The 576,716-nt window shown below is 50.3% G+C and overlaps 2 protein-coding genes and 1 long non-coding RNA gene across 6 annotated transcripts; 2 read left to right on the top strand and 1 right to left on the bottom strand.

The window, feature by feature from the left end:
* Positions 1-109,795: 109,795 nt before the first annotated feature.
* On the bottom strand, positions 109,796-506,983 carry LOC146808621 (NACHT, LRR and PYD domains-containing protein 3-like). The gene is made up of 6 exons (XM_085624015.1): positions 505,314-506,983; positions 289,120-289,290; positions 217,327-217,497; positions 204,174-204,344; positions 202,804-202,943; positions 109,796-111,548 (listed from the first exon to the last, which is right to left on the bottom strand). The coding sequence occupies exons 1-5, from the start codon at positions 506,981-506,983 to the stop codon at positions 202,844-202,846; spliced, it is 2,283 nt and encodes a 760-aa protein (XP_085480141.1). The 3' UTR covers positions 109,796-111,548; positions 202,804-202,843.
* Positions 167,021-239,786, top strand: LOC146808623 (uncharacterized). 4 transcript variants are annotated; one of them, XM_085623651.1, is made up of 6 exons: positions 167,021-167,147; positions 178,483-178,708; positions 231,139-231,238; positions 231,339-231,426; positions 231,559-231,699; positions 231,883-239,786. In XM_085623651.1, exon 6 carries the CDS (start codon positions 236,106-236,108, stop codon positions 237,549-237,551), a length of 1,446 nt encoding a protein of 481 aa, XP_085479777.1. In that variant the 5' UTR covers positions 167,021-167,147; positions 178,483-178,708; positions 231,139-231,238; positions 231,339-231,426; positions 231,559-231,699; positions 231,883-236,105; the 3' UTR covers positions 237,552-239,786. The 4 variants fall into 4 exon arrangements, with proteins under 4 accessions (XP_085479777.1, XP_085479779.1, XP_085479778.1 ...); XM_085623652.1 differs by lacking the exon at positions 167,021-167,147 and adding an exon at positions 177,988-178,003; XM_085623653.1 differs by lacking the exon at positions 231,339-231,426.
* LOC146808622 (uncharacterized) lies at positions 312,442-313,933 on the top strand. The gene is made up of 3 exons (XR_014968014.1): positions 312,442-312,517; positions 313,051-313,164; positions 313,899-313,933. It is a non-coding gene; the product is annotated as an uncharacterized LOC146808622 (long non-coding RNA).
* Positions 506,984-576,716: the final 69,733 nt, after the last annotated feature.

The following is a 576,716-nucleotide window of genomic DNA, read 5'->3' as shown; positions in this document are numbered from 1 at the left end:
TAAGCCTCTGCTTCTTCCCCCAAAAATTCGCTCCCCCTTTCCATCTAATGCAACTGTGAAATCACCAGAGCAAGACGCAATAAATCTCTGCCTATAATTCTTCTATGCACACAGAGTCATGTTTTCACATTAGTCCCAAAACGAAATTTCTTTGCCATTTTTAAAGCACACTTACTGCTCTTTTTTTTTTTCGGGCCAAGTGAAAATCACTTTTTACAATTGGAAATCACTTTTACAGACTGACACATTATCAAACCACTTTTTTTGATTTATTTAAATGCACATGTCCAAGCTGTTTTTTCAGACCACCACCATGTGTATTCTCTGTGACTGCCTACACTCCAGCAAGGGCAACCAGCCTTAGTGATGCTGAATGTATTTGCATTACAGACTTAAACCTGAAAACCCCACTGGCTTCTAAATACTGTGCATGACTATACACGGCAAGCACATGGGTGTGTGCTAAGACTCTGCTTCTTCCCCCATTAATTCGCTCCCCCTTTCCATCTAATGCAACTGTGAAATTACCAGAGCAAGACGCAATAAATCTCTGCCTATAATTCCTCTATGCACACAGAGTCATGTTTTCACATTAGTCCCAAAACGAAATTTCTTTGCCATTTTTAAAGCACACTTACTGCTCTTTTTTTTTCGGGCCAAGTGAAAATCACTTTTACAGACTGACACATTATGAAACCTTTTTTTAAATTTATTTAATAGCACATGTCCAAGCTGTTTTTTTTTCAGACCACCACCATGTGTATTCTCTGTGACTGCCTACACTCCAGCAAGGGCAACCAGCCTTAGTGATGCTGAATGTATTTGCATTACAGACTTAAACCTGAAAACCCCACTCGCTTCTAAATACTGTGCATGACTATACATGGCAAGCACATGGGTGTGTGCTAAGCCTCTGCTTCTTCCCCCAAAAATTCGCTCCCCCTTTCCATCTAATGCAACTGTGAAATCACCAGAGCAAGACGCAATAAATCTCTGCCTATAATTCTTCTATGCACACAGAGTCATGTTTTCACATTAGTCCCAAAACGAAATTTCTTTGCCATTTTTAAAGCACACTTACTGCTCTTTTTTTTTTTCGGGCCAAGTGAAAATCACTTTTTACAATTGGAAATCACTTTTACAGACTGACACATTATCAAACCACTTTTTTTGATTTATTTAAATGCACATGTCCAAGCTGTTTTTTCAGACCACCACCATGTGTATTCTCTGTGACTGCCTACACTCCAGCAAGGGCAACCAGCCTTAGTGATGCTGAATGTATTTGCATTACAGACTTAAACCTGAAAACCCCACTGGCTTCTAAATACTGTGCATGACTATACATGGCAAGCACATGGGTGTGTGCTAAGACTCTGCTTCTTCCCCCAAAAATTCGCTCCCCCTTTCCATCTAATGCAACTGTGAAATCAGCAGAGCAAGACGCAATAAATCTCTGCCTATAATTCCTCTATGCACACAGAGTCATGTTTTCACATTAGTCCCAAAACGAAATTTCTTTGCCATTTTGAAAGCACACTTACTGCTCTTTTTTTATTCGGGGCAAGTGTAAATCACTTTTACAGACTGACACATTATGAAACCACCATGTGTAACTACAACAAAAACAATTCCCATTTCTATTATTCATTTCTTAAGTTACCACATACTTCCCCTCTCAAACTGTAAACTCACCTTTAAAATTAGTTAGTTGTGAAAGAAATGTGACACTCAAACAGCAGATTATCAGAGCCAGGATCTCTGTTGTGTTCACCTCTCTCCTCTCAGCAGAACCAGATAATGGCAAACTTTCCCTCTATTTTTCCACACATATACTTGTAAGTTTCAAATCTCAGTGCTTCCCCCTTTTTTTCAAATGTAATCACACATTTCTATTGGTTGAAAACCAACCCTTTTCCAAAAGTACCCTTCCCCCAACTTGACTTCTGCCTAGTACCCATCCCCCAACTTGACTTCTGCCTGCTACCATAGCAACAGCTCATGGAACACTGCTGTGTGGAGTTAGGTCAGAAGTTTGCCAAACAATGTTTCAATTCCACAGAGCAAGAGTGCTTGACTTTTCAAACCTAACAGCAAATCCATAGTACTGTTCTTTGGTTACACATTTTTCTGTACCAATACAAAACATGCTTCTATCAATTGACACATACAGCCTAGTTTTTATTCTAGAATGGTATGAAACAGCCAATCAGTTCTTTTTGTTTTGAAAAAAATATGTATGTCTCCATTTCCAAACTGTCTTTCTTTTCATATTGCCATTCTACTGAAAGACACCTCCTGAGTGCATCCAGTTCTCCTTTGAAGATGTTCACAGTGTGGATTGTAGGGCACAGCTATGTCTTCTGGAGTGAAAAGTTTGCAGAGAAAACAGGTATGGTGAGAGACCTTGCTTTGCCAAATGTAGACATTAAATGGATTGGTCAGAGAGGGTTAAAGTGGCACCAATTGATGCCATTGGTGAAATCCTTCATTCAAATCCAACACCCTGACCTCATAATAGTGCACTGTGGTGGCAATGACCTAGGCACTTTGACTGGGGTAGGTCTGGAAATGCTTATGAAGGACACCTTTGCACAACTGTTTTCACTTTTCCCTAAAACTGCCTTTGTGTTTTCCAACATATGCCAAAGGCAAAAATGGAACTGGTCCAATCATTTCTGTCCGCAGATTGACAAAGCAAGAAAGCACGTCAACAAATCTGTTTCTGCTTTCCTCCGTGACTATGGTATGGGTGCCATTTACCACAACAACTTGCGTTATGACATGCAAGACATTTATAGAGGAGATGGTGTGCACTTCAATGATGAAGGGAACAGAGTCTTCCTTTTGAACCTTAGACTCTGCATCGGTACTTACTTGTAGGTACCACTAAAAAAATGACTTCATAAACACAACGGCTCTTTTTAGAGCCCCCTAATATCTATACACTTAAATCTGATTTTCATTTCTTTTTTTATTTTATTTTTTTACCGTACGCTTACCGTACGCGTACCCCGTGATTTTTTTTAAAATCAATAAATGTTTTTTTTGTACTTTTCTGTCCTTCTTTGACCCCCTTACAAATGTTAGGGGGTCTGTATCTCTCCTCATTGCCCCCTTTTCTTGTTTTCACTCTTTTTTTTTCAGAGTGAAACACAGAAAATGGCGGCCGCCGCTTCCTGGTTTCGGCCGATTCGAATGTTTACTAAGATCTAAGAGCCAATCAGAATCGCGCTCGCGCACGCCACCGTACGCTTACCGTAAGCGTACGGTAAGCGTACCGTAAGCGGGCTCAGATATATATATTGATTTAAAGGCTATTTTCTCAGAATCTACTGAACAGATTTACACCAAACCTACAAAAGGCACTTCCTTGACCTAGGGACTACCTCTCTGCCAAATTTTGAGTAATTCTGTTCAGCCGTTCGGGCTGTAGCTCATTCTAAAGGTCCTATGGAAAAATGCATGGGAAAAACACGTTTTGGGACCCCCCTTTTATCTCAGCCCCCGCTTGACGGATCCCCCCGAGACTTTCAGGGTAGGAGCGGAGCGTAGCGCCCCACCTATTTTGAGAAATTCGCGAGGATTCATCGACCGGCGCCAAAGTTATTCAAAATAGAATGTTGAGGTTTTCCTATGGAAACGTGGTCCTAACTATAACTACCTACTGGCGACCGCCAGTAGGTATATATATATATATATATATATATATATATATATATATATATATATATTTATTACTAGACACACTCTACTAATCTCTTAATGAGATTGGAAGTCAGGCACATATGCACAAATCGTTTCACAATAAATTAAGCACAAATATGCCTGGGGCCTTAGGGGCGTACCAGACCATATACAAAAAAAGAGATTTAGGAATATCGACTTGCGAGGGGACAAGGCCTAGGGCCTTCAGAAGCGCTGGGGCCTCACTAATCCACCCAAGGCTGGTAAGTAAAGGACCCACGGGAGAGGCATGTAGTGTGAGAACACAGCTGTGGATCCCAACAGACTTCAATGGAGCAAGTCGCGGTTTGAGTTTTAGGATACTTCGGGAGAGTCTACAAGCAAGTCACTTACAGGGTAAGTAGTTCTAGAGCCAACACACACAGGAGCGCTGTAGTGCAGGAGTTACCTCACCCAGGGAAGCTGGGTGCATAGGTGTCTTTTGGTGTCGGGTCGTGGCGTCGTTTTCAATGGGAGCCAAAGAAGACTTGCTGCTTGTGAAGACAGAAGTGTCCGGTGGAATCCAAGGCTGGATTCAGAAAAAGGAAGACCTGAAAGCAGAGAAGACAGTGTTCAAAGTCACTTGCCAGTGACCCGGGGCCAGGAAGCTGGATGCTCACAGTCGTTGGGTGATTTCAGGTGATCACGGTGTCTTGACTCTTCAGCCACGAGGTCCAGGTTGGCATTGATGACAACCCGGAGCTGGATTTGGCGTGTCCCATAAAGTCTGCAGCTTACTGCAGTGTCGGTGACCGGATTGGAGCCAACAAGCCTTGGTAACAGCAAGTCTCGTGGAAAGTGAAAAAGTCAGCGCTGCAGACCAGCAAGGTCTGAGGGACTCACCCAGCAAAGGTAAGTCAGGGCAGGCCTGGAGCAACCAGGGGAGCTCTTTGGTTTTGCAGTAAAGTCTTCATAGGACCCACAAGCCAACCGGCAAGGGATCGCAAAGACGCCTTGGGAGGATTCACTCTACAGGAGCCCACGGTCACTCAGGACGAGGTAGGCCTCTGATCTTCAGTGAAAATCCTGCCGGAGGCTTGGACCACCCATGGTCCAACCCATGGTCCAATGCACAAGTTTGCAGAACGTCGTGAAGGGAATGCTCTTGAAAATAGTGCTCATTACCCAGGTATTGCAGTTCGTCGTCACTCGTGGGGTCCACTTGCCTTAGCTTCGCTGGGGACTCACGATGGCCTCGGGGAAGTCAGGAAATCCACTTCCGGGGCAGCAGGGACTTCAGACTCCGGCAGGAGCGGGAAAGTTTGCGACTGTTTTGTCACTCCTTGACTCCAAGGGAGATTCTTCAGTCTTCCAAAGGTAGTGGAACATCGAAGGACCAGGATTCTTCTTCAGAGCGTCATCCAGGAATATCTAGTTTGCAATGGCAAGGGTTTCCTAACTTATACTACAAGGAAGGGAGGGACTAGCTCTATGACCCCTCCTATGGGAGGGTCAGGGGAGTGGGTGGCTACACCCACTTCCCTTTGTCCAGTTTCACGCCAGAGCAGGGGCAGGTAGCCCCTGAACCGGTTTGAGCTGGCATATGCACAGAGGAGCCTACTGCTCCCCCAGTGCAGGACTTCAAAGCACTCTAGGAGTGCACCCACCCAGCCCCAATACACTAAATCCTGTCTGGAAGGTGGTTACACCTCCCTTTGACAGGACGCCTATTGTTGGGCCTCCTCCACTGCGAGTTTCAGTCAGCAGCAGGAGGGCAGTCCAGTGTCTGTGCTGGTGGCATCCATTTGGGATGCCAGGGCTCTTCAGGATTCTACCGTGTTTCCACAGTGGGTACATGTCTCTCCCTCTAGAAGGGTGGGATCATACTCCCACACCAGCTACTGGTGTGGGGGTATGATTCCAGAGCGCTTGACACCAAACACGACATGTTTTGATGCAGCCATCCCAGAGTTAGCATTTACCGCGAGGTTATAATGCTTTTAAGAGTATATGGTGTAACCGCATCCACAAACAGCCACAGAGAATGGACTCTGAGAGCTGCAGAGGGGCCCTGCTCAGATAGAGGCACCCCCTCACATGGAAACCAAGCACCCTGCCCTCAGGATTGATAGGGCCTGCCTTAGGGGTGACTGATAGGTTTATATGTGTGTGCAGGTAGAGATATAGGGAACCTATATCTCAGTGAGGAGTGCTAACACTACCTCACCCAGGCTGCAGAGTAGCAGGCCTGTGGTGTCAGATTTAGTCTGCTTCCCAGGGGTGCCATAATACATGGTACAGCCACTGGTAGGCCTGTGAAGTACCTATGCCCTTGGTACCTAAGGTACTATATACTAGGGGCTCATAAGGTACCACAGTATCCAATCACTAGTGCATCTAATATGCACTCCAAGTTGTTTCGAGAGAACAGAGAGGCTGGGCCCTGATTAGCAGGGACCCAGCCAGACTATAGCCAGAAACCAGTGTTAACATCAGAAAAAAGTGGGGGCAACATAAGTGCAGATCCTACTCTCCTACAGTCATCTAGAAACTGGTGGTGCTTGGTCAAAGGAAGAGAGAGTTATGCACATAAATTGTTTGGAATTGACTGCAGCTTTGGAGGCGTTGAAGAGTTTCATGGTAAGATTGCAGGGTCAGACTGTGCTCTCGAAGATGGACAACATTTCAGCTGTTGCAGACATAAACCGTATGGGAGGTTGTAGATCAAAGGATCTTCCGGATGTAGCGAAAGTGCTGTGGATGTTTTGTCTGAAGAACAAGATAGCGCTGAGAGCGGAGTATCTTCTGGGTGCAAAGAATGTGGCAGTGGATTGGAATTCCAGACATGTGAGGGATTTCAGCGATTGGATGTTGGGAAAGGAGTATTTCAGGAAAATTCTGATGGTTTTGGGTCCGTTGGAAGTGGATCTGTTTGCGACGAGATTGACTCAGTTCAAATAACTTTATTCGATTCACAAGCATCATAAAAGTGGTCCATACATATATAAAACAATTTAATATAAACTTTTTAAAATCTTTTATACCAAAATTGGGGTGAGTTCATGTCAAAGTTCTTTTTTGATAAAATACAACATTCCAGCAAGTTAATTTTCCAGTAACAATTCATACCTTTTCCTAATTGACAACGAAGTTCTAATGAAGTTGAGCACTGCACTACAAATTACAGTAGTGGACAAAGATCGTAGATAATTAAAAGCTTCTTGATAGGAACAGGGGCGAATTTCCTTTAAAAGAACCTTAAGAAAGCGTGCAGTAATATCTTTATAAAGTGTGCAAAACAGCATAAAGTGCATAGTACTTTGTCAGGCCTGGTTATTACAAGGACAAGGAGTCAGTCTCTCACACCAACTCGCCTGTTTAGGAAAAGCCACGAGAAAGTGCAAAGTGCAGAGACAAAACCTAGTCAAGAGGAAACAAACTTGTGTTTGAATAGTGAAATACAAATAAAATTGCTGATGGAATGGGGCCAGACAATAGCTCCACTTCTGGAGCCCAATCAGACGACCTGATGACCCTCACTGCCCTGAAGCGGGAGTTGCTTAAAATCACATTACACGGGGCCATGATGACTGAGTATCTTAGGGCTAACATCGCCCCTAACGGGCTGATTGTCAAAAATGTTCCCCGCCTTTTTCTTGAAGACATGATCTTCAAGAAGGAATGGTCCCTGGTGTCTTGGAAATGCACCAGGGATTGGTTGATACTTATCATTAATACAGCCAAGAGATTAGCGGATGCACTCTTGATTAGAATTCAGAGTGCTGAGGGTGCTATTAAAGTCTCCCTCACTACCGCAATATTTAAAACCAAATTGGCTAAAATTAACAATGAAATAGCGGAGAATAAAGAATTCCTAATGAAACAAAAAATAACAAAATTGCAAAAAGACATAAAGAAATTTGATAAGGAGAAGGTCTACCCATACCTTAAGGCAGATTATACGTCAGCGCTTAACAGCTATTCCTCAGATGAGGAGCCTAATAGCTCCAGACGCAACTCTAATATGAGTAGCGATTCTAGTGGGGGTGGCTTCTCCGATAACCGGAATAGACAAAGACAACAGAACTATCCCACCTATCCAATGGGTCCCTTTCAGGGACAATATCAACCGACCCCACCTTTTTGGCATTTTGCAAATTTCCAACCTGGTCCCCCTCCACCCCCTTTTTTTCAACAAGGCCCCCTTTTTTAGGCAGAGGCTGGGGCAGAGGAAGAGAGCGGAGAGGAGGAGACGACAAGAGAGTACACTGGCAGGACCAACCCTCAACATCAATGGAGACCAGGAGCCAAACCAAGAACAAGAGACGTTAATTGTTAACCTCTCTGCTCGCACCCTAGATGAGACAGAGAGACGAAAGACTTAGGCTTAGAGAAAGGCTTAGGCTTTGTACCTACACCCAAGATCGATTCTTTCAAAGAAATGTGTGAAATCCAGGCCTTTTTCCGTAAAGTACGTCTTAAGGCATATTTTCATGACGAACCAGGGGTTCCTTGCGAAGACTCTGGCCTTCACAAACCATCCACGTTCACACCACACAGCGGGATGGTCCCTAATGAGGTGTTAACATTTGAACAGGCAGTTCTTAAGGATTGGAAACAGGTCAGACCTGCTACTGTCTTCCACAATATCACCAATGAGGAAGAAGCAGCATTACGGTCACTTAACAATGACCCCCTCATCACCATTAAACAAGCAACAAGGGGGGCGCAACGGTAATCATGTCAACCACTGAATGCGAGCGCCAACTCAGTGACAGGAAATACTATACTCCTATCAGAGAGGACCCTACCAAACGGCTGAGTACATTGATTACCACTATAGCTTTCCATGCAGAGACCCAGGGCTGGATCACGAATAAAGAGGCCACCTTTTTAGTCACTAGTGAACCAAAAATCCCGTACTTCTACTGCCTTCCCAAAATACACAAGGGAACCAATCCGGAATTGGATCCCTGCTTGAACCCCTCTCCCAGTTTGTTGATTACTTCCTCAAACCGTTGGTCCAAGGAACTCCCTCATTTCTGAAAGACACCACTGATGTCCTCAGGCTTCTAGAGGGTACTCAACACCAGGGAGAAGTGGATTTTCTCATCACCCTGGATGTTGAGGCCCTCTATACAAATATTCCACAGAGGGCAACCCTTGATGTTATAGAGGATGTGTTGAGTGGGTTAGATTGGGTATCACCCACCCCCCGCCCTTTTATTCTTGAGTGTGCAGCTCTAGCTCTAACAGAGAATTTTTTCGAGTTCGAGGGTCAACTCTTCCACCAGATACAGGGCACCTTCGCCCCGAGTGTGGCCTGTCTCTATATGGCAGCCTTTGAGGAACGAGCCATTTACAATGAATCGAATCCCTACAGAGCTAATATCCTACTGTGGAAGAGATTCATAGACGACATTCTGATCCTCTGGAAGGGTGACCAGGCCCACTGTGATGAGTTTTGTAAATGGATCAACACCTTGAATCCGTACTTAAGATTTACCAGCACGATTTCAGACCAACAACTTCCCTTTTTGGACCTCTTGATCCTACTAAACGATCATAAAATGAGTACTACATTCCACCGGAAGTCCACTGATAGGAATAGTCTATTACATTTCGATAGCTACCACCCCGTGGCCCTCAAACAAAATCTACCTTTTGGCCAATTCCTCCGAATCAGGAGGAACTGTAGCTCTGTAACTGATTTTATAAAGGAATCCAGGGTCCTTACCAATAATCTCCTCCAGAGGGGTTACCAGAGTCAGGATGTCAAGAGGTCATACAAGCGTGCCCACAATAATAACAGGGAAGGGTTACTTGAACCAAGGGAGAAGAAAACTGATGACTGCCTCACATTGTGACCACTTACACCCCTAACTCATCCCAACTAAAGAAAATCATCAAAAAACACTAGGGCATCCTACACACCGGGGAACTTTCAATGACGAACCCCCGGTTTGCTTTCAATCTGAAGGAGAGACTTATACACACGAGACCCAAACAATCCAAGAGCACCACACAGTCCACTTTATGGAACCTTCCTCCTATAATGGGTCATTACCCCTGTGGTTCCTGTGTGGTTTGCCCATTAACTAAAGTAACAAAAAGCATCGAATTCTCCAACGGGCTCACGTGGGAGTGCAGAACACACACCAACTACAACACCCCTTATTGCATTTATTTAATATCTTGCCCATGCAATCTCCCCTATATAGGGATGACGACGAGACCAGTGAAGATCAGAATCATTGAACATCGGAGTAATTTCAGGTGTAAGAAAGTGAATACTAAGATGTCAACACATTTCTTTGAGAAAAAACATTCCCCTGATTCTTTACAGTGGACAGTTCTCCAATCCTTCAAAAACATCAGTAAAGCCAAATTATTCACATTAGAACAAAGGTGGGTAATGAGATTGTCCTCCCACCGTGAAGGGCTGAACGAAGATATCCCCTGGGGTAGCCTTGTTAATATCTGAAATAGTGGACTGGATAATCATGTCTTGATACATCCCAATAGTTCACTCATAGTGAGTTTCTGGGTTAGATTCCTGCCTACCACCTCTGGGGATTACACATTAGGTTATCAGCCTTCTCACACCCAGAACTTTTATGTCGGAACAAACTTTGCATTTAATTTTTGCTCTATCACATTACAGCTTTATCTCTGAGTAGTTACACGACCTGTCACATTATGTGGTTAACATACGGCTGCTACGAGATCAGTGCACACACTTCTCCGTGACTTTCTAAATCAGTTTTTATATCAGCCTCGCACCGTTTTTTTAGTCGTCAAGAAGGAGTGACGTGTGACGCTCTCTGACACAGTAGCGTTGCTACGACTACACCATAGCTTGCACAACCGGAAGGTAACTACGCGCACCACTCCTTCATTTTGATGAGCTAACCGGCTCTCCTATTTGATTGGCTCCTCGTCCCCGTGTATCCATCCCGCCACATCCAGCTAGTGACGTGGGACGCTAACTGACATAGTAGCGTTGCTACGCTGATTCCAGAGTTCGCGCGACCGGATGGTCACTCCGCGCACCACTCCTCATTTTTCGATGAGCTAATTGGCTCTCAGATCTGATTGGCTCCTTGCCCCTATGTATTCCACCCGCCATATCCTGGAAGTGTCCCCCGAGTCGGCGTGGACACAGGGTAGGATTGAAGGCGTCCCGCACTGCGGACCAGTGTAAGTCACCCCTTGATCTTTGACGTTCATCCTTGTGCATTCCACGGGATGCATACCTTGTCCATTTAGTCTTTGGTAACCGTTTTTTTTTCACATGAGACCATTGCGATTGCAATGTTGCCCCTCCCCCCCCTGTTTACTTACAGGACACTGTACTAGTCAGTGTCGGCATCCTGCGCCATCATGTTGGAACCCGTAGCCTTGCACCTCAGGGTGAGTTGATTATTCTAAACAGCTTTTTCTTTCATAGTTCTGTAGTCACTGTGTGTCTCTAATACCAAGAACTTGTGTATACTGCAATAACGCCCGTCACACCAGGGGTACTATCCCCTTGAGCCACCAATAAGGGTGTTTTGACATACCTTCATCACGAAATTGAACACCACATTGTTATTAATACTGCATGACACTAGTTGGTTGCAGTTTATAAGGCGATTTTTACCAAGATTGTGTTAATAAGATGTGTTTTTTTTTACATGTATGTTTGTCCCCCTGTATTTCTTTTTCAGGCGTTTTACCTCACCTCCATAAGTAACCACTTATTAGGGTGCTGTATTGGTGGTAAGTGCCTTATTAGTTGCTGCCACTACCAATAAGTGTGTGAATCCTTTGGTCCTGAAGAATTGCGGTTATACTAAACCCATGCAAGAAACATGTTGACCATTCATCACTATAGCGTAAAACAGACATCCTAACTGTAGTATTACGCATGTTATTGTTTTTAATTAAGAGTGGGACCTCTTTCATTAAATAAATCTTGTTACTTAGGATCCCCACTACTTACTTTTAACACACTATTTCCACCACACACTTTCACTTTAGGGCCCTCACCTGCACTCACCTACCGGCAATTAAAGGAATAAAGATCTCCACTAAAAGGCGCCACTGAGGTCGCCGATCGGGGATTGCAGCGCCGCCCCGATTCGGAGCAGACCTAATGATGAAACTTGACATCTGGGCCACATGCTGACGATATATGACAGCTAGTCTGCCGGATGTGTGAGGGTCTTTTTCCTGAAGGAGGAATTTCCTCCTGATCTTGTGGACTCATACATTTCTTAAATCATTAAAATCCCTCCTGAGGAACAGCATACTTCTGTATTTATACCCATCAATAAAAACATCATTTACCCGGTCAGAGGTGCTTATTTTATTATAGTATGCGTTTTTTATGATTAATTTCATATTAGGTTGAATACCATCAGGATTATCATACTAGTGACCCAAGCCGATCCTATGAAAAGTATTTCTGACATACCAAATCCAGGGGATGGACAGGGCCTTTTCCAAGTTCATACAGTCTCTGATGATCGCTCTTGAAAACAGTAGATCCTCCGAAGTCCATACCTTTCCCCATAAGATCAATAGTCTAGGCCCACTTCAGAGTGACAAGATTTTGTAGGAGAACTAGTTGGGATCATCAGCAATCTTTTCAAGAATTTATTTTCTAAAACCTGTATCTGGCTGCTTTTTTGATGACCCCATACCCCTGCCCCATATGTTGCAACAGAGAGACATTTTGATTTATATAAGGTCAGCATTTCTGCCACTGGCTTGTGTCCCAATTTGGACAAAAAACAGAACAGCCCCTCTATAATTCTACTACTGTGTTGTGCCCTGGCTACAATCAGATGTTCCCAGTTTAATTTGTTATTAAAAACATTACCCACGTATGAAAAATTGGGTACCTTGTCAATAATCTTTTTGTTTACCTCAAATGTTCGCGATTTAGTCTGCTTAGGGCCACATACCATGACATATCATGTACTAACATTTACTTTCAGGTCCAAGCCCGTCATAAAATCACTGAAAGCAATCAACACTTTTTGAAGGCTATTGGCCGTTAAGGCCATCAAGACCATGTCATTGGCATATGACAATAAAGGGACCAGCTTCCCTCCTATACTGGGATAATCCAGGTGCTGGTCTAGTAAAAATTACACCCCATTTGTATATAAAATAAATAAAAAAGGAGCCAGGATACAGCCCTGTCGAACACCCTCTGTTGAGGCAATGGGCCTACTCTTCTCTCCTCCTGGGCCGTAACGGATAGAGACGGTGATTGACGCATGCAGTCTGCGTAACAGGGTAATAAGAGCTTCCTCAAAGCCCATTTTCTCCATAAGTGTCCACAACTTGTCCCGACTCACTGTGTCGAATGCGCTGGATAAGTCCATGAAGGCCAGGTGGATCGAACCTCCCCTGGACTTCATGTACTTACCCATGACTAAGGAGAGGTTAAGACACTGTTCACTTGTCCCCCTTCCCTTCCTAAAACCGTATTGGGTAGGGGACATTAGACCAGTATCATCAGATCACGGTTCCAGGCGAGCAATAATTACCCTTCCAGGACCTTGCATGTAGCATCAATTAAAGAAATGGCCCTGTAGCACACAGGGTCATGCCTACTTTCTTATATATTGGTACCACCACCGCCTCTTTCCACGAGCTACGGATATGGGCCACTATTACGGATTTAAACATTTGCCAACAATGGTGCCCATAGTTGTAGATTGCATTTAAACAGATCGAGCGGCCCCCCATCTGGACCTGGTGCCTTTGAGGGAATGCCCGTTGTCAATTCCTCTTCAACCTCACCAAGAGATTTAGACAAGCTAAGTTGATTTGCAGTTTCCGAGATTGACTCGCCAATTGAAGAAGGTTTACAGCTGGATGCCAGATCCAGAAGCTCTGGCTACGGACGCTTTTCAACAGACATGGTTGAATCTGAAGGGTTACGCGTTTCCTCCTTTTGCAATGATACAGAGGGTATTATTAAAAGTGAGGAGAGAAAGATGTCACTTAGTTCCGGTCACTCCCTTTTGGGTTTCTCAGGCTTGGTTTCCGGCTGTGCTGGAGTTAGAGTGCGATGTTCCTTTCTTAATGAAAACAGAAGAGGATTTGCTGGTAAACGAGCAAGGGGAAATTTATCCTCTGATTTTGAGTGGGTTGCTGGACCTTCTTGTTTGGAAAGTGTCAGGGGATCCAGTTGTGTCGAGGGACTTTCCCCTGAGGCTGCAGAGTTGCTTGAGGAGTCTTGGGCTCCAGGAACAAGGAGAAGGTATAAAGGAGTGTGGAGAATTTGAATGTGTTGGTGCTTGGAACGGAGTTTGGATCCCGTGGAGGCCCCTGTTGTAGAGTTTGTTAATTTTCTAGTGGAACAGTTTAACAAAGGTTTGAGTTATCGAACAATTAATTGCTATAGGTCAGCAGTTTCAGCGGGCCATGCTATGGTAGTCGTAAAATCTATTGGGAGTAATGTTTTGGTTTGTAGAGTTTTGAAGAGCATGAGGTTGAAGTGACCTCCCAAGGCACGGTGTGATGTTATGTGGGATGTGAATTTGATTTTAAAAATGTTTTGTGAATGGCCATCAAATAGATGCTTGAGTAATACAAATATTTCTATTAAATTAGCGACTCTGTTATGTTTGATTTCTTGCAAAAGGGTACCTGATTTGAAGTGTTTAGAGATTAATAATAGGTATTTTATTCCGGATGGTGTTTATTTTGAAATTTGCAAGAGGACCAAGACTATGTCGTCTTCTGTGTTCTACCCTAGATATGAGGAATGTAGGAAGTTATGTGCGGTGGATTGTTTGAGAGAATATGATTGTAGAGTTGCTGAAAACAGAAAGGATAGTGAACATCAATTGTTAATCTCTTTTGTCAAACCTTTCAGAGTGGTAAGTACTGCTACGATTTCAAGATGGGTGAGATGTGTGAAGAGTCAGGCTGGTGTAAATATGGAAAAATTCAAAGCTCATTCTATTAGGGGTGCTTTGGCGAGTAAGTCTTGTTTGTATGGTGGAAGTTTGGAGAATATTTTGAAAGCTGCAGATTGGTCTAATGTGGATACTTTTGCAAGACATTATAATTGTAATTGAAGTTCTTTAAAGGAGTGGCTCAGGAGTGACAAATAAAAGAATGTATGCATAATGTTAGCCTCCGTGTCTTTAATTAAATCCTGATTCTCTTTCATGTAAATCTGAGAATCATCATTTTCCTTCCAACATATTGGCAAGCAAGCCAGGAGCTCTGCTTGACTTCACCGACTGCCATCCCAAAATACTGCCTTTCCCCCTAAGTAGTGACTTGGGTGTTTGGCGTTTTTAAGGTGAGAGTAGTACGAGGTCCATTCCTTTCTATATGTAAAGACATTGACAAATTTTACAATAATACATAATTGTATTGTTCGCTTGTAAGATTGTGTATTGACACAATATTTAGGGATCCCGGTGGATCTAGTCCCTGACACAATTCTTGTGTCAAGGTGGACCAATCCTGCACGCAGGTGCCACCCTTAAAGGGAGTCGACCGAGTTACTGAGTTCCCTGTGCTGTGGTGGGCTTTTAGAGCATTTTGCCACCAAGACAGAACTCTGACCTCCTGCAGCTATGACTACCAGAGGACGTGAGACAACAGGTATGGGCAGGAAGGAGGTCACGCCTCCATCCTCCCAGGATGGCTAGTAAAAGACCCATCGGGGCTGTGAGTCTCAAAGGCTTCGCTGTCTCTGATATGTGACTAGTCTCCCTGAGGAGACAAAGGCCCCTTTTCTCCCCCGGCATTAGTGCTTGCGAGCAGGCAGAAAATTAGGTATGCAGGAGGAGTACAGGCCCCAAAGGCTAGCCACACCTCTAGGGTCTGCTAGTTGGTCTAGACTGCCGAGTATAGCCTATGCCATCTTGAAAAGTTCCAAAAATAGCGGGTTCTGGGTAGTTTGGTGACATACACACATCGGATGTTGCCACACCAGGGGTGGATCTGCCGCAGGACTAGGAGCCCATTGACTTCCATCTCTCACATCCCTAAACACCCCCTAAAACCAGGAACTAAGTGGCACCCCTGACAAAAGAATTCCAGATCTGCTCTGAAGAAGAAATACAAAGAAGAGACCCGTGTGTCAGCACAAGGCAGGACTCCAAAAGAGAAGCACAAAGACTGCATCTGTGGCAGCCCTTCCTGCACCCGCCACACTACGACTCGTTCAGGACCAGAGACCAGTTCCACAAGAAAGGCGAACCCCTCTGCGACCCAAAAACATCATCAGGACTCCATAGGACTAGAGGTACTAGTCCCCTGCAGCTGGCTGGCACAAACTGCACTTCCACGATCCGAAGAAGGACTGGCCACCAGGCCCAGCCGAGGACCAGCCCAAAAGTGACTGGCCAGGTGCCTTCTGGGAAGTGTAGTCCTGATCCTCCTCCAGTTTCAGATGCCCACAGCTTTTCCTGGACGCTGAAAGAAAAGTGACCTTGGTGTGACCCTTGCCTGGACCAAGGCTTGTTGGTGGTATTGCTGACTATTACCTGTTTCACCAGACACAACACACGGAGGGAACATCTGGCATTGTCCCCTCCACCTCTGTGGTGCAGCTGTCGCGATTTTGCATCCCAAACATGGCTTTGTTGGCACACCTGGCATCCCCATTCCCCGCAGTCCCGTTCAGCACCACGGACAGCCAGGTACACCTTTGCACCCGAGACGCCCGAGCTACGCAGAGCTGCTCAACCTGCAAGTGTTACTTTGAGAGTAACCGCAGCTCCTGTTCACCACCAAGGACGGCCAAGTCACCTCTGCACCCGAACTCCCTGGGCAAGGTAAAATGGTTGCGACTGTCAGAGCCTGGTCACAGGACCTGCAAGAGACCTTAACTCTGAGCAGGTTCCGTTGAACTCACCCCGCAAGTGACTGAGTGTTACCTGGCATTTCTCCCAGTGACTTGAGTGGTAAAGTTTGACAGGTCTACAAGTATCGATTTAATTATCATTGTAAATTCTATAACTCTGGTGATACGAGCTGGACATTCTTCATTCTGGTGTCTAAAAATATAGGCAAATAATCTCTATTGTGATAAATTGGTGTTGGATTTCTTTCCAGTCATGTACTTACTGTCTATGCTGGTATTGTAAAATGCTTTACACATGTTCCTCAAAGTATTCCTGTCTGTTCCGTGCCACTCTACCAGGACTGGAAGAAGGATTACTAGTGTGAACCCGAGGCCCACATGTGGGTACTGTGGTAATATTACATGGCAAGACCCAGCCATGCCACATCATATTCCACTTTGCTGCATCAGAGTATCAGACCTGGTTGGTGAGAGCTCTGCCCCTCGTGAGTGGCTGCTGAGTTGTTCATGTTCTGTGTGGACTCCAGGTCAGCCATCGGGAATGAAAAGAACAAAAGGCAAAGTGCTTGGTGCCCCCTCAGGCTCCGCGGCTAAGTCAAACCCTCCCTCTTCCCTTCCGACTTTTAATCCTTAGATCTTTTGGATATGGACTGTACACATGCATTTGTAGTTGGTTTTTCAGACTCCACATTGGATCTATTAAGCTTCCCCAGGTGACTCCTAGAGAATGACCACATCACACCTAGCTTTAGAAAAATGAGCTGCTTCGACCCTTGAGACCTGTGTTGTGTTTGTGACTGACTGCATCATTTACAAGGCCGTCCACTGCACACGTGAACTGGGCACACACGGGTCTGTTCGGTGGCCAACGGGCTAGTCCTGGTCCACTGCACATGCAGATTGGGCATACAGCTGTTCTCTATAGTGGACAATGGGCTAGTCCGGGTCCACTGCAGACGTGGAATGGCATACACCGGTTCTGTATGATGGCTAACGGGCTAGTCCTGCCGCGAGGTAAGGAATGGATGTGGTGGTCACAGCTGCTGACTGTAAGCTCATCAGCAACTTCCTTGTTGTCACAGAGGCTGGGCCCTACCTATAGCCACATGGACTGAGCATACACATACAATATACATATGATATGCATACGATAAACATACAATATACATACGAGAGCACACATGGACTTGGCATACAGTGGTTCTTTATGGTGGCCAACGGGCTAATCCTGGCCCACTGCACACGTGGAATGGGCAAACAGCAGTTCTGTATGGTGGGCAATGGGGATGTGGTGGTCACAGCTCTGCTGACTGCAAGGCCCATCGGCGACCTCCTTGTTGTCAGAAGCCGGGCCCTACCAAGCGACACTTAAGAGCATCCTCTACTCTCGATAACAACCCATGTTCAGGAAGCCAAAGTGAACAATAGTGAACCATAGGGAGCCGTAGTGAGCCACAGTGACCCATAGTGAGCCATAGTGAGCCATAGTGAGTCGTAGTGAGCCACAGTGAACCATAGTGAACCATAGTGAGCCACAGTGAACCATAGTGAGTCGTAGTGAGCCACAGTGAACCATAGTGAGCCACAGTGAACCATAGTGAGCTACAGTGAAACAAGATGAGTCATAGTGAGCCACAGTGAACCATAGTGAGCCACAGGAAACCATAGTGAATCGTAGTGAGTCACAGTGAACCATAGTGAGCGGTAACTCCTGTCTCAGGGACACAGCTATTCTAACCTCAGCCCTTGAGAAGAGTCACAAACACACCCGAAACATTTCAGGCTGGATTCCACTCCATTGTGAAAGGAAAGAGTTTCCAAATCAGTTGATGTCACTGGTGACAAGTAGCGCTCTAGAAATCTACTGACTGATTGATTGACTGACAGACTGATTCATTGACTGATTGGTAATTGATTGACCAATTGATTGGTTGATTGACTGACTGACTGATTGATGGAATGTACAGTGCCTTGGGTGCATCACCTTAGGGCCAGGGATGTGTTTGGATCAGTGAAGGACTAAACAAGGCTAGGCCGGACCTCCCTTCACTCTGCCAGACGTTTTGGAAGCCATTATCACTCAATGCCCTTCCCAGGTGAGATTTGAGGGTCTCCCTTTTCATCCTCGGCCCAATGGGCGAGGCTTCCTAGCAGCGGCTGCTGCCATGACTCCAGGATAATTACTAATATCTAGACACTCCTCTTCGACAAGTATAGCTCTTCTAGCGTGTGCTGGGCATCAAAACGCTTTACATTGTTCCTGAGCTCTAAATGAAATAACTGGGCTCAGAGGTCACCTGTGCCTTTTGGAGGTCTCCTGCGCCCTGAGGGTGTCTCCTGTACCCTGTGGGTGTCTCCTACACCCTGTGGGAGTCTTCTGCGCCCTGTGGGCGTCTCCTGCACCCTGTGGGGGTATCCTGCACCCTGTGTGAGTCTCCTGCACCCCGTGGGAGTCTTCGGCACCCTGTGGGGGTCTCGTGTGCCCTTTGGGGTTCTTCTGCACCCTGTGGGGGTCTCCTCTGCCCTGTGGGAGTCTCCTGTGCCCTGTGGGGGTCTCCTTCGCTGTATAGGGGTCTCTACAACCCTGTGTCTGCAATGAACAAGTTATTTACCTTCAGTAACAATGTATCTGTAAGAGACATATATTATTTATCGAATCCTTACCTTAGAATTACCCTCAGGCATCAAACTGGATCCAGAGAAATGTTTTCTTAGACGTACCCCTGCACGTTGGTAGGAGGCGTAGGTCAACTGCGCGTCCGTCATTGGCGTTGTGGTCACCTGGATGATGTCGCAGTGTCTACTTAGACACCGCCCTCGCACGCTGATGTCAGTTCTGACACAACTTTCCACGCCAGAAGCGCAGAGCCATGCAAGACACTGACCTCTGGTGCACAAAACTAGGACCCTGAAAGGAAGTCCTTAAACCTAGAAGTCAGTTCGCAGAACTGGGCGGATGGGTGGGGTGGTAAGGAATCTATAACTAATTCATGTCTCTTACAGATACATCGTTACCGAAGGTAAGTAACTTGTTCATCTGAAAGAGACTATTAGTTATAGATTCCTTACCTTAGAATAGATACCCCAGCAATACCAACCCCGGAGGTGGGTCTGCGAACCAAGTTCACACCAGGAAGTCCTGGAGAACAGAACAGCCGAAAAAGCTGTCTCTCTGGACCTGGTGTGTAAATGTGTGCAATGAGGCCCACGTGGCTGCCTGGCAGATGTCAATCAGCGGAACTCAACGTCCAAAAGCAGTAATGGCTGCCATCGCCCTGGTAGAGTGGGTGCGCAGTCCTACTGAAAGTTCCTTTTTGGCCAAATAATAGCATATTTTAATGCATATGACAACCCATTGAGAGATGGTACGTTTGTGCACTGCCCGACTTTTCTTAGCGCCCACATAATCCACCTGGAAATCCTTACTGCGGTCAAGGTAGAAAGGCAGCGCACGTTTCGGGTCCAGACGGTGGAGCCGCCGCTCCTCCTCCTTGGAAGGGTGCGGAGGAGGGAAGAAGGTAATCAATGTGATGGTGTGACCTTTGTGGAAAGAGGTAACCACTTTGGCAGAAAAGAGGCCCTAGCACGGAGGACTACTTTGTCCGGATGAACAGCAAGAAAAGGATGTTTAAAAGATAAAGCCTGAAGCTCACTCACCCTGCGAGCAGAGGTGATGGAAAGCAAGAAAGCAGTCTCCAAAGTAAGGAGCTGAAGAGGACAGTTATGTAGTGGCTCAAAGGGAGCACACAAGATAAGTGAGGACAAGGTTCAAGTCCCACTGGGGCATTACGACAGGAGAAGGATGAAAAAGATGAGTAATGCCCTTCAGAAATCTGTTAACAATAGGGGACTTGAAGAGAGAATGCAGACCAGGAAGGCGAAGAAATGCCAAAATGGCTGCAAGATAGCCTTTAAGAGTGCCCAGAGCAGAGCCCTGCTGGGCCAAAGAAAGAATGAAGAGGAGAACCTCTGAAAGAGGGGCAGAAAGGGGATCCACAGCCTTTGCTGTGCACCACGCCTGGCTGCCAAGAACACGTTACAGACTCCGGGAGGAAGGTCAAAAGCTGTCAACTATCGTCGCTCAATCTCCACTCAAGGAGGTGGAGGCTGGACGGGTTCGGGTGGAGGGCCGTTCCCTGCTGCTGCGACAGAAGAACCTCCTGAAGAGGCAGTCTGATCGGAGGATCGATGGCCATGCTCTAGTACTCGGGGTACCAGACTCTTCGTGCCCAATCCAGATCCACAAGTATGACTTGGGCCCTGATTCTCTTGATCTTCTTCAGCACTCTGGGTAGAAGTGGTACAGGCGGAAAGGCATACAGGAGGCCGCAAGTCCATTTGCGATGAAAAGCAACGCCGAGCGAGTGCCGCCATGGAAACTCAAACGCACAGAACTGCTGACATTGTGCATTCTCTTCGTGGCGAATAGATCTAACCAAGGCTCTCCCCACTGCTGAAAGAGACCTTGCACCACCTCCGAGTGAAGATGCCATTTGCAATCCATCATGCACCGGCGGCTGTGTTCATCCACCCTGGAGTTCAGGGAACCTGCCAGGTGTTGAACCTCAAAGGACATGCCCTGATGTTCCAGCCATGTCCAAAGGCGAAGAGCCTCCTGACATAGGGTCCACGAGCCCACCCTGCCCTGTTTGTTGCAGTACCACATGGCAGTGGTGTTGTCCGTGAACACCTGCACTCCTCTTCTTTTGACAGAAGGAAGGAATGCTTTCAGTGCAAGATGAATCGCACGGAGTTCCAGAAGGTTGATGTGGAGCCCGGACTCCGCCAGAGGCCAGAGACCTCTGATCTCCACCTCTCCCATATGGCCGCCCCATCCCATGTGAGGCACATCCGTTACTACTGTGATCTCTGGGTGGGGAAGGGAGAGGGATCTGCCGTTGACCCAATCCTGGTTCGTGAGCCACCACTGCAACTGACTTGCAGTCCCTTCCAAGATCTAGACGATTTCCCTGATGCTGCGCCCCCTGGAACTTCAGGTCCCACTGCTGAGCCCACGTATGCCATCTGGCATGATCCACCAGCAGGATGCAGGAGGCCATGAGGCCCAGCAGCCTTAGGGTCATTCTCACCGAAATCCTTGATAGCGGCTGAAACATCGGTAACATAGTCCGAATATCCTGGACTCGCTGTTTGGGAGGATAGACCCAAAACGAAGCTTCTGGGAGGGAGTCAATTGTGACTTCAGCACGTTGATAGTGAACCCCAGCAAATGCAAGAGGTCCACCATACTCTGGAGGTGGAAGACGACCGCCTGCGGCGAGCCCGCCTTCAACAGCCAGTCGTCGAGATAGGGTAAGACTGGAACCCCTCATCTGTGCAGATGAGCTGCGACCACTGCAATCACTTTCGTGAACACCTAAGGGGTGCTGGTAAGACCAAAGGGGAGCACGGTAACTGAACATGCTCGTGGCCTACCGTGAAACATAGGTAACGCCGGTGGACAGGCAAGACGGAGATGGGAAAGCAAGCATCCTTCAAGTCCAACTCTACCATCCAGTCTCCGGGGTCGAGGGCAGACAAGGCCTGGGCCAAGGTTAACATTTTGAACTTCTCCTTCCGAAGAAAGCGGTTGATGTCCCTGAGCTCCAAGATAGGACCCAGGCCTTTGTCCATCTTGGGCACCAAAAAGTAGTGGCAGTAGAAACCACGACCTACTCCTGGCACAGGGACGCGTTTGATAACTTCCTTGGCCAAGAGAGACGTAACTTCCTTTTGGAGAAGGGCCAAATGATCCTCTGACATGCGATAGAGTGTTGATGGCATGAAGGAAGGGATAGTGTCGAAGGGGAGAGAGTAGCTCCTTCAGACTATCTGCAAAACCCTCCTGTCTGACGTAATGTTGCGCCAGTGGGGGAGGTGATGGCGGATCCTGCCGCCCACTGGCAACTGGTGACCCTGGAAAGTCAGACTAGGAAGGTTTGGAGGCTGCTGCAGGGGCGGCGTTGGTGGACTGGCCCACCCGCTGGCCCCAAAACCTGCAACGCTGGGTCCCACATCCCCGGCCACGCAGAGGCTGGTTAGCTTGCGCAGCCCTGTGGCTCTGGGTGGAATGTAGTGGGGCACCTCTTCCGTAGACACGAAAGGTGTGAAAGGCAAACTGCATCGGGCGAGAAGTTGCAGCAAGGTCCATTGATCTGGCCGTTGCCCTAGAGTCCTTGAAATGTTCGAGTGCGCTGTCTGCCTTTTCGCCAAATAGGCGATGGCCATCAAAGGGCATGTCAGAGAGGGTAGACTGGACATCCCCCGAGAAGTCAGACGTTCTCAGCCAGGCATTGCACCACACGGCTACCTACATAGAAACCATTCTACCCAGCGAGTCGGCGGTATCCAGCCCACACCAGATGGTGAACTTCACTGCGTTTTGACCCTCAGCAACAGTGCGAGTGAGCACGGCCTGGTCTCCTCCGGGCACTGTGACAGCACTTGCGGAACTGTATCCCACACCGTGTGTCTGTAACAGCCCAAGAGACATGCAGTGTTCACCGACCACAGTCTCAAGCTGGCGGAAGAAAACATCTTCATCCCAAGTTGGTCGCGCTTCCAGGACTCCCTATCAGGGGGAGCAGTAGGGAATGCTCCCTTTGAGGATGAGGCTTGGACCACCAAGCCCTCTGGGGTAGAGTGTAGGGAAAGGAAAAGTGGGTCGCCTGGGACCTGGAGGTGGTGTCGGGCAATCATCGTGTCCACAGGGGCCCCTGTGTTGGGCTTGGACCAAGTGTCCAGAAGGATGTCAGTGTGGGCCTCTTTAAAAGGTAGCAGAGACTCCAAAGACGCTGCTCCCGGCTGAAGCACCTCAGTCAGGAAGTTAGTCCTGACAGCTACCGTTGGAAGCTCGAGGCCCAAGGCCTCTACCGCCCTACGCAACACCACAGCGTAGTAACCTCCCTCATCCATAGCCACGGTAGGGGGAGAAAGCATACCAAGGTCTGGGGAAGCATCCAGACTGGCATCACCCAACTCCTCTCGCCAGTCCGGTTCCTTCTGTTGGTCTGCTAGAAGGTCAACAGACACCCTCCCAGTCCTCCTCACCCTCCTCTGGCTGCCACTCAGGACGGTAGGGAACGCCAGGAATGAACAGTGGGACAAAAGTACCCTCCAGCGCCGGTACCAATGCCGGTCCGGCGTCGTGTCCATATCGTGGGTGAGGCTGGGGTCGATGCCGGATGGGCGCACAACCGGCGTCGAGGGCGTCTTCACTGCAATCAGTGCCGGGGAAGGCACCGTGATGTCTACCGGCGCTGATTCGGATCCAGACTTGGATACCTGGAAGCCCTGCGGCGCCGGGACTGGAACCGCCAGTATCGAAGGCCTAGGGCCCCCAGCCGAGTCCGTGGGTCCCAAAGGCACGTCTGCGGAGTCGGGCTGCCCAAAGATGCTGTGCAGCGCTTCGTAAAACTGACAAAGCTGGGCATGGGACGCTCCGGCTCTGGGAAAGGGAGGGTAGCGCGGAGCTGTTCCAACCGGCTCTGAGGAAGGAGCCGGATAGCGATGACGCTCTGGGTCCGATGTCAGGTCGGCCAACGGACGGGGAAAGGCAAAGAGCGGCAGTGCTTCTTCGCCTTCTTCTTGTGCTTCGACTTACCCGAGGAGTGCGAAGACTTTGATGGCAAATTGTGATGGGTCTGCGACCAGTCCCGCGACTTTCCCCTTGACTGGGACTTCGAGCAGCGTGGAGCGGACTGCCGGGCCTCCAGAAGCTTTTGGGACTCCTCCCGCAAAGACTTTGGGTTTAGGGCCCAGCAGTCGGAGCATGACTTCGGGTCATGCTCCAGACACCAAAGACACACATGATGAAGATCGGTTACCGATATCAACTTGTGACAGGAGTCACAAGGCTTGAAACCAGGCCGACGGCTGGACATCCCTCATGCACCAGGAGTCAGAAGACTCAAAAGACATCAACAAAAAGTCAAAAAAAGTTAGTCAAAAAGCGACTAAGGGGGAAGATCTCTCCGTATCTGCGCTGGCTGGTGCAGAAAAAGAAAGAACTGACGTCAGCCCGCAGGGGCGTCGTCTAAGTAGACACCGCTACATCATCCCGGCGACCACGACGCCAACTACGGATGCAGAGTCGACCGATGCCACTTACCGACGCACAGGGGTACTGCTAAGAAAAAATGTCTCCAGGTCCTGTCTGACACCTGAGGGTAATACTAAGGTAAGGAATCTACAACTAATAGTCTCTTTCAGATCAGTCATTCACAAGACAGAAGCCTGCCACTCCCAGGCACCTCCTCTGAGTGTTGGGATCAGAGGCCCCGCCACTCCCAGGTACCGAGGTCGTGGGCCCTTTCAGTCTCGAGCCCAGCAAAGGTAAGTGAAGCAGCCCCCAGCCTTGATTTTCTCAGAGTATTAGCCCGAACATTATTATTACTACCCTGTAGTCCAGTGGGAGAATCCTGTGGCACCTGCTCTTGGTCTGACGTGCCTTTCTGCTGAATTATTATAATATCCTAACAGTGACACAGACCCTCATCACCAGCCGGCTAGACTCTAGCAACACCCTCTATGCAGGTACCACCACCAAGCGCATAAGAAAACTACAGACGATCCAGAACACAGCAGACAGACTGATCCTCAACCAGCCAAAGAGAACCCACATCACCCATCACTTGAAAGACCTCTACTGGCTGGCCCCTCATCCAGAAAAAAAGCCAATTTAAGCTACTGACCCAAGCCTACAAAGCCCTCCACAACCAAAGACCTGCATACATGAACTACTGCCTGAACTTCCACCTACTGCCCAGAAACCTCCTCTCCACTCACCTTGCCCTCGCACAGATACCAAGCATCTGCTGCTGATTCATCGGAGGACGCTCCTTCTCCCACCTCGCCACCAAGTCCTGGAACTCCCTTCCCCTCCACCTCCGCACCGCACCCTCGCTGATCCACTTCAGGAAGGGACTCAAGACCCGGCTCTTCGACTGATACCTGCAGCACAGCACCTGGATTCCCTCTCGGGTGATAAACCATGCTATATAAGTATTGCTTGTTTGATTGATATCCTCATAGGGCCTCCGTCCACAATCATTTGTATTAAGTTCCTGTTCTCTCTGGGTTACTTTGGGGTCCTCGGACACAGTTATCACGTCTGCACTGGGCTGGCTTTCAGCCTTACGGCCGGGGGCATGCAGTTCCACCTTTTTCTGTTCCCCATTCTCTCTTGTACCTGTGGTCAGACGATGCTTGCTTATCATATCCTTGATGGTAAACTGGATATCACCTGCCCTTTCATCAGCCACCGTACGTGGGCTGTAATCAGCCATGGTACAGAGGGCAGTAATCAGTCACGGTATGGGGGCAGTAATCAGCCATGGTATGGGGCAGTAATCAGCCACTGTATGGAGCAAGTAGTGAACCACTGTATGGGGGGCAGTAATCAGCCACAGTTAGGGGGGCAGTAATTAGCCAGTTAAGGGGCAGTAATTAGCCATGGTACGTGGGGCAGTATATCCAGCCACAGTACAGTGGCAGTAATCAGCCCCAGTAAAGGGGGCAGTAATCAACCAGTTAGGGGGGCAGTAATCAGCCATGGTGCAGGGGGAAGTGATCTGCCATGATGTAGGGGGGAAGTAATCAGCTATGGTACAGGGGCAATAATCAGCGATGGTACGGGGGGACGTACCCCCAGCCACCAGCCTTAAGAGAGAAGCAGCCTCCGATCTCACCTGCTTGGAGCTCCTGTACCCCCGGTGTTAGATACTCTCCTTCTCACCAGTCCAGGGGCAGGGGTAGCCTGAGAATGGTCACTGAACCCTGGATCTACCCTGAGGCTGAACAGGAGTCAGGGGTGAGCCCTTCTGTTACCTGCCCCTCCATCTGGGCTTCTGTGCACCCATTTGTGAGTGGTATGCCCAGATGTTTGAGTTTTAAAGGTGCCCAGTGCGGTTGCCCCCATCAATTCTCCGGATACAAGTGGCAACTCACTTTACAGAAGGCAGTCTACGGGCATCCGGAGACTAACTATGACCCTCATCTGGTTCACCTGCCCAACCCACTCCAGGGATTCCAGGACCATGGGGCAGACAAGGACCTGCCTCTGGGCCTGGCTTATTTTGCACACCTGACCGGTGTAGTGCTCTGGGGAAACCAGCCTTTCCACATCCATGGTCCGGCTGGCCCCTGTGTCCCTCAGAGCAGTGACTGGGACCCCATTCACATTCACCTGATGGAGATAAGGCCTCCCACCCTCAGGGATCCCCAGTCTACTCTCTGGGTCTATCTCCCAATTAAGGGAGACTAGGGCCTGTTCTAATACCTGCCCTTGGGCAATGCCTTCCTCTAAGGCCACAAGGGCTTCTCCTTGGAGCTCCCACCAGCGGGTAGACTCTTAGTACAGACCAGGTCCCTTGGGATGTGCCACAACAGGGATCAATGAAAACAATGGGGTTGAGAATGGGGAGCCCACCAGAACCCCCCTTATTCTTAAGAGGTGCATGGGAACGCTTTCTCCCCACACTAGACTGAGACTTGTCTGGGTCACTGTGTACCCCCCTAAGTCTGTTGGGGAACCCTGAACCGCCCTCCTTAGGATCGCTCCTAGGAACCTTTTCAGGTACTCTGGTACTCACCCAGTTACCTGCCTGCCTTGCAAGCTCCCTGGGGTCAGCAAAGCTTCTCATCAACCAGGTGCTGGCATAGCTCTGGAAAGCAATGACTGAGCATGCGCTCTCTTGCAATTAGATTGTACAACCCTTTGAAAGAGCTCACCTCACTACCCTTCATCCAACCATTCAGTGCTTTGGAAAAGCAGTCCACCAAATCAACCCAGGACTGGCTTGGGAGTTTGTGGCTTTTCCTGAACCTCTGATGGTACCTCTCAGGGGTCAGCTCACATTCAGCAACAAGTATGGCTTTCATGGGGGCACACTTTGTCTGGTGGCCGACCTCCAGTATCTCCTCCTCGGCCTCTATCTCCTCCTCAGCCTGTATCTCCTCCTCAGCCTCTACCTCCTCCTCGGCCTCTATCTCCTCCACAGCCTCTACCTCCTCCTCGGCTTCTATCTCCTCCTCGGCCTCTATCTCCTCCTCAGCCTCTATCTCCTCCTCAGCCTCTATCTCCTCCTCAGCCTCCACCTCCTCCTCGACCTCTATCTCCTCCTCAGCCTCTATCTCCTCTTTAGCCTCTACCTCCTCCTCGGCTTTTATCTCCTCCTCGGCCTCTATCTCCTCCTCAGCCTCTATCTCCTCCTCAGCCTCTATCTCCTCCCTAGCCTCCACCTCCACCTCCACCTCCACCTCTGTCTCCTCCTCAGCCTCCACCTCCACCTCCTCCTCGACCTCTATCTCCTCCTCAGCCTCTATCTCTTCCTCAGCCTCTATCTCCTCCTCGTCCTCTATCTCCTCCTCAGCCTCTATTTCCTCCTCTTCATCCAGTGCATCCTCCTCCTCCTCATCATCCTCTTGTGCTGCATCTTGCAGTCTGTGGACCTCTTTCCAGGCTCTAAGGCCGATCTGATGCTCATACTTTGGAGAACCCTTGGGTGGTTTTAGTCCCCTCTCCCTGCACAGCTTCCTCGGCCCAGCCATGCTGGAGCTCTCAAGGGTGTTGTTATCCAGCTCCATCTTGGCAGCAAGAGTCACAGGCGCAAACAACGTGAGGCAAGAATCAACTTTGGGAAAAAAGAGAAAAATACGGGCAATCAAGGACAACTACAAAGAATCAACTCTGGTGTCAAGTTATTTATTTTGTGATGTTTGTGTAACAGAAATCACTGTATTGTACTACACAAACATAAGTCCTGATCCACACCGCTGAACATCGGTGTGAGAAATTGGGTTGTTTGTTGACTGGGGCGTGATCACTTGTCAAACAACTGCCACAATCCCTCGCAGCATGAACCACAAAAAGTCACTAAATTAACCAGTGCTAAATCCTGGGTAGCTTGGCACAAGCAGTCAGGCGACACTTAGAGGCAATGTGTGAAGTATTTATACAGCACACAAACCCTAATAAAATAAAAACACAGCAAAGGAAAAATCCCAAACCACTTTAGAGACATAGAGTAAACCTTAATAAATTCTTTTACACCAAAAATGAAAAAAATCCAAATAGTAGAACCGTTGTCATGAATTTGTAAAGATTTTACAGAAAACTAACACCAAAAAGAACGAAGTTCCAATTATTGATATCTGGTCGTGCTGGACCGGGTCAAAGTCACAAGTTCAGGCTGACTATGATGAAGAGTAGGTCGGCTACAGTCATCAGCTTATTCCTGCTGAATTTTATCTTCGCAAATCAGGGCGAAAAGTCCAGTTCCCGGTGGAGAGGTGTGAGAATTTGGCCTGATATATGATGTCACTAATTCTAGTGTACACCTTGTATCAGTCCAAACAACCCTTATGGTGATTGGTTGTAAAGTAAACCTTATAGACCAGCTATCCTAGTGGTAGCATGGACAACAGCAGTCTTAGGCTAAACTCTGAATGGCATGTGAAGCCAGCTGTGATACCATATACAATCCCTTGAATATCAAACGAAAGGACACCACAACAGATATATATATAAAATAGAATGTATTTATTCTAAGTCAAAATACCCTCAGCACTCTTTATGAGATTAGAGGTAAGTACAACACAATCTTAATCAAGCATACATAAGTTACAGAGGTAAGTAATACAGTTAGGCCCTAGGGGCCACGCAAACCATATACTAAGTAAGTGGTATAAGAACCACTGTCATGAACACAGGATAGGCCTAGGCCTAGGGAATCGCTGGGGCTACACTACACTACCAGGAGTTAGGAAGTGGGAGGCCCACGGGATTCAGGTGCAGAGTGGAAACACTCACGCGTAATGCGTAAAAGTCGATAGAAATGAAGTATTTAGAATTAAAGAGTTTTAGGACACTTCGGAAGTAGCTAGGAGTTAGAGACTTGAGAACTAGACCCTAGGATAGTCAGGACCCATGTGAGCACCGGAGTACTCAGTTTACCTAGCCCACGGGCTGCACGTGCATAGGTGTGAACTTGTGTCGGGTTTCGTCGTCGACTCCTATGGATGCCTGAAGAAAGATGCTGACAGGCAGTCAGTGAAGAGTGTCCGGTGGATCCCAAGGCTGGAATCAGGAAGAAGGAGACCTGCAAGCAGAGGGGACAGAGTCTAGGTCACCAGCCAGGAGCCAGGAAGGAACCAGGAAGGAACCAGGCGATGTCGTGAAGATGCAGGTGAAGAGGTGAAGCTTGTCACAGCAGCCACGGGTACTAGGAGGCGTCGAGGATGACCAGAACCAGGAGGCGAGCTGTCCCACGAAGGCTCTTGCTGTCGGCGGCGTCGATGTCGAGGTAGGACCCAACAAGCCTTCGCAAGCGTAACCCACGCAGGATGGAGGACTTGCTTCTGTTGCAGACCAGGAAGGTCTGGAGTGCTTCTCTTTTGCAGGGAAGCAAGGGCCAGTCTGGAGGAGCCAAACCAGCGGTGGAAAGTTACAGGTTCGTCGTCGCAGAGGTCACTAGCCAACGGGCCAGCAACCGGACAGACGCGTCAAGCAGGAAAATGCAGAAGGGCCCCACGCAGAACTCGTGGAGTGTGGAGGGCTGATCTTCGGTGCAGATGGGGTTGGGGCTTCTCAATCCCCAGAGCACAACTTCGAGGATGCCTCAGAAGCTGCGCTGGAAGCTAGTAGCCAATTTTCCCAGGTAGCCGGTCCCACGTCTCTCGTCGCCTCCACAGATCTCAGCTGGGCTGTGGATGTGGATCAGGGTCGGAGAAGTCTGGAAGTCTCGGCGCTGGTCGGGCTCTGCAGTCGGTTCCTCGTAGAACGTGGGCAAAGCAACCGGCAGGTCGCTTGATGGTTCCTGTTTGCACAGGGTGGCCACTCCTTGGCCACAAGGGAGATTCTTCAGTCTTCTTGTCGTCGAATGTCGAAGGTCCAGAGTTTCTGTTCAAGTTGCAGGTTTTCAGGATAATCTCATTCTGCAGGGCTCAGCTACCTCCTAATATACTAGGCTAGTGGACTGGGCTACCTGCAAGGTCCCTCCTATGGGTGGGACCAGGAAGGGGGGTGGCTACACCCCCTTTCCTTTGTCCAGTTTCGCGCCAGAGCTGGGGCTGGAGTGCCCCAGTACCGATTTCAACTGGACTATGCATGGGACACCTTGTGTGCCCCAGGCATGTCTCATTCCTTTCAGCCCTCCCTGCCCCAATACACTAAAGTCTGTCTGGGGAGGTGCTGGCACCTCCCCAAGCAGGAAACCTATTGTCCAGGCCTCCCTGGCTGGGAGGGCTCCCAGCTGCAGGAGGTCAGACTTGTGTCTGTGGCAGCAGCATCTATTTTGTGATGCTGAGTCTTTGGTCCGCCTACCCCCGTTCAAATCAGAAGCCACCGAAGTCATCTGCGCTCAAGGCTTCTCGCTCAGCCCCACCCTCTTCAATGCCTACATGAGCCCCCTTGTGGCCATCGCACGCCAACACAACCTCAACATCATCTCCTACGCCGACGACACCCAGCTGATCCTCTCCCTCACCAACGACCCCGCCACCGCCAGAGCCAACCTACACGAAGGGATGAAAGAGGTAGCCGAGTGGATGATGAACAGCCGCTTGAAACTGAACGCAGACAAGACGGAAGTTCTCATCCTGGGCTCCTCACCCTCCGCCTGGGACGACTCCTGGTGGCCCCCCGCCCTGGGCAGCGCACCCAAACCAACAGACCACGCACGCAACCTGGGCTTCATCTTGGACTCCTCCCTCTCCATGACCAGACAAGTCAACGCCGTCTCTTCGACATGCTTCAACATCCTGCGCATGCTACGTAAGATCTTCAGGTGGATCCCCACCGAGACCAGGAAGACGGTCACCCAGGCCCTCGTCACCAGCCGACTGGACTACGGCAATGCCCTCTACGCCGGAACCACCGCCAAGCTCCAGAAGAGACTCCAGCGGATCCAGAACGCCTTAGCAAGACTCATCCTCGACATCCCCCGACACAGCCACATCTCCGGCCACCTGAAAGACCTGCACTGGCTCCCGGTCAACAAGAGAATCTCCTTCCGCCTCCTTACCCACGCACACAAAGCCCTACACAACCAAGGCCCAGGATACCTCAACAGCCGCCTCAACTTCTACACTCCCACTCGTCAGCTCCGATCGACCAGCCACGCCCTCGCAGCCGTCCCCCGCATCCGAAGAACCACCACTGGAGGACGGTCCTTCTCCTACCTGGCCGCCAAGACCTGGAACTCCCTCCCAAACCGCCTCCGCCTGACCCAAGACCACCTCGCCTTCAGGAAGCAGCTCGAGACTTGACTGTTCGAGCAGTAACGGACCCCCCCCCCCTCCCCCTAGCGCCTTGAGACCCTCCGGGTGAGTAGTGCGCTTTATAAATGCCCTGATTGATTGATTGGTTAGAGTTAAACAGCAAAGTAGGATTTTAACATGTCTCTCCCTCTAGAAGGGAGGAATAATATCCTCATCACCAGAAATGGTATGGGGGTATTATTCCAAAGTGTTAGACACCTTACACGACATGTTTTGATAAAGCCAAACCATAGTTAACATAACCGTTTAAGATTATAAGGCACTTAAGAGTATATGGTAGGCGATATCATAGAACAGCTATAAGGACATGGTTACGAAAGCTGCAGACAGGCTCAGCCAATGCTAGAGCACCATCTCACATGTTACCAAGCACTCTGCCTCCAGGATTGTTAAGGCCTGCCATAGGAGTGGCTCACAGGTACACATGTGTCTATTTTAAGTGTAGATATAGGTATACTATATCTAAGCAAGGGGGGATTACACGACCTTGCCCCAGCTGAGTGATCAGCCAGTTGTGTCTGATTGGAAGGCCAGGCCAGGGGTGGCATAATACATGCTGCAGCCCCTGGTAGGCCTAGGGTACACCTTTGCCCTGGGTACCTATGGTACACTGTACAGGGGCTGATAAGGTGATCCCTCCCAATTGTGTATGTACCTAGGGTACATGGAGTCCATTATAAAGAGAGAGCAGACAGCCTGAGACCCTGAATGGCAGGATCTCAGGCCAACTAAGTCGAAAAACCAGCTAGACACTAGGCAAAAAGTTGGGGGTAACCATAGTCAGATATTCACCTTCCTACACAACCCCCCCCAAACGAAAGGAGATAAGGCTGTCCTAGACCAGGTAAGCCTATATTGCCTAAGTGGCCATATAAGGAAGAACCAGCACTGGCATGGTTACCCCCTGTCTCATGGTCCACTAAGCAATCCCTCACCCTAAAGGTATCATAGGGTCTCCACCATAGGGAATCTCTACCTTTGAGGTGTCTTTGCAAAGTAAAAGGCTGGTTTTGAGATGGAGTACTGAAGTGAGTGTCCTCAAAGTGAGGCCTCAACTTCCTCCAATCATCCTCCACCATGGATGCCTTTCTTTCGTTAACCCCTTCGATGCTCATGACGGAGCGGCTCCGTCATGAGCATCGGTTGGACTGTGCTTATGACGGAACCGCTCCGTCATGAGCACAGCCCCCGGGGGAAGCGCTGGCGCTCCCCCCCTGGGGCATCGATCGTGCCCCCACAGAGGGGGATGGCAGCGGAAGAGCTTCCGCTGCCACCCCCGAGCCCCCCCACGCTTCCCCATGACGTCAGTGCGCAAAGCGCGCGCCGGCGTCATCAGGAAGCGTTGGACGCGCTGGAATCCATTTCTTCCAGCGCGTCCAAGGGGGTAGAGGTAGGTTTGCTTGTCCGGTGGGGGCCGCGGGGGTGATATTTTTAGTATTGAGGCATCGGGGGAGAGGAAAGAGTATTTCCTCTCCCCTGATGTCTCAATACAGGGCATTCCTGCTCCACGATCGCGCACAGCGTCGCGATCGTGGAGCAGGGATGCCCCACTAGACACCAGGGATGTGTGTTGTTGAATTTGGGAAGCGACCCCTTGGGCAAGGGTCGCTTCCTAGGGGTGCCAAATTTTATGAAGTCTTTTCTGCCCCCCCTGGGGGCAGATCGGTCGTCTTTCTGCCCGTTTCTGCCCCCAGGGGGGGGCAGAAAAGCCCACTAGACACCAGGGATGTCTTTTATGTTATGTAGGAAGCGACCCCTTAGGCAAGGGTCGCTTCCTTCGGGGGCAAAATAATTCGAAGACTTTTCTGCCCCCCTGGGGGCAGATCGGTCGTCTTTCTGCCCGTTTCTGCCCCCAGGGGGGGCAGAAAAGCCCACTAGACCCCAGGGATGTCTTTTATGTTATGTAGGAAGCGACCCCTTGGGCAAGGGTCGCTTCCTAGGGTGGCAAAATATTTCGAAGACTTTTCTGCACCCCCTGGGGGCAGATCGGTCGTCTTTCTGCCCGTTTCTGCCCCCAGGGGGGGCAGAAAAGCCCACTAGACACCAGGGATGTCTTTTTCTTTATGTAGGAAGCGACCCCTTGGGCAAGGGTCGCTTCCTAGGCGGGCATAATAATTTGAAGACTTTTCTGCCCCCCCTGGGGGCAGATCGGTCGTCTTTCTGCCCGTTTCTGCTCCCAGGGGGGGCAGAAAAGCCCATTAGACACCAGGGATTTCTTTTTCTTTATGTAGGAAGCGACCCCTTGGGCAAGGGTCGCTTCCTTTGTGGCCTAATTATTTAGAAGACTTTTCTGCCCCCCCTGGGGGCAGATCGGTCGTCTTTCTGTCCGTTTCTGCTCCCAGGGGAGGGGGCAGAAAAGCCCACTAGACACCAGGGATGTCTTCTTTTTTATTTAGGAAGCGACCCCTTGGCAAAAACTGTTTGCATTTGTGCTCGATGTGTATTTTGTTGTCTTGTGAATAATTTGTTTTTTTTCTTCTTTCTAGTTGGATATCGTTGGTTTGTGCTGTGTCACTGCAAAGTAGGTTCTGGTGAGTGTAGCTGTCTCTTGTAATTGAATTCTATAGTTTTTGAGTACATTGATCATTGTGATAAAGGTACACATTTCTTTACTTACTTGGTTTGCACATTGTTGGTTGTTGTTGACTTGTTTGTGCAGTCTTCAATCTTAGTAAGTATAATGGCCAGCCGCAGGATTACTGCTCAGCAGGTTGTTGGTTTGCTGTTTGAGTCTTCCTCTGATATTGGTTCAGAGACTGACTCTGCATCCGAGGGAGAGGAGGCAGGGGACGATTCTGGCAGTGAGTTGTCTCTCCGTATGGAGTCATCGGATGATGAAGATACTCTTAGTGCGGATGAAGTGCCTGTGTTAGAGGAGGAGACTGATGTGCCGATAGTGCGGCAAGAGGCTTCTGGGCTGCAGCCTGCGGCTGCAAGGCTTCCCGTTGGTGTAGTGCGGCAAGAGGCATCTGGGCTGCAGGCTGGGGCTGCAAAGGCTTCCCTTTGAAAGTGATGACCTCTGGGTTGCCCCTGGCATGGTGCAGCCGGCATTGCCAGAGTTTACTGGTGTTCCAGGGTCTAGAGTGAATACTGAGAACTTTTTGCCGGTCAATTTTTTTCAGTTGTTTATGGACGATGTGTTTTTTGCAGAGATTGTTGAGCAGACTAATTTGTATGCCGAACAGTTTTTGAGGGACAACAGTGCCAGTTTTAAGCCACATTCTAGAGCTACCCGGTGGACTCCCACAAATGTTGAAGAGATGAAGAACTTCTTGGGTTTAACTTTTTTGATGGGCTTGCTAAGGAAGCCATCAATGTCTTCATATTGGTCTAGCAGTCCCTTGATGGCAACGTCTATTTTTCCGGCAGTCATGACTCGTGACAGGTATTTGCTTCTGCTTCGGATGATGCATTTTGTTGATAATGGTTTAGCGTTGCCACAAGATCACCCTGACTGTGACCGTCTTTTTAAGATTAGGCCTGTCCTTGATCACTTTGTTGATCGATTTTCTGAGATTTATGCCCCTGGGTAAGAAATTGCAGTGGATGAGTCTTTGGTGTTGTTCAAGGGCCGCTTGGTTTTTAGGCAATACATTCCTAGTAAGAGGGCACGCTATGGAATAAAGCTGTATATGCTGTGTGACAGTAGGACTGGATATGTCTCTAATTTCAGGGTGTACACCGGTAAGGAATCTAGGTTTAACCTCCCTGGTTGTCCGTCCACTTTTGGAGTGACTGAGAAAATTGTTTGGGAACTTGGAAGAGGATTTTTTAACAAAGGCCACCATTAATATGTAGATAACTTCTACACTGGTGTGCGGTTGTTCAGGGAATTGGTCAAAGTGGACACTCTTGCTTGTGGCACAATCCGCTCTAACCGTAAAGGTTTCCCGAAAGAACTTGTTTGTCAAAAGCTTGTGCGGGGACAGTGCAGTGCGTTGCGTTGCCAGGAGCTTCTTGCTGTGAAGTTTACAGACAGGAGAGATGTCTACATGCTGACTACCACCCATGATGAAAGCACTGCACCTGTGACTGTTTGGGGTCAGGTCGCTGAAGCGCGCAAACCTGTGTGCATTTTAGACTATAATAGGCACATGGGTGGTGTTGACAGAGTAGATCAGAGGTTAGAACCTTACACTGCTCTTCGTAAGGCTTACATTTGGTACAAGAAGTTGGCTATCCATCTTTTCCACTTGGCAATGTTTAATGCTTTTGTTGTGTTCCAGGATTCTTCCCCTGAGTCAAAGATGACTTTTGCTAAGTTTCAGGAGTCTGTAATAGGCAGCCTTGTTGTAGTGGAACAGGCAAGTGTTCCTAGAGTTGGAGTGGTGGAGGATGTTGCTAGATTGAAAGAACGCCACTTTCCAGATCACATTCCTCCCACACCCGCAAAAGATTTTCCCAGTAGGAGATGTACAGTCTGTTGGCGAAGAGGTTCGCGGAAGGAGAGTCGTGTGTACTGCCCCGACTGTCCTTCTCATCCTGCACTGTGTCTCCCTGCTTGTTTCAGAGCGTACCACACGCGAAATAATTTTTGGGAGCATTCATGAGTGGTAAAGTGAACTGCCTGGTCTGTATTCTTTGGATAATTTGATTCTGTTTCAAGGTTGGTGTTAGTGCACTGTATTTAGTTGCTGATTTTCTGTTAGAAGATTTGTATCTATTTGCAATTTGTTTGTGTTTTAATTTTTTTCTAAAAAAATCCTAAATGTGATGGCGGTGTGTGTAGGCTTGCACTTGGCTGTTGGTGTGTGTGGACTGGCACTTGGTTGGTGGTGTGCGTGGAATGGTGCTTGGCTGGCGGTGTGCGTGGACTGGCGGTGTGCATGGACTGGCAGTGTGCGTGGACTGGTGCGTGGCTGGTGGTGTGCGTGGACTGGAGCTTGGCTGGCGGTGTGCGTGGAATGGTGCTTGGCTGGCGGTGTGCGTGGACTGGTACTTGGCTGGCGGTGTGCGTGGACTGGTGGTGTGTGCGGACTGGTGTTTGGCTGGTGGTGTCCGTGGACTGGAGCTTGGCTGGTGGTGTGCGTGGACTGGAGCTTGGCTGGCGGTGTGCGTGGAATGGTGCTTGGCTGGCGGTGTGCGTGGACTGGTACTTGGCTGGCGGTGTGCGTGGACTGGTGGTGTGTGCGGACTGGTGCTTGGCTGGTGGTGTCCGTGGACTGGAGCTTGGCTGGCGGTGTGGGTGGATTGGCGATTGGCTGCCGGTGTGCCTGGACTGGCGATTGGCTGGCGGTGTGCCTGGACTGGCGATTGGCTGGCGGTGTGCCTGGACTGGCGCTTGGCTAGCGGTGTGCTTGGACTGGCGCTTGTCTAGCGGTGTGTGTGGACTGGTGCTCGGCTGGCTGTGTGTGAGTAGTGACTTTCTGCTGGTCACTACACACACTGCTAGCTGAGTGCCACTCCATGCAATCCATCAGCCTGTGTAGTTGCTGTGTCTGGATTGTGGGCGTGTGAAAGTGATGGGCCCTTGAATGGCGCTGAGTGCTGGTGTGAGTTTTGTTATGTGATGGGCCCGCGGCTGGCGGTGTGAATGGTTTTGTATGTCTCACACGTATGAAAGGTGTATGAATGGCCTGTAAAGAGGTTGGTGCCTTGTCGTGGCTTTCCAGCTCACGAGCTGTGAGTCAATGGTTCAGTTTCTCGCCCTTTCAATTACTGCCAGTGCATTTCATTTCTGTGAAATCACTTGCTAATACAATTGTATCTACTGAACCATCACTCACCCTCGTGCCAAATCCAACCAGTATGTGTGTGTGCTTGCGGATTAGATGGCTGTGCAGTAATATTTGTCTTTCTGAAGCAGGGTGTACCTTGTCCCTTTTTGGTGAATTATGAAATGTGTTGCTTTTGTGCCTGGTGGTGCGAATGGTCTTGTTTGTATCACGTATGAAAGGTGTGTGAATGGCCTGTAAAGTGGTTGGTGCCTTGACGTGGCTTTACAGCTCACGAGCTGCGAGTCATTGGTTTGGTTTTTTGTGAATTTAATTATTGACAGTGCATTTCATTTTTGTGAAATCTCTTGTTAATAAAATTTAATACACTGAACCATGACTCGCCCTCGTGCCAAATCCAACCAGTATGTGTGTGTGTTTGCGGAATAGATGGTTGTGCAGGAATCTTTGTCTTTAGTTTCTCTGCCAAGGTACACTTTCCATGCAAGAATAACCCACCAACTGTAGATATTGTCGAAAACCCATGGGAGTTCATGGTGATGTCTCTCTTGTGAATTCCAAAATTTTTTTTATCCCCAATGTCCTGTAAACCTCAAAATGTCTGCCACATTTTCTTTGCAATATTATTCCAAAATTCTCACGCTGTAGGAACAAAAGTTAATCTGGTTTTGCAAAGGGGGTCACTTTGGTTTTTGGCCCGGTGCTCGGCGGCCATCTAGGGAAACCTACCAAACCACACATTTCTGAAAACTAGACACCCGGCGGCTTCGAGGGAGGTATGGCTTGCGTGGATCCCCCAACGTTTCCTTACCCAGAATCCCCTGCAAACCTCAATTTTTGCTGAAAAAATCACTTTTTTCACACATTTTGGGGTGGGAAAGTTGTGGCATCACCGGGCTCACACAAATTTACCACCACCCAGCGTTCCCCCAGGTCTCCCGGTAAAAATGGTGCCTCACTTGTGTGGGAGGCCCAAGTACCCGCGGCAGGCAAGGGCCCAAAACGTAGTGAGGCGACATCAAAATGGCCTATCGCAAAACCACCTGGTTTTGCAAGGGGGGTCACTTTGGTTTTTGACCCGGTGCTCGGCGGCCATCTAGGGAAACCTACCAAACCCACGCATTTCTGAAAACTAGATACCCGGCGGCTTCCAGGGAGGTATGGCCTGCGTGGATCCCCCAACGTTTCCTTACCCAGAATCCCCTGAAAACCTCAATTTTTTCTGAAAAAATCACTTTTTTCACACATTTTGGGGTGGGAAAGTTGTGGCATCACCGGGCTCACACAAATTTACCACCACCCAGCGTTCCCCCAGGTCTCCCGGTAAAAATGGTGCCTCCCTTGTGTGGGAGGCCCAAGTACCCGCGGCAGGCAAGGGCCCAAAACGTAGTTAGGCGACATCAAAATGGCCTATCGCAAAACCACCTGGTTTTGCAAGGGGGGTCACTTTGGTTTTTGACCCGGTGCTCGGCGGCCATCTAGGGAAACCTACCAAACCCACGCATTTCTGAAAACTAGACACCCCGCTGCTTTCAGGGAGGTATGGCTTGCGTGGATCCCCCAACGTTTCCATACCCAGAATCCCCTGCAAACCTCAATTTTTGCTGAAAAAATCACTTTTTTCACTCATTTTGGGGTGGGAAAGTTGCGGCATCACCGGGCTCACACAAATTTACCACCACCAAGCGTTCCCCCAGGTCTCCCGGTAAAAATGGTGCCTCACTTATGTGAGAGGCCCAACTACCCGCGGCAGGCAAGGGCCCAAAACGTAGTGAGGCCCCATTTTTACCGGGAGACCTGGGGGAACGCTGGGTGGTGGTAAATTTGTGTGAGCCCGGTGATGCCACAACTTTCCCACCCCAAAATGTGTGCAAAAAGTGATTTTTTCAGCAAAAATTGAGGTTTGCAGGGGATTCTGGTTAAGGAAACGTTGGGGGATCCACGCAAGCCATACCTCCCTGGAAGCCGCCGGGTGTCTAGTTTTCAGAAATGCGTGGGTTTGGTAGGTTTCCCTAGATGGCCGCCGAGCACCGGGTCAAAAACCAAAGTGACCCCCCTTGCAAAACCAGGTGGTTTTCCGATAGGCCATTTTGATGTTGCCCCACTAGGTTTTGGGCCCTTGCCTGCCGCGGGTACTTGGGCCTCCCACACAAGTGAGGCACCATTTTTACCGGGAGACGTGGGGGAATGCTGGGTGGTGGTAAATTTGTGTGAGCCCGGTGATGCCACAACTTTCCCACCCCAAAATGTGTGAAAAAAGTGATTTTCTCAGCAAAAATTGAGGTTTGCAGGGGATTCTGGGTAAGGAAACGTTGGGGGATCCACGCAAGCCATACCTCCCTGGAAGCCGCTGGGTGTCTAGTTTTCAGAAATGCGTGGGTTTTGTAGGTTTCCCTAGATGGCCGCCGAGCACCGGGTCAAAAACCAAAGTGACCCCCCTTGCAAAACCAGGTGGTTTTGCGATAGGCCATTTTGATATCGCCTCACTAGGTTTTTGGCCCTTGCCTGCCGCGGGTACTTGGGCCTCCCACACAAGTGAGGCACCATTTTTACCGGGAGACCTGGGGGAACGCTGGGTGGTGGTAAATTTGTGTGAGCCCGGTGATGCCACAACTTTCCCACCCCAAAATTTGTGAAAAAAGTGATTTTTTCTGCAAAAATTGAGGTTTGCAGGGGATTCTGGGTAAGGAAACGTTGGGGGATCCACGCAAGCCATACCTCCCTGGAAGCCGCCGGGTGTCTAGTTTTCAGAAATGCGTGGGTTTGGTAGGTTTCCCTAGATGGCCGCCGAGCACCGGGTCAAAAACCCAAAGTGACCCCCCCTTGCAAAACCAGGTGGTTTTCCGATAGGCCATTTTCATGTCGCCTCACTAGGTTTTGGGCCCTTGCCTGCCGCGGGTACTTGGGCCTCCCACACAAGTGAGGCACCATTTTTACTGGGAGACCTGGGGGAATGCTGGGTGGTGGTAAATTTGTGTAAGCCCGGTGATGCCACAACTTTCCCACCCCAAAATGTGTGAAAATAGTGATTTTTTCAGCAAAAATTGAGGTTTGCAGGGGATTCTGGGTAAGGAAACTTTGGGGGATCCACGCAAGCCATACCTCCCTGGAAGCCGCCGGGTGTCTAGTTTTCAGAAATGTGTGGTTTTGGTAGGTTTCCCTAGGTGCCAGCAGGGCTAGGGTTCAAAAACTTCAGCTAGTCACTTTGCCAAAAAAGGGTCATTTTTCACTGCAAAATTGAGGTGTGACCACGTTGCGTTTTGCGCCGTTTCCTGTCGCGGGCACTAGGCCGACCCGCACAAGTGAGGTACCATTTTTCTCGTAGGACTTTGGGGAACGCGGGGTGGTTGGAAATTTGTGAATCCACGCAGATTCCAGAACTTTCCTTCCCAGAAATGTGGGGAAAATGTGGTTTTTTAAAAATTTTTTTACGTTTGCAAGGGATTCTGGGTAACAGACCATGGTGGGAGGCAGTCAAGTCACCCCATCCTGGATTCCCCTGGGTGTCTAGTTTTCAAAAATCTATAGGTTTGCTAGGTTTCCCTAGGTGCCGGCAGGGCTAGGGTTCAAAAACTACAGCTAGTCACTTTGCCAAAAAAGGGTCATTTTTCACTGCAAAATTGAGGTGTGACCACGTTGCGTTTTGCGCCGTTTCCTGTCGCGGGCACTAGGACGACCCGCACAAGTGAGGTACCATTTTTCTCGTAGGACTTTGGGGAACGCGGGGTGGGTGGAAATTTGTGGATCCACGCAGATTCCAGAACTTTCCATCCCAGAAATGTGGGGAAAATTAGTTTTTTTTGTCATTTTTTTATGTTTGCAAGGGATTCTGGGTAACAGACCATGGTGGGAGGCAGTCAAGTCACCCCATCCTGGATTCCCCTGGGTGTCTAGTTTTCAAAAATGTATAGGTTTGCTAGGTTTCCTTAGGTGCCGGCAGGGCTAGGGTTCAAAAACTACAGCTAGTCACTTTGCCAAAAAAGGGTCATTTTTCACTGCAAAATTGAGGTGTGACCACGTTGCGTTTTGCGCCGTTTCCTGTCGCGGGCACTAGGCCAACCCGCACAAGTGAGGTACCATTTTTCTCGTAGGACTTTGGGGAAAGCGGGGTGGGTGGAAATTTGTGGATCCACGCAGATTCCAGAACTTTCCACCACAGAAATGTGGGGAAAATTTGGTTTTTTTGTCAGTTTTTTACTTTTGCAAGGGATTCTGGGTAACAGACCATGGTGGGAGGCAGTAAAGTCACCCCATCCTGGATTCCCCTGGGTGTCTAGTTTTAAAAAATGTATAGGTTTGCTAGGTTTCCCTAGGTGCCGGCAGGGCTAGGGTTCAAAAACTACAGCTAGTCACTTTGCCAAAAAAGGGTCATTTTTCACTGCAAAATTGAGGTGTGACCACGTTGCGTTTTGCGCCGTTTCCTGTCGCGGGCACTAGGCCGACCCGCACAAGTGAGGTACCATTTTTCTCGTAGGACTTTGGGGAACGCGGGGTGGGTGGAAATTTGTGGATCCACGCAGATTCCAGAACTTTCCACCACAGAAATGTTGGGAAAATGTGTTTTTTTGTCATTTTTTTACGTTTGCAAGGGATTCTGGGTAACAGACTATGGTGGGAGGCAGTCAAGTCACCCCATCCTGGATTCCCCTGGGTGTCAAGTTTTCAAAAATGTATAGGTTTGCTAGGTTTCCTTAGGTGCCGGCAGGGCTAGGGTTCAAAAACTACAGCTAGTTACTTTGCCAAAAAGGGGTCATTTTTCACTGCAAAATTGAGGTGTGACCACGTTGCGTTTTGCGCCGTTTCCTGTCGCGGGCACTAGGCCGACCCGCACAAGTGAGGTACCATTTTTCACGTAGGACTTTGGGGAACGCGGGGTGGGTGGAAATTTGTGGATCCACGCAGATTCCAGAACTTTCCATCCCAGAAATGTGGGGAAAATTTGTTTTTTTTGTCATTTTTTTACATTTGCAAGGGATTCTGGGTAACAGACCATGGTGGGAGGCAGTCAAGTCACCCCATCCTGGATTCCCCTGGGTGTCTAGTTTTCAAAAATGTATAGGTTTGCTAGGTTTCCCTAGGTGCCGGCAGGGCTAGGGTTCAAAAACTACAGCTAGTCACTTTGCCAAAAAAGGGTCATTTTTCACTGCAAAATTGAGGTGTGACCACGTTGCGTTTTGCGCCGTTTCCTGTCGTGGGCACTAGGCCGACCCGCACAAGTGAGGTACCATTTTTTTCGTAGGACTTTGGGGAACGCGGGTTGGGTGGAAATTTGTGGATCCACGCAGATTCCAGAACTTTCCATCCCAGAAATGTGGGGAAAATGTGTTTTTTTGTCATTTTTTTACGTTTGCAAGGGATTCTGGGTAACAGACCATGGTGGGAGGCAGTCAAGTCACCCCATCCTGGATTCCCCTGGGTGTCTAGATTTAAAAAATGTATAGGTTTGCTAGGTTTCCCTAGGTGCCGGCAGGCCTAGTGTGGAAATTTAGTTCGTAACTGAACATTATCTGCGCCATCTTGTCTCTCTCCAGCGCCGCACGCAGAAACACACGGCGGCCATTTTAGGCACCATGGCCCCTCTCCCCGCTCATTGCCGATCGCCAGTGCGTCCCTCTGGCGCTGCGAACATCCCCCCGCGCGCTGACCACCCCCGCTCTCTCATGCATGGGCCATAAAACCTCTCCTTCTGCGCGACTCTGCCATGGAACCACATCCTGTGCTTGACCAACACCTCCCTTCATCCCTTACATGGTCACACATCCCTTTGATAACCCCCCTTCCTCTGCGCCCGATTGTCCGAGCCGATCCCAGGCCATCACCTAGCCCTGCGAATGCAGTTTATTGCCCCTACTGTAAGGGAAACACCTCACATCAAAGGGATTACAGTAGATCAAGGCCCCCACCCCCTGAGACTCGACCAGTCGCACACACCCCCGGGAATTGGCGGAATGTCCAGCTGTGTGATAGCCATCTCCTACTGCGGGTGGGGTGGGGACTTCTACTGTAGCTATGTGTGGGAGCGGATCTGAGCCGGGGATTCTGAGGATGTTCTTTCATGTATCAAAGCGATCTCAAGAATGTGCCATGTATGATAAACCTGCAATAAAGTCATAAACGTGTGTATAAGAACCAGGTCTCAGAGATGCAGTTAGAGCACCTCGAGACGATACCTTGCTGTCCGATCTGACGTGTTCTGCTCCGACGGAAAAAAACTTTGTTTCCTGCCTTCCAGTCTCCGGCGCCTGCCTCTTTTGTTGGTTAATCATCGAATGGTATAAGAGGCGATTACCGCCGGGCAATACTTGAAAGGTTATCGACTGAAACTGCCGCTACCATTTAACAATTGGCGTCCCAAACGTGGGGCCCATCAGCGACACGTGGATCCAGCGGGAGAGGTCCCGACGACAGAGTGAACGACTGCAACGATCGGGAAGAGCTCCTTCCCGATAGACCCTCGTCTGGCAGCCGATCATCCGAACTTCACTGGTTCCGAGCAGACCTCTCTCGAGTGATCTACGGTCCTGACTGGGAACCATCAGGAGTGCCGCGGCAAATACGGAGAGTAGAGGACGATCGGGCGCTGGAGGCGGAAGACGAGAAACTGTCCATGCGGTCCGGGTAAGGTCGTGTGACACGACAAATTGCAAAACGATTGATTGATTGATTGAAAATACTAGTATTGCTTATTTGATTGTTCTCTTTGAGATATTCGCTGCCTACAAACGGGGAAGAGTAGAAATACTCTCTCTCTCCATTTGCAGATAGTGAAGGGTAGGTAACGCGGACTTTTGTCCCCCTTTGTAACCTGTCGTACCTATTTTTCTCCCCACTGATTGATTGTCCGAACATTGATTGTTTTTGACGAATAGTGCTTTTTGAGATATTCTCTGTTTGCAAATAACGTAGAATAGAAATATTCTGTCTAGTCTTTGCAGATAGTGAAGGATAGGTAACGCGGACTTTTGTCCCCCGTTGTAACCCGTCGTGCCTATCTCTTTCTCACCATTTGATTGACTGATTGTCCGAACAGTGGTTGTTCGATATTGGTTCTTTGGAGGTATTCTCTGCTTACAAATAACGTGGAATAGAGATATTCTGTCTAGTCTTTGCAAGCAGTGAAAAGATAGGTAGTGCAGACTTTTGTCCCGTTTGTAACCCGTCATGCCTATCTTCTCCCCACTGATTGGTAGTTGGGTCTGCCCGGACAGCTTATTAGAGATGAACCATCCGGCTCCACTGGAAGGCACCCCTAATAAGGACATGTTTACTAAATATGGACTAGTCGCTGTAGCCTATAGCAAACTATGGCATAAATATACAAAGAAGGACTCCGAAAGTCAGTGGCCACTGATGGGATCCTTTGATGACCATAAAATAGAAACGCTAGAAATAGCTCTACGTAGCAATAAAACGACGCCCACTATGCTCGATAGTATCGGCATGTGGCGCAAAGAAGCAACGCAACGGAAAAAGAGAGAAGAAGTAAAGGCAGAAAAAGAACTACGAAAGGCAGCTCACCTTGTCGCTAGAAAGTTAGAGGAAGAAATAAAGGAGAGAAAGGAAGCTAAACAAAAACAAGAATCTGAAACATCAGGCCAGTGCCCTGTTAGGACCCCCTCTACGCTCTACCCTGAGTTGCCTTCCAAGCAACGGGCGAACGATGAATTGCTATTAGGTCCTCCGATCATCTACATGCCCCCTCCATACGCTCCCTCCCAACCTATAGTGCAGCACCCACAACCCCCGAACGCAAGCGAAAGCAGTACCAGGGCCTCGGTCCTCACGGCCTCTGCGCCGGCCGAGCCTCTTGTACTGAACACAACATTAGCAATAACGTTAGATGACCCCGAGACGAGAAAGAAAGATTCCGCCAGAATGAATCGGATAACAAAGGGTGAACGAGCCGGAATCGATAAGGTAGTGAGAACACTAGTAGAACGGAAGGAAAGTGAGGAATATGTGACAGATATGTATAACTCGTATGCCGACAACCACAGACGACACTATGTTGTACGACTTTTTTATCACACTCTGAATGCCTATGAGGATAGGTAACAGGATAGAGGTCCCGAAGGCTTAGCAACCTTGTATAGAAAGGTTGATATTGGGGAAGAGGGAGAGGGCGATGTGACGGACCTCTTCACACGTACACTCGAAGTCTTCCGACATCTTAAAGAACACAGGCAGACAACCAAGACAGAAACCCCCATAGCGACTGAACCCCAGGCAGGAAAAGCTGATACCATGATGCCCATCAAGGAAGCCGCTCCTTACTGGGTCCCCCCACGAGGTCAGGGAACACACGATGACATCAACCACCAAGATGCGAAGGGAAGGGTTGTATATAACTGGGTCTATCAGCCATGGGACCGACAAGACATCCTGACCTTTAGAAAAACCCTACCCGACTTAAGAAAGAACCCGACTGCCTTTTACACAGAACTAGGTACGGCCTTAGGTTCAACTATAATGACCTTGGCGGATATCGATTTGTTCTTCGGGTTATGTCTGCCGGCTGATGTGTGGAAGCAAATCCGGAAAGTCGACCACGCTGAGCCGTTCGGATATACCTGGGTACAACTCGATACTATAGATAAGCAGCGAGAACCTGGACAGAAACCTCTAAAGGCCATATTGGAACTCCCAGACAAGATTGTTCAGAAATTAAAGACCCTAATCCCAGAAAGGAAGGTAGACTGGTCGATAGTGACGGCTTGCCGCCAGAAACCCCAGGAGGATGTATCCGAATACTTCTCTCGATTCGAGACAGTGTTTTCCGATTATAGTGGCCAGGACATGACCACTGCAACCGGACATCACCTCTTTGTCCAGAATTATGTGAAGGGTCTGTCACAGGAAGTCTCCCAGAAGTTACAGACCAGCGAGAGTAGTTGGGCAGCCTCCAAACCCGCGGCTATCCTCCAGATGGCCCAGTACTACGAACACCAAAAGAATGAGAACGATAGGGCGTCCGAGAGAAAGAAAAAGGAGCTGAAGGAAAGGGTAATGATCGCACAGTTGCAAGGGGTGACCATAGGAAGGGAACCTCCCAAGGGAAACTACCAACCGACTGCTCCTAGAAAACTACCCCCTAGAGACCATGCACCCACATCCTACGCTGGATGCAGGGACTTAGACGAGAATCAGTGTGCGTTCTGTAAAGGGTTCGGACACTGGAAATCCCAGTGCCCGGTCCTTCTGGATATGAACAAGAATAGGGACACAAGAGACATAGCAAACAGCCCCAGAAATAGAGGACAGGGACGAGGGTACACGAACGACACCACCAACGACAGGCCAGACAGACCAAACACCTTCGACCGCCCCCGACAGAACCAGTGCCAGCAGTACGACTACGAAAACACCCATGACTTTGCATAGGACCGCCAGGGGCAAGGGAGGGATCCAGTCGAACTCCGTGTTGACCAGCAAGGTCCTTACATCACTGCTAAGGTCCTGGGCACAAAGTCTCCATTTTTGGTAGATACTGGGGCGACACGTAGTGCGCTATCTAAACGGCTGATCCCAAGGGCACTCTTGTCTGGCTCACATGTAACCTCAATAGGCTTTGATGGAACGCCCTCCACTAATCCCTTGTCCGCACCAATCTCCTTTGACTTGGAAAATAACACCACTGACACGACATTTCTGCTCTCCTCCAACACCCCCGACGCCATTATGGGTCTTGATTTACTAAAACATTTCCGGGCTACCATCAGATGTTCCCCAGACGGAGTTCGAGTCTTACTGCACGATAACCCAGATCTGTTCAGGCCTTGTCTTGCACGACGTATGTTCTCCATAACCGATGCTGACCTGTCCCTACTTGACACATTACCCACACATCTATGGGCTAAAACCGACTCAGACGTAGGACGCATGGTGATCGACCCTGTACACATAACTGTCCGACCGGACGCAGTGCTCCCAAAGCTTCCACAGTATCGGATATCGCCCAAAGGCGAGAAGGCGTTGGTGGAAATCATCAAGTCCCTAGTCGATGCAGGAGTGGTAGAAGAAGTAGTTAGTAATGTTTGCAACAGCCCTATCCTACCCATTGTTAAGAAGCAAGGCGAGGGAGATGAGAAAGCATACCGCTTCATTGTCGACTTACGAGAGGTTAACAAAGTAGTCATACCTCAGTACCCCGTAGTCTCAGATATCACCACCATCCTCACCCTGATTCCGTCCACTGCCACTACCTTTACCGTTATTGATCTCAAGAACGCATTCTTTTCCATCTCCATCCACCCAGACAGCCGCTACCTTTTCGGCTTCACCTTAAAAGCCCGTTCGTACAGATTTTGTAGGGCACCACAGGGCTACACTGAGAGTCCCAGCATATATAGCCAACCCCTCAAGAGACAACTGGATGCAGTTCAACTACCGGACGGAGTGGTGTTAATACAGTACGTCGATGATATTCTTTTGGCGGTCGACACCACTCCGCTTGCAGTCACAGCCACCATCCACCTCCTCCACTTCCTCGCGGAGAACGGTCACAAGGTCTCCAGGAAGAAGTTGCAATTCTGCCAACCCCAAGTGACATACCTAGGCCACCTCCTATCCAAAGATGGGAGGAAGCTTACACCTGACCGAATTCAGACCATCCTAGAAACCCCTGTTCCCAAAACTCAGAAGCAAATGCGGTCTCTGGTAGGCCTCACCTCCTTCTGTCGACAGTGGTTGCCAAACTTCAGTCTTATTGTAAAACCTCTGCTTTCCCTGTTGGCTAAAGATGTCCCCTTCCCCCTCCCCTGGACACCCGAATGCCAATCCTCCTTCAAAGAATTACGAGATGCCCTTTGCTCAGCACCAGTCCTAGGAACCCCAGACTACACTAAACCTTTCTCCCTCTTCACCCACGAAAGGGAGGGATGCGCGTTGTCTGTTCTAACCCAGTCCATAGGTCCCAAGCAACGCCCTTGTGCCTACTCCTCTGCCACTCTTGACCCTGTAGCCAGAGCTTTGCCCGCCTGCCTTCGAGCGGTAGCCGCCACTGCTGTCTCTATCCAACAAAGTGAGGGGATCGTGCTTTCAAACCCCCTCACCGTGCTAGTACCCCATGCAGTTGACACCCTCCTGAACCAGACTAAGACTCAACACCTGACTAGCGCATGACTGACTGGTTATGAACTGACTCTGCTTGCACCCCACATCACGTTGAAACGATGCACCACTCTGAACCCAGCCACTCTGCTACCTCTCCCTGACAATGACCCCAATGCGTCCCCTATACATGACTGTGTGACCCTCACCGACGAACAGACCAAGAGTAGGGTTGACCTCCGAGATACTGCCTTCCCAGATCATGACGGAGAGCTGTGGGTAGATAGCTCATGCATCAAGCTCCCCGACGGCACCACTTCAGCCGCCTATGCAGTAACCACGGCCCGAACAGTTGTTGAGACAGCCCGCATCACACAGCGATCCGCACAGGCGGCTGAACTGATTGCTCTCACACGAGCATGCATCCTAGCAGCGGGGACAACCGCAAACATTTACACCGACAGCCAGTACGCCTTCGGGGTGGTTCACCACTTTGGGCTCCTATGGAAGGAGAGGGGATTCCTGACTTCCCATGGCACACCCATCCTACATGGAGATCTAGTCTCCGCTCTGACCGAAGCAGTCCTCCTCCCCACACGGCTAGCTGTGATCAAATGCCAGGCACACAAAAAGGTGACGGACATTATAGGACAGGGAAATGCGCTGGCTGACATCACTGCCCGAACCACAGCCGAGAATAGGTCAACAACACGCATGTACGTGACCAGGTCACAAACTGAAAAATGGAAGGATGCTAGGGAAACCATTAGAGACATACAATTAGCCAGCTCACCACACGAATTGACTGAATGGGCACGGGTGGGATTGAAAGACGATGAAGGCTGCTGGCGAACTAGAGACACGAACAAATGGTTGCTACCTGACTCATACCTGATTCCCATGCTGACCATGACACACTGCCCCGCACACATAGGGTCTGCCCCCATGATTGAACTCATCTCCAAAGTCTGGCACAACGACAAAATCCCAGACTCAGCTAAACGCCTAGTCCAACAATGTCTGATATGCCTCCAACACAACCCTGGTAAAGGAACTGCTGTACCCCGGGGAGGGTTTGGGGTTCCTAGTCACCCCTTTGAGGTCCTACAGATGGACTACATTCAGTTAGAAAGGTGCCAAACCCTGAAGTACGTGCTTGTCGTTGTGTGCGCCTTCAGCAAATGGGTGGAAGCCTACCCAACCCGCGACAACACTGCTATGACTACCGCAAAAGTACTACTGAAAGAATTCTTCCCCCGCTACGGCCTTTGTCGAATTTTGTGGAGCGACAACGGCCCCCACTTCGTAGCCGAAGTTATCCAACTCATCTTAAAAGGGTTGGGTGTAAAACAGAAGTTTCATGCGGTCTTCCACCCCGAATCTGCAGGCTTGGTTGAGCGACATAATGCCACATTGAAACTCAAACTAGCCAAAATAGTTGCCACCACAGGACTGAAATGGCCAGACGCCCTCCCACTAGCATTGCTATCAATGCGTTCCACTCCTACCAAACATCACTTAACCCCCTACGAGGTCATCTTCGGGCGACTCATGAACCTTTGGACTGCACCAAAACCAGCATCCATTCACGACGTCCCGGACGTCCTCATGTCTGACTATCTGTACAATCTAACTAAAACTTTGTCTGTTATCCATCAGCAGGTGCTGCAAGCCATTCCCGATGCTTCCAGGGGCCCCGGACACGACATCCAACCCGGCGACTTTGTCCTAGTGCGCAACTTCCAGCGCACCAAGAGTCTGGAGCCCCAGTGGACAGGCCCCCTGCAAGTCCTGATCACCACCCGAACAGCTCTTCGAGTGGAGGGGAAACGTAATTGGTTGCATGCACACCACTGCAAGAAGGTATCATCAACCCTGACGACCACCGACAACATCACCGCCCAAGAGGAACTTCTGGACAAAGACCGACCATCCCTGAGCTGCTACCCGAATACAGAGACACTTGAATTGACTGAATATCCCGATCCCACTGTGCCATCCAAAGAAGGGTATAACCTACGACGAAAAGAGGGAACTTCGGCTAAGCAGACCACGAACTAAGTTGAAATCTCAGAGCGGTAGCCTAGTCACCTCAAAGGCCTCCAGGAGAGAAACTAAACAAAGTCTGTGGTTCTGTCCGCTACCGAGTCCCTTGAAGGTGATGGAAGCGCCCGACATGAAGATGATGGAAGCAACCGGACGCCCGAAGATCCACTACAAAAACCCAAAGACTGACAAAATGCACACCTCAAAGACTATTGCACTTTTTATTACCCTTCTCCTTTGCCTCCTTCTCATGGTCACTTTCTGGATCATGGAAGAAAACGCACCCGCTCATAAGACATTGCTGACCACTGCCCAACCCACCACCATGAAAGAACACCATCTGATTTCACTTTCACCCCAACTCCGAGAAAGACGTAAGGAGTTCTGGAATAACTCTTTTGTGCAACTGCTCCACCAACACAATCTTGCCGCCAATGCCACTAACTGCTGGATCTGTGGATAGCTACCACATGCCACTGGACATTCTATCCCTTTCATCCCTTCGCCCTTCTCTGTCCATGGCTCCTGCCTCGCTTGGCTAATCCTCCTGCAAGAAAGTTACAAGGACAATGCCGCTTCCGGCAAAACTGTGTCGCACTTCTATCATGGGTTCTGGCTGAACCAAACTGGAAAAACCTCTGCCCCCTTTTGTCCTCTGAGATCAAACACCTCTTTCCATATGGACATCCCTGCCAAGGAGCGAGTTGAAATGCAGGTGTTCAACAACCCAGCCAGACCCACCTTCTCTTACCTCCAGAAACGAACGGCCGCCACCCTAACAGTGGCCCTATCCGTCGTCAACATCACAGGTCTGGTGTGCCTCGAAGGCCTAGGAACACAGCCGGTAGGCCACAGTTCCTGTCTCATCACTCGAACATTGGACTCAGTTGACCCACCCTCCTTTGTTACCTCCCCAAATATGTACTTTGTCTGTGGTACTAAGGCCTACACCTGGCTTCCGAAAGGTTGGGGAGGCACCTGCTACATCGCTTTTATCCTTCCTCCAACATATGTGGCTCCAGCAAACCATCACCGGCAGAAACGTGCAAAGGACATTGTACAAGCCGACTCCACTGGAGCACAGTTCATGGATGCAGTAAAGGGACTTGTTCCACTGTGGGGTCCAATGGCAAACAGCCGTGCCATCCGGCACCTAACCCAGGCAGTCGAAACCACAATGAACATTACAGCCGGCATCCTCAACAACAACACCGCTGAGCTTCAGGCCGTCCGCCTGATAGCTCTTCAGAACCGCCTCGTTCTAGACGTGGTTCTGGCTGATCGTGGAGGAGCATGCCGCATCATTGGGTCCAGCTGTTGTACCTACGTACCGGATAACTCACCCTCAGTCTACAAGGCGATCGAACACCTCCACAGACTTTCCTCAGAGGTTCATCAAGAAAAAGAAGGATGGTCGCTTGGGAGTTGGTTCTGGGACACAATAAAGGACTGGGGGTGGAGGTTGTTTACGTTTATCCTAATACCGATTGTGGTACTGTGTGGATGCTGCCTGGGGATTCAATGCTTGCCACCTCTATGTTCACTTTTCACGAACTGCATCTGCCCTAAGACTCTGAACTTTGAAGCAGAACATATGAAAGCTCTGTACGAGGTAGAAGTACGTGGTATTATGGGGATAGATCCGAACTAAACAAGCTGGCGAGATATGTTAAAAGGGAGGACTGTGGAAATTTAGTTCGTAACTGAACATTATCTGCGCCATCTTGTCTCTCTCCAGCGCCGCACGCAGAAACACACGGCGGCCATTTTAGGCACCATGGCCCCTCTCCCCGCTCATTGCCGATCGCCAGCGCGTCCCTCTGGCGCTGCGAACATCCACCCGCGCGCTGACCACCCCCGCTCTCTCATGCATGGGCCATAAAACCTCTCCTTCTGCGCGACTCTGCCATGGAACCACATGCTGTGCTTGACCAACACCTCCCTTCATCCCTTACATGGTCACACATCCCTTTGATAACCCCCCTTCCTCTGCGCCCGATTGTCCGAGCCGATCCCAGGCCCTCACCTAGCCCTGCGGATGCAGTTTATTGCCCCTACTGTAAGGGAAACACCTCACATCAAAGGGATTACAGTAGATCAAGGCCACACCCCCTGAGACCCGACCAGTCGCATACACCCCCGGGAATTGGCGGAATGTCCAGCTGTGTGATAGCCATCTCCTACTGCGGGTGGGGTGGGGACTTCTACTGTAGCTATGTGTGGGAGCGGATCTGAGCCGGGGATTCTGAGGATGTTCTTTCATGTATCAAAGCGATCTCAAGAATGTGCCATGTATGATAAACCTGCAATAAAGTCATAAACGTGTGTATAAGAGAACAGGTCTCAGAGATGCAGTTAGAGCACCTCGAGACGATACCTTGCTGTCCGATCTGACGTGTTCTGCTCCGACGGAATAAAACTTTGTTTCCTGCCTTCCAGTCTCCGGCGCCTGCCTCTTTTGTTGGTTAATCATCGAATGGTATAAGAGGCGATTACCGCCGGGCAATACTTGAAAGGTTATCGACTGAAACTGCCGCTACCATTTAACAATAGGGTTCAAAAACTACAGCTAGACTCTTTGCAAAAAAAGTGTAAATTTTCAGTGTGAAAATGTGGTGCGTTCACCTTAGGTTTTGAGCCACTTCCTGTCGTGGGCACTATGCCTACCCACACAAGTGTGGTACCATTTTTATCGGGAGACTTAGGGTAGTTCAGATTTGTAAAGCAACTGTTATTACCTATTGATTTTTGATGCATTTCTCCCTTACAAATGAAAGACATTGTGTAAAAAAAAAGTCATTTTGAAAAATGACCAATAATTGTCATGCAAGTATGAGTATTCCCAATTTCGAAAATGTGCAAATATGCACTGTTTCTAAACTCTGTAATTTGTTCCCATTTCAGAAATACATAGGTGTCTTTCATACCGATTTTTCCATGTATACTTTTTCCCACAATAATTGCTATATACCCGGAACAAAAAAAAAAAACATTACAAAATGCTGCTCAGTTTTTTACTCTGGGTTCGTTGGGCTCTTGGTGAACCTACAAGTCCTATATATCCCCACAAGGAATGTAACGGTACATTCCTTTCAAAGAGATGTCATAATTCGAAGAAGTTACAGGTGAAAACGTTGACTCAAAAGGCTGCTTTTTTCAACAAATTTTTAATTTTTCCTAAATTTACCTGTTAGCTTCTATAAAGAAACCTTGATGGATCTACACAAATGACCCCTTGCTGAATTCAGAATTTTGTCTACTTTTCAAAAATGTATAGCTTTCCAGGATCCATTATTGCTTTTCTACCATTTTTACCATTATCTGGAAGGAGGTTCAAAGCACAAAAAATAGCAAAAATAGGGTATGTCCCAGAAAAATGTCAAAACGGTGTAAAAAATGTTGGATTTCTAACAAAAAACTGTCATTCCCTAAAAGCTGGAGAAATTGTGATTTCAGCCCCACAAACCCTTTTTTGATATCATTTGCAGAGAAAAACCCAGACGCTTTCATTTGCAGCCACTTTTCCCCATTTTTCACAAAAAAACTAAATTTTGCTGTATTTTGACTAATTTCTGGGAACCCTCTAGGAGAATCCACAAACCCTGGGTACCTTTAGAATCCCCATGATGTTGGAAGAAAAGGACGCAAATTTGGCGTGGATACCTAATGTGGTCAAAAAATTACAGGGGCCTAAGCGCGCACTACCCCAAATAGCCCAAAAAAGGCTTAGCACAGGAGGGGAAAAGGCCTAGCAGCGAAGGGGTTAACTGAGTTGCACTGTGCTCTCAGGGTCAGCCTCTGGCTACCTAAAGCTGGAGGCCGGGTCCCTTTTGTGGGCTTACTGGAGGGACAGGTCAGGTTTGGGGCCCTAAGGTCCCATGTTTGCCTGTGCCCAACAGAATCCCTCTGGGGGAGGTCCCTAACTACCTGTAAAGGAGATCCCTCAGGAATGTTTTTAACCATCACCTGGCTAGGGCTACTAGCCAGGCAATCCTCATTCTTTTGATGGGGAGGTGCTTGTGGACAGGGGCCCTCTTGGGGTCCACTGGCCTCCCTGACCTCTGTAGCCCTGGGCTGACTGAGGCCGGGTAGAGAGAGGCAGGCTACCTGCACCAGACTGGGTCCCACCTTGGAGGGGTCCACTGACATCAGAGGCTCTGCCAGGCCAGGCCTGGCTACCTCTGGGGCAGTTCCTTCACAAGGGGTGAGGTCAGATCCCTGAGGAGGCTGACCTTTTCCTAATGTCTGGGGAGAGGGAGACTTTTTTTCCTCCCCACTACTCTCTGTTTGTGTGGAGTGATCCATTGTTTCAGGCTTCACTACACCTATGTCAGCCTGAGTATGGGCTGAGACCATTACAGCCCTGCCAACCTTTTCAGGGAGGCACTCAGTTTGGGGTTGAGCTGTGACTGTCACAGCTCTGCCAATCTCTACAGGGAAGTCTGTCTTTGCCTGGGCTGTGGCTACCACTGCCCTTCCAACCTTTCCAGGGAGGAAATCTACTTGGACAGGGGTTGTGGCTGGCACAACCCCACTACCCTTTTGTGAAAGGCCTACCATTTTAGAATGGGTGTCTTGTTCAACTCCAGCCCAAGCTGAGAGTTCTAAGTCATTCCCCAGTAAGCAGTCTACAGGCAAGGTTGGGGACACTGCCACCCTCTTAGGGCCAGTGACCCCCCCCCCCCCAGCTGAGACATACCTCTGCCATGGGATGACTGTTCTGTTTGCCATCAATGTTAGTTACCTGGTATGAGAAACCAGGCAAAAGCTGCTCAGAGGGAACTAGTCTGTGAGTCACCATAGTGATGCTGGCTCCAGTGTCTCTGTAGGCCTCAGCTTTTCTACCATTGATGTAGGGCTCCTGTCTGTACCTACCCAAAGTGTTGGGACAGGCAGTGAAGTTGGCAAACCCCATGCCACCATCACAGACAAGAGTAGCTGCTGTAGGGGACTTGGCTAAGCCAGGGTCCACCTGTGTTCCCCAAGAAAACCCAACCAAATTTTTGGGGGCACTCCCACCACCTGGGGGATTACTGCTGACAGTAATAGGTGGTGTTACAGGAGTAATTGGAGGAACAGTTTTGCTTTTAGCCTTTGGGCAACTGCTGTCAGTTTTCCAATGCCCAGGAACTTTACATTCATGGCAGTAAGGCTTTTTAACTGTGGTAGAGGAGGGAGCTTGGGACCCACCACCCTGTGTGGAGTTTTGGGGCCCTGAGGAAGATTTCTCTTTTGTTTTATCCCCACCCTTCTCTTGGGGCTTGGTGGTATCTTTCTTTTGGTCACCACCCTGATTTTTAGGCCTAATCCTGGTCCTGACCAATTTATCTGCCCTCTTTCCCAATTCTTGGGGAGAGGTCAAATCTGAGTCTACCAGGTGTTGATGGAAAAGCTGGTGTTGACAATTACTAAGGATCTGCTCCCTCATAATCAAGTTGTACAATCCGGTATAGTCCTGCACCTTGCTGCCAGTTAACCAACCTTCCAAAGCCTTAGTGGCACAATCCACAAAATCAGACCAGTCCTGTGTCTGTGTCTTCTGGGTGTCTCTGAACAACAACCTATATTGCTCAGTGGTTAAGCCAAACCCATCTATCAGAGCACTCTTCAGGACTTTGTAATTGTTAGCATCCTCATCACTAACTGTGAGGAGCTTGTCTCTACCTTTATCAGAAAAGGAGAGCCACAAGATAGCTGCCCACTGACTCTGGGGTACCTGCTGTACTTTGCAGGCCCTCTCCAAAGCAGTCATCCACTTGTGGATGTCATCCCCATTCTGATATGGGGGGACTATCTTGCTTAGGTTTCTATGGTCATAAGACCTATCCCTATCTCTAGGAATGTTGCTGCCACCAGTGGGTTCTAACCCACACAATTTTCGCTCTCTGGCCAGGGCAAGTTTCTCTTTGGCAAGCGCAATTTCTTCCCTCTCAATCGTAAGATTAGCTTCTGTCATCCTGGCCTTATGCTCTCTCCTCTGGGGGGAAGTCATCCCCCTGTGGGATTAAGCACTGGAGCTTTTTGAGTGATAGGAGTGGAGAGAGTCCCCTGAGGGAGATCTACCCCTTCTATCTCTCTTTTTAAGATTACCTGGGGGCCTGTAAGGGAAGTTCCCATGCAAGCTCCCATGTAAGATTAAGTTAGCCTGACTAAGTCTTCTGACTGGGGTCTTGCTACCTCCCTCTTCCTCTGAAGTCTCTCCACCTGATCCTTCTGTCTCATCTGGATCAGTTAAGTCAGGGGTCTCTTCTGTGGAGGGGAGGCCCTTATCTACAGCTATGGCAGCTCTTTCAGCATCATAGGCCTCCAGAAGCTCCACTAGCTGTCTAAGGGCAGGGTTGGAACCCTGTTTTAATCTCCTGGAGGTACACAGTTGTCTCATCTCCTGGAAAGTGAATGCATCATATCTAGAGGGAATCTGTCTAGGATTCTCCTCTACTGAGGGAGTATCAGTGTGATCTCCATTCAGGGACATGATTCTAGTGAGGGTGTGGTGTGTGCACCTACCTACACTAGCTGTACCTACTAAACCTCTTTAGTAGTTGTAGTCAGGGTGTGCTAGGCCCTTCAACCCACAACTGCTAAGTTCAGTAGAACTTAAGTATTTATAAGCTATGTTATATGTACCTGACAAATATCTTTGTGATCTTTCAATTTGATATCTCAAGATTACAATGGTATTACAACAGCAAGCTCAGATCCCACCGCTGCCACCAATGTGAGAAGTTGGCCTGATATATGATGTCACTAATTCTAGTGTACACCTTGTATCAGTCCAAACAACCCTTATGGTGATTGGTTGTAAAGTCAAAGTAAATAATCACAGGTAGGGAGTGAAGAGGTAATGGGATAGAACCTACCTCCTGTAAACTACGTAATAAACAAAGTGGTTCTGCCCTACTAGAAAATACTAGTTTTTTTATTTTTGTACTTTAAGGTGATGATCAGTTAGGTGAATTAAAGTGATCCATGAGCTGTCATGGAAAGCACTATGTGTTTTTAAAATACCCCTCACACACTATGAATCCCATAGTGTCATGCTTCATCATGGGGGTCTTCCCGTCCCTCTACGGGGCGGGGCGTGCTACTACCTACGAATACGTGGGAGCACTGTTGTTTATGATGAATAGGCTATGTGTAGTGGAGGAATGTGAGTGTTGGGATTATGTGTAAGATGTGAGAGAATGATTAAAAGGACCCTGGCTAGTAGAAAAAACAATTTTATTCTGTTCTCTAGCTGGGAGCATTAAAAATGGGGAAGAGAGTAGGAAATGCCACAAGTTTGCGGCTACCTTCTAGGTCGACATGTTTCGTAAGCAGTCCCCACTGCTTTACTCATCAGGACCAATAGATAATCCCTATAACACTAGAATAGAATTAAATAAGGTGGTTCATATGCCTATTATTCCGATGTGCCCGACCTATAACGAATATTGAGATCTGCGAGCAAGGGGTATAATGACCCCGAGAAACTCAAACCAATTAGGTATCTGAAAGAAATGAGAAACAACAATAATGCATGGAAGTTTTCACACAAATAGATACAACACATCACCATATTTCTAGTTCATCTAATTCATTTGTTTCGTGATATATTTTTGCTGTTCGTGATATATTTTTCATTTTCGTGATATATTTTTCTAGATATATATTTTTCGTTCTATATCATTTTGGGTAAGGTAAAATTCACTTATAATCCAGTGCTATGGAACACAAGAAGAAGAGAAGAAAGCAAAAGGTAGTTAGACATGGTAGACAAAATAAGCGACAGCTCAAAATAATTGGGGTACTCTGCTGTACGAGTTCACTTGTTATATAGATGAATAAGGCGTGAAAAACCACAATCATACTTGATTTTCGGGGGTACATACGTTCTTTTGGCGTAATGTTCAGGCTTCACGAGCACACACTGGAGGGGAGGGCGCCTGGTTTATATCACTAGAAAAACATCGTATTTATCGTAAATGAAAGTGGGTTGCCGGAAGAACGGCGATCTCACAAGTACCCTGACCTAGTTTAAAGACTCGGCCAAGTCTCAACTTACAATAGGCAGGATCGTCCCTCGCTTCCATGCACCTCCGTGTAGCTCCGTCGATGTAAATACGGAAGTGAGCTGCATTGCTTTTTATTGGTGGAGAGGATGCGGGAAGGAATAGACAACTAGAACGTGAGAGTCTAAAAATGGCCGCCCGAAACGGGCTTTTCGAGTGGTGTACTTCCTGGATGATAAATAGAAATAGAAGTTACTCGTTCATGTGGAAATACCATGAGTGTCCCGAAAAAACATTTGGGGTTCAAAAGTGATAATGAAAAAAAGAATAGAATAGAATAACTATAGTCATGTGAAGATTTGCAAATTGTTGCACCAAAATATTCAATGCTGCCGATGAGACTTGGGATCAGTGAATCATGTATCACTTTACTGCGAAACTTCAGATTAATTAGTTCGCATGTTGTAATACTCGGGAGTATTAGACATCTCGTAGTCATAGCGAGGATAAGAAAAAAAGGCTATGTTTAAAAAGCAATCTCTAGCGACCAGCCACAACCGTTCTATCTTCAAACTCTCCTCGTTGATAATGGATATAGAGCTGCAAGTGGGAGTTTTAATTTGTACGCTCTTTAATTCTGTATACCACACAGATTTCTCATACGTGGTGGCATGTCAGTCACAGACCAGAGAGAAAGATATATGGAGAGATGCTGGTAGGTCCATCAAAGGAGTGATTTATAGAAAGATTCTCTCAGTATGGTTAAAGCTGACTCCAAGGAATATCGTCATTAAGGCCTCTAATGTTGGTCTTGAGGCGATGCACCCATCTTTGCTCTTTTTCAAACAGATACCTGTCGTTTGGTACCTGTTCGATAACTGTCCATGACATTTCTTCTGGTGTGTGAGGAAAATCAATAAAGTGTGCTGCCATTTTTGTGGCGCCTCTTTTGCACCTGATGTTGCTTTTATGTTCTCCAATTCTTATTTTCACACATCGAGTTGTCATCCCTATGTATTCCAATTGACAGGGGCATTTTATGAGATATACTACGTTGCTGCTGTTGCAGGTGGTAAATTTTCTCTGCTCCCATGTGGTGCCGTCCAGAAAGGTGATGTTTGTGCTCTTGCTGGTAAGACTACAAACTTTGCATCTACCACATGGGTGGTGTCCTTGGATTTTTGCCATAGAGGTTGATAGGCCTGTGGAGTCATTTTTGTACGGTCTTGTGTGGACCAGCATATCACGAATACTTTTTCCTCTTCTGTGAGCAAAAACAGGTCTTGGGAGGTTGAGTCCTCCGCTGTTCAGGATCCGCCAATGCTTGTTCACGATTTTTGTGATTCTGTTGGAATTGGTGTTGTATGTGGTAATACAAAACGGCCGCTTTTCACTGAGTTTTGGTGTAGTAGGTTCTAGAAGGCTTTCTCTGCAGTTGTTGCGTGCTCTTTTATATGCTTTGTCAACAATTCGTTTTGGGTACTGTCTTTTTGCAAGTTTCACTTTGAGGTCTCTTGATTGAGATTTGAAATCTTTGATTTCAGTACAATTGCGTCGGAGACGCAAAAATTGTCCATAAGGAAGGTTGTCTCGCAAGTGTTTAGGATGGAAACTAGGGTATAGTAAAAGACAGTTTTTTGCTGTTGATTTGAAATGGGTCGTAGTCAAGAGTCTACCATCTTTAGGCAGTATGTTCAAATCAAGAAAGGTCATTTCCTTGTTGGAGATTGTACTAGTAAAATTCAAAAATTGGTCTTGGTAATTGAGCCAGGTCATGAATCGATTGGCAGTAGCCACGTCGCCGTCCCAGATGATCAGTATGTCATCTATGTATCTTTTCCAGATACTGATGTGGCCATGGAAAGGGTTATCAGGATGTAGAATCCTAGTGGTTTCTAGGTGATGCACATAGAGACCAGCTATGCTAGGAGCAAAGGTGCTCCCCATGCTGGTCCCGTGCTTCTGAAGGTAGATGGTGTCCTCATATTGAAAGAAATTCTCCCTCAATGCTAGGTTACAGCATTCCATAATAATATTTCTAGGTGTTTGGTACGCCCAATCCATGTCAAAGAGAACTTCCTCAATGATATTAAGAGTCTCTGTGTGCGGTAGGCTAGTGTATAGACTTTCGACATCACAGCTAATTAATAGTTGATGTTCAGGATCAAAAGGAAGGTCTTCCAAAAGTGTGAGAACGTCTTTGGTGTCTCGCAAATACGTAGATGTTTTTTGGACCATCGGTCTTAAGAAAGCGTCTGCAAATTTTGAGACAGGTTCTAGAATAGAGCCTATACCAGAAACGATGGGACGACCAGGAGGATCGTTTAGTCGCTTGTGTATTTTAGGTAAGGTGTATAGGTAAGGTGTTCTGGGTGATTCTTGAATAAGGAAGTCTCCTTCTTTTTTAGTTATCCACCCATGAGCAAGTGCTTCCTCTACCATGCTCATGATCTTTATTTTCACCCTTTCTGTTGGATCCTGGTCTAGAATTTGATAGTTTCTTGGGTCTTGTAATAGACGTTTGCATTCGTTGTCATATTGTTCTTTGGATTGTATGACAATTGCCCCTCCTTTGTCAGCAGGTTTTATCACCAGGTTACGGTTGCCATTGAGTTCACGTATTGCTTGTCTCTCAATTGTGGTTATATTCTGAAAGACATGGTTGGTGGTTGGATGGAGGTTCTCCAAGTCTTTCATTACTGCCTTCTCGAAAGTGTGTAGTTCTATGGGAAGGGTAATGTCAGGTGGTATAAAGGTGGACTTTGGTTTCAGGCCAGTATCTCCCTCTGGGATTTCTCTTTGTTCCTTGTCTTTGAAAAAGACTTGTAGTTTCAGTCTTCTCATAAATTCTTGTATTCCTTTGCATAACAAGAAGCTGTCCATATTTGCTGTGGGCACAAAGCCTAGTCCTTTTTCCAGGACAGAGACTTGTGCAGCTGTAAGGTGTTCGTTGGTGAGATTTACCACTAGGTTTATTTCTTGCTTGTTGATGCTTTTGTCATGCTCCTGGTTGATACTTTCGCCTGTTCCTCTTCTCTGGGTGTCCAATGGACGTTGTTGCCTCTCCGATTCCTTCCTCTGTTTCTTCCTTGGCGTGTCCCTAAAAAAGGAGTTTGATCAAAGTAGGGATATTCCTGAGGCGGATACTGCCATGGTGGATATGCCGCTTGAGGGTGTGGGAATGGGGGTGGTCCGAAGAATTGCGGAGGATACATGGTTGGTCCTTGGAAGTTATCCCATCCTCTTGGTCTTTGCTGATTAGGGCGTCTGTAGTTATTCCTCATGTTGGAATACCTAGGGCTTCTCCCTTGGTTAGACCCTGAGCTGTTGGAGCCGGTATCAGATGAGTCATCATCTGTGGTCATTTCTTGTTGAGGTTTATAGTTTTCTCTAATGTATGGATAAATCCTTTCGTGGCTGAATTTACTGGTGTCTTTTTTCAGTTTGTTGTATTTACTCTGTTTAAGAGTGGCCTCAAAATCATTCAGCGTTTTGTTGAGTTCCTCGAGATGTTTTTTCAGGCTGCTGGGAGACTCATAACTCTTTAATCGTATTTCTATAGTTTGGATTTCCTTTTTCAGTTCTAATGCCAATCTGCTGGCTGTTTTTATTATTAGGACAATCCAGTCTCTAGTACAATGCCAAGATATCTGTGACCAATCTATCTTGAACCTCATATCATGTTGGAAGATGTACGGTTCGTTGCGAACGATCAGGCCTTGTGGGGCCGCGTTCGCTTTCAAATATTCTGACATGAGTAGACCATGGAGGGCAGTTCTTATTTGAGTACGTCTAAGTTCCTCTATCTCATCCCAATCATTATTGCCAAGTGAGGGTTCTGCAGTATTGAATCCTTCGAAAGTGCCTAAGGACGACAGGATATTCTCTATTTCTTCGTCAGTGAACGTTAAGCCTGTGTTGTCTGCCATAGTGTATCCAAAGGTGACTGGATAATGTGTAAAGAGTGTGACTAAATGTCTAGTCTAACTACCAAGTGATACTCAGGGGAGTATCGAAAAGGGGTAATTGACCGGGAATATGGTCAAAATTATGGGAAAAGAAACTCCCACAGCTGTACGCTGTCTAAAGACAAAGTAAATAATCACAGGTAGGGAGTGAAGAGGTAATGGGATAGAACCTACCTCCTGTAAACTACGTAATAAACAAAGTGGTTCTGCCCTACTAGAAAATACTAGTTTTTTTATTTTTGTACTTTAAGGTGATGATCAGTTAGGTGAATTAAAGTGATCCATGAGCTGTCATGGAAAGCACTATGTGTTTTTAAAATACCCCTCACACACTATGAATCCCATAGTGTCATGCTTCATCATGGGGGTCTTCCCGTCCCTCTACGGGGCGGGGCGTGCTACTACCTACGAATACGTGGGAGCACTGTTGTTTATGATGAATAGGCTATGTGTAGTGGAGGAATGTGAGTGTTGGGATTATGTGTAAGATGTGAGGGAATGATTAAAAGGACCCTGGCTAGTAGAAAAAACAATTGTATTCTGTTCTCTAGCTGGGAGCATTAAAAATGGGGAAGAGAGTAGGAAATGCCACAAGTTTGCGGCTACCTACTAGGTCGACATGTTTCGTAAGCAGTCCCCACTGCTTTACTCATCAGGACCAATAGATAATCCCTATAACACTAGAATAGAATTAAATAAGGTGGTTCATATGCCTATTATTCCGATGTGCCCGACCTATAACGAATATTGAGATCTGCGAGCAAGGGGTATTATGACCCCGAGAAACTCAAACCAATTAGGTATCTGAAAGAAATGAGAAACAACAATAATGCATGGAAGTTTTCACACAAATAGATACAACACATCACCATATTTCTAGTTCATCTAATTCATTTGTTTCGTGATATATTTTTGCTGTTCGTGATATATTTTTCATTTTCGTGATATATTTTTCTAGATATATATTTTTCGTTCTATATCATTTTGGGTAAGGTAAAATTCACTTATAACCCATTGCTATGGAACACAAGAAGAAGAGAAGAAAGCAAAAGGTAGTTAGACATGGTAGACAAAATAAGCGACAGCTCAAAATAATTGGGGTACTCTGCTGTACGAGTTCACTTGTTATATAGATGAATAAGGCGTGAAAAACCACAATCATACTTGATTTTCGGGGGTACATACGTTCATTTGGCGTAATGTTCAGGCTTCACGAGCACACACTGGAGGGGAGGGCGCCTGGTTTATATCACTAGAAAAACATCGTATTTATCGTAAATGAAAGTGGGTTGCCGGAAGAACGGCGATCTCACAAGTACCCTGACCTAGTTTAAAGACTCCGCCAAGTCTCAACTTACAATAGGCAGGATCGTCCCTCGCTTCCATGCACCTCCGTGTAGCTCCGTCGATGTAAATACGGAAGTGAGCTGCATTGCTTTTTATTGGTGGAGAGGATGCGGGAAGGAATAGACAACTAGAACGTGAGAGTCTAAAAATGGCCGCCCGAAACGGGCTTTTCGAGTGGTGTACTTCCTGGATGATAAATAGAAATAGAAGTTACTCGTTCATGTGGAAATACCATGAGTGTCCCGAAAAAACATTTGGGGTTCAAAAGTGATAATGAAAAAAAGAATAGAATAGAATAACTATAGTCATGTGAAGATTTGCAAATTGTTGCACCAAAATATTCAATGCTGCCGATGAGACTTGGGATCAGTGAATCATGTATCACTTTACTGCGAAACTTCAGATTAATTAGTTCGCATGTTGTAATACTCGGGAGTATTAGACATCTCGTAGTCATAGCGAGGATAAGAAAAAAAGGCTATGTTTAAAAAGCAATCTCTAGCGACCAGCCACAACCGTTCTATCTTCAAACTCTCCTCGTTGATAATGGATATAGAGCTGCAAGTGGGAGTTTTAATTTGTACGCTCTTTAATTCTGTATACCACACAGATTTCTCATACGTGGTGGCATGTCAGTCACAGACCAGAGAGAAAGATATATGGAGAGATGCTGGTAGGTCCATCAAAGGAGTGATTTATAGAAAGATTCTCTCAGTATGGTTAAAGCTGACTCCAAGGAATATCGTCATTAAGGCCTCTAATGTTGGTCTTGAGGCGATGCACCCATCTTTGCTCTTTTTCAAACAGATACCTGTCGTTTGGTACCTGTTCGATAACTGTCCATGACATTTCTTCTGGTGTGTGAGGAAAATCAATAAAGTGTGCTGCCATTTTTGTGGCGCCTCTTTTGCACCTGATGTTGCTTTTATGTTCTCCAATTCTTATTTTCACACATCGAGTTGTCATCCCTATGTATTCCAATTGACAGGGGCATTTTATGAGATATACTACGTTGCTGCTGTTGCAGGTGGTAAATTTTCTCTGCTCCCATGTGGTGCCGTCCAGAAAGGTGATGTTTGTGCTCTTGCTGGTAAGACTACAAACTTTGCATCTACCACATGGGTGGTGTCCTTGGATTTTTGCCATAGGGGTTGATAGGCCTGTGGAGTCATTTTTGTACGGTCTTGTGTGGACCAGCATATCACGAATACTTTTTCCTCTTCTGTGAGCAAAAACAGGTCTTGGGAGGTTGAGTCCTCCGCTGTTCAGGATCCGCCAATGCTTGTTCACGATTTTTGTGATTTTGTTGGAATTGGTGTTGTATGTGGTAATACAAAACGGCCGCTTTTCACTGAGTTTTGGTGTAGTAGGTTCTAGAAGGCTTTCTCTGCAGTTGTTGCGTGCTCTTTTATATGCTTTGTCAACAATTCGTTTTGGGTACTGTCTTTTTGCAAGTTTCACTTTGAGGTCTCTTGATTGAGATTTGAAATCTTTGATTTCAGTACAATTGCGTCGGAGACGCAAAAATTGTCCATAAGGAAGGTTGTCTCGCAAGTGTTTAGGATGGAAACTAGGGTATAGTAAAAGACAGTTTTTTGCTGTTGATTTGAAATGGGTCGTAGTCAAGAGTCTACCATCTTTAGGCAGTATGTTCAAATCAAGAAAGGTCATTTCCTTGTTGGAGATTGTACTAGTAAAATTCAAAAATTGGTCTTGGTAATTGAGCCAGGTCATGAATCGATTGGCAGTAGCCACGTCGCCGTCCCAGATGATTAGTATGTCATCTATGTATCTTTTCCAGATACTGATGTGGCCATGGAAAGGGTTATCAGGATGTAGAATCCTAGTGGTTTCTAGGTGATGCACATAGAGACCAGCTATGCTAGGAGCAAAGGTGCTCCCCATGCTGGTCCCGTGCTTCTGAAGGTAGATGGTGTCCTCATATTGAAAGAAATTCTCCCTCAATGCTAGGTTACAGCATTCCATAATAATATTTCTAGGTGTTTGGTACGCCCAATCCATGTCAAAGAGAACTTCCTCAATGATATTAAGAGTCTCTGTGTGCGGTAGGCTAGTGTATAGACTTTCGACATCACAGCTAATTAATAGTTGATGTTCAGGATCAAAAGGAAGGTCTTCCAAAAGTATGAGAACGTCTTTGGTGTCTCGCAAATACGTAGATGTTTTTTGGACCATCGGTCTTAAGAAAGCGTCTGCAAATTTTGAGATAGGTTCTAGAATAGAGCCTATACCAGAAACGATGGGACGACCAGGAGGATCGTTTAGTCGCTTGTGTATTTTAGGTAAGGTGTATAGGTAAGGTGTTCTGGGTGATTCTTGAATAAGGAAGTCTCCTTCTTTTTTAGTTATCCACTCATGAGCAAGTGCTTCCTCTACCATGCTCATGATCTTTATTTTCACCCTTTCTGTTGGATCCTGGTCTAGAATTTGATAGTTTCTTGGGTCTTGTAATAGACGTTTGCATTCGTTGTCATATTGTTCTTTGGATTGTATGACAATTGCCCCTCCTTTGTCAGCAGGTTTTATCACCAGGTTACGGTTGCCATTGAGTTCACGTATTGCTTGTCTCTCAATTGTGGTTATATTCTGAAAGACATGGTTGGTGGTTGGATGGAGGTTCTCCAAGTCTTTCATTACTGCCTTCTCGAAAGTGTGTAGTTCTATGGGAAGGGTAATGTCAGGTGGTATAAAGGTGGACTTTGGTTTCAGGCCAGTATCTCCCTCTGGGATTTCTCTTTGTTCCTTGTCTTTGAAAAAGACTTGTAGTTTCAGTCTTCTCATAAATTCTTGTATTCCTTTGCATAACAAGAAGCTGTCCATATTTGCTGTGGGCACAAAGCCTAGTCCTTTTTCCAGGACAGAGACTTGTGCAGCTGTAAGGTGTTCGTTGGTGAGATTTACCACTAGGTTTATTTCTTGCTTGTTGATGCTTTTGTCATGCTCCTGGTTGATACTTTCGCCTGTTCCTCTTCTCTGGGTGTCCAATGGACGTTGTTGCCTCTCCGATTCCTTCCTCTGTTTCTTCCTTGGCGTGTCCCTAAAAAAGGAGTTTGATCAAAGTAGGGATATTCCTGAGGCGGATACTGCCATGGTGGATATGCCGCTTGAGGGTGTGGGAATGGGGGTGGTCCGAAGAATTGCGGAGGATACATGGTTGGTCCTTGGAAGTTATCCCATCCTCTTGGTCTTTGCTGATTAGGGCGTCTGTAGTTATTCCTCATGTTGGAATACCTAGGGCTTCTCCCTTGGTTAGACCCTGAGCTGTTGGAGCCGGTATCAGATGAGTCATCATCTGTGGTCATTTCTTGTTGAGGTTTATAGTTTTCTCTAATGTATGGATAAATCCTTTCGTGGCTGAATTTACTGGTGTCTTTTTTCAGTTTGTTGTATTTACTCTGTTTAAGAGTGGCCTCAAAATCATTCAGCGTTTTGTTGAGTTCCTCGAGATGTTTTTTCAGGCTGCTGGGAGACTCATAACTCTTTAATCGTATTTCTATAGTTTGGATTTCCTTTTTCAGTTCTAATGCCAATCTGCTGGCTGTTTTTATTATTAGGACAATCCAGTCTCTAGTACAATGCCAAGATATCTGTGACCAATCTATCTTGAACCTCATATCATGTTGGAAGATGTACGGTTCGTTGCGAACGATCAGGCCTTGTGGGGCCGCGTTCGCTTTCAAATATTCTGACATGAGTAGACCATGGAGGGCAGTTCTTATTTGAGTACGTCTAAGTTCCTCTATCTCATCCCAATCATTATTGCCAAGTGAGGGTTCTGCAGTATTCAATCCTTCGAAAGTGCCTAAGGACGACAGGATATTCTCTATTTCTTCGTCAGTGAACGTTAAGCCTGTGTTGTCTGCCATAGTGTATCCAAAGGTGACTGGATAATGTGTAAAGAGTGTGACTAAATGTCTAGTCTAACTACCAAGTGATACTCAGGGGAGTATCGAAAAGGGGTAATTGACCGGGAATATGGTCAAAATTATGGGAAAAGAAACTCCCACAGCTGTACGCTGTCTAAAGACAAAGTAAATAATCACAGGTAGGGAGTGAAGAGGTAATGGGATAGAACCTACCTCCTGTAAACTACGTAATAAACAAAGTGGTTCTGCCCTACTAGAAAATACTAGTTTTTTTATTTTTGTACTTTAAGGTGATGGTCAGTTAGGTGAATTAAAGTGATCCATGAGCTGTCATGGAAAGCACTATGTGTTTTTAAAATACCCCTCACACACTATGAATCCCATAGTGTCATGCTTCATCATGGGGGTCTTCCCGTCCCTCTACGGGGCGGGGCGTGCTACTACCTACGAATACGTGGGAGCACTGTTGTTTATGATGAATAGGCTATGTGTAGTGGAGGAATGTGAGTGTTGGGATTATGTGTAAGATGTGAGGGAATGATTAAAAGGACCCTGGCTAGTAGAAAAAACAATGTTATTCTGTTCTCTAGCTGGGAGCATTAAAAATGGGGAAGAGAGTAGGAAATGCCACAAGTTTGCGGCTACCTACTAGGTCGACATGTTTCGTAAGCAGTCCCCACTGCTTTACTCATCAGGACCAATAGATAATCCCTATAACACTAGAATAGAATTAAATAAGGTGGTTCATATGCCTATTATTCCGATGTGCCCGACCTATAACGAATATTGAGATCTGCGAGCAAGGGGTATTATGACCCCGAGAAACTCAAACCAATTAGGTATCTGAAAGAAATGAGAAACAACAATAATGCATGGAAGTTTTCACACAAATAGATACAACACATCACCATATTTCTAGTTCATCTAATTCATTTGTTTCGTGATATATTTTTGCTGTTCGTGATATATTTTTCATTTTCGTGATATATTTTTCTAGATATATATTTTTCGTTCTATATCATTTTGGGTAAGGTAAAATTCACTTATAACCCATTGCTATGGAACACAAGAAGAAGAGAAGAAAGCAAAAGGTAGTTAGACATGGTAGACAAAATAAGCGACAGCTCAAAATAATTGGGGTACTCTGCTGTACGAGTTCACTTGTTATATAGATGAATAAGGCGTGAAAAACCACAATCATACTTGATTTTCGGGGGTACATACGTCTTTTGGCGTAATGTTCAGGCTTCACGAGCACACACTGGAGGGGAGGTCGCCTGGTTTATATCACTAGAAAAACATCGTATTTATCGTAAATGAAAGTGGGTTGCCGGAAGAACGGCGATCTCACAAGTACCCTGACCTAGTTTAAAGACTCGGCCAAGTCTCAACTTACAATAGGCAGGATCGTCCCTCGCTTCCATGCACCTCCGTGTAGCTCCGTCGATGTAAATACGGAAGTGAGCTGCATTGCTTTTTATTGGTGGAGAGGATGCGGGAAGGAATAGACAACTAGAACGTGAGAGTCTAAAAATGGCCGCCCGAAACGGGCTTTTCGAGTGGTGTACTTCCTGGATGATAAATAGAAATAGAAGTTACTCGTTCATGTGGAAATACCATGAGTGTCCCGAAAAAACATTTGGGGTTCAAAAGTGATAATGAAAAAAAGAATAGAATAGAATAACTATAGTCATGTGAAGATTTGCAAATTGTTGCACCAAAATATTCAATGCTGCCGATGAGACTTGGGATCAGTGAATCATGTATCACTTTACTGCGAAACTTCAGATTAATTAGTTCGCATGTTGTAATACTCGGGAGTATTAGACATCTCGTAGTCATAGCGAGGATAAGAAAAAAAGGCTATGTTTAAAAAGCAATCTCTAGCGACCAGCCACAACCGTTCTATCTTCAAACTCTCCTCGTTGATAATGGATATAGAGCTGCAAGTGGGAGTTTTAATTTGTACGCTCTTTAATTCTGTATACCACACAGATTTCTCATACGTGGTGGCATGTCAGTCACAGACCAGAGAGAAAGATATATGGAGAGATGCTGGTAGGTCCATCAAAGGAGTGATTTATAGAAAGATTCTCTCAGTATGGTTAAAGCTGACTCCAAGGAATATCGTCATTAAGGCCTCTAATGTTGGTCTTGAGGCGATGCACCCATCTTTGCTCTTTTTCAAACAGATACCTGTCGTTTGGTACCTGTTCGATAACTGTCCATGACATTTCTTCTGGTGTGTGAGGAAAATCAATAAAGTGTGCTGCCATTTTTGTGGCGCCTCTTTTGCACCTGATGTTGCTTTTATGTTCTCCAATTCTTATTTTCACACATCGAGTTGTCATCCCTATGTATTCCAATTGACAGGGGCATTTTATGAGATATACTACGTTGCTGCTGTTGCAGGTGGTAAATTTTCTCTGCTCCCATGTGGTGCCGTCCAGAAAGGTGATGTTTGTGCTCTTGCTGGTAAGACTACAAACTTTGCATCTACCACATGGGTGGTGTCCTTGGATTTTTGCCATAGAGGTTGATAGGCCTGTGGAGTCATTTTTGTACGGTCTTGTGTGGACCAGCATATCACGAATACTTTTTCCTCTTCTGTGAGCAAAAACAGGTCTTGGGAGGTTGAGTCCTCCGCTGTTCAGGATCCGCCAATGCTTGTTCACGATAGAACTACACACTTTCGAGAAGGCAGTAATGAAAGACTTGGAGAACCTCCATCCAACCACCAACCATGTCTTTCAGAATATAACCACAATTGAGAGACAAGCAATACGTGAACTCAATGGCAACCGTAACCTGGTGATAAAACCTGCTGACAAAGGAGGGGCAATTGTCATACAATCCAAAGAACAATATGACAACGAATGCAAACGTCTATTACAAGACCCAAGAAACTATCAAATTCTAGACCAGGATCCAACAGAAAGGGTGAAAATAAAGATCATGAGCATGGTAGAGGAAGCACTTGCTCATGGGTGGATAACTAAAAAAGAAGGAGACTTCCTTATTCAAGAATCACCCAGAACACCTTACCTATACACCTTACCTAAAATACACAAGCGACTAAACGATCCTCCTGGTCGTCCCATCGTTTCTGGTATAGGCTCTATTCTAGAACCTGTCTCAAAATTTGCAGACGCTTTCTTAAGACCGATGGTCCAAAAAACATCTACGTATTTGCGAGACACCAAAGACGTTCTCATACTTTTGGAAGACCTTCCTTTTGATCCTGAACATCAACTATTAATTAGCTGTGATGTCGAAAGTCTATACACTAGCCTACCGCACACAGAGACTCTTAATATCATTGAGGAAGTTCTCTTTGACATGGATTGGGCGTACCAAACACCTAGAAATATTATTATGGAATGCTGTAACCTAGCATTGAGGGAGAATTTCTTTCAATATGAGGACACCATCTACCTTCAGAAGCACGGGACCAGCATGGGGAGCACCTTTGCTCCTAGCATAGCTGGTCTCTATGTGCATCACCTAGAAACCACTAGGATTCTACATCCTGATAACCCTTTCCATGGCCACATCAGTATCTGGAAAAGATACATAGATGACATACTGATCATCTGGGACGGCGACGTGGCTACTGCCAATCGATTCATGACCTGGCTCAATTACCAAGACCAATTTTTGAATTTTACTAGTACAATCTCCAACAAGGAAATGACCTTTCTTGATTTGAACATACTGCCTAAAGATGGTAGACTCTTGACTACGACCCATTTCAAATCAACAGCAAAAAACTGTCTTTTACTATACCCTAGTTTCCATCCTAAACACTTGCGAGACAACCTTCCTTATGGACAATTTTTGCGTCTCCGACGCAATTGTACTGAAATCAAAGATTTCAAATCTCAATCAAGAGACCTCAAAGTGAAACTTGCAAAAAGACAGTACCCAAAACGAATTGTTGACAAAGCATATAAAAGAGCACGCAACAACTGCAGAGAAAGCCTTCTAGAACCTACTACACCAAAACTCAGTGAAAAGCGGCCGTTTTGTATTACCACATACAACACCAATTCCAACAGAATCACAAAAATCGTGAACAAGCATTGGCGGATCCTGAACAGCGGAGGACTCAACCTCCCAAGACCTGTTTTTGCTCACAGAAGAGGAAAAAGTATTCGTGATATGCTGGTCCACACAAGACCGTACAAAAATGACTCCACAGGCCTATCAACCTCTATGGCAAAAATCCAAGGACACCACCCATGTGGTAGATGCAAAGTTTGTAGTCTTACCAGCAAGAGCACAAACATCACCTTTCTGGACGGCACCACATGGGAGCAGAGAAAATTTACCACCTGCAACAGCAGCAACGTAGTATATCTCATAAAATGCCCCTGTCAATTGGAATACATAGGGATGACAACTCGATGTGTGAAAATAAGAATTGGAGAACATAAAAGCAACATCAGGTGCAAAAGAGGCGCCACAAAAATGGCAGCACACTTTATTGATTTTCCTCACACACCAGAAGAAATGTCATGGACAGTTATCGAACAGGTACCAAACGACAGGTATCTGTTTGAAAAAGAGCAAAGATGGGTGCATCGCCTCAAGACCAACATTAGAGGCCTTAATGACGATATTCCTTGGAGTCAGCTTTAACCATACTGAGAGAATCTTTCTATAAATCACTCCTTTGATGGACCTACCAGCATCTCTCCATATATCTTTCTCTCTGGTCTGTGACTGACATGCCACCACGTATGAGAAATCTGTGTGGTATACAGAATTAAAGAGCGTACAAATTAAAACTCCCACTTGCAGCTCTATATCCATTATCAACGAGGAGAGTTTGAAGATAGAACGGTTGTGGCTGGTCGCTAGAGATTGCTTTTTAAACATAGCCTTTTTTTCTTATCCTCGCTATGACTACGAGATGTCTAATACTCCCGAGTATTACAACATGCGAACTAATTAATCTGAAGTTTCGCAGTAAAGTGATACATGATTCACTGATCCCAAGTCTCATCGGCAGCATTGAATATTTTGGTGCAACAATTTGCAAATCTTCACATGACTATAGTTATTCTATTCTATTCTTTTTTTCATTATCACTTTTGAACCCCAAATGTTTTTTCGGGACACTCATGGTATTTCCACATGAACGAGTAACTTCTATTTCTATTTATCATCCAGGAAGTACACCACTCGAAAAGCCCGTTTCGGGCGGCCATTTTTAGACTCTCACGTTCTAGTTGTCTATTCCTTCCCGCATCCTCTCCACCAATAAAAAGCAATGCAGCTCACTTCCGTATTTACATCGACGGAGCTACACGGAGGTGCATGGAAGCGAGGGACGATCCTGCCTATTGTAAGTTGAGACTTGGCCGAGTCTTTAAACTAGGTCAGGGTACTTGTGAGATCGCCGTTCTTCCGGCAACCCACTTTCATTTACGATAAATACGATGTTTTTCTAGTGATATAAACCAGGCGCCCTCCCCTCCAGTGTGTGCTCGTGAAGCCTGAACATTACGCCAAAAGACGTATGTACCCCCGAAAATCAAGTATGATTGTGGTTTTTCACGCCTTATTCATCTATATAACAAGTGAACTCGTACAGCAGAGTACCCCAATTATTTTGAGCTGTCGCTTATTTTGTCTACCATGTCTAACTACCTTTTGCTTTCTTCTCTTCTTCTTGTGTTCCATAGCAATGGGTTATAAGTGAATTTTACCTTACCCAAAATGATATAGAACGAAAAATATATATCTAGAAAAATATATCACGAAAATGAAAAATATATCACGAACAGCAAAAATATATCACGAAACAAATGAATTAGATGAACTAGAAATATGGTGATGTGTTGTATCTATTTGTGTGAAAACTTCCATGCATTATTGTTGTTTCTCATTTCTTTCAGATACCTAATTGGTTTGAGTTTCTCGGGGTCATTATACCCCTTGCTCGCAGATCTCAATATTCGTTATAGGTCGGGCACATCGGAATAATAGGCATATGAACCACCTTATTTAATTCTATTCTAGTGTTATAGGGATTATCTATTGGTCCTGATGAGTAAAGCAGTGGGGACTGCTTACGAAACATGTCGACCTAGTAGGTAGCCGCAAACTTGTGGCATTTCCTACTCTCTTCCCCATTTTTAATGCTCCCAGCTAGAGAACAGAATAAAATTGTTTTTTCTACTAGCCAGGGTCCTTTTAATCATTCCCTCACATCTTACACATAATCCCAACACTCACATTCCTCCACTACACATAGCCTATTCATCATAAACAACAGTGCTCCCACGTATTAGTAGGTAGTAGCACGCCCCGCCCCGTAGAGGGACGGGAAGACCCCCATGATGAAGCATGACACTATGGGATTCAAAGTGTGTGAGGGGTATTTTAAAAACACATAGTGCTTTCCATGACAGCTCATGGATCACTTTAATTCACCTAACTGATCATCACCTTAAAGTACAAAAATAAAAAAACGAGTATTTTCTAGTAGGGCAGAACCACTTTGTTTATTACGTGGTTGTAAAGTCAACCTTATAGAACAGCTATCCTAGTGGTAGCATGGACAAGAGCAGTCTTAGGCTAAACTCTGAATGGCATGTGAAGCCAGCTGTTATACCATTTGTAACCCCTTGAATATCAAATAAAAGGACACCACAAATAGATATATAAAAATAGAATGTATTTATTCTAAGTCAAAATACCCTCAGCACTCTTTATGAGATTAGAGGTAAGTTCAACACAATCTTAATCAAGCATACATAAGTTACACAGGTAAGTAATACAGTTAGGCCCTAGGGGCCACACAAACCATATACTAAGTAAGTGGTATAAGAACCACTGTCACGATCACAGGATAGGCCTAGGGAATCGCTGGGGCTACACTACACTACCAGGAGTTAGGAAGTAGGAGACCCACGGGATTCAGGTGCAGAGTGGAAACACTCACGCGTAATGCATAAAAGTCGATAGAAATGAAGTATTTAGAATTAAAGAGTTTTAGGACACTTCGGAAGTAGCTAGGAGTTAGAGGCTTGAGAACTAGACCCTAGGATAGTCAATACCCATGTGAACACCGAGTACTCAGTTTACCTAGCCCACGGGCTGCGCGTGCATAGGTGTGAACTTGTGTCGGGTTTCGTCGTCGACTCCTATGGATGCCTGAAGAAAGATGCTGACAGGCAGTCAGTGAAGAGTGTCTGGTGGATCCCAAGGCTGGAATCAGGAAGAAGGAGACCTGCAAGCAGAGGGGACAGAGTCTAGGTCACCAGCCAGGAGACAGGAAGGAACCAGGAAGGAACCAGGTGATGTCATGAAGATGCAGGTGAAGAGGTGAAGCTTGTCACAGAACCAGGAGGCGAGCTGTCCCACGAAGGCTCTTGCTGTCGGCGGCGTTGATGTTGAGTTAGGACCCAACAAGCCTTGGCAAGCGTAACCCACGCAGGATGGAGGACTTGCTTCTGTTGCAGACCAGGAAGGTCAGGGGTGCTTCTCTTTTGCAGGGAAGCAAGGGCCAGTCTGGAGGAGCCAAACCAGTGGTGGAAAGTTACAGTTTCATTGTCGCAGAGGTCACTAGCCAATGGGCCAGCAACCGGACAGATGCGTCGAGCAGGAAAATGCAGAAGGGCCCCACGCAGAACTCGTGGAGTGTGGAGGGCTGATCTTCGGTGCAGATGGTGCTCGGAGTTGGGGCTTCTCGATCCCCAGAGCATAACTTCGAGGATGCCTCAGAAGCTGCGCTGGAAGCTAGTAGCCAATTTTCCCAGGTAGCCGGTCCCACGTCTCTCGTCGCCTCCACGGATCTCAGCTGGGCTGTGGATGTGGATCAGGGTCGGAGAAGTCTGGAAGTCTCGGCACTGGTCAGGCTCTGCAGTCGGTAACTCGTTGAACGTGGGCAAAGCAAACGGCAGGTCGCTTGATGGTGCCTGTTTGCACAGGGTGGCCACTCCTTGGCCACAAGGGAGATTCTTCAGTCTTCTTGTCGTTGAATGTCGAAGGTCCAGAGTTTCTGTTCAAGTTGCAGGTTTTCAGGATAATCTCATTCTGCAGGGCTCAGCTACCTCCTAATATACTAGGCTAGTGGGCTGGGCTACCTGCAAGGTCTCTCCTATGGGTGGGACCAGGAAGGGGGGTGGCTACACCCCCTTTCCATTGTCCAGTTTCGCGCCAGAGCTGGGGCTGGAGTGCCCCAGTACCGGTTTGAACTGGACTATGCATGGGACACCTTGTGTGCCCCAGGCATGTCTCATTCCTTTCAGCCCTCCCTGCCCCAATACACTAAAGTCTGTCTGGGGAGGTGCTGGCACCTCCCCAAGCAGGAAACCTATTGTCCAGGCCTCCCTGGCTGGGAGGGCTCCCAGCTGCAGGAGGTCAGACTCGTTTCTGTGGCAGCAGCATCCATTTTGTGATGCTGAGGCTTTGGTTAGAGTTAAACAGCAAAATAGGATTTTAACATGTCTCTCCCTCTAGAAGGGAGGAATAATATCCTCATCACCAGAAATGGTATGGGGTATTATTCCAAAGGGTTAGACACCTTATGTAGGAGAGTAGGGTCTGCAATCCTATGATCACCCAGATTTTTTGCTTTTGCTTCATTGGTTTACGACTTTCCCTGGCTGTGGGCCTGCCAATCAGACCCACAGCCCAGCTGTTCTCTCTCGAAATTAACGCACATGTACATTAGGTGCATCCACTAATTGGAACTGGGCCACCTTGTCAGTCCCTGTCTCAGCATACCACAGGTATCCAGGGCACCGTTGTACCCAGGGCCTACCAGGGGCTGCAGCATGTATTATGCCACCCCTGGATGGCCGCCCAAATCTGACACAACTGGCTGCACGACAGCTGGGGCAAAGTGGTGTAATCACCCGTTGCTGTAGGTGTAGTATTCCTACACCTAACCCTAAAATGGACACATGGATTCCTATCAGTCACTCCTATGGCAGGCCTTATCAATCCTGAAGGCAGAGTGCAGGGAATCATGTGGGACGGTGCTCTGGCGTGAGCTGAGCCCGTCGACGGCTTGCGGAACCAAGTCCTAATTGCCGTTCCATGGTGACGCGGGCCAACTACTTTAAAATGCATTATAATCCTTGCGGTTATTTGCTAACTTTGGCATCGCATCACCTACACATGTCGAGTAAGGTGTCATACGAATTGGAATACGAACCCCTCGCCAGCCCTGGCGACGGGGTTAGCATTCCCCCCTTTTAGAGGGGCATGACATGGAAGTAACCTTGAACCCCGGTTAAAGTTGACTCAAGCCTCAGCATCACAAAATGGATGCTGCCACCAGACACAAGTCTGACCTCCTGCTGCTGGGAGACCTTCCAGCGAGGGGAGCTTGGACAAAGGGTTTCCTGTCGAGGGCGGTGTTAGCACCATCCCAGACAGGGTTTGTGTATCCCAGGTAGGCAGGGCTGAAAGGAAGGTGATTGCAAGTGGCACCCCGGTGCTCACTGTGCATAGCCCGGCTCAAACCAGTTTCGGGGGCAACCCTGCCCCTGAGCCGGGGCGAAGCCATACAAAGGATAGGGGTGTCACCACCCCCCTCCTGGCCCCACTCACAGGTAGGACCTAGTCACGGGCCAGCCCCTTTTCTTAGAATAAAGGTAGGAGCGAGTCCCCTTCCCAAATTGGATAATTCTGAATCTTGAACTACTTTCCACGAAAGGAACTCTTGACTGTTTCTGAAGACTCTCCCTTGTGGCTAAGGAGTAGCCACCCTGCACCAGCAGGCACCACCTAAGCGCTTGCGGTTTGCTGTAAGTCTCTCCTACGGATCAAGACTGCCCAGCTCGACGAGACCCGAGTTCCCTGCCATCTCTGACCTCTACCTACATCATCAGCCCAGCTGAGAGTCGTAGGTGTGACGAGACCTGCGGGACCGGCCATCTTCAGAACCTGCACGACGCTTATCTAGCACGCCCACCGAGGGACCCTCGGGTTTGAGAAGCCCTAACCCTGAGCAGCTCCAGCACCGAAGTCTGCCTCCCCAGCATCCACGAGATCTGCGTGGGGGCCCTTCCGCTCCTTGCTGTTCACCGCGTTGTCCGACCACTTGCCGACCGGCTTGTGGCCCTCTTCACGACGCACCACGATTGTTTCATCACTAGTCTGGTTGCTCCAGACTGGCTCTTGCTCCCCTTCAACAGAGGAGTACCTCGGACCCTCCTGGTCCACTCCAGACGCCATCTTGACACCACCGCGTGGGTTTGCCACTGCCAAGACCTGCTGCCCCACTCCTGGGCCCAGCATCATCGACAGCAGACACCTTCGTGGGACAGCTCGCCCTCCATCCTGGTCGCCGCCGTGCCTCCTGGTCCGAGGAACAGCCGAGTCCGACGTCATCCACTCACCTGGTCGAAGTGACTTCAGCCGGTACCCTCCTGGTGCCCACACGATCGCTGGCTAGCTGTTGAGAGCTGAGTCCCCTCTGCTTTCAGGTTTCCTTCATCCCCGATCTAGGCTTGGATCTCGCTGAACATCGTCACTGGTCGCCTGCCAGCAACTCTTCTTTCAGGCTCCTGAGACTACAACGAGGACTCCCGACATCTTGCCGAACCTCCCGCAGCCGCAGCCTCTGGGCTAGGTAACTCGAGCATTTCGGTGCTCCATCGCAGGTTCGCTCTACAAGTGTCCAGTTCCTTTTTCGTTTAGTCCCACTGATCGGATCACTCCGGAATCAGTAACTCCAGACTCTAACCATTCGCATTTCACTGGTAGTGTAGATGGTTTCTCGTGCCCCTCAGGCATTTGTGTAAATTGTGCAACTTGAAGTATTTTCGTAAGAGTTTTGTAGTGTGCTTAGCTCCCTGACTCATAAAGAGCCAGGGTAGTCTTGTTATAAATAAATATCCTTTATTTTCATAACAACTTGTGTGGTGTCCTTTCACGTGGTGTTCAAGGGGTAAATGTGGTGGTAAAACAGCTGGCTTAACACGCCCTCTAGAGTTTAGCCTAAGACTGCTCGTGTCCACGCTACTAGGATAGCTGGTCTATAAGGTTGACTTACAACCAATCATCAATAAGGGTCGTTTGGAATGATACACAGTGATCACTAGAATAGTGAGCACTACATATCAGGCCAACTTCTCACATTGGTGAGCAGCGGTTGGGATTTGAGCTTGCTGTTGTTTTACCACACACGTATCCTAAGAATATCGAAGTGAAAGATCACATAAGTACCCAGGTACATATAACTTAACTTAGAATACTCCGAGTTCTACTGAACCGGCTGTTGTAGTGTAACAGGGCTTAGCACACCCTGACTACAACTCTTAGCAAGGGATCAGTAGGTAAACACATAGTGTAGGTAGGTGCATCACTTACACCTCACTAGAAAAGCATGTCGGTCCACGGAGAGTCTGCGGAGACTCCCTTAGTGGTCAGTGACCCTCCACAGGTCGTGTCACGATATGCAGCTCTTAGCTTCAAGGAGATGAGACAACTGTGTGCCTCCAGGAAGCTAAACCAGGGTTCTAACCCTACCATCGCAATTCTGATAGGTCTCTTAGAGGCGTACGATGCTAGGAGGTCCTCTAACACAGGTCCCCCCGATGCTGATGGGAACATGCCTCCCTTAGAGGGAACCCTCGGTGACCCAGACCTCGACCTCCACACAGAGGAGGAGGACGAGGAGGAGTTATCAGAAGACGAGGCAAACAAAGGTCCAGTGGTAGTCAGCAGGCTTACAAGGACCAACTTAAGCAGGCATGAGAATGGAACTGGGGGAGCCCCGGGCCCACGCTCAAGCAGGCCTAACCTTGGGAACGGACGAGCTAGGTCTCTTTCCAGAGGCTCTAGCAGATCGGTTCATACACATGTCTCTCAGGCATCTTCTCAGAGAGGAATGACGTCCCCTCAGAGAAGGGAGCATGAAGCGAAGATGAGGGAAGTCAATCTGAGGATCGAGCGGGAAGAACTTGCCCTCGCCAAAGAAAGGCTTGCCCTGGCCCGAGAGCAGAAATTAAGTGGGTTAGATCCCACTGGTGGCAGCATTCTCAATAGAGAGAAAGACAGGGGTATAGACACTAGACACCTGAGTAAAATAGTGCCCCCCTTTAAACAAGGGGACGACATCCACAAGTGGATAACTGCTTTGGAGAGGGCCTGCGCTGTCCAGTGCGTCCCCCCAAGTCAGTGGGCAGCTATACTGTGGCTCTCCTTTGAAGGTAAAGGGCGAGACAAGCTCCTCACTAATAGAGCTGAGGATGCAAACAACTACCAAGTCCTGAAGACCACACTGATTGATGGGTTTGGCTTAACCACGGAACAGTACAGGTTGCTGTTCAGGGACACCCAGAAAATTCAGTCTAAGGATTGGACTGACTTTGTCGATTGTGCCACTAAGGCTTTGGAGGGCTGGTTGCTGGGTAGCAAGGTTACTGATTACACAGGATTGTACAATCTTATCATGCGAGAACAGATTTTAAACAACTGTCAGAACCAATTGTTGCATCAGCACCTTGTCGACTCGGATCTGACCTCTCCCCAAGAATTGGGAAAGAAGGCAGACAGATGGGTCAGAACAAGGGTCAAGCAGAACCAGAACCAGGGTGGTCAGAAGAAAGCAGACCAAAAGGGTAGTAACAAGAACTAACAAAATGACCAGAAGTCTTCGACAGGTCCCCAACAAACCAAAGAGGGTGGGGGTCAGGCTTCACAGAAGAAGAAGACTCAAGAAGGCCAGTCAAAAAGGTGGTGCCAATACTGTAAAAGTAAAACTCACTGGTTTAGTGAGTGCACCAAGAAAGGAGGGCAAACTCCTGCCACTGCAGCCCCGAAGGCACCTGCACCCCCTAGTACAGTCAGCAGTGGTAGTGCGCCTCCCAAGGCATTAGTTGGGTTAACCTTGGGAACCGAGGGGAGTGACGACTTAGTCAGCACGCTCACTCAGGCCGTCCTTGTCTGTACAGGGGATATGGATATGTCCCCTGATGCCAGTCCCAATACTTTGGGCAAATACAGACAGACACCTTTGATCAATGGAAAAATGGCTCAGGCCTACAGGGACACTTGTGCCAGTGTCACCATGGTGACGCCTAACTTTGTGGACCCTGGACAGATCATGCTAGGTACCGATTACCTAGTGACCAATGCCAGCAACGTCACTACCAATCACAGTATGGCAGTTGTTGATTTCTCCTGGGGACGGGTAAGTGGCCCGAAAAAGGTTGTGGTTAGTTCAGACCTCCCCGTAGAATGTCTGTTGGGCAATGATTTGGAAACGTCACAATGGTCAGAAGTGGAGCAGAGGACTCACATGGAAATGTTAGGCTTGCCAGCACATGTCCTTGCTGTGACCAGGTCACAGGCCAAAAGATGCCCCACTGAACAGGTACTGGATCCTGGAAGAACGGACCAGACACCTTCCAAGAAGAGGAGCAGTAAGGGTAAGGCTTCGCCTTCCCCCTTGCCCCAGGTCGTGGATCAAGTCTCTGAGGAGGCTGACCTTAAAGAACTGAGGGAAACTGAGCCGAAAGAGCTTGAACCTGGTCAGGTTGAGTTTCTGGGCTCAGGGGGACCCTCCAGGGAAGACCTGGGGAAGGCACAGTTAGACTGCCCCTCGCTTGAACCCCTCAGACAGCAGGCTGCTGCTGAGGCTGCAGGGAACGCCACAGGTACCCACAAAGTGTACTGGGATGATGGACTCCTGTACTCTGAGGCAAGAGACCCCAAACCTGGCGCGACCAGGAGGCTGGTCATCCCCTTGTCTCTGAGAGGTTTCCTTCTTACCTTGGCCCACGAGATTCCCCTTGCAGGTCACTTAGGCCAGAATAAGACTTGGGACAGAATTGTTCCACACTTTCACTGGCCCCACATGTGCGAAGATACGAAGGAGTTTTGCCGCTCCTGTGTCACTTGCCAAGCCAGTGGTAAGTCAGGTGGCACGACAAAGGCCCCCCTCATACCACTGCCGGTGGTGGGGGTACCCTTTGAACGAGTGGGGATCGACATTGTCGGACCAATGGAACCCCAGACAGCATCAGGGCACAAGTTTATACTGGTGGTGGTGGACCACTCCACCAGGTATCCTGAAGCTATTCCCCTTAGGACCACTACAGCACCTGTGGTGGCACGGGCCCTACTTGGAGTGTTCTCCAGAGTGGGCTTCCCTAAGGAGGTCGTCTCAGACAGAGGTGCAAACTTTATGTCGGGATATCTGACTGCAATGTGGAAGGAGTGTGGTGTCAACTACAAGTTCACCACACCCTATCACCCACAATGCAATGGGCTTGTTGAGAGATTCAACAGGACCCTAAAAGGGATGATTCACGGACTACCTGAAAAGCTTCGGCGGAGATGGGATGTCCTGATACCCTGCCTCTTGTTCGCCTACAGAGAGGTCCCGCAGAAGGGGGTTGGCTACAGCCCTTTTGAGCTTCTGTTCGGACATCCTGTAAGGGGACCCCTTTGTTTGGTAAAGGAAGGATGGGAGAGACCTCTCAGGAAGCTGGCATCAAACATTGTGGACTATGTGCTCGGTCTCCGCTCGCGGATGGCGGAGTACATGGAAAAGGCATCTAAAAACCTTGAGGCGAGCCAAGAATTACAAAAAGCTTGGCACAACCAAAAGGCTGTCCTGACTGTGTACCAGCCTGGACAGAAGGTGTGGGTGCTGGAGCCAGTGGCCCCAGCAGCACTCAAAGACAAATGGTCAGGGCCCCACACGATCATTGAGCAAAAGGGAGAGGTCACCTACCTGGTAGACCTGGGAACTCCCCGGAGCCCCCACAGGGTGCTCCATGTAAACAGGCTCAAGGCATATGTCGACAGGGAGGGCATGGGCTTGCTCATGGCCACAGATGAGGGACAGGAGGAGGAGAGTGACCCTCTCCCGGACCTGCTCTCTCAGAACCCTGACGATGGGTCAGTAGATGGTGTTGTCTTTTGTGGCAGCCTCTCTGGACATCAACAAAAGGATTGTAAACAGGTTCTTCAATCCTTTCGACATATGTTCTCTCTGACGCCCAGTCAGACCAATTGGTGTACCCATGAGATCGACACTGGGGACAGTCTGCCCGTAAAGAGTAAAATCTATCGGCAACCTGATCATGTCAGAGACTGCATCAAGACGGAGGTGCAGAAAATGTTGGAGCTGGGAGTCATTGAACCCTCGGACAGCCCCTGGGCTAGTCCCGTAGTTCTCGTGCTGAAACCTCACACCCAGGGTGGTAAGAAAGAGATGAGGTTTTGCGTGGACTACAGAGGTCTCAATGCAGTCACTAAGACTGACGCCCACCCGATACCAAGAGCAGACGAACTTATCGACCGGTTGGCTTCGGCCAGCTACTTAAGTACGTTTGACCTGACAGCTGGGTATTGGCAAATCAGGTTAGCTGAGGAGGCCAAGCCCAAAACAGCATTTTCTACCCCGGGTGGGCATTATCAGTTCGTAGTAATGCCCTTTGGTTTGAAAAATGCACCTGCCACCTTCCAAAGGCTGGTGAATCGAGTTCTCACTGGGTTGGACGACTTCTGTGCGGCGTATCTGGACGATATCGCTGTCTTTAGCTCCACCTGGGAGGATCACATGGTCCACCTGAGGAAAGTGTTAGAGGCCCTGCAAAAGGCAGGCCTCACTATCAAGGCCACTAAGTGCCAGATAGGGCAGACACAGGTTGTATACCTGGGCCACTTTGTAGGTGGAGGCCAGGTTCAGCCATTGGGGAGCAAAATACAGGCCATCCAGGACTGGGCTCCTCCAACCACCCAGACTCAGGTTCGAGCTTTCTTGGGCCTGACTGGTTATTACCGGAAATTTGTCAGAAATTATGGATCCATTGTGACCCCGCTAAACGACCTGACAAGTAAAAAGATGCCAAAAAAAGTTCAGTGGACAGCAAGCTGTCAGAAGGCATTCGATGACCTAAAGCAGGCCATGTGCACAGCACCTATCCTAAAGAGTCCAGACTACTCCAAACCATTCATTGTCCAAACAGACGCTTCGGAGCTGGGTGTGGGAGCTGTTCTATCTCAACTGAATTTTGATGGTCATGACCAGCCCATAGCTTTTATTAGCAGGAGGCTGACCCCCAGAGAGAAGAATTGGTCAGCTATTGAGAGGGAGGCCTTTGCTGTGGTTTGGGCCCTGAAGAAGTTGAGGCCATACTTGTTTGGCACTCACTTCAAGATTCAGACCGACCATAAGCCCCTCTTGTGGCTAAATCAATTGAAGGGTGAAAACCCCAAACTACTTAGGTGGTCCATTTCCCTACAGGGGATGGACTTCACAGTGGAGCATAGACCTGGCACTGATCATGGCAATGCAGATGGGCTCTCCAGGTATTTCCACTTAGAGCAAGAAGACTCACCTGGTCAAGGTTAGCTTATTGTCCCAAAGTTTGGGGGGGGGGGTCATGTAGGAGAGTAGGGTCTGCAATCCTATGATCACCCAGATTTTTTGCTTTTGCTTCATTGGTTAACGACTTTCCCTGGCTGTGGGCCTGCCAATCAGACCCACAGCCTAGCTGTTCTCTCTCGAAATTAACGCACATGTACATTAGGTGCATCCACTAATTGGAACTGGGCCGCCTTGTCAGTCCCTGTCTCAGCATACCACAGGTATCCAGGGCATCGGTGTACCCAGGGCCTACCAGGGGCTGCAGCATGTATTATGCCAGCCCTGGATGGCCGCCCAAATCTGACACAACTGGCTGCACGACAGCTGGGGCAAAGTGGTGTAATCACCCGTTGCTGTAGGTGTAGTATTCCTACACCTAACCCTAAAATGGACACATGGATTCCTATCAGTCACTCCTATGGCAGGCCTTATCAATCCTGAAGGCAGAGTGCAGGGAATCATGTGGGACGGTGCTCTGGCGCGAGCTGAGCCCGTCGACGGCTTGCAGAACCAAGTCCTAATAGCCGTTCCATGGTGACGCGGGCCAACTACTTTAAAATGCATTATAATCCTTGCGGTTATTTGCTAACTTTGGCATCGCATCACCTACACATGTCGAGTAAGGTGTCATACGAATTGGAATACGAACCCCTCGCCAGCCCTGGCGACGGGGTTAGCATTCCCCCCTTTTAGAGGGGCACGACATGGAAGTAACCTTGAACCCCGGTTAAAGTTGACTCAAGCCTCAGCATCACAAAATGGATGCTGCCACCAGACACAAGTCTGACCTCCTGCTGCTGGGAGACCTTCCAGCGAGGGGAGCTTGGACAAAGGGTTTCCTGTCGAGGGCGGTTTTAGCACCATCCCAGACAGGGTTTGTGTATCCCAGGTAGGCAGGGCTGAAAGGAAGGTGATTGCAAGTGGCACCCCGGTGCTCACTGTGCATAGCCTGGCTCAAACCAGTTTCGGGGGCAACCCTGCCCCTGAGCCGGGGCGAAGCCGGACAAAGGATAGGGGTGTCACCACCCCCCTCCTGGCCCCACCCACAGGTAGGACCTAGTCACGGGCCAGCCCCTTTTCTTAGAATAAAGGTAGGAGCGAGTCCCCTTCCCAAATTGGATAATTCTGAATCTTGAACTACTTTCCACGAAAGGAACTCTTGACTGTTTCTGAAGACTCTCCCTTGTGGCTAAGGAGTAGCCACCCTGCACCAGCAGGCACCACCTAAGCGCTTGCGGTTTGCTGTAAGTCTCTCCTACGGATCAAGACTGCCCAGCTCGACGAGACCCGAGTTCCCTGCCATCTCTGACCTCTACCTACATCATCAGCCCAGCTGAGAGTCGTAGGTGTGACGAGACCTGCGGGACCGGCCATCTTCAGAACCTGCACGACGCTTATCTAGCACGCCCACCGAGGGACCCTCGAGTGAGTGCACCTAGGGTTTGAGAAGCCCTAACCCTGAGCAGCTCCAGCACCGAAGTCTGCCTCCCCAGCATCCACGAGATCTGCGTGGGGGCCCTTCCGCTCCTTGCTGTTCACCGCGTTGTCCGACCACTTGCCGACCGGCTTGTGGCCCTCTTCACGACGCACCACGATTGTTTCATCACTAGTCTGGTTGCTCCAGACTGGCTCTTGCTCCCCTTCAACAGAGGAGTACCTCGGACCCTCCTGGTCCACTCCAGACGCCATCTTGACTCCACCGCGTGGGTTTGCCACTGCCAAGACCTGCTGCCCCACTCCTGGGCCCAGCATCATCGACAGCAGACACCTTCGTGGGACAGCTCGCCCTCCATCCTGGTCGCCGCCGCGCCTCCTGGTCCGAGGAACAGCCGAGTCCGACGTCATCCACTCACCTGGTCGAGGTGACTTCAGCCGGTACCCTCCTGGTGCCCACACGATCGCTGGCTAGCGGTTGAGAACTGAGTCCCCTCTGCTTTCAGGTTTCCTTCATCCCCAATCCAGGCTTGGATCTCGCTGAACATCGTCACTGGTCGCCTGCCAGCAACTCTTCTTTCAGGCTCCTGAAACTACAACGAGGACTCCCGACATCTTGCCGAACCTCCCGCAGCCGCAGCCTCTGGGCTAGGTAACTCGAGCATTTCGGTGCTCCATCGCAGGTTCGCTCTACAAGTGTCCAGTTCCTTTTTCGTTTAGTCCCACTGATCGGATCACTCCGGAATCAGTAACTCCAGACTCTAACCATTCGCATTTCACTGGTAGTGTAGATGGTTTCTCGTGCCCCTCGGGCATTTGTGTAAATTGTGCAACTTGAAGTATTTTCGTAAGAGTTTTGTAGTGTGCTTAGCTCCCTGACTCATAAAGAGCCAGGGTAGTCTTGTTATAAATAAATATCCTTTATTTTCATAACAACTTGTGTGGTGTCCTTTCACGTGGTGTTCAAGGGGTAAATGTGGTGGTAAAACAGCTGGCTTAACACGCCCTCTAGAGTTTAGCCTAAGACTGCTCGTGTCCACGCTACTAGGATAGCTGGTCTATAAGGTTGACTTACAACCAATCATCAATAAGGGTCGTTTGGAATGATACACAGTGATCACTAGAATAGTGAGCACTACATATCAGGCCAACTTCTTACACCTTACACGACGTGTTTTGATAAAGCCAAACCATAGTTACCATAACCGTTTAAGATTATAAGGCACTTAAAAGTATATGGTAGGCGATATCATAGAACAGCTATAAGGACATGGTTCCGAAAGCTGCAGACAGGCTCAGCTCATGCTAGAGCACCATCTCACATGTTACCAAGCACTCTGCCTCCAGGATTGTTAAGGCCTGCCATAGGAGTGGCTCACAGGTACACATGTGTCTATTTTAAGTGTAGATATAGGTATACTGTATCTAAGCAAGGGGTGATTACACGACCTTGCCCCAGCTGAGTGATCAGCCAGTTGTGTCTGATTGGAAGGCCAGGCCAGGGGTGGCATAATACATGCTGCAGCCCCTGGTAGGCCTAGGGTACACCTATGCCCTGGGTACCTATGGTACACTGTACAGGAGCTGATAAGGTGATCCCTCCCAATTGTGTATGCACCTAGGGTACATGGAGTCCATTTTAAATAGAGAGCACACAGCCTGAGACCCTGAATGGCAGGATCCCAGGCCAACTAAGTCGAAAAACCAGCTAGACACTAGGCAAAAAGTTGGGGGTAACCATAGTCAGATATTCACCTTCCTACAAGAGGGTCATGAAGAGCACAAAGAGCATCGCAGGAGGCTGCCGGAGTAGCACGTAGAGCAAGACAGGCGTTGCGGACCGGCACTGCAGGAGCACTGCTTTGGTGGTCCCCGTGAGCAGTCACTGCTGTAGTGATAAGCGTCATCTGCCGGAGCTTTGTCTTGAAAGGAGGTGAGGTCTTGATGCAAACAGGCCTGTTCGCAGTTGCCACAAGCCCAAAAAATGTAATGCAGCTCTCAGAGGTCAGACCAAGGGTCTAGGACCTGTGGGGCGCCACTTGGGGGTCAGGAACTTGCTTCAGCTGGGTCCAGGTGCTGGTGCAGGATGTTGGGGAGCCTCTTGTGTCCCTGAGGCTTAAATAAGGAGGGCAGCAGACTAGCCCCTGGAGTCACTTTGGTAGCCCAGGTGTCAAGATGAAGTTGCAGATCCAGTTCTCCTCTCTCAGACAAGAGGGCAGCAGATCAGCACACTAGGGCAGCAATCCTTCAAAGCAGCAGTCTAGCAGAGTGGCGGTCCTTTCAGCAGCACAGCAGTCCTTCTTCCTGGCAGAGTTTCCACAGGTCCAGAAGTGTGCTGAAGAGTTGGTGTCTGAGGACCCACTTTTATACTTTTGGAAGGTTGTAGAAGCTTCTAGACAGTGACTTTGAAGTTCAGGGAATTTCTTGCCTACCCTGCCCTGGCTCCAAGCTGGCTGCAGTGACAATATGAGGTCCTTTGTCTGAAGGCAAAGCACAGGCTATTTGGTTGGAGGGGGGCTGTGCTCACCTCCGCCACCCCCTCCTGTCAGCAGATGGCCCATCCAGGCACACCTAATCCCTCTATTGTGTGACAGTCCGGAAGGAATCCACAAAGTCTAACTGTCAGTTACACCCAGTTATGTGACCCACGCCAGGCTACAGGCATAAAAAGGCTAAGGGCACAAAATTACAAAAGTCAAATTTTTTAAATTGTGGTATGTTAGACCTGGCACCTTGGCGTGAGTCTCCCTTCCTCTTTTTGTCGCTGTGCCTCATGTGTTTTTATGGTGTTGGCCGCTCAGCGCGCTGTGCCACTGCCAACCAGTGTCGCGGTGCGAGTGCTCCCTATGTAAATTGTATATGTTGGTTGGATTCCATAATTGGATTGTTTGATTTACTGTCAGACCCCAGTAAAGTGCGCCAGGAGCGCCAGGGCATGTAAATGCAAACACCGCTGGTGGGCTTGCAGCACGGGTTGTGCCACCCACAGAAGCGGCCGGTAAAATATGTCTAAGGTCTGCCATCACAGAACCTGCGTGCAGTCTGGTACTGACATGCTGACTGGCAAGTGCCCACACTTGCCGGTCCCTAAAACCTTCCCTTAGCTGCATGTTAGTCACCCCTCTGGTAGGCCCACGGGCAGGGTGCGTTGTGAGCATAAGGTAGGACAAGCCTAGATGCGTGGCATGTCCTAGTAGTGAATTACCGCCATCTTGTTGTTCACTACTGCAAGGCTACCCTGTTCTCATAGGCCAGTATGGGCGGCCTGGATTATTACACCCTATGATCCTAACCGACCCAGGGAACATGGTAGAAGATCGAGTTTAGTATGCCTGAACTCGGAATAATAAGGTACATCTTTTCCCAAGGTTTATTTCAATATTCCGGGTTTGCAAATGCCGCTTTTAGAAAGCTGGCCTTTGCTTGCCTAAACATTTCAGCCCGCCTCTGCGTGATGTGTATCTGATGTCTGGCTGGTGTGAGTGACAGGGCTGGGGGAACCCAGATGGGCAGGGCTAGGTAGCCTGGTGGTGAATAGGACGATCGACAGGTAGATGGGTGGGAGGAGTGCTCCTAGGCTCTGAATAGGACAGTGCTCTGCCACCTCAATGCCGGCTCCGCCCCCTGTGGAGCGTCTGAGGACTCTGCCCTGCACTCTGAAAGAAGAAGCCTGCATCGCGTAAACAAAGTGCTCAGAAACCGGACTGGACTAGGCAAGGGACCCCCTGGCCTTGGAGAACAAAAGATTTGCTGTATAAATGGAGGAGCCCTGCTCCTAAGAAACTAGATCCACTTTTGACCAAGAAGAATCTCTGCCTGAGGAGGAGGCACCGGGAAAGCTGTAGGAGGAAGACTGTCCCTGTCCTGGGGGATTGGCCTACAGTGGTGACCTTGCTGCCAAGGGGGAGAAGAGAAACTGGTGCTGAAGACTTTGCTTTATTTTTACTTTCAAGACTTGTGCTTTTCCAAAATGATCTCCAAGGGCTTGGAACTGAGCTTGCCCCCTGAACTGAGCCCCAGGACAATTGGGCTCTACCTGATCTTCACTTGCCTGCCGCTGGACTGTGGTGTCCTTTCCCTAGCCGGAGCTGTGAACCTTGTGCCCCAGTCCCTCCCTGAGCCGTGACCAGGACTGCTTAGCCGCCCCCGCCTTGGGAAGAGCCTCGCTCGATCGGAGCCGCTCTCCCTACGCTGTGCTGGGCTGCCCCTGTCACCTCGCTCGCCGGAGGCTCGCTGCGCACCTTCACCCTCCCGCCGGAATCGGCGTTGTGAGCATCTCCAAGCCTCGGACGGCCCGGACGTAACCTGCGTGCCCGGCTGCCCCGCTTTATTCACCCGCCACCTGCAACACCCCGCTCTTGTCGTGAGCCTGAAGATCAGACCCCCATCGTGAAGTGTGGGAGCCTCGGACGCCGCCTCGCTCTTCTGTCGAAGAGCCGCTGAAATCCCGCACTCGCCTTTGCGTCAAGAAACAAGGTACTGTACTTACGAACTCGACCGCGAGCTCACATCGGATCCAGGGTCCGCAACGTTCTGATTTCCCTGTCATCTGCCGTGTGCTTCCCGATCGCCACCTCAGCACGAAGTGCGCTGAGGCCCACAGTACCTTGTGCCCGCCTAAAGAACTTTCCGTAACAAAGAGACTTTACCGTATTCCTAAGAATTGTGGCCCCATCCGTTCAACGTTACTGGGCCTTGTATTTGAATCTGCTGAATCTACATAAAAGCTTATTTTTATATACTTCCTGATTGGTGTCCGTTTGTGGTGCATGCAAGGGGTTTACTGTATGTGTAATTGCATTTGCTTAACCGTGTACGCCTGAGACTTAGCCTAGACTGCTCGCGCCACGCACCTAGAGGGTGAGCAGGGGTTATTCTGGGGAGTCATCCTTCGCCCTGACAAGAAGTAAAGGGTCCCTGCTTGCTGTGGGTTCACACCTGCGTCAACCAGAGCCCCCTCATTTCTAACATTGGTGGCAGCGGTGAGGATTTACGGATTTGCATTTGTGGGTTGCGTATAGTGAACCACTGATCACAACGTAGTGAGAGCAGACCAGTAACACAGCCACAAGACTAGCAGTTGTTTTTGTTTTGCCAAGAATCTCCGTTGTTAGAACCATGCCTGGTTCACTTCCCGCCGGAAGGGCAGCTTCTATAATCTCTGGATTTGAGGACGTAGATTGGGAAGAAAGCGCACTTCAGGATCATACCAATGAAGAGTTGAGAGGTTTTTGCTCCAAGTTCAGAATTGCCCAAACTGGATTGAAAAAGAAGGACCAACTCGTGAAGGCGCTGAGGGCCTGGTATGAGTCAAAGGCACCAGAGAATCAGGTGGAAATGGTTCCACCAGAAAGTGTCCATGAGTTTGGCAGAGGCCTGTCGCCAGAAGAGTTGGCAGACAGGGCAGCAACCCGGGCACACGAAGTGGAGATGGCAAAACTTCATGGGCAAATGGATATGGAAAAACAAAGATTAGCCATGGAAGAAAAGAAACTACAATTAGAGCATGACATGAAGCTGAGGGAGCTGGAGCTGAAAGCAAAATGTTTGGAGCTTAATCCCTCTGGTGGCAGCACACCGCCAGTACCGGCGGAACCAAGAGTTTATATTCCCAAGGATGTAGTGAAGGAGTTCTTCAAGAATGACGACATCGGGCAGTGGTTCAGAGCCTACGAGGTAGCCATGTCTTCCCACCGGGTCCCTGAGAGAGATTGGGGAGCGGGGTTGTGGGGACGGTTCCTGAGTGAAGGGCGGGACACACTGTTAGATTTACCTGCTGATGTTCATAATTCTTATGCCCATATGAAGGAAGCATTGATGGCTAGGTATGGGTTGACCCCTGAGTTATATAGACAGAGGTTCAGGGGTTGCACTAAGATTCCCAATAGTACGTATGTGGAGTATGTGACTTTCTTTTGCAGAGCGCTGGAGGGTTGGGTAAAGGGTAGTAAGGTAAATGATTATCAAGGGCTTCTTGATTTAATGGCATGGGAGCACTTGTCCAGTAATTGTTTTCCTGAGCTACGCCAGCACCTGATAGACAGTAGGCTGACTAACCCTAGGAAGCTTGCTGAGGAGGCGGACCGCTGGGTCAGTACCAGGGTCCACAAGGGTACAGTGGGAGATTCCGCCAAAGGTGGGCAGGGTCCCCAGCAGAAGAGTGGGGGGGACAGGGGTAAACAGAAGCAGTTCCAAAAAGGGCCCCAAAGTAGTCCCCAAGGGAACCAAGGGAAGGGTTCTCAGCCTCCCCCACCCCAGAAACCGACCGGGGCCCCGACAGGTCCTCCTGTTCAGAAGGGGCCCGTAAGATGTTACAGGTGTAACAATTTGGGGCATTTTGCCTCTGATGTAAAGTGTCCATTGTTTGGTAAACCAGCACCCACTGGTGCTCCACCCCGGCAGGTGACTAGTGTAGCCTTGGGGGAGGAGAGGGATGTCCAAGGTGGGTGGGGTCCCGCAGAGATGTCCCTGGTCTCGCTAGGAGACCGTGAAGTGGTCCCTCCAACCCAGCTGCCTGAGAACACTAAGAAGTACAGGCAGTGGGTGACCATAAATGGCCATAGAGTGGAAGCTCTTAGAGATACAGGAGCCAGTGTGACAGCTGTCAGGTGTCACCTGGTGTCTCAGGAGCAGGTGGTCCCCAATGCATTCTATCCCGTTGTTGCCGCTGACAACACAGAGAGGCACTGCAAGGTGGCTCAGGTTCCCTTTGAGTGGGGGGGGTCTCTGGTACTCTTCAGGTAGCTGTGAGGCCCGCCATGCCTGTAGACTGTTTGTTAGGGAACGATTTGGAGAGCTCACCTTGGGCTAAGGTGGAGCGGAGTGCTCACCTGGAGATGTTGGGTATGCCGGATTGGGCGTGTGTCACCACACGGTCCATGGCAGCCAGTAGAGGTACTCAAGAGGTCCTGGAGCCTGAGAGGGAGGCCCAGGAACCGGCCTCAGAGAGAAGGAGCAAGGGGCGCAGGAAGCCGGCCCCTGAAGTTCCCACGGTCCAGGAGGAAGCAGACCTTGAGGGGGATGCCCTGGAGCCTACAGGGGAACAAATAGCTGAACTGGGAGACCTGCCGGAGCTGACCCATTGGCAGCAGGAAGGGGGTCCCACCAGGGAGGACTTTTGTAAGGCACAGAAGGAGTGCCCTTCTCTCGTGGGTATGCGGCAGCAGGCTGCAGACCAGGCCGCAGGTGATCAGTCAGGATCACATTTCGTTTACTGGGAAAACGACCTCCTATATACAGAGCCTAAGGTTGCTGAGCCTGGGTCAGCCCGTGCGCTGGTGGTACCCCAGGACTTCAGAGCCTTCCTACTGGGGCTGGCTCACGACATGCCATTGGCAGGGCATTTGGGGCAGGACAAGACCTTTGAAAGGCTTGTCACCCACCTTTATTGGCCTCAAATGCGCAGGAGTTCAGATACTCACTGCAGGACATGCCAGACTTGCCAGGCAAGTGGAAAGAGTGGAAGGAAGCAGAAGGCTCCACTCCAGCCATTCCCTGTGGTCGGTACCCCATTCCAGCGAGTGGGGATTGACATTGTAGGGCCACTGGACCCCAGGACAGCGATGGGCAATAGGTTCATCCTGGTCCTGGTGGACCATGCCACCCGGTACCCGGAAGCCATTTCCCCGTGGTGGGACGTGCACTGATAGGAATTTTCTTCCGAGTGGGATTCCCTCTAGAGGTGGTGTCTGACCGAGGTACCAATTTCATGTCCAAGTACATGAAATCTCTTTGGCAAGAGTGTGGTGTAACCTACAAGTTCACCACACCTTACCACCCGCAAGGAAACGGGTTGGTTGAGAGATTCAACCGAACCCTCAAAGGCATGATAATGGGCCTAGAAGGACCCATGAGGCGTAAGTGGGACGTCCTCTTACCATGCCTTCTCTTCGCTTACCGTGAGGTGCCACAGAAGTCTCTGGGGTTCAGTCCCTTTGAGCTTCTGTATGGTCACCCAGTCAGAGGACCTCTAAGTCTGGTCAAGGAAGGCTGGGAGCAATCTCCCAGGAAACCTCCCCAGAATGTATATAGTTACATGCTGGCCTTCAGGAATCAGACTAGGCGATTCAGGCAACTTGCTGAGGCAAATCTGGAAGCCAGCCAGGAGGAGATGAAGCGGTGGTACGACCAGAATGCCACTCTGGTAGAGCTTCAGCCTGGACAGAAGGTATGGGTCTTGGCCCCCGTGCAGCCGTGTGCGCTCCAGGATAAGTGGACCGGTCCCTTTGAGGTGGTGGAGCGCAAGAGTCCTGTTACCTACGTGATGGACCTGAAGTCTCCTAGGAACCCCTTAAGGGTCCTACATGTCAACCGCCTCAAGCCCCACTTGGATAGGTCCCAAGTGGGCATGCTCTTGGCAACAGATGCTGGGATGGAAGAGGAGATAGAACCTCTTCCTGACCTCCTGTCAGCCAAGGAGCAAGATGGGTCAGTGGATGGTGTCATCCTCTCTTCCACCCTGACCCCTGAGCAACAGAATGATTGTTGCCAGTTGCTGGGACAATTTTCTGATCTGTTTTCCCTGGTTCCCGGTGTCACTGATTGGTGCGTCCATGATGTGGACACTGGGGATAGTCCACCTGTGCGGCACAAGGCCTACAGGGTGACTGACAGGGTGAGGACATGCATCAAGGAGGAGGTCTCCAAAATGTTTGCACTCGGGGTAATTGAGTCGTCCAGCAGTCCTTGGGCCAGCCCAGTGGTCTTGGTCCCAAAGGCTGCAGCGCCGGGAGCCACACCCGAACTCCGGTTCTGTGTGGACTACAGAGGACTTAATTCAGTCACTAGGACTGATGCGCACCCCATCCCCAGAGCTGATGAGCTCATAGATCGGCTAGGGGCTGCCCATTACCTCAGCACGTTTGATTTAACGTCTGGGTATTGGCAGATCGCCTTGACCGAGGGGGCCAAAGAGAGGTCAGCATTTTCCACCCCAGATGGGCACTACCAGTTCCGGGTTATGCCCTTTGGGATGAAGAATGCCCCTGCCACCTTTCAGAGATTGGTCAACCAGGTGTTGGCTGGGCTGGATTCGTTCAGTGCAGCCTACCTGGATGACATCGCAGTGTTCAGCTCCACTTGGGAGGAACACCTGCGTCACCTCTGGGAAGTGTTGATGGCGCTGCCCAAGGCAGGCCTCACGATCAAGGCAAGTAAGTGCCAGATCGGGCAGGGTTCCGTGGTGTACTTGGGACACCAAGTTGGGAGTGGCCAGGTGGCACCCCTTCAGCCCAAGATAGAAACCATCCTGAATTGGGAGGCGCCCAAAACCCAGACAGAGGTGAGAGCCTTCCTAGGTCTCACCGGGTACTACAGGAGGTTTGTCAAGGGGTATGGCAACATGGTTGCCCCCTTGACAGCGCTGACTTCGAAGAAGCAGCCCAGGAAAGTGATCTGGACTGACACCTGTCAGAGAGCTTTTGAGGCCTTGAAAACTGCTATGTGCACGGCGCCCGTGCTCTTGGCTCCCAACTTCTCCAAAGAGTTTATCGTTCAGACAGACGCTTCAGAGCATGGCGTGGGGGCTGTACTTTCACAGATTAATGAGGAGGGCCTAGATCAACCCGTAGCCTTTCTTAACAGGAGGTTACTTCCACGGGAACAGAGGTGGAGTGCTATTGAGCGTGAGGCATTTGCTGTGGTCTGGGCGCTGAAGAAGCTAAGACCCTACTTGTTTGGGTCTCACTTCCGGGTTCAGACGGACCACAGGCCCCTCAGATGGTTGATGCATATGAGGGGTGAGAATCCAAAGCTGTTGCGGTGGTCCATTTCCCTACAGGGTATGGATTTCACGGTGGAACATCGCCCTGGTACAGATCACGCCAATGCTGACGGTCTGTCCAGATTTTTCCGCCTTAGTGATGAGGAACTCCCTGGGGTAGGGTAGTTCTCCCCACTTTTCAGCTGGAGGGGACACGTGTTAGACCTGGCACCTTGGCGTGAGTCTCCCTTCCTCTTTTTGTCGCTGTGCCTCATGTGTTTTTATGGTGTTGGCCGCTCAGCGCGCTGTGCCACTGCCAACCAGTGTCGCGGTGCGAGTGCTCCCTATGTAAATTGTGTATGTTGGTTGGATTCCATAATTGGATTGTTTGATTTACTGTCAGACCCCAGTAAAGTGCGCCAGGAGCGCCAGGGCATGTAAATGCAAACACCGCTGGTGGGCTTGCAGCACGGGTTGTGCCACCCACAGAAGCGGCCGGTAAAATATGTCTAAGGTCTGCCATCGCAGAACCTGCGTGCAGTCTGGTACTGACATGCTGACTGGCAAGTGCCCACACTTGCCGGTCCCTAAAACCTTCCCTTAGCTGCATGTTAGTCACCCCTCTGGTAGGCCCACGGGCAGGGTGCGTTGTGAGCATAAGGTAGGACAAGCCTAGATGCGTGGCATGTCCTAGTAGTGAATTACCGCCATCTTGTTGTTCACTACTGCAAGGCTACCCTGTTCTCATAGGCCAGTATGGGCGGCCTGGATTATTACACCCTATGATCCTAACCGACCCAGGGAACATGGTAGAAGATCGAGTTTAGTATGCCTGAACTCGGAATAATAAGGTACATCTTTTCCAAAGGTTTATTTTAATATTCCGGGTTTACAAATGCCGCTTTTAGAAAGCTGGCCTTTGCTTGCCTAAACATTTCAGCCCGCCTCTGCGTGATGTGTATCTGATGTCTGGCTGGTGTGAGTGACAGGGCTGGGGGAACCCAGATGGGCAGGGCTAGGTAGCCTGGTGGTGAATAGGACGATCGACAGGTAGATGGGTGGGAGGAGTGCTCCTAGGCTCTGAATAGGACAGTGCTCTGCCACCTCAATGCCGGCTCCGCCCCCTGTGGAGCATCTGAGGACTCTGCCCTGCACTCTGAAAGAAGAAGCCTGCATCGCGTAAACAAAGTGCTCAGAAACCGGACTGGACTAGGCAAAGGACCCCCTGGCCTGGGAGAACAAAAGATTTGCTGTATAAATGGAGGAGCCCTGCTCCTAAGAAACTAGATCCGCTTTTGACCAAGAAGAATCTCTGCCTGAGGAGGAGGCACCGGGAAAGCTGTAGGAGGAAGACTGTCCCTGTCCTGGGGGATTGGCCTACAGTGGTGACCTTGCTGCCAAGGGGGAGAAGAGAAACTGTTGCTGAAGACTTTGCTTTATTTTTAAACTAAAAAAACTTTACCATTAAATAGGCTTTTCACCACAACTCCAAAGACACCAAACTAAAAATATGGACCTGCTCCCAAATGGAAATTGTATCTTATTAAATGTAATAAGGAATCCCCAATGTTATCATATGAGCGGGTAGGCCTCACAGTAGGGAAAAGCGAATTCAGGAGCTTTTCACTATCAGGACATGTAAAACTTAAAACTACATATCTACCCTTGTAATTACATAGCATCCTGTCTTATGGACTACCTTAGGCCTATCTTAAGGGAGACGCATATGTAATACCAGGGATGTTTAAGGCTTGGCAAGGGGATTTTAATGCTAAATAGACATGGCAGTTTAAAACTGCATTGAGGCTGCAATGGCAGACCTGGGACATCTTGTAGCTGGCACAATAAGGGCTGCAGGCCCACTGGTAGCATTTAATTTACAGGCCATGGGTACATGGTACACCACTCTACAAGGGGCTTACAAGTACATTACATTTGTCAATTGGATATAAGCCAATTTAACCATGTTTTGAGGAGAGAGCACATGTACTTTAGAACTGGTTAGCAGTGGTATAGTGCACAGAGTTCTAAGGCCCGCAAAAACAAATTCTGCTAAAAGTGGAGGCAAAAGGTTTTGGGGTGACGCTGCAGAGAAGGCCAGGCCCAACAATGCTGGTAACTGGTGCTCATAAACGATGTGACATACAATGCTGGCAGTGCTTGGTAACGGACTGCTGATTGTGAAACAGATATATATGTGAATGTTTGGTTTGAACAGCCAATGCAACCTTTTATTCCTGCCATGAACATTAGTAAACAAGAACAACATTGTAACTTAGCAGGAGAAAAATTGAAGATTTACAAGATAAGTACGACGTGATAACGGGCAACAAGAGTAGAACGGCAAAAAGAAGACAAGCAAGGAAGGAGACATGGAAGTGGCTGTGGGAAAGCATTATTGCTCAATGGAAAAACAAGCGGCCAGAGCAAAGGCAGAACAATGGGAAATATAATATAAATATTTTGTTAAAGAGGCACCTTGCTAAAGATTCTGGACATCTTACAGTACTGCTTGGTCTGGAAAAACGGAGAGGGCTCCTGCAGATTAACACAGCTTCAGTAATGAACATGCACACTTCCGGTTTTGGGCTTGACACAATGGAAATGATGTGGAAGTCTCAAAATAGTAATGGCCCCATTCTATGTACAAATGTGCAAAGACTCCCTTGGGTGCCACATGTATGAAACTATGAAACCAATTAAACAAGACATGACTGCAATGACCGGCATTTTGCTGCCTGTCCCTACATTTCAGGTTGTGACTGATATCAACTCTCAAACATACAGGAAGATGTCGCCTAAGCCCTAGAAGGAAGAGGCCCTTCAAAAGAAGCCACATCATCCTAAGATCATGCTTTCCCACTGGTTTTACTCTTGAACTCTGGTGCCACGGTACAACTTTGAACCCAAAAAGGCCTCTTCTGAAATGGTCATGATTCCTTATTTATGGACAGAGAAGGAGGAGCTTAAATCAAAACACAACATGGCTATCAGTCAAATTTTGAATGGGGATGAACAGTAGCAAGTCACAATTACTCTCAATTCATTGTACTTTTGTGTAAGTTTAGGGTTTTTCATATACACAAACTACAATTTAATAAAGCTTATGGCTGCGGAGACTTCGCATTCGGGGTGGAGTACTCTGCACATAAAAAGATATCAAAGGCCAATCTTTTTATGTGGGGAGTTCTTCGCCCAGACTGCAGCGTCTTAGCAGTTGTAAACTTATTATTAAATTGTAGTTTCTGAATACCCCAAAAAATAAATGTATACTAATATTTAAGATAGTCTTTGTGAATCAGGCCCTTTGTGTGTCTCAGTGTGTATTTTCTGGTGTTTAAATAAGTTTGATAATCTGCTAACACTCATTTTGCATTCAATCAATCAATCAATCATATCATTTGTAAAGCGCGCTACTCACCCGGAAGAGTCTCAAGGCGCTGGGGGAGAGGGGTCCGTTACTGCTCGAAGAGCCAGGTCTTGAGTTGCTTCCTGAAGAAGAGATGGCCCTGGGTCAGCCGAAGGTGGATGGGGGGGGAGTTCCAAGTCTTGGCTGCCAGGTAGGAGAAGGATCTTCATTACATGCATATGTTTTCTCACCCGTATGTATGCGTGTGTGCCTAATGAGATTGGATTTCATATGGAATATCTTTTCACATTCACTGCATTTATGCTGTTTCTCATCGGTGTGTGTTGTCTGATGAATTGTTAGGTACGATTTAATTCTGAAGCTTTTACCACATTCATTACATGTATGTGGTTTCTTTCCTGTATGTAATCTCTTATGAAGGGTCAGCAATGAAGACAGTCTGAAGCCTTTCCCGCACACATCACATATATGTGTATTTGCATACGGTCTTTCCCCGGTGTGCGTTCTTTCCTGTTGAAGAAGTGCATGTATGACATGGATGCGGTTTCTCATCTGTGAGAATCCTGTGATGCATAGTGAGGTGAGAGGCCTGCCTGAAATGCTTTCCGCATTCACTACACGTGTACGGTTTCTCATCTGAGTGGATTAGTTTGTGTCGGTGTCCTGAGTGAGGGTTCGGTGATGTGTGAATAGGAAACAAGGGTAAACTTAGACTTGTGTGAATCAGGCCCATGGTGTACTTAGTGAGGGCTCGATGATGACGCCACTGAAGAGGCTCCGCACTCACAAGATACTACTGGTAAATCCCTGTGTGAAGGACAAACAAGGGTAAACTTACACCTGTGTGAATCAGGCCCTCAGTGTTCTGAGAGAGGGTTTGATGATGACGCATGCCAATGTAGAGGCTCCACAAGATATTACTCGTAAATCCCTGTGTGAATAGCAAACAAGGGTAAACTTACACATGTGTAACTTAGACCCTCGATGTTCTGAGTGAGGGCTCGATGATGAATCATGCCACTGAAGAGGCCCCGCCCTCACAAGATACTATTCGTATATCCCTGTGTGAATAGGAAACAAGGGTAAACTAACGCCTGTGTGAATCAGGCCCTCAGTGCTCTTAGTGAGGGATCGATGATGACGCATGCCACTGATGAGGCTCCACACTCACAAGATACTACTCGTAAGTCCCTGTGTGAATAGCAAACAAGGGTAAACTTACACCTGTGTTATTCAGGCCCTCGGTGTTCTGAGTGAGGGCTCGATGATGAAGCCTGCCACTGAATAGACTCCACCCGCACAAGATACTACTCATGAATCCCTGTGTGAATAGCAAACCAGGGTAAATTACACCTTTGTATATCAGGCCCTCAGTGTTCTGAGTGAGGGCTCGATGATGACGCATGCCACTGGAGAGGCTCTGCACTCACAAGATGCTACTCGTAAATCCCTCTGTGCATAGCAAACAAGGGTAAACTTACTTCTTTGTGAATCCGGCCCTCGGTGTTCTGAGTGAGGGCACAATGATGAAGCCACTGAAGAGGCTCTGCACTCACAAGATACTACTCGTAAATCCCTCTGTGCATAGCAATCAAGGGTAAACTTACACCTGTAATCAGGCCCTCAGTGTTCTGAGTGAGGGCTCTATGATGACGCATGCCACTGGAGTATTCCAGCGAGCGAGAGTCCTTTTGAAAACAATAAAAGATTCCAAGGTGAGGAGAGGCGTCACCCTGCTTCCATTCCTTTTCAATTTGTTGTTATTTAAATGATCAAACAGTTGCCATATTTGAATGTCTACATCTTGAATGTACATCCTTTATTGGTGAATTGAATCATCAACAAGTGTTTTGCTGCACAGGGCCACAAGTCTCTGTCAGTTTCCACGCCCGGATGATAACTAAGCGACTAAAGTCAGTGATTATGTTACAATCAAACTTACTGTGCTTTGTATAGACTCCTCTGTGAAATGCTTTGATACTTTTGGCCTGTGTACGCACTTTACAAAAACTCCAGAGAAATCAATAACACGAAAGATAGTCATTTACGTACAAAAAAATTCAAAAATGAATGAAACACAAATATCCTTTCACTAACAAATAAGGGACAGATTTACTAAACCCTTGAGATCCCCGTGCATCCGGCAAGGTGACGCAAAGCAACGCAAAGGCTTAAGTGAGATTTACCCAGCCACGGAAAGCCACTGTGCCTGGCTCTGTGTGGATTAGTAAATCCAGAGTGACGCAAGGTATCACAAATCACTGCCTTGTGTTTGTTTCCATTGGGAAGGCATTTCATGGGTGGAGCATGGACGTTCCCGTGCATCCACCCGTGGATTTTGGTGCATTCCCAGATTTAAAAAGACTTATAAACCTGGCAATGTGTCAAAATGGTGGGCCTACCTGACAGAGGTGTAACAAGGAGAAATATCTTCATTTTTTCCCCTTTCTAGGTGTAATGCATTCTGTGGCACACATAGAAAGAGGAAACTGCCTCTGTGGTACTTTAAAATTCGGAACCACGTTGGAGGCATGGCCCTATCATGCCGATTTTGGTATCAGCGAACCGCAAATGGCAAATGCGATATGTACGAGTGTTTTCATTACGTTTCATCGATGAATTCACCTTGAATACGATACTACATGTTGACTCCTCGGGTTCCATTTTAGAACAGTAGCCATTTTGTGGTTGCCCTCACATAGGCTGCGCTTTAAGGCCAGTTCTAGGCCTAAAGGACACGTACACTTTCTGATGACTTCTTTGTGACCTGTGCAAACTGACTCCGCTGCCCGAGGTCAGTCCGGTCTCACCAGTTCTTTTACTACGGCCACATGAGATAAGCATCAGGGCCTGACACACCATAAAGTCTTTCATCCCACACAAACCCTGACTAATCCCTTTCACCTGATTCTGTTTCCTGCTTTATGGCCTGTTTTACGAGTAGGAGTTGACCGTTTTTATTGGGGTCTGCTGATATCTGATGAGGGTTCTGAGCCTTGCTGGGTAAATAATTGTGGGCTGGCCGAACTGAAATGTGGGATCATCATCATGACTCTGTTTTTTTGTTTGTAGTGAATGCATGTGAATGACCATACCGTAAAACGAGGAATGTTTGCCTGAAGCGTAATATTTTGTATAAAAGGAGAAGACTGGTTTTGTAAGGTTGAGCAGTCTCCTGAGAATATACACATGCTGTACTTCTAGGATTGCTGTTACTGGCTGCAGCCAATTAAAACGATCTTTTGACTTCACCTAGAAGACTCTGTGTTTCTGTGGTCCAAAACAGGAAGAACTCGAAGTCTTCGGGTGTGTTCCCTGGCACCACTGGGTTCTGAAAAACCCAGTACTTCAGTTGGCGCCCAACTCGGGGCGATTTCAGCGGTACTGGTCCAAGCCAGAGGTTCGTGAGGAGCTTCGTGTGAAAATTCTGGAGGAAGGCCGCCACTTCATCGACCCATGTCGACGTGGTCCGAAAGTCTTTACTGCGAGGTTCTCCGCGTCCCGACGGCTACAATGGACTGCTGCCCTGACTATCGCCCTGTTTTGGACCCTTGATGATTTGGTAGAGCGAAACAATTAAACGAGTCTTCTGGTGACGTCATCGATACCTCAGTTAAGTATAAGTGGAGCGTCTCCTAGTCCTTAGTTTGGTTCTTAGTTTGGTATCCCTTTGGGATCGCTTTGATTTGGAGCTTGCAAGTGCCAAAGCCGAAGGACGAGACTATCGTATTCGATAATCCTTTGAAGTTGGAAACTAGACTAGTGAGCAAAGATGCCTGGTTCTAGTATATTTGGAAACTTGTTTTGTTTGGGTTGTAATAGGGACTCCCGATTAGCGGATTCGTGTCCGGTTCCTCCAATTGGAACTCCAACTTATGAGCTTTATGTGAAACATGGCGTGGGCCCCATTACGTATAATGAAGTATGGATCCGATACACCAGGAAGGATGGTGTTTTAAAATGGCCCCAATATGGTAGTTTTGACACAGAGATTCTGGATAATCTGGAAGTTAAACTTTTTAGAAAGAAAGCCCGGCCGGCGATGTTTGATTCTTTCCGCCTATGGCGAAAGGAAGCCAAACAGAAAGAAATTAAATTAGCAAAGAAAAATGGAAAAGGGAAAGGTATGTCGATAATGCAAGCAGCTTTGCCGCCCCTTCAGCAAGGTGCGTCAAAAGAAAAGGAGAATGATCCCCTAATGTCACATTTGCTGAGTTCGCCACCACCGTATGCGCAGAGTGCTACAGCACCTCCGCAACCCTTAAATGTACAGCCTCCAGTTAATTTGCCGCAAGCTTTCCCGCAGCCGCCAGCTCCTCCTCAGCTGGCTCCTATCCCTACGGCGCAGCCCTCTCAAGGGCCGCCGGTTTCGCTACCTATCTCTTCTGCACTTCCTGCGACTCTACCTAGTACATCAACTGCCTCTCCCGGCGCCCTTCCCGATACTACCCCTGTACCTGTATCTGCACCCATTTTTCTTCCCTCTGTCTTTCCCCCTGTTCTTGCCTCAACCTCTCCTTCTACACGACAACGAATAGCTAGTGCGGTCACTAGTTTCATATCGCCTTTCTTTGGGTCATCAGGTGCGACCCCTGACTTAAAGCGTAAGCAGACGCGTAGTCAACTGCCTAATTCTCGAGAGAAAGAAGTATTAGACCGCATGGCGCATAACTGGATTGTTCATCCATCCAGGTATAATGTGGAGTCTATTATGAGTGTCTTTTGTCAATGGGAAGCACCAAAGCAAAGATACGTTTTTGATAAAATGTGTGAATTCCTCTGTGAGGAATTGGAAGATAATGGTCTAGACTCAAGCCCGCAGGATTTGTGTCGCTTACGGTTTGAATTTGAAAAGGGTACAATTGTGGGTTCCAATGTCGAAAAAGCAGTTGCGACATTGTTGTCTTTTAGGATTGAAGATCCTTCCCAATCGCTGTTTAAGCATGATTCCCCTAGTGAAAAAGTACGCCAGTTCCCTATGAGAGAAGTCCCTCCGGTATGGAAGGAAGCCGTTGCAGCTAATGCCGCTCAGGGCATTGCTGCTGCTCCAGCTCATTTCCAGCGCGTTTGGGTGCATGTCCCTTGGAAACGATCTGAAGTAATAGCGCTTAAGCAGACATTGCCTGACCCTCGTAAAAACCCTGCAGGATATTATAAGGAGTTATCACAGACTGCACAATCGTGTGTCATGAATTTAGCTGACATAGATATGTTGTTTGGGAACGTTGTTCCACAGCCTTTGTGGGGATTGATTCATAATGCAGACCATGCTGGAGAACTGGGTGACACATGGGCTAATATCATTGCTGCAGACACTAGACAAGTTGGTGGTGCCAAGCCTGAGCCCGCGGTAGCAGAACTCCCCGGTAGAATAATTGATTATATGAAAACTTTAATGCCTGCGATGCCGGTGAATTGGGATAAATTATCGGCATGCAAACAGAAGAAAGATGAGTCAGTGTCCGATTTCTTCACCAGGTTTGAAGAAACTTTTATCGACCATAGTGGACAAGATATGAGTACGGAAGGTGGTCAACGATTATTTGTTGATAAATTTGTGCATAACTTGCTCGCCGAGTTGTGTAAGAAATTTGAAAGATTCTGAGAGTTCCTGGGCTGTTTCCTCTTCAGCACAAATACTGGCTACTGCACAGTATTACGAAAATAGGGATAAAGATGAGAAAGATAGAGCAGACAAGAAAACGAAAGAATTAAAGACGAAGGTTCTCTTACAGCAGGCTTAACCGCCACGTGGAGGTCAGAATAACTATAAGCAAGGTCAGGGTATCTATCAACAACCACAACAGTTTCAGAGTAACCCGCAAAGGTTCGGGTATTCTCAACCACGTGTTCCTATAGGCCCCAATCAGTGTTCGTATTGCAAAGAAGAAGGTCATTTTAAGTATAGCTGTCCTATATTGTTGCAACGTACGAATAATGCTTATGACGCGAGAGGTAGAGGTGGTCAGCAAGCTCCTAGAGGTAGAGGGCGTGGGAATGTTCCCCAGAACGCGCGTCCTCTTCCGCCTCAAAATACGATTAATAGTTTTGATCAGCAAGCCAATACAACTGGTAGGACAGCTCAGTACTACAACGATGACTATTATGCAGAAGATGAAAATGCAGAAGGTAATGATTACTAGGATAGCCGTAGACAAAGAGAGGGAGTTGTTTCAGTGCCAGTGGACCAGAGTGGACCGTATGTCAAAGTAAATACAGCGGGCGTGTCAGAACCTTTTCTGTTGGATACTGGTGCTACAAAAAGTTCAATTATGCATTCAAAACTCCCTGGCGCGCCTTTGTCGGGCGAAATGAATGTTTCAGTAGGTTTTTCTGGCGCCCCGGTTAGGAACCCGATCTCTAGTCCTATGCCCCTTTCTGTTGGACCGTGTGAGCTGAAAGCACCCCTTATCCTAACGACAGGTTGTGGTGAAAACCTGTTAGGATTGGATTTGTTAAAGAGATTACATGCGACATTGTATTGTTCCCCCTCGGGAGTACAACTTACACTGGGTAGGGAAGTGATTTCTCCAATGTATTTGTCAAAGAATAAACTTCCAGCTGAATTGTCGTCTCTTCCGGATGTCCTTTGGGCTTCTGGTCTTAATGATGTGGGTCTCTTGGAAATACCGCCATTTGTGGTTACTTTGAAAGCCAATGTTAAATTGCCACGCATTCCCCAGTACAAGATCTCTAATGAAGGTGAGAAAGCGTTGTTAGCAATTATCTATGTTTTAATTGAAAAGGATGTAGTTGAAGAGACAAGAGGCAACGTTTGCAATAGTCCTGTTCTGCCTGTTTTAAAACGTACTGACCCTCCACAGCCACCTGTTTACAGGTTTGTGATCGATCTTAGAGAGGTCAATAAGATAGTTGTGCCACAGTTTCCAGTTGTCCCTGATATAACTGCCTTGTTAACTATGATTCCAGCTTCCGCTGCTTGGTTCTCAGTGGTTGATTTAAAGAATGCTTTCTTTAGCATCCCGATCGCAGAGGAAAGTAGGGATATTTTTGGTTTCAGTTTAGGAGGACGAAGCTTCCGCTTTAAACATGCTCCACAGGGCTACTGTGAAAGCCCATCGATATACAGTCAGGCTTTAAAAGCGCAGCTTGATGCAATTGTTTTACCTAGTGGTGCCACCCTTATTCAGTATGTTGACGATTTACTAATCGCCACGGATACTGAGGAGATTTGTAAAGAAGCTACATTGTCATTGCTGCGTCATTTGTCTGCCTTTCATCACAAAGTGTCTCTCTCAAAGATGCAATATTGTCGACAAGAAGTGACCTACTTAGGTCATCTCTTATCGAAGGAGGGAAGGAAACTGACCCCATAAAGAATTCAGGCCATTGCACAATTGAGCATGCCAAGAACACAGAGAGAAGTGCGTGCTTTCTTGGGTATTACTTCATACTGTAGGCAGTGGATCCCGAGTTTTTCTTTGCTGGCAAAACCTTTAATAGCATTGACATGTAAAGATACGCCGAATCTCGTCCCATGGTCTGAAGATTGTCAGAAAAGTTTTTCCGAATTGCGTAAAGCATTATGTTCGGCTCCTGTGTTGGGTACTCCCGACTACAGCAAGCCTTTTACACTGTATGTTCACGCGAGAGAAGGTTGTGCATTGTCGGTGTTGACACAGTCTTTTGGAGACAAGCAGCGTCCATGCGCGTATTTTTCATCGACTTTAGACCCTGTAGCTAAAGCATTGCCGAGTTGTTTGAGAGCCACAGCGGCAGCAGCTGTTTCTATTCGACAGTCTGCTGGGTTAGTAATGGATAACACGTTGATTGTGATGGTTCCACATGCAGTGGACACGTTGTTAAACAGGACCAAGACACAGCACTTAACTAGTGCTCGATTGTCAGGTTATGAGTTGACACTATTAGCGAGTCATGTACACATAAAGAGGTGCAACACGCTGAATCCAGCTACTTTATTGCCAATTTCATCAGCCACAGATGGGATTGAACAGCATGATTGTCTGTTCAGAACAGAAGAAGAAACAAAAGGGAGAGTGGATCTTAAAGATACTGCCTTTGTTGAGTGTGATGGTACCTTATGGGTGGATGGTTCGTGCTTCAAGCTTCCGAATGGTGATACGACTGCTGCATATGCTGTCACGACTTTGCACACGGTTGTTGAAACTGCACGTATACCACATAATTCGGCTCAAGCAGCAGAATTAATTGCACTTACAAGAGCATGCATGTTGTCGAGAGGAATGAAAGTGACCATATATACCGACAGTCAGTATGCCTTTGGCGTGGCCCATAGTTTTGGGCGCTTGTGGAAAGAACGTGGGTTCCTGACTTCGCATGGAACTAAAATTCAGAATGGACAGTTGGTGAATGATCTCCTTGAGTCATTGACCTTGCCGCAACAAGTTGCGATTGTGAAATGCAGTGCACACAAGAAAGTTACCGATGACGTTGGCCGTGGTAATGCATTTGCTGACGAAGTTGCGAAAGAAACAGCAAAGGATGTGACAAATCGAATGTATGTTGCAGGCCCTGCAAGATGGGTTGGTGATGTTGGAATGTGTGAAGATACAATAGAAAGTGTGAAATCACTTCAAGCTGAAGCTTCAGAGAAAGAGTTGAATGTGTGGAAAGAAAGTAAGGGTAAATTGGATGAAAATGGTTGTTGGATTGACTTGTCAGAACATCGGCGATGGTTGTTACCCGATGCGTACGTGCTTGCAGTGGTGACAATGGCCCATGGGATGGCTCATATCAGTGTAAAAGGGATTTGTAAGTTGTTGGCTCCAGTATGGCAAAATGCTGGAATTCCTAAATGTGCAGAGAATGTGGTCAAGAATTGCATGGTGTGTCTGAAATACAATCCTGGTAGAGGAACCCCAACTCCAGCTGGTCATTTTGCGCCTCCAACATATCCGTTCGAGGTTTTGCAGCTAGATTTCATTCACATGGAAAGGTGCAACAATTTGAAATATGTACTCGTTGTCTGCTCTTTTTCAAGGTGGATAGAAGCCTATCCCTTAAAAGACAACACTGCCTTATCCACAGCTAAAGCCCTTGTCAAAGAATTTTTCCCTAGATTTGGAATGCCGAGAATGGTCTGGAGTGATAATGGGAGTGAATTTGTGGGTCGAGGGATGAAAGAAGTATGCGAAGGACTAGGTATCCAGCAGAAGTTTCACGCTGCAAATCACCCCCAATCAGCTGGATTAGTAGAGTGCTATAATGGCACCTTAAAATTGAAATTGGCCAAGATTCAAGCAAGCTCTGGTCTTAAATGGCCTGACGCTCTGCCTTTAGCACTCCTGTCAACAAGAATGACTGCGCATTCACGAGTAGGACTTAGTCCCTATGAAATAGTGTTTGGCTGCCCGGCCAATATATGGGGAGTGCCAAGGCCTACAAAATTCAGTGAGATCGAACATCCAGTAATGCTCGATTACTTGTATGTATTGACGGCTAAATTGCGTGTTTTACACCAACAGGTGCATGATACCCTGCCTCAGGTCACTGAAGCTCCAGGACATCCTATCAATCCTGGATCATGGGTGCTGGTCAAGAACTTTCAACGGACAAAAAAATGATGAGCCCCGTTGGACCGGCCCCCACCTCGTCCTTCTCTCAACAAGATCAGCTGTTTGAGTGAAAGGGAAAAAGAACTGGATTCACGGCATACATTGTAAGAGGGTCCCTTTGCCTCTGCCATATGACTGGTGGGTCCAGGAGGGGATCGCTGATTCTGAGACTGAGACCGTGCCTCGTTTTCTGCCCTTTAGCGATGCACGCGTGAAAGGAACGAGGTCTGAGCAGGAAAGCGATGACATTTTACAAGAAGCTGTGCCACCGTCAATTCGATTGAACACTACAGAGCCTGAACTCTTGTTTCAAGACCAGACAGTACCTGGGAAAAAGAGATACAATTTGAGGCCGAGAACTATGGACAAATAAAAATTCTTTTTCTTTGATATTTTTGGGGAGTGCAGCTCTCTCTGTCATCTGAGAAACTTTTTGATTTTTGTTTTTTCCGAACCACCATCCGGGTTCAGCTGTAAGGTCGCGGTGCCAAGACTTTGGGGTACAAGCCGGAGACGTTAGGTCAACGGTTCTGGTTAGTCTAGGGCGTTCCCTGGACTGACAGGTGTACTCCTGAGCAGAAGACACTCATCCGCCGCGAACAGCACGATTAGAGGATGGAGTTTTTCAAGATGGAGAGACCCGTTGAGGAAATACATTTTAAGAGTAGAATATGTAAAGTAATGAATAGCAAACGTTTTGTAATATTATGTCTGTTTGTACTATTTAGTATGATGATGTTTTCTGTAGGTTATGTATTATTGTCTTCTCAAGTGCCATTTACACCCACTATACAGCCCATACCTCCTCCTACTGTCTTCTTACACTCTTTCCACCCTCTGCCTGAACACGAACAAGCTAGACGTTCTGAGTTCGTAAACAATTCGTTTATTCAACTCCTGCACCAGCACCAACTAGTTATGAATACAACAAATTGCTGGGTGTGTGGTTTGATGCCACATACCATTAATAAGGGTATCCCATATCTAGTGCTGCCGTTTAGCTATAATGGATCATCATGGGCATTCCAGACTATGTTTCTTTTTGCACTAGAGGCCTACTCCCCGCGACCACCGCGTTCCACTAGACCTAGCACGAACAATAAGGCCTTGATGAAAGGAGTTGCTGATATGAGCAGAGATATCGATGCATATTCATCTATTCCCAAGGATGAGTTGCGAGCTTATGTAGGTTGGAACACGACGGGGTATAGCATTAGTCTGGGCGAAAAACAGCGTAAAAGTTCATCCCCAATTTGGGTAGTACCCCACATAGGTCGGTTCTGTTTACAAGGCAATGGTCAGAATCCAAGAGCTCAACTAGGGAAGAGTGACTGTACTGAAACGTACGTTTTTCCATCACAGTTTTCCCCTGCGTTTTTGGCTGCCAAGGGTACATACTTTGTTTGTAATGACCAAGCATATTCATGGTTGCCCCCTGATTTCTCGGGCACGTGTTATGTTGCAAATTTGCTACCGCCGACATTTACTGCTGCCTCTGATTATCACAAGACCAGAGTTGTGAGAGGTGTTGCTTGTCAGGAGGATACTGCCGGTCAGGAAGCGGGAGACTTCTTCATGGGTTTCCTGCCGTTTTGGGGACCAATGGTCAATAGTAGGAACCTGAGACAACTGACTCGTGTAGTTGAATCCACTGTTAATATAACGGCTGGTGCCCTTGGTAATATGACAGCTGAGCTCCAAGCGGAGCGCCTCATGACATTGCAGAATCGTATGGTTCTAGATGTCATACTTGCAGACCGTGGTGGGGTATGTAAGGTCATCCAACCAAGTTGTTGTATTTTCATACCAGATAACGCTCCGACAGTCTATCAAGCCATCTCCAAACTGCATAAGATTTCCGAATCTATACATGTGGATAAAGGAGATTGGTCATTGATGGGGTGGTTCTGGGAACTGATATCTACCTGGGGATGGAAGATTCTGATGGTCATTAGGATGATCTTAGCCATTCTTTTTCTGTTCTGTCTGTGTGTACAGTGTGCTCCTGTAATGTGTAGCCTCTGTGTTACATCATGTGTAAGGAAACCTGTATCAAGGGACGAGCTAAGCAATAGGATGATTCTACAGCAACATCTCCATGACCTTATGAATATAGACCCGGACTCAGATTAGTATGAGTATAGTTGTTGCCTATGTAAGGGCAAAAGGAGGGTCTGTGGTACTTTAAAATTCGGAACCACGTTGGAGGCAGGGCCCTATCATGCCGATTTTGGTATCAGCGAACCGCAAATGGCAAATGCGATATGTACGAGTGTTTTCATTACATTTCATCGATGAATTCACCTTGAATACGATACTACATATTGACTCCTCAGGTTCCATTTTAGAGCGGTAGCCATTTTGTGGTTGCCCTCACATAGGCTGCGCTTTAAGGCCAGTTCTAGGCCTAAAGGACACGTACACTTTCTGATGACTTCTTTGTGACCTGTGCAAACTGACTCCGCTGCCCGAGGTCAGTCCGGTCTCACCAGTTCTTTTACTACGGCCACATGAGATAAGCATCAGGGCCTGACACACCATAAAGTCTTTCATCCCACACAAACCCTGACTAATCCCTTTCACACCTGACTCTGTTTCCTGCTTTATGGCCTGTTTTACGAGTAGGAGGTGCCCGTTTTTATTGGGGTCTGCTGATATCTGATGAGGGTTCTGAGCCTTGCTGGGTAAATAATTGTGGGCTGGCCGAACTGAAATGTGGGATCATCATCATGACTTTTTTTGTTTGTAGTGAATGCATGTGAATGACCATACCGTAAAACGAGGAATGTTTGCCTGAAGCGTAATATTTTGTATAAAAGGAGAAGACTGGTTTTGTAAGGTTGAGCAGTCTCCTGAGAATATACACATGCTGTACTTCTAGGATTGCTGTTACTGGCTGCAGCCAATAAAAACGATCTTTTGACTTCACCTAGAAGACTCTGTGTTTCTGTGGTCCAAAACAGGAAGAACTCGAAGTCTTCGGGTGTGTTCCCTGGCACCGCTGGGTTCTGAAAAACCCAGTACTTCACCTCAAAGCATTGTTTTTCTGCAGGAATCCCTCCTTTAACGCAGGCACCCCTGCACCGTGGCACAAGGGCGCCTGCGATGGCCCAGCAGCACTCACTGCATCAGCGCAGGGCGAGAGCAGGAATGTGTCGTATCTTGGTAGATACAGCGCATGTCTGCCCTGTCCCTGACGTGCAGCGCAGCAAACTGCCTCATTGCATTGTGCTGCATGACGTTTTGTTAAATATGCCCCTGACATCAATATCAGCATCACAATATCCATCTAATAGATTGATTAAGAGAAATCACCCAAACCACCAGCAAAGCAAAATAAATGCGTTTAAACGTTGAGTTGATATCTGTGAGTTTGCAGCTCCTCTGATTCGTCACTCGAGTCTGAAAGAGAAACAAGTTACAATTACACGGAGGGAGAGGAAGAGTGTAAGAAACATGTTACAATTACAAGGAGGGAGAGCAAGAGTGTAAGAAACAAGTTACAATTACATGGAGGGAGAGGAAGAGTGTAAGAAACAAGTTACATTTACACGGAGGGAGAGGAAGAGTGTAAGAAACAAGTTACAATTACATGGAGGGAGAGGAAGAGTGTAAGAAACAAGTTACAATTACATGGAGGGAGAGGAAGAGTGTGAGAAACAAGTTACAATTATAAGGAGGGAGAGAAAGAGTGTAAGAAACAAGTTATAATTACACGGAGGGAGAGGAAGAGTGTAATAAACAAGTTACAATTACACGGAGGGAGAGCAAGAGTGTAAGAAACAAGTTACAATTACACGGAGGAAGAGGAAGAGTGTAAGAAACAAGTTACAATTACATGGAGGGAGAGTAAGAGTGTAAGAAACAAGTTACAATTACATGAAGGGAGAGGAAGAGTGTAAGAAAGAAGTTACAATTACAAGGAGGGAGAGCAAGAGTGTAAGAAACAAGTTACAATTACATGGAGGGAGAGGATGAGTGTAAGAAACAAGTTACGGAGGGAGAGAAAGAGTGTGAGAAACAAGTTACAATTACAAGGAGGGAGAGTAAGAGTGTAAGAAACAAGTTACAATTACATGGAGGGAGAGGAAGAGTGTAAGAAAGAAGTTACAATTACAAGGAGGGAGAGCAAGAGTGTAAGAAACAAGTTACAATTACATGGAGGGAGAGGATGAGTGTAAGAAACAAGTTACGGAGGGAGAGCAAGAGTGTGAGAAACAAGTTACAATTACAAGGAGGGAGAGTAAGAGTATAAGAAACAAGTTACAATTACATGGAGGGAGAGGAAGAGTGTAAGAAACAAGTTACAATTACACGGAGGGAGAGGAAGAGTGTAAGAAACAAGTTACAATTACAGGGAGGGAGAGGAAGAGTGTAAGAAACAAGTTACAATTACACGGAGGGAGTGGAAGAGTGTAAGAAACAAGTTACAATTGCAGGGAGGGAGAGAAAGAGCGTAAGAAACATCTGATGTCCATAGCATTATACATTTTATTTTTTACTATTTTATAAATATATATCTCTCTAAATGCACCCAAAAAAGTCTCCACATTCTTTAGTTTTGGCTGATTTTGATCATTTGTAATTCATCATCATTAAAAAAAATTCGGCCAATCTTGAACTCAAAGTGCATGTAAACATTGTTAAAATTCAAAACATATCTATAAAAGCCATGTAAAGTGCAGTGTGGAAAAGAAACCTTATAACACAAGGGTCATTTCAGCAGCCAATACCGGAACAACAAGGATAGTTGCTATCTCAGGAGATTACACAACTTGTACCTGACAACAAAATCCTAAGTGTGGGTCCGCTCCATTCACAGGGATGTTTGTATCCCTCTCCTAACCCAACATATTGTCCATCAAATACATGAGTACAATTTATTTCAAGTAATTGTATATCTGCGGTCTTAGATATTCTACCATTACCCCTGTTGACCAGCAAATCAATCAAAGCCGCCTAAAACCATGCAAAATGGAGTAAAGCTATAAAATGCATCATACAACTAGATAAGCATGTTAGGAACCTCTAAAACTATCCATACCATGGAAATTCTGTGCTTGATTAAAACTTGTTTTACTATAAAATAAAACATGTGGCAACCTTAGGGTTCTCGATGTGAAGGGAAATGAATGAATGTCGGCCTCAGTGGGTCATACGGATACTGAAATGAATGAATGTCGGCCTCAGTGGGTCATACGGATACTGAAATGAATGAATGTCGGCCTCAATGGGTCCTACGGATACTGAAATGAATGAATGTCTGCCTCAGTGGGTCCTACAGATACTGAAATGAATGAATGTCGGCCTCAGTGGGTCCCACGGATACTGAAATGAATAAATGTCAGCCTCAGTGGGTCTTAAGGATACTGAAATGAATGAATGTCTGCCTCACTGGGTCCCACGGACACTGAAATGAATGAATGTCGGCCTTACTGGGTCCTACGGTTACTGAAATGAATTAATGTCGGCCTCAGTGGGTCCTATGGCTACTAAAATGAATGAATGTCGGCCTCAGTGGGTCCTAAGGATACTGAAAAGAATGAATGTCTGCCTCAGTGGGTCCTAAGGAAACTGAAATGAATGAATGTCGGCCTTAGTGGGTCCTACGGATACTGAAATTAATGAATGTCGGCTTCATTGGGTCCTACGGATACTGAAATGAATGAATGTCGGCCTCAGTGGGTCCTACGGATACTGAGATGAATTAATGTCTGCCTCAGTGGGTCCTAAGGATACTCAAATGAATGAATGTTAGCCTCAGTGAGTCCTACGGATACTGAAATGAATGAATGTCTGCCTCAGTGGGTCCTACAGATACTGAAATGAATGAATGTCGGCCTCAGAAGGGTCCCACGGATACTGAAATGAATAAATGTCAGCCTCAGTGGGTCTTAAGGATACTGAAATGAATGAATGTCGGCCTCAGTGGGTCCTAAGGATACTGAAATGAATGAATGTCTGCCTCACTGGGTCCCAGGGATACTGAAATGAATGAATGTCGGCCTCACTGGGTCCTACGGATACTGAAATGAATTAATGTCGGCCTCAGTGGGTCCTACGGATACTGAAATGAATGAATGTCGGCCTAAGTGGGTCCTAAGGATACTGAAATGAATGAATGTCAGCCTCAGTGTGTCCTACGGATACTGAAATGAATGAATGTCGGCCTCAGTGGGTCCTAAGGATACTGAAATGAATGAATGTCGGCCTCAGTGGGTCCTACGGACAATAAAATGAATGAATGTGGGCCTCAGTGTTTCCTATGGATGCTGTCGTAGGGATCAAACCTGTAATTGAGTCCATGATCAAGCAGGGGATATTAAAGGAGATTATGGGTAGCCCATGCAATTCGCCTATCATGGGACTACAGAAACCAAGTGGAAAATTCAGGATTGTACAGGATTTGCGAAAAATAAATGAGATAGTTGTTCCATGTTGTCCAGTGGTACCGAATCCATCTGTGATCCTGTTTCAGATCCCATGTGAAGCTGAATGGTTCACAGTGATCGATTTGTGTCAAGCCTTTTTCTCGATTCCTCTACATGAGGAGAGCCAATTTCTTTTAGCATTTCGGTTGGAAAATCGTGTGTTAACATGGTGTCGTATCCCACAGGGGTATACAGAGAGCCCGTCTATTTTTAATCAGATTTTGAAGAAAAATCTCGAAGGTCTTGTGTTGCCACAGAACTCTGTTTTAGTGCAATACATTGATCTGCTTGTTGCGTCAGAGACGGAAGACGCTTGCAGAATCGATACCGTTGCTCTGTTGAATTACCTGGCGGAGAATGGTCACAAGGTGTCTCCAAACAAATTGCAATACTGTTTGAGTGAGGTACAGTATTTGGGTCACCGAATTGAAAAAGGCAGGAGAAAAGTGTCTCCAGATCGCATTGATGCTATCTTGAGAATGCCAGTTCCCTCAACTCAGAGAGAAGTCAGAATGTTTTTGGGAATGGTGGGCTATTGTCGCCAATGGATCCCAAACTTTTCCTTTGAAGCGAAGCCTTTACAGCGGCTGACGCGCAAGGATGTGAGTGATCCGGTACCATGGGACGACGACTGTTTAAAGTCATTTTTGAGGCTGAGAGAAGCCTTATGTAGCGCTCCAGCTTTGGGAATGCCAGATTATAACAAGGCATTCGCATTATTTTGCTGCAAGAGGGAAGGTTGCGCATTAGCAGTGTTGACTCAGAGTCATGGAGGTGTCCGTAGACCAGTTGCTTATTTTTCGGCTACTTTAGATCCAGTAACCTCTGCGTTGCCCGGATGTCTCAGATCCGTTGCTGCAACAGGTGTCAGTATCGAAAGATGTGAGAGCATTTTAATGGATCATCCGCTTACTGTGCATGTGCCACATTCTGTTGAGCTGTTGATGACCAGGACTAAAACACAGCACCTCACGAATAATAGGTTGACTCGTTATGAACAAGTCATCCTTGCTGCAGACAACGTGATGCTGAAGAGGTGTTCTGTTTTAAATCCTGCCACACTTTTGCCTATCCCAAATATAGACGGTGATGAAGATTGTGAGGACCATGATTGTCTTGATGTGACTGAACTGTGCACCAAACCGAGACCTGACATTGTCGATGAGCCGCTTCCGGTCTCAGACGAGATCTTCTTTGTGGACGGTTAATGTTTAAGAGACAGTGCTGGTCGACTGAAAGCAGCATTTGCTGTATGTACCATCACGGGAGTGGTTGAAGCCGCTTGTTTAGAAGGAGTATACTACGCACAGGTGGCCGAGCTTATTGCTTTGACCCGTGCCTGTTTGGCCGCTGATAAGATCCGTGTAACGATTTATACGGATAGTCAGTATGGGTTTGGTGTCGTTCATGACTTTGGACAGCTATGGTCACAGAGAGGGTTTATGACATCTTCTGGTTCACCCATCAGAAATGGGGATTATGTGCGGCAATTGTTGGAAGCATTGCAAGGCCCAGATGAAATCGCAGTTGTTAAATGTTCTGCCCACACTAAAGGAAACAATTTTGTGTCATTGGCTAAAACAACTACGCGGATGAAATTGCTTGATTTTGTGCAGAACAAGGATGTATTTTCACTGAGAGACATGTTGAGGAAAGCCAAGAGAGAACAGATTTCAATGTGATGTTAGCTATGGCTGACTCATGGGAAGAAATGAAACAGTCGCAAGATGAGGTTTCTGATCAGGAACGGGATAGCTGGATACGAGCTGGATGTGAGAAGGGAGATGTGGATGTGTGGGTTTCGAATGATGGACGAGCTGTGTTACCGGAATGTCTGTTGAATCCGATGGCGAGATTGATACATGGTGCTGTATACCTTGGTAGAGACGCAATGATGCGAGTGTTTCGCCAAACGTGGTACAATCCGAAGTTTCGTACAGTAACTGAAGCTGTGTGTCAGAGGTGTGTCACATGTCAACAGATGAACGTAGGAAAGAGGACAGCTGTGACACTGAGTCACATAGGAAGGTCAGGTGGACTTTTCAATAGAATGCAGCTGGATTTCATTGAAATGCCAAAGTGTAATGGGTTGAGGTACATATTAGTCGTAGTATGTGTCTTTTCTAGGTGGGTGGAGGCTTACCCAACACGTAGGTGCGACACACACACCGTAGCCAAGTTACTACTGAGAGAGCTTATCCCGAGGTACGGTTTCCCGACCTCTTTTGAGTCAGACAGGGGAACGCATTTCCATAGTGAGATCATGAAATTGCTTTGTGCTGCTTTGAATGTAGACCAAAGGTTGCACTGCAGTTATCGACCAGAGGCTTCTGGGATTGTGGAACAAGTTAATGGGACTTTGAAAGCCCGAATGGCAAAAGTATGTTCTTCGACATCCTTGAAATGGCCAGATGCATTGCCTTTGGTTCTCATGAGTCTCCGTAGTGTGCCTGATAGGAGGACTGGATTGTCGCCCCATGAAATTCTTATGGGGAGAGCGATGCGCTTGCCAGCGATACCTGCCACTGCTTTGATTAACATCACTGATGATTTGATTCTCGACTATTGTAAAGGCCTGGCTGATTTGGTCCGTTCTGTGTCCCAGCAGGTGCAGGCAGCAGCTGTTCCAGCCGCAAGTGACCTGTGCCATGAATTGTGCCCAGGGGATTGGGTACTAGTGCGCAAACACGTGAGGAAGAGTTGCCTGGATGCTCGGTGGCGAGGGCCATATCAGATAATTTTAGTCACGAATACAGCAGTAAAGTGTGGGGGATTGCCAAACTGGGTGCATGCCTCCCATACCCGTAGAGTTCCAGCACCCTTGGAAGAAACAGCCCCTCTCGTGAACGAAAACCCAGCTGAGGTGGCAGAACTATCTGGGAGGGCAAGTCAAGCTGTGGGGGTTGCTGATGCAGCTGGTTGTGCACTAGACCGAGCTGAAAGTGGATGTGAAAGTAGCCTTGAATTTGACTCAGAAGAAGGAAGAGTTGCTGCAGAGGAGGTAGAGTCAAATTCTGCCGAAGAAGAAAGCAGTGCACAGGGTATTCGAAGGGAGAGCAGACTTGCCACAGAAGCAGAAAGGGTTTGGCCCGTGAGTCAGAGACGGGTAAACCTGCGATTGGCACCGACGAAAGATCTTGCCCCAGTTTCTGAAACATCTGAATCGGAGCAGAGTGACGAAGAGCAAGCTCAAGGCGGTGTGAGAAGGTCGAGGAGAGCGAGAGTGCCGTGTCGAAGGTACGCCTCACCAGAGTGGGCATACGCTGTGACTGATGCCAGGTATACTGAGCACGGGGAGGCTGAGATCCTTTACACTGGTCAGCAGTTCTCCGATTCTGAGGGTGGAAGGGTTGTTGAAGATCCCAGGACTGGAGATCGAGGGGATATTGACCCTCAATATCCCGAGTCCACGCCTTCTGAGCTACATTCGTGGACTGGTTCTGGACACCTTAATTTTCCCAACTTTTGTGGTCATACCAGCGCCTCAGTAGTTGAAGACGCTTCGAATTGAAATCTTACAGGGGGTCCTAGAGCTGTTGGGACCAGCTGTTGTTTTGGACTAATAATGAACTTTTGGAGTATATTAGTCTGAAAAGAAGATAACCTAGGTCCGAGTGGAAGAAGAAAAAATGTAGGGACTTTCCGTTGGAGAAACGAAAAGGGCTAGGAAAGTCTTTTCTGATCGATATACAAGGAACTGAAAATTGTTAGGGGTTTCCCAGCTTCAAGAAGGCAGCCGAACTGAGTCACTGGATGAGAAAGAGACTTTTGCCCACTGTGATTGAACTGAACTTTGAGAACATTTCAAACATGGCGGAAGCTGGAAATACTCACCGAAGAGCCAAATTAGTTATAGGTACACTTTGAGGGGTAGTGATAGTTGCTATATTTGCAATAGTAGTAACCTCATACATGGTGGCACACAGACAGGAGGGGGAGGTTCAGGAAACACCTACACCTACCACTTCAGGACAGAAAGGGGTTACCATAGGAGCCCGAAGAGCTTTGACACTTGAGGAAAGTCATATGTTTCATATAGATTTGTCTAGAGGTGATTTTAAACTTAATGCTTATGCGAAGCTGATGTATGAGTATGTTGATGCGATGGATGCGAAAGATTGCTATGTGTGCTTGCAGTTGCCTTCTTCAGTAGACGAGGGTATTAGATACCATCATCTCCCACTGACATATGGGATTTCCTGTAGCTTATTGCTTAGTTTGTTTTATGAGAGGAAACAGTTTGAGTATTTCTTTTCTAATTATGATGCAGTACTTTCTGAAGTTCCGGCATATAAATATTTGAATAAGTATGATTATTATAAGTCAGAGGACAGACTTCGGACTTATTTCATACCGACTGTGAGTTTAGATACAGCTTATGCTCATAGACATAATTTGACATGTTTGTTGTCAGAAACGGAAAATGAATTTATTGGTCAGATTGAGGATAGATATAGAAGATTAACACAAAAACAAAACACAGGAGAGAGTAAAGTAGACTGGACGGACGAAGAAAAGTTACACAAATCCAAGGGAAGTTATGGACCTATTGCTTTAGATCAAGTACAAAAGGGGAACTTGTGTGTTGCACGTCCTCAAACCTATTATGATAAGGTCTCAGTGGGGCATAGTACGTGTGATCATACTTTTACTATGGAGGACACTGCTAAGGACATCTTGCAAGGTCCGGTACAGGTGATTCCAACAGTGTATTATGTGTGCGGGAAAAACGCATATGTGAGATTGCCTGCGAATTGGTATGGTACGTGTTATCTGGCTATCATTTTTCCGAAAATTTACCATGCTGAAGATTTAAATTTGCTAGAGACGGGACGTCATTCTAAAGTGCGTAGAGCTGCAAGTGCAGGAGCAGTGATTGGTGACATATTCGGAGCAATGATACCTAGTTTGGGCGTGGTCCTGAATGACGTGAAAATAAGGAGGTTGGCGACTGTGGTTGATGAATTGTCAATGAATACAGCAAAGTCATTGCTGTTGGTTGATGGAGAGATGTTATCGATACGAACAATGGTTTTACAAAATCGTCTTGCGTTAGACGTATTATTGGCAAAAGAGGGCGGAGTCTGTAAATTGCTGAGAGTTCGGGAATGTTGCACATATATCCCAGACAATAGCAAAGACCTGGAGAAATATATAGACAACATTAGTACGATTCACAAGGAGATTGTAGATTTGACGGAAGAGAATGTGTGGGAAAAGATTGGCCAGGGATTCGGTCGAGTGGGGACTTGGTTTGCAAACTTGGTAATGGGATTTCTCAGATCTGTGCTGAAGCCACTAATAATTGCTGTGGTTTGTGTGATCTGCTTGTGGGGACTTGTAAGAGCCTGGAAATGGTACAGAGGAAAGAAGGTTGAAAGAGCTCTCAGAGCAAATGAGCAAAGAATGGTGAGACTGCAGGACAGTCAATATCAGAATCTTAAAAGGATGGAGGGGTTCCGACAGAATGGTAACAAGCACTGTTGAGATCGGTTCCTTACTCCAGAAGGAATGAGAGTATGATGGTGTGATGACAGTTGTCATCAAAGGGGGGAACTGATAGAGCGCCATGAGATTCTAAGATTTGTAGGGGTGCATTATATTCACTGTTAGTTGGCACCCGCATATAATCAATGTATATTCAGATGAGTCGCAAGAAATGTATCAGCTATATTGTTTAACATAGAAGTGTTAGAGATGTGATAGTGTTTTTGTGAATGTATTCTGTAAAATGCATAATGATTAGTTGTGTAATGTAGAGTGTTAGGTTAATCTGTGTTAGGTTAAGATTATATATGTGCAGACTGCTTATACGCATATATGAAAATAACGAAATGAAGCATAGTGAGAGAATTAATAATGTGTAAGGTGCAAGGCCTTTTTCATGTGTAGAAGAGAAGGTCTGTTCGCTTTATGTTGGCTAATATAGTAGGCCGAAAATGGGTTTGGAAAGGGCTTGAGTTGCAGTGAATTTTAAAGTTTAAGATGCAAGGGGTTTTCCATTCCCATGTTTTCATTGCAGGTGCAAGGACATTTGGTTCGTTAGCAAGAATAAGTCTTTGTTCTAAGAGTTGAGATACGGGGAGAGCCAGACAGGGGAGTATTTTGGAATGTGCAATTGTAACTCCTAGTGCGGAAGGTGCCTGGGACTCAAGGCCAAGCTAATGGACGATGGAAGATGGACAGCTCTGGATGGAAAATTACAGAAGGAAGACCTGGCTGAAAAGGAGTGTCAAAGGGCGTGTTCTAGGATTTTGTGGTTTCGTATTAGGGACAGTACCCCGTGGGTTAAGCAGAGGAGACTTAGGCGAGGAGCTAGAAGGAGTGTTATAGATCGAGCTCTCACTGAGTGAGAACTTCTTAAGAAGTTTCACTCCTGACACCTTTTCCACGGTTCTTTTGGTTGTGAGGGAATGCTAAGTAGGGATGTCATTTACAATAGAGTAGGGACAGAAATGCTTTAATTAAGGATTCCAAATATTGATATCAGTGTGGTGATTATTTACCTGATGTTTTTAGAAGCTGTACTTCTGTTTATATTTAGTCGAATGCGGATTCTTCGTAGGTTAGCATTTGTGTTAGTGCCCATTTATTTGTTGTGCCTTGTGCTAAGGTACCTTTATATCCAGATGTTTTTGCTGATAATAAAATCCCAAAAGCATTAGATTCGGAGTCTCAAATCTTTAATGATGTCAAATTGCGGCAGATATATCCTGATAATTGTGTTTGCTCCCTCCACGCTATTGGGCAAGTAAAAAGGTCCAGTCGACCTAAGTGGGTTCTTGTAGATAAGTAGAGAACAAGAATTGGGCCCTATCACTTCCAACACACAAACAAACTTCCCTGCTTGAAGACACCCTTCACTCTGGTGCAAGGGTGCCTGCATTGGCGCTAAGTCGTGAAACTTAGCGCCATCGCAGGGGGAAACGCTAAGCTGCACCATATCCTTGATAATATGGTGCAGCCTCGCGTTTTCAAAGTGGCGGAGAGAGGTGTTAAGCCAAGAAGGCTAACGCCTCTCTCCGCCACTTCCTAGAAAATATGCCCCAGTGTTTTTTTAATGTCAGAGCGAATGCGAGGAGCATTTGATAGACTGAGCTAACAGTTTAGTGTAAAAAGTGTTTGGGCAAAAAGTGCTTGTGCGGTTGCTGGTAATGGCGAGATAATCATTCATCGGTGCCGTCCTTTCACTGATTTGATAAAGGATCGAAGATCATGTGATCTTTGTACTGGGGCTTGTTGATGGGCTTCCTAGGAGACATAAGGGCATATTTACAATGAAATGGCGCACCGCGGCGCTGCAATCAATTTACCTGCACTGCGTCATTTGAAAAACGCAAGGATGCGTCGTATTTACAACAATACGGCACACTCGTGTTTTCCCTTGCACCAGTACTAAAAAGCTGCCTAGCGCTAGCGCAGGCCCCCGTGCACCATATTGTAAGGGTGCCTGCGTTGCGGGATGATTGTGTTTGTGCAGGAAAGGACACCAACTATCATTAATGGTGTTCTCCTCCTTGTATGTGTGCTGCAGAATGCAAAACACATAAAAAGAGCAAAAAACGAGGAGAAAATAAATCAAAGTATTTCTCCTTGTTGTGCCCCTCTAACGCCTCCTTTTGAAAGCTTTTTTTGGCGCTGCCTCAGATTTACAGATACTAGTAAATCTGGGGCAGTGTCACAAAGCAATGGGTGTTGCGTGGGAACGCCCACAGCAACACCCACTGCCCGCCCCTTTGCTGCAGAAAGCTGGACGTTAAGATGAACGTTGTCTGGGTTGAGACGGTGTTAATGGCGTGCCGGCGTGTACGGACCCCCAGAGTATTCCATTCATGCTTTAGCCTGATTTTTCGTTCGGCCAGTAGTGCTGGACAAAGACACACATCATGCTCGAGGGATCCCTCGTACTGCCCGCAGCCCCTACAGATTGCACCTTCCTGGCGCTGAGGCAAACTGGTAATACGCTTCAAGAACGGCCGCTCTCCCAGCCATGAATCTTGCCTTCAGTTGATTGGAATCAGTATGGGCAAGGTAAGTGGCGGGAGATGCTGGTCGGTGTTAATGACCACCCAGGAATGCTTGCGTATGGCGAGGGCGTCCCTAACAGAAAGGTATGACCAGTGACGGACACGTTTTTTAAGCCAGCTTGAAGGCTCAGATTCCTGTCTTGGAGATCTTTCTCATCAAGAAGCTGCCGACACTCCTCAAAGAACTGATGGTGCGCTTGACCTGGGCCTCTAGTTTCATTGTTGGCCCCTAGCAGTACTTCTAGGCGCGCTCCTGAGGCTGCACGCAGCTTGCGATACAGATTGAGGTGTGTTAGACCTGGCACCATTGGCGTGGGTCACCCTTCCATTTTTTGTCTGTGCCTCAATGTGTTTTTGTGTTGGTGTTAGCTGCTCAGGGCACTGTGCCACTGCCATCCAGTGCCACAGTGCAAGTGCTCCCTATGGTAAAATGTATTATGTGAATTGACTTCCACGTTTGGTTTATTTGGTTTACTATCAGCCCCTAGTAGAGTGCACCAGGGGTGCCAAGGGCTTGTATATCCAAATGCTGCTAGTGGGCTTGCAGCACTGGTTGTGCCACCCACCGAAGCAGCGGGGTAAAATGTGTCTAGGGTCCGCCACTGCAGACCCTGCGCGCGGTCTGGTACCGTCGCGCTGACTGAGCAAGTGTCCCCACTTACCAGTCCCTAAACCTTCCCTTAACTACATGTTAGTCACCCCTCTGGTAGGCCTGAGCGCAGGGTGCATTGTAGGTATAAGGTAGGACATGCCCTGATGGTGTGGCATGTCTTAACAGTGAATTACAGCCCTTTTCGTTTTTCACTATTGAAGGCTACCTGCTCTCCATAGGCCAGGATGGGCTGCTGGGATCGCTACACGCTGTGACCCCAGTGGACTCAGAGAGCATGGTAGAAAGTCATGTTTAGTATGCCTGAACTCAGGATAATACAATACGTCTTTTAGTAAAGGTTATTTTAATATCCTGGGTTTGCAAATGCTACTTTTAGAAAGTTAGCCTTTGCGTGCCTAACCATCTCAGTCCGCCTCTGTGTGTGTGTGTTCTGCCTAGCAACAGTACAGGAGCAGGGCTGGGGGATTCCAGGAGACAGGTTGGCTGCCAGGTGGTGGGTAGAGAGATTACACCAGGATGGGTGGGAGGAGTGCACCCTGACTCTTGAATAGACCTGTGTTCTGCCACCACAAAGCCGGCGCCGCCCCCTGTGGAGCGGCTGATGTCTCTGCCCTGCTACTGAAAGGAACAAGCCGAGTCACCACAACAGAGTGCTCCAAAACTGGACTGAGCCAGGCCCAGGCCCCCTGGCGCTAAAGAACAAAAGAATCCCTGTATAAAAGTAGGAGCCTGGCTCCTAAGAAATCAGATCCAGATTGAACCACGAAGGAACTCTGCCCGACTAGAAGGACCTGGAAGAAGCTGAAGGAGGAGTAACTTTCCCTGACCTGAGGGACTGGCCTGCAGTAGGTGCCTTGCTAAGGAAGGAGAGGAAAAAGACTGAAAGAGACTTTTGCACTTTGTTCTTCAACTATCTCCAAGGGCTTGGAAGAAGAGCTTGCCCCCTGAACTGAACCCCAGGACCAGTGGGTTCACCGTGTCTCCGCTCGTCTGAGAATTCGAGCCGTGTGCTTTCTCCCGCCGGAGTGCCCTGCGCACCTTCGCATCCCTCCTAGGGCCGTGACACCCAGAAGCCTGGCCGCCTCCACTCGCCGAGAGCCCCGCTCTACCTGAGTCGCTCTGGACCCACGAGTCTGGCCGTCCCGCTTCCCTGTCACCTGCCTGCTACTGGAGCGCGCTTGGTGCCCTTTCGCCCTCCCGCCGGATTTCTAGTGGGGAAGTGAAATCCAGCCTCGGACGGCCGCCCGTACGTCGTAACGTATCCGGCCGCCCCGCTTCACCTCCCAGCCTGAGTCTGACCGTGCCGCCCTCCGCAGTGACCTCCCGCACAGTCCGTGTCGGAGGCCCTGGGCCGCACCTGTCTACCGAAAGCCGCCCGCTGAATTCTTGATCCGGAAGACCCACGAGGTGCAGAACCTGCATCTCTCCTGAAGACTCGTCCAAGCACATCGCACGTTCCCAGGTACAGTGAACTCTCTATCGGACTCGGGGTCCGCAACGTTCTGATTTCCCCGTATCACTGTACCCTGGGTGCCCTGCGCATCATCGTGACTGGACCGACTCAACCGAGCCCTGTGAAGCGCTCGTGATCGAATAAGTTACCAAAGACAAGAACAGTGCCTAATTATCATCTTGTGGCTTCCATTTCGTAACCGTTATTGATGGTCTTGTACATGCCTGCGTAACAAAGAATCTTTTATATAAAGCATCCGTATTTTTGATACAACTTACGCCTGGTGTCCGTTTGTGGGGGATCATTGTGGTTTACTGTGTGTGATCGTAAATGCTTAACTGACTAGCGCCCTGAAGTTTAGCCCTGACTGCTCGCGCCACACTACCTATAGGGTGAGCAGGGGTTGTTCTGAAGGGGTAATTCCCTCGCCCTGAATAGAAGAAGGGACCGCTGCTTGTCACAAGTACCTACCTGTGCCAACCAGAGGTTCCCCATTCTAACACTGGTGGCAGCGGTGGGATTTCGAATTTGCATTTATGATTTACATACAGTGAATTATTGATCACCACGTAGAGCAGACCTATAACGCAGCCACAGATTGATTGACAGTTGTGCTAAAGAAGAATCTCCACCTTAAGAAACCATGCCTAGCTCAGTCAACGGAGGCGGAGCGCCCTCTGTATTCTCTGGAGTGGATGACATCGATTGGGAGCCCGAGGCACTGAGGAAGTGCACAAATGATGTCCTGAAGGGATATCTCTCCAAGTACAGAATAAAGCAAAGTGGACTAAGCACCAAGGATCAGTACGTGACCGCACTGAGAGCCTGGCACGAATCAAAGTTCCCAGAGAATGCCCGGGAGGTGATACCCCCCGAAGGTGTGTTTGAGCCTAGCAGAAGCCTGTCGCCAGAGGAGTTGGCCGACAGGAGTGCCGCACGAGCACACGAGGTGGAGATGGCAAAACTGCAAATGGAGAGAGAAAGGCAGAAACTGGCCATGGAGCATGAGGTAAAAATGAGGGAGTTGGATCTCAAGGCCAGGAGTTTAGACAACTCACCCTCTGGTGGCAGCAATTCGACAGAGTCAAGGGTGCACATTCCTAAAGATGTAGTCAAAGAATATTATAAGCAGGATGATATTGGGCAGTGGTTTAGGGCCTATGAAGTAGCCATGTCCTCCCACCGGGTCCCTGAGAAGGATTGGGGAGCGGGGTTGTGGGGAAGGTTCCTAAGTGAGGGGCGGGACACACTGCTAGACCTCCCCTCTGATGTCCACACATCCTATCCACACATGAAGGAGGCTCTTATGACAAGGTATGGGTTAACTCCTGAACTGTACAGACAGAGATTTAGGGATTGCACCAAGAAACCTGGTACCACTTATGTAGAATATGTGACCTTTTTTTGCAGAGCGCTGGATGGTTGGGTGAAGGGTAGCAAAGTGAATGATTACCAAGGGCTGTTTGATTTAATTGCATGGGAGCACTTGTCGGATAATTGTTTTCCTGAGCTACGCCAACACCTGATCGATAGCAAGCTGTCCAACCCGAGGAAGCTTGCTGAGGAGGCGGACCGCTGGATCAGCACCAGGGTCCACAAGGGTCCCGTAGGAGGCCCCGCCAAGGGTGTTCAGGGTCCCCAGCAGAAGAGTGGGGGGGACAAGGGTAAACAGAGGGAGTTCTACAGAGGGCCCCAAAGTAATTCCCAAGGGAACCAAGGGAAAGGTTCTCAGCCACCCCCACCCCCGAAGCAGACCGGGGCCCCGACAGGTAACCCTGTTCAAAGAGGGCCCCTCCGATGTTACAAGTGTAACAACCTGGGGCACATTTCCGTGGATCCCAAGTGCCCCCTGTATGGTAAACCAGCACCCTCTGGTGCTCCACCCCCCAAGCAGGTGAATAGTGTAGCCTTGGGGAGGGAGATAGATGTCCAAGGGGCGGGGGATCCCGTACAGATGACCCTAGTCTCATTGGGAGACAGTGAGATGGTCGCTGAGGCCCAGCTGCCCCCCAATACTCAAAAGTATGGGCAGTGGGTGACCATAAATGGCAAGAGGGTGGGAGCTCTTAGAGATACAGGAGCCAGTGTGACTGCTGTCAAGCAACACCTGGTGTCTCAAGAGCAGGTTGTCCCGCACGCATTCTGCCGTGTTGTCAACGCTGACAACACAGAGAGTCAGTGTCCAATGGCTCAGGTTCCCTTTGAGTGGGGGGGGGTCTCTGGTACTCTGCAAGTGGCTGTGAGAGAGGCCATGCCTGTTGATTGTCTCCTAGGTAACGATTTGGAGAGCTCCCCTTGGGAAAAGGTGGAGAAGACAACTCACCTGCGGATGGTGGGCTTGCCTGATTGGGCGTGCGTGACCACCCGGTCGATGGCAGCCAGTAGGGGTGTTGAAGGAACCCTGGAGCCTGAGGGAGAGGCCCAGGAACCGGCCTTAGAGAGAGGGCAAGGGAGGCACGGGAATCCGGCTCCTGACGTTCCCACGGCCCAGGAGGAAGCAGACCTTGAGGGGGATGCCCTGGAGCCTACCGGGGAACAGATAGCCGAACTGGGGGACCTGCCTGAGCTGACCCATTGGCAGCCAGAAGGAGGCCCCACCAGGGAGGAATTCTGCAGGGAGCAGAAAGAGTGCCCCTCTCTAGAGGGTATGCGGCAGCAGGCTGCAGCCCAGGCCAATGGTGATCAGTCCGGAACTCACTTGATCTACTGGGAGAACGACCTCCTATACTCCGAGCCTAAGGTTGCTGAACCTGGGTCAGCCCGTGCGCTGGTGGTACCCCAGAGGTTCAGAGCCTTCCTACTGGGGCTGGCTCACGACGTACCGTTAGCAGGACATTTGGGGCAGGACAAGACCTTTGAAAGGCTTGTCACCCACTTTTATTGGCCCCAAATGCGCAGGAGTTCTGACACTCACTGCAGGACATGCCAGACTTGCCAGGCAAGTGGCAAGAGTGGAAGGAAGCTGAGAGCTCCACTCCAACCTTTCCCTGTGGTCAGTACCCCATTCCAGCGGGTGGGGATTGACATTGTGGGGCCACTGGACCCCAAGACAGCCATGGGCAACAGGTTTATCCTGGTCTTGGTGGACCATGCCACCCGGTACCCTGAAGCCATCCCTCTGAGGACAGTGACGGCCCCCGTGGTGGGACGGGCACTGATGGGAATTTTCTCACGAGTAGGATTCCCTCTAGAGGTGGTGTCTGACAGGGGGACCAACTTCATATCGAAATATATGAAGTCCCTTTGGCAAGAGTGTGGTGTAACCTACAAGTTCACCACACCTTACCATCCCCAAGGAAACGGGTTGGTTGAGCGCTTCAACCGAACCCTGAAGGGCATGATTATGGGTCTCGAGGAACCCATGAGGCGTAAGTGGGACGTCCTCTTACCATGCCTTCTCTTTGCGTACCGCGAGGTGCCACAGAAGTCTCTAGGGTTCAGTCCCTTTGAGCTTTTGTACGGCCACCCAGTACGAGGACCTCTTAGTCTGGTCAAGGAAGGCTGGGAGCAATCTCCCAGGAAACCTCCCCAGAATGTATACAGTTACATGCTGGCCTTCCGGAACCAGACTAGGCGTTTCAGGCAACTTGCTGAGGCAAACCTGGAAGCCAGCCAGGAGGAAATGAAGCGGTGGTACGACCAGAATGCCACTCTGGTTGAGCTTCAACCTGGCCAAAAAGTGTGGGTCCTGGCCCCTGTGGAGCCTTGTGCACTCCAGGACAAGTGGACAGGACCCTTTGAGATTGTGGAGCGCAAGAGTTCTGTCACCTACTTGGTGGACTTGCGGTCTCCGAGGAACCCCTTAAGGGTCCTACATGTCAATCGACTGAAGCCCCACTTGGAGAGGTCCGAAGTGGGCATGCTCTTGGCCACCGATGATGGGACGGAAGAGGAGTCCGAGCCTCTTCCTGACCTCTTGGTAGCCTCAGAGCGAGACGGGTCAGTGGATGGGGTAAACCTCTCACCCACCCTGACCCCTGAGCAACAGGGTGACTGCCGCCAGCTGCTGGGGCAGTTTCCTGACCTGTTCTCCCTGGTTCCCGGTATCACAAATTGGTGCGTCCATGATGTGGATACGGGAGACAGCTTACCTGTGAAGCACAAGGCCTACCGGGTAACTGACAGGGTCAGGGCCTGCATCAAAGAGGAGGTCTCGAAGATGCTTGCCCTAGGGGTGGTTGAGTCCTCCAGCAGTCCTTGGGCCAGCCCAGTGGTCTTGGTCCCAAAGGCTGCAGCGCCGGGTGCCACGCCCGAACTCCGGTTCTGTGTGGACTACCGAGGACTCAACTCAGTCACGAAGACTGACGCGCACCCCATCCCCAGAGCTGATGAGCTCATCGATCGGTTAGGGGCTGCACGGTACCTCAGCACGTTTGATTTAACGTCTGGGTACTGGCAGATCGCCTTGACTGATGGGGCCAAAGAGAGGTCCGCATTCTCTACCCCAGATGGGCATTACCAGTTCCGGGTGATGCCCTTTGGGATGAAGAATGCCCCTGCCACCTTCCAGAGGTTGGTCAACCAGGTGTTGGCTGGGCTGACCGAGTTCAGCGCCGCCTACCTGGATGACATCGCAGTGTTCAGCGGCACATGGGAAGAACACCTGCAACATCTCTGGGAAGTGTTGATGGCGCTGCGCAAGGCAGGCCTCACGATCAAGGCAAGCAAGTGTCAGATCGGGCAGGGTTCAGTGGTGTATTTGGGACACCAAGTGGGGAGCGGCCAGGTGGCGCCCCTCCAACCCAAAGTGGAAACCATCCTGGCTTGGGAGCCCCCAAAGACCCAGACGGAGGTGAGGGCCTTTTTAGGACTCACCGGGTACTACAGGAGGTTTGTCAAGGGGTATGGCAGCATCGTTGCCCCCTTGACAGAGCTGACTTCGAAGAAGCAGCCCAGAAAAGTGATATGGACTGACACCTGTCAGAAAGCCTTCGACACCCTGAAAACTGCCATGTGCACGGCGCCCGTGCTCTTGGCTCCTGACTTCTCCAAAGAGTTCCTGGTGCAGACGGATGCATCAGAGCATGGTGTAGGGGCTGTTCTCTCACAGATCACTGAGGAGGGCTTTGACCAACCCGTAGCCTTTATTAGCAGGAGGCTACTTCCCCGGGAACAAAGGTGGAGTGCGATAGAACGAGAAGCATTTGCTGTGGTCTGGGCGCTGAAGAAGCTAAGACCCTACTTGTTTGGGTCTCACTTCCGGGTTCAGACCGACCACAGGCCCCTCAGATGGTTGATGCAAATGAGGGGTGAGAACCCAAAACTGTTGAGGTGGTCCATCTCCCTACAGGGTATGGACTTTACGGTGGAGCATCGCCCTGGCACGGATCACGCCAATGCTGACGGTCTGTCCAGGTTTTTCCGCCTTAGTGATGCAGAACTCCCTGGGGTAGGGTAGTTCTCCCCACTTTTCAGCTGGAGGGGACACGTGTTAGACCTGGCACCATTGGCGTGGGTCACCCTTCCATTTTTTGTCTGTGCCTCAATGTGTTTTTGTGTTGGTGTTAGCTGCTCAGGGCACTGTGCCACTGCCATCCAGTGCCACAGTGCAAGTGCTCCCTATGGTAAAATGTATTATGTGAATTGACTTCCACGTTTGGTTTATTTGGTTTACTATCAGCCCCTAGTAGAGTGCACCAGGGGTGCCAAGGGCTTGTATATCCAAATGCTGCTAGTGGGCTTGCAGCACTGGTTGTGCCACCCACCGAAGCAGCGGGGTAAAATGTGTCTAGGGTCCGCCACTGCAGACCCTGCGCGCGGTCTGGTACCGTCGCGCTGACTGAGCAAGTGTCCCCACTTACCAGTCCCTAAACCTTCCCTTAACTACATGTTAGTCACCCCTCTGGTAGGCCTGAGCGCAGGGTGCATTGTAGGTATAAGGTAGGACATGCCCTGATGGTGTGGCATGTCTTAACAGTGAATTACAGCCCTTTTCGTTTTTCACTATTGAAGGCTACCTGCTCTCCATAGGCCAGGATGGGCTGCTGGGATCGCTACACGCTGTGACCCCAGTGGACTCAGAGAGCATGGTAGAAAGTCATGTTTAGTATGCCTGAACTCAGGATAATACAATACGTCTTTTAGTAAAGGTTATTTTAATATCCTGGGTTTGCAAATGCTACTTTTAGAAAGTTAGCCTTTGCGTGCCTAACCATCTCAGTCCGCCTCTGTGTGTGTGTGTTCTGCCTAGCAACAGTACAGGAGCAGGGCTGGGGGATTCCAGGAGACAGGTTGGCTGCCAGGTGGTGGGTAGAGAGATTACACCAGGATGGGTGGGAGGAGTGCACCCTGACTCTTGAATAGACCTGTGTTCTGCCACCACAAAGCCGGCGCCGCCCCCTGTGGAGCGGCTGATGTCTCTGCCCTGCTACTGAAAGGAACAAGCCGAGTCACCACAACAGAGTGCTCCAAAACTGGACTGAGCCAGGCCCAGGCCCCCTGGCGCTAAAGAACAAAAGAATCCCTGTATAAAAGTAGGAGCCTGGCTCCTAAGAAATCAGATCCAGATTGAACCACGAAGGAACTCTGCCCGACTAGAAGGACCTGGAAGAAGCTGAAGGAGGAGTAACTTTCCCTGACCTGAGGGACTGGCCTGCAGTAGGTGCCTTGCTAAGGAAGGAGAGGAAAAAGACTGAAAGAGACTTTTGCACTTTGTTCTTCAACTATCTCCAAGGGCTTGGAAGAAGAGCTTGCCCCCTGAACTGAACCCCAGGACCAGTGGGTTCACCGTGTCTCCGCTCGTCTGAGAATTCGAGCCGTGTGCTTTCTCCCGCCGGAGTGCCCTGCGCACCTTCGCATCCCTCCTAGGGCCGTGACACCCAGAAGCCTGGCCGCCTCCACTCGCCGAGAGCCCCGCTCTACCTGAGTCGCTCTGGACCCACGAGTCTGGCCGTCCCGCTTCCCTGTCACCTGCCTGCTACTGGAGCGCGCTTGGTGCCCTTTCGCCCTCCCGCCGGATTTCTAGTGGGGAAGTGAAATCCAGCCTCGGACGGCCGCCCGTACGTCGTAACGTATCCGGCCGCCCCGCTTCACCTCCCAGCCTGAGTCTGACCGTGCCGCCCTCCGCAGTGACCTCCCGCACAGTCCGTGTCGGAGGCCCTGGGCCGCACCTGTCTACCGAAAGCCGCCCGCTGAATTCTTGATCCGGAAGACCCACGAGGTGCAGAACCTGCATCTCTCCTGAAGACTCGTCCAAGCACATCGCACGTTCCCAGGTACAGTGAACTCTCTATCGGACTCGGGGTCCGCAACGTTCTGATTTCCCCGTATCACTGTACCCTGGGTGCCCTGCGCATCATCGTGACTGGACCGACTCAACCGAGCCCTGTGAAGCGCTCGTGATCGAATAAGTTACCAAAGACAAGAACAGTGCCTAATTATCATCTTGTGGCTTCCATTTCGTAACCGTTATTGATGGTCTTGTACATGCCTGCGTAACAAAGAATCTTTTATATAAAGCATCCGTATTTTTGATACAACTTACGCCTGGTGTCCGTTTGTGGGGGATCATTGTGGTTTACTGTGTGTGATCGTAAATGCTTAACTGACTAGCGCCCTGAAGTTTAGCCCTGACTGCTCGCGCCACACTACCTATAGGGTGAGCAGGGGTTGTTCTGAAGGGGTAATTCCCTCGCCCTGAATAGAAGAAGGGACCGCTGCTTGTCACAAGTACCTACCTGTGCCAACCAGAGGTTCCCCATTCTAACAAGGTGGGCCCCGGCACTTAGGGCCCGCAGATAGGGGAGGCCCAAGTCCAACCTGATCTGGGTGGCGGACGAGAACTGTGGCAGGTGAAGGACTCTGTTGTATATTTTGTGATGTGCTTGTTGAGTGCACTGCTGTGTTCTCCCAATTGTATTTTGCTGCCATGAGACAGTGTGGGTGACACTTTAGCTCTCAAGACTTCCAATAACGGGGATAGAGTTTGACCCAAGAGGGTCTCTGAGAGTTTCAGTAGAATTCTCTGAAGTGTCGGAGCCTTTGCCTTGACTCCCTTCTGATGCTCTACGAAGGACCCTCTTGCGTCTATTAGTACACCCAGGTACGTACATGATGTTTGTTCCTTCCTAGTGCCAGTATCTTGGTTTTCCTTGAATTTAACTGCAGGGTGTTGGCAGATGTGTAGGCTTGTAGTTGATTTAGCAGTTGTAACCCAATACGAGTGAAGCTGATCATGGCGAGGTCATCAGGTCATCAGTGTATAGTTACTTTCTGAACCTTTCACCAACTAAGTTGGGGGGTGGCTGTTGCCAAAGTCGAAGGTTTGCATCAGATCGGCAACAAATACGTCAAACAGCAGGAGGTCAAAGTGCCCCCCCCCCGTACACGAATGAACGCTGCTTTGAAATCAACGAAACAGCTGCAACCGGGAGTTTGAGGAGATTGTTTTATCCTGTAATATTGAGTTTGGCAGCAGGTTGGAGAGCGTGCCAGATATTGTGCTGACTTTTACTTTAGTCGGTTCAGCTGCTGTGTTGAACGTTTCGGTTGATCCATCAAATCGGGGCTGAGAAAAGAGGGTTTTGAACACGACTACAGCCTGAACCGCTGAACTGAATTGCACCAACTGTGGCAGAAAGCTTGATGTTGGTCCAGAAACAGAAATCCTGCTTTTTGTGATTTGGTGTAAATCCGTTCAGTAGTTAGAGATATTTAAGATGAAAAAATATAGATATCTGAGGACGCGGATCCTTGCAGTGGACTCGCGGATCCACACACCAAGGAAAGATTATGATTGGCTGGCCGCGACCTGAGAGAAAAGTTGCGGCGGCCATTTTATTTTGTTGGAAAAGGGTTCCCAGGACTGAAAATCTGGCTAAAATGTGTTTAAAGGGTCAGGGTATGGATTTCCTGATCCTATTGGGCATGTATAATTGAAGTTAAAGGTCAAATTGTTAAGTTGTAATGTATAATCATTTTTATTTGATGTTTTCTGAGATCCGGGGGTCCACTCCCGGGGCCCTGCGTGGCTCTTCTAAATTCGTGAGTGGACTTGTGTATCTCAGAAAATGTAAAAAAAATACATAGCAATTAAACAATTTATCCTTTAAGTACACTTATATGTGTGCAATGGGGTCTGGAAGTCTCTACCCTGGCCCCTTCATATAGATCGTATATAATATTTTAGCCCCATTTTTTGAAGGTTTTCTGAGATCCGACAGCCTGCTCATAAATTCACACTGGTGGCCGCGCTAACACTTGCGAGTGGACTCCCAGTTCTAATATGAAAATCTCAATCAGATATATGTCTATCTTATGAGTCTTCCAGAATTGTCATATGCCTCTGGCTCAGCTCAGGATTAGAGTCCAGGCCTTTTGTCACCCTACTAGGCCAAGTTCATTACTCTCCTCCCCCGCAGAGGGAACAAAGGCTTCGCCACACAAAAGGAATAATTAACAGTGCTTCCCTCAGCTCCTAAGGAGGAAGGGGTGGGGAAGAAATTCTGCATCTGTTAATTACCTGTCACTCAGGGTTGGGACCGCCCAGGCCCCCTGAACAAAGGAGGAAGCCCAGACAACTGAAGCCAGCAAAGGAAGGGGCTCCTCTTTTGATGTTTTGGTGGAAAAGGCCCTGGCAGGGATGTCGGCTAAGAGTGGAGCTGAGGCTCCCAGGTAGGAAGTGACCAGTGACTTCTGGATGAGGTCATCTTGAACCTTCCCAGCATGCTGTGCAAGAGGGTTGGGACAGGGGGGGAGAGGAAATGTGGCACCCTAGGATTGGCCAGCGGTGCCTGTTTTCTAGAACCTTCCACCCCATATAAACTCTTGCCCAAGGAGTCACGGCCAACTGGAAGGACAAGCCCCCTGATGCTCTAAAGGACTACGTACTTTGCCCACAGTGACCCCAAGCCCAGTTTGGGCCAGAGAGGCTGGCCCCCCTCCACACCCTGAGATCCTGTTTAGGAAACATCTGGACTTCTGTGCCCCAGAAGGAGGAGAGGAGTACCAGAGACAAAGGAAGGAGAGCTGGTGCAGGGAGCCAGTAAAACCAGATCCCACAGAATGCGCCACCTTGGAGGTGAGTGTGGAGGTCTGCTGAAACTGCTCTTGGAGGCAAGAGCTCGCCACCAGGAGACACATGACCCCATGACCCCAAGATCATTCAAACTGGCCTGAAGGGTCCGGGTTGTAGCCTTTTAAAGGTCTGTGACATTTGTCCCTCTTCAAGAAATGGAGTGTTTGGGGCTCCACTGCGTCCTACTTACATTACCCCAGGGCCAGGGCACAGGGGCTCAGGGGAAGAGCAAATTAAATATTTTCTCCATGTATGGGGCCCCAGGCACGGGAGCATGCATGGGCCCCCCTCCCAAGAGGCTCCTAAGCTCTGGAGGCCCGGGGATCACACCCCGCACCAGGGAGCCTGGGACCCCATCTAAAAAATAAGGGCCTAAAGACTCAGTCTCTAGGCTGCCAACTAGCACCATCACACTCCCTCCAACAGTAATGCCCTCGCCCCTGCTCTCTGTGCCTGTGACTGGGATCAGTGGGGCGGACATCATGAAAAGACACCCTGCCTGCATTGAGTGGGCAGCGGAGAAGCACCCTGTTGGCTCCCAAGCTGGCAGTGCAGGACGCCTGCCGGGGGAGGAGCCGGCAGGGACAGCAGGGGTGAGTTACCCGAACTGCCCCAACGAAGAGGCAAGTTGCGGGGTACGGGTAGCCCAAAAAGTAAAACACAACAGAAAAGCTACACAGCTCTTCACAACTCGGCGGGAGAGACGCTACTACAATATTTACTGCTGCTGGCTGGAGCGTCCCATAATGCTCAGGAGAGGATCATTTACATATTGTTCTGCTTCTTGTGATGGCTCCAAGGACAGGGGCCCCATCAACTGTATTAAAATGTGCTTGGGGGCTGCAAAAGCGCTGCAGCATCCCTTTCCTAAATTTTGGAAAAGAAATGTAGGGCCCGATTCACGGCCTGCTCCACCCGGCTCAATCGGGTTTCGGAGCGTCATCCAGTACTGAGTCGGCTCTTGTCAAAGTTGCTGAAGCCATTCGGGAAGCTCTGGACTCGGGCGGGAGGGCACCCTTGATTCTGCTGGACCTTTCAGCGGCATTCGACACTGTGCCACATTCCTTGCTTCTGGACCATCTCCTGGAAATTGGAATTTCAGGGTGCGCCTGGAGATGGTTGAATTCCTTTCTGGAAGGTAGACTGCAACAAGTTTGGTTCCCCCTTTCTCTTCCTCCCCCCCAGACCGTGAACACAGGAGTACCTCAGGGTCTACTCCGAGCCCCCTTCTTTTTAATATATATGTCACTCCCCTGACGGTTGGCTTTGGAGCTTGGTGCCAAGATCATCGCTTATGCAGATGACACCCAGCTCCTCTTCTCTTGGAAGGAAAATGATTCCTCTAACTCTCTAGCTAAATCCTGTCTGACGACCATCTTTCAATGTCTCTCCTCGGCACAGTTAAAATGCAACAAGGAGAAAACTGAGATCCTTCTTTTTGGGAGCTTCCCCCCCTCAGTTCCAGAAACCACTTTGGCCAGATCAATATCCCATGCCAACTTCTGAGGGTCCACCCACCAAAAACCTAGGGATATGGTTTTACGAGAAGTTGAACTTCTCTCCTCAGATCAGGAAGCTGACAGGTCAGTGCTTTGGTACAGTAAAAGTCCTTAGAAAGTTTATACCTTTTCTCCCGAGGTCAGCAGGGGAAACGGTAACCCGCGCTTTGATATTATCACGCTTCGACTATGCTAATGCCCTGTATGTGGGCCTGCAGGGCTGTCTCTGGAACAGACTGCAGGTAGTCCAGAATGCGGCTGTCAGGACTCTTCTCAATATCCCTATAAAGTCCAGTGTGAGGCAACACTTGCGCGATCTCCACTGGCTACCTGTGACAGAAAGAGTTAAGTTTAAATCCCTTGTCCTGGCACCCTCTGCTCTATACGGACACGGTCCTGTCTACCTGAGAAAGCGCTTCAGGATTTATGTTCCTTCCAGAAAGCTCTGTTCAGCAACGCAGCTTCTTGCCCACGTCCCGCGATTTCACCTTAAGAGAGTTGAAGGGAGCTCCCTTGCTTTTATGGTGGCTTCTGCCTGAAATCTGCTTTCCTTGGACCTCTGCAGCATTCAGGGCCCCAAGCTCTTCAGGAAAAGACTGAAGACGTTTCTTTTTATCTAGTAGCCCTTTTCACCTTTCCCCCACCAGGTTTGCACTAGGACACTCTTTGAGTAGCTGTCCGCGTTACAAATTTCATCAACATAAACAAACATAAACAGTGCAAGAGTAGAGCAGTAACAACAGATTCCCCCCCCCCTTGACTGAATTCCCCCCTCCACCTGTCAACAGAGAGATGGGTAGCCAAGTCCCGAGTGGTGAGCATGGGGACAGGTCGGGCTAGGATCACGACCAGCCCGTGGATGGCCCAAGTGAGGCGAACTAGGGGTGGGGGGGGTCGTCTAACCCCAAACAAAAAAGCAAGCAAAAGCACAGATCAGTGCCTAAAGCCAGTAGGCCCGCGGATATAGAAGGCACGGGAGATAACCTCTTGTGCTCCAAATGTGGAGAGGTTAATGTGGGATAGGGAGTGGATGTTGACTTATGGGCAAGGATGGAAATGATGTTAACCACTCTCCTAGGGCCTGTACTAGAGAAAATCCGATCAGTGGAAGAAAAATTGTCGCTGTTCTTGGTACAGAGTAGCGCTTCTACCATCATGGCTAATGGGTGCACAATTAATAGCCCGGATGCATTGGAGGGCCCCAACCTGCCAGATGTACCAACCATAACAGAGGGGAAGAAGCGGAGGAATAACATCAATGAACGACCACTGGGCACAAATGATGGGGCGAGTAGAGGACTAAGTCTGGGGCTCATAGAAGGAAAGGCACCTAGCATACATATTAGCCCTGGATGTAACAGGCAAGAGAGGGAAGGAATTTTAGGTCATAACATCAACCAAAAATTAATCCCCACTAGCATAGGCGGAAGACCAACTAGAACAAAAGACCCTGAGCAAGTGTCAGCACATTGGGTTCGAGACACCCCAGACTTGCCATCTCTAGACTTACCATCCGCATCATGCCCATATACAGTAGTCTTGACAGGGGTTCCGGCCTGTATTAGAGATGGAGAAGAAACCCCAATTATGCTGATAAATAAAGCAGCTCATTGGATGAGTAGAAATGCAGGATTTAACATCACTAACTATAAGCATATCTTAATGGCTAGAAGGGTGTCCTGGATTGGCAACACCAGGAAATGTTTTCCAGGTGATAGTGTGATCGTGAATCTAAGGCACCCTGAGCTTGTACGCAATTTACTCATGCAGAGCAAGGGGATTCACTTTGACGAGGGTAACTCCAGCATCAGAATGCTCCCCTTGGGCTTTTTTTACAGGCATATGAGGATGTATGTCGTTACAACGCACACTTTTACAACGCATGCACTTACAACGCATTTTTTACAACGCACAATCCATTACAACGCATGACATTACAACGCAGGACACTACAACGCATTTTTAAAAACTACCTTTACAACGCATTTCCATTACAACGCATACTACCTTTACAACGCATACCATTACAACGCATAATATTAAATTGCATTTAAGGTAAGTATTAGATAGTATAGGGGTAAAAATTACTATTCTAACTCCAGGGGGTGCAACAGTAGGGTAAATGTTGGATAGTATAGGGGTAAAAAATACTATTCTAACTCCAAGGGGTGCAACAGTAGGGTAAGTGTTGGATAGTATAGGGGTAAAAATTACTATTCTAACTCCAGGGGGTGCAACAGTAGGGTAAGTGTTGGATAGTATAGGGGTAAAAATTACTATTCTAACTCCAGGGGGTGCAACAGTAGGGTAAGTGTTGGATAGTATAGGGGTAAAAATTACTATTCTAACTCCAGGGGGTGCAACAGTAGGGTAAGTGTTGGATAGTATAGGGGTACAAATTACTATTCTAACTCCAGGGGGTGCAACAGTAGGGTAGGTGTTGGATAGTATAGGGGTAAAAATTACTATTCTAACTCCAGGGGGTGCAACAGTAGGGTAAGTGTTGGATAGTATAGGGGTAAAAATTACTATTCTAACTCCAGGGGGTGCAACAGTAGGGAAAGTGTTGGATAGTATAGGGGTAAAAATTACTATTCTAACTCCAGGGGGTGCAACAGTAGGGTAAGTGTTGGATAGTATAGGGGTAAAAATTACTATTCTAACTCCAGGGGGTGCAACAGTAGGGTAAGTGTTGGATAGTATAGGGGTAAAAATTACTATTCTAACTCCAGGGGGTGCAACAGTAGGGTAAGTGTTGGATAGTATAGGGGTAAAAATTACTATTCTAACTCCAGGGGGTGCAACAGTAGGGAAAGTGTTGGATAGTATAGGGGTAAAAATTACTATTCTAACTCCAGGGTGTGCAACAGTAGGGTAAGTGTTGGATAGTATAGGGGTAAAAATTACTATTCTAACTCCAGGGGGTGCAATAGTAGGGTAAGTGTTGGATAGTATAGGGGTAAAAATTACTATATTATGCGTTGTAATGGTATGCGTTGTAATGGTAGTATGCGTTGTAATGGAATGCGTTGTAAAGGTAGTTTTTAAAAATGCGTTGTAGTGTCATGCGTTGTAATGTCATGCGTTGTAATGGATTGTGCGTTGTAAAAAATGCGTTGTAAGTGTAGTGCGTTGTAAAAGTTGCGTTGTAAAGGTTGTTCCCCGGCATATGATGACCTCACACAACTGTAATGAATATAGGGGACATCTGGCGGAAACAAATGGGGGGGTCCATTAGTTCCAGTAACAAATCGGTACACCCCCTTAATAATGCAAGGGATCTTAATGATATTGATTGACTGGACCCGTTGTTAACAACCAGGGGCGTTGAAGGGTTGGAGACTTACCCCCTTAACACAGATACAGGTGGGATAGTCATGGCAAATCTGAACGAGGATACCATAAACCTATCGCACTCAGAGCTTTTGGGTCCCGGAATGCAGGAACATAGTCACTTACTTACAGTACCCCATGGCCCACAAACAGGCTTCACACAAGACAGTCTAGAGGGACATAGCCAGAGAGATTTCAAGGTAATCTCTTGGAATATAGCTGGCCTATCTGCTAAATTTAAAAACTAGTCTATATTAAGAAATTTCAAGTCATCTGTCTACAGGAAACGTGGGAGGTGGAAAGTAGCACACTTCATTTGGAAGGCTACAAAACGTATTTTGTGCCTGCACGTAAGGCTGCATCGGGGAGAGCAAAGGGAGCACTGATTATATATGTTGACCTTAATTTACAGGGCAGATGGACTGACCTGGGCTGGAACTCAGATTTTATGCAGGGGATTAGATTTTATAACAAGGGCCACAAGCTAAATTATATTAATTTTCATAATGCGATCCTACCGGGTCAAAGTACTATAAGAGTGGATGAGCTGGAGAGCAGGCTGGCGTGTATCCAGGAGCTAGGGGCGTTGATGCCCCAGCTGGTTTTAGCTGGCGATTTCAATTGTCACCTGTTTCCAGATTTGAAAGTTAATGGCGGGGATTGGTCATCGTGCACCATGGAAGAAGGCCCGCATATGGAACACACCAAGGAGGGGAGGCTGTTAGGTAAGCTATTAAATACACACACTGTAGGAAGGTGGATATCTGACTATGGTTACCCCCAATTTTTTGCCTAGTGTCTAGCTGGTTTTTCGACTTAGTAGGCCTGAGATCCTGCCATTCAGGTTCTCAGCCTATCTGCTCTCTCTTTAAAATGGACTCCATGCACTCTAGGTGCATAACCCATTGGAACTAGATCACCCTGTGAGCCCCTGTACCAGTGTACACTAGGTACCCAGGGCATTGGTGTATCTAAGGCCTACCAGGGGCTGAAGCATGTATTGTGCCACCCCTGTACTGGCCTAACAAATTTGACACAACTGGCTGATCACTCAGCTGGGGTAAGTTGGTGTATCCACCTCTTACTTAGGTGTAGTATGCCTATACCTAACCTTAAATGGAACACCTGGTAACCTATCAGCCACTCCTATGGCAGGCCTTGACAATCCTGAAGGCAGAGTGCTTGGTTCCATGTGAGATGGTGCTCTGGCATGAGCTGAGCCCGTCTGCAGTGGTCGGAACAACTTCCTTCTACCGTTTCCAGATATCGTCATACCATATACTCTTAAGTGCATTATGAACCTCGCGGTTAAATGCTATCTTTGGTTTGACTTTATCAAAACATGTCGAGTAAGGTGTCATACGAATTGGAATACTAACCCCTCGCCAATTCTGGCGACGGGGTTAGCATTCCACCCTTCTAGAGAGACACGACATGTACAGAACCTGAAACCCGGGTAAAATCAGACATAGCCTCAGCCCTCCTGCTGCTGGGAGTCCTTCCAGCTTGGGAGACGTGGACAAAGGGTTTCCTGCCAGGGGAGGTGCGTGCACCACCCCAGACAGGATTTTGTGTATTGGTCAGGTAGGGCTTGAATGGAATCAGACATGCCTGAGGCTCACAAGGAGCCTCGGTGCATATGCCAGTTCAAACCGGTCCTGGGGCACACCAGCCCCAGACCTGGGGCGAGCTGGACAAAGGATTGGGGGTGTAACCACCCCCTTCCTGGTCCCACCCTTAGGGAGGGACCTAGCAGGTAGTCCGGCGCCTAGAATCCGCTTAAAGGTAGGAGCTGTGTCCTAAGACTTCAGACATCCTGGAATCAACTTAACCACAAGAAGAAGACGGGAACTTCGACGCTCTGCTGCACAGAGGACAGAAGGAAAATCTCCCCTATGGTCAGGGAGTGACCATCTTGCTAACGCAAGCACCAACCAGCTACTTGACGTCTGCTTTGCCGCCGCCTCCCGCCGGAGCCCGAGCCCAGAGACCAACAAGACCTGGACCTCCAGACCTCTCACAGCCCGATCCACAGTCCCTGAAAAGAAGGAACCCGTGGAGGCACCGAGACACGTGGAGCCACCCATCTTGGAAAGACCACGACAAGCTGCAAGCGCAACAACAGAGACTCCCTCCAAGTTGTGCTTTGGGTCCTGAGAAGCCCAACATCCGAGCAGCATCTGCACCAAAGGTGAGCCCTCCAGCATCTCCACGATCTGCGTGGGGCCCCTCTGCACTTTGCATCTCGACGCGCCTGCCCGGTCCCTGGCCCATTGGCTAGTGGCCATTTTGGCGACCTATTTTGAAAATTACAATGCTGGTCTGGTTGCTCCAGACTGGCCCTTGCTCCCCTCCAAAGGAGCAGTCCCTCTGACCTTGCTGGTCAGAGCCAACAGCTTTCTTCCATTCCTACAACCTTTGCTTTTGCCAAGGCTTGTTTGCTTCCATCGAGTCGCCGACACCGCCGACAGCGAGAGCCTGCGTGAGACAGCTCGTGAACCGACTCCTGGATGTCGTCGACCTTCAGGGACCACGTGGCTGCAGAGACAAGCTACACTTTTTCACCTGTTTGCACCCGACATCGCCTGGTACCCACCTGGTGCCACGCTGGTCACTGGCTAGTGACTATGAATACTGTCCCCTCTGCTTTCAGGTCTTCACCAACTCCGATCCACCCTTGGATCCACCGCATCTCTTCTGGACCGACCGCCTGCAGCATCTTTGTCATCAGGCTCCATTGAACAGATAGACGAAACCCGACGCACTTCGAGACCTATGCACCCGCTTCCTGTGGGTGAGGTAAAGCTGGCACTCCGGTGCCCAAGTGTAGAGTAACATCTCTAGTGTCTGTGTTTCAAGTCTTGAGTTCATAGTCCATCCGGAAGATCCTTCTAGCAGTAACTTTGTAACTTTTACGCACCTATTGAAAACCTATGGGAGCCCGCGTGTGACTTTCCGCACTGCACACGCGACCCGTGGACCTCCTGGTCACTAACTGAAGTTAGCTCCTTGTAGGCCCAGCGATTCTAGAGGCCCTAGGCCTTTTCCCTTTTCTAGTCGTGGTACTTATACCACTATTTTAGTATATGGTTTGAGTGGCCACCAAGGCCTATCCATATAAAGTGCAACTTCTGTATATTATAATACTTTCTTGTTTAACGATTTGTGCTCCTGTGCTCATAAAGAGTCTAGGGGATACTTTGAGTAATAAATACATATATTTTGAATATATACCTGTGTGGTGTCCTTTCATTGGTATAAAGGGGGTTACTTATGGTAAAACAGCTTGCTTTACATGCCAAAACGAGTTTAGCCTGAAAGACTGCTTAGCCTACGCTACCACTAGGGCAGCTGGCCCGAAAAGGTTGACTTACAACCACACCATAAGGATTGCTTGGCATGGTACAAGGTGGTCACTTTAACTAGTGAACATCATATACCAGGCCAACTTCTCACATTGGTGAGCAGCGGTGGGATTTGAGCTTGCTGTGTTTTACCTCTGTAATCTCTTTGTTACCGATTGAAAGATCATACAGGTACCTTTAGGTACATATAAAACAAGAATAGATATACTTAAGTTCTACTGAACTTAGTTGTTGAAGAGCAAAGGGAGTGGCACACCCTGACTACAACTACTAGATAGGTTTAGTAGGAAAACCCAAGTGTAGGTAGTTGCAACACATCCACCCACACTTAAGAGCAATGGCTGGGGCAGAGGGGTCCGAGGTACCCATCTCTGTCGAGAGTGACCCCCAGAGGGCACCATCCATCCTTGCTACCCTAAGTCAGAATGAGCTCAGGCAGTTGGCTAATTCCAGGGGTCTTAAACAGCCCATGAACCCTACCTCTGCTGAACTCAGAGAATTCTTACAAGCTGATGAAGATCAGAGAGCTCTCAAGAAAGCTTCCCAGTTAGGCCCCTCAGGGACTGGAACAGGAGGCCCTCCTTCTGAAGATGCCACTGAAGCACCCCTTCCTAATAGACACCCCTTAGATGATGAGGATCAGCATAGGGACAAGGATGACAAAGGGGGTGAGTCTGACAGTAGCAGTAGTTCAGATGGGAGAAATAGTCCAGTGCCAAGTGTTATACTTGGCACAGCTAACTTAAGACTATTGGGGAATGACAATGGGTTCCCCCCATTTAATCTCCCCAGTGGACTTAACCAGGGGACTGGGAGACAGAGGAATCACTCAGGTGAATCTAATGCCTCCCATGCCTCTAGAGGCTCTCAAGGTCACTCCAGAAGGAGAATGACCAGCCCTCAGAGGAGGGAGCATGAGGCCAGAATGCAGGAAGCTCAGTTAAGGATCCGGAAGCAGGAGCTAGAAGTAGCCCTGATGGAAGAGAAACTGATCAAGGCTAGGCAACCTAGAGAGAGTGGGTCTGTACCCACTGGTGGCAGCATTGTCCCCAAGGACAAAGATAGGGTCTTTGATAATAGGAACCTGTCCAAGGTTGTGCCCCCCTACAAAAGTGGGGATGATATCCACAAGTGGATGACTGCTCTTGAGAGAGCCTGCAAAGTGCAGCAGGTTCCTGAGGACCAGTGGGCAGCAATCTTATGGCTCTCCTTTGAAGGTAGAGGCAGAGATAGACTCCTCACTGTTAGAGAGGAGGATGTCAAACTACAGAGCCCTGAAGAGTGTCCTGGTTGATGGGTTAGGCTTAACCACTGAACAGTACAGGTTAATGTTCAGAGATACCCAGAAGACACAGACTCAGGACTGGTCTGAATATATTGAATGTGCCACTAAGGCTTTGGAGGGTTGGTTGCTGGGAAGTAAGGTGTCTGATTATACAGGATTGTACAATTTGATGATGAGAGAGCAGATTTTAAGTAACTGTCAAAACCAGCTTCTCCATCAACACCTGGTAGACTCAGATTTGACCTCTCCCCAAGAATTGGGAAAGAGGGCAGATAAATGGGTCAGGACCAGGATCAGGCCTAAAACCCAGGGTGGTGACCAAAAGAAAGATACCACCAAGCCTCAAGAGAAGGGTGGGGATAAAGCAAAAGAGAAATCTTCCTCAGGGCCCCAAAACTCCACACAGGGTGGTGGGTCCCAAGCTCCCTCCTCTACCACAGCTAAAAAGCCTTACTGCCATGAATGTAAAATTCCTGGGCATAGGAAAACTGACAGCAGTTGCCCAAAGGCTAAAAACAAAACTGTTCCTCCAATTACTCCTGTCACACCACCTATTACTGTCAGCAGTAATCCCCCAGGTGGTGGGAGTGCCCCCAGAAATTTGGGTGGGTTTACTTGGGGAACACAGGGGGACCCTGGCTTAGCCAATTCCCCTACAGCAACTACTCTTGTCTGTGATGGTGGCATGGGGTTTGCCAACTTCACTGCCTGTCCCAACACTTTGGGAAGGTACAGACAGGAGCCCTACATCAATGGTACAAAAGCTGAGGCCTACAGAGACACTGGAGCTAGCATCACTATGGTGGCCCATTGGCTAGTTCCCTCTGAGCAGCTTTTGCCTGGTTTCTCCTACCAGGTAACTAACATTGATGGCAAACAGAACAGTCATCCCATGGCAGGGGTATGTCTCAGCTGGGGAGGTGTCACTGGCCCTAAAAGGGTGGCAGTGTCCCCAACCTTGCCTGTAGACTGCTTACTGGGGAATGACTTAGAACTCTCAGCTTGGGCTGGAGTTGAACAAGACACCCATTCTAAAATGGTAGGCCTTTCACAAAAGGGTAGTGGGGTTGTGCCATTCACAACCCCTGTCCAAATAGATTTCCTCCCTGGAAAGGTTGGAAGGGCAGTGGTAGCCACAGCCCAGGCACAGACAGACTTCCCTGTAGAGACTGGCAGAGCTGTGACAGTCACAGCTCAAACACAAACTGAGTGCCCCCCTGAAAAGGTTGGCAAGGCTGTAATGGTCTCAGCCTATACTCAGACTGACATAGGTGTAGTGAAGCCTGAAACAATGGATCACTCCACACAAACTGAGAGTAGTGGGGAGGAAGAAAAGTCTCCCTCTCCCCAGACATTAGGAAAAAGGTCAACCTCCTCAGGGATCTGACCTCACCCCTTGTGAAGGAACTGCCCCAGAGGTAGCCAGGCCTGGCCTGGCAGAGCCTCTGATGTCAGTGGCCCTTCCTAGGTGGGACCCAGTCTGGTGGAGGTAGCCTGCCTCTCTCTACCCTGCCTCAGTCAGCCCAGGGCTGCAGAGGTCAGGGAGGCCAGTGGACCCCAAGAGGGCCCATGTCCACAAGAACCCCCCCATCAAAAGAATGAGGATTGCCTGGCTAGTAGCCCTAGTCAGGTGATGGGTAAAAACATTCCTGAGGGATCTCCTTTATAGGTAGTTAGGGACCTCCCCCAGAGGGATTCTGTTGGGCACAGGCAAACATGGTACCTTAGGGCCCCAAACCTGACCTGTCCCTCCAGTAAGCCCACAAAAGGGACCCAGCCTCCAGCTTTAGGTAGCCAGAGGCTGACCCTGAGAGCACAGTGCAACTCAGCTAAAGAGAGAAAGGCATCCATGGTGGAGGATGATTGGAGGAAGCTGAGGCCTCACTTTGAGGACCCTCACTTCAGTACTCCATCTCCACACCAGCCTTTTACTTTGCAAAGACACACCAAAGGTAGAGATTCCCTATGGTGGAGACCCTATGATACCTTTAGGGTGAGGGATTGCTTAGTGGACCATGAGACAGGGGGTAACCATGCCAGTGCTGGTTCTTCCTTATATGGCCACTTGGGCAATAGAGGCTTACCTGGTCAAGGACAGCCATATCTCCCTTCGTTTGGGGGGGGGGGGGGGTTGTGTAGGAAGGTGGATATCTGACTATGGTTACCCCCAATGTTTTGCCTAGTGTCTAGCTGGTTTTTCGACTTAGTAGGCCTGAGATCCTGCCATTCAGGGTCTCAGCCTATCTGCTCTCTCTTTAAAATGGACTCCATGCACTCTAGGTGCATAACCCATTGGAACTAGATCACCCTGTGAGCCCCTGTACCAGTGTACACTAGGTACTCAGGGCATTGGTGTATCTAAGGCCTACCAGGGGCTGAAGCATGTATTGTGCCACCCCTGGACTGGCCTAACAAATTTGACACAACTGGCTGATCACTCAGCTGGGGTAAGTTGGTGTATCCACCTCTTACTTAGGTGTAGTATGCCTATACCTAACCTTAAATGGAACACCTGGTAACCTATCAGCCACTCCTATGGCAGGCCTTGACAATCCTGAAGGCAGAGTGCTTGGTTCCATGTGAGATGGTGCTCTGGCATGAGCTGAGCCCGTCTGCAGTGGTCGGAACAACTTCCTTCTACCGTTTCCAGATATCGTCATACCATATACTCTTAAGTGCATTATGAACCTCGCGGTTAAATGCTATCTTTGGTTTGACTTTATCAAAACATGTCGAGTAAGGTGTCATACGAATTGGAATACTAACCCCTCACCAATTCTGGCGACGGGGTTAGCATTCCACCCTTCTAGAGAGACACGACATGTACAGAACCTGAAACCCGGGTAAAATCAGACATAGCCTCAGATCCACAAAATGGATGCTGCCACCACAGACACAAGTCTGCCCTCCTGCTGCTGGGAGTCCTTCCAGCTTGGGAGATGGGGACAAAGGGTTTCCTGCCAGGGGAGGTGCGTGCACCACCCCAGACAGGATTTTGTGTATTGGTCAGGTAGGGCTTGAATGGAATCAGACATGCCTGAGGCTCACAAGGAGCCTCGGTGCATATGCCAGTTCAAACCGGTCCTGGGGCACACCAGCCCCAGACCTGGGGCGAGCTGGACAAAAGATTGGGGGTGTAACCACCCCCTTCCTGGTCCCACCCTTAGGGAGGGACCTAGCAGGTAGTCCGGCCCCTAGAATCCGCTTAAAGGTAGGAGCTGTGTCCTAAGACTTCAGACATCCTGGAATCAACTTAACCACAAGAAGAAGACGGGAACTTCGACGCTCTGCTGCACAGAGGACAGAAGGAAAATCTCCCCTATGGTCAGGGAGTGACCATCTTGCTAACGCAAGCACCAACCAGCTACTCGACGTCTGCTTTGCCGCCGCCTCCCGCCGGAGCCCGAGCCCAGAGACCAACAAGACTTGGACCTCCAGACCTCTCACAGCCCGATCCACAGTCCCTGAAAAGAAGGAACCCGTGGAGGCACGGAGAGACGTGGAGCCAGCCATCTTGGAAAGACCATGACAAGCTGCAAGCGCGACAACAGAGGCTCCCTCCAAGTTGTGCTTTGGGTCCTGAGAAGCCCAACATCCGAGCAGCATCTGCACCAAAGGTGAGCCCTCCAGCATCTTCACGATCTGCGTGGGGCCCCTCTGTACTTTGCATCTCGACACGCCTGCCCGGTCCCTGGCCCGTTGGCTATTGGCCATTTTGGCGACCTATTTTGAAAATTACAACTCTGGTCTGGTTGCTCTAGACTGGCCCTTGCTCCCCTCCAAAGGAGCAGTCCCTCTGACCTTGCTGGTCAGAGCCAACAGCTTTCTTTCATTCAATCGATCAATCAATCAGTGACATTTATAGAGCGCACTACATACCCGTAGGGTCTCAAGGCGCTGGGGGTGGGGGGGTGCCGCTACTGCTCGAACAGCCAGGTCTTCAGCTTCTTCCTGAAGGAGAGGTGGTCTTGGGTCAGGCGCAGGTCGGTCGGGAGGGAGTTCCAGGTCTTGGCGGCCAGGTAGGAGAAGGACCTTCCTCCTGTAGTCGCTCTTCGGATGCGGGGGACGGCGGCGAGGGCGTGGTTGGCTGATCGGAGGTGGCGTTTGGGAGCGTAGAAGTTGATTCGGCTGTTGAGGTAGCTCGGGCCTTGGTCGTGTAGGGCTTTGTGTGCGTGGGTGAGGAGGCGGAAGGTGATTCTTTTGTTGACGGGGAGCCAGTGCAGGTTTCTCAGATGTCCGGAGATGTGGCTGGTTCGTGGGATGTCGAGGATGAGTCTGGCTGAGGCGTTCTGGATCCGCTGGAGTCTCTTCTGGAGCTTGGCGGTGGTACCGGCGTAGAGGGCGTTGCCGTAGTCCAGTCGGCTGGTGACGAGGGCCTGGGTGACGGTCTTCCTGGTCTCGGTGGGGATCCACCAGAAGATCTTCCGTAGCATGCGGAGGATGTTGAAGCACGCCGAGGAGACGTTGTTGACTTGCCTAGTCATGGAGAGGGAGGAGTCCAGGATGAAGCCCAGGTTGCGTGCATGGTCTGTCGGTTTGGGTGCGGTGCCCAGGGCGGGAGGCCACCAGGAGTCGTCCCAGGCGGAGGGTGAGGATCCCAGGATGAGGACCTCCGTCTTGTCCGAGTTCAGTTTCAGGCGGCTGGTTGACATCCACTCGGCTACCTCTTTCATCCCTTCGTGCAGGTTGGCTCTGGCGGCGGCGGGGTCGTTGGTCAGGGAGAGGATCAGCTGGGTGTCGTCGGCGTAGGAGATTATGTTGAGGTTGTGTTGGCGTGCGCTGGCCGCGAGGGGGCTCATGTAGACCTTTGCTTTTGCCAAGGCTTGTTTGCTTCCATCGAGTCGCCGACACCGCTGACAGCGAGAGCCTGCATGGGACAGCTCGTGAACCGACTCCTGGACGTCGTCGACCTTCAGGGACCACGTGGCTGCAGAGACAAGCTACACCTTTTCACCTGTTTGCACCCAACATCGCCTGGTACCCACCTGGTGCCACGCTGGTCACTGGCTAGTGACTGTGAACACTGTCCCCTCTGCTTTCAGGTCTTCAACAACTCCGATCCACCCTTGGATCCACCGCATCTCTTCTGGACCGACCGCCTGCAGCATCTTTGTCATCAGGCTCCATTGAACAGATAGACGAAACCTGACGCACTTCGAGACCTATGCACCCGCTTCCTGTGGGTGAGGTAAAGCTGGCACTCCGGTGCCCAAGTGTAGAGTAACATCTCTAGTTTCTGTGTTTCAAGTCTTGAGTTCATAGTCCATCCGGAAGATCCTTCTAGCAGTAACTTTGTAACTTTTACGCACCCATTGAAAACCTATGGGAGCCCGCGTGTGACTTTCCGCACTGCACACGCGACCCGTGGACCTCCTGGTCACTAACTGAAGTTAGCTCCTTGTAGGCCCAGCGATTCTAGAGGCCCTAGGCCTTTTCCCTTTTCTAGTTGTGGTACTTATACCACTATTTTAGTATATGGTTTGAGTGGCCACCAGGGCCTATCCATATAAAGTGCAACTTCTGTATATTATAATGCTTTCTTGTTTAACGATTTGTGCTCCTCTGCTCATAAAGAGTCTAGGGGATACTTTGAGTAATAAATACATATATTTTGAATATATACCTGTGTGGTGTCCTTTCATTGGTATAAAGGGGGGTTACTTATGGTAAAACAGCTTGCTTTACATGCCAAAACGATTTTAGCCTGAAAGACTGCTTAGCCTACGCTACCACTAGGGCAGCTGGTCCGAAAAGGTTGACTTACAACCACACCATAAGGATTGCTTGGCATGGTACAAGGTGGTCACTTTAACTAGTGAACATCATATACCAGGCCAACTTCTCACACACACCCTCACACATAGTATGGATTTGGCTGAAGATGGGAAGGACAAAATGGTAGAGGAAGCGATACTTTTATCGACTTTATCTTTGTTTCCAGTACACTTAAAAAATGGATCACAGGCTTTAAATTATGTCTAAGTATTTTAGTGACCATAATCCTCTAGTCATGTCCCTTGTGGAGCTAAATCTCTGCAAGAACCCTCCTAGAGTGGGGGCAGGTGGTGTGGTATGTGCTACGGACCAAGGGAGGAGGCATAGATGGTTACAGATTGATGGTGATGCCTTCTATATAGCACTGACGAAAGATGGAGAACAGCTTATTGCGGACTGCCTAAACTTAAATGTGGAGGGTGTTGAATTGGTCACAGCTTTTGAGGGTGTGGCTCATCAAATCAATGGTCTGCTCAGGACTAAAAATTATAAAGTAAGTATGAATGACCCAAGGTGGTTTCATCAACAGTGCTCCCATGCCCTGAGAGAGCTGAAATTAGCTTTAAAATCCTCCCCAAGAGACAAGAGCAGGGTGCCCTCATGCAGGGCAAACTATAAATCGGCAGTAAAACGACGTAAAAATAGTCTGCAACGGCAGGCGTGGGAGGACCTGAGGGAAGCTATCGAGCTAAAGAATACAACTGCCTTTTGGAAAGTTATAAATGACCCTTGTTTCCAAGAGGCAAATAAACCAAGGGTAGCTAATCATATTCTGCCGGAATTATGGTATGAGCATTTCCGTGGTTTTTATAATCATTGCCCGACGGATGAACAGCCGGAAGCGGCGGGGGTGGGTGGGGTGCCCTGCACCCAGACAATATTTACTTTGGGCGAGATTAAGGCAGGAATCGAGGGCCTGACTCGTAACAAGGCCCCGGGTCCTGATGGGGTCCCACCCGACCTTCTCTTGAGCCAAGTAGATCTTTGGGCTCCAATCCTGACTGGAGTCATCAATGTAGCAGTAGACACCGGTATGCCACCATCATGGCCTACAGCCATAATCGTTCCCATATTTAAAAAGGGTAACAAGGATAGCCCACTTTGCTATCGGCTATTTCCCTAATCGATGTGTCAGCGAAGGTGTTGGGAAGGGCTATCCTCAGCCGGGTAATGGATTGGGCTGAGGATCAACACATTATCACTGACACTCAATACGGATTTAGGCCAGGAAAGTCAACAACTGATCAATGTCTTAATCTATACTTATTGGTAGCCAAGTACACTATTGCCAGCCACGAAACTGTGTACTTGGCATTGATAGACTTGACGGCGGCTTTCGATCGAGTTAATCGTAGGAAATGATGGCCGATCATGGGCGGTCTTGGCGTGGACCCTGGACTCATTAACATTCTAAGAGTCCTGCATCAGAATACTACTGCCTCAGTTAGATATAATCAGGAGGGAAGCACCACTGACTCATTCCCTTGTCTAAGTGGGGTGAGACAAGGCTGTATCCTGGCTCCATTTTTATTTACTCTTTATATAAATAGTCTGGACCAGGCACTTGTGGCCCTGAAGGTTGGCACACCGCGGATTGGCTCAAGAGGGATCCCCGTCCTGCTTTATGCAGACGATGCGGTTCTTCTTGCACGCACACCCAAAGGGCTACAGGGCTTGTTAGACAGCTTTGTCTCTTTTATGGAGAATTTAGACCTGTCCCCCAATCTATCCAAATTCTATATCATGGAAGTGGGGAAAAAAACAAACAAAAACTATGATTATTTGATTGGTTCTCATCGTCTGGAAAAGGTGCACTCGTTCTCATATTTGGGGATTTTATTTGACACACGCCTTAACTTTAAAGCCCTATTAGAACAGAAATGTCGCACACTAGCGAGCTGCTCTGGGTCAATTATGAATTTTGCACGAAGGAAGTGAGGTATGGGGTTTTGTTGATACGCAGCACTTACAAACCGAAGAGTACACCGTCACATCTCATTCATGAAGAATTGGGTGTTAGTTATCTTGGAGACAGGTTGGAAGTCAAACCCCTAACCTGCTGGGCCAAAATTTGGGCAAACCCAGAGGCCTCATTTAGCAAGCAGATCATAATAGACTGTCTTGCCCGTGACTGCACATCCCCTGGCTTAAGTACGTAAAGGAGTCTCTAGTAGGCATAGGATGTGCAGACCTTTTTAATAACCCCACAAAAATGCTAGTCCAGGATAAGGCCTTGGTGAAATATCGGTACCAGATATGTTACATCACTTAGGGAAGATAGGGAGCTGGTCAAGACAACAGTCAAAGCACACCTCCTGACTAAATCATGTCCGGGTATTGAGCCTTATTTATCTCATTTATATAATGCCCATGGCAGATTTTTAATGACACGTTTCAGGTTTAATCTTCTACATCACATATTAACTGATCCGGCAGGATATACCCTATCTATAGAGTTGAAGAGTCCGTGCGGCTGAGACCACCGGTCTCCGCAGGATACCCTTCACTTTGTTTTATTATGTCCTTTTTATTCATATCCTAGGAGCTTGTTTTTAAAAAGTATTTTAAAAAATGCTAGATTTAAACACACTAAGGTGGCCCTGTTGTTTTAAAATTTGACCCAAGATGCATTAACTCTGTTCTGCACTGTAAACTTTTTGAGGGCAGCTGTCAGACTTAGAAACGCAAGAGGTACTAGGTGAATAAATGTGGTACCTAGCGCGATTCTGTTAAAGGCCTTAAAATGAATTTGATGAGGGGAATGGTTCGCTTAATCCAGGAGGGAATGAACATGCACTTATTTTAAGCTGTTGAATTGTGTTGCATTTCTCCTATTATGTGATGCATCCCTTCTGAATTTTTGTGATTGGTGAGGCTCTTCCCGTATTGTCCCTAAATATGAATTTTATATGTTAAGGGGTTTTTACTTATGGATGGACTAATGTGCCCTGATTTTATTATGATCTATTTTATTTGCACTTTTATGGTATTTTTATATACCGAATAAAGTATTTTGAATTGAATTGAATTGACTCTGCCAGCTGCAGAGGGGCCCTGCTCAGGCCGAGGCACCCCCTCACATAGTAAACCAAGCACCCTGCCCTCAGGATTGATAGGGCCTGCCATAGGTTTATATGCGTGTGTATGGTGAGATATAGGGAACCTATACCTCAGTGAGAAGTGCTAACAATACCTCACCCAGGCTGCAGTAGCAGGCCTGTGGTGTCAGATTGAGAATGCTTCCCAGGGGTGGCATAATATATTCTGCAGCCCCTGGTAGGCCTGTGAAGTACCTATGCCCTAGGTACCTAAGGTACCATATACTAGGGGCTCATAAGGTACCACAGTATCCAATCACTAGTGCATCTAGTATGCACTCCAAGTTGTTTAGAGAGAACAGAGACTGGGGCCCTGATTAGCAGGGACCCAGCCAGACTATAGCCAGAAACCAGTGTATACATTAGAAAAAAAAGTGGGGGCAACATAAGTGCAGATCCTACTCTCCTACACAACCCCCCCCCAAACGCCGGGACACTAAACTAACCTTGACCAGTTGAGTCTTCGTGTTCTAAGTGGAAATACCTTGAGAGTCCATCTGCCTTGGCATGTTGGGTCCCAGGTCTATGTTCCACTGTATAGTCCATCCCCTGTAGGGAAATGGACCACCTGGGCAGTTTAGGATTTTTACCTTTCATCTGTTTGAGCCATAGGAGGGGCTTGTGGTCAGTCTGAACTATGAAGTGAGTGCCAAACAAGTATGGCCCCAGCTTCTTCAGGGCCCACACCACAGCAAAGGCCTCCCTCTCTATAGCTGACCAACGTTTCTCTCTAGGGGTCAGCCTTCTGCTTATGAAAGCTACTGGCTGGTCTTGACCTTCATCATTCAGTTGAGACAGTACAGCTCCCACACCCAGCTCAGAAGCATCTGTTTGGACAATAAACTTCCTGGTGTAGTCTGGACTCTGTAAGATGGGGGCAGTGCACACGGCCTGCTTAAGGTCTTCAAATGCCTTTTGACAGCTAGCTGTCCACTGAACCTTTTTTGGCATTTTCTTAGAGGTAAGATCATTTAAGGGGGTCACTATAGATCCATATCCCTTAACAAACCTCCTATAGTACCCAGTCAGGCCTAAAAAGGCTTTAACCTGTGTCTGGTTAGTTGGAACTACCCATTCCATTATGGTCTGGATTTTGCTCTGCAAAGGTTGAACCTGGCCTCCACCTACAAGGTGACCCAGGTACACAACCTGACTCTGCCCTATCTGGCACTTAGTGGCCTTGATAGTGAGGCCTGCTTTCTGCAGGGCCTCCAAAACATTTCTGAGGTGGACCAGGTGATCCTGCTAGGTGGAACTAAAGACAGCAATATCATCAAGATAAGCTGAGCACTAAGTTTCCATACCAGTCAGAACTTTATTCACCAACCTCTGAAAAGTGGCAGGTGCATTTTTCAAACTAAAAGGGCATCACCACAAAGTGATAGTGCCCACCAGGGGTTGAAAATGCTGTTGTGGCCTTGGCATCATCAGCTAACTTGATTTGCCAATAGCCAGCTGTAAGGTCAAATGTACTGAGATACTTGGCTGAGGCCAAAGTATCAATCAGCTCATCTGCCCTTAGAATTTGATAGGCATCAGTCCTGGTGACTGCATTGAGGCCTCTGTAGTCTAAACAAAACCTCATTTCTTTCTTACCACCCTGGGTATGAGGTTTAGGCACAAGGACTACTGGACTAGCCCAAGGGCTATCTGAAGGCTCAATTACACCTAGTTCCAACATTTTCTGGACTTCAGTCCTGATACAATCCCTGACATGGTCAGGTTGCCTGTAGATTTTACTCTTTACAAGCAGACTGTCTCCAGTGTCCACCTCATGGGTGCACCAGGAAGTCTGACTTGGGGTCAGGCTAAACATATGTCTGAACTGTTGCAGAACTTGTTTGCATTCAGTTTGCTGATGATCAGTGAGGCTGCTTGCCAAAGCAACACCATCAACTGACCCATCATCAGGGTTCTGTGAGAGCAGGTCAGGGAGAGGGTCACTCTCCTCCTCCTGTTCCTCATCAGTTGCCATGAGCAAGCCCATGTCAGCCCTGTCCACATATGGCTTTAGTCTGTTGACATGGAGCACCCTAAGGGGGCTCCTGGGAGTTCCAAGATCCACCAAGTAGGTGACTTCTCCCTTTTGCTCAACAATTGTATGGGGGCCACTCCATTTGTCCTGGAGAGCTGCTGGGGCCACAGGCTTCAACACCCACACTTTCTGGCCTGGCTGATAAACAGTCAGGACAGCCTTTTGGTCATGCCAAGCTTTTAGTAATTCAAGGTTAGCCTCAAGGTTTTTGGTTGCCTTCTTCATGTATTCGGCCATCCGGGAGCGGAGACCAAGTACATAGTCCATCACATCCTGTTTGGGAGGTTTGAGAGGTAACTCCCATCCCTCCTTCACCAAACATAATGGGCCTCTGACAGGGTGCCCACACAGAAGTTCAAAAGGGCTGTAGCCAACCCCCTTCTGTGGGACCTCCCTGTATGCAAACAAAAGGCAGGGAAGTAAAAGGTCCCATTTTCGCCTAAGCTTTTCTGGGAGGCATTTAATCATTCCCTTTAGGGATTGGTTGAACCTTTCAACTAACCCATTGTGGGTGATAGGGTGTAGTGAACTTGTAGTTCACGCTACACTCCTTCCGCATTGCTTTTAGATACCCTGACATGAAGTTTGTACCTTGGTCAGATATAACCTCCTTAGGGAAACCCACTCTGGAGAAAACTCCAATGAGGGCTCTTGCCACTACAGGGGCTGTGGTAGTCCTTAGGGGTATTGCTTCTGGGTACCTGGTGGCATGATCCACTACCACCAGGATAAACCTGTACCAAGATGCTGTTGGAGGGTCAAGGGGACCAACAATGTCAATCCCTACTCTTTCACAGGGAACCCCACCACAGGTAGTGGTATCAGGGGGGCATTTGCTGTGCCACCTGACTTGCCACTGGCTTGGCAAGTGACACAGGAGCGACAAAACTCCTTGGTGTCCTCTGACATGTGTGGCCAATGAAAATGAGGGACAAGCCTGTCCCAGGTCTTGTTTTGGCCCAAGTGTCCTGCCAATGGGATGCCGTGTGCTAGGGTTGTTAGAAATGGGGGTCTCTGGTTGGCAGTGGATGGCCACTGTCCAAGCAGGGACCCTTCTTTCTAAGTCAGAGTGAAGGGCTGCACCCCCTTGACAACCCCTGCTCCACCCTGTGGTAACGTAGCAAGAGCAGTTAGCTAATCTCAGAGGCAGTGTGTAAAGCGTTGATGATCATACACAGTAAATACAGCGAGGAACACTACAAAGGGACACAACACAGGTGGTTATCAAAGAAAATAGTTATATTGATAGAGAGTTATCACAAGACCAAATAACGTGGAAATCACAATACTGTACAAAAATAGTTCTCTCTCGATGCTGAAAAAATAGTTCTAATGGGTAAGGTAAAGTTCAGTTCAGGACAGGGGTCTCTGCGACCCTTTTTACTCACAGTTCTGAGATGTTGTCAAATAATCCACAAGAAAAGTCGCTCGGGCGGGTTAGCGATGTTTTTCCTCGCGCTCTGGTCACGGCCGCTCGCTAACGGGGGTTAGCGACCATTTTCCAGACGCTCAGCCACTGTAGCGATGATTTTCTGGCCGCAAACGTGCTGGGCGATGATCAGGCCAGCGGGCCTTCAGCGGCAGCAATGCGACGATTTTCCGGACGCTCAGCAGTTGTAGCGATGATTTTCTGGCCGCAAACGTGCGGGGCGATGATCAGGCCAGCGAGCCTTCAGCGGCAGCGATGCGATGATTTTCTTTACGCTCTGTAGGTGTAGCGACGATTTTCCTGACGCTCCGTAGCGATGATTTTTAGGCTTTAGCGATCATTTTGAGGCTTTAGCGATGAAATTATGTCTACTGGTCCTGAGTCTTCAGTCAGGGGGCTAGCTCTCTCTCTAGCCCTTGGGTGATTGCAGGTTCAAGATTAAAAAGTTCTCTTACAGCTCCTTTTCCCTCCTTTTTCCAGTCCAATGAAAACTACTGCAGGCCAATCCAGGGAACAGCACACAACACCAGGACAGTCCTCTCCTGCAGCTTTCTTCAGTTCCACGGACAGAGGTTGGTCTTGTAATCCAGGGGCAATACAAATTGTAGGGGTTTCAGCACAGATATTTATACCCCAAACGTCTTTGTTTTAAAGAGTCACAAGTCACTGAACCCAGCTAGAACCAGTTCTGCTCAGTCCTGGAGCACTTTGTTTACCAGGCTGCTTCTTTCCTTTCAGGGTGCAGAGCAGAGACATCAGACGCACCATAGGAGGTGGAGCCAGCATTGTGGAGGGATGGCACAGCCCTATTCAGGTCCCAGGTGCAACTCCTCCCACCCATCTAGATGCAGATCTCTCTATTCACCACTGGGACACCTCACCCTGTCTCCTGGAATTCCCCAGCCCTGTCACTCCAAACCCAGACAGCCAATACACATAACAGCAGAGCACACTGGACGGCTTAGGCAAGAAAATACCTACTTTCTAAAAGTGGTATTTTCAAACACAGAATATAAAAATAAACTTCACTAAAAGATGTAATTTAATATTCTGAGCTCAGGCATACTAAATAAATTTTTCTACCATGTTCCAGGGGTCAGTTAGGACTATAGAGTGTAATAGTCAAACTGCCCATTCTGGCCTATGGAGAACAGGTAGCCTTACAGTAGTGAAAAACGAAATTTGGGTGTAATTCACTACCAGGACATGCTACACACATCAGAGCATGTCCTACCTTCCACATACAATGCACCCTACCATAGGGGTGGCTTACGTGATGCCAAGGGAAGGTTCAGGGGCTGGGAAGTGGGTGCACTTCACAGCCAAGATGACAGTTCTAGACTACACATAGACACTGCAGTGGCAGGTCTGAGATACACTTTACAAGCTGCTTCTGTGGGTGGCGCAAACCAGCGCTGCAGGCCCACCAGCAGCATTTGGTTTACCAGCCCTGGGCACACACAGGCCACATTACTAGGGACTAACAGGTAAACCAAATAAGCCAATCATGGATATACCAATTCACATGTCATATTTACAAAGGGAGAGCATATGCACTTTAGCACTGATCAGCAGTGGTAAAGTGCCCAGAGTCATAAAATCAACACAAACAGGTCAGAAAAAATACAGGAGGAAGGCAAAAAGTTTAGGGATGACCCTGCAAAAAGGGCCATTTCCAACACAGGCCAAGAGGAACCCCCTAAACGTCTGAGGTATTACCAACCTCCTGGTGGCTCCAGGGGTAGGATCTCTAGCCTCAAAATATAGGAGCTCCTCATCCCAATAAACTTTATGGGACCCACTAGCACTCCCAGCAACCTCAGCAGCATCTTGCTGTCTGAGGGGTTCAAGAGAGGGGCAGCACTGTTGCTCCTAACTCAGATCTTCCCTGGAAGGTCCCCCTGCCCCCAAGAACTCAACCTGACCAGGCTCAAGTTCCTCTGGGGCAGTTCCTTCTTCAGGCTCTGCTTCTCCTCACTCAGGAGAGGAATCTGAGATCTGAGACAGAGGGGAAGGCACTGCCTTAACCCTACTGCTCCTCCTCTTGGGTAGCATCTGGTCCTTAGTTTCAGGATCCAGAGCTGGTTCAGCTTTATGCATTTTAGCTTGTGACCTGGTCACAGCAAACACCTCTGCAGGTATGCCCAACATCTCAGCATGAGTCCATAACTCTACTTCAGACCAGGCTGAAGTTTCCAGATCATTGCCCAATAGACATTCGACAGGGAGGTCTGCACTGACTACTACCTTCTTGAGGCCAGTTACCCCTCCCCAGGAGAAATTCACAGCTGCCAGACTATGGTTGGTCCTGACATTGCTTGCATTGGTTACCTGGTACATTTCACCCAGGATGATCTGCCCAGGGTCCACTAGATCCTCTGCTATCATGGTGACACTAGCACCTGTGTCCCTGAATGCCAAAGCCTGTTTCCATTAATGATAGGCTGATGTTTGTACTTGCCCAGATTACTGGGGCTCACTAGGAAGGACATATCAAGTTCTCCCTCACAAACTAGCAATGCCTGAGTGGGTACTCTGACTAGGCCAGAGTCCACATCAGAAACCAGAGTCAACCCTACTACACCCTTATTCTGGTTACCACCTCCACCAATACTTGTACTAGGGGGAACAGCTGCCTTAGGGGCTGGAGTGGTGGTGGTTTGGTCTTTGGACTTGGTACAATCAGAAGTCCAGTGCCCTTTCTGTTTACAGAATTTGCACCAGGGCTTCTTTTGGCCTTTTCCCTTTGTAGACTGTGAATCCCCACCAGTTGCAGATTTTTGGGGCCCTTGTGAAGACTTCTGGTCTTTTGACTTATCCCCACCTTTATCAGAGCCTTTAGGATCCTGCTTCTTAGTGTCACCACCTTGGTTCTGGGTTTTCTGCCTCACCCTGGTTCTGACCAATTTGTCTGCCTTCTTTCCCAATTCTTGGGGAGAGGTCAGATCAGAGTCCACCAGGTACTGATGCAACAACTGGTTTTGGCAATTATTAAGGATCTGTTCTCTCATCATAAGAGTATACAATCCCTTAAAATCCGTAACTCTACTACCAACCAGCCAACCCTCCAGAGCCTTGGTTGCACAATCTACAAAGTCTGTACAGTCCTGATTCTGTGCTTTTTGGGTGTCTCTGAACTTCAACCTGTACTGCTCAGTGGTTAAGCCAAACCCATCTATCAAAGCACTCTTCAGGACTTCATAGTCATCAGCATCCTCTTCTCTTACAGTGAGGAGCTTGTCTCTACCTTATCTGGACACTGTTGCTGCCACCAGGGGGTTCTAACCCCTCTTTCCTAGAAGCTCTCTGAAACTCAAAGGCTTTTCTATCTAAGGCCAATTGCTTGGTTATGAGGGCAAGCCTAGCTTCCTCATACTGGAGCATCTTGTACCTTCTTTCAGAGGTGGTCTCCCTTTTATTAGAGGATGAGTTCCTCTGCTGTCAGATTCCCTTGAAGGGGATCTAGGCCTCTCTTCCACTCTGCCAGTCCTCTTAGGGAGGATTCCTCTGTCCTCTTCAGACCTTTCTGGGTCTGGCCCTTCAATCACAGACTCCAGGTCATCTTGATTTTCATCATCTGACCCAGAGACTATGGCTGACCACCCCCTGATCCAGATCCACTAGCTCCTAGAGCCAGTCTAAGATCATCTGCTATAAGTAAATTTATCAGGTGTATTGTGGAGGGACTCTGTCCTAATCCCAGGTGTCTTGCAACACACATGGCCTTCAAGTCAAAGAAGGTCATGTCCTTATACTGGGGTTGGGTGGACCCACTGGCTCCATCCCTTGAGGACATTCTAGTGTTATGCTGTGTTGTACTACCTACACTAGTTTGTGGCCTACTGATCCTAGCTTAAGCTGTGGCAAGGGTGTGCTATCCCTTCACAAACAACTCTAAGTTCAGTAGAACTTATTGATACTAAGCTTGACTTTTATATGTACCTTGAGTACCTTTAGTGGTTTTCAGTTAGTAATTCAAATAGAGATTTTCTGGTAAAACAATGGCAAGCTGGAATCCCACACGCTGCCCACCAAGGTTAGAAGTTGGCCTGGCATATGCTGGTCACTAGTTATAGTGGACACCTTGCACCAGTAATATTCAACTCTTATGGTAGATAGGTTTAAGACAACCTTTTAAAGAAAGCTATCCTAGTGGTAGCTGTGGAGAGCTGCCTTCAGGCTAAGTCTCAGAGGAATGTAAAGCAGCTTGTTTTACCTTATAATCTCTTGAATTACCAAATGAAAGGACACCACACAGGTATATATATCAAATATATATGTATTTATTACTAGACACACTCTACTAATCTCTTTATGAGATTAGAAGTCAGGAACACATTCAAATATCAACGTTTCACAATAAGTTAAGCACAAATATGGCTGGGGCCCTAGGGGCGTACCAGACAATATACTAAAAAAGAGGTTTAGGGCCTGTAGAATCGCTGGGGCTTCACTAATGCAGCAAAAGCAGGTAAGTAAAAGACCCACGGGAGACGCGTGCAGTTTGAGAACACAGCCGCGGGTCCCCTATTGATTTCAATGGAGCAAGTCGCGGTTGGATTTTTAAAGTTTAAGGGTACTTCGAGGAAGTCTACAAGCAAGCCACTTACAAGGTAAGTCATTTGAGGGCCAACACACACTAGGGCACCGGAGTGCACAAGTTACCTCACCCAGGGAAGCCGGGTGCATAGATGTCTTTTGGTGTCGGGTCCCGTCGCTGTTTTCTATGGATACCAAAGAAGATTTGCTGTTTGCGAAGACTGGAGAAGTGTCCGGTGGAATCCAAGGCTGGATTCAAGATGAAGATAACCTGAAAGCAGAAGGGACAGTGTTCACAGTCACTTGCCAGTAACCCGGGGCCAGGAAGATGGATGCCCACGGAAGTCGGGTGATTTCAGGTGATCAAGGGTGTTTTGACTCTTCGCTCACGAGGGCCAGGAGAGATTGACGATGACCAGCAGCTGGATTCGAAGTGTCCCACGACGTCTGCAGCTTACTGAGGTGTCGGCAACCAGATTGGAGCCAACAGGCTTTGGCAACAGCAAGTTTTGTGGAAAGTGAATAAAGTCAGCGGTGCAGACCATCAAGGTCTGAGGGACTCACCCAGCAAGGGTGAGTGGGGGCAGGCCTAGAGCAACCAGGGGAGCCCTTTGGTTTCATCAGAAAGTCTTCAGGGGACCCACAAGCCAGCAGGCAAGGGATCGCAAAGACCCATCGTGAGGAAATGCTTTACAGGAGCCCGCGGTCACTCGGAACAGGGTAGGCCTCGGATTTTCACTGCAAAACCTGCTGGAGGCTTGGGCCACAAATGGTCCAATGCACAAGTTCGTAGAATGTCATGAAGGGGTTGCACTCGACAATAAAGCACGGTACCCGGGTATGGCTGTTCCACGTCACTTGTGGGATCCACTCACCTCAGTTCTGCTGGGGACTCACAATGGCCGTCGAGAAGTCAGGAAATTCACTTCCGGGGCTGCAAGGACTTCGAACTCCGGCGGAAGCGGGAAAGTTTGCGACCGTTGATTAGAGTTTCTGGTGCCTGCCAAGCAGGGGAGTCACTCCTTGACTCCAAGGGAGATTCTTCTGTCTTCCAAAGGTAGTGGAACGTCGAAGGGCCAGGATTCGTCTTGCAGAGCATCGTTGAGGGATATCTGATTTGAAATGGCAAGGATTCCCTATCTTATACTAAATGTAGGGGAGGGACTAGCTCTATGACCACTCCTCTGGGAGGGTCAGGGTAGAGGGTGGTTACACCCACTTCCCTTTGTCCAGTTTCACGCCAGAGCAGGGACAGGTCGCCCCTGAACCGGTTTGAGCTGGCATATGCACAGAGGAGCCTACTGCTCCCCCAGTGCAGGACTTCAAAGCACTCTAGGAGTGCACCCACCCAGCCCCAATACACTAAACCCTGTCTGGAAGGTGGTGACACCTCCCTGTGACAAGATGCCTATTGTTGGGCCTCCTCCACTGCAAGTTTCAGTCAGTAGCAGGACGGCAGCCCAGTGTCTGTGCTGGTGGCATCCATTTTGTGATGCCAGGGCTCTTTCATATTTCTACCGTGTTTCCACAGTGGGTACATGTTGTCCCCTCTAGAAGGGTGGGATCATGCCCCCACACCAGTTGTGGGCATATGATTCCAAGTTGTTTGACACCAAACACGACATGATTTAATGCAGTCATTCCAAAGTTAGCATTTACCACGAGGTTACAATGCACTTAAGAGTATATGGTTTAACCGCATCCACAAACAGCCACAGAGGATAGACTCTGCCAGCTGCAGTGGGGCCCTGCTGAGGCAGAGGCACCCCCTCACATAGTAAACCAAGCACCCTGCCCTCAGGATTGATAGGGCCTGCCTTAGGGGTGACTGATAGGTTTATATGTGTGTGTATGGTGAGGTATAGGAACCTATACCTCTGTGAGGAGTGCTAACACCACCTCACCCAGGCTGCAGGTGTCAGATTTAGTCTGCTTCCCAGGGGTGGCATAATACATGCTTCAGCCCCTGGTAGGCCTGTGAAGTACCTATGCCCTAGGTACCTAAGGTACCATATGCTAGGGGCTCATAAGGTACCACAGTTTCCAAACACTAGTGCATCTAATATGCACTCCAAGTTGCTTAGAGAGAACAGAGAGACTGGGGCCCTGATTAGCAGGGACCCAGCCAGACTATAGCCAGAAACCAGTGTATACATCAGAAAAAAAAGTGGGGGCAACATAAGTGCAGATCCTACTCTCCTACACACACATACATGCTAGGTACATTTAGGTACACTTAGATAGGGTCTGCATAGAAGGAGTACGCTTGATTACTGTCACGTTTATATATTCACTGTTTTAACACAATGGTAGAATTCTACCTTCTATTTACTCTGTTGGTGCTAGTAATCTTATATATTTGCTTCTGTCTAATGATTGTCACAGCAAACATGTTTTATACTAGAATGACGCTGGTTCAATAAATGCTTATTGAAAAAGTTTATTCTGTGTGTCTCTCTGAGACCAAGTGAGCATGAGTGACTGAGCGAAAAGTACCGCACTGTTTTCATGATCCCTGATGGATCAAGGGTTGTCATGGTCGATGGTTGCCAGAGACTATTCACTCCTTAGTAAGGTTATTGGGCTTATAGTGGCACTGTGAGCTAGCTGGTCTATAGGTTGATATATCCTTTGGGGGTGTCCGGGACCAGTCTTGGCACCAAGCCTTTAGTTTATGCAACCTACAAACGCGTAGATCCTATGTGGCATCGCCTACGTTGGTTTGGTTCTTATTTAACGGTCAACTCTGAGTCGTTCATTCGTGCTTTCTCAGAGACCCCTACTCACATTTACCCAGACATGTCTGGAGTGGGAAGGGAAAATCCACCGCAGCAATGGGTGGTAATGTTACCTTTGTGGTTGAGGCAAACAAGGCATTCACACCAGAGGTATTTTATCCTTGAGTTAAATTCCAACCTGCAGATGCACAAACACAGTTGTTTCATACTTACATTCCAGATGAGACACCTGAAGAATACTCTCCATACGAGGACATAGAAGTCCCATTAACTTACCAAGAACATATTAATTGTTTAAAGGTGCCCTCTCCCACACCACAGAAAATGTGAGACTCGGTCCGCCCAGCAGAGACGGAGCGACTTGGCCGGTCCTAGCTGCTTACACACTGCATCCAAAAATGGATACATTGCCAGCAGCAGACTTCCATACACTTTGCAGAGAAATAGTAAAACTATACAGAAATCTTACACAGTTCATAATGCAAACACTTACAATTCAACCTGCGAGGGCTATTCAAGCTGTCAACCTGAAATGTCTATGACAAAGATCAGGCCGAAAACGCTGAATGTGATTATGAGAAAAATGGCCACTAAAAGTGAGCAAATGCCTTTCTGGATAGCAGAGAAAATAGCACAGCTTGAAGCAGTATTTCCCCATACGGGCCTGCAGGAAAAACATAGAATTCTAACAAATTGCTTGCCAATGGGGGTAGCTCCCCCGAAAGAGGATTGTACCACTTGGGGTAGAGTTTTCGCTGCCATTCATACCAGAACTCATGATACCCCCTCAATAGCAGTTATACCAGAGGTATTGAAAGAGATACCAAATGAGTAAGGGGCAGACCCTGCCCTGGACTTGGGGATGAAATTGATAGGCACTTTTGCCCAGGTATCAGCAATGTTGTTAGGTTACATAAAAGAGGAGGCAACAGCGGTGGCTATACGCCAACGCCTGAGAGAATTCACTCCTGCACAACAGGAGCGAGAACTACCTAAGATTATCGGAGAGACTTATCCTTCGCTGGGTAGAGATAACCTGGGAGCTAGACCTGTGAAACCACAAGTAACGGGTAATCCTGAAATGGATAACTCAAAGCAAGCACCCGATTCTTCTATAAAGAAATGGGATAACAAACAATCAAAAAATAATAAGCAGAATACATCACAATCACGGGGTGGGTCTCCTCAACAGGTGCCCTCAGGCAGAAAATACAATCTTAGGAACCGTGATAATATTAAAAAACCTGACAGGTATCAGGATACTGATACACGTTCCTTTTTGTTCCTTTCAGAGTGCGTCAAAAAACTTGGAGAGGAAAGAACGGTCAGAACACAGATCAGAAGAGCGAGTCAAGCCAAGAGACACACATCGCACTTCAGACAACATTATCAAACAAGAAGAGAAAACCAAAACTAAACCTCAATTTAAAAAGAAGAAGGTAGCGGGCCTTAAAATAAGAAATGCCCAGGCTACTGAGGACTCTACTATTGCATGGGGAATGGGCTCTGACGGTCCTAGACAGCGCAGCAGAAGTAAAGGTAGCTCACCAGAACCTGATGGAATTTCTGGTTACAGCAGCGTTGAATGAACATATCACAGGGGAAACACCTGATACAAGGGTAGGTGTCCCACATCGTTTACACAAAACAACACCTAAGAAAATGAAGGGGGACATACCCAGGAAAGTCAAAGGTCGCTTTTGGGAGAACCTGACTTATGGGTACAATATCCTTTTGGCTGAAAGAGATTGGCCGCCTGAATTTGTTATGGAATGCCCTAAAGGGGAAGACGTATTATTACCAGCCTTCTCCGACCTTGTTTAAGAGTCACTAAAGCATACATACGTGCAGGAGTGGGCGTTAGCACTAGCTCCCGCACTTTACCGCAATTGTGTAGGGTGGGATGCTGAGTCACCTCAGCATGAAGTCCCATTAAAATCTACTCCTACTCCACAGGGGTAGTACCGAATAAAACATGACACAAAGAGTCAGGGACATCTTAGATCAACTTGAGTACCAAGGTATGATTGAAAATTGCACCTCTTCCCTGAATAATCCATTAGTTCCCATAATGAAACCCGACAATTCCTACCGTCTAGTTTTAGACTACAGGCATTTGAAAACATGAACATTTACAGTGCAAAATGCTCATAGTGCTGCATTAATGAATAACATTGTGCGGAAAAAATACAAAACAACACTGGACTGCGTTTTGCATCCACAGAAAGAATACTGACGGCAGTACAAACTTTAATTAACAAATGTTAATTAGGAGCATGTTGAAAACATTAATAAAGAAGAACAAGAGCATCAAAGACAAATTAGTTAGAGCTGATACTCTAATAAAATCTGGTCCATCCAATCTGAGAACAATGTTATCTCTACCTCCGATTAAAGGCCATCGAAGATGCGGCAATTGTACTTCCTGTTCAACGACTATCGAAGGAATCCAATTCTCCTACAATAGCAAAAACGTGAAGCATGAGGAGTTCACGAATTGTAATACTCAAAATGTAATTTACTGTGCTGTATGTCCTTGCCCAAAAGCATACGTAGAAAAAACTTCACAACAAATAAAGAAACGTATAACACAACACCGCTCCAGAACCAGATGCCAAGTGATGAACGCACCTATGGTTCAACACTGTATTGCAAATGGGCATGGCCCTAATGACATCAAATGGACAGTACTGAAACATGTTATAGGTAACAACACGGAAAATCTCCTTTCCCTCTTCGAAGCAAAAACAATCATGCATTTAGGAACTATAGAAAATGGCCTGAATGAAATAAATGAGATCAGGTATTGTACGCAGTAAATGGACATCTGGAATGAATATCTGAAGTGGTAAATAAGGCAGTACATACAAGTTTAGAGTCCAGTTGGGTAGGTTCATGTAATAACGTAGGGCGACTATTCTTGTAAAATAAGCCATCTCCATATAATAACCGCCCGGATAAAAACAGATGTTCTAAGGAAGTAATTAAAGCTTCAAACATCAAACTGGAAATGTTGATAAGCAAGCAGCACCTTTTTACAGCAGAAATTAAAGAAAAAGATGTAGCGCTTTCTATTCTTTTAATACACTGAATTGTGGTAAAGGGCGCTTTAAGATAAGCACAAGTATCAACAAACACGTTGCCAGGACTCCGAACAGAATATCCCTGTGTCCAGGAAGTCAGGCAACATCAGGCATTGAACGTGAACAACGTGTAACGTAATACGCAATGACGCCTAGGAATAATAAAAAAACACGCTTTGACGATGTCGGCGTTTCTGTTAATCGAAGCGAACAGAAGATTGTGCGGAGACTTTGTGAGCCCGGAAGACAGCCTGGATGCGAGAGTACAAGCACCAGCTACAAGGTATTATCGACAGCAAGAGCAAATAGCATGGGAAGCATGCAACTATAAGACTACGATTAACAACACTAACGGCTTTATCAGGGAAAGAATGACATGTTTTGTGTATAAACGCCCTGGCAAGGTCATAGCAATCTTTCACTAGAGAGCATGAAACACGATTAAGTTATAACTAAGAGTCCTACCCATTAAGCGTGTCTTTCACCGGGTGCACGTCTTAAGGAAATGTATGCCTTATAATCATACTTTAACAATTGAGGCCAAACACATTGCGTCTCTTTTCCTTTTTCTTTTCCCTTCTCTCTTTAAAATCCACGAGAGGTGCAACAAGGGAGCTAACATTTGAGGCTTAATAAAAAAAAAACTGCTTTTATCTATAAAACATTGCAGTCTAATAAATCTTTTATCGATTTAAAAATTGATAGTTATACGAGTCACTTTCTGCCTTTTTATTTTGGTGGTACAGTGGAAAGTGACTACAACGGCTGAACTCTTACGAATACAAGATCGAAATAATTACTTTTTGGTCACTAACTTTGGGACCCTATTTTGCCTCAGTCCAACACAAAAATCGGTATGTAGCGAAATCTTTTTTAACAAGCTTTATAAAAAACGTTTTGCACTTTAAGACTTAGACAATTTAAATAAGTATATTCACGTTTGTTTAATTTAGGAAAGCTGTGATGTCCTACTCAAATAAATCAATATCGCCCTGATGAATACCTTCATTCAAATCTAACCTTGGTCCCCTGATGAAGTTTGAAACGCGTCGGCTATTACGTTTTTGGAAGTCAAGAGTACCTACATATGTGAACGATTGCACAGACTAGTGCTAAATTTGGACTTGAGTGAACAAGTCGATATCTTGAGGTTTGATTAGAACTCTGACTCCCTTTAAGACCTTGATAGTTTCCTGTAAGCGAGGACTAAGTCAGAATTGGTCCCCTCTGACGCATAAGTATCTCGTAGGACAAAGACTTTTTGTTTTTCACTCTTTTTTTCTTTATTTATTGTCATTTGTCAATTGTGTATACTGTGGATTGATACACTTAACAGTTTGATTTATGTCATGCACTAAGCTCTTCTCACTAAGAAGTTTTGTCATGTTCGTATTTTGTAAACAGTATTATATGTGTCTCATATGTCTTTGGAAATGTTAATTAGGAGTATTTTGAAAACATTAATAAGGAGAAACATTTGATGAATAGAAAAAATAGAAACTTTTAAAAAAGTAATTCAAGCCCAGAGTTAATAAATATGACTTCTGAAGGCACAAAAAAGTGATGGTTAATCTATGGTGGGAGAGGTATTTCTTGTTTGATGCATTTTGTATGTGATTCCAGCCTCTCGCCTCCTTATTTAGAATGACTCCCCTTTTCTTGTTCTCCACGTAGTGAGAGAAAGAGCACTATCGCAGGGGAAACACATAATTGTTGTGAGTCTAGCACCAACCGTAGAGACTGATAGAAAAGCAAGCATTCCAAATGCAAAAGCCTGCATCTGCGATGGATACAATGGGCTCCAATTCTCTCACTGCAACAGATGTAGACTACAAATTTGATTCTACATTAAAAACACAAGCATTCCTGCTGTACGAAAAAGAATATCCTCTACCGAATGAAATAATGCCTCTAGATCAGTATGAATACATAATTTGCACTGACGGATCTGCCCAGCCTGCTGTAGGAAGTAAACAGTAATACAGTGCAGCATTTGCGATTGTAAAGAGACGGCAAGTTCCGTCCTAGCAATAGACAGACACAGTGTCAAGGAGATAAAAGCCATGATACTGGCTCTACAAAATACAGATCGGGAATTCCCCACACTCATTGTGTGCGATTTGTTTTATTGTGTCCAGTCGTACAATGAATATCTTCACTATTGGGGCCAGAACGGGTTTAGCGATTCCAAAGGTTGCACAATAAAGCACAAACTGCTTTGGAAACAGGTGGCAGAGCTAGAAAAATGCCTGCCACGGGCTCATTCAATTCACACATTGAGTCATCAGCATGTTGGTGTGCACTTTAAAGGGAATTCACTGGCTGATGAAGCTGCCGAGGCGACAGTGCAAACTGCTGCCGTAGCTGCACTCACTCATTCTAACATGAGGATAGACGGACAGATAATGATAGCTGTGAACGCTACGTGCAAGCTCAGCCTTGCCAAAAGGTTTTCCACTCAAGTCCGCCTACAAGATAGATGTGCAAAACATTCAATATGCTCAAATTCCAGGAGTGGGGGATACAGTAATACCAAACACGGATCGCAGATTAGGATTAATTCTAGCTGCACACAAGGGTCTGGGTACAGCACACGCAGGTATTTCTGCGCTCATTTCACTACTGAAGCAGCGTTACTGATGGCCAGGTCTTACTAAACAGACCAAGGGCTTTTGTACACAAGTGCGACATCTGTCAGCAGATGAAAGGTTCCACCGTAGCACGTCCAACACAAACACCACTACTGATATCAGACAGACCTTTTGCATGTGTCTCTTTGGACTACTGCAGCCCCTTACAACCTGATGGGGCTTACAAGTACATCTTGGTGGCAGTGAATTAATGCTCTAGATTCCTGTGGATTTGGCCCCAGTGCTGAGCTGATGCTAGAACTGTTATAAAGGATTTTTGAGTCTTCATAGTGATATATACGCAATTGACACATTACATTCTGAACGTGGCCATGCGTTTAGCTCACGGCTTACAAAGAAGCCATGGGAAGTGTGGGTGTAGCATTGCGGTACTCCTCCCCATATCTTCCCAAGGGAAATTCCATCATGGAGATGAAGAACTGGGACTTAAAGCAATCCTTAACAGCTAGGGTATTAGGCTTGGTTGCAGTTGGGTCAATCACCTATAAGTGGTCCAGAGGGCACTAAACAACATGCCAAGAAGTTCCCTGGGAGTCCGTACCCCATACAAAGTCCTGTTCAGGATTAGAATGTGGGTACCCGAGCTAGACATTGGAAACACAGTGGCAGATGAAAAACCATTTGACATTAATGATTGTTTGGCTGTTTTACAGGAACTAAATGAATTCTGGGCATTACAAAGCAACATCCAAGTAAAACGCACCACCACTAGAGAAGTGAAAGTTGCTCCGGCAAGACCTACTTGGGTCCCAAAGATTGGGGACCTTGTCAGAGAAAAGATAGTGGACAAAAACAAATTTGGGCTATCTTACAGAGCACCTGTACCTATCCTGGCTCTCGAAGGAACAAGAACAGTAAATTTTCCTCCCCTTGCCGGCAAGAAAGAAAAGAGATTTGTCTCTATTGATCTGATCAAACTATACTATGTGGCCGATACTGAATAGTAGGCCGTGTGGGCTCCTGGGTAGCCACCGATCTCCTTTCGCTACCATACAGGAAGTTCAGATGGAAAGATTAATTAACCTTTGAAGACTCCATTCCGCAAAGTGAAGAAGTTACCAACAATGGAATGCAACTTGTACCTGTTGAAATTGAACAGCAACAAACTACAAATGAAACACAGATCTCAATTCGGCCTTATACCGACATCTATGTGAATAGGTCTCGAAACAAGTCATCTGCCAGTTCAACAAAACCTGCTGAGCTACCAAACATAGATTGAACTGCGTCTGGCTACTTCATCGATTTTAATACTTTCTCTTTGGTTCCAAGTGAACCCAAATTATCGCCACCGCCTATTTCCCACAAACAACTAATTTGTGATTTCTACCTTTGGCTGAAAAAGACTTACTTTGTTTTTCTCAGGCTACAGTTCTGGATTGCGATTAGTTTACTGTTTCTAGTCCTCTGGATAGGTGTAGTCACTGTCATTTTCTTGCTCCTGAATGGACATTATCTCCCAGAACGCTCTGCAGTACACCATGTGAACTTGGTCCTGAAACTGCATGCAAATCATCGCACCGTGAACAGAGAGACCTGTCCTTAGTGAACATTACAGCAGTTCCAGTTCCTGAAGGAATAGTTTGAGACAGAGTTTCCTATGATATATATGGTCAAACCGAACTTTTAAAAATGCCACACTTATTTAAAATTTCTCTTAGTGATATTATCACCTCTAGTACTTTAGAGTAGATGATTGGGACTTTGAAACTGTGCATATTATGCTGTCTGATTTAGAAGAATCTGCTGCATTTTCAAATTATGATTTGTATGATGATACATTTGATTTTGATACCACGTTTTGTTACCAACACTATGGTCATCATTTCTTGCATTAAGCAATTATCCCACATACTGTTTTTACTTCACCAATGGGGACATTGCCAAACAGGGCTGAAAGGTAGTTCAACAACATTTGCACAAAAGTTTGCTTATTGTTCTGGGTTTAACAGTTCAGACCCGGCCTCGTATTGCTATAGGCTTGCACCTACACCTGCAAAAACAAATATGCTCACAAACACCAAGCTGATATACTCTGCTTCTTTTATTTCCCAACTGTCTTTACAGGGCTTCGACTTTTGGAGGGACACTATAGACACAAAATCTGTCTGGGGGATTAAAGAGTGGCAAGTTCAGGGAACAGAGGCCTTTTTTAGAACCTCAAACCACATCAGATACTTTTCCTGAACGATATAGTGCAACCAGCTTCCTGTCTTGGACTAGCCATGATGAAGGATTTGACATACCTCAGATTCCCTCGCTTACACACTTTGAGGGTTGGCAAAATTACACACTACACCGTGGGGATAAATTCGATGCCATAATACACAATAGTTCTTCCAATTCATCAGACCCCAATTGGAAGGGATAGTTGGTTTGGCCTATCAACACAAATAGGTGTCAGTCAAGATTCAGGGGTACCACCAAAGGGTTTAGTATCCATTGGCCAGACCTATAATATGTACAGACAGAACACTTGGGGTGGTGACATCTTACAGTGTCGGGTAGTTATGCCTTGAGTGGCTAAAAACCTCGACACTGTCCTAAGTGAAACAACACTTGTCCCTACTCTCGGATGACATGGATCTTATGGATTTTTTGTTAGGCCCCCAGAAGCCACATCAAAAGCGCTTCTTGTATTCTATTTACATTGAGGTATGGAAAATCTCTCAACATCTCTCAACAGGAGGCTGCTGAGAGATTGACAGGGTTAACCTAAAAAAGGCTTTGGCTGTGGTAGACTATGGTATGACAACACTAACATCCAGGATGTATTCACTGGGCAACATTGTGTCTTCTGCAATAGATGTAATGAAACAGGATTTGTCTATTTTACAACATGGACAATCGCAATTGCTATCCATTCTATTATTAAGCTGGATGCTACAATCATTGTGTTCTGGCCACATGCCCTGGCGTTACATCAACGGTACAACTCTGTTTTCTGGATACAAGCTAATATAGAGTTAAACATCAATGGCATAAAGTGATGCAAAATATTGCATGTTGTACATTGAAAAATTGGACCGATGACCTCTTACCATGGCTGAGTCACCTTCCACAGAAGGGTTAATCCATTGCTACATAACACTGCCAGTCACGACATTCCAATTTCAACACTGTCTATAGTATTACCAGATTGGCAGATATGAAGCTCCGGGAGATGGATACATACATGAGTACTGGGAATTACCATACAGATTTCGATGCAGGAATGGGGACACTGAAGTTTTTCTAAGCTGTTCAAACTGTGAAAGTGCCTTAAGTGGTTCCTTAGTTTTCAAAGACATTTCGCTTCATGGAGTCTTTAACCCGTTGACCGCGGCGCGAATTCCGCCGCGGTGCGGGCAAAATAGTGAGTGGGCAGGGTTCAGACGGCCCCCGGCCGTCCTCCGCATACGCCCACTGTGACGTCGGACGGGACGCATGGAAAGGGTTAATGCTTCGGTTTCTAACTTGTCCTGTCACTTGAAGGGTTCCCCAGCTGCAGTGATTTATCTGGTGTTCGAGATGCTTTTGAATGGGAGCTATTTGATGCTGAATGATCAAGGCTGATGTGGGATGGTACCAGGCTTTGCTTATCTAGTCACAGTAAGTTCCAGGGTTACTTGTTCTATGCAAGTATTGTTTCCACTGACCCACCCAGTTATGGAGGCAACGCTATGGCCTTCATTGAATGTTTCCTTTATACGGTTTGTTTCTCTAAGCAGACTGAAAGCCAGGCTTTTGCAGAAGGAAGTGGCCTTAACCTCAGTCTGAGAAACTTTTGATCTCCAGGTTGCAAGGTCGTCATCCGAGATACAGACACTAGTCCGTACGAACTTCCCACTCCATTTCGGAGAAATGGCTCTTCGTATCTTTAACATGTATGATAGGAGGGAGATCGTGCACCGATTTAAATGTATAGGCTCTGGGCTATTGAGCACGTTTTAGACAATCGTCAGAGTTATTCCAGCATTTATATACCCTGTATTGGGAAGCATTTTTCTAGGGCTCCCGCTGATTCTACTACTTGTAGTGGGTATCCTTGCTTCCTCGAGAGATGGAAAAAGCACTGCTGGTGCGACGTTTTCGTGAACGTGTGGTACTCCATCTGGGCAAACCTCAGCTTCGAGAGCTAAGTGAGCATTGGTTCCTATCATTCAGACCAGTCTGGTTTGACTGTATCTTGCCTGTGTCCCGCTACCTACTCTGCAGATATGAATGCATGTTGGACATGTGTCTGATATTTCCATTGGTTGCGCCACCGGGCATAGCCGTATTACTGGACCCCTTAAAGTCCCACGTGTATTGGTGTCCCCGGCGTAATCCCATTCTTAGAGCCTTCACGGGATTCTTCAGCTCCTGGCGGAACGCACAACGGCTCTACAACAGGCTCACAGGTGTCGAGTGTTCACTTGGCGGCTGCTGTGGGAACCGGAGACAATCACCTTTGCTCCATTGACCTGATACAAGAGGTGCTACAGGGACCGTCGTCTGCGAATGTTGCGTGTCCGAAACAGGACACATAAACTTTTGGCTCTCCGTGTGATGGAAACAATTCTGCCTTTTTCCAAAACAAGACCAAATTGGAATGAAAAACCGTTTGGATTTTATTTTTCCTGCTCTCACTGAGTACCATGGCCTTCGATGTGCTCAGTTACTCTTGCCATATATTGACTCTTTAGTGGACTTGTAGAGCTTTTTTAGTTGTATTAGCACCGTTTTTACTTATACCATGTTTTTAGATGTTTTTGGACACTGGTTTTGGTCAATGTATCTATGCTCTTTTTAACAGGCATATTTTAGCATCACTTGACCTTATCGACCGTTGGATGAGGAGTGGGTGTTATATTCCCAAACCTAGGCCTAAGTAGCAAACGACCTTTCACCTACATTCGTCCTACCTTGCTCTGCATAACGGCTCTAGCACTGAATTTTCACCCAGTTATATGCTGAATAAGTGTCGATTGGTTTCCTTGAAACTAGCCTCATTTATTATCATTGAGGATTCTTGGAAAAATCCCCTGCACATGACGTACATTCCAGCTGTATAAAAGTCATGGTCATCTTAATCCTAGGGTGAAAGAACTACTTTGCATATTTACATGTACTAATTTAGGCTCATTTACATAATCCTACTCAAAACATATCAATTGTGTTAGGAACCCTGAGGCTATATTTATGGTATTAAAGACCCATGCCTTCATTAGATAGACAGAGGAGACACTTCCACGCTGACACTGAGGTACCGGCCTGTAGAGGCTACAACACGCAGTGGTCTGACATCCCTTACTGCGTGGCCAACTCGAGACCAAGAAGGGGGCCCTGCATTCTCTCCCATCAGGTAATGAGGTTGACTCTTTCCCAGGGGATTTTTGGCTTTACTCCCACATACATGCTAGGTACATTTAGGTACACTTAGATAGGGTCTGCATAGTAGGAGTACGCTTGATGACTGTCACGTTTATATGCCTGCATATATTCACTGTTTTAGCACCATGGTGGAATTCTACCTTCTATTTACTCTGTTGGTGCTTGTAATCTTATACATTTGCTTCTGTCTAATCATTGTTTCAGCAAACATGTTTTATACAGACACCATATGCCCACTATAAGTGGGGGTAAGTGTAGCGCAGAAGAACTCACGCTTTAGTGCTATCATTGGGTCCCGAGGGGATGGAGGACCACGAGTCATGGGTAAACAGGGTACTAGCTGAGGGGCGTGGCGGCTCTGTCGTGGAAGGGATTCAGAATCGACAAAGGATCTGGTCGTACTTAAAACAAAGACAGGCACTTATAGTCATGTACACATATGCTTCTAATAAAGACACCCTGAACTTGTTCAAGGAGTTTGTATGCTTACTGACACCACATGCCCTCTATAATATATGTGGATGAGAGACTTTAACTACATTCGGGACAGATGCCTAGGCCGCTCAAGGGCTAGGCTACGACACCAGGCAGAGCCACCGGTGCATTACTTGATAGACTAGAAACATTCAGGGCCACATTTATCAAACTTTCACACAGCACAGTAAGGGAAGGTAAAGCCACTGGGCAGAGCCTCCCGTGCATTACTTGATAGAAAGGAAATATTCAGGGCCACATTTATCAATCTTTCACACAGCGCAGCAAGGGAAGTTAAGGCCACTGGGCAGAGCCTCCGGTGCATTACTTGATAGACTGGAAACTTTCAGGGCCACATTTTTTAAACTTTCACATAGTGCAGCAAGCCACCTTAGTTCGCTACTCTGTGTAAAAGGGACGGGGCTGGAATGTGCCGTATTTAACATCATACAGCGCACTCCTGTCCTTTCCTTGCCCTGGGCCTCTCTCGGCTGCCTACCGCCAATGCAGGCACCCTTGTGTCAGAGTGCAAGGGTACCTGCGTTGTAGGCAGAATTTTTTTTCTGTAAGAAGGGGCACCTTCCTGCACAAAAACAATCCCCTGAGATGTTTTCCTCCTTTCTATGTGTGCTACAAAATGCATCACGCATAGAAAGAGGAAACAACAAAGAGAAATATGGATGTTTCTCCTCGTTGAGCCTCCCCTGGGAAGGCGTAGGGTTTTGACGAATTCCCAGGTTTCCCAGTATTGGTAAATCTGTGATTTAGCCAAAACCCATGGGTGGATGCGTGGGAACACCCACACTCCGCCCAAGGAACGCCTCCCTGGAGCAGAGTAATTTAAGGGAAAGGAAGCAAATTGCGCTGCCTTGCGTTACTCCAGATTTATCAAGCCGCTCAGTGACAAGCAGGGAGGAGACTATATGTCTACTGACACCATATGCCCACTATGTGTGGGTGGGCGACTTTAACTGCATTCGGGACAGATGCCAAGGCCGCTCAAGGGTTGGCTAGGCCACTAGGCAGAGCCTCCTATGCATTACCTGATAGAATGGAGACATTTAAGGCCACATTTATCAAATTTTCACACAGCGCAGCAAGGGAAAGGGGTGGAATATGATTTATTTAACATCATACGGCGCACTCCTGTCCTTTCCTTGCGCTGGCGCCCTTTTGGCTACCTATCGCCAATGCTAGCACTCTTGCGCTGGGGTGCAAGGGTGCCTGCGTTGTAGGCAGGATTGCTTTAGTGTAGGAAGGGGTCCCTTCCTGCACAAAAACAATCCCCTGAGATATTTTCCTCTTTCAATGTCTGCTACAAAATGCATCACGCACAGAAAGAGGAAACAATGAGGTGAAAAAAGATATTTTTTTGTTGGTGTTGGTAAATCTGGGAATGCGCCACAATCCATGGGTGGATGCGTGGGAACACCCACACTCCGCCCACGGAAAGCCTCCCTGGGGCAGGCTAGCGCAAAGGAGCGAATTGCGCTGCCTTGAGTTTCTCCAGACTTATCAAGCCGCTCGGGGACAAGCAGGGTGGCTGGATAAATCCTACTTAGGTTTTTTGTCACCCTTGTGCCCCCTGGCTTGGTGCAAGGGTGACACAAAACCTTGATAAATATGTCCCTAAATGTTATAGATCTTTGGAGAATTCAACATGGGCACAAGAGAGGTTACTCTTTCTATTCCCCACCACCACCACATTTTCCAGGATCCATTTTGCATTAACATCCAGAACAGATAGCTGATTTCGGAGAGGTACAATATCTGGACCATACACTCTCGAACCATGCACCACTGACTGCTGAACTCCTGAGCCGTAGGTATGTAGCTACAATCCCACAATGGCTCCTATAGACCCGTGCACTACAAGACCAGGTATTCAAGGAAGACCTAAGGGACCCAATCAGGGATTACTTTGCAGTTAATACAGGGTTGGTAAAATCGGTGGGAACAATATGGGAGGCGCACAAGGTGACTATAAGGGAAAAATGCATGAGCACAACTTATGGAGTCTGGAAATCCCTGGGTGACAGGATAACCAGGCTAGAAAAGTGTATGGCAGACATAGACCGACAGGCGATGCTAGTTTTTAAGACGCGCAGACTTGGTAGATGTAAGAAGGTCTTTATTATAAGTTGAAGAGAGCAACCCCCAGTTACATCCTCTGCCCGCAACCGCCAGCACTCCTCTCCACGGTATCCCCAGAATCCCATTCCCATGGATACCCCAGAAGAATGCAGACTCTGTTGCTATCCCTTATGATTTCTTCGTGAAGGTCTCTAAATTTACATGTGGCTGCAAGTGTTCTTAAGACCGAAATGTATTGTTCTACAGTTTCTCCCGGTTGTTGAGATCTAGAAAAGAACTTATGTCTTTCTACTACTATGCTTGTTTTTCTCCCAAAGATTTCCTCTAAAGCATTCTTTACACTAATATATTCATCAGTGAGACTTGTGTCCTCATACTGTATTTCTGTTACATCGCTTTCTTCCTTATTCTCATCATCATTGTTTTTATCCTCAATAACTATTTGTCTCGGAATAGTGCCAATAGGTAATGTTTTTAAAACTTTCCTCCCTTCTATACCTAGATTATGTTTTAATATCGCTACTTTCCTAGAGGCTAGGAAGTCCTCCCCACCTATGGCTTCTAAGTAAGTTTCAAAGGATTCTATCCAATCCTCCCAAGGTAACGTAGGTTCTCCTGGGTTTTGTAAAAATTTAGGTGGAGCAATGATAGATGATATATCCATCTTGTTTGTTTAAATCTTATTACGTGATCAAATTTATAATCAATACCATGTATGTATGCAGTATTCTTAGATATTTGTGTACTGTTTTAACTTTAGTTGAAATTAAGAATCGATTTTGATAAAAATCTGAAAGTTAAACAATGAGATATAGTTAACAAAACAACAAACTAACACAACTGACGTAGTCACCGTCATCTGTAGTTCGCAGGTAGTGCAGTCTGTAGCTCACAAATATTGCCTTCTTCAAATGGCAGTGTAGACAGTTGAAAAATAAGTCTTGCTTTCATTGTAAATATATTCCAGCTTTTACACTATATAAATAAGACTTGCTTTATTTAATTTTACTGTTTATTCCTTCCTTGTACTCTTCGTGTATGCAGATCTCTCCCCTGTGAACTCGCTGTATCGGGTGGACTGGTTGCTATGGCAACGTTGTGTTGTGATCCCACAGCGTTGATGACTCGTGCGTCATGACGCGTTGCCGCTCCCATGATGCACTGCGCGCATCCGACGTAGGGGACAATAAGGAGCGAACAACCAAGCCGATCCACGCGATACGTATCTATGGCAGCAATCATGATCGTGGCCAAACAGTTGCTTTCGAAGGTAAGCACGCGTGATGTTTACGCTATGTTTTAAATGTTGCGCCCGCGAGGCTCACTTGACAATCAAACTTTGATTTTTTCAATCGCGACCTCAATTATATTTCTTCACCACGCAATCACACACTCGTTTTCTAAAATCACCAGTACTTATGAAATCAAATTAATGTGGAAACACTGTTTGTAGTAATGTACCATGTATATACCAATTATATGCTAATAGAACACACATGAATGTTTTGCTATTTACAAATTTACTATAAAAAAACAAAATAATAAAAAAAAATTTGAATGTATTTTGAGTAATCTTGTATTCTGGGGTTTTTGCTAAAAATAAGTGATTAACACTGTACAAATAAGATAGGTCAGTTAAGAGGTCCTTTATTCTCAGACTCCTCTCTATGGACACTCTCTTCTATGAACAGACAGTTCTCATCGGACAGACCCCTCTCTATGGACAGACTTTCTCTATGGACAATCTCCTCTCTATGGAGAGACTCCTCTGAACATATAGACTCTTCTCCATGGACAGACATCTCTCTATGAAAAGGCTCTTCTCTGTTAGCAGACTACTCTCTGTTGATGGACTCATCTCCATGGACAGACTCGCCGCTATGGAAAGACTCCTCTGCATGGACAGACTCCTCCCTATGGACAGACCCCGGTCTATAGACAGACTCCTCTCTCCGTATAGACTCCTCTCTAAGCCAGACTCCACTTTATATACGGAGTCCACTCTATAAACACTCTCATCTCTATGGACAGACTCCTCTCTATTAACTGACTCTTCTCTACAGACAGACTCCTCTATATGGACAGATTTCTCTATGGACATTTTCCTCTCTATGAACAGACTCCTCTATGTTGATAGACTCATCTCCATGGACAGACTTGCCGCTATGGAAAGACTCCTCTGCATGGACAGACTCCTCCCTATGGACAGACCCCGGTCTATAGACAGACTCCTCTCTCTGGACAGACTCCTCTCTACGGACAGACCCCACTCTATGAACAGACTCCTCTCCATGGAATAGACCCCTATCTATGGACCGACTGCTCTCTATGGACAGACTCCTATCAATCGACAGACACTCCTCTACGGAGAGACCCCTCTCTATGGACAGACTCCATCTATGGAGAGACACCGCTCTCTGGACAGACTCACCTCTACAGGCAGACTCCGCTCTATGGACAGACGTCTCTCTATAAACACACTCCTCTCTAAAGACAGGCTCCTCTCTAGGAACAACACACTTTGGCGCCGATCACGATCCTGTAAAAACCGGGTACGAACCGTCGGACGGAGCATATTCTCCGTCCGACGCGTACCCGGTCGTCAAAATCTACCAACATGGAATTACGATTCGCACGGGAACACCATTTCCGTACGAATCGTAAAAAACCCCGACCGAACAAAATAAACATACAAATGCGAACCGGGAAAGCGCCGACCTGACGTCGGGACGCACGCAGCCTGCCATTCACGAACCAGGAATTACGATTCGCACCGACGTCATCCCGCACGGTGAATATTTTCCGGCAGCCAAAAACTGCCGGGAAATCAGGACGACGCGAACAAGGACTACCAGTACGCGACGGACAGACAGGACGACGCGAACAAGGAGGACCAGTACGCGACAGGACGACGCGAACAAGGAGGACCAGTACGCGACGGACAGACAGGACGACGCGAACAAGGAGGACCAGTACACGACAGGACGACGCGAACAAGGAGGACCAGTACGCGACGGACAGACATGGACCCGAACCTACGAGTCATCCCGGCCCTCATAGCAATCGACCTCCTCTACAGGTTCGGACGCAGACGCCACAGAAGGTCAGAACAACTAAGGGAGGGGGGAAAGTGGGGTGGGGTGGGGGTGGCAGGACCAGGGCAGGCCACAAACCCCCCACTAAAGTCACACAGCACACATGCCCTGGACATACCTGACTCCCATGCCCTGGTCACTACGAGGGGGTGGGGGCGTGTCCAGATAATCCAGCGACCGCCACAACGGAAGTCCGTCACGACGCAAACAGGCAACACAACCAGACAGGTACGTCCCGTACCCACGCCTGAAGAGCGTGGGTACGAGTCGAACCACGCCCACACCCACGTCACCCCAACAATGGCGGGACGGCTCGTACCCACGTGGCAAAAGCCTGGGTACGGCCCGCACAAGCATCACACAGCGTGGGGACGGATATGTACGGACCCTACCCCCACCCCGTATGCATGAAGCGTACCCCCACCCCAACAGTGTAAGTACGACCCGTACCCACCCGCGTACGTATGGAGCGTACCCCCACCCCAACAGTGTAAGTATGACCCGTACCGACCCGCGTACGTATGGAGCGTACCCCCACCCCAACAGTGTAAGTACGACCCGTACCCACCCGCGTACGTATGGAGCGCACCCCCACCCCAACAGTGTAAGTACGACCCGTACCCACCCGCGTACGTATGGAGCGTACCCCCACCCCAACAGTGTAAGTACGACCCGTACCCACACCCGCGTACGTATGGAGTGTACCCCCACCCCAACAGTGTGAGTACGACCCGTACCCACCCGCGTACATATGGAGCGTACCCCCACCCCAACAGTGTGAGTACGACCCGTACCCACCCGCGTACATATGGAGCGTACCCCCACCCCAACAGTGTAAGTACGACTCGTACCCCCCACCCGCGTACGTATGGAGCGTACCCTCACCCCAACAGTGTAAGTACGACTCGTACCCCCCACCCGCGTACGTATGGAGCGTACCCCCACCCCAACAGTGTAAGTACGACCCGTACCCACCCGCGTACGTATGGAGCGTACCCCCACCCCAACAGTGTAAGTACGACTCGTACCCCCCACCCGCGTACGTATGGAGCGTACCTCCACCCCAACAGTGTAAGTACGACCCGTACCCACACCCGCGTACGTATGGAGCGTACCCCCACCCCAACAGTGTAAGTAAGACACGTACCCTCACCTCGAATGCATGGAGCGTAGCCCCACCCCAACAGTGTAAGTAAGACACGTACCCCCACCTCGAATGCATGGAGCGTATCCACATCCGTGTATGTCATGAGCGTACATATTGTGAAATTGGAGAGGTGGGTGCAGAGTCCTCCCAGCAGTGCCCTGAGACAGGAGGGGTGTGTGCAGAGTCCTCCCAGCAGTGCCCTGAGACAGGAGGGGTGTGTGCAGAGTCCTCCCAGCAGTGCCCTAAGACAGGAGGGGTGGGTGCCTATCACTCCCAGCAGTGCCCTGAGACAGGAGGGGTGGGTGCAGAGTCCTCCCAGCAGTGCCCTGAGACAGGAGGGGTGGGTGCAGAGTCCTCCTAGCAGTGCACTAAGACAGGAGGGGTGGGTGCCTATCACTCCCAGCAGTGCCCTGAGACAGGAGGGGTGTGTGCAGAGTTCTCCCAGCAGTGCCCTGAGACAGGAGGGGTGGGTGCAGAGTCCTCCTAGCAGTGCACTAAGACAGGAGGGGTGGGTGCCTATCACTCCCAGCAGTGCCCTAAGACAGGAGGGGTGGGTGCCTATCACTCCCAGCAGTGCCCTAAGACAGGAGGGGTGGGTGCAGAGTCCTCCCAGCAGTGCCCTAAGACAGGAGGGGTGGGTGCCTATCACTCCCAGAAGTGCCCTGAGACAGGAGGGGTGTGTGCAGAGTCCTCCCAGCAGTGCCCTGAGACAGGAGGGGTGGGTGCAGAGTCCTCCCAGCAGTGCCCTAAGACAGGAGGGGTGGGTGCCTATCACTCCCAGCAGTGCCCTGAGACAGGAGGGGTGGGTGCAGAGTCCTCCCAGCAGTGCCCTGAGACAGGAGGGGTGTGTGCAGAGTCCTCCCAGCAGTGCCCTGAGACAGGAGGGGTGGGTGCCTATCACTCCCAGCAGTGCCCAGACACAGGAGGGGTGTGTGCCTATCACTCCCAGCAGTGCCCTGAGACAGGAGGGGTGTGTGCAGAGTCCTCCCAGCAGTGCCCTGAGACAGGAGGGGTGTGTGCAGAGTCCTCCCAGCAGTGCCCTGAGACAGGAGGGGTGGGGGCCCATCACTCCCAGCAGTGCCCATGGAACGCAAAGGGTGGAGTAGTCACAGATACCATGCCCACAAATGTCAGTCAGGTGCACAAAGACCCTGCAGTACATGTACCACATGTGTTCGAGGCTGGGAGTATACGCATGCATAGCGCAGAAAAGAAAACATGTACACATGAAGTCCTGTCAATAGGCCACATACACAAGTACAATGACTACCAAGGATGCCACGAATGATGCAGGTGGAGACATCGCTCAGCATGCATGTGCAAAGGTGAAGGACTACGTCACACACCCAGCTAATGGACACACAGCTCTGTGCCAAAGTCAGGGGACACCCTGCAGGGAAGAAGTCTGGGTACACAGAGGAAGGAATACACCTTGGGACAATTGCAACATGCAGCAACTGCTTACATGAATGGAGAAAGGTAGCTAACACCGTGTGATGGCACACAGATCCCAGGGTCCCCCCTATGAGCAGCACACTACTACATTTCCCACACACCCAACACATGACCAACACCCACAACCATGTAGCAGCCCCACCAACAGCAATGCCAGCAATGCAGGAGTGTTCCAAGGGCAAAAATAAATAGCTTTATTCAGCATGAGAAAAAAACTAGTATGACGTAAGTCCAATTTTAACAAAGGCCATAGGGCAGTCCAGGAGTCCCAGCTGGATGGGGGACACAGTGGGATGCGTGTCCCCTAGATTGCCTGCACAGTTACAATCCATCGTCTTCCACAGGGGTGAGGGCATCATGTGGGGGGGAAGAAACAGGCACCGCAGGGACAGGAGGGTGAAGGGTAGGCGTCGTGGGTGCAGGGATGGAGGACTCCACCACAGGGGGTGGGGCAGGGCCAAAGGCGGAGGCCAGGATCTCGCTGCACACCTTAGCAAGGTCCTCCAGGGACTCCCCTGCACCCGAAGGAACCACAGGCCCCAAGGAGGGGGGGGGGTCAGAGGGATGGGTCGCAGCGCCACTGGGGGAGGGTGTGGACAGGGGGGGGACTCAACCACCCTGACCGAGGACTTCCTTGACCGCTTGCGTGGTGGCGTCACTGTGGGGCTCAGGGACAGAGCGGCCATGAAGGAGTCTTTGGGGGAGATGTGGCCAGGAGAGCTGAGGGGAGGGGATTTGGAGGGAGTGGATTGGGTGGAATGCGGACTCCCACTCTGGCTGCGTGTCACACGTTTGCCCCCCGACCCAGTGGGTGTGCCTACTGCACCCTGTGTGTGCGTGTCAGGAGGTGTGCGGCGGACCTTCCCTGCTGGTGTGGTGCCTGTGTCTGTTGTGGTGGGTGCATGCTTACGTCTGGGTGTATGTGGGACAGGCATGGGAGTGGGAATTGTGGAAGGAGCAGGGGTAGGGGGTGGGACGTAGCGCTGCAGGAGACCCACTGCTGCAGTCAGTGGGGAGTCTATGGACCTCAGCAAGTTGCGTTGGTCAGCCTGCGATGAATGAATGCCCTCCAAGTATGCCTCCATGTTGTTGAGGACCTGGCTGTGGCCATGGAGGACATTAAGGATCGCAGTCTGACCAATCTGCAACTGCCGCTGGATGTCCACAGACTCAGCATTGGCGGCAGCAGTGGAGACAGGGGCAGGGGGTGCGGTGCCTGGCAGGAAGGAGACATGTGGTGACCGGGCACGTAGGGAAGGGACACGAGCAAGTGGGAGGCGGCTGATGCCAATGGAGGGGGCGGTGCCAGATGTAGGGCTGCTGTCAGATGGTGGTGCAGCCACCGCCCACTCGGAGTGATCATCCTCGGACCCGACAGCTTCATAGTCTGTTGTGCCAGTCGACAGGTCCCCGGGGTCACTCTCCACCGCCTCTCTCCCACTCGAAGTGCCAGCCCTGATGTCACCGCTGGCACTGGTGCTCGGTCCCTCCGCGCCGTCTGTGTCCATGTCTCCCTCCGTGTCCCCCGACGATGCTGTGGACAGGGTGAAGAGACAGGAAGTTATCATACACCTGTATACATATGTCACATTAGTCAAATCTACGTAGGTTACAGTGCATAGCCTGAAACAAAGGAAGAGTTACATCTACATCACAAGGTACATATGTAGGGCATGCAAGACACAGTTTTTTGACCCACCATGCCATTGAAAATCCATGGAGAGCATGACACAATAGCAAATGAGATGATATGGAATTTTGACTGAGGAGCATGGCCCTGGGGACAATCCAGCACTGCATCTGCACCACACAGCGTGGCAGGAAATTGGGATGAGCAGGGACAAAATCCAGGAACTAGAGGCACATGCAGCATAGGTAATACTGAGAACATGCCCACCCTGACTGGCACACTGCACCTTGAGTGTATGTCCAGGCAAACATCACACACTGGCCAGTCCTAGCAAGGAGATATCAGGTCTTGACATGTCGGACATGCCCGCACCACCCACCCCCTACATGAGACAAATCAATGGAGACACAGGAAGCATGTACATCTCTTAGTCAGGGTGAAATACACATGGGATGCTAAACTTCAATATTGCACACAAACTACCCAAGGTGCGGCAGTGCAAATTATCCTGTACAAATGGGCAGCATCAGATGATTGCAACAAGACACAAAGGCAATGGCCACCGTGAGTATGTAATAGGAAAATCAGGTCAGGCTGGACAGTGGACACTTGTAATACATCTCACGTCAATAAACATGGTGCCAGGGGACAATGGCACAGAGCACAACCTATGCTGTAGACACAGAGATTGTCGACATTCTCAGCTTACACACATGATACCTAGGAAAAAATGACCCTGGGGACAGTAGTGGCCACACAACTCCATGCTCCTGAATGGGAATGACTGCGACACACGCTAACATCCCTGTACTAGGCCTAACGCACAATCATGCACATCATGTCACAGGCCACCACATGGGACATGCCTGCTGGAAGGCCTGGCACTCGAGAGATTAACTCCCATGTCTGGACTCAGCATTAGTGCCAACTGACATGGAACCCACAATTCCAGAACTGGACAGGGCACAGGCAAGGTCACACAACCTGTTACACACCACCCCCACACATGATGCTGCAGGCATTGTACACTTGGAGAAGGTGTCAGGCTACATAACCTTGTGATGGAGTGACTACACACAGACCAGGGAACACATTGCAAGGAGGGGAAGGGAGGCAGGAGAACACTGCAATACTGTGGGGAACATGATCTGCACAGCACCATAAACCCTGGAAGTGTATCCATGGAACAGTGCACATAAAAATGCTGGTGAAACACAACAAACACACACATGTACCTACCCCTTTCCGGCTGCTGCATCTCCTGTAGACGCCTGTCCAAGTCAGGAAAGACCACCGCCAGCACACGTTTCTGGATGTGGGAGAGACGGCGGCGCCCGCGGTTCTTGTGGCTCTCAGGTGAGTCCCCCAGCAGGACCCGTGCGATCCTCCGCGTCCAGCACCGGATATCCTGCCAGCGTTTCCTCACCTGGGACAGGTGCCGCCTCCGACCATCCGCACTCCTCACGGCGCTGACGGCGTCCAGCCATATCTGCTCCTTGGCAGAGGCGTCTACCTGTGAGGATGAACAAGTGACACTATATCAATACACCTTGCACATGTCACCGAGACACAGATTAGAACACATTTGCTGTTTACAACCAGGCATAGTGTGCATCCAACGCATTGCAACTTTGTCATAGGGACATGATCCTGTGGGGGAAGGCCAAAATCAGTACGTGCCATTGAAAGGACACAGGTGGAATGAGGGCAACTACACGATCAATGATCCAGGCTCACACTGTGCATCACACCCACCCCTCCTGTCTCAGGGCACTGCTGGGAGGACTCTGCACACACCCCTCCGGCCTCTGGGCACTGCTGGGAGTGATAGGCACCCACCCCTCCTGTCTCTGGGCACTGCTGGAAGTGATAGGCACCCACCCCTCCTGTCTCTGGGCACTGCTGGGAGGACTCTGCACACACCCCTCCTGTCTCTGGGCACTGCTGAGAGTGATAGGCACCCACCCCTCCTGTCTCTGGGCTCTGCTGGGAGACATCAGGCATTCCCACCCCTGGGACCCCCCCTACAGTACATAGCATGTGGGTCACACCTGGACACAATGCCAGAAGTCACAGTCACGAAAAAGGGGCACAGTCTGTGCCAGTGGACACTGCACTCACCTGATAACCTGGTCGCCCATACAGCATGGGGTACTGTGGGAGGATCACCTCCACCAAAGCCATGTTCTCCTCCAGGGTGAATGGCTGTGACCTCTCCACAGCCCTTGACATGGTTCCAGGGAATCAGTAGCAGCAGCTGGGTCGTGGAATACAGAGATGTGCAGGGAAGTGCTCCCTCATGGGACCTGGCTGCCTTATATCTGCCTTGCTGGCCCATCTCATGCACAGGGGTACAGAGTGATTGGTCACTCACATTTGCATCCTATGTTTCCTCCAATCCCTTCAAACCTAGCAGTCTGTGGGTTCTCTATCGGTTTCATTCTCCTGCATGATGTCAGCCCCACAAACACATTGCAACAAAGTAGAAGAATACCAACTGACTTCTGCTGTGCACCTTCCAGAACAATTTCGAAATTTGAACTTGGTCTCCATGACAACCAGCATGCATGTAGGCCCTAATACTTGTCCCTCATGTGTCCCCAATGTAATTTGGAGCGTCACACACAGGTACGGTGCGTTTCGGGGCCCTAGGGCACCCCAAATGCATTGCAACGGCCCGTACACGCGTGCCTACGTTCACTATCACTATGGGTGTTCTTGCGTATGCGTACTCGTAGTGGTACGGGCCGTACACACGCATGTACGCTCACTATCACTACGAGTACGCATACGCGGGGAGACCCATGGTGATAGTGAGCGTACATGCGTGTGTACGGCCCGTACCACTACGAGTACGCATACGCAAGAACACCCATAGTGGTAGGTCCGTACGCCCGCATGTACGCTCACTATCACTATGGGTGTCCTGGCGTATGCGTACTCGTAGTGGTACGGGCCGTACACACGCATGTACGCTCACTATCACTACGAGTACGCATACGCGGGGAGACCCACGGAAGTGTCCCCTGATGCCCGGTACAGGGGTTATCACACCTGACTTGTCACTACCCACGGTTCACAATGTGACTATGTCATGTGTGTGTGGGGGCTTCCCATCAGGTTGATGTTGGAGCACCCTCAACAGCTGCAGCCATTGCAGCAACCAACATGTGTCTGTGTGTAGATTGTCATTGCACACTGTTCCGCACACCATGCCACATGTGGTATCGGATGTGAGGTGCACATGTATGCATGGGACACGGAGTAGCGTGACAAGGACATGTCAGCATCCTCACAAGGAATGTGTGGTGAGTCATGACATGTGCACCTTCATGGCAAGGTGTGTGGGCTGTCCTAGTGTAATGTCATGTGACCTGTGGCTCCAGTGTTCCGCTACCAGTCTCTGCAATCGGCATCCTACTGCTGCTGATGTGTGGGCGTATGTCACTCCTGTCTTGCGTCTGGCTGTTCACTTGCACTGGGACACAGATATTCCCATAGCGTGGCATGGGGAGGTTCTCAATCTCCGTGTGTAGCTGGGTCTTGGTAGGAGTGTCACCTTGCATCCATACGTGTCCTGGGCATGTAGCACACACCTGACTCCCTATGTAGCATATGTGTATTGACAGATTAACATGTGCTCAGTACATATGATTTGTTGTCGTAGTGTCACTTCCAAATTACTGCAGAGCGCCGCCTCTTGCCCGACCAATTCCGGACTTGGCTGCCATGCAGGAGAATGACAGCATCCGGCTCTACCGCTTCACCCAACCGTTGATTCTGGAGTTGACGGCGAGACTGGCACCACACCTGCAACCGCAGCACAGGTATCCTACGGCACTGACACCCCAGCTGAAGGTAATGGCTGCCCTACATTTTCTTGCCACGGGTACCTTTCAAAATACCATAGCTCATGTTGGTGGCATGTCCCAGAGCATGTTCTGCCGTGTGCTGCATGATTTCTTAGAGGCCATGTTGATTCACCTGGATGAGTTCATCAAGTTCCCAACCCCTGAACAGATGACTGCGGTCAAGCGTTGATTCTATGCCCTGGGAGGGATGCCCCATGTCATTGGGTCCATAGATGGGACACATGTAGCTTTGGTACCACCACACGCACGGGAGGTGGTGTACCGCAATCGAAAGCACTACCACTCCATCAATGCCCTTGTGGTGTGTCAGTCCAACATGGTGATTTCACATGTCTGTGCTCGTTTTCCAGGATCAGCACACGATGCCTACATCATGAGGCGTAGCAGGATGCCTGAAATGATGATGCAGCTGCGCAACGAACGAGCATGTATTGTTGGTGGGTACAGTCTGTCTGTCCTGTATTTTGCATAGCCTACCAGCACGACCGCTTCACCACTTCTAACGATGTCCACGTGCTTCCCATGTAGGGGACGCTGGCTATCCCAACATGCCTTGGCTGCTCACACCTCTCCGCAACCCCATCACGCCGGCCCAGCTCCGCTACAACGCCGCCCATGGCCGGACAAGGCGAGTGATAGAGAGGACGTTTGGCCTGCTGAAGAGCCGATTCAGGTGCCTACACAAGACCGGTGGCGCACTCCCATATGCCCCGGCGAAGGTCTGCAAGATCTTCATGGTCTGCTGCATGCTGCACAACATGGCAGTTGAAAGAGCTGTGCCACTCATCCTGGATCAACATGACGAGGACCATCCACCCGTGGAGGACGAAGGGCTTGGCAATGGGGCTAGTGATGTGGAGGATGTGGAGCCGCAAGAGGACATCCGGACTCGGCTCATACGCGACTTCTTTGCTTAGTGGTGAGTACCAGTGTCTGAGTGTGCACGCATTGGTCCCCGTGTGGCATGTGTTGTGATGTGTGTGTCCACCTGCATGTATGGCACGTGAGTCAGAGGTGTGTGTGGGTGTGTCACTGGAGTGATGGTGGCAGTGATGGTTGTATTTCCCCAGTCATAATTGTGACCTAGCATGTTGTCATCCATACATGTGTCGAGTAAATGCACATGCAAGTGGCTGTGCTTTTTGTGGCTGACTTCTTGTGTGTCTCTCTTCCCCAGGTACTTGCGCATGCCGTCTGCTGCTTGCATTGTTGTGGCACTGCTATTCCTCATGGACATGACATCGTGGGCTGACTCAGCGTTACAGGCACGGACACGTTTGGAAGTCTCCATAGGGTAAGGGATGCATCTGGGGTGTATTGGGTGTGGCAGTTGTTCACGATGTATGCACACTGCCCCTGTCGATGTTTGGTTCCTCTGCAGCCATGTAGCATCACCATGGGACACGACATGCAGCTGTGTACACCTGAATAGATGGTCTGCCTGGTTGACAGTCATCAGTGATGGGATAGGGGATTGTGATGATGGCATCAATGTGTGTGACACTGCCCTCGGACACATACGGTTAGCATTGGCTTGACATGGTGTGGGACTTCCACATCAGCGGATCTATGGTGTATGGCAGTCTCTCCGTGAGCAGCTGTGGGTGTTTAGCTGTTAGCCGACGCTTGTGTGCCAGTTCCATGGCGAACACGCATTTGTGCTGCAGAAGGGGGGTGCCAGTGTTGGACCCACATGTTACTCCACATGATGTGTTCATGTGTACTTCAAGTTGCCTCAGCAATCCCGAAAACATGACTAATAAAGGTGTCCCTATGCCTCCAAGGTGCCTCTTCTCAGTCAATGCTGGTGTGTTGCCACGGTGCATCCAGCATGTCTGGCATGGTATTCCCTGATTGTGGCTATGTGTCAATGTGTCGAGTAGCAAGATGCATGCTGTGTGTGTGGGCTGAGACTGTGTATTGGCCATGATGTCCATGACTGTGTGGGTATTGTGACATGTGCCATCCCCATGCATCCAACGTTGTCCATGACCCCATTCTCTGCATCCACCGGACTCAAGCTTGCAGGACATGGTTCTGCCACCTGTCAACACATACCTGGGTGCCCCCCAGGACACTGGACTGGATCCCTGACCTCTGCGCATGACTGTTGCTGTACTCAATGTGTCTGTCAGCACGGTTGTTCGGCCACCCCCTCAGCTGGTTGGGCCCATCACGGGTGTGTATGGTGCTCCATGTCTGTCTTGCCTAATACACTGTGACCCATGTGTCCTGTGCCCGACTCAGGCCCCAGGGTGTGGATGGTTGAAGACAAAAGATGACTCAGGCATGTTTAGACTTTACAAGACACATGTTAGGTAATAATGCAACCAGCAGGCATCTACTCTTCATAGTGTGATTTATTATTGGGGGTGGGGGGACAAAGTGAGGGGCTTTCCGGGAGTTTGGAATCCAAAGTTCAGTAGGGGAGTTGGTGTCCTTGCCATTTGAAATCCTCAGAGTCCATGCCACAGTCTTTGTCAACATTGGTCAGCCAGTGACCAGCAGGGCCATGTGGCAGAGAATGTCTCTTGATGCTGTGATGCTGTTGGTCCAGTGGGCCAGGTGCCAGGCCAGGTGTCCTGGGAGATGGTGATGTAGCGCCGACCCTCACGGTCCTTTCCGTGGACGACCTGGCCTCCTGCGGGGACCCTCAGCAGCAGGCCGTGACGACGTCTGGGATGCTCCATCGGATGTTTCCTCCTCCTCCTCCTGATCCCTCCCTGTGGGTGGTGATGTTCTCCGCCTTCTGGCACAGGGAGGGTCGGCCATGTTGTCGGCCATCCGACGGAGTGTATCGTGAATTCCCGTGTACGCCGTCACGAGCTCAGCCTGTCCGTCCTCCATCCTCCGTTGGTGTTGCAGTAGACAGGCATGTAGCTCCGCATGTTGCTGGGCCTGCTGGGTCTTGATCCCCTCGAGGACAGACACAACCTGGGCCAGGCCCGTGGTGTCCTGCCGGTATGTGTCCAGGATGTTACGGACATGGGAAAATACCGGTTCCCCAGCCAACTGGTCAGGCTCGCGCCTCCGCCGTCCTCCACTCCCACCACCCCTGCCCACTTGCACCTGGCCTGCCCTTGTGGGTACATCGGGTCTCCGGGACCCCTGAGGGGTGGCATTGGCGTTGTCGCCTGCCTCCTCCTGGGTGCCCGGGACACCGTGTCCCTCCTGGCCAGCCTGGCTGCATTGTGGTGTTGGGGCAGGGATCCTGGGTGTCTCCTGGGATGTGGCAGGAGTGGGGGTGGTGGTTGACACAGTTGTACCTGACGCAGGTGCTGCAGGTGGTTGGACACCAGAGGGGCCAGGTCGGTCGGGGTCGTCCACAGAGTGGTGAGAGTGGTCGCTGCCGGTGGGATCGGGCTCCCGCAGATCCGGGTCCTGTGAGTCTTCCCCCCCAGTGTTGGGGGGTGAACCACGACGTTGACCTGTGTGTGAGAGAGACAATGTTAATTTTGGTCCATGCAACATCCATGTTTCATCAGTTTCAAAGTTGGGACATTTCCTCTTGGCATTGGGATCTGTCTTGCATTCCACTCACAGTGCACTTGTGCATGGGTGTGTCCCTCGGGCACCACTTTGGCCCCTTTAACTATGTGTGGCACGGTCTTCCTTGCTGCGTCAAGTGTGACTGCAGTCAGCAGTGGAGTGGACAGGTGTGGCGAGCCATGCATTGGCGCCTTCCGTGTAGCACTGTACATGTGCACATGGAGTGGATCCACACACTTATATGGTCCAGGTAGCTGTCGTTGTGCTCGTGAACAGGTTGTGACATGGCCCTGTGTTTTGCCATGGGGAAGAGGGGGGGTTCTGGGACTGGCCACCCTTGTCTACATGCACGCAGTCTACCTGCTGACGAGCAGACATTCGCACACGCCACACGGCTGATTTGCTCTCCCTGTGTCTCGCTCCCTCTCTGTCCCCCTCTCCCTCCCTCTCTGTCCCCCTCTCCCTCCCTCTCTGTCCCCCTCTCCCTCCCTCTCTGTCCCCCTCTCCCTCCCTCCGTGTGTCAGCCTCCTCCCTCTGTCCGTCTCCCTCCCTCTCTGTCCCCCTCTCCCTCCCTCTCTGTCCCCCTCTCCCTCCCTCTGTGTGTCAGCCTCCTCCCTCTGTCCGTCTCCCTGTGTCTCCCTCCCTCTCTGTCCCCCTCTCCCTCCCTCTGTGTGTCACCCTCTGTCACCTCAGCCCAGCTTCCTGGGCACACACTGTTAGCAGATCTTTGAGTGGCCCTTGGCTTGTTGATGTGAGTTTGTTTCTGATCTCCAGGCACCCATTGGGTGTGATGTGTGTCTGTGCGCTGCTGCTGTGGTGGTGTGTGCTGCCACTCTTTCACAATGTTGGCTGTTCATTAGCTGCTGTCATGTGCAAAACAGTGCCTTCACCCCCATGTGTTGATGCAAGGCGTTCGCCATTTGCTGGCAAGTCATTCCTGTGTTGGGACACACTGTTTGTCTGGCTGTGACCTAGGCCATATGGGCAGAGGGCATTGTTGTCTGCTTCGGAGTTGCACTATGTGATTTTTGGGGCCCAGCCTCACGCCATCCGGGTTACCGTGTCATGTATTGGTGTCTTCTGTGGCCTGTGACTTGACATTGTCCAGCTGGGTGCATGGGGCATGGTGGCAGCAGTGGCATGTGCGTGCTCATGGAGTGTGGTTGAGTCATGCGATGGCTTGGGGTGGTTGCGTGCCTGTTAGTGATTTTGGTTGTGGATGCCGTTCCCCCCATGTGAGGTGCGTTGTTTGTGTACTAACCCGGGTCTCGGAGTCCTTCTAATCCTTCGACTGCCTCCACCGGCAGTATGGCCATCACCCTCTCCTCCCAGGGCTGGTAGTGTACGGGTCTGCGGGAGGGCCCTCCTCTGGTGGCATTGGCCTGGTCGTGTTCCTCCTGCCTCTTGGCTCGGACCCTCCTCCGCAGATCATACCACCTGTTCTGGCATTCCTGCCTGGTCGTTCTGGTGTCCCCAACAGCATTCACAGCATCGATGATGGTCTGCCACATGGCTGTTTTTGCTACCATGCTGGTGTTTCTGACCAATGTTCCAAAGAGCTGTGGCTCGACTCTGAGGATTTCATCAACAAGAACCTCCAACTCTCGGTTACTGAACTTTGGATTCTTGGTAGTGGGCATGGTGAGGGGTGTGGGTGTGGATGGTGGGGGGGGGTGTGGATGGTGGGGGGGGTGTGGATGGTTGTGGGTGTGTGGGTGTGGTTGTGCAGGTGTGTGTGTGTGTGTGAATGTGATGAGGGTGTGTTTGTGAAGGTGGTTGTGTGGAGATATGCAAGTGTAAGGTGTGGTGAAGCTTGTAGTAAGGTGCTGTAAGTTGTCTGTGGTGTCTGGCAGCAGTGAGTCTGTTGCAAAGGCTCATGGTTTGTGTGTGTGGGCCCTTTTTATTGGTCCATTGGTGGGTGTGGCTGTGTTTGAAGTTTGGGTGGGTGTGTTATAAGGAGTGGTGGTGTTTAGGGCCTCTGTTTGTTTTTGGCAGTTGCAGGTCAGTGTATGTGTTTTTTTAGTGTTTGTTGGCCATGTTTAGTGGCTTTGTGCCATTCGAATAGTGTATTCTTGTGTTGTTTTGTTTTGTCCTGGTTGTGTACGTGCGTTTTGAGCATGTGTACGGTGTGTAGATGGGCCATTTGGTTGTACGGTGCTGTCCTTGTGTGTGGCTTGGCACGACTCGTACATGCGGTTGTGATGTTGGGGCATGGGGTGCGCTCCGTACTTAGGAGGTTGTGGTGGGGGTGCGACTCGAACGTACTGGGGTGTGGGTACACGGTGGTACGACACGTACAGGGGTGGGGGTATGACTCGAACGTACTGGGGTGTGGGTACACGGTGGTACGACACGTACAGGGGTGGGGGTACGACTCGAACGTACTGGGGTGTGGGTACACGGTGGTACGACACGTACAGGGGTGGGGGTACGACTCGAACGTACTGGGGTGTGGGTACACAGTGGTACGACACGTACAGGGGTGGGGGTACGACTCGATCGTACTGGGGTGTACTTAGATGGTGGTACGACACGTACAGGGGTGGGGGTACGACTCGAACGTACTGGGGTGTACTTAGATGGTGGTACGACACGTACAGGGGTGGGGGTACGACTCGAACGTACTGGGGTGTGGGTACACGGTGGTACGACACGTACAGGGGTGGGGGTACGACTCGAACGTACTGGGGTGTACTTAGACGGTGGTACGACACGTACAGGGGTGGGGGTACGACTCGAACGTACTGGGGTGTGGGTACACGGTGGTACGACACGTACAGGGGTGGGGGTACGACTCGAACGTACTGGGGTGTAGGTACACGGGGGTATGACACGTACAGGGGTGGGGGTACGACTCGAACGTAGTGGGGTGTAGGTACACAGGGGTATGACACGTAGAGGGGTGGGGGTACGACTCGATCATACTGGGGTGTACTTAGACGGTGGTATGACACGTACAGGGGTGGGGGTACGACTCAAACGTACTGGGGTGTGGGTACACGGTGGTACGACACGTACAGGGGTGGGGGTACGACTCGAACGTACTGGGGTGTGGGTACACAGTGGTACGACACGTACAGGGGTGGGGGTACGACTCGAACGTACTGGGGTGTGGGTACACGGTGGTACGACACGTACAGGGGTGGGGGTACAACTCGAACGTACTGGGGTGTGGGTACACGGTGGTACGACACGTACAGGGGTGGGGGTACGACTCGAACGTACTGGGGTGTACTTAGACGGTGGTACGACACGTACAGGGGTGGGGGTACGACTCGAACGTACTGGGGTGTGGGTACACGGTGGTACGACACGTACAGGGGTGGGGGTACGACTCGAACGTACTGGGGTGTGGGTACACGGTGGTACGACACGTACAGGGGTGGGGGTACGACTCGAACGTACTGGGGTGTGGGTACACGGTGGTACGACACGTACAGGGGTGGGGGTACGACTCGAACGTACTGGGGTGTGGGTACACAGTGGTACGACACGTACAGGGGTGGGGGTACAACTCGATCGTACTGGGGTGTACTTAGATGGTGGTACGACACGTACAGGGGTGGGGGTACGACTCGAACGTACTGGGGTGTACTTAGATGGTGGTACGACACGTACAGGGGTGGGGGTACGACTCGAACGTACTGGGGTGTGGGTACACGGTGGTACGACACGTACAGGGGTGGGGGTACGACTCGAACGTACTGGGGTGTACTTAGACGGTGGTACGACACGTACAGGGGTGGGGGTACGACTCGAACGTACTGGGGTGTGGGTACACGGTGGTACGACACGTACAGGGGTGGGGGTACGACTCGAACGTACTGGGGTGTAGGTACACGGGGGTATGACACGTACAGGGGTGGGGGTACGACTCGAACGTAGTGGGGTGTAGGTACACAGGGGTATGACACGTAGAGGGGTGGGGGTACGACTCGATCATACTGGGGTGTACTTAGACGGTGGTATGACACGTACAGGGGTGGGGGTACGACTCAAACGTACTGGGGTGTGGGTACACGGTGGTACGACACGTACAGGGGTGGGGGTACGACTCGAACGTACTGGGGTGTGGGTACACAGTGGTACGACACGTACAGGGGTGGGGGTACGACTCGAACGTACTGGGGTGTGGGTACACGGTGGTACGACACGTACAGGGGTGGGGGTACAACTCGAACGTACTGGGGTGTGGGTACACGGTGGTACGACACGTACAGGGGTGGGGGTACGACTCGAACGTACTGGGGTGTACTTAGACGGTGGTACGACACGTACAGGGGTGGGGGTACGACTCGAACGTACTGGGGTGTGGGTACACGGTGGTACGACACGTACAGGGGTGGGGGTACGACTCGAACGTACTGGGGTGTGGGTACACGGTGGTACGACACGTACAGGGGTGGGGGTACGACTCGAACGTACTGGGGTGTGGGTACACGGGGGTATGACACGTAGAGGGGTGGGGGTACGACTCGATCGTACTGGGGTGTACTTAGACGGTGGTACGACACGTACAGGGGTGGGGGTACGACTCGAACGTACTGGGGTGTGGGTACACGGTGGTACGACACGTACAGGGGTGGGGGTACGACTCGAACGTACTGGGGTGTGGGTACACAGTGGTACGACACGTACGGGGTGGGGGTACGACTCGAACGTACTGGGGTGTGGGTACACGGTGGTACGACACGTACAGGGGTGGGGGTACGACTCGAACGTACTGGGGTGTGGGTACACGGTGGTACGACACGTACAGGGGTGGGGGTACGACTCGAACGTACTGGGGTGTACTTAGACGGTGGTACGACACGTACAGGGGTGGGGGTACGACTCGAACGTACTGGGGTGTGGGTACACGGTGGTACGACACGTACAGGGGTGGGGGTACGACTCGAACGTACTGGGGTATGGGTACACGGTGGTACGACACGTACAGGGGTGGGGGTACGACTCGAACGTACTGGGGTGTGGGTACACGGGGGTATGACACGTAGAGGGGTGGGGGTACGACTCGATCGTACTGGGGTGTACTTAGACGGTGGTACGACACGTACAGGGGTGGGGGTACGACTCGAACGTACTGGGGTGTGGGTACATGGTGGTACGACACGTACAGGGGTGGGGGTACGACTCGAACATACTGGGGTGTGGGTACACAGTGGTACGACACGTACAGGGGTGGGGGTATGACTCGAACGTACTGGGGTGTGGGTACACGGTGGTACGACACGTACAGGGGTGGGGGTACGACTCGAACGTACTGGGGTGTGGGTACCTATGGTACGACACGTACAGGGGTGGGGGTACGACTCGAACGTACTGGGGTGTACTTAGACGGTGGTACGACACGTACAGGGGTGGGGGTACGACTCAAACGTACTGGGGTGTGGGTACACGGTGGTACGACACGTACAGGGGTGGGGGTATGACTCGAACGTACTGGGGTGTGGGTACACAGTGGTACGACACGTACAGGGGTGGGGGTACGACTCGAACGTACTGGGGTGTGGGTACACGGTGGTACGACACGTACAGGGGTGGGGGTACAACTCGAACGTACTGGGGTGTGGGTACACGGTGGTACGACACGTACAGGGGTGGGGGTACGACTCGAACGTACTGGGGTGTACTTAGACGGTGGTACGACACGTACAGGGGTGGGGGTACGACTCGAACGTACTGGGGTGTGGGTACACGGTGGTACGACACGTACAGGGGTGGGGGTACGACTCGAACGTACTGGGGTGTGGGTACACGGTGGTACGACACGTACAGGGGTGGGGGTACGACTCGAACGTACTGGGGTGTGGGTACACGGGGGTATGACACGTAGAGGGGTGGGGGTACGACTCGATCGTACTGGGGTGTACTTAGACGGTGGTACGACACGTACAGGGGTGGGGGTACGACTCGAACGTACTGGGGTGTGGGTACACGGTGGTACGACACGTACAGGGGTGGGGGTACGACTCGAACGTACTGGGGTGTGGGTACACAGTGGTACGACACGTACGGGGTGGGGGTACGACTCGAACGTACTGGGGTGTGGGTACACGGTGGTACGACACGTACAGGGGTGGGGGTACGACTCGAACGTACTGGGGTGTGGGTACACGGTGGTACGACACGTACAGGGGTGGGGGTACGACTCGAACGTACTGGGGTGTACTTAGACGGTGGTACGACACGTACAGGGGTGGGGGTACGACTCGAACGTACTGGGGTGTGGGTACACGGTGGTACGACACGTACAGGGGTGGGGGTACGACTCGAACGTACTGGGGTGTGGGTACACGGTGGTACGACACGTACAGGGGTGGGGGTACGACTCGAACGTACTGGGGTGTGGGTACACGGGGGTATGACACGTAGAGGGGTGGGGGTACGACTCGATCGTACTGGGGTGTACTTAGACGGTGGTACGACACGTACAGGGGTGGGGGTACGACTCGAACGTACTGGGGTGTGGGTACATGGTGGTACGACACGTACAGGGGTGGGGGTACGACTCGAACATACTGGGGTGTGGGTACACAGTGGTACGACACGTACAGGGGTGGGGGTACGACTCGAACGTACTGGGGTGTGGGTACACGGTGGTACGACACGTACAGGGGTGGGGGTACGACTCGAACGTACTGGGGTGTGGGTACCTATGGTACGACACGTACAGGGGTGGGGGTACGACTCGAACGTACTGGGGTGTACTTAGACGGTGGTACGACACGTACAGGGGTGGGGGTACGACTCGAACGTACTGGGGTGTGGGTACACGGTGGTACGACACGTACAGGGGTGGGGGTACGACTCGAACGTACTGGGGTGTGGGTACACGGTGGTACGACACGTACAGGGGTGGGGGTACGACTCGAACGTACTGGGGTGTGGGTACACGGTGGTACGACACGTACAGGGGTGGGGGTACGACTCGAACGTACTGGGGTGTAGGTACACGGGGGTATGACACGTACAGGGGTGGGGGTACGACTCGAACGTAGTGGGGTGTAGGTACACGGGGGTATGACACGTAGAGGGGTGGGGGTACGACTCGATCGTACTGGGGTGTACATACACGGGTGGGGGTTCGACACGTACACGGGTGTACATACAGGGGGGTGTACATTAACGGGGAGTACGACTCGAACGTATGGATGCTGGGGGGAGTGTTTGGCGCGTATGCGGGCACATATCTCCATGGTTGCAATGGGAGTTCGGTGCGGACGGTGTTTTTACCATACGGTTGTGAGTTCGGACGCACGGGTGGGATCGTGATTCCTCGGTCGGACTTGACTTTTCACGTTTGTACGGTAAATCGTCCGAGGACGTGTCGGACACATTTTCCGACCCGAGGACGTGTGGGGAATGATTCCGAATGCGGTTCGTATGGACTTTTTACCATGCGAATCGTGATTGCCAGTTCGTACGGAACTTGTACGATTCGTACGGTAAAAAGACCGGATACGAGTCGCACGGGGATTTTTTCTACCGGATCGTAATCGGCACCTTTCTGGGAATTACTCTATTCTATGGACAGACTTCTCCCTATGGACAGACCCCTCTCTATGAACAGGCACCTCTCTATGGACAAACTCCTCTCTATGGACAGATTCCTCTCTATGAACAGACACCTCTCTACGGACAGACTCCTCTCTATGGATAGACTTCTATCTATAGACAGACTCCTCTCTATGAACTGACCCCTGTCTATGGACAAGCTCTTCTCTATGGACAGACCCCTCTCTATGGACAGACTACTCACCATGAACAGACTCCTACCTATGGACAGACACTCCTCTATGGACAGGGTGCTCTCTATTAACAGAATCCACTCTATGGACAGACTCTTCTCCATGGAATATTCCCCTATCTATGGACCGACTGCTCTCTATGGACAGACTCCTATCAATCGACAGACACTCCTCTACAGAGAGACCCCTCTCTATGGACAGACTCCATCTATGGACAGACACCGCTCTCTGGACAGACTCATCTCTACAGACTTTGCTCTATGCACAGACTCCTCTCTACAGACAGACCCCACTCTATGGACAGACTCCTCTCCATGGAATAGACCCCTATCTATAGACCGACTGCTCTCTATGGACAGACTCCTATCAATTGACACACTCCTCTACGGAGAGACCCCTCTCTATGGGCAGACTCCATCTATGGACAGACACCGCTCTATGGACAGACACCGCTCTATGGACAGACTTCTCTCTATAAACACACACCTCTCTAAAGACAGGCTCCTCTCTAGGAACAAACAACTTTCTAGGGAATTACTCTATTCTATGGACAGATTTCTCCCTATGGACAGATTTCTCTCTATGAACAGACACCTCTCTATGGACAAACTCCTCTCTAAGGACAGATTGCTCTCTATGAACAGACACCTCTCTACGGGCAGACTCCTCTCTATGGATAGACTTCTATCTATAGACAGACTCCTCTCTATGAACTGACCCCTGTCTATGGACAAGCTCTTCTCTATGGACAGACCCCTCTCTATGGACAGACTACTCACCATGAACAGACTCCTACCTATGGACAGACACTCCTCTATGGACAGGGTGCTCTCTATTAACAGAATCCACTCTATGGACACACACCTCTCAATGGACAGACTCCTCCCTATGGATAGACTCCTCTCTACGGGCAGACCCCGCTCTATGGACAGACTTCTCTTTATCGACAGACTCTGCTCTATGGACAGACTCCTCGTTATAAACACACTCCTCTCTAACGACAGACTCCTCTCTATGGACACTCTCCTCTCTATCAACAGACACCTCTCTATGGACAGACTCCCCTTTATGGATAGACTTCTCTCTACGGACAGACCCCTGTCAATGAACAGTCTCCTCTCTAAGGACAGACTCCTTTATATGGCCACACTCCTCTCTCTCCCAACAGACCCCTCTCTATGGACAGGCTTTCTCTATGGACACTTTCCTCTCTATGGACAGACCCCTCCCTATGGACAGACTCCTCCCTATGGACAGACTCCTCCCTATGGAAAGACTCATCCCTATGGACAGACTCCTCCCTATGGACAGACTCATCCCTGTGAAAAGACTCCTCACTATGAACAGACACCTCTCCATGCCAGAATCCTCTCTACGCACAGACTCCTCTCTACGCATAGACCCCAGACTATGGACAGACTCCTCCCTATGGGCAGACTCCTCTCTATGGACAGCCCCAAGTCTATGGACAGGCTCTTCTCTAGGGACAGACCCTTCTCTATGGACAGACTCCTCAATATTGACAGACTCCTACCTATGGACAGACACTCCTCTATGGACAGGGTGCTCTCTATGAACAGAATCCACTCAATGGACACACACCTCTCAATGGACAGACTCCTCCCTATGGATAGACTCCTCTCTACGGGCAGACCCCGCTCTATGGACAGACTTCTCTTTATCAACAGACTCTGGTCTATGGACAGACTCCTCGTTATAAACACACTCCTCTCTAAGGACAGACTCCTCTCTATGGACAGGCTTTCTCTATGGGCACTCTCCTCACTCTTCTCTCTATGAACAGATACCTCTGTATTAACTGTGTCCTCTCTATGGACAGACCCCTCTCTATGGAAAGACTCCTCTGTATGAACTGTGTCCTCCCTATGGATAGACTCCTCTCTACGGGCAGACTCCGCTCTATGTAAATGTAAATGTGCAGGAATTTATATAGCGCAAATCACCAAGCGGTCTCTAAGCGCTTGCTTAGGGAACCCATCCTGGTATTCCCCTGTAAGATAACCCGGCAGGGCATCCACAAGGTGAAAGCCATTTATCCCGCCGCGAGGGGCCCATGTGGAGATTAAGCAAGCTATTGCCCAGAGTCGCAGAGTGTGAACCCATGAATCGAGCATGCACTGGAGCGAGAATTATCGAGTCCATGGACATTTATGGACTCAAGACCCAGCCGAGCCGGGAATTGAACCCTGGTCCCGGGCTGACCTCTGCTTCCAGGTCTGCCTCCTCTAACCAGTGAGCCACACTTCTCCACCATGGACAGACTTCTCTCTATCGACAGACTCTGCTCTATAGACAGACTCCTCTTTATAAACAAACTCATCTCTATGGACAGACTCCTCTGTGTTAACAGACTCTTCTTTATACAATGACTCTATTCTATGGATAGACCTCTCTAGGGACAGACTCCTCTCAATGAACAGGAACCTCTCTAAGGACAGACTCCTCTCTCTGAACAGACTCCTCTCTATGGACACTCTCCTCTCTTTGGATCGACTCCTCCCTATGAACAGACTCCTCCCTATGGACAGACTCCTCTCTACTGACAGACTCCTCTCTACTGACAGACTCCTCTCTACTGACAGACTCTTCTCTATTGACAGACTCCTCTCTACTGACAGACTATTTTCTATGGACAGACTCCTCTTTATGAGAAGACTCCTCTCTAAGGACAGACTGCTCTCTATGGACACAGTCCACAGTTTTGAACACAAGCTACTCACAATCTCTGTAATTTAAGATATTTAAGTGTAATTTAAAAACATTTATTTTGAGGGGTGAGTAGAACATAGGAATGCCATTTATCGGTATTTTATGGATTCCTTTATTGTTGATTTTTCTCTGGCTCTGAGGTGAACTGTCAGTAAACACATGAGAACCCCTCCCAGGACAGACACGGGAATCTCACCTTGGAGTTCAGTTGGAGAGACCTCAGTCACTGAATCTTCTCAATCTGAGTAGAGTTTGAGTTTTCCCTGTGACAGCTTCTCCAGAAGAGCTTCGCTGAGGTCTGCAGAGCACTCATGTGAGAGGTAAACACGACCCAGGCTGTGGAACAAATGCAGGTGAATCAGTCAGACCCGGGGTAACTCACCCATGGGGATTTAAAACAAACTCCAAGCCCCGCCCTCCCCGAGGGGCGCCTCTGGACACACACACCCTGCAGAGGAGCCCCTGTGTCTGTGTGTCATGTCCAGACCCCACCTAGAATGCGCCGCCCAATCAAACCCATGTCTGGAGCAGCACCAGAGTCTATGAAACCACATGCAGGACCCTTTGTGCAGCGCACACCCTGAACTGATGTGCTTCAAGGCGCTCGTAGATGTGATGATTAAAGAAAATGGGGGACAGTGCAATAAAGGCATTGCTTAGGATCACACAATCTGCTCATGCAGGAAAGCTGGGATTGCACGTTATAGTGTTTGTATTCTGTCCCACAAACCTACACACATTCTGTCTCACAGACCTACACAATGACTGTCAGGGGCCTGCTGCACCAGCTGGCAAATTAATGGCCCAACCGCTGTGCTGGCTCCCTACATGCCACCCACTCACAAACACACAGACACACACACTTAGCCACACACAAAGACAGCCTCACAGACATACACACAGGTACACAGAGCCACACAGACAAACAAACACACAGACACAGGTATACACAGCCACACAGCTGCACCAACACACAAATACACAGACACACACACACAGACACTCACGCACAGACACACAGCCACACAGACAGAAACAGCCACACACAGCAACACAAAGCCACACACACATTCACACACAGTAGGGGATATATCACACTTTCAGCAGTGACGTCATATGACAGTGACGAGCAGCTGGCATTGGGCTGTCAAGAGGCTGAGACCGGACTTCAAGAAATGATTAGGGGGGGAGGGGTTCCACCTCCTACACCCCTTCAAGTTGCGCCCCTGACCATATAACTTCAGATGAACTTTCCTCATTGTTCTGTCCATGTCCATCTTTAATATGGGAGTTTAAGGCCAGCAGCGGATCTGTTAATGGGCGGAGTTTCTAGTTGGAGAAGGTGCCAGGGCAGTTATGGGCAGATCTGTGCCATTGGGGGGCTTGTTCCAAACTCAGTTCTCGGACTTGGATGCCCCCTCTTCAAAAACCTCACTTATTGCACACATTGCATTGTCAGGGAATGGATGAGCCTTTTCCACAACATTATAAAGTATATGTTCGAGCCCCACCCACAATCTATATTTTAGAAATCAATGACGTGATAAGAACTGCACAGCTCTGTACCTCAGTGTCTGTAGTTTGCAGTTTGGATGTTTTAGGCCTTCACACAACTTCTTCACTCCAGTGTCTCCCAGTTTATTGTCTCCCAGGTCGAGCTCTGTGAGAGATGTGTTTGTTTCCAGGACAGAGGCGAGGTCTTTGCAGCAAGAATCGGTGAGGAAGCAGCTATTCAACCTACAGGACAGAAGAGATGTGGAGAGGAGTAAAGCAGAGCACAGACAGGGGCGTCACAACTTCAGTTTTATCTTCATTTCCTTCCCGCCCTTGACTTACTCCCCTCTAGTGACACATCCGACCTTACACATCCGACCACGCCCTGTTTATATATGAGTCTCATGGGGGGAGTTCTCGGACTGGCAGAAGCGGAATGAAATGGACATATTCATAAATATATTAATACATGTTTCATGCTGGAGACCCTCTGCCGTGGTGTGAATGGTCAACTTACAACTTTAGCAGTTGTTGCAGCTAGTTGTATATTTACACGGGGTGTGAAGCACACAGAGATCTTTATGTGAGAGGTCCCTGTGGGACGAGGTGTTTATTCACAAAATAAAAGAGTATATTGAGAAATAGGCCAACAGCACATGTTGGGTACTTTTCAGAGGTTCATATTTTGGAGTGCTGACATGAGATAAGGGATAATTACAAAAAACAGTGGTCCTCAAATGATTTAAATAGGAATGAAAATAAATATAGTCCAGAATCGGTACTATATTCAGGATGTCCAGCCGGACAACCAATTTAATTCTTCAATGAAACAAAACAAATATACAACAACAAATTATTTGCGGGACACAGTCCTGCATCCGTTAAGAACAATGACATTTACAAAACACACAAAGACATTTCAGGCAAGACAAAGGAGCTTATTTACAATATCCAATGTTTAAAGCTTTTTCAAAACAGCAAATGCACTTTTTTACGCAATGGATTGATGTGCACGCTGTTTAAACTAAGGTCGACGACGTTTCGATCCTGTTAAGTTGATACAAGGATCATCATCAGGACAGTGATGTGTACAAGCCTGATTATGAAAAGAAATTGCCGTAGTAAGGAGACCATATGCACGGTGTCTGCAACGCCTGGGAGGAGAGCCCGCGCTATGCGTCAGGGACGAGGTCCGGCGGTAAACTCAGGAATACGGGTATAGGTGTGAAATTGCTGGAATGCGAGGAAACGGGAATAAGGAACAATTGTTGACAATCACGTGTCAGCACCTTTACAGCACACGCACAGCCATGTCTAGAAGTGGCACTTCCACACTAGACACATACACGCTGCATACATCATTGCGCAGCATTCAATCACACACGTCCGCACATACCAGACTCGACCCTGCACACCCCACGCATCAGGAACTACCAGGGGCACATACATTCCCCATGCATTCCTAGGGAGGGCAGGCCTATCTCCCCAAATGCACTCAGAGTGCCCACGCACTTTACTCTGGGACACAGGGAAAGTGCGCAGAAACCCAAAATCACTACCACCAGGTCACCAGTAAAAGCAAAAAGTTTAGGGGTGAACCTGCCAGAAGGGCCAAGTCCAACAGGCAACATTTCAATCGGGCCCAAGTCTCTGAGAGTCCGACTCAGATAACTCCATTCTAGGTTTGTGACTCATGCAGCAAAGGCCGAACTTATCTCCAGAGACAAAGGGTTCAGATTAGAAAGAAAGATCCGAGCAGCTTTGAGAAACAACTAATTCTATCTTAAAGTGTTAACCCGGATAGCGGGTGTGTTGTCGTCATATATTTAGTTCATGTTTCCTGCCCCTCTTCACTAACATCTGTTCAGCGTTTCAAGGCGCTACATTTGAGGCAGACCCTTTCTTGCTCAGCTTTAATGTCCCTGTCGAAGATGCGAGCGAGGGTTGCTCTACCGAGTGGAGGCTGGTGATGGAAGACCTATATTTGGCCCGGTGGCTGACACCACGTTTCAGTTAAACACAAGCGAGTGAGGCCGGAGGCTCGAGGTGGACAGGTCGGAGCGGGAGGAAGTTGTCCTTCAGAAGTGCCTCGACGCATAGGACCCCGTCAGGGCTTCCAGCAGGTTCCTTCACACACAAATAATATCCCCCCCTCCCTCTCTGGCTGTGATCCTCAGCATGGGAGTGTGACCCTGGCTCATGGGCCCCTGTGACACTTCCAGGAGGCGCGGGTGCAAACTGTTCCCCACCTGCTGCTGAGATCAGAGTGCAACATTCAGGACAGAAAGCATGCGAGGTAGCTCAGCCGGTTAATGCACATGTCTGAGTCCTTTGGGTAAGCTGCAGTCATTCACTTGAACGCGGTGTGTTTTCAGTGGCCCTGCAGCCGTGGGAGGGGCCCCACAGGCTGAGGAGTGTGAACACGGAATTACTTCCAGCGCTTCCCCCGACGGCTGGGTGCTCCTGCGCACATCCGTCCATCCCTCCTACGGGCTCTGCTATGCTCTCCTACAGAAAAGAAGTATGAGCTCCTCAACAGCAGTGGGGGCAGACAGCAGAGGTTGTAGTGGGGGGGGGGGGGGGCGTCCGCAGATGTAGGGGAGCTGTGCTGACAGGGTGAGGCGGGAGACGCCGGATGCAGTGATGACAGGTGAACTGTGCTGGCGTCTGTTGCGGATGCAGGGGGGCAGCGGTGGCAGACAGTGTTATTTTCCCTGGTTAGGCCCTTGTAGTACAGTGGATTTACCCTACATTTTCCTGCCTTGTCCATAATAAACGGTTTCAGCGATGAACTTTGGCAGAGTTACGACGTGACTATGTAAATGAGTTTCTCTGGATCTACATTAATTGTGCATAAGGATTCCGTGACGTACATAAAGATGGCCACTCCACGTGCACACGTCATCGCTCCTTTCATCCACGGGCGATAAGACCAGCCTTTCATCCTTACATCAATGAAGGTCGACACCTCGAGGCTGCCTTTGGATAGAACAGATCTGCGCCTCTGATGGGTGGGGAGGGGAGACGCTTCCACCTTGAAACCGAGGGGCCCTGCAGCTGAATGCAAACAGAGAACCTGCACAGAGCAGCTAGCCACGCATTGACCTTTGACACTTGATGGCTTTCATAAACCAATAATATAACAAGTAATCATTTCTATGTCAGCTTCTGGCTAGACGGGCCCTTTATCCAGGGGGAGTGGTCCCGGAGGTCACTGTGCTGGCATTATCGCAGACCCGTCACCACCGCACGGGCCCAGGGTCGGCTGAAACCAGAGCAGGGATCGGAGGGTGACACGCTGAGAGAAGGTCTGTCGAAAGCCTGGCCGTGCAGTGCTGAACCATATACATATATCCCATTCATGCACACATGTGTTCATACATGTCCACAGACCGCCCTCGCATTCCCACACATGCAGTGCTCACCCATACAGGTATATCTCATTCATGCACACATGTTCATACATGTCCACAGACTGCCCTCGCATTCACACACATGCAGTGCTCACCCATACACATATACCTCATTCATTCACACAAGTTCATACATGTCCACAGACCGCCCTCGCATTCACACACATGCAGTGCTCACCCATACAGGTATATCTCATTCATGCACACACGTGTTCATACATGTCCACAGACCATGCTCTTACTGACACGTATGCAGTGGTCACCCATACACGTATATCTCATTCATGCACACACATGTTGATACATGTCCATAGACCACGCTCTCGCTCACACACCTGCAGTGCTCACCCATACACGTGTATCACTCATACACACACATGTTCATACATGTCCACAGACCGCCCTCGCATTCACACACATGCAGTGCTCACCCATACAGGTATATCCCATTCATGCACACACATGTTCATACATGTCCACAGACCACGCTCTCACTGACACACATGCAGTGCTCACCCATACAGGTATATCTCATTCATGCACACACGTGTTCATACATGTCCATAGACCACACTCTCCCTGACACATATACAGTGCTCACCCATACAGGTATATCTCATTCATGCACACACATGTTCATACATGTGCACAGACAACACTCTCACTGACACATATGCAGTGCTCACCCATACAGGTATATCTAATTCATGCACACACGTGTTCATACATGTGCACAGACAACGCTCTCACTGACACATATACAGTGCTCACCCATACAGGTATATCTCATTCATACACACACATGTTCATACATGTCCACAGACCGCCCTCGCATTCACACACATGCAGTGCTCACCCATACAGATATATCTCATTCATGCACACACATGTTCATACATGTTCACAGACCATGCTCTCGCTCAAACACATGCAGTGCTCGGAGGGTTCGTAATCTCATATAGAGTATCTGTCTCAGGGGTCTCCGACCAGTCGATCGCGAGCTCCTGGTCTCTTGCCGACCCCTCCAGAGTAGCTCTCAGCCATGAGTCCATGTGTAAATAAGGCTGGGTCAATGAAGTCTGGCATCTGCCATTTACAGTGAATGAAGCTTCTGTGTATTTCAGTCAGGCCCCTTCAGCTGCCTGCAGACAGCAAGACCTGGTAAGGATCAGTGCTTATCTGTGACCTATGACCCCGGCTGGGGCACAGAGGTGAAGAGCTGAGGGACTGATGGATTTAACTCTTAAATAAAGTTCATGTCTACTCAGTAACAGAGCAGAGTGCAAGAACAAAATGTGTCTGAATGTTGTTAAATGGGAGAAAATTAAAATGAACTGTTAACCTAATAATTGGGTTCACTCTTCATTTAACCCCTTGGCTGCGGCGCGAATTCTGCCGCGGTGCTGAGGGGGTGCGGGGTGAGCGCGGCGCTGCCATGCTCGTGACGGAACCACGCCGTCATGAATCACAGGCGAGCTGTGCTTATGACGGCGTGGTTCCGTCACGACTCCGCCCACTGGTTAATTCGCCCGCACAGGCGGAGAATCAGCGACGCGTGGGCGGAGCGGCCGCAGCATGACGGAAGGAGTAGTTTCTTTTCTGTAACTCCAGTTCTGTAGTAGGGGTATCTCTGTTATAGTCATAATCTAGTGAATAGTCCCGCCCATGTGCGTGGACCCCGGAGCAATAAAAATAATCTCTAAAAGGTGACAAATCATGCAGACCTGCATACACCTTTAAGAGAGAATTTAATTTAAAGACAGATAATGCAGCCTATACCCACAGGCTACACTGTCCAGTACTTCAACTAGAATTCCACCAACATCCACAAACAGCACTGCCTGTCTAGTTTTTCTCCCCATAGGAAAAAACCCTGCCTCTACCAGCAAAAGCCTCTGGCATGATAGAGAGGAAGGAGTGGACAGACAAGCCCCATAGGCTGCCATTATGTGGCTTAAAACAGGATACTGTGCCTTTAAGAAAACTTTCCAGGTTTCCAGAACTTTCCCCAGTATCCCAGAATGCCCAGCAGGTCCCATTTACTTTCAGTTCTTTTTGAAGGCGTAGCACGCCAGACCTGTAGCATTCTCATATGAATAAGTATCTCTCCACCGGGGAGGAGGGCGGGCGCTTATGACTATAACAGAGATACCCCTACTACAGAACTGGAGTTACAGAAAAGAAACTACTCCTTCTGTAGTAGGGGATCTCTGTGTATAGTCATAATCTAGTGAATAGAATGGCTAGCCCATCCCCACACAACAAAAGCGGTGGAGAACACCCAAGACACTACCACTACTGTGCGAACAAATTTCGCAGCGAAACCTGCCCAACCTGAGCATCTGCCCTGGCATCCGAGTCCAGACAGTAATGCGCAGCAAAGGTATGGACCGACTTCCAAGTGGCCGCCTTGCAGATTTCCGCAATAGGAACATTACGCAGCAAAGCCGTCGTGGCAGCTTTGCCCCTGGTGGAATGAGCCTTAGGTTTACCCCCTAAGGTCTTATTAGCCTTTTGATAACACAATTGAATGCAGGACACAATCCACCGAGAAATGGACTGCTTAGAGGTCGCAAGACCAGTCCTGACTGAGCCATAATTAACAAACAATTGGTCAGACCTACGAATATCCTTGGTCTTATCCAGATAAAACTTCAACACCCTCCGAACATCCAGGGAATGGAGAGACCTTTCCGCTGGCGAAGAGGGATTCTGAAAGAACGTAGGTAAAGTTATGGTCTGGTTGACATGAAAATCAGAGATAACCTTAGGAAGAAATTTAGGGTGAGTGCGCATCACAACCTTAGCAGCATGAAATACAGTATAAGGTTCTTGACAACATAATGCCTGAAGTTCACTCACCCTGCGGGCCGATGTAATGGCCACTAGGAACGCCGCCTTCCAGGATAGATGCTGCAATGAAGCCTTGTGAATGGGTTCAAAAGGCTCCTTCATCAGTCTGGACAGCACCACATTCAGGTCCCAGGAAGGCGAGGGAAGTCTGACGGGAGGAAACACTTTCTTCAAGCCTTCCAAAAAATACTTGACCACAGGGATCTGAAAGAAGGAAGTCTGTGAAGGGCATTTCCTGTAAGCAGTCAAAGCAGCCAGATGAACCTTAATGGAATGGAAATTAAGGCCAGACTGCGCCAGATGTAAAAGGTATGGAAGGATGACATCTTCCTTACATGTTGTCGGATCAAAGTTCTTGGACTTACACCAGATACAGAACCTCTTCCACTTGTAAGCATAGGATGTCCTAGTGGAAGGTCGCTTAGACTCCTTCAGAATGTCCATACAATCGTCTGGTAGATTCAGATGGTTATATTGCACTATTTCAGGAGCCATGCCGCCAAACTCAAAGACGAGAGGTTGGGGTGCACCATCCGCCCCCCGAACTTCGTGAGAAGGTCCGGCCTGCACAGCAACCGCATGTGAGGAAGGAGAGACCGGTGAAGAAGGTCCGTGAACCACCACTGCCTGGGCCACTCCGGGGCGACCAGGATCATCCGCGCCCTGGACTGGGACAGCTTGATGAGCACCGCCGGAATCAGGGGAATGGGTGGAAAAGCGTACAGAAAGCTGTTCGACCAATCGATCCATAGCGCATTCCCCAGCGTCCCCCGCTGGTAGTACCTGGATGCGAAGTCTCGGCATTTGCTGTTTTCGGCGGTGGCGAACAGATCTACGTCTGGAGTCCCCCACCTTGCGAAGACTTCTCCTAGTACTTCGTCGTTTATGACCCATTCGTGGTTTTCCTGAATCAGCCTGCTCAAGGCGTCCGCCTGAGCATTCTGCACCCCTGGCAGATGCGTGGCCGTAATCGTCAGTCCTCGGGCCAGCAGCTAGCGCCAGATCGCCTGCGCCTCCTGCGACAGAGTGCGCGATCTCGACCCCCCCTGCTTGTTGAGGTACTACATCGTGGTTGTATTGTCCGTCTGTATCAGCAGCGAGGTGGTCTGGAAGGACGGAAGGAAGGCCTTCAGTGCCAGGAAGACAGATCTGAGTTCCAGGAAATTGATGTGGTACGTCGATTCCAAAGGAGACCGCTTTCCTTGAATCTGCAAGTCTCCGGAATGCGCTCCCCAGCCCTGGAGAGAAGCATCCGTCACTACGCTCGTCGTGGGAATGTCCTTGTGGAAGGGAACCCCCTTGAGGAGGTTTTCCGCCGAACACCACCACTTCAGAGACTGAAGAGCATGCAGCGACAGTCGTATCTTGTCGTCCCAAGAGCCTGTCCTCTGATCCCACTGATCCTCCAAGCATTCCTGCAGTGGTCTCATGTGAAGCCGTGCGTGAGGCGTGAGGAAGATACAGGAGGCCATCGATCCCAGTAGAGAAGACACCTTCCTCACTGTCGTCGATGGAGCAGTCCTGAGGTCCTGAGCCTTCCGAAGGAGTGATAACCGTCTCTCCTCCGAAGGAGACACGCTTGCTGACCGCGTATCGATGGAGGCCCCCAGGTACTGTATGCACTGGACCGGAGTCGTGACCGATTTGGACATGTTGACGTGTAACCCCAGCTTGTGCAGGAGAGCGCACGTCCATCGGAAGTGATCTTGTGCTTCCGAGAAGGATGAAGCCTTGATCAGCCAATCGTCCAGATACGGGAAGACAAACACCTTGTTCCTCCGCAGGTGTGCCGCCACCACCACCATGCACTTCGAGAAGGTCCTGGGAGCAGACTTTAGCCCGAATGGCAGTACTGTGTATTGATAGTGATTGGCGCCGACTTGGAATCGCAGGAACTTCCTGTGCTTTCTTGCTATGGGCACATGGAAGTACGCATCCTGTAGATCTATGGCACAGAGCCAGTCTCCCCGTTGCAGCTGAGGGTAAATCTGGTGCAACGATAGCATGCGAAACTTCTCTCTGCGAATCCATTTGTTTGCCTGTCGCAAATCCAGAATGGGCCTGAACTCGTTCTTGTCCTTCTTGCGAACGAGGAAGAACCGAGAGTACAGACCTCTTCCCCTTTGAGACAGAGGTACTTCTTCTACCGCCTTTTTCCTCAACAAGATGTCTGCCTCCGCCTGGAGCTCTCTCAGCTGGAATCGAGAGCTGACCGGCGGAATCGCTGGAGGCGGGCTGATAAACCAAAGACTGTATCCATTGCAAACAATATTCAGCACCCACTTGTCCTGAGTAATTTTTTCTCCACTCTGCCGGAAAAAATTGAATGCTTCCCCCCACTGGAGTGGGTAACGGTTGAGGGGGAAGTAGCCGCTCAGGGCCGAGACCCGGCCGGGCCCTTGGTAGTGGTAGTAGCCTGCTGGCCTCCTCTACCCCTCTGGCGCTTCTGGAAAGGCTTGCGGAACTGCTGCTGTTGTTGCTGCTGCTGTCCCGAACCCTGCCCACGCCCTCTGCCCGAAGACCCGAACCGCCTCTGGAACGGGCGCTTCTTCTTCTCGGCCTTCTCCAACCCAACGGCCGTCAGGGTTTCCGCCTCCGCCTTCATGCGGGCCATCTCATCGTCCGCATGTTTCCCGAACAGGGTTTCCCCCGAGAAGGGCAGGTTGGCCACTCTTTGCTGCGCCTCTGGCTTGAGGGACGTCAGGCGCAGCCACGAATGCCGCCTCTGGTGGACGCCATGACAGTAGGCGTGGGCGGCCAGCAAGGATACATCCGCCGCTGCGCCGATCACCTGATTAGAAACCAGCATGCCTTCGCGCACTGTCTCCAAGAAGTCCTCCTTCTTGTCCCGGGGCAGCAGGTCCGCATACTGCTGCAGGGACTCCCACAGGGCCCGGTCGTAACGGCCCAACAAAGCTCCTGCACTCGCCGCCTTCATGGTGGTGGCGGCGGTCCCACACACCTTCCTGCCCGCAGAGTCCAGCCAGCGGCTTTCCTTGTCAGGCGGGACCGTCGACGAAGGGGCGGTCGCATGTTGTTTCCTCGCCGCCGTCACGATGACCGAATCCGGCTTCGGGTCCACTCTCAAAAAGGTAGGGTCCGACTCCGGGGCCCTATACTTTTTCATGAGCCTGGAGGGGGCGGCCTTCGTCATCGCGGGAGTGAGGAACAGCTCCAACGCGGGTTCCACCAGTCCTGGTACAAGAGGCAGCAGAGGGCGAGACAGATGTTTCTTATGAAGTGTCTCGAATATCACGGACGTCGTGGGTGTTGGAACCGGCACCGTGATACCCAACTTTGCTGCCCCTCTCAACAGCACCTCTTGGAAAGAGACCAAATCGTCCACCGGAGACACCCTAGTCCCCGGTGAGTCCGACAGCATCTGGGAAAAGTCTCTGGTCGATGAGCGCGTGTGCGACCTGGACCTGTGCCTCCTACGGCGTCGTCCTGAGTCCGACGATGACCGTCCACGGCTCCGTGACCTTCTCCTCCTGTGAGAGCGGGAGCGCGACCTCTTCGGCTTCGGCCTGTCCGCCGGTCTAGCCGGTCCCGGCGACCGCGGGCGTCGTGGCTTCGGGGTCCCCTGCGGCGGAGTCGGATACCTCGGAAGGGAAACCGACCGCGGGGGAACCGGCGGCGGTCCCACTGGAGTGCGTGGCAGCGACCGAGGTGGGGGCGGCAGAGGCAGTGTCCGCGGCTGTGGAGGCGGTGGCGGTGGAGGTGGCGGTGGTGGAGGTGGAGGAGGCGGCGTTGGTGGTGGTGGTGGAGGAGTAGTTGGAGGAGGTGGGAGGGGAGGCGGTGACGGAGGCATCCGAGGAGGCGTATACACCACAGAGTACACCGATTCCGGTGACTCTCTCTTCCTCGACGTCGACCTTCTCCTCGACGTCGATCTTCTCCTCGACGTCGATCTTCGCCTCGACGGCGACCTTCGCCTCGACGGCGACCTTCGCCTCGACGGCGACCTCCTCCTCGACGGCGACCTCCGCCTCGACGGCGACCTCCGCCTCGACGGCGACCTTCGCCTCGACGGCGACCTGTGCCTCGATGGCGACCTGTGCCTCGACGTCGATCTCCTCTTCGGCGGCGACGTCGACCGTCTCCTCTTCATCGACGGCGAACGGCGATCTCCCCTCGACGGTGAGCGCCGACGCCGGGTCCGATCTCGACGCCGACTGCTGGACGGGGCCGAGGACGGCGTCGTCGCCGACGACGCCGATGTAGTCGACGGCGGCCTATTCAGGAGATTATTTTTATTGCTCCGGGGTCCACGCACATGGGCGGGACTATTCACTAGATTATGACTATACACAGAGATCCCCTACTACAGAACCACGCCGTCATGAGCACACGCCGCCCGTGGCTCATGACGGCGTGGTTCCATCATGCGCATGCAGAGGGTTAATGTTCCCTCATTTCAAAGCGTTGTGTTTACTCCCAGAAGGCATCTCGCTCTCAGGTGGACATGACATATTTATAACTAAAATATATAGCAATTTGGGATAAATGTAAAAAGCAACAAAAGTTCCATATTGTGAAAGACTTTTCTGCACTTTAAATTTCACCAAATTAAATAAATTAGTAGTTTGAGTATTTTGTTCAAATCGTAGTATCTGGCACTACGGACGTGAGGCTTAGAGTCAGTGAAGCCGGGCGTGGGGTGCCTGGTAACAACGCGCGGGTGGCTTGTCCTTCAGTAGGTCACAATGATTTTAGTGCTTCTAACTTTAGTTGGAGCCCTCATCACATTAAATACTTAGGTCTACATATCACTCCTTCAATTTCTGATACAGTAGCTTTATGTATGAATAAATGCATACAAAAACTTTTGGACCTAACCACTAAATGGCATCCGCTCTACCTATCTTGGTGGGACCGCCTAGACACTATAAAAATGATGCTCTCACCCATAACATTTTATACCATCTCTAATATCCCGGTATCTATCCCCATTACATTTTTAAAGAAAATTAACTCAACCCTTTCTTCCTTGGAATAAAAAGAAATCCCGAATGTCATTATTTAAATTGACACGTCCTAAAGCAGAAGGGGGGTGTCAACTTTCCTGACTTTCAGACGTATCACAAAGCATTTCTTTTACGTCAGGCTTCACTTTGGCTACTTAGTCCTACAGATGATTGTCCTCTATGGACTACAATCGAGCGACTTTTCTTATCCCCCTTCTCTTTTTCTGAATACCTTTCTTTCTCACGCAAGCCACAGGCTGTATCCACTCCCACAATCAAGCTGACCTGCAAACTCTTGGAAAATACACTTATTTCCACACCTATTACCATCCACTCCTTCCTTAACTCAACTATTTGGCATAACAAAACTTTGACTATCTATAATAAGCCATTCTATTGGAAAAGTTGGCGACAGAAGGGTTTAGTATGGATTCATCAGTTATTTTCTAACTCAGTTTTCTTGTCCTTTCCTTCACTTAGTCAAGCATTTAGTTTACCAATCACATTTATTTATAAATATAATTTACTTAAGAAGGCAGTGATGGACATTTTTGCCCAAATACCTGCCATTCCTAATTTTTCCGTTATATCCACACCCTCCTCACATCTTCACACTTTGTTAAAAACCAGCCCTAAAGCCTCCATTATTTACAGTTACTTATGGAATACAGATAGCCCTAGGCAGAAATCCAAAACAGAGGAGGCATGGGAAAAGGATTTAGTACAATCCTGGCCAGTATCCTTATGGAACAATATATGGGTTAAGACCCGCAAATCCTCTAGGGCAGCTAACATAGTACAAACGTTATTCTTTGTTTATAACAGAGTGTTGTTCACACCGAGTGTTTTAGGCAAAAGATTTAAGAATGCACCAGATACTTGTTGGACATGTTCTTCTCCAAACGCAGACTTGTTACATATGTTATTCCTTTGCCCAGCTGTGTACAATTTTTGGAAGCAGGTATGGTCCCAAATTAATTGAATTTTTGGAAACGACATTTCTTTCTCCATTATCCATGTTTTCTTAGGTAGTCTTTCATTTTGCTGGGAGAAAGTTACACTTAATGTCAAAATTATTGACTTGTTGCTTGCAGTGGCTTTCCAGCAAATTACGGTTAACTGGAAAGATTTCACAAAAATTTCCTACAAAGCATGGTGGTACGCTGTTTGTCATAATCACAGATTAGATACCTCTTTTGTTTATCCTTTAAGTTTGGCACCGAAACGTCTGGCATTATGGTCCCCTGTTACATTGTATTTAGATGAATGTGCCAGACGTCATTCACTTCTGAAACCTTCCCAACAAGAATTTCTTAAACCCCCTTGATTCCCTTATGCGTTCCTAGTTTATTTGCTACCACAGGTTTTCCTTTTTCTCTTACGTTGATCCATTTATTTTGCTCTGCTTTTTATGCTTGTAATTGGTAAATCCAATTCATTTGTTCTTTTCTATTGTAATATACTACAGTGTATTGATTCAACCTAAAAACTGTGAATTTGTATTGACACCTTTATCTTCTACCAATAAAGTTTCCTTTTTAACTTAAAAAAAGGGTGTTCCACCCCCTACATGCCCCTTCTAGTTGCGCCCCTGACCATATATCTTCAGATGTTCTTTCCTCATTGTTCTGTCCATGTCCATCTTTAATATGGAAGTTTAAGGCCAGCAGCGGATCTGTTAATGGGCGGAGCTTCTAGTTGGAGAAGGTGCCCAGGGCAGTTATGGACAGATCTGCGCCGTTGTTGACATTTTAGTCCAAATACCTGAAAAACAAGCTTTAAAGAGTGCCCTTCTGTACCACAGGGGGGCTTGTTCCAAACTCACTTCTCAGACTTGGGTACCCCCACTTCACAACCCTCACTTATTGCACACATTTTATTGTCATGGAATGGATGTGCCTTTCCCACAACATTATAAAATATATGTGTGAGCCCCTCCTACGATGTACATTTAGAAATCAATGACGTGATAAGAACTGCTCAGCTCTGTACCTCAGTGTCTGTAGTTTGCAGTTTGGATGTTTTAGGCCTTCACACAACTTCTTCACTCCAGTGTCTCCCAGTTTATTGTCTCCCAGGTCGAGCTGTGTGAGAGATGTATTTGTTTCCAGGGCAGAGGCGAGGTCGTCGCAGCATGAATCGGTGAGGGAGCATTGCTCCATCCTGCAGCACAGAAGAGACATGGAGAGGAGTAAAGCAGAGCACAGACAGGCGCGTCACAACTTCAGTTTTATCTTCATTTCCTTCCTGTCCTTGACTTACTCGCCTCTAGTGACACATCCGACCTTACACATCCAACCACGCCCTGTTTATGGGAACCTCATGAGGGGAGTTCTCAGACTAGCAGAGGCGGAGCTAAATGGACATTTTCATAAACATATTAATACGTGTTTTATGCTGGAGACCCTCGCTGTGGTGTGAATGGTCAACTCACAACTTTAGCAGTTGTTGCAGTCAGTTGTATATTTACACGAGTTGTGATGCACACAGAGATCTTTTCGTCAGAGGTCCCCGTGGGTTGAGGTGTTTACTCTGAGGCAGGGGTGGCTGGTGACATTTGAAAGTGGTGAGGCGTAAATACTGCACTGTGGCGAGCGAGCGAGGCCGAACCACCTACGGGGTGTTCGAGAAAAATTTGAAAAAAAGAGTGGGCAAATGGTGCATTCTCAAGCAAATTTGAGAAAGAGGTGGCTTGGCTAACACATCTCTGGGAGTAGCCAGACAAGTCTCTTTGCACTTGTACAGATACTTCTCTCTCCCTGCATTCACATAGGCACACTACTCGCCCTGCACTCATAGATCCATTACTCACCCTTCCCTGACAGATCACTAAGCCTGCATTCACCCATCCACATCACTCACCCTGGACTCACACAGGCATCACTCACCCTTCGCTGCACTGCACTCAATAGGTTCCATTTATTAAAGCCTGTCTAGGCCTGACATTGCCTAGTAACAGACTACAGTAGATAGCACCAAGTCTGCTGGGGCCTCTGAGCAGCTGGGGGTGCTCAGCACAGACCCGAGAATGCAAGCAACCTCCCCACAGACACTGGCATTATTGTAGGCTGTTCGTCAATTGCCCCCAGCTGGGCCTGTTTGAGCAGTTTAACCATGGCACCAGTTCTTGTTGAAGTTTTAGTGAACATCTATTGATATGAGAGGACCAACTTATTTTATGATTCAGGCAAACTTTTCCTCTTCAGATAATAATGATTACTTTCATGGTGGTGCCATTTGAACCAACTTTAGCATCACTTAACAAGTATAAAGGTAGATTGGTACTGGCAAGCAGTAGTGGGGTGGGATACCAAACATCACCATGCAAAATCCTGGCATTAAATTTGACAGGTCTAGTCTTTAAAATGACAGGTCTGGCAGGAAAAATCCTGGCCTTAAATTTGACAGGTCTGGCCGCAAACTGATGGCCTTAAATAACTCTGGTTTTAAAATGGGTGACATGTAGGGCTAGTCCTAAAAGTGGCAGGTCTGGCTGCAAAACATGGATAGTTGTGTATATGTTTAAAAGTGCGCAGAAAAGTGCGTGCATGTAGGAGGTGTTAGACCTGGCACCTTGGCGTGAGTTTCCCTTCCACTTTTTGATGGTGTGCCTCGATTGTTTTGCTGGTGTTGTCCGCTCAGGGCACTGCGCCACGGCTAATCCGTGCCGCAGTGCAAGTGCTCCCTAGGTAAAGTGTACCTGTAATTGATGTTCATGATTGGTTTATTGGATTCACTGTCAGTCCCCAGTAAAGGGCACCAGGGGTGCCAGGGCTTGTGAATGCCAATGCTGCTGGTGGGCTTGCAGCGCTGGTTGCGCCACCCACAGAAAGCGGCCTTGTAAAATGTGTCTAGGGTCTGCCACCGCAGACCCTGTGCGCGGTCGGGGACCGTCGCGCTGACTGCGCAAGTGCCCCCCCTTGCCAGTCCCTAAACCTTCCCTTACCTACATATTAGCCACCCCTCTGGTAGGCCCACGGGCAGGGTGCATTGTAAGCATAAGGTAGGACATGCCCTGATGTGTGTGGCATGTCTTAGTAGTGAATTACAGCCCTTTTCGTTTTTCACTATTGAAGGCTACCTGCTCTCCATAGGCCAGAATGGGCTGCTGGAGTCACTACACGCTGTGACCCCAGTGGACTCAGAGAGCATGGTAGAATGTCAAGTTTAGTATGCCTGAACTCAGAATAATAGAATACTTCTTGTAGTCAAGTTTATTTTAATATCCTGGGTTTGTAAATACTACTTTTAGAAAGTTAGTATTTACTGACCTGGCCATTCAGTCCGCCTCTGCTGTGTGTGTGTGTTCTGCCTGGCAACAGTAAGGAGCAGGGGTGGGGAATCCCCAGAGACAGGTTGGCTGCCAGGTGGTGGGTAGAGAGATGACACCTGGATGGGTGGGAGGAGTACACCTTGACTCTTGAATAGACCTGTGCTCTGCCACCCCAAAGCCGGTGCCGCCCCCTGTGGGGCGGCTGATGTCTCTGCCCTGCTGCTGAAAGGAAAGAGCAGAGTCACCATAACAAAGTGCTCCAGAACTGGACTGAGCCAGGCCCAGGCCCCCTGGCGCTAAAGAACAAAAGAATCATGGTATAAAAGTAGGAGCCTGGCTCCTAAGAAATCAGAATCCTGTTTTACCACAAAGAACCTCTGCCCGACTAGAAGGAGAAGGAGACGCTGGAGGAGCTGGCCTGCTGCTTGCCTTGCTGAGAAAGGAGAGGAAGAGACTACTGAAAAGACTTTGCTACTTTGTGCTTGAACATTCTCCAAGGGCTTGATCTGAGCTTGCCCCCTGAACTGAACCCCAGGACCAGTGGGTTCTCTGAGCTTTTTGCTCGTCCTCCAATCCGAGCCGTGTGTGCATCCCGCTGGAAAGAGACTGCGCCCCTCATCGCCCCTCCTAGGGCCGTGACACTCAGAAGCTTGCCTGCCTCAAAACCCGTGAGAGCCCGCTCCGTCCGGAGCCGCTCTCTGTCCCCGGGCTAGGTTGCCTGCATCCCTGTCACCGCCTGCCACTGGAGCGCGCTGACCGAGCTATCACCCCTCCCGCCGGAAACCGTCCGACGACTGGGATCTACGCCGGGTCATCCAGCTGCACTGACTGTGCCCTGCGACCCCGCTTCGCTATCCCCGGACATCTCAGGCCGCGCCGCCCCCGCTGTGGAGACCCCCCTGCACCGCCGCGCTAAAGGGTCGCTGGCCGCGCCTGCCTACTTGCCCACACCTGCTGATTGAGGACCCAAGAACACTTCCCAAGCTGAGAGTCGCACCGACCTGTGCCGACTCTCCACATCACGAAAGAAGTTCCAGTATCGGGCTCGGGGCCCGCAACGCCTTATTTCCCCGTTCGCAGGAGCCGATCTCTGTGAGTACTGGAACCACAAGTAACATTTGCAAGAGACTACAAAGTATCCATTTGAACCTACGAACAAAGAACATTTGCCTGCTTTACAACCTGGTGGCATAGCGAAAACGTTATTGGTCTTGTGATAAGTCTGCTGAGATATATATACCTATTTTTACATAAAGAAGCGTATTTTTCTATATATCCAAGTCTGGTGTCCGTTTCTGGGGGGGATTGATGTATTTACTGTGTGTGTGATTGTAAGTGCTTAACCAACAACGCCTGAGGAATCGCCTTGGCTGCTCACGCCACGCACCTAGAGGGTGAGCAAGGGTCATTCACGAGGGGTTATCCTGCGCCCTGACATAGAGGAGAGGGTTCCTGCTTGACACAAGGGCAACCTTGCGCCAACCAGAGACCCCCGAGTCTAACATTGTTGGCAGCGGCTGGGATTTCGGATTTGCACTTGTAATTTGCATACAGTGAATTATTAATCACCAGATAGTGAGAGCAGACCAAGTAACGCAGCTACAGGTTTTCATTTTTGAACTTTGTTGAGACATCTGCCATTTTTGCAACCATGCCTGGCTCACTCTCTGCTGGAAGAGCACTCTCTGTGATTTCTGGAATGGATGAGGTGGATTGGGAGAGACTGGAAGGTTACACAGCGGAGCAATTGAAAGGCTACAGTGTAAAATTCAGAGTTCCCCATGCTGGATTCAGGAAGAAGAACCAGTACACCAAGGCGTTGAGAGCCTGGAACGAGTCAAGAGACCCACGGAATGCGGGGGACATCGTTCCACCCGACAACCTTGAGGAGCCCAGCAGAGTCCGGTCGCCAGAGGAGCTGGCAGACAGGGCAGCAGACAGGGCGCATGCAATGGAGATGGCAAAGTTGGCAGGACAAATGGAAATGGAAAAGCAGAAGTTGGCCCTGGAGGCACAACAACGCCAAATGGATCATGATATAAGATTGAAGGAGTTGGAGCTGAAGGCGAAAAGTTTGGACACCGCTCCTTCTGGTGGCAGCACTCCACCGGTGCAGGTAGAGTCCAAGGTGTACATCCCCAAAGATGTAGTAAAGGAGTATTTTAGAAAGGATGACATAGGGCAGTGGTTTAGAGCCTACGAGGTGGCCATGTCTTCACACCGGGTCCCTGAGAGAGACTGGGGAGCGGGGTTGTGGGGAAGGTTCCTTGCTGAAGGGCGTGACACACTGTTAGATTTACCCTTAGATCTCCAAGCCTCATACCCCCATATGAAGGAAGCTTTAATGACCAGGTATGGGTTAACTCCTGAGCTATATAGACAGAGGTTCAGGGAGACTAAGAAGATCCCTGAGAGTACGTATGTGGAGTATGTAACTTTTTTCTGCAGAGCACTGGATGGTTGGGTGAAGGGTAGCAAAGTGAATGATTATCAAGGGCTGCTTGATTTAATTGTATGGGAGCACTTGTCCAGTCAATGTTTTCCTGAGCTACGCCAGCACCTGATTGATAGCAAGCTGTCCAACCAGAGGAAGCTTGCTGAGGAGGCGGACCGCTGGCTCAGCACCAGGGTCCACAAGGGTCAAGTGGGAGACTCCGCCAAAGGTGGGCAGGGTCCCCAGCAGAAGAGTGGGGGGGACAGGGGAAAACAGAAAGGGTTCCAAAAAGGCCCCCAAAGTAATTCCCAAGGGAACCAGCAGAAGGGTTCTCAGCCTCCCCCACCCCCGCAGCAGAACGGGGCCCCGACAGGTAGACCTGTTCCAAAGGGGCCCTTCAATTGTTACAGGTGTGGTGACCCGGGTCACATTGCCTCTGATCCTAAGTGTCGCCTGTTTGGTAAGACCGCACCCACTGGTGCTCCACCCCGGCAAGTAGCTAATATTAATTTTGGGGAGGAGGTAGCAGTCCAGGAGGGTGGGGGTCCCGGGCAGATGACCCTAGTCTCGCTAGGAGACAGTGAGATGGTCCCAGAAACCTACTTGCCCTCTAACACTAAGAAATATGGGCAAGTAGTGACCATCAATGGAAAGAAGGTTGAGGCTCTTAGAGATACAACACCTGGTGTCTCAAGAGCAGATTGTACCCAATGCCTACTGTAGGGTTGTCAATGCTGACAACATAGAGAGTCGTTGTCCAATGGCTCAACTTCCCTTTGAGTGGGGGGAGGTCTCTGGTACTCTACAAGTCGCTGTGAGAACTGACATGCCTATAGACTGTCTGCTAGGGAACGACCTGGAGAGCTCCCCTTGGGAAAAGGTGGAGAAGACCACGCATCTGAGGATGGTGGGTCTACCCGACTGGGCGTGCGTGACCACCCGGTCCATGGCAGCCAGTAGGGGTGTTGAGAGGGTCCTGGAGCCTGAGGGAGAGGTCCAGGAACCGGCCTTAGGGAGAAGGCGCAGGAGGCGCAGGAAACCGGCCCCCGAAGTTCCCACGGCCCAGGAGGAAGTAGACCCTGAGGGGGATGCTCTGGAGCCTACCGGGGAACAGATTGCCGAGCTGGGAGACCTGCCTGAGCTGACCCATTGGCAGCAAGAAGGAGGTCCATCCAGGGAGGAATTCTGCAGGGAGCAGAAAGAATGCCCTTCTCTCGTGGGTATGCGGCAACAGGCCGCAGACCAGGCCAATGGTGTTCAGGCCAAGACACACTACGTGTACTGGGAGAGTGACCTCCTGTATTCAGAGCCTAAGGCTGCTGAACCTGGGTCAGCCCGTGTGCTGGTGGTACCCCAGAAGTTCAGAACCTTCCTACTGGGGCTGGCTCATGATGTGCCTTTAGCAGGACATTTGGGGATGGACAAGACCTATGACAGGCTTGTCACCCACTTTTACTGGCCCCAAATGCACAAGAATTCCGATTCCTACTGCAGAACCTGTAAGACTTGCCAGGCAAGTGGTAAGAGCGGAGGGAAGCACAAGGCTCCTCTGCAGCCCTTCCCCGTGGTCGGTACGCCATTCCAGCGAGTGGGTATTGATATTGTGGGGCCTCTGGCCCCAAGACAGCCCTGGGCAACAGGTTCATCCTGGTCTTGGTGGACCATGCCACCCGGTACCCTGAAGCCATCCCTCTGAGGACAGTGACGGCCCCCGTGGTGGGACGAGCACTGATGGGAATTTTCTCCCGAGTGGGATTCCCTCTAGAGGTGGTGAGCGACAGGGGGACCAATTTCATATCCACATATATGAAATCCCTGTGGAAGGAGTGTGGGGTAACTTACAAGTTCACCACTCCTTACCACCCCCAAGGAAATGGGTTGGTTGAGAGATTCAACCGAACCCTCAAAGGCATGATCATGGGCCTGGACGGTCCAATGAGGTGTAAGTGGGACGTCCTCTTGCCATGCCTGCTCTTCGCTTACCGAGAGGTGCCACAGAAGTCTCTAGGGTTCAGCCCCTTTGAGCTTCTGTATGGTCACCCGGTAAGAGGACCTCTGAGTTTGGTAAAGGAAGGCTGGGAGCAATCTCCCAGGAAACCTCCCCAGAATGTATATAGTTACATGCTGGCCTTCCGAAACCAGACTAGGCGTTTCAGGCAACTTGCTGAGGCAAATCTGGAAGCCAGCCAGGAGGAGATGAAGCGGTGGTACGACCGGAATGCCACTCTGGTAGAGCTTCAACCTGGACAAAAGGTGTGGGTCTTGGCCCCCGTGGAGCCTTGTGCACTTCAGGATAAGTGGACAGGTCAATTTGAGGTTGTGGAGCGCAAAAGTCCTATCACCTACTTGGTGGACATGCAGTCTCCCAGGAACCCTTTGAGGGTCCTACATGTTAACCGCCTTAAGCCCCACTTAGAGAGGACCGAAGTGGGCATGCTGCTGGCCACTGATGATGGAATGGAAGAGGAGACCGAGCCTCTTCCTGACCTCTTAGTAGCCTCTGAGAAAGATGGGTCAGTGGATGGAGTTAACCTCTCACCCACCCTGACGCCCGAACAACAGGAAGATTGCCGCCACTTGCTGGGGCAGTTTCCAGATAGGTTCTCCCTGGTTCCTGGTGTCACAGATTGGTGCGTCCATGATGTGGACACAGGAGACAGCTTACCTGTGAAGCACAAGGCTTACAGGGTAACTGACAGGGTCAGAGCTTGCATCAAGGAGGAGGTCTCCAAGATGCTTGCGCTAGGGGTTGTTGAGTCCTCCAGCAGTCCTTGGTCCAGCCCCGTGGTCTTGGTCCCAAAGGCTGCTGCGCCGGGAGCCACACCTGAACTCCGGTTCTGTGTGGACTACAGAGGACTCAATTCAGTAACGAAGACTGACGCGCACCCCATCCCCAGAGCTGATGAGCTCATTGATCGGCTGGGGGCTGCCCGGTTCCTCAGCACGTTTGATTTAACGTCTGGGTACTGGCAGATCGCCTTGACCGATGGGGCCAAAGAGAGGTCAGCATTCTCTACACCAGATGGGCACTTCCAGTTCCGAGTCATGCCATTTGGAATGAAGAATGCCCCTGCCACCTTTCAGAGGTTGGTCAACCAGGTACTGGTTGGGCTGGATGCGTTCAGTGCCGCCTACCTGGATGACATCGCAGTGTTCAGTGCCACCTGGCCCGAACACCTGCGCCACCTCTGGGAAGTGTTGATGGCTCTGCGCCGAGCAGGCCTCACGATCAAGGCAAGCAAGTGCCAGATCGGGCAGGGTTCCGTGGTGTACTTGGGACACCAAGTGGGGAGTGGCAAGGTGGCACCCTTGCAACCCAAAATTGAGACCATCCTGGCTTGGGAACCCCCCAAGACGCAGACCGCAGTGAGGGCCATCCTGGGGCTCACTGGGTACTACAGGAGGTTTGTCAAGGGCTATGGAACGATCGTTGCCCCCTTGACAGAGCTGACTTCCAAGAAGCAGCCCAGGAACGTGATCTGGACTGACACCTGTCAGAAAGCTTTCGACACCCTGAAGACTGCCATGTGCACGGCGCCCGTGCTCTTGGCCCCTGACTTCTCCAAGGAATTCCTAGTACAGACAGACGCTTCAGAGCATGGTGTAGGGGCTGTTCTCTCACAGATGACTGAGGAGGGCTGGGACCAACCCGTAGCCTTCATCAGTAGGAGGTTACTTCCACGGGAAAGTAGGTGGAGTGCAATTGAGCGAGAAGCATTTGGTGTGGTCTGGGCGCTGAAGAAGCTAAGATCCTACTTGTTTGGGTCTCACTTCCGGGTTCAGACGGACCACAGGCCCCTCAGATGGTTGATGCAAATGAGGGGTGAGAACCCGAAGCTGTTGAGGTGGTCCATCTCCCTACAGGGTATGGACTTTACGGTGGAACACCGTCCTGGTACAGATCACGCCAACGCTGACGGTCTGTCCAGGTATTTCCGCCTTAGTGACGAGGAACCCCCTGGGCAAGGGTAGTTCTCCCCACATTTCAGCTGGAGGGGACACGTGTTAGACCTGGCACCTTGGCGTGAGTTTCCCTTCCACTTTTTGATGGTGTGCCTCGATTGTTTTGCTGGTGTTGTCCGCTCAGGGCACTGCGCCACGGCTAATCCGTGCCGCAGTGCAAGTGCTCCCTAGGTAAAGTGTACCTGTAATTAATGTCCATGATTGGTTTATTGGATTCACTGTCAGTCCCCAGTAAAGTGCACCAGGGGTGCCAGGGCTTGTGAATGCCAATGCTGCTGGTGGGCTTGCAGCGCTGGTTGCGCCACCCACAGAAAGCGGCCTTGTAAAATGTGTCTAGGGTCTGCCACCGCAGACCCTGTGCGCGGTCGGGGACCGTCGCGCTGACTGCGCAAGTGCCCCCCCTTGCCAGTCCCTAAACCTTCCCTTACCTACATATTAGCCACCCCTCTGGTAGGCCCACGGGCAGGGTGCATTGTAAGCATAAGGTAGGACATGCCCTGATGTGTGTGGCATGTCTTAGTAGTGAATTACAGCCCTTTTCGTTTTTCACTATTGAAGGCTACCTGCTCTCCATAGGCCAGAATGGGCTGCTGGAGTCACTACACGCTGTGACCCCAGTGGACTCAGAGAGCATGGTAGAATGTCAAGTTTAGTATGCCTGAACTCAGAATAATAGAATACTTCTTGTAGTCAAGTTTATTTTAATATCCTGGGTTTGTAAATACTACTTTTAGAAAGTTAGTATTTACTGACCTGGCCATTCAGTCCGCCTCTGCTGTGTGTGTGTGTTCTGCCTGGCAACAGTAAGGAGCAGGGGTGGGGAATCCCCAGAGACAGGTTGGCTGCCAGGTGGTGGGTAGAGAGATTACACCAGGATGGGTGGGAGGGGTACACCTTGACTCTTGAATAGACCTGTGCTCTGCCACCACAAAGCCGGCGCCACCCCCTGTGGAGCGGCTGATGTCTCTGCCCTGCTGCTGAAAGGAAAGAGCAGAGTCACCATAACAAAGTGCTCCAGAACTGGACTGAGCCAGGCCCAGGCCCCCTGGCGCTAAAGAACAAAAGAATCATGGTATAAAAGTAGGAGCCCGGCTCCTAAGAAATCAGAATCCTGTTTTACCACAAAGAACCTCTGCCCGACTAGAAGGAGGAGAAGACGCTGGAGGAGCTGGCCTGCTGCTTGCCTTGCTGAGAAAGGAGAGGAAGAGACTACTGAAAAGACTTTTCTGCTTTGTGCTTGAACATTCTCCAAGGGCTTGATCTGAGCTTGCCCCCTGAACTGAACCCCAGGACCAGTGGGTTCTCTGTGCTTTTTGCTCGTCCTCCAATCCGAGCCGTGTGTGCATCCCGCTGGAAAGAGACTGCGCCCCTCATCGCCCCTCCTAGGGCCGTGACACTCAGAAGCTTGCCTGCCTCAAAACCCGTGAGAGCCCGCTCCGTCCGGAGCCGCTCTCTGTCCCCGGGCTAGGTTGCCTGCATCCCTGTCACCGCCTGCCACTGGAGCGCGCTGACCGCGCTATCACCCCTCCCGCCGGAAACCGTCCGACGACTGGGATCTACGCCGGGTCATCCAGCTGCACTGACTGTGCCCTGCGACCCCACTTCGCTATCCCCGGACATCTCAGGCCGCGCCGCCCCCGCTGTGGAGACCCCCCTGCACCGCCGTGCTAAAGGGTCGCTGGCCGCGCCTGCCTACTTGCCCACACCTGCTGATTGAGGACCCAAGAACACTTCCCAAGCTGAGAGTCGCACCGACCTGTGCCGACTCTCCACATCACGAAAGAAGTTCCAGTATCGGGCTCGGGGCCCGCAACGCCTTATTTCCCCGTTCGCAGGAGCCGATCTCTGTGAGTACTGGAACCACAAGTAACATTTGCAAGAGACTACAAAGTATCCATTTGAACCTACGAACAAAGAACATTTGCCTGCTTTACAACCTGGTGGCATAGCGAAAACGTTATTGGTCTTGTGATAAGTCTGCTGAGATATATATACCTATTTTTACATAAAGAAGCGTATTTTTCTATATATCCAAGTCTGGTGTCCGTTTCTGGGGGGGATTGATGTATTTACTGTGTGTGTGATTGTAAGTGCTTAACCAACAACGCCTGAGGAATCGCCTTGGCTGCTCACGCCACGCACCTAGAGGGTGAGCAAGGGTCATTCACGAGGGGTTATCCTGCGCCCTGACATAGAGGAGAGGGTTCCTGCTTGACACAAGGGCAACCTTGCGCCAACCAGAGACCCCCGAGTCTAACAGGAGGGAAATGTCTGGGCATGTTTTAAAACTGGGGGGTTGCAGACAGCTGGTGGGTGAACAGCTGCGGAGCAGTCCTGAGACCCAGGGCCTGGGAAGGCTCGGGCCTGTAGGTGTCAAGGTTGTAAAGGGGTAACAGGTGTGGGCTGGGGGAGGACGAGTGAAAAAAACCAGCCCCGGTCCCCCGACATCCTGAAACAGGGTGGGCAACTGGACAGGGTGTAATTCCCACATCCCAAAGCGCAGGGCCGCAAAAAGTGACAGGCCTAGTCTTAAATTTGACAGGTCTGGCCTTAAATGTGGCAGGTCTGGCAAGAAAAAACTTCTGGCCTTAAATTTGACAGGGGGTCGGGATTGGAGATAGATCCTGAGCCCTGGAGCCCTCCTCCCCAGCAGAAGGGCCACACAGCTTTAACACATGAGGACCCTTATAAAAGTGTCAAGAAGGTGTAGAGAGTTATGCAATGGCCACCCAAGCACCGGTGCCTAACCCTAATGTACCAGATGTCAAAATAATAAAAGTGTTGTACTGTTTATACTGTACAAGGATAGAAAAGGTTCCCACCCCAAAGACCACCATGACGTTGTTCTAAAGCCCCCCAAAAGCCATAAAGGGGTGTGGGGTCTTCAAATTAGCATGCAGGGACAAATATAAAAAGGCCCCTTAAGAATTCCTGCCCCAAACACACATTCAAAAACCCCGGGGAGCGACCTGCCTGGATTGTTCTGCTGCAGAGAGCCACCACAGGAACTTAAAGCAAGAATGGACCTGAGCCACTTATCCCAGATTGACGCCGCCTACTGCACTGTAATGGAGGTAAATAAGGGATGACGGCAGGGTGCATGTTTAGGGGTTATTTAAAGTATTAGGGACACTGCATCTATGTGAGCATAGACGCATTTTAAATGGGGCGCAGTGCATTTGTAGTACTGTCCCTAGAGGTTTTAATTAAGCTTTAAGGCATTATGATCTGCTGGTTACTGTGAATAATGTTGGCATTAAAGTTTTTAAAAGGCGCAAAATACAATGTAGATGTATTTAAAGTGTACAAAGGAGGGCCTGGTTGTGGCGCAGGGGTTGTAGGCTTAAGATTATATATTATTATAGAGACATTTCACCATGCAGCTGTACATTTAGGGTCAAGGATGTTAGAGGTTATGAGGCGCTTGTATTGCAAGTTTACCAGAGGGCCTTTAAATAAAATACAAGGTTTACAAATTCAAAATAAATAATACAATTTGGTACTCACAAACCATGTTTATCCTGACGGTGAACTGTCGCAGAAGTCATAGCTTTCAGCTGTTAAAATAAAAGCTGCAAAAAGTCCATGGATCCTCAGGAGTCCGTGCAGGCTCTGGGTCTAGCTGTCCTTTTTTTTTTTGAGCTGTTCGGGGGCTCAGGTGGCTGTTCTGGCCTGCCCCATGAGTGTACAGAAAAATAGCCATGATCCCTCTTACGGATGGCGCTGCTCGGGGGTTTGCTGGTGCCAGTTCCTGGGGTCCTGGGTGGCCTCGCGGCTGCTCGCCGCTCTTTTTTTTTCTTCTAAAATGCCCCCGAGCCCGCTTGATGGTGGCGCTGCTCGAGGGTTTGCTGGTGCCGGGTCCTGGGTGGCCTCGCGGCCGCTCGCCGCTCTTTTCTTTTCTAAAATGCCCCCGAGCCCGCTTGATGGTGGCGCTGCTCGGGGGTTTGCTGGTGCCGGTTCCTGGGGTCCTGGGTGGCCTCGCGGCAGCTTGCCGCTCTTTTTTTTTCCCCAAAAAATGCCCCCGAGCCCGCTTGATGGTGGCGCTGCTCGGGTGCTCGGGGGTTTGCTGGTGCCGATTCCCTGGGGTCCTGGGTGGCCTCGCTGCCGCTTGCCGCTCTTTTTTTTTCTAAAATGCCCCCGAGCCCGCTTGATGGTGGCGCTGCTCGGGGGTTTGCTGGTGCCGGTTCCCTGGGGTCCTGGGTGGCCTCGCGGCATGGCTGCTGCCTGCTTCTCCTCAAGGGTCTGCTGTGAAAGGCCCCACCCCTTCAGTGACTGTATGGTGACATCACTGTAGGGGAGGGGCCTTACACAGCAGTCCCCTGAGGCGAAGCTCCCAGCAGCCGTGTGTGTGTGTGTGTGCGCGCGCGCGGGCGTGCAAGTCAGCATGTTGCAAACGTTACGTTACATGTGACAATAGTGACAATTGTGCAAGTATCAAGAGCAAACAAAATACAAGAGATAGCAAACGTTACGGTACATGAGGTAATAGTGACAATTGTGAAGGTACCAAGAGCAAACAAAATACAAGAGGTAGCAAACGTTACGGTACATGAGGTAATAGTGACAATTGTGAAGGTACCAAGAGCAAACAAAATACAAGAGGTAGCAAACGTTACGGTACATGAGGTAATAGTGACAATTGTGAAGGTACCAAGAGCAAACAAAATACAAGAGGGAGCAAACGTTAAATGAGACAATAGTGACAATTGTACAAGTATCAGGAGCAAACAAAATACAAGAGGTAGCAAACGATACGTTACAAAAGGATAAAGTGATAGGCGCAGGTTACAAAAGCGTACAAAGTACACGTAGATGTAAAAAAAAAAATTGCAATAAATGGCACACTCAAAACACTAAAACAAATGGTACGTTACAGGTGGCAGTTGGGGTCATTGCATGCTAAGGTTAGCCCCAATGCCAGCGTTATTAAAGTACAGGCTTCGGCGCTACACAGGCAGCCATTTTGAATATATGTTTTAGAGCACCACATGTAGCGCTTTTTATAGTTTTTATAATTGTCGTTTGTGGCATCCTCCTAACAGCTTTTTTAAATGCGTACATTAATTGTTTGAAATTGTAATACAGTGTTTAAGAAAAGGCGTGTTTTAAAACAGTTGCTTTTTATTTAATCCAGATGCAAGACCCTACAAAAACAGACGTTATCTATGTGCCCCAGGCGCAGGACACCCCTGAAATAACTATCAACGCCGGAGAATTGACAGACCCGCAGACAGGTATATTTAGAGTTGTGTAGTTCGACGTAGTTTCGTACACAAGTCTCTCAGAAGTTCTGTTTTTTTCTAATGGGGTTCTCATGTATGTATGATTTTACAGCTTATGATCCAGACCTACAACAAGTTCTTGAAGATCTTCGAGGCACAAGGAGCAATGAGCAATGTGCAAAACACTACCGTTCCTACATGTAAATAAAAAAAAAAAAAGTCGGCCGTTATTTAAACTAAAACGCTGGGGTAGGCAAAAGGCCTGAGCAAGGGGTGTATAGGGTACCTCCGCAGAAAGATGTCTAAGGACTGGTTTTATTTTTTCTTTACAGGGGCCCCAGTGTTATGCACGGACGGCGCCGAGGTACAAGAGACTGCGCAACGTTCAAAAGAAAGACCTTTGAAGAGGAAGGCTTTAACGTGTAAAGGGGGACCGGCGCCAAAGAAAGGAGTTGCAAAAAGACCTCTAGCAGGTGTGTTTTTTACAAAAGGGTGTGAGAAGTACTAGCGGTGTTACAGACTCTCAGCCAGAGGGTCTAGCGGCTTGTTGCAACGCCTGTATAAAAAGATGGATGTGTAGAAAATTAGGATGGTGGTAATTGTGCATGGTGCTTTAGGTTTTCTCTAATATATATTTTTTTCTCTTTATATTCTAGAAGCGGTTCAGAAACATGCTGAAGAGAGGTCCGCCCAGCCATTAAGGGATATAACAGCAAACGGCCAGAACAACAGATCCGCCGCAAAAGGCGTGAGTAGGCGTGTACGCCAGGGGAAACTCTCTACATACTACACCCCTTCCAACACAAACAATCCTATAGAAAAATCTCTTATGCCTAGGGGTGGGGTCAGCACTGTAGGCGTATTTACAAATCCAGATAACATAGGGCAGGGGCTGTGTAAAAACGGTACAGCTGGTCCGAGTCCTCTCAGGGTATCAAAAGGGAAAGGGGTCTCAAGCATGGCACCCCTTAAGAAGAAACATCGGGACTCAGAGAACCGCCCCTACCCTTTAAAACGTGAGAAGGCCACCCTTGTATTCACCGAGCCCCAAACCGAACCCTTAAACCTCAAGAAGAAGAAGGCGCAGGGACCCCCAGAGGTCCAGGCAGGGCCCTCAAGCCCTGAGAAGAACCCTAGGAGTCCTGAGCAACAATCAAAACCCTTAGACCTATCCGTAAAAAGGGTTGCTAAACCCCTGAATGATGTCTATACCCCCCTGATCTCCAAGGAGGCGGTAGTTGTACCGCATGTTGTAGAAGAGCTGGCGCCACCGCAGACCCCTAAAACAATGCGCCTCTCAAGAAAACATCTTAAGCTGAAGCCTGGGGTCCCGAAGCTACAGATAGTGCTGCCCCTGAACACCCCTATTACACCTCAGCATCCAGTCTGTGTCCTGAAACCCCAGACAGGTGCAAATAAACTAACAGTTCGTGTAGAGGTGCACGCCCCGGCTCAGACCCCAAAGCAGACTATAAGCATTTAGGACCAACCTAGGGGCTCCAAATGTGCTAATACGCAATTAGGAGGGCTTTATAACGGGAGCACCGCCGTTCTCAAGGCGTTGGGGGACATGGTAGACACCGTCGGTAGAACCACAGAAGCGGGGCACAAGGAGGCTTCGAACAACGGGGGTTTACAGAGCCCTGGGAACCAGACACCACACCATAACCCAGACATTTCTGTGAGCCCCCCTGATTACTACGACGACAGCCCCACACAATCCTCATACCCTGTGTCCCCTATTACCCCACCGGGAGCATACGACCCTACCAGTCCCGCGTCTAGCGTAAGCCCCACATTGCCGATAGCAATATGTGGGGATAACAATACAGCCTTGGCCCAGGGGTCATTGCCGTTTATTGCACAACCCTTTGGCACTTATACGCTCCTGGACACACCAGGGCGTTCGCAATGGGTCCCTATTTCTAATACACTACCAGCACAGGCTTTACAGCCAGGGGCTAAGGCGGTTAGCAGGAAAGAGGGGCCTGCGGTGTTACAGCCATTTATAAGACCGCGCAAGGCGGCCCCCCCTAAGCAGATGCAATACGGTTCTATAAACACACATGAGGTCTTGGGGGAGCATGTAAAAGAGATGCAGATGGGGGTTAGAAAACTAAAACGCCAGGCGAATGCCGCTAAATTAAAATTGGGGTTGGGGATTACCAGTAACATATTCAAGAGGGCGGCCCAACAGAAGGTCTTGCAAAGGGTTGATATCTGTAAAAAAGTGATCATCCTGACGTGTCAGGCGGCTGTGGCAGACATATGGGGTATAAGGGCGTGACTATGACAGAGCCAACCCCTAAAGAGTCCCAGGGTCTGTGGTGCTCATAAGAGGCCCCCGAAATCCAAGTATAACCGTCAGGTACAGAGGTTACTGACAAAGTCCTTACGCTTCATACAACTGCTGAAGCCCCTGCCACCTGTCTCCCTAGACCCCCTCAAACAAGACATCCATGTTTCCCTAGAACCCTTCAAACAAGGTACCATAGTTTCAAGACCAACGCCTGAAACACGGACTGAAATACTTAACTCAGCACCACACAACCTCCAATACATAGGGGCAGGAACTACCATCCACAGGGGCGGACATTTGAAGGGGGTAGGGGGTGGAGCGTTAAAACTCCAAACCTCTGAACATTCAGAAGAACCTTGTGGTGGATCTGTAGCGGAGGCCTCCCTGAACAAGACGTACACCGCCGCAAACCAACCTGTTCAGATAGGCTGGGGCCGGGATCCTAGAAAAGCATGGGCCCGTAAAAAAAGACAAAAGTGGGTTAATAGTGCAAAGCAGCGTAGGCTTTTAATACGCAAGAATGCTAGAATATGCGCTACCCGGAGGTTTACAAGGACCCCCGAGACAGGTCACGACCTGAACCCCTAAAATGACACACCAGAGAACAGCGGCTTAAGTCACACTCCTAATGATGAGGGTTCAGAGCCCTTGTTTTTAGAGAGTGTTAGAAGTTACAGGCGTCCTGTAGAGAGGTTTAACGCCTTAGAACACTATGAGGAGTTTAGATTTGTTAACCTACACCAAATAACATCATCCGATCATGGGGTTCTAGCTATACATCAGGCTGTGCAGGAGCTCATAGAAAGGTTGTTACGCGATGTGGGTCCTAATAACTTTTTACCGGTTTTGACCGGCCTTTGTTCACAAGGAGGAAGGCCAGAGATGTGTTTGACGCTGTGCAATTTTTAGAAAACCTCTCCAGGCTTTTACAGAGTAAGGATAAACTAGTCGCCTATGGCACTTTTAGAGTCATAGCCCTCATTGTACGGGGGCGTGAGGGGGGTGTTTCCAGACCTTGAAAGAGCATACTATACAGTCAGATAATTGGTAAGAAGCACCGGTGGCTGCTCAACTTTAACAGCGCCGCCTCCAATACATGTCTGGCGGCCAGCATCGTGGGGCTGTTGATGGATCGCAAGACCCCTGACGCTGTCATCATATCTAGAGCGGCTGAAGCCCATGAGGTTCTTGAAATACCTCCTGACCGCCTGGTCGGCTTTGGTGACATAGGTCTTTTTGAGGACTATTTCGCAGTGACGGTGAAAGTTCTTTATCACAACGGCTCCTGGCAGTACTTTACAACGGGGGAACGTGTGAGAAACAAGACCGTATATGTCCTTCATAACGAAAATCATTTTTACGGAATCTTGAACCTTAAAGGTTTTCTGGGGGTTAAGTATGTGTGCTCCCATTGTGATCATATATACAGCAATAGAACATATCACCAGTGTGAAATGCATTGTAAGATGTGTCAGAGGGATGGATGCATAGAAGACGCTACCTTGAAGGTGCGGTGTGGCACGTGTAGGATGTTTTGTCGCTCGCAAGACTGCTTGAGCATACACAAGAAATCTTTTAACTGCATCCCTAAAACGGATTGCCGCGAGTGTGGTCGGTATGTGGCAGTGGATCACAAGTGCAAAGGCATGATATGCCCCAGGTGCCATGTGTCTTTCACGGCCGGCACCAACCATCAGTGTTACATGGTTAAAGGGCTCCCCCAAACCAAGACCGAAGACTATATAGTGTTTGATATACAGTGCACCCAAGAGACGGGGGTACACCAGCCTAACTATATTTACGCCCACCACCTAACTTCCGACGCTAGCTGGGAGTTTGAAGGATGAACGTGCGTTGGTGATTTCCTCAGCACTTTCATTCAAACCAAATTCCAAGGGTATACCATGCTAGCCCACAATTCGAAAGCCTACGACTCCTTCTTTATTCTGCAAAACATGATTCGTGAAAAGATCCAAGTTGAACTCATAACCCAGGGTTCTAAACTGATGCTGATGACGGTATGCCCTTTACAAATACGGTTCATACACACCCTGAATTTCCTACCCATGAAATTGAGCAAGCTGCCAAAGGCCTTTGGGTTCCCAGGATGTAAAGGTTATTTTCCACACTTTTTCAACACCTGGGCTAACCAGAATTATGTGGGGCCCATGCCTCCTCCTGACAGCTACGGGGTTGAATACATGATGCCTAATGAGAAAGAGAGCTTTCTACAATGGTACTCTGAAAAACGTGAAAAGGAGTTTCATTTTCAAACAGAGTTGAAAGCTTATTGTCAGGCTGATGTAATGATCCTGCGGCAAGCTTGTAACCTCTTCAGAGATGCGGTGGTGTCTATGACTAAAACCGGCAAGGTCTTGAAACCTAAGACAACAACTAAGAAAGTCAAGGCCTTGAAATCCAAGACCCTAACTAAAAAGGGTCTGGCCGTGAAATCCAAAACCCCTAAAAGGCTAGAAGCGGCCGAATACATAGACCCGTTTCAAAACTATCGCTCTAGTACCGCCAGACCTCTATAACGGTAAACAGAAACGTTATTCAACCCCATCTATCCAATGGCTCATGCACGTCTCTGAGAAGGAAGACATACAACTTCAGCATGCCTTACAGGGTGGTGAATACCGCCTGGGCCCCTATCACCTGGACGGGTACTCTGTAATTAAGGGCGTGCCGACGGCCTTTGAATTCAACGGCTGTTTTTACCATGGCTGCCCCAAGTGTTACAAACCCCATGAGTATAACAAAATGCTGGGTGCCACATTTGAACACTTATACAGACGTACTCTGACAAAGGCCCGGTATTTTGAAAAGCAGGGGTTTGCTATGAGAGTTCTCTGGGAGCACGAGTGGCTAGACATGTTAAAAACAGACACTGACCTCTGCTCTTTTCTTAAGACTCGTGATTTACCCAAACCTCTGGAGCCCCGCGATGCCTTATTCGGGGGTCGCACAAATGCCATACAGCTGTACAAGGCCGCTGATGAGGGTGAGAAAATACACTACTATGATTTCACCAGTCTGTACCCTTTTGTGAACAAAATGAAATTATACCCCGTGGGCCACCCCACAATCATCTATAGAGATTTTAAGCCCCTAACCAAATACTTTGGGCTGGTCAAATGCGAAATCTATCCTCCTAAGCAGCTTTACTCTCCGGTGTTACCATGCCGAGTCGATGGTAAGCTGCTGTTCCCCCTCTGTCGAACATGTGCGTTGTTTAAAGAGGTTGGCGTTTGCAGCCACACCGAAGAACAAAGGATGCTCACAGGGACTTGGTGTAGCATCGAGGTACAGGCTGCCTTAGAGAAAGGGTACAGGCTCGGCAGAGTACACGAAGTGTGGCATTTTAAGAACACTACGACACAACTCTTTGCACCCTACATTAATTTGTTTCTCAGAGACAAACAGGAGGCCTCAGGGTATCCAGAATGGTGTACTAGTCAGGATGCAAAACAGAAATACATCGCTGACTACTATGCTCATGAGGGTATCCGTTTATGCCCCCATCTGATAGAGGTCAACCCTGCACGTCGTCAGTTAGCCAAACTCTGTCTCAACTCCTTGTGGGGAAAATTTGCACAGCGCACAAACCTGTCAAATACTACCTTAATGACAGACCCTGATGAACTGTTCAAGTACCTGTTTGCTCCATGCTACGAAGTGTCCAGCTGTGAGTTTATCGATGATGATACCACTGCTGTGTGTTGGAAATACACCCAAGAGTACCCCAAAACGAGTAACAACATAAACATTTTCATAGCCTGCTTCAAGACAGCCCACGCACGTCTAGAGCTTTACGGGGTTATGGATAAGCTCCAGGAGCGCTGCTTGTATCATGATACAGACTCTGTGATTTTTCTGAGCAAACCGGGGGATGAAGACCCTCCTCTAGGGGATTATCTGGGTAATCTGACCAGCGAGCTAGATAAGGATGAGTATATATTAGAATATACGTCCTCGGGACCTAAGACATACAGTACCGCACAAACAAGAACAAAGTGTGCATGAAGGTCAAAGGGATAACATTAAATGTCAGCAACACCCTAAAAATCAATTTTTGATAGTTTGAAGAATCTGGTGCATGAATACGCTACCGCAGCCGATTCTGACAATGCTAAAACCATAGTCGTGAACCAGCCCTGCATAGTCAGATCCAAAAAGAAGTGGGAAATTACAACCCAGCTCCTACATAAAACATTGCGAGTTGTTTTTGATAAAAGGGTCCTGACTGCTGACTATAAAACACTGCCTTATGGTTATTAGGCCCATTAGAGATCCAGCCTCCACATCATGGACACCAGGTTGCAACATCCGTTCTCCTGCGTGTTAGCAGGGCCCTCAAACTGCAGTAAAAGCTACATTATAAAAAAGCTCCTAGAAAATGCCGGCTCTGTTTTATCCCAAACCCCTAACAACATTGTGTGGCTTTATTCATGCTGGCAGCCTCTTTATACAGACTTGGCACGGAGGTTCCCCCATATCAAATTTATAGAGGGTATACCGGATAACCTCAACGATGATGAGCTACTACCCCCGACCCTTGTAAATATGATAATTGTCGATGACCTTATGCGTGAAGGTGGTGATCATCCGGAGTTAGAGAGAGCTTTTACTCAATATTCACATCATCGCAATCTAAGCATCTGCTACATTATGCAGAACTTCGGTCTATAGCTCTCAACACTTCATACCTTGTTTTATTTAAAAACCCCGTGACAAACAACAAATATCCGTCATAGCTAAACAGATGTACCCCGGCAACACACACTTCTTCATGGAGGCCTTTAACGACGCTACATCAAAACCCCACGGGTACCGGTTGGTAGACTTAAAAAAGGAAACTCTAGAAGACTATAGACTGAGGGCTGATATTTTTCCACCCGACATACCAGTAGTTTACACCCCAAGGCCCAAGACCCGGACCTATAAAAAGCCGCGCTGATGCCTTTTAGAGCCATTTACAGACCCACCCTTATAACACACGGTGTTGACCATGTCTGCCCGCCTACGTCGCAATCTAGCTCTCCTGAAAATGCTTGCTACAGCCAGCCCCCAACACAGAAAGGCCATCCTGGGCGCCGCTTCTGACGATTTAGTGTCTGCCATTTCAGAAATAGCCCTAAACACCCTAAAAGGCAACGTTCCTATATCAAAGCGTCAGTTACAGGTGTTGAAGAAGAAGAGGGGTCTTATCAGGAAGCTCAGTAATAAAAGGGCATCGCTCATCACCAAGAAGAAACTGGTGAAACAGTCTGGGGGTTTTATAGGTAACTTGCTGGGCATTGCTATACCTATAATTACAAGCCTCATCACGGGCCTGTGATGGAGCATGCCACAAAAATGTATCTGGTGCCTAGGCATCAAATGGAGCATATGGGGTGTTCCTCGGAAAACGCCTGGGATATCCGTAGAAATGAGACTCTACGCCTGGATACTGAAATTCAAGAAATTTTGAGCAGGACCGATCTAAATCCCTATGACAAGGCTAACCTTTACACAGCCACTCTCAAAAAATTCTTAAATTCCTACACCCAGTGGAATACTGAGAAAAACAAGCTGACTCTATATACCCCAGACTCTGAACAACCAACAGCTCCAGCCAACGCCCCGCAGCCCATGCAGCCGCCTCCCGATCTTGCAACATCCTCAGATACCTTTGTGGGCGACCTCTTAAAAAATATAAGCCAGAGGCACAGAGGGGCTGCGCAGATGATAATGAGTAAACTCGCAGCTTCTAGAGACCTAACCTCTTGGAATGAGCGAGGTGAATTTCTCTACAAGGGACAACCGGTTGCAGGGTCGCACATGTACGATCTAGTCAAAGGTCTCACGCATCCCATAATCCTAACGCCTCAAAATGCGCCTCGTGGTTGGGATCAGTTTCTGCAAGCCGCTGCTGAACTCAATATACCCTCAACGCTCGTTGGAAATAATGAACACCGTCGCCTGCTGGAAAATTTGAAGGACCCCCTACTACCATCGCCTATAAGTTCTGAAGTTCGAAGGCTATCCCCGACATGGTCGACCCCTGCACCTAAGGTGCCACCACGCAAAAAGACTGTGCCCAAACCCCTCACATGGATTACGCCTTGATGGTTCTACAGACTTCTTGAATAATTGTGTGTATTATATGTATAAACGTGTCTGGTTTTTTTTACTTCACTGGTTTCTTCAATAAAGTTTGTGAAACTAATGACCCACCTACCAACCTATTTGTAATAAACACATGTTATAACTTTTCAATCCGTCTCAGTCGTCTTTTAAAACATTTAAGGTGCATGTATATTTAAATACGGAGTCTGAATACATGTTTTTTAAAATATAATGTCTTTATTTTACATGTTCAACATTAAGCATACGACTGTTATAAACCCTTACAGTTTTGACAAGCTGCATAATCGGTTTTCACAGGTCTGACCGATGCCCTGTGTCATTGTTAACAAGATCCCGTGAATATAGATTTAAGAAATTTCTAAACAAAACACCCTCTGACATTTTACTGATAAAATAAATACAGTGTTCCCCGCATGTGATGGCCATGGAATCCTGCACCCTCAGCTTGTTATACTCCACCACCGCGGCAGCTTTTTTTACAAACTTGAATATGGGCCGTGTATAGATACTGTGTTCAGGGAACTCTGTTGTACTGTCAAACACTGTAACCTTGTCCCTAGCTATAAACAAGGCGGCCCAGTGTGTCCCACCCTGGTCATGAGGGTCTGTGTTAAAGACTAGGGTGCTCGGTCTTTCTGGCCCTATTTCTGTTGGTAACCCATCGCTAGGGAAAACGCCTAAAAAGTATTTCCTAGCGTATTTATGCCTGTTTAAGACGTCCCGTATCTGCACACTGTCCATTTCACAAATGTTTTAAAGATAGTCAAACAAAATCTGTCTGGCGTGGTTGATCTGTATGATGCTGTCGAATACCGAGAATACGACCATGTTCACATTCGCCCTCAGCGGCTCGGCGAAACGTATTTCAGCTTTTAGATTCCCGTTTTTTACCAGGTTGTAGTGATCACCATCTTCCATGTCGGGTGTCAGGTCGAATGCGAACAGCGTGTATCCGCTCCCATAACCTTCTCGTGACACGGCCACACCACAGTCCCTTTGATGCTTCCCGGTTATCGAAACCAACCCTTGATATTCCATGACGTAGTTGGCGGTTGTAAAACTGGGGGTGTAGGGTTTTGCAGGAATCACATTGCCCTCGTGGACCAGCGCGGCGTAGTTGATACTGTAGTGTTTAAAATTGAAGGGGTTTGAGGTATAGGTGCCGCTAAAAGCTGTATTGTCCACAAAACCTATGATGATGAGTTTGGGTAGCTGCCCCAGAAATAAATTCTGCTGCTGTGTTAAGTGGGTTCCTGCAGGTATACTGAATACCTTCAGAGATACTCTTTCCACAGCGTACTTGGCGTTGGATATTTGTAAAGCTTCGGCGTGCGCTAACCTGACGCTCGGTGACACTTTCACTCGCTTTACAAACAGGCTCGCGGCCAGGATGCTCAGCTTGTAGTGTTCCGCATCCCCACTGATGAGGCAGAATGAGTCCTTGTTGCGAGTGAGCTTGAGCTTAAGATCAATTCCATTGATGAGCAGTTTATCTTGGAAGAAGAGGTCTGAATGTATGCGACCTAGGAGGTCAAAGGTACGACTACTTGCCGCCTGCCCTGCTCTTTTTATAAAACCCTTATTGGCTCCATCCAGAGCTGTGATTTCAAACTGTCCGTATGTATCCCGGTGAAACAGACCCGCTGAAAGTTGCGTGTCAAGGGCGTCGCTACTGTAATTTAGAATGCTCTCGATGTAGGCTCTGTAGGTGTACATGTTATCGTTCTGGGTGATGAGTCGATCACCCAAGGTGATGTCCACTTGATTAAACAGGGTAGCTAGCGGGTAAGCGATCGTTGCCACTTTAGCGTCGTCTTCAATGTCGGTCCCATCGGCTTTGACGATTTTACATATAAGATGTAGCAGCGTGTTGTTGAGATCCAAATACATATCCGTGGACCCTGACACAAAAAACTCTATGGGGGCCAACGGCGTCAATGCTGCTAAAGGTGATACCTCCATGAAGAAGCTGTTTTCAATGCTTGTCTGCGTGGGTTCTAGAGTAAACAAGTCTAACTCTGATTTGACGCACTCTCCTGATCCACAATGTACGAAGGCCATAGTGCTGTTTACGAGGCTTTAAAAAATATTTACTTTAGAGCCGTTTCGCTTCTTGGCAGCTCTCTTCCTTCTTGGGGCTCTTCTTTTCTGAGTGCGTTTTGAAGAGCTCCTCCTTTTTTTATAGGGGTCCGGAGGGCCCCTGCGTCTGGAAACCCCACGTTTCCTTTTGACACTCGCGCGTGGCTTATACAACAGCCCCGCTTCTTCTAGCGGCTGTTTGTTCATGCGCTCTGCAACCGCCGATGTAACAGACCCCACCATATCCTGGGCAATGCTCGTGGCGGCCGTCTTAACATGAGGTTTTGCAATTTCATAGCCTCTTCTCAGGAAAGGCATAGCTCTTCTAAACAGACTCCTAAAGTATCCCCCTAAGCCAGCCCCGTACATAACAGGTGAACCTTGAAAGTACGGGGGTCCCCCATAACCGGCTTGACTTCTGTAATAGTCCCTGTACATGGACGGGTCCCCGTATGTTTTCATAACCACCATTCCTGCTGCTTAATATCCCCTGTCATGTCTAGGCATTAAATGAAGCTTAACAATAACTTTCCCGTATTTAAAGGCCACCGGCTCAGACTGATCATCGTAGATCATAATTGAAATAGTGTCAAAATGGTTTTTAGAAACTGCGACGAAGTCAGGTTTGTTAAATTGGATGTTGACCATGGTATTATTATCACCCTGTACATGAACCCATCTTAACAGCGGCGAGTAACTATCCCCGATCCTCTGAGCCTCTACAATATCACCATACACATAGAGCGTGTAGAACCCCCCGTTAATATCGGGGCACGTGTGATCTTGTTCCACCGGACTTTTCACATGTTGTACTGTCCCTAAAACCATTTTTAATTTACCGGAGCAGTTAAACAGGGTATTGCGATTTATAGATTTAAGAAACACCTTCCTTCTAACGTTATCTAGCACCAGATGAATATTCGGATGTGGTTCTATGGCAGCTATGGATTTGTTGATGGCTTCGACAATGCTTGAAACGCTTGGGTAGTAGCCGTGAGGGAAGGATACGTTTATGCCCATGGGGTCCTGTTCACGCTTGATGTGGAACTTGGTTTTGGCCACTGTAAAGGTATTCCATGTTCTAGGGTACTGGATTTCTGTTAGGGCAACCTCCCAGTCCCCTTTCAGGTCCACAGGCTTAGCCAATTTGACGGTGTAATTAGAAATCTGATTTTTGGGGAACATGCCCTTAGAGGCGTTGAATGGTAAGGTTATATAAAAGGGTTTTGCCTCCATCGTATCAGCTGTTTTGAGCTCACACACCCTTCAGGGATCTGGCCAACACCCAACTGTTAAATTTCTCAGGCCATCCCCGCCATTTGACATATGCCTGGCTCTTAGCCCCGCTACCTTTCCTTTTCAGAACCTTTTCAACCCTGTACACCCTGTTCGGATCATCTGGCACTTTTTGTAACTCTTCCTTGTAAAAAACCCCAGACACCGTTTCCCCATCATAGTCCTTTAACCTGTAAATATACAGCCCTTCCTTAAGCTCCACACTTTCCACTATAAATATTTAATCGCTAAAAGTCTGCTGGTGACCCTTCGTGAAGACTCCTTTCAATTTTGAAATCCTTACGTGATCACCTTTTTTAAAAAGAGGCTTCTTCACCTTTGTATCGAAATTACGACCATACACATTTCTCCAAACAGTTAACGAATTACTATGTGTTACATCTTTGGGGGCCCTTTTGATGGTCCTATGTTAACTGGCATTATATACAGCTAAAAAAGCCTGCAGAACATCAACGTATCTGTAGGTGTTGTGGGCCGTAAAATACCTCCACATCTTAGACTTTAAAGTTCTGTTAAACCGTTCTACAACTGCTGCTTTTACCTCCGTGTGTGTTACAAAATGTTGAACCTCGTGGTGCTTTAATAATTTCCGAAATGCCTTGTTTAAGAATTCTTTTACGGCGTCTGTTTGTAGTTTTTGAGGAATACGCCCCTTATCGAAGATGGCTTTAAAAGCGGCTGTGACGCTAGCCCCACTTTTATCACGCAGCGCCTCTGCGTAGGCGTACTTGGACAACACATCTATGACGGTTAATATATAACAAGAGCTGTTGTTATGTTTTGCTATATCTAGAAGACTTATTATGTCCGCTTGCCAATGATAATCTATTTGCGCATTAACGATTGTCGGGCGTCTCTTAAAACGTCTTCTGGCCGGTTTATGGAGTGAATACGCCTCCTCGCCTGAACCACGTCTTCACAGCTTCTCTGCTTACCGACTCCTTTTCATCCACAGCCCTTCTATATAGAGCTTCGGCGCTCCCCAAGCCGCCAACTCCCCTAGTTTCATAATAAAGTTTTCTTAACAGGACCCCCTGCATGTTATCAGCCGTTACACACCATGCAATGAATGACGCTTGTTTTGTGTAAGAACATTTTATTAAAAAATAAAGAATATTAGCAAAATCATAGACAATGGTTTCATATCTTTTCACATTCTGCATAGTAAGTACGGCTTAACACAGAGCCACCCTTTTGGTTTAACACTCTACTAGTTTGTTCTAAATACACGCTATCATGTAACGTTACATAAGACCTTGTTTAAAACAGTCTTCGGGGGGCCAAATACCCTGCTTGTCTATTTTTTTTAATACAGATTACACATACGCCTTGCTATGAGTCTTTCTATCATCCTTCTATTGAAAGCAGTGTCCATCCCCTGGATAACGCTTAGTTTTAAGCTCGGGTCAAAGACGTATCGGATCTCATTGAGTGCCACGGTCAAGATCCTCAACATATCAGGGTGGACATATTTCTTTTCATTGTACAACCCGTACACAACCCTTAGCAGTTTATACACCTTGTAAGGGTCTAACAAAGTACAAATATATCGTATTGTTCTTGTTGTGTATGATTCACACAAGCATTCGTGCGCCGCCTGCTGAGGATCTCTGATTTGATGACCTTGACAAAGGCTGTAATAGTCACGTTTGACACAGTTTAGTACCACTGACGCGACGAAAGCCTTAACTGCCTGCCTGTCATCGTAGGTCAATCCCGGCTCTTCCTTTTCACACGCGTTGGAGCCGCATACACACTTATCGCAGCCATCACGGTTTTAACATGTGGTACTTTCAGCTTGTTTTGAACACCACAGACAATTGAAAATTACATTGCTCGCTTTTGCAGGCCGCCACTCTGACGCAGGCTTTTTGGCGTTTCTCTCTAGGTTGAAAAGACGAAAGAATGACAATACTTCAGTTGAAGAAATAAAATACATCATTTTTGTAACTACCTACTCATAACATTTTCCTACTAACCTCTGCATTTTAACAGCCCTCTGCGGCGGCTCTGAAATCTTGCGAGTCGCTAATGTCCTGCGAGGCCCCATCATCTTCGACGCTTGTCCCAGGCTGTTGCAGACCTTCCTTCTCAGCAGGCGTATTCTCACGAAGATCCATGTCTTCATAGACGGGTGTGTTAGGGGGTTCTACACCCTCTTTACCATAGTCCATTATGAAGTAGGTGCATCCAGCGGGTGCTGCTCTCTACGGGTCAAAAGAAGAAAGAATGACAATACGTTAGTTGAAGAAATAAAATACATAATTTTTGTAACTATCTACTCATAACATTTTCCTACTAACCTCTGCATTTTCACAGCCCTCTGCGGCGGCTCTGAAATCTTGCGAGTTGTCAATGTCCTGCGAGGCCCCATCATCTTCGGCGCTTGTCCCAGGCTGTTGCAGACCGGCCTTCTCTGCAGCCGTATTCTCCTGAAGGTCCACGTCTTCATAGACGGGTGTGTTAGGAGGGGCTACAAATTCTTCATCTTCCTCCATGTCCACGAAACTGAGGCCGGCAAACCCACTGCCACTACCCGAGCCCTCACTTTCGCTGCTGTCGCACTTAACCGGGCCCATCCGGCATCCGTAATCCTTGAGCCTAAGTTCTTCCAGAGGTCTACACAGGCCGCTGCCAAAACCAGTAACGTCGCAGCCCAAATCCCTAGGTGTTTCTTGTTGAGCATTCTCGTCCATTACCAAGGGTTTTAAGCTGCGGTAATATCTATTGATAAGGGTCTGGGAGCCATCCACCACAGGTCTGTTCACGAACGGGTTGTATCTCTTCATTTTGGCTGTGGGTCCCTTTTCGTATTCAAACGTCTGCTTGCTGTACACGGCTCGTGCCACATGCTTATATGTATTCTAAGAAACCACAACCCCTAAAAGAGGCGTGCACCTCTACAACACGGTCACGTGGCCTCAGGACTGCTCCGCAGCTGTTCACCCACCAGCTGTCTGCAACCCCCAGTTTTAAACATGCCCAGACATTTCCCTCCTACATGCACGCACTTTTCTGCACACTTTTAAACACATACACAACTATCCATGTTTTGCAGCCAGACCTGCCACTTTTAGGACCAGCCCTACATGTCACCCCTTTTAAAACCAGAGTTATTTAAGGCCAGCAGTTTGCGGCCAGACCTGGCAAATTTAAGGCCAGGATTTTGCGGCCAGACCTGTCAAATTTAATGCCAGGATTTTGCATGGTGAAGTTTGGTATCCCACCCCACTACTGCAAGCCATTGCAAAACGACAGCTTGCGCCAATCGCTAGTCACAAATGTTGCCCAGAAAGAACCAGGCAGCCTTTGTAAGGCTCCTTATTTGTCTTCGCGGGGCATGTTCACTGATACAGAGTTTCTAGAGAATGAATGCAAGCATTTAGGATGGAAAAACATATGCTTTGCGACACAACTCCTAGGTAGGTGTTCGTTAGCGGTTGCCTGCTGAAAATCCTCGAAAGAAATAATACCAGGAAATCTATCAGACGAGCTCTTTAGCTTTTACATTTATTTGTCAATGGAAGACAATCAAATTTACATTGAATTATCATTGTTAATCATCAGCTATTATGTGTGATTCTGTTAAACCAGGATGCTACAAAATTGCATGGATTTTTCTTCCAGTGCTAAAAACAATTTCTATATACTGTGCTGCGTTAGTTAGAGATGGAATCTACATTGAATTTCCTGCGATGAACGCGCCCGGCGTCAGGTAGGTTTCTGTATCTGTAATTATTGTGATAGATTATTTTCGGCTCCGGCTGGTGTGTGAAGTAACGGACCGTAAGGGTATTATTTTTTTTTCAGACTGCCTTACTTCTGCTTTTTGCTAACTGTGAATAGTATATGATGCGGGTTGACAATAGCGAGCATAAACAAGGCAAACAGACTAAGAAGATGCGGGAATTCGAAAGAGACAGGACTCACAGTCACAGCACTAACGAAGCTTGCGGCTGCCTGTTCGTCCTTACAGTTCAGAGGAGGAATCTGTTGGTGTTTGCGGTGAGATCCTGCTCATGTCACTGAGGAAAGCGCAGCTGTGTGTGTCATCGCCCCGACTGTGTTTATACTGGCTTGCATCATAAACAAGCTCTTCTCCCCTCATAGCTTGTTCATGCATACTTAAATCACCTTGCCCATTAAAAATGTCTCTCTTGACAATTATTCTATCATTTTCAGTTGTCATCAGGCAATTACTGTAGCCCTAGGTGGGCCCAATAGGAGCCCAGGCTCTGGAGCTGCTTTCTGAAGCAGATAGCATGAAAAGTCCAGGCATGGCACCTTTCTCCCACCCCCGTAGAATTAAACCATTGGACCGAGCTGATGAAATATAATGACATTTTCCAAAGCATGGCTTTTCAGCCCATTACGGTTTTGTCCTTTTTCATATATATTTCTTTGCAAACACAGGTTGACAATGCCCTTCGTTCCTGGTGTTTTTGAGCCACATTGGGCAGCAAAAAGACTTTCCCCCTTCAGCACAAAATTAACATCTGCACCCACCCAGCACGGCGCCGAGAGCTGCAGAACGCGTGGTCAACAGTCGTGGCTCGCGGGGTCGGTGGGGAGGATGTTGCGCGGGGGTGGGGAGAGTGTTAAAAAATTTTAAAAAAAATCTTTATCCTACCTGATGAGGTCCTGAGCACGTCCGCGCCGCATCTGGTCCGTCCGTTGGCGCCTACAGCAATACAGCCCCTCTCAGGTTCTCAGCCAATCCTGGCGCTGCCAGCAGCGCCAGGATTGGCTTAGGGCACGGTTACTGCTCGCCCGCCTGCCCATTAGGAGACCAAGGTTTGAGCCTTTGCTCAACCCTCAGTCTCCTAATGGGCATGCGCCAGCCAGAGCACACACTAGTGCACATGACTGGGCACAGAGCGAAAATTTGCTCACCTTCCCCAATCATGCGCACTTGTGCTGCTGCCTGTTGCCCCTGCCTGGTCTATCTGATGATCATGTCAGTAAACATGACGCCGGACCACCGACCGGCGGTCCGACGTCATGCTGACTGACATGATTGTCAGTTCTCCCTCTGCTTCTTTGAACTTAAGTAAACTGATTCAGTTTACTTAAGTTCAAAGACGCCGACGCTACGGGCGACGCTGCAGCGGGGAGGCTACGCCCCAACGCCCTAATGGACATACCGCTACTGCTCTGAGGTGTTCATACAGAAGAGCAATGCGCCCTCCAAAGACCCAAAGACGTTGGGTTTTGTCCTGCAGTTCCTCTCTGAGCACAAGATGGCAGCCTTGAGCCTTCCACAGCCTTTCATCTTACAGCCATTAAATTCCTAATTTCACATTATTATTTAGCGGCCAAGAAATGGCTAATTAAGCTTGAAGTCCCAAGGTGTGCCAAGCAGTGCACCCTGTGCCCCGGAAGTTGTCATTTACTTCCCTCCTATGAGCCGTGATGGTGTTAAACAGGGGATGTGGTGAAAGAGGTCTCTGTTGTCATGAGTTTATGAAGTGACAATCCTTGATCACACACAGAGCCGCTTCTGGGGGTGTCACAGACATGCACACAACCATTCAGTGTGACCCTGGCTCGTGGGCACCTGTGACACTTCCAGGAAGTGGGGGTGCAAACTGAACCCACCTGCTGCTGAGATCCAAATGCAGCATTCAGGACAGAAAGCATGTGAGATAGCACAGTGGGTTAATGCACCTCTCCGAGTTATTTGGTAACCTGCAGCCATTCAATTGAACGCTGTGTGTTTTCACTAGCAATGCAGCCGTGAGAGTTGTGGCAGACAGCAGGCGTTATAGAGTGAAGGATAGGCGCCCCCAGATGTAGGACAGCGGTGCTGGCAGGGTGTTGAGGGACACTGCGGATATAGTGTTGGCAGATCAGTGCTGGTGGTGTGCTGCGGATGCAGGGAGTGGTGGCGGCAGACAGCAGAAGTTGTGAGCAGAGGGCACCCGCAGATGTAGAGCCCAGGCTGGTGTCGGTTTGTCCTGCAGTTCTTCTCTGAGCACAAGATGGCAGCCTTGAGCCTTCCACAGCTTTTCATTTACAGCCATTAAATTCCTAATTTACACATTATGGGGCAGATTTATGTTAACTGGCGCATCCCTGCATATCAGCAGGGATGCGCCAATTATTATGCGCCACAGCTGCGCCACCATGGATGCGCCGCATTTATAATGCGGCGCACCATGGGGCAAAAACGGCACAGATGCGTCACGCATCTGTGCCGTAAAAGTGGCGCATTGCTGGAGTTGCGTCGCAAGCGCGACGCAGCTCCAGCAATGTTCTGGGGGGCCCTATCTGTACAATGCTGCGTCAATCCTTACGCCTGCTTCAAGCAGGCGCAGGGTTTTGACGCAGCATGGGCTCAAAAGTGACTGAGTGAAATCTTTTAGATTTCACTCAGCCACTTTTAGGAGGCGTTCCTGCGCCGGAATGCCCCCACCTGCCCTGGAACGCCTACATGTGGCGCAGGGCTTTACAACGTGACGCATCTCCCAGATGCGTCACGTTATAAATACCCCACACCATGGCGCAGGATTTGCGCCGCTGCTGCGTCACAAAAGTGATGCAACGGCGGCGAAAATGAGGCGCAAGGGCTTCATAAATCTGTCCCTATATTTCCACGGCCAAGATACAGCTCCTTAATCTTGAAGTCACAATTTGTTCCCAGCAGTGCCCCCTGTGTCCCGGAAGTTGTCAGTTACGTCCCTCTTACAGGCCGTGATGGTCTTGAACAGGGGGTGTGGTGAAAGAGGCCTCTATTGTCATGAGTTTAGGAAGTGACAATCCTTGACACGGCCTCACACAGGCACCTCTGGTCACAGACATGCGCACAACCCTTCAGTGGGACCCTGGCTCATAGTCATTTCCAGGACGTGTGGGTGCACACTGTTCCCCTCAGGTTATTGAGATCGAAGTGCAACATTTAGGACAGAAACCATGCGAGGTAGCTCAGTTGGTTAATGCCCATGTCCGAGTTCTTTGGGGAAGCTGCAGCCATTCATTTGAACGCTGTGGGGCAGATTTATGTTAACTGGCACATCCCTGCATATCAGCAGGGATGCGCCAATTATTATGCGCCACAGCTGCGCCACCATGGATGCGCCGCATTTATAATGCGGCGCACCATGGGGCAAAAACGGCACAGATGCGTCACGCATCTGTGCCGTAAAAGTGGCACATTGCTGGAGTTGCGTCGCAAGCGCGACGCAGCTCCAGCAATGTTCTGGGGGGCCCTATCTGTACAATGCTGCGTCAATCCTTACGCCTGCTTCAAGCAGGCGCAGGGTTTTGACGCAGCATGGGCTCAAAAGTGACTGAGTGAAATCTTTTAGATTTCACTCAGCCACTTTTAGGAGGCGTTCCTGCGCCGGAATGCCCCCACCTGCCCTGGAACGCCTACATGTGGCGCAGGGCTTTACAACGTGACGCATCTCCCAGATGCGTCACGTTATAAATACCCCGCACCATGGCGCAGGATTTGCGCCACTGCTGCGTCACAAAAGTGACGCAACGGCGGCGTAAATGAGGCGCAAGGGCTTCATAAATCTGCCCCTGTGTGTTTTCAGTGGCCCTGCAGCCATGGGAGGGGCCCAAAAGGCAGAGGAGTGTGAACACAGAATTACTCCTAGCGCTTACCGATGTCTGGGTTCTCTTGCGCACATCTGTCCCTCCTATGGGTCTCTGCGATTCTCTCCCACAGAAAAGAAGCCTCAGCCCCTCAGCAGCAACGAGGGGCCACGAGCAGCCCAGGGCCCAGTCCAGGGGAGGGGGACTCCCTGTCACCCTGCGCACGCCCATCAGGGGGGTTTGTTTACAGTGCAGTGCAGGCCGGGTGAAGTGCAGTGTGAGTGCAGTGTGCAGTGGGGAGGGGCCGGCTATAAGGATGGAGGGAAGGAGAGCAATGCTGGCGATGCGCTGAGGATGCAGGGCAGTAGTGGCGGCAGCATAAGTTGTAGTGTTCTCAAGTGCGGCCCCCAGATATAGGGCAGCTGTGTTGACACTGTGTTGAGGTAGACTGCAGGGGTTGTGGTGGCAGGAGAGCAGTGCTGGCGGGGTGCTGAGGATGCAGGGAACAGTGGTGGCAGACAACAGAATTTGAAGCGCCTACTGCTTCATTTTAAAAGCGCAGAGATGCGTCATATTTACAACAACTTGACGCATCCCTGTGCGTTCCCCTACGCTGGCACACAATTGGCTGCTAAGCTATTGCGCAAGGATGCCTGCGTTGTGGAGATGATTGTAAGGGACATCTTCCTGCACAAAAACATTCACAAGAGGCTTTTTCCTCTTTCTCTGTGTTCTGAAGCACACATAGAAAGAGAAAAAGCGAGGAGAAATAAAAGTATTTGTTGCGCCTCTTTACGCCTCCCCTGGGGCGGCGTAGGATTCTGACGCCTCCCCTGGTTTACGAAATGTTGTAAATCTGAGAATGTAGCAGAATCCATGGCTCTGGCGTGGGAACACCCACACAATAGCCATGACACGTCCCTTTCACGCAAAGTGATGCATGAAAAGGGGCCATATTCACAAGGCCATGAAAGGCCATGCAGAGTGGCTTTACGTGTCCTTGTAAATATGTGGCAGCAAAATTGGGCCACCGGTGCATCACAAAAAGGGACGCACTGGCTGTGCAAAGGGCTTGTAAATAAGCCCCTTCACAAGTCATTGGAGATGTAGGAATGGGAGTTTTTACATACTTTGGGGCATATTTATGAGCAGGGTTGCGTTGCGCTTGCACCACGCAATGTGGTGCATGCGTGAAGCAAGCCCAAAATGTGATTTGTGCGTGGATCTGAGTGGCTTCATGTGAGAAGTTGGCCTGGCATATGCTCGTCACTATCTCATTTGTAACTACAGGCTCGGTACCACTAATCTTCAAGGATAGGGTTATTGTGAGAAGTTGGCCTGGCATATCCTGGTCACTAGTTATAGTGGCCACCTTACACCACTCCAATTCGACTCTTGTGGTAGATAGGTTTAAGACAACCTTTTAAAGAAAGCTATCCTAGTGGTAGCTGTGGAGAGCAGCCTTCAGGCTAAGTCTCTGAGGAATGTAAAGCAGCTTGTTTTACCTTATAATCTCTTGAATTACCAAATGAAAGGACACCACCCAGGTATATATATAAAATATATATACATTTATTACTAGACACACTCTAATAATCTCTTTATGAGATTAGAAATCAGGTAAACATTCAAATGTCAACGTTTCACAATAAATTAAGCACAAATATGGTTGGAGCCCTAGGGGCGTACCAGACCATATACTAAAAAAATGGTATAACAATGTCAACTTGCAAAATGACAAGGCCTAGAGCCTGGGGAATCGCTGGGTGTTGGAAAGGCGTTCGCCGGAGGGGGGTTCGATACACGTCTTGCCCACCCCTTTGACCCACCTCTCCCAAGTAGGCCGAACCAGGCGCGCACACCCTGAGCTTACACTACGAACAGAGTGACACCACACGTATTTTTCGTAGGACGATAGGTTCTTTTATCGAAGGTTTCAAGGGATCTTTATGATCCAAGGTGTACGGAGTACATCAGCGGCACAAGAGACTATAAATCGGTGGTAGGGGAATGGGGGTAGCGGGACAGTCTTGGAAGGTAGTGTCTCTGCAAAGTACCCTGCGGATAGCTCACAATCCTCAAGCTGGAGGGTGTTGTTTCTCTGGGCGATCTCTTGCCAATTCGTCTTCGAGGGGAGAGCCGCGAGTCACTCAGCAGGCCCAGGTAGTCGGAGTTCGGGAGCCGCGATCTCGTCAGCAGGGCTCAGGTGGTTCTAGAGTCGGGGGCCGCGAGTCACTCAGTAGGCCCAGGTGGTTCGGAGTTCGGGAGCCGCGATCTCGTCAGCAGGGCTCCGATGGTTCAATGGCTGGGGGCCGCGAGTCACTCAGCAGGCCCAGGTGGTTCGGTATTCGGGAGCCGCGACAGCATCAGCAGGCTTCGATGGTTCCAGGTCTTCTCTGCCATTCGTTCCTCCGGCACCCCTTATTATACTCCCCCTGCCCTTTGGAGTCCGGAGTCCTCGCAGAGAGGGGCCTTGGGTGACTGAGGGGGTTCGGCGGGACTTCCTGCTGCTCGTTTCTTTGGTCTTTTCAGGTGGGTCTGGGAGGGACCCCAGACGCTCGGCAGGCGAGGCGCCTGCTCCCCAGGGGCCTGGTGGCCGATCGAGTCCTCCCGGGGGAAGGCGACCCGAGGTGTGACTGGGCTGGCGCCTCTTGGTCTGGCTCGGGGGTTCCCGCTCCCTCTGTCGGACATGCGTGGTAGGGTGTCGAGTCTATCGGGGGCTCTGGCCGGCCCTCGGGTCTGTGTGGCTGGGGCGGCCGGAGTCGGAGATGCCGTGTCTTGGGGGTGGTTGCAGGTTGGCTGGATGATCGGGAGGGCATACGCCGTGAGGCCGGTCTCACACGCGTCCCCCCCAGCTGAAAGGCGTGGAGAACTACCCATCCACTGGGGGGTTCTCCTCGCCGAAGCGGAAGAACCGGGACAGGCCGTCGGCGTTGGCATGATCCGTCCCGGGGCGATGCTCGACAGTGAAGTCCATCCCTTGGAGGGAGATTGACCATCGTAATAGCTTGGGGTTCTCTCCCCTCATCTGCATCAGCCACCGCAAGGGCCGGTGGTCTGTCTGCACTTTGAAGTGGGTTCCGAACAAGTAGGGCCGTAGTTTCTTGAGGGCCCAGACTACGGCGAAGGTCTCTCGTTCTATGGTACTCCAACGCTGTTCTCGAGGCAGCAGCCTTCGGCTGATGAAGGCTATGGGCTGATCTATGCCCTTGTCGTTGAACTGCGAGAGGACGGCTCCGATGCCGTGTTCGGATGCGTCGGTCTGGACCACAAACTCTTGGGAGTAGTCGGGGGCCTTGAGTACTGGGGCGGTGCACATGGCGGTTTTCAAGGCGTCGAACGCCTGCTGGCACGGGGGGGTCCACTGCACCTTCTTCGGGAGCTTTTTGGAGGTCAACTCCGTGAGAGGCCCTGCGAGGCTACCATAGTTTTTAATGAACCTCCGGTAGTATCCTGTGAGGCCCAGGAAGGCCCGGACTTCCGTCTGAGTGGTGGGGGGCTCCCAGGACTTGATGGCGTCGATCTTTGGTTGGAGGGGGGCGACCTGCCCGCTGCCCACCTGATGCCCCAGGTAGACCACGGAGCCTTGCCCGAGCTGGCATTTGCTGGCCTTCACTGTTAGGCCGGCCTGGCGCAGGGCCAGCAGTACTTGCCGGAGGTGCTGGAGATGCTCGTGCCATTGAGAGCTGAATACGGCTATGTCGTCAAGGTACGCTGCGCTGAACTCCTCGAGTCCGGCCAGGACCTTGTTCACCAACCGCTGGAAGGTGGCCGGAGCATTTTTCATCCCGAACGGCATGACCCTGAAGCGGTAGTGTCCATCGGGGGTGGAGAAGGCGGAGCGTTCTTTTGCTCCCTCCGTGAGCGCAATCTGCCAGTAACCGCAGGTCAGATCGAAGGTGCTGAGGAACCGAGCGGCCCCCAGGCGGTCGATGAGCTCGTCGGCGCGGGGGATAGGATGAGCGTCCGCCCGGGTGACTGCATTGAGCCCCCGGTAGTCCACACAGAATCTTAGTTCGGGGGCGACCCCAGGGGTGGCCGCTTTCGGGACCAGGACTACCGGGCTGGCCCAGGGGCTATCGGAGGGTTCGATCACTCAAAGGGTTAACATCTTCTGTACTTCGGTCTTGATGCAGGTGCGGACCCAGTCAGGCACCCGGTAGGCTCGGTGTCTCACAGGTGGGCTGTCGCCGGTGTCCACGTCGTGGACACACCAGTCGGTGACTCTTGGGATGAGGGAGAAGAGGTCTGCGAATTGTCTGAGCAGCTGGCGACAGTCGTCGGACTGTTGGGGAGTGAGGGTGGTCGACAGTTTCACTCCCTCCACGGACCCATCCAGTTCTTTAGCGCACAGGGGGTCGGGCAGGGGTTCAGTGTCTTCTTCCGCCCCATCATCAGTGGCCAGTAGCAAACTCAACTCCGTTCTCACAAAGTGGGGCTTGAGACGGTTCACGTGGAGAACCCCGAGGGGGTTCCGTGGGAACTGTACATCGATCAGGTCCGTGACCTGACTCTTCCGCTCGATCACCTTGAAGGGGCCAGTCCATTTGTCCTGTAGGGCGCAGGGTTTTACCGGGGCCATGACCCAAACCTGCTGGCCCGTCTGGAACTCGACCAGAGTTGCGTTCTGGTCATACCAGCGCTTCATTTCTTCTTGGCTGGCCTCGAGGTTAGCCTCTGCGAGTTTTCTGAACTTCCGGGTCTGGTTGCGGAGCGCCAGGATGTAGCGGAACACATCAGGAGGGGTCCCCCGGGGGCTTGTCTCCCAGCCCTCTTTGACCAGGCTCAGGGGCCCCCGGACGGGGTGTCCGTATAGTAGTTCGAATCGGCTGAACCCCAGGGACTTTTGGGGAACTTCCCGGTACGCGAACAGGAGGCAAGGGAGGAGGACGTCCCATCTTCGGCGCAGGGGCTCCTCGAGGCCCAGGATCATCCCCTTCAGGGTTCGGTTGAAGCGTTCCACCAGGCCGTTGCCCTGGGGGTGGTAGGGGGTCGTGAACTTATATTTTACTCTGCACTGCTGCCACAGGGACTTCATGTTACGGGATATGAAGTTAGTGCCGCGATCACTCACAACCTCGCGAGGGAATCCGACACGGGAGAAGATCCCCATGAGAGCCCGGCCCACCACAGGAGCCGTCACGGTGCGGAGGGGAATGACCTCAGGGTAGCGGGTGGCATGGTCCACCAGGACGAGGATGAATCTGTGGCCCTGGGCGGTCTTCGGATCCAGGGGTCCCACGATGTCGATGCCGACCCGCTCAAACGGGGTACTCACAACGGGAAAGGGTTGTAATGGAGCCTTGCGCTTTCCGCCACTTTTCCCACTGCCCTGGCACGTGAGGCAGGATTTACAGTGGACTTCTACATTTGCTCGCATCTTGGGCCAATAGAAGTGGGTAACTAATCGCTGATATGTTTTGTCTTGGCCTAAGTGTCCTGCCAAGGGTACATCGTGGGCCAGGCCCAGGAGGAGGCTTCGGAAGCGCAGGGGTACTACCAGTACTCGGGCTGCGCCTAGCTCGGCTGACTTTTGTTCGCTGTATAGGAGGCCATTGTCCCAATAGACCCAGTGGGTTCCGGTCCGGTCACCGGCGGTCTGTGCTTCTGCTTGTTGTCGGAGTCCCACGAGGGACGGGCAGGTGGCCTGTTCCTGGCAGAACTCTTCACGGGAGGGACCCCCCTCACAGCGCCACTGGGCCATCTCGGGCAGTTCTCCGAGCTCAGTCAGTGCCTCAGGGGCGGTAGGTTCCGGCCCTTCTCCCGGGTTAGTGTCTTCCTCTCCTTCCGAAGGAGGGTTGTCCGTTTCTGGTAGGGTGTCCCGGTTCTCGGGTACAGTGTTCGGTGGGAGGGCCTCACCGCCCTCGGAGAGGGGCAATCGCGCGGTCATGGAGCGCGTGGTGGCGCAGACCCATTCGGGTAGGCCCATCATCTCGAGATGGGCTCTTCGTTCCACTTGCCCCCACGGGGAACTCTCAAGGTCGTTGCCCAGGAGGCAGTCTACGGGCTGTGATGTTCGGACGGCTACCTTCAATTCTCCGGAGACTCCTCCCCACTCGAAAGGCACCAGAGCCATCTGGCAGAGGCTCTCGGAATTGTCGGAGGATATGACCGAACAGAGGGCACCGGGTAGGATCTGGTCTTCAGAGATTAGGTTGCGGTGGACCGCGGTGACACTTGCTCCGGTATCGCGGAGGCCCTCGACTCGGTGGCCGTTGATGGTTACCTGCTGTCGGTACTTCTTCGTGTTGGCGGGCAAGGGTGTCCCGGGGACCATTTCTCGTTCACCAAGGGAGACCAGGGCCATGGCAGCTGGTTCCCACTCCTCGGAGTCCTCTATCTCTTCCCCTAGGGCCACGGAGGCCATCTGCCGGTCCGGGGGGTTGGTCGTTGCGGTTCGTTGATACTGGGGACACTGGGGGTCATTGGCGTAGTGTCCGGGCTGTTGGCAGCGGAAGCAGGTGATCCTGGTTCGTGGCCCTAGTCGCCCCGGAGCTCCGGTGCTGGCTGGGGACAGGGCTGGACCTGCCGCTGGTGGGCTGCTAGGAGGGCTGTGCGGGGGCCCCCTGGGAAGTCTCTCGGTCGGCCGTGGTTTCCTCCGCCCCTCTGGCGGGGGGGTCCTTGACTGTGGTGACCGTAGTCTCCCACGGGGCCTCGGGTGGCCCGGGTGTTCACCCAACGGTCAGCCTCGGCGGCCAGCTTTCGAGGGTCGGTGAGTTTACTGTCCAGGAGATGTTGGCGCAGTTCTACAAAGCAATTGGCCGCTAAATGTTCCCAGGCGATCAGATCAAACAGCTCTTCGAAGGTGGAGACCTTGCTGCCCTTGATCCACCCGTCCAAGGCCCGGCTGTAAAAGTTCACGTATTCTACCCATGTGGTGCCCGGTATCTTTTTGTAATCTCGGAACCGTTGCCGGTACATCTCGGGGGTGAGTCCATACCGGCCCACAAGGGCTTCTTTCATGTGGCTGTAGGAGTTCATGACCGTGGAGGGCAGATCCAGGAGGGTATCTCTTCCTTCGCTTAAGAACCGGCCCCATAGCCCAGCCCCCCAATCCTTCTGCGGGACTCGGTGAGAGTTCATGGCGACTTCGTAGGCCTTAAACCACTGCTGGATATCGTCGTTTTTGTAATACTCCTTTACCACATCCTTGGGGATGTGGACTTTGGCTTCTACGGTGGAAGCGGATGGTAGACTCCCGGAAGGTCGTGACTCTTCGCTTTTAGCCCTCAACTCGATCTCTTTCAGGCTGCGTTCATGTTCCAGCTGGAGTTTCTTTTCGTCGTGCTCTCTTTGGCGTCTCTTTTCCTCGAGTTCCACTTGTAGCCGTAACTGCTCGACAACTAACTTTTTCTCGGCCAGTTTTATTTCTCCCTCGATTTTCAGATTGGCCAGTTCAAGTTCTTTGTTGCGGCCTCTCTCTCGGTCGGCTAGTTCCTCGGGGGACAGGTTCCCCTCTGGCCCGCTGTTTCTCACCGGGATGCTTTGTGGTTCATGGGCGGAGTCTCCTTCCGTTTGGGTCGGGGGCGCCCCCGTCTCGACCCAGGTCTTCAATACTTTCTGGAAATCTTCCTTTGTGCTTAATCCGGTGGTAGCGATTCCAAGGTCTTTGCAAAATTGTTTTAATTCTATATGCGTATAATAGTCCAATTGATCATCTCGGAACGTCGAGCTCATTTCGGTACCTGCGGCACCCAGGGAGGTTTCTCCTTCCATCTCTGTTTGGTAGTGCGTCAGTCGTTCACTGCACGCTCTCTTTCGGTGTCGGCTCGGATCCCGTCGTCTGCCACCAAATGTTGGAAAGGCGTTCGCCGGAGGGGGGTTCGATACACGTCTTGCCCACCCCTTTGACCCACCTCTCCCAAGTAGGCCGAACCAGGCGCGCACACCCTGAGCTTACACTACGAACAGAGTGACACCACACGTATTTTTCGTAGGACGATAGGTTCTTTTATCGAAGGTTTCAAGGGATCTTTATGATCCAAGGTGTACGGAGTACATCAGCGGCACAAGAGACTATAAATCGGTGGTAGAGGAATGGGGGTAGCGGGACAGTCTTGGAAGGTAGTGTCTCTGCAAAGTACCCTGCGGATAGCTCACAATCCTCGAGCTGGAGGGTGTTGTTTCTCTGGGCGATCTCTTGCCAATTCGTCTTCGAGGGGAGAGCCGCGAGTCACTCAGCAGGCCCAGGTAGTCGGAGTTCGGGAGCCGCGATCTCGTCAGCAGGGCTCAGGTGGTTCTAGAGTCGGGGCCGCGAGTCACTCAGCAGGCCCAGGTGGTTCGGAGTTCGGGAGCCGCGATCTCGTCAGCAGGGCTCCGATGGTTCAATGGCTGGGGGCCGCGAGTCACTCAGCAGGCCCAGGTGGTTCGGTATTCGGGAGCCGCGACAGCGTCAGCAGGCTTCGATGGTTCCAGGTCTTCTCTGCCATTCGTTCCTCCGGCACCCCTTATTATACTCCCCCTGCCCTTTGGAGTCCGGAGTCCTCGCAGAGAGGGGCCTTGGGTGACTGAGGGGGTTCGGCGGGACTTCCTGCCGCTCGTTTCTTTGGTCTTTTCAGGTGGGTCTGGGAGGGACCCCAGACGCTCGGCAGGCGAGGCGCCTGCTCCCCAGGGGCCTGGTGGCCGATCGAGTCCTCCCGGGGGAAGGCGACCCGAGGTGTGACTGGGCTGGCGCCTCTTGGTCTGGCTCGGGGGTTCCCGCTCCCTCGGTCGGACATGCGTGGTAGGGTGTCGAGTCTGTCGGGGGCTCTGGCCGGCCCTCGGGTCTGTGTGGCTGGGGCGGCCGGAGTCGGAGATGCTGTGTCTTGGGGGTGGTTGCAGGTTGGCTGGATGATCGGGAGGGCATACGCCGTGAGGCCGGTCTCACACTGGGGCTTCACTACTGCAGTGTTAGCAGGTAAGTAACAGGCCAACGGGAGACGCGTGCAGTGTGAGAACACAGCCACGGGTTCCCTATTGATTACAATGGAGCAAGTCGCGGTTTGATTTTTAAAGTTTTAGGGTACTTCGGGGAAGTCTACAAGCAGGCCACTTACAAGGTAAGTATTTCAAGGGCCAACACACACTAGGGAACCGGAGTGTACGAGTTACCTCACCCAGGGAAGCCGGGTGCATAGGTGTCTTTTGGTGTCGGGTCGCGTCGCTGTTTTCTATGGAGACCAAAGAAGACTTGCTGCTTGCGTCGACTGAAGAAGTGTCCGGTGGAATCTAAGGGTGGATTCAAGATGCAGAAGACCTGAAAATTGAAGGGACAGTGTTCAAAGTTACTTGTCAGTGACCGGTGGCCAGGAAGATGGATGACCACAGATGTCGGGTGATTTCAGGTCGTCGATGGTGTTTTGACTCTTCGCTCACGAGGTCCAGGAAGGATCGACGATGACCAGCAGCTGGATTCGGAGTGTACCATGAGTCTGCAGCTGATGGCGGTGTCAGCAACCGGATTGGAGCCAACAAGTCTTGTCAACTGCAAGTCTCGTGTGGACTGAAGAAAGTCAATGGTGCACTCCAGCAAGGTCTGAGGGACTCACCCAGCAAGGGTAAGTGAGGGCAGGCCTGGAGCAACCAGGAGAGCCCTTTTAGTTGATGAGAACGTTTTCGGGGGACCCACTAGCCAATGGGCAAGTGATCGCAAAGACGCCTCCTCAGGAAATGCTTCACAGGAGCCCACGGTCACTCGGGAGAGGGTACACCGCTGATTTTTGCTACAAGACCTGCTGGACGCTTGGGCCACAAATGGTCCAAAGCACAAGTTCGTAGAAAGTTGTTAAGGGATTGCACTCGACAATAGTGCACGGTCCCCGGATATTGCTGTTTCTCGTCACTCGTGGGGTCCACTCACCACAGCTTTGCTGGGGACTCACAGGGGCCATCGAGAGGTCAGGAAATGTACTTCTGAGGTAGCAGGGACTTCAAACTCCGGCGGGAGCGGGAAAGTTTGCAACCGTTGATTAAGGTTTTTGGTGCCTGCCAAGCAGGGGAGTAACTCCTTGACTCCAAGGGAGATTCTTCTGTCTTCCAAAGGTAGTGGAACATTGAAGGGCCAGGATTCTTCTTTTTAGAGCGTCATCCGGGGTTATCTGATTTGCAGTGGCAAGGCTTGCTATCTTATAGTGAAGATAGGGGAGGGACTAGCTCTATGACCACTCCTCTTGGAGGGTCACGGTAGGGGGTGGTTACACCCACTTCCCTTTGTCCAGTTTTATGCCAGAGCAGGGGCAGGTAGCCCCTGAGCCGGTTTGAGCTGGCATATGCACAGAGGAGCCTACTGCTCCCCCAGTGCAGGACTTCAAAGCACTCGAAGAGAGCACCCACCCAGCTCCAATACACTAAATCCTGTCTGGAAGGTGGTGACACCTCCCTGTGACAGGATGCCTTTTGTTGGGCTTCCTCCACTGCGAGTTTCAGTCAGCAATAGGAGGGCAGCCTAGTATCTGTGCTGGTGGCATCCATTTTGTGATACCAGGGCTCTTTTACATTTCTGTTGTTTAAGTACAGTGGGTACATGTCGTCCCCTCTAGAAGGGTGGGATCATACTCCCACACCAGTTACTGGTCTGGGGGTATGATTCCAAGTTGTTTGACACCAAACATGACATGTTTTGATGCAGTCATTCCAAAGATAGCATTTACCGCGAGGTTATAATGCACTTAAGAGTATATGGTTTAACCGCATCCACAAACAGCCACAGAGAATAGACTCTGCCAGCTGCAGAGGGGTCCTGCTCATGAAGAAGCACCCCCTCACATAGTAAACCAAGCACCCTGCCCTCAGGATTGATAGGGCCTGACATAGGGGTGGCTGATAGGTTTATATGTGTGTGTACGGTGAGATATAGGAACCTATACCTCAGTGAGGAGTGCTAACACTACCTCACACAGGCTGCAGTAGCAGGCCTGTGGTGTCAGATTGTGAATGCTTCCCAGGGGGTGCAGCCCCTGGTAGGCCTGTGAAGTACCTATGCCCTTGGTACCTAAGGTACCATATACTAGGGGCTCATAAGGTACTACAGAATGCAATCACTAGCACATCTAATATGCACTCCAAGTTGTTTAGAGAGAACAGAGAGACTGGGGCCCTGATTAGCAGGGTCCCAGCCAGAGTATAGCCAGAAACTAGTTTTAACATCAGAAAAAAAGTGGGGGCAACATAAGTGCAGATCCTACTCTCCTACAAACGTGCAGGTTTGTAGAAATATATCTTGCACGCCCATGCTTGTTGTAATAAAAGGGGGGGGCTCATGTATTCCGCTTATCCCAAATACATTGTAAACCCTGTCTTCAGCTCCAGGAGCAGCCTGTGACCGGGAGAGCGGGTACCCGGAAACGCCGCTCTCACTCACGGAGCCCCGAAGAACATTCAAGTTCACTTCATGTTTACTACATAGATGCCCCACTAGGAGATTGCGGCTCACACAGAGACGTTCTATATGTCACAATATGTGCGAGTCTTGTTAGGACTGATCCCTTTAGAATCAGCTGCTTTCTGAGAACACACCGCCTGATGTGAAAATGAATGCGCGCGTGAGCAGTGGAACTAAATCTATTCTCGCTCCTTGCATTGCATTTACGTACTGCAGACAAAATCCGCCCTTGCAGTGCATTTAGGAGAATGTTTTTTTCGCTATCAGGGTAAAGGCGTCACTTCTAAGCCCTGACTGCAGGGGTTGAGAGCTGGAAGGTGGCCATGCAGTCCAGTGAGCACACACTCTGCCCTCTGTTCCCCAGAACGGAGCCGAAACTTAGAAAGCGTGCTATAATTTCCTGTTTATTTTTGAGGTGGTGCTCGGGTGGGGTTGCACCATGTCAGCAGGCATTTGTCCATTTGACCTTCAAACACATATTGTTTGTTAACAAAGTGTAAATTACGCAGCACATGTTGGAATATGTAGCCAGTGTTACACATTCAAACTTCAGAGACTTCTAGTCATGAACGTTCCCAGGCCATGATGAGGGAGACTCAAGGAATGCTGGGGTCCTACTATTCGCATTTTAAGAAAGGCCCTGCTCCATCCAGGGTGCTTATGCCGCTTGAAAAATACAGAACTAAATGTCCAAGGGCGGGCATGGAATCCATTCATGTTGTTCTTCTGTCTCCAAAGGCAGCACCCTGATTTCTGGCTGTATTAGCCATTCCACTGTGGAGGTGTGGTCTGATCTCCTAACTTTGCGTCTCTTTCTGTGCACTGCATGTATTCTGTGACTCTGTGGAGAGGACAATGTTTAGTGTAACCATGGGCACGGAGACAGTGACTCTCTGAGGAAATCTGTCATTTCTGAGGTCCCCTTCATTTTGCAAATTAAAAAAATTGGTGAATTAATAAAAGTACCAACAGATTCTCTATCTTGTTTGATTTTTCCAGACCGAGGAAAAACAGCTAGAAGTGTCAGATAGAGGGGAGGGGGGATGAATGGGGTAGTGAAGGAGGTATTAAAATAGAACACCCCTCGTTGTAATAATGGCCCCTCTTCTGCAGGGTGGGCTTAACAGGGGTCACCTGGGCAGCAAGAGCCTATGAGAGGCCCCCGAGAGGGGGGGGGTCAGCATTCATCTCACCTGGTAAAATCTCACACCGTGGGGCGCGGGATTTATCAGGTGCGATAAATATCACTTATACAAAGCGCTGCATTGGAGGAGACCTTTAGTAATCGATTCCCCTTTTCTGCCAAAAACATGCACGCATTGCATTTCTTTCAATGGCAACGCATGTACGTTTGGCGATTCCCTTGCGGGAGCGATCTTTGAGACCATCTGTTTGTAATTAACAGATGGTTCCTGCTCGCTCCCGCAAGGGAAACAGGCGCAGGCCCCTTCCTCTCTCCCCCCCCCCTGCTGCCTTCTCCTCTACTCATCAAACTTGTTTTTGTTTTAGGTCTCGCCTGAGCCAGCGCATGAGCTGCTCTGGTGAGACATTTAGTGAGTGGGCTTTAAAAAGCCGACCACAGCTTTTTGTGTGGTCTAGAGCTTGAGGTTACGCGCACAGTTACACGCACAGCCGCCATCTGCCTTTCCTATCTGTTCCTCATTAAGCGCATTGATCAAGTGCATCGTTCGCGGGCACCATTGGCGCCATCTGGCTTTCCTCTCTTGTGCGCGAGCAGCAGCGTGGCCGGGTGCCAGCTGCATACCTTGCATTCCTTGCATTCCTTTTGCGGCCGCGTGGCCGCGCTTGTTTTCCTAACATGCACTCCCATTAATGCCCCTTTGATTAGAAAGAATATGTTGCATGTCTGAAGAGGTGCTTTGTCGGGTTTTGTTATCAGTCTCCTCTCATGTACTGTATTACAATTTTCTGTGTCTGATTGTGGTGCATTAGCATTCCATCCGACACGCCCCTTGGAATGCGCTGTGCTTGCCAACACGATTATGGTTCAGTTGTAATTGTCACGTTGCTAACATAAGATGCGGCTGCTTGTCGGTATTTTTTTTTAGATGGGGTGTTCCATGCTGGGCCCGTTCAGCCATCTTGCGGTAGACTTGTGAATTGCCTTTTGGAATGAGTTATGAGAGGTAAGGAATTTAAGACACAACTCAGTGATGCTTCTTGCTTTTCCCGAGGTAACTTTTGTCATGTTTCAGTTATTTCTAATGTCGAAATTATTAAAGTCTAAATAATTTATTTTCACCTCTTAATCTTTCAGCAGCTCCCTGTTTCCCTCACATTATCTTCAGCGTTCTTTAAACTTGAACAGTGAGAAGTTTTTCATTTGTTATATTTTTATGACCACACCTTTTAAGTCTTTGCCAAGAAAAACAAATGGTCCGATCCTTCTTAAATTCCTCTTTAAGCTTTAGGTCTGGGTTTTTTTTCACGGAGGGTTGAGGCTATTAGAAACAGATTGCCTCCTGTGCTGTTCTCGGAAATTGTGACTCTAGGGCCTGCTCCTCTCTCCACCTCTCTACCTCTCTGTCTCTCTACCTCTACCTCTCTACCTCTCTACCTCTACCTCACTCTACCTCTCTATCCCTCTCTACCTCTCTCGCTCTACCTCTACCTCTCTACCTCTCTACCTCTCTGCCTCTCTCTACCCCTCTACCTCTCTCTCTCTATCTCTCTCTCTCTCTCTCTCTCTCGCTCTCTCTCACACTCTCTACCTCTCTCTCTACCTGTCTCTCTCTACCTCTCCCTCTCTACCTCTACCTCTCTCTACTTCTCTCTACGTCTCTCTCTCTACCTCTACCTCTCTATCTCTTCCTCTCTCTCTACTTCTCTCTCTCTCTACCTCTCTCTCTACCTATCTCTCTACCTCTCTACCTCTCTCTCTCTATCTCTCTCTTTCTACCTCTCTACACCTCTCTACCTCTTTACCTCTCTCTACCTCTCTCTACCTCTCTCGCTACCTCTCTCTCTCTACCTCTCTCTCTATACCTCTCTAAATGTCTCTACCTCTCTACCTCTCTCTACCTCTCTCTACCTCTCAACCTACCTCTCTATCTATCTCTCTCTCTACACCTCTCGACAGCTCTCCACCTCTCTACCTCTAGCTCTGTCTCTCTCTCTCTACCTCTCTACCTCTCTCTACCTCTCTACCTCTACCTCTCTACCTCTACATCTCTACCTCTCTACCCCACTACCTCTACCTCTCTACCTTTTTCTACCTCTCTCTACCTCTCTAATTCTCTCTCTCTACCTCTCTCTCTCTCTACCTCTCTCTACCTCTCTACACCTCTCTACCTCTCTCTACACCTCTCTACCTCTCTTTCTACCTCTCTTTCTACCTCTCTCTCTATACCTCTTTACACCTCTCTACACATCTCTACCTCTCTCTACCCCTCTACCTCTCCCTCTCCCTCTCTACCTACCTCTCTCTCTACCTCTCTACACCTCTCTACCTCTCGCTCTACCTCTCTCTACCTCTCTCTCTAACTCTCTCTACCTCTCTACCTCTACACCTTTTTCTACCTCTCTCTACCACTCTACCTCTCTCTACCTCTCTACCTCTCTACCTCTGTACCTCTACACCTACCTCTCTCTCTCTACCTCTCTCTACTGCTCTCCACCTCTCTACCTCGCTACACCTCTCTAACTCTACACCTCTCTACCTCTACACCTCTCTATCTCTACACCTCTCTACACCTCTCTACCTCTCTCTCTCTCTCTCTCTCTCTCTCTCTCTCTCTCTCTCTACCTCTACCTCTCTACCTCTATCTCTACCTCTCTACCTCTCTCTCTACCTCTCTACCTCTCTCTCTACCTCTCTCTCTCTCTCTCTCTCTCTCTCTCTCTCTCTCTCTCTCTCTCTACCTCTCTCTCTACCTCTCTCTCTCTACCTCTCTCTCTACCCCTCTCTATACCTCTCTACCTCTCTCTCTCTATCTCTCTCTCTCTCTATCTCTCTACATCTCTTTACCTCTCTACACCTCTACCTCTCTACCTCTCTCTCTACCTCTCTCTCTATACCTCTTTACACCTCTCTACCTATCTACCTCTCTCTACCTCTCTCTACCTACCTCTCTCTCTACCTCTCTCTACACCTCTCTACCTCTCTCTTCCTCTCTCTACCTCTCTACCTCTCTCTCTACCTCTCTCTCTAACTCTCTCTGCCTCTCTACCTCTACCTTTCTACCTTTTTGCACCTATCTCTACCACTCTACCTCTCTCTACCTCTCTACCTCTTTCTCTACCTCTCTCTCTCTACCTCTACACCCACCCTCTCTCTCTACCTCTCTCTACCCCTCTCCACCTCTCTACCTCTATCTACACCTCTCTACCTCTCTACACCTCTCTACACCTCTCTACCTCTACACTTCTCTATCTCTACACCTCGCTACACCTCTCTACACCTCTCTACCTCTCTCTCTACCTCTCTACTTCTCTCTACCTCTCCCTCTCTACCTCTCTCTACCTCTCTACACCTCTCTCTAACTCTCCACCTCTCTACACCTCTCTACACCTCTCTATGCCTCTCTATGCCTCTCTACGCCTCTCTACGCCTCTCTACCTCTCTACCTCTCTCTACCTCTCTCTCTACCTCTCTCTACCTCTCTCTGTCTACCTCTCTCTACCTCTCCACCTCTCTCCACCTCTCTCCACCTCTCTCCATCTCTCTACACCTCTCTACGCCTCTCTACGCCTCTCTACCTCTACCTCTCTCTACCTCTCTACCTCTCTCTCTCTACCTCTCTCTCTCTACCTCTCTCTCTACCTCTCTATCTCTATCTCTCTACACCTCTCTACCTCTCTCTACACCTCTCTATCTCTCTCTACGTACTTCTCTACCTCTCTCTCTACCCCTCTCTCTCTACATCTCTCTCTATACCTCTTTACACCTCTCTACCTATCTACACCTCTACCTCTCTGTACCTACCTCTCTCTCTACCTCTCTACACCTCTCTATCTCTCGCTACCTCTCTCTCTCTACCTCTCTTTCTACCTCTCTACTTCTCTCTACCTCTCTCTGCCTCTCCCTCTCTACCTCTCTCTACCTCTACACCTCTCTCTCTCTACCTCTCTCTCTACCTCTCTCTCTCTACCTCTCTCTCTCTACCTCTCTCCCACTCTCAAAGATGGCTGCAGCGTCTACGTGGGATGCAGTGGACTAAGTGGCAGCTGGAGCCTGATAGCACTGCTTGTTCTTTAATAAAAAAACAAGCATTGGCATAGCCAATAGGTCTCCCCTTTGGGACCTTATAAGTGTTTAGCTATCCAGTACAATATCTTTGGTGCTTGTTTTTTCTGCCAGTGTAGCAGCATGATGTGTAAAAGTAAGGTTAAGGGGTGACTCCATTCCAAGTACGCAATAGTTGTGCCATGCGTCTTCTTTTACACATCATGCGTTCACAAGTGCAAGTTCACCCCTTAACCTTACTTTTTGCTTCGTTCAACTACTGCACTGAAAGAAAAAACAAGCGCGCGCGCCTCGCACTGAAAGTAAAAAACAAGCATATTTGATTCGAAGTAAACTTAATGTTGTTGCACCAAAGAATCGATTCACAGTGATGCGTCATCTGTGTGCGTGCTCGTAGCTGCACAATTGACACAATGTCTCCAGCATTGTGGGTGCACAGATCTGCTGGATTGGAAGAAGTGTGACTCCAGTCCAGTGGTAGTCACTGACACTGACCAGAGATACTTTTAACTTACCTACTGCGAAAATCGAAGCCTCTAAATGTGTGTGTTTTAAAATTAAGGATTTTGATGAATGGAAATGTATATCCAGAATGAGACGCCTGTGTTGAGCATCTTCCACTCACGCATTAAACAATGTTTCCAAACAGAGGCGCTGTTCAGATCCTGCAGGTCTTACTTCAGCTCTGCAGCTGGTTTCGAAAGCAAGGACACGGCCGAGAACCCCCCACCCCCCAAAAAAATCAGTGCTTTGGTCTGTGCTGTAGTTCTCAGTACTTAGTGTGCTTCTAGCTACATTTAGATGGATAATTGTACCTAATGCGCAGTCTTTGTCACGTTCTTGTTTACGCGTGCTAAATTTACAGAGTAAATAAATGCTCCCTTTCACTGGCCAAACAATGGACATCTCTCAACCGGTCAGTCTTAATGAGGGGCAACCTTGAACTTTCAGTATATGTGGTTCTGCCTCGAAGAATATTTTGAGGGTGACATCAGAAAAGGAGACTTAATGACCTTCAGGTCAGCCCATGAGGGACAGTTGAGGACTATTATGACCTGGCTTATATAAGGTGCCTGGCATTAAAATCCATTTTATTTTGGGCTCTGCCACTGGCCAAATCATTGGTGCTTATTTATCGGCCTCAGATGGATAAAAGGCTGAGTCTGCGCCCTTTGGGTCAGCCCCTGTGATGCAGCAGGTATTCTGAAGTTTTTACAACCAATGTATTGCCCCAACGTCATTGCAAACATTGAAAGCACTACATACAAACTTGTAAAGCTGCACTGACCATATCTGTTTAGTCAGTCTTTTAAAATGATGTATTTACTTAAAGGCAGCACGCTCAGCAGCTGCCATGCATGCCGTTAGAAATGGGAGTCTCTAGTTGGCACTGGCTGGCGCCAATGTCCAAATAGGGACCCTTCTTACTAAGTCAGGGCAAGTGGGCTACCCCTTTTGACAACCCCTGCTCAACCCTGTGGTAACGTAGCCCGAGCAGTTAGGCCTATCTCGGAGGCAGTGTGTGAAGCATTTATGACCATGTACAACAAGGCAGTAACGACACCACAAAAAGACACAACTCAAGTAGCTATAGAAAAAAAATATCTTTATCTAACAGTTTAACTCAAAACTCTCAAAGCGTTGCAACAAGCTACAATGCACGCAAACTCGTAGGGACTCAGAAAGGCAATAACGTATTCACTAGAATGGAAATGACTAAGTTCAAGGACGGGTCCTACGCGACCAGTTGTGCACCAGGTACCTGTCATTGAAAGGGAGCACGCATATTCTCGAAGAAGCGGAGACGATGACAGGTGGACTCCCAGGGGCCTCAAGACTGGGCTGCAGAGGTCCGCAGCGTGCACCCACAATGATTCGGGCAGGCGGGCTCTCAGTGGCAGCTGCGGTTGCCCGGGCTGGTGGTGGTGATGACTCTCGTCTTGCAGCTCCGTGGTGGGCTCACAGCGGCAGCAGCTGTCTCTTAGCTGCGGCGGCCCACCAGACGATAGTGACAATCCTCAACAGGGGTGAACAACGTGCGGGCACTCAGCGGCTGCAGCTCTCTCTTAGCTGCGGCGGCCCACGAGACGATAGCCACAATCCTCGACAATGGTGAACAAGCTGCGGGCACTCCGCGGCAGCAGCTCTCTCTGAGCTCCGATGGCCCGCAGGACAAATCACAATGGGGCAAAGTTAGCAAAAGTGCGGGCACTCAGCAGCAGCAGCTCTCCCTTAGCTGCGACGGACCGCAGGACAAATCACAATGGGGCAAAGTTAGCAAAAGTGCGGGCACTCAGCAGCAGCAGCTCTCCCTTAGCTGCGACGGACCGCAGGACAAATCACAATGGGGCAAAGTTAGCAAAAGTGCGGGCACTCAGCGGCAGCAGCTCTCTTAGCTGCAGCGGCCCACAGGACGAAGAGTGAGGCAAAGTTGGCCAAGGTGTGGGCACTCAAAACACGGGATATATAAACGTTCCTTGCTAAAAGGTGTCTCTCAATGTCCTGAGCATAAACATATCAAACTCGAAGTTCGTATCAGGTTCCTAGGGTCAGATAGGATGATAGAAGGTAATCCTCACCGGCCCATTCTGGCCTATGAGAACGGATCGTTTCACATTAGCGACAGTGAAAGGGAGAGTAACTCACTATTAGAACCTGTTACACAGACCTAGGCATTATGGTTATTCTAATTCATACAGTCATCTTTACACAGGGAGCATTCGCGCTGTGGCACTGATTAGCAGTGGCACGGCGCCCAGAGCATCTAAATCCAGCCAACATAAAAGAGAGGAAGAGAGAAGGGGGACCCACGCCAATGATGCCAGGTCTAACACATGCGAACGGCATCATATTTGGACTTTACTATATTTAAAGCAATGCCTATAACTTAGACATTATTCTTTTTTGTTTGTTTTTGTTTTGTGAAGTGTGCCGGGAGCGCCCGTACTCTGGTGTCATTTCACCCAGAGAATACAAGTGTTAAAGTTTAACATCAGAGAATTATGGAAGACTTGTATTTAGCACAACCTCATGTAAAATAAACTTGACAACACTGGCGTTCACCCGTCATTGGGCGCGGACAGGCTGTTGAAACCTGAACTTCTTTTTGACATGTGTTTTACTAGTTGTCTACTGTGAAAAGCCCCTCCCAGAAACTATTCTTCGTCACGGTCTCTACCAATCTGAGCCACTCGAAGCCCAAGAGCGACGTGTAAGGACAGCTGCCGTGATAGATTTATTTGTGTTTGTGTTTAGTGCCAGAGTGTAGTTTATGACAGACAAGTGCATCGATACCAAATAGCGCAAATGGCAGGGGTAGCTGACGTGCCATCACATGTTCTAACGCGTTATGACATCACAACCATGACCCATTATAACACTCCTAGACCCTCAACAGACTTCTACTTTCTGTCGCGGTTGAAGTGGTTTACAGAGCAATCGGGCAGTGCCCAGCAGTATGGGCTTTCCTTCCTAGTGTATGTGGAACACCAGGCAGGGATCACAATTTCCGGGGCACTCACACCCTGGCCCACAGTGTCTGCAGGCAAATCTATGCCAGAAGGGGCCACTGCAGAGCTAACATGATTAGGCGCCACCAGGGACACGGAGTCCCCCACACTGATCACCAGACCTGAGCACACTGGTGCACGTGCATGTCGGAAAACTTTGCGGGCCCCAGAAAAGGTTTGTATTTCTTGGTTTAAAAACAAAAGTCCTTGAAGGAACGGGAACCGAGCAGATCTAGCTACTGGCGCCGCTTCTGGCGCTTCTGATGGGCGCGCGCAGGAGGCGCAGTACCCTGGAGTCCTGCACAGAGACTACAGGGGTGCGCAAGAACCCTAGAGTCCTGCACAGAGAGGGGTGCGCAAGAACCCTAGAGTCCTGCACAGAGACTACAGAGGTGCGCAAGAACCCTAGAGTCCTGCACAGAGACTACAGAGGTGCGCAAGAATCCTAGAGTCCTGCACAGAGACTACAGGGGGCGCGCAAGAACCCTAGAGTCCTACACAGAGACTACAGGGGCGCGCAAGAACCCTAGAGTCCTGCACAGAGACTACAGGGGTGCGCAAGAACCCTAGAGTCCTGCACAGAGACTACAGGGGCGTGCAAGAAGCCTAGAGTCCTGCACAGAGACTACAGTGGGCGCGCAAGAACCCTAGAGTCCTGCACAGAGACTACAGGGGCGCGCACGAACCCTAGAGTCCTGCACAGAGACTACAGGGGCGCGCAAGAACCCTAGAGTCCTGCACAGAGGGGTGTGCAAGAACCCTAGAGTCCTGCACAGAGACTACAGGGGTGCGCAAGAACCCTGGAGTCCTGCACAGAGACTACAGGGGCGCACAAGAACCCTAGAGTCCTGCACAGAGACTACAGGGGTGTGCAAGAACCCTAGAGTCCTGCATAGAGACTACAGCGGCGCGCAAGAACCCTAGAGTCCTGCACAGAGACTACAGGGGCGCGCAAGAACCCTAGAGTCCTGCACAGAGACTACAGGGGGCGCGCAAGAACCCTAGAGTTCTGCACAGAGACTACAGGGGTGCGCAAGAACCCTAGAGTCCTGCACAGAGACTACAGGGGCGCGCAAGAACCCTAGAGTCCTGCACAGAGACTACAGGGGCGTGCACGAACCCTAGAGTCCTGCACAGAGGGGTGTGCAAGAACCCTAGAGTCCTGCACAGAGACTACAGGGGTACGCAAGACCCCTGGAGTCCTGCACAGAGACTACAGGGGCGCGCAAGAACCCTAGAGTCCTGCACAGAGACTACAGGGGCGCGCAAGAACCCTAGAGTACTGCATAGAGACTACAGGGGTGTGCAAGGACTCTAGAGCCCTGCATAGAGACTACAGGGGCACGCAAGAACCCTAGAGTCCTGCACAGAGACTACAGGGGCGCGCAAGAACCCTAGAGTCCTGCACAGAGACTACAGGGGTGCGCACAGATGGCTCATGCAAAGCGCTGCAATAGCTTCCGTTCGAGTTCCTGCTATATAAAACCGCAACAACAAAAACAAGCATTTGCAATGCAATAGGTCTCGCATTTATGCAGTTTGAGCTATTGACTTTGCAAATGACAATGCCTTTTATTTATTTGTTCGTTTTCAAAACATAAATAAAAGGCATTGGTATTACAATGCCAATAGCTTAAACTCGCATAAATGCGACACCTATAGGTTATTGCATTGCAAATGCTTCTTGTTCCCGTCGCTGGGTCGGCTCACTGCGAGTGTAAAGTAGCAGTGCCGTGGCTGCTGGTATCCCCATACCTCTCAGGTTTGGGGTGCAGGACTGGGTTTAGTAGCGGTGCACAGACCCGCTTATGTTCTTACTGCTCGCGTGTTTAAGGTCATGCCAGCATATTTCGTAGCGGTGCAAAGGGCGCTTTTTACCTCCTCCCAGTACGATCGAGAGGATGAAACAGAAGTCCCGTTCCCTACTTTTAGAATTAGGAAGGCGGCCCTATTGATTTTAAAACCATCGCCTCGAGGAGGAATGGTATTGGGCACTTTGAGGCTAGAATAAGGGGCTCTGTTGTCATTGGGAAGAACTTGTGCTATTTTAATTGCTGTGAATCAGGCCGTCCTTGTGCTGCAGGCGCCCCTTTCTCCTGCTGGCTGTAAACTTTGACCTTTGGCTAAAGGGGACACGGAACTGCCACAGAATCTGACCGCGGATCCTCTGTGGACTGGTCTCACAAGCAACCCTTCCCTTCTGTCGGATCCCAGGGCTAAGACGGTGGAAGGCGCCCTACAGGGATCTCATGTGCGCCTTGCAATGAGGGCAGAAGTGTCTGCTGTTTGTCCCTCCCGGTCACTGGCTAAGGCCTTTCAGATCCTGTCCACGACTGTCCATGTCCAAGAGCTCAGGAGTCTCGCTGTGGCCTCTGCGGGGGCAGTAGCAACAAGACGCCGCCTGTTGGACTTGGCCCTTCTGGCAGGTTCACCCCCGAGACTTTTCGCTTTTTATTGATGACTTGGAGTAATGGATTTTGGTTTCTGCGCACTTTACCGCTGTGTCTCAGGGTAAAGTGCGTGCGTGCGTAGAGGTTGGCCTGCCCTCCCATAGGAATGCATGGTGGAATGTATGTGTCCCGGTAGTTCCTGATGCGTGGGGTGTGCAGGCCCGTGTTTGGTATGTGCGGACTCGTGGGAGTGAATGCTGCGCGTTGATGTGTGCGGCGTGCATGTACCTGGTGTGGAAGTGCCACTTCTAGAAGTGGGCACTTCAGTGTGCAGTCTGTAATGTGTGGCTTGTCTGGCGATTGGCTGGTGAGGTCAGGTGACGGACTAGGGAATTCCCCAGAGTCAGGAGGAGTCACCCAGTGGTGAATGGGGAGTTAGCATGTAGATGGCTGGGGAGGAGTGTACCTGGGTCCTGAATAGGACAGGGCTCCCCCACACAATGCTGGCGCCGGCCCCTGTGGTGCGTCTAATGACCCTAGCCCTGCCAGTGAATAGAGTGAGGGGCTGAGCACATCAAGGGTGCTCCCCAACCAGCTGCGACTGGTTTTCCCCCTCACCCTGAACCCAGAACAAAGGATTTCACTGTATAAAAATGGGGCTGCGTCCCCACAGAAGTTGTTCTCTTGCAGGATCCACTTGAGGGGGGGCCTGCTGCTGCTGGGCGCCAGGAGAGACCGCCACTGGGACTGCCTCCCTGCTGGAGGGCCCTGTGAGCTGGCTCTGGGCCCAGCCTTTGCCCCCTCCTCTCTGAAGGACCTCGTTGTTGCTGAAACCTGCTTGCAGCGCCTGGGAGCGCTTTTTGGACTTCCTAGCGCTGGGCGCGCTGCTTTGCTGGACCTGCCTTTGTTTATAGCGCTGGGAGCGCTGGTTTACTTTATAGCGCTGTGTGCGCTGGGATCCTGATAGCGGGTGCCCACCCCGCGATTCCGCCGGTATCTGCCAGGGCGGGCGGGTGCCACCCCGCTTGTTTTCGTATTTCGAGGGCCGGTGCCCACCCGGCATTTACCCCGCCAAAGATTGCCTTTATCGAGGGAGCCTACCCCTCTTATCGCGGAAACGATCACCGCTGCAGCCCGGAGTTCCCGGGCGCGTCATCCCCCTGCCGCGCTGTGATTGGACCAGCGGGAGGGGGTGTGGCCCACGTGATCGGGGCCGCCAGGAGGAAGCCACGAGGTAGAAGGAAGCGGACGGGAGCCTACCCCGCGCATCCCGGAGCCGAGAGAGAGGAGGAGTGCGGCCGGAGCTGGTGCGGAGGGGGCGCGAGGCACATTGTCGGTGCCTGCCCCTCCGCGTTGCAGAGGGAGCTCCAGTCCGCCGGCACCAGAGAGAGAGAGGACGACGCGGGAGTCCCCGAGCAGCCCGGTGAGTGTTCAAGAGGGCTGGGGACTCCGCGCATGTGCTGGGGGTGCGGGGGCAGTGATCGAGCCCCGTGAGGCTCCAAAGGTTACCACCAGCATGTCTCGAGCCCCGTGAGGCTCTAGGTGCTTTTCTGACTTGTTCTCGAGCCCCGAGAAGGCTCCAACGTTCTAGAGGGCATTTGTTCAGAGCGCTAGACGCTCCAACGGTTGGGGGCATTGTCTGGTGTTCAGAGCGCCCGGAGCGCTCCAACGAAGGGGAGCACGATTGTTTCTCGAGCCCAGTGAGGCTCCAACGTTGTGCTGAGCCGAGAAGGCTCTTGAGGGCACATTGTCATTGGTCAGAGCCCAGAGAGGGCTCCAGAGGCACGCGGAGTGCCTGAAGTTCGTTTTCCAGCTGCCCAGCACTTAGTGGGCAGCTGCCACGTTTAGGTGGGGGACCATCCTTGTTCTAGTCTGCGCAGCTGGCGCAGCCTGACTTTTCTGGACACAGAGCGTCCTAGCCTGGACAAGGCCAGTCGGCCTAGGGACTGCCACAGGTGGTGGCATATGAGTTCTTGCGCAATTGGTTCCTACTACACCTCTGAATGTTTTGTGCATCATGTGTTTCCGGTACTCTGCACCTCTGAATGTTTTCCTGCATCATGTGTAACGTTCTATTACCCCTACAGGTATTGTGATACGTAGGTGGTTGTTGCTTTCTCCTAGTACAGGTGGTGCTAGTGAGGTTCTAGTTCCCTGCGTGACAGTCTCCTAAGATAGTTAGGGTTACGTAGGAGGTACTTCCCCGATACCAGTGAGTACTGGTTGTGTGCTATACAGTTATTTTTGTGCTACAGTGATTTTATATATTTATGTGCTAACTATCCAAAAGTGCTATTTCCTGACAGTGGTCCAGGTGGCCCTGTCTTGTACATAATCCCTTGTAAATTCTGCCCGTGCCTGTTGGCACATTGTAAAGTGTGTGTTTTTATCTAATGTGTTTTATTATAATACAAAGGTTATTTTTTATAGAATACCTTGTGTGGAGTTTCCTTTGTGGTGGGCCTTGGGTGTTGTTGCTGGGTGCGCGCGCAAACGCTTTACACATCGCCTCAGAGATAAGCCTGACTGCTCGTGCCAAGCTACCAAGGGGGTGAGCAGGGGTTATCTTTGGCGTGTAACTTCCTTGCCCTGACTAGACTGGTGGTTTCTGCCTGGCCTTGGCGCAAGCCTCAGCCAACCGGAAATCGCCAGGTCTAACATTGGTGATCAGCGGTGGGATTTGGACTTGCGTTTGCGCTGTACCGCAGCAGCGACTGGCTACACCACAAAACTCTGCATTAGATAACCACATTTTAGGGATTATTGTTTTTAAAGTTCCTTTATTTCTTCTCCTGAAGGTATCATTGTGTAATTGTGTCCAGTACATTTGTCCCCCGCCCTGCGCCCAGAGTTTGGTACCTGTGTCACGTGGTGGTCAGGTTGAGGGATCAGGGGTGGTAGAAACTGCCTTACCAGTCCGAGGGGAGGGTTGTGTGTGGATGGTGTGTGGGGCACTAGACAGTGAGTGTGAGTTCTCCAGGATAGAGAGCTCACTGATACCTTTGGTGAATTGTGTACTCCTGTGTAGCTCCAACCCCCAGGTTCCTTGTGTTGAACTCTTCTCAGGAACGTCCGCCAAAATGGAGCCTGCTTTTAACTTCTGTAGTCTGTTTAGGTACAGTAGGTTGGAGCTGGTAAGGTTCTGTGAGGAGAGGGACATGGAGGTGGGTGAGTCAGATACCCAGTCCAAACTGAGGGACAACCTGATCCTTTGGCAAAAGGAGGAGTGGGAGCGAGAGCGCAGCGAGGAAGATAGGGCCCGGGCCGCACGCCGAGAGGGTGGTGGGTCTGAGGGGAGCCCTGAGGAATCTGAGGAGGAGGAAGGTTACCTGACAGGGACGCCAGTAGAGAGTGAAGACCCCATAGATAGGGAGTCCCTTGCTGGGTCCAGTGTCAGGAGCAGCACCCCATCCCTTTCCCTGTCCCCAGAGGAGTGGGTAGATAGGAGGGAAGAGAGGGAGCATCAGCTGGCCATGGAGAAGCTCAGGTTAGAGCATGCCTGGGGGATGGCGCAGCTGAATATAGAAGAGAAGAAGCTGGAGACCGAGAGGGTCTTAGCGCAGGAGAGGATAGAGGAGGCTGAGAGGGCCTTCACCAGGGAGAAATCAGCGCTGGAGAGTAGACTATCCCCTGCGCGCAGTCTTAGTTTTCTGGGCTCCCCAGGGAGGGTTGAGTCCAGTGGTGGCAGCGAGATAGATTTCAGTATAGGAAGTCCCAGTTCCCCCAGTCTGGTACCTAGTTCCCGAGAGGAGGAATGTAGGTGGAAATTCAGAAACAGTAGGAAGCTGTCTCACCAGTCTTGGGAGAAGTTTTTGGATGATTGCGATAAATCACTGATTGAGTGGGTGAGGGCCAGCCCGGAAGGTGGTTATTACGGACTGTTTGGTCTGGTTATTAAAGAGCAGCTATGCCGTAGTTGTTGTCCCGAGTTGCGCCAACACCTGTTGGGGTGTGACGCCTTGGATGCTTGGGACCTTGCAGAAGAAGCAGACCGTTGGGAAAGGGCCCAAGGTTCGCTAGAGTCATTAGGGTGTGACTCCAAAAGTAATGGTTCAGGGATCTTCCAGCCCAGCGTGGTGGAAGAGGCTCCGTGTAGCCCAGCTAGGTCCCAGTATAGCGAGGAGGGTGTAGGGGCTTACGGCCTGGCTCAGTGGAGCGGGAGTAAGTGGGTGACTGAGGGTCCCCAGACGTACGAAACCCTGCCTCAGGACTTGGGTGGTTTCATGAGGGAACACCAAGTTGGGGACCTAGGCTGTCCTATTAGCCCATTTGAGGAGGATCACCTAGTGAGTAGAGGACCGGGAGCGCCTGTAAACAGGGCTCCTGTGGTTCTAGTGTCAGGCAGTACCGCTCCGGTAGGGAGGGTACAGAGGTCCGGCGAGAGGAGTGGCATGGGGCTGTGTTCCCCGGTGGAGGAGCCAGTGGGTCAGGGACCAGCCGGTAGGGCTGAGTCTCCTAGAAGTGACCATGGCGACTACACGTCTGGCCTGGGGGATCTTCGCGCACTGTCAGGTGGACAGGGGACGGGAGATCTGCGCCAGGCAGACGGTCATGCAACATATGAGGCATATGTTACTCTCGGGGGGATGGTGAGTAAATCCCCAGAAGTCCTGGAGTGCCAGGCAAGTATTCCACCGAAGGTTTTAGACCAGAGGTTGGGAGGCCAGGTTCAGGAGCAGCCTGACCTGAAGGGTCTGACTACTGTAAACAGTGTCCTGACCGGTTCTTCTTCCAGAGGGACCGCCCCAGTTGGTAGGGAGCAGGACTCTGGAAGGGGGTGCAGAGGGTGGGAGAGCCCACCTCTGACCCCGGTGCAACCTGAGGGGTTAAACCCTGGGTTGGTAGACCAGTTCTCAGGGAGGGGTCCTGAGCTGGTTGGCGAGTTATGTTACGGGGTCGCCTCTCAGAGGAGGAGAGGACGGAACCCTAGGAGAAGAGGTAGGGGGAGGAGAGCCTCACCCGTGACTTTTGGTCAGCCTGAGGGTACGGACCCTAGGCCGGAGGATCAGTGGAAGTTTGGAACTGCCCTGATGAGGGGTAGAGTGGAAAATGGTCACTATGTGCCAGGGGTTACTACCCCCCACTCTGTGGTTAGGCAAGGACCAGTGGCGCCTAGGTGGTCTAGGGCCTGGTCCTGGCCACGGACAGCTGAGGAGTACCAGGGGGGTAGCCCAGTTGGTCCGCCGAGTTTTTTCAGAGGAAACCCTGTGAGTTCAGAGTGGCGTAAAACCGGAGAGTGTCCCTGCCGTTGCGGGCCTGCGTCCGTGTTTTATCGCCCCAAGCAGGGAAGACCATCACGGTGGTGATTGGTCTACCCTGCGTTTTGGCTGGAAGGGGGTCGTGTTGGACTTGGCCCTTCTGGCAGGTTCACCCCCGAGACTTTTCGCTTTTTATTGATGACTTGGAGTAATGGATTTTGGTTTCTGCGCACTTTACCGCTGTGTCTCAGGGTAAAGTGCGTGCGTGCGTAGAGGTTGGCCTGCCCTCCCATAGGAATGCATGGTGGAATGTATGTGTCCCGGTAGTTCCTGATGCGTGGGGTGTGCAGGCCCGTGTTTGGTATGTGCGGACTCGTGGGAGTGAATGCTGCGCGATGATGTGTGCGGCGTGCATGTACCTGGTGTGGAAGTGCCACTTCTAGAAGTGGGCACTTCAGTGTGCAGTCTGTAATGTGTGGCTTGTCTGGCGATTGGCTGGTGAGGTCAGGTGACGGACTAGGGAATTCCCCAGAGTCAGGAGGAGTCACCCAGTGGTGAATGGGGAGTTAGCATGTAGATGGCTGGGGAGGAGTGTACCTGGGTCCTGAATAGGACAGGGCTCCCCCACACAATGCTGGCGCCGGCCCCTGTGGTGCGTCTAATGACCCTAGCCCTGCCAGTGAATAGAGTGAGGGGCTGAGCACATCAAGGGTGCTCCCCAACCAGCTGCGACTGGTTTTCCCCCTCACCCTGAACCCAGAACAAAGGATTTCACTGTATAAAAATGGGGCTGCGTCCCCACAGAAGTTGTTCTCTTGCAGGATCCACTTGAGGGGGGGCCTGCTGCTGCTGGGCGCCAGGAGAGACCGCCACTGGGACTGCCTCCCTGCTGGAGGGCCCTGTGAGCTGGCTCTGGGCCCAGCCTTTGCCCCCTCCTCTCTGAAGGACCTCGTTGTTGCTGAAACCTGCTTGCAGCGCCTGGGAGCGCTTTTTGGACTTCCTAGCGCTGGGCGCGCTGCTTTGCTGGACCTGCCTTTGTTTATAGCGCTGGGAGCGCTGGTTTACTTTATAGCGCTGTGTGCGCTGGGATCCTGATAGCGGGTGCCCACCCCGCGATTCCGCCGGTATCTGCCAGGGCGGGCGGGTGCCACCCCGCTTGTTTTCGTATTTCGAGGGCCGGTGCCCACCCGGCATTTACCCCGCCAAAGATTGCCTTTATCGAGGGAGCCTACCCCTCTTATCGCGGAAACGATCACCGCTGCAGCCCGGAGTTCCCGGGCGCGTCATCCCCCTGCCGCGCTGTGATTGGACCAGCGGGAGGGGGTGTGGCCCACGTGATCGGGGCCGCCAGGAGGAAGCCACGAGGTAGAAGGAAGCGGACGGGAGCCTACCCCGCGCATCCCGGAGCCGAGAGAGAGGAGGAGTGCGGCCGGAGCTGGTGCGGAGGGGGCGCGAGGCACATTGTCGGTGCCTGCCCCTCCGCGTTGCAGAGGGAGCTCCAGTCCGCCGGCACCAGAGAGAGAGAGGACGACGCGGGAGTCCCCGAGCAGCCCGGTGAGTGTTCAAGAGGGCTGGGGACTCCGCGCATGTGCTGGGGGTGCGGGGGCAGTGATCGAGCCCCGTGAGGCTCCAAAGGTTACCACCAGCATGTCTCGAGCCCCGTGAGGCTCTAGGTGCTTTTCTGACTTGTTCTCGAGCCCCGAGAAGGCTCCAACGTTCTAGAGGGCATTTGTTCAGAGCGCTAGACGCTCCAACGGTTGGGGGCATTGTCTGGTGTTCAGAGCGCCCGGAGCGCTCCAACGAAGGGGAGCACGATTGTTTCTCGAGCCCAGTGAGGCTCCAACGTTGTGCTGAGCCGAGAAGGCTCTTGAGGGCACATTGTCATTGGTCAGAGCCCAGAGAGGGCTCCAGAGGCACGCGGAGTGCCTGAAGTTCGTTTTCCAGCTGCCCAGCACTTAGTGGGCAGCTGCCACGTTTAGGTGGGGGACCATCCTTGTTCTAGTCTGCGCAGCTGGCGCAGCCTGACTTTTCTGGACACAGAGCGTCCTAGCCTGGACAAGGCCAGTCGGCCTAGGGACTGCCACAGGTGGTGGCATATGAGTTCTTGCGCAATTGGTTCCTACTACACCTCTGAATGTTTTGTGCATCATGTGTTTCCGGTACTCTGCACCTCTGAATGTTTTCCTGCATCATGTGTAACGTTCTATTACCCCTACAGGTATTGTGATACGTAGGTGGTTGTTGCTTTCTCCTAGTACAGGTGGTGCTAGTGAGGTTCTAGTTCCCTGCGTGACAGTCTCCTAAGATAGTTAGGGTTACGTAGGAGGTACTTCCCCGATACCAGTGAGTACTGGTTGTGTGCTATACAGTTATTTTTGTGCTACAGTGATTTTATATATTTATGTGCTAACTATCCAAAAGTGCTATTTCCTGACAGTGGTCCAGGTGGCCCTGTCTTGTACATAATCCCTTGTAAATTCTGCCCGTGCCTGTTGGCACATTGTAAAGTGTGTGTTTTTATCTAATGTGTTTTATTATAATACAAAGGTTATTTTTTATAGAATACCTTGTGTGGAGTTTCCTTTGTGGTGGGCCTTGGGTGTTGTTGCTGGGTGCGCGCGCAAACGCTTTACACATCGCCTCAGAGATAAGCCTGACTGCTCGTGCCAAGCTACCAAGGGGGTGAGCAGGGGTTATCTTTGGCGTGTAACTTCCTTGCCCTGACTAGACTGGTGGTTTCTGCCTGGCCTTGGCGCAAGCCTCAGCCAACCGGAAATCGCCAGGTCTAACACCGCCTTTACCTCCAAAGTAGGAGGGCTGATGGTGGTCATGAACGTCAATGCCTTATTCAGGTAACCGGTTGTTTGGGGAGGGGCTGGAGGGGGTGCGCCATAAATCCTTCAAGTCCTTAAGAGTGTTGAAAGTGAAAGTATGAGAACTATAAAAAGAATCAGTCCAGAGTCCAGCTTCCACTAGAAGAGATCAAGATCCCAGCCCAGCGGCGCCTGCGCCAACTCTACTTCTACTCAGTCAGGAGCCACGGGTGGGCAGGAACAGGGCTTCTGACAAGTCAACAACTCTACTTCTGGTCAGTCAGGAGCCACGGGTGGGCAGGAACAGGGCTTCTGACAAGTCACCAACTCTACTTCTGGTCAGTCAGGAGCCAAGGGTGGGCAGGAACATCGATGTCGCCCTCTTCTAATCCAACAGAGATGGAGCGAATCACTCACAGACACCCGGGCTCTCCACATCGTTTTCAGAAGGCAGAGCAATAGAGGTTTCTCCTCACTTCCAGGAACCCCATTTCGTCCCTACTCCATGGCCATCGCCTTCAGAGAGGACGGAAGCTCTTCATGGCTCCATCTTTTCCCTCGTCAACAAGAGAGTCATCATTCCTGTCCCTTCTGGTGAAAGGAGGAGTGGATGTTATTCTCCTGTATTACTAGTGAGAAAGATCTTGGGAGACCACAGAATGATCATCGATCTCTGTTTTCTCAATACCTTTATCCCGAAGGTACTTTAAAATTGAACATTCTTCAGCAGGTGATTTCATTAATTGGGTAGGGAGCTCTCCTGACCAAAATAGAATGCATACTTGCATGTTCCCGGAGCACCGTCCCATCAGAAATACCTTGGTTTTGCAATGGACAGAGAGCACTGACAGGTCCAAGTATGACCTTTCGGCCTCAACATTTCAGGGTGTTTACGAAGGTTCTTTCTCCAGTTCTAGAACTACTAAAATCTCAGACAATTACGGTCCATCCTTATCTGGACAATTAGTTAATCCAGGCCCTAACCGAGGAACAGGTTCTCAGAAGGACTCAGATCACAATTCAGACTCTACAGAGCTTCAGATTTACCATCAATTTGTTGAATTTCCATCTGGCGCCATCCCAGAATCTGGAGTATACAGGGGAGGTTCTCGACACCACTACAGGCTGTGTCTTCTTCCCAGAGACGAGGAGAAAGAGTCTTCAGAGTCACCTAAGAGGCCTATCAGTAGGATTGGAAGCTCCAGCAAGGCAATGGCGACAGGTACAGGAGAGATACAGTAAGAATCTCTTTTGCTTCGCTAGAGCCGTAAGTTCTTCAGATTCATATCCTTTCAATAGCTAAGTACAGTTTCTTGGTTCCTCAGAATAGTGTTCTATGTCCTCGCTGCCACCTAGGGGACGTCGTCCATCATACCCTGAAACATTGGATGCCTCCAATTGTTGTGGAGGGTGCGGGTGACCCTGAGACTCAGTTTACGGCTTGTTGGGGGCGGAGCAGGGCAGTTAGCTCCTAGTGCTTGCAGCCTATTTAAATGGCATGCCTTTCTCGTCACACAGCGGGTGCGCGCCGTCACGATTAATCTGTTGGAATTAAATAAGTCAGTGTTGGACTTGGCCCTTCTGGCAAGTTCACCTCTAAAACTTTTTGCATTTACCCTAGCCTTTTTCCTATGTTGTATTAGTGGTTTTAGGCCTCTAGGCGCTTGTTTTAGTGAGACTGAACTGCCCTCCCATAGGAATGCATGGGGGATCTGAGTGACTGTGTTAAGTCCTGATGTGAGAGGAGTGCAGGGTTGAGCTTGGTATGTGCGAACTCGTGAGATTAAATGCTGCGCGATGATGTGTGCGGCGTTACTGTGTCTAGTGTAGAAGTGCCACTTCTAGAAGCTGGCATGTCTGTGTAATAAATGTGCAGTGACTGTCTGGCTTGTGATTGGCTGGTGTGTCTGGCTCCAGGAGTCAGGATGGGTCTGCCCCGGTGGTGAGTGGAGAGATCTGCATGTTGATGGCAGGGAGAAGTCCACCTGGGACCTGAATAGGGCTGGGCTTTCCCTCCACAATGCTGGATCCACCCCCTGTGGTGCGACTGATGTCCCTGGCCTGTTCTGTGAATAGGGAGAGGGGCTGAGCAAAACAAAGTGCTCAGGAACCAGTTGTTTCTGGTTCTCCCCTTCCCTGCACCTTTGGAGACAAAGGATTTTGTGTATAAAAGAGGGGCTGTGACCCCATGAAAATGATCTTGTTTGTGTACTTGAATCTACCAGGGGCGTGCTGCTGCTGGGGCCCAGGGGAAGGCTTGCCTCCCTGGGCCCTGCCCAGCCCCTGGATGCCTGGATGCTGGAGGACTTCTTCTAGACCCTCCTGCCTGAGGATGGTTGGGAGACTATCCTTGCCCTTCATTCCTAAGGACTTATTATTTTTGATTGCTGAGGACTTGTCATTTTGGAGCTAGGGCTCCTTGCGCCCTGTGAGTGCTTTGTTTTTATATTCCATGGCCTTGAGGACTGGGACTGCATATAGCGCCTCGTGTGCGCTTTCTTTCAATTCCCCTAGGAGAGGGGAGTGCTAGAGCCTCGCAGCATCAAGCTGCCCATCGCTCAGGAGGGAATCCCCAGTGTAGGGATTCCCCCCACATTGCCGTAATCGAGCGGGTGCCACCCCGCGTTTGTGCCTCTTCGGAGCGGGAGCCTACCCCGCTTCCGGAACCTTTAATATAGCGAGTGCCACCCTGCATTGGGCACCGTTCATGGGGCGGATGCCCACCCCGCCTTGAGGATTCATTTGGTAAGCGGGTGCCCACCCCGCGCTTTACCGCCGCGGCCCAAGCCACTAAAGGAAATTCCTTCCGGGCCGCTGCCCAGCGCGACCCGGAAGGCAAGTAAGGTGGTGGTTCATGTGGGCGGGGCTTCTGAGAGGAAAGAGGGAAGCCCCGCGTTCAGCAGCTGTGAGCCTGAGTCCCGGGTCCCAGGAGGGAGCCCGGGTGAAGGAGAGTGGTGGCCGGAGCAGGCCGCGATAGCGCAATACCGCAGGTGGGCTCCCGTGGTATAAAGGAAGCCCCGCGGACCGCCGCATAGACCGAAGTCCACAGAGGAGCAGAGAGGCTCCCCCTTTGATGTCAGTCGGTGCTGATCCCAGCCGCCAGATGACCCCGAGCAGCCCCGATGAGTAGGGGCTCCACCGAAGGGGGCAGTATTATTCTGGAGCCCAGAGAGGCTCCAAGGATGGGGAAAAATGAATTACTAGCCCCTAGGAGGAGGGCCAGAGGGCACCGTTGTGTCAGGCCCCGATCTCCCTTCACAGCTGCCCCGCTCGCTAGAGGGCAGCCGCCACGTTCCGGGGCATGTTTATTCTCAGAGCCAGGTGGCTCTAACGCTGAACACATTGGATTTAAAGGGCCAGAGGAGCCCACACTCTTTCCCACGTTGCCCCTTCCTGTTCTGAGCCCGATGGCTCCAACGTGGGGCACATTGGTTTCAAGGGCCATTGAGAGCCCATGCCTCATATTTAACTTCCACAGCTGCGCAGCACTTAGTGCCAGCTGCAGCGTTTAGGCCCAGTTCTTGTCCCCAGCTGCCCAGCAAGTAGTGGGCAGCTGCTACGTTTAGGTTCTGGTGCAACCTGGACCCTAATGTGATTTAGGTGCTATTGTGATTTATATACTAATGCTTTGGGTGTTAGGAAATGTACCGTGTGTAGTATGTTTTGCGCACCCTTGTGTTAATGCTTATGGTGTTAGGGAATGTACCGTGTGTAGTATGTTTTGCGCACCCTGTGTTTTATACCTCTAGATATGATTTCTGCATAGGAGGTTGTTTTACCTGTTTAGGTTTATGTTAGGGAGATTATACTTCCCTGTGTGATGTACGCCCGTAGTGTAATTATACTTAGGAGGTAAGGTCTAATGCGTTAGACTTGTGAGAAATTGCATAATGTGTTTATGCCCCTGTGATGTATACAGGATAGGTTTGATACCTGATCCTATTGTGATAATGCTGAGGTCATTATTGCGCCAGTAGTTACTGGTTGTGCTCTACGGTTATAATTTGTGTTACAGTTGGTATATGTTCTACATTTACAATTGGTGAATTGTGCTAATTCTGACAGTGGTCCATGCGGCCCTGTCTTGCGTAAATAGTCCCCAGTAAAATTCTGCCCAGTGCCAGTTGGCACAGTGTAAATTATGTGATTATCATCTAATGTGTTTATTATAATACAAAGGCTATTTTTTATATATAACCTTGTGTGGAGTTTCTTTTGTGGTGGGCCTTGGGTGTTGTTGCTGGGTGCGTGCGCAAACGCTTTACACATTGCCTCCGGGATAAGCCTGACTGCTCGTGCCAAGCTACCAAGGGGGAGAGCAGGGGTTATATTTGGCGTGTAACTCCCCAGCCCTGACTTGGAGTGGTGGTCTCTGCCTGGCTTTGGTGCAAGCCCTAGCCAACCAGAGATCCCATTTCTAACAGTCTGGGTAATCTGTTTAATGCCCTGCATTGATTTTATCGAATCATTTTAAAACGCACTGTTTTTAAACTTTGGTTCGTGCTTATTGTGCCTAGCACTTTGCACTTTCTCCTTTTCTTTTGGAGGTATCTCTCGCTCGCACACTGGTCCACCACGGGATTCCCGATTGTTGTGGAGGGTGCGGACGATCCTGAGACTCAGTTTTTGGCTTGTTTGGGGCGGAGTTGGGCAGTTAGCATCCTAGTGCTTGCAGCCCATTTAAACGGCATGCCTTTCCCGTCGCAAAAGCTGTAAGTATGTGGGTTTGTTTCCTAGTCCATTCATGTTCCAAGAGCATATTCATATCTGAGGGGTTGCTGTTGCGGTTTGTTTCATACTTTGTCAGGTGTTCTTGGTCCGTGTATTGATTCTTCTTGCTATCCAAGTCCAGTCATTTGGTCTGAAGCTTCCCCTTGTTTGCCAAGGGTTCCAGGCTTTGGTCTCTGTCAGAGGTGCTTTGTGCCCTTTAAGCACAGATCAAGTCTTCTCTGTGATGTGCATGTTCATTGGCCTGCAGCCTTCCTGCTCCTGTTGCTTTTGTAGCAGAGGCTCTGGGTAGCCGTCTTTTTATCGGGTTTTAATCGGATCCCCCAGGCATTTAGGTGGCTTTCCTCATTCATGATTCTCTTCGCTATTTCCTGTGTGGCCCAGGTCGTCTCTGTTACCTCTTGGTCTGACAGATGTTTGAGATCCTCCATTAACTCCAGATCTCGTGAGCCTATGTCTGCCATGTTGCTGATGGATGTTAGCAATCCCAGAGTGTTCCCTCAGTTCAAGAAGTCGACCCGGCCTTTGGACTTATACTCAGGGATGAGCAAGATGGTATGAGACTTCGGCTGCTTGGGTTGGTTACTCCAGCTGGCAATTCTTCCTGATACAGAGGAATTATTTCTGTGGAAGCTGACGGTACTTCAGTCATTAGAGTGTTTGAGCTGCCACAGGTGATCCCGTTTTGGTTCTCCTCTGTTCGTCCGGCGATGTGGTTAGCCTGACAATCATTCCTCATTTTCCCTCCGAGATCTATGCCCTCGTCATTCATTTGGGTCTGTTGGCTAGAGGGAATCTCCTTGGTCTGCGAGGCTATCGATGCCCGGGTGGACCTCTGTGTTGCTTTTTCGCCTGTTGGGGTCTCTGTACCTGCTTGGAAATATGCCATTATGTTAGTGTTCTTGTTCCTCTCTTTCTGCCTCTGTTTCCGGTGATGTTTTGTTTCATGCTGTTTTTTCCACGCTTCTTCTTCTCCTTCAGGCCGGCCAGGTGGGCTATGGCAGCTGCAGGTTGCTGGTTCAATTGCCTGCTGCTGCAGGGCGCTGGTAGACTCTGAATCAGTATGCCCAGAGCCTGCTTCGGGCTGATTTTTGAAAATATTTTCAAGGCCTATGCCCACTGATGCATCATAAGGCTTTCGCTGGTATGTTCCGGTAACTTAATGCTCTTCCCAGGGGTGGTTCGATCCGGCATCCCTTTGCATTTGAGGCGCTTATTGAAAGGTTCTTGCTCCTGGTGCAGCTGCGTCGTTGCCCCTGAGCTGCTAGAGGTGGACCTGTGGTGTCTTTTTCTTGGATGGTGTGGTGTTCCACTCTTGCAATGTTTGTTGCCTTTTTTAAGTTGGAAAGAAGCTCCCCCATCAGGGATGGTAGTGTTGAAAGTTTGTCGACAATAGTGAAGCAAGTACAACTTGGCTGGATTATATGTGTTTCGGCTTGGGCCTTCTTGATCATGTTCTGGGGCACAGCGGTGAAGAACTGAGGGACTGATGGATTTAACTCTTAAATAAAGTTCATGTCTACTCAGTAACAGAACAGAGTGCAAGAACAAAATGTTTCTAAATGTTGTTAAATGGGAGAAAATTAAAATGAACTGTTAACTAGGCCTGGGCGAAATTTTCGTTCCGCTCGCAGAAATTGCGATAATTTGGCATTTTCGCGTTCCGCGGTAAGCGCGATAATGTCAAAATTATCCCTTACCGCAGCTTGGCGATAATTTGTTTCTTGCTCGCGCTGTAAAATAATACATTCTTGCGCGCATGCGATCGCCTTACCTGAATCCCCGCGTTCGCCGACAAGTTTTCCCGATCCGGTCGCGTTCTCCACAAGATGTTGGATTGTTGATAGCCATTTGCGCTGTCTTGCGACAGTTCGCGCCCGCAGTGACGTCATGCGTCGCACGATCACGTCTTTCTCCTCGCGATCATGCACCGCGAGAAGAGTGAAAACAAGATGGCTGCGCCCGCGAGCAACCTCATGGGTAAGTTGGCGACCCGCGATCACGCAAAAAATACCGCGAACATGCGGGAAAAAACTTCCGCATCCTCGCGATATTTTTCGCGTGTTGGCGATAACTTTGAACATTATCGCGATAATTTGCGATAGTTAATATCGCAAATTCCGCCCACCCCTACTGTTAACCTAATAATTGAGTTCACTCTTCATTTAATGTTCTCTCATTTCAAAGCGTTGTGTTTACTCCCAGAAGGCATCTCGCTCCCAGTGGCTGCTGGACATGACATATTTATATCTGAAATATATAGCAATTTGGGATAAATGTAAAAAGCAACAAAAGTTCCATATTGTGAAAGACTTTTCTGCACTTTAAATTTCACCAAATTAAATACATTTGTAGTTCGAGTATTTTGTTCATACCGTACTATCCGGCTCTACGGACGTTAGGCTTAGAGTCAGTGAAGCCGGGCGTGGGGTGTCTGGTAACAACGCGCGGGTGGCTTGTCCTTTAGTGGGTCACAATGATTTCCAGATCAGAAGTCGCTCTCACTTCAGGAAAGGTTGGAGACCCCTGCACTGACTGAAACTAAAAGCTTACAACACCGACATCTGCATTTGCATTTAGAGGGCGGATCTTTTGGTGAAGGTTGTCATCTGACTCCAGAACACCACTTGGAGGTTGTACTTTGGGGTGTGAACCCCATATATCTTTATTTATTTGTCGGTTCACTGGGTCATCCAGGCAAGCATTGTGAATGACTGTCAGGGGCCCGCGGCACCAGCAGACAAATAAAGGGCCATCCGCTGTGCACATACAGACACACAGACACACATGCAGGCACACACACACACAGCCCCAGAGACACAGATACACACACAGACACACAGGTACATGGAGCCACACATACACACAATCACACAGACACATACACAGCCACATAGACAAACACACACAAAAACACGTAGACACACACAGACACACAAAGGCACACACAGGTACACACAACCACACAGACACACACAGACATGTTCATCTTTAATATGGAAGTTTAAGGGCAGCAGCGGATCTGTTAATGGGTGGAGCGTCTACTTGGAGAAGATGCCCAGGGCAGTTATGGACTGATCTGCGCAGTTGTTGACATTTTAGTTCAGATACCTGGAAAACAAGCTTTAAAGAGTGCCCTTCTGCACCATTAGAGGAGCTTGTTCCAAACTCAGTTCTTGGACATGGATGCCCCCACCTCAAAAACCTCACTTATTGCACACATTGTATTGTCATGGAATGGATGTGCCTTTTCCACAACATTGTCAAATATATGTGTGAGCCCCCATCAACGATGTACATTGTAGAAATCAATGACGTGATAAGACCTGCACAGCTCTGTACCTCAGTGTCTGTAGTTTGCAGTTTGGATGTTTTAGGCCTTCACACAACTTCTTCTCTCCAGTGTCTCCCAGATTATTGTCTATCAGGTCGAGCTCTGTGAGGGATGTGTTTGTTTCCAGGGCAGAGGCGAGGTCTCCGCAGCATGAACCGGTGAGGGAGCAGCTATTCAACCTGTAGGAGAGAAGAGATATGGAGAGGAGTAAAGCAGAGCACAGACAGGGGCGTCACAGCTTCAGTTCTATCTTCATTTCCTTCCCGTTCTTGACTTACTCCCCTCTAGTGACACATCCGACCTTACACATCCGACCACGCCCTCTTTATATAGGAACCTCATGAGAGGAGTTCTCAGACTGGCAGAAGCGGAATGAAATGGACATATTCATAAATATATTAATACACAATTTATGCTGGAGACACTCTGCTGTGGTGTGAATAGTCAACTCACAACTTTAGCAGCTGTTGAAGTTAGTTGTATATTTACACGGGGTGTGAAGCACACAGAGAGATGTTTTCGTTAGAGGTCCCTGTGGGACGAGGTATTTATTCCCAAAATAAAATAGTATATTGAGAAATAGGCCAACAGCACATATTGGGTACTTTCCAGGGGTTCATATTTTGGGGTGATGACATGAGATAAGGGATAGGCGGCACAAGTGTGAATTTGCCCGGATGGGGTGAGTAATCCCTCTTTACATATGTAATTAGATTACGAAAGCACTACTCATTGTCAATGTTCGACTCGTAATGTTGGCTCCTGGTGAGTATTCATTCATCTGCACTGGGGCTGACCCTATAGCGCTGCTCTCCTAGCTCGGCTGTGCTGATAAACTTCTGACCCAAAAGAGCGGATTTGAGGTCAAGGGTCATCGCTCTCCACCCGCAGGTGAGGTCTGTTTTCCTACAATCACCCGCCCTCGGGATTCTTGTGGAATTACCATGAAATGTTCTTTTGTGTGGAATGTAACATTTTTCACCAAAGTTCCTGTCGCGGATATTGTTTCTCATGCCTGTCTTGATGCTCGTACCGGTCACTGGAGACGCTGATATTTGGAAATAAACACAGTATTTGTCTTTTTAATGTGCCTGCCTGCCCGGGCTCCATGCAGGCATGTGCGGGGCTGTCAGGGAAGGTTGTTTGTCCAGAGTGGAGACAGACACATCTCCACCGCGGTCAAGCTATGGTCGGCCTGCTTTTAATTCAGCGTTCAGCCATAATGTGGCGGTAAGAACACCTCGTCACCACAGAGTATGCTTATCGGCAACATTTAAATCGGGCCCAAGTCTCTGTGAGTCCGACTCAGATAACTCCACTTCTAAGTTTGTGATTCATTCAGCAAAGGCCGAACTTATCTCCAGAGACAAAGGGTTCAGATTAGAAAGAAAGATCTGAGCAGTTTTGAGAAACAACTAATTCTATCTTAAAGTGTTAGCCCAGATAGTGGGTGTGTTGTCGTCATATATGTAGTTCATGTTTCCTGCCCCTCTTCACTAACATTTGTTCAGCGCTTCAAGGCGCTACATTTGAGGCAGACCCTTTCTTGCTCAGCTTTAATGTCCCTGTCGAAGATGCGAGCGAGGGTTGCTCTACTGAGTGGAGGCTTGTGATGGAAGACAGATCTCTGGCCCGGTTCACTAACATCTGTTCAGCGTTTCAAGGCGCTACATTTGAGGCAGACCCTCTCTTGCTCAGCTTTAATGTCCCTGTCGAAGATGCAAGCGAGGGTTGCTCTACCGAGTGGAGGCTTGTGATGAAAGACAGATCTCTGGCCCGGTTCACTAACATCTGTTCAGCGTTTCAAGGCGCTACATTTGAGGCAGACCCTCTCTTGCTCAGCTTTAATGTCCCTGTCGAAGATGCGAGCGAGGGTTGCTCTACCGAGTGGAGGCTTGTGATGGAAGACAGATCTTTGGCCCGGTTCCTGACCACGTTCCAGTTAAACACAAGCGAGTGAGGCCCAGGGGCTCGAGGTGGACAGGTCAGAGCGGGAGGAAGTTGTCCTTCAGAAGTGCCTCGACTAGGCCTGGGCCAAAATTCCATTCCGTTCGCGGAAATTGCGATAATTTGGCATTTTCGCGTTCCGCGGAAAGCGCGAAAATGTCAAAATTTCCGCATTTCGCAGCTTAGCGATAATTTGTTTCTTGCTCGCGCTGTAAAAAAATACATTCTCGCGTGCGCGCGATTGCCTTACCTGGATCCCCGAGTTCTCTGACATGTTTTCCCGACCCGGTCGCGTTCTCCACGAGATGTTGGATGTTGATAGCCATTTTGCGCTGTCTCGCGACAGTTCGCGCCCACATTAACGTCATTTGTCGCTCGAACACGTCATTTGTCGCGCGATCACGTCTTTCTTCTCGCGATCATGCACCGCGAGAGAATGAGAAGATTGAGATCTCGAACACGTCATTCTCCACCGCGAGCCAGAGAGTGAGGACGCGGGCACGTCTAATCGAACGCGAAAAGGAGAAAGAGACCCCCAACACGTCATATCCAACGCGACAGGGAGCGAGAGAACGCGATCAAGTCATTTTCGACACGCAATCGACATCCAGCGGAAGTAATGTGAAGCTCGAGAACGCGAACATGTGAAATTTTCAATTTGGAGAAGAATATCAGCTCTAGCAGCATGAAACCATCTGCAAAAGATGATTTTGGATGAAAACAACTTCTCAGATTGACATTTGGCTGTCCTTTTTTGTGCAAGGAGCCCTTTTTAGGTCTCGCTGAGCCAAAGGCTCGAAGAGACATTTTGTATGTGGGATTTTCAAAGTGCTGCTGGCTGGCCTAACACTTGCGTTCACGCGATCGTGCACGCGCGCAGCCGGCCACCAGCAGCACTTTGAAAACTCGTGTGCGTCATCGCGATCACTTTCGCTTTCAGAGCGATTGAGATGATGCACGCGCACACACAACTCTCGCTCCTCCCCCTCCCCCACAATCCGGCCAACGCTTGTTCTTCTTCTACATCATGTGAGTAAGAGTTTCATTTGTGGCCTTGTTTTAGTTTCCTTTGTTCCCGCCCCCCTCCCGTTGTCCGAGTCCCCCTTTGTTTCCGCCCCCGTCCCGTTGTCCGAGTTCCCTTTGTTTCTGCCCCCCATGATGTTTCATCAACCTATATTTGATGCTGCTGCATTCACTGTCATCAGCCCAGTGCAGGGGTATGCTCACCAGAGAAGGCTGTGATGTGGCCTGTCCTGCCCCTATATACAGCGACTGAGGCTGTGTTCATTTTCACCTGAGCTCATTAGCCGGCTCACAGCACCCCTGAAGGTCGGACGCGAATGCTTGATGTAAGCACCAGTTTCGTCCCTTCATACTGCAAGCCATTTGTCCTGCCCTGGCTTTGCCACCTTTAGGAGACTCACACACATAGAGCCCTTCCTGTGATGTCACGTGCCACCATAAAGTGTCACGTGCCACCATAAAGATAACAGGGACGTGGTGAGCCACTATTAAATATGGCTACAGAAGGGGTGTATAAAGAGCGACCAAAACACACAACTCACGTTCGCCCCCCTCCCGTTGTCCGAGTCCCCCTTTGTTTCCGCCCCCCTCTCGTCCGTTTTGTCCATCCTCCTGCCCCCTTCTGTGCGCTTGAATGTAAGGATACATCCCTGCCCATATTTTTAATAGTATCCTGTTGGGTTATGACGACAGCAACGCATCTCAGAACAGCACTGCTTCAGTCTGCTGAAGCCGAGCCTGGCACTTCAGTTCCCCTTCAGTGGGTAGTGGATTCGTCTGAGCTGTTCATTAGACAGACCTCCGAAGAGTTCCGTAGAGCAGGCAAGACACTGTCCCATGGGGTGTCATATCATTTTCTAAAAGCACAATATTACATTTGCAGCTCATTTTAGATACTTAAAATATTGAAATAGTATACGCACTTTTTGCATCTCAATTTAGAAACAGCAAGTTTTTTAAAAAAAGTGCAGTCACAAAAAAGGACATCTACAACCATTTAGCCAGTTCTTATGAACAGCTCTAGTAGCGAGAAATTTAGTGTAATGTTTGCACGGATCATATTTCAACAGCACTCCGCTCGCTTTCACTTTCAAGCTGCCCGCGACAATGGTGGCTGAGGTCTCGCATTTAGGAGAGTTTGAGCTATTGCCATTGTAAATGACTATAGCTAAAACTCTCGTAAATGTGAGATCTATTGTATTGCAAGTGCTTGTTAAGACAGGTAATCACTCCCGGGTGGTATACACCTGCCCATGGTTCATTTCCTCTGCACTGCTAGCTGAGAGATCATCAACGCGACCTAGCCTGCTACAGAGTGCCCAAAAGAAAAACACATACAGGAGTAGGGAATTAGGGGACTGTGATTGGCTCTGCATGGTCTGCCCATTTTCTAACAGCACATTTTATTGTTTTACAAATATTCAAACAATGCATTAAACATAATCATGATTATTATACATCAGCTCCGTAGATCATGGATAACACTAGTTTATCATCGGTACATTTCCATAGGATCACCGCTCTATCGCAGTTAATGTAGTGCACTTACTCTAGTGAGTATGTTTGTCTGACTGTTACTAAGACAGTAGTTGTTTTCTGGGTCTCTGATGTTTGCCTCACATCGCTTATATGAAGCTCTGATTGTGCCATTGTCTTCTACTGGGGATTATAGGCACGGGTTTAGAGTACCATGGCGTGTTATGATATAATTGCTGGCAATCACCTTTGGCCAATATAGCCTTCCCTTTTATGTGGTAGGCCCTTCTCTGCAGTTTAGCGGTTAGACTGCGTGTCTGCTTCTTTGTCTTTTGTAAATGCAAACACAGTCATATCCCCTGTTGGTGCAGTCAGGTTTTCACATTCCTCTTTTAATTTCCATGCTTTGCCTTCTGTTCGTTTCAGCATTTTACATCTCCATTTGGGTAGATTGGCTGCATTGCATGCCTTCTAGTTCATTTTAAATTGCCCTTTTGGTAATTTGGGTAGGACTAGCGCTAGATCGATACATCTACTCATAACCTTTATATTCTTGGTGTGACCTCAGAAGTCTGAATGGATACACCTGCAGATAAAGGTGCAGACCTGTGAGTGAATATTTCAAATTCAATGGCTGCTATGTATCACCTTCAGAAGGATGAAAGGTTGAATTAGCCCTGTAATTTACAGAACCGAGAACACAACGTGCATACACTCATGCTTGCAGGGAGTACACAAGAAGTACCTGGATAAAAGTGAGTGGCGCATTAGTTCTCTTGCTAAATCTCTCATTCGTCCTCACTTCCTACCCCACCGTTCCACCCACCATTGACAATTTCACTCTCCATGTACAGGTTTATAATGGCTTGTTCCCATGCAATGCAATAGGTCTCGCATTTACTCTGAGTTTGAGCTATTGACTTTGCAAATGACAATGCCTTTTATTTTTGTTTTCGTTTTTAAAACATAAATAAAAGGCATTGTCATTTATAATGCCAATAGCTTAAACTCGGGTAAATGCGAGACCTATTGCATTGCAAATGCTTGTTTAAACAGGTGGGGAGAGGGAGGAAGTGACACAGAATCTCCAACTTCCTGTTCCTGTCCAGCAGGCTCCTCGCAGTGCTTTGTCCATCTCCTGCTCATTCTGCCTTTGGATTTTGAGCTGGAAAGATCACTCTTTTTGTCTGCTGCATCATTGCAATTGGATTTGAGGATTTTTTGATTTGGATATTTTACAAGTAAGTGGTTGTTGTGTCTGTTTGATTGGGGGCATTGCAGTTCTTGTAACTACAATTTATTTTTGGTAACTATAATTTTTCCTTTTTTTAAAAAATGTTGTGGGTAGTACTAGTCAGTAGCAGGCCCGAGCAGCATGGGCATGGCCTATGGGTGTGTGTGTGCATGATGGAGCAACTGTTCCTTTAGTGTCTTTTTTATTTTTTTTTTATTTTCAAGCATCATTAAAGGGCATGGATGGCATTGGATTGAGTTGGGGAAGTGTGTTTTTTGGGGGTGGCCTTTGTGATGTTGTTGGGCCTGCCCATGTGGCTGGTGGCCATTTACAAGCCTAGGCCTGCAAGCTTGCCTGGCCTTGTCTGCCAACAGGCCTGCTTTTTCATCCACTAGGATCAGAGCAGGTAGCCACAGCTTTATTAATCAAGTGTTTTCTGTATGGTCTGTTGAATTTAGACATCATTTAGGGCATGGATGGCATTGGATTGAGTTGGGGAGGTGTGTGTTTTGGGGGTGGCCTTTCTGATGTTGTTGGGCCTGGCCATGTGGCTGGTGGCTATTTTGAAGCCTAGGCCTGCAAGCTTGCCTGGCCTTGTCTGCCAACAGACCTGCTTTGTCATCCACTAGGTTCAGAGCAGGTAGCCACAGCTTTATTAATCAAGTGTTTTCTGTGTGATCTGTTGAATTTAGATATCATTTAGGGCATGGATGGCATTGGATTGAGTTGGGGAAGTGTGCTTTTTTGCGGTGGTCTTTGTGATGTTGTTGGGCCTGGCCATGTGGCTGGTGGCCATTTTGAAGCATTGGCCTGCAAGCTTGCCTGGCCTTGTCTGCCAACAGGCCTGCTTTCATCCACTAGGATCAGAAAAGGTATCCACAGCTTTAATAATCAAGTGTTTTCTGTGTGATCTGTTGAATTTAGACATCATTTAGGGCATGGATGGCATTGGATTGAGTTGGGGAAGTGTGTTTTTTGGGGGTGGCCTTTGTGATGTTGTTGGGCCTGGCCATGTGGCTGGTGGCCATTTAGAAGCCTAGGCCTGCAAGCTTGCCTGGCCTTGTCTGCCAACAGGCCTGCTTTTTCATCCACTAGGATCAGAGCAGGTAGCCACAGCTTTATTAATCAAGTGTTTTCTGTGTGGACTGTTGAATTTAGACATCATTTAGGGCATGGATGGCATTGGATTGAGTTGGGGAAGTGTGTTTTTTGGGGGTGGCCTTTGTGATGTTGTTGGGCCTGGCCATGTGGCTGGTGGCCATTTAGAGGCCTAAGCCTGCAAGCTTGCCTGGCCTTGTCTGCAAACAGGCCTGCTTTTTCATCCACTAGGATCAGAGCAGGTAGCCACCGCTTTATTAATTAAGTGTTTTCTGTATGGTCTGTTGAATTTAGACATCATTTAGGGCATGGATGGCATTGGATTGAGTTGGGGAGGTGTGTGTTTTGGGGGTGGCCTTTCTGATGTTGTTGGGCCTGGCCATGTGGCTGGTAGCTATTTTGAAGCCTAGGCCTGCAAGCTTGCCTGGCCTTGTCTGCCAACAGGCCTGCTTTCATCCACTAGGATCAGCAAAGGTATCCACAGCTTTAATAATCAAGTGTTTTCTGTGTGATCTGTTGAATTTAGACATCATTTAGGGCATGGATGGCATTGGATTGAGTTGGGGAAGTGTGTTTTTTGGGGGTGGCCTTTGTGATGTTGTTGGGCCTGGCCATGTGGCTGGTGGCCATTTAGAAGCCTAGGCCTGCAAGCTTGCCTGGCCTTGTCTGCCAACAGGCCTGCTTTTTCATCCACTAGGATCAGAGCAGGTAGCCACAGCTTTATTAATCAAGTGTTTTCTGTGTGGACTGTTGAATTTAGACATCATTTAGGGCATGGATGGCATTGGATTGAGTTGGGGAAGTGTGTTTTTTGGGGGTGGCCTTTGTGATGTTGTTGGGCCTGGCCATGTGGCTGGTGGCCATTTTGAAGCCTAGGCCTGCAAGCTTGCCTGGCCTTGTCTGCCAACAGGCCTGCTTTTTCATCCACTAGGATCAGAGCAGGTAGCCATAGCTTTATTAATCAAGTGTTTTCTGTGTGATCTGTTGAATTTAGACATCATTTAGGGCATGGATTGAGTTGGGGAAGTGTGTTTTTTGGGGGTGGCCTTTGTGATGTTGTTGGGCCTGGCCATGTGGCTGGTGGCCATTTTGAAGCCTAGGCCTGCAAGCTTGCCTGGCCTTGTCTGCCAACAGGCCTGCTTTTTCATCCACTAGGATCAGAGCAGGTAGCTACAGCTTTAATAATCAAGTGTTTTCTGTGTGATCTGTTGAATTTAGACATCATTTAGGGCATGGATGGCATTGGATTAAGTTGGAAAAGTGTGTTTTTTGGGGGTGGCCTTTGTGATGTTGTTGGGGCTGGCCATTGGGCTGGTGGCCATTTTGAAGCCTAGGCCTGCAAGCTTGCCTGGCCTTGTCTGCCAACAGGCCTGCTTTTTCATCCACTAGGATCAGGTAGCCACAGCTTTATTAATCAAGTGTTTTCTGTGTGATCTGTTGAATTTAGACATCATTTAGGGCATGGATGACATTGGATTGAGTTGGGGAAGTGAGTTTTTTGGGGGTGGCCTTTGTGATGTTGTTGGGCCTGGCCATGTGGCTGGTGGCCATTTTGAAGCCTAGGCCTGCAAGCTTGCCTGGCCTTGTCTGCCAACAGGCCTGCTTTCATCCACTAGGATCAGAGCAGGTTGCCACAGCTTTATTAATCAAGTGTTTTCTGTGTGGTCTGTTGAATTTAGACTTCATTTAGGGCATGGATGGCATTGGATTGAGTTGGGGAAGTGTGTTTTTTGGGGGTGGCCTTTGTGATGTTGTTGGGCCTGGCCATGTGGCTGGTGGCCATTTTGAAGCCTAGGCCTGCAAGCTTGCCCGGCCTTGTCTGCCAACAGGCCTGCTTTTTCATCCACTAGGATCAGAGCAGGTAGCCATAGCTTTATTAATCAAGTGTTTTCTGTGTGATCTGTTGAATTTAGACATCATTTAGGGCATGGATTGAGTTGGGGAAGTGTGTGTTTTGGGGGTGGCCTTTGTGATGTTGTTGGGCCTGGCCATGTGGCTGGTGGCCATTTTGAAGCCTAGGCCTGCAAGCTTGCCTGGCCTTGTCTGCCAACAGGCCTGCTTTTTCATCCACTAGGATCAGAGCAGGTAGCCACAGCTTTAATAATCAAGTGTTTTCTGTGTGATCTGTTGAATTTAGACATCATTTAGGGTATGGGTGGCATTGGATTGAGTTGGGAAAGTGTGTTTTTTGGGGGTGGCCTTTGTGATGTTGTTGGGCCTGGCCATTGGGCTGGTGGCCATTTTGAAGCCTAGGCGTGCAAGCTTGCCTGGCCTTGTCTGCCAACAGGCCTGCTTTTTCATCCACTAGGATCAGGTAGCCACAGCTTTATTAATCAAGTGTTTTCTGTGTGATCTGTTGAATTTAGACTTCATTTAGGGCATGGATGGCATTGGATTGAGTTGGGGAAGTGTGTTTTTTGGGGGTGGCCTTTGTGATGTTGTTGGGCCTGGCCATGTGGCTGGTGGCCATTTTGAAGCCTAGGCCGGCAAGCTTGCCCGGACTTGTCTGCCAACAGGCCTGCTTTTTCATACACTAGGATCAGAGCAGGTAGCCACAGCTTTATTAATCAAGTGTTTTCTGTGTTGTCTGTTGAATTTAGACTTCATTTAGGGCATGGATGGCATTGGATTGAGTTGGGGATGTGTGCTTTTTGGGGGTGGCCTTTCTGATGTTGGTTGTCTTAAAGACATGCTTTTTTAGTATGTGTCTGGTCACTGGTGTGTTGGTGTGCAATGCATGCACCCTGCAGAGCTTTTTGGGGTCTGTGAATGTTCGTATTTACATTTTGTTTCATTAAAAAGGCAGAGCAGTGTGCTTTAGCATGCATCCTTTACCTGGCTTTTATAGGCCTTTTGTCAGCTCCTGGTGTTTCCGAGGCCCCCGGCTTGTTTGTGATTTGTGAGTGTCCATGTGGGTGGTGGCCTTTTTTGGTGTTTGGACTGTGAGTTATTAGTGTCCTGCTTTTGACATAGGCCTGCATGGTTTTCCTATTGGCTATTTGGCTTACTGCTTCCATCCATCCACCCCCTTTGCCAGCAGCAGCTCCATGGATGCTGAGATGCTCAAATAATTTAATTGTCCACCCCACTTTCATTACATTTTTATTTTGGTGGTTATTATTAACTTTCCTATCCTTCCTGAGAGTGTAGTGTGTGGCTGTACACAGTAGTATAACATAGCTCTAGTTAAAAAAAAAGTCATAAATGGCTAGACTATCTTTTGTTTGCACTAGTACAGTACTAAGTAACTGAACCACAACAACAAATCCAACATTTCACTGATGTTCTTCTCCTATCTTATTTGCTTTTAGGTGCACAAAAGACAGAGTAGGAGGTGTCATCAGCATCACCCGGCTACCCGTTGTACTGCCAGCCAGCCAGATGTTCTGCTGCGCATCACGTCCACGTGTGACCAGAACTTGTTGTGCATCTGCATCCTGCCTGACATCTGAAGAAGATGGCCCCAAAGAAAGGTACCAGGTCCAGTACCAAGAAAGTTGCCGGTGAGAAGAAGGAACAGAAAAAGGAAGTGCCATTAACCACGACTGGTGGTGTGCCGGCCAATGTTTTTTTTTGGCACCAAAAAAGTTACGCCTGCAGCAGCGTTGTCCAGGAACCAAGCTGGGAGCAGCACAGCTGTCCAACCCCACCAACCTAGGCCCAAGGGCTTTAGTGTCGCAGAGGTAGCCAGTCTACTAACGAGCAGCGATGTTGAAGAAATGTCATTACTGCAAAGTAGTACACAATCAAGTTCAACGCAGGCACAAACTCAGCAGATCAGTGTGCAGCCGCCGCAACAAGAACAGCAGCAGCCGCCGCAACAAGAACAGCAGCAGCCGCCGCAACAAGAACAGCAGCAGCCGCCGCAACAAGAACAGCAGCAGCCGCCGCAATAAGAACAGCAGCGGCTGCAACAGCCCACCATAGTAGTTGTTGCTCCTGACGTAGGGGCATTTCAGGAAATCGAGCTTCCTGCAGAGAAAGTGGAGCAAAGTCAAACCACTGTTTCAGAAGATCTATTGTCTTCCAGACCACCAGCAAGGAAAAGGAGGCTTAGTCCATCATCATCTTCTTCAAGCCCCGCTTCTGATGATCGTGATGACACTTGGGTCCCACCAGCTCGGTCTGAGAGTGAAGTACGCCACAAGACAATGCTTCTGAAAAGGAAGGTCCCAGAAAAACTTAGAGTTATGGAGGTAGATGTAGAAGAGGGGGGTGATGATGTTGATGAAGACGAGCCAGTCATCACGCACATTACTCCCGCCCCAAAGGGATTGGAGACCAACATTGTCACCCTATCCAGAAAGGCTGCTACTGAGCGGGATGTAGCACGGATCTCACCAACACAGGTTACACCACCACTACCTCCAGCTGCCATATTTTCCAAGGCCCGGCAGGGACCTACATCCAGCTCAACCATCTCAGTAGTTAGTGGTAGTAAAAGTCACAGTATAGGTGCACAGGGTCACATATTTTCAAGCACCCCCTCAAGTTCATCTTGTGTTGAAAGTGGCACATCCAGCAGTGCCAGAAAGTTCTCCTCCCCAGTTTGGGACTTATTTTCTGTTAGCGCCAAGGAGGAGAACGTTGCTATATGCTCAATTTGTCGGCAAGGTGTTCGGCGTGGTAAGCTTGGTACAAACTATGGTACTGGAGGACAAGCAAGTCATCTAAGAATACACCACACTATCGTGTGGGAGGATCACCTACTTAAGTTAAAAGAAAGTAGAAAAACTCAACCCATTGAAGTTGGTCAGGATGAATCAGGGAGCGATATTATTGTGGTGGCAGGTGAAGAAGAGGGAGGCATTTCTAGCCCTGTCCCCAGTAGTGCAGTCACTGCAGTGGTAACACCCACATCCTCCTCATTAACATCAGAGTGGCACCGCAGTAAGAGCCATACTCAGAGTCATGGTGAGACACCAAGGTGACCGATTACCTCAATGTGACAATCTGTGTCGTTGAGCCTTAGTGGGTTCATGAAAACAGCACCACAAAGGAAAGTAATCCAGCCTACCATTGAGAGCATGTTTAGGTTGGAAGGGCAGTTCCAACGCAACCACCCAACGGCACGATTGTACAATGCGAAGCTGGCTAAAATGTTAGCGCTGGACCCTCTTCCTTTTTCATTTGTGGAAGGGGTGGGTTTTCTTGAATTTGTGTCTGCCATCTGCCCTAAATGGAAGGTTCCCAGCCGGTCCCATTTCCCAAGAATTGCTGTTCCGGCACTACATCATGATGTGCTGGAATTGGTTGGACAAGCTTTGCAGCAGAGTGCTGTGCACAATATCCACCTGACAACAGACATGTGGACCAGTTGCCAAGCCACAGATTACATGTGCATCACTGCACACTGGATCTCTTTTGTGGGGGTTAGAGATCAGCTATCTGCACGAGGTGTTGTTGACACAGCTGCAATTTTTGAAGGTACTCGGAAACATGCAACTGTTGCCATGTTCGCCATGGAGAAATCTCATACGGCTGAAAACATTTTACACGAGTTTCGCAGCAAGGTTTTGGAATGGCTGCGGCCCAGAGGGCTTGGTATTGGTTTTGTTGCCACAGACAATGGCAGTAATGTACTTAAGGCCATGGAACTTGGTTCCTATTTCAGGGTTCCGTGTTTGGCGCACTGCATAAACATTATAGTTCAAGACTTTCTGAAAAAAGAACCCATAGTCGGCAATTTACTGGCTATCTGCCGAAGAATATGCACTCATTTCAGCCATTCTTTTAAAGCTCGGAAGCAGCTGAGGATCATCCAACGTGAACAAAGGATGCCAGTCAAGGCACTCATCCAGGAGGTGGCAACACGTTAGAACTCAACGTATTACATGCTTGATCGTCTGTACGAACAGTACAGGTCACTCCATGAATATGTCTGGAACAGAAGCGGGGATGCTAGTGTTAAAGGCATGAACCTTGAGATGGATCAATGGACCCTGGTCAAATGCCTGACTGAGATGCTGTGTCCTTTTGAGGTCTTCACACGTGAAGTTAGCAAGGAGGACTGTACAATGGGCCAAGCTATCCCATTATTGCAAATGCTAGAGCATGAGCTGAATAATGTGTCTGAATCATACAAAGGTGTAGAGGACAGAAGGCAAGCCCATGACTTGATGGAGAGCTTATCCCGGCGCTTAGCTGAAAATGTAAGGATACAAAATAACATTTTGTCACAAGAACATTACATTTGTGCCACAATTCTGGATCCACGTGCAAAATTAGGACTGAAGACATTCTTTGCTTTTTCCGACATTGATGTTGCCCGCTACAAACGTTGTATAGCTGAAGCAGCCAGTATGTTGGAAAATGAACGGCAGCTAATTAAAAGCCCGCAAGATCAACCCAGAAGAAGTACTGAAGCAGGCCATGCAGGATCAAGTGCAACTTCGTCGGCTGAGGGCAGTGCGTTTGGATCACAATCACAACACTCACCATCACTATCGACCACAGAAACAAAAGCTGGATCATTAGGCCGAGTACAATCATTATCATTACAGGATTGGTATGTAAAGTTAGGCCTTAATAAGCACAGTGCTGATGCACAGAAAAAACAGCACGAAAGCTTACCAGCAGCAACCCTGAACATTGAGCGGATGGTCCAGGCCTATCTGGACGACCCAACAGAGGTGTACATTGATCAAAACCCATTGCAGTATTGGTATAGGAAAAGGTCTGAATGGCCACAGCTCAGCAGGCTGGCGATAAGCTATCAGGCTTGCCCTGTTGCAAGTGTCTCTTCCGAACGTGTTTTCAGTGCTGCTGGTTCCATTGTAACATTGAGAAGGACCAGTCTATCGCCAAAAAACGTGGAGAGGTTAACAATGATCAAAATGAATCAGCACTTCATACCACCGAATTACACAATACATGAAGCAATGGAGGAAGATGAGGACAGCGGCACAGGTGACGGAAGTATTGTGTCAGATGATTACCTACTACTGGCTGAACCACCAGAGTTTGAGGACGAGCTATACTTCCCTGACAATTAGGCTCGCACTTACTGTCTTCCTCCCTTTTTCCTCCTTTGTTTGTGTGTCTGTCGTTCCGGTTACAAACTTGTGAATCACAACAAATCCATTACCACCGTCTTCTACTCTTCTAATTTAATATACAAGTTTCAGGTGTCTGCTATTTGACAGTACAGTCCTCCGAATCCAGCTCCTCCGCTCCATCATACTGAATCTCCTGCTCAATTCCATTTCCCTCATGAATGATGATTGGATGATGGTAAATAATACAACAACAAATTCAAACTTTCCTAGTCCTTCCAAAAGAAGTGGAGCATCAATCAGATGACTACTATAGCTATCCTCCTTTCAGAGCCGAGAGAGACTGGCCATTAACTGAAAATAAGATGGAACAGGTAATGATTGGTGCCATGCATTGGACGCAGAGTCGCAGACTCAATGATTTAGATTTTGTTGTGTGTGTTGTGCATGAATTTATGTAATTGTGCAGTGCTACTAATCAACTTTCTACAGAACACACTAAACTTAACTCAAGGTAAATTCAATTGTCACCTTATTGCAAATATTAAATTTGTACTTCTACAGCTAGGTGATACATTGCTTTTAATTCAATACAGGAAGGGGACTCACTCAATCTGCGCAATGAGTATGATTGACACAACAGACCCGTCCATCATGATGATGGTGAAATAGACGGCCCGTTAACTTAAGATGAGAAGGAACAGGTAATGACAATTAATGGCATGCATTGGACACCTGACTCTGAGCGATTGGTCTTTGTGTTTTCGTTATTTGTTTGTTGTGCACAAAGTGAAGTCTAAGTGTACTCTATCTTTCTGTACACAATAAAGAATGACTCAAGTCAGTAATATTTATATTTCTACTCTTGTTGTGTCATAAAAATTTTACTTATACTGCAGGCCGATCTTCACAGTCAGTCGAGATGATGATGAAGTCAGGAGGACGTTTCATGAGTGGCATAAAACTTAAAAGCCTAAAGGTAAACACGTCAACAACAACCACAGCAGACACAAATGTCTGTGTAGAAGTGGAATAGAGTGTAGCGGTGGGATGACTGCAGTGCATTGATTTTACTAACTGAAACTGTAAAATGCTATGTTTGGAATGGATAATGTGCTTTGCGTTTGTCCAACTCTTTGAGAGAAAAAAAAAGGACTCTAAAGTGTTAACGTAGGATGTGCTACTGCTAAGCACTGTGGGCCTGCTCTCTCCTGTTACTGTTGAAGGTCAATGCTGGAAACAGACTAGAGTAGTAGAGATGATGCATACATGCCACCTCGGAAAGTGTTCTTGTTGCACTACACCATCACTTGTGCATTTGTTTCAACTTTGTTTCTCAATATCCCCTTTGGTTTTCCATCTACAATTACAGGCCGGGCCTTGCCCTATACTTTGTAAAACATTACAAAGCATAATTACCTTACAGATAAATCACCTTTTTTTTTCCAGCCGGGCAGTGGCGAGTGGCGAGGTGACACACCCAAGATTGATGGACGAGAGGAGCAAGAGGAATGCCGAGATGCAAATACAGTCCACATTTTTGACCAGGATAACACAGTAACAGTATCCACTTTTATCTTCTTTTAAATAATTTGATTAATATTTTGTATACAATCTTTACAACAGTGTGTTCTTGGAGTTGTTATTATCATCATTAGGTTTGCTCTGTGTTTACGATTCTTCCCTACCAATATTTAAAATTTCTATTTGCTATCTGTAAAAGTATTAAGGCCGGAACAGAACAAGAACTAGAAGTGTATGTAATCCGGGTCTCTCATCATCATGCATGCATTGCCTTTTTCTCCCTTAACATATGGATATGGTAGTCTTCAATGATTGTCGTTTGTTTGTCTATGTATGCATACTGTTTTTCTATGTCAAACCTTTCCCAAAAACCCCCTTCCCATCCATTCAACAAACCCTAACGCTCTTCCCCCGGGCTGTGTGACTTATTGTCGAGGTGTAACTAAATTAAATGTACACCAATACTTAATCACACACTTGCTGGGGCGGATGTGGTGAAAGCAACACTACTTCAATTTCAAGGCAGAGCGATGATCTTCTTCTGCTTGCCCACCCATGAGTAGGATATTTCAGAGGTTATTTTATTTAACAAAGGAACATATACCTCAGCATGAATTGCCGGCATTGATTGGATTTGTTTGTTCTCATTCCTAATATACAGCACTAACTGTTAGGCTGTAGGCCTAGTCAAGTGACTCGACACAACTATAGTTTGTAACTCTGTCTAGTAGGCTATCCCAACCGCCATTATGTTTTTTTTGTCAAATATTTGAGCATATTATTGTTGCTCGGTAAGTTCTGTACTGTACTTCATTCTACTACTCCTCTAACAGTCTCTCAAAGGCGATTGACTGTCTCCTTTTCTTTTTTTGCAAATGCTGCCGCCCTGCCAGTGTCTACTACTACTACTATGCTACCACCACCACCACCACCCCAATCATGGCATGTATGAAAAAGGAAACCATCTTCACCATGCAGCCAGTGCTGTGCCACAGTTGGACATAAACATCAAGCACCAGTAAGAGAGAAGTTTGGGGGAGGCAGAATTAATAATGGACATGTTGTCAATGATTTCATTTTCACACACCACTCCAAAGAATGCATCGACTAGAGGACAGACTGAAAGTACTAGAAGGACAAGTCAATGAGTGAGGTGTGTCGCATCTATCTGTTTGTGTCTTATACAGTCAGCCAATTATAAATCAAACACAGGCTATGGGCGGCCATGCACCAGCAAGGAAACAGTGTGATGTAAAACAGTTACCCCACCTACAAAACATTAACAACATTGCATGTAACATAGAAAAATATATTTAATTTACCTTAACAAAAATAAACTAAACCCACAAAAGCTGACCCACCCCCCTCCCTAACCCCAACCAATGTCCATAGAAGTCCGTAACGCCCAAACAAGTTCCCACCCACCCACCCAAACAAGAATTAAAAAAGGGGCAGAACAGGATGACAGGGACTAAGTGGTGGGGCGGGACTCAAGGAGGACACGCATCTGGCGCATCTCGCCCTCTAAACGGGCGACGCGTCGTCTAAGGGCGTGGCAGTTGCAGCCACAGTGGGGGGGGCACCGGAGATGGCACTAGTACGGTGGCGGCGGGCACCCGCCAGACGGTGGTGCCGTACCGCTGGAGGGCGGTGGCTGGGGCCCGGGGCACTGGAGGAAGCTTCAACAATTGCTGCCGCAGTCTCTTCCTCCTCCTCGGCTAAGACCACCAGCCTCCGGTATTCCCGCTGGATTGCCTCCAGCTTCCGGCGCCGTGCCTTGGCGGCCAACTCCTTTCGATTTTGTTTCGGAGTAGCTGTGTATCAAAAAGAAAAAAACAAGACAATTGTAAAATATACTCTAAGAAAAACAGTAAGACAAGTTAATTATTTATACACATAGTGGCATGGTAGAGTAGCACTATAAAGCACAGTAGTACATAACATTTTAAATCGCGCCCGTCCTTCTTCCTTCCACCCGTCTTACACTTTTTAGTTGAACAGTGCACCAGGTGCTCTTCTCCATAAAACTTTCAAAGCGGAGTTGAAATCAGATAGATGAGGCCATTGGTTACTCAATACTCCCGCTCCTATGCCAATTAAAGGGAATTCTAGTCTTCTAGTTCACTCTTCAAACGTCACCAACAACTCATACTTACTTACGACATCGGATAGCGGGCGGACTTTGTCCGCCCGCCATCCTCACGCTAAAAAGGGTGGGGGTCCCGGGGGGGCAATTAATTAGGATGATGCGCCCGGCACAGTGGCGGGCGCATCCTGTTTTTTTTACATTCTGGTTGGCGTTGCCGAAAGCAATGCTAAAAATACATGTTGTGCTGCTTTTCCAAGCACAACATGACGGGCCCCGTACGGAGCCTGTCACGTTTTGCTTTGAAAGGCGGGGGGTACCATAGCATAGGTAGGTACCCTCCATGGGGACCCCCAAGCATACTCTGCAATGTCTGCATGCCTTTCCGTGGCGGACGGCAATGCCGCCACGCAAAGGCATTCCAAAATGCAGATTAAATGGCTGGCGGTGTGTTCAGAGAGACACCACCACCATATTGAACCCTTTTCCGCCTGGTCGACATGTGGGGGGGTCTGAATTTTTTCTGCAGGGATGGCGGGAGGTTTGCCCCTGCGGTGTCGGCAGTGAATTCCAGCCAGCCCGACGGGGGCAATACGCCCACCATCCTAATGGGGCCCTAAGTCACAACTGTACAGTATACATATACATACAGTACACCCTTGCAGTGAGTGTACTGTCAAGTTCAACAATAGTTAAGGATTATGAATCTAACTTACCACCGCCTGCCACTGGTGCTGCCACTCCCCCTACTGCCCCGTTGCTATCTGCAGCAACTGCCGCATCCTCGCCCTCCGCGTCGCATTCGCTGGCCCCGGCAATGGTGGTCGGTAGTGCGCCTAGAAAACATTACACATTTATTAGGCGTCATATACACCTCCCCCCTATTGATCAGTAGCAAGGTTGAAAAATGAGTTAATACTAACATACATCACTAGTACAAATCAGGTAGTAGAGTAGACACTAATAGTTATATATGATCATTGTAGCCTTTGCTTAATTAGCCCTAGCCATGCTACCATTTTACCTTTGTGTATTTTATTTTTGCACATGTGACGTTACCTTGCAGCTTCTTGTATAAGACACCTTTGAGCCCACATGACCTGCCTCACACTGCTACTGTCTAGTCTACGCGCTGCGTAGAAGCGGTCAACAAAAACATTAACAAACCACTTTTTTAGGAAGTACTGGTGTACTACTGTTACTGTTAGTCCATATTGCTTATCCATAAATGCTACACTTTTTGGCACGGCTGAGAAATGCTTGCAAGTTGCAATATACTAACGCACACCATTTCATTTTTCGCATTACAGACGGAAGATTCCCTTCTACGAACCAGAGCTTCTGAATGATGCAACAACTACCAGTACTAGGTTCTTCTAAGGTGAGGGGTCCCTTCTCTCACATCTTCATTTATAAATTTATATAAACTAAATTCCTAGGAGATGGTGGTGCTGCCTTCCACCACTGTTCAGTTATCATGATTTAATTCCCAACTGTATAAGTGTAACAATGTATATTGTTTTAATGGTATTGATTTTCCGGTTGGTGCTGCATTTTATAATAAAACAGTGTACAGAGATTCTCAATTTTAAATAAACATTTTGAACTTACATAGACTTGGTGGTATTTGGTGTGGACTAACTTACACGAGTGAGCAAATTAAAGTAAGGGTGTGCATGTGCATTGCTTCCACGACTGAGAGGTTGGGTGTGTTATGTTCTGGGTTGTCTACTTTTTGGGTATCTTGGGGGGAGGGTTCCGAGACCTAATAGTTATGACAAGACAGTACTATAGTCGAGCAGTGGAATTGTGGTGGGTGCGGAATTTATGATTGAGGAGTGCGAGCCGAGGAAGGTCCAATCTACCATCAGCAACATCCTATTTTCTGGTGCAAATGTCTGTGTATGTGCAAGATCCCTACAACAGTAGTAGTATGTCCTATAGGCTATCATATCAAAATAGTAATAAATCTGGTAGGGCTGTTGTTGCTGTGAATTTTCAAAGCCTCAAGATTAACAAAGACTCAATATCAATAAGAGTAAAAGTAGTACAAGACGACGACCCAAAGGATTGGAGTTGGACTCAATGGCTCGAGCTACTGGTGAATATGAGTTTTATATTACAACCTTTCACATAAAGAGTGGCACTGGCCAACTGGGCAAGACTAGCTACTACAGTACAGACAGACTGATAGTATGTAGTAGTAGTAGTACTGAGAGTCATCATAGCGGAGGCAGGGATAAGATTTTTGAAACCGTACATATCGAAGGATAATTGGTGGTAAAAAAATAGCATTTGGAAACAAACAATATTTCGTGAAAAATATGGGGCAGTAAAAGTTATGGAATAAGAAATATTATTAAAAACAAGAAGACTTACTGGGGCCAGCAGAGGAGCCCTCAGCGGTGTCCTCCTGGTGCTGTTCCTGTCCCGCCGAACCCCCACTCCCTGTCTGTCTGCCCCTGGGTGCTAATGAACAGGAAAGATATAAGAGAGAGACAAACATTGATGGATGGTGTCAAACAAATACAATATTTTTCAACAACGGTCAAAAAACACTTATGTAAACAACAATTGCAATAACTAAATTGACCGATCTCATCTGGTCAACAAGTAATATCGGGGGATTCGCAGTTCGACTACTTACGTTACTATTTATCAACAGTAATCCAGTCTTCCATTCTGATTCCATAATACTAAGTTACAACTAAGCCTAAGTACGATGTACCACCCAACCTAGCCCACCTATTCCAGGCATGCCAATTGTACATTAAGTACGCATTTCCACGGTATTCCTCAACAATGCATATGGTCAAATCATGGAGGACACATGATTAAATTTTTGTATACACCAAATTTTGGTTTGATTGATTGATGCTGAATGATCTGCTAGTGCTAAGTAACTGCTAAGCCTACCACCACTCATTGAACAAACTAGAAAAGGTTCTAATAAAGACTGCCGTACTAGCAGCACGTCACGTAACTGAGTGAGGGGGCATCACGCATACCACTAACAAATTAGAAGCTCATACAAAGTACCTAAACCTAAGTATCAATCCGCCCCTATCTATTAGTGACAGGACAAAGTAAGGAGTGGACTAGAGTCACTGTAGCATTACGTAACTTAATTTCTCTAAAATAAACTCGTAAAGAATCACGCTAAGCAAGCGCAAATGCAAAGCTGCAAACAAGTAAGATTAGTAGTAGCGCAGAAGAGCACCATAATCACAGAAGACTTTTAAACGTTATTAACCTGGAATGTATTGTAAGCAGCAAATTCTAGCTGGTTGGAAGGAAAAAAAGATATTCACAATATATAACACAGAGCAGAAGAACAGACACAAAGTTGTAATAATTAAATAGGTACTCACCAAGCCCCGGGACCTCCACTCCTAGCAGGTCCAGCAGGTCCTGCTCACGGTCCAGGATGTCGGACCACCGGTGCGTCAGCTGCGCCTGGGTGCGCCGGACCCCAGAGATGCGTGACACTGCCCGGCGCACCTTCCCCCACCGCTGCCGACGCTCCCGGAGGCCGTACCCGGACCCAGGCCTGCCACCTGCTGCCAGGGTTGAGGGGAGGTGGAGCTGCACAAAGAAAATTAGTGCCGCCAACTCCACCTCCTCCAATAAGGCCCGTGCCTGCACCCCTTGTGGGCGCCGCCTTCCGCAAGGAAGGCGGTCGCGGCTCTGGCTGCGACGGCGAACAGCCCTACCCTTAGACATGGTTCTGGGGACGGGGCAGGAAAGAAAAGGTAAAAAAAATAAAGGAGTAAAGGAAATAAATAGCAGGCAATAGAAAGAGAGAAAAAGTAGCTAAAAAACAAAAAAAAAGTAGACAAAAACTTTAAATATAGAAGCAGGTAAATAGTTAGAGAACTAATAAGTAAGAAAGATCCAAAAAAAGTGGCTATAAACAAAGGATTGAAAAGATTTTGGTCGCGAACAGGAAATAACTACCACGAACGGGCGCGAACATGCATTGCGCGACCCGGAACAGGAAGTAAGCATCGCGAGAGGGCGGGACAAGTGAAAACAAGATGGCCGCGCCCGTGAGCAACCGCATGGGTAAGTTGGCGACCCACGATCACGCAAAAAATACCGTGAACAGGCGGGGAAAAAACTTCAGCGTCTTCGCGATATTTCCGGCGTGTTTGCGGAGATTTTCAGCATTTTCGCGATAATTTGCAAAAGTTAATTTCGCAAATTCCGCCCACCCCTAGCCTCGACGCATAGGACCCCGTCAGAGCTTCCAGCAGGTTCCTTCACACACAAATAATATCCCCCCTCCTTCTCTGGCTGTGATCCTCAGCATGGAAGTGTGATTCTGGCTCATGGGCACTTGTGACACTTCCAGGAGGCGCGGGTGCAAACTGTTCCCCACCTGCTGCTGAGATCAGAGTGCAACATTCAGGACAGAAAACATGTGAGGTAGCTCAGCCGGTTAATGCACATGTCTGAGTCCTTTGGGTAAGCTGCAGCCATTCACTTGAACGCGTTGTGTTTTCAGTGGCCCTGCAGCCGTGGGAGGGCCCCAAAGGCAGAGGAGGATGAACACGGAATTACTCCCAGCGCTTCCCCCGACGGCTGGGTGCTCCTGCACACATCCGTCCATCCCTCCTACGGGCTCTGCTATGCTCTCCTACAGAAAAGAAGTATGAGCTCCTCAGCAGCAGTGGGGGCAGACAGCAGAGGTTGTAGTGTGCGGGGTGGGTGCCTGCAGATGTAGGGCAGCTGTGCTGACAGGGTGTTGAGTTAGACTGCGGATTCAGGGGGGCAGGGGAACTGTGCTGGCGGTGTGCTGTGGATGCAGGGAGCAGTGGGGGCAGACAGCAGAGGTTGTAGTGTGCAGGGGGTGTAGGGCAGCTGTGCTGACAGGGTGTTGAGTTAGACTGCGGATGCAGAAGGGCAGATGAACTGTGCTGTCAGGGTGCTGTGGGTGCAGGGAGCAGTGGGGGCAGACAGCAGAGGTTGTAGTGTGCAGGGGGGTGTAGGAGAGCTGTGCTGACAGGGTGCTGGCGGTCTGCTGCGGATGCAGGGAGCAGTGGGGGCAGACAGCAGAGGTTGTAGTGTGCGGGGTGGGTGCCCTGCAGATGTAGGGCAGCTGTGACACAGAGTCTTGAGTTAGACTGCGGATGCAGTGGGGGCTGATGATGATGAACAGTGCTGGCGTCTGCTGCGGATGCAGAGGGCAGTGGGGGCAGACAGCAGAGGTTGTAGTGTGCAGGGGGGTGTGGGAGAGCTGTGCTGACAGGGTGCTGGCGGTGTGCTGCGGATGCAGGGGGCAGTGGGGGCAGACAATGTTATATTCCCGAGTTAGGCCCTTGTAGTACAGTGGATTTAGCCTACATTTTCCTGCCTTGTCCATAATAAACGGTTTCAGCGATGAACTTTGGCAGAGTAATTATGCATAAGGATTCCATGACGGTCATAAAGATGGCCACTCCACGTGCACACGTCATCGCTCCTTTCATCCACGGGCGATAAGACCAGTCTTTCATCCTTACATCAATGAAGGTCGACATCTCGAGGCTGCCTCAGGTCAGGCCGCTCCCCCACCGCGCTAGATGTTAGGCCACATAGACATGTCATTGTATTTGGGTCAGTAAACCTTCCAGAGTCCGTTTAGAGATGGCCACCATACGCCTTGGGGTAGACCTGTAATATATGAAGATAAGGATCTTGACGAATCATAAATAGAAGATCTGTAGTCCATATGCACAATATAACAGAACCGCTGGTGTGTAACTTTATGACTGGCGGCCCGTAGTATTAGGTTAATATTTATGGAGAATATTATGTTTTGAAAGAAAAAACCTCTTTACCCTTCAAAGATGGCCGCCAAACATGCGCAGTGGAGTTAGAGAATGTCCCCGATAGAACTGACATATCGCGTTAATACCGACGTCTCGTGAGAATAGAAACGCGGTTTTGAAATACGTCGACCGAATAAATACAAGGAAATAGGACAAAACATTTTATGCCAAACAAGGGAAGATCAGATACCACAACGCTATTACGCTGAGGTAAGGTCCTTGCGAATAGGTAGAAAAACCATACTAAAGTTATCAAGATAATATGGCAGTTTTTTAGGGGGAGAAAGTAGGTCTTTGCCCGCATGTGTAAAGGACTTTTAATTTAAAGTCGTATCCCTTAACATATTACAATTGACTTTAAAGGGACCCCCACAACCGGGATATAGCCGGGACATCAGATAAAATAGATATGTAATAAGAGCAGACAATATGAAATGGGGGACATTGCACTACCAGATAGAAGGTAATAACAATAAGGATGGTGCCTGCCGTAAAATATAGATTGAAGTCAAGATAGCCAAAGGGGGAAAGGCAATCATTTTGTATGGGTGAGATGAGAGAACACAAATGGGTCTAGCCATACACGAGGAAGTAGTGAAACAGACTTTCTTAGGTTTAGAGGAATATCTGTGAGTTAGATGATACAATAGAAGATCTATACAGGTAGTTGAGAAATATTAGAAAGATAATAAATGAACAACGAGGGGTAGAAACAAATACAATTTTATTTATGTTATTCTCAGATTGATGAAACTGTGGATTGCCCAGATAAGACATATCAAAGCCTACTGGGAGTCGAAAAAAGATGCGGGTAGAATAAGACTCCCACTACTCAATAAACAATTATCGCATTGAAGGTAAGCCCCCATGAAAAAACGAGAGGGGAGATAATCACTTGAAACTTAATAGATACCAAATCAGATAGTATCCAATTGGTCATGTGACACTCATTTGTTGCAGTTGTTATATGTGGTTAAAAGTGTGCCATTGATCCAGGGAATCGGCCGAATAAAGTTAAAGAAATAAGAAATTTATATGGCCTAACATATGGAATTAAACAAAGGAGGATTAATGACACTAATAACATGTTTGGAGGTAATAACCAAGAATAAATCCTTACAGACAAGAAGCTATTTAAAAACATAACAATGATGTGACTGATAGATTTTCCTTATGTCCTGAAATAGATCCAGAAATCAAGGGGATCTGTGATAAGACAATTAGAACTCCAGTTGAAATACATGACCCTACATATTTTATAGTCAGTATTAACTCAAGATTGTGAAATGATATATTAATACTTGTGGAGTGTGTGAGATTGCTCGTGTTTGTTTTTTTTCTTTACATTTTTATTTAATGAGGGTTCTCTAAGGGTTGTCGATACTTCAAGGGATTGGCACACAAACCCAATTTGAAATAAAATAAAATGCACTTAGGATGAAGGGTTTCTAGATAGTTATAGTACCACACTGTATGTTGGACTCAAAAGCATTTTGCTCTTTTTAATAAAAGATAAAGAATTGTATGTTTTAGATTATATAAGGCTGCGCAATGTCAGCAGTGGTTGATATTTGTTTTTTCTTATATTTAGATAAAATAACTTTTAAACTGTGGAGAAAAGTGACCCGTTATCAGTTTTCTGTCCTGAAGAAGGTGGTTTCAGCTTATAAAGTCAAACATACCACCGAAACGCGTTGACGCCTGTGTCAATCAAGAATCCAAACAAACAGGGAATACTTTAGATAAGAATGAAATCTTTTCACTAAAGACCCCTCATATACTGTGTATTGTATTTGGATCATTTTTAAACAGATATTTCTGATTGTTCCAGTTGTTTCTTGGGTCTATGCTTTTTAATATTTTTTAAGGACTTAGTATGTTGATACATGATATTGTATTGTATGAATTGTGAAATTTTATTCTTACTGCTTTGGTGTCCATACATGGACTTTGGTGGTTTCTTTTTATATAGACAAAGGAGAGAGTAAAACTCTTTTAATAAAATAACAATAGTATTATATTTCTGTTTGGGGCTTAATTTGTGTGCCAACATTTTGTAAAGTTTTTTATATAGAACCGACTGAGTGATTGATTGTAGAGTGATAAACGAATGAGATTTCTCCAGGGATTTTTCCTCTTTTGCCGATCTAGAGTGCCCAATGACCCATATTCGGCACCCTGATGAAACAAAGGACACGTTTCAACTCAAAATGTTTATTAATCACAAACAATATGCCATTAATGCTCCTAATTTTTGGAATTCAAATTGGTGGCCTGTTACTATGGGGAATCTCCCAGTCCCGGTTCAAGTAAAAAATTTGGGAGTAATTGTGGATGACAAGCTGAATTTGGGGGCCCAAATTAATTCAGTTTCCTCCTCTACAACTTTTGTTTTGCGGACAGTGAAAAAATTCTGCCTTTCCTGCCAGCAGGGAGTCAGAAAACAGTGGTCTCTGCCTTGGTGCTGTCAAAGCTCGACTACTGTAACAGCCTTTATTTAAACATCCAGGAACATTTCCTGAACAAGTTACAAAGGCTGCAAAATGCAGCCGCCAGATTGCTTACTGGGATCCCTAAGTTTGCGGCGATCTCTAAGGAAATTCAGAAGCTGCACTGGCTCCCAGTCAGGAAGAGGATACTTTTTAAAACGTTGAGCACTGTTTTTAAAGCACTTCATGGGACTGGTCCAGATTATCTGCAGAAGCAATTAAAGTGGTATACACCTACAAGAAATCTACGTTCGTCAGGTGCTAAAACGGTAACTGTCCCAAAGATAAAAAAGGTTTCCTGGGGAGGCCGAAGATTTGTTTTCGGGGCAGCTAAGGTGTGGAATGATCTCCCGGCTCAGCTCAGAAATATGCCGGATCTGTTGTCCTTCAGAAGGGCATTAAAAACCTGGTTGTTTACTCATTGTTAGAAAAGGTAGACGGACCGGGAGGGCCGGCCGGGGTCAGGGGGAGAGGTCTCCAGGGAGAGCCGTCTCCAGCGATCGTACAGACAAGTAACTTCCCCCCCACAGACGGATATCACACACGGATAAGGTTCAGTGTTCTTTATAGGTACTTATTTACGATACGGTAGAATGGTACAAGGAGGTCTGGACTCAGGGGTCCCCTCGATTAGAGTCTCGTAAGGTAGGGAAGGGGGTAGCGGGTCAGTCTATTTACCAATCAGGTAGTTCGGATGAGATGATGATGAGCTCACAATCCTCGAGCTTGGTGGTTAGGTGGTACGGTCCGCGGCAGCGCCAGCAGGTCCCGGTGAGGATGGTCGTTACAACGGGCCGCGGCAGCGCCAGCAGGTCCCAGGAAGATGTACGGTCCGCGGCAGCGCCAGCAGGTCCCGGTGAGGATGGTCGTTACAACGGGCCGCGGCAGCGCCAGCAGGTCCCAGGAAGATAAAGATTGCAGAAGGCCGCGGCAGCGCCAGCAGGCAGGACGATGGTTCACAAGAGCGGGCTACGGCAGCGCCAGTAGACCGTCAGGGTTGAGTTCACTCGGTGTCTCTCGACTCCAGGATACAACTGCCTTCCTGCTCTGGAGCTGCCTCAGTTATAGGGCTGGTGCCCTTTGATGTCCGGGCCCTCGCACTTGGAGGTCGGAGGGTCCGGGATGAAGGTGTCCAGACACCCAGCAGGGGGTGGAGCCAGCACCTGGGGGAGCTGGAGGCGATCGGCACCTGGCGGGGGGAAGAGCCCTTGACACTTCGTTCTCCCATTGACCTGCCAAGTGGTCCGCTCACCTCCTGGGTGGATGGTGGTGCCGGGATGTCAGGGCCGGCCAGGCCCGGGGTTAGGGTCGAGGGGAGGCCATGCGGCCGCGTGGTGCAGGGCCCAAGATGGCGGCTTGACCCGGCCGGGGAAGCCGGTGGGGCTGGACCCCGTGATGAGTAGGGGTCCGAGGGCAGAGGGTCCGTCGGGAGACGGGGTACAGGTGCTTGCCGCGGGGATATGCCAGGTGGGCCGGAGTTCGGGCCCTGTCGAGCGGGGAGGGAGCAAGCCGTCTGTGAGGCCTGTCCAACATGCGTCCCCCCCAGCTGAAGGCGGGGAGAGTCACCCATCTCCTTGGGGACTCTCTTCGTCGAGGCGGAAAAAGCGGGACAGGCCATCCGCGTTGGCGTGGTCTCGGCCTGGTCGGTGCTCCACAGTGAAGTCCATTCCCTGCAGGGAAATGGACCAGCGCAAGAGTTTTGGGTTCTCCCCCCGCATCTGCATCGGCCATTGCAGGGGTCGATGGTCGGTTTGTACCCGGAAGTGGGTACCGAAGAGATAGGGTCGGAGCTTTTTGAGGGCCCACACTACTGCAAAGGCCTCCCTCTCGATGGTGCTCCAACGCTGTTCTCGGGCCAGGAGACGTCGACTGATGAAGGCCACCGGCTGGTCATGACCTTCGGGGTTCAACTGAGAGAGGACGGCTCCGATGCCGTGGTCGGAGGCGTCGGTCTGCACCACAAATTCCCGACTGTAATCGGGGGCCTGGAGCACCGGGGCGGTGCACAGGGCGGCCTTCAGCTCCTCGAAGGCCGCTTGACAATCAGGAGTCCAGTTGACCCGCTTCGGTTGATTCTTGGATGTGAGACCCGTGAGGGGCCCCACGATGCTGCCGTAGTCCTTCACGAACCGCCGGTAGTAGCCGGTGAGCCCCAAGAAGGCTCGGACCTCGGTCTGGGTGACGGGGGGCTGCCAGGACTGGATGGCAGCAATCTTAAGTTGTAGTGGGGCCACCAGCCCGCTTCCCACTTGGTGCCCAAGGTAGGTCACAGACCCTTGGCCAATCTGGCACTTGCCGGCCTTAATGGTGAGGCCGGCCCGCTGGAGGGCTTGGAGGACCTCTTGGAGGTGACGGAGGTGGTCGGACCAGTGGCGGCTGTATACAGCGATATCGTCCAGGTAGGCAGCGCTGAATTCTTCGAGCCCCGCCAGGACCTGGTTCACAAGACGTTGGAACGTGGCGGGGGCATTCTTCATGCCAAAGGGCATGACCTTGAATTGATAGTGGCCATCGGGGGTGGAGAAGGCTGACCGTTCCTGAGCCCTGGGTGTGAGGCCGATCTGCCAGTAGCCCGCCGTTAGGTCGAAGATACTAAGGTAGCGGGCGGCCCCCAGCCGGTCGATCAGCTCGTCTGCTCGGGGGATGGGATGAGCGTCGGTCCGGGTGACAGCGTTCAAGCCCCGGTAGTCGACGCAGAATCTCAGTTCAGGGGCGGTGCCGGGGGCAGCGGCCTTGGGAACTAATACAACCGGACTGGCCCAGGGACTGTCCGAGGGCTCGATGACCCCGATCGTGAGCATCTTGGCCACTTCCTCCTGTATGCAGGCCCGTACCCGATCTGGTACGCGGTAGGCCCGGTGCCGGACAGGGGGACTGTCCCCGGTGTCTACGTCGTGCAAACACCAAGGGGTGACCCCGGGGGTGAGGGAGAACAGGGCAGCGAACTGCAGCAGGAGGTCCCGGCAGTCCTGGCGTTGCTCCGAAGTGAGGGCGTCAGAGAGCCGGACCCCATCCACGGAGCCGTCCTTCTCCTGAGTCTTTAGGAGATCCGGGAGGGGCTCGGAGTCTTCTTCTGTACCACTGTCTGTAGCCATCAAGAGGCTAAGTTCGGAGCGCACAAAGTGTGGCTTGAGCCGGTTGGTGTGGAGGACCCGCAGGGGGTTCCGGGGGGGACCCCATGTCGATGAGGTAAGTGACGGGGCTTTTACGTTCGACCACTTTGAAGGGCCCCGTCCACTTGTCTTGCAGGGCACATGGTTCGGTGGGGGACATCACCCATACTTGCTGCCCAGGCTCGAATTCAACGGAGGAGGCATTGTGATCATACCACCTCTTCATGTCCTCCTGGCTGGCCTCGAGGTTCGCCTTGGCCATCTCCCTGAAGCGCCGGGTCTGGTTTCGTAGGGCCAGGATGTATTTGAAGACGTCTGGAGGGGTCGTGCCATCTCCCAACCTTCCTTGACTAGGCTGAGGAGCCCTCGCACAGGGTGCCCGTACAGGAGTTCGAAAGGGCTAAAACCGAGGGACTTCTGGGGGACTTCTCGGTAGGCGAAGAGGAGGCACGGGAGTAGGACATCCCACTGGCGACGGAGAGGCTCTTCCAATCCCCCAATCATCCCCTTGAGAGTGCGGTTAAAACGCTCCACTAGTCCGTTCCCTTGGGGGTGATAGGGGGTCGTGAATCTGTAGGTGACCCCGCATTGTTGCCAGAGGGACTTCATGTATTTAGATATGAAATTCGTACCTCGGTCGCTGACGACTTCTCGGGGGAAGCCTACCCGGGAGAAGATCCCCATCAGGGCCCGTCCAACCACCGGAGCTGTCACTGTCCGTAGGGGCACCGCCTCGGGGTAGCGGGTGGCATGGTCCACTAGTACCAAGATGAACCTGTGTCCTTGTGCCGTGCGGGGGTCCAGAGGCCCCACAATGTCTATCCCCACCCTCTCGAACGGGGTGGTGACCACAGGGAAGGGTTGCCGAGGGGCCTTCAGCTTCCGACCACTCTTCCCGCTGGCTTGGCACGTGGGGCACGATCGGCAGTGGTTCAGGACGTCATTCCTCATTTTCGGCCAGAAAAAGTGGGTCACCAGGCGACTGTATGTTTTGTCCTGGCCCAGGTGTCCAGCCAGGGGGACATCGTGGGCCAAGTTGAGCAGAAAGTCTCGGAAGCGGAGCGGTACCACCAGAACTCGACCGGCCCCCAGCTCGGCGATTCTTTGCTCGCTGTAGAGCAGGTCGTTGTCCCAGTAGACCCAGTGGGTGCCGGTGGTGTCCCCGGCGTTTTGGGTATTGGCTTGTTGGCGGAGTCCCTCGAGGGAGGGACAGGTCTTTTGTTCCTGGCGGAACTGTTCTTGGGTGGGCCCCCCCTCTTGACGCCACTGAGCCAGATCCGGGAGGTCCTGGTGCTGCGCGTCTTCTTCGATAGTCGGGTCCGGGAGGTCGGACTCGCCGTTGTCCTCTACGGGGGCAACCGGGGGCGGAGGTGCTGGCCATTCGGTTTCTTCTGATCGGGGGGCGGCACGGGCGGCCATGGATCGGGTGGTTATGCAGGCCCAGTCCGGGAGGCCCAGCATCCCCAGGTGCTCTCTTCTCTCGACGGTGGCCCACGGGGAACTCTCGAGGTCATTCCCCAGGAGGCAGTCCACGGGGGCATCGTCCCGGACCGTCACCTTCAGTAGGCCGGAGACCCCTCCCCATTCAAACGGGACGCAGGCCATCTTACACATACTCTCAGAGTTATCTGCCGAGCGGACGGGGCAGAGAATGTTCGGCAGGATCTGTTCGGGCTTCACCAGATGACAGCGGACGGCCGTCACGCTGGCGCCGGTGTCACGCAAGGCCTCGGCTCTCTGTCCATTAATGGTCACCCACTGACCGTATTTTCTGGTGTTGGCGGGTAGGGGAGCCCGCGGAACCATGTCTCTTGCCCCTAGGCATGCCAGGACCATGGCGGCCGGTTCCCACCCTTGCTGGGCCGGCTCGTACTCTTCGGGTCCCTCCGATGATTGCTCTTCCCCTAGGGCAGCGGCCGCTACCTGGCGGGGCTTGGGTGTTTGGTTTAGCGGGCAGGTCGGGTCGTTGGCGTAGTGGCCTAGTCGCTGGCACCGGTGGCACGTGACGTTGGCTCGGTACCCAGGCCGCAACGGGGGGTTGCCCCGGCCGGCCGGAGGCGGGGTGCTGGCCACGGGTGTTGCTGGTAAGGCGTCTCTCCCTCGCCCCTGGCCCCCTCCTCCTCCCCGAGGACGGTGCTGGCCTTGGTTGCCTCTGTTCTGGTCGTGGGGCCCTCTCCGGCCCACTCGGGTGCTTTCTCACCGGTCAGCTTCGGCGGCGAGCTGCGGGGGTCAGTCAGCTTACTGTCGAGTAGGTGCTGCCTGAGCTCGACGAAACAGTTGTTTGACAGGTGCTCCCATACCATAAGGTTGAAGAGTTGTTCGTAGGTGGTGACCTGACTTCCCTTGATCCAACCTTCGAATGCCCGGCTGAAATAGTTCACGTATTCTACCCAAGTTGTACCTGGGATCCGGGTGCAATCTCTGAACCTCTGGCGGTACATCTCGGGCGTGAGGCCGTAGCGGGTGAGGAGGGCAGCCTTCATGTGGTCGTAGGATGACATTTGGTGATCGGGGAGCTGCAGCAGGGCATCGCGACCCTCGTTGATAAATCTCCCCCAAAGTCCGGCTCCCCAATCACTCCGGTCGATCCGGTGGGAGGTCATTGCGATCTCATAGGCTTTAAACCACTGTTGTATGTCGTCTTCTCGGACATATTCGCGGACAACATCCTTGGGGATGTGAACTTTTTTCTCACTTGGCCCCGGGGTGTGTGGTCGCTCAGGCACCCCCAGTTCCTTATTCTGTTTGCGCAGTTCTATTTCCGCTAGTTGGCGCTCGTGCTCGAGCGTTATTTTTTTCTCTTCCAGCTCTCTCTGTCTCTGCTTTTCTTCTCGTTCCTCTCGAAGCCGCATATGCTCGAGGTTGAGTTTCTGTTCAGCTAACTTGAGTTCCCCATCCATCTTGAGTCGTGCCATCTCCAACTCGTGTAATCTGACTCTGTCTCTTTCTCGGATCTCCTCTTGCGGGAGGCCCGTTCCCCGCTCCTCGGGAGCCGTGGCGTTCCCCTCTGGTGTGACGCTGGTTTGGTCTGGTGTGACGCTGCTTTGGTCGGAGGGTCCTGTGACCCCCGTTTCTGTCCATGACTCCAGAGCGCGCTTTAGATCATCCTTGGTACTCAGGCCGGTGGTAGCAATGCCAAGTTCTATGCAAAATTGTCTCAGTTCGCGGTGGTTGTATTCTTCTAACTTCTCCATTTGGAATTTCTCGGTGGAGCTGTTATCTTTGGTCGACATCGTGCTTATGTCGTGGGGTGAGCTACTTTCTGTACGATTACGCGTTGATTCGGATCGCGCCGCTGGCCACCAATGTTAGAAAAGGTAGACGGACCGGGAGGGCCGGCCGGGGTCAGGGGGAGAGGTCTCCAGGGAGAGCCGTCTCCAGCGATCGTACAGACAAGTAACTTCCCCCCCACAGACAGATATCACACACGGATAAGGTTCAGTGTTCTTTATAGGTACTTATTTACGATACGGTAGAATGGTACAAGGAGGTCTGGACTCAGGGGTCCCCTCGATTAGAGTCTCGTAAGGTAGGGAAGGGGGTAGCGGGTCAGTCTATTTACCAATCAGGTAGTTCGGATGAGATGATGATGAGCTCACAATCCTCGAGCTTGGTGGTTAGGTGGTACGGTCCGCGGCAGCGCCAGCAGGTCCCGGTGAGGATGGTCGTTACAACGGGCCGCGGCAGCGCCAGCAGGTCCCAGGAAGATGTACGGTCCGCGGCAGCGCCAGCAGGTCCCGGTGAGGATGGTCGTTACAACGGGCCGCGGCAGCGCCAGCAGGTCCCGGTGAGGATGGTCGTTACAACGGGCCGCGGCAGCGCCAGCAGGTCCCAGGAAGATAAAGATTGCAGAAGGCCGCGGCAGCGCCAGCAGGCAGGACGATGGTTCACAAGAGCGGGCTACGGCAGCGCCAGTAGACCGTCAGGGTTGAGTTCACTCGGTGTCTCTCGACTCCAGGATACAACTGCCTTCCTGCTCTGGAGCTGCCTCAGTTATAGGGCTGGTGCCCTTTGATGTCCGGGCCCTCGCACTTGGAGGTCGGAGGGTCCGGGATGAAGGTGTCCAGACACCCAGCAGGGGGTGGAGCCAGCGCCTGGGGGAGCTGGAGGCGATCGGCACCTGGCGGGGGGAAGAGCCCTTGACACTTCGTTCTCCCATTGACCTGCCAAGTGGTCCGCTCACCTCCTGGGTGGATGGTGGTGCCGGGATGTCGGGGCCGGCCAGGCCCGGGGTTAGGGTCGAGGGGAGGCCATGCGGCCGCGTGGTGCAGGGCCCAAGATGGCGGCTTGACCCGGCCGGGGAAGCCGGTGGGGCTGGACCCCGTGATGAGTAGGGGTCCGAGGGCAGAGGGTGCTTGCCGCGGGGATATGCCAGGTGGGCCGGAGTTCGGGCCCTGTCGAGCGGGGAGGGAGCAAGCCATCTGTGAGGCCTGTCCAACACTCATTAAAATCGCTCAACTATTAGTCTGACTCTTCTTGGTAATTGGCTAGTAGAAATAGGTAACCAGCGCCAGGACACCCCAGGGTAACCGTTGCGCTTTACAAATTAATTAACATAACATAACATTAAAAACACAAAACACATAACAACATGTGGCACACAACACTGCACACTACAGCACTATTTACACTAAACAGGCGCCTTCAAGGGCGGATATAGCGTTTGTAACACTGGGACTCCCAGCGCCCCACTTTTTTCACACGTACAGGTTCCATGCCTGATGAGAATGCAGTGGTGGCTGCCCCAATCCTGAAAGAGTGGCTTGAATATTTTCTATCTGCATGGAGGAGGCCGGCCCTGGACAAGCAAGCCCCCATTACACGCTCCACCTGGAATTTGGTTAGAGGAACCAGGTCGGTGTGTATCAATAAGTAACCAGGTGCTACTGGGCGAAGTGAGACGTACTCCCGGACCTTGGAAACCGGGCAGTGTCTGCGGTCTTCCAACGGCATTAACTCCACCTCCACCCCCTTCCCTTTCTGGTCTGTTTTCGACCTCCTGAGGTGGATAGTCAACTTACCCTCCAACCCAATATACAATATGTCCAAAGCGTCTTCTGACCTATCTGTTTTGGACCGGGCCACTAACTCACTGATACGGAACGCTTCATAAAACGCCAAGCAGAAAGCGGCGGAAAAGAGGGAAGCCTCGTAGGGTGAGTGGGTAACTCCTCCTAGGACGTCTAACATAGCATGCAGGATGGGGAAGGTGATGGGGGACCTGCTGTCTGGAACCCGGGGCTCGTCTCTGGCCCACCCCTTCAGTGCCGCCCTGATGACAAAGGACTTGGCTGGGTTCTGTCCTCCCCTCAGATTAACATCGTGGCTGACCGCCGCTAAATGACCACAAACCCATGAGTGACTCTTCCCTTGTTTTTTAGCCCATACCACAAACGCCTGTACCTTGCCCTCCATGGGTTGCCCGGACAGTCCCAAGGCATCCGCCACTTTGTTGAAGGAGGTCATGTGGGCCAGGCATCGTTTCCTAGTACCAGGGGCCAAGGCCCCCTCCCCCAGGGCTCTCAACTGTTGTTCCACTCCAAGATCCACCAGAGGGTTGCCGAGAAGGGGGTCATCTTCGCTCTCGCCTGCGGCCAGGCCTCCCGGAAACGGAGCCACTGAAAACGAGAGAGCGTCTGCTGCCACATTCTTGACCCCCTCGATGTGTCTAGCCCTACACTCAAAGTTGCAGCGCAGGCTCCCTCTGGCAAGTTCCCTGAGCAAGCAGAGCACCAGCGGTCACTTGGCTGTCTGCCCGTAGATGGCCTGCACGACCACCATGTTGTCAAACCAGAATAGGGCCTTTCTGTCTGACAGGATCTCGGGCCACAGGTGGAGTGATATGATAATGGGGAAAAGTTCCAAAACTGTGATCTTGGCAGTGATGCCGTGCTTGCGCCAGGCGTTGGGCCATTCCTGTGCGCACCACTCCTCGCCCAGGATTGCCCCAAAGCCCTCCCTCCCTGATGCTTTCTTGAAAAGGCTGAGCTCGGGACTGTCCGCCCAGGGAGCCCTCCAGATGACCATCCTATTGAAGTGAGACAGGAACTCCACCCACATGACCAAGTCCTTCTTCAAGCCTGCCGCCAACTTAACCAGGTGGTGTTTCTTACACACATTAGCAGTGGCCCTGGCTAATCTCCTGGCGAACTTTGGCTGCAAAGTTGAGCTTGCCCAAGAGGCTCTGGATGACACACAAAGGAGCCTTGTCTTTCCCCAGCAGTGACTGGATGTCCTGTCGCAAAGCCTGCACCTTCTCTGCAGAGAGTCTAGACACGCCCGTAACAGTGTCCAGCTCGATGCCCAAAAAGGTGAGAACCTGCGCAGGACCCTCCGTCTTACCAGGTGCTAACGGCACCCCAAGGTGTCATGCCAATTCCTGAAAGCATTCTAGCCCCCTGCTGCACTCCTGCGTACCCACACCCCCGATGAACAAGAAATCGTCAAGGTAGTGGGTCACCCCTTCTATGTTAAATCTCCCTGAGAGTGCCCACTGCAGGAATGAGCTGAAGGCCTCAAAGAAGGCACACGACACCGCACACCCCATTGGCATGCACTTGTCGTAGAAGAATTCCCCTTGCCACTTGAATCCAAGAAGGTGCTGACTCTCTGGGTGGACTGGGAGTAGGCGGAAAGCGGACTCGATGTCAGCCTTGCCTGCCCTCCTGACCATGTCAACTGCCATGTCGAGCGAACAGTAAGAGATCGAGCAAGAGCCCTCAACCAGCCAGTGGTTCACTGAATCCCCATCCGGGTACGACAGGTGTTGGATCAACCTGAATGCCCCTGGCTCCTTCTTAGGAACCACCCCCAAGGGAGAGACCACCAAGTTCAGAAGAGGGGGTTGCAGGAAGGGGCCCGCCACCCTCCCCAGGGCCGCTTCCTTAATCTTTGCCCCTACGACTTCGGGATGGTCCCTGGCGGACCTGAGGTTCTCAGAATCCCTGTTGACCAGGGGCCCCTGATAGGGAATTCTGAAGATTTCCAAAAACCTGTGGGCTAGAGACAGTCTATCCTTAGCATTAGGGTAATCCTTTAATAGAGGTAGCAGGTTGGAGATGACAATTGGGGACGGACCTTTGCCCTGGCGGTCCCCGGTAGGGGCACACCGGGGGGGGGGGCATGCTGGGCTGTCTAGAGAGGGAAGGGGGGGAAGGACCTGGCCAAGGAAGGCCGGGCCAGAGGCCTACTTGTCGTGTGAGCACTGAGGCGGGCTTGCGCTTGTCGCAAGAGGTGGCCGAGTGTGAGGAGCCGCACTTGCTGCAGGTGTGGGAGAATCGACAGGCCTTGCCCCAGGAATATGCCCCTGCATTAAACAGCCTGCACGTCCCACTGAAGACTCTTCTGGGTCCCTGCTTCTGCCCCCCACCACGGCCTCCCCGAAAGGGCTGCTTAAACTGACCCTTCCTGTCCTGCCTCTGGCCCTTGCTCATCTCCCCCTTCTTCACGTTAGTGCTAGACTTCTCGCCGGCCTCAACCCTGCCCTTGCCCATGTGCTGTACCCAGAGACGCACTTCCAACTGGTCCGACCCCAATTCCGGGCATATGGCCATCTTTTTCCTGAACTCACAGTCTTACTTGTACCAGCCCATCCCGCCGTTAGTCTCCGCCGCATCGGTGATGATGCCGGTTTATTGGAACAAACCAGGCCCTTGTTCGGAGTATCGCTCTATCACCACCGCTGCCAGGATTGCGAAGGCCTGCCCCCATCTCTTAATTGTTTTCTCCAGCCATGCCTGGAAGCGAACCTTCTTGTCCTCTTTCTTGCCACCCATTCTCCTGGTGTCCACCCCTTCTGCCCCGTGCATCAGCAGCACAAAAATATCGATGAACTCCCTCCACCATATTCCTTCTTTGGCCGCAAGTGGCACCTCCCACGCTAATGAGCACCGGCCTGACATCAGGGGGGCCAATGTGACTAGTGGTACAGGAGCAGACAGCACGGGAGGCGTCGCAGTGGGGGGGTTGGGAGTGACTGCTGCTAGGGACGAGGGCGGCGGGGTCGTGGCAGAGGCAGAAACCACGGGAGGTGAGCATGTGGCTGTGGGCAGGAGGGCTGGCTCTGCCCGTTGCTGGCAGCATAGATCGGGAATGGTCCCCCCTAACGCTCCAGCTCCCGTAGGAGTGCTGTGTGTACTCAACTGCCCCGGGCTGTGGCTCTGGCACTGTGACCCCCTGCTGCAGGCTGCCATGTGGCAACTCTGCCCGTTGACTGCCCCCCCGCCTCTACCCCAAACGTGGCCACCCAGTACCTGCGCGGGTGGTGCTGATCTAGCTACCCCCACGCCACTGTTCGCTATGTTGACCACGCTGGGGTTGCTAGCAGCCAGGAGGCCAGCTCTAACCTCCATCATGAAGTTCGATAACGTGTCCGTGAGCTTACCCAGGTCATCACGTGTGGCAAAGTTCGGCGACGGTGTTGCGTTGTCCAGGGGTGCCAACGGTCCCACTGCGGGGGCAGTGGTGCAGCAGCCACCGGCAAGGCCACAATCCGCGCATTGCCCGTGGGCCGGCTCTTGGCTTGCAGCGGGTCTGCTGGGAAGTCCTTAACTGCGGGCCTGCGAACCCTCTTAGAACTGGTGGGACCGTTCTCCTCGGCGGGTTCCTGACCCGTGCATGGGGAAGGCATGTCGATACCAGAGTCATCCGGACTATGCGCCATCAATAGCTCAGTGGCCCAAGCCACTCCTTTAGCCCTGACAATCTCCATAACGGCCAACAACTGCGCATCCTGGGAGGTTCCTGGCTGGGAATCCTCCACCTGGGACATCTACGAGAAAAGCGGAGGGGAACCCTGGCTAGTCATCCGGACGGTTCGACGACAGCTCACCTGGAAAAGAAATCGAACTGTAAGCCATAGACCTAGCTGCTGTTGCCGGTTCGACATTCCTGTCCTGGCCCTCAACACTCGGTCCCAATCCCTCGACCCCTTACTTACTTCCTGTTAGTTGCTACACTCTTATCCTGACGATACTGGTGTTGTCGTGGGGCTTGGGGAGGATCTTGATGAACCCTGCGTACGGATGATGGAGAAAATTGTTAACCAAGAGACACCCATAATCTGTCGGGCGCTGGCACGGCTCCATTCACTGCCCGCCCATCTTGTTCCCCTTCCCCCCCTTCACTGGTGAGGCTCTTGCGTCCCACCCCACCTTGCACCCCCGGCCATGCTCCCCCGCGTACGTTACCTCTGAAAACACCTCTAGCAAGAGGGCTTGTGTTGCACCCTGCACATCGGCGAGCATCCGGAAGCGCGAGTCGTGGCTGAAAAACAAAATAGCGCGGTGTAAGATAAAAGGTTAAACGTATTCCTCATCATGACTTACGTCATCCTGGGTGGCCGGTTTGGTGAAAACTGGCCAGGTGAACATGCAAACACTAGACTTGTTGAGTGGACACACACAGCCTGCGCTGCACTGGGTGGCGTCTAAACGCCCTTCGTGCTATCTTGCCCATATTACCTTTTACCTGCTTGTGCGTTTCCTAGCGAATCCTTAGGAAAGGGGGGGCGTAGCATCAGCCCCTTGCCTGCATAGACAAACAAATCAACATTAATACATTCGCACCGAACCTGTGCTGTCGCATTCGAGGCATTACGGCAACATCATCCGCAAGGTGCACTGTAATTCCCCTTTAACAAGCTCTCAGTATTTCCCGCATACTCCCGCGCGCCGGTGTATGGACTGAATAATCTGGTGTGTCTTGCTGGGGCTCCCAAGTCGTCGCGAATCCGCCAAATTCTCCCTGAGGGGGTCTTGGACGGACCTTACACCCATGCCCACATTGGTTTCAATATCCCACACTGGTGGTTACGACATGTGGGGCTCCACCGGTGAAGCCGGGTCCGACATGGCGTCAGCGAGAGGGTTGAGCCTGCCGGAGGATGCGCCTGTAGGAGGTAGAACCCACTCACTACACTGTGCCCCCCCGGTATTGACAGTGACCGGTAAGGCAGGTTACGCGTGCGAACCCCGGCACGTGATACGGAGGTCAGCCCATTGCGAGGTGTAACCAACCCCCCCGACCCAGCGGACCCGGCTGGTGTCGCCCTGAAATTTGCATGCGTGCCAGCGAACCCGCAGCTGTGGCAGCAGGAGTGGCTCGCCGCATGCAGGACCAGCTGTGTGAGAGGGGTGAGGCAGACTTGTGATTTCGGTGCACCGAGGGATATCGCTGACATTTACTAATTTTTTTGTTTTTTTCATCTTTATATGGCGCAAAATCGTCCCGAAGGTATTGGAGCGCTCTGCGCGAGCCCCATATCTACATTACACATTCAGGCACGGGGAGACAATTGGTTTGCCCAGCATCACAGGATGTGAGCGTGACCCCGAGGCTCGAACCCTGGTTTCCCGCCCAAATTCGGCAGTCTAGCCGACGGACCACATCCCCTCCCAGTGCTGCTCTGACAGGGGGGTGTTGCAGGCCACGGCCGAACTAAACACTGGAAGCGCTGAGCATCGGCGTGGGTGCTTCTTGCACATGAAGGGTGAGGTTATTTGGGCACAGACACCGGTACTTGTATGCGTACCCTTGAGCATGCGCGAACGCAACGCAACCGCCGCCCCCAAATGGGCCCCCGCGGGCGAAAGGGTTGCGCAACCTTAGCGTGATGGGGAAAGTCGCACACAATCGACAGTCGCCCGGGCTGCGCCGTGCCCACAAGCGCCGCTCTGTCCACGCACACAATGTTACGCCACGCCCACAGGGGCGGAGGGGAAGGCAGTGGGGATGCGACCTCCCCAACGGGCAAAATTCATCTGCCGAAACCCGAGATTGAACCAGAGACCTAGATCTTCCGTCTAACGCCCACTTAGCTATTTCAGCTGCTCCTGTCCCCGGCGTTCATAGCCTGCCTGTGGCCCAGTAATGGATGACCTTGCGGCCACACGAGAGCCGGTGATGCCCGTGCACTGCCGGTGGATGCTGGAGCGGCAAGCGGTGAAGCGAGAACCGGTGATGCCCGTGCGCAGCAATGACGAGGTGAGCAAGCGGTGAATGACATGCAGGTAGGAAATGCCGCGACGTAGGGCCTTGTATTGACGGACCCGCTCCCTACCCTGCACCCGCAACTCACCCCAGAACCCAACAGACCCACCCGGGGTTTGACTTGCTTGTATGGGTCCCCCGCCGGCCGTAGCCGGCCAGGGGGCACCAAGGTGGTAGGCGGCAGCCGCTAAGCCAACCCCCGCATCCGCTCGAAAGTAGCCCCAGAATACCCCACCGGGCTCGGTTGACCGACATGGGACCCATGCTACGTGGGTTGACGGTGGTGCTGCCCCTGGGTCCCCCTACCCGATGCACAGCCCGGGGGCACCACGGCAACAGAGTGCTGCATGGCAACGATGGCGTGCCAAGCATTGCCCCATGCACCCACCCCTGAGCCGCCCCACACTCACCCCCCTTCACAGGTAGCCCGCAACCTTGGCTGGGCCACCCCGCCCAGGATCCAACCCCGCATGGGGCGATCAGGCGTTATGGGGGGCCCATTGACTCACCATGCTAATGAACTCGAGCTGCTCCCAACTGCGATGACCAAGACCGCGTGGGACGAGACAGCGGTAGACAACGTGTCAGGAAACGTTGTGTCCGCGGCGCGTCCGGTGCACAAGAGGCAGAAAAGATGGTGGGGGGACTTATGTACCCCTCACCCTGCCCAGCACACCGGACATGACGTGGCACACCCGCGACCCTGGTGGGGACTCCTCCCCAAGCCAAACCCCGCCCGGAGAAAAGGGGGGTGGGGGGGAAACCCGATGCCACTATAGGGCTGCCCTCCTGAGTGGCCCCCTGCGGTGACCTCGGGCAGCCGCAGAGACGAGGGGCCACGAGCATCCCAGGGCCCTGTCTAGAGGAGGGGGACTCCCCCGTCACCCTGCACATTTCCATCAGAGATGCACAGAACTGCCTGAGGGGGTCGCTTATTTACAGTGCAGTGCAGGCAGGGTGCAGTGTGACTGCAGTGTGCAGAGGGGCAGGGAGGCGCTGGCTATAAGGATGAAGGGCAGGAGAGCAGTGCTGGCGGTGCGCTGCAGATGCAGGAGGGCAGGGGTGGCAGACAGATGGAGTTGTAGTGTTCAGGGGGGCAGCCTGCAGATGTAGAGCAGCTGTGCTGACAGGGTGCTGAGGGAGACTGCGGATGCAGAGGGGGCAGGAAGACAGTGCACTTATTTCACTGTATAAAATATCCTCTATGGACAGACTCCTCGGGGAACAACCTTTACAACGCAACTTTTACAACGCACTACACTTACAACGCATTTTTTACAACGCACAATCCATTACAACGCATGACATTACAACGCATGACACTACAACGCATTTTTAAAAACTACCTTTACAACGCATTCCGTTACAGCGCATACTACCATTACAACGCATAACATTACAACGCATAATATTACACTACACTATCCAACACTTACCCTACTGTTGCACCCCCTGGAGTTAGAATAGTAATTTTTACCCCTATACTATCCAACACTTACCCTACTGTTGCACCCCCTGGAGTTAGAATAGTAATTTTTACCCCTATACTATCCAACACTTACCCTACTGTTGCACCCCCTGGAGTTAGAATAGTAATTTTAACCCCTATACTATCCAACACTTACCCTACTGTTGCACCCCCTGGAGTTAGAATAGTAATTTTAACCCCTATACTATCCAACACTTTCCCTACAGTTGCACCCCCTGGAGTTAGAATAGTAATTTTTACCCCTATACTATCCAACACTTTCCCTACTGTTGCACCCCCTGGAGTTAGAATAGTAATTTTTACCCCTATACTATCCAACACTTACCCTACTGTTGCACCCCCTGGAGTTAGAATAGTAATTTTAACCCCTATACTATCCAACACTTACCTTACTGTTGCACCCCCTGGAGTTAGAATAGTAATTTTAACCCCTATACTATCCAACACTTACCCTACTGTTGCACCCCCTGGAGTTAGAATAGTAATTTTAACCCCTATACTATCCAACACTTTCCCTACTGTTGCACCCCCTGGAGTTAGAATAGTAATTTTTACCCCTATACTATCCAACACTTACCCTACTGTTGCACCCCCTGGAGTTAGAAAAGTAATTTTTACCCCTATACTATCTAATACTTACCTTAAATGCAATTTAATATTATGCGTTGTAATGGTATGCGTTGTAATGGTAGTATGCGTTGTAATGGAATGCGTTGTAAAGGTAGTTTTTAAAAATGCGTTGTAGTGTCATGCGTTGTAATGTAATGCGTTGTAATGGATTGTGCGTTGTAAAAAATGCGTTGGAAGTGCATGCGTTGTAAAAGTGTGCGTTGTAACGACATACATCCGACTCCTCACTATGAGCAGACTCCCACCTACAGACAGACCCTCTTTATGGACAGACTCCTCCCTATTGACAGACTCCTTCCTACGGTCAGACCCCTCTTAATGGACATGCTCCTCTCTATGGACATACCTGTCTCCATAGATTCTTTCGGACAGCCCCACTTGCAAATGAATAGGCTGTGCTCTGCCATTACACAAATGACTTATCACCTCCACATTGACATTGCAGCCATCTTGGACCCCGGGCAGGGAGCCAGGAAGTTCCATGCACTTCTAAAAAACCTTCTAAAAGCTTCTCCCACCTTCAAGAGGAAGGGAACCAGTTATAGAAAATAGGACCCTTAGCCCCACTCTTCAGTTTAATTCCTGGATCTGCGGAAGGACTCTCAGAGGACTGCCTGCTGCTGTGACCTGCTGCACACTCTGCAAGACTGCCTTGCTGTACCTATAAGGACTGCTTTGCTGCCTGGAGCCTGCCTTGAGCCCTCAGAGGCCAGCCCTGCTGTTAATCCACAGCCTCTTCACCTGCACCCAGGACTGCCAGAGTGACACTAAGGGTAGATTGCAGGCCTCCTGTTTAGAGCCACAGCAACCCAAAAGGCTTCCACAATCTTGAATCCACACATGAACCCCGCCTGAGTGAGTCCTGTACTCCAAGTCTTATCCCACCTGTCCTGGACCCTTAGTTGAGATGAGAAAGGTGCCCAGAAGCCCAAAACCAAAAACTGCAGTTCTCTGATCTATTCTCCCTGACTCCCAGTGTCACTGATTGTTGTGTCCATGATGTGGACACTGGGGGCAGTCCTCCTGTTCAGCACAAAACTTACAGGGTGACTGACAGGGTGAGAGCTTGCATCAAGGAGGAGGTCTCCAAGATGCTTGCGTTAGGAGTGATTGAGCCCTCTCACAGTCCTTGGGCCAGCCCAGTGGTCTTGGTCCCGAAGGCTGCAGCGCCTGGTGCCACGCCACAACTCCGGGTCTGTGTGGACTACCGAGGGCTCAATTCAGTCACGAGGACTGACGCGCACCCCATCCCCAGAGCTGATGAACTCATTGATCGGCTAGGGGCTGCACGGTACCTCAGCATGTTTGATTTGACGTCTGGGAATTGGCAGATCGCCTTGACTGATGGGGCAAAGGAGAGGTCAGCATTCTCCACACCAGATGGGCACTACCAGTTCCAGGTGATGCCCTTTGGGATGAAGAACGCCCCTGCCACCTTTCAGAGGTTGGTCAACCAGGTGTTAGCTGGACTGGAGGATTTCAGTGCTGCCTACCTGGATGGCATTGCATCAGCGCCAGTTGGTAAGAACATCTGCGCCACCTCTGGGAAGTGTTGATGGCACTTCGGAAGACAGGCCTCACGATCAAGGCGGGTAAGTGCCAGATCGGGCAGGGTTCTGTGGTGTATTTGGGACACCGGATTGGGAGCGGCCAGGTGGTGCCCCTGCAGCCCAAGATTGAGACCATCCTGGCTTGGGAACCCCCCAAGACCCAGACATTGGTGAGAGCCTTTCTAGGACTCACTGGGTACTACAGGAGGTTTGTCAAGGGGTATGGCAGCATTGTTGGACCCTTGAGAGAGCTGACTTCCAGGAAGCAGCACAAGAATGTTAACTGAACTGACACCTGTCAGAAAGCTTTGGATGCCCTGAAGACTGCCATGTGCACGGCACCCGTGCTTCAAGTGCCCAACTTCTCTAAAGAGTTAATTCTTCAAACAGACGCTTCAGAGCATGGTGTGGGTGCTGTTTTGTCACAGATGAATGAGGAGGGCCTAGACCAACCTGTAGCCTTCATCAGTAGGAGGTTACTTCCACAGGAACAGAGGTGGAGTGCAATTGAGCGAGAGGCATTTGTTGTGGTCTGGGCACTGAAGAAGCTGAGGCCCTACGTGTTTGGGACTCACTTCGGGTTCAGACAGACCACAAGCCCCTCAGGCGGTTGATGCAGATGAGGGGTGAGAATCCAAAGCTGTTGAGGTGGTCCATTTCCATACAGGGGATGAACTTCATGGTGGAACACCGCCCTGGTACAGAACACGCCAATGCTGATGGTCTGTCCAGATTTTTCCGCCTTAGTGAAGAGAACTCCTAAGGGGTAGGTAGTTCTCCCCATATTTCAGCTGGAGGGGACACATGTTAGACCTGGCACCATTGGCGTAGGTCTCCCTTCCATTTTTTGCTGTTGCCTCCTTTATTTTTGCTATGTGCTTTGCTAGTCTAGATCCTTTGGGCACTGTTAGACTTGGGGGTTTCTAGTTGGAACAGGTATGCACTTGTGACAAATAGGGACCCTCGCCTCTAGTCAGGGTAAGGGGGTACACTCCTAAAATAACCCCTGCTCACCTCCTTGGTAGCGTGGCACGAGAAGACAGGCTTATCTCAGAGGCAGTGTGTAAAGCATTTGTGAACACATACAGTAATCAAGTGACAACACTACAAATGGACACCACACAGGTTTTATATAAAAAATAAGTATTTATATAGATTTACCACAAGACCATTAAATGACAAAAACACACAATACTGTTACTTTAAGATGGTAGGATTTTGCTTAGTTCTCTTAAGTTCTTAAATGCGACACTTTAAGTCAATGTACCTTTTAGATGCGACACGCAGGGCAACAAAAGTGTTGCAACTAAGTTGATGCGATTAAGTTTTTGGTGCAAAGAAATAAAGACGTGAAGATCTTCCAGATGCGGCACGCTTCTCCGATGTTGCGAGAAGACTCGACTCGATGCTTCAGCTGCAGCGGCGACACCCTTTACGCGATGCGACGACAGCGGCCTTGGCAGCGACACTCTTCTCTGACGTTTGAAAGACGCTTCCGCTCGATGTGATGTTGCAGTGGCGACACCCCTTTACACGATGTGATGACAGCAGCACGCTTCTCCGTGGATGCGCGGCGCTTTTCTTGATGCGGTGCAATGCGACAACTACGATGGCTGCGATGGCGACACGCTTCTTCCTCGATGCGAGAGTCTTCTCTTGATGCGGTGCAATGCGGTGCAATGCGTCAGCTACGATGGCTGCGATGGCGACACGTCGTTGCGAGACACTTCCTGGATGATGCGAGACGCTTCCGCTGGATGCGATGCAGCAGCGGCGACACACTTTACGAGATGCGACGACAACAGCTCCGACGGCGGCACGCTTCTCCTACTTGAGTCGCGCTTCCAGCTCCTTGCGACACGCAGTCCTTCAGAAGGCCCAACAACAGCAGCAGGCACTTCCAAAGGACTCTGGGGAGCTGGGGGGTGAAGTCTGTTGTTCCTGAGACTTCAGCAGGAGGCAAGCTCTATTCCAAGCCCTTGGAGATCCTTTACAAGTTGAGCAAAAGTACAAACAAAGTTCCTTTCTCCTCTCTTTGGCAGTAAGACAACCACTGCAGGCCAATCCCCCAGGTTCAGGGATAGTTTCCTCCTCAGCTTCTTCTGGTTCCGCCCTCAGCAGAGGTTCTTCTTGTTTTCCCAAAGTGATCTAAATTCTTGGGATCAGGGTCCCAATATTTATACCCAGAAATCCTTTGTCCTCTGAAGGCAGAGGGGCCTTTGCCCAGTCCAAACCAGTTCCTGAGCCCTTTGTTTACCAGACTTCTCCTTTCCTTTCACAGTGCAGGGCAGAAACATTAGACGCCCCACAGGAGGTGGAGCCAGCATTGTGGAAGGCAAGTACAGCCCTGGAGCACTTTGTTGACAGGATTCCTTTTCATTCACTGTGCAGGGCAGAGAAATCAGCCGCTCCCCAGGAGGTGGAGCCAGCATTGTGGAAGGCAGGCACAGCCCTATTCAGGTCCCAGGTGCAACTCCTCCCACCCATCTAGATGCAGATCTCTCTATTCACCACGGGGGCACCTCACCCTGTCTCCTGGAATTTACCAGCCCTGTCATTCAAACTCCAGACAAGGGAATACACAGCCTAGAAGAGGCGGGTTTGAATGGTTAGACAAGAAAATGCCTACTTTCTAAAAGTGGCATTTTCAAACACGGAATGTTAAAACCAACTTCATTAAAAGATGTATTTTATCATCCTGAGTTCAGGCATACTAAATTCGAATTTCTACCATGTTCTCTGAGTCAGTTAGGATTATAAAATGTAATAACCAAACTGCCCATTCTGGCCTATGGAGAACAGGTAGCCTTGCAATAGTGAAAAACGAAAATGGCGGTAATTCACTATTAGAACATGCCACACACACCAGGGCATGTCCTACCTTATCCTTACAATGCACCCTGCCCTTGGGCCTACCATAGGGGTGTCTGATATAAAGAAAAGGGAAGTGTTTGGGACTGGCAAGTGGGTGCACTTGCCCAGTCAGCATGACAGTACCAGACTGCACGCAGGCTCTGCAATCGCAGACCTTAGACACATGTTTACAGGCTGCCTCTGTGGGTGGCACAACCAGTGCTGCAAGCCCACCAGCAGTATTTCAATATACAAGCCCTGGGCACTCCTGGTGCACTGTACTAGGGTCTGACAAGTAAACCAAACCAACCAATCATGGAATCACAAATCATACATCAATTTACAATAGGGAGCACTTGCACTGTGGCACTAGACAGCAGTGGCACAGTGCCCTGAGCAGCTAACACCAACAAAAATACATGAGGCACAATGAAAAAATGGAAGGGAGACTCACGCCAATGTGCCAGGTCTAACAGGCACTTTGCCACTGCCATTCAGTGCCAAAGTGCAAGTGCTCCCTATTGTAAATTGTTTTATTGGATTAGTGACTCCATGATTGGTTTATTAGATTTACTTATCAGACCCTAGTACAGTGCACCATGTGTGCCCAGGGCCTGTCAATCAAATGCTGCTGGTGGGCTTGCTATAGAAAAAACACAGGAGTGTAACCCATAAACCAAACTGAGATCTGGGTAAGTACAGTATAAATGCAACAATATCTCAGCAGGAATTATTGAGACTACTTAAACTTGTATGTGCAAGACATTACGATAAACGAACACAAGACAAGAGGCTTCAAATAATTCAATCAATGCGCCCGTGAGTGTCATATATTTTAAGAAGATCCGAAAATACACAAAACAGTTGTTAAAGCACTGTTGGGTCTAAGTACCAAGGCAACCCTAAAGGAAAGTGTACAAAGTGCTCGTGACAGTGAAGTGACGGCGCAGGTGACAACGTGAAAACACCACAGCATAAGGCGCAAGAAAACTTACAACATATATACAGGATAAAAGGTTCAAACATCAAATTATTCAATTATAAAATTGGTAATTTTAGTTATGTTAAAGAACCAAAGGTCAAGGTGCACCTAAGGCGTTTGATCTGGTGGGCAGAGGTCGACGACACTCTCTGCCTTCAGAGAACAAAGGATTTACTGATATAAATATTGCTGCCCAGACCCAAGAAATTTAGATCACTTCTGGGAATCAAGACAAACCTTTGCCAAGGAGAAGAACCAAGGAAGCTGAAGGAGGAGACAGCCCCTGTGCTGTTTGCTGTTTGGGGTTGGGCAGCAGTGGTTACTTTATTGCCAAGGAAAGGAGAAAAGGAACTTTGTGTGTACTTTTACTATCTTGAGGAAGATCTCCAAGGGCTTGAAGTTGAGCTTGCCTCCTGTCTGAAGTCAGAGGGACACCAAGACTTCACCACCAGCTCCCCCCCGAATTTCCTTGCTGGGAATTCTGCCTTTATAGAGGTGCCTGCTGTTGTTTTGGGCCCTCTAGAGACTGCGAGTCGCTGGCAGCTGGAAGCGCGATGCATCGAGGAAGAAGCGTGTCGCCATTGCAGCAATTACCGTTGCATCGCCGAAGAAGTGTGTCGCCGCCGCATCTGTTCGCCGTCGCATCACCGACGAAGCGAGTCGCATCACCGGAGAATCATGTCGCCGCCGCACAGGTCGCCGTCGCATCACCGGAAAAGCATGTTGCAGGGCCTCCCCCCAACCCATTACCCTCAAGGACATTGGAGAGACAAATGTGTGCCTGTCTCCATCCCATGCCTATCTATCCTTTCTTTATTCCACCTATCCGGACTGCCCAACATTATTTGATTTACTGTCAGATTTCAACAAAGCGGCGCTTACCTGACAGCCCGCACTGCCTGCTTTGCTGAGACATTAGGGACTCAGCTCTGTATACCCTACCTTTTATACCTGTGCTGTGACTGTCCACAAAGGAGATAGGGTAGAGTTTAGGAGAAGGGTCTGGATTTGACATCATCCTTGGGGCCAAGAATAGTTGTCAAATCTAAAAGGAAGAGCTAATCGTGACTTAACCGGATTTTAGCATTGGTAATGTACCCACCCTAGAGTGTATTTACTGTGGTGTGAGTAGGGGTTAGTCTCCCACCTGCCTGCGGACAACTAAATCCATCCTGAAGTCCGTTGCGTGGTCCTAGGACACTATCCATTCAGTTTTGTCTTCGGAGGGATGCTGTTGAATAACTCGTAAATGTGCAATTTACAATGACACAACATATGTATTTGTACAAGGAATGGTGCTTATACAGATGCAGAAACAACTTTAAGTCATTAAGGTAACACACACTATTGTTTTTTGACACCAGATGTCAGATGATTCTCAGACCTTCTCAGACCTGTGAGGGTCCTTGACTCACAGGTGGCGTAGCTTTACGTGTCCCTCAGAACAGGATTGGTAGTACAGTTTATACAAGAAATGTTCAGAAAGAGCATCAAGTCAATAATTCCAAAGGTTCCAAGCTATTATTCACGTATGCCACATGCCAAAGTTTCAAGTTACTGACTGTAGTAGGGCAAGCCTGTTGCAATAGGGTTTGTATGGTTGAAGTCACTCACACGAAAATTAATTTGCGGCATACGTTTGCATGCATGCATGCATTGGGTGCCTTTACGTGTAGTTTTTGTTTTCTTTCTCAGATTTCAGGAAGGCCGAGCAGTGAATATGACGGCTGCCATGCAAGGGGTTGATGCAGGTTCAGGAAGGCCGAGCAGTGATTATGACGGAAGCCGTGCAAGGGGTTGATGCAGGTTCAGGAAGGCCGAGCAGTGATTATGACTGCTGTCGTGCAAGGGGTTGATGCAGGTTCAGGAAGGCCGAGCAGTGATTATGACTGCTGCCGTGCAAGGGGTTGATGCAGGTTCAGGAAGGCCGAGCAGTGATTATGACTGCTGCCGTGCAAGGGGTTGATGCAGGTTCAGGAAGGCCGAGCAGTGATTATGACTGCTGTCATGCAAGGAGTTGATGCAGGTTCAAAAAAGTCAAGCAGTGATTATGACGGATGCCGTGCAAGGGGTTTATGTAGGTTCAGGAAGGCCGAGCAGTGAATATGACGGAAGCTGTGCAAGGGGTTGATGCAGGTTCAGGAAGGTCGAGCAGTGATTATGATGGATGCCGTGCAAGGGGTTGATGTAGGTTCAGGCAGGCCGAGCAATGATTGACTGCTGCCGTGCAAGGGGTTGATGCAGGTTCAGGAAGGCCGAGCAGTGATTATGACTGCTGCCGTGCAAGGGGTTGATGCAGGTTCAGGAAGGCTGAGCAGTGATTATGACGGAAGCCGTGCAAAGGGTTGATGTAGGTTCAGAAAGGCCGAGCAGTGATTATGACTGCTGCCATGCAAGGGGTTGATGCAGGTTCAGGAAGGTCGAGCAGTGATTATGACTGCTGCCGTGCAAGGGGTTGATGTAGGTTCAGGAAGGCCTAGCAGTGATTATGACTGCTGCCGTGCAAGGGGTTGATGCAGGTTCAGGAAGGCCGAGCAGTGATTATGACAGAAGCCGTGCAAGGGGTTGATGCAGGTTCAGGAAAGCCGAGCAGTGATTATGACTGTTGCTGTGCAAGGGGTTAATGCAGGTTCAGGAAAGCCGAGCAGTGATTATGACTGCTGCCGTGCAAGGGGTTGATGCAGGTTCAGGAAGGTCGAGCAGTGATTATGACGGGAGCCGTGCAAGGGGTTGATGCAGGTTCAGGAAGGCCTAGCAGTGATTATGACGGAAGCCGTGCAAGGGGTTGATGCAGGTTCAGTAAGGCAGAGCAGTGAATATGACTGCTGCCGTGCAAGGGTTTGATGCAGGTTCAGGAAGGCCGAGCAGTGATTATGACTGCTGCCGTCAAGGGGTTGATGCAGGTTCAAGAAGGCTGAGTAGTGATTATGACTGCTGCCGTGCAAGGGGTTGATGCAGGTTCAGGAAGGTCGAGCAGTGATTATGACGAAAGCCGTGCAAGGGGTTGATGCAGGTTAAGGAAGGCAGAGCAGAGATTATGACTGCTGCCGTGCAAGGGGTTGATGCAGGTTCAAGAAGGCTGAGCAGTGATTATGACTGCTGCTGTGCAAGGGGTTGATGTAGGTTCAGGAAGGCCGAGCAGTGATTATGACTGCTGCCGTGCAAGGGGTTGATGTAGGTTCATGAAGGTCGAGCAGTGATTATGACTGCTGCTGTGCAAGGGGTTGATGCAGGTTCAGGAAGGCTGAGCAGTGATTATGACTGCTGCTGTGCAAGGGGTTGATGCAGGTTCAGGAAGGCCGAGCAGCGTTTATAACGGAAGCCGTGCAAGGGGTTGATGCAGGTCCAGGAAGGCCGCGCAGTGATTATGACTGCTGCCGTGCAAGGGGTTGATGCAGGTTCAGGAAGGCCGAGCAGTGATTATGACGGAAGCTGTGCAAGGGGCTGATGCAGGTTCAGGAAGGCCGAGCAGTGAATATGACTACTGCCGTGCAAGGGGTTGATGCAGGTTCAGGAAAGCCGAGCAGTGATTATGACGGAAGCCGTGCAAGGGGCTGATGCAGGTTCAGGAAGGCCGAGCAGTGAATATGACTACTGCCGTGCAAGGGGTTGATGCAGGTTCAGGAAAGCCGAGCAGTGATTATGACGGCTGCCGTGCAAGGGGTTGATGTAGGTTCAGGAAGGCCGAGCAGTGATTATGACTGCTGCCGTGCAAGGGGTTGATGCAGGTTCAGGAAGGCCGAGCAGTCATTATGCCTGCTGCCGTGCAAGGGGTTGATGCAGGTTCAGGAAAGCTGAGCAGTGATTATGACTGCTGCCGTGCAAGGGGTTGATGCAGGTTCAGGAAGGCCGAGCAGTGATTATGACGGAAGCCGTGCAAGGGGTTGATGCAGGTTCAGAAAGGCCGAGCAGTGATTATGACTGCTTCAGTGCAAGGGGTTGATGTAGGTTCAGGAAGGCAGAGCAGTGATTATGACTGCTGCCGTGCAAGGGGTTTAGGCAGGTTCAGGAAGGCCGAGCAGTGATTATGACGGCTGCCCTGCAAGGGGTTGATGCGGGTTCAGGAAGGCCGAGCAGTGATTATGACTGCTGCCGTGCAAGGGGTTGATGCAGGTTCAGGAAGGCCGAGCAGTGATTATGACTGCTGCCGTGCAAGGGGTTGATGCAGATTTAGGAAGGCCGAGCAGTGATTATGACTGCTGCCGTGCAAGGGGTTGATGCAGGTTCAGGAAGGCCGAGCAGTGATTATGACTGCGCCGTGCAAGGGGTTGATGTAGGTTCAGGAAGGCCGAGCAGTGATTATGACGGCTGCCATGCAAGGGGTTGATGCAGGTTCAGGAAGGCCGAGCAGTGATTATGACTGCTGCTATGCAAGGGGTTGATGCAGGTTCAGGAAGGCCGAGCAGTGATTATGACTGCTGCCGTGCAAGGGGTTGATGCGGGTTCAGGAAGGCCGAGCAGTGATTATGACTGCTGCCGTGCAAGGTTTTGTGTAGACTACAGGGGTCTCAATGCAGTCGCTAGGACTGATGTCCATCCAATACCAAGGGCAGATGAGCTTATAGATACTTTGGCCTCAGCCAAGTACCTTAGCACATTTGACTTGACAGCTGGCTACTGGCAGATCAGGCTAGCTGATGATGCAAAGCCAAAGACAGCATTTTCTACCCCTAGTGGGCACTACCAATTTGTGGTTTGAAGAATGCACCTGCCACTTTCCAAAGGTAGGTGAATATAGTTTTCACAGGCCTGGAAGCCTTTAGTGCAGCATATCTAGATGATATTGCTGTCTTTAGCTCCACCTGGGAGGATCACCTGGTACACCTAAAGAATGTGTTGGGGGCCCTGTAAAAAGCAGGCCTAACTATCAAGGCTACTAAGTGCCAGATAGGGCAGAGTCATGTTGTGTACCTGGGCCACCTTGAAGGTGGAGGCCAGGTTCAACCCTTGCAGAGCAAGATCCAGACCATAATGGACTGGACTGCTCCAACTACCCAGACTCAGGTGAGAGCCTTCTTAGGCCTGACTGGGTACTATAGGAGATTTGTCAAGGGGTATGGATCAATATTGACACCCTTGAATGACTTAATTTCTAAGAAAATGCCCAAAAAAGTCCAGTGGACAGCTAGCGGTCAAAAGGCATTTGATGACCTGAAGCAGGCTATGTGCACTGCTCCCATTCTGCAGAGTCCTGACTACTCCAACATGTTCATTGTTCAAACTGATGCATCTGAGTTGGGGGCAGGGGCTGTACTGTCACAGTCGAATGATGGTGGTCAGGATCAGTCAGTAGCTTTCATAAGCAGAAGGCTGACCCCTAGAGAGAAACGTTGGTCAGCCATTGAGAGGGAGGCCTTTGCTGTGGTTTGGGCTCTGAAGAAGTTGAGGTCATACTTGTTTGGTACTCACTTCCTTGTTCAGACAGACCATAAGCCCCTCTTATGGCTAAAACAAATGAAGGGTGAAAAATCCCAAACTGCTTAGGTGGTCCATTTCCCTACAGGGGATGGACTTTACAGTTGAACATAGACCTGGGAGTAACCATGCCAATGCAGATGGACTCTCTAGGTATTTCCACTTAGAACATGCAGACTCAACTGGTCAAGGTTAGTTTAATGTCCCTGCGGTTGGGGGGGGGGTTGTGTAGGAGAGTAGGATCTGCTTCACATGGGTACCCCCACTTTTTGCTGGTGTTTCACTGTTTTTCGACCTTAGTCTGGCTGTGGCCCTGCTAATCAGGACCACAGCCTAGCTGCTTCCTCTCTAAAATGGTTTCCATGTACATTAGGTACATATCTAATTGGATTCTGGAGGGCCAATAAGCTCCAAGTATATGGTATACTATGTACCTAGGGCATAGGTACCTCAGAGGCCTACCAGGGGCTGCAGCATATATTATGACACCCCTGGGAAGCACTCCAAAATGGCACCACAGGTCTGCTAGTGCATTCTGGGTAAGGGTGTGCTTGCACCCCTTACTGTGGTATAGGCTACCTATATCACTACCTTATACATACACATATAAACCTATAAGCCACTCCTATGGCAGGCCTTGACAATGCTGAAGGCAGAGTGCTTGGTTTTGTGTGAGAGGGTGCCCAAGCATGTGCTTTATTATTATTTTTAATGGCATTTGTTAAGCGCATGGTTGCACACGGAACAGTGCGTCCCCGCGCTGACAGTTCCACTAACATCACACAAGCAACATTCATGGCGGTGGAATGAAGAGCAGGAGAACTATATTAACTTAAGTTTTGGGAAAAAGACGGGTTTTCAACCTTTGTCTAAACCTCGTTTCAGACGGTTCCATTCTCAGTTCGATGGGAAGGTCATTCCAGCCCTTACTGGCAAGGTATCGAAAGGACCGACCTCCCATCCTAGCTCTGTGGATCCGTGGAGCAACTAACAACATATTGCCCATTGACCTAAGAGAGCGTGAAGGTCGATAGACTGGAAGTAGTGCTTGTAGATAAGAGGGAGCTTTTAGATGAGCAATGTGATGGGCAATGCACAACATTTTGAATGTAATTCGTTCCCTAATCGGGAGCCAATGTAAGGAATGCAGGGCATTTTTCCCGGAGGCCCTTCTAGGAAGGTTCAGAACAAGCCTAGCAGCTGCACTTTGAACGCGCTGCAACTGCATTAGACCTTTGTTACTTAGTCCGCATAGGAGGGAGTTCCCATAGTCTAAGTGGGAAGTGACCAAGGCATGTATCATTGTTTTTCTGGCGCTAGGAGGCAATAGGTCAAGAATCTTCCTCAGGACCTTTAAAATACCATAGCATTTACCAGTCACATTACCCACATGGTTAGTGTAGGCAAGATTGGAATCAAGGAGTATGCCGAGGTTCTTGACTGTTTCAACCGGGACCGGAACGGAACCCAGTTCTAAGGGCCACCAAGCGGATGTCCAGATGGATGGACAAGGACCAACAATAAGAACTTCCGTCTTATTGCCGTTAAGGCGGAGGTAGTTCAACTTCATCCATCCATCAAGTGCTACCAAGCATGCTGAAAATTTCTCAGCCTCCACAACTGGGTCACGAGACAGATTGATCACCAGTTGTGTATCGTCTGCGTAAGAGACTATGGCAACACCATATGACTCCACCAGTTTAGCAAGAGGTTCCATGTACAGGTTAAATAATGTGGGGCTCAAAATCGAGCCTTGTGGAACCCCTTGTTTGAGACATCTAATACTGGATTTGCACGGTGGACAGTGCACTTGGAATCTTCTGTTATTAAGAAAGGACACCAACCACTCATGGGCTGTACCGGTTATGCCCTTCTCTCTCAAGCGGTCCAGTAAAACGGAGTGTGCTGAGCCCCTCTGCAGCTTTCGGAATACTTCCTTATGGCTGTTCTGTGATACAGCTATACCATATTGTGAGAAGTTGGCCTGGCATATGCTGGTTACTAGTTATAGTGGCCACCTTGCACCAGTCCAATTCGACTCTTATGGTAGATAGGTTTAAGACAACCTTTTAAAGAAAGCTATCCTAGTGGTAGCTGTGGAGAGCAGCCTTCAGGCTAAGTCTCTGAGTATGTAAAGCAGCTTGTTTTACCTTATAATCTCTTGAATTACCAAATGAAACCACACAGGTATATATATCATATATATATGTATTTATTTCTAGACACACTCTACTAATCTCTTTATGAGATTAGAAGCCAGGAACACATTCAAATATCAACGTTTCACAATAAGTTGAGCACAAATATGGCTGGGGCCCTAGGGGCGTACCAGACCATATACTAAACAAGAGGGTTAGGAAAGTCGACTTGCAGAATGACAAGGCCTAGGGCCTGTAGAATCGCTGGGGCTTCACTACTGCAGTGAAAGCAGGTAAGTAAATGACCCACGGGAGACGCGTGCAGTGTGTGAACACAGCCGCGGGTTCCCTATTGATTACAATGGAGCAAGTTGCGGATGGATTTTTAAAGTTTTAGGGTACTTCGAGGAAGTCTACAAGCAAGCCACTTACAAGGTAAGTAATTCGAGGGCCAACACACACTAAGGCACCGGAGTGCACGAGTTACCTCACCCAGGAAGCCGGGTGCATAGGTGTCTTTTGGTGTCGGGTCGCGCCGCTGTTTTCTATGGAGACCAAAGAAGACTTGCTGCTTGCGAAGTCTGAAAAAGTGTCCGGTGGAATCCAAGGGTGGATTCAAGATGAAGATGACCTGAAAGCAGATGGGACAGTGTTCACAGTCACTTGCCAGTGACCCGGGGTCAGGGAGAAGGATGCCCACGGAAGTCGGGTGATTTCAGGTGATCACGGGTGTTTTGAATCTTCGCTCACGAGGTCCAGGAATGATCGATGACGACTAGCAGCTGGATTCTGAGTGTCCTACAACGTCTGCAGCTTACTGAGGTGGCGGCAACCAGATTGGAGCCAACAAGCCTTGGCAAAAGCAAGTCTTGTGGAAATCAAAGAAGGTCAGCGTTGCAGACCAGCAAGGTCTGAGGGACTCACCCCGTGAGGGTGAGTGAGGGCAGGCCGGGAGCAACCAGGGGAGCCCTTTGAGTTGATAAAAAAGTCTTCATGGGACCCACAAGCCAACGGGCAAGGGATCGCAAAGACGCCTCTTGAGGAAATGCTTCACAGGAGCCCACGGTCACTCGGGACAAGGTAGGCCTCTGAATTTCGCTGCAAAACCTGCTGGAGACTTGGGCCACAAATGGTCCAATGCACAATTTAGTAGAACGTCGTGAAGGGGTTGTACTTGACAACAGTGCACGGTACCCGGGTATTGCTGTTCCTCTTCACTCTTGGGGTCCACTCGCCACAGCTTTGCTGGGGACTCACAATGGCCGTCGAGAAGTCAGGAAATCCACTTCTGGGGCTGCAGGGACTTCGAACTCTGGCGGGAGCGGGAAGTTTTGCGACCGTTCATTAGAGTTTCTGGTGCATGCCAAGCAGGGGAGTCACTCCTTGACTCCAAGGGAGATTCTTCTGTCTTCCAAAGGTAGTGGAACGTCGAAGGCCAGGATTCTTCTTGTAAAGCGTCGTCCAGGGTTATCTAACTTGAAATGGCAAGGTTTCCCTATCTTATACTGAAGGTAGGGGAGGGACTAGCTCTATGACCACTCCTCTGGGAGGGTCAGGGTAGGGGGTGGTTACACCCACTTCCCTTTGTCCAGTTTCGTGCCAGAGAAGGGACAGGTAGCCCCTGAACCAGTTTGAGCTGGCATATGCACAGAGGAGCCTACTGCTCCCCCAGTGCAGAACTTCAAAGCTCTCTAGAAGTGCAATCACCCAGCCCCAATACACTAAATCCTGTCTGGAAGGTAGTAACACCTCCCTGTGACAGGATGCCTATTGTTGGGCCTCCTCCACTGCGAGTTTCGTTCAGCAGCAGGAGGGCAGCCCAGTGTCTGTGCTGGTGGCATCCATTTTGTGATGCCAAGGCTCTTTCAGATTTCTACCGTGTTGCCACAGTAGGTACATGTTGTTCCCTCTAGAAGGGTGGGACCATACTCCCACCAGTTACTGGTGCGGGGGTATGGTTCCAAGTTGTTTGACACCAAACAGGATATGTTTTGGTGTAGTCATTCCAAAGTTTGCATTTACCGTTGGGTTATAATGCACTTAACAGTATATGGTTTAACCGCATTCACAAACAGCCACAGAGAATAGACTCTGCCAGCTGCAGAGGGGTCCTGCTCATGCAGAGGCACCCCCTCACATTGTAAACCAAGCACCCTGCCCTCAGGATTGATAGGGCCTGCCATAGGGGTGGCTGATAGGTTTATATGTGTGTGTATGGTGAGATATAGGAACCTATACCTCAGTGAGGAGTGCTAACACTTCCTCACCCAGGCTGCAGTAGCAGGCCTGTGGTGTCAGATTTAGTCTGCTTCCCAGGGGTGGCATAATACATGCTGTAGCCCTTGGTAGGCCTGTGAAGTACCTATGCCCTTGGTACCTACGGTACCATATACTAGGGGCTTATAAGGCACCACAGTATCCAATCACTAGTGCATCTAATATGCACACCAAATCGTTTAGAGAGAACAGAGGGACTGGGGCCCTGATTAGCAGGGACACAGCCAGACTATATCCAGAAACCAGTGTATACATCAGATATAAAGTGGGGGCAACATAAGTGCAGATCCTACTCTCCTACACAAACCCCCCCAAACGCAGGGACACTAAACTAACCTTGACCAGTTGAGTCTTCGTGTTCTAAGTGGAAATACCTTAAGAGTCCATCTGCATTGGCATGTTGGGTTCCAGGTCTATGTTCCACTGTATAGTCCATCCCCTGTAGGGAAATTGACCACCTGAGCAGTTTAGGATTTTCACCTTTCATCTGTTTGAGCCATAGGAGGGGTTTGTGGTCAGTCTGAACTATGAAGTGAGTGCCAAACAAGTATGGCCTCAACTTCTTCAGGGCCCACACCACAGCAAAGGCCTCCCTCTCTATAGCTGACCAACGTTTCTCTCTAGGGGTCAGCCCTCTGCTTATGAAAGCTACTGGCTGGTCTTGACCTTCATCATTAAGTTGAGACAGTACAGCTCCCACACCTAGCTCTGAAGCATCTGTTTGAACAATGAACTTCTTTTTGTAGTCTGGACTCTGCAAGATGGGGGCAGTGCACATTGCCTGCTTTAGGTCATCAAATGCCTTTTGACAGCTAGCTGTCCACTGAACTTTTTTTGGCATTTTCTTAGAGGTCAGATCATTTAAGGGGGTCACTATAGATCCATATCCCTTAACAAACCTCCTATAGTACCCAGTCAGGCCTAAAAAGGCTCTAACCTGTGTCTGGGTTGTTGGAGCTACCCATTCCATTATGGTCTGGATTTTACTCTGCAAAGGTTGAACCTAGCCTCCACCTACAAGGTGGCCCAGGTACACAACCTGACTCTGCACTATCTAGCACTTAGTGGCCTTGATAGTGAGGCCTGCTTTTTGCAGGGCCTCCATAACATTCCTGAGGTGGACCAGGTGATCCTGACAGGTGGAACTAAAGACAGCAATATCATCAAGATAAGCTGAGCAATAAGTTTCCATACCAGTCAGAACTTTATTCACCAACCTCTGAAAAGTGGCAGGTGCATTTTTCAAACCAAAGGGCATTACCACAAAGTGATAGTGCCCACCAGGGGTCGAAAATGCTGTTTTGACCCTGGCATCATCAGCTAACTTGATTTGCCAATAGCCAGCTGTAAGGTCAAATATACTGAGATACTTGGCTGAGGCCATAGTGTCTATTAGTTCATCTGCCCTTGGTATTGGATAGGCATCAGTCCTGGTGACTGCATTGAGGCCTCTGTAGTCAACACAAAACCTCATTTCTTTCTTACCACCCTTGGTATGAGGTTTAGGCACAAGGACTATTGGACTAGCCCAAGGGCTATCTGAAGGCTCTAACACCTAGTTCCAACATTTTCTGCACTTTAGTCCTGATACAGTCCCTGACATGGTCAGGTTGCATGTAGATTTTACTCTTGACAGGCAGACTGTCTCCAGTGTCGACCTCATGGGTGCACCGGGTAGTCGGACTAGGGGTCAGGCTAAACATATGTCTGAACTGCTGCAGAACTTGTCTGCACTCAGTTTGCTGATGATCAGTGAGGCTGCTTGCCAAAGCAACACCATCAACTGACCCATCATCAGGGTTCTGTGAGAGCAAGTCAGGGAGAGGGTCACTCTCCTCCTCCTGTTCCTCATCAGTTGCCATGAGCAAGCCCATGTCAGCCCTGTCCACATATGGCTTTAATCTGTTGACATGGAGCACCCTAAGGGGGCTCCTGGGAGTTCCAAGATCCACCAAGTAGGTGACATCTCCCTTTTTCTCAACAATTGTATGGGGGCCACTCCATTTGTCCTGGAGAGCTGCAGGGGCCCCAGGCTCCAACACCCACACTTTCTGGCCTGACCAATAAACAGTCATAACAGCCTTTTGGTCATGCCAAGCTTTTTGTAATTCTTGGCTTGCCTCCAGGTTTTTAGTTGCTTTCTTCATGTACTCTGCCATCCGGGAGCGGAGACCAAGTACATAGTCCATCACATCCTGTTTGGGAGGTTTGAGAGGTAACTCCCAGCCCTCCTTCACCAAACATAATGGGCCTCTGACAGGGTGCCCAAACAGAAGTTCAAAGGGGCTGTAGCCAACCCCTTTCTGTGGGACCTCCCTGTATGCAAACAGAAGGCAGCGAAGTAAAAGGTCCCATTTTCGCCTAAGCTTTTCTGGGAGGCCTTTAATCATTCCCTTTAGGGTTTTGTTGAACCTTTCAACTAACCCATTGCATTGTGGGTGATAGGGAGTAGTGAACTTGTAGTTTACACCACACTCCTTCCACATTGCTTTTAGATACCCTGACATGAAGTTGGTACCTCTGTCAGATATAACCTCCTTAGGGAAACCCACTCTGGAGAAGACTCCAATGAGGGCTCTTGCCACTACAGGGGCTGTAGTGGTCCTGAGAGGAATGGCTTCTGGGTACCTGGTGGCATGATCCACTACCACCAGGATAAACCTGTGCCCAGATGCTGTTGGAGGGTCAAGGGGACCAACAATGGCAATCCCTACCCTTTCAAAGGGAACCCCCACCACAGGTAGTGGTATCAGGGGGGCCTTTGTTGTGCCACCTGACTTGCCACTGGCTTGGCAAGTGACACAGGAGCGACAAAACTCCTTGGTGTCCTCAGACATGTGTGGCCAATGAAAATGTGGGACAAGCCTGTCCCAGGTCTTGTTTTGGCCCAAGTTTCCTGCCAATGGGATGTCATGTGCTAGGGTCAAGAGGAACCCCCTAAACTTCTGAGGTATTACCAACCTCCTGGTGGCTCCAGGGGTAGGATCTCTAGCCTCAGAATAAAGGAGTCCCTCATCCCAATAAACTTTATGGGACCCACTAGCACTCCCAGCAGCCTCAGCAGCAGCTTGCTGTCTGAGGGGTTCAAGGGAGGGGCAGCACTTTTGCTCCTTACTCAGATCTTCCCTGAAGGTCCCCCTGCCCCCAAGAACTCAACCTGATCAGCCGCAAGTTCCTCTGGGGCAGTTCCTTCTTCAGGCTCTGCTTCTACCTCATTAGGGGAATCTGAGATCTGAGACAGAGGGGAAGGCACTGCCTTAACCCTACTGCTCCTCCTCTTGGGTAGCATCTGGTCCATAGTTTCAGGATCCAGAGCTGGTTCAGCTTTATGCATTTTGGCCTGTGACCTGGTCACAGCAAATACCTCTGCAGGTATGCCCAACATCTCAGCATGAGTCCATAACTCCACTTCAGACCATGCTGAAGTCTCCAGATCATTACCCAATAGACATTCGACAGGGAGGTCTGCACTGACTACTACCTTTTTGAGGCCAGTTACCCCTCCCCAGGAGAAATTCAAAACTGCCAGACTATGGTTGGTCCTGACATTGCTTGCATTGGTAACCTGGTACATTTCACCCAGGATGATCTGTGCAGGGTCCACTAGGTCCTCTGTCACCATGGTGACACTAGCACCTGTGTCCCTGAATGCCAAAGCCTGTTTGCCATTAATTATAGGTTGCTGTTTGTATTTGTTCAGATTACTGGGGCTCACTAGGAAGGACATATCAATGTCTCCATCACAAATCAGCAATGCCTGAGTGGGTACTCTGACTAGGCCAGAGTCCACATCAGAACCCAGGGTCAACCCTACTACACCCTTATTCTGATTACCACCTCCACCAATACTTGTACTTGGGGGAACAGTTGCCTTAGGGGCTTGAGTGGTGGTGGTTTGGTCTTTGGACTTGGTACAATCAGAAGTCCAGTGCCCTTTCTGTTTACAGAATTTGCACCAGGGCTTCTTTTTGCCTTTCCCTTTGTAAACTGTGAATCCCCACCAGATGCAGATTTTTAGGGCCCATGTGAAGAGGTCTGGTCTTTTGACTTATCCCCACCTTTCTCAGAGCCTTTAGGATCCTGCTTCTTAGTGTCACCCCCTTGGTTCTGGGTTTTCTGCCTCACTCTGGTTCTGACCCATTTGTCTGCCTTCTTTCCCAATTCTTAGGGAGAGGTCAGATCAGAGTCTACCAGGTACTGATGCAACAACTGGTTTTGGCAATTATTAAGGATCTGTTCTCTCATGATAAGATTATACAATCCCTTAAAATCAGTAACTCTACTACCAACCAGCCAACCCTCCAGAGCCTTGGTTGCACAATCTACAAAGTCAGTCCAATCCTGAGTCTGTACTTTCTGGGTGTCTGTTAGAAATGGGATCTCTGGTTGGCTAAGGCTTGCGCCAAAGCCAGGCAGAGACCACCACTCTAAGTCAGGGCTGGGGACTTACACACCAAAGATTACCCCTGCTCACCCCCTTGGTAGCTTGGCACGAGCAGTCAGGCTTATCCCGGAGGCAATGTGTAAAGCGTTTGCGCGTGCACACAGCAAAAACACCCTAGGCCCACCGCAAAGGAAACTCCACACAAGGTTATATATAAAAAATAGCCTTTGTATTATAATAAACACATTAGATGATAATCACATAATTTACACTGTGCCAACTGGCACTGGGCAGAATTTTACAGGGTACAATTTACACAAGACAGGGCCACATGGACCACTGTCAGAATTAGCACAAATCAGCAATTGTAAATGTAGAATATATACCAACTGTAACACAAATTATAACTGTAGAGCACAACCAGTAACTACTGGCGCAATAATGACCTCAGCATTATCACAATAGAATCAGGTATCAAACCTATCCTGTATACATCACAGGGGCATAAACACATTATGCAATTTCTCACAAGTCTAACGCATTAGACCCTACCTCCTAAGTATAATTACACTAGGGGCGTACATCACACAGGGAAGTATAATCTCCCTAACATAAACCTAAACAGGTAAAACAACCTCCTATGCAGAAATCATATCTAGAGGTATAAAACACAGGGTGCGCAAAACATACTACACATGGTACATTCCCTAACACCATAAGCATTAACACAGGGTGCGCAAAACATACTACACACGGTACATTTCCTAACACCATAAGCATTAACACAGGGTGCGCAAAATATACTACACACGGTACATTTCCTAACACCATAAGCATTAAACCACAATAGTACTTCAATCACATTAGGGTCCGGTTGCACCAGAACCTAAACGTAGCAGCTGCCCACTACTTGCTGGGCAGCTGGGGACAAGAACAGGGCCTAAACGCTGCAGCTGGCACTAAGTGCTGCGCAGCTGTGGAAGTCAAATATGAGGAAATCAATGGGCCCCACGTTGGAGCCGTCTGGTTCAAAACAAACATGTCCCCATGGAGCGCACGGGCTTCTGAAATCAATATGCACCAGCGTTGGAGCCACACGGGGCTTGGAAAATAATTAATGCCCCCATATCGTGGCAGCGGCCCGCAACTGCGGCGCTGCTGGTAAAACAAACACCATGCTGAGGCAAGGAAAATGCTCACGGGCCCCTCCGGCCCTCTAAACAACAATCTGCCATGCGTTAGAGCCTCACGGGGCTCGGTAAACAACAATGCCCCCTCCGAACGGTATCGGTCATTTCTCCCGCCCAGCCCTCACTCACCGGGCTGACGGGAACTCCTCCAGTCACTCCTGCTTCTCCTGAGACCACGGGCGGCACGTGGGGCTCTCTCTCCCATGAGAACCCTGCTGGGGATCCAGCTGCTCCCTGCAGCCGCCACGCAGGCGGGGTGGGCTCCCGCTTGCATTCAGTCTCTGCTTTTGCTTCGCCTGGTCCCCTCTCTAGGGACCGGGACTTCGACCGCGAGCCCGCAAGGCTCTGGACGTGCTCTGGGCGCAGGCCCCGCCCCCCATCGCACTTCCGGGTCACGAGTGGCAGCCCGCTCCTGCGAGTCGCTTTAGAAGTGCGGGACGGGCTCCCGTAAGGGAATACACTGTGGACATGCCGGGTGGGCTCCGGCTTTGTGAAATCCGAGCGAGGTGGTGGCAACTACGGAGTGGGCACCCGCCAGTTAAAATCAAGATACTGGCTGGGTGGCCACCCCCCGGGACGGCAAGTAAGCAGGGTAGGCACCCGCCTGGACGGACAATAAGCGGGGTGGGTACCCGCATCCATGAAACGGAATATTCAATGCGGCCATGACGCGCGGATGGGCTCCCGCTATGAAATCAGCGACAGCGGGGGAATCCCTACATCGGGATTCCCTCGAATGATCACAGCCCAGCGCTGCAAGGACAAGGCACAGAAGCTCCCTCTCTAAACAAAAGGGGGCCAATTAAGTTAAAGCGCTCCCAGGCGCTAGAAGAATGCAAAGGTCCTGGGGCAAAGAAAATAAATCCACAAAGGTCCCAGAAGTCCATCAGGCATCCAGGAAATGGGCAGGGCCCAGGGACGCAAGCCTTTCCCTGGGCCCCAGCAGCAGCACGCCCCTGGCACATTCGAGTCCAAGAACAAGAACATTTTCATGGGGTCACAGCCCCTCTTTTATACACAGAATCCTTTGTCTCCAAAGGTGCGGGAAGGGGCGAACCAGATGCAACTGGTTCCTGAGCACTTTGTTTTGCTCAGCCCCTCTCCCTATTCACAGGACAGGCCAGGGACATCAGACGCACCACAGGGGGTGGAGCCAGCATTGTGGAGGGAAAGCCCAGCCCTGACTAGGGCTGGGCTTTCCCTCCACAATGCTGGCTCCACCCCCTGTGGAACCCCTTCAGGGACCCGTTGGCTCCCGCTCTGGCATGAAAAATGGACTAAGGACATGGGAGTATCCTCCCCTCTGTCCAGCCTCTCCTCTGGGAGGGCTCCCTGAGTTATTCAAACCCTTTTCCCTAGGGTACTTAAGGCCTTACCCGTGGGTGGTGTCTTAGATTTGTCGTGGGGCTAGACTCAAGCCTGAAACCACGTCTCTCTTCGACCATCTGGACACTTTGACTTCACCTGGAACGGAGACTGCACAAAGGAAGACTCCCGCTGCACCTGGTCTCGCTGTTCTGCAAGTCTGTTTCGTCTTCTGTGTCTGTGCTTCTTTCAGGATCTTCACGAGAGCTGTGGGTATCAAGGACACCTGAAGTAATCTCCCTTGGAGTGAAGGAGTCACTCCCCTGTATTTGCAGGCACCGCAACAAAGCTGACCGGTCTGCTGTTCCTGTCGTCCTTCGGACTTCCTGAGACTCAGCAACCCAGATGGTGGTTCTGCAACTCCCTCGAGGCCGGACCTGTCCTCTCTACAAGTTTGAGGTCAGTATCCCTCGTCGGAACCGCTGGAACTGAACCCCTGTGCAATGCATCAACTTACTGTTGCCAAGGCTTGTTGGCTCTGCACTCTAGCGATCTTCAGGCTACAAGAAGCTCCAGCTGCCAGGATCTCTTCCCTCCAAGCTCAGCGTCCTCATTGCGCCTTGGGCCTTCGTTCTGGATGAGCTGCTCAAGGTCAATCAATCAATCAATCATTACATTTGTATCGCGCGCTACTCACCCGGTAGGGTCTCAAAGCGCTGGGGGGTGGTGTCCGCTACTGCTCGAATAGCCAGGTCTTGAGTTGCTTTCTGAAGGAGAGGTGGTCCTTGGTCGTTCGAAGGCAGATGGGGAGGGCCAGGTAGGAGAAGGATCTTCCTCCGGTGGTGGCTCTGTGAATACGTGGTACAGCGGCGAGGGCGAGGCTGGTCGATCGTAGCTGGCGGGTGGGCGTGTAGAAAGTAAGGCGGTTGTTGAGGTACGTGGGGCCAGGTCGTGGAGAGCCTTGTGTGCGTGGGTGAGGAGTCTGAACGTGATCCTCTTGCTGACGGGGAGCCAGTGCAGGTCTCTCAGGTGGCCGGAGATGTGGTTGTGTCGGGGAATGTCCAGGATGAGTCGTGCGGAGGCGTTCTGTATGCGCTGGAGTCTTTTCTGTAGTTTGGCTGTGGTTCCAGCGTAGAGGGTGTTTCCGTAGTCCAGTCGGCTGGTGACGAGTGCCTGGGTGACCGTCTTCCTGGTTTCAGTGGGGATCCATCAGAAGATCTTACAGAGCATGCGCAGGGTGTTAAAGCATGATGAAGAGACGGCGCTGACTTGTCTGGTCATCGATAGGGAGGAGTCCAGGATGAAGCCCAGGTTGCGTGTGTGGTCCGTTGGTTTGGGAGTGGTGCCCAGGGCGGGGGGCCACCAGGAGTCGTCCCAGGCGGAGGGGGCTGTTCCAAGGATTAGGACTTCCGTCTTGTCTGAGTTCAGTTTCAAGCGGCTGTTCTTCATCCACTCAGCGACGTCTTTCATCCCTTCGTGTAGGCTGGCTCTGGCGGTGGCGGGGTCGTTGGTGAGGGAGAGGATCAGCTGGGTGTCATCGGCGTAGGAGATGATGTTGAGGTTGTGTTGGCGTGCGATGGCTGCGAGAGGGCTCATGTAGACGTTGAAGAGGGTCGGGCTGAGTGATGATCCCTGTGGTATGCCGCAGATGACTTCGGTGGCCATGGATCTGAACGGGGGGAGGCGGACTCTCTGGGTTCTGCCGGCGAGGAACGAGATGATCCACTCCAGTGCCTTCTCTTGGATGCCGATGTTGCTGAGGCGCTGTACTAGGGTGCGGTGGCAGACAGTGTTGAACGCTGCAGAGAGGTCCAGGAGAATGAGGGCCGCTGTTTCCCCATTGTCGAGCAGGGATCTGATGTCATCGGTGGCTGCGATCAGGGCGGTCTCGGTGCTGTGGTTGGCTCGGAAACCGGACTGCGAGGGGTCGAGGGAACCGTTCGTCTTGAGGAAGGCGGCGAGCTGTCTGTTGACTGTCTTCTCGATGACTTTGGCAGGAAAGGGGAGGAGCGAGATGGGGCGGAAGTTCTTGAGGTCGGTAGGGTCCGCTGTTGGTTTCTTCAGTAGGGCGCTGAGCTCTGCATGCTTCCAGCTCTCCAGTAAGGTGGCGGTGGTGAGGGAGACGTTGATGATGTCCCGGAGTTGGGGTGCGATGATGGAGTCGGCCTTGTTGAATACGTGGTGGGGGCAGGGGTCGGTTGGTGATCCGGAGTGGATGGTGTTCATCGTGCGGGTGGTGTCTTCGGTGCTGACCGGGGTCCAGTTGCAGATGGTGGTGGTGGGGGGCGTTGGTTCGGTGGTTGGGTGCGTGGTTGGTGCGCCGAAGCTGTTGTGTATGTCGGCGATTTTGCGGTGGAAGAATGAGGCGAGTGAGTCGCAGAGGTCTTGCGAGGGGGTGATGTCGTTGTTTCCGGAGCTGGGGTTGGAGAGCTCTTTGACGATGCTGAAGAGCTCCTTGCTGTTGTGTGTGTTGTTTTCCAGTCGTTCTTTGAATGTTGACCTTTTGGTGGTGCGGATCAGCTCTTGAGAGTCCTGTGCCATTGGCCTGTGGGTCTTCTTGAGGGTCTTCTCCTGCTTCAGTGGGCTCCCCTGCTTGCTTGGGGCCTGCTCCTAGTCTCCTGCTGATGGTGAATGCATTGTACCTTGCTGGTCCCAATGTTGCTCCGTCTTCGTTCTCCATGCTAGTTGGGTCTGCCAAGGCTTGTTGGTGCTCCCGTCAGACACCAACCACCTAGTCACTGATATCCTACTTGGGACAGCATGTGCACAGCTCCTGTTCTTCCCCTGTGTCGACTGATAACCAGGTCCCCAGTACCAGTGTTCTTCCCGTAAAACTGTACCATTGTTCCACAATTAACCCCACTTTAGGCTCCATGTAAATCCCTAGTAAATGGTACCCCGGGCACCCAGGGAAGTGAAACTAAAGGGTGTCCCTAAGGGTCACAGCTCAAATTGTGTATCCCTGTGTGTCTGAGTGCCATGCCTAAAAGCAATGCATGAGGTAAAGGTAAGTCACCCCTGCTGCAGGCCTTACAGCCCTACGACAGGGTGTACTACACCCCATGTTTTGGCCTATCCGCGTGAGTGGATGTATCCCTGTGATATCAAAGTCAATTCTCAGATATGTGCACAGGGACGTCATGCTGAGTACACAAACTGGACCCTCATGATTACGAGTTCCCCAGCTCCATGATGGCTTCACTGCACCCACAGATGTACGGTACCAAACATCTTATCTTAATAAACCTGCACTGATGCTAGTTTTGGATTTATTAAGAAATGTACCCAGAGGGTACCGTAGAGGTGCCCCATAAACCCTACTGACTGCTAGTGTGCCACCATAGACACGTTTCTGATCTCATGAGGTGAGAGCCTTTGCTATCAGAGGCCAGGATTGAAGCACGCTCTTTGCAGAGGTGTTTACCTCCTCCATGCAGGGTGTGCATTCCAGGGTGGAAAGCTTCAAAGGCCCTGCCACCTTTGTTATGTCACCCAGGCTTCTCCAGGTAGCAGAGATGCCCACCCCCTGTCCTGACCCCACTTTATGTCATCAAGACTGGTGGGAATATTAGCAAGATGAGGAGGTGGGCCCCCATCCAGACAGAACCAACCTTAAGATGGACTAGCTGAAGTGGACCCCACGTTTCAGATTCCTCCATCTTGTTTTGGATGGAATTAGCAATCTAGGGCCAGGGTTATGCCCGCTTCCCACAGGAAGTATTTATATAGAGTGTGTAGACACCCTAAAGGTAGGCAGCCCATTGGCTACTCCCTTTCACTCCCCTTATCTCCCCTAAATTGAGTATTTAGGTGGCACCCCTGAAACCAAGAACTCAGATTCAATGGCTCATGAAAAGAAGGATGAAGAAGAGTCACTGCCCGGCGAGAGCTGCAGAAGGCCTGTGATCTTTTGGAGCGAAACGCTGCCTGCTCGCATTTCTCTCAACAATTGTGACAGAGTGACTCGGGATGCTAGCTGAAGAACCACCAAAGCCTTGAGTAGCTTGACAGCACTTCGAAAGAGGAGCGACTCCCTTGCAGCCTGCAGGCACTGACAAGCAGAGTACGGTCCACCGCCTTGCAGCTCCCCGGCCCCACTGATGCTACAGATGACCAGGAGAAGGGTCTTGTGCTCTGTGGCGCCTCAGAATCTACTGTCAGTGTGACCTCATCTTTCTCCGGCTCATCCGAGGGGGGTCCATGCACCTCTGCAGGGGTTGACATCATCCAGTAAAACTCTGCTATTGCTGCAGACATTGGCCTGAGTGTTTTATCCTTACCTGCCATCTAGACTTGGATCTTGCAGAAGTGGAGCCGGGGCGGGGCTGAGGGGTGGGGGGGCAGGCTGAGTGGATTACAGGACGGCAGTGGTACCCTCTGCTTCTCTCCATGTGCAGCCGCCCCAGACGTGGGCTCTCTTTGGAAGAGAGGGTCTCAGGCTTTCCTCAGATGCCCCTGCCTCCTCAGCAGATGGCTCCCCTGGTGACATCAACAGGCTGGGATGTTAAACAGCAGAGCTGCCTCTCAGGAGACAGGCAGGCTTGGGCATTATCCAGCAGTGCCACCCCACAGGTGTTCCAGAAGTTACTGACCCTTCATACAGCAGACCTATCCTCCGGTCTACGAGGGTGTTAAAGGCATTATTTGCTAGATGGAAGTGCTGTATCAAGTTTCCCAAGCTGCACAGGGACACCTGTTCAGAAGGGGCCCATCAGATGTTACAGGTGTAATAACGTGGGGCATTTTGCCTCTGATGTAAAGTGTCCTTTGTATGGTAAACCAGCACCCACTGGTGCTCCACCCCGGCAGGTGACTAGTGTAGCCTTGGGGGAGGAGATGGGTGTCCAAGGTGGGTGGGGTCCCACAGAGATGTCCCTTGTCTCATTAGGAGACTGTGAAGTGGTCCCCCAAACCCAACTGCCTGAGAACACTAAGAAGTACAGGCAGTGGGTGACCATAAATGGCCGTTGAGTGGAAGCTCTGAGAGATACAGGAGCCAGTGTGACAGCTGTCAAGTGTCACCTGGTGTCTCAAGAGCAGGTTGTCCCAGGAGCATTCTATCCCATTGTCACCGCTGACAACACAGAGAGTCGCTGCAAGGTGGCTCAGGTTCCCTTTGAGTGGGGGGGTCTCTGGTACTCTTCAGGTAGCTGTGAGGCCCGCCATGCCTGTAGACTGTCTGTTAGGGAACGATTTGGAGAGCTCACCTTGGGCTAAGGTAGAGCGGAGTGCTCACCTGGAGATGTTGGGTATGCCGGATTGGGTGTGTGTCACCACACGGTCCATGGCAGCAAGTAGAGGTGCTCAAGAGGTCCTGGAGCCTGAGAGGGAGGCCCAGGGACCGGCCTTAGAGAGAAGGAGCAGGGGGCGCGGGAAACCGGCTCCTGAAGTTCCCACGGTCCAGGAGGAAGCAGACCTTGAGGGGGATGCCCTGGAGCCTACAGGGGAACAGATAGCTGAACTGGGAGACCTGCCTGAGCTGACCCATTGGCAGCAGGAAGGAGGTCCCTCCAGGGAGGACTTTTGCAAGGCGCAGAAAGAATGCCCTTCACTCGTGGGTGTGCGGCAGCAGGCTGCAGACCAGGCCGCAGGTGATCAGTCTGGGTCACATTTCATTTACTGGGAGAACGACCTCCTGTGTACAGAGCCTAAGGTTGCTGAGCCTGGGTCAGCCCGTGTGCTGGTGGTACCCCAGGACTTCAGAGCCTTCCTACTGGGGCTGGCTCACGATGTGCCATTGGCAGGGCATTTGGGGCAGGACAAGACCTTTGAAAGGCTTGTCACCCACTTTTATTGGCCTCAAATGCGCAGGAGTTCAGACACTCACTGCAGGACATGCCAGACTTGCCAGGCAAGTGGAAAGAGTGGGAGGAAGCAGAAGGCTCCACTCCAGCCATTCCCTGTGGTCGGTACCCCATTCCAGCGAGTGGGGATTGACATTGTAGGGCCACTGGACCCCAGGACAGCCATGGGCAATAGGTTCATCCTGGTCCTGGTGGACCATGCCACCCGGTACGCGGAAGCCATCCCTCTGAGGACAGTGACGGCCCCCGTGGTGGGACGTGCACTGATGGGAATTTTCTCCAGAGTGGGATTCCCTCTAGAGGTGGTGTCTGACCGGGGTACCAATTTCATGTCCAAATACATGAAATCCCTTTGGCAAGAGTGTGGTGTAACCTACAAGTTCACCACCCCTTACCACCCTCAACGAAACAGGTTGGTTGATAGATTCAACCGAACCCTCAAAGGCATGGTAATGGGCCTAGAAGGACCCATGCGGCGTAAGTGGGACGTCCTCTTACCATGCCTTCTCTTTGCTTACCGTGAGGTGCCACAGAAGTCTCTAGGGTTCAGTCCCTTTGAGCTACTGTACGGCCACCCAGTGAGAGGACCTCTAAGTCTGGTCAAGGAAGGCTGGGAGAAATCTCCCAGGAAACCTCCCCAGAATGTATATAGTTACATGCTGGCCTTCAGGAATCAGACTAGGCGATTCAGGCAACTTGCTGAGGCAAATCTGGAAGCCAGCCAGGAGGAGATGAAGCGGTGGTACGACCAGAATGCCACTCTGGTAGAGCTTCAGCCTGGACAGAAGGTGTGGGTCTTGGCCCCTGTGGAGCCATGTGCGCTCCAGAATAAGTGGACCGGTCCCTTTGAGGTTGTGGAGCGCAAGAGTCCTGTTACCTACGTGGTGGACTTGAAGTCTCCTAGGAACCCCTTAAGGGTCCTACATGTCAACCACCTCAAGCCCCACTTGGAGAGGTCCCAAGTGGGCATGCTCCTGGCGACAGATGCTGGGATGGAAGAGGAGACCGAGCCTCTTCCTGACCTTCTGTCAGCCCAGGAGCAAGATGGGTCAGTGGATGGTGTCATCCTCTCTTCCGCCCTGACCCCTGAGCAACAAAATGATTGTCGGCAGTTGCTGGGACAATTTTCAGATCTGTTTCCCCTGGTTCCCGGTGTCACTGATTGGTGCGTCCATGATGTGGACACTCGGGATAGTACACCCGTGAGGCACAAGGCCTACAGGGTGACTGACAGGGTGAGGACATGCATCAAGGAGGAGGTCTCCAAGATGTTTGCACTCGGGGTGATTGAGTCCTCCAGCAGTCCTTGGGCCTGCCCAGTGGTCTTGGTCCCAAAGGCTGCAGCGCCAGGAGCCACACCCGAACTCCGGTTCTGTGTGGACTACAGAGGACTCAATTCAGTCACCAGGACTGATGCACACCCCATCCCCAGAGCTGACGAGCTCATAGATCGGCTGGGGGCTGCCCACTACCTCAGCACGTTTGATTTAACGTCTGGGTATTGGCAGATCACTTGACCGATGGGGCCAAAGAGAGGTCAGCATTTTCCACCCCAGATAGGCACTACCAGTTCCGGGTTATGCCCTTTACGATGAAGAATGCCCCTGCCAACTTCCAGAGGTTGGTCAACCAGGTGTTGGCTGGACTGGATTCGTTCAGTGCTGCCTACCTGGATGACATCGCAGTGTTCAGTTCCACTTGGGAAGAACACCTGCGCCACCTCTGAGAAGTGTTGATGGCGCTGCGAAGGGCAGGTCTCACGATCAAGGCGAGTAAGTGCCAGATCGGGCATGGTTCCGTGGTGTACTTGGGGCACCAGGTTGGGAGCGGCCAGGTGGCGCCCCTTCAACCCAAGATAGAAACCATCCTGAATTGGGAGTCGCCCAAAATCCAGACAGAGGTGAGAGCCTTCCTAGGTCTCACCGGGTACTACAGGAGGTTTGTCAAGGGGTATGGCAACATTGTTGCCCCCTTGACAGCGCTGACTTCTAGGAAGCAGCCCAGAAAAGTGATTTGGACTGACACCTGTCAGAAAGCTATTGAGGCCCTGAAAGCTGCTATGTGCACGGCGCCCGTGCTCTTGGCTCCCAACTTCTCCAAAGAGTTTATCGTTCAGACAGACGCTTCAGAGCATGGTGTGGGGGCTGTTCTTTCACAGAATAATAAAGAGGGCCTAGATCAACCTGTAGCCTTCCTTAGCAGGAGGTTACTGCCACGGGAACAGAGATGGAGTGCTATTGAGCGTGAGGCATTTGCTGTGGTCTGGGCACAGAAGAAGCTAAGACCCTACCTGATGGGTCTCACTTCCGGGTTCAGACAGACCACAGGCCCCTCAGATGGTTGATGCATATGGGGGGTGAGAATCCAAAGCTGTTGAGGTGGTCCATTTCCCTACAGGCTATGGACTTCACGGTGGAACATCGCCCTGGTATAGATCACGCCAATGCTGACGGTCTGTCCAGTTTTTCCGCCTTAGTGATGAGGAACTCCCTGGGGTAGGGTAGTTCTCCCCACTTTTCAGCTGGAGGGGACACGTGTTAGACCTGGCACCTTGGCGTGAGTCTCCCTTCCACTTTTTGTCGCTGTACCTAATGTGTTTTTATGGTGTTGGCCGTTCAGAGCACTGTGCCACTGCCACTGCCAACTTTCGATAAATACGGTAAAGTTCTCTTTGTTACGGAAAGTTTTTAGGCGGGCACAAAGGTGACTGTGGGCCTCAGCGCACTTCGCGCTGAGGCGGCAACCGGGAAGCATGCGGCAGACGACAGGGAAATCAGAACATTGCGGACCCTGGATCCGATGCGAGCTCGCGGTTGAGTTCGTAAATACAGTACCTTGTTTCTTGACGTGAAGGCGGGTGTGGGATTTCAGCGGCTCTTCGTCAGAAGGGCGAGGCGGCGTCCGGGGCTCCCACACTTTACGATGGGGGTCTGATACTTCAGGCTCACGGCAAGAGCGGGGTGTTGCAGGTGGCAAGTGAACAAAGCGGGGCAGCCGGGCACGCAGTCTGCGTCCGGGCCGTCTGAGGCTTGAGGATGCTCACAACGCCGATTCCGGCGGGAGGGGTGAAAGTGCGCAGCGAGCCTCCGGTGAGTGAGGTGACAGGGGCAGCCCAGCACGGCGTCGGGGGAACGGCTCAGATTGAGCGAGGCTCTTCCCAAGGCAGGGGCGGCTAAGCGGTCAGGTCACGGCTCAAGGAGGGGCTGGGGGGCACAAGAGTCACGACTCTGGCAAGGGAGGGAACACCACAATTCAGCGGCGGGCGAGTGAAGGACAGGTTGAGCCCAATGGTCCTGGGGCTCAGTTCAGGGGGCAAGCTCACTTCCAAGCCCTTGGAGATCGTTTTGTAAAAATAAAGCAAAGTCTTCAGCAAAAGGTTCCTATTCTCTCCTTTGGCAGCAAGGTCACCACTGCAGGCCAGTCCCCCAGGATAGGGACAGTCTTTCTCCTTACAGCTTTCCCGGTGCCTCCTCCTCAGGCAGAGATTCTTCTTGGTCAAAAGCGGATCTAGTTTCTTAGGAGCAGGGCTCCTACATTTATACAGCAATTCTTTTGTTCTCCCAGGCCAGGGGGGCCCTTGCCTAGTCCAGTCCGGTTTCTGAGCACTTTGTTTACGCGATGCAGGCTTCTTCTTTCAGAGTGCAGGGCAGAGTCATCAGACGCTCCACAGGGGGTGGAGCCGGCATGGTGGGGGCAGAGCACTGTCCTATTCAGAGCCTAGGAGTACTCCTCCCACCCATCTACCTGTCGATTGTCCTATTCACCACCAGGCTACCTAGCCCTGCCCATCTGGGTTCCCCCAGCCCTGTCACTCACACCAGCCAGACATCAGATACACATCACGCAGAGGCGGGCTGAAATGTTTAGGCAAGCAAAGGCCAGCTTTCTAAAAGCGGCATTTGCAAACGCGGAATATTAAAATAAACTTTGCGAAAAGATGTACCTTATTATTCCGAATTCAGGCATACTAAACTCGATCTTCTACCATGTTCCCTGGGTCGGTTAGGATCATAGGATGTAACAATCCTAACCGCCCATGCTGGCCTATGAGAACAGGGTAGCCTTACAGTAGTGAACAACAAGATGGCGGTAATTTACTACTAGGACATGCCACGCATCCAGGCTTGTCCAACCTTATGCTTACAACGCACCCTGCCCGTGGGCCTACCAGAGGGGTGACTAACATGAAGTTAAGGGAAGGTTTAGGGACTAGCAAGTGTGGGCACTTGCCAGTCAGCATGTCAGTACCAGACTGCACACAGGTTCTGCAATGGCAGACCTTAGACATATTTTACCGGCCGCTTCTGTGGGTGGCACAACCAGTGCTGCAAGCCCACCAGCGGTGTTTGCATCTACACGCCCTGGCGCTCCTGGCGCACTTTACTGGGGTCTGATAGTAAACCAAACAATCCAATCATGGAATCCAACCAACATATACAATTTACATAGGGAGCACTCGCACCGCGACACTGGTTGGCAGTGGCACAGCGCGCTGAGCGGCCAACACCATAAAAACCTATGAGGCACAGCGACAAAAAGAGGAAGGGAGACTCACGCCAAGGTGCCAGGTCTAACACGTGTCCCCTCCAGCTGAAAAGTGGGGAGAACAACCCTACCCCAGGGAGTTCCTCATCACTAAGGCGGAAAAATCTGGACAGACCGTCAGCGTTGGCGTGATCTGTCCCAGGGCGATGTTCCACCGTGAAATCCATACCCTGTAGAGAAATGGACCACCTCAACAGCTTTGGATTCTCACCCCTCATATGCATCAACGATCTGAGGGGCCTGTGGTCCGTCTGAACCCGGAAGTGAGACCCAAACAGGTAGGGTCTTAGCTTCTTCTGTGCCCAGACCACAGCAAATGCCTCACGCTCAATAGCACTCCATCTCTGTTCCCGTGGCAGTAACCTCCTGCTAAGAAAGGCTACAGGTTGATCTAGGCCCTTCTCATTAATCTGTGAAAGAACAGCCCCCACACCATGCTCTGAAGCGTCTGTCTGATTGATAAACTCTTTGGAGAAGTTGGGAGCCAAGAGCACGGGTGCCGTGCACATAGCACTTTTCAGGGCCTCAAAAGCTTTCTGACAGGTGTCAGTCCAAATCACTTTCCTGGGCTGCTTCTTCGAAGTCAGCGCTGTCAAGGGGGCAACCATGTTGCCATACCCCTTGACAAACCTCCTGTAGTACCCGGTGAGACCTAGGAACGCTCTCACCTCTATCTGGGTTTTGGGCGACTCCCAATTCAGGATGGCTTCTATCTTGGGCTGAAGGGGTGCCACCTGGCCACTCCCATCTTGGTGCCCCAAGTACACCACGGAACCCTGCCCGATCTGGCACTTACTCGCCTTGATCGTGAGGCCTGCCTTGCGCAGCGCCATCAACACTTCCCAGAGGTGGCGCTGGTGTTCTTCCCAAGTGGAGCTGAACACTGCGATGTCATCCAGGTAGGCGGCACTGAACGAATTCAGCCCAACCAACACCTGGTTGACCAATCTCTGGAAGGTGGCAGGAACATTCTTCATCCCAAAGGGCATAACCCGGAACTGGTAGTGCCCATCTGGGGTGGAAAATGCTGACCTCTCTTTGGCCCCCTCGGTCAAGGCGATCTGCCAATATCCAGACGTTAAATCAAACGTGCTGAGGTAGTTGGCAGCCTCTAGCCGATCTATGAGCTCGTCAGCTCTGGGGATGGGGTGTGTGTCAGTCCTAGTGACTGAATTGAGTCCTCTCTAGTCCACACAGAACCGTAGTTCGGGCGTGGCTCCCGGCGCTGCAGCCTTTGGGACCAAGACCACTGGGCTGGCCCAAAGACTGCTGGAGGGCTCAATTACCCCGAGGGCAAACATCTTGGAGACCTCCTCCTTGATGCATGTCCTCACCCTGTCAGTCACCCTGTAGGCCTTGTGCCGCACAGGTGGACTATCCCCGGTGTCCACATCATGGACGCACCAATCAGTGACCCCGGGAACCAGGGAAAACAGGTCAGAAAATTGCCCCAGCAATTGGCGACAATCATTCTGTTGCTCAGGGGTCAGGGCGGAAGAGAGGATGACACCATCCACTGACCCATCTTGCTCCTTGGCTGACAGGAGGTCAGGAAGAGGTTCTGTCTCCTCTTCCATCCCAGCATCTGTTGCCAAGAGCATGCCCACTTGGGACCTCTCCAAGTGGGGCTTGAGGCGGTTGACATGTAGGACCCTTAAGGGGTTCCTAGGAGACTTCAGGTCCACCACGTAGGTAACAGGACTCTTGCGCTCCACCACCTCAAAGGGACCGGTCCACTTATCCTGGAGCGCACACGGCTCCACGGGGGCCAAGACCCATACCTTCTGTCCAGGCTGAAGCTCTACCAGAGTGGCATTCTGGTCGTACCACCGCTTCATCTCCTCCTGGCTGGCCTCCAGATTTGCCTCAGCAAGTTGCCTGAATCGCCTAGTCTGATTCCTGAAGGCCAGCATGTAACTATATACATTCTGGGGAGGTTTCCTGGGAGATTGCTCCCAGCCTTCCTTGACCAGACTTAGAGGTCCTCTGACTGGGTGACCATACAGAAGCTCAAAGGGACTGAACCCCAGAGACTTCTGTGGCACCTCGCGGTAAGCGAAGAGAAGGCATGGTAAGAGGACGTCCCACTTACGCCTCATGGGTCCTTCTAGGCCCATTATCATGCCTTTGATGGTTCGGTTGAATCTCTCAACCAACCCGTTTCCTTGGGGCGGTAAGGTGTGGTGAACTTGTAGGTTACACCACACTCTTGCCAAAGGGATTTCATGTACTTGGACATGAAATTGGTACCTCGGTCAGACACCACCTCTAGAGGGAATCCCACTCGGGAGAAAATTCCCATCAGTGCACGTCCCACCACGGGGGCCGTCACTGTCCTTAGAGGAATGGCTTCCGGGTACTGGGTGGCATGGTCCACCAGGACCAGGATGAACCTATTGCCCATCGCTGTCCTGGGGTCCAGTGGCCCTACAATGTCAATCCCCACTCGCTGGAATGGGGTACCGACCACAGGGAATGGCTGTGTGAGACCGGCCTCACGGCGTATGCCCTCCCGATCATCCAGACCACCTGCAACCACCCTCAAGACACGACATCTCCAACTCCGGCCGCCCCAGCCACACAGACCCGAGGGCCGGCCCGAGCCCCCGACAGACTCGACAACCTACCACGCATGTCCGCCCGAGGAAGCGGGAACCCCCGAGCCAGACCAAGAGGCGCCAGCCCAGTCACACCTCGGGTCGCCTTCCCCCGGGAGGACTCGATCGGCCACCAGGCCCCTGGGGAGCAGGCGCCTCGCCTGCCGAGCGTCTGGGGTCCCTCCCAGACCCACCTGAAAAGACCAAAGAAACGAGCGGCAGGAAATCCCGCCGAACCTCCTCAGTCACTCAAGGCCCCCCTCTGCGAGGACTCCGGACTTCAAAGGGCAGGGGGAGTATAACAAGGGGTGCCGGAGGAACGAATGGTAGAGAAGACCTGGAACCATCGAAGCCTGCTGACGCTGTCGCGGCTCCTGAACTACCGAACCACCTGGGCCTGCTGAGTGACTCGCGGCCCCCAGCCATTGAACCATCTGAGCCCTGCTGACGAGATCGCGGCTCCCGACCTCCGAACCACCTGGGCCTGCTGAGTGACTCGCGGCCCCCGACTCTCGAACCATCTGAGCCCTGCGGACAAGATCGCGGCTCCCGAACTCCGACTACCTGTGCCTGCTGAGTGACTCGCGGCGCTCCCCTCGAGGACGAATTGGCAAGAGATCGCCCAGAAGAAACAACACCCTCCAGCTCGAGGATTGTGAGCTATCCGCAGGGTACTTTGCAGAGACACTACCTTCAAAGACTGTCCCGCTACCCCCATTCCCCTACCACCGATTTGCAGTCTCTTGTACCGCTGATGTACTCCTTACGCCTTGGATCATAAAGATCCCTTGAAACCTTCGATAAAATAACCTATCGTCCTACAAAGAATACGTGTGGTGTCCCTCTGTTCGTAGTGTAAGCTCAGGGTGTGCGCGCCTGGTTCGGCCTACTTGGGAGAGGTGGGTCAAAGGGGTGGGCAAGACGTGTATCGAATCCCCCTCCGGCGAACGCCTTTCCAACATTTGGTGGCAGACGACGGGATCTGAGCCGACACCGAAAGAGAGCGTGCAGTGAACGACTGACGCACTACCAAACAGAGATGGAAGGAGAAACCTCCCTGGGTGCCGCAGGTACCGAAATGAGAGCGATGTTCCGAGAGGATCAAGTGGACTATTATACGCATAGAGAATTAAAACAATTTTGCAAAGACCTTGGAATCGCTACCACCGGATTAAGCACAAAGGAAGACTTCCAAAAAGTATTGAAGGCCTGGGTCGAGACGGGGGCGCCCCCGACCCAAACGGAAGGAGACTCCGCCCATGAACCACAAAGCATTCCGGTGAGAAACAGCGGGCCAGAGGGGAACCTGTCCCCCGAGGAACTAGCCGACCGAGAGAGAGGCCGCAACCACGAACTTGAACTGGCCAAGCTGAAAATCGAGGGAGAACTAAAACTGGCCGAGAAAAAGTTAGCCGTCGAGCAGTTACGGCTACAAGGGGAACTCGAAGAAAAGAGACGCCAAAGAGAGCACGACGAAAAGAAACTCCAGCTGGAACATGAACGCAGCCTGAAAGAGATCGAGTTGAGGGCTAAAAGCGAAGAGTCCCGACCTTCCGGGAATCTACCATCCGCTCCCACCGTGGAAGCCAAAGTCCACATCCCCAAGGATGTGGTAAAGGAGTATTACAAAAACGACGATATCCAGCAGTGGTTTAAGGCCTATGAAGTCGCCATGACCTCTCACCGAGTCCCGCAGAAGGATTGGGGGGCTGGGCTATGGGGCCGGTTCTTAAGCGAAGGGAGAGATACCCTGCTGGATTTACCCTCCACGGTCATGAACTCCTACAGCCACATGAAAGAAGCCCTCGTGGGCCGGTATGGACTCACCCCCGAGATGTACCAGCAACGGTTCCGAGATTGCAAAAAGATACCAGGCACCACCTGGGTAGAATACGTGAACTTGTACAGCCGGCCCTTGGATGGGTGGATCAAGGGCAGCAAGGTCTCCACCTTCGAAGAGCTGTTTGATCTGATCGCCTGGGAACATTTAGCGGCCAACTGCTTTGTAGAACTACGCCAACATCTCCTGGACAGTAAACTCACCGACCCTCGAAAGCTAGCCGCCGAGGCTGACCGTTGGGTGAACACCCGGGCCGCCCGAGGCCCCGTGGGAGACTACGGTCGCCACAGTCAAGGACCACCTCGCCAGAGGGGCGGAGGAAACCATGGCCGACTGAGAGACTTCCCAGGGGGGCCCCCGCACAGCCCTCCCAGCAACCCACCAGCGACAGGTCCAGCACCGTCCCCAGCCAGCACCGGAGCCCCGGGGCGGCAAGGGCCACGAACCAGGATCACCTGCTTCCGCTGCCAACAGACCGGACACTACGCCAATGACCCCCAGTGTCCCCAGTATCAACGAACCGCAACGACCAACCCCCCCGGCCCGGCAGATGGCCTCCGTGGCCCTAGGGGAGGAGATAGAGGATTCCGAAGAGTGGGAACCAGCCGCCATGGCCCTGGTCTCCCTTGGTGATCGAGAAATGGTCCCCGGGACACCCTTGCCCGCCAACACGAAGAAGTACCGACAGCAGGTGACCATCAACGGCCACCGAGTCGAGGGCCTCCGCGATACCGGGGCAAGTGTCACCGCGGTCCACCGCAACCTAATCTCTGAAGACCAGATCCTACCCGGTGCACTCTGCCCGGTCATATCATCCGACAATTCCGAGAGCCTCTGCCAGATGGCTCTGGTGCCTTTCGAGTGGGGGGGAGTCTCCGGAGAACTGAAGGTAGCCGTCCGAACATCACAGCCCGTAGACTGCCTCCTGGGCAACGATCTTGAGTGTTCCCCATGGAGGCAAGTGGAACGAAGAGCCCATCTCGAGATGATGGGCCTACCCGAATGGGTCTGCGCCACCACTCGCTCCATGAACGCGCGATTGCCACTCTCCGAGGGCGGTGAGGCCCTCCCACCAAACACTATCCCCGAGAACCAGGACACCCTACCAGAAACGGACAACCTTCCTTCGGAAGGAGAAGGAGACACTGACCCGGGAGAAGAGCCGGAACCTTCCGCCCCTGAGGCACTGACCGAGCTCGGAGAACTGCCCGAGATGGCCCAGTGGCGCTGTGAGGGAGGTCCCTCCCGTGAAGAGTTCTGCCAGGAACAGGCCACCTGCCCTTCCCTCATGGGACTCCGACAACAAGCAGAAGCACAGACCGCCGGTGACCGGACCGGGACCCACTGGGTCTATTGGGACAATGGCCTCCTATACAGTGAACAAAAGTCAGCCGAGCTAGGCGCAGCCCGAGTACTGGTGGTACCCCTGCGCTTCCGAAGCCTCCTCTTGGGCCTGGCCCACGATGTACCCTTGGCAGGACACTTAGGCCAAGACAAAACATATCAGCGATTAGTTACCCACTTCTATTGGCCCAAGATGCGAGCAAATGTAGAGGTCCACTGTAAATCCTGCCTCACGTGCCAGGGCAGTGGGAAAAGTGGCGGAAAGCGCAAGGCTCCATTACAACTATTTCCCGTTGTGAGTACCCCGTTTGAGCGGGTCGGTATCGACATCGTGGGACCCCTGGATCCGAAGACCGCCCAGGGCCACCGATTCATCCTCGTCCTGGTGGACCATGCCACCCGCTACCCCGAGGCCATTCCCCTCCGCACCGTGACGGCTCCCGTGGTGGGCCGGGCTCTCATGGGGATCTTCTCCCGTGTCGGATTCCCTCGCGAGGTGGTGAGCGATCGCAGCACTAACTTAATATCCCGCTATATGAAGTCCCTGTGGCAGCAGTGCGGAGTAACATATAAGTTCACGACCCCCTACCACCCCCAGGGCAACGGCCTGGTGGAACGCTTCAACCGAACCCTGAAGGGGATGATCCTGGGCCTCGAGGAGCCCCTGCGCCGAAGATGGGACGTCCTCCTCCCTTGCCTCCTGTTCGCGTACCGAGAGGTTCCCCAAAAATCCCTGGGGTTCAGCCCATTCGAACTACTATACGGACACCCCGTCCGGGGGCCCCTGAGCCTGGTCAAAGAGGGCTGGGAGACAAGCCCCCAGGGGACCCCTCCTGATGTGTTCCGCTACATCCTGGCGCTCCGCAACCAGACCCGGAAGTTCAGAGAACTAGCAGAGGGCAACCTTGAGGCCAGCCAAGAAGAAATGAAGCGCTGGTATGACCAGAACGCAACTCTGGTCGAGTTCCAGCCGGGCCAGCAGGTTTGGGTCATGGCCCCGGTGAAACCCTGCACCCTACAGGACAAATGGACTGGCCCCTTCAAGGTGATCGAGCGGAAGAGCCAGGTCACGTACCTGATCGATGTACAGTCCCCACGGAACCCCCTCCGGGTTCTCCATGTGAACCGTCTCAAGCCCCACTTTGTGAGAACGGAGTTAAGTTTGCTACTGGCCACCGATGATGGGGCGGAAGAAGACACTGAACCCTTGCCTGACCCCCTGTGCGCTAAAGAACTGGATGGTTCCGTGGAAGGAGTGAAACTGTCGATCACCCTCACTCCCCAACAGTCCGACGACTGTCGCCAGCTGCTCAGACAATTCGCAGACCTCTTCTCCCTCATCCCCAGAGTCACCGACTGGTGTGTGCACGACGTGGACACCGGCGACAGCCCACCTGTGAGACACCGAGCCTACCGGGTGCCTGACCGGGTCCGCACCTGCATCAAGACCGAAGTACAGAAGATGCTAACCCTTGGAGTGATCGAACCCTCCGATAGCCCCTGGGCCAGCCCGGTAGTCCTGGTCCCGAAAGCGGCCGCCCCTGGGGTCGCCCCCGAACTAAGATTTTGTGTGGACTACCGGGGGCTCAATGCGGTCACCCGAGCGGACGCTCATCCTATCCCCCACGCCGACGAACTCATCGACCGCCTTGGGGCCGCTCGTTTCCTCAGCACCTTCGACCTGACCTGCGGTTACTGGTAGATTGTGCTCACGGAAGGAGCAAAAGAACGCTCCGCCTTCTCCACACCTGATGGACACTACCGCTTCAGGGTCATGCCGTTCGGGATGAAAAATGCCCCGGCCACCTTCCAACGGTTGGTAAACAAGGTCCTGGCCGGACTCGAGGAGTTCAGCGCAACATACCTTGACGACATAGCCGTATTCAGCTCTCAATGGCACGAGCATCTCCAGCACCTCCGGCAAGTACTGCTGGCCCTGCGCCAAGCCGGCCTAACCGTGAAGGCCAGCAAATGCCAGCTCGGGCAAGGCTCCGTGGTCTACCTGGGGCATCAGGTGGGCAGCGGGCAGGTCGCCCCCCTCCAACCGAAGATCGACGCCATCAAGTCCTGGGAGCCCCCCACCACTCAGACAGAAGTCCGGGCCTTCCTGGGCCTCACAGGATACTACCGGAGGTTCATTAAAAACTATGGTAGCCTCGCAGGGCCTCTCACGGAGTTGACCTCCAAGAAGCTCCCGAAGAAGGTGCAGTGGACTCCCCCGTGCCAACAGGCGTTCGACGCCTTGAAAACCGCCATGTGCACCGCGCCAGTACTCAAGGCCCCCGACTACTCCCAAGAGTTTGTGGTCCAGACCGACGCCTCTGAACACGGCATCGGAGCCGTCCTCTCGCAGTACAACGACAAGGGCATTGATCAGCCCATAGCCTTCATCAGCCGAAGGCTGCTGCCTCGAGAACAGCGCTGGAGTACCATAGAGCGAGAGACCTTCGCCGTAGTCTGGGCCCTCAAGAAACTACGGCCCTACTTGTTCGGGACCCACTTCCGAGTGCAGACGGACCACCGGCCCTTGCGGTGGCTGATGCAGATGAGGGGAGAGAACCCTAAGCTATTACGATGGTCAATCTCCCTCCAGGGGATGGACTTCACTGTCGAGCATCGCCCCGGGGCGGATCATGCCAACGCCGACGGCCTGTCCCGGTTCTTCCACTTCGGCGAGGAGAACCCCCCAGTGGATGGGTAGTTCTCCGCGCCTTTCAGCTGGGGGGGACGCGTGTGAGACCGGCCTCACGGCGTATGCCCTCCCGATCATCCAGACCACCTGCAACCACCCTCAAGACACGACATCTCCAACTCCGGCCGCCCCAGCCACACAGACCCGAGGGCCGGCCCGAGCCCCCGACAGACTCGACAACCTACCACGCATGTCCGCCCGAGGGAGCGGGAACCCCCGAGCCAGACCAAGAGGCGCCAGCCCAGTCACACCTCGGGTCACCTTCCCCCGGGAGGACTCGATCGGCCACCAGGCCCCTGGGGAGCAGGCGCCTCGCCTGCCGAGCGTCTGGGGTCCCTCCCAGACCCACCTGAAAAGACCAAAGAAACGAGCGGCAGGAAATCCCGCTGAACCCCCTCAGTCACTCAAGGCCCCCCTCTGCGAGGACTCCGGACTTCAAAGGGCAGGGGGAGTATAACAAGGGGTGCCGGAGGAACGAATGGCAGAGAAGACCTGGAACCATCGAAGCCTGCTGACGCTGTCGCGGCTCCTGAACTACCGAACCGCCTGGGCCTGCTGAGTGACTCGCGGCCCCCAGCCATTGAACCATCTGAGCCCTGCTGACGAGATCGCGGCTCCCGACCTCCGAACCACCTGGGCCTGCTGAGTGACTCGCGGCCCCCGACTCTCGAACCATCTGAGCCCTGCGGACAAGATCGCGGCTCCCGAACTCAGACTACCTGTGCCTGCTGAGTGACTCGCGGCGCTCCCCTCGAGGACGAATTGGCAAGAGATCGCCCAGAAGAAACAACACCCTCCAGCTCGAGGATTGTGAGCTATCCGCAGGGTACTTTGCAGAGACACTACCTTCAAAGACTGTCCCGCTACCCCCATTCCCCTACCACCGATTTGCAGTCTCTTGTACCGCTGATGTACTCCTTACGCCTTGGATCATAAAGATCCCTTGAAACCTTCGATAAAATAACCTATCGTCCTACAAAGGATACGTGTGGTGTCCCTCTGTTCGCAGTGTAAGCTCAGGGTGTGCGCGCCTGGTTCGGCCTACTTGGGAGAGGTGGGTCAAAGGGGTGGGCAAGACATGTATCGAGCCCCCCTCCGGCGAACGCCTTTCCAACAGGCTGGAGTGGAGCCTTCCGCTTCCTTCCACTCTTTCCACTTGCCTGGCAAGTCTGGCATGTCCTGCAGTGAGTATCTGAACTCCTGCGCAATTGAGGCCAATAAAAGTGGGTGACAAGCCTTTCAAAGGTCTTGTCCTGCCCCAAATGCCCTGCCAATGGCACATCGTGAGCCATCCCCAGTAGGAAGGCTCTGAAGTCATGGGGTACCACCAGCGCAAGGGCTGACCCAGGCTCAGCAACCTTAGGCTCTGTATATAGGAGGACGTTCTCCCAGTAAATGAAATGTGATCCTGACTGATCACCTGCGGCCTGGTCTGCAGCCTGCTGCCGCATACCCACGAGAGAAGGGCATTCATTTTGCGCCTTACAAAAGTCCTCCCTGGTGGGACCTCCTTCCTGCTGCCAATGGGTCAGCTCAGGCAGGTCTCCCAGTTCAGCTATCTGTTCCCCTGTAGGCTCCAGGGCATCCCCCTCGTGGTCTGCTTCCTCCTGGACCGTGGGAACTTCAGGGGCCGGCTTCCCGCGCCCTTGCTCCTTCTATCTGAGGCCGATTCTTGGGCCTTCCTCTCAGGCTCCAGGACCTCTTGAGTACCTCTACTGGCTGCCATGGACCGTGTGGTGACACACGCCCAATCCGGCATACCCAACATCTCCAGGTGAGCACTCCGCTCTACCTTAGCCCAAGGTGAGCTCTCCAAATCGTTCCCTAACAAACAGTCTACAGGCATGGCGGGCCTCACAGCTACCTGAAGAGTACCAGAGACCCCCCCCCCCACTCAAAGGGAACCTGAGCCACCTTGCAGTGCCTCTCTGTGTTGTCAGCGGCAACAACGGGATAGAATGCATTGGGGACCACCTGCTCTTGAGACACCAGGTGACACCTGACAGCTGTCACACTGGCTCCTGTATCTCTGAGAGCTTCCACCCTATGGCCATTTATGGTCACCCACTGCCTGTACTTCTTAGTGTTCTCAGGCAGCTGGGTTGGAGGGACCACTTCACGGTCTCCTAACGAGACAAGGGACATCTCTGCGGGACCCCACCCACCTTGGATACCCCTCTCCTCCCCCAAGGCTACACTAGTCACCTGCCGGGGTGGAGCACCAGTGGGTGCTGGTTTACCAAACAATTGACACTTTACATCAGAGGCAAAATGCCCCAGATTGTTACACCTGTAACATCTTATGGGTCCCTTCTGAACAGGAGGACCTGTCGGGCCCCGGTCGGTTTCGGGGGTGGGGGAGGCCGAGAACCTTTCCCTTGGTTCCCTTGGGGATTACTTTGGGGCATTTTCAGGAACTCCTTCTGTTTACCCCTGTCCCCCCCACTCTTCTGCTGGGGACCCTGCCCACCTTTGGTGGAATCTCCCACGTGACCCCTGTGGACCCTGGTACTGACCCAGCGGTCCGCCTCCTCAGCAAGCTTCCTAGGGTTAGTCAGTCTACTATCTATCAGGTGCTGGCGTAGCTCAGGAAAACAATTACTGGACAAGTGCTCCCATGCCATTAAATCAAGAAGCCCTTGATAATCATTTACCTTACTACCCTTTATCCAACCATCCAGCGCTCTGCAAAAGAAAGTCACATACTCCACATACGTACTATTGGGAATCTTAGTGCAACCCCTTAACCTCTGTCTATATAACTCAGGGGTCAACCCATACCTAGTCATCAAGGCTTCCTTCATATGGGCGTAAGAATTATGAACATCAGTAGGCAAATCTAACAGTGTGTCCTGCCCTTCACTCAGGAACCGTCCCCACAACCCCGCTCCCCATTCTCTCTCAGGGACCCGGTGGGAAGACATGGCTACCTCGTAGGCTCTGAACCACTGCCCGATGTCGTCATTCTTAAAAAACTCTTTAACTACATCCTTGGGAATATAAACTCTTGGTTCCGCCGGTGCTGGCGGTGTGCTGCCACCAGAGGGATTAAGCTCCAAACTTTTTGCTTTCAGCTCCAGCTCCCTCAGCTTCATTTCATGCTCTAATTGTAGTTTCTTTTCTTCCATGGCTAATCTTTGTTTTTCCATATCCATCTGCCCACTAAGCCTTGCCATCTCCACTTCATGTGCCCTGGTTGCTGCCCTGTCTGCCAACTCTTCTGGCGACAGGCCTCTGCCAAACTCATGGACGCTTTCTGGTGGGACCACTTCCACCTGATTCTCTGGTGCCTTTGACTCATACCAGGCCCTCAGCGCCTTCACGAGTTGGGTCTTGGTTTTCAATCCAGTTTGGGCAATTCTGAACTTGGAGCAAAAACCTTTCAATTCTTCATTGGTATGATTCTGAAGTGCGCCTTCTCCCCAATCTATGTCATCTAATCCAGAGATTATAGAGGCTGCCCTTCCGGCGGGGAGTGAACCAGGCATGGCTCAAACAATGAAGATTCTTGGCAAAACAAAAAAATTACTAGTCTTGTGGCTGTGTTACTGGTCTACTCTCACTACGTGGTGATCAGTGATTCACTATACGCAAACCACAAATGCAAATCCGTAAATCCTCAACGCTGCCACCAATGTTAGAAATGAGGGGGCTCTGGTTGACGCAGGTAGGTACCCACAACAAGCAGGGACCCTTTACTTCTTGTCAGGGCGAAGGATGACTCCCCAGAATAACCCTTGCTCACCCTCTAGGTGCGTGGCGCGAGCAGTCTAGGCTAAGTCTCAGGCGTACACGGTTAAGCAAGTGCAATTAGACATACAGTAAACCCCTTGCATGCACCACAAACGGACACCTAATCAGGAAGTATATAAAAATAAGCTTTTATATAGATTCAGCAGTTTCAATACAAGGCCCAGTAACGTTAAACTGATGGGGCCACAATTCGTATAAATACAGTAAAGTTCTCTTGGTTACGGAAAGTTCTTAGGCGGGCACAAGGTGACTATGGGCCTCAGCGCACTCCGTGCTGAGGCGGCGACTGGGGAGCACACGGCAGATGACAGGGAAATCAGAACGTTGCGGACCCTGGATCCGATGCGAGCTCGCGATCGAGTTCGTAAGTACAGTACCTTGTTTCTTGACGCGAAGGCGGGTGCGGGATTTCAGCGGCTCTTCGACAGAAGGGCGAGGCGGCGTCCGGGGCTCCCACACTTCACGATGGGGGTCTGATCTTCAGGCTCACGGCAAGAGTGGGGTGTTGCAGGTGGCGAGTGAACAAAGCAGGGCAGCCGGACACGCAGGTTACGTCCGGGCCGTCCGAGGCTTGGAGATGCTCACAACGCCGATTCCGGCGGGAGGGTGAAGGTGCGCAGCGAGCCTCCGGCGAGCGAGGTGACAGGGGCAGCCCTGCACAGCGTAGGGGGAGCGGCTCAGATCGAGCGAGGCTCTTCCCAAGAGGGCGGCTAAGCAGGCCTGGTCACGGCTCAAGGAGGGACTGGAGCACGAGGGTCACAGCTCCGGCGAGGGAAAGGGCACCATAGTCCAGCAGCAGGCGAGTGAAGATCAGGTAGAGCCCAATGGTCCTGGGGCTCAGTTCAGGGGGCAAGCTCGGTTCAGGCCCTTGGAGATCGTTTTGAAAAGCACAAGTCTTGAAAGTTAAAATAAAGCAAAGTCTTCAGCAAAAGGTTTCTCTTCTCTCCTTTGGCAGCAAGGTCACCACTGCAGGCCAGTCCCCCAGGATAGGGACAGTCTTCCTCCTTACAGCTTTCCCGGTGCCTCCTCCTCAGGCAGAGATTCTTCTTGGTCAAAAGTGGATCTAGTTTCTCAGGAGCAGGGCTCCTCCATTTATACCACCAATCTTTTGTTCTCCCAGGCCAGGGGGGCCCTTGCCTAGTCCAGTCCAGTTTCTGAGCACTTTGTTGACGCGATGCAGGCTTCTTCTTTCAGAGTGCAGGGCAGAGTCATCAGACGCTCCACAGGGGGTGGAGCCGGCATGGTGGGGGCAGAGCACTGTCCTATTCAGAGCCTAGGAGTACTCCTCCCACCCATCTACCTGTCGATCGTCCTATTCACCACCAGGCTACCTAGCCCTGCCCATCTGGGTTCCCCCAGCCCTGTCACTCACACCAGCCAGACATCAGATACACATCACGCAGAGGCGGCTGAAATGTTTAGGCAAGCAAAGGCCAGCTTTCTAAAAGCGGCATTTGCAAACGCGGAATATTAAAATAAACCTTGCGAAAAGATGTACCTTATTATTCCGAGTTCAGGCATACTAAACTCGACCTTCTACCATGTTCCCTGGGTCGGTTAGGACCATAGGATGTAACAATCCTAACCGCCCATGCTGGCCTATGAGAACAGGGTAGCCTTACAGTAGTGAACAACAAGATGGCGGTAATTCACTACTAGGACATGCCACGCATCCAGGCTTGTCCTACCTTATGCTTACAACGCACCCTGCCCGTGGGCCTACCAGAGGGGTGACTAAGATGAAGTTAAGGGAAGGTTTAGGGACTGGCAAGTGTGGGCACTTGCCAGTCAGCATGTCAGTACCAGACTGTACGCAGGTTCTGCAATGGCAGACCTTAGACATATTTTACCGGCCGCTTCTGTGGGTGGCACAACCAGTGCTGCAAGCCCACCAGCGGTGTTTGCATCTACACGCCCTGGCGCTCCTGGCGCACTTTACTGGGGTCTGATAGTAAACCAAACAATCCAATCATGGAATCCAACCAACATATACAATTTACATAGGGAGCACTCGCACCGCGACACTGGTTGGCAGTGGCACAGCGCGCTGAGCGGCCAACACCATAAAAACCCATGAGGCACAGCGACAAAAAGAGGAAGGGAGACTCACGCCAAGGTGCCATGTCTAACACCTACGCAGAACAGAGAAGTGCAGAGCTTTGACAGCAGAGATATCTCTCAGCTTAAGTAGAACAGAGAGGTAGAGAGCTCTGAGAGCAGAGCTATCTCTCGGCCTACGTAGAACAGAGAGATCTGAGAACAGAGCTATCCCACAGCCTACGTATAACAGAGCGGTGTGGAGCTCTGAGAGCAGAGCTATCTCTCAGCATACATAGGACAGAGAAGTGTGGAGCTCTGAGAACAGCAGAGCTATGTCCCGGCCCACGTAGAACAGAGAGGTGCGGAGCTCTGAGAACAGAGCTATCTCTCGGCCTACGCAGAAGAGAGAGGTGCGGAGCTCTGACAGCAGAGCTACCTCTCGGCCTAAGTAGAAGAGAGTGGTGCGGAGCTCTGACAACAGAGCTATCTCTTGGCCTACGTAGAACAGCGAGTTGCGTAGCTCTGAGAGCAGGGCTATCTCTCACCCTACGCAGAAGAGAGAGGTGTGGAGCTCCGAGAGCAGAGCTATCTCTTAGCCTACGCAGAACAGAGAGGTGCGGAGCTCTGCCTGCAGAGCTATCAATCAGCCTACGTAGAACAGAGAGGTGCGGAGCTCTGACTATGCTTACAACGCACCCTGCCCGTGGGCCTACCAGAGGGGTGACTAACATGAAGTTAAGGGAAGGTTTAGGGACTGGCAAGTGTGGGCACTTGCCAGTCAGCATGTAAGTACCAGACTGCACACAGGTTCTGCAATGGCAGACCTTAGACATATTTTACCGGCCGCTTCTGTGGGTGGCACAACCAGTGCTGCAGGCCCGCCAGCGGTGTTTGCATCTACACTCCCTGGCGGGGAACAACCTTTACAACGCAACTTTTACAACGCACTACCATTACAACGCATTTTTTACAACGCATAATCCATTACAACGCATGACATTACAACGCATGACACTACAACGCATTTTTAAAAACTACCTTTACAACGCATTCCATTACAACGCATACTACCATTACAACGCATACCATTACAACGCATAATATTGCACTATACTATCCAACACTTACCCTACTGATGCACCCCCTGGAATTAGAATAGTAATTTTTACCCCTATACTATCCAACACTTACCCTACTGTTGCACCCCCTGGAGTTAGAATAGTAATTTGTACCCCTATACTATCCAACACTTACCCTACTGATGCACCCCCTGGAGTTAGAATAGTAATTTTTACCCCTATACTATCCAACACTTACCCTACTGTTGCACCCCCTGGAGTTAGAATAGTAATTTTTACCCCTATACTATCCAACACTTACCCTACTGTTGCACCCCCTGGAGTTAGAATAGTAATTTTTACCCCTATACTATCCAACACTTACCCTACTGTTGCACCCCCTGGAGTTAGAATAGTAATTTTTACCCCTATACTATCCAACACTTACCCTACTGTTGCACCCCCTGGAGTTAGAATAGTAATTTTTACCCCTATACTATCCAACACTTACCCTACTGTTGCACCCCCTGGAGTTAGAATAGTAATTTTTACCCCTATACTATCCAACACTTACCCTACTGTTGCACCCCCTGGAGTTAGAATAGTAATTTTTACCCCTATACTATCCAACACTTACCCTACTGATGCACCCCCTGGAGTTAGAATAGTAATTTTTACCCCTATACTATCCAACACTTACCCTACTGTTGCACCCCCTGGAGTTAGAATAGTAATTTTTACCCCTATACTATCCAACACTTACCCTACTGTTGCACCCCCTGGAGTTAGAATAGTAATTTTTACCCCTATACTATCCAACACTTACCCTACTGTTGCACCCCCTGGAGTTAGAATAGTAATTTTTACCCCTATACTATCCAACACTTACCCTACTGTTGCACCCCCTGGAGTTAGAATAGTAATTTTTACCCTTATACTATCTAATACTTACCTTAAATGTAATTTAATATTATGCGTTGTAATGGTATGCGTTGTAAAGGTAGTATGCGTTGTAATGGTAATGCGTTGTAAAGGTATTTTTTAAAAATGCGTTGTAGTGTCATGCGTTGTAATGTCATGCGTTGTAATGGATTATGCGTTGTAAAAAATGCGTTGTAAGTGCATGCGTTGTAAAAGTGTGCGTTGTAACGTCATACATCCCTCCCTGGCGCTCCTGGCGCACTTTACTGGGGTCTGATAGTAAACCAAACAATCCAATCATGGAATCCAACCAACATATACAATTTACATAGGGAGCACTCGCACCGCGACACTGGTTGGCAGTGGCACAGCGCGCTGAGCGGCCAACACCATAAAAACCCATGAGGCACAGCGACAAAAAGAGGAAGGGAGACTCACGCCAAGGTGCCAGGTCTAACACGTGTCCCCTCCAGCTGAAAAGTGGGGAGAACTGCCCTACCCCAGGGAGTTCCTCATCACTAAGGCGGAAAAATCTGGACAGACCGTCAGCGTTGGCGTGATCTGTCCCAGGGCGATAATCCACCGTGAAATCCATACCCTGTAGGGAAATGGACCACCTCAACAGCTTTGGATTCTCACCCCTCATATGCATCAACGATCTGAGGGGCCTGTGGTCCGTCTGAACCCGGAAGTGAGACCCAAACAGGTAGGGTCTTAGCTTCTTCAGCGCCCAGACCACAGCAAATGCCTCACGCTCAATAGCACTCCATCTCTGTTCCCGTGGAAGTAACCTCCTGCTAAGAAAGGCTACAGGTTGATCTAGGCCCTCCTCATTAATCTGTGAAAGAACAGCCCCCACACCATGCTCTGAAGCGTCTGTCTGAACGATAAACTCTTTGGAGAAGTTGGGAGCCAAGAGCACGGGCGCCGTGCACATAGCACTTTTCAGGGCCTCAAAAGCTTTCTGACAGGTGTCAGTTCAAATCACTTTCCTGGGCTGCTTCTTCGAAGTCAGCGCTGTCAAGGGGGCAACCATGTTGCCATACCCCTTGACAAGCCTCCTGTAGTACCCGGTGAGACCTAGGAAGGCTCTCACCTCTGTCTGGGTTTTGGGCGACTCCCAATTCAGGATGGCTTCTATCTTGGGCTGAAGGGGTGCCACCTGGACACTCCCATCTTGGTGCCCCAAGTACACCACGGAACCCTGCCCGATCTGGCACTTACTCGCCTTGATCATGAGGCCTGCCTTGCGCAGCGCCATCAACACTTCCCAGAGGTGGCGCAGGTGTTCTTCCCAAGTGGAGCTGAACACTGCGATGTCATCCAGGTAGGCGGCACTGAACGAATCCAGCCCAACCAACACCTGGTTGACCAATCTCTGGAAGGTGGCAGGGGCATTCTTCATCCCAAAGGGCATAACCCGGAACTGGTAGTGCCCATCTGGGGTGAAAAATGCTGACCTCTCTTAGTCCCCCTCGGTCAAGGCGATCTGCCAATATCCAGACGTTAAATCAAATGTGCTGAGGTAGTTGGGAGCCTCTAGCCGATCTATGAGCTCGTCAGCTCTGGGGATGGGGTGTGCGTCAGTCCTAGTGACTGAATTGAGTCCTCTGTAGTCCACACAGAACCGTAGTTCGGGCGTGGCTCCCGGCGCTGCAACCTTTGGGACCAAGACCACTGGGCTGGCCCAAGGACTGCTGGAGGACTCAATTACCCCGAGGGCAAACATCTTGGAGACCTCCTCCTTGATGCATGTCCTCACCCTGTCAGTCACCCGGTAGGCCTTGTGCCGCACAGGTGGACTATCCCCGGTGTCCACATCATGGACGCACCAATCAGTGACCCCGGGAACCAGGGAAAACAGGTCAGAAAATTGCCCCAGCAATTGGCGACAATCATTCTGTTGCTCAGGGGTCAGGGCGGAAGAGAGGATGACACCATCCACTGACCCATCTTGCTCCTTGGCTGACAGGAGGTCAGGAAGAGGTTCTGTCTCCTCTTCCATCCCAGCATCTGTTGCCAAGAGCATGCCCACTTGGGACCTCTCCAAGTGGGGCTTGAGGAGGTTGACATGTAGGACCCTTAAGGGGTTCCTAGGAGACTTCAGGTCCACCACGTAGGTAACAGGACTGTTGCGCTCCACCACCTCAAAGGGACCGGTCCACTTATCCTGGAGCGCACACGGCTCCACGGGGGCCAAGACCCATACCTTCTGTCCAGGCTGAAGCTCTACCAGAGTGGCATTCTGGTCGTACCACCGCTTCATCTCCTCCTGGCTGGCCTCCAGATTTGCCTCAGCAAGTTGCCTGAATCGCCTAGTCTGATTCCTGAAGGCCAGCATGTAACTATATACATTCTGGGGAGGTTTCCTGGGAGATTGCTCCCAGCCTTCCTTGACCAGACTTAGAGGTCCTCTGACTGGGTGACCATACAGAAGCTCAAAGGGACTGAACCCCAGAGACTTCTGTGGGACCTCACGGTAAGCGAAGAGAAGGCATGGTAAGAGGACGTCCCACTTACGCCTCATGGGTCCTTCTAGGCCCATTATCATGCCTTTGAGGGTTCGGTTGAATCTCTCAACCAACCCGTTTCCTTGGGGGCGGTAAGGTGTGGTGAACTTGTAGGTTACACCACACTCTTGCCAAAGGGATTTCATGTACTTGGACGTGAAATTGGTACCTCGGTCAGACACCACCTCTAGAGGGAATCCCACTCGGGAGAAAATTCCCATCAGTGCACGTCCCACCACGGGGGCCGTCACTGTCCTCAGAGGAATGGCTTCCGGGTACCGGGTGACATGGTCCACCAGGACCAGGATGAACCTATTGCCCATCGCTGTCCTGGGGTCCAGTGGCCCTACAATGTCAATCCCCACTCGCTGGAATGGGGTACCGACCACAGGGAATGGCTGGAGTGGAGCCTTCTGCTTCCTTCCACTCTTTCCACTTGCCTGGCAAGTCTGGCATGTCCTGCAGTGAGTATCTGAACTCCTGCGCAATTGAGGCCAATAAAAGTGGGTGACAAGCCTTTCAAAGGTCTTGTCCTGCCCCAAATGCCCTGCCAATGGCACATCGTGAGCCAGGCCCAGTAGGAAGGCTCTGCAGTCATGGGGTACCACCAGCGCAAGGGCTGACCCAGGCTCAGCAACCTTAGGCTCTGTATATAGGAGGTCGTTCTCCCAGTAAATGAAATGTGATCCTGACTGATCACCTGCGGCCTGGTCTGCAGCCTGCTGCCGCATACCCACGAGAGAAGGGCATTCTTTTTGCGCCTTACAAAAGTCCTCCCTGGTGGGACCTCTTTCCTGCTGCCAATGGGTCAGCTCAGGCAGGTCTCCCAGTTCAGCTATCTGTTCCCCTGTAGGCTGCAGGGCATCCCCCTCGAGGTCTGCTTCCTCCTGGACCGTGGGAACTTCAGGGGCCGGCTTCCCGCGCCCCTTGCTCCTTCTATCTGAGGCCAGTTCCTGGGCCTCCCTCTCAGGCTCCAGGACCTCTTGAGTACCTCTACTGGCTGCCATGGACCGTGTGGTGACACACGCCCAATCTGGCATACCCAACATCTCCAGGTGAGCACTCCGCTCCACCTTAGCCCAAGGTGAGCTCTCCAAATCGTTCCCTAACAAACAGTCTACAGGCATGGCGGGCCTCACAGCTACCTGAAGAGTACCAGAGACCCCCCGCCACTCAAAGGGAACCTGAGCCACCCTGCAGTGCCTCTCTGTGTTGTCAGCGGCAACAACGGGATAGAATGCATTGGGGACCACCTGCTCTTGAGACACCAGGTGACTCCTGACAGCTGTCACACTGGCTCCTGTATCTCTGAGAGCTTCCACCCTATGGCCATTTATGGTCACCCACTGCCTGTACTTCTTAGTGTTCTCAGGCAGCTGGGTTGGAGGGACCACTTCACGGTCTCCTAACGAGACAAGGGACATCTCTGCGGGACCCCACCCACCTTGGATACCCCTCTCCTCCCCCAAGGCTACACTAGTCACCTGCCGGGGTGGAGCACCAGTGGGTGCTGGTTTACCAAAAAATTGACACTTTACATCAGAGGCAAAATGCCCCAGATTGTTACACCTGTAACATCTTATGGGTCCCTTCTGAACAGGAGGACCTGTCAGGGCCCCGGTCGGTTTCGGGGGTGGGGGAGGCCGAGAACCTTTACCTTGGTTCCCTTGAGGATTACTTTGGGGCCTTTTCGGGAACTCCTTCTGTTTACCCCTGTCCCTCCCACTCTTCTGCTGGTGACCCTGCCCACCTTTGGTGGAATCTCCCACGTGACCCTTGTGGACCCTGGTACTGACCCAGCGGTCCGCCTCCTCAGCAAGCTTCCTAGGGTTAGTCAGTCTACTATCTATCAGGTGCTGGCGTAGCTCAGGAAAACAATTACTGGACAAGTGCTCCCATGCCATTAAATCAAGAAGCCCTTGATAATCATTTACCTTACTACCCTTTATCCAACCATCCAGCGCTCTGCAAAAGAAAGTCACATACTCCACATACGTACTATTGGGAATCTTAGTGCAACCCCTTAACCTCTGTCTATATAACTCAGGGGTCAACCCATACCTAGCCATCAATGCTTCCTTCATATGGGCATAAGAATTATGAACATCAGCAGGTAAATCTAACAGTGTGTCCCTGTGAGAAGTTGGCCTGGTATATGATGTTCACTAGTTAAAGTGACCACCTTGTACCATGCCAAGCAATCCTTATGGTGTGGTTGTAAGTCAACCTTTTCGGACCAGCTGCCCTTGTGGTAGCGTAGGCTAAGCAGTCTTTCAGGCTAAACTCGTTTTGGCATGTAAAGCAAGCTGTTTTACCATAAGTAACCCCCCTTTATACCAATGAAAGGACACCACACAGGTATATATTCAAAATATATATGTATTTATTTCTCAAAGTATCCCCTAGACTCTTTATGAGCACAGGAGCACAAATCGTTAAACAAGAAAGTATTACAATATACAGAAGTTGCACTTTATATGGATAGGCCCTGGTGGCCACTCAAACCATATACTAAAATAGTGGTATAAGTACCACGACTAGAAAAGGGAAAGGGCCTAGGGCCTCTAGAATCGCTGGGCCTACAAGGAGCTAACTTCAGTTAGTGACCAGGAGGTCCACGGGTCGCGTGTGCACTGCGGAAAGTCACACGCGGGCTCCCATAGGTTTTCAATGGGTGCGTAAAAGTTACAAAGTTACTGCTAGAAGGATCCTCCGGATGGACTATGAACTCAAGACTTGAAACACAGACACTAGAGATGTTACTCTACACTTGGGCACCGGAGTGCCAGCTTTACCTCACCCACAGGAAGCGGGTGCATAGGTCTCGAAGTGCGTCGGGTTTCGTCTATCTGTTCAATGGAGCCTGATGACAAAGATGCTGCAGGTGGTCGGTCCAGAAGAGATGCGGTGGATCCAAGGGTGGATCGGCGTTGTAGAACACCTGAAAGCAGAGGGGACAGTGTTCACAGTCACTAGCCGGTGACCAGCGTGGCACCAGGTGGGTACCAGGCGATGTCGGGTGCAAACAGGTGAAAAGGTGTAGCTTGTCTCTGCAGCCACGTGGTCCCTGAAGGTTGACGACGTCCAGGAGTTGGTTCACGAGCTGTCCCACGCAGGCTCTCGCTGTCGGCGACTCGATGGAAGCAAACAAGCCTTGGCAAAAGCAAAGGTCATAGGAATGGAAGAAAGCTGTTGGCTCTGACCAGCAAGGTCAGAGGGACTGCTCCTTTGGAGGGAAGCAAGGGCCAGTCTGGAGCAACCAGACCAGCATTGTAATTTTCAAAATAGGTCGCCAAAATGGCCACTAGCCAACGGGCCTGGGACCGGGCAGGCGCGTCGAGATGCAAAGTGCAGAGGGGCCCCACGCAGAACGTGGAGATGCTGGAGGGCTCACCTTTGGTGCAGATGCTGCTCGGATGTTGGCCTTCTCAGGACCCAAAGCACAACTTGGAGGGAGCCTCTGTTGTTGCGCTTGCAGCATGTCGATGGTCTTTTCAAGATGGCTGGCTCCACGTGTCTCGGTGCCTCCACTGGTTCCTTCTTTTCAGGGACTGTGGATCGGGCTGTGAGAGGTCTGGAGGTCCAGTTCTTGTCGGTCTCTGGGCTCGGGCTCCGGCAGGAGGCGGCGGCAAAGCAGACGTCGAGTAGCTGGTTGGTGCTTGCGTTAGCAAGATGGTCACTCCCTGACCATAGGGGAGATTTTCCTTCTGTCCTCTGTGCAGCAGAGCGTTGAAGTTCCCGTCTTCTTCTTGTGGTTAAGTTGATTCCAGGATGTCTGAAGTCTTAGGACACAGCTCCTACCTTTAAACGGATTCTAGGGGCCGGACTACCTGCTAGGTCCCTCCCTAAGGGTGGGACCAGGAAGGGGGGTGGTTACACCCCCAATCCTTTGTCCAGCTCGCCCCAGGCCCGGGACTGGTGTGCCCCAGGACCGGTTTGAACTGGCATATGCACCGAGGCTCCTTGTGAGCCTCAGGCATGTCTGATTCTATTCAGCCCTACCTGACCAATACACAAAATCCTGTCTGGGGTGGTGCTCGCACCTCCCCTGGCAGGAAACCCTTTGTCCACGTCTCCCAAGCTGGAAGGACTCCCAGCAGCAGGAGGGCAGAATAGTGTCTGTGGTGGCAGCATCCATTTTGTGGAGCTGAGGCTATGTCTTATTTTACCCGGGTTTCAGGTACTGTACATGTCGTGTCCCTCTAGAAGGGTGGAATGCTAACCCCGTCGCCAGAATTGGCGAGGGGTTAGTATTCCAATTCGTATGACACCTTACTCGACATGTTTGGATAAAGTCAAACCAAAGATAGCATTTAACCGCGAGGTTCATAATGCACTTAAGAGTATATGGTATGACGATATCTGGAAACGGTAGAAGGAAGTTGTTCCGACCACTGCAGACGGGCTCAGCTCATGCCAGAGCACCATCTCACATGGAACCAAGCACTCTGCCTTCAGGATTGTCAAAGCCTGCCATAGGAGTGGCTGATAGGTTACCATGTGTTCCATTTAAGGTTAGGTATAGGCATACTACACCTAAGTAAGAGGTGGTTACACCAACTTACCCCAGCTGAGTGATCAGCCAGTTGTGTCAAATTTGTTAGGCCATTCCAGGGGTGGCACAATACATGCTTCAGCCCCTGGTAGGCCTTAGATACACTAATGCCCTGGGTACCTAGTGTACACTGGTACAGGGGCTCACAGGGTGATCTAGATCCAATGGGTTATGCACCTAGGGTGCATAGTGTTAATTTAGTAGAGAGAACAGAAGGCTGGGGGTCTGATTGGCAGGCCCACAGCCTCAATATGTCAAAAACCAGTGAAGCAAAAAGCAAAAATTTGGGGTGACCATAGGATAGCAGACCCTACTCTCCTACACAACCCCCCCCCCCAAACGCAGGGACATTAAACTAGCCTTGACCAGTCTCGTCTTCATGTCCTAAGTGGAAGTACCTGGAGAGACCATCTGCATTCCCATGGTCAGTACCTGGCCGGTGCTCCACTGTAAAGTCCATCCCCTGTAGGGAAATGGACCACCTAAGCAGTTTGGGGTTTTCACCCTTCATCTGATTTAGCCACAAGAGGGGCTTATGGTCGGTCTGAATCTTGAAGTGAGTGCCAAACAAGTATGGCCTCAGCTTCTTCAGGGCCCACACCACAGCAAAGGCCTCCCTCTCAATAGCTGACCAATTCTTCTCTCTGGGGGTCAACCTTCTGCTAATAAAAGCAATGGGTTGGTCTTGACCATCTACATTAAGTTGTGACAGCACAGCTCCCACACCCAACTCAGAAGCATCTGTTTGGACAATAAACTCTTTGGAGTAGTCAGGACTTTTCAGGATAGGTGCAGAGCACATGGCCTCCTTCAGGTCATCAAATGCCTTTTGACAGCTCACTGTCCACTGAACCTTTTTGGGCATCTTCTTGGATGTCAGATCATTCAGAGGAGTCACAATGGACCCATAGTTCTTAACAAACTTCCTGTAGTACCCAGTCAAGCCCAAGAAAGCTCGAACTTGAGTCTGGGTGGTTGGAGAGGACCAGTCCTTGATGGATTGTATCTTACTCTCCAGTGGTTGAACTTGGCCTCCACCTACAAGGTGGCCCAAATACACAACCTTACTCTGCCCTATCTGGCACTTAGTACCCTTGATAGTGAGGCCTGCCTTTTGCAGAGCCTCAAGAGCCTTCTTCAGGTGGATCAGGTGATCCTCCCAGGTGGAGCTAAAGACAGCAATGTCATCAAGATATGCTGCACAAAAGTCATCCAACCCAGTAAGGACTTGATTGACCAACCTTTGGAAGGTGGCAGATGCATTCTTCAGACCAAAGGGCATCACCACAAACTGGTAGTGCCCACCTGGGGTTGAGAATGCTGTTTTGGCCTTGGACTCCTCAGCTAATCTGATTTGCCAATAACCAGCTGTCAAATCAAATGTGCTCAAAAACTTAGCAGAAGCCAGTTTATCTATGAGCTCATCTGCCCTTGGAATAGGATGTGCATCTGTCCTAGTGACAGCATTGAGTCCTCTGTAATCCACACAGAACCTCATCTCTCTCTTGCCATCTTTGGTGTGAGGTTTGGGGACCAGAACCACTGGGCTAGCCCAGGGGCTCTCTGAGGGTTCAATGACACCCAGTTCCAGCATGTTGTGTACCTCAGCCTTTATACAGTCCCTGACATGGTCAGGTTGTCTGTAAAGTTTGTTCTTTACAGGCAGACTGTCACCAGTGTCCACCACATGGGTACACCAGTCAGTTTGACTAGGTATCAGTGAGAACATATGCTGAAATGATTGTAGAACCTGTCTACATTCAATCTGCTGATGTTCAGTGAGGTTGCCTCCAAGGGTCACTCCTTCAACTGAACCATCTTCAGGGTTCTGAGACAACAGGTCTGGGAGAGGGTCACTCTCTTCCTCCTGTCCCTCATCTGTAGCCATGAGCAAGCCCATGTCTGCCCTGTCAACATATGCTTTTAACCTGTTAACATGGAGTACCCTGTGGGGACTCCTGGGAGTGCCTAGGTCCACCAAGTAGGTAACCTCTCCCTTCTTTTCCAGGATTGTATGGGGTCCAGACCATTTGTCTTGGAGTGCTGCTGGGGCCACTGGCTCCAACACCCATACCTTCTGTCCTGGCTGAAACTCAACCAAGACAGCCATTTGGTCATGCCAAGCTTTCTGATCACCCTTTTGGTCTGTTTTCTTCTGATCACCCCCTTGGCCCTGGTTCTGGTTCTTTTGCTTAACCCTGGTTCTGACCCATTTGTCTGCCTTCTTTCCCAATTCTTGGGGAGAGGCCAGATCTGAGTCAACCAAGTGTTGATGCAGTTGCTGGTTCTGACAGTTATTTAAAATCTGTTCTCTCATCATCAAATTGTACAATCCTGTATAATCAGATACCTTACTTCCCAGCAACCAACCCTCCAAAGCCTTAGTGGCACATTCAATGTATTCAGACCAGTCCTGAGTCTGTGTCTTCTGGGTATCTCTGAACATTAACCTGTACTGTTCAGTGGTTAAGCCTAACCCATCAACCAGGACACTCTTCAGGGCTCTGTAGTTTCTGACATCCTCCTCTCTAACAGTGAGGAGTCTGTCTCTGCCTCTACCTTCAAAGGAGAGCCATAAGATTGCTGCCCACTGGTCCTCAGGAACCTGCTGCACTTTGCAGGCTCTCTCAAGAGCAGTCATCCATTTGTGGATATCATCCCCACTTTTGTAGGGGGGCACAACCTTGGACAGGCTCCTATTGTCAAATACCCTATCTTTGTCCTTTGGGACAATGCTGCCACCAGTGGGTATAGACCCACTCTCTCTAGGTTGCCTAGCCTTGAGCAGTTTTTCTTCCATCAGGGCTACTTCTAGCTCCTGCTTCCTGATCCTCAGCTGAGCTTCCTGCATTCTGGCCTCATGCTCCCTCCTCTGAGGGCTGGTCAGTCTCCTTCTGGAGTGACCCTGAGAGCCTCTAGAGGCATGGGAGGCATTAGATTCACCTGAGTGATTCCTCTGTCTCCCAGTCCCCTGGTTAAGTCCACTGGGGAGATTAAATGGGGGAACCCATTGTCATTCCCCAATAGTCTTAAGTTAGCTGTGCCAAGTATAACACTTGGCACTGGACTATTTCTCCCATCTGAACTACTGCTACTGTCAGACTCACCCCCTTTGTCATCCTTGTCCCTATGCTGATCCTCATCATCTAAGAGGTGTCTATTAGGAAGGGGTGCTTCAGTGGCATCTTCAGAAGGAGGGCCTCCTGTTCCAGTCCCTGAGGGGCCTAACTAGGAAGCTTTCTTGAGAGCTCTCTGATCTTCATCAGCTTGTAAGAGTTCTCTGAGTTCAGCAGAGGTAGGGTTCCTGGGCTGTTTAAGGCCCCTGGAATTAGCCAACTGCCTGAGCTCATTCTGACTTAGGGTAGCAAAGATGGATGGTGCCCTCTGGGGGTCACTCTCGACAGAGATGGGTACCTCGGACCCCTCTGCCCCAGCCATTGCTCTTAAGTGTGGGTGGATGTGTTGCAATCTACCTACACTTGGGTTTTCCTACTAAACCTATCTAGTAGTTGTAGTCAGGGTGTGCTACTCCCTTTGCTCTACAACAACTAAGTTCAGTAGAACTTAAGTATATAACTATTCTTGTTTTATATGTACCTAAAGGTACCTGTATGATCTTTCAATTGGTAACAAAGAGATTACAACGGTAAAACACAGCAAGCTCAAATCCAACCGCTGCTCACCAATGTGAGAAGTTGGCCTGGTATATGATGTTCACTAGTTAAAGTGACCACCTTGTACCATGCCAAGCAATCCTTATGGTGTGGTTGTAAGTCAATCTTTTCGGACCAGCTGCCCTAGTGGTAGCGTAAGCTAAGCAGTCTTTCAGGCTAAACTCGTTTTGGCATGTAAAGCAAGCTGTTTTACCATATGTAACCCCCCTTTATACCAATGAAAGGACACCACACAGATATATATTCAAATATATATGTATTTATTTCTCAAAGTATCCCCTAGACTCTTTATGAGCACAGGAGCACAAATTGTTAAACAAGAAAGTATCAGGTTCAGGTTTCAGGTTTTAAAGTCTTTATTTCGATAATAAAATCATAAAAGACAGCAAAAATTACACAAACAGTTTGGGCCATGCTTTACGAACACCATATACTGTCCAAGTTACAAATATTTTTACACACGATAAAAACTATACATTAAAAATAATCCTTGTTAAGCATCCCATTTATATTTAGACGATCCGTTTATGTATGTTTTTTTAAAAACATAAAATCAATAAATAAAACCATCTTAAAATACTATACAATATCCATCTTTGGATAGGATGTTTTAAGTACGAATCGTATAAGTAATCATTTCTAACTATTTATGGGCTCTAATGATCCAAACCCAGCCAAGGAATTTCGCTGTGCTCACCACAAACAACTCTGAGGTATTGGTCTTCAATGCCCGAATGGCCTCCGCGGACCTACTACAAGTAAGGCGTTGAAACAGAGGTTTTATCCATTTTCTACGTGGGCCTTGGTACATGGGGCAGGCAAATAAGAGGTGACCCTCTGTCTCCTTATGACCAGGACACCATTGACAAAATTCAGTTACTCCAGTACCCCAATTTTTAGTGAATGTATTCAAGGGCAAGAAACCCACCCGAAACTGATGGTAGAGTTTCTTATCTAGCGGCCTGGTAATGATATCCCAGTAGTTCTCACGGGAAGGATCCAGCTTGTAAGCCAGGAACCTACCTGTTAGACATGTGGAACTAGAAGCAGACACTAAGGTTTGTCGAACCGAGGCCCAGTACAATGCTTTAAATTCTTGTTTGGAGGGAAACACATTGGTTCCTGGAGACAACCACAGCTGTTCCAAACCCATTTCAACCAAGATGGTTCTAACCGTGCGTAGCCATGGAATTCTCCCGGATCCCTCAATGGACCTAACTTCGACAAGTTCATTAGCAAATAAGGCAAGGTCAGGAGAAGACCAAATCCGTCTCCAAAAGGCGACCAATCTGAACCTCGCCATCTCGTTAATTGGATTACAACCTAAGTCCAAACAAAGGGGTATAGATGGAGTTGATTGCGGAAGCCCCACTAGATTCCGCAAGAACTAACACTGTGCTTTAAACAGGCTAGAAAGATCCATATACGCCCAAAGATCCGCTCCATATAAAATAGCAGCGTTAATCTTTGCGTCATAAATTTTTAGTGCTGGGTGCACACGTTTAGTGATGGATCTCTTTTGTTCCCTAAGGAGACAGCCAGTTAAGCGGGCCAGTTTAAGCTGCTGTTCGACTACCTGCTCCTTCCATCGCAGGCGAAAGTCTAGTGTAACCCCTAGGTAGGACATATGATCTACTTGTTCCAAATTAGCCCCACCCATCCTTACCGAGCTCCGAACCGAAATGTTCTTAGTAAAAACCATAAACTTAGTTTTGCCCACGTTTACCTTCAAATCGTTGATGACACAAAACTCCTCAAAGCGGTTCAGGGCCCGCTGTAAACCGCTTCTAGTCTTAGAGAGGAGCAGAGTGTCATCAGCGAAGATAAGCATGGGGAACTTCTTCCCAGCCAGGGAGGGAGCGTCAGTTGGGAAGGTCTTGAAAAAGTTTACTACCTGGTCAATAAATAACAGGAAGAGTGTGGGCGCCAGGACACAACCCTGACGAACCCCGCGTGTTACTGGGAAGCTGTTCGTCACTTGTCCTTGACCGCCCCACCGAACCCTAGCAAAATTGTCCTCATGCAGTTTAACAATTAGATCCAGAAGTTCCAAGGGTAAACCCAAGTCTCTCAAGACGCACCACAGTTTAGCCCTCGGAACCATGTCAAAAGCTGCCTTTAGATCAATAAAAGCGGCGAAAATTTCCCCCCGCCTAACAGCACCACCTTCCAGTAAATCAGACAAAATCTAAACACCTTGTCGATGGTGCTGATACCAGATCTAAAGCCTGCTTGCATGGGAGACAAAATGCACTCGGAGACCATCCAACCCTGGACTCTACCTAAGATCATTCGTGCAATGACCTTTTGGAGGGAGTCAATAAGGCTGATCGGGCGATAATTGCCCGGGTTGGACCGATCCCCTTTTTTGTGGATTGGAAGGATCTCAGCCCCCTTCCAGCTCTTTGGGATTCTGGCTCCTTGGGCAATTGCATTAGCTAACCTGGTAATATATGGTACCCAAAGTTCTTGGTTGGATTTAAACAAATCGACAGGGATTAGGTCCATCCCTGGAGCCTTCCCCCGCTCAGTCAAACCCAGAGCTAATTCTGTTTCTTGTTCTGTGAAGAACAGGACCCCACCGTGATCAAACAGTGTGTGCTCATAACTTAGCATAGTGGGGGATTCCGAGATCTCAGACCTAAATTGGGCAGCATAGAAATCCACCCAAGTTCCGGGGGAGACGTGATTTGTAGGCATTTGCGAATCTGGGTCCCTGCCCCACTTTACCAGTTCCCAGAATTTGGTCTGGTTATTGGATGTCGATGCATCCAGAAGATCGGACCAATGCCTGTCTTCCCACTCTCTTTTAGCATCCCACTGGTTTTTTTTATACTGTACCCTAGCTAACTTGACATCACTCATAACCCGGGACTTGACCGCCTTAACTAATTGGCTAAAGGCCTCCCTACATTTCCCGTTGTACCATTTCTGACGGGAACCAAGTTTTTTTGACGGGCCTTCCAAGTATGGACTGGATAAGAGAGATTTAAGCTGTTCAAAACAACATTCGTGGGTCTCGGTTACATAATCGGGGCCGACCCCCTCAGACACAGTGGGCATTAGTTCGTTCACCGTGTATGTGACCAAATTTTTAATACTTTCAAGGAGGGTGGCATCACCCACTAACCTAGACCATTTCAGCCTTCTTCTGTCATTGGTCAAGGTGAGATCTCCTGTCCTAAGAGTATCTGGATTCCTCAATCTATCGGAGCCCAGGAACCTTAAACTAAGCGACAGGGGATTGTGGTCGCTTTCTGGGCGGGATACCACTTCCATGTCGATCATATATTGCCAGAGTTCCAACTTTAGCAAAATATAATCTATACGGCTTTTCCTTAAACCATTATCATAGGTGTTGCAGGCACATTGATCTGATAAGGAGCGGCCATTAACTGCCCTTAAGCCCCTGTTCAAACAAAGGGCCATCCAGTTCAAAGCTGCCTCAGTCCCTTTGGCGATTTTATCAATTGATAGGTCCGGAATGTTCCAGACTGCATCCTCTGAGGACCCCCAACTGTCCCCAACTGCCTGGAGCGGCTCAAAGGTGCAGTTCAAGTCGCCCGCTAGGACAAAGAGGTTATCACTTCCTAAACTATCAAGATACCTATCCACTACATCGACAATACCAGGGCAGCGGCCTCCAGGTAGGCCTCGTGCATAGATGTTAATAATAATCAGATCCCGATGGGCAGCTTTGCTCAACTTAATACCCAGGAGGTCTTGATGTTCCAGAGATATTTCAGATAGATGGACTCCCAAGGATTGCTTCACCCAGATCAATAGGCCCCCTGAAGCACGCCCTTTGCTACCACTGATTGCAGGTTTGGAAAAATTAATAAACCCAACTTTATGGATTGGGACCGTAGCCCAAGTTTCCTGGAGTAATATAATATCAAAAGTATCTATAAATTCCAACCACTCCTCTGAGTGTAGCCGACCCTTAATCCCAGCCACATTCCAGGAAGCTACCTTTAAAATATTGTGAGGAGTTGTTACATTACTTTTATATGATTGAATCATTTGCACAGTGGGGGCTGGGATCTCCACTACCTTCACAGGTTCAGCCCGTAACTCGAGTCTAGGAGTCATACAAGCACCATCCACCCCCACAATTACCTCTAAAATATCCTCAGTAGTTGCTTCAACCGTCCCCCCCATAAGATTTAACAATGGACCCCCCTCAACAACATGCCCCATGGAAGATTCCACCCTTCCGGGCCCAGATATTACATTCCTGTGACTCTCCACGGTGCTGTACTCCTTACTTGGTAAATGTAGTCAGTCGACAGCCTCAAGGTCAGAAAGGGGGCCGTAATGATTGAAAAGTTGAAGATGTTGGGAGTGGTAAGGTGTTCTCACAATCGAACGCCTCCTGTCTAATAATCTCTTGGGATGGGGGCCTGGTGTGAGTTTAGAGTGTCTTTCGGGATAAAAATAAGCAAGGTCCAGTGTTTGTACGTCCCCCATTCTTGCAAACCTTGCTTCCCTTCGAATGAACTCTACCACCCAGGGATCCTTAAACGATACCAAAATGCAATCACCCTCTAAATCTTTGGTCCCAAAACCCACCCAATCTACTCTCCTCACTAATAGGATTTCGGTTGAAGTAGATGGCGGGAGGGGGCGGTTTTTATTCAGCCAGAATACTACTTTATTACGTAGGTCCCTGTCTGTCTCTTTAACACCCTCCTTGACGGGTGCTGCCCCAGTTAACACAATGGTATATTGGTTTGCTTCTGGGGGTAGGTCAGTACGAAGGTGAGCACCCTTAACAATGTTTCCCCCGGTATGGATTGTGGGGTTACGGATAGTAGTTGACTTACCTAAAGGAGGCTGGGATGGGGTGCTATGTACAACATTTGCCCTGTCATCCGCCCTACCAGTTTGAGCTCGCTGCGCTGTTATCATAGAGGTGGTATTACTGGATTCCTGCACCAGGGTGCCTGCACCAACGGTGCTATCTATACCCCTGAGACCCACCTGTGCCATAGACTTTGTTGTTACAACCCCCAATGCTTTACCAAGGCTCACATTATCTATATTCTTAATTGGGTTCGCCTGAGAGGTAGAAGCCCCCACTACTATGGAGGGGGCGGTTAGCTTCTGGAGTAGGTGCATGTTCATATTCGCGGCAGACTCCAAGGCATCAATTTTGATGGACATCAACCTAGTTTGCTCCAAGACGGGAAGCAGGAGGGTTTTGAACATGGCCTCCATTTTTACCAGCAGGATTTCATCGCTGTTAAAACAAGTAGGGCAAGGATCTGATGAACCGATAGGAGTTAGAGTGGGGCACAATACGTTGGGAAGTACCGAGGGGGGTTGTGTAGCAGTGTGAAGCTGCGAAGCAGCTGCACTGGTATTATTAGAAACATTTGGTTTAGACGGCTTCTGTACTCTCCCCCCATGTTTGCTCTGAGTATTTTCCCTTATACAGGTTTTTTTTTTGAAGGAGGCAAACGCTTCCGGTGGATTCGGCACCAAATTATTAATTGTGTCCACTCTGTCTATGCCACTAACATGGGCCCCACTATGCTGGGTGACATCTGAGCTCGAATCAAGATTGTCTAACAAGACTAGAGAATCCACCCCTTCTCCCGCAACATGCATTAATGCCTCTGTCGTTAGTGAATGTAGATGATTAAATGGAACTTGAGCCGCAGGGCTAGAAATTGTAGCAAGGGCACCTATAGAGGAACGCTTACCACTGACTAAGTCTAGGGAGAGCCTTTTCTCGGTCATTGCTATTTCTTTTTCTAGAATCCCAGTTGCTCGAGTTATAAAAGCATCAAGCGGACCAGAAACTATTCCCTTGGAAGTTTGCAATTGGACTGTACGGTCTTTACCTGACCTTAGAGGCATGTTAGGGTGAAATAGAAACAAGCAATACCTATGACAAACCCCGAACTGTAGTAATAGGTGGATGCCTGCAGTGATGAAAACACAATAAAATGTAGAAAAAGCCCACAAATTGTGGGCAAACTCAGCCACGTCCAATCACAGGCGGGCACAGACCAAACCCAGACTAGTCCCGGGCTAATCCCAAGTACTCAAAGTTGGCCTTATTAACAAGATAGACAATGGACAATAGCTGCTCTGTCTTTATGTTCTTGAGATGGCATAACAAGAGTCAAGAGAAGCAAACTATCGTGGAGGGGCCGACTGCCACAGTACTCAGCAGATGATCAGCAGGGGAAACTGGGTTAACAACCAGGTGTGGTACCAAAAAACGTTAGGAAGCAAAGTCCACAGTACCTTGAGGAGACCGATGATGGTATGGCACAACTTAGAGGAGTAGCCCCGCCCCGTCCAACTCCGGTCAGTGACGGGCAAGGACGGGCCCGCCCTTGGCCCGGGCTTCGCCCGGGCGCTGCCCGCGCGCGTCCCGCGCTGCGGTGAGGGTCCTGGGTTTATGAGGGATTCCCCTCAGCTGTTCAGAATCGCGCTGCGGCGCTAGGCCTTCTGGGGGTTGTAGGCAGGATGGTGCAGCCGGCCAAAGCTGTTTCGTTCGTGACCCCTTAGACACCAGCACGGACAAGCTAGAACAAGGGCGGCATCACAGGACAGAACCGTTCCCCTCACGGTTTAACTGGAAACTCCTTCGCGCGTCCCGCGCTGCGGTGAGGGTCGTGGGTTTATGAGGGATTCCCCTCAGCTGTTCAGAATCGCGCTGCGGCGCTAGGCCTTCTGGGGGTTGTAGGCAGGATGGTGCAGCCGGCGAAAGCTGTTTCGTTCGTGACCCCTTAGACACCAGCACGGACAAGCTAGAACAAGGGCGGCATCACAGGACAGAACCGTTCCCCTCACGGTTTAACTGGAAACTCCTTCGCGCGTCCCGCGCTGTGGTGAGGGTCCTGGGTTTATGAGGGATTCCCCTCAGCTGTTCAGAATCGCGCTGCGGCGCTAGGCCTTCTGGGGGTTGTAGGCAGGATGGTGCAGCCGGCCAAAGCTGTTTCGTTCGTGACCCCTTAGACACCAGCACGGACAAGCTAGAACAAGGGCGGCATCACAGGACAGAACCGTTCCCCTCACGGTTTAACTGGAAACTCCTTCGAAAGTATCATAATATACAGAAGTTGCACTTTATATGTATAGGCCCTGGTGGCCACTCAAACCATATACTAAAATAGTGGTATAAGTACCACGACTAGAAAAGGGAAAGGGCCTAGGGCCTCTAGAATCGCTGGGCCTACAAGGAGCTAACTTCAGTTAGTGACCAGGAGGTCCACGGGTCGCATGTGCAGTGCGGAAAGTCACACGCGAGCTCCCATAGGTTTTCAATGGGTGCGTAAAAGTTACAAAGTTACTGCTAGAAGGATCTTCCGGATGGACTATGAACTCAAGACTTGAAACACAGACACTAGAGATGTTACTCTACACTTGGGCACCGGAGTGCCAGCTTTACCTCACCCACAGGAAGTGGGTGCATAGGTCTCGAAGTGCGTCGGGTTTCGTCTATCTGTTCAATGGAGCCTGATGACAAAGATGCTGCAGGCGGTCGGTCCAGAAGAGATGCGGTGGATCCAAGGGTGGATCAGAGATGTTGAAGACCTGAAAGCAGAGGGGACAGTGTTCACAGTCACTAGCCGGTGACCAGCGTGGCACCAGGTGGGTACCAGGCGATGTTGGGTGCAAACAGGTGAAAAGGTGTAGCTTGTCTCTGCAGCCACGTGGTCCCTGAAGGTTGACGACGTCCAGGAGACGGTTCACGAGCTGTCCCACGCAGGTTCTCGCTGTCGGCGGTGTCGGCGACTCGATGGAAGCAAACAAGCCTTGACAAAAGCAAAGGTCGTAGGAATGGAAGAAAGCTGTTGGCTCTGACCAGCAAGGTCAGAGGGACTGCTCCTTTGGAGGGGAGCAAGGGCCAGTCTGGAGCAACCAGACCAGCATTGTAATTTTTAAAATAGGTCGCCAAAATGGCCACTAGCCAACGGGCCAGGGACCGGGCAGGCGCGTCAAGATGCAAAGTGCAGAGGGGCCCCACGCAGATCGTGGAGATGCTGGAGGGCTCACCCTTGGTGCAGATGCTGCTCAGATGTTGGGCTTCTTAGGACCCAAAGCACAACTTGGAGGGAGCCTCTGTTGTTGCGCTTGCAGCTTGTCGATGGTCTTTTCAAGATGGCTGGCTCCACGTGTCTCGGTGCCTCCACTGGTTCCTTCTTTTCAGGGACTGTGGATCGGGCTGTGAGAGGTCTGGAGGTCTAGTTCTTGTCGTTCTCTGGGCTCGGGCTCCGGCAGGAGGCTGCGGCAAAGCAGACATCGAGTAGCTGGTTGGTGCTTGCGTTAGCAAGATGGTCACTCCCTGACCATAGGGGAGATTTTCCTTCTGTCCTCTGTGCAGCAGAGAGTCGAAGTTCCCGTCTTCTTCTTGTGGTTAAGTTGATTCCAGGATGTCTGAAGTCTTAGGACACAGCTCCTACCTTTAAACAGATTCTAGGGGCCGGACTACCTGCTATGTCCCTCCCTAAGGGTGGGACCAGGAAGAGGGGTGGTTACACCCCCAATCCTTTGTCCAGCTCGCCCCAGGCCCGGGACTGGTGTGCCCCAGGACCGGTTTGAACTGGCATATGCACCGAGGCTCCTTGTGAGCCTCAGGCATGTCTGATTCTATTCAGCCCTACCTGACCAATACACAAAATCCTGTCTGGGGTGGTGCTCGCACCTCCCCGGCAGGAAACCCTTTGTCCACGTCTCCCAAGCTGGAAGGACTCCCAGCAGCAGGAGGGCAGACTTGTGTCTATGGTGGCAGCATCCATTTTGTGGAGCTGAGGCTATGTCTGATTTTACCCGGGTTTCAGGTACTGTACATGTCGTGTCCCTCTAGAAGGGTGGAATGCTAACCCCGTCGCCAGAATTGGCGAGGCGTTAGTATTCCAATTCGTATGACACCTTACTCGACATGTTTGGATAAAGTCAAACCAAAGATAGCATTTAACCGCGAGGTTCATAATGCACTCAAGAGTATATGGTATGACGATATCTGGAAACGGTAGAAGGAAGTTGTTGCGACCACTGCAGACGGGCTCAGCTCATGCCAGAGCACCATCTCACATGGAACCAAGCACTCTGCCTTCAGGATTGTCAAGGCCTGCCATAGGAGTGGCTGATAGGTTACCATGTGTTCCATTTAAGGTTAGGTATAGGCATACTACACCTAAGTAAGAGGTGGTTACACCAACTTACCCCAGCTGAGTGATCAGCCAGTTGTGTCAAATTTGTTAGGCCAGTCCAGGGGTGGCACAATACATGCTTCAGCCCCTGGTAGGCCTTATATACACCAATGCCCTGGGTACCTAGTGTACACTGGTACAGGGGCTCACAGGGTGATCTAGTTCCAATGGGTTCTGCACCTAGGGTGCATAGTGTTAATTTAGTAGAGAGAACAGCAGGCTGGGGGTCTGATTGGCAGGCCCACAGCCTCAATATGTCAAAAACCAGTGAAGCAAAAAGCAAAAATTTGGGGTGACCATAGGATAGCAGACCCTACTCTCCTACAGTCCCACCCTTCACTCGGGAACCGTCCCCACAACCCCGCTCCCCAATCTCTCTCAGGGACCCGGTGGGAAGACATGGCTACCTCGTAGGCTCTGAACCACTGCCCGATATCGTCATTCTTAAAGAACTCTTTAACTACATCCTTGGGAATATAAACTCTTGGTTCCGCCAGTACCGGCGATGTGCTGCCACCAGAGGGATTAAGCTCCAAACTTTTCGCTTTCAGCTCCAGCTCCCTCAGCTTCATTTCATGCTCTAATTGTAGTTTCTTTTCTTCCATGGCTAATCTTTGTTTTTCCATATCCATCTGCCCACTAAGCCTTGCCATCTCCACTTCATGTGCCCTGGTTGCTGCCCTGTCTGCCAACTCTTCTGGCGACAGGCCTCTGCCAAACTCATGGACGCTTTCTGGTGGGACCACTTCCACCTGATTCTCTGGAGCCTTTGACTCATACCAGGCCCTCAGCGCCTTCACGAGTTGGGCCTCGGCTTTCAATCCAGTTTGGGCAATTCTGAACTTGGAGCAAAAACCTTTCAATTCTTCATTGGTATGATTCTGAAGTGCGCCTTCTCCCCAATCTATGTCATCTAATCCAGAGATTATAGAGGCTGCCCTTCCGGCGGGGAGTGAACCAGGCATGGATTAAACAACGGAGATTCTTGGCAAAACAAAAAAATTACTAGTCTTGTGGCTGTGTTACTGGTCTGCTCTCACTACGTGGTGATCAGTGATTCACTATATGCAAACCACAAATGCAAATCCGTAAATCCTCACCGCTGCCACCAATGTTAGAAATGAGGGGGCTCTGGTTGGTGCAGGTAGGTACCCACAACAAGCAGGGACCCTTTACTTCTTGTCAGGGCGAAGGATGACTCCCCAGAATAACCCCTGCTCACCCTCTAGGTGCGTGGCGCGAGCAGTCTAGGCTAAGTCTCAGACGTACACGGTTAAGCAAGTGCAATTAGACATACAGTAAACCCCTTGCATGCACCACAAACGGACACCTAATCAGGAAGTATATAAAACTAAGCTTTTATGTAGATTCAGCAGTTTCAATACAAGGCCCAGTAACGTTAAACTGATGGGGCCACAATTCGTATAAATACGGTAAAGTTCTCTTGGTTACGGAAAGTTCTTAGGCGGGCACAAGGTGACTGTGGGCCTCAGCGCACTCCGTGCTGAGGCGGCGACTGGGGAGCACACGGCAGATGACAGGGAAATCAGAACGTTGCGGACCCTGGATCCGATGTGAGCTCGCGATCGAGTTCGTAAGTACAGTACCTTGTTTCTTGACGCGAAGGCGGGTGCGGGATTTCAGCGGCTCTTCGACAGAAGGGCGAGGCAGCGTCCGGGGCTCCCACACTTCACGATGGAGGTCTGATCTTCAGGCTCACGGCAAGAGTGGGGTGTTGCAGGTGGCGAGTGAACAAAGCGGGGCAGCTGGGCGCGCAGGTTACGTCCGGGCCATCTGAGGCTTGGAGATGCTCACAACGCCGATTCCGGCGGGAGGGTGAAGGTGCGCAGCGAGCCTCCGGCGAGCGAGGTGACAGGGGCAGCCCAGCACAGCGTAGGGGAAGCGGCTCAGATCGAGCGAGGCTCTTCCCAAGGCGGGGGCGGCTAAGCAGGTCTGGTCACGGCTCAAGGAGGGACTGGAGCACGAGGGTCACAGCTCCGGCGAGGGAAAGGGCACCACAGTCTAGCAGCAGGCGAGTGAAGATCAGGTAGAGCCCAATGGTCCTGGGGCTCAGTTCAGGGGGCAAGCTCGGTTCAGGCCCTTGGAGATCGTTTTGAAAAGCACAATTCTTGAAAGTTAAAATAAAGCAAAGTCTTCAGCAAAAGGTTTCTCTTCTCTCCTTTGGCAGCAAGGTCACCACTGCAGGCCAGTCCCCCAGGATAGGGACAGTCTTCCTCCTTACAGCTTTCCCGGTGCCTCCTCCTCAGGCAGAGATTCTTCTTGGTCAAAAGCGGATCTAGTTTCTCAGGAGCAGGGCTCCTCCATTTATACCACCAATCTTTTGTTCTCCCAGGCCAGGGGGGCCCTTGCCTAGTCCAGTCCAGTTTCTGAGCACTTTGTTTACGCGATTGTTAGAGTCGGGGATCTCTGGTTGGCGCAAGGTTGTCCTTGTGTCAAGCAGGAACCCTATCCTCCACGTCAGGGCGCAGGATAACCCCTCGCGAATGACCCTTGCTCACCCTCTAGGTGCGTGGCGTGAGCAGCCAAGGCGATTCCTCAGGCGTTGTTGGTTAAGCACTTACAATCGTACACACAGTAAATACATCAATCCCCCCAGAAACGGACACCAGGCTTGGATATATATACAAATACGAGTCTTTATGTAAAAATAAGGTATATATATCTCAACAGACTTATCACAAGACCAATAACGTTTTCGCTAGGCCACCAGGTTATACAGCAGGCAAATGTTCTTGGTTCGTAGTTTCAAATGGATAGTTTGTAGTCTCTTGCAAATGTTACTTGTGGTTCCAGTACTCACAGAGATCGGCTCCTGCGAACGGGGAAATAAGGCGTTGCGGGCCCCGAGCCCGATACTGGAACTTCTTTCGTGATGTGGAGAGTCGGCACAGGTCGGTGCGACTCTCAGCTTGGGAAGTGTTCTTGGGTCCTCAATCAGCAGGTGTGGGCAAGTAGGCAGGCGCGGCCCGCGACCCTTTAGCACGGCGGTGCAGGAGGGTCTCCACGGCGGGGGCGGCGCGGCCTGAGAGGTCCGAGGATAGCGAAGCGGGGTCACAGGGCACAGTCAGTGCAGCTGGGTGACCCGGCGTAGATCACAGTCGTCGGATGGCTTCCGGCAGGAGGGGTGATAGCGCGTTCAGCGCACTCCAATGGCAGGCGGTGACAGGGATGCCGGCGGCCTGGCCCGGGGACAGAGAGCGGCTCGGGACGGAGCGGGGCTCTCACGGGTTTGAGGCAGGCGAGCTTCTGGGTGTCACGGCCCTAGGAGGGGCGATGAGGGGCGCAGTCTCTTTTCCAGCGGGATGCACACACGGCTCGAATTGGAGGACGAGCAAGAAGCACAGAGAACCCACTGTTCCTGGGGTTCAGTTCAGGGGGCAAGCTCAGATCAAGCCCTTGGAGAATGTTCAAGCACAAAGTAGCAAAGTCTTTTCAGTAAGTCTCTTCCTCTCCTCTCTCAGCAAGGCAAGCAGCAGGCCAGCTCCTCCGGCGTCTTCTTCTCCTTCTAGTCGGGCAGAGGTTCTTTGTGGTAAACAGGATTCTGATTTCTTAGGAGCCAGGCTCCTACTTTTATACCATGATTCTTTTGTTCTTTAGCGCCAGGGGGCCTGGGCCTGGCTCAGTCCAGTTCTGGAGCACTTTGTTATGGTGACTCTGCTCTTTCCTTTCAGCAGCAGGGCAGAGACATCAGCCGCTCCACAGGGGGCGGCGCCGGCTTTGTGGTGGCAGAGCACAGGTCTATTCAAGAGTCAAGGTGTACTCCTCCCACCCATCCTGGTGTCACCTCTCTACCCACCACCTGGCAGCCAACCTGTCTCTGGGGATTCCCCAACCCTGCTCCTTACTGTTGCTAGGCAGAACACACACACACAGCAGAGGCGGACTGAAATGGCCAGGTCAGTAAATACTAACTTTCTAAAAGTAGTATTTACAAACCCAGGATATTAAAATAAACTTGACTACAAGAAGTATTTTTTTATTCTGAGTTCAGGCATACTAAACTTGACATTCTACCATGCTCTCTGAGTCCACTGGGGTCACAGCGTTGGCGTGATCCCAGCAGCCCATTCTGGCCTATGGAGAGCAGGTAGCCTTCAATAGTGAAAAACGAAAATGGCTGTAATTCACTACTAAGACATGCCACACACATCAGGGCATGTCCTACCTTATGCCTACAATGCACCCTGCCCTTGGGCCTACCAGAGGGGTGGCTAATATGTAGGTAAGGGAAGGTTTAGGGACTGGCAAGTGGGGGCACTTGCGCAGTCAGCGCGACGGTCCCAGACGGCGCACAGGGTCTGCGGTGGCAGACCCTAGACACATTTTACAAGGCTGCTTTCTGTGGGTGGCGCAACCAGCGCTGCAGGCCCACTAGCAGCATTGGCATTCACAAGCCCTGGCACTCCTGGTGCACTTTACTGGGGACTGACAGTAAATCCAATAAGCCGAACATGGACACCAATCAATGTATACATTTTACCATAGGGAGAGCATATGCACCTTAGCACTGGTCAGCAGTGGTAAGGTGCCCAGAGTCATAAAACAGCCAACAACAGGTCAGAAAAAATACAGGAGGAAGGCAAAAAGTTTAGGGATGACCCTGCAAAAAGGGCCAAGTCCAACACAACCCCCTTCCAGCCAAAACGCAGGGTAGACCAATCACCACCGTGATGGTCTTCCCTGCTTGGGGCGATAGAACAAGGACCTGGCCCGCAACTGCAGGGGCAGACTCCATTTCTACGCCAATCTGAACCTATCGGACTCCCTCTGTCCATACTCTCAGGGCCCACCAAGCCAATCCATGGGGAACCCTTCTCCTCACCTGTGGACACCACCTGTGCAGCACCTAACCTTAACTGGCCGACAGGTGTGTCCCAACAGACAGACAGCAAAATGCTACAATGGCCACTGACAGTAGTCAGGGATGAGACCCAGGCCGTATGCCTCTCAGGGCTCACAATCCTCTGTGGCGCCAGGGAGCGGGGGGCAGTAGCCCCAGGTGCTTGGCACCCTTTGTCCATTCTCCCCCTTGTCAGGTCAGGTATGACATCCTGGCACTGACCCACCAGCCCCAGGACTGTACCCGGCGGCTGGACCCAAGACTGGGGTGGCCTCTCCCACACCCGGTCCTTCTCCTTGAGGCTCTGTACCCTCCCACCTGGAGTGGTACCCCCTTCCAGAATTGCCAGGGCACCTGGGGCAGGTGTCCCGCACAATTTGCCCACCAGTTCAGGGGTTCTATCCTGCAACTGGGCGTCCAGGTCAGGGGGGACACCCTGAACCTGGCCCTCCAACCTGGGGTCTAAACCCTTCAGTTGAGCCGGGGTCAGAGGCGAGGACTCCCTCCCTCTGCACCCCCTTCCAGAGTACTGCCCACTCCCAACTGGCGTGGTACCCCCAGAAGCAACATGGGTCAGGACACTGATTACAGTAGTCCCACCCTCCAGGTCAGACAACACCTGAACCTGGCTTCCCCACCCTGGGACCAACCCAGGCGGTTGAACGCTCGCCTGGCGCACCAGGACTTCCCGGGAAGCACGCATGCCCCCCCTGAGGGTGACACATAACTCATGTGTCGTGTGACAGTCTGCCTGGCGCTGATCTCCCGACCCCTGTCCATCTGACAGTGCCTGAAGATCCCCCAGGACAGAAGTGGTGTCACCATGGTCACTCACGGGGGACGCAGCCCTTCTGGCTGACCCCTGACCCACTGGTTCTTCCACTGGGGACTCCTTCCCCCCCTCACCCCTCAATCTGGACCTCTGCACCCTCCCAACTGGAGCGGTACTGCCAGACACCAGAACTGATGGAGGCCTGCTTACAGACACTCCCAGCTCACCAGACACTAGGGGATCCCCCTCAACGGGCGGCCCATCAGGACAGCCTAGGCTCCCCGCCTGGTGTTCCCTTAAAGAACCATCCAGGCTCTGAGACTGGGTTTCGGGCACCTGGGGGCACGCAGCCCCACACTCACTCCTTCTCCACTGAGACAGGACGTGAGCCCCTACACCCCTCCCACTACCATGGGACCTAGCTGGGCTACTCTGCACCACTTCCACCACTCTGGGTTGGAAGATACCTGAGCCACTTCCCACAGGGTCACTCCCCAATGCCTCTCCAGACCCTCTGGAATCCACCAAAAGGTCTGCCTCCAATGTGGGCTCTCTGCGGTCAGAGAACTCACCCTCACACAGGTGTTGGCATAGCTCTGGAAAACAGGGACTTGCAATATGCTCTCCCACAATTGGATCACACAGCCCCCTAGCAGGGTTAACCAAACTATCCTTCACCTTACCATCCAGTGCCTCACACACGTACTCCACACCACTCTCCTGAGACTGGCAAGACAGTATCTGACTGTCTCTGTCCCACAACCCACACTCTTCTGGGCGGTCTTCACACTCACCCACCAGGACTTCAATGTTGGGGGAACCCCTCACCCTGTACCTCTCAGCTAGAGTCAGTAGAGTGTCCCTCCCTCCACTAGGACTATGAACCCCTGCGCCAGTTACCCTATTCCCTTCAGGGATACTGCGCATTACTGGAGCTAACTCATGCCCTTGAACCTCCTGGTGTATGTTAACCCCCTCCTTCAAGTCAGGCGCCACATCTCTGGGTGTGCGTACTACTCTCTCAGCACTGTAAACCTCAATATTGCTGCCACCAGAGGGAGAACGGTCTAAACTCTTGATCTTGCGATCCAACTCCCTCATTTTTAGATCATGATCCATTTGGCGTTGTTGTGCCTCCAAGGCCAACTTCTGCTTCTCCTTTTCCATTTGTCCTGCCAACTTTGCCATCTCCATTGCATGCGCCCTGTCTGCTGCCCTGTCTGCCAGCTCCTCTGGCGACCGGACTCTGCTGGGCTCCTCAAGGTTGTCGGGTGGAACGATGTCCCCCGCATTCCGTGGGTCTCTTGACTCCTTCCAGGCTCTCAACGCCTTGGTGTACTGGTTTTTCTTCCTGAATCCAGCATGGGGAACTCTGAATTTTACACTGTAGCCTTTCAATTGCTCCGCTGTGTAACCTTCCAGTCTCTCCCAATCCACCTCATCCATTCCAGAAATCACAGAGAGTGCTCTTCCAGCAGAGAGTGAGCCAGGCATGGTTGCAGTAATGGCAGATGTCTCAACAAAGTTCAAAAAATGAAAACCTGTGGCTGCGTTACTTGGTCTGCTCTCACTATCTGGTGATTAATAATTCACTGTATGCAAATTACAAGTGCAAATCCGAAATCCCACCGCTGCCACCAATGTTAGAGTCGGGGATCTCTGGTTGGCGCAAGGTTGTCCTTGTGTCAAGCAGGAACCCTATCCTCCACGTCAGGGCGCAGGATAACCCCTCGCGAATGACCCTTGCTCACCCTCTAGGTGCGTGGCGTGAGCAGCCAAGGCGATTCCTCAGGCGTTGTTGGTTAAGCACTTACAATTGTACACACAGTAAATACATCAATCCCCCCAGAAACGGACACCAGGCTTGGATATATATACAAATACGAGTCTTTATGTAAAAATAAGGTATATATATCTCAACAGACTTATCACAAGACCAATAACGTTTTCGCTAGGCCACCAGGTTATACAGCAGGCAAATGTTCTTGGTTCGTAGTTTCAAATGGATAGTTTGTAGTCTCTTGCAAATGTTACTTGTGGTTCCAGTACTCACAGAGATCGGCTCCTGCGAACGGGGAAATAAGGCGTTGCGGGCCCCGAGCCCGATACTGGAACTTCTTTCGTGATGTGGAGAGTCGGCACAGGTCGGTGCGACTCTCAGCTTGGGAAGTGTTCTTGGGTCCTCAATCAGCAGGTGTGGGCAAGTAGGCAGGCGCGGCCCGCGACCCTTTAGCACGGCGGTGCAGGAGGGTCTCCACGGCGGGGGCGGCGCGGCCTGAGAGGTCCGAGGATAGCGAAGCGGGGTCACAGGGCACAGTCAGTGCAGCTGGGTGACCCGGCGTAGATCACAGTCGTCGGATGGCTTCCGGCAGGAGGGGTGATAGCGCGTTCAGCGCACTCCAATGGCAGGCGGTGACAGGGATGCCGGCGGCCTGGCCCGGGGACAGAGAGCGGCTCGGGACGGAGCGGGGCTCTCACGGGTTTGAGGCAGGCGAGCTTCTGGGTGTCACGGCCCTAGGAGGGGCGATGAGGGGCGCAGTCTCTTTTCCAGCGGGATGCACACACGGCTCGAATTGGAGGACGAGCAAGAAGCACAGAGAACCCACTGTTCCTGGGGTTCAGTTCAGGGGGCAAGCTCAGATCAAGCCCTTGGAGAATGTTCAAGCACAAAGTAGCAAAGTCTTTTCAGTAAGTCTCTTCCTCTCCTCTCTCAGCAAGGCAAGCAGCAGGCCAGCTCCTCCGGCGTCTTCTTCTCCTTCTAGTCGGGCAGAGGTTCTTTGTGGTAAACAGGATTCTGATTTCTTAGGAGCCAGGCTCCTACTTTTATACCATGATTCTTTTGTTCTTTAGCGCCAGGGGGCCTGGGCCTGGCTCAGTCCAGTTCTGGAGCACTTTGTTATGGTGACTCTGCTCTTTCCTTTCAGCAGCAGGGCAGAGACATCAGCCGCTCCACAGGGGGCTGCGCCGGCTTTGTGGTGGCAGAGCACAGGTCTATTCAAGAGTCAAGGTGTACTCCTCCCACCCATCCTGGTGTCACCTCTCTACCCACCACCTGGCAGCCAACCTGTCTCTGGGGATTCCCCAACCCTGCTCCTTACTGTTGCTAGGCAGAACACACACACACAGCAGAGGCGGACTGAAATGGCCAGGTCAGTAAATACTAACTTTCTAAAAGTAGTATTTACAAACCCAGGATATTAAAATAAACTTGACTACAAGAAGTATTTTATTATTCTGAGTTCAGGCATACTAAACTTGACATTCTACCATGCTCTCTGAGTCCACTGGGGTCACAGCGTTGGCGTGATCCCAGCAGCCCATTCTGGCCTATGGAGAGCAGGTAGCCTTCAATAGTGAAAAACGAAAATGGCTGTAATTCACTACTAAGACATGCCACACACATCAGGGCATGTCCTACCTTATGCCTACAATGCACCCTGCCCTTGGGCCTACCAGAGGGGTGGCTAATATGTAGGTAAGGGAAGGTTTAGGGACTGGCAAGTGGGGGCACTTGCGCAGTCAGCGCGACGGTCCCAGACGGCGCACAGGGTCTGCGGTGGCAGACCCTAGACACATTTTACAAGGCTGCTTTCTGTGGGTGGCGCAACCAGCGCTGCAGGCCCACTAGCAGCATTGGCATTCACAAGCCCTGGCACTCCTGGTGCACTTTACTGGGGACTGACAGTAAATCCAATAAGCCGAACATGGACACCAATCAATGTATACATTTTACCATAGGGAGAGCATATGCACCTTAGCACTGGTCAGCAGTGGTAAGGTGCCCAGAGTCATAAAACAGCCAACAACAGGTCAGGAAAAATACAGGAGGAAGGCAAAAAGTTTAGGGATGACCCTGCAAAAAGGGCCAAGTCCAACAGCGATGCAGGCTTATTCTTTCAGAGTGCAGGGCAGAGTCATCAGACGCTCCACAGGGGGTGGAGCCGGCATGGTGGGGGCAGAGCACTGTCCTATTCAAAGCCTAGGAGTACTCCTCCCACCCATCTACCTGTCGATCGTCCTGTTCACCACCAGGCTACCTAGCCCTGCCCATCTGGGTTCCCCCAGCCCTGTCACTCACACCAGCCAGACATCAGATACACATCACGCAGAGGCGGGCTGAAATGTTTAGGCAAGCAAAGGCCAGCTTTCTAAAAGCGGCATTTGCACACGCGGAATATTAAAATAAACCTTGCGAAAAGATGTACCTTATTATTCCGAGTTCAGGCATACTAAACTCGATCTTCTACCATGTTCCCTGGGTCGGTTAGGATCATAGGATGTAACAATCCTAACCGCCCATGCTGGCCTATGAGAACAGGGTAGCCTTACAGTAGTGAACAACAAGATGGCGGTAATTCACTACTAGGACATGCCACGCATCCAGGCTTGTCCTACCTTATGCTTACAACGCACCCTGCCCGTGGGCCTACCAGAGGGGTGACGAACATGAAGTTAAGGGAAGGTTTAGGGACTGGCAAGTGTGGGCACTTGCCAGTCAGCATGTCAGTACCAGACTGCACACAGGTTCTGCAATGGCAGACCTTAGACATATTTTACCGGCCGCTTCTGTGGGTGGCACAACCAGTGCTGCAAGCCCACAAGCGGTGTTTGCATCTACACGCCCTGGCGCTCCTGGCGCACTTTACTGGGGCCTGATAGTAAACCAAACAATCCAATCATGGAATCCAACCAACATATACAATTTACATACGGAGCAGTCGCACCGCGACACTGGTTGGCAGTGGCACAGCGCGCTGAGCGGCCAACACCATAAAAACCCATGAGGCACAGCGACAAAAAGAGGAAGGGAGACTCACGCCAAGGTGCCAGGTCTAACACCTACGCAGAACAGAGAAGTGCAGAGCTTTGACAGCAGAGCTATCTCTCAGCTTAAGTAGAACAGAGAGGTAGAGAGCTCTGAGAGCAGAGCTATCTCTCGGCCTACGTAGAACAGAGAGATCTGAGAACAAAGCTATCCCTCAGCCTACGTATAACAGAGCGGTGTGGAGCTCTGAGAGCAGAGCTATCTCTCAGCATACATAGGACAGAGCAGTGTGGAGCTCTGAGAACAGCAGAGCTATGTCTCGGCCTACGTAGAACAGAGAGGTGCGGAGCTCTGAGAACAGAGCTATCTCTCGGCCTACGCAAAAGAGAGAGGTGCGGAGCTCTGACAGCAGAGCTACCTCTCGGCCTAAGTAGAAGAGAGTGGTGCGGAGCTCTGACAACAGAGCTATCTCTTGGCCTACGTAGAACAGCGAGTTGCGGAGCTCTGAGAGCAGGGCTATCTCTCAGCCTACGCAGAAGAGAGAGGTGTAGAGCTCTGAGAGCAGAGCTATCTCTTAGCCTACGCAGAACAGAGAGGTGCAGGGCTCTGACAGCAGAGCTATCAATCAGCCTACGTAGAACAGAGAGGTGCGGAGCTCTGACAGGAGAGCTATCAATCAGCCTACATAGGACAGAGAGGTGCGGAGCTTTGACAGCAGAGCTATCTCAGAGCCTACGCAGAACAGAGAGGTGCGGAGCTCTGAGAGCAGAGCTCTGAGAGCAGAGCTCTCTCTCAGCCTACACAGAACAGAGAGTTGCAGAGCTCTGAGAGCAGAGCTATCTCTCAGCCAACGTAGAACAGAGAGGTGCAGAGCTCTGAGAGCAGAGCTATCTCAGAGCCTATGCAGATCAGAGCGGTGCGGAGCTCTGAGAGCAGAGCTATCTCTCAGCCTACACAGAACAGAGAGGTAAGGAGCTCCTCGAGCAGAGCTATCTCTTAGCGTACGCAGAACAGAGAGGTGCACAGCTCTGAGAACAGCAGAGCTATCTCTCAGGATACGTAGAACAGAGAGGTGCGGAGCTCTGAGAACAGAGCTATCTCTCAGCCTACGTAGAACAGAGAGGTGCAGAGATTTGACAGCAGAGCTATCTCTCAGTCTACGTAGAACAGAGCGGTGCAGAGCTCTGACAGCAGAGCTATCTCTCGGCCTATGTTGAACAGAGAGGTAGAGAGCTCTGAGAGCAGAGCTATCTCTCGGCCTACGTAGAGAGGTGCAGAGCTCTGAGAGCAGAGCTATCTCTCAGCTGGCGTAGAATAGAGATGTGCAGAGCTCTGAGAACAGAGCTATCTCTCAGCCTACGTAGAACAGAGAGGTTCAGAGCGCTGAGAGCAGAGCTATCTCTCGGCCTACGTAGAGTAGAGAGGTGCAGAGCTCTGACAACAGAGCTATCTCTTGGCCTACGTAGAACAGAGAGTTGCGGAGCTCTGAGAGCAGGGCTATCTCTCAGCCTACGCAGAAGAGAGAGGTGTGGAGCTTTGAGAGCAGAGCTATCTCTTAGCCCACGCAGAACAGAGAGGTGCGGAGCTCTGCCTGCAGAGCTATCAATCAGCCTACGTAGAACAGAGAGGTGCGGAGCTCTGACAGGAGAGCTATCAATCAGCCTACGTAGGACAGAGAGGTGCGGAGCTTTGCCAGCAGAGCTATCTCAGAGCCTACGCAGAACAGAGAGGTGCGGAGCTCTGAGAGCAGAGCTCTCTCTCAGCCTACGCAGAACAGAGAGGTGCAGAGCTCTGAGAGCAGAGCTATCTCAGAGCCTATGCAGAACAGAGCGGTGCGGAGCTCTGAGAGCAGAGCTACCTCTCAGCCTACACAGAACAGAGAGGTTCCTACTTGCCCACACACCCGCACTTAAATTGGAAACTCACCGCTGTTTTAGCGGGCAGAACCGGCTGTTTATTTGTTATCTGACGCCATATTGGAATTCCCTCCGGGAAACATCGCGCAGAGCGCTCTAGTGCTCAGCCGGAGGGAGGGGAGTGACTACTTAAGGCGAGCTGTGGCTAGTGTGGCTGAGGATAGTAGAACTGACAGAACGTAGCACTGTATATTTTAAACCGGCGCTCAAGCAAGCGCGATCAGGACATTACCTAACTTTTAAAACCACAATCCTTTTTGTATTTGTGTTCGTATATGGATTAGTTTACCTCGTTTTTAACTTGCTCCTACTTGTTCCTACTTGCCCACACACCCGCACTTAAATTGGAAACTCACCGCTGTTTTAGCGGGCAGAACCGGCTGTTTATTTGTTATCTGACGCCATATTGGAATTCCCTCCGGGAAACATCGCGCAGAGCGCTCTAGTGCTCAGCCGGAGGGAGGGGAGTGACTACTTAAGGCGAGCTGTGGCTAGTGTGGCTGAGGATAGTAGAACTGACAGAACGTAGCACTGTATATTTTAAACCGGCGCTCAAGCAAGCGCGATCAGGACATTACCTAACTTTTAAAACCACAATCCTTTTTGTATTTGTGTTCGTATATGGATTAGTTTACCTCGTTTTTAACTTGCTCCTACTTGTTCCTACTTGCCCACACACCCGCACTTAAATTGGAAACTCACCGCTGTTTTAGCGGGCAGAACCGGCTGTTTATTTGTTATCTGACGCCATATTGGAATTCCCTCCGGGAAACATCGCGCAGAGCGCTCTAGTGCTCAGCCGGAGGGAGGGGAGTGACTACTTAAAGCTCACGTCGGACCGCGCAGCGGTGACGCGCGGCGGTAGTGCCTGACTCGTGCCTGAGTCGGGCCAGAGTCTTGCCCGTCTGCGCCCGTCAGCGCAACGGAGGCGTAGAGGCGGGTGACTCTCCGTTCTGAGCATTATCTATACTACTTCACTGCAGGTAGGGCATCCCTGATCGTACCATTTGGCACGAGTCCATCAGTTGACTGTCATAGGTGGTAGACCTTGTCTCTGCTGCGTGTGAACAAATATATTGGCATGCCACTGTCTGTATTGTCCCCGGAAATGTCGCCTACCTCCCCCACACTACGAGGTGGTCTTATTAATGCCCGTTCGTTGTGTAAAAATGCGCAAAATATACAGGAGCTCATTTCCGACAATGACCTCGATTGGCTTCTGATTACCGAGACCTGGCTTAAGCCTTGGTGTAATCCTGACTTGGCTACCGCTCTCCCGGAGAATTTTTCTATTCAGCGTCTAGATAGAAAGGAAAAACGAGGAGGCGGCCTGGCCATTATATATCGCAGCTCACTAAAATGCTCCTCCCATGAACTCGCTGAGATAAAAGGAGCAGAAGCGTTAGCATTCTCTTTGGGTATACATGATTCACTCACATTTTCTGGTGTACTCATTTATCGCCCCCCAGGCCCCCCTAAGGAATTCCTGGAAAGTGTGGGAGATGCACTCAGTAACTTGGTACTTAGATTCTCGAATTTTACCATACTGGGTGATTTAAATTTGCACCTTGACTCTCCAAAAGCCTCTGGAGTGGACTGCTTTATGGACATTATTAATATTCTAGGACTCACTCTTCTGACTCATCAATATACGCATTCGGGTGGCCACCTATTAGACTGTATTTGCTCTAATTCCAGCAATCTGATAGTCAATCCGCCCTGTCCCCAGATTTGGTCTGACCATTTCTTTATCCCGTTCTCTATTCCATTTTTGCATAAAATGTCGGATAGAATTAGAAATAACACCACCACTCCTAACATGATTCATAAACCTAACTGGAAACAACTATCCAGTAGACTTGATGCGTTGGATGCGCCTGGAATTGGCACCCTGGCGCCAACAGGTAACACCTCTGTTGATAACCAAAAGCTGCGGGATTGGATAACTATGATAGGCAATCAACTAAGTCCTTCCAACATCAGAAATTCCACTAAAAAGAAAATGAAGGCTCCTTGGTTTACATTACCCCTGAGAGTTAAACTGGGGGAAATAAAAACATTAGAACGCCGGTGGCGCAGGCATTATGAGACCACTGCCCGTGACATTTATAAACAGGCCAGAAGACAGTACCATGCAGATATAAAATCAGCCAAAAAAGCCTACTATCTTCAGGCAATTGAAACGGCAGCTCAAGGACAAAAGGAAATCTTTAATATAGTCAAGGACTTTATGAATCCCTCTGTCCTGTCGCAGGAGATTCCACCTTCTCAAATCCTATGTAATGAGATCTCGGATTACTTCGAGAATAAAATTCTTAAAATTGTGAGAACCTTTCCTCTAGTTCCCTCCATTTTAGAAGCAGATGAAAGAGGGGAGAGGGTGAAGGCCCCTATTAGTTTGGACACTTTCGCCCCTGTCTCCCTTGAAGACTCCCTTAAAGCCATTTTTGCGAGCAAATCCGGATCCCCCTTTGATCCTTGCCCTCCTTTGGCTTTACAATCTCTGGCAGTAACTATCAACCCCATTGTAAACAGTATTATTAATTCATCTTTAGCGACGGCAGATGTCCCTAGCGATTGGAAGCTTGCTGCGGTCAAACCACTTCAAAAAAAAAACCTCGCCGACCCTACCACTCTCTCCAACCTACGCCCAATCTCCCTGCTTCCAGTGATGTCTAAATTAACGGAAAAATTTGTGAACATCCAACTCACAAATTTCCTGGAAACTAATGATATTTTACATCATAATCAGTCAGGGTTCCGGTCAAAACACTCTACCGAGTCTGCCTTATTGTTTACAACTGAGACTCTCCGTTTGGCCATTGACCAGGGAAAGAAGGCGGTCCTAATTCTACTTGACCTGTCGGCAGCGTTTGATACGGTCTCGCATAACATCTTGGCGGACCGTTTAGCTGCCGCGGGGGTAGAGGGGACAGCTCTGACCTGGCTGAGAAACTTTCTCAGAGATAGACACCAAATTACAGTATTGGGCCAGTATCAATCTGAAGCTAAGGCCCTTACCTCGGGAGTCCCCCAGGGTTCAAGTTTGAGTCCCATACTTTTTAATCTGTACCTGGTTCCCCTGATTAATCTGATTACTTCTTTCCAGATCAGTACTATCTCGTATGCTGACGACACCCAGCTTATCCTAGTACTAGACAGGGATCGAGCAGGTGCCGACGAAGAAAATCTTAAAGAGTGCCTAGCCGCAACATTTAAATGGATGACAGATAATCATCTTAAATGCAATGCCGAGAAGACGGAAATCCTTCCGGTCGGAAAAGAAAATCTGTTTTCCCCGATAAGTTGTTGGCCGGATGGTGAGGTACCTCCTCCTAATACCATCACATCAGTCCGGAACTTAGGCATTAAATTTGACAATCAGCTGTCCTTCAAACAACAAGCTGTTGCAGTAGCTGGCACATGCTTTCACATAACCAAAGCCTTGAGAAAGTTCTTTGATCTTCTGCCGCTGTCAGCCAGGAAAACTGTTGCAGTGGCCTTGATCACTTCTAGGCTGGACTACTGCAACAGTCTATATGCAGGAGCCAACAGATCGGTACTTCACAGACTACAAATGGTCCAACATGCAGCTGCCCGCCTAGTATTAGGCTGGCCCCGTAGATCATCAGCTTCTGCAGCAATGGATGCATTACACTGGCTATCAATCGCAAAGAGAATACTTTTTAAGGTCCTCTTGATTACCTTTAGGGCTTTTCACCATCGAGGCCCTAAATATCTAACTGAGGGTTTTAAGCGATACAAGCCGGTACGTTGTCTAAGATCTGCGGGCCAAAACCTGCTGACTATCCCTAAATTTAAGCTGACAACTAAAGGTGGCAAATCTGTCTTCGTGTTGGGTGCTAAAGCATGGAACAAGCTACCCTTTTCCTTACGCTCCTTGTCGGATGAAACCCAATACAGGAAAGCATTAAAAACTTGGGTATACTCTATGTCCAATTCAGCTTGTATAGCAATGGTCTGAGATGTAGTGTGCCGCATGTAATCTGTGTCTACTCCCCCCCCCTTCTCGTACATCTGAGTTGGGTGAGCGCCAAGATACTCCCTGGAGTGGTAGCAGCGCTATAGAAGTAACTTTTACATTACATTACAGGTACGGAGCTCCGAGAGCAGAGCTATCTCTTAGCGTACGCAGAACAGAGAGGTGCAGAGCTCTGAGAACAGCAGAGCTATCTCACAGGATACGTAGAACAGAGAGGTGCGGAGCTCTGAGAACAGAGCTATCTCTCAGCCTACGTAGAACAGAGAGGTGCAGAGATTTGACAGCAGAGCTATCTCTCAGTCTACGTAGAACAGAGCGGTGCAGAGCTCCGACAGCAGAGCTATCTCTCGGCCTATGTTGAACAGTGTGAGACCGGCCTCGTGGCGTGGGCCCTCCCGACCAGCAAGCTACCCTGCAACCACGCCGAACCTCGATGATACAGCCTCCCGGCCCCCGTGGGCCAACATCCCGAGGGCCGGCCAGATCCCCAACACGCATGCCCGGCCGAGAGAGAGCGAAACCCCCCCAAACCAGACCGAGAGGCGCCGATCCTGTCACACCTCTGGTCTCTTCCCCGAGGGAGGTTTCTATCGACCACCAGGCTCCTGGGGAGCAGGCGCCTCGCCCGCTGGGTGTCTGGAGTCCCTCCCGGACCCACCTGAACAGATCAAAGGGCCGAGCGACAGGAAACCCCGACACACCGCCCCCCAGGCACCAGACCCCTCTTCGCGAGGACTCCGGACTTCAAAGAGGAGGGGGAGTATAACAAGGGGTGCTGAAGGGACGAGAGAAGAGAAGACCTGGACTGACGAGAGCCTGCTGACTTGGTCGCGGCTCGATCGCTCCCCGAACCGAAGAACTCTGAACCATCTGAGCCCTGCTGACGCTGTCGCGGCTCCCCGAACTCTGAACCATCTGAGCCCTGCTGACGCTGTCGCGGCTCCCCGAACTCTGAACCATCTGAGCCCTGCTGACGCTGTCGCGGCTCCCCGAACTCTGAACCATCTGAGCCCTGCTGACGCTGTCGCGGCTCCCCGACCTCGGAACCATCTGAGCCCTGCTGACGCTGTCGCGGCTCCCCGAACTACGAACCTCCGGTGCCTGCTGAGTGACTCGCGGCCCGCTCCTCCAAGAGAAACGGCAGAGACTGCCGAGAGAAGTGACATCCCCTCAGCTCGAGGATTGAGAGCTGTGCGCCGGATACTTCGCAGAGACACTGATTCAAAGACTGTCCCGCTACCCCTTTCCCCTCATCCCGAGATTGCTGCCGCTTGTGGCATCAATTCTGCACCTGCCTTCCGGATCATAAAGATCCCTGACAACTAACGATAAAAGCCTATTGTCTTGCAACAAATTACTGTGTGGTGTCCCTCTATCTGGAGAGAGTAAGCGCAGCGTGTGCGATCCTAGGTACGAGACCCTTCCAGGAAGGGCCTCCCCGCTCTTGCTCGGCCTAACTCTGGGAAAGGTGGGCCTCCGGGTGGTAAGGAACGTATTCCGTACCCTCCCCGGGGAACGCCTTCCAACATTTGGTGGCAGGCGACGGGATCCGAGCCAACACCTAGAGATCGTGCAGTAGACGGCTGACGCACTACCAAGAAGAAATGGAAGGAGAAACTTCCCTAGGTGCCGCAGGCACCAACCCGAGCACGACATTCCAAGAGGACCAGTTAGAATCTTATACGCACCGAGAACTGAAACAATTTTGCAAAGACCTTGGAATCGCTACCACCGGACTAAGCACGAAAGAGGACTTCCAGGGAGCATTAAAAACCTGGGTCGAGGCGGGAACTCCCCGGACACAAACAGAAGGAGAGCCCCCTAACGAACCACGAAGCACCCCGGGGAGGAACGGCGCCCCCGAGGGGGGCCTATCCCCAGAGGAACTAGCGGACCGAGAAAGAGGTCGCAACCCCGAACTAGAACTAGCAAAATTAAAAATTGAAGGAGAGCTAAAGCTGGCCGAAAAAAAGCTGGCGGTGGAACAGTTACGCTGCATGGAGAACTCGAGGAAAAGAAACGACAAAGAGAACACGAAGAAAGAAAACTCCAACTGGAGCACGAACGTAGCCTGAAAGAAATCGAGCTCAAGGCTAAGAATGCGGAGGCCAGACCCTCGGAAACCCAACCTGTTGGACAGGCCTCACAGACGGCTTGCTCCCTCCCCGCTCGACAGGGCCCGCACCCCGGCCCACCTGGCATATCCCCGCGACAAGCACCTGTACTCCGTCTCCCGACGGACCCTCTGCCCTCAGACCTCTACTCATCACGGGGCCCAGCTCCACCGGCTTCCCCGGCCGGGTCAAGCCGCCATCTTGGGCCCTGCACCACGCGGCCGCATGGCCTTCCCTCGACCCTAACCCCGGGCCTGGCCGGCCCCGACATCCCGGCACCACCATCCACCCAGGAGGTGAGCGGACCACTTGGCAGGTCAATGGGAGAACGAAGTGTCAAGGGCTCTCCCCCGCCAGGTGCCGATCGCCTCCAGCTCCCCCAGGCACTGGCTCCACCCCCTGCTGGGTGTCTGGACACCTTCATCCCGGACCCTCCGACCTCCAAGTGCGAGGGTCCGGACATCAAAGGGCACCAGCCCTATAACTGAGGCAGCTCCGGAGCAGGAAGGCAGTTGTATCCTGGAGTCGAGAGACACCGAGTGAACTCAGCCTTGACGGTCTACTGGCGCTGCCGTAGCCCGCTCTTGTGAACCATCGTCCTGCCTGCTGGCGCTGCCGCGGCCTTCTGCAACAGTCATTTTCCTGGGACCTGCTGGCGCTGCCGCGGCCCGTTGTAACGACCATCATCACCGGGACCTGCTGGCGCTGCCGCGGCCTTCTGCAACAGTCATTTTCCTGGGACCTGCTGGCGCTGCCGCGGCCCGTTGTAACGACCATCCGCACCGGGACCTGCTGGCGCTGCCGCGGACCGTATATCTTCCGGGGACCTGCTGGCGCTGCCGCGGCCCGTTGTATCGACCATCCACACCGGGACCAGCTGGCGCTGCCGCGGCCCGTACCACCTAACCACCAAGCTCGAGGATTGTGAGCTCATCATCATCTCATCCGAACTACCTGATTGGTAAATAGACTGTCCCGCTACCCCCTTCCCTACCTTGCGAGACTCTAATCGAGGGGACCCCTGAGTCCAGACCTCCTTGTACCATTCAACCGTACCTTAACTAAGTGCTTATAAAGAACACTGAACCTTATCCGTGTGTGATATCTGTCTGTGGGGGGGAAGTTACTTGTCTGTACGATCGCTGGAGACGGCTCTCCCCGGAGACCTCTCCTCCTGACCCCGGCCGACCCTCCCGGTCCGTCTACCTTTTCTAACATTGGTGGCCAGCGGCGCGATCCGAATCAACGCGTAATCGTACAGAGAGTAGCTCACCCCACGACAAAGCACGATGTCGACCAAAGATAGCAGCTCCACCGAGAAGTTCCAAATGGAGAAATTAGAAGAATACAACCACCGCGAACTGAGGCAATTTTGCATAGAACTTGGCATTGCTACCACCGGCCTGAGTACCAAGGATGATCTAAAGCGCGCTCTTGAGTCATGGACAGAAACTGGGGTCACAGGACCCTCCGACCAAAACAGCGTCACACCAGACCAAAACAGCGTCACACCAGAGGGGAACGCCACGGCTCCCGAGGAGCGGGGAACGGGCCTCTCACAGGAGGAGATACGAGAAAGAGACAGAGTCAGATTACACGAATTAGAGATGGCACGACTCAAGATGGATGGGGAACTCAAGTTAGCTGAACAGAAACTCAACCTCGAGCATATGCGACTTCGAGAGGAAGGAGAAGAAAAGCAGAGACAGAGAGAGCTGGAAGAGAAAAAAATAACGCTCGAGCACGAGCGCCGACTGGCGGAAATAGAACTGAGCAAACAGAATAAGGAACTGGGGGTGCCTGAACGACCACACACCCCGGGGCCGATTGAGAAAAAAGTTCACATCCCCAAGGATGTGGTCCGCGAGTATGTCCGAGAAGACGACATACAACAATGGTTTAAAGCCTATGAGATCGCAATGACCTCCCACCGGATCGACCGGAGTGATTGGGGAGCCGGGCTTTGGGGGAGATTTATCAACGAGGGTCGCGATGCCCTGCTGCAGCTCCCCGATCACCAGATGTCGTCCTACGACCACATGAAGGCTGCCCTCCTCACCCGCTACGGCCTCACGCCCGAGATGTACCGCCAGAGGTTCAGAGATTGCACCCGGATCCCAGGTACAACTTGGGTAGAATACGTGAACTATTTCAGCCGGGCCTTCGAGGGTTGGATCAAGGGAAGTCAGGTCACCACCTACGAACAACTCTTCAACCTTATGGTATGGGAGCACCTGTCAAACAACTGTTTCGTCGAGCTCAGGCAGCACCTACTCGACAGTAAGCTGACTGACCCCCGGCAGCTCGCCGCCGAAGCTGACAGGTGGGAAAGCACCCGAGTGGGCCGGAAAGGGCCACACGACCAGAACAGAAGCAACCAAGGCCAGCACCGTCCTCGGGGAGGAGGAGGGGGCCAGGGGCGAGGGAGAGACGCCTTACCAGCACCACCCGTGGCCAGCACCCCGCCCCCGGCCGGCCGGGGCAACCCCCCGTTGCGGCCTGGGTACCGAGCCAACGTCACGTGCCACCGGTGCCAGCGACTAGGCCACTACGCCAATGATCCGAACTGCCCGCTAAACCAAACGCCCAAGCCCCGCCAGGTAGCTGCCGCTGCCCTGGGGGAAGAGCCATCATCGGAGGGACCCGAAGAGTATGAGCCGGCCCAGCAAGAGTGGGAACCGGCCGCCATGGTCCTGGCATGCTTAGGGGGAAGAGACATGGTTCCGCGGGCTCCCCTACCCGCCAACACCAGAAAATACGGTCAGTGGGTGACCATTAATGGACAGAGAGCCGAGGCCTTGCGTGACACCGGCGCCAGCGTGACGGCCGTCCGCTGTCACCTGGTGAAGCCCGAGCAGATCCTACCGAACATTCTCTGCCCCGTCCGCTCGGCAGACAACTCTGAGAGCATGTGTAAGATGGCCTGCGTCCCGTTTGAATGGGGAGGGGTCTCCGGCCTACTGAAGGTGACGGTCCGGGACGATGCCCCCGTAGACTGCCTCCTGGGGAATGACCTCGAGAGTTCCCCGTGGGCCACCGTCGAGAGAAGAGAGCACTTGGGGATGCTGGGCCTCCCAGACTGGGCCTGCATGACCACCCGATCCATGGCCGCCCGTGCCGCCCCCCGATCAGAAGAAACCGAATGGCCAGCACCTCCGCCCCCGGTTGCCCCCGTAGAGGACAACGGCGAGTCTGACCTCCCGGACCCGACTACCGAAGGAGACGCGCAACACCAGGACCTTCCGGATCTGGCTCAGTGGCGGCAAGAAGGGGGGCCCACACAAGAACAGTTCCGCCAGGAACAAAAGACCTGTCCCTCCCTCGAGGGACTCCGCCAACAAGCCAGCACCCAAAACGCTGGGGACACCACCGGAACCCACTGGGTCTACTGGGATAACGACCTACTCTACAGCGAGCAAAGAATCGCCGAGCTGGGGGCCGGTCGAGTTCTGGTGGTACCGCTCCGCTTCCGAGACTTTCTGCTCAACCTGGCCTACGATGTCCCCCTGGCTGGACACCTGGGCCAGGACAAAACGTACAGTCGCCTGGTGACCCACTTCTTCTGGCCGAAAATGAGGAATGACGTCCTGAACCACTGCCGATCTTGCCCCACATGCCAAGCCAGCGGGAAGAGTGGCCGGAAGCTGAAGGCCCCTCTACAACCCTTCCCTGTGGTCACCACCCCGTTCGAGAGGGTGGGAATAGACATTGTGGGACCTCTGGACCCCCGCACGGCACAAGGACACAGGTTCATCTTGGTACTAGTGGACCATGCCACCCGCTACCCCGAGGCGGTGCCCCTACGGACAGTGACCGCTCCGGTGGTTGGCCGGGCCCTGATGGGGATCTTCTCCCGGGTAGGCTTCCCCCGAGAAGTCGTCAGCGACCGAGGCACGAATTTCATATCTAAATACATGAAGTCCCTCTGGCAACAATGCGGGGTCACCTACAGATTCACGACCCCCTATCACCCCCAAGGGAACGGACTAGTGGAGCGTTTTAACCGCACTCTCAAAGGGATGATTGGGGGATTGGAAGAGCCTCTCCGTCGCCAGTGGGATGTACTGCTCCCGTGCCTCCTCTTCGCCTACCGGGAAGTTCCCCAGAAGTCCCTCGGTTTTAGCCCCTTCGAACTCCTATATGGGCACCCTGTGCGAGGGCCCCTCAGCCTAGTCAAGGAAGGTTGGGAGATGGCCCCCCTAACGACCCCTCCAGACGTCTTCAAATACATCCTGGCCTTGCGAAACCAGACCCGGCGCTTCAGGGAGATGGCCAAGGCGAACCTCGAGGCCAGCCAGGAGGACATGAAGAGGTGGTATGACCACAATGCCTCCTCCGTTGAATTCGAGCCTGGGCAGCAAGTATGGGTGATGTCCCCCACCGAACCATGCGCCCTGCAAGATAAGTGGACAGGGCCCTTCAAGGTGGTCGAGCGCAAAAGCCCCGTCACTTACCTCATCGACATGGGGTCCTCCCGGAACCCCCTTCGGGTCCTCCACACCAACCGGCTCAAGCCACACTTTGTGCGCTCCGAACTAAGCCTCTTGATGGCCACAGACAGTGGCACAGAAGAAGACTCCGAGCCCCTCCTGGATCTCCTGAAGACTCAGGAGAAGGACGGCTCCGTGGACGGGGTCCGGCTCTCTGACGCCCTCACTTCGGAGCAACGCCAGGACTGCCGGGACCTCCTGCTGCAGTTCGCTGCCCTGTTCTCCCTCACCCCCGGGGTCACCCCCTGGTGTTTGCACGACGTAGACACCGGGGACAGTCCCCCTGTCCGGCACCGGGCCTACCGCGTACCAGATCGGGTACGGGCCTGCATACAGGAAGAAGTGGCCAAGATGCTCACGATCGGGGTCATCGAGCCCTCGGACAGTCCCTGGGCCAGCCCGGTCGTATTAGTTCCCAAGGCCGCTGCCCCCGGCGCCGCCCCTGAACTGAGGTTCTGCGTCGACTACCGGGGCTTGAACGCTGTCACCCGGACCGACGCTCATCCCATCCCCCGAGCAGACGAGCTGATCGACCGGCTGGGGGCCGCCCGCTACCTTAGTATCTTCGACCTAACGGCGGGCTACTGGCAGATCGGCCTCACACCCAGGGCTCAGGAGCGGTCAGCCTTCTCTACCCCCGATGGCCACTATCAGTTTAAGGTCATGCCCTTTGGCATGAAGAATGCCCCCGCCACGTTCCAACGCCTTGTGAACCAGGTCTTGGCGGGGCTTGAGGAATTCAGCGCTGCCTACCTGGACGATATCGCTGTATACAGCTGCCACTGGTCCGACCACCTCCGACACCTCCAAGAGGTCCTACAAGCCCTCCAGCGGGCCGGCCTCACCATTAAGGCCGGCAAGTGCCAGATTGGCCAAGGGTCTGTGACCTACCTTGGGCACCAAGTGGGGAGCGGGCTGGTGGCCCCACTACAACTTAAGATTGCTGCCATCCAGTCCTGGCAGCCCCCCGTCACCCAGACCGAGGTCCGAGCCTTCTTGGGGCTCACCGGCTACTACCGGCGGTTCGTGAAGGACTACGGCAGCATCGTGGGGCCCCTCACGGGTCTCACATCCAAGAATCAACCGAAGCGGGTCAACTGGACTCCTGATTGTCAAGCGGCCTTCGAGGAGCTGAAGGCCGCCCTGTGCACCGCCCCGGTACTCCAGGCCCCCGATTACAGTCGGGAATTTGTGGTGCAGACCGACGCCTCCGACCACGGCATCGGAGCCGTCCTCTCTCAGTTGAACCCCGAAGGTCATGACCAGCCGGTGGCCTTCATCAGTCGACGTCTCCTGGCCCGAGAACAGCGTTGGAGCACCATCGAGAGGGAGGCATTTGCAGTAGTGTGGGCCCTCAAAAAGCTCCGACCCTACCTCTTCGGTACCCACTTCCGGGTACAAACCGACCATCGACCCCTGCAATGGCTGATGCAGATGCGGGGGGAGAACCCAAAACTCTTGCGCTGGTCCATTTCCCTGCAGGGAATGGACTTCACTGTGGAGCACCGCCCAGGCCAAGACCACGCCAACGCGGATGGCCTGTCCCGCTTTTTCCGCCTCGACGGAGAGAGTCCCCAAGGAGATGGGTGACTCTCCCCGCCTTCAGCTGGGGGGGACGCATGTTGGACAGGCCTCACAGACGGCTTGCTCCCTCCCCGCTCGACAGGGCCAGCACCCCGGCCCACCTGGCATATCCCCGCGACAAGCACCTGTACTCCGTCTCCCGACGGACCCTCTGCCCTCAGACCTCTACTCATCACGGGGCCCAGCTCCACCGGCTTCCCCGGCCGGGTCAAGCCGCCATCTTGGGCCCTGCACCACGCGGCCGCATGGCCTTCCCTCGACCCTAACCCCGGGCCTGGCCGGCCCCGACATCCCGGCACCACCATCCACCCAGGAGGTGAGCGGACCACTTGGCAGGTCAATGGGAGAACGAAGTGTCAAGGGCTCTCCCCCGCCAGGTGCCGATCGCCTCCAGCTCCCCCAGGCACTGGCTCCACCCCCTGCTGGGTGTCTGGACACCTTCATCCCGGACCCTCTGACCTCCAAGTGCGAGGGTCCGGACATCAAAGGGCACCAGCCCTATAACTGAGGCAGCTCCGGAGCAGGAAGGCAGTTGTATCCTGGAGTCGAGAGACACCGAGTGAACTCAGCCTTGACGGTCTACTGGCGCTGCCGTAGCCCGCTCTTGTGAACCATCGTCCTGCCTGCTGGCGCTGCCGCGGCCTTCTGCAACAGTCATTTTCCTGGGACCTGCTGGCGCTGCCGCGGCCCGTTGTAACGACCATCATCACCGGGACCTGCTGGCGCTGCCGCGGCCTTCTGCAACAGTCATTTTCCTGGGACCTGCTGGCGCTGCCGCGGCCCGTTGTAACGACCATCCGCACCGGGACCTGCTGGCGCTGCCGCGGACCGTATATCTTCCGGGGACCTGCTGGCGCTGCCGCGGCCCGTTGTATCGACCATCCACACCGGGACCTGCTGGCGCTGCCGCGGCCCGTACCACCTAACCACCAAGCTCGAGGATTGTGAGCTCATCATCATCTCATCCGAACTACCTGATTGGTAAATAGACTGTCCCGCTACCCCCTTCCCTACCTTGCGAGACTCTAATCGAGGGGACCCCTGAGTCCAGACCTCCTTGTACCATTCAACCGTACCTTAACTAAGTGCTTATAAAGAACACTGAACCTTATCCGTGTGTGATATCTGTCTGTGGGGGGGAAGTTACTTGTCTGTACGATCGCTGGAGACGGCTCTCCCCGGAGACCTCTCCTCCTGACCCCGGCCGACCCTCCCGGTCCGTCTACCTTTTCTAACACAAGCCCTCTCCTCCACCGTGGAACCAAAGGTCCACATCCCCAAAGATGTGGTGAAAGAATACTATAAGAACGACGACATCCAGCAATGGTTCAAAGCATACGAAGTCGCCATGACCTCCCACCGAGTCCCGCAGAAAGACTGGGGGGCTGGGCTGTGGGGCCGGTTCCTGAGCGAGGGGAGAGATACCCTGCTGGACCTGCCCTCCACGGTGATGAACTCCTACAGTCACATGAAAGAGGCCCTAGTAGCCAGATATGGGCTCACCCCTGAAATGTACCGGCAACGGTTTAGAGACTGCAAGAAGATACCCGGTACCACCTGGGTGGAGTACGTGAACTTTTACAGCCGGGCCTTGGACGGGTGGATCAAGGGCAGCAAGGTCTCCACCTTTGAGGAGCTGTTCGACCTAATCGCATGGGAACACCTGTCCGCTAATTGCTTTGTAGAGCTGCGCCAGCACCTCCTGGACAGCAAACTCACAGACCCTCGAAAACTGGCCGTCGAGGCTGACCGGTGGGTGAACACCCGGGCCTCCCAGGGCCCCGTGGGAGACTACGGTCGCCACAGTCAGGGACCCCCCCGCCAGAGGGGCGGAGGGAATCAAGGCCGGCCAAGGGAACTCCCGGGGGGATCCCCGCTCAGCCCCCCCAGAGGACAACCTCCGCCCTTTCCAGCTCCACCTCCGGCCAGCACCGGGCCACCGGGAAGGCCAGGGCCCCGAGTGAGGATCCCCTGTTTCCGCTGCCAGCAGACCGGACACTATGCCAGCGACCCTCAATGTCCCATGTACCAGCGAACCGCCACAACAACCCCGCCGGCTCGACAAATGGCCTCCGTAGCCCTGGGGGAAGAGATGGAAGACTCCGAAGAATGGGAACCAGCCGCCATGGCCTTGGTCTCCCTAGGGGACCGGGAGATGGTCCCCGGAACGCCCCTGCCCGCAACACGAAGAAGTACCGACAGCAGGTAACGGTCAACGGTCACCGCGTCGAGGGCCTCCGGGACACGGGGGCGAGTGTCACGGCGGTTCATTGTCACCTGGTCTCCGAAGATCAGATCCTGACCGGCGCCTTTTGTCCCGTCATATCATCAGACAATTCCGAGAGCCTCTGCCGGATGGCCCTAGTCCCCTTCGAATGGTGGGGAGTCACCGGCAAGTTAAAGGTGGTGGTCCGAACCTCCCAGCCCGTGGACTGCCTCCTGGGCAACGACCTTGAGAATTCCCCGTGGGGACAAGTGGAACGAAGAGCCCATCTCGAGATGATGGGCCTACCCGAATGGGTATGCGCCACCACGCGCTCAATGACTCTCAGAGCGCCTTCCTCCGAGGGGGGGGAAGCCATGCCGCTAAGCACCACCACCATCCCCGAGGTCCAGAATGCGCCACCAGGGGCCAACGACCCCCTTCCGGACGAAAAGACCATTCCCGACGAGGGGTCCGTGCCTTCCGACCCCGAACCCCTGACCGAACTCGGGGACCTGCCAGAAATGGCCCAGTGGCACTGCGAAGGAGGCCCCTCCCGTGAAGAATTCTGCCAAGAACAATCCACCTGCCCATCCCTCATTGGACCCCGACAACAGGCCGAGGCCCAAGCAGCAGGCGACCGGACCGGCACCCACTGGGTATACTGGGAAAACGGCCTCCTGTACAGCGAACAGAAGTCGGCCGAGTTGGGATCGGCCCGAGTACTAGTGGTACCCCTGCGCTTCCGAAGTCTCCTCCTGGGCCTGGCCCATGATGTAACCCTGGCCGGACACTTAGGCCAAGATAAGACCTACCAACGACTCGTCACCCACTTCTATTGGCCCAAGATGCGAGCAAATGTGGAGGCCCACTGCAAGTCTTGCCCCACGTGCCAGGCCAGCGGAAAGAGTGGGGGGAAGCGCAAGGCTCCGCTACAACCCTTCCCAGTCGTCAGTACCCCTTTTGAGCGGGTAGGAATCGACATCGTGGGACCACTGGACCCCAAGACCGCCCAGGGCCATCGGTTCATCCTCGTCCTGGTGGATCATGCCACCCGTTACCCCGAAGCCATCCCTCTCCGCACCGTGACGGCCCCCGTGGTAGGCCGGGCCTTGATGGGGATCTTCTCCCGCGTGGGGTTCCCCCGCGAAGTCGTGAGTGACCGGGGAACGAACTTTATCTCCAGATACATGCGGTCCCTCTGGCAGCAGTGCGGAGTATCGTACAAGTTCACCACCCCGTACCACCCCCAAGGGAACGGCCTAGTCGAGCGCTTTAACAAAACACTGAAGGGAATGATCATGGGCCTCGAGGAACCCCTACGCCGGAGGTTGGACGTCCTCCTCCCATGCCTCCTGTTCGCCTACCGGGAGGTTCCACAAAAATCCCTGGGGTTCAGCCCATTCGAACTGCTATATGGACACCCCGTCCAGGGACCCCTGAGCCTGGTTAAGGAGGGTTGGGAAACGACTCCCCGGGGGACCCCTCCGGATGTGTTCCGATACATCTTGGCGCTCCGCAACCAGACCCGGAAATTCCGAGAACTCGCAGAGGCGAACCTCGAGGCTAGCCAAGAAGAGATGAAGCGCTGGTATGACCAGAATGCTACGCTGGTCGAGTTTCAGCCGGGCCAACAAGTCTGGGTCATGGCCTCGGTGAAACCCTGCGCCCTCCAAGATAAATGGACTGGACCATTCAAGGTGGTCGAGCGGAAGAGCCAAGTCACCTATCTCGTCGATGTGCAGTCCCCGCGGAACCCCCTCCGGGTTCTCCACGTGAACCGCCTCAAACCCCACTTTGCAAGGACAGAATTGAGTTTATTCCTGGCCACCGACGATGGGGCCGAAGAAGACACCGAGCCCCTTCCAGACCCCATGGGGGCGAAAGAGACCGATGGTTCCGTGGAGGGGGTGAGACTATCAACCACCCTCACAGCCCAACAGTCCGACGACTGCGGCCAGCTACTACGGCAGTTCGCGGACCTCTTCTCCCTAACCCCTGGGGTCACAAACTGGTGTGTCCACGACGTGAAAACCGGCGACAGCCCGCCAGTGAGACACCGGGCCTACCGGGTCCCTGATCGGGGCCGAACATGTATCCAGACCGAGGTAGCGAAGATGCTGGACCTCGGGGTGATTGAACCCTCCGACAGCCCCTGGGCCAGCCCGGTAGTCCTGGTTCCGAAAGCGGCTACCCCGGGCGTCGCCCCCGACCTGAGGTTTTGCGTGGACTACCGAGAACTCAATGCGGTCACCCGAGCGGACGCTCACCCTATCACCCATGCCGACGAGCTCATTGACCGCCTCGGGGCCGCTAGCTACCTCAGCACCTTCGACCTAACTAGTGGATACTGGCAGATTGCCCTCACCGAGGGAGCCAAGGAGCGCTCCGCCTTCTCCACCCCGGATGGGCACTACCGCTTTAGGGTGATGCCGTTTGGAATGAAGAATGCCCCGGCCACCTTCCAGCGGCTGGTGAACAGGGTCCTGTCCGGACTGGAGGGGTTCAGCGCAGCATACCTCGACGATATAGCGGTATTCAGCTCCCAATGGACCGAGCACCTCCAGCATCTCCGACAAGTCCTGCTGGCTCTGCGCCGGGCCGGCCTCACCATCAAAGCCAGCAAATGTCAAATTGGGCACGGCTCCGTAACCTATCTGGGGCACCAGGTGGGAAGCGGGCAGGTCGCCCCCCTCCAGCCGAATATCGACGCCATCTTGTCCTGGGAACCCCCCACGACCCAAACGGAAGTCTGGGCCTTCCTGGGCCTCACCGGTTACTACCGGAGGTTTATTAAGAACTATGGCAGCATCGCAGGCCCCCTCACAGAACTAACCTCCAAGAAACACCCCAAGAAAGTACACTGGACTCCCTCCTGCCAGAAGGCGTTCGATACCCTAAAAGCCGCCATGTGTGCGGCTCCAGTGCTCAAAGCACCCGACTACGCCCAGGAGTTTGTGGTCCAGACGGACGCCTCGGAACACGGCATCGGGGCAGTCCTCTCCCAGTTCGACGACAAAGGCATAGATCGGCCCATAGCCTTCATCAGCCGAAGGTTGCTGCCCCGAGAACAGCGGTGGAGCACAATTGAAAGAGAGACCTTCGCAGTAGTCTGGGCCCTCAAAAAGCTACGGCCCTACCTGTTCGGAACACACTTCCGAGTACCAACGGATCACCGACCCTTGCGGTGGTTGATGCAGATGCGAGGGGAGAACCCCAAGCTGCTACGCTGGTCCATCTCCCTCCAGGGGATGGATTTCACGGTGGAACATCGCCCCGGGACAGACCACGCCAACGCGGACGGCCTGTCCCGATTCTTCCGCTTCAGCGAGGAGAACCCCCAAGTGGATGGGTAGTTCTCCCCGCCTTTCAGCTGGGGGGGGGCACGTGTGAGACCGGCCTCGTGGCGTGGGCCCTCCCGACCAGCAAGCTACCCTGCAACCACGCCGAACCTCGATGATACAGCCTCCCGGCCCCCGTGGGCCAACATCCCGATGTCCGGCCAGATCCCCAACACTCATGCCCGGCCGAGAGAGAGCGAAACCACCCCAAACCAGAACGAGAGGCGCCAATCCTGTCACACCTCTGGTCTCTTCCCCGAGGGAGGTTTCGATCGACCACCAGGCTCCCAGGGAGCAGGCGCCTCGCCCGCTGGGTGTCTGGAGTCCCTCCCGGACCCACCTGAACAGATCAAAGAGCCGAGCGACAGGAAACCCCGACACATCGCCCCCCAGGCACCAGACCCCTCTCCGCGAGGACTCCGGACTTCAAAGAGGAGGGGGAGTATAACAAGGGGTGCTGAGGGGACGAGAGCAGAGAAGACCTGGACTGACGAGAGCCTGCTGACTTGGTCGCGGCTCGATCGCTCCCCGAACCGAAGAACTCTGAACCATCTGAGCCCTGCTGACGCTGTCGCGGCTCCCCGAACTCTGAACCATCTGAGCCCTGCTGACGCGGCTCCCCGAACTCTGACCCATCTGAGCCCTGCTGACGCTGTCGCGGCTCCCCGAACTCTGAACCATCTGAGCCCTGCTGACGCTGTCGCGGCTCCCCGAACTACGAACCTCCGGTGCCTGCTGAGTGACTCGCGGCCCGCTCCTCCAAGAGAAACGGCAGAGATTGCCGAGAGAAGTGACATCCCCTCAGCTTGAGGATTAAGAGCTGTGCGCCGGATACTTCGCAGAGACACTGATTCAAAGACTGTCCCGCTATCCCTTTCCCCTCATCACGAGATCACTGCCGCTTGTGGCATCAAGTCTGCACCTGCCTTCCGGATCATAAAGATCCCTGACAACTAACGATAAAAGCCTATTGTCTTGCAATAAATTACTGTGTGGTGTCCCTCTATCTGGAGAGAGTAAGCGCAGTGTGTGCGATCCTAGGTACGAGACCCTTCCAGGAAGGGCCTCCCCGCTCTTGCTCGGCCTAACTCTGGGAAAGGTGGGCCTCCGGGTGGTCAGGAACGCATTCCGTAGTCTCCCCGGGGAACGCCTTCCAACACTCAGCCTCCGTAGAACAGAGAGGTGCAGAGCTCTGAGAACAGCAGAGCTATCTCTCAGCCTGCGCAGAACAGAGAGGTTCAGAGCTCTGACAGCAGAGTTAGCTCTCGGCCTATGTACAATAGAGAAGTGCAGAGCTCTGACAGCAGAGCTATATGTCAGCCTACGTATAGTAGAGAGGTGCAGAGCTCTGAGAACAGAGCTATCTCCCAGCCTGCATAGAATAGAGAGGTGCAGAGCTCTCAGAGAAGAGCTATCTCTCGGCCTACGTAGAAGAGAGAGGTGCGGAGCTCTGACAGCAGAGCTATCTCCCGGCCTAGTTAGAAGTGTGAGGTGCAGAGCTCTGACAGCAGAGCTATCTCTCGGCCTACGTATAACAGAGGTGCAGAGCTCCGACAGCAGAGCTATCTCTCAGCCTACGTAGATCAGAGAGGTGCAGAGCTATGAGAGCAGAGATATCTCTTGGCCTATATAGAAAAGAGAGGCGCAGAGCTCTGAGAGCAGAGATATCTCTCAGCCTACGTAGAACAGACAGGTGCAGAGTTCTGAGAACAGCAGAGCTATGTCTCGGCCTATGTAGAACAGAGAGGTGCGGAGCTCTGAGAGGAGCAGAGGTATCTCTCAGCCTACGCAGAACAGAAAAGTGCGGAGCTCTGAGAGCAGAGCTATCTCTCGGCATACGTAGAATAGAAAGGTGCAGATCTGAGAGGTGCAGAGCTCTAACAGCAGAGCTATCTCCCGGCCTACGCAGAATAGAGAGGTGCACAGTTCTCACAGCAGAGCTTTCTATCAGCCTACTTAGAAATGAGAGGTGCAGTGCTCTGAGAACAGCAGAGCTATCTCTCGGCCTACATAGAATAGAGAGGTGCAGAGCTCTGACAACAGAGCTATCTCTCGGCCTACGTAGACCAGAGAGGTGCGGAGCTCTGACAGCATAGCTATCTCTCGGCCTACATAGAACAGAGAGGTGCAGAGCTATCTCTCAGAATACGCAGAGCTGAGAGGTGCAGAGCTCTGACAGCAGAGCTATCTCCCGACCTACGCAGAATAGAGAGATGCAGAGTTCTGAGAGCAGAGCTATCTCTCAGCCTACGTATAACAGAGAGGTGCAGAGCTCTGAGAACAGCAGAGCTATCTCTCGGCCTACGTAGAACAAAGAAGTACGGAGCTCTGAGAACAACAGAGCTATCTCTCGGCCTACGTAGAATAGAGAGGTGCATAGCTCGGAGAACAGCATAGCTATCTCTCAGCCTACGTAGAACAGAGCGGTCCGGAGCTCTGAGAACAGTGCTGTCTCTCAGCCTACTTAGAACAGAGAGGTGCAGAGCTTTGACAGCAGAGCTATCTCTCAGTCTACGTAGAACAGAGCGGTGCGGAGCTCTGACAACAGAGCTATCGCTCGGCCTATGTTGAACAGAGAGGTAGAGAGCTCTGAGAGCAGAGCTATCTCTCGGCCTACGTAGAGAGGTGCAGAGCTCTGAGAGCAGAACTATCTCTCAGCCTACGTAGAACAGAGAGGTGCAGAGCGCTGAGAGCAGAGCTATCTCTCAGCCTACGTAGAACAGAGAGGTGCAGAGCTATAAGAGCAGAGCTATCTCTCGGCCTACGTAGAGTAGAGAGGTGCAGAGCTCTGAGAACAGAGCTATCTCCCAGCCTACGTCGAACAGAGAGGTGCAGAGCTCTGACAGCAGAGCTATCTCTCAGCCTACGCAGAACAGAGAAGTGCAGAGCGTTGACAGCAGAGCTATCGCTCAGCTTAAGTAGAACAGAGAGGTAGAGAGCTCTGAGAGCAGAGCTATCTCTCGGCCTACGTAGAACAGAGAGGTAGAGAGCTCTGAGAGCAGAGCTATCTCTCAACCTACATAGAACAGAGTGGTGCAGAGCTCTGAGAGCAGAGCTATCTCTCGGCCTATGTTGAACAGAGCGGTAGAGAGCTCTGAGAGCAGAGCTATCTCTCGGCCTACCTAGAGTAGAGAGGTGCAGAGCTCTGAGAACAGAGCTATCTCTCAGCCTACGTAGAACAGAGAGGTGCAGAGCTCTGAGAACAGCAGAGCTATCTCTCGGCCTACGTAGAATAAAGAAGTACGGAGCTCTGAGAACAACAGAGCTATCTCTCGGCCTACGTAGAATAGAGAGGTGCATAGCTCGGAGAACAGCATAGCTATCTCTCAGCCTACGTAGAACAGAGCGGTCCGGAGCTCTGAGAACAGTGCTGTCTCTCAGCCTACTTAGAACAGAGAGGTGCAGAGCTTTGACAGCAGAGCTATCTCTCAGTCTACGTAGAACAGAGCGGTGCGGAGCTCTGACAGCAGAGCTATCTCTCGGCCTATGTTGAACAGAGAGGTAGAGAGCTCTGAGAGCAGAGCTATCTCTCGACCTACGTAGAGAGGTGCAGAGCTCTGAGAGCAGAACTATCTCTCGGCCTACGTAGAGTAGAGAGGTGCAGAGCTCTGAGAACAGAGCTAGATCTCAGCCTACGTCGAACAGAGAGGTGCAGAGCTCTGACAGCAGAGCTATCTCTCAGCCTACGCAGAACAGAGAAGTGCAGAGCGTTGACAGCAGAGCTATCGCTCAGCTTAAGTAGAACAGAGAGGTAGAGGGCTCTGAGAGCAGAGCTATCTCTCGGCCTACGTAGAACAGAGAGGTAGAGAGCTCTGAGAGCAGAGCTATCTCTCAACCTACATAGAACAGAGAGGTGCAGAGCTCGGAGAGCAGAGCTATCTCTCGGCCTATGTTGAACAGAGCGGTAGAGAGCTCTGAGAGCAGAGCTATCTCTCGGCCTACCTAGAGTAGAGAGGTGCAGAGCTCTGAGAACAGAGCTATCTCTCAGCCTACGTAGAACAGAGAGGTGCAGAGCTCTGAGAACAGCAGAGCTATCTCTCGGCCTACGTAGAACAGAGAAGTACGGAGCTCTGAGAACAACAGAGCTATCTCTCGGCCTACGTAGAACAGAGAGGTGCATAGCTCGGAGAACAGCATAGCTATCTCTCAGCCTACGTAGAACAGAGCGGTGCGGAGCTCTGAGAACAGTGCTGTCTCTCAGCCTACTTAGAACAGAGAGGTGCAGAGCTTTGACAGCAGAGCTATCTCTCAGTCTACATAGAACAGAGCGGTGCGGAGCTCTGACAGCAGAGCTATCTCTTGGCCTATGTTGAACAGAGAGTTAGAGAGCTCTGAGAGCAGAGCTATCTCTCGGCCTACGTAGAGAGGTGCAGAGCTCTGAGAGAAGAGCTATCTCTCAGCTTGCATAGAATAGAGAGGTGCAGAGCTCTGAGAACAAAACTATCTCACAGCCTACGTAGAACAGAGAGGTGCAGAGCGCTGAGAGCAGAGCTATCTCTCAGCCTACGTAGAACAGAGAGGTGCAGAGCTCTAAGAGCAGAGCTATCCCTCGGCCTACGTAGAGTAGAGAGGTGCAGAGCTCTGAGAACAGAGCTATCTCTCGGCCTATGTTGAACAGAGCGGTAGAGAGCTCTGAGAGCAGAGCTATCTCTCGGCCTACCTAGAGTAGAGAGGTGCAGAGCTCTGAGAACAGAGCTATCTCTCAGCCTACGTAGAACAGAGAGGTGCAGAGCTCTGAGAGCAGAGCTATCTCTCAGCCTACGCAGAACAGAGAGGTGCGGAGCTCTAAGAATAACCGAGCTATGTGTCAGCCTACGCAGAACAGAGAGGTGCAGAGCTTTGACAGCAGAACTATCTCTCAGCTTAAGTAGAACAAAGCGTTAGATAGCTCTGAGAGCAGAGCTATATCTCTGCCTACGTAGAACAGAAAGGTAGAGAGCTCTGAGAACAGAGCTATCTCTCAGCCTAAATAGAACAGAGAGGTGCAGAGCTCTGAGAGCAGAGCTATCTCTCGCCCTACGTAGAGTAGAGAGGTGCAGAGCTCTGAGAACAGAGCTATCTCTCAGCCTACGTAGAACAGAGCGGTGTGGAGCTCTGAGAGCAGAGGTATCTCTCAGCCTACATAGAACAGAGCGGTGCGGAGCTCTGAGAACAGCAGAGCTATCTCTTGGCCTAAGTAGAACAGAGAGGTGAAGAGCTCTGAGAAGAACAGAGCTATCTCTCAGCCTACATAGAACAGAGAGGTGCGGAGCTCTGAGAACAGCAGAGCTATCTCTCGGCCTAAGTAGAACAGAGAGGTGCGGAGCTCTGAGAACAGCAGAGCTATCTCTCAGCCTACGTAGAACAGAGAGGTGCAGAGCACTGACAGCAGAGCTATATCTCGGCCTACGTAGAACAGAGAGGTACAGAGCTCTGAGAACAGAGCTATCTCTCAGCCTACGTATAACAGAGAGGTGCAGAGCTCTGACAGCAGAGCTATCTCTCAGCCTATGCAGAACAGAGAGGTGCAGAGCACTGAGAACAGCAGAGCTATCTCTCAGACTACGTAGAACAGAGAGGTTCAGAGGTCTGAGAGCAGAGCTATCTCTCAGCCTACGCAGAACAGAGAAGTGCAGAGCTTTGACAGCAGGGCTATCTCTCAGCCTAAGTAGAACAGAGAGGTAGAGAGCTCTGAGAGCAGAGCTATCTCTCGGCCTACATAGAAGAGAGAGGTAGAGAGCTCTGAGAGCAGAGCTATCTCTCAGCCTATGTAGAACAGAGAGGTGCTGGGCTGTGACAGCAGAGCTATCTCTCAGACTACGTAGAACAGAGGTTTAGAGCTCTGAGAGCAGAGCTATCTCTCAGCCTACGAGGAACAGAGCGGTGTGGAGCTCTGAGAGCAGAGCTTTTTCTCAGCCTACGTAAAACAGAGCGGTGCGGAGCTCTGAGAACAGCAGAGCTATCTCTCGGCCTAGGTAGAAGAGAGAGGTGTGGAGCTCAGACAGCAGAGCTATCTCTCGGCCTACGTAGAAGAGAGAGGTGCGGAGCTCTGACACAAGAGCTATCTCTCAGCCTACACAGAACAGAGAAGTGCGGAGCTCCGAGAGCAGAGCTATCTCTTAGCGTACGCAGAACAGAGAGGTGCAAAGCTCTGACAGCAGAGCTATCTCTCAGCCCACGCAGAACAGAGAGGTGCAGAGCTCTGAGAACAGCAGAGCTATTTCTCAGCCTACGTAGAACAGAGAGGTTCAGAGCTCTGAGAACAGCAGAGCTATCTCTCAGCCTACGTAGAACAGAGAGGTGCAGAGATCTGAGAACAGCAGAGCTATCTCTCAGCCTGCGCAGATCAGAGAGGTCCAGAGCTCTGACAGCAGAGTAAGCTCTCGGCCTATGTACAATAGAGAAGTGCTGAGCTCTGACAGCAGAGCTATATATCAGCCTACATATAGTAGAGAGGTGCAGAGCTCTAAGAACAGAGCTATCTCCCAGCCACCATAGAATAGAGAGGTGCAGAGCTCTCAGAGAAGAGCTATCTCTCGGCCTACGTAGAAGAGAGAGGTGCGGAGCTCTGACAGCAGAGCTATCTCTCGGCCTATTTAGAAGAGTGAGGTGCAGAGCTCTGACAGCAGAGCTATCTCTCGGCCTTCGTATAACAGAGGTGCAGAGCTCTGACAGCAGAGCTATCTCTCAGCCTACGTAGATCAGAGAGGTGTAGAGCTATGAGAGCAGAGATATCTCTTGGCCTATGTAGAAAAGAGAGGCGCAGAGCTCTGAGAGCAGAGATATCTCTCAGCCTACGTAGAGCAGACAGGTGCAGAGCTCTGAGAACAGCAGAGCTATCTCTCGGACCAACGTAGAACAGAGAGGTGCTGAGCTCTGAGAGCAGCAGAGGTATCTCTCAGCCTACGCAGAACAGAAAGGTGCGGAGCTCTGAGAGCAGAGCTATCTCTCAGAGTACGCAGAACAGACAGGTGCAGTGCTCTGAGAGCAGAGCTATCTCTCGGCATACGTAGAATAGAAAGGTGCAGATCTGAGAGGTGCAGAGCTCTAACAGCAGAGCTATCTCCCGGCCTACGCAGAATAGAGAGGTGCACAGTTCTCAGAGGAGAGCTTTCTATCAGCCTGCTTAGAAATGAGAGGTGCAGTGCTCTGAGAACAGCAGAGCTATCTCTCGGCCTACGTAGAATAGAGAGGTGCAGAGCTCTGACAACAGAGCTATCTCTCGGCCTATGTAGACCAGAGATGTACTGAGCTCTGACAGCATAGCTATCTCTCGGCCTACATAGAACAGAGAGGTGCAGAGCTATCTCTCAGAGTACGCAGAGCTGAGAGGTGCAGAGCTCTGACAGCAGAGCTATCTCCCGACCTACGCAGAATAGAGAGGTGCAGAGTTCTGAGAGCAGAGCTATCTCTCAGCCTACGTAGAACAGAGAGGTGCAGAGCTCTGAGAACAGCAGAGCTATCTCTCGGCCTTCGTACAACAGAGAAATACGGAGCTCTGAGAACAACAGAGCTATCTCTCGGCCTACGTAGAACAGAGCGGTGTGGAGCTCTGAGAACAGTGCTATCTCTCAGCCTACTTAGAACAAAGAAGTGCAGAGCGCCGAGAGCAGAGCTATCTCTCAGCCTACGTAGAACAGAGAGGTGCAGAGCTTGAAGAGCAGAGCAATCTCTCAGCCTACATAGAACAGATGGGTGCAGAGTTCGAAGAGCAGAGCTATCTCTCAGCCTACATAGAACAGAGGGGTGCAGAGCTCCAAGAGCAGAGCTATCTCCCAGCCTACGTAGAAGAGAGAGGTGCAGAGCTCTGACAGCAGAGCTATCTCCCAGCCTACGTAGAAGAGACAGGTGCAGAGCTCTGACAGCAGAGCTATCTCTCAGCCTACGTAGAGTACAGAGGTGTAGATCTCTGAGAACAGAGCTATCTCTCAGCCTGTATAGAATAGAGAGGTGCAGAGCTCTCAGAGCAGAGGTATCTCTCAGCCTACGTAGAACAGAGAGGTGCAGAGCTTTGAGAGAAGAGCTATCTCTCAGCCTAGGTAGAACAGAGAGGTGCAGAGCTCTGAGAACAGCAGAGCTATCTCTCAGCCTACGTAGAACAGAGAGAAGCAGAGCTCTGAGAACAGAGCTATCTCTCGGCCTACGTAGACCAGAGAGGTGCGAAGCTCTGACAGAAGAGCTATCTCTAAGCCTATGCAGAAGAGAGAGGTGCGGAGCTCAGACAGCAGAGCTATCTCTCGGCCTACGTAGTAGAGAGAGGTGCGGAGCTCTGACAGCAGAGCTATCTCTCGGCATACGTATAACGGAGAGGTGCAGAGCTCTGACAGCAGAGCTATCTCTCGGCCTACGTAGAGTAGAGAGGTGCAGAGCTCTGAGAGCAGAGCTATCTCTCAGCCTACGTAGAACAGAGAGGTGCAGAGCGCTGAGAGCAGAGCGGTCTCTCAGCCTACATAGAATAGAGAGGTGCAGAGCTCTGAGAACAGAGCTATTTCTCAGCCTACGTAGAACAGAGAGGTGCAGAGCTCTGACAGCAGAGCTATCTCTCGGCCTACGTAGAACAGAGAGATAGAGAGCTCTGAGAGCAGAGCTATCTCTCAGCCTACGTAGAACAGAGTGGTACGGAGCTCTAAGAACAGAGCTATCTCTCAGCCTACGCAGAACAGAGAGGTGCAGAGCATTGACAGCAGAGCTACCTCTCAGTCTACGTAGAACAGAGGTGCAGAGCTCTGACAGCAGAGCTATCTCTCGGCCTACGTAGAACAGAGAGGTGCAGAGCTCTGAGAACAGAGCTATCTCTCAGCCTACGTATAACAGAGAGGTGCAGAGCTCTGACAGCAGAGCTATCTCTCAGCCTATGCAGAACAGAAAGTTGCAGAGCACTGAGAACAGCAGAGCTATCTCTCAGACTACGCAGAACAGAGAAGTGCAGAGCTTTGACAGCAGGGCTATCTCTCAGCCTAAGTAGACCAGAGAGGTAGAGAGCTCTGAGAGCAGAGCTATCTCCCAGCCTACGTAGAATAGAGAGGTGCAGAGCTCTGAGAACAGAGCTATCTCTCAGCCTACGTAGAACAGAGAGGTGCAGAGCACTGACAGCAGAGCTATCTCTCGGCCTACGTAGAACAGAGAGGTGCAGAGCTCTGAGAACAGAGCTATCTCTCAGCCTACGTATAACAGAGAGGTGCAGAGCTCTGACAACAGAGCTATCTCTCAGCCTATGCAGAACAGAAAGTTGCAGAGCACTGGGAACAGCAGAGCTATCTCTCAGACTACGCAGAACAGAGAAGTGCAGAGCTTTGACAGCAGGGCTATCTCTCAGCCTAAGTAGAACAGAGAGGTAGAGAGCTCTGAGAGCAGAGCTATCTCTCGGCCTACATAGAAGAGAGAGGTAGAGAGCTCTGAGAGCAGAGCTATCTCTCAGCCTATGTAGAACAGAGAGGTGCTGAGCTCTGACAGCAGAGCTATCTCTCAGCCTATGCAGAACAGAGAGGTGCATAGATCTGAGAACAGCAGAGCTATCTCTCAGCCTACGTAGAACAGAGAGGTGCAGAACGCTGAGAGCAGAGCTACCTCTCAGCCTACGTAGAGTAGAGAGGTGCAGAGCTCTGAGAGCAGAGCGATCTCTCAGCCTACGTAGAATAGGGAGGTACAGAGCTCTGAGAACAGAGCTATGTCTCAGCCTACGTAGAACAGAGAGGTGCAGAGCTCTAAGAGCAGAGCTATCTCGCAGCCTACGTAGAACAGAGGTCCAGAGTACTGAGAGCAGAGCTATCTCTCAGCCTAAACAGTTCGATGACAAAGGCATAGATCAGCCCATAGCCTTCATCAGCCGAAGGTTGCTGCCCCGAGAACAGCGGTGGAGCACAATTGAAAGAGAGACCTTCGCAGTAGTCTGGGCCCTCAAAAAGCTACAGCCCTACCTGTTCGGAACACACTTCCGAGTACAAACAGATCACCGACCCCTGCGGTGGTTGATGCAGATGCGAGGGGAAAACCCCAAGCTGCTACGCTGGTCCATCTCCCTCCAGGGGATGGATTTCACTGTGGAACATCGCCCCGGGACGGACCACGCCAACGCGGACGGCCTGTCCCGATTCTTCCGCTTCAGCGAGGAGAACCCCCAAGTGGATGGGTAGTTCTCCCCGCCTTTCAGCTGGGGGGGCACGTGTGAGACCGGCCTCGTGGCGTGGGCCCTCCCGACCAGCAAGCTACCCTGCAACCACACCGATCCTCGATGTCACAGACTCCCGGCCCCCATGGCCCAACATCCCGAGGGCCGGCCAGATCCCCAACACGCATGCCCGGCCGAGGGAGAGCGAAACCCCCCAAACCAGACCGAGAGGCGCCGACCCTGTCACACCTCTGGTCTCTTCCCCGAGGGAGGTTGCGATTGACCACCAGGCCCCCGGTGAGCGGCCGCCTCGCCTGCTGGGCGTCTGGAGTCCCTCCCGGACCCACCTGAACAGATCAAAGGGCCGTGCGACAGGAAGCCCCGACACACCGCCCCAGGCACCCAGACCCCTCTCGGCGAGGACTCCGGACTTCAAAGAGGAGGGGAAGTGTTAGAAAAGGTAGACGGACCGGGAGGGTCGGCCGGGGTCAGGAGGAGAGGTCTCCGGGGAGAGCCGTCTCCAGCGATCGTACAGACAAGTAACTTCCCCCCCACAGACAGATATCACACACGGATAAGGTTCAGTGTTCTTTATAAGCACTTATTTAAGGTACGGTTGAATGGTACAAGGAGGTCTGGACTCAGGGGTCCCCTCGATTAGAGTCTCGCAAGGTAGGGAAGGGGGTAGCGGGACAGTCTATTTACCAAACAGGTAGTTCGGATGAGATGATGATGAGCTCACAATCCTCGAGCTTGGGTGGTTAGGTGGTACGGTCCGCGGCAGCGCCAGCAGGTCCCGGTGAGGATGGTCGATACAACGGGCCGCGGCAGCGCCAGCAGGTCCCCGGAAGATGTACGGTCCGCGGCAGCGCCAGCAGGTCCCGGTGAGGATGGTCGTTACAACGGGCCGCGGCAGCGCCAGCAGGTCCCAGGAAGATGTACGGTCCGCGGCAGCGCCAGCAGGTCCCGATGAGGATGGTCGTTACAACGGGCCGCGGCAGCGCCAGCAGGTCCCAGGTGAGGATGAAGGTTGTAGAAGGCCGCGGCAGCGCCAGCAGGCAGGACGATGGTTCACAAGAGCGGCTACGGCAGCGCCAGTAGGCCGTCAAGGTTGAGTTCACTCGGTGTCTCTCGACTCCAGGATACAACTGCCTTCCTGCTCCGGAGCTGCCTCAGTTATAGGGCTGGAGCCCTTTGATGTCCGGACCCTCGCACTTGGAGGTCGGAGGGTCCGGGATGAAGGTGTCCAGACACCCAGCAGGGGGTGGAGCCAGTGCTTGGGGGAGCTGGGGCGATCGGCACCTGGTGGGGGAGAGCCCTTGACACTTCGTTCTCCCATTGACCTGCCAAGTGGTCCGCTCACCTCCTGGGAGGATGGTGGTGCCGGGATGTCGGGGCCGGCCAGGCCCGGGGTTAGGGTCGAGGTGAGGCCACGCGGCCGCGTGGTGCAGGGCCCAAGATGGCGGCTTGACCCGGCCGGGGAAGCCGGTGGGGCTGGACCCCGTGATGAGGAGGGGTCCGAGGGCAGAAGATCCGTCGGGAGACGGGGTACATGTGCTTTTCGCGGGGATATGCCAGGTGGGCCGGAGCTCGGGCCCTGTCGTGCGGGGAGGGAGCAAACCGTCTGTGAGGCCTGTCCAACATGCGTCCCCCCCAGCTGAAGGCGGGGAGAGTCACCCATCTCCCTGGGGACTCTCTTCGTCGAGGCGGAAAAAGCGGGACAGGCCATCCGCGTTGGCGTGGTCTTGGCCTGGTCGGTGCTCCACGGTGAAGTCCATCCCCTGCAGGGAAATGGACCAGCGCAAGAGTTTTGGGTTCTCCCCCCGCATCTGCATCAGCCATTGCAGGGGTCGATGGTCGGTTTGTACCCGGAAGTGGGTACCGAAGAGATAGGGTCGGAGCTTTTTGAGGGCCCACACTACTGCAAATGCCTCCCTCTCGATGGTGCTCCAACGCTGTTCTCGGGCCAGGAGACGTCGACTGATGAAGGCCACCGGCTGGTCATGACCTTCGGGGTTCAACTGAGAGAGGACGGCTCCGATGCCGTGGTCGGAGGCGTCGGTCTGCACCACAAATTCCCGACTGTAATCGGGGGCCTGGAGCACAGGGGCGGTGCACAGGGCGGCCTTCAGCTTCTCGAAGGCCGCTTGACAATCAGGAGTCCAGTTGACCCGCTTCGGTTGGTTCTTGGATGTGAGACCCGTGAGGGGCCCCACGATGCTGCCATAGTCCTTCACGAACCGCCGGTAGTAGCCGGTGAGCCCCAAGAAGGCTCGGACCTCGGTCTGGGTGACGGGGGGCTGCCAGGACTGGATGGCAGCAATCTTAAGTTGTAGTGGGGCCACCAGCCCGCTTCCTACTTGGTGTCCAAGGTAGGTCACAGACCCTTGGCCAATTTGACACTTGCCGGCCTTAATGGTGAGGCCGGCCCGCTGGAGGGCTTGTAGGACCTCTTGGAGGTGACGGAGGTGGTCGGACCAGTGGCGGCTGTACACAGCGATATCGTCCAGGTAGGCAGCGCTGAACTCTTCGAGCCCCGCCAAGACCTGGTTCACAAGGCGTTGGAACGTGGCGGGGGCATTCTTCATGCCAAAGGGCATGACCTTGAATTGATAGTGGCCGTCGGGGGTAGAGAAGGCTGACCGCTCCTGAGCCCTGGGTGTGAGGCCGATCTGCCAGTAGCCCGCCGTTAGGTCGAAGATACTAAGGTAGCGGGCGGCCCCCAGCCGGTCGATCAGTTCGTCTGCTCGGGGGATGGGATGAGCGTCGGTCCGGGTGACAGCGTTCAAGCCCCGGTAGTCGACGCAGAATCTCAGTTCAGGTGCGGTGCCGGGGTCAGCGGCCTTGGGAACTAATACAACCGGACTGGCCCAGGGACTGTCCGAGGGCTCGATGACTCCGATCGTGAGCATCTTGGCCACTTCCTCCTGTATGCAGGCCCGTACCCGATCTGGTACGCGGTAGGCCCGGTGCCGGACAGGGGGACTGTCCCCGGTGTCTACGTCGTGCAAACACCAAGGGGTGACCCCGGGGGTGAGGGAGAACAGGGCAGCGAACTGCAGCAGGAGGTCCCGGCAGTCCTGGCGTTGCTCCGAAGTGAGGGCGTCAGAGAGCCGGACCCCGTCCACGGAGCCGTCCTTCTCCTGAGTCTTCAGGAGATCCGGGAGGGGCTCGGAGTCTTCCTCCGCACCACTGTCTGTAGCCATCAAGAGGCTTAGTTCTGAGCGCACAAAGTGTGGTTTGAGCCGGTTGGTGTGGAGGACCCGAAGGGGATTCCGGGAGGACCCCATGTCGATGAGGTAAGTGACGGGGCTTTTGCGCTCGACCACCTTGAAGGGCCCCGTCCACTTATCCTGCAGGGCACATGGTTCGGTGGGGGACATCACCCATACTTGCTGCCCAGGCTCGAATTCAATGGAGGAGGCGTTGTGATCATACCACCTCTTCATGTCCTCCTGGCTGGCCTCGAGGTTCGCCTTGGCCATCTCCCTGAAGCGCCGGGTCTGGTTTCGTAAGGCCAGGATGTATTTGAAGACGTCTGGAGGGGTCGTTAGGGGGGCCATCTCCCAGCCTTCCTTGACTAGGCTGAGGGGCCCTCGCACAGGGTGCCCGTACAGGAGTTCGAAGGGGCGAAACCCGAGGGACTTTTGGGGAACTTCCCGGTAGGCGAAGAGGAGGCACGGGAGCAGTACATCCCACTGGCGACGGAGGGGCTCTTCCAATCCCCCAATCATCCCCTTGAGAGTGCGGTTAAACCGCTCCACTAGTCCGTTCCCTTGGGGGTGATAGGGGGTCGTGAATCTGTAGGTGACCCCGCATTGTTGCCAGAGGGACTTCATGTATTTGGATATGAAATTCGTACCTCGGTCGCTGACGACTTCTCGGGGGAAGCCTACCCGGGAGAAGATCCCCATCAGGGCCCGGCCAACCACCGGAGCTGTCACTGTCCGTAGGGGCACCGCCTCGGGGTAGCGGGTGGCATGGTCCACTAGTACCAAGATGAACCTGTGTCCTTGTGCCGTGCGGGGGTCCAGAGGCCCCACAATGTCTATCCCCACCCTCTCGAACGGGGTGGTGACCACAGGGAAGGGTTGCAGAGGGGCCTTCAGCTTCCGACCACTCTTCCCGCTGGCTTGGCATGTGGGGCAAGATCGGCAGTGGTTCTGGACGTCATTCCTCATTTTCGGCCAGAAAAAGTGGGTCACCAGGCGACTGTACGTTTTGTCCTGGCCCAGGTGTCCAGCCAGGGGGACATCGTGGGCCAGGTTGAGCAGAAAGTCTCGGAAGCGGAGCGGTACCACCAGAACTCGACCGGCCCCCAGCTCGGCGATTCTTTGCTCGCTGTAGAGCAGGTCGTTATCCCAGTAGACCCAGTGAGTTCCGGTGGTGTCCCCGGCGTTTTGGGTGCTGGCTTGTTGGCGAAGTCCCTCGAGGGAGGGACAGGTCTTTTGTTCCTGGCGGAACTGTTCTTGGGTGGGCCCCCCTTCTTGACGCCACTGAGCCAGATCCGGAAGGTCCTGGTGTTGCGCGTCCTCTTCGGTAGTCGGGTCCGGGAGGTCGGACTCGCCGTTGTCCTCTATGGGGGCAACCGGGGGCGGGGGTGCTGGCCATTCGGTTTCTTCTGATCGGGGGGCGGCACGGGCGGCCATGGATCGGGTGGTTATGCAGGCCCAGTCCGGGAGGCCCAGCATCCCCAGGTGCTCTCTCCTCTCGACGGTGGCCCACGGGGAACTCTCGAGGTCATTCCCCAGGAGGCAGTCCACTGGGGCATCGTCCCGGACCGTCACCTTCAGTAGGCCGGAGACCCCTCCCCATTCAAACGGGACGCAGGCCATCTTACACATACTCTCAGAGTTATCTGCCGAGCGGACGGGGCAGAGAATGTTCGGCAGGATCTGCTCGGGCTTCACCAGGTGACAGCGGACGGCCGTCACGCTGGCGCCGGTGTCACGCAAGGCCTCGGCTCTCTGTCCATTAATGGTCACCCACTGACCGTATTTTCTGGTGTTGGCGGGTAGGGGAGCCCGCGGGATCATGTCTCTCCCCCCTAAGCATGCCAGGACCATGGCGGCCGGTTCCCACCCTTGCTGGGCCGGCTCATACTCTTCGGGCCCCTCCGATGATTGCTCTTCCCCTAGGGCAGCGGCAGCTACCTGGCGGGGCTTGGGTGTTTGGTTTAGCGGGCAGCTCGGGTCATTGGCGTAGTGGCCTAGTCGCTGGCACCGGTGGCACGTGACGTTGGCTCGGTACGCAGGCCGCAACGGGGGGTCGCCCCGGCCAGCCGGGGGCGGGGTTCTGGCCACGGGTGTTGCTGGCAAGGCGTCTCTCCCTCGCCCCTGGCCCCCTCCTCCTCCCCGAGGACGGTGCTGGCCTTGGTTGCTTCTGTTCTGGTCGTGTGGCCCTTTCCGGCCCACTCGGGTGCTCTCCCACCGGTCAGCTTCGGTGGCGAGCTGCCGGGGGTCAGTCAGCTTACTGTCGAGTAGGTGCTGCCTGAGCTCGACGAAACAGTTGTTTGACAGGTGCTCCCATACCATAAGGTTGAAGAGTTGTTCGTAGGTGGTGACCTGACTTCCCTTGATCCAACCCTCGAAGGCCCGGCTGAAACAGTTCACGTATTCTACCCAAGTTGTACCTGGGATCCGGGTGCAATCTCTGAACCTCTGGCGGTACATCTCGGGCGTGAGGCCGTAGCGGGTGAGGAGGGCAGCCTTCATGTGGTCGTAGGACGACATTTGGTGATCGAGGAGCTGCAGCAGGGCATCGCGACCCTCGTTGATAAATCTCCCCCAAAGTCCGGCTCCCCAATCACTCCGGTCGATCCGGTGGGAGGTCATTGCGATCTCATAGGCTTTAAACCACTGTTGTATGTCGTCTTCTCGGACATACTCGCGGACAACATCCTTGGGGATATGAACTTTTTTCTCAATTGGCCCCGGGGTGTGTGGTCGCTCAGGCACCCCCAGTTCCTTATTCTGTTTGCGCAGTTCTATTTCCGCTAGTCGGCGCTCGTGCTCGAGCGTTATTTTTTTCTCTTCCAGCTCTCTCTGTCTCTGCTTCTCTTCTCGCTCCTCTCGAAGCCGCATGTGCTCGAGGTTGAGTTTCTGTTCAGCTAACTTGAGTTCCCCATCCATCTTGAGTCGTGCCATCTCCAACTCGTGTAATCTGACTCTGTCTCTTTCTCGGATCTCCTCCTGCGAGAGGCCCGTTCCCCGTTCCTCGGGAGCCGTGGCGTTCCCCTCTGGTGTGATGCTGTTTTGGTCTGGTGTGACAGTGCTTTGGTCGGAGGGTCCTGCGACCCCAGTTTCTGTCCATGACTCAAGAGCGCGCTTTAGGTCATCCTTGGTACTCAGGCCGGTGGTAGCAATGCCAAGTTCTATGCAAAATTGTCTCAGTTCGCGGTGGTTGTATTCTTCTAATTTCTCCATTTGGAACTTCTCGGTGGAGCTGCTATCTTTGGTCGACATCGTGCTTATGTTGTGGGGTGAGCTACTCTCTGTACGATTACGCGTTGATTCGGATCGCGCCGCTGGCCACCAATGTTAGAAAAGGTAGACGGACCGGGAGGGTCAGCCGGGGTCAGGAGGAGAGGTCTCCGGGGAGAGCCGTCTCCAGCGATCGTACAGACAAGTAACTTCCCCCCCACAGACAGATATCACACACGGATAAGGTTCAGTGTTCTTTATAAGCACTTATTTAAGGTACGGTTGAATGGTACAAGGAGGTCTGGACTCAGGGGTCCCCTCGATTAGAGTCTCGCAAGGTAGGGAAGGGGGTAGCGGGACAGTCTATTTACCAAACAGGTAGTTCGGATGAGATGATGATGAGCTCACAATCCTCGAGCTTGGGTGGTTAGGTGGTACGGTCCGCGGCAGCGCCAGCAGGTCCCGGTGAGGATGGTCGATACAACGGGCCGCGGCAGCGCCAGCAGGTCCCCGGAAGATGTACGGTCCGCGGCAGCGCCAGCAGGTCCCGGTGAGGATGGTCGTTACAACGGGCCGCGGCAGCGCCAGCAGGTCCCAGGAAGATGTACGGTCCGCGGCAGCGCCAGCAGGTCCCGATGAGGATGGTCGTTACAACGGGCCGCGGCAGCGCCAGCAGGTCCCAGGTGAGGATGAAGGTTGTAGAAGGCCGCGGCAGCGCCAGCAGGCAGGACGATGGTTCACAAGAGCGGCTACGGCAGCGCCAGTAGGCCGTCAAGGTTGAGTTCACTCGGTGTCTCTCGACTCCAGGATACAACTGCCTTCCTGCTCCGGAGCTGCCTCAGTTATAGGGCTGGAGCCCTTTGATGTCCGGACCCTCGCACTTGGAGGTCGGAGGGTCCGGGATGAAGGTGTCCAGACACCCAGCAGGGGGTGGAGCCAGTGCTTGGGGGAGCTGGGGCGATCGGCACCTGGCGGGGGAGAGCCCTTGACACTTCGTTCTCCCATTGACCTGCCAAGTGGTCCGCTCACCTCCTGGGAGGATGGTGGTGCCGGGATGTCGGGGCCGGCCAGGCCCGGGGTTAGGGTCGAGGTGAGGCCACGCGGCCGCGTGGTGCAGGGCCCAAGATGGCGGCTTGACCCGGCCGGGGAAGCCGGTGGGGCTGGACCCCGTGATGAGGAGGGGTCCGAGGGCAGAAGATCCGTCGGGAGACGGGGTACAGGTGCTTTTCGCGGGGATATGCCAGGTGGGCCAGAGCTCGGGCCCTGTCGTGCGGGGAGGGAGCAAACCGTCTGTGAGGCCTGTCCAACAGGAAGTATAACAAGGGGTGCGGAAGGGACGGGAAGGAGAGAAGACCTGGACTGACGAGAGCCTGCTGACCTGGTCACGGCTCGATCGCTCCCCGAACCGAAGAACTCTGAACCATCTGAGCCCTGCTGACGCTGTCTCGGCTCCCCGAACTCTGAACCATCTGAGCCCTGCTGACGCTGTCGCGGCTCCCCGAACTCTGAACCATCTGAGCCCTGCTGACGCTGTCGCGGCTCCCTGAACTCTGAACCATCTGAGCCCTGCTGACGCCGTCGCGGCTCCCTGAACTACGAACCTCCGGTGCCTACTGAGTGACTCGCGGCCCGCTCCTCCAAGAGAAACGGCAGAGATTGCCGAGAGAAGCAACATCCCCTCAGCTCGAGGATTGAGAGCTGTGCGCCGGATACTCCGCAGAGACACTGATTCAAAGACTGTCCCGCTACCCCTTTTCCCTCATCACGAGATCGCTGCCGCTTGTGGCATCAATTCTGCACCTGCCTTCCGGATCATAAAGATCCCTGACAACTAACGATAAAAGTCTATTGTCTTACAACGAATTACTGTGTGGTGTCCCTCTATCCGAAGAGAGTAAGCGCAGCGTGTGCGATCCTAGGTACGAGACCCTTCCAGGAAGGGCCTCCCCGCTCTTGCTCGGCCTAACTCTGGGAAAGGTGGGCCTCCGGGTGGTCAGGAACGCATTCCGTAGCCTCCCCGGGGAACGCCTTCCAACAGCCTACGTACAATAGAGAGGTGCAGAACTCTCAGAGCAGAGCTATGTCAGCCTACGTACAGTAGAGAGGTGCAGAGCTCTGAGAACAGAGCTATCTCTCAGCCTGCATAGAATAGAGAGGTGCAGAGCTCTCAGAGCAGCGCTATCTCTCAGCCTACGTAGAACAGAGAGGTGCAGAGCTCTGAGAGCAGAGCTATGTCTCAGCCTACGTAGAACAGAGAGGTGCAGAGCTCTGAGAACAGCAGAGCTATATCTCGGCCTACGTAGAACAGAGAGGTGCAGAGCTCTGAGAGTAGAGCTATCTCTCAGCCTACGTAGAACAGAGGGGTGTAGAGCTCTGAGAACAGCAGAGATATCTCTCGGCCAACTTAGACCAGAAAGGTGCGGAGCTCTGACAGCAGAGCTATCTCTCGGCCTACATAGAAGAGAGAGGTCCGGAGCTCTGACACTAGCAGAGCAGAGCTATTTGTCAGCCTACGTAGAGTAGAGCGGTGCAGAGCTCTGAGAACAGAGCTATCTCCCAGCCAACGTAGAACAGAGAGGTGCAGAGCTCTGAGAACAGCAGAGCTAGCTCTCGGCCGACGTAGAACAGAGAGGTGCAGAGCTCCGAGAGCAGAGCTATCTCTCAGCCAACGTAGAACAGAGAGGTGCAGAGCTCTGAGAACAGCAGAGCTATCTCTCGGCCGACGTAGAACAGAGAGGTGCAGAGTTCTGAGAGCAGAGCTATCTCTCAGCCTACGTAGAACAGCGAGGTGCAGAGCTCTGAGAACAGCAGAGCTATCTCTCGGCCTACGTAGAAGAGAGAGGTGCGGAGCTCTGACAGTAGAGCAATCACAAAGCCTAAGCAGAACAGAGAGGTGCAGAGCTATCTCTCAGCATACGCAGACCAGAGAGGTGCAGAGCTCTGAGAGCAGTGCTATATCTTAGCCTACGTAGAATAGAGCGGTGCGGAGCTCTGACAGCAGAGCTATCAATCAGCCTACGTAGAACAGAGAGGTGAGGAGCTCTGAGAGCAGTGCTATATCTTAGCCTACGTAGAACAGAGAGGTGCAGAGCTCTGAGAGCAGTGCTATCTCTCAGCCTACGTAGAACAGAGAGGTTCAGAGCGCTGAGATCAGAGCTTTCTCTTGGCCTACGTAGAACAGGGAGGTGCAGAGCTCTGAGAACAGCAGAGCTATATCTCAGCCTACGTAGAACAGAGAGGTGCAGAGCTCTGAGAGTAGAGCTATCTCTCAGCCTACGTAGAACAGAGGGGTGTGGAGCTCTGACAGCAGAGCTATCGCTCAGCATATGCAGAACAGAGAGGTGCGGAGCTCTGACTTCAGAGCTATCAATCAGACTACGTAGAAGAGAGAGGTGCGGAGCTCTGACAGCAGAGTTATCAATCAGCCTACGTAGAACAGAGAGGTGAGGAGCTCTGAGAGCAGTGCTATATCTTAGCCTACGTAGAACAGAGTGGTGCGGAGCTCTGACAGCAGAGCTATCTCTCAGCCTACGTAGAACAGAGAGGTTCAGAGCGCTGAGATCAGAGCTATCTCTCGGCCTACGTAGAGTAGAGAGGTGCAGAGCTCTGAGAGCAGAGCTATCTCTCAGCTTCGTAGAACAGAGAGGTGCAAAGCTCTGAGAGCAGAGCCATCTCCTTGCCTACATAGAAGAGAGAGGTGCAGAGCTCTGACAGCAGAGATATCTCCAAGCCTACGTAGAAAAGAGAGGTCCAGAGCTCTGACAGCAGAGCTCGCTCCTGGCCTACATACAATAGAGAGGTGCAGAGCTCTGATTGCAGAGCTATCTCTCAGCCTACGTAGAACAGAGAGGTGCGGAGCTCTGATTGCAGAGCTATCTCTCAGCCTACACAGAACAGAGAGATGTGGAGCTCTGACTGCAGAGCTATCAATGAGCCTACGTAGAACAGAGAGGTGCGGAGCTCTGACAGCAGAGGTATCTCTCGGCCTACGTAGAAGAGAGAGTTGTGGAGCTCTGACAGCAGAGCTATCTCTCAGCCTACGTATAACAGAGAGGTGCAGAGCTCTGAAAGAAGAGATATCTCTTGGCCCACGTAGAACAGAGAGGCGCAGAGCTCTGAGAGCAGAGATATCGCTTGGCCTACGTAGAACAGACAGTTGCAGAGCTCTGAATAGCAGAGCTATCTCTCGGCCTACGTAGAACAGAGAGGTGCGGAGCTCTGAGAACAGCAGAGGTATGTCTCAGAGTACGCAGAATAGAGGTGCACAGGTCGGAGAGCAGAGCTATCTCTCGGCCTACGTAGAATAGAGAGGTGCAGATCTGAGAGGTGCAGAGCTCTGACAGCAGAGCTATCTCGCGGCCTACGCAGAATAGAGAGGTGCAGAGTTCTGAGAGCAGAGCTATCTCTCAGCCTACGTAGAGTAGAGAGGTGCAGAGCTCTGAGAACAGAGCTATCTCTCAGCCTGCATAGAATAGAGAGGTGCAGAGCTCTGGGAACACCAGAGCTATCTCTCAGGCTACGTAAAACAGAGAGGTGCAGTGCTCTGAGAACAGCAGAGCTATCTCTCGTCCTACATAGAACAGAGAAGTGCGGAGCTCTAAGAACAACAGAGCTATCTCTCGGCCTACGTAGAACAGAGAGGTGCGGAGCTCGGAGAACAGTGGAGCTATCTCTTGGCCTACGTAGAACAGAGAGGTGCGGAGCTCTGAGAACTGAGCTATTTCTCGGCCTATGTAGAAGAGAGAGGTACAGTGCTTTGACAGCAGAGCTATCTCTCTGCCTGCGTATAAGAGAGAGGTGCAGAGCTCTGAGAGCAGAGCTATCTCTCAGCCTATACAGAACAGAGAGGTGCGGAGCTCTGATTTCAGAGCTATCAATCAGCCTACATAGAACAGAGAGGTGCGGAGCTCTGACAGCAGAGCTATCAATCAGCCTTCGTAGAACAGAGCGGTGCAGAGCTCTGAGAGCAGTGCTATCTCGCAGCCTACGTAGAACAGAGAGGTTCAGAGCGCTGAGAGCAGAGCTATCTCTCAGCCTACGTAGTACAGAGAGGTGCAGAGCTCTGAGAGCAGAGCTATCTCTCGGCCTACGTAGAGTAGAGAGGTGCAGAGCTCTGAGAGCAGAGCTATCTCCCAGCCTATGTAGAATAGAGAGGTTCAGAGCGCTGAGATCAGAGCTATCTCTTGGCCTACGTAGAACAGAGAGGTGCAGAGCTCTGAGAACAGCAGAGCTATATCTCAGCCTACGTAGAACAGAGAGGTGCAGAGCTCTGAGAGTAGAGCTATCTCTCAGCCTACGTAGAACAGAGGGGTGTGGAGCTCTGACAGCAGAGCTATCGCTCAGCATATGCAGAACAGAGAGGTGCGGAGCTCTGACTTCAGAGCTATCAATCAGACTACGTAGAAGAGAGAGGTGCGGAGCTCTGACAGCAGAGTTATCAATCAGCCTACGTAGAACAGAGAGGTGAGGAGCTCTGAGAGCAGTGCTATATCTTAGCCTACGTAGAACAGAGAGGTGCAGAGCTCTGAGAGCAGTGCTATCTCTCAGCCTACGTAGAACAGAGAGGTTCAGAGCGCTGAGATCAGAGCTATCTCTTGGCCTACGTAGAACAGAGAGGTGCAGAGCTCTGAGAACAGCAGAGCTATATCTCAGCCTACGTAGAACAGAGAGGTGTAGAGCTCTGAGAGTAGAGCTATCTCTCAGCCTACGTAGAACAGAGGGGTGTGGAGCTCTGACAGCAGAGCTATCGCTCAGCATATGCAGAACAGAGAGGTGCGGAGCTCTGACTTCAGAGCTATCAATCAGACTACGTAGAAGAGAGAGGTGCGGAGCTCTGACAGCAGAGTTATCAATCAGCCTACGTAGAACAGAGAGGTGAGGAGCTCTGAGAGCAGTGCTATATCTTAGCCTACGTAGAACAGAGTGGTGCGGAGCTCTGACAGCAGAGCTATCTCTCAGCCTACGTAGAACAGAGAGGTTCAGAGCGTTGAGATCAGAGCTATCTCTCGGCCTACGTAGAGTAGAGAGGTGCAGAGCTCTGAGAGCAGAGCTATCTCTCAGCTTCGTAGAACAGAGAGGTGCAAAGCTCTGAGAGCAGAGCCATCTCCCTGCCTACATAGAAGAGAGAGGTGCAGAGCTCTGACAGCAGAGATATCTCCAAGCCTACGTAGAAAAGAGAGGTCCAGAGCTCTGACAGCAGAGCTCGCTCCTGGCCTACATACAATAGAGAGGTGCAGAGCTCTGATTGCAGAGCTATCTCTCAGCCTACGTAGAACAGAGAGGTGCGGAGCTCTGATTGCAGAGCTATCTCTCAGCCTACACAGAACAGAGAGATGTGGAGCTATGACTGCAGAGCTATCAATGAGCCTATGTTAGAAAAGGTAGACGGACCGGGAGGGTCGGCCGGGGTCAGGAGGAGAGGTCTCCGGGGAGAGCCGTCTCCAGCGATCGTACAGACAAGTAACTTCCCCCCCACAGACAGATATCACACACGGATAAGGTTCAGTGTTCTTTATAAGCACTTATTTAAGGTACGGTTGAATGGTACAAGGAGGTCTGGACTCAGGGGTCCCCTCGATTAGAGTCTCGCAAGGTAGGGAAGGGGGTAGCGGGACAGTCTATTTACCAATCGGGTAGTTCGGATGAGATGATGATGAGCTCACAATCCTCGAGCTTGGGTGGTTAGGTGGTACGGTCCGCGGCAGCGCCAGCAGGTCCCGGTGAGGATGGTCGATACAACGGGCCGCGGCAGCGCCAGCAGGTCCCCGGAAGATGTACGGTCCGCGGCAGCGCCAGCAGGTCCCGGTGAGGATGGTCGTTACAACGGGCCGCGGCAGCGCCAGCAGGTCCCAGGAAGATGGTCGATGTTCGGTCCGCGGCAGCGCCAGCAGGTCCCGGTGAGGATGGTCGTTACAACGGGCCGCGGCAGCGCCAGCAGGTCCCAGGCGAGGATGAAGGTTGTAGAAGGCCGCGGCAGCGCCAGCAGGCAGGACGATGGTTCACAAGAGCGGCTACGGCAGCGCCAGTAGACCGTCAAGGTTGAGTTCACTCGGTGTCTCTCGACTCCAGGATACAACTGCCTTCCTGCTCCGGAGCTGCCTCAGTTATAGGGCTGGAGCCCTTTGATGTCCGGACCCTCGCACTTGGAGGTCGGAGGGTCCGGGATGAAGGTGTCCAGACACCCAGCAGGGGGTGGAGCCAGTGCTTGGGGGAGCTGGGGCGATCGGCACCTGGCGGGGGAGAGCCCTTGACACTTCGTTCTCCCATTGACCTGCCAAGTGGTCCGCTCACCTCCTGGGAGGATGGTGGTGCCGGGATGTCGGGGCCGGCCAGGCCCGGGGTTAGGGTCGAGGTGAGGCCACGCGGCCGCGTGGTGCAGGGCCCAAGATGGCGGCTTGACCCGGCCGGGGAAGCCGGTGGGGTTGGACCCCGTGATGAGGAGGGGGCCGAGGGCAGAAGATCCGTCGGGAGACGGGGTACAGGTGCTTTTCGCGGGGATATGCCAGGTGGGCCGGAGCTCGGGCCCTGTCGTGCGGGGAGGGAGCAAACCGTCTGTGAGGCCTGTCCAACATGCGTCCCCCCCAGCTGAAGGCGGGGAGAGTCACCCATCTCCCTGGGGACTCTCTTCGTCGAGGCGGAAAAAGCGGGACAGGCCATCCGCGTTGGCGTGGTCTTGGCCTGGTCGGTGCTCCACGGTGAAGTCCATTCCCTGCAGGGAAATGGACCAGCGCAAGAGTTTTGGGTTCTCCCCCCGCATCTGCATCAGCCATTGCAGGGGTCGATGGTCGGTTTGTACCCGGAAGTGGGTACCGAAGAGATAGGGTCGGAGCTTTTTGAGGGCCCACACTACTGCAAATGCCTCCCTCTCGATGGTGCTCCAACGCTGTTCTCGGGCCAGGAGACGTCGACTGATGAAGGCCACCGGCTGGTCATGACCTTCGGGGTTCAACTGAGAGAGGACGGCTCCGATGCCGTGGTCGGAGGCGTCGGTCTGCACCACAAATTCCCGACTGTAATCGGGGGCCTGGAGCACAGGGGCGGTGCACAGGGCGGCCTTCGGCTTCTCGAAGGCCGCTTGACAATCAGGAGTCCAGTTGACCCGCTTCGGTTGGTTCTTGGATGTGAGACCCGTGAGGGGCCCCACGATGCTGCCATAGTCCTTCACGAACCGCCGTTAGTAGCCGGTGAGCCCCAAGAAGGCTCGGACCTCGGTCTGGGTGACGGGGGGCTGCCAGGACTGGATGGCAGCAATCTTAAGTTGTAGTGGGGCCACCAGCCCGCTTCCTACTTGGTGTCCAAGGTAGGTCACAGACCCTTGGCCAATTTGACACTTGCCGGCCTTAATGGTGAGGCCGGCCCGCTGGAGGGCTTGTAGGACCTCTTGGAGGTGACGGAGGTGGTCGGACCAGTGGCGGCTGTACACAGCGATATCGTCCAGGTAGGCAGCGCTGAACTCTTCGAGCCCCGCCAAGACCTGGTTCACAAGGCGTTGGAACGTGGCGGGGGCATTCTTCATGCCAAAGGGCATGACCTTGAATTGATAGTGGCCGTCGGGGGTAGAGAAGGCTGACCGCTCCTGAGCCCTGGGTGTGAGGCCGATCTGCCAGTAGCCCGCCGTTAGGTCGAAGATACTAAGGTAGCGGGCGGCCCCCAGCCGGTCGATCAGTTCGTCTGCTCGGGGGATGGGATGAGCGTCGGTCCGGGTGACAGCGTTCAAGCCCCGGTAGTCGACGCAGAATCTCAGTTCAGGTGCGGTGCCGGGGGCAGCGGCCTTGGGAACTAATACAACCGGACTGGCCCAGGGACTGTCCGAGGGCTCGATGACTCCGATCGTGAGCATCTTGGCCACTTCCTCCTGTATGCAGGCCCGTACCCGATCTGGTACGCGGTAGGCCCGGTGACGGACAGGGGGACTGTCCCCGGTGTCTACGTCGTGCAAACACCAAGGGTTGACCCCGGGGGTGAGGGAGAACAGGGCAGCGAACTGCAGCAGGAGGTCCCGGCAGTCCTGGCGTTGCTCCGAAGTGAGGGCGTCAGAGAGCCGGACCCCGTCCACGGAGCCGTCCTTCTCCTGAGTCTTCAGGAGATCCGGGAGGGGCTCGGAGTCTTCCCCCGCACCACTGTCTGTAGCCATCAAGAGGCTTAGTTCTGAGCGCACAAAGTGTGGTTTGAGCCGGTTGGTGTGGAGGACCCGAAGGGGATTCCGGGAGGACCCCATGTCGATGAGGTAAGTGACGGGGCTTTTGCGCTCGACCACCTTGAAGGGCCCCGTCCACTTATCCTGCAGGGCACATGGTTCGGTGGGGGACATCACCCATACTTGCTGCCCAGGCTCGAATTCAATGGAGGAGGCGTTGTGATCATACCACCTCTTCATGTCCTCCTGGCTGGCCTCGAGGTTCGCCTTGGCCATCTCCCTGAAGCGCCGGGTCTGGTTTCGTAAGGCCAGGATGTATTTGAAGACGTCTGGAGGGGTCGTTAGGGGGGCCATCTCCCAGCCTTCCTTGACTAGGCTGAGGGGCCCTCGCACAGGGTGCCCGTACAGGAGTTCGAAGGGGCTAAACCCGAGGGACTTTTGGGGAACTTCCCGGTAGGCGAAGAGGAGGCACGGGAGCAGTACATCCCACTGGCGACGGAGGGGCTCTTCCAATCCCCCAATCATCCCCTTGAGAGTGCGGTTAAACCGCTCCACTAGTCCGTTCCCTTGGGGGTGATAGGGGGTCGTGAATCTGTAGGTGACCCCGCATTGCTGCCAGAGGGACTTCATGTATTTGGATATGAAATTCGTACCTCGGTCGCTGACGACTTCTCGGGGGAAGCCTACCCGGGAGAAGATCCCCATCAGGGCCCGGCCAACCACCGGAGCTGTCACTGTCCGTAGGGGCACCGCCTCGGGGTAGCGGGTGGCATGGTCCACTAGTACCAAGATGAACCTGTGTCCTTGTGCCGTGCGGGGGTCCAGAGGCCCCACAATGTCTATCCCCACCCTCTCGAACGGGGTGGTGACCACAGGGAAGGGTTGCAGAGGGGCCGTCAGCTTCCGACCACTCTTCCCGCTGGCTTGGCATGTGGGGCAAGATCGGCAGTGGTTCTGGACGTCATTCCTCATTTTCGGCCAGAAAAAGTGGGTCACCAGGCGACTGTACGTTTTGTCCTGGCCCAGGTGTCCAGCCAGGGGGACATCGTGGGCCAGGTTGAGCAGAAAGTCTCGGAAGCAGAGCGGTACCACCAGAACTCGACCGGCCCCCAGCTCGGCGATTCTTTGCTCGCTGTAGAGCAGGTCGTTATCCCAGTAGACCCAGTGAGTTCCGGTGGTGTTCCCGGCGTTTTGGGTGCTGGCTTGTTGGCGAAGTCCCTCGAGGGAGGGACAGGTCTTTTGTTCCTGGCGGAACTGTTCTTGGGTGGGCCCCCCTTCTTGACGCCACTGAGCCAGATCCGGAAGGTCCTGGTGTTGCGCGTCCTCTTCGGTAGTCGGGTCCGGGAGGTCGGACTCGCCGTTGTCCTCTACGGGGGCAACCGGGGGCGGAGGTGCTGGCCATTTGGTTTCTTCTGATCGGGGGGCGGCACGGGCGGCCATGGATCGGGTGGTTATGCAGGCCCAGTCCGGGAGGCCCAGCATCCCCAGGTGCTCTCTCCTCTCGACGGTGGCCCACGGGGAACTCTCGAGGTCATTCCCCAGGAGGCAGTCCACTGGGGCATCGTCCCGGACCGTCACCTTCAGTAGGCCGGAGACCCCTCCCCATTCAAACGGGACGCAGGCCATCTTACACATACTCTCAGAGTTATCTGCCGAGCGGACGGGGCAGAGAATGTTCGGCAGGATCTGCTCGGGCTTCACCAGGTGACAGCGGACGGCCGTCACGCTGGCGCCGGTGTCACGCAAGGCCTCGGCTCTCTGTCCATTAATGGTCACCCACTGACCGTATTTTCTGGTGTTGGCGGGTAGGGGAGCCCGCGGGATCATGTCTCTCCCCCCTAAGCATGCCAGGACCATGGCGGCTGGTTCCCACCCTTGCTGGGCCGGCTCATACTCTTCGGGCCCCTCCGATGATTGCTCCTCCCCTAGGGCAGCGGCAGCTACCTGGCGGGGCTTGGGTGTTTGGTTTAGCGGGCAGCTCGGGTCATTGGCGTAGTGGCCTAGTCGCTGGCACCGGTGGCACGTGACGTTGGCTCGGTACCCAGGCCGCAACGGGGGGTTGCCCCGGCCGGCCGGGGGCGGGGTGCTGGCCACGGGTGTTGCTGGCAAGGCGTCTCTCCCTCGCCCCTGGCCCCCTCCTCCTCCCCGAGGACGGTGCTGGCCTTGGTTGCTTCTGTTCTGGTCGTGTGGCCCTTTCCGGCCCACTCGGGTGCTCTCCCACCGGTCAGCTTCGGTGGCGAGCTGCCGGGGGTCAGTCAGCTTACTGTCGAGTAGGTGCTGCCTGAGCTCGACGAAACAGTTGTTTGACAGGTGCTCCCATACCATAAGGTTGAAGAGTTGTTCGTAGGTGGTGACCTGACTTCCCTTGATCCAACCCTCGAAGGCCCGGCTGAAATAGTTCACGTATTCTACCCAAGTTGTACCTGGGATCCGGGTGCAATCTCTGAACCTCTGGCGGTACATCTCGGGCGTGAGGCCGTAGCGGGTGAGGAGGGCAGCCTTCATGTGGTCGTAGGACGACATTTGGTGATCGGGGAGCTGCAGCAGGGCATCGCGACCCTCGTTGATAAATCTCCCCCAAAGTCCGGCTCCCCAATCACTCTGGTCGATCCGGTGGGAGGTCATTGCGATCTCATAGGCTTTAAACCACTGTTGTATGTCGTCTTCTCGGACATACTCGCGGACAACATCCTTGGGGATATGAACTTTTTTCTCAATTGGCCCCGGGGTGTGTGGTCGCTCAGGCACCCCCAGTTCCTTATTCTGTTTGCGCAGTTCTATTTCCGCTAGTCGGCGCTCGTGCTCGAGCGTTATTTTTTTCTCTTCCAGCTCTCTCTGTCTCTGCTTCTCTTCTCGTTCCTCTCGAAGCCGCATGTGCTCGAGGTTGAGTTTCTGTTCAGCTAACTTGAGTTCCCCATCCATCTTGAGTCGTGCCATCTCCAACTCGTGTAATCTGACTCTGTCTCTTTCTCGGATCTCCTCCTGCGAGAGGCCCGTTCCCCGCTCCTCGGGAGCCGTGGCGTTCCCCTCTGGTGTGATGCTGTTTTGGTCTGGTGTGACAGTGCTTTGGTCGGAGGGTCCTGCGACCCCAGTTTCTGTCCATGACTCAAGAGCGCGCTTTAGGTCATCCTTGGTACTCAAGCCGGTGGTAGCAATGCCAAGTTCTATGCAAAATTGTCTCAGTTGGCGGTGGTTGTATTCTTCTAATTTCTCCATTTGGAACTTCTCGGTGGAGCTGCTATCTTTGGTCGACATCGTGCTTATGTTGTGGGGTGAGCTACTCTCTGTACGATTACGCGTTGATTCGGATCGCGCCGCTGGCCACCAATGTTAGAAAAGGTAGACGGACCGGGAGGGTCGGCCGGGGTCAGGAGGAGAGGTCTCCGGGGAGAGCCGTCTCCAGCGATCGTACAGACAAGTAACTTCCCCCCCACAGACAGATATCACACACGGATAAGGTTCAGTGTTCTTTATAAGCACTTATTTAAGGTACGGTTGAATGGTACAAGGAGGTCTGGACTCAGGGGTCCCCTCGATTAGAGTCTCGCAAGGTAGGGAAGGGGGTAGCGGGACAGTCTATTTACCAATCAGGTAGTTCGGATGAGATGATGATGAGCTCACAATCCTCGAGCTTGGGTGGTTAGGTGGTACGGTCCGCGGCAGCGCCAGCAGGTCCCGGTGAGGATGGTCGATACAACGGGCCGCGGCAGCGCCAGCAGGTCCCCGGAAGATGTACGGTCCGCGGCAGCGCCAGCAGGTCCCGGTGAGGATGGTCGTTACAACGGGCCGCGGCAGCGCCAGCAGGTCCCAGGAAGATGGTCGATGTTCGGTCCGCGGCAGCGCCAGCAGGTCCCGGTGAGGATGGTCGTTACAACGGGCCGCGGCAGCGCCAGCAGGTCCCAGGCGAGGATGAAGGTTGTAGAAGGCCGCGGCAGCGCCAGCAGGCAGGACGATGGTTCACAAGAGCGGCTACGGCAGCGCCAGTAGACCGTCAAGGTTGAGTTCACTCGGTGTCTCTCGACTCCAGGATACAACTGCCTTCCTGCTCCGGAGCTGCCTCAGTTATAGGGCTGGAGCCCTTTGATGTCCGGACCCTCGCACTTGGAGGTCGGAGGGTCCGGGATGAAGGTGTCCAGACACCCAGCAGGGGGTGGAGCCAGTGCTTGGGGGAGCTGGGGCGATCGGCACCTGGCGGGGGAGAGCCCTTGACACTTCGTTCTCCCATTGACCTGCCAAGTGGTCCGCTCACCTCCTGGGAGGATGGTGGTGCCGGGATGTCGGGGCCGGCCAGGCCCGGGGTTAGGGTCGAGGTGAGGCCACGCGGCCGCGTGGTGCAGGGCCCAAGATGGCGGCTTGACCCGGCCGGGGAAGCCGGTGGGGCTGGACCCCGTGATGAGGAGGGGGCCGAGGGCAGAAGATCCGTCGGGAGACGGGGTACAGGTGCTTTTCGCGGGGATATGCCAGGTGGGCCGGAGCTCGGGCCCTGTCGTGCGGGGAGGGAGCAAACCGTCTGTGAGGCCTGTCCAACAGCCTACGTAGAACAGAGAGGTGCGGAGCTCTGACAGCAGAGGTATCTCTCGGCCTACGTAGAAGAGAGAGTTGTGGAGCTCTGACAGCAGAGCTATCTCTCAGCCTACGTATAACAGAGAGGTGCAGAGCTCTGAAAGAAGAGATATCTCTTGGCCCACGTAGAACAGAGAGGCGCAGAGCTCTGAGAGCAGAGATATCGCTTGGCCTACGTAGAACAGACAGTTGCAGAGCTCTGAATAGCAGAGCTATCTCTCGGCCTACGTAGAACAGAGAGGTGTGGAGCTCTGAGAACAGCAGAGGTATGTCTCAGAGTACGCAGAATAGAGGTGCACAGGTCGGAGAGCAGAGCTATCTCTCGGCCTACGTGAAATAGAGAGGCGCAGATCTGAGAGGTGCAGAGCTCTGACAGCAGAGCTATCTCCCGGCCTACGCAGAATAGAGAGGTGCAGAGTTCTGAGAGCAGAGCTATCTCTCAGCCTACGTAGAGTAGAGAGGTGCAGAGCTCTGAGAACAGAGCTATCTCTCAGCCTGCATAGAATAGAGAGGTGCAGAGCTCTGGGAACACCAGAGCTATCTCTCAGGCTACGTAAAACAGAGAGGTGCAGTGCTCTGAGAACAGCAGAGCTATCTCTCGTCCTACATAGAACAGAGAAGTGTGGAGCTCTAAGAACAACAGAGCTATCTCTCGGCCTACGTAGAACAGAGAGGTGCGGAGCTCGGAGAACAGTGGAGCTATCTCTTGGCCTACGTAGAACATAGAGGTGCGGAGCTCTGAGAACTGAGCTATTTCTCGGCCTATGTAGAAGAGAGAGGTACAGTGCTTTGACAGCAGAGCTATCTCTCTGCCTGCGTATAAGAGAGAGGTGCAGAGCTCTGAGAGCAGAGCTATCTCTCAGCCTATACAGAACAGAGAGGTGCGGAGCTCTGATTTCAGAGCTATCAATCAGCCTACATAGAACAGAGAGGTGCGGAGCTCTGACAGCAGAGCTATCAATCAGCCTACGTAGAACAGAGGTGCGGAGCTCTGACAGCAGAGCTATCAATCAGCCTTCGTAGAACAGAGCGGTGCAGAGCTCTGAGAGCAGTGCTATCTCGCAGCCTACGTAGAACAGAGAGGTTCAGAGCGCTGAGAGCAGAGCTATCTCTCAGCCTACGTAGTACAGAGAGGTGCAGAGCTCTGAGAGCAGAGCTATCTCTCGGCCTACGTAGAGTAGAGAGGTGCAGAGCTCTGAGAGCAGAGATATCTCCCAGCCTACGTAGAATAGAGAGGGCCAGAGCTCTGACAGCAGAGCTAGCTCTCAGCCTACGTACAATAGAGAGGTGCAGAGTTTGATAACAGAGCTATCTCTCAGCCTACGTAGAGTAGAGAGGTGCAGAGCTCTCAGAGCAGCGCTATCTCTCAGCCTACGTAGAACAGAGAGGTGGAGAGCTCTGAGAGCAGAGCTATCTCTCAGCCTACGTAGAACAGAGAGGTGCAGAGCTCTGAGAACAGCAGAGCTATCTCTCAGCCTATGTAGACCAGAGAGGTGTGGAGCTTTGACAGCAGAGCTATCTCTCAGCCTACTTAGAAGAGAGAGGTGCGGAGCTCTGACTTCAGAGCTATCAATCAGCCTATGTAGACCAGAGAGGTACGGAGGTTTGACAGCAGAGCTATCAATCAGCCTACGTAGAACAGAGAGGTGAGGATCTCTGAGAGCAGTGCTATCTCCCAGCCTTCCCTAGACCAGAGCGGTGCGGAGCTCTGAGAGCAGTGCTATCAATCAGCCTATGTAGACCAGGGAGGTACGGAGGTCTGACAGCAGAGCTATCAATCAGCCTACGTAGAACAGAGAGGTGAGGAGCTCTGAGAGCAGTGCTATATCTTAGCCTACGTAGAACAGAGAGGTGCAGAGCTCTGAGAGCAGTGCTATCTCTCAGCCTACGTAGAACAGAGAGGTTCAGAGCGCTGAGATCAGAGCTTTCTCTTGGCCTACGTAGAACAGGGAGGTGCAGAGCTCTGAGAACAGCAGAGCTATATCTCAGCCTACGTAGAACAGAGAGGTGCAGAGCTCTGAGAGTAGAGCTATCTCTCAGCCTACGTAGAACAGAGGGGTGTGGAGCTCTGACAGCAGAGCTATCGCTCAGCATATGCAGAACAGAGAGGTGCGGAGCTCTGACTTCAGAGCTATCAATCAGACTACGTAGAAGAGAGAGGTGCGGAGCTCTGACAGCAGAGTTATCAATCAGCCTACGTAGAACAGAGAGGTGAGGAGCTCTGAGAGCAGTGCTATATCTTAGCCTACGTAGAACAGAGTGGTGCGGAGCTCTGACAGCAGAGCTATCTCTCAGCCTACGTAGAACAGAGAGGTTCAGAGCGTTGAGATCAGAGCTATCTCTCGGCCTACGTAGAGTAGAGAGGTGCAGAGCTCTGAGAGCAGAGCTATCTCTCAGCTTCGTAGAACAGAGAGGTGCAAAGCTCTGAGAGCAGAGCCATCTCCCTGCCTACATAGAAGAGAGAGGTGCAGAGCTCTGACAGCAGAGATATCTCCAAGCCTACGTAGAAAAGAGAGGTCCAGAGCTCTGACAGCAGAGCTCGCTCCTGGCCTACATACAATAGAGAGGTGCAGAGCTCTGATTGCAGAGCTATCTCTCAGCCTACGTAGAACAGAGAGGTGCGGAGCTCTGATTGCAGAGCTATCTCTCAGCCTACACAGAACAGAGAGATGTGGAGCTCTGACTGCAGAGCTATCAATGAGCCTACGTAGAACAGAGAGGTGCGGAGCTCTGACAGCAGAGGTATCTCTCGGCCTACGTAGAAGAGAGAGTTGTGGAGCTCTGACAGCAGAGCTATCTCTCAGCCTACGTATAACAGAGAGGTGCAGAGCTCTGAAAGAAGAGATATCTCTTGGCCCACGTAGAACAGAGAGGCGCAGAGCTCTGAGAGCAGAGATATCGCTTGGCCTATGTAGAACAGACAGTTGCAGAGCTCTGAATAGCAGAGCTATCTCTCGGCCTACGTAGAACAGAGAGGTGCGGAGCTCTGAGAACAGCAGAGGTATGTCTCAGAGTACGCAGAATAGAGGTGCACAGGTCGGAGAGCAGAGCTATCTCTCGGCCTACGTAGAATAGAGAGGTGCATATCTGAGAGGTGCAGAGCTCTGACAGCAGAGCTATCTCCCGGCCTACGCAGAATAGAGAGGTGCAGAGTTCTGAGAGCAGAGCTATCTCTCAGCCTACGTAGAGTAGAGAGGTGCAGAGCTCTGAGAACAGAGCTATCTCTCAGCCTGCATAGAATAGAGAGGTGCAGAGCTCTGGGAACACCAGAGCTATCTCTCAGGCTACGTAAAACAGAGAGGTGCAGTGCTCTGAGAACAGCAGAGCTATCTCTCGTCCTACATAGAACAGAGAAGTGCGGAGCTCTAAGAACAACAGAGCTATCTCTCGGTGTTGGACAGGCCTCACAGACGGTTTGCTCCCTCCCCGCACGACAGGGCCCGAGCTCCGGCCCACCTGGCATATCCCCGCGAAAAGCACCTGTACCCCGTCTCCCGACGGATCTTCTGCCCTCGGACCCCTCCTCATCACGGGGTCCAGCCCCACCGGCTTCCCCGGCCGGGTCAAGCCGCCATCTTGGGGCCTGCACCACGCGGCCGCGTGGCCCCACCTCGACCCTAACCCCGGGCCTGGCCGGCCCCGACATCCCGGCACCACCATCCTCCCATGAGGTGAGCGGACCACTTGGCAGGTCAATGGGAGAACGAAGTGTCAAGGGCTCTCCCCCGCCAGGTGCCGATCGCCCCAGCTCCCCCAAGCACTGGCTCCACCCCCTGCTGGGTGTCTGGACACCTTCATCCCGGACCCTCCGACCTCCAAGTGCGAGGGTCCGGACATCAAAGGGCACCAGCCCTATAACTGAGGCAGCTCCGGAGCAGGAAGGCAGTTGTATCCTGGAGTCGAGAGACACCGAGTGAACTCAACCCTGACGGTCTACTGGCGCTGCCGTAGCCGCTCTTGTGAACCATCGTCCTGCCTGCTGGCGCTGCCGCGGCCTTCTGCAACCTTCATCCTCACCTGGGACCTGCTGGCGCTGCCGCGGCCCGTTGTAACGACCATCCTCACCGGGACCTGCTGGCGCTGCCGCGGACCGAACATCGACCATCTTCCTGGGACCTGCTGGCGCTGCCGCGGCCCGTTGTAACGACCATCCTCACCGGGACCTGCTGGCGCTGCCGCGGACCGTACATCTTCCTGGGACCTGCTGGCGCTGCCGCGGCCCGTTGTAACGACCATCCTCACCGGGACCTGCTGGCGCTGCCGCGGACCGTACATCTTCCGGGGACCTGCTGGCGCTGCCGCGGCCCGTTGTATCGACCATCCTCACCGGGACCTGCTGGCGCTGCCGCGGACCGTACCACCTAACCACCCAAGCTCGAGGATTGTGAGCTCATCATCATCTCATCCGAACTACCTGATTGGTAAATAGACTGTCCCGCTACCCCCTTCCCTACCTTGCGAGACTCTAATCGAGGGGACCCCTGAGTCCAGACCTCCTTGTACCATTCAACCGTACCTTAAATAAGTGCTTATAAAGAACACTGAACCTTATCCGTGTGTGATATCTGTCTGTGGGGGGGAAGTTACTTGTCTGTACGATCGCTGGAGACGCTCTCCCCGGAGACCTCTCCTCCTGACCCCGGCCGACCCTCCCGGTCCGTCTACCTTTTCTAACATTGGTGGCCAGCGGCGCGATCCGAATCAACGCGTAATCGTACAGAGAGTAGCTCACCCCACGACATAAGCACGATGTCGACCAAAGATAGCAGCTCCACCGAGAAGTTCCAAATGGAGAAATTAGAAGAATACAACCACCGCGAACTGAGACAATTTTGCATAGAACTTGGCATTGCTACCACCGGCCTGAGTACCAAGGATGACCTAAAGCGCGCTCTTGAGTCATGGACAGAAACTGGGGTCGCAGGACCCTCCGACCAAAGCACCGTCACACCAGACCAAAACAGCATCACACCAGAGGGGAACGCCACGGCTCCCGAGGAGCGGGGAACGGGCCTCTCGCAGGAGGAGATCCGAGAAAGAGACAGAGTCAGATTACACGAGTTGGAGATGGCACGACTCAAGATGGATGGGGAACTCAAGTTAGCTGAACAGAAACTCAACCTCGAGCACATGCGGCTTCGAGAGGAACGAGAAGAGAAGCAGAGACAGAGAGAGCTGGAAGAGAAAAAAATAACGCTCGAGCACGAGCGCCGACTAGCGGAAATAGAACTGCGCAAACAGAATAAGGAACTGGGGGTGCCTGAGCGACCACACACCCCGGGGCCAATTGAGAAAAAAGTTCATATCCCCAAGGATGTTGTCCGCGAGTATGTCCGAGAAGACGACATACAACAGTGGTTTAAAGCCTATGAGATCGCAATGACCTCCCACCGGATCGACCGGAGTGATTGGGGAGCCGGACTTTGGGGGAGATTTATCAACGAGGGTCGCGATGCCCTGCTGCAGCTCCCCGATCACCAAATGTCGTCCTACGACCACATGAAGGCTGCCCTCCTCACCCGCTACGGCCTCACGCCCGAGGTGTACCGCCAGAGGTTCAGAGATTGCACCCGGATCCCAGGTACAACTTGGGTAGAATACGTGAACTATTTCAGCCGGGCCTTCGAGGGTTGGATCAAGGGAAGTCAGGTCACCACCTACGAACAACTCTTCAACCTTATGGTATGGGAGCACCTGTCAAACAACTGTTTCGTCGAGCTCAGGCAGCACCTACTCGACAGTAAGCTGACTGACCCCCGGCAGCTCGCCACCGAAGCTGACCGGTGGGAGAGCACCCGAGTGGGCCAGAAGGGGCCACATGACCAGAACAGAAGCAACCAAGGCCAGCACCGTCCTCGGGGAGGAGGAGGGGGCCAGGGGCGAGGGAGAGACGCCTTGCCAGCAACACCCGTGGCCAGCACCCCGCCCCCGGCCGGCCGGGGCAACCCCCCGTTGCGGCCTGGGTACCGAGCCAACGTCACGTGCCACCGGTGCCAGCGACTAGGCCACTACGCCAATGACCCGAGCTGCCCGCTAAACCAAACACCCAAGCCCCGCCAGGTAGCTGCCGCTGCCCTAGGGGAAGAGCAATCATCGGAGGGGCCCGAAGAGTATGAGCCGGCCCAGCAAGGGTGGGAACCGGCCGCCATGGTCCTGGCATTCTTAGGGGGAAGAGACATGATCCCGCGGGCTCCCCTACCCGCCAACACCAGAAAATACGGTCAGTGGGTGACCATTAATGGACAGAGAGCCGAGGCCTTGCGCGACACCGGCGCCAGCGTGACGGCCGTCCGCTGTCACGTGGTGAAGCCCGAGCAGATCCTGCCGAACATTCTCTGCCCCGTCCGCTCGGCAGATAACTCTGAGAGTATGTGTAAGATGGCCTGCGTCCCGTTTGAATGGGGAGGGGTCTCCGGCCTACTGAAGGTGACGGTCCGGGACGATGCCCCAGTGGACTGCCTCCTGGGGAATGACCTCGAGAGTTCCCCGTGGGCCACCGTCGAGAGGAGAGAGCACCTGGGGATGCTGGGCCTCCCGGACTGGGCCTGCATAACCACCCGATCCATGGCCGCCCGTGCCGCCCCCCGATCAGAAGAAACCGAATGGCCAGCATCTCCGCCCCCGGTTGCCCCCGTAGAGGACAACGGCGAGTCCGACCTCCCGAACCCGACTACCGAAGAGGACGCGCAACACCAGGACCTTCCGGATCTGGCTCAGTGGCGTCAAGAAGGGGGGCCCACCCAAGAACAGTTCCGCCAGGAACAAAAGACCTGTCCCTCCCTCGAGGGACTCCGCCAACAAGCCAGCGCCCAGAACGCAGGGGACTCCACCGGAACTCACTGGGTCTACTGGGATAACGACCTGCTCTACAGCGAGCAAAGAATCGCCGAGCTGGGGGCCGGTCGAGTTCTGGTGGTACCGCTCCGCTTCCGAGACTTTCTGCTCAACCTGGCCCATGATGTCCCCCTGGCTGGACACCTGGGCCAGGACAAAACGTACAGTCGCCTGGTGACCCACTTTTTCTGGCCGAAAATGAGGAATGACGTCCAGAACCACTGCCGATCTTGCCCCACATGCCAAGCCAGCGGGAAGAGTGGTCGGAAGCTGAAGGCCCCTCTGCAACCCTTCCCTGTGGTCACCACCCCGTTCGAGAGGGTGGGGATAGACATTGTGGGGCCTCTGGACCCCCGCACGGCACAAGGACACAGGTTCATCTTGGTACTAGTGGACCATGCCACCCGCTACCCCGAGGCGGTGCCCCTACGGACAGTGACAGCTCCGGTAGTTGGCCGGGCCCTGATGGGGATCTTCTCCCGGGTAGGCTTCCCCCGAGAAGTCGTCAGCGACCGAGGTACGAATTTCATATCCAAATACATGAAGTCCCTCTGGCAACAATGCGGGGTCACCTACAGATTCACGACCCCCTATCACCCCCAAGGGAACGGACTAGTGGAGCGGTTTAACCGCACTCTCAAGGGGATGATTGGGGGATTGGAAGAGCCCCTCTGTCGCCAGTGGGATGTACTGCTCCCGTGCCTCCTCTTCGCCTACCGGGAAGTTCCCCAAAAGTCCCTGGGGTTTAGCCCCTTCGAACTCCTGTACGGGCACCCTGTGCGAGGGCCCCTCAGCCTAGTCAAGGAAGGTTGGGAGATGGCCCCCCTAACTACCCCTCCAGACGTCTTCAAATACATCCTGGCCTTACGAAACCAGACCCGGCGCTTCAGGGAGATGGCCAAGGCGAACCTCGAGGCCAGCCAGGAGGACATGAAGAGGTGGTATGATCACAACGCCTCCTCCATTGAATTCGAGCCTGGGCAGCAAGTATGGGTGATGTCCCCCACCGAACCATGTGCCCTGCAGGATAAGTGGACGGGGCCCTTCAAGGTGGTCGAGCGCAAAAGCCCCGTCACTTACCTCATCGACATGGGGTCCTCCCGGAATCCCCTTCGGGTCCTCCACACCAACCGGCTCAAACCACACTTTGTGCGCTCAGAACTAAGCCTCTTGATGGCTACAGACAGTGGTGCAGAAGAAGACTCCGAGCCCCTCCCGGATCTCCTGAAGACTCAGGAGAAGGACGGCTCCGTGGACGGGGTCCGGCTCTCTGACGCCCTCACTTCGGAGCAACGCCAGGACTGCCGGGACCTCCTGCTGCAGTTCGCTGCCCTGTTCTCCCTCACCCCCGGGGTCACCCCTTGGTGTTTGCACGACGTAGACACCGGGGACAGTCCCCCTGTCCGGCACCGGGCCTACCGCGTACCAGATCGGGTACGGGCCTGCATACAGGAGGAAGTGGCCAAGATGCTCACGATCGGAGTCATCGAGCCCTCGGACAGTCCCTGGGCCAGTCCGGTTGTATTAGTTCCCAAGGCCGCTGCCCCCGGCACCGCACCTGAACTGAGATTCTGCGTCGACTACCGGGGCTTGAACGCTGTCACCCGGACCGACGCTCATCCCATCCCCCGAGCAGACGAACTGATCGACCGGCTGGGGGCCGCCCGCTACCTTAGTATCTTCGACCTAACGGCGGGCTACTGGCAGATCGGCCTCACACCCAGGGCTCAGGAGCGGTCAGCCTTCTCTACCCCCGATGGCCACTATCAATTCAAGGTCATGCCCTTTGGCATGAAGAATGCCCCCGCCACGTTCCAACGCCTTGTGAACCAGGTCTTGGCGGGGCTCGAAGAGTTCAGCGCTGCCTACCTGGACGATATCGCTGTGTACAGCCGCCACTGGTCCGACCACCTCCGTCACCTCCAAGAGGTCCTACAAGCCCTCCAGCGGGCCGGCCTCACCATTAAGGCCGGCAAGTGTCAAATTGGCCAAGGGTCTGTGACCTACCTTGGACACCAAGTGGGAAGCGGGCTGGTGGCCCCACTACAACTTAAGATTGCTGCCATCCAGTCCTGGCAGCCCCCCGTCACCCAGACCGAGGTCCGAGCCTTCTTGGGGCTCACCGGCTACTACCGGCGGTTCGTGAAGGACTACGGCAGCATCGTGGGGCCCCTCACGGGTCTCACATCCAAGAACCAACCGAAGCGGGTCAACTGGACTCCTGATTGTCAAGCGGCCTTCGAGAAGCTGAAGGCCGCCCTGTGCACCGCCCCTGTGCTCCAGGCCCCCGATTACAGTCGGGAATTTGTGGTGCAGACCGACGCCTCCGACCACGGCATCGGAGCCGTCCTCTCTCAGTTGAACCCCGAAGGTCATGACCAGCCGGTGGCCTTCATCAGTCGACGTCTCCTGGCCCGAGAACAGCGTTGGAGCACCATCGAGAGGGAGGCATTTGCAGTAGTGTGGGCCCTCAAAAAGCTCCGACCCTATCTCTTCGGTACCCACTTCCGGGTACAAACCGACCATCGACCCCTGCAATGGCTGATGCAGATGCGGGGGGAGAACCCAAAACTCTTGCGCTGGTCCATTTCCCTGCAGGGAATGGACTTCACTGTGGAGCACCGACCAGGCCAAGACCACGCCAACGCGGATGGCCTGTCCCGCTTTTTCCGCCTCGACGAAGAGAGTCCCCAAGGAGATGGGTGACTCTCCCCGCCTTCAGCTGGGGGGGACGCATGTTGGACAGGCCTCACAGACGGTTTGCTCCCTCCCCGCACGACAGGGCCCGAGCTCCGGCCCACCTGGCATATCCCCGCGAAAAGCACCTGTACCCCGTCTCCCGACGGATCTTCTGCCCTCGGACCCCTCCTCATCACGGGGTCCAGCCCCACCGGCTTCCCCGGCCGGGTCAAGCCGCCATCTTGGGGCCTGCACCACGCGGCCGCGTGGCCCCACCTCGACCCTAACCCCGGGCCTGGCCGGCCCCGACATCCCGGCACCACCATCCTCCCAGGAGGTGAGCGGACCACTTGGCAGGTCAATGGGAGAACGAAGTGTCAAGGGCTCTCCCCCGCCAGGTGCCGATCGCCCCAGCTCCCCCAAGCACTGGCTCCACCCCCTGCTGGGTGTCTGGACACCTTCATCCCGGACCCTCCGACCTCCAAGTGCGAGGGTCCGGACATCAAAGGGCACCAGCCCTATAACTGAGGCAGCTCCGGAGCAGGAAGGCAGTTGTATCCTGGAGTCGAGAGACACCGAGTGAACTCAACCCTGACGGTCTACTGGCGCTGCCGTAGCCGCTCTTGTGAACCATCGTCCTGCCTGCTGGCGCTGCCGCGGCCTTCTGCAACCTTCATCCTCACCTGGGACCTGCTGGCGCTGCCGCGGCCCGTTGTAACGACCATCCTCACCGGGACCTGCTGGCGCTGCCGCGGACCGAACATCGACCATCTTCCTGGGACCTGCTGGCGCTGCCGCGGCCCGTTGTAACGACCATCCTCACCGGGACCTGCTGGCGCTGCCGCGGACCGTACATCTTCCTGGGACCTGCTGGCGCTGCCGCGGCCCGTTGTAACGACCATCCTCACCAGGACCTGCTGGCGCTGCCGCGGACCGTACATCTTCCGGGGACCTGCTGGCGCTGCCGCGGCCCGTTGTATCGACCATCCTCACCGGGACCTGCTGGCGCTGCCGCGGACCGTACCACCTAACCACCCAAGCTCGAGGATTGTGAGCTCATCATCATCTCATCCGAACTACCTGATTGGTAAATAGACTGTCCCGCTACCCCCTTCCCTACCTTGCGAGACTCTAATCGAGGGGACCCCTGAGTCCAGACCTCCTTGTACCATTCAACCGTACCTTAAATAAGTGCTTATAAAGAACACTGAACCTTATCCGTGTGTGATATCTGTCTGTGGGGGGGAAGTTACTTGTCTGTACGATCGCTGGAGACGGCTCTCCCCGGAGACCTCTCCTCCTGACCCCGGCCGACCCTCCCGGTCCGTCTACCTTTTCTAACACTCGGCCTACGTAGAACAGAGAGGTGCGGAGCTCGGAGAACAGTGGAGCTATCTCTTGGCCTACGTAGAACAGAGAGGTGCGGAGCTCTGAGAACTGAGCTATTTCTCGGCCTATGTAGAAGAGAGAGGTACAGTGCTTTGACAGCAGAGCTATCTCTCTGCCTGCGTATAAGAGAGAGGTGCAGAGCTCTGAGAGCAGAGCTATCTCTCAGCCTATACAGAACAGAGAGGTGCGGAGCTCTGATTTCAGAGCTATCAATCAGCCTACATAGAACAGAGAGGTGCGGAGCTCTGACAGCAGAGCTATCAATCAGCCTTCGTAGAACAGAGCGGTGCAGAGCTCTGAGAGCAGTGCTATCTCGCAGCCTACGTAGAACAGAGAGGTTCAGAGCGCTGAGAGCAGAGCTATCTCTCAGCCTACGTAGTACAGAGAGGTGCAGAGCTCTGAGAGCAGAGCTATCTCTCGGCCTACGTAGAGTAGAGAGGTGCAGAGCTCTGAGAGCAGAGCTATCTCCCAGCCTATGTAGAAGAGAGAGGTGCAGAGCTCTGACAGCAGAGATATCTCCCAGCCTACGTAGAATAGAGAGGTTCAGAGCGCTGAGATCAGAGCTATCTCTTGGCCTACGTAGAACAGAGAGGTGCAGAGCTCTGAGAACAGCAGAGCTATATCTCAGCCTACGTAGAACAGAGAGGTGCAGAGCTCTGAGAGTAGAGCTATCTCTCAGCCTACGTAGAACAGAGGGGTGTGGAGCTCTGACAGCAGAGCTATCGCTCAGCATATGCAGAATAGAGAGGTGCGGAGCTCTGACTTCAGAGCTATCAATCAGACTACGTAGAAGAGAGAGGTGCGGAGCTCTGACAGCAGAGCTATCAATCAGCCTACGTAGAACAGAGAGGTGAGGAGCTCTGAGAGCAGTGCTATATCTTAGCCTACGTAGAACAGAGAGGTGCAGAGCTCTGAGAGCAGTGCTATCTCTCAGCCTACGTAGAACAGAGAGGTTCAGAGCGCTGAGATCAGAGCTATCTCTTGGCCTACGTAGAACAGAGAGGTGCAGAGCTCTGAGAACAGCAGAGCTATATCTCAGCCTACGTAGAACAGAGAGGTGCAGAGCTCTGAGAGTAGAGCTATCTCTCAGCCTACGTAGAACAGAGGGGTGTGGAGCTCTGACAGCAGAGCTATCGCTCAGCATATGCAGAACAGAGAGGTGCGGAGCTCTGACTTCAGAGCTATCAATCAGACTACGTAGAAGAGAGAGGTGCGGAGCTCTGACAGCAGAGTTATCAATCAGCCTACGTAGAACAGAGAGGTGAGGAGCTCTGAGAGCAGTGCTATATCTTAGCCTACGTAGAACAGAGTGGTGCGGAGCTCTGACAGCAGAGCTATCTCTCAGCCTACGTAGAACAGAGAGGTTCAGAGCGCTGAGATCAGAGCTATCTCTCGGCCTACGTAGAGTAGAGAGGTGCAGAGCTCTGAGAGCAGAGCTATCTCTCAGCTTCGTAGAACAGAGAGGTGCAAAGCTCTGAGAGCAGAGCCATCTCCCTGCCTACATAGAAGAGAGAGGTGCAGAGCTCTGACAGCAGAGATATCTCCAAGCCTACGTAGAAAAGAGAGGTCCAGAGCTCTGACAGCAGAGCTCGCTCCTGGCCTACATACAATAGAGAGGTGCAGAGCTCTGATTGCAGAGCTATCTCTCAGCCTACGTAGAACAGAGAGGTGCGGAGCTCTGATTGCAGAGCTATCTCTCAGCCTACACAGAACAGAGAGATGTGGAGCTCTGACTGCAGAGCTATCAATGAGCCTACGTAGAACAGAGAGGTGCGGAGCTCTGAAAGAAGAGATATCTCTTGGCCCACGTAGAACAGAGAGGCGCAGAGCTCTGAGAGCAGAGATATCGCTTGGCCTACGTAGAACAGACAGTTGCAGAGCTCTGAATAGCAGAGCTATCTCTCGGCCTACGTAGAACAGAGAGGTGTGGAGCTCTGAGAACAGCAGAGGTATGTCTCAGAGTACGCAGAATAGAGGTGCACAGGTCGGAGAGCAGAGCTATCTCTCGGCCTACGTAGAATAGAGAGGTGCAGATCTGAGAGGTGCAGAGCTCTGACAGCAGAGCTATCTCCCGGCCTACGCAGAATAGAGAGGTGCAGAGTTCTGAGAGCAGAGCTATCTCTCAGCCTACGTAGAGTAGAGAGGTGCAGAGCTCTGAGAACAGAGCTATCTCTCAGCCTGCATAGAATAGAGAGGTGCAGAGCTCTGGGAACACCAGAGCTATCTCTCAGGCTACGTAAAACAGAGAGGTGCAGTGCTCTGAGAACAGCAGAGCTATCTCTCGTCCTACATAGAACAGAGAAGTGTGGAGCTCTAAGAACAACAGAGCTATCTCTCGGCCTACGTAGAACAGAGAGGTGCGGAGCTCGGAGAACAGTGGAGCTATCTCTTGGCCTACGTAGAACAGAGAGGTGCGGAGCTCTGAGAACTGAGCTATTTCTCGGCCTATGTAGAAGAGAGAGGTACAGTGCTTTGACAGCAGAGCTATCTCTCTGCCTGCGTATAAGAGAGAGGTGCAGAGCTCTGAGAGCAGAGCTATCTCTCAGCCTATACAGAACAGAGAGGTGCGGAGCTCTGATTTCAGAGCTATCAATCAGCCTACATAGAACAGAGAGGTGCGGAGCTCTGACAGCAGAGCTATCAATCAGCCTACGTAGAACAGAGGTGCGGAGCTCTGACAGCAGAGCTATCAATCAGCCTTCGTAGAACAGAGCGGTGCAGAGCTCTGAGAGCAGTGCTATCTCGCAGCCTACGTAGAACAGGGAGGTTCAGAGCGCTGAGAGCAGAGCTATCTCTCAGCCTACGTAGTACAGAGAGGTGCAGAGCTCTGAGAGCAGAGCTATCTCTCGGCCTACGTAGAGTAGAGAGGTGCAGAGCTCTGAGAGCAGAGCTATCTCCCAGCCTATGTAGAAGAGAGAGGTGCAGAGCTCTGACAGCAGAGATATCTCCCAGCCTACGTAGAATAGAGAGGGCCAGAGCTCTGACAGCAGAGCTAGCTCTCAGCCTACGTACAATAGAGAGGTGCAGAGTTTGATAACAGAGCTATCTCTCAGCCTACGTAGAGTAGAGAGGTGCAGAGCTCTCAGAGCAGCGCTATCTCTCAGCCTACGTAGAACAGAGAGGTGGAGAGCTCTGAGAGCAGAGCTATCTCTCAGCCTACGTAGAACAGAGAGGTGCAGAGCTCTGAGAACAGCAGAGCTATCTCTCAGCCTATGTAGACCAGAGAGGTGTGGAGCTTTGACAGCAGAGCTATCTCTCAGCCTACTTAGAAGAGAGAGGTGCGGAGCTCTGACTTCAGAGCTATCAATCAGCCTATGTAGACCAGAGAGGTACGGAGGTTTGACAGCAGAGCTATCAATCAGCCTACGTAGAACAGAGAGGTGAGGATCTCTGAGAGCAGTGCTATCTCTCAGCCTTCCCTAGAACAGAGCGGTGCGGAGCTCTGAGAGCAGTGCTATCAATCAGCCTATGTAGACCAGGGAGGTACGGAGGTCTGACAGCAGAGCTATCAATCAGCCTACGTAGAACAGAGAGGTGCAGAGCTATCTCTCAGCCTACGTAGAACAGAGAGGTGCAGAGCACTGAGAGCAGAGCTATCTCTCGGCCTATGTAGAGTAGAGAGGTGCAGAGCTCTGAGAGCAGAGCTATCTCCCAGCCTATGTAGAAGAGAGAGGTGCAGATCTCTGACAGCAGAGCTAGCTCTCAGCCTGCGTACAATAGAGACGTGCAGAGCTCTGAGAGCAGAGCTATCGCTCGGCCTACGTAGAGTAGAGGTGCAGAGCTCTGAGAACAGAGCTATCTCCCAGCCTGCAAAGAATAGAGAGGTGCAGAGCTCTCAGAGCAGCGCTATCTCTCAGCCTACGTAGAACAGAGAGGTGCAGAGCTCTGAGATCAGAGCTATCTCTCAGCCTACGCAGAACAGAGAGGTGCGGAGCTCTGATTGCAGAGCTATCTCTCAGCCTACGCAGAACAGAGAGGTGCGGAGCTCTGACTTCAGAGCTATCAATCAGCCTACATAGAACAGAGAGGTGCAGAGCTCCGAGAACAGCAGAGCTATCTCTCGGCCTACGTAGAACAGAGAGGTGCAGAGCTCTCAGAGCAGCGCTATCTCTCAGCCTACGTAGAATAGAGAGGTGCAGAGCTCTGGGAGCACAGTTGTCTCTCGGCCTACGTAGAACAGAGCCATGCAGAGCTATCTCTCGTCCTATGCAGAAAAAATAGGTGCAGAGCTCTGAGAGCACAGCTATCTCTCAGCCTATGTAGAACAGAGAGGTGCAGAGCTCTGAGAACAGCAGAGCTATCTCTCGGCCTACGTAGAACAGAGAGGTGCAGAGCTCTCAGAGCAGCGCTATCTCTCAGCCTACGTAGAATAGAGAGGTGCAGAGCTCTGAGAGCACAGTTGTCTCTCGGCCTACGTAGAACAGAGCCGTGCAGAGCAATCTCTCGTCCTATGCAGAAAAAAGAGGTGCAGAGCTCTGAGAGCAGAGCTATCTCTCAGCCTACGTAGAACAGAGAGGTGCAGAGCTCCGAGAACAGCAGAGCTATCTCTCGGGCTACGTAGAACAGAGAGGTGCAGAGCTCTGAGAGCAGAGCTATCTCCCAGCCTGCATAGAATAGAGAGGTGCAGAGCTCTGAGAGCAGAGCTGTCTCTCAGCCTACGTAAAACCGAGAGGTGCACAGCTCTCAGAGCAGCGCTATCTCTCAGCCTACGTAGAACAGAGAGGTGCAGAGCTCTGAAAGCAGAGCTATCTCTCAGCCTCGCTAGAACAGAGAGGTGCAGAGCTCCGAGAACAGCAGAGCTATCTCTCGGCCTACGTAGAACAGAGAGGTGCAGAGCTCTGAGAGCAGAGCTATCTCTCACCCTACGTAGAACAGAGAGGTGCAGAGCTCTGAGAACAGCAGATCTATCTCTCAGCCTACGTAGACCAGAGAGGTGCGGAGCTCTGACAGCAGAGCTACCTCTCAGCCTACGTAGAAGAGAGACGTGCGGAGCTCTGACAGCAGAGCTATCTCTTGGCCTACGTATAACAGAGAGGTGCAGAGCTCTGACAGCAGAGCTATCTCTCGGCCTACGTAGATCAGAGAGGTGCAGAGCTCTGAGAGCAGAGATATCTCTCGGCCTACGTAGAACAGAGAGGCGCAGAGCTCTGAGAGCAGAGATATCTCTCGGCCTACGTAGAGCAGACAGTTGCAGAGCTCTGAGAACAGCAGAGCTATCTCTCGGCCTACGTAGAACAGAGAGGTGCGGAGGTCTGAGAGCAGAGCTATCGCTCAGAGTACGCAGAACAGAGAGTGTTAGAATTGGGTATCTCTGGTTGACACAGGTAGGTACTTGTGACAAGCAGGGATCCTCTCCTGCAGTCAGGGTAAGGGGTTACGCTCCTAACACAACCCCTGCTCACCCTCTAGGTAGCATGGCGCGAGCAGACATGGCTTATCTCAGAGCGTTATAGGTTAAGCATTTGTGACCATATACAGTAACTCGTGACAACACCACAAATGGACACCACACTAGATTTATAGCAAAAATGCTCTTTTATATAAAGACTTAGCACAAGACCAAATAACGACAAAAATGACATACACTGTTCAAGAATATGATTTCAGAAAGAGTTCTTAGGTTAGCGACAAAATCATTCGTTTTAGGGTCAGTTTTAACCCACAGTACCTGGTGATGCGATAAAAGTTCTTAGCGGCGCTTCAGCGTTGAAAATCGAGGTGTAGCTTATCCGGTAGAAATTTACTCGCTAAGGCACGATGCGACAAAATTCGGCCCGCTAACGAGCGAGGCGACAATTTCACCAGCGGTTATCTTGGTTGGGTCTGCGATGATTTTCGCAGCGGTAAAATTACTCATGCTAATGAGCGATGCAATGATCTTGGCTTGGTCTGTGATGATTTCACACAGCAGCGGCAGGCTCTGCGACGAAGTCCACAGCGATAGAATTCTTCCCGCTAACAGGCGGAGCGGGGATCTTGGCTGGATGTGCGGCGATGTCTGCAGCGATCAAATTTGGCCCACAACCGAGCGGGGCGATGATTTTTCCAGCGCTGATCTGGCTCAGCGGCAGCAGGCTCTGCGACGATTCCTCAGCGATAAAATTCTGCACGCTAACGAGCGGTGCGCCTGAAATTTTATAGCTAAGCCGGGTGTGCGTGAAAAAGTGGAGATCTTTGGTTTCTTTCTTCTTGGCCAGCTTCCCAACAGCAGGCACAACTTCCAGAGGCCCCACAACTGGTTCCATCACTCTAGGAAGGGCAGAACTCACACAGCAGAGTTCAGGGGGAAGCTGGGGGTGAAGTCCTTTTGTTCCTGGGACTTCTTAACAGGAGGCCAGCTCTACTCAGGCCCTTGGAGATCTTTTAAGCACAAGTTGAAATAAAGTATTTTGTAGTCTTTCTCCTCTCCTTCAGCAGAAAGGCAACCACTGCAGGCCAATCCCCCAGGTCAGGGACAGTACTCCTCCTTACAGCTTTCCCAGTTTCTTCTCCTCAGGCAGAGGTTCTTCTTGTCAAGCAGGACCTAATGTCTTGGGAGCAGGGTGCCAATAATTATACCCCTAATTCCTTTGTTCCTCTGGGGTAGAGGGGCCTTTGCCCAGTCCAAACCAGTTCCTGAGCACTTTGTTGACATGACTCTGACTTTCCATTCAGGTTGCAGGGCAGAGACATCAGTCGCTCCACAGGAGGTGGAGCCAGCATTGTGGTGGCAGAGCACAACTCTATTCAGAGTGCAGGTGTACTCCTCCCACCCATCTATATGTAATCTCTCTATTCACCACCGGGCTGCCCCAGCCTGTCTCCTGGAATTCCCCAGCCCTGCCCCTCACTGAAACCAGACAGCAGATACACATCCTAGCAGAGGCGGGCTGAAATGGTTAGGCAAGCAAATGCCAGCTTTCTAAAAGTGCATTTGCAAACGCAGAATATTAAAATAAACCTTACTAAAAGATGTACCTTATTATTCTGAGTTCAGGCATACTAAACTCGATTTTCTACCATGTTCCCTGGGCCTGTTAGGATCATAGGATGTAACAATCTTAACAGCCCATTCTGGCCTATGAGAACAGGTAGCCTTGCAATAGTGAAAAACGAAAATGGCTGTAATTCACTATTAGGACATGCCACACACATCAGGGCTTGTCCTACCTTATGCTTACAACGCACCCTGCCCTTGGGCCTACCATAGGGGTGACTAATATGAAGTTAAGGGAAGGTTTAGGGACTGGTAAGTGGGTGCTCTTGCCCAGTCAGCATGACAGTACCAGACTGCACGCAGGTTCTGCAATGGCAAACCTTAGACACATTTTACAGGACTGCTTCTGTGGGTGGCACAACCAGTGCTGCGAGCCCACCTGCGGTATTTGGATTTACAAGCCCTGGGCACTCCTGGTGCACTTTACTGGGGTCTGATAGTAAACCAATTAAGCCAATCATGGAATCCAACCAACATATACATTTTATATAGGGAGCACTTGCACTGTGGCACTGGTTGGCAGTGGCACAGTGCTCTGAGCGGCCAACACCATAAAAACACATGAGGCACAGCGACAAAAAGTGGAAGGGAGACTCACGCCAAGGTGCCAGGTCTAACAGTAGGGGTAAAAATTACTATTCTCACTTCAGTGAGTGTAACAGTAGGGAAAATGTTGGATAGCAGGAGGGTAAAAAATACTATTCCCACTCCTGAGAGTGCAACAGTAGGGAAAGTAATGATTTAATATTAAAATAGGATTAAATTAATTATCAAAACTAATAAATAGTTAATTAAAAATAATTACCAATTAATAAAAATGAATTACCATTGAAAAAAAATAATTACCAATTAATAAAAATGAATTACCAATTAATAATTAATTATCAATACATATAAATAAAACTTAATATTTACTTTATTACAATTAATTTACTTCCCACCCAATTCCCCTATTAACCCACAACCCACTCCCAATAATAAAACATACAATTAACATTATGAATTAATCAATTAATAAAAATTATTTAGCAATTAATAAAAATTAATTAGCAAATAATACAAATTAATTACCAATTAGTACAAATTAATTGCCAATTAATAATTAATTATCAATTAACTATCAATACAAAAATAAAAAATAATATTTACTTTATTACAATTAAATTACTTCCCACCCAATTCCCCTATAAACTCACAACTCACTCCTAATAATAAAAAATACAATTAACATAATTATCAATTAATCAATGAATAAAAATGAATTACCAATGAATAAAAATTAAGTACCAATCAATACAAATGAATTACCAATTAATAATTAATTATCAATCAATTAATTATCAAAACATAAATAAATATTAATATTTAATTTACTATAATTAAATTACTTCCCACCCTATTCCCCTATAAGCCCACAACCCGCTACGGAATTAAATTACGCAAACATTAAATTACATAACATTCATTAGTTTATAAAAATTAAACATACATTACAAAAATAATACATAATTTTAACACATATACTACCATACATAACACACACAAAAAATCGATATTATGGAAATCTATATTTTTTAATGCGATATTATGGAAATCGATATTTCATACCCCAATTTTGATATTCTGTCCTATCTATATTTTGTTAATTTCATATTCTTTCCTATCTATATTTTAGAGTCGATATTCTGTCCTGTCTATATTTTGAATTCTATATTGTGGTCGTTTACTATACTTGGCAGGATTGTTTCTGTGCAGGAAGGGGCACCCACCTTCAAAAAACAATCCTGAGAGTCGTTTTCCTCTTTCTATGTGTGCTGCAGAATACAACACACATGGAAAGAGGAATAAATGAGCAGAAATAAAGCTATTTTTCCTTGTTTCCTTGTTACTACACCTTGGGAGGTGAAAGGTTTTGGCAGATCCCCAGGTGTACATGGTCTTTAAAATGTGGGTAAGTGTCAAAATCCATGGGTCTCGCCTGAGAAAACCCACAGCGAAGCCCATGGAACGCCTTCTGAGCGCAGAGTAAGGCAAGGTAGTGACTTGTGATGTCTTACTTCATATCTATGAGGCCACTCAGGGCACACAAAGTGGCTTTGTGTGCCCTCACAGATATGGTTTCAGAGTGTCAGAAAAAGTGACGCTACGGTGGCGGAAGGGGCTCGTAAATATGTCCCTAGGCAGGTAAGACACCTGTGAAGCATAAGAGCTCAGCAAGATAACCCACTCAAATTAGAAGGTGTGGATGGGCATCAACAATGTTATCTACACTTTGATGATCCTGGAGCATCAAGGCACTTAGGGGCATGTTTACAGAGAAAGTGGTGAAGCATTTCGTTAAGCCACGAAGACTAACAACATGCTACGTCACTTTAGAAACGCAGGGCTGCACCATATTTACAAGAATATGGTGCAGCCCTGCGTTTGCCCCTGTGCTGGTGCTAAATTTAGCTGCCTAGCACCAATGCAGGCACCCTTGCACTGTTGCCTGCGTTGAGAGTAGCAGTCGCAGCTCACATGACTCGCAGGGGCGGGTGGTGGTTTTGTGGGGGGCGGGTTAAAAAAAAAACGCACCTTACTGGGTCCCGTGACGCCTCCGCTCCTGCCTGCATCCCGCGCCCACATTTTCCTGGAACAAGCATGCATCCTCCTTCCCCTAAGCCAATCACAACGCTGCAATGGCAGCGTTATGATTGGTGGAGACGGCACCTGTAGGGAGGCCATTTTCTCTATGTAGGCTGCGCATGACTGGTTTGGTTGGCCACTGAGGGCAGACCAAACAGTCAGGGCCCACAATAGGTCTTGTGGGTCTTTCTGAAGATAGCAATGCACTTTCATCGGGTCTAATAAAATCCACTTTTTGGAAGCGAGATAGAAGACTCACCTCTAACTCCCTTATTATCTAATACACCTTGGTTACCGCCCGCACTTTTACTAGTAGCAACAGGCTTGCCCATGTTTAATGGCATCCCATCTTTAAAGTACAGCGTGCTGATTCACCTTACCAGCATTGACCTACTATTTCCATATTCTGCCATTAACTGAGTAGCTTTAGACATTTATTGTGCCAGTTATTGTGTCCCATCGCACATTTGTAAATATAATCCTTTCCCCTCACACATTTAAACTGCCAGTATTCGTAGCCACCCTGTTGCTAGAGCCAAGGGTAGCTCGCCCACAGGCCCTGGTGCAAACAAGGAATATGCCCACTTTGAGTACAATAGCAAAGATACAGCAATCACCAGGGTTCAATCGGCCCCACAGAACTCTGGGCCATGGTGCACTGCACCTGCTGCACCACTGGTAGCTCCACCCCTGGCCTATCATTAGTTGGATTTATAGCAAGTAGCTTTGCGAGTCTCAGATTGGTATCCAACAGCCCTTTTCATACTGTAAGTTCTACGCAGATACTACAAGTACCAGAATGCAATGTGCTACTGAATGAAAAGCCAGAGCACTGCATGTCTCTTGCCCTAGACTAAAACCCCTGGAATTGTGTGGCCACTGCATTTTTGGCACATTTATGGTGATGTCGCATTTTGCACATAATCCATTACGTGCTGCATAATCTATAGATTGTGACAAAAAAGAAATTGCTTCGAGCTCAAAATGTTCAAACGTTACCTAAAATGCAGCGATACATGTTGCCACGCAGTGAAAGGCCCCTTGTCAAAGTGGAGTAGTGTTAGACCTGGCACCTTGGCGTGAGTCTCCCTTCCACTTTTCTTCGCTGTGCCTCATGTGTTTTTATGGTGTTGGTCGCTCAGAGCACTGTGCCACTGCCAACCAGTGCCACAGTGCAAGTGCTCCCTGTATAAAGTGTATACATTGATTGGATTCCATGATTGGCTTATTTGGTTTACTGTCAGACCCCAGTAAAGTGCACCAGGAGTGCCCAGGGCGTGTAAATACAAATGCCGCTGGTGGGCTTGCAGCACTGGTTGTGCCACCCACAAAAGCGGCCTGGTAAAATCTGTCTAAGGTCTGCCATTGCAGAACCTGCGTGCAGTCTGGTACTGACATGCTGACTGGGCAAGTGCACACACTTGCCAGTCCCTAAACCTTCCCTTTACTTCATGTGAGTCACCCCTATGGTAGGCCCGAGGGCAGGGTGCATTGTAAGCATAAGGCAGGACAAGCCCTGATGTGTGTGGCATGTCCTAATAGTGAATTACAGCCATTTTCGTTTTTCACTATTGCAAGGCTACCTGTTCTCATAGGCCAGAATGGGCTGTTAGAATTGTTACATCCTATGATCCTAACAGACCCAGGGAACATGGTAGAAAATCGAGTTCAGTATGCCTGAACTCAGAATAATAAGGTACATCTTTTAGTAAAATTTATTTTAATATTCTGTGTTTGCAAATGCCACTTTTAGAAAGCTGGTATTTGCTTGCCTAACCATTTCAGCCCGCCTCTGCGTGTATCTGCTGTCTGGTTTGTGTGAGTGGCAGGACTGGGGAATTCCAAGAGACAGTTTGGTCAGCCAGGTGGTGAATAGGAAGATTACACCAGGATGGGTGGGAGGAGTGCACCTGGACTTTGAATAGGGCTGAGCTCTGCCACCACAATGCTGGCTCCACCCCCTGTGGAGTGTCTGATGTCTCTGCCCTGCACACTGAAAGCAGAAGCCTGCATCATGTCAACAAAGTGCTCAGAAACCGGACCGAACTATGCAAAAGCCCCCTGGCCTGCAAGAACAAAAGAATTGCACTATAAGTATTGGGACCCGGCTCCCAAGAAACCAGATCCTGCTGACAAGACGAACCTCTGCCTGAGGAGAAGGAACCGGGAAAGCTGTAGGAGGAGTACTGTCCCTGACCTGGGGGATTGGCCTGCAGTGGTTGCCCTGCTGCTGAAGGAGAGGAGAAAGATTGCTAAGAAACTTTATTTCAACTTGTGCTTTTAAGATCTCCAAAGGCTTGTGACTGAGCTTGCCCCCTGAACGAAGTTCCAGGACCAGTGGACTTCACTGCCTTGAGAAACGCCGCTGAGAACCGCCGTTCTCCCCGTAGCGCCGAAGCCAAGAGAAGTGTGCGTCTCGTAAATCGGCGCGCACACTGGAAAGCCTGTGCCAAGCTGTCCGGCCCAAACAACGTGACTAAGGCCCCCCTACGAGCCGTAGCTCGCACCGTGAAGGAAGGACTTGGTGCCGCACTTTGATTTCCCCTCTTCGCATCGTTCTGCTCAAGCGTGCCCCCTACCCCTGTTGTGGGTAGGCTGCGGCGCGTAGAGTGGCTGGGTACGCCGCTCACAATCGGAGCGTACTGCCTGCTTCGCACCGTGCTTAAGGAAAAAGCGCCGCTCTCAAGGTACGGCTCATACGCTGCAACGAACATCAAGAGCACCATACCTATGCACCGTCCCCTCGAACAACGCGACTGAGGCCCTAAACGAGCTGTAGCTCGCACCGTAACAGGAGGACATTGCAACGTACAACGCGCTTGGTTTCCCCGCATAGTCCGTGACGAACTCCCCAAGACAAGGTACTGTGTACGTTCTAAGCACCGCAGGGTGTACGCTTCGCACCGTAGCGTCTGCAGCATTGTGAGACCCATTCTTAAGTACCGCAGGGTGTACGCTTCGCACCGGAGCGTCTGCAGCGTTGTGAGACCCGTTCTAAGCACCGCAGGGTGTACGCTTCGCACCGGAGCGCCTGCAGCGTTGTGAGACCCGTTCTTAAGCATCCCTTATCCCCGTACGAACCGTACAAAGTAGAACGAACTGCACAGAACTTTGAAATCACGCTTAAATCAAGAACTGCGTATTGCCAATAGTTTTGTGGGCCTTTTTATCCTTATTTGGTCTTGTGCTAAGTCTGTCTATATAGAAAATACTTATTTTTTGATAATCCCAGTGTGGAGTCCATTTGTGGGGTTGTCACTGAGTACTGTATGTGGTCACAAATGCTTAACCTGTAACACCCTGAGACGAGCCTTGTCTGCTCGCGCCAAGCTACCTAGAGGGTGAGCAGGGGTTGTGTTAGGAGTGTAACCCCTTACCCTGACTAGAGGAGAGGGTCCCTGCTTGTCACAAGTACCTACCTGTGCCAACCAGAGATCCCCAATTCTAACATTGGTGGTCAGCGGTGAGGATTCTGAATTTGCATTTGTGATTCATGTACAGTGATTGGTGAACGCCACTTAGTGAGTTCAGACCATAACGTAGCCACATCCTTTTTTTAAGTTTGCCAAGAAATCTCCATTTTTGAAGAATCATGCCTGGTTCAGTCATTGTTGAGAAAGCTCCATCTGTAGTCTCTGAAAGCGAAGAAGTAGAATGGGAAGAGGAGAGACTAGAGAGCTACACCAAGGCCCAGCTGAAGGGCTTCTGCAAAAAATTCAAAGTTCCTCTTGTTGGATTTAAGGTCAAAGCAGACCTACTCAAGGCGCTGAGGGCCTGGATTGAGTCAAGGTCACCTGGAGATGTGGTAGTAGTTGAACAAGTAGAAAGCGTCCATAGCTTTGGCAGAGGCCTGTCGCCAGAGGAGTTGGCAGACAGGAAAGAAACCAGGATGCATGAGATGGAGATGGCAAAGCTCAAATTGAATGGGTAACTGGAGCTGGAAAGCAAAAAGCTGGCTCTGGAAGAAAGAAGAATCCAAATGGAGCATGATATGAAGTTGAGGGAATTGGATCTAAAAGCTAAACGTTTAGAGTCTACTCCCTCTGGTGGCAGCACACCGTCAGTGCAGGTAGAATTAAGGGTGTACATACCAAAAGATGTAGTGAAATAATTTTTTAAGAATGATGACATAGGGCAGTGGTTCAAAGCCTATGAGGTAGCCATGTCTTCCCACCGGGTCCCTGAGAAGGATTGGGGAGCGGGGTTGTGGGGACGGTTCCTTAGTGAGGGGCGGGACACACTGCTAGACTTGCCTTCAGATGATTATAATTCTTATCCCCGTATGAAGGCAGCTTTGATGACTAGGTATGGGTTAACCCCTGAGTTGTATAGGCAAAGGTTCAGCGGTAGCACAAAGATTTCAAACAGTACGTATGTTGAGTATGTAACTTTTTTTTGCAGAGCACTGGATGGTTGGGTGAAGGGTAGCAAGGTTGATGATTTTCAAGGGCTTCTTGATTTAATGGCATGGGAGCACTTGTCCAGTAATTGTTTTCCTGAGCTACGCCAGCACCTGATTGATAGTAGGCTGACTAACCCTAGAAAGCTTGCTGAGGAGGCGGACCGCTGGGTCAGTACCAGGGTCCACAAGGGTCCAATGGGAGACTCCGCCAAAGGTGGGCAGGGTCCCCAGCAGAAGAGTGGGGGGGACAGGGGTAACCAGAGGGAGTTCCAAAGAAGGCCCCAAAGTAATCCCCAAGGGAACCAAGGGAAAGGTTCTCAGCCTCCCCCACCCCAGAAACCGACCGGGGCCCCGACAGCTCCACCCGTTCAAAAGGGGCCCATAAAATGTTACAAGTGTGATAACGTGGGTCATTTTGCCTCTGATTTAACGTGCTCTACCCCGGCAGATGGCTAGTGTAGCCTTGGGGGAGGAGAGGGCAGTCCAAGGTGGGTGGGGTCCCACAGAGATGTCCCTTGTCTCATTAGGAGACTGTGAGATGGTCCCCCAAACCCAGCTGTCTGATAACACTAAGAAATACAGGCAGTGGGTGGCCATCAATGGCCGTAGGGTTGAAGCTCTGAGAGATACAGGGGCCAGTGTGACAGCTGTCAAGTGTCACCTGGTGTCTCAAGAGCAGGTGGTCCCAGGAGCATTCTATCCGGTTGTTGCCGCTGACAACACAGAGAGTCACTGCAAGTGGCTCAGGTTCCCTTTGAGTGGGGGGTCTCTGGTACTCTTCAGGTAGCTGTGGGGCCCGCCATGCCTGTAGACTGTCTGTTAGGGAACGATTTGGAGAGCTCACCTTGGGCTAAGGTGGAGCGGAGTGCTCACCTGGAGATGTTGGGTATGCCGGATTGGGCGTGTGTCACAACATGGTCCATGGCAGCGAGTAGAGGTGCTCAAGAGGTCCTGGAGCCTGAGAGGGAGGCCCAGGGACCGGCCTTAGAGAGAAGAGGAAGGGGGCGCAGGGAACCGGCCCCTGAAGTTCCCACGGTCCAGGAGGAAGCAGACCTTGAGGGGGATGCCCTGGAGCCTACAGGGGAGCAGATAGCTGAACTGGGGGACCTGCCTGAGCTGACCCATTGGCAGCAAGAAGGAGGGCCCTCCAGGGAGGACTTTTGTAAGGCGCAGAAAGAATGCCCTTCTCTCGTGGGTATGCAGCAGCAGGCTGCAGCCCAGGCCGCAGGTGATCAGTCTGGGTCACATTTCATTTACTGGGAGAACGACCTCCTGTATACAGAGCCTAAGGTTGCTGAGCCTGGGTCAGCCCGTGTGCTGGTGGTACCCCAGATCTTCAGAGCCTTCCTACTGGGGCTGGCTCACGACGTGCCATTGGCAGGACATTTGGGGCAGGACAAGACCTTTGAAAGGCTTGTCACCACTTTTATTGGCCTCAAATGCGCAGGAGTTCAGACACTCGCTTCAGGACCTATCAGACTTGCCAGGCAAGTGGAAAGAGTGGGAGGAAGCAGAAGGCTCCTCTCCAGCCATTCCCCGTGGTCAGTACCCCATTCCAGCGAGTGGAGATTGACATTGTGGGGCCACTGGACCCCAGGACAGCCATGGGCAACAGGTTTATCCTGGTCCTGGTGGACCATGCCACCCGGTACCCGCAAGTCATCCCTCTGAGAACAGTGACGGCCCCCGTGGTGGGACGTGCACTGATGGGAATTTTCTCCAGAGTGGGATTCCCTCTTGAGGTGGTGTCTGACCGGGGTACCAATTTCATATCCAAGTATATGAAATCGCTTTGGCAAGAGTGTGGTGTAACCTACAAGTTCACCACACCTTACCACCCCCAAGGAAATGGGTTGGTTGAGAGATTCAACCGTACCCTCAAAGGCATGATAATGGGTCTGGAAGAACCCATGAGGCATAAGTGGGACGTCCTCTTACCATGCCTTCTCTTAGCATACCGTGAGGTGCCACAGAAGTCTCTAGGGTTCAGCCCCTTTGAGCTCCTGTATGGCCACCCAGTGAGAGGACCTCTAAGTCTGGTCAAGGAAGGCTGGGAACAATCTCCCAGGAAACCTCCCCAGAATGTATATAGTTACATGCTGGCCTTCAGGAATCAGACTAGGCGTTTCAGGCAACTTGCTGAGGCAAATCTGGAAGCCAGACTGGAGGAGATGAAGCGGTGGTACAACCAGAATGCCACTCTGGTAGAGCTTCAGCCTGGACAGAAGGTGTGGGTCTTGGCCCCCGTGGAGCCTTGTGTGCTCCAGGATAAGTGGACCGGTCCCTTTGAGGTTGTGGAGCGCAAGAGTCCTGTTACCTATGTGGTGGACTTGCAGTCTCCTAGGAACCCCTTGAGGGTCCTACATGTCAACCGCCTGAAGCCCCACTTGGAGAGGTCCCAAGTGGGCATGCTCTTGGCAACTGATGCTGGGATGGAAAAGGAGACCGAGCCTCTTCCTGACCTCCTGTCAGCCCAGGAGCAAGATGGGTCAGTGGATGGTGTCATCCTCTCTTCCACCCTGACCCCTGAGCAACAGAATGATTGTCGCCAGCTGCCGGGACAATTTTCTGATCTGTTTTCCCTGGTTCCCGGTGTCACTGATTGGTGCATCCATGATGTGGACACTGGGGATAGTACACCTGTGAGGCACAAGGCCTACAGGGAGACTGACAGGGTGAGAGCGTGCATCAAGGAGGAGGTCTCCAAGATGTTTGCACTCGGGGTAATTGAGTCCTCCAGCAGTCCTTGGGCCAGCCCAGTGGTCTTGGTCCCAAAGGCTGCAGCGCCGGGAGCCACACCAGAACTCCGGTTCTGTGTGGACTACAGAGGACTCAATTCAGTCACCAGGACTGACGCAAACCCCATCCCCAGAGCTGATGAGCTCATAGATCGGCTAGGAGCTGCCAAGTACTTCAGCACGTTTGATTTAACGTCTGGGTACTGGCAGATCGCCTTGACCGGTGGGGCCATAGAGAGGTTCGCATTTTCCACCCCAGATGGGCACTATCAGTTCCGGGTTATGCCCTTTGGGATGAAGAATGCCCCTGCCACCTTCCAGAGGTTGGTCAACCAGGTGTTGGCGAGACTGGATTCGTTCAGTGCTGCCTACCTGGATGACATCGCAGTGTTCAGCTCCACTTGGGAAGAACACTTGTGCCACCTCTGGGAAGTGTTGATGGCGCTGCGGAGGGCAGGCCTCACGATCAAGGCGAGTAAGTGCCAGATCGGGCAGGGTTCCGTGGTGTACTTGGGGCACCAAGTTGGGAGCGGCCAGGTGGCGCCCCTTCAACCCAAGATAGAAACCATCCTGAATTGGGAGTCGCCCAAAACCCAGACAGAGGTGAGAGCCTTCCAATGTCTCACCGGGTACTACAGGAGGTTTGTCAAGGGGTATGGCAACATTGTTGCCCCCTTGACAGCGCTGACTTCGAAGAAGCAGCCCAGGATAATGATTTGGAGTGACACCTGTCAGAAAGCTTTTGAGGCCCTGAAAGCTGCTATGTGCACGGCGCCCGTGCTCTTGGCTCCCAACTTCTCCAAAGAGTTGATCGTTCAGACAGACGCTTCAGAGCATGGTGTGGGGGCTGTTCTTTCACAGATTAATGAAGAGGGCCTAGATCAACCTGTAGCCTTCCTTAGCAGGAGGTTACTTCCACGGGAACAGAGATGGAGTGCTATTGAGCGTGAGGCATTTGCTGTGGTCTGGGTGCTGAAGAAGCTAAGACCCTACTTGTTTGGGTCTCACTTCCGGGTTCAGACGGACCACAGGCCCCTCAGATGGTTGATGCATATGAGGGGTGAGAATCCTAAGCCGTTGAGGTGGTCCATTTCCCTTCAGGGTATTAATTTCACGGTGGACCATCGCCCCGGTACAGATCACACCAATGTTGACGGTCTGTCCAGATTTTTCCACCTTAGTGATGAGGAACTCCCTGGGGTAGGGTAGTTCTACCCACATTTCAGGGATGTATGACGTTACAACGCATGCTTTTACACCGCATGCCGTTACAACGCATTTTTTACACCGCAAGATCTGTTACAACGCCAGCCTATACAACGCATGCTTTTACAACGACGTACACTAGATGGAGTGCTGACATTAGAAATGTATAATTTACTATTCTAACTCCAGTCCAGTAAAACTACACTATTTCTAATGTTAGCACGCCATCTAGTGCATTTCGTTGTAATGGCATGCGTTGTAATGGCATGCGTTGTAACAGATTTCGCGTTGTAATAGTTTCGTAGTAATGGTAGTGCGGTGTAAAAGTTGCGTTGTAAAGGTTGTTCACCACATTTCAGCTGGAGGGGACACGTGTTAGACCTGGCACCTTGGCGTGAGTCTCCCTTCCACTTTTTATCGCTGTGCCTCATGTGTTTTGCTGTTGTTGGCTGCTCAGAGCACTGTGCCACTGCCAACCAGTGCCACAGTGCAAGTGCTCCCTATGTAAAATGCATATGTTGGTTGGATTCCATGATTGGCTTATTTGGTTTACTCTCAGACCCCAGTAAAGTGCACCAGGAGTGCCCAGGGCTTGTAAATACAAATGCTGCTGGTGGGCTTGAAGCACTGGTTGTGCCACCCACAGAAGCGGCCTGGTAAAATGTGTCTAGGTCTGCCATTGCAGAACCTGCGTGCAGTCTGGTACTGTCATGCTGACTGGACAAGTGCACCCACTTGCCAGTCCCTAAACCTTCCCTTTACTTCATGTGAGTCACCCCTATGGTAGGCCCGAGGTAGGACAAGCCCTGATGTGTGTGGCATGTCCTAATAGTGAATTACAGCCATTTTCGTCATTCACTATTGTAAGGCTACCTGTTCTCCATTGCCAGAATGGGCTGTTAGAATTGTTACATTCTATGATCCTACCAGACCCAGGGAACATGGTAGAAAATCGAGTTTAGTATGCCTGAATTCAGAATAATAAAATACATCTTTTAGCAAAGTTTATTTTAATGTTCTGTTTGCAAATGCCACTTTTAGAAAGCTGGTATTTGCTTGCCTAACCATTTCAGCCCGCCTCTGCTATGGTGTGTATCTGCTGTCTGGTTTGTGTGAGTGGCAGGGCTGGGGAATTCCAAGAGACAGTCTGGGCAGCCAGGTAGTGAATAGGAAGATTACACCAGGATGGGTGGGAGGATTGCACCTGGACTCTGAATAGGGCTGTGCTCTGCCACCGCAATGCTGGCTCCACCTCCTGTGGAGAGTCTGATGTCTCTGCCCTGCACACTGAAAGCAGAAGCCTGCATCATGTCAACAAAGTGGTCAGAAACCGGACCGAACTAGGCAAAGGCGCCCTGGCCTGCAAGAACAAAAGAATTGCACTATAAGTATTGGGACCCTGCTCCCAAGAAATCAGATCCTGCTGACAAGACGTACCTCTGCCTGAGGAGAAGGAACCGGGAAAGCTGTAGGAGGAGTACTGTCCCTGACCTGGGGGATTGGCCTGCAGTGGTTGCCTTGCTGCTGAAGGAGAGGAGAAAGATTGCTAAGAAACTTTATTTCAACTTGTGCTTTTAAGATCTCCAAGGGCTTGTGACTGAGCTTGCCCCCTGAACGAAGTCCCAGGACCAGTGGACTTCACCGCCTTCAGAAACACTGCTGAGAACCACCGTTCACCCCGTAGCGCCGAAGCCAAGAGAAGTGTGTGTCTCGTAAATCGGCACGCACACTGGAAAGCCTGTGCCAAGCTGTCCAGGTCAAACAACGCGACTAAGGCCCCCCTACGAGCCGTAGCTCGCACCATGAAGGAAGGACTTTGTGCCGCACTTTGATTTCCCCTCTTCGCATCGTACTGCTCAAGCGTGCCCCCTACCCCTGTTGTGGGTAGGCTGCGGCGCGTAGAGTAGCTGGGTACGTCGCTCACAATCGGTGCGTACTGCCTGCTTCGCACCGCGCTTAAGGAAAAAGCGCCGCTCTCAATGTACGGCTCGTACCCCGCAACGAACATCAAGAGCACCGTACCTACGCACCGTCCCCTTGAACAACGCGACTGAAGCCCCCAACGAGCCGTAGCTTGCACCGTAACAGGAGGACATCGCAACGTACAATGCGCTTGGTTTCACCGCATCGTCCGTGACGAACTCCCCAAGACAAGGTACTGTGTACGTTCCAAGCACCGCAGGGTGTACGCTTCGCACCGGAGCATCTGCAGCGTTGTAAGACCTGTTCTTAAGCACCGCAGGGTGTACGCTTCGCACCGGAGTGTCTGCAGCGTTGTGAGACCCGTTCTAAGCGCCGCAGGGTGTACGCTTTGCACCGGAGCGTCTGCAGCATTGTGAGACCCGTTCTTAAGCATCCCTTATCCGCGTACGAACTGTACGAAAAAGAACGAACCGCACAGAACTTTGAAATCACGCTTAAATCAAGAACTGCTTATTGCCAATAGTATTGTGGGCCTTTTTATCGTTATTTGGTCTTGTGCTAAGTCTGTCTATATAGAAAATACTTATTTTTTGATAATCCCAGTGTGGAGTCCATTTGTGGGGTTGTCACTGAGTACTGTATGTGGTCACAAATGCTTAACCTGTAACGCCCTGAGACAAGCCTTGTCTGCTTGCTCCAAGCTACCTAGAGGGTGAGCAGGGGTTGTGTTAGGAGTGTAACCCGTTACCCTGGCTAGAGGAGAGGGTCCCTGCTTGTCACAAGTACCTACCTGTGCCAACCAGAGATCCCCAATTCTAACAAGTGGTCACCTTTCTGTTGCATATTTCTATGTTCCGATGTTAAACTGGAACTAATGATGTGCAACATGTGTCCAGACAGTGTTAACGAGTGCAAAAATGACATAATATTGAAGTGAGATTGTCAGAAAATGTGGCGCATCATGCCGCATAATTTGCCTTTACATGCAGCATATTTTAGTTAACCCTGCTGCATAATTTGGCACTTTTGTGCCTCATAATTCCAGTGGCCTTGCCATAGACCCAACATGCACAGTCTGTGCATTCTGGAGAGCCTCAAGACGTACTTAGATTACGACACCGCCAGCTACGATAACTCACAAAACATGGATTCTAGGGAGATGTGAAATTTGATTTTACATAATTATGTAAATTGACAGCAAAATGATACCCCATCATGCACATTTACACACAATTACCCACATCTCCTATCTATTTGTTTATTTTCATCACCAAAAAGGCAAAGCTGGCCATACTGTTCCACGCCACACAATTCAAGTACACACATTTCTAATCCACACCACATCATTTGACACCCAACCACATAATTCAACTCAACACAATTACACAACACATATATCTAATCCACACCACAGAATTGCACATCATGCCACAAAGTTCAACAGCACACCACATAAATAAACTCCACTACATACCACTCCACAAAACAAAATACCATTCCACATAATTACACTCCTTAATACACAATACCACTCCACATAATGCCAGTACTCTCAATACCACATAATTATGATCCACATCATTTCACTGAACACCTTGCCACATAATTCCACTACAGCAATCCAACCCACACCACACAATTCCAAGTCACAGAATTCTACAACTAACATTTCCAATCCAATCCACATAATTTCACTACACACCATATACATTCACTCTACTTCAAACCAAAATACATGGTTTGAGAAGTTGGCCTGGTATGTGCTGTCCACTAGTTATAGTGGACACCTTGCACCGGTCCAAACAACCCCTCATTGATCGTAGGTTAAAGACAACCTTCATTGAAAGCTATCCTAGTGGTAGCTATGGAGAGCAGCCTTCAGGCTAAGTCTTGAAGGAGTGTAAAGCCGCTTGGTTAACCAGATTATATCCTCCTGAATGACCAAATGAAAGGAGAACCACACAAGGTATATATAAAATATATGTATTTATTACTAAACACTCACTGCTAACCTCTTTATGAGATTAGAGAAGAAGATACACAATAATACAGTTCTAAAACGACAGTAGATAGCACAATATACAATGGGCCCCAGGGGGAGACCAAACCATATATTAAGAAAGTGGTATAAGAACCACAACTTGACTAGACACAAGGCCTAGAGCCTGTAGAATCGCTGGGACCCCTAGGAACCACCCAAGGTAGGGACACAGGGGACCCACGGGGGACGGGTGCAGTGTGAGAACACAGTTAGCCTCTATGAGGAAAGTCGCGGTTGGAATTTTAAATTTTAAGGACACTTAGGAGAGGATTTTGAGCAAACCCTTTTAGACTTAGATGGTTCTAAGGCCAGCACCCACGTGAGCACCAGAGTACTTGAGTTACCTCACCCAGGGAAGCCAGGTGCATAGGTGTCAAATGGTGTCGGGAATCGTTGTTGGTTTCAATGGCGATGAGCTGCAAAGTGCTGCTGCTGGGAAGAAGAAAAGTGTCCGGTGTGATCCAAGCCTAGATCGAAGATGTGAAGAACCTGAAAACAGAGGGGACAGAGTCTGGGTCACTTGCCAGTGACCAGGGGCATGATAGACCAATGCCCACAGATGTCGGGTTTTTCAGGTGCGAAGAGGTGAAGTTTGACTCTGCAGCCACGGGGACCAGGAGATGTCGAGGACAACCAAAGTCTGGGGGTGAGCTGTCGCACAAAGGATGTTGAGTGCTGAGGGGTTAGTGTCTGGATTGAGCACTACCAGGCCTTGGCAACTGCAACCCACGCGGTCAGTGAAAAGATGCTTCGGTGGGGACCAGCAATGTCAAGGGGACTCCCCAAGCAATTGAGAGTCAGGGAACATTTGGAGCAACGAGGTAAGCCCAATCAAAGTTAGAGTTGCCTTCACAGGGACCCACAGGTCGACGGACCAGGGATCGCGAAGGGACCTCCAGAGGAATCACACAATACCAGCCCACGGGACACTCGTGGAGTGTAGGCCGGTAATCTTCAGTGGAGACACTGCTCGGGGTCTGGACTATAAGTAGCCCAATGCATAGCCTCAGGGATTGCCAAAAAGCATATGCACTAGCAAATGTGCACTGTGTCCAGGGATTCCGGTTCCACGGTCCCCACAAGGGCTATGGGTCTCAGAGTTGCTGAGAGCACGGGTCGGCCTCTGGGAAGCGTGGGAACCCACCTCCTGTGTTGCAAATTCTTCAGAGCCCGTCAGGAGCTTCGTAGATGCAAACCGGTCAGATGCGTCTTAGGTGACTGCCTTGCAGGAGAGTAACTCCTTTACTCCAAGGGAGATTCTTCAGTCATTTAGCGTTGTGCAGATCGTCGAAGATCTTGGTTTCTGTTGCAGAGTTTCGTCCAAGTGTAATCTAAAGTCCTGTAGCCAGGGGTTCCTACTTTATACCCAAGGAAGGGGTGGGACAAACTCTGGGGACCCACCTATGAGAGGGTCAGGATAGAGGGGTGGCTACACCCATATCCTTTGTCCAGTCTCACGCCAGAGCAGGGGCAGAGTGCCCCTGCAACCGGTTTGAGCTGGACTATGCACAGAGACACCAAATTTGCCCCCAGTGCAGACATCAAAGCACTCTTGGAGTGCACCCATCCAGCCCCAATACACTAAAGCCTGTCTGGGAGGTGGTTACACCTCCCTGTGACAGGAAACCTATTGTCCAGACCTCCCCTGCAGGAGTTTTGTCCAGCAGCGGGAGGGCAGACTTGTGTCTGTAGCTGGCAGCATCCATTTTGTGATGCCAGGGTTCTGTTAAGCTGGTACTGGGTGTACCGGTGAAGTCATGTTTCTCCCTCTAGTAGGGTGGAATCATACCTCCCCTGCCAGTTACTAGTGGGTAGGTATGATTCCAAGGTGTTTGACACCAAACACAACATGTTTCTGTGCCGCCGTTTTAAAGTTGGCATTTACCGCAAGGTTATAATGCACTTAAGAGTATATGGTATGGCTGCATCACAGACAACCCTGGAATAGAGGTACCGAAGGCTGCAGAGGGACTCTGCTCATGCATGGACACCCTCTCACATGAAACCCAGCACCCTGCCTTCAGGATTGATTAGGCCTGCCATAGGGCTGACTGATAGGTATATATGTGCAGTGATATGGATAGATATAGTGAACCTTTATCTAAGTAAGGGGTGCATGCACCACCTTACACAGGCTGCTGTAGCAGACCTGTGGTGTCAGTTTGAATGGTCTCCCATAATACATGCTGCAGCCCCTGGGTGGCCTCTGGGGTACCTATGCCCTGGGTACATGGTACCATATACTAGGGACTTATAAGGGTACCTAAAGTATATGGAATCAATTTAGAGAGGAAGCAGCTAGGCTGGGGTCCTGGATAGCAGGGCCCCAGCCAGGCTAAAGTTGAAAAACAGTGAAACATCAGCAAAAAGTGGGGGTAACTATAAGAAACAGATCCTACTCTCCTACACATGGGTAAAGAACATGTTCATTAACAACACCAATAGCTCTAAGTCGAACAAATGCGAGACCTATTGCATTTCCAATGCTTTTTTTAATGATTTTTATGTCCAAGAAGGGACACCTTCATGCACATAAACAATCAAGGCGTTTTGTTGTTTCTGTGTGTGCTGCACAACGCAGCACACAGGGAAACAGCAAAAATGAGGAGAAATTAAACATTTCTCCCCATTGCGCCAGGGTAAGACCAGGTTTTCCCTGGTCTCCATTTTGGCACTGCCCCATATTTACGCCACCCTTGTAAATGTGGGGCAGTGTCAAAATGAATGGGTGTTGGGGTGGAATGCCCACCACAACACACATTGCCCACACCTTTCATGTTAAGAATAGCCTGAAAGGTGGCCTTATTTACAAGGCAGCGCTAAGACAAGTGACTTAACGCTGCCTTGTAATTAAGGCAAAACCCCTATTGCCACCACAACATCGGTAAAAGTGACGTTCCTGTGGTGATAGGGGCTTGTAAATAAGCCCCTGAGTATCAGCAGTGCAGGAGGCATGAGTCAAGACACAACTTTTGAAAAAACAAAGCAAATATTGGTGAAGAAGCGTTACTCAATGTTCAACTTTGGAGAAGCAAAGCAACAAGCGCTTCATTTCAGTGACATTTATGTTAAACAAGAAGGCGCATTGAGTCTTACAGCAAGGTAAGGAGGCCAGTGCAAAGTTCAGTAAAGGGTAAGAATGAGGCTGGGCATTAGTTAGAAACACATGGTTCGAGTTGCCTTTGGCTGTGCAGAACTTCTCAGGCAGAAACATTTAGCCAACACGCATTTAGGGGCTCTGTCGTGGTGGGAAACTCACAGGGTCTTGCGCCTTGGACTTCATGGAAGCACTGGGTGGGGCTCCCCTGGGTTTGCTGTGGTAGAGGTGCTCTGCTCTGGTGAACACTTGGTCACTACCTCTAAAGTCACTCTCCAGCAGGGGGTCCACACCACAGTATACCCTTAGTCCACACATGACTTGCTCATTGGATGCAGGCTTTTGAGCTGACCTTTGTGCCCGGCACTTACTCTTAACAAATTAAGCACTGTATTCGACTTGGGTCCATCAGTCTGGCCAGTGGTGGAAGACGGACCCGATTCTACCAGGTGTAAAACTGGCTGGTGAAATGTCATGAGACTTTAGATCCAAGAGCAACCAAGCCTCCTTCCGGGCTCCTGTTGTCTTTTTTCTCTGTCAAGGAGGAAGCCACCATAATTCGAGTTGTTTACCCCCCTCACCCACTCGATTGTCCTCCCTTCACCTGCTGCAATTCAGGCCCCCCCAAGGCACACGTTTAACACATGCCTGGAGCAAATAGTAAATGTGGGCTTTAGTCTACATTGAACTAGGAATACCGTGCGATTCCGGGCCTCACAGTAATTCCCCATTCCATGGGGATTAACTCATAATAGCAGCAATTCCGTGTGGAAATGTCGCCCATTAGCAGTAACTTCCTTTATGCTTGTATCGGGCCTCTGTGGCCTCGACAAAACAGTTTGTGGAATATGAACTCACTCCCAGGAGGTGAGCCATGGCCTTACTCACAGCAGCACAGGGGCTGACACAGTCACTGCAGCCACAGAAGTGCCATGAAACAAAGTGCCGAGCGTGGCGCAGCGCTGTGCAATACAAGATAACGCCAAACTTACCCACAAACTCAATGCTCCACCAAAGGTACAATGTGATTTCCTGTGTTATATGCTGCACATCCCTGACAGTATCATGTCCCATGCTAGCATTTTTAGGTCTCGGCTAGCGAAGGCTGCGCTTGCGCAGTCTCGCTCGCGAGATTTAATGACTTGGAGAAGAGGGGCTTGAACCCGCCCCTCTTCTCCCCTCTTCTCCATTGGCTGGCCTCTTGAATGCTGGCCAGCCATTGGAGAAGAGGTCCGTCACTCCGAACAGGCCCCGTCCTTTTCGGATTCGGGGGCGTGTTTTTTTCAACTTTTCTAATTATCTTTTTCTAATTATCTCCTCCAGCCAATGGCAAGAGGAGAACACGCCCCCGAATCCGAAAGCGCCGCTGCCTTTCTCCGAGGCATTTCTGCTTTGCCTCGGAGAAAGGCAGTGGTGTGCTTGTCTGTGAAATGTTGGTTCCACTGAGGTCACAGTGCGCTCTGGTACTTGCACTCTTTCAGTTTTCTGTTTAGGAATGCTGTGCCCTCCCATCAACTTTAACATAGAAAAAATCTTGGATCGCAATGTCGGAACTTTGCCTTTCTCATTACCAGTCCCACTGTTTTTTTCGTTATTATTCTAAAAACATCCCATAAACATTTCGGAGCCAGGCTTGGCAAAGTTTGAGAGAGCTTCCCTAGTTAGCTTTCCGGAGAACTGCTTAAAAAGTGACGCGTGACGCGCCTCTGGCAGCCGTAAGACCTGTCAGCCCGCTTCATGTCAACCACCAGTGCACGGCATCGGGGGACGAGATACCCCCACGAGGCCCGGGGAATCGCGGCCGTGTCTCCGCACCTCTGAGGATGTTCCCTCCTGGGGGGGCACTTGTGTCTGATCCATCCCGCCGTCGGAGCTCTTCACAGGGCGCAGCACGGGCGTCCTCCGGGTCCACGGCGCATTGAGGCCCCCGCTGGCACACCCAGCCGCAGCCAAACCGCAGATCGCGTTTTCATTCGGGTCATAAAATCAAAACAAGAAATACCTCCTCAGGATCCGTCCCGCCGCGCGGAACCTCGATTGTTCCCGAGATAAGTTACACGCAAAATTAATTCAGACAAGGGAGGCCTTGCCAGAAAGACAGACAGGACCCTGCGGGGTTCGCGGGTGACTGAGGCCTGCGAACTAGGCTCCCTCGCCAAGGACAGCGTGGGTCGTACTTTTGAGCCGTGTGTTTTCACCTCCGCGCTCTCCGCGGCATTCTTCACATCGCGTCAGTAAACCCGGCCTCTCTTGTCTAAGCACTTGAGCTGGAGTGGTATGTGAGGCAGAAATCCGACCTCAGGCGAGTGTCTGAACGCGGGAGCAAGAGCGCGTCTGTTAATTAGAGCTGACGTGGGATTCGCTAATTAGAGAGCACAGTTTGCGCCCGGGTCGGAGTTGTGGACTTCAAAACAGACTGCACGTTATTCCCCATTCCAGTGCGCATTAACTGCGATCGGTGACCACTCCTACCTGTCAAATGGAATTTGCGGCAGACTCATAATTCCCTTCTTGGCACAAACACTGTATAGACTGTGAGGAATGTAAATCCAGGGTTAGAGGGTCACAGTACCTGTCAGTATATGACACCGTGGAATCTGAACCAAGCAATGGGGCGCACAATGCCTGCAGTGGTAATGTGAGGAATCCGAATCCAGGGTTAGAGGGGCACAATACCTGACAGAGTGTGACACTGGAATCTGATCCAGCGATGGGGCGTTCAGTACCTGCATAAGTACCGACAGGAGTGACGCCGACCGCACAACTCTGCACACCAGGGGGGCCACAGCTCTCTGGCCCGACGACTCCGAACAATGTCCGGGTCCACGACAATGTTCCTTGGTTCCCTGGATCATGGGCAGTGCCCAGGGATTTTCACCACTGCCTGTCACTACTGGGGAGAATCGGCCCAGTGAAGCGCGTGGGCATCCGCCGATAGCGTAGCAGCTCGCCTCCGGTCGGAGCCCCAGGTCTCACGTGCTCCACGTTCCGACCCCCGATTGTGCAGACCCCCGATTCAGAAATGAAAGTGTTTTAAGAGGACGTATGTATAGAAACATTAGAGCCATTATCACGTTGGTAAGTGATGCAGAAGAGATTTAAGGAAGCAGGTGTGTATGCATCTCCTCGTCTGCAACACTAAACGTCATGTTACATCAGGGCTCTTGTTCCCAAGTGTGATAGTCTCCTCTTTTCGGGTTTCAGTAAAGTATCTCCTCTCTTACTACCTAAACCCCGCCATTTGAGAGTGATTAAGCTATTGACATTGTAAATAACAATGCCGTTTCTTTAACCCCTTCGATGCTGCGCAGATTCCGCCGCTGTGCTGACGGAATCTTGCGCGGGCGTGGTCATGACGGAATGGTTCCGTCATGAGCACAGCTCAACCGTGGGTCATGACGGAACCATTCCGTCATGAGCACCGAAGGGGTTAAATGTTTTAAAAACAAAAACATAAACAAAAATAATGTCATGAGCAATGCCAATAGCTCTAACTTTACCAATGCCGAGACCATTGCATTGTAAATGCTTGTTAAGTCTCGCTAGCGTTGCAGCGCATGTGCAGCTCGCTTGCGAGCTCTATTGTCGTTCGTTTTCTTTTGGAAGTGGGGTGGAAGCTCGGCCTCTGCTTTTCATTGGCGCGCGTCACACTTTATGTTAAACGCGCGCCTTTGATTTGCAGTGAAGCTTTTTGGTCCCCTCCCTGGCTACTTTCCAGCTCACCCACCCGGACTGGATATTCTGCATGCGCACGGCACCAGGCACCGCCGGAGGAAGAGGTGGCCCAGTCGGCCACCCAGTGGCGGCAGGAGGATGAGCGGGGCAGCTCGGGCTCGGACACCGACATCTATAGCTTCCACTCGGCAGCAGCCGAGCAAGAAACCTGCTGTCTGACATCCAGCATGCTATCCGCTTTCAGCTGCACTGGGGAAGGGGGCAGTGGAGTCCCGGGTCACCCAGTGGGATCAGAGCCCTCACCCCTGGAGAGCTTCAGCGAAAAGGACAGCACTAGCCCCGACACAGAGCCTGCTGCTTACACACATGCCAGCAGCGGCACCGTGGACAGCACAGGGCTCATGCACCCTGAGCCGTGCGCCAGCCCGTGCCTTGAGCAAAAGGGAAATAGCGCTGACCCACCCGATGAGGTTGCCACTCCCACCCTGTCATCACTCCCCACCATGTCCCCCAGTGAGGATGGCACCCTTCTGCATGCCGACGACACAACGCAGCTCGAAACCAAAAAACAGCGTATCACAAGGCTTTTTTAGTATAAATTAACTGTGGTTCAAGTCCTAGATGCTAAAGACGATAGCCTCCTTGGTATGATATGAAGTGAATGAGTGATATTCTTAAAATGTATGAGATTTTGTTTTTTTTAACAACCATGGAGTGAGGGAAATTAAGAGGTGAGGAAAATTAGTGTAATTTGCTTTTGTGTAATTAATGATAAAATCTGCATAATTATGTGAAATGCAAGTCCGTCAATTCAGACTATATTTTATTGCAAAATGCAGGCTTGCTTGAATTTTTGACGTAAGGACTCTTTTAAACACAAGCACCATGAACTACAGCTGCTCGCATTCTGTTCAGTAAATCTTACCATGAATTGCACACTTGTTTTACATTTGTACCACAATTTGTGGGTAATTACACAATGTGACATATTAGTTTAATTTCGGGATTTTCACATAACAAGTACAATGCAAATTTCCCCAAATTACGCACATTGCGCCGGTAGAATAAAAATTACACTCAGGCCTAGTCACATGCTTCTTTTCTGGAATGACATTTCTTTTGCACTGTGCGGTGGCACTGGTGTGGGTGTTAGGAGGGGTTTTCATTCAGAAAGGTAATTTGTTTGCCACTGTGAAGGAAGCTTTCAGGCTGAGTTTTAAAATTATACTTCTAAGTCTAACCATAGTACGATGGGAGGATTCTCAGTGCTTAGTTTGAGCCGGTGGTTGCAGGTGGTCGCCACGGGCCGTGTTTTTTTGGGACCGGAACGTACTTTTTTAGGTCTCGTCTGACGATAGCAGCGCATGCGCGGCACTCGCCATGCGAGTGCCTTTTGCGATCGATTCTTTGAAAGCTTTACATGCATGCGTACGGATGGACAAAGATGGCTGCTCTCGCCATTCATCCAAACCTAACAACATGCGTGCGTACGTACGGACAGTGGACCGTCCGACGCCATCTTGTGCCAAGCTTTCCATAGTCATGGCAACTAAGCTGCCTCTTCGCGTATGAAGCTTACTGGAGTTCGCTGTATCTATTCACCTTTAACGTGCGGTAATGATTGGGACGATGACGTGAAATGTAGGGAAAACTGTTGTTGCCTATGATAAAGAAGCAGTTCAATTAATGAGCATTACTTCTCCGGGATGGTTAAAAAAAAAGTTAGGAATAAGTGGGAAGAGCACTGAATTGCTAAGCACATTCGTTGCTGGTTTTATGGGTAACATTAACGGCTTCTACCTAGCTAGACAACAGAGAATTTTGAAGGCCATAGTTTCGGAGCCTCATACTGAAAATGCACTGGGTCTGTACAAGATGGGTGGATACAGCATGAGCAGTCGGACTTCTCGCTCCTGCTTCATCTTCTTCAGGATATTGAGGAGTCCCATGCCTGCAGCACTGGCCTGCACCGCCACCAAACCGGCACCGGAAAACTCAGTAGCAACTTCTGGTCAGATGTACCGGCCCATCGTCAGGCAATAGTCTTTAATTTGCCTCTGCCTCAGGATGCATCGGTGCTTGTGCTGGGTGGACTTTACCGTTTTTGCCTTCACTTGCGCCCTCGGGCAAGGACAGGCTCTGACAGGTCCACATTAGTTCTGCTTACATTGGACGCAGCACGATCGAGCAGGCTTTACATTGGGGAGGCCGGTTCTGACTGGCTCTTGTTCTGGCAGCTCATAGTGCCGCTTCGGGAGCACGGAGCAACTTGGGCGATGTTTTTCATTTTCAAAAAGTGCTGCAAGATATTCAGTTACGGATCGCATGTAGCGTGCTAATGGAAAGGGATGAGTGGATAAGGATGACCATTGAAGCACACCGAGATAAACAGGAGGAGATAGGGATTGAATGGCAAGAAGGGGATGAGAATGTGGCCTTACTGCCAGAGCTGCCGACTTAGGAGCTGGGAACCCAGGTTTGGGTGTCGGCTCAGTATCCTGTGATTCTGGGCAAATTACTTGGGGGAATATCAGCAAGGAGGCGATAAAAACTTATTGCCGCTTTTGAGTCCGTTTTTGGACGAAAAGCGGCGATAATTTTATTGGCTTATCAGCAGAGTCACGCTGTCGCGTGAAACCTTGCCTCATCGCCATTTCCCTTAACGCCCATCTTTGCATCTCTAATGAGATGCAAAGTGGGCGTTCCTCCCCAGAATAACGGGAGAAATATTGCTGAGCGACATTTCTCCTATTATCAAGCCTCACGCTAAGAAGCATAGCAAATTAATTCATATTGCCAGTCACACAGCTGTCAAGAAAACGTCATTTTAGTAAAATAACATAACTATCCCGCGAAGGCTGCTGCTCCCTGTCCAGTGACGGCCACCGAGACAGCCATTCCCCCGGGTAACAATCACTGCAGTCTCTCCCCAAAAGAGCGCCAACCGACAGGCCGCACGACCAGCACTAGAAGCGGAATGCCAAGAGTGCTCGGAAACCACGTCTATTAGTATTCACTGAGGGCGTAGCCTTCATGCACTTCAATGCACATCAGCACTTCAAGATGGGAAACTTAAACTAGTAAATACAAGCATTTACAATGCTATAGGTCTGGCAATTTCGAGTTTTTAACCTCTGGATTTGTAAAAGTTTTAAAAAGAAAGAGTGCGGTGTCCCTGAAGCAATTGCCGCACTCCGAATTAAAGTAAAAAAATAAAACAAACAAACAGAGAGTAGTGTCCCTGAAGTGGGCACTGTGCTTCGAATTTAAGTTAAAAAAATTAATAGATAAACAGAGGGTGCTTTTCCTGAAGCGGGAGCTGCGCTCAACTTCAAACTTTTAAAAATAAAATGTAAACTGAGTGTGGTGTCCCTAAAGCGGGCTCAGCAAGCACATACAACAAAAACAAGCATTGAAAATGCAATAGGTCTCGCCTTTTATTACGTTAAAGCCATTTGCTTTGCTATACAATACCATTAGCAAGCAAATGGCTTTAGCTTAATCAAAAGCGAGACCTTCAAAGCTTGTCCCAGAGCAAGAGAGAAAAAGTCAGAAAAGGGTAAAGAAAGAGGAAGGGAATGACGTAAAAAGAGCGACAAAAAGGGGGAGGCAGAGATGAAAAAGAGCCAACAAGAGTGAGCTAAAGTAGCAGTAAGTTTGTGGGGGTGGGTGAAGGAGGCATACGGAATCAAGACTATGCGGCCTTGGTATTCAGCAATTCCAAAATTCGGCTGGCTGGCCATGAGCTTCTGAGTAAACGTTTGTGCAACGAGGAACTACTTTTCCACATCACCAAAATCATCATGTAAAATCAAAGACACTGTGTAAGTATTAGCAAAATGCTGCGGCCTTGTATTGATCAATCCAGCTGGCTGTAGCAATACTCTGAAAAGGGATGAGGGCGCACACTTTTTTAACAGGTTGAATCCGCCTTTTGTTTAGTTTAAACTAGATTATATGAATCAGCTCTTGGGGGCAGATTTATGTTGCACTTGCGCCACTTTTGCGCCGCCGTTGCGTCACTTTTGTGACGCCGCAGCGGCGCAAATCCTGCGCCATGGTGCGGGGTATTTACAACGTGACGCATCTGGGAGATGCGTCACGTTGTAAAGCCCTGCGCCACATGTAGGCGTTCCAGGGCAGGTGGGGGCGTTCCGGCGCAGGAACGCCTCCTAAAAGTGGCTGAGTGAAATCTACAAGATTTCACTCAGTCACTTTTAGGCCCATGCTGCGTCAAAACCCTGCGCCTGCTTGAAGCAGGCGTAAGGATTGACGCAGCATTGTACAGATAGGGCCCCCCAGAACATTGCTGGAGCTGCGTCGCGCTTGTGACGCAACTCCAGCAATGCGCCACTTTTACGGCACAGATGCGTCACGCATCTGTGCCATTTTTGCCCCATGGTGCGCTGCATTATAAATGTGGCGCATCCATGGTGGCGCTGCTGTGGCGCATAATAATTGGCGCATCCCTGCTGATATGCAGGGATGCGCCAGTTAACATAAATCTGCCCCTTGGTTTCCAGTGACACCCAAGTGCACTCTGGGACTTGCACGTTTAAGCATTTTCCTGATGTACCTATCGTGGCCATTATTGATTGGCAGAGGTGTTATGGACTCCAGGAAGAGAGGTTTTCAAACTCAAGGAATATCTGCCTACGGAAGCAATACAGAGGAACAGGCAAAGGTCTACACCAGAAAGGGGCAGACACAAACAAGACAAACCACGAACAGCATAGAGAAGGCAAAACAACCCTGATGTGAACAAACCGGGAACAACACCAATAATGGACAAACACGCTAGGGTACCACTAGGGCTGTTGTACACATGTAAGAACTTCCCACAGCAATAGGACACGTCAACATCTCTGTGTAGCTAGTTACACTACAAATCCCAAAGAAAGAGGGCAGCAGGAGTCATTCTGTACCTGGACCGTACAGCACAAACTAGGATTGGGTTCAGCATGAGACACAGTGGTAATTTCTTAGAAAATAAAAATGCACATTGTCACAATTAATGCACTTTAAACTATATGTAACTCAAGATGAAGGATGGGGCAGCAGTTGCCTCCTGGCTACCAGGGGCCAACCCCTGTACAAAAAAATTCACATTTACACAGGTGACCACAAAATAGCACACTTACCAGCCATAAGAGCCCAACAGAAGTACACAGAGCAAGTGCTACAACGCAACTTAAAAGCAGTAGCAAGTAGTAACAGGTCATACAAGAAAAAACTGGAGAACAAACGGGGCAGGAAAAGCACAAGGATACCAAGAACTGTAGTAAACAAGAGACTGGAGCTAAAAGGCAACACAGATTGTAAGAGAAGCACAGAGAAATGGCACATAAGCAAGGAACAGAAGCTAGGAGTCTTGGAGAAAATACAAGATCAACGACAAACAAAAGGAATAAGCATAAGGAAATAATAGCTGGAACAGAAGGAACAAACTAGGAACAATTAGAAAGGGAGCAGCCCAGAGGCTGCACCTCGCCATTTACAATGCCAAAAGCTCGAAAGCACGCAATTGCGAGACCTATTGCATTGCAAATGCTTGTTTATTTTACTCTGAGACACAGGCATTGCGATATATATGAAACTGAGAGACTTACGTAAGTCTGGAACATTTTATTAAAAGCGGCTTCAGAGTTCTGACATCCTCAGAACTCACTGTAAAGTACTGTAGATAAATGCTCTCGACTTCAGAAGAGCGCCAAACACACCCAACCAATTCAATGCTCCACCAAATTTAAAATATAATTTACTGCGTGGATCTCCACCAGGGTGTCCCAATCTACCATTTTTTTTTTACTTTAAAACACAGACGTTGTGAAATATATGAAATTGAGAGACTTACCTAACTGTGGAACATGTCATTAAAAGCGGCTTCAGTGTTCTGACATCCTCGGGCCTCACTGCTATGCCCTGCAGCTCAATGCTCTCGACTCCTGAATACTTTAAAGAGAATGCGAGGGCTCTGAAATCCATGGAACTTACATCACACCTCATCGCACTGTGTGTTAACTGTATTTGTTTCACACATACAGGTTCTGTTTTCACAAACTCTTCATCTTGGGTCTCGTACAAACAGTGGAATAAGTCCATGGTGTGACTATTGAGTTCCTCTCCTTGTTTTAGTTTTTCCGTTATCCATTTCTGTAGCACAGGTTTGATTTCTGGTGAAACCTTCCACTGGAATTTACTCCTTATCTTATCCAGTCTCTCTGTGTTGAGAAGGCCGAACAGAAAGCGCACGGTCAGCATCAAGTGATTGTTTCCCAACTCTGTGTAATCCCTTAGTAAGCGGGTCACGGCTCGCTGCTGAGACTTTGTAATCTTTGCGGCTGCATCCTTACCTTCTAGTATGTAAAAGAGCGCAGCAAAAAACTCCTGGAAGCTCAAGTGGATGAAGCTGTAGAGGCTGAGCTTTTCAGAACATTCTTTAAAAATATTCATGTTCAGGAAGAGGGATTGTAGGGCCGGTATGTCTACACCATGATAAATGATGTCATGTTCTTCAAATAGGATTGTCCGCTTATAGACGCCTTCCTCAGCCAAGGCACACAGCCTCGACAAGCTACTGGTAATGTTTTGCTGCACAAAGTCTTTACTCTGCTGCTTCAATAAATTGAAAAGAAAAAGCAAGTAGACGGAAGTAATTGTTCTCAAATCATAGAAAGAATCCTCCTCATCCTCCATCTGCCCCTTAATGACAGTGCAGACAATCCAGCACACGATGGGCACAAAACACATGGTGTAGAGGATTTCATTTTCTTTTACTATTCCGATAGCGTCTGCAGCTTGTATTTCATCTCCAAAGAACCTTGTAAAATATTCTTTCCTGCCAGCTTCAGAAAACCCAAGTATCTCTGCGAGGCGTTCGCCCTTCACGCACTTTTCAAGGGCGTCCAAAGCAGTTGGCTTGGTGGTGACTATTTTATATGAATCCTTTAGATACCTTTTCCTGATTAAACTGAAGATTGTTTTATCTTTTGGAGATTTTTTATCAGGATCATCGGACAGCCAATCTTCATTGATTTTAAGTTCATCGAAGCCGTCGATGATGAAGAGCGTCCTTTTGGGGTCGGCTTCGATCTCACTCATTGACAGGAGCGGCCCCCCTTCAATGCGGGGTACGATGAGGTCAGCGATCGGCCTCTGTGCACTCAGCTGGTTATATTCTCTGCAGTGGATGTAAAACACATACTCAAATCTGTCCTGGAAGAGGTTGCCCGACGCCCAGTCGAACATGATCTTTCGGGCAGTCATTGTCTTTCCGATCCCAGCCGCTCCCAGGAGCACCACAGTCCTGGGGACGTGTCCATCCTTCTCAGGGGAAAATAAATCTTGGATGCTAGAGTATGAATCTGCAGCTCTTTCTTCAAGAATCTGTAGATGTCTCTTTCCATATGACATTATTTCATGTTCCTTATCTTTCTTCTTACGGTAGTGCTTCAAAATTAGGAGCTTTGTATACCTTTCTTCTAAAGTCACAGTTTGTCCTATTCTACCGTCATTATCTTTCATTTCTCTGTACTCATCTTTTATATATTTCTTGTACTTCCTCTTCTGATCTGTTTATAAATAAAGACAACATATGAAAACATTTCTTGACAAAATAGTGCACATATACTATATAAAACAGTGAGTTTGCAGTGTTACAGTTTAATTGTACTGCTCAGACTTATTGTGATTTATTTACAGTTGCTACTACAGTCGGCACCTGTACGATATTTGATACCAAAGAGAATAAAGCATGACATGATACCATCGGGCAATTGTTGTGGTTCTAGTATGACAGACTTTGGATAATGTGGGTCTGATTGAGGAAAGGGCATCATGAGGGGAGGAGGAACAAGGTCATACATCCCAAGAAAGAAAACTATTACAGGAAAAGGAGGCTCGATTGTGGCTACACTTATTTCCTGAAAACTTTCAGCAGGAAAGGACAAGCATTTGCAATGCAATAGGTCTCCAACTGCAAGATTGTGACCTATTGGCATTGTAAGTGACAATGCCTTTTATTAATGTGTTTAAAAAACACCTGCAATAATAAAAGGTATTGTCATTTAAAATACTAATAGGTATACGTTTCTAAAATACGAGACCTATTGCATTGCAAACGCTTGTTTAATCCCTTATCTGAGGAAAATGGAATCAGACACCATTAAACATTTTATTCTTTAACAAACTGCAAATGTGAGGCAAATTTGTGCTTTGTAGATAGATAAAAGCAGCAGGAAACTAACACTTGTCAGTTTCAGCCAGTGCTGAGGTCAGCTAAATCTTTGATGTGGAAAGAATACATGTGATTCACAAAATGTAAAACAAAAAAAAAATATTTTCATATTTTTTTGTAGTTATGTTATTTTGTTGTTTCTATAAAATAGGTCCTTGACATTTTACATGATGAGTATTCTAAGGGCATGACATCCCTCCTTGTGACGTTGTTAAAGATGGCAGGAATTGCTGTTAGCATGAGCTAAAAGCCATTTTGTTCCTGGCAGCCATTTTAGTTAGCCATGTGCTTTCTCCCTCTTCCAGAGCCTTGCACATGCTCAGAAAGGCCTTGATGATAGAATGCACCTGCTCCTAGTATAGAAATGTCAGGCTAGTCTTGCTGATGTAAGGAGAAATGTCTCTCCTCCCACTTTGTTGAGCAAGCAAATTTTGTATACCCATATTAGTTAATAAGCATGCTTGTATGTGCCAGGACCTGCCCTTGGTTTTATGCTGACTATGTAACCTATGCATATATAAGGCCCCTATTCTCTGTACTCCTTAGAATGCCTCCTACAGTGGCTTGAGGGTGCCGTATAACGCAGTCTCCCTCATGTGAGGTTAATAAATATGTTTTCTAGATATTACAGCTTCTGTGCCAATCTCTTCTTTGTTGGTTTAAAGGGCCAGGTGTATCAGTGAAACCCCTGAGAAGGTGTTTATTTCTTCAACGTAGCTTCTTGCATCATTTGTGAAGAGTATATGATAATTAGTCCGCCCCACCACTGTTTTCCTTAGGACTTGGCCTGTGTATAAATGTCAAGTTCAAGAGATAGGCGGCACATTGGTTTTATTTTGAGCAGTTTACCAGCGATAAACGTGTGGAAAATGTTAGTTACCAACCAGTCCAGAAACCCCGAAACATATTCAGCAGTACAAGCAACAACCAGCAGGGCTTGCCATCACTTGAAAATGGATTAGCCCGCTATCCAAATATTCAGCAGTACAAGCAACAACCAGCAGGGCTTGCCATCACTTGATAATGGATTAGTCCGCTATCCAAATATTCAGCAGTACAAGCAACAACCAGCAGGGCTTGCCATCACTTGATAATGGATCAGTCCGCTATCCAAACATTCAGCAGGTTCAGGAAACAACCAGCAGGGCTTGCCATCACTTGATAATGGATCAGTCCGCTATCCAGATATTCAGCAGTACAAGCAACAACCAGCAGGGCTTGCCATCACTTGATAATGGATCAGTCCGCTATCCAAATATTCAGCAGTACAAGCAACAACCAGCAGGGCTTGCCATCACTTGATAATGGATCAGTCCGCTATCCAAATATTCAGCAGTACAAGAAACAACCAGCAGAGCTTGCCATCACTCGATGATGGATCAGTCCGCTATCCAAATATTCAGCAGTACAAGCAACAACCAGCAGGGCTTGCCATCACTCGATGATGGACCAGTCCGCTATCCAAATATTCAGCAGTACAAGCAACAACCAGCAGGGCTTGCCATCACTCGATGATGGACCAGTCCGCTATCCAAATATTCAGCAGTACAAGCAACAACCAGCAGGGCTTGCCATCACTCGATGATGGACCAGTCCGCTATCCAAATATTCAGCAGTACAAGCAACAACCAGCAGGGCTTGCCATCACTCGATGATGGACCAGTCCGCTATAAAAATATTCAGCAGTGCAAGCAACAACCAGCAGGGCTTGCCATTACTCGATGATGGATCAGTCCGCTATCCAAATATTCAGCAGTACAAGCAACAACCAGCAGGGCTTGCCATCACTTGATAATGGATTAGTCCGCTATCCAAATATTCAGCAGTACAAGCAACAACCAGCAGGGCTTGCCATTACTCGATGATGGATCAGTCCGCTGTCCAAACATTCAGAAGTACAAGCAACAACCAGCAGGGCTTGCCATCACTCGATGATGGACCAGTCCGCTATCCAAATATTCAGCGGTACAAGCAACAACCAGCAGGGCTTGCCATCACTCGATGATGGATCAGTCCGCTATCCAAATATTCAGCAGTACAAGCAACAACCAGCAGGGCTTGCCATCACTTGATAATGGATTAGTCCGCTATCCAAATATTCAGCAGTACAAGCAACAACCAGCAGGGCTTGCCATCACTTGATAATGGATTAGTCCGCTATCCAAATATTCAGCAGTACAAGCAACAACCAGCAGGGCTTGCCATTACTCGATGATGGATCAGTCCGCTGTCCAAATATTCAGCAGTACAAGCAACAACCAGCAGGGCTTGCCATCACTCGATGATGGATCAGTCCACTATCCAAATATTCAGCAGTACAAGCAACAACCAGCAGGGCTTGCCATCACTTGATAATGGATTAGTCCGCTATCCAAATATTCAGCAGTACAAGCAACAACCAGCAGGGCTTGCCATCACTTGATAATGGATTAGTCCGCTATCCAAATATTCAGCAGTACAAGCAACAACCAGCAGGGCTTGCCATCACTTGATAATGGATTAGTCCGCTATCCAAATATTCAGCAGTACAAGCAACAACCAGCAGGGCTTGCCATTACTCGATGATGGATCAGTCCGCTATCCAAACAGCCACCACACGAATCCTGTGACAGACATTTTCACAACCAAGACTCATCCCTGCTCCAAACTGGCACTCTTCCCATTGCCATTGTCGACTCCAGTTTACTGCACCGATCGTAAACTGTAACTGACTCACCGTAGGTTGAAGACTACTTAAGTCCATGGCGCCCCAAGTTGCCAGGCACTCACCCCGGAAGTCGGCTCTGAACATATTTACATACTGCAGAGGTATGTGCAGACTCCACAGCCAACAAGCTCTTCTGCATTTTATGCAGCATTCTAGAATTCGCAGAGGTGCTGACAGTGCTCCAATCCTAGGTCACTTTACACATTATGAGTCCCACACACCCAAGTGGCTCTCAGAATATGTTTAGCCGTGGAACTGGTTATCATACGACCTGGAAGCGGTGAAGTTAAGAGTAAAAGTCACATTTATGGAGGTCGCGCCCCTTTCTTTAGACAAGCCCCGTCTAAAGAAAGAAGCATGGCCGACAATAAAGTGAAACTGCGGCATGCGGCGCTTTGAAGCATCTGTTTGTCAAGTTGACAAACAGATGGTTTTTGTTTTGTTTGCACGCACCCTTCTTTAGACACGGCTTGGCAAAAGAAGGGGTGTGGCCTCCATGGATGTTAATGCGCCGCATGGGCACCAGAAAACAAAGAAAAAGCAAGCCCGGCGGCTATACTTAATGCGGACCGCCATTAGTAAGTTAAATAATTAAATAAAGAAATGTGGCCGCTATAGTGAAAGCGGGCTGTCATTAATAAGTAAATAGGGGCGGTGAGCTGCGCCCTAGTGGCTGGAATAGGGGCAAATCATTAAACAAAATAGCACTCACAGCCAAGATAAAGCAGACCATGTATCAAGATGGTCCAGTTGTTATGGGAGGTAACAAATGCAGACAAGGCAAAACCAAGGCGTGACTAACAAGCCTAATAACGGCTCGGAAGCCATAGTTTACAAAGAACAATGACACAAGCCAATGAAAAATATGGGCGGAGAGTGGGTGGGGCTTCAAAGCCATACTCCACTACTGCATACCTCGCAGTAGCGCATGCGCTACCCAGGCTTGACCTAAAAAAACATCACTGATTCATACAAAAAGGAGGCCAAAATGCATAAAAAAAGAAGGCAAAGTCTCAGTCCTGTATCCCGCTTTCTGCATTTAACTTTGTTTTTAACTCTAACTCTGGCTAACACAGAAATTGTTAGGTCTCATCACTCCATCCTGACATTCATAGTTAGGTGTTCTATTGCTTGGATATATTTGTGTTTTCATGTCTTAGTAAAATAATATTGAACATATTTTTCAATGGCAAGACAACAACCTTCACGCAGACGATAACATTATTGCAGTATGTTGCTCGCTGTTCTCACATAGTTGTCTCATCAGAATTACACACAATGTAACATTATTCGTTGTAGTACAGGTAACGTTTGTGAGAAGCTCCATGTTGTAGAATTATGAGAGACTTTGCAAATGTATTTGCTTGAAATTGTTTCACCTAATTCTGATTGGTTAAAACTGTGAGTTTAGTGAATGTATAAAATTCATTGTTTAGAACCCTTCCAAAAGTGTTCTAATTTTCCATGTGTCTAGGAGCTCTGCTTCCTGACCTCAGGAGATGAATCCACGCTGGATTGCGCCATGTTTATCATTGTGTTGAATCACCCTTGCTCCATGCAGGGGGGTGCATGGCCAACATATTGGAAGCTGTCTATTTATGTAGTGTCCCAATGCAGGGGCACACTATGCAAATCGTTCAGATGACCCTTAGTTGGTTTACAGTGCTTGCTTTAACAATCCTAAGGTGCTCAATTAGTGGTAGCGTGGTCAAGCAGCTTAAGCTTATCAGAGGGGAGTGTTGAGCATTTGTTCTACTCACAGACACACACTCAAAAAGAAATCTGAGACAATTTAGAAAAATAACACTGATTTGTATATAATTTTAGACACCATAATCATTGGAATCAGGTAAGTACTTTCGGAGTTATAGAATTTTGAAATAATACAAATTAATACTCGAATAACATTTTTTGAGGTATAAGCCTACACGGTAATGTTATCATATGGTACAAACATATACTGCATATATTTTCTTGCAAGCAGTTTTGTAAGGCACCTTTTGGGACTCAATGTGCTTAGGGGCCGAGGTCTAAGAAACCACCAACATTTCAGATTTACCTGCCTCGGTGTGTCCGGGTGCAGAGGTGCTGGTCACATAGATAGCCTCAAGCGCTGCTGTTAAAGTAAATGGGATGGTGCATGGAAAAGAAAGGCTGCAGGTGGGCACTTGTGCACAAATCTGTCAGAACACAATGGTTGGCTCGGCTATTGAGGGTCTCTGGGGCAAGGGGTCACTGTCAGTTTACTTGAATTCGGGCTGTGTGGTTTGTGTGCAGAGGTGTTAGGGTGTGCGGGTCTCTTGAGTTAGAGGCTCTCACTTCTTGAATTGACCCGGAGTGCGGAGGACACCAAGACTGCAGGGCACTCTTGGTGAGGCTCTCACCAGTCCAGTAGTCCCTCATTGACATCAGTGGTGTCTGGGCTGGACAACTAACAATTCTTGGTTACTGCAAGTGCTCTGGTAACCAGTGCATTGATACTTTGAGGCTCCTAGAGCATCTAGCATCTTGAAACTCACTGGAGAGATGGGGCTGACCTCCTAGAACCAGGTGATCACCCCATGGTGAGATGCACCGTCGCTGGACCCAACAGTCAACAAAACGTGTGGTTGGTGCTTGCATCTGCAGGGGAGTGGCTCCTCCAGCCCAAGGGAGATGCTATATGGTTGTCAAAGTGCTGGAAAGTCCTCCAAGATTTTAGGAGGATTCACAGCTTTTGGACGAGTTGGGTCTTTGCAATTGTCAAGCTACAAGCAGCCAGGGAGGGTTTGGTGCCTGTTTCGGTGCAGGCCCTCTGTTCTCATGGTGTCGGCTCTTCTTTGTCAGTCTTCTGTTCCCAGGTAGACGTATCTCTTGGTCTGGTATCGAGGGGACCCTGTAGTGAGTTCTCTCTGAATACGTACAGGCATTGTTAAGTTAGCATAACCACGTTAGATGTTAGAAAGCCATCTTTTTGCTTTTGCACACGGCACTGCGTTTACATGTTATTTCTTAAAACAGACTGTTGACTCGAGACTTGCTTCACACAAGCGCGATCTGTTGCTACTATCCCAAGCTCTGCGCAGCGACCTTGGTCTGTACATGATGTGACAAACAGTCTGAGGTATTACACAATGCATGTTTTTCACTCTAGGTTGATCGGCCCACTATTTAGCCATAACACACGCGCAGCTGCAAATGCCTGAAAATTAGTGCTTTTAGTATCACAGACATCATGTTTATTATTCAGACCGAAGACGAGCCTTCCTGCGAGAAGTCTCCTGAAGCTCCTGTGATGTGATTTCACTAAGCTGATCTTTGAGGTATGGGGTCCCCTATTCAAGCCTAAGAGACCTTCTATTAGCATAATAATAATATTAGCTTCTTAGTAAAGGGAAGGTGGTAGTATCCACTGTCATTATAATATGATCACCCCTTTTATATTCTATGGTATTGTAACTATGTTGCTGGTTTTGATATTAATCATTTGTCTGCTTGTATTAGCCAAAGTACTGCATCTTAGGACACGTGGTCTATAAAAATAAACCCCTTTTTATTTACAACGTGTCTCTGTTGATTATTGTTGTGGACTGATGTGAGAATAATATACGAACAGGTATTTCCGATTCCCACCATTCCTGAGTATGTACTGAGTCGCTTGTTCTGGGTTGTCTACACATTGGGACCGCCGAGCTAAATCTCGGATAACGAATGGGACACTTATGCTAGCCGGATACTGGGTTCTGGGTTCTGAGGTGAGTTTCTGGTACACCACAATTCACTGAGGTCCTGGGGTTCTTCGCATAGTTCTGTGTATCAGCAGAATCCCTGCAACATGGCGCACCTAACGTTTGGTCTATGAGTTGAAACGCCTTAGTAGTGCTTACATTTAGTCCACAGCACCCTCATTCTTGTTTCCGGATAACAAGTCTGACGGCTTTCAAACCTACCTAGTTCTATTGATATAGGTTCCTTCAAGCTTGATTATTAAAAAGGTTATTGAACCCTTGTGCTACTGGATACTTGAAGTGTAGCTTGTCCTTATGGCAATTAATATTGCGGCGCATAGCCGTGCGGCCCTGAAACGTCACTTGACGCAGTATGGGGTGCCGGACGCGGGCATGGACGTCATCTTTGTGGTGGGAGCCGATGCGGCTCACCCCTTTGAGTTGTTCTACTCTTGGGTGACGATTCCGGCAGTCAGTGGTAATGATAATACATTTCATTCTTCCACTGCCACTGCCGTGCCTGCCGCCTATGCGCCTTATAGGACACAGGAAATTCCAATATCTGCTTGGCAACATCAGATTTGGTTTAATGGCGCCCTCCCCCATGTGGTTATACCGCCGAGAATGGGCCCTTTATCAATTGCGGGGGCCACTTGGCCGGTACTAGCCGGATTTACGCCTCATCCCCGTTACCTCACGGTGACGGTGGATGAATTGCGTGTACTACACACTGCCCTTATAACAGTATATAGGGCGTTAGTGCAGTATGTGTCGCGCACTGTACAGGCGGGGGCGCCTGTTAGTGCGGGACAGCCTAGTGATCGTCACGCGGTGGTCATTAGTCCTGTTATGGTCAATTCTGTTGTGGGCAAGCGCCCCCTCACAAGGGATGATTATCCTTTTTGGCTTGCTGAAAAATTTGACCAAATAGAGGCGGTTTATCCGCATACAACTCCTGTGGAAAAACACAGGATCCTCACCATTAGTTTGCCTAAAGACTTAGTTCCCCATATAGATGACTGTGTATCCTGGGGTAAGATTTTTGCTGCGACGTACGCGCAGTGCTTCGGCACTCCGTCTATGTTACAGCTGCCCTCCATCATTAAACAGGTTCAAGAGGACCATGGAGCGGAGTCTGCGATAGAATTGGGGATGCGGCTCCTCGGAGATTTTGGCCTGGTGGCTACCATGATAATGGGAAACCTTAAGGGTGATGCGTTGCACTTTCAGGTTCGTAATGAACTGAAGAAGGTTGCTGAAGAGGACAAGCCGCAGGAATTTGCTAAAATAATCGCAGAAGCATATCGTGATTTGGGTCGTAGCTCTTTAGGAGTTAAGCCTGTGATCAAGAATCCCGATTCTAAGCAGCAGGGTAAGGCAGGAACTTCTGGTAAGGATGAACGACCCTTTTTTCCAAAACAAAAGTGGCCGTTTAAACAACAGGGCAAGCAGCAGCAGAAACAGGGCTCTCGGCCTGCCTCTCCCGTACAGTCAAGTAGTGAACGCACTTATGATCTGCGAGATCGTGCTACTATTAAGTCTCCTGATAGATTTCAGGTTTCTGAACCGCGTTCTCCTCGTTCTTCACAGGAAACATCGGCTACACAGTCTGGTGGCGGAGGCGGTGGCAAAGGTCGGGGTGCTCCACAACAGCGTGACCAACCCCGACAGACTGAGGGTAAAGGCAAGCAGGACGAGTTTGCTCGACAAAGACCCCCGTTTCAGAAGAAGAAAGTGGCGGCTCTGACGGCAACATATGCCTCAGATAGTGCGGACACAGCTTCAGAACCGGACATGGGCGCTGACGCTACTAGACAGCGCAGCGGAAATTACCATAGTCCGTCAAGCTCTGCGTCCATTTCTGGCGGCGACAGCAACTGATGTATTGGTTACTGTTGAAACAGCTGACACCAGAGTGGCTCCCCCTGACAGACTCTATGAAATAGTCTTATTAATAGAGGGTGACATACAACGTACTATAAAAGGGATTTTTTGGGATAATCTGACCACCACCTATGATATCCTCCTAGCGGAGGCAGATTGGCCCCCGGCCTTCATTTTGGAAGCTCCTAGAGGGGAGGAGAAAATCCTCCCGTCCTTTGCGCACACGGTGCCTAAGGACCAAGCTGAAATGTACGCTGGTGAGTGGGCGCTGGCGCTTGCGCCAGCAGTATATCGTACTCAGGTGGGTTGGGACCGGTTGTCCCCCTGCCATGAGATTCCATTGCGGTCTATGCCCCAGCCTCAGCCCCAATATCCCATGCGTCGTGAGGCTAGACCTCACGTCGCGGCGATCCTTGAACAATTGGAATATCAGGGTGTAATTGAAACATGTGTGTCCCCTATGAATAACCCTTTATTCACTGTGACGAAGCCTGACGGCTCGTACCGTTTAGTTTTGGATTACCGGCACCTAAACTCCCATTGCCGGACCTGCGCGGTACAAAATACACATAGCTCGGCTCTAGTCGACAGTCTCGTGCGTAAACGATTTAAAACGACACTTGACATTTCCAATGGCTTTTTTAGCCATAACCTGTCCACACTGAGTAGCCAGTGGACAGCGTTTACTTCGGGCGGTAAACAAAAACAGTTTACGAGATTAGCCATGGGCTACAAAAATAGCCCTGGCGTCTTTTCCGCTCGCGTGGTTTCCCTCTTAGAAAGAATAGACCCCGAGGCATACTCCTATGTTGACGATATCTACCTCACGGATGACGAGCTGTTGCCGCATCTGTCTCGAGTCGACAATATTGTAGTGAGTTTTGCTGACTATGGCTACAAATTCAATTTTGCGAAGTCTCACATCGCGGAATATACAGTGTTGTTTTTGGGCTACGAGCTCAATAATGAAGGAAAGGGGTTAGCTCCCCACTTTCTGGAGAAGTGCGCATGCTTGAGTGCGCCAACGACACTAAAGAAATTACAATCTCTACTGGGCTTTCTGAATTTCGGCCGTACGTACATTCCGGATTATGCCCAGCGTATCAAGCCGCTTTACGCCTTGGTACAACCCACATTTTCGAAGTCTAGCTGGCAGCTGGAACATTCTAAAATTTTACAGTCTTTACAGGCTGACCTTCTTGCTTCACAATATTTGCTGACACGTGATAACCGCACCAACCTGGTAATAAGAATAGTGCCAGGCGCCGTGGGTTTCACGTATTTGACGTTTAATGAGGGCGATACAGTCCCCATTGCGTACAAATCCCACTTGTACACCTCTGCTGAATTACGTTTTTCCGCGGTCGAAAAAGTTCTGACTGCTGTACAGATGGCGATCCTTAAAGAACGCGCACTGTCACATGGGAAACAGATTCTGGTTGTAACACCCTATCCCGCCTTAGAAGCGGTGACAAAGGCAAGTGTACCAAATTCTAAAGCTTTGCATCCTCGGTGGATACAATGGGCCACAACACTGACGTCGCCAGACGTCACCTACATCTTTGATGCCTCATTACAGACTCAAGAGTTCTTGCAGTATGAATTCGTTCATCCGGCTCCTCTGTCTTTGCGCCCGCTCGAAGAATACCATTGTGTCATATACACTGACGGGTCTGCGCAGCCCGCAATTGGATCAAAGCACGCCTACTCAGCGGCTTGCGCAATTGTCGTAGGTACTTTCGTAAATGGTGAATTCCAATCTGATGCAGTGCATACGCAGTCATTGGGCGATTGTACCGCGCAATTGGCGGAGCTTCGGGCTCTAGTGCTTGCACTGGAGTTTGCCGATCCCCGAGTCACTACACTAATTGTGAGTGATTCTTTCTACTGTGTCCAGTCCTATAATGACAATTTACACTTCTGGTCTCAGAATGATTATCGAGACACAAAAGGTGGCACAATTAAGCATAAAACGCTTTGGGTTCGAGTGGCAGACTTTAAAGAACGTCTCCCACTCGTGAATGTAATTCACACTCTTGGTCACCAACGACTTGGTGTCCATGCTGTCGGCAACGGTTTGGCTGACGAGGCAGCAAAAACAGCAGTGGCTACATACTTAGTGGCAGCAGTAACCAGATCAAAGAGTAAGATTGATGATGACATCTTGGCAGCTATTGCTGCTACAGAAAAGGGAGGCGATTACCCGAAGGGTTTTCCTTCTCGTTACATTTACCATTTAAGTCCTGACAATGTCCCATTAGTGAGGATTAACGACGTTGGTGACAGAATTATTCCCAACGCGGACTGCAGACCCGCACTGATTCTGGCTGCTCATGAGGGGTTGGCGTCAGCCCACGCCGGAGTGTCAGCCACTATATCTCTGCTACAACAACGTTACTGGTGGTTCGGTTTATATAAACAAGCGCGCGCTTATGTTCTCGATTGTGACATTTGCCAACAGATTAAACCTTCTACTGTTGCGCGCCCATCACAAACACAGTTGTACATATCCAATAAACCATTTGGTTGTGTTTATTTGGATCACTGCGGTCCTTTTTCTTCTGATACTGCGTACAAGTACATCTTGGTTGCAGTGGATTCGTGCACACGTTTTCTGTGGGTATGGCCACAAAGGAGTGCTGACTCGCGGACTGTCATCAGAGATTTGCGTGTCTTTGTGGGAACTTTTGCGTGTGGTACCTTCCATTCTGATCAGGGCCCTGCGTTTGCCTCTAAGGCTTACAAGGAGGCTATGAGAAATTTGGGGGTCCTAGTCAAATTTTCGTCCCCCTACCGACCTGAGGGTAATAGTGTGGTGGAGCGAATGAACCGTGACTTAAAGCAATCATTGACAGCCCGTGTTTTAGGCACAGGCCGAAACTGGCTAGCCCATTTGTATAACGTCCAACGTGCACTTAATAATCTCCCTAGAAGGTCTCTGGGTGGGCGGACCCCGTACATGATGCTCTTCGGAATCAGAATGTTTGTACCAGACCTTGATGGTCTAGACATGGCGGCGTCGACCGCACCCTTTGACGTAGATGATCACTGTGCTGTTTTACAGACTCTGCAAGAAGCCAGAGACACTCTATCGAAGGAACACATGCCCTCCACATCTGAAGCTGAAGTTCAGATTCCGGTAGTCGGCTGGCTACCCCGAGTTGGTGATCTGGTCCGTGAGAAGGTGGAGAACAAGAAGGAGTTCGGCCCCTCTTATCGTGCACCAGTTCCGGTGCTTGGAGTGCAGGGTACAAGAACAGTCATTTTACCTCCACTTCCTGGTCGCAAAGAAAACAGGTACATCTCAATTGACAATGTCAAACTTCAGCGAGTGGCCGATACTTCTTAGTGTGACTCCAGCAGTTTCATGCCAGACGATGCAAAGAAATTCGATGTTGACTCTTGCTTCTAACTCCTTGCCTGATGTTGCCATCGAGATGCAATCGGTTACTGATCCCTTGTTGATACCGTCGGCTGGTGGTTTGCCCGAAGAGACTGAGTATGCTTATCCTACACGTGGTCCCTCACCTGTTTTACAATCTACGGCGCTTGGACAGTCCCGTTTCTCCTTTGACACTAACTCATTGCCCTCAAGCCCCCCATCGAACATTGCAGTTTTTTTCAGCTGGTTTAAGAGACATTTTTTGATTGCCCCTTGGACATACATTTGGCTGTTGCTTTTCAGTGTTTTTTTGTTTATGTCCGTTGGATTTGTAATAGTTTTTTTCCGTCTTGTGGATGGCCACTATCTGAGTGAGAGATCGACAATTAGACTTATCAATGGAACTTTGGCCCCCCACTCCTCGTCCCACATCATGAAGAGGGACCAGACTTTTGTGAATATTACTGCCTGGCCCGTCTTGGATGGAATCGCATGGGATGCTGTTAAATTCCAAATTCATGGGCCTACAGAGGTCATTAATGTACCTAATGTATTTCGTGTTTCTATGGGTGATGTGGTTAGGCAGAACATACGTTCTGATGATTGGGATGTACACGCCATTGAATCACTGTTTTCTGATTTGAAATATTATGCCGCTTTTGATGCTGAAGATTTATACGAAAATGCGGCTAATTATGCGGAACAGTATTGTTTTCAACATTATGGCAATCATTTCCTGCATAAAGCAAATACGTTTAGAAATTTTGTAAATTTTACCCAATGGGAACACTGTCCTACTCCCGAATTCGGAAGTTCACAAACACTGGTTAACAAGTATTCATATTTTACCGATTTCAGTGTTTCCAACCCGGCAGCGTTTTATTTTAAGGTGCTGCCTGAGTCTGCCGCAAAGGTTAGACTGACACACACGAAGCTACTTTATTCTAAGTCCTTTATGGACGAATTGTCAATCAAAGGTTATGATGTATGGAAGGCTACTATTGATCTAAAGTCGGTTTGGGGTTCCAAGCCGTGGCAGGTACAGGGTACAGAGGCCTTACATCGTGCCTGTCTTATACCAAATCATATTTTATTTTTAAATTCATCCATCTTCCAAACCACCTGTTTCGGATTGGCTACTTCTAAACAATTAAAGTCACCTTCTGTGCCAGATCTGGGCGCTTATCCCAATTGGGATAACCACACAGATCTGTCCCGCGCTGCTTTGCAATCCTTAGTTTCAAATACATCTTTCAATATTTCGAAAGTTAATAGTGAGGGTTGGTTAATTTGGCAAAGCGGTTCAGATATCTGTCAACGACGTTTTCTGGGACTGAAACGGGGATATACTCAAGAACGTGTTGACCCTCGGTTTGAGTCGTCACATACTGTCACTACATACTCTGTGGGCAAGTTATGTCAATCTTGGCTGCGACATTCCACTTTGGCGTCTGTCAAGGATCACTTATCACAATTACATGACAGAATAGATTTGAATGATTTTGTTAAGGGTCCTGTGGGCGGCAGAACCAAAAGGTGGGCGTATGCTATTTACAACGAAGTCTGGAAGTTGTCACAGATTGAGGCGGCTTCCAGATTGAGAGCTATTGACCAAGCAAACATGGAGAAGGTTTTAGCCGTTATAGATAATAGCATTAGCACTCTCTCTTCTAGGATTTATACATTAGATAATATTGTTTCGTCAGTTGTTGATATTGTGCATGATGATATGTCTGTGTTATATCATGGTCAAAACCAGTTGCGTTCTGTTATGCAGTTTGCGTGGACATTGCAGACGTTAAAGGCAGGGAGGGTCCCTTGGGACTATTTGAACACTACATCGTTATTCCTTCCCTTTAACCTTACTGACAAGCAGCGCTTTATGTCCATGAAGGATGCTACATATTCATTGTTACATATTGAAAAATTAGAGCCATTGCCCTTCTCAGTAGCGGAGATCAATTCGGCTACGTGGCTAGCACACGGATTGATAACTCTCCCTTTTGCGCTTTTTAAGTTTACGTCTTGTATGAAACATTATGCTTTAGGTAGTTATGAACCGCTAGGCACCGCTTTCATACACGAGGTTTGGTCCCTCCCCTTTACGTATAGATGTACTAGGGACGGAACTGAGGTTTATTTGAAAGGCGAGGAATGCACCACGTCACCAGACCATTCCTTGGTTTGTAGGCACATTCAATTACACGGCGCGTGCAATGTACAAGCCCCGAATTTGGCCTGCGTTCTGCGAGGTATCCCAGTGCCTGTGATTACCCCTTCTTTCACGCTGCTTGCTAACGGTAGTTATTTAATTTTGAATAATGAAGCTTGCTGTGGGATGTTAGTGGGAATCCCATACATAGTAACTGTCTCGCAGAAAGTTGTCTGCTGCAATAATGTTCTCTTTCCACCCCCGCATGGGCGGCTGGATGTTTCTATCTGGCCTTCGATTCCAACCTTGAAAGCAGAGTTCAACAAGTTGAGCAGAATAAGAGCCTTATTGTCCCAAAAAGAGGTGTCTTTGACTTCCTCTCGTGAAACATTCGACCTTCACGTTGCTAATACGCGCACAGAGGTACAGGCGCTTCTGAATACTGACCTCCCCCTACATTTCGGCTCTTTGATCAAAACTATTTTCAATGCCTCGTCCACGACCGGCCTGGCTCATTTTTTTAAACTTGTGGGCTCGGGTCTCGTGACCTCTTTCCAAACTATTTTTGGTGTGGTTCCGGGCTTTTTTCATTCCCTTTTCTCGAGCATCTTTGGAGGTGTTCCGCTATTTCTGGCGCTAGTGGCAGGTGTGCTGCTTTTCCTTTTCATACTACGAAATGGCTGCTCCATCTGTGCCACTCGTGCATCTATCCCGCCTGCAGCTTCTTCGGGATAGGATGCTTGACTTTTATGGAACCCTGCCGTTGGCGACATTAAGCCTGGCGTATGGATTGTCCTTCCGGTATTGCTACTTCACCTGCGTACAGCCTGTGCTACACTGCCTGGACTGCCCCTTTGAATGGCCTTTGGATTTGTGCTTGACCAGCCTGGTGTCTCCGGTGCCGGATTTTGATCGACTAATGAGGCCCTTAGTGTCTCACGAGTTGACCTGTTCTGGTGTCCGGATAATGGCTTGTGGAGCAACACATGGGATCCTGGGTAATTGGGACATCTCTACAGCTGCCTACAACTTCTTGGCTATGAGCTATTTGGAGGAACATTCCGGGTGCCCTCTGATCGTGCTGGAAGCTCCGCTGATTGAAGAACACGTGTGTTCCTTCTCATTGATGGATTGGATGGCTGAGACTTTCGCTGGCCCTGCAAATGATTTTTTGTTGGAAGCAGTTGCCACATATGCTGCCTATACATTCATGGATTGACTGAACTATCGTCCTTGGCGCCTGTCGCTCCTGGACAGCACCCTGCCGCGGCATATACACTTTTTTATTTTCTCCCTGATGGTTGTTTTGAGTTTTTTTTTTAATTGATTATATTTTTTTTCCCGGACTCCACAGTTGCCCCTGTTGCTTTTCAATTTTTTTCGTTTCAGACTTTAACTCATTCTGAACCTTTGAATTGGTTACGCCTTGTTCTGCTCTGACGAAACTGAACTCTGCGTTCTCTCTTTTCTTGCCTACTAAATAGTGCTTCGATCAAGGGGGCGTGTAGTGAGTTCTCTCTGAATACGTACAGGCATTGTTAAGTTAGCATAACCACGTTAGATGTTAGAAAGCCATCTTTTTGCTTTTGCACACGGCACTGCGTTTACATGTTATTTCTTAAAACAGACTGTTGACTCGAGACTTGCTTCACACAAGCGCGATCTGTTGCTACTATCCCAAGCTCTGCGCAGCGACCTTGGTCTGTACATGATGTGACAAACAGTCTGAGGTATTACACAATGCATGTTTTTCACTCTAGGTTGATCGGCCCACTATTTAGCCATAACACACGCGCAGCTGCAAATGCCTGAAAATTAGTGCTTTTAGTATCACAGACATCATGTTTATTATTCAGACCGAAGACGAGCCTTCCTGCGAGAAGTCTCCTGAAGCTCCTGTGATGTGATTTCACTAAGCTGATCTTTGAGGTATGGGGTCCCCTATTCAAGCCTAAGAGACCTTCTATTAGCATAATAATAATATTAGCTTCTTAGTAAAGGGAAGGTGGTAGTATCCACTGTCATTATAATATGATCACCCCTTTTATATTCTATGGTATTGTAACTATGTTGCTGGTTTTGATATTAATCATTTGTCTGCTTGTATTAGCCAAAGTACTGCATCTTAGGACACGTGGTCTATAAAAATAAACCCCTTTTTATTTACAACGTGTCTCTGTTGATTATTGTTGTGGACTGATGTGAGAATAATATACGAACAGGTATTTCCGATTCCCACCATTCCTGAGTATGTACTGAGTCGCTTGTTCTGGGTTGTCTACACATTGGGACCGCCGAGCTAAATCTCGGATAACGAATGGGACACTTATGCTAGCCGGATACTGGGTTCTGGGTTCTGAGGTGAGTTTCTGGTACACCACAATTCACTGAGGTCCTGGGGTTCTTCGCATAGTTCTGTGTATCAGCAGAATCCCTGCAACAACCCATAAATACTGAATTTAGGTGTTTTAAGGGGAGTGTAGGGTAGTAGCCAATGGGCTACTTACCCCTGGGGCGACTTCACCCTCTTTATGACCACTGTGTGGAGAGTGGGCATAATCCTGACCCAGAGTTCCTAGATTCGCCAATTTCAAAATTGCGAAACCCTTTCTTGGCTGTCCACTTCAGGTGGCTTACCTTAGAGGTGTGCCTAGCCTGCAAGTGTAACACGCCCAATGACTATCTAATTTCCCATCTGATCTGGTGCCAAATGGGCCCCAGGACAGGGGTGGTGTTCCCCAGGTCTGGGGGGAAGCCAGGGTTGCATATCAAAGGTGGCAGAGGCTTCAAAGCCTCTGGCCTTGACATGCTAATTCGCTAGCCATCCTGCTGGAGGAGGTGTGATCACTTGCATGGGGTTAGAAACTGGTCTGTGGTGGCAGGCTGGAAGCCAGCACACTATAGGACTAACAGGTCTCTGGAGGCACCTCTAAGGTGCCCTTTGTGTGTATGTCATAATATATCTAGTACTGGCATCAGTAAAGGTATAATAACATGAGGTGTTTGATACCAAACATCATTATTTTCAGTGCAGCCATTATGTAAGTGGGTAACTCGTAATGACCTGTCCCCAGTACACATACTTAAGATGGCTGCCTGATCACTTGCAATATCTAGCAATGGAACTAGACATCAGAGGGGCATACCTGCTCATTCAGAGGTGCCCTCATATATAATATAGTGCACCCTGCCGTAGAGCTCTCAGGCCTTCTGTAGTGGGTGACTTACATATACCACATGCAGTGTACAAGTGCTTGGCACCCAGGGAGCCTGCCCTGTCGGGTTTGCAGAATAGTTTACACCATTCCATGTAGCCGGCCATGGCAGTCTGCATGCTGTTTGTGTGTGAGTCCCTTGGGGTGGTATAATGCGTTTTGATTGAACCAAGCGGACTGTTTGCCGTTTGCCCGTAGTAGCGCTAGACGACATTACGTCTTCGTGAAAGTAACTCCCAATACCAGCGATATTGAAAACGCGGTTGATATACTACCGGCTATATCCTTTAGCCTCTTCATTATCAGACCCACTCGCTTGCGCTAAAAAGTATTCATTGGGCATATGAGATACAAATACCGATTGTGGAGTTGTTTCCTCCTGTTATAACCCTCACAGGGCACCCGGCCGGGTACTCTGTGAGTTATTTTGTTTCACTGCTAGCACGGTGACACTCTTTTGACGTGTTGGTCATTATTATTATCTTCTTGATCCCACCAATCCTAAACCTGAAGAAGAAAAAAGACCATTCTGCATTACGACATATAATACCAATTCCAATCAGGTCACCAAGATCATCAACAAACATTGGCGTATCTTGAACAGTGCAGATCTGAATCTACTGAATCTACCGAAGCCAGTCTTCTCACATAGAAGAGGAAAGAGCATTCGAGATATGATCATACACACAAGACCCCGCAAAATTGAGAATACACAACAATCAACTGCAATGGCAAACATACACGGACACCATCCATGTGGCAAATGCAAAGTATGCCCACTTACCAAAAAGAGTAAAGAAATCATTTTCCAAAATGGAACAAAATGGGAACAGAGAAAATTCACTTCATGTAATAGTAACAATGTAGTGTACCTCATTTCCTGTCCATGCATGCTTGAATACATAGGCATGACGACCAGACCAGTAAAAGTCAGGATTGGTGAACACAAGAGCAATATAAAGTGCAAGAGAGGAACAACAAAAATGTCATCACATTTTCTTGAGCGTGGCCATAAACCAGATGACATAACTTGGACTGTTATTGAACAGATATCAAATGAGAAATACCTGTTGGAAAAAGAACAAAGATGGGTGTTCCGTCTTAAAACAAATGTTAAAGGACTGAACGATGATATCCCCTGGGGCCAATTGTGAAAAGAACTCAATCACTAAATAACTCTATGTCAGTCGATTTCTCCAGTCCAGCAAGGTTTTTTTTCACATGAACATTATGATTTAAGGAATGAACTCGAAAATACTACTTCTATGAAATTACCTTGCATAATATATGAATACTAATGAAAGAATTCAAATTTCCTATCCATATATACCGGTCGGCTCCTCATTTCAAGAGGTTCTCTGCCACATGACAACAGTCCGGTCATCAATTTTTCCTACACAGCCATTTAACAAATACTACCCGGTTTTTATAAAAAGACGAACTATCGGAAAAGATTTATAGTTAATTTTAACAAAACTGTCTTCAGCAATTTACTACCTGTTCCTTAATAACATTCCCAAATGATATCATAAAAATCTCGTACATATTTACTATGGAGAAACAGGTTTCTTAACCAGGTACGAATGACAGAGACATAACAGGAAGTGAGTACACATTTAGACAACAAACATTCCAAAACGGGTGGCCATTTTGTAAGCGGAACGCGCACTAGCTCATTTTGTTGTTTCACGCGCCGCTTCCGGCAATATTTTTGGTTTAAAATACACCTCAGTACTAAGAAGGCGCTAAACGGAGCAGCACGGTAGAAAGCTGAGGTGAGGAGCGATTCTCCAAAATGTAAGTACGACCAGCCTAAGTCTTTAAAGAAGGCATCGCTCAAATTGCTCCCTCTCACGCTCTGGCGAAAGTAACAACGACCTCACGTTATCGGCAATCGCCCTTCTAAACATATTTCACCTTATCCACAGTGCTTGGTAGAAGGCCCCCCCCTTTCTCCGATGCCAGCTCATGAAATTGGATAATCATCCCCAATGAAGTATGTATATATTTCGTTACGTAAAACCGGCTATGACAGGTTTATGAAGTACAGCATGGATGTCATTACGTATTTGGTTGCGAGCTCGTACAAGCTAATAGTTTGCAAAGTAACTTCTTTTTACCACAACAGAGTCAGATGGCTATCATTATAACGATGATTTTTATTGAAAGTGGGTGTATGATTGTGTGTGTTGGCTACTAAGAATGAAAGAACGAGTATATCCTGCACATTGCAAGTTGGTCTCTGATAATTTGTTGGTGGAATAATACCCAGCATTTATCCACAGAAAAATATATCACGCTCTGTGGCAAAGAAATAAGAAAGAATGCAAATGTGTAAACACGTGTGCTGGCCAAATAAGAAGCCAGAATAACCAATGAAATATGAACCATTGAAATACAGCAAAAGAAAAATATATCACCATTTTCTTTTTCAGCTAGCAGAAAAATGCAAAGTATGGAGATGTGTTTATATGAACAACTCACGGGTTGTTTTTCATTCATACTTTTATCTTTACAGATACCGAAGAAACGCTATTTTCAATCAAGAAAGGTCAATGTACCTTTAACTATTCTCCAATTTTGGAGGACTTAAAACCAAAGAATAGGTATACAATCCTATCAACATTTTGAGTGTAGTAGGGACATATATATTTTTTGGTCCTGATGAGTAAAGCAGTGGGGACTGCTTACGAAACATGTTGACCCAGTAGGAGTATCTAATTGACATACACCCCCTACGCAACCCCAATTTTTAACATTCTCAGCTAGGGAATTGAATAAAGTCTGTTTTTTTCACTAGCTAGAGGATTTTTAATTTTTTGTATTTCACTCACTAACCCTATCTCACTCACCATCACTTTACACATAGTTTTCTTCCTTCACTTAACAACAGTGCTCCCATATACATATTGGTCGAAGCACGCCCCGCCCCGTAGAGGGACGGGAAGACCCCCATGATGAAGCATGACACTATGGGAATTCATAGTGTGTGAGGGGTATTTTAAAAAACATTAAGTGCCTTTATCTGACATTACATATGGCACTGCTTTATTTATTCACCATTTAAAAGAATAAAATACACAAAAATATTTTTATATCACATTGAGTAGAACCACTTTGTTTATTTGCATTATTATTACCGTTCAGGTGTCCCTATACTAAATTGTCCTGAAGAGACCCTCTATTGCAAATAGGGTCGAAACGCCGTTGACGAGATTTATGAGGCGAACCACTATCCAACACATGATAAATAAGTGTTGATGAACTGCATCTCACTAATTATTTTTTTGGTCGCCCATACAATGAATAATTGAAACCTTTTTATGTTGCACTTTGTTGTTATAATTTTGTTGTTTAGGTATTTTCACTGTCTTTCTCTGGGACACTTTTCAGAATTGTCTAAAGAAACTGTCATTTTGTTTGGAATGTATATCGTGAAATTATTTTTAGTAAAGACTTTTTCATTGTAAATATAAAGAACAATGTTTTTTACTAAGTTTCTAATGTGTGTGGTTAGCTTTCCTTTCTGACGTCACGTTAACCCTTTGTTGTTATCGCCATTGGGCTTTGTGTATTACATATTTGGTTATTAAGCCATACGAGCCATTGTTTCTGTCCAATAATTAATACCCAGGCTCTGTAGGAGTAGGGTCTCCTTGTTTTTTGTTAAACAACGTCATACTTAGGCCGACACAGTAACACAGCAAGGTAGGACCCCTTGGGAGACCTATGGGTGTATATATACATCACATCTTGCTAAGATAGGAGAGAGGAGAATGAGACTTCTCGGCCGATGCACTAACCAGAGACGCCGAGGTTCCTGCATGCAGACACTCCAGCTTGCAGTGGTCTAACATCTCTCGCGGGGAGTCCAACTCGAGACCAGGATGGGGCCCCACAGTCTCTCACTTCAGGTAATGGGGTTGACTAAATCCTAGAGGGATTCTTGGCTTAAACACCTATACACATGCTAGGTGCATTTAGGTACATATAGTTAGGAAGGCATCATAGGAGTACGCATCTTTTTATCATGTGTTTTATATACTCCAATGTATTCATGATTATTGTAAGACGGTAGAGCTATACTATCCATTTACCTTTATATTACTGCTAATCATTTATATCTTATACTGCCTAACGGTTGTTGCAGCTCATCTATTATACACCAGATTAACGACTGTTCAATAAATCCTTATTGAAAAGGCCCAGCCTGTGTATTCTGTGTATCTCTCTGAGACAGGCTACGTAACCCCGAGTGACTGAGCAAAAGGTAGTATATTGTTTCCACAGTCCTGAGGAAACAGGGTTGTCATGTTCGATAGTTGCCAAGAACTATTCTTTCCTTGGTGAAAGGAGAATATAGTGGCAGTGTGAGCTAGCTGATACAGAAGGCTAACATACCCGGTGGGGGTGTCCAGAATCAGTCTGGCACTAATCATACAGTGTATGTTGTCTAAATGCACAGATCCTGTATAATTATTATAGGAACGGCACGACTAAAGACTGCCTTTGATCTAGTCCCCAGGGGTAAACTATGGTGGGTGCTAAAAGAAATGGCCGATCCACCACCTATTCTTAATCTGGTAGTTCGGCTAAATGAAGGGAACTATGCACAAATTAGATGGGGGGTGCAGGGGCAACTGACTGATCGCATCCCAGTAAGCAGGGGCGTCCAACAAGGTTGTGTCTTGGCTGCCTCCCTATTCTCCCTTTACATGAATGGAGTGGTGAGCTTCCTTCAAGAAGAACCTGCAGATGCACCAACCTTGGGGGGTGACAAGGTACCGACCCTCTTGTTCACAGATGACACCCTGCGGGGCTGCAGCAACTACTCAATAGATTCCAAACCTTCTGCAATGCTAGGGGGTTGGTTATCAATATGACTAAATCCAAATGCATGGCCTTCATCCCCCGCAAGTCCTACAAAGGCAGCCCCATGCTAGGTGGGACCCCCCTGGAAAGAGTTGGCACCTTCGATTACCTCGGTGTCCGACTCTCAGACAAAATGTGCCCTGAAATATCCTGCTCAGTCGCCTATTGCTCGTCATGGGTAGGCGTTCCATCGGTGACATAACAAGGCTTTTCCCACTGCTCTTTTGGGCTTGCATTAGGCGGGCCCCAGACCTCCTATCCTATGCGGAAGCTCTGTCTGAGGTTATCCAGCTAGATACAAGTAATAAAATAGACTGAATTACCAATGCCAAACAGCTGATGTTTTCACTAGGACTCCAAACCCAGTGGGCCAAGCGGGATCTGGTGAAAAAAGATGTGCTCAAACGTCATTTCTGGGACTGGGTTGACCAGCAAGAATCCAGCAAACCTAATTTGGGGTGACTAACCGCAGAATTCCTTCTCCACAAACAGACTAGATACCAGGAAACTTACTTAGACATAATCCAGGTCCCCCGGGACAGGATGTTGTACATCCATTTTAGATTTGGAATACTTCTGTATGTGAAGTAACATATAATTGGCACCCATGCAACTTAACACCAAAGGATTGCACATGCTGAAAGAACCCTGTGGAAAGTGTTGGCTAAGTCATGTTTGCATGCCTGGCATACGCAAAACCGAGGTCGAAATGGCTTACACCAATTTGCGGGCAATTGGGCACACAGAACCATCGGGTAGCATTGTGCATCTTAAGATCCTACCCCAGACCACTTTTTGCTTGTGGAGTGGCCAATTTCCTAAGCCATGCATGGCTCATAAGATGGAAGGCTCAGATAGGTACGTCATAGCACACTTCATAATCGGGACCACACACAGTCGCACAACGGCCCACTGAACAGCACTTTATCTTTTTACCCATATGTTATGCACATGCACTTTGGCACTTATAGTCCCCTTCTAATGTTGTCCCGAGGAGGGTCGGAATAACCAATATTTAGGCAGCCTGGATATTTGGAGCTGGGTCCAATTGCAAAGGCCTCGATTGTGAAAACTTTGTGATGTCCCCACCTCTCTTTGTTTTAATATTGTTTTAACGTATGTTTTATTAATTTATGTTGTTTTAAAATTGCTTCCTACTATTGACATGTTGAATTTTTTTTTATGTGTGGTAGCCACACATAAGATGAATTGTTGTAAGTATTTAACTGTTATAAGTTGTTGCATGAGATGTTTACTCCTTCATATCTTTCTATTATTCTATTTGGTGTTTTTATAGCTTTTATTACACAAGCCAAAATAAAGCTTATATAACATAATACCCAGGACTATAAAAATAAGATATTATTGTTATCATTGCTCTGCTATCTGTATACCTATAAAGCACTCTGATACCCGCAAGGATCATGTTCGCGCTATATAAAATGATCAAAATAAAATAAATAAAGTAAAAGAACATTTCGATGATATGCCAGGTGTAGGAGCCTGGCTTGGTATATGGTGCACAGTTTCTCAAGTGTATCGCCTTGCACCAATTCAGACGACCCTATGGTGTTTTTAGTGGTTTAGACAACCTTAGAAAGCTCTCTAAGTGTTAGCTGTGGAGAGCAGCCTTCAGGCTTAGTCTGGGAGGAGTGTAAAGGTAGCCTTTTTCTCCAGTGTCTAATCTTATAGTGTAGGCTAAGGGAAAAAGAACCTCACAGTGTAGTTATAAAAATAGTTATTCATTACAGACACTCACTAATCCCATACAATATCTCCTTCCCGTAGATATAAGTACCATAAACACAATACTTTGCTAACAGGACATATAAGTAATACGTAAATACAGTGGACTCAAGGGGGAGAGCAACCCATATACCAAAATAGTGGAATTAGACTAATGACGAAGTCGAGAATGGACCCAGAAGACTTAAGAGAGCTGGGGACACAAGGCACTACCCGAGGTAAGGACTCAGGAACCCCACGGAGGTCGTGTGCTAAGTGGATACATGACCGCGTGCTCAAGGTAATCAATGTCACGATTGCAATTCTTATGAAAACGTACCCCTCCCAGAGGACTTAGAAGACACCCTGTGGAAGATGGATGGTTCGAGAGTCAACCCACGTGTGGATACCCAGAAGAGCAGGTTACTTGCCCCAGGGGAGACGGGTGCATAGGTACGAAGTGGCATCGGGAACCGCCGTAGACCCCAATGGAGGACTTTAAGGAAGATGCTGCTGCCGAAGAAGCTGGAAGAGTCCAGTGGAACCCAAATGTGGATTCAAGAAGAGAGGTACCTGCAAGCAAAGGGGACAGAGTCTAGGTCACTTGAGAGTGACCAGGGGGCATGGGAGTCGTGTGCCCATCAATGTCGCTGTTGCAGGAGAGGTGACGGTTCTCTTGTCTTTGCAGCTACGTGAACCAGGTAACGTTGTGGATGACCAGGAACAGTGTACAAGCTGTCCCACGTCGATTGTCAATATTCAGGGGGACGGTGTCTGGCGGGAGCACCAACCGGCTTTGGCAATGGCAATACGTGGAAGAAGACGAAAAGGTGCGGTGTCAGGACCAGCAAGGTCCAAGAGGCTCACCCCATTCAAGTAAATCATAGTAGGTCCTGAGCAAGCAAGAGAGCCTAATGGAATTGAAACGGACACCCGACATGGCCCGAAGGTCTCTGGAGACAAGAGTTGGACAGCACTGACAATGGCCAGCCGATGCCTTGCACAGGGGCTCGGTCCCGGCGGTGTCGATGAGTGATACCGGCCTCAGACTTGGTCTTAAGACAGCGCAGGTCTCGAGAAACTTGTAGAACCGCTGCCTGCGTTACCGACCCAGTCGGAGACCAGGATCAGGAATCAGCCAGCTGTGTTGTGGTGCCTGCAGATGCAGGGGGGATTCCTTCAGATGTTTTTGGATGTCCACAGGACCTGGAAGGGCCCTGTATGGCACACGGACACTGACAGAACAGCGGGCTTGTGGAACTAAGAAATCTGGAGTAGACAGAGTCTTCCTGGTTGCAGTCTCGGTTCCCAAAGCGAAGTCCAATGTCGACAGTCCGACGCCGTCTGTACAACTCGGTCAGGATCTCCAGACAGTTTGAAGAGGACGCAGAGTTTCATCGAAATCGAATCCCATTACAAATCTAGGGACCCACCCTCATGGAAGCCCTTAAATACCCTAAGGAAAGGGTTGTGATGATTCAGGGCTACCTCCCAGAGGATGTGCTGGACAGTGGGGAGGATATTCCTCTGTCCTTTGTCCAGTTCTGCGTCAGAGCGGGAGCCAACGGCTCCACGAACTGGTTTGAGCTGTAGTATGTAAGGAGGCACCAAATGTGCCCTTCAAGCAGTCTCAGTGGCTCTGGCAAGCGCTCCCGCCCAGCCCCAATACACTAAATCCTGTCTGGGAGGTGCTCACACCTCCCTGTGACAGGATACCTAGTGTTCTATCTTCCTTTGCCCAGCAGCAGGAGGGCAGAATCGTGTCCCTGGTCGGCAGCAGCCCTAGCTTGCTGTCCGGTTCTGGAAGACTGGTACCGGGAGCACTGAGGGCCTCCTGAAGGAGATTTACAGTGCATGGAATCATACATCCCACACCATCACGGTGTGGTAGTATGATTCCAACATGTTTGATACCAAATATGACAGGGTTTCTTACAGCCAGTTCAGAGATGGTCATTGCGTAATGACGCATGGCCCCTCTATATGTGTCAATGGCTGATGTACATTCAACCCGGTAAAATGGACTCCAAAGGCTGTAGGGGTGTCCTGCTCATGTCGAGGCACCCTCACACTTAGAACCGAGCACCCTGCCTTTGGAACTGAAAGGCCTTCTGTAGGGGTGACTTAGAGGTTTTAAATGCAGTGTAGTTAGATATAAGGGAACTTATATCTTTCGTGAGAGGTGCGAGCACAAACTCACATAGGCTGCAATGGCAGGCCTGTAGTCTGTGTTTGGAGGTTCCCTCATGGGTGGCATAATACATGCTACAGCCCATGGGGGATCCCTGGGGTACCTATGCCCTAGGTGCCTTAGTACCATATACTAGGAACTTACTAGGGTACACCAGCAGCCAATTAGGAATGTACCATAGTACTCACCATAGCTAATTTAGAGAGGAAGCACAGCGACTTGGGTCCTGGTTAGCAGGATCCCAGTCAGACTAGTCAGAAAAATCAGTGAAACATTAGCAAAAAGTGGGGGTGAACATGAAAGCAGATCCTACTTTCCTACAACCCAGCTATCCAACTCAACACATCTCCAGGGTTGCAAACTTTCCTATCCCGACATTACTATATGCCGATGACACGCCACTAATGGCCAGGACCCAGCATGCTTTGCACTACCTGGCAGGCTCATTTGTAACATTTACGGGTAGCCTAGATATGAAGACCAAATTCGAGAAGTCACACATAATGGCCTGTGGTCCTGGCCGGAAGTCTTGTCATCCTTAAAGGTGCAAGAACAGTTTATGCGCTTTGTTATATCCTGAGTATTACATTGAATTGTAATCAGCCTAGGTCCTACCAACTGCTCAGCCAGAGTGAGAGAAGGTAGTGGAAAGTTGGTGTGACTGTGATGCGTGGGATGCCTAGGTGCCTGTGTGGATGAGTGGTGACCGTTGGAGATGGGCTGAGCAGCAGGCAGGCTGGTGTAGGAGATGTAGGAGCTGGTACAAGGCTGAACTATGATTGTTAATACCCTGACGTGAAACTAATCAAGCTGCAGTTCCACTCGTCGTTACTAGATGTCCCTCACGAGTCGACACGAGTCAAATGCAAAATTTTCATGAAAGGGTTTCAATGCTTTTGCATTTGACTCGTGAGGGACATCTAGTAACGACTAGTGGAACTGCAGCTTGATGTAATAATAATTTCAATGCTTTTGCATTTGACTCGTGAGGGACATCTAGTAACGACTAGTTGAACTGCAGCTCTTTGTAGAATTATTTTGATATTGGACACTATAATATTCACTGCCCCTCGTCCCATAATGCTTTGCAGGGCCTTTGGCTGGGATTGTATTTTTGCCCATAACTGTGCTTGGGGTGGTCCTAGGAGGAAGGGACCACTACGGAATCGTTCACCAGCATGATATGCTCTTTGTGTTCAAGGCTTCAGCTTGGTCCTCCCCATAGGTTAGGGGGGACCCCAAAATCATCACCTCTCTCATTGCCTAACATTTCTCACTCACAGTTCACTTTTGTGAATTGGTTAAATGATTTCTAGCATGTAAAATTGCTGTAGCAAAGCATTTGAGGGTTATGTTGTTATAAATGCTATGCTATGTGATGGAGCACAGATTTCCACTGTGCTATGTTTATTTTGCCTAGTGTGTAATACTGCAAGCTAGTATTATGCTCAGGCTTAATTAACCCCTTCAGCGCTGCGCGGATTCCCCCGCGCTCAACCGATGCTCATGACGGAACCGTTCTGTCATGAGCATCGAAGGGGTTAAGACCTGCTGACAACACTCTGTATGTGAATAGTTTGTTGTCCTACTGTCAGGAGATCCCACCCTTTATCTAAGCTTGGAACTCATATGCTGGGATACATCGCTTCTTTTCTGCTTCAGGTTAGGCACACAGCGCTTCCCTGAAGGGGCTAACCTGTGGGCTTGTCAGCTACCTCCTTGCCCTAGTGGCAGAATGACAGAATAGTTGCTGCTACGTTTTATTAGATTGAGCCCTGAGCCAGCATGCAAGCGCTGCTCTGGGGATGATCTGTGGTAGTTCAGTAGGGGGGAGAAGCCACGTCCACTCCCCCACCCATCTTTTTCATTGGCTTGTCTCTTTGTCCTTTGTAAATGCTGTTGTCTGATTCCTTAATAGGTTTGTTAGTCCCTCCTTAGTACAGCCATGTCGTCATTTGTATCCTCCCATGGTTTCTGGCCCCTTTACTTGGTTGTTGCACGGTAGGTGTTTTATTTTGTTTATTGAGTTTCTCCTACTGCAAGCATGACAGTGTGGTTCGCTTATGAGCAGCCGGGACAATGGCGGCCGTTTGTTTTCAATGCTATAGGTCTTGCATTTAAATGTGAGGCCTATAGCATTGCAAATATTTTTTAGGTCGAGCACAGACACCGCAAGCTGTTGCTTAGCGAGCTGTTGTAGATGGTTTGTACAGTTAATCTCCACCTATTTCTTGCCCCTGCTATTTACTTGTGTAGGCCAGTGTCCTTCAGAAATACTTGCTTGTGACTGGTTAATCTTTCCTTTTTTCCTTCTTTTTGTTTCCCTTTCTTGCCTGAGAGCACCGGCCAAGTACTTTCTCCTTTCACTTTCAGTGTTTACGTGTTCAGAAGGGAACTTTTTTCTGCCTGCTTGTGTTTTTTGCCGTCCATTTACTCACCCTGTTCAGTCCCACCCACACCCTCACTCCTTCCACAACTCTGCTTAGTGTCTTTTGTAGATAACCTTAACATTAAAGCAATATGTATCTGCTCCTAAAATCAGCCTCAGCACCGAAGCAGTCGGGCTACAGCCCGTAGAATCAATGCAGTACCTTGATCTCCCCATAGTCCTTTTTCTATGTCTATAGATATAAGGGGCCCGATTCACAGAACAAACTTAAGACTAAATCCTAAACTTAGTACCATTCTGGTATTCACAGAATGCACCTAGTACTTCTGGTATTCACAGAATGAACTTACTACTTTTGCTATTCACAGAATGAACTTAGTAATTTTGCTATTCACAGAATGGATTTACGACTCCTAAATTTACGTCCGCACTCGGGCCGGAAATTCCGGCCCAGAGGCGGAGCTTCCGGGCCGGAGGCGGAGCTTCCGGACCGGAGGCGGGGCTTCCGGGCCGGAGGCGGGGCTTCCGGGCCGGAGGCGGAGCTTCCGGCCCAGAGGTGGAGATTTCAGCCATAGCTAAATCGGCCGGAATCCCCACCTCCGGGGCGGAAGCTCCGTCTCCGGCTCGGAAGCTCCGCCTCCGGCCCGGAAGCCCCGCCTCCGGGCCGGAAGCTCCGCCTCCGGGCCGGAATTTCCGGCCCGAGTGCGGACGTAAGTTTAGGAGTCGTAAATCCATTCTGTGAATAGCAAAAGTACTAAGTTCATTCTGTGAATAGCAAAAGTAGTAAGTTCATTCTGTGAATACCAGAAGTACTAGGTGCATTCTGTGAATACCAGAATGGTACTAAGTTTAGGATTTAGTCTTAAGTTTGTTCTGTGAATCGGGCCCGTTGTCTCTGGTGCCTGGAAATCAAAGAGTTGGTGTTTGAAACCATAGAGGGCATGTGGTTGTTTCTCATTGGAATGCTGTGATTGGCTAACACTGAAGATGCAGTGTTGCCAGATTGGGCTAGATCACACTCAATTGGGCTAGAGTTTTCCCAGTTGTGAGGTAACATTTTGGTTTGTGTGGGTTGCTAAATTTTGGGCTACTTTACAAATATTTTTGTGATGTGTTTAACGTATTAGGCTAGAAATGTGTTAGTAAAAGCATCAATCTTTCATCCGTATTAATTGTTCTCCTTTCACTGCCACTGCCTGCATGGGGAGTCGAGGACAGCAGAGATAAACTTTAAAGGTATGTTCCCAGAGAGAGACATGGCTTCTCCGTAATATGGGAATTGATTTGGGGGGGGAGGGCGTGGTGGCCCCCGTGACCCTTTTCATTACCTATGCTCATTTTCTGCACAATCAGCGAACCACCAGACTAAACAAGCCTGATAGAGTTAAGCTGCTGTGCATTAATCTTTTGACATAAAAAAATCGTTCACCCTTTTAAATAGACGCATTTGTAACAGCGTGGCTCAGTTTCTGTTATCTGCAAAGAGGGAGAATGGTTGCACAACTTTGATCTGATAAAAGAAGCTCATTTAAAACTTACTAAATATCTGTGTTGAAAATGGATGAATGGGCATGTTTGTAACAAAATCAGTGACCGATTTCCGAAAGACCTTGTTGCACCGCTCATGTTTCAAAGCTCATGGAAAGTGCACTGCGATCACTGAGAGAAAGGTGCAGATGATAAAAGTTATACACTGATGGCTGCCTGTTCACCCGAGGCTCCTCCACCCCCTGTACCCACAACTGTGATCCAGAGTACGGAGGAGGTGGTGCGAGGGGAGAACAACAGATGCACAAAGGACACTCCTCTGGGACAATCACAGCTGCTCGATTGAAAAAGAGCTGCTGGAGTCCAGGATTTCTCATCCGCGTGCCACCTGTGATGCCAAAGGCTCGAGATTCCAGAACCTAAGGAAGCCGAATGATGATTGAAGGTCCACGTCTCTTTCCTCCATCATCCTTTCTCTTATTCTTGCAGGATATGTTTCGCCCATACTCTCACCATTTGTCATTCTGCTCCTACCCCTTTTTTCATCTTGGATTTTTTGGTCTCGTACAAAGTATGAAGATAAAAATAAGTTCTACTCTCCAGAAATAATATGCCGTTGACCAACACTTACAACACTGGTACAGTTTAAGCTGCAGCTGCCACACGTAGCAGTAACTAGACAAAGAAAAACCTTGGATCTGTTCTTGGGACAACTGGGAGAGTACTGGCCTGTGCCCTCTCACACTACACCTACCCATAGTTTTGGAAAGTATTTTACTGTGGTAGGAGAAGAATCTTTAGTAATAGCCTTAAGTACAAGACCCCCATCTTGCATTTTTGACCTGGGCTCATCAAACTCTATGTACCCAACCCTCATTTTACTACTATGATCTCCCTAATCCCTTTCTAGAGACTCTTCCCTCCTCCATCTCTCCTTTTACTCAGCCTAAAACTCATCTTACAACAATGATCTCCCGAATAACACTTTCTAGACCATTCCCTCTTCTATCCCTCCACTATCCTTTTCAATCCAAATAACAGACTCACATGTCCACCGTGGTGGGGGGCTCCCAGGACTTGATTGCGTCGATCTTTGGTTGGAGGGGGGCGACCTGCCCGCTGCCCACCTGATGCCCCAGGTAGACCACGGAGCCTTGCCCGAGCTGGCATTTGCTGGCCTTCACTGTTAGGCCGGCTTGGCGCAGGGCCAGCAGTACTTGCCGGAGGTGCTGGAGATGCTCGTGCCATTGAGAGCTGAATACGGCTATGTCGTCAAGGTACGCTGCGCTGAACTCCTCGAGTCCGGCCAGGACCTTGTTCACCAACCGCAGGAAGGTGGCCGGAGCATTTTTCATCCCGAACGGCATGACCCTGAAGCGGTAGTGTCCATCGGGTGTGGCGAAAGAATATATGAACCAACCGCTCCACCAGTACGTCAAACCCTGATACCAGGATTCAAAGCACTTTATTAGACAAATATGTACTTGGCAGCCTGATGCAACACCAATCCCAATGCGTTTCAGCTCCACTTGGAGCCTTGATCACGGGAGAAATGAAATGAGTGTGGAGTCAAGTAAAGGTTGTGAATTGAAATCTTTTCTGAGTTAGAAGAGCATACATTCTGCGCAGACCACTTCTGTAAGATGGTCCGGCCACAAATCTCAATTTACTGCCTGCTTGACGCTGTCCCTACCCCTCCTTCCTTAAAGTAGCAATATTGGGCTACTTTTTGGTTGGCTGTGGGCTAGAGAATGCTCTAAAAATCTGTCAACACTGTGAAGATGGCTCAACAGCAACAGGCACATGCTGAGATGAGTGGGAAGAGGCAAAAGGAAGAGCTGGTGTCTGCGGGCCTGCTTACCAGGACAGAGCTGCCATGTCCCCAGAAGGACGGGGCTGCACTACTCGTCCACGTCACCGAAATACGGTCCTTTCGGCAGAATTTAGACCACCCCCTTTTTTCTCAATTGCAGTAAATCTGCTCTCAAAACTATTTAAATAAATTATTAGAGCGTGACGCAAAAGTGGAATTTATCAACCAAAAAGTATTTTATATTTTCCAAACAATGGCCTCAAAACTGGCTAAAATCAACAGAATAATGATGACTGTACATGTTAAATAATGTAATATCAAAAAACGGGGGTAGCCCTATTACTCCGAACGCATCTGGGCATATATAAACTTGTAAATACAAAAGGTAATGCTTCGGAATCAATAATATAATCACCATTACATAGATAGGAAAATATCAATTAATCCTTCCACATAACCAAATTCTCAAGTGTTATTTCATATAAATAAATGTCACCAACACAAACTGTAGTTCTTCAAATTGATTTTTTATGTATCATTGAAAAAATTATATTATATACTTTATTTCAAATAGGCGGTCGGAGTTTACAAGGTTAAAAAAGATTGCAAACTAGATTCACCAAGATATACTTATAATAATAATAATAATAATTTGTGTTTTCGTACAGCACTCGCTGCTACACTTTCTGCTCTTTCAGAATGATGAAAATAACAGGTTATTAGCAACCGAATGGCAATCCATGTTCAAGGCTGTTGTTAGCCGTATTAATTTGGCTCACATCTGCTACCGGTATGACAACCCAGTGTCTAAAATCACGCTATAGAAATCCCTTAAACATACAAAGGAAGCAAAGGCCGGGGATGTGGTTGTCCTCATTACCACTTTACCCTACGTGAGACTATTATAAGAGAACACAATCTTAATTATAGACTGAGGGAATTTCGGCCGGGATCCAATTGCAGGCCAGCAGTGAGGTAGCTTTGATCTCCATCCAACTTTCCATTAAGGTTGTTCTTTCAATTTTAAGTATTAGACACATTTCTAGAAACCTAATTCTCATAGAGAAGAGGTGGGGAGTATTGTGATGAATGACCAATTTACCCAATGCTTAATTTGTAAACTATTAAGTGCCAGGGCTCTGACCAGGAGACCACTGAAGTTTGCACCACCTATCGCCCTTGTCATTGCTGCCAAAACAACTGCTAACCATCTCTCTCTCGCATGTAAATGCGACAGTAAAGATTATTCCAGGTCCCCAAAGCTAAAGGAATGGCTGGGGAGAAAGGTATTAGCAATTTTAATGTATATTGTATTCCTAAACAATGGTGTTCTGCTCATCCCTAAATTAGATGAGCAGCGCCACCATGTGGTAGACTGTTCTATGTATGGTGTTGATAATTAAGTGCCGGTGCTGAGCACCGGAAAGCTCCGGCTCAAATTAAGCACTAAATTTACCCATAATAAGTAAAATTGGGAAAATTATTTGGAATAAAAAAGGAGTTCCAAATGTGCTTAGGAAACAAGGCATGATGATATATTAGCCAGGCAAAGGTGGACATTGAAGACCACAGGATATAAGGATTGCACTATGGGTGGACATTAGTGGGCAAAACTGCAGCAGAAAGTTGGATTCGTTCTCGGTATGCATGAACCAAGGGTTGGCTTGTTTATTGCTTCACTGTGCAGATGTATATGCAAATGTTTACTAGATCTTGACAAACTCAACATTGCAAAAATAAGGGGATCAAAAACTCATATTTTTTTGCAATCAGAAGGCCTCGCAGGCATTCTTTACAGTTACCTTATAATAGATCCTTTAGGTGATATTTTCAAATGGCTTCTAGAATTACAGAAAAAAGAATAGATTTCCCCTCACATCACTGCTGGTGTTGCCTGGATGAATGAAGGCTAAGTGACTTAAATGCTCACGTCTGATATATTGAGCAATCTACAAGTCAATGTCCCAACAATGCTATCTCGGCAGCTCTTCTACAAGCGGTTAAAGTGAGTACGATTGAGTAGGTTCATATTAACTGTGTTTAGAAAATCAAGACTGCACTTTGGCGCTCTGCCTACAAACAAGATATCATCCTTGTCATCAGAACCAACTGATCATTTGAAGTCATACCTCAAGTACATTCTTCTAATTTTGACGTTTTGGAGGTACTGAAACCATGTTGTTACTTTGTATTCAGCTAGTTCACGATTCAAGCAACCTCTTGTCCCCACTGCTCTTTTCCAGGCAAAATTCAGGTCTGAGAACACACCTCCCAATCTACTAAAGAGTTTCAGCACCCTTAACGGACATTTTGCCAGTTAGAATCACTTTTAAATTAATTAGCATTGTACACAAAAACATGAAATTGAACCCCCTCCACAGCCACTCTGGATTTCTCATCAAAACCTCTACAAATAATCAGTGAACACCACCATTACTAAACCCACTGACACTTCCTTTATCATCATTGGTCACATACTATGGAATATGCAGTCATTACCACCACGTAAACCTAAAAAAACCTTGACATGTAAAGTCAGACACATTTTCTGTTATCTTAACTACTGCACATGGATGAACATGACCACTAAGGGGGATTAAAGCAAACACAAGGAGATAATGGATGAAGAGGTGAAACTTTTCAAACACCCACCCGCAGTCACAGATCTGGGTTGAATCTATCATCATTCTTTAGCTCTCTCCGCCACCTCAATTCAGACCCAGCCATATGCAAATCAGTCTGACCCTGTGTCTCATGGGAACAGTCCAGCCCGAACTGCCAAGCCAGGTCTTCCCTGAACCGGAAACAAGCATCCTGGGACCGGTTTCTGGGTAACACCCCTCATCAGCCAGGCTAGCTTGAATCCAGTGGCAAAGTGAGAAAGGGACCCACGTCTGGGCATACCCTGCCAACTTAGGGCACAGGGTCAAGACTGAATTGCATATGGCTGGGTTCAAACTGGAATGGCATGGTTAGTAAAAAAAACGATGGATTTAGGCCCAGATCTCTGTACTGGGGTGAATGTATGACATTGTTCTGCATTCTGTCCATCAACTGTTGTTTTTGCATAAGGGGGATTGACAGATCTGCACATGAAATGTGTAAGAAACTATGCTCAAGTCAATATTTATATTCTTCCTTGCTACAGCACTGCAATTCAGATATAGGCCTGGAAAAGTCATAATCTACACACATTTGCACTTTACACGTAACCAGCAAGAGTGAAAGTAATATAAGTGCATGCATAAAAGTTGAGTTTACTTGTACACTGGGGAACTGGGTTCGAGTCTCGGCAGGGACGCTTAACATCCTGTGATTCTGGGCAAATGACAATCTCCACGTGCCTACCAAAAATGAATTTGTCTAAATGTAACTGATGCTCATGTAAAGCTCTGATACCTTTGGGTCGAGTTGGTGCTATTTAAAACTTCGAAAAATAAAAAATCAATGGGGATGTCCATTGCAGAGTAGTGGGAGAGATTTGGGAACTTCAGTACAAATGAACTGAACACTGATACAGTCTTATTTTGTGAGTATTCACAAACCATTTACAATGCATTCAATATCTTTCGGAACATCAAACCTATGCCTAAATTATTTGTGTGCAAGTGGTGCGGTGAAAGTGCAAACACGTTTTGGTCTCATGTGTAGGATAGTGAGTACTCACTGTAAACAAATTTCAATGAAGGAAAAAGGTATTTTGGAAAAAATACAACGGCCCAGATGTACGAAAGCTTTGTACTGGGGCGAGTGGGAGTTATTGGGGTGTTTGCAGGTGGATCAGTTGAGGTACCAATAGGTTTCAATGCAAGGCTCGATCTACTCCAATGCTTAACAGCCCATACTCACATCTGGAGGAAGAGGCGTTGCGCCGCAGCCAGGGCGACTGACGCCGGAATCTGCAGATTAGCCCAGCACCATGTGACTCTGGGCAAAAGCTTGCTTAATCTTCCCAACGGCCCCCAGCGCCTTGAGACCCTTACGGGTGATTGTTCGCGCTTTACAAATGTGGATTATTATTATTATTATTTTCTGCACTGTGGCGGGGCTGTGTCTCATGCAAGGCAGCCTGTTTGTGCACCAGTGAAGGGAATCAATGCAGCAGCAGGCCTATCAGAGTAGATATACTTTAGAGATGAGCAGCCCTCTTCTGAAAAGCAGTGCAGCAAACTGAGTTGCTTCACTGTGTTGTGTGAAAAATCTGCAAATCTGGCTCTACATTTCATGCTTTTGCTAACCCCATACAGTTATCCCATGCAATACATTGAGCCTGCAAATGTTGAGGGTGCAAATCAGGCATAAGTACAGTATTATAATCATATTGTAAACATGTTTAGGTCACAATTCTTTGCGGACTACCCAAACTTCACACCTTTTAATGACTCCATGCACTTTTTCTTGATAAACGTCCCTCACAATGAAAATATACAAATAGCTGGAAACAATTTGACAATTTTTTAGAGTTCACCATTTTCCACTAATTTCATATTTTCCTAACAGTAGGTAGGACCTGAAAGAATGAGATGTAGAAATGAATGAAACTACCACCAACGACCACCTTCTTAATGACACTTTATTATGGATGTACTAGCACAGAGAACCAATTTTCAGCAAAAGGTTTGTCCTAGGATTTTTAAAATTATTTTTCAAGCTATGAACCTATGGAGGGAAATGTTTGTTGTTTGTTTAAACAGAGTTTGCTATTACGTTGGGCCACGTTCATTGTTCATTTTTAGGTCGAGCCTAGATAGCGCTTACACTGTCTGCAAGACCTGTTGTATTGTATTCTATGTGCATTCAAACATTAACTGCTTTCTGTTGGCTTTTGGCTGTGCCAATCAAAAATGTAGCCTTTGTATTGGTGTTAGGTTGCAAAAGTCCCTCCCTTCTCCTTCTGGCAATTTCACTTATTGAGTATTTAGTTTGGCCATCACACTGTTTACAGAGATGTGCATTTGTTAGCAATGATCCTTATCGTAACTGCAGTCTGACTTCCATTCTGACCTAAAGAAGCTCTGTGGTTTTGTTTATGTTTTAAAGTGCATCTGTTATGAATTATCCTGATGGTAACTGCAGTATGACTTTTATTCCAACAGTCAAACTTAAAAATTATATTACAAAACCACGGAGCATTTTATTTTACTAATATTAAACATTGCTTGTTATTAATTAAATAATATTGTAGAAAGTTCTTAGTTTCCTTTTCTGTTGAAGTTGTTGGGGTTTGTTTTTCGTTTTTCCAGCGGACATGGGCAGAGATGCTAGAGTCATGTAATGTGTGGCTGGAAGTAAATCGCAGTGGATATGCAATTGTTTCGGCACCAGCTTTTTAGAGCCAACGATGGTGAGCACTGGCAGGACCTGGGCCAATTAAAGCTGGTTTTCTTGGGCTCATTAATACAACTATATCAAATAGTCAAACTCAAAAATGATATTAAAAAACCACGGAGCATTTCATTTTAGCAATATTAAGCATTGCTTGTTATTAAAAAATTCGTTTGATGATTTATTTTTTCCTTTTCTGTTGACGTTGTCGGGGTTTGTTTTCTGTTTTGCTACCACTGCTCTTTAATACTTTCACTGCTCTTTGATACTTTTTATATACTAAACTCAAATATATGACAAGACATAGTGGCACTGCCAATGCTTGTTATTTATAGGCTAATAAACAGCAAGCTCTGCATTATAAGGAGGTTGAAACTAAAGAGCTGAATGACTGAGCCACAAAGCCGCAGGCTGAATGTCTTCATTAGGTGACTTCTAATATCTAGTACTTATCACCCCACATTAAAAGACAATGTTTTTGTTCATATCATGTTTTTATAAAGTACATATTCACCGTGAAGTGGTATCTTGATCCTGAAATAACACGGCTTAGATTTACTAACACTTTGCGTCAGGTTGGCATTACTTTTATAACAGAACCATGATGCAAAGTGTTACAGTGGGTTTAACTATCCAACGCAAATCTGGACTGTAATGGAAAGTTGTGCAGTGTGCTGCCTTGCGTTACCTATGTCAAAGGAGCGTTCCATGGGTGGTGCATAGATGTTCCCATGTGATCACTCTTTGGTTTTGATGCAAATCCCTATTTGTATAGAATCATAAACCGGGATTAGTGCTAAAATCACTTGCCTCCTTGAGGCAGACCCAATGAAAGTGCTTTCATTTGTCCTCGTTTTTCCTACTTTGTATATGTGCTGCATTGTACAGCACATATACAAAGTAGGAAAAGCCTTAAAGCATAGTTTTTGTGTTGGAAGGGAACCCCTACAGTACAAAACTATGAGCCATATTCTCAAGGAGCTATCGTCGTGTTATCCGCACCTTAATGCAGCCAAATTTGCGATAAACTTACCACCCCATTCCCAAGCTGGTGTTAACAGCCCATTTCACCAGTTTTCCTGCAGTATCAGCCGCAAGAAAACATCGCCAAGGATGACCCCGGCAACTATCGCAAATGAGATGCAGAGTAGGCGTTCCCGAGCAAAAAGCCGTGACAAGACCACTTCAGAACATTCTCAACGACCAGCCACATTGGCAATATGATCACAAAACAGGCAATAAGGCACGGTAGCACCAGGTAACTAACACCTGCTTTGACCTGGTGTAAAGTCGGACGACAACCGTCACCAGACAAGGGAGCACGGCCCAAAGCCAAACATGAAGAACAACAGATTCACCCGGGCAACTGAACATGCAGCCCGGAGCCCCAACAGGGCAACAACACCCACCTCCACCACATCCAGGACCATTCCCCTCCCCCCCCCCCCCCCCCCCCGGAACCCCCCTGGACCACCACAGAGGCTGCACGGACAAAGACAGCGGACCCACAGGAAACGCACCAGCCTCACAGACTCAACACCAGAGGATGCCATTGCCCAATACAGGCTCAAGAGGACAACCATCCTCCGCATCCTGACCCTCATGGCCCAACAGTCTGACGGCACCAACACAGCAGACAACCAACATCCCACCCCACAGAAAGCTGCTGGCTGTGCTGCACCTGTTGGCCTCTGGTACCCCCAACCAACACCCGCCAGAGTCGGAGGAGTCTCACAGCCAGCCGCATCCAAGTGCCTCACACCTGTCCAGGATGCCCTCATCAGCCTGGTACCCCAGTATCTATACATCCACCACAATGTGCAGGATCTGCTGGGACCAAGCAAGGACCATACGTCATAGCTAGATGCACGCACGTGTTGGGGGCAATCCACAGCACACATGTCCTACTTGTGCCCCCTGGTGACATAACACATAATCACCGCAACAGAAAGCAAACGCAGAGTGGGATAGCCCAGCGTACACCAGGCCAGCGTAGGGGTGTGAATAAAAAGCACATAGCCCTGGGGAAGGTCCTCTTCTGGAATGCCCAAAGTCTCAGCTAGGGCGGCGCCTCTCACCCCACCATGAGGCTGACGCCGTCCTACTGAGTGGAGCTGCCTGCGATCCTGTGCGCCTGCCGTACCCCGGCCCACCGGACCCCAAACCCGTCAGGCCTGCCCCTGCGCAGCCAGGCCACAATGATCACCTGCCGACACCGGTGTGCTGCAAGGAGGGCCCACCACGTGCCGGCACAAGCTCCAAGCCCGAGGCCTGCGACCCTGGCAGCCTCTCAGACCATCACGGCGTCCACGACACAGGCCCGCTTTACTCCTTTCTCATTGACGTACTCTACTGCTGCACCCGGCCTACACTACAGTCAAGTAGGTCACACATATGGAACTGAGTCTTGATTACACGATGGCAGAGTACATATGTTCATGGCAGATCTTTTGTCAGTGTACTCCCTTTGATGTCGTGCCACCAACTCTGTGCATGGCATTCCTACGCCACATGTCTGTTGTCCCCTGCTGACTACTGCCTTCGTCCTACACTACGGACAAGTAGGTCACATATTTGGAACTGAGTCTTGATTACACCATGGCAATGAACATTATTTAAGGCAGAGGTTATGTCACTATACTCCCTTCGATGTGGTGCCACAAAGTCTGTGCATAGCATTACAACCACACGTGTCTGTGGGCCTACGTGGACTACTGCTCTTGGCCTACGCTCCACAGGAGTAGGTCACAGAATTGGAACTGAATATTGATTATTCAAAGGCAGAATACAAAACATTGCACGCAGGGCGAGGCGTAAGAGGATGACACATTGCAGTCCGGAGGGAACAGGATCATCGTTACGGAGGTGATCGAACACTACCGACAACTGCACTGGTGTCACGAACTATGTGCATCGCGAGCCAATGACACGTTGCTATGGGCCACTGCTGACCGCTGCTTCCGGCCTACACTGCGGTCCAGTAGGTCACAGAGTCTTGATTTAGCAATGGCGGAGTTCATATCAGTGTACCGGCATCATCGCAGACTGCATCCCCTTCCAGCACCGGTGCCACTAAGTCTGTTCCCTGACTTTCATGGACACTCTCTGGTTGAACTTTGGTGGTGTCTGAGTCCATGGACAGCGGGTTAGTTTTCATCCTCATGTGGCTGATGCCTAATTGGTTTTGGCAACGAGGCTGTCGGTTTCCACTCCCCCATTTGCTGCTTCCGGATAACATCAAACCTCTGCATCATGCCCTTCAGGACACCTTCCACTGTCTCCCACAACCCTCTGCCACATACACCGCGGACATGGATGAGGACCCAGGGCCCACACGTCAAATGGAGTCCTGACCGGCCCGGACGTCACATCACCACAGGAGGCACACACCACCTCCACCAGGACCAACTCCAAACGCCAACAGCCAGTGCCGAAACGGTTGTACTGGCAGACTGACGGAGTTGCTCGCACATGTTGTGGATGCCATCTCCTGCCGGTTCCCCTGCTCAGCACTCCAGGTGCCACTAACTCAGTGCACCACGAATCATCTTCCATTTCTGTTTTGATTATGTGCTGTGGCGAGCTCACGCAGCAATGTCACCTCAGGCAGTGTGGGAGACCAGGGACGACGATGAGGAAGATGATGCAGGTGGGGCCCCCCTGCAGCTGCAATAGGAACAACCCGAAGGGACACAATTCTGGCAATTTCTTCACATGAGCGCGCTCATCTTTAGTGCCCCAACCTCAGTACACTGCAATTCATGGACAATTCAGTTTGCTCATTGTGTGACCTCTGGACTTGCTCCGGCTACCTCCATGATGCTCCACAGTTGTCTCTGTAATGCTGGTGTTATCTGTTTCCGTATTCATAGTGTTCACTGTTGTAGTTGTGGCCAGCACCAACAACTCCCTTAGGGCTGGCTTACACACACCCCACACACACCCAGCACAGGTGTCACTGTACATGTGGCCCTGCAAATAAAGAGGCTGGGCGCACGTGCCCCTAGCCAGACCTACATGATATATGCATGTGTCCCTGTGGTCTTGTTGTATGCATGAGAGCCCTATGACATTGTACTATGCTGTGTACTGCGGACACAGACATGTCACCACAGGCAGCGGGTCGGAGCTTGGACATGTCGCTTTGTTGTCAGCCACTCAATACGATAAGAGGGGTGTACTGGGGCGTAGTACGCAGAGCCAACGTGGGTGTGTGACTGATATGTGCGTGCCCCTGGGCGTGGTTCTGTGCTGGGGATGTGCATCTGCATGTGTCTCTGACGCAGTGTTTGTCTCCTTTGTGGGGTGTAGGTGGTCCCTGATGGGACTTGAACACCCACGTATGTGATCTACTTTGGCTTCCATGAGCTCTGACCCCACCCGCACCTGTTTGGCCACCGTCTTTTGGCATTCTGACACCTGGCATTGGAATGCGATGTGTGCCTAGGTGGAGTGTTGGGAGCCAACCGTGGTGGCGGGTGCTTCCTGCAGTGTGGTCTGTGCAGGGGCTGAGGACTTCTCAATGTCGCTTGAATGCCCTGCTCCTGGGGGTGGTTTGCCTGTGATGTCCATGAGCTGTTGTAGGGCGTCGGTGTTGAAGGTGTGGTTGTCGTCTTGGGCATCACTGATGAGTAGTCTGGTCTGACCTGCTGGAGGTATTTTTTGTCCCTCTGCAATGTGAAGGGTAGATACATGTTGACATGTATGTTTGCGCATTGTTCTGGTTGACATGCAGACTGTGTGACAATGTACATCGTGACTGTTTGGGCGGGGATGTCAATTTGGGGGGGCGAGTGGACATTTGGACTACGTGACGGATGTGAGGTTGTACCCCTACATATGCGTCTCACAGTTTCCTGCTCTGTTCAATGTGAGTGGCCTGTTTCTGCACATGTGACGACCCAGTTGTGTCCCCTGTTTTGCAGTGTCGGTATTGCCCTTGGTGCCACATTGTCATGGGATGTGCTGTGATTGCTATGTGTGTGCTGAAATGTGCCACAGGGTTCAGGGACATGATCCAGGTTCATTGTGGTTGTGCAGTGTGCTACACATCGTCATGCATGAGTGCCATTGTGCCCATCTCTACCTGTCCCCCTAGTCCCTGGTCGTTACTCACCCTGTTGTTGTTGTCAGGTCATCTCGAGCTGTGTTTGTACTCCCACCTCCTTACACTGTCTCCACACTGATGACTGTCCTCCATTTCCTCCTGCTCCTCCTGTGGCACAGGACTCCCACCTCCTGTCGCCGTTGGTGCCTTCCTGTTGGGAGCGGGTTTGTGCCTGGTTTATGTTTCCACATCATGCCAGTGCCTCTTGGCCTCCTCCATTGGCCTCTTCGTTGTCAAAAGTGTGCCACAGCAGGGGGAGAGAACAGTGCTGCATCTTAGTAGATAAGGCACTGTTCTGTGCTGCCTTTCGTGCAACGCAGCGCAGCAAATTTAGTCACTGTGCTATGCTGGGTCACTTTTTAGTAAATCTGGCTCTGATATCTATTGTTATGCAACTCAACATAGTCATGTTATTGACCACAAAAAGATGAAAGGCTGTGTGACGCTGCCGGAATTCGAACCTGTGACAATGTGGTGGATGCAATAATACACTGGGCCTCCAGACCTTACAAGCAGCAAATTAACTTTATTCAGTGACCCCCCTCCCCGGGTTCATTTGGTTCATGGTTCACCAACAAACCTTTTGTTGTTGGGTTGTAAAGGCTTGGTGACATCATAACAAGCTTGTGTAAGCACCTTAGGGATGAATATGAGTTCCTTCCACCTCTGAAAAAAAGTGGTGTGAATTTAACCTGGCAGGCCGCACTGGGGCACAGGCATTGCTCACTTCAGCTCTTTAAGCATATGTTCATTAACTCTGTAGCCTCTTCTTTCACTTATATAGGCAACCGGAGGCGTGGCTAGCACAAGCCAGCATGTGATCCGTGGAGATAGATGACCGTACAGGGTTCACTCATACTACAAATGAGATCACAAATGGTGCAAGTAGGATACATGTTTTGACCATCGATGCCTGATCAGAAGACAGACACGTATATTTACGTCAATACTGGATTGTAATAAACTATCATATGTGGTACAATTTTCTTAATACAGACGAGTTCTGACATTAAAATGAACTAAGAAAATAAAGGAAACACATCTATAGCGAGATAGTATTCTCACTCTTAATGCAAGCTGCATACGGCATCCACCTATTTTGTATTCAAATACAAGTCAAAGAAGCAAAGCGGGTGTTAGAGTTCTCCAAGTTCCTAAATTGCATAAGAAAACAAGCATTTATAATGCAATAGGACTCACATTTGCGAGAGTTCGAGATACTGACATTGTAAATGACAATGCCTTTTATTTAAGTGTTTTGAAAACCTGCAAGCCGTGCGTAAACATGCTCTTTGTACTTATAGTTGTTGCCTACAAGAAGCATGGCTGGCTGTAACTGTACCTCATTTACGCACTGCTTGCAGGTTTTTAAACATGTAAATAAGAGGCATTGCCAATAGCTCAAACTCTCACAAATGCGAGATCTGTTACATTGCAAATGCTTGTTTTAAATGTTTCCTTTCCGTGCTCGTTTTTTTGGGCAGGATTTTAAAGAGTACCAGTTTACCTTAATTCTCATGTTACCAGGGCTTTCGTATGTAAAGCGGAGCAGCACCTTTGTTACTTTCACCCTTACTGTTGGCATGACATTTCTACACTCTGTAAAGGCCAGGCTCCCAGTGAGAGGGCAGCAGCACACCAGGAACAGCCTTATTTCAACCCTGCAGTAGCGACGGTGTGTAGCCACTGTAGGGCCAGGATTTGTATAACAGATCCCCTGTTCACAAGCCATTTTGACATTGCTTTTAGTACATTTAACCTACGAGAATCTGTGGAAGAGCACAGGAGCAACTTTGTCGGTGTCCTCTTCGTACGGACAGTGTGGTCCTGCTTTGCGGGCAGAATTTGCAGTGCAGTGTTGCAGACCCTGTGAAATATTTTCATGGAGGTGTTCCCTGGCGTGTCACCCTCTGGCACAGTCCACTCTCTGGCAGCAGACGGTGAGACAGGGCAGCAGCTCCTCTTGACAGCTCTAACCGGTACTGGAGCATGCCCTGCTAGAGCAGCAGGCCTGGAGCACCCCAGGTCTGGTCAAGAGCACCTGACGCCATGAAGAAGACCTACTCCTAATCAGGGACCCTGACCAGGCTGTTTGGAAAGAAGCAGGCCAAAGACAATGAGAGCGCACATAGCACTCTAAAATGCATTAAACTCATGGTTTAATTGCATTTATCTATATTTCTATCGTGTGCAGTGTATTACGTTCATCAAATGCATTTATTAAACATCGTAAACATAGAATCATAATGTATATCTTTAAGTAGGATTTGTATGTATTAGAGACATTAACATTTCTGTATTCATAATGTGCAGAATGACATTATATTCATATAAATGTAACTGTGTGTTGTTTAAGTTGCCTGCACAAGAGGCCCAGAGCTGCAGGTTGTTGATAATTTCGATACCCTTGGCAACTAAAAGAAATAAAAAATGAGTTGTTTTTGTGAACAGGAACAGTATGCTCTCATCCCATTGCAGATATAAAGAATTCAACATCATTTGTTAGTTTAAGGAGATAACTGGAATGTCTTTGAAGAGTCTGAGAAGCGGGACGGGAGGATATCTACACTCCAAGGTCACTGTAAGAAAAGGAGAATTAATTTTAAAAAGCCATGTAAAATCACCACAACTTTGGAAGTGAAATGATTCGTCGTGCGCTTTTTGTATTATGTGCAGGGACAGAAAAACCAGACTTCTAGATTTTCGGAGGAGAAGGAGCATCTTAAGAGCGAGCTCCATAGCTTTATGCTATTTTGACCCATTTGACGTGAGTCCTTCTAAGGAAGTCTACACGTGCTGACACCTTTGAGAAATAAGATAGGGGAACCAGCCAGAAACACCATCAATGAGAGTAGTGTAGGGAAAGATAATTTATGCTTTCCTTACTAATGAAAAAGGACTTGGATTCTGCCTCCATCTTGGGTTATGTACTAATCTTGGACTTTATTACTCTGTGTCTTCTATGCCGAATCAATTATATGCGTAGATTTGTCCCTGTATTAATTTTTCTGTATCTATTTTCACTGATACTTCGTTGTGTGGATATTCAGCTATTCTTGGCCTTATAATAAAACCCATAAACTAGAATTTGGAGTCCGTGCGCAACTTTCCTTGAATATCTGATCCCCAAACTCTCCAACCTGAAATTCACCCGCCAATTCGAGATAGACAAGGCCTACAGGGTCCCAGCTTTCAAAGCCTCAACGTCTAACAGCGCCCACCCTATCATATGCAAGCCACTTAGGTCGCAGCACACAGAGGACATCTTTAACTTTGCATGCAAAAATCACCAGATCAGCTGGAAAGGGCACAAGATCATCCTCACACGGGATTACTCCAAACCTACGGTTGACGTGGAGAAGTGTGGCTCAATGGTTAGAGCGGCAGACCCTGATGCAGAGGTCTGGCCCGGGACCAGGGTTCAATTCCCACCTTGGCGGGTCTTGGGCTCATAATTCCTCAGACCTGATTTTTTGCCTCGGTGCCTATTCTAATCATGAGTCCCACGCTGCAACTCTGGGCAATAGCTTACTTAATCTCCACAACGGCCCCAACAGCGCTGGGATGCCTGGCTTCACCCTGGGGTTGCCCTGGAGTGGACATTTCACAGGGAAAAACCAGGAAGGGTTCCCTAGCGGTATGAGTACAGCGCCGGGAAACCCCGAAATGGGGTAGCTGTGCGCTATATAAGTACAAACACATTTACATTTACACCGGAAAAGGTGTACTAGCCTTGCGACAAAGACTGAAAAGTAAAAACATCCAATTCTCCTTTGTAGCGCCAGCAAAATTCAAGATAATAGACATGGGGAAAAATCTCTTTTTTACCGATCCAAAAGAACTGACACATTACCTTGACGGTCCTACAACACTATCCATGGACACCTCACAACAAGCCTCAGCCAAGAGGGGACCCTCACCAGACCTAGCCTCCGGAGGAGGGGGCCCATGAAGGACACACCCCACTTACAATGATTCCACCTCATCAAGGAGGTTGGTTATACCTCTGAAGCTTAGGGGTTTCCTATTGACACTTGCCATTGATATTCCCCTAGCAGGACACTTAGGCCAGAACAAGACTTGGGACAGAATTGTTCCTCACTTTCACTGGCCACACATGTCTGAAGACACAAAAGAGTTTTGTTGCTCCTGTGTAACCTGCCAAGCCAGTGGCAAAGCAGGTGGCACTACAAAGGCCCCCCTGATACCACGACCTCTGGTGGGGGTGCCCTTTGAAAGGGTAGGGATTGACATTGTTGGTCCCATGGATCCCCAAACAGCATCTGGGTACATATTTATACTGGTGGTAGTGGATCATGCCACCAGGAATCCAGAAGCAATTCCCCTAAGGACCACTACAGCACCTGTAGTGGCAAGAGCTCTCTTGAGTATGTTCTCAAGAGTAGGCTTTCCTAAGGAGGTAGTATCTGACAGGGGTGCAAACGTCATGTCTAGTTACTTGACTGCTATGTGGAAGGAGTGTGGAGTGAACTACAAGTTCACCACACCCTATCACCCACAATGCAATGGTTTAGTTGAGAGATTCAACAAAACCTTAAAGGGCATGATTAAAGGAATCCCAGAGAAGCTTAGGCGAAAATGGGACCTTCTCTTGCCCTGCCTTTTATTTGCATACTGGGAGGTGCCTCAATAGGGGGTTGGCTACAGCCCATTTAAACTTTGTTTGGACACCCTGTCAGGGGTCCCTTGTGCTTGGTGAAGGAAGGATGGAAGTTACATCTCAAACCCCCAAAGCAAAACATAGTGGACTATGTACTTGGTTTCCGCTCCAGGATGGCTGAGTATATGAAAAAGGCAAACGAAAACCTTGAGACTAGCCAGGAACTGCAAAAAGCCTGGCATGACAAAAAGGCTGTACTGACTGTCTATCAGCCAGGACAGAAAGTGTGGGTGTTGGAGCCTGTGGCCCCAGCAGCTCTCCAGGACAAGTGGAGTAGACCCCACACTATTGTTGAACAAAAAGGGGAGGTTACCTACTTGGTAGACCTTGGAACCCCTTTGAGTCCCCATAGGGTACTTCATGTCAACAAACTAAAACCATATGTTTTGAGGACAGACATGGGCTTGCTCATGGCCACTGATGAAGGACAGGAGGAAGAGAGTGACCCACTCCCTGACCTACTTTCTCAGAACCCTGATGATGGGTCTGTTGATGGTGTAGCCTTGGCAGGCAGCCTCATTGCCGAGCAACAAACTGACTGTAGAAACCTTCTCAGCCAGTTTAGACATATGTTTTCACTGACTCCAAGTCAGACAACCTGGTGCACTCATGAAGTGGACACTGGGGACAGTCTACCTGTGAAGAATAAGATCTACAGGCAACCTGACCATGTCAGGGACTGTATAAGGACAGAAGTCCAAAAGATGTTGGATCTGGGTGTGATTGAACCCTCAGTTAGCCCTTGGGCTAGCCCAGTAGTCCTGGTACCTAAACCTCACACCAGTGGTGGAAACAGAAAGATGAGGTTTTGTGTAGGCTATAGGGGTCTCAATGCAGTCACTAGGACTGATGCCCACCCCATCCCTAGGGCAGATGAGCCGATAGATACTTTGGCCTCAGCCAAGTTTCTAAGCACATTTGACCTAACAGCTGGCTACAGGCAGATCAGACTAGCTGATGATGCAAAGCCAAAGACAGCATTTTCTACCCCTAGTGGGCACTATCAATTTGTGGTAATGCCCTTTGGTTTGAAGAATGCACCTGACACTTTCCAAAGGTTGGTGAATCAAGTCCTTACAGGCCTGGAAGACTTTAGTGCAGCTTATCTTGATGATATTGTTGTCTTTAGCTCCACCTGGGAGGATCACCTGGTCCGTGTATCACAAAAAGGTAGCAGTTCCTAATAGGGGAGAGGATAAGTACTCAGTAACCCAGGTGTGGTTAAGAGTGAGGTATAAGTGTCTCCAAAGGATAGTTGAGTGTGCTCGTAAAAGTAAGAACTCCTAATACCTTTTTTTGCCCTCACACACTCTTGCGAGTGTAAAGCATCATCATTGGGCGGTGCTCCTCGTGGGGGTGGTGCTGCAGTCCCTCAGGGGCTCTCCAAGAGAGCTCTTTGTTGGAGATCTTTTAAGGAGGGGCCGTACTTGTGCATGTGGGTGTGCGGGTCAAGAAAGTGGGTGAAAGTGAGCTTAAAATTACCTCTTGGTACCTGAATGAGTTTAATAGAGGTCCTTGAGGTAAATTAAAAAGATAATGGGGTTTGGAGACTCTCCTTTTGACTAAATGAGGGGAGGGACTAGTGTGTTCCCACCTGCTCTCCAACCGTAAGCAGAAGTGTGTGGTGAACTAAAAGTGGGTGATGGTCAACCTGAGGAATGTTTTGGAGGCCCTGCACAGGGCAGGCCTCTCTATCAAGGCTACTAAGTGCCAGATAGGGCAGAGTCAGGTTGTGTACCTGGGCCACCTTGTAGGTGGAGGCCAGGTTCAACCATTGCAGAGCAAAATCCAAACCATAATGGAATGGGAAGCTCCCACTACCCAGACTCAGGTGAGAGCCTTCTTGGGCCTGACTGGGTACTATAGGAGATTTTTCAAGGGGTATGGATCAATAGTGACACCCCTGAATGACTTAACTTCTAAAAAGATGCCCAAAAAGGTTCAGTGGACAGCTAGCTGTCAAAAGGCATTTGATGACCTGAAGCAGGCCATGTGCACTGCTCCCATTCTGCAGAGTCCTGACTACTTCAATAAGTTCATTGTCCAAACAGATGCATCTGAATTGGGGGTAGGGGCTGTACTGTCACAGTTGAATGATGAAGGTCAGGATCAGCCAGTAGCTTTCATAAGCAGAAGGCTGACCCCTAGAGAGAAATGTTGGTCAGCCATTGAGAGGTAGGCCTTTGCTCTGGTTTGGGCTCTGAAGAAGTTGAGGCCATACTTGTTTGGTACTCACTTCCTTGTTCAGACAGACCATAAGCCCCTCTCATGGCTACAATAAATGAAGGGTGAAAACCCCAAACTGCTTAGGTGGTCCATTTCCCTACATGTGATGGACTTTACAGTCGAACATAGACATGGGAGTAACCATGCCAATGCAGATGGACTCTCCAGATATTTACACTTAGAACATAAAGACTCAACTGTTCAAGGTTAGATTAATGTCCCTGCGTTTGGGGGTGGGTTGTGTAGGACAGTAGGATCTGCTTCACATGTTTAGCCCCACTTTTTGCTGGTGTTTCACTGTTTTTCGAATTTAGTCTGGCTGGTACCCTGTTATTCAGGGCCCCAGCTTAGCTTCTTCCTCTCTAAATTTGATTGCATGTACTTTAGGTACACTCCAGATTGGATTCTGGGGTACCCTTGTGAGTCCCTAGTATATGGTATACTATGTACCCAGGGCATACACTATGGACTCTCTAGTTATTACCTCTTAGAACATGAAGACTCAACTGGTCAAGGTTAGTTTAATGTCCCTGCATTTGGGGGGGGGGGTTATGTAGGAGAGTAGGATCTGCTTCACATGGGTACCCCCACTTTTTGTTGGTGTTTCACTGTTTTTCGACCTTAGTCTGGCTGTGGCCCTTCTAATCAGGACCACAGCTTAGCTGCTTCCTCTCTAAAATGGTTTGCATGTACATTAGGTACATAACTAATTGGATTCTGGAGTCCTTATAAGCCCCTAGTATATGGTATACTATGTACCTAGGACAACCAGGGGCTGAAGCATGTATTATGCCACCCCTGGGAAGCACTCCAAAATGGCACCACAGGTCTGCTACTGCAGCCTGGGTAAGGATGTGCTTCCACCCCTTACAGTGGCATAGGCTACCTATATCCACATATATATACAGACACATATAAACCTATAGGTCACTCCTATGGCAGGCCTTAACAATCCTGAAGGAATAGTGCTTGGTTTTGTGTGAGAGGGTGCCCAAGCATGAGCTGAGCCCCTCTGCAGCTTTCGGAAATCCTTCCTTATGGCTGTTCTGTGTGACAGCCATACCATATACTCTTAAGTGCATTATAACCTCGCGGTAAATGCTAACTTTGGAATGGCTGCATCAAAACATGTTGTGTTTGGTGTCAAACACTTTGGAATACTACCCCCGCCAATTCTGGCGGCGGGGGTAGCATTCCACCCTTCTAGAGGGAGAGACATGTTCACACTGGCTAAACCCGGTAGGACTTTCCTGAGCCATGGCATCACAAAATGGATGCCTCTGCCACAGACACGGGTCTGGCCTCCTGCTGCTGACCGAAACTTCAGCAGGGGAGGCCTGAACAATAGGTTTCCTGTCGAAGGGAGGTGTAACCACCTTCCCAGACAGGCAGATGTGTATTGGGGCTGGGCGGGAGCACTCTCTGGTGCTTTGAAGTCCTGCACTGGGGGCACACTTGGTGTTCCTGTGCATAGTCCAGTTCAAACCGGTTGCAGGGGCTACCTGCCCATGCTCTGGCGCAAAACTGGACAAAGGAAATGGGTGTAACCACCCCTCTCTCCAAGCCCACCCATAGGTGGGGCCTTAGAGTTAGTCCATCCCCTAAACTTACTAGAAGTATAGGAATCCAGTCCCTAGGACCTTAGATTACCCTGGACGAAACTCTGCAACATATATCCTGGACTTTCAACGTTCTACTTTAACTAGAAGACTGAAGAAATCTCCCTTGGGGTCAAGGAGTGACTCCCCTGCTTGGCAGGCACCAAAGAAGCAACTGACCGGTCTGCATTGCTGAAGCTCCCGCCAGACGCCGAAGTCTTTGCATCACCAGAGGTGGATTTCCAGACTTCCCCGAGGCTACCCTGAGTCCACAGCAAAGCTGAGGCCTGTGGCTATCGTGGGTGACGTGGAACCGTGACCCCTGGACACCGTGATCTTTTGCAGCAACAGCATCTTTCTGGTCCTCCTCGAAGTTGTGCTTTGGGCTACGAGTAGCCCCAGCCTTGAGCACCTCCTGCTCTGAAGATTGCTGGCCTCCACTCCACGAGTGACCCGTGGGCCAGTTTCAAGTGCGACCGCTCTAGGCTCCTTCGCAATCACTAGCCCGTTGGCCCGTTGGCTAGAAGGTCCGCACAAAGGCAACTACTTTTCTGCTTGGGCTTTCCTGGTTGCTCCAGACGTGCCCTGACTTACCCTTGCTGGGTGAGTCCCTCAGACCTTGCTGGTCTGCACCGCAGTCATTTCTCTGAATTTCAGTGACTTGCCGTTGCCAAGGCTTGTTGGGTCCATTCTGGCCGCCGACACGGCAGCACTCGACAGACTTCGTGGGACAGCTCGAATCCAGCTCGTGGACTTCGTCGATGCCTCCTGGACCTCGTGGCTGAAGAGTCAAGACACCCATCAACTCACCTGAAGTACCCGACATCTGTGGGCATTGGTCCATCCTGCACTTGTTCACTGGCTAGTGACCCAGACTCTGTCCCCTCTGCTTTCAGATTCCTTCCCTCCCAGATCCAGGCTTGGATCTCTTCGGACACTTCTCCTCTTCACGGAAGCAGCAGTTCTTTGCAGGCTTCCATTGAAATCGACGACGCGACCCGACACCAAAAGACACCTATGCACCCGGCTTCCCTGGGTGAGGTAACTCGAGTACTCCGGTGCTGCCGTGGGTACTAGCCCTAGATCTTCTTAAGTCCAAAAGGGTTTGGTCCTGACACGATTAGAAGTGTCCCTAATCTTTACATTTCCAACCACGACATTGCCAATAGAAGATAACGGGAACCCGGGTTGTGTTTACACACTGCATACAATCCCCGTGGGCCCCCTGTGTCACTACCTGGGGTGATTCCTTGGGGTCCCAGTGATGCTATAGGCCTTGTGTCTAGTTCAGTCGTGGTTCTTATAACACTTTTTTGGTACATGGTTTGGTACGCCCCTAGGGCCCAAACTTGTATTTTTGCTATTACTGATGATTGCTATCTTGTAACTTAAGTACTTCGAACTCCAGTCTCATAAAGAGACTAGAGGGGTGAGTGTTAACCTAAATACATATATTTTAAATATATACCTGGTGTGGTTGTCCTTTCATTTGATCATTCAAGAGATTATAGACTGGTAAAACAAGCTGCGTTACATTCCTTCAAGACTTAGCCTGAAGGCTGCTCCCCATAGCTACCAGTAGGATAGCCTTTAATAAAGGTTGTCTTTAATCTATCACCATAAGGGGTTGTTTTGACTGATACAAGGTGCCCACTAGAACTAGTGGACAGCATATACCAGGCCACCTTCTCACAGCTGTGACCTGGTAGACATCTGCCTGCTGATCACAACCATCGCACAGATTTACAAGTCTTTGATGTTTTTCAAGAATGTCTGTAGCTCAGTGTTGTCTTTGGTCCGATGACTCTACTGTAGGCCACTGAAGGTGACTAGCCTCTATTACTGCCCCAGTTGCTTGGGCCATCCATGATCAGGCATATATACGTTTGTGAGTGGTTGGTACCAGAGGAAGTGGTGATGGAATTGTTAGGGGCCTGTCATTAATGGTCCCTGCACTGCTTTGTGTTCCTTTGAGCAGAAATCTACTTCCTACCTCACAGAACGTTTTGGGCATTGTGACACGGCAGTGGGTGAAACTCAATGACATCCACACCCTCACAAATACTATCACTGCTTTAAATAAAAACTATTATTACCGCTCATTACAAATTCATTACATCTGCAGCCACTGCATTTGTGAGTTATATACCATATGGGCAGAGTGTGTGTTCATGTTCACCTATGGCCTGCTACATAAGTTAAGAGGACATCTACAGACAACATTTCTTTTAACACACACTGCTGTTCCATGGCTTGTTCACTTGAAATAGGCCTCATGTGTTTCCCGGCCACCCCTGCTCCAATAACACTATTTTCCCACCTCTCACTTCCCTGATGGTACAAATCCCTATCCCTGGTAAATGAGCTTGGGTAAGCATATGAAGCCAACCATCAGAGTTGTGTTCATTATCCTCTCCACTGCCTCGCTAAGTAGTTAATGACACTCATGCTCACATATAGTAAATTGAACTACTGTGACGATGTACCAGAGGTATTCTTTCTCCTCCTCTTCCTTCAGTACTTTAAATGGACAGGTACTGTTTGGTCCTAAGTATCTGCACTTCTTTAATTTGAGGGTGAGAGTACCTGCACTTTTCAGCACTGTGCCAATACATTTAGGGCCTCATGTAGGTAGCATACCAGTTACCACTTCTAAAATACCGACCGATACCGAATCGGTATTTTAGAAGTGGTAACTGGTATGTAGGTAATGAGTCGGTATTTTTTACCGAATCGTTACTAGTCGGTAATTACCGAATCGGTATTTACCGATTCGGTAATGAGGCATACCTTCCCATTGATGGGAAGGTATGCCTCATTACCGAATCGGTAAATACCGATTTGGTAATGGGGGGAAAACATACAAGGGTGGCAGGGTGTCACATTGACACCCTGTTGCACCCCTGATTCGGCCATGTGTGCACATGTGGCACACATACATGCCCTAAGGGCATGTATGTATGCCACATTGCACACTGCTACGCGCTTCTAAATGCCCATACACATACTTTAATTATTTACCACCAACTATAAGTTGGTGGTAAATACCGACTCGTAAACACACACACACACTCCCCCTACATATCATTTCTTGATTCTGAATTTACCGAATCGGTAAAATTACCGAATCGGTAAATTTACCACATCGGTAACGTTACCGATTCGGTAATTTTACCGATTCGGTAGTTTTACCGACTCGGTAAATTCCGAATCAAGAAATTGACCCCCTACATACCAATAGCCAAAATACCGGTCGGTAACGGTATAATTACCGAAAATCGGCCGTTACCGACCGGTATTTGGCTACCTACATAAGGCCCTCAATGAGGAAAAAACAGGTACTCTAAACAGTGAGAACCAGCATTTGTATGTTTTCATTTAAAGCACTGTAACCTTCTTACTATTACTAACCCCACTGACCCTGACGACTCTGCCAGCAACCTCAGACTCTGGATCAACGACTGCACCAACACCCTCGCACCGGTCAAGACGCACCAACAGGAACACCATCTGGTTCACCGCGGACCTCCAGACCTCCAAGCAACGCTGCCGAAAACTGGAGAAGAAGTGGTGCCACGAACAGACACCAGAGAACCTAGCAGCCCACAAGGACGCCCTACGCAATCATCATTACCTCATCAGAACCGCCAAAAAGACCTCATTCAAGGACCGCCTCGACAACAACGCATACAACAGCAAAGAGCTCTTCAACATTGTGAAGGAACTCTCCAACCCTAGCTCCAACACCAACGACATCCCACCATCGCAGGGCCTGTGCAACGCCCTCGCCTCCTTCTTCCACCGCAAGATCGCAGACATCCACGATAGCTTCAACAACCAGACCGCCACGGCAGCCAACACCCCCCCCGAATCCCATGGCCACCACCCACATCGACCCACTGCTCACATGGACTAACATCAACAACACCATCAAAATCATGAGCACCATCCACTCCGGCTTCCCGTCCGACCCATGCCCCTACCACATCTTCAACAAAGCCAGTGCCTCCATTGCATCCCACCTCCGCAAGGCCATCAACATCTCCTTCGAAACCAGGACCTTCCCGGAGAGCTGGAAGCACGCCAAAATAAACGCCTTGCTCAAGAAACCCAAGACAGACCCGAGGGACCTCAAGATCATCTGGCCCATCTCTCTGCTCCCGTTCCCGGCAAAAGTCATCGAGAAGACCGTCAACAAACAGCTGACCCACTACCTCGAGGAGAACAACGTCCTGGACCCGTCCCAGTCCGGCCTCCGCAGCAACTACAGCACCGAAACGGCTCTCCTCGCTGCTATCAACGACATGAGGGCCCTGATGGACAACGGCGAGACCGCGGCCCTCATCCTCCTGGACCTCTCAGCTGCTTTTGACACGGTCTGCCACCACACCCTACGCACCCGCCTCCACGATGCAGGAATCTGTGGCAAAGCACTGGAATGGACCTCCTCCTTCCTCTCCAACAGAATGCAAAGCGTTCGACTACCCCCCTTCCGATCCGAAGCCTCCAAGATCATCTGCGGCATACCCCAAGGATTATCCCTCAGCCCGACCCTGTTCAACATTTACAGGGGCCTTCTCGCACGCATCGCCAGACTGCACAACCTCAACATCATCTCCTATGCCGACGACACACAGCTGATCCCCTCCCTCACCAAAGACCCTCGCACTGCCAAAACCAACCTCCACGAAGGAATGAAAGCCGTCGCTGAGTGGATGAAGAACAGCCACCTGAAACTGAACTCGGACAAGACGGAGGTCCTCCTCCTCGTATCCACCCCCTCAGCATCGGACGACTCCTGGTGGCCAACTGCCCTGGGTGCATACCCAACACCCACTGATCACACACGCAACCTGGGAGTTATCCTCAACTCAACTCTCTCCATGACCAAGCAAGTCAACGCCGTCTCATCCTCCTGCTTCAACACCCTCTGCATGCTCCGAAAGACCTTCAGGTGGATCCCCACCGACACAAGAAGAACTGTCACCCAGGCCCTCATCAGCAGCAGGCTGGAATACGGAAATGCCATCTACACGGGAGCCCCGGCCAAACTGCTGAAAAGACTGCAATGCATACAGAACGCCTATGCACGCCTGATCCTCGACATCCCCCGCCACAGCCATATCACACCCCACCTGAGAGACCTGCACTGGCTTCCCGTCAACAAGAGGATCACCTTCAAACTCTCTCCCACGCACACGTCACTCCACAACACCGGACCAACATGCCTCAGCAAACAACTCACCTTCTTCACCCCGAACCGCCAGCTCCGCTCCGCCGACCTCGCCGTTGACACCGTCCCCCGCATCCGAAGAACGACCACCGGCGACAGATCGTTCTCCTACCTTGCCGCCAAGTACTGGAACGACCTCCCCATCCTCCTACAGCAGACCGACGACCTCCTGACCTTCAGGAGGCTACTTAAGACCTGGCTGTTCTAGCAGTAGCAGCTATCCCCTCTCCCTCAGCGCCTTGAGACCCTCACTGGTGAGTAGCACGCTCTATAAATGCCTTGATTGATTGATTGATTGATTGATTGATTGATTGATTAACTTTGCCACCAGACCTTCGTTAGCGTTGTATAAATATCCATGGAAATACAATTAATTAGCTATCTTCTTTATTCAGCATAGGAAACAGGTGTGTCTTGTCTAGCAGCTCTAACAGTACTGCTGGAACAAGTACAGAACATAGAATACATACTACTGGCATTCCACATTCCTATGTATCAACAACACTAAAGAAGGATAAGGATACAACAGCTAGTTAGTGCTTATGTGGAAATGGGCAGTGCAGGAGTCAGGTTAGCAGCAGCTTTGGCATTTACCTCTCATTTACAGAAAAGAGGCTCTGTCTGGTGCCCCCTCTTGTTTTTTTGTGTGTGCTCCTGCGACATGCCTGCAGTTCTCACACACAACCCGCCTGCTAGCAGTGTAGACTGTTGTGCAAGAACTCATGGCAGGGGTGCTGTGCATTGAAAGACCGAGATCATGTTGCTTTTTTTTCCATTACCATGGCGACACTTCACCAGCCGCTATGCGCATTACTTTTATGTGAACCGGCGCCGTGCTTTGTGTCAGAATGGGGACCGCTTTCATCTCAACAACACGGGTGCAGCACTTTATATTTCAGCATGGCGCTCGGTTTTCTGTTGACAACGCCAATAGCTGTAAGTCCCGTAAATGCGAGACCTATCGCATTGCAAATGCTTGTTTTTTTCTGCAGGTTTTCTTGAAAATTTTATCAGCTTTGCCTCAAGAGAATAGCAAAATTGCTGCCTTTTAAAAAGTGTAGGGAGGTCCTTCTGTATTTACAGATGCTAAGTAATCAGTAGATATGTTTTAGTGTTTGTTCTTTTTTTAAATTGTCCATTTGTATCAGGAAGTCTATGGAGGGGTAACTGTTCCTAAACCTTTTCAGCATTGTGTTTATATATTTTTATTGATCTGTGATATATTTTGTTGCATTGTCTGTATTTTGCACTTTTAAGATTTTTTATAAGATCAAATAAAGGTTTTAGACTGACCGACTGACTAGAACGAGGTTGACCTGCACCTGCAACATCACAGTTTGTATTGTTCATGGCATACCACCAAACATTTCCACCATTTTCCTCAGCCAAGTTGCCCTTGTACTTGTTTATCCTACGGGCTTGTTCTGGTGACAACTTTGCTAGAGCCCTTTTACTCCACCACCCCTTCTTATCAAGTAGAACGGAACCTTTGGCAACTTTAATGATTTGTAGAGGTGCAGAAAATATTGACTCCCCTTTCTTGACTTTATTAGGGCATTTGATCATCACCCAGTCTGCCACATAAAAATCAATATTTTTGACTCCATGCATGTTGTCAAAATAGATTTTGTGTGCAGACTGTACAGCAGATACTCTCTCCTTTACAGCCCTATTAACACCACATTGACAGCCCTTTTTGTTCAAGGGTGCCTGCGTTGGCGCAGGACTGTGGAAACGGCACCAGTGCAGGGGAATAGGACAGGAATACACCGTATTGCATAAATACAGTGCATTCCTGCCCTTTCACTTTGTTGACACTTTGGTGTAGGGCAGCGCAGTAAGCTGACTCGCTGTGCTGCCTTATGCAAAAGCCCTATAAATGAGGCCTGTTAGAAATGGGGGGATTCTAGTTCGCAGAGGTAGGTACCTTTGTCCAAATAGGGGCCCTTCCTTCTAGTCAGGGTAAGGGGGATACACTCCTAAATTAACCCCTGCTTTCAAATGGTAGAAATAGTTAAGTTCAATGCAAGTTGTAAATTCAACACTTTTCCAACAAAGTACCTCAGATGCGTCACACAAAACAAATAAAAGGGTCGCAGGGAAGGTGATGTGTCGGTTCCTTGCTTTGGGGGAGGTGATGCATCGGTTCCTTACTGCAGGGCAGGGGCGGTGATGTGTCGGTTCCTTACTGAGAGGAGGGGATGCGTTGGTTTCTTACTGCGTTCCGGTTACGATGTGACGAGCTGGCGCCTCGATGCGATGCGACAATCCGGTGCGATGTGGCAAAATGGCGGCTCGAAGTGATGTGATGGACCGGTACAATGCTTGCACTTTTGCAGCCGCAGAGCAGGTGCTGCGACGGTCTTCTCAGCGATGCGTCGGGACCCGGTGTGGATGCGGCACGCTTCTTCCTGGTTGCTCGTCGAGGTGTCAGAACCAAGTGAGGATGCAGCACACTTCTTCCCCATGACTCAGTGATGCGAGGGGAATCAGTGCGGATGCAACACGCTTCTTCTCGTTGCGTCGATCTTCCAGCTCCCAGTGACAAACAGTCTCTACAGGTCCTAAACAGCAGCACGCACCTCTTTGCAGGTTAGAATTCCCAGTAAGGAAATTCAGGGGAGCTGGTGGTGAAGTCTTTGTGTCCCTGAGACTTCAGACAGGAGGCCAGCTCAGCTTCAAGCCTTTGGAGATCTTTACTTCAAGCATGTGACAAAGCAAACAGCAAAGTACTTCTTCGCCTTTCCTTGGCAGCAAGCAGCCACTGTAGGCCAACCCCAGACAGCAAACAGCACAGGGGCTTCTCCTCAGCTTCTCCGACTCTTCTCCTTGGCAAAGGTTCCTCTTGATTCCCAGAAGTGATCTAAACTTCTAGGGTCTAGGTCACCCTTTTTATACACACAAATCCTTTGTTCTCTGAAAACCGAAAGCGTCTGTACCCAGCCAAAACCAGTTCTATCCTCACTGGTGCAGCTTCCTGGCAGGAGGTGGAGACAGCATTGTTGAAGGCAGACCAGGTCCAGGCAGGTGAAAGGAAATCTCTTCTCCCTACTCTAAATTCAACCCAGGTCTCATTCAGCCCAGCTCTGACTCATCAGACTGCCGGTACCACAGCCCTCTCCCAGATCCTGTCACTCACAAGCCAGACATGCAATACAAAAAACCTAGCAGAGGCATACTGGCTGGTTAGGCAAGAAAATACCCACTTTTTAAAAGTGGTATTTTCAAACACAGAATATAAAAATCACCTTCACTAAAAAATGCACTTTAACAGTCTGAGTTCAGGCATACTAATCTTTATTTTCCTATCTTGTTCATAGGGCCAGTTATGTTTATAAGATATTATAAACTGACTGCCCATTCTGGCCTATGGGAACAGATAGCCTTGCAATAGTGAACAACAAAATTGGCTGTATTTCACTATCAGGACATGACACACATATCTGGGCATGTCCCACCTTTCACATACAATGCACTCTGCCCACAAGGGTACCATGGGCCTACCTGAGGGGTGACTAACATGTAGAAAAGGGAAGGTTTAGGGACTGGCAAGTGTGTGCACTTGCCAAGTCGACATGGCAGTCCCGGACTGCACACAGGCTCTGCAATGGCAGGCCTGAGTCACATTTTACAGGCTGCTTCTGTTGGTGGCACAATCAGTGCTGCAAGCCCACCAGCAGCATTTGATTTACAGGCTGTAGGAGAGTAGGGTCTGCTTCACATGGATACCCCCACTTTTTGCTGGTGTTTCACTGTTTTTCGACCTTAGTCTGGCTGTGGCCCTGCTAATCAGGACCACAGCCTAGCTGCTTCCTATCTAAAAGGGTTTCCATGTACATTAGGTACATCTCTAATTGGATTCTGGAGTGCCTTATAAGCCCCTAGTATATGGTATACTATGTACCTAGGGCATAGGTACCTCAGAGGCCTACCAGGGGATGCAGCATGTATTATGCCACCCCTGGGAAGCGCTCCAAAATGACACCACAGGTCTGCTACTGCAGCCTGGGTAAGGTGGTGCCTGCACCCCTTACTGTGGTATAGGCTACCTATATCACTACCATGCACACACATATCAAACCTATAAGTCACTCCTATGGCGTGCCTTAACAATCCTGAAGGCAGAGTGCTTGGTTTTTATGTGAGAGGGTGCCCCTGCATGAGCAGAGCCCCTCTGCAGCATTCGGAGTACCTCCTCTGATGCTGTTTGTGGTGCAGCCTGGATAAAGTGAAAATGTGGAAAAGGAGCACTCCTATTTAAACTTGTTTAAACTATTTATTTGAAATAAAGCTTTTTTTGCAAGGGTGCTGAGGTACTGTATCCGCTGTCACTGCGGATATATGAACATGAAAAGGTAAAGTGGGCGAACCCACTTAGGGCCTCGCACTGTTCACTGGTTGGGGAAATTCACCAATTGAAACGTCTCAAAATTAAGTGTACATTCTTAATGAGTAACGTGAAACAAAAATATATTTAATTATACCAATATTAATGCGATTATCCAATCATTATTTAGACATTGTTGATGAAACAATTCTGTACACCATATTAATCATTCTTAATTAGGTGTACATTAAACATAAAACATTGAACATGAAGTTATGACATTGAAAACAGTGCAATGATGAAGATGTTATTCTCATATCGTTGGTAAAAGTGCCCAATGCATTTCGGGATCTTTAAATCCCTTCGTCAGGGGCCAACCTAAAATAAATATGAACATGATAAATACTTTGTGTGGTTAGCAGCAATATAAAATAGATGCAATTGCATGTAGGTATTGGTATCTGCAACGTGGTTGTTGACTTTGGATATGTAATATAAAAAAACAGGCAAAAAAACAGGCAAATCACTCAGGAGCGGGAAGACAGTAACTTAGTCATCAACATTTCCTCATACAATTTGAGCCAACAACAAAAAGTTATTCTCACAAAAGGGATGTCTTTTGTGCCCACCAACAAAACCACTCTATTAAACGTTGAGGCAGACCTCCACAAATTCATGAGACAATTACGACTGAAACATTTCTTCACGAACATTGTTTCCCACGACGACCACAAAACTAAGGCTCCTCCTAATCCTTTCAAACCACGCAGCAAAGTCATCCCACCCGTTTCGCATAAAATTCTTGACTCGTTTGAACGTTTGATACATAAAGATATTTCACTCATCAACTTTCAGTCCATGAGACACAACAATCTCTCACAGCAAGAAAGAGTACTCATCAAAAATTTCGCCAACAATCCAGACATCATCATGAAACCCGCAGATAAAGGTGGAGCAATAGTACTCATGGACACTCAATATTACATATCCAAAGTCAACAACCACGTTGCAGATACCAATATCTACATGCAATTGACCCAGGATCCTACCACACAATTGGAAAGCATGCTCTCTGTGATACTCCAGGAAGCAATTGATCAAGACTGGATTACTGATCAAACCAAAAATGTTTAACAACCAAGAATGCTAGACGACCGAAACTATACATGATTCGTAAAATTCACAAACATCCCTTGGACCCACCTTTTCGCCCCATAATTTCAGGTTGCGGATCCATCTTTGAACCTCCAGGCAAACTCGCGGATCACCATCTCCAATTATTTGTTCAAAAATGGCCTTCATATGTTAAAGATACCACGCATTTCTTACAACAGTTAAACATGATCAAGGACATGGATCTTACTAATATCATCTTGTGCACCATTGTTGACGTCACGGCTTTATACACATCCATACCACATCAAGCCGGACTTGAAGCTATAGAGTGGGCACTTCTTAAAACACCTGACATCGAATTTGAAAGACTGTTCATTTTGAAAATCTTACATTTTTGTCTTCATCACAGTTATTTCGAATGGGAAGGCAACTTCTATGCGCAACTAACTGGCACTTCCATGGGCTTTTCAGGAGCACCTGCATACGCGAATACCTTCATGTCTCTCTTCGAATTCAAAAACATTATGTCTAATCCTAATTGGTGGAACCATACACTAATGTATTGTCGTTACATTGACGACATATTTATATTATGGACAGGCACCAATACTCATCTTGAGACCATGATCACCGCACTCAATACAATAAACCCCAGGATCCAATTTGCCCATAACATTCAACAACAAAAAATTCACTTCCTAGATGTTCTTATCACCAAGTCCACAGACAACAGCAATTTTGAGACCTCAGTCTTTCAGAAACCTACAGACCGCAACAGCATTTTACATTACAACAGTTTTCATCCAAACAGTTTACTAAGGGATCTTCCATATTCTCAATTACTCATAGTCCGCCGAATTTGTTCTAACCCCGACACCACCAAGATTAAAGAACAGGAATACATTCAACGCTTCAAAGAACGGGGGTACCCTGACAACGTATTACAAGATTGCCTTATACGAGCACATCAACTTGATAGAGCAGCGCTACTTCAACAACAAGTTAAACAACCATCAGATCGTACAGTTTTTGTGTCTAAATTCTCTACAGCGTCAAAACCCATACGAGATATCATCAATGCTAGATGGGAGATGCTAGCATCTGAAGATGATTTCAACAATATATTTGCCACCAAACCTCTATTTGCATATACACGGGGCAAAAACCTGAAAACATTATTATCAACATCTTCCTCCATTCCATCCACCTTGAAGTTTAAAGGGACAACGAAGTGCAGTAACTGCATTCACTGTAATAATGTCATCAGTGGCAACGTGCTAACCCATCCATCCTCCGGAAAACCCATAAGTCTTAGACACTCGTGTGACTGCAATTCGACGAATGTCATTTATTGCATCAAATGCCCTTGTGGCAAAGCTTATATCGGGAAAACTGAAAGAAAAATAAAGGTTAGAATCACAGAACATAAAAGCAAAATCAGGAACTGCAGTATCACTTCTCCACTAGCCACCCATTGGAACGAAGCACATCATGCCATATCACAACTCAGATTTCAGATTGTTGAACTAGTCAAACCTACACCTGGAGTAGACACTACACAAAAACTTCTTCAAAGAGAAATGTATTGGATTAAATATCTCAATACCTTGATTCCATCAGGTCTCAACGACCGGATTGACATGAGTTGTTTTCTGTAGAATTGTTTTTCATCAAACTTTCTTCTTACACATATCCTTTTAATACCACGGGACCCATACTTACCCTTCCCGCTATTCAGATTCACTGAGTAAGGTTTACATCCTTTCACACACTCTTTCAGGGTATATTGTTTGGAATATCCATTTTATTCACTGTATTGTTAGTGCCAGACTGAATGTATTAATGAAATAATGATTACATGCATCTTTCCACTGTTATGTTTACATATACACTCTGTATTCGATTTAACTCTCACTTTACTTTGTTGCTTCTTTGCTGTCCTGGGAACCCTATAAAGCAATTCTCAGCACATGTTTCATTCACTATTCATCCTACACATTCCATCGCTCGTGCCGTTTTTTTCATTTTTTTCACTACCTTTATTGTTCTCCTTCACACAGTCACACTCGCTTCCCCACTTTTTGAAACTTTTGTCCTTTCAATTCATTTGCATCTTTTCATTTTTTATTTTCATTCTATTCTTTTTGTCTCTGTTCCGCTTCCAGTTTACTCGTTTTTGATTATCCACTTTCATGACAGTATCCCGCAGTATTCCTTCCGTTTCTGGTTATCTACCTTCACGACAGCATCCCGTAGTATTTTTTCCATTTCTTTCGGTTGACGCGTCACTTGCTAGTTCCATCCATCCCGGCATTTAAACTCTGCGAGGTGTCCCACCCAATCACCGCGCTCTTCATTGGACGAGTTCCGGGTCCCTCGAAAGTCTTCTCGTTGTCGAGCACGATCGTACCATTAATTTTAGGTAAGCTTTCTGCATTTAGATATATCATGCACCCTACAGATTTATTTTGTACTTTAGTATAAACGTTAATCACTGGTTCATGCCTCTTAGACGTCTTTCTTCAAACGCTCATGCGCCTTAGATTTTCTGCGATCACCATTCTCCGGTGCCTTTTGCCTGCCTGGAATCCTTCTACTTAAGCGTAGCGCTGCCATTTCACTCCCTGTGATCTAAGGTAAGCGCTCCCCAGCACGAAACGCTTCATGTTTCCCATATTTCTTTCGTTTCATGATACTGATTGCTTCATTTTCACACAGATTTTTCTGAACCATCGTTTTATTCATCGTTTTGGTCCTTCTTCTGTTATTTTCCACACCGTGCTACTTAGGTGAGCGAGACAGTCCTATTGTCCCTGTTTAATCATCTCGTTGATCATTTCTTCCCACTTTTGGATTTCTGGCATCATCTATTTTTGCAGTCATTCCTCCAATGCCTCATTACTACACTGGATGTTTTTACAGCACCTTTATTTCTCAAGCCACCACTAAACTTCAACAGCCACTTACACCTTGGGTTCCGTGTTTTTCACTTCTTACTTTTTCACTATCCATTACCTTTCAAAACTGGACTCATCGTCTTGGTAACAGATACTCACAACAGTCACCGGTATGAATCCATGCATGAATTAATACCCACCATTCCAGCATCTATTTTATATTGCTGCTAACCACACAAAGTATTTATCATGTTCATATTTATTTTAGGTTGGCCCCTGACGAAGGGATTTAAAGATCCCGAGATGCATTGCGCACTTTTACCAACGATATGAGAATAACATCTTCATCATTGCACTGTTTTCAATGTCATAACTTCATGTTCAATGTTTTATGTTTAATGTACACCTAATTAAGAATGATTAATATGGTGTACAGAATTGTTTCATCAACAATGTCTAAATAATGATTGGATAATCGCATTAATATTGGTATAATTAAATATATTTTTGTTTCACGTTACTCATTAACCCCTTCAGCGTGGCGCGGATTCCCGCGCCACGCTGAAGGTTCGTTGCGCGGGCGGGGCTGTGACGGAGCGGTTCCGTCATGCGCACAGCCCAACCGTCGCGCATGACGGAACCGCTCCGTCACACGCATCGAAGGGGTTAAGAATGTACACTTAATTTTGAGACGTTTCAATTGGGGAATTTCCACAACCAGTGAACAGTGCGAGGCACTAAGTGGGTTCTCCCACTTTATATTTTCATCTTTTTGTGGTGCGGCCTGACCATATACTCTTAAGTGCATTATAACCTCGTGGTAAATGCTAACTGTGGACTGGCTGCACGGAAATATGTCGTGTTTGGTGTCAAACTCTTTGGAATACTACCCCCCGCCAGTTCTGGGGGCAGGGGTAGCATTCCACCCTTCTAGAGGGAGAGACATGTTCACACGGGTCTACCCGGTAAAGACTTTCTACAGCCCTGGCATCACAAAATGGATGCCACTGCCACAGACGCGGGTCTGGCCTCCTGCTGCTGACCGAAACTCCGGCAGGGGAGGCCTGGACATTAGGTTTCCTGTCCCAGGGAGGTGTAACCACCTGCCCAGACAGGCAGATGTGTATTGGGGCTGGGCGGGAGCACTCTCTGGTGCTTTGAAGTCCTGCACTGGGGGCACATTTTGTGTCCCTGTGCATAGTCCAGTTCAAACCGGTTGCAGGGGCTACCTGCCCCTGCTCTGACGTGAACCTGGACAAAGGAAATGGGTGTGACCACCCCTCTTTCCAAACCCTCCCATAGGTGGGTCCCTAGAGTATGACCAACCCCCAAACTTTGTATAAGTATGGTAACCCAGTCCTTGAGACTTCGGATTACCCTGGAAGAAACTCTGCAACATATATCCTGGACCTTCGACTTTCTATTTCGACTAGAAGACGGAAGAAATCTCCCTTGGGGTCAAGGAGTGACTCCCCTACTTGGCAGGCACCAAAGAAGCAACTGTCCGGTCTGCAATTCTGAAGCTTCTGCCGGACACCAAAGTCTCTGCATCCCCAGAGGTAAATTTCCAGACTTCCTTGAGGGTACCCTGAGTCCACAGCGAAGCTGAGGCCCGTGGTTATCGTGGGTGATGTGGAACCGTGACCCCTAGACACTGTGAACATTTGCAGCTCCATCTTCCTGGTCTTCCTCGAAGTTGTGCTTTGGGCTCTGAGTAGCCCCAGCCTTGGGCATCTACAGCACCGAAGATCTCTGGCCTCCACTCCACGAGTGACCCCGGGGCCAGTTTCCAGTGCAACTCCTCGAGGCTCCTTTGCGATCGCTAGCCCGTTGGCTAGTTGGTCCCCACAAAGGCAACTCCTCTTCTGATTGGGCTTTCCTGGTTCCTCCAGAGGGGCCCCGACTTACCCTTCCTGGGTGAGTCCCCCAGTCCTTGCTGGTCTGCACCGACATCCTATCTCTGTTTCCAAGTGACTTGCCGTTGCCAAGGCTTGTTGGGTCCAATCTGGTCGCCGACACCGCAGCACTCGACAGACTTCATGGGACAGCTCGAATCCAGCTCCTGGTCATCGTCGGCGCCTCCTGGACCTCGTGGCTGAAGAGTCAAGACACCCGTCAACTCCCCCAAAGCACCCGACATCTGTGGGCATTTGTCTACCGTGCCCTTGGTCACTGGTAAGTGACCCAGACTCTGTCCCCTCTGCTTTCAGGTTCCTTCCATCCTAGATCCAGGCGTGGATTGCTCCGGACACTTCTCCTCTTCACGGCAGTAGCACTTCTTGAGCAGCTTCCATTGAAAACAGCGAAGCAACCCTACACCATTTGACACCTATGCACCCGGCTTCCCTGGGTGAGGTAACTTGAGTACTCCCGTGGGTGTTGGCCCTAGACACCTCCAATTCCAAAAGGGTTCGCTCGTAGTCATCCTCTAAGTGTCCTTAAACTCTTAATTTCCAACCGCGACTTTCCCCATAGAAGTCAACAGCGAGTCGCGGCTGTGTTCTCACACTGCACGCGTCCCCCATGGGTCCCCTGTGTCACTACCTTGGGTGGTTCTTTGTGGTACAAGCACTTCTACAGGTTCTAGGCCTTGTGTCTAGTTCAGTCGTGGTTCTTATACAACTTTATTGGTATATGGTTTGGTACGCCCCTAGGGCCCAAACGTGTATTTGTGCTAATATGTTGAATACTGACTTGTAACTAAAGTACTTCGAACTCCAGCCTCATAAAGAGACCAGAGGGGTGTGTTTTTCCTTAAATACATATATTTTAAATATATACCTGGTGTGGTTGTCCTTTCATTCAATCATTCAAGAGATTATAGACTGGTAAAACAAGCTGCGTTACATTCCTTCAAGACTTAGCCTGAAGGCTGCTCTCCATAGCTACCACTAGGATAGCTTTCTATTAAGGTTGTCTTTAACCTATCACCATAAGGGGTTGTTTGGACTGATAGAAGGTGCCCACTATAACTAGTGGACAATATATATCAGGCCAATTTCTCACACAGGCCCTGGGCACACACGGTGCACTGTACTAGGGTCTGGCAAATGAATCAAATAACCAATCACGGAGTCACTAATCGATTATAACAATTTACAACAGGAAGCACCTGCACTTTGGCACTGAACAGCAGTGGCAAAAAGCCCAAAGCATCTAGACCAGCAAAAATATAGCAAAAACACATGAGGCAACAGCAAAAAATGGAAGGGAGACCCACGCGAATGGTGCCAGGTCTAGTCCCCCCAGTTGAAATGTGGGGAGAACTACCCACCCTCTTGGGAGTTCTCTTGACTAAGGCGGAAAAATCTGGACAGAACATCAGCATTGGTGTGTTCTGTACCAGGGCGGTGTTCCACCGTGAATTCCATCCCCTGTGGGGAAATGGACCACCTCAACAGCTTTGGATTCTCACCCCTCATCTGCATCAACCTTCTGAGGGGCCTGTGGTCTGTCTGAACCCGGAAGTGAGTCCAAAACAAGTATGGTCTCAACTTCTTCAGTGCCCAGACCACAGCAAATGCCTCAAGCTCAATCGCACTCTACCTCTGTTCCAGTGGAAGTAACCTCCTACTAATGAAAGCTACAGGTTGGTCTAGGCCCTCTTCATTCAACTGTGAAAGCACAGCCCCCACACCATGCTCTGAAGCATCTGTCTTCCCAATGAATTCCCTTGGGAAGTTGGGCGCCTGAAGCACGGGCGCCGTGCACATGGCAGATTTCAGGGCATCAAAAGCTTTCTGGCAGGCATCAGTCCAGTTCACTTTCTTGGGCTGCTTCCTGGAAGTCAACTCCATTAAGGGTGCAACAATGCTGCCATACCCCTTGACAAACCTCCTGTAATACCCTGTGAGTCCTAAAAAGACTCTCACCTCTGTCTGGGTATTTGGGGTTCCCAAGCCAGAAGGGTATCAATCTTGGGCTGTAGGGGCACCACCTTGCCGCTCCCAACCCAGTGTCCCAAGTACACTATAGAACCCTGCCCGATCAGGCACTTACTCGCTTTGATCTTGAGGCCTGCCTTCTGCAGCACCTTCAACACTTCCCAGAGGTGGTGCAGATGTTCCTCCCAAGTGGCACTGAACACTGCAATGTCATTCAGGTAGGCGACACTGAAATCCTCCAGTCCAGCCAACACCTGGTTGACCAACCTCTGTAAAGTGGCAGGGGCATTCTTCATCCCAAAGGGCATCCCCCTGGAATTGGTAGTGACAATCTGGTGTGGAGAATGCTGACCTCTCTCTTGCCCCATCAGTTAAGGAGATCTGCCAGTACCCAGATGTTAGGTCAAAATTAACTGAGGTACCGGGCAGCCCCTAACCGATCAATGAGCTCATCAGCTCTGAGGATGAGGTGAGAGTCAGTCCTGGTGACTGAATTAAGCCCTTGGTAGTCCACACAGAACCAGAGACCATTTGGCTGGCCCAAGGGCTATTTGAGGACTCAATCACCCCTAGCGATAACATCTTGGAGACCTCCTCCTTGATGCAAGCTCTGACCCTGTCAGTCACTCTGTAAATCTTATGTTTTACTGGGGTCTGTCCCCAGTGTCCACATCATGGACACACCACTGAGTGACACCAGGGGTCAGGGAGAACAAGTCAGAAAACTGTCTCAACAGTTGGCGACAGTCATCCTGCTGCTCAGTTGTCAGGGCAGTCCACTGACCCATCTTGCTCCTTTGCAGACAGGAGGTCGGGAAGAGGCTCAGTCTACTCTTCCACCCCAGCATCTGTTGCTAAGAGCATGCCCACTTCGGACCTCTCTAAGTGGGGCTTCAGGCGGTTGACATGCAGGACCCACAAAGGGTTCCTAGGAGACTGCAAGTCCACCAAGTAGGTGACTTTACTCTTGCACTCCACCACCTCAAGTGGCCCGGTCCACTCATCCTGGAGTTTCAAGGCTCCACTGGGGCCATGACCCAAACCTTTTGTCCAGGCTGAAACTCGATCAGAGTGGCGTTCTGATCATACCATTGTTTCATCT

This window comes from Triturus cristatus, chromosome 8 (assembly GCF_964204655.1).
Source record: "Triturus cristatus chromosome 8, aTriCri1.1, whole genome shotgun sequence".
Classification (NCBI taxonomy): domain Eukaryota; kingdom Metazoa; phylum Chordata; class Amphibia; order Caudata; family Salamandridae; genus Triturus; species Triturus cristatus.
This window is presented reverse-complemented; position numbering and strand designations above follow the sequence as displayed.

Bases quoted from the DNA above. Each gene is read 5' to 3' on its own strand.
- LOC146808623 (XM_085623653.1), top strand. From the start codon at position 236,106: ATGCACGTCTCTGAGAAGGAAGACATACAACTTCAGCATGCCTTACAG.
- LOC146808621 (XM_085624015.1), bottom strand. From the start codon at position 506,983: ATGAAAGATAATGACGGTAGAATAGGACAAACTGTGACTTTAGAAGAA. The intron at 204,345-217,326 runs GTACAGAGCTGA...TCTGTCCTGTAG, and splicing joins TGCAAACTACAGACACTGAG to GTTGAATAGCTGCTTCCTCA. The intron at 202,944-204,173 runs GTACAGAGCTGT...TTTGTTCCACAG, and splicing joins TGCAAACTACAGACACTGAG to CCTGGGTCGTGTTTACCTCT.